Consider the following 546647-nt stretch of genomic DNA (forward strand, 5'->3'; position numbering starts at 1 on the left):
ATTATACTCCTGTAGTTTTGATAAAAGCCTGACTAATCTCGATGACGCCTTACCATTTCCTTACCACTGCCATTCGTCCTGTATATAAGTGGTTTGTGATCTGTTATAATGTTATAATTTCAAATTCTTTTCCCCATAGGTACATTTTGAACTTCTCTACAGCCCAGACACAGGCCAGAGTTTCACGTTCGATTGTACTATAAAACCCTTTGCCCCTTTTAGTCTCCTAGAAATGTATGCTATAGTGTATTCTCCATTACCTTTCTTTTGACTAAATACTGCACAGATGCCAACACAACTGGCATCTACTGTTATTACATTACGCCTATTATTATCAAAAGGATGTAAAGCAGGTGCTCTAACATTTGCTTTATTGATCATTTCAAAAGCTACATCTTGTTCAGATGTCCAATCAAATTTTGTCCCTTTCCTCAAAAGTTTTCGTGAAGGTTCAACCAAGTCTGCATGACCAGAAATAAATCGTGAGTAATACTCACTAAGACCCATGAACGATTTCAATGTGTCTTTATCATGTGGTCTTGATGAGTCTCTAATAGTTTTAATTAAGTCATTTTTAGGTTTGACACCATCCTCAGTTAACAGATGTCCAAGATAATCAATACTTTTTAGTAAAAATTTGCACTTATTCTTCGATACAGTTAAACCTTTTTCCTTTTAACATAGATAAAACAATATCAAGTCTTTCATTATGCTCTTCTTCGTATTTTGCATGAATTAATATGTAGTCCTGAAATTTCTCAACTCCTGGAACATCTTTAAATAATAAATCCATTAGCTTTTGAAAAACGCAAGCAGAAGACACTAGCCCAAACGGCAATCTAACATATCTGTAAACACCAAAAGGTGTCACGAAGGTAGTTAGAGCTTTAAATTCTTCAACTAATTGTATCTGATGATATTCTGATTTGAGGTTAATCAACGAAAAACATTCGGAACCAGATGTGGAAGCTAACATTTTTTGAATTTTAGGCAGGGGATCACTGTCCACAATAATGTTCCTGTTCAATGACCTCAAATCCACACATATCTTATTTCGCCATTTTTTTTTTTTAGAAACGACAATAGCCGAAATCCATTCAGATGAGTCATTAGACTCTATTACACCTTCTTTACAAAGTTTATTAAGTAAGTCTTTTAAATCTTTTCTGACTGAGCAAGGAACAGGTGTTACCTTGTGTGTTACAGGTATAGCACCTTCTTTCAGTTTTATCTTGTGTCCAAATCCTTTTACACATCCTATGTGTTCTCTAAAAAATTCAGATTTTTTTTTTAGTACAGATTGTAGATCCAAAGTTACATTTGAAACTTGAATATTACCTGAAACATTTTCATCAAGCACAATAGGCTCTTAGGAACCAGGTTTCAATATAACACCTAGGTTCGCCAAATCCTTCCATCCAACAATGTTACGTCCTTGTTTTGCAACATAAATGTTTGTATTTATAACTCTGTTTCAAATTTCAAACTGTCTTCAAAATATCCCTCTGTATCTATTTTAAAATCTCCTTAAGCTTTTGGATTTATGTCAGTTACTTCCAACTCAACATCATCCCATAATTTGTAGAAAACAGTATCTGAAATTATAGCAATGGGTGATCCTGAGTCAGCCAGTGCCTGAAATTCTACGCTTCCAATATGCACTTTACCAAGCGGTGCAACACTTTTTCCTTCATGTTCTTCAACTGTTAAAACAATGCTAGAACATAGCCCTTCATCAAATTCTTCTATGTTGTTAATTTTTACCTTTCTGTTCATATAACTTTTGTTATTTTTATATGAAGTAGCAAAATGCCCTACTTTCTTACATTTTATGCATTTTTTGCCAATGGTAGGACGACCCTGAAAATCTGCTAGATGATTTTTAGATCTACATCTATAACATGCACATGTTTACTTTCATATACTCTTTGTTTCTTTCTCCTCCTCTTTGTTCTACTCTTTTCTTTTACTGCAAAGCAAAAATGTTAGTACAATTTGCTGCTTCATTTGATAAAACTTTAGAAGATAGCATAGAACGCTCAATTCCTTTAGCTATATCAATAACCTACTGAAGACTGGGATTGCGACAAACCAAAAGTCTTTCTTGAATCTTTTTAGAATAACAATGAAAATCAAACTAATCCCTAATATATGTATCTACCATTTCATTGTATTCACAATTATATGCCAGTACTCTTAAAGCCGTAATGTATTCTTCAATGGTCTCATTTTCATTTTGTTTGCGCATTGCAAACTTATGTCTACTGACCATTATATTAGGTTCTTCAGAAAATTGTTTCTCCATCCGCTTAACAGCTTCTTGATATTCATCAAGTGGAATAAATTGCCCTGGCGCATTTTCATATTCTGGAAGACTGTTGAAAATGTCTTGCCCTGCTTTTCCTAATAATCCAAACATAATAGTTTTTTTTCTTTCAGCATTGTATGCTTTTCCATCAATAGCAACTAAATCATTTTCGAATGCTCTGTGCCAGTTCTTCCATCTCATAGGTGGTTTTCCTGCTTCACTTAAAAAATGTGCAGGTGTACTTATGGCATTGCTTTGTGCCATGTTTAGTTTGAATTGTTATTTATCATGAAAAGGATATACCAAAGTTAATGTACAATGCTGCTTATAATCCTCCCCTCAATAAATTATTTGTTACAATTTTGCTTCCTTGTTGTTATATGATTTAAACTGTTTGCGCTGTATTTTTTAGTAACATTTCTCACCAATAAACATGACTCATCAGATTCCTTCGTTTTTCGACGTGCTTTTACTCACAGTAGTTTTTGTTTTATTTTACAATGGTGGCACGCATGAACGTAATGACGTGCGTAAGGTATAGTAGCCTCAGAAGAACAAATGCGCTGTAAAAGTAATGCGCGAGCAGTACTACGTCACAATACATCGTTTGTTGCTCAAATGATGTGCGTGAACACCAGTAACTTCCATATTGTTTATTAGATGCACGAAGTACAAGAGCTTCCTTTCACGGCTGTGACTTCCTCGCCGCTTCTCAACTGTCAGCTTTTCCTTCTTCCCGAGCTCCCGGTTCTAGAACCTTATATCTGACAATCAGAGAGAGCGGGTATGGAAAATACCACACATTTCCTTCTTTTATGGAAACAATAAATAAACTATTTACACATAGAGCTGACAATAATGAAAATATAACAACAGAACTCGCAGAGATAACACAAGATTATCTTATGAAAGGATAGAAAAATAAACACAGCTTTATACAATATAAACTGTTTAAAAGCAGATAGTAAAAAGAAAAACGCATTATCATATCATATAGGCTTCAATCTTAAAGGTATGTAGCAAGGACAACTGTTTCTTCTCAACCCTTGGTAACTATGAGGAAATCTGAAATAATGTCCATTAGCATAAGCTGAAGCCATGTTGGTTGTGGCATCCATTTTGTTAGCTATGTAATTCTTCCGTCTTCACTGTTGCTTGCTCTTCTATTCTGCTTGTGTCATCAGCTTTAGTTAACACCTTCTGTACTGAGCCAGAGCAATGTATGTGCTGAGAAAAGGCCTGTAGCTGCTAAAATGCACCTGGTTAAAGATGTAAATGGCAATCACTTGTGCTGTTGTAAGCAGGTTTTGTTCTCCCTCCCAATTTGCTGATTAAGTGATTACCCATCTGCCCATGTCTAGCTGTAACTATTCCTGTGTAGGCTTGTACCTTCTATTTGTAACTACATGCTTACTCTGCAACAAACTCTGTATATAAGCACCATGGTCTGTGTATTCATTCTTTCAATAACTTTATTCGACAAAAAAAGTCATAAAAGCAACATATATATACAAATACATTATACATGTTAAAAAACAGTTATATAAATAGTTAAAACCTTTATCACCATGTTTAAAAATTAATTAAACTAGATACATTTTTTGCCGAAGTACTTTTGAGAATAAAATATAGGGGATAGATCACCTTGCATCACTAATTTCATTACAGACAACTCCGATACGACTTTTATCTTGCTGCTCAATTTCTTTTAATCGAATAAGCCATGCCCATTTTAAGAATTTTGCCATGGCTATTGCTATTAGGAGGCTAGGGTCTGTACACAGTATTCTCAATGCCTCCTCATGTTTTCGAAATCCAATTATTCGACAGGTAGGTTTTATCCATTTGTTTCTTGGGGCAACATGTAAGGGACAAAAGAACAAAAAATGGCTCAAACATTCTATCTTGTCTTTACATTTTGGGCATTTACCGTCGCCCAAACCTGCCCACCTTGAGGTAAATGCCCTTATTGGTAAACAACCTATCCTGAATTGGAAATAGAGCTTACGATCCAATGGTTTTTCGATTGCATCCCAATACGGTTCCAGTGCAGGAAGGGGCTTAAATTGAAGGAAACGCCCTGCGAGATGGGAAGAAGCATTAGCAGCGCATTTGTCTGAAGTAATCATCTCCCAATATATCTTCTTCATTTCTATTTTAGAGGGAAAGACAGCATTTGTGGGATCTTCCCATAAGTCCATCAGTCCCATTTTCCCTAGAAGGATCCTTATTGAGTTTAGCCAACTGATTTTGTGAAAGTGGTCCTTCTCTATAAGGTCCTTGAGTCCCTTAGCATAATGATGTAGTTCCTCGGTTATCCAAAGTCTGCGCCAATATAATATTGGACGCAGCATGGCTAGATTTTGGACTGATCTTTTACCAAGATCCCAAAACAGAGGAACTAAAGGAGTACTACGAAGTACGTACGTAGCTTTCCTCAGGAACTCAGTGCCGTCAACTGCTTGACGTTTGTGAACCCCCACAATTCTGCACCGTATAGGACGGAGCATAAGACTTTCATCCCATAGATCTCAAGTAATGGTCTAATCGGTTTTGTAAAAGATGACTTATATCTTTTAAGTAAAATGCCCGCCTGTTGTTTGTGCCTTAGTATCATCATTTCTAACTGGGCATTCCAACACATATCATTCTGTAAGTTAACCCCAAGATACATAAAAGCTTCAACCTGTTCTAGAGGGTTATTGTTCATATATAGCCTTCCCTTAAACCGTTTTACTGACTTGTGACGTTTGGGTTCAGAAAAGACCATAAATGTTGTTTTTGCGCAGTTTATTTCTAAACCACGCATATCACAAAAGTCAGTAAAACGCTGGAGCGCTCTTTGAAGACCACTTGGAGTCTTTGAAATTATTAGTGTATCGTCCGCGAACATAAGGATCGGGACGCGTTCTTCAGCGATCATGGGGGCATCAGTTGGGACAATGGAAAGATATTTTGCCACCCCATTTATGAAGAGTGAGAACAGGATTGGTGCCATAACGCACACCTGCCTCACTCCCCTTTTAACCGGGAATACATCTGTAACCTCACCCGGCTTGCCCCATCTTACTCTGGCATAAGTATCCTCGTGTAAGCGGGCAATCAAAGTCACCAACTCCAAGGACATGCCCATTTCCTCCAGTACTTTCCAAAGATTCCCTCGCGGGACAAGATCAAACGCTGCCCTGAGGTCAACGAAGACTGCGTACAATACCCCTTTGTACAAGAAACTGTACGCCGGTATAGGACAACCAATCTAAAGACCTGATCTATCGTACTGGTCCTAGGTCGGAAACCTGCCTGCAGTGGGCTCAGGATATCCCCCTCGTCCATCCAGGCCTGTATCTTTCCCAGAACCAGTCGCCCCACTATTTTCTGTAACGAATCGATCAAGCTATAGGTCTATAATTAGCCGCAAGGGCCTTATCCCCTTTTTTATAAACAGGGACAATTTCGGCACCTTTCCAAGTGTTAGGAATAGCCATCCCCTGAGCAATGGCGTTAGAGAGATAACATATATACTGTCTCCATCTCTCTCTGTCACTAAGATAAAGGTCCGCGGGTATAGCGTCTATCCCTGGAGCTCGCCCCTTGGTCACAGAGTTCAAGGCACTATCCACATCCCCTAAACTAAAAACGATTCCTTCATACAATGTGTATTCAATGTACTACATCAGGCAGCACTTGAGAGTGCTGTGTGGACGCAGTCCGACTCATGAGTGATTAATAAACTTGTTATTTGAATTCCAGCTTCAGTGCCAATCTCTATTTTGTTGGTTTACGGACCCGTGGACAGAGAAGGGTGACCCCTACACTGGTGTGCCCATTAAAAGGCACATTTCCACAACTATTGCTAAAAGTATCATTGGAGTCATCATCAAAAGCTGTATCTGAATTAATATTTGGATCAGTAGCCATATTTCTGGGAATGACCAAGAATACATTGCTATCATCTTCTCCGATGACATGATTAAAATCATTATCAATAACTCAAAATTTTACTGTAGGCAATTACTACACAAAGATACTTGTTGTATTGAGCTCATTGTTTCCTGCCCAGCGAGCTATTGGGAAATGTTCTTTACTATGCATTAGTGACAACTTTGCATTCTATTGTTTTTTAATTCAGCAGTTCAGTTGCTAGCAGTGCCTGGACCGGCTGCCTGTTGCAGTTTTTCTTTGATGGAATACACTTGTGACCATTAAATTGTTGTGAAGGATGCTACCTTTCATTACATTAATACTGTAGAGGAAGTCCACACTGTCCCATCCTGCACTCTCACTGCATCATTAAAACATTTCACAACTCTTACTGGGTCAGACCATTTTGACGTCCATTCATCTGAATCAACACCTCGTTTCAACCTCACTATATCACTTACACATACTATACGTTTGCTAAATGCTCCTCTCTTTTTAGCCATTATTTTCTTAATGCGCCACTTGTACTCTTTCACAGCTTTCTTAATTTTCCTTTAATCAGTCTCTGTATCATTGCCACACCTATTTTTTAACCACCCCAGTACCAACTTGGAACTAGCTTTGCGTCCTCTCAAAAACTCAAATGGAGACACTAACGTTATGGGATTGGGTATAGTTCTACATGTAAGCAATGTAACTTGCAAGGCTTTTCTCCAATTGAGTCCCCCTTTAATTGGCAATTGGATAGACTCCTTGATAACTCTGTTAAACCTTTTTACTTGTTTATTGGTTCCAGGATGAAACACTGAATGATTTCTTATGCTGTATACCACACATGGAAAAGAACTGCTCAATGTAATGGGGACCGTTCTTTGACACAGTGACCTTTGGAATATCCTCTCTGCAGAACAACTCATCCAAACAAAACTCCACAATAACCTCAGAAGTATGTTTACCACTCATTCTGACCTCCAGCCATTTAGAAAAATAATCAACAACTACAATACCATTACATTCTTGTTTAGCAACTACAGAAAAATAACCAATGATATCAATACCTAATTACTGCTGTTGCCTTTCAGGTAGCTTCACAGGCATGGACTTTGCCATTATAAGTTTGTCTGACTTGCCACTATGAGAATACAAAACACAAGTTCTTACCCATCTTTCAACAACTAAAACAAGACTCTGCCACCAATATTGTTCTAGCAAACGTCTTCTAGTGTTTGATACATAAAAATGTCTTTCATGAAAATATTTTATCAATTTATATCTCAAACTAAAAGGAAATATAATCATATCTTCTCTCAGAACCAAGCCATTTTCTCCACTTAGTTCCTCGCGAACCCTATAAAAACATTTAAGCTCCCATAACACATCTTTCTCCACAGGTCACCCTATACGTATGAATTGTTTTATTTGTAAAAGAACTTTGTCATTCTTATTTTCCATAAGCCATTATTTTTCTGAGGTTGCATCTAAACCCACATTTTCATTATCTAACTCACTGACATCAGCAAAAGTGTATGCCACTTCACACTCTTTTTGATAATCTTCAGATTCCCCTACAAAAGGTAAACTGGACATGCAATCATCATGTACATTGTTACTTCCTCGTACTTACTCCATTTTGTTTATTGCAAAACTTGTAATTTAGAAGGAAGTCTTGCTAATTTTGCAGTCATAGATTTAACTTGTCATAACATGTTGATCAACAATTTGTGCTCTGTACTTATTACAAATTTGGTTCCCCACAAAAACATTCTGTAATGCTTCACCACCACACTAAGAGTTCTTTCTCAATGCCTCTCTGAATCTCTCAATGTCCTAGAACCATAAGATACAATCCATTCTTTCTTCCCATCATGTTGCATTAGCACCTCACTCAAACCACAATGTTAGCATCCACATACAATACACCCTTTCCTAACTTCAAATGGTTTCAGACACAGAGCACTGATACTTTCTTTCTTCAAAGATTCAAAAGCTTCATCTTGCAAGACTTCCCAAACAAATTGTACATTTTCTTAAGAATTGACTTTAGGGCTCTACTTACTTTGGATATTGTTTTATGAATTTGGAATGAACCTTGGTTAACCCAAAGAAAATCTTCAATTGTTTTTTAGATGTAGTTTTAGGAGCTTTCATTGTGGATGAAACATGGCATTTTTAAAAATAGTATGCCCCAAATATTCAAACTTGTGCTTACAAAACTTACATTTAGTTAGTTTCAGGGTTAACCCCTTCCCCGCTCATGACGGAACCGTTCCGTCATGAGCCACGGTTGCCGTGTGCTCATGACGGAACGGTTCCGTCATGACAATCCTGTTGGCGGCCGCTCCGCCTGCGCGGCGCTGTTTCCCCGCCTGTGCGGGGGGACAACGCAAATGGGCGGAGTCATGACGGAACCGTTCCGTCATGAGCACAGCTCAACTGTGGCTCATGACGGAGCGGCTCCGTCATGAGCATAGGCCCACCGCGCTTCCCCCCTGACCCCCCCAGCGCTGAAGCGGAATGTCCGCAGCAGCGAAGGGGTTAAACTGTTCTCTTGAAAAGCTTGCAAATGCTTCTTTAGATTACTATCATGGTGCTCTAACACATCCTTTCCAAAGGTTAATATGTCAAATTGGAATGCAGTTGCTCTTGAAATACTTCTAATGTTTCCTTCATTAATCTTTGAAAGATCGAAGCTGCACTGGCAAAGCCAAAAGACGCCCTGCAATAACAAACATGCCCTCTTGAGTTACAAATGTTGAAAGATATTTGGAACGATCATCCAACACTTCTCGATGGTATGCATTAGTTTAATCTAGAGTTGAAAATGCTGATGCTGCAACTAATGTAGACACCATCTTGTAAAAGTTGGGTAACGGATGGGAGGCCACCCAAATTTCTTCATTTAAACTGCATAAATCAATATATAATCTCAAATCAACTGACACTTTAATGGGTATGACAACGTTTGATCCCCCAAGGAGAAGATTCAACTGGTTCTAATGTTTTCCCCTTGCATAAATCATTCAACAATTCCTTGAACTTCCCTCTAAACTTAAGAGGAACATTATTTATATGATGCTTAACTGAGGCAACATTTTCCTTAAGGAGGATGCAATGTTTGAATCCATTTTAGTCACCCAACTTGTTTCTAAGCACTGCACTAAAAGTACGTTTCAGTTCTCCTACAAGCTCATCAAAGAAAACATTGTCATTATTTATAACTGTTGTTGCATTTCCTGTTGGATTAACCACAAATACAGGAGGATTTGCTCTGGGATCCAACTTCATTCCCATCTCTTCCTGGGGTGGTCACCCCAACAACGACTGCCCTTGCTCTGCCACATAGACTCTGCCAGAGAACTCCAAATCAGCCCAAACATAACCTGCTAATTTTATCTTGTACCCAGTATAACCTTCAGGTGACACATCTGGAGATTGTAATATGTGTTCACCCCAAATCTTCCTTACAACACCTTCACTGATAATAGTGTACCACACACAAGAATCATTATAAACAACAGTAGGCTTTCCATCAATATGAACAGTGCATTACAGAAAGTTTCTATTCTTGTAGTTCATTTGGTCATCATCAACATTCAAAATTGCATTGGGATCCTAGTCAAATTCTGATAGAGATTCATTATTACCACAATCAATTACCAAGTTAATTTTAAACCCTTCTAAAATTATCCTTTTGTTGCATTTAGAACAAATTCTAATGAACGAAGGACAATTAACACAGCGTATACTCAATACAAGTCAACGGGAAAGTCGCAGTTGCAGTTTTGAAGGCTTGACCCTTTCCAGAGGACCCTGAAGAAACTCAGAGGAAGACAGAAGGTTGGTGAGTCACCCCACCCATGGATATCCCAGAAACCAGGATACCTACACCAGGGAAGCCAGGTGTATAGGTGCGGAGTGACGTCGGAAACCGTGGTAGACCACAATGAAGGACTTCAGTAAATATGCCGCTGGTGAAGACTGTGCAAGAATCCGGTGGAATCCATGGGTGGATTCTTGAAGAGAAGAACCTGCAAGCAGAGGGGACAGAGTCTAAGCCACTGGCAGGTGACCAGGAGGCACAGAAGAGCAATGCCCACTGATGATGGAAGATGCAGGAGTGATGACGATGACCTTGTGACTGCAGCAGTGAGGACTAGGCAACACTGAGGAAGACCAAGAGCCATTCAAGAGCTGTCCCACATTGGAATTTGTGAGCCAGGGGGTCGGTGTCCGGCGGGAGCACCAACAAGCCTTGCTAGCAGCAAAAGACGTGGTAAACGATGAAGGGGCAGTGTTGGTACCAGCAAAGTCCAAGGGATTCACCAAGTGCAGGGCAGTCAGAGCAGGCCCAGAGCAAGCAGGGGAGCCCACTGAAGCAAGAGAAGACCCTCGAGATGACCCCCATGCTGAAGGCACAGGAGTTGCAAGAGGACCTCGAGCAGCTCACCAAAGATGAAGGCATTTCCTGTTGGATTAACCACAAATACAGGAGGATTTGCTCTGGGATCCAACTTCATTCCCATCTCTTCCTGGGGTGGTCACCCCAACAACGACTGCCCTTGCTCTGCCACATAGACTCTGCCAGAGAACTCCAAATCAGCCCAAACATAACCTGCTAATTTTATCTTGTACCCAGTATAACCTTCAGGTGACACATCTGGAGATTGTAATATGTGTTCACCCCAAATCTTCCTTACAACACCTTCACTGATAATAGTGTACAACACACAAGAATCATTATAAACAACAGTAGGGTTTCCATCAATATGAACAGTGCATTACAGAAAGTTTCTATTCTTGTAGTTCATTTGGTCATCATCAACATTCAAAATTGCATTGGGATCCTATTCAAATTCTGATAGAGATTCATTATTACCACAATCAATTACCAAGTTAATTTTTTTTGTGATTAGAACACACAAACCCTTCTAAAATTATCCTTTTGTTGCATTTAGAACAAATTCTAATGAACGAAGGACAATTTTTAGAATTGCCCAAATGTGTCTAACCTCCACACCTGCAACATTCTAAAGAACTATTTTTCCGTCTTCCTTCTGATACACTAGTATTTCTCTTAAATATGTTGTCTGTATACTTAATTTTACTTATTATTTCTTGAATAAATCTGAGTGCTCTACCCCTTTAGCTATTTGTATTGCTGCACTCAATTACATACCTGCATTAACCCTTAACGTTTCTTGGAGTTTTGTTACTATTGGTTTTCATTAAGATCTGGTCATGCAAAACCTGCTCGTTGTTTATGTATTTAAAGACACATGGATGCTAAAGCTCTCAGTGCAGACACATACTCTTCAATGGACTCACTATCTTCTTGTTTTCTTGAGTAAATGTACAAATAAACAAACACAAACAATGTAGTCACTGTTGCCTAGGGACAGGAAAAAAAAAATAAAGTAGTCACCGTTGTCTCTGGAAGTAACTGTGGTATACACTTTTATACTGTAGGAGGCTGGCTTAGTTTATGGTGCGCACTTATTTAAGTGAAGCACCTTACACTAATCCAGACAACCCTTATGGCGATTTTAGTGATCTTAGACAACCATAGAAAGCTCTCTAAGTGGTAGCTGTGGAGAGGCCTCCAGGCTTAGTCCAGAAGAAGTGTTAAGCAGCTTGTTTTACCAGAACTAATCATACAGTGTAGGTTAAACGAAAAGGGAGTGTTAAGCAGCTTGTTTTACAAGAACTAATCATACAGTGTAGGTTAAACGAAAAAGAATCACACAGTATAATTATAGATATATGTATATTTATTATACAACACTCACTAACACACTGGTATGTCTCCTACCCGAAGATATCAACAAAAATACACAATAATACTTCAATTGCAAGAGGTAAGTAAGCACATTACGCAGTAGTCTCCATGGGGAGACCAAACCATATACTAAGAAAGTGGAATGCAAATTGTGATGGAAGTTGGGACTTTGACCAGGAGACTCAAAAAGAGCTGGGGACACAAGGAACCACCCACGGTAAATACCCAGGAACCCCACGGAGGCTGTGTGCAGAGTGGAAACACAGCGTATACTCAATACAAGTCAACGGGAAAGTCGCAGTTGCAGTTTTGAAGGCTTGACCCTTTCCAGAGGACCCTGAAGAAACTCAGAGGAAGACAGAAGGTTGGTGAGTCACCCCACCCATGGATATCCCAGAAACCAGGATACCTACACCAGAGAAGCCAGGTGTATAGGTGCGGAGTGACGTCGGAAACCGTGGTAGACCACAATGAAGGACTTCAGTAAATATGCCGCTGGTGAAGACTGTGCAAGAATCCGGTGGAATCCATGGGTGGATTCTTGAAGAGAAGAACCTGCAAGCAGAGGGGACAGAGTCTAAGCCACTGGCAGGTGACCAGGAGGCACAGAAGAGCAATGCCCACTGATGATGGAAGATGCAGGAGTGTTGACGATGACCTTGTGGCTGCAGCAGTGAGGACTAGGCAACACTGAGGAAGACCAAGAGCCATTCAAGAGCTGTCCCACATTGGAATTTGTGAGCCAGGGGGTCGGTGTCCGTCGGGAGCACCAACAAGCCTTGCTAGCAGCAAAAGACGTGGTAAACGATGAAGGGGCAGTGTTGGTACCAGCAAAGTCCAAGGGATTCACCAAGTGCAGGGCAGTCAGAGCAGGCCCAGAGCAAGCAGGGGAGCCCACTGAAGCAAGAGAAGACCCTCGAGATGACCCCCATGCTGAAGGCACAGGAGTTGCAAGAGGACCTCGAGCAGCTCACCAAAGATGAAGGCCCACGATGCAAAGGATGGGGTGAGGGAGGAAGATCTAGGCAGGAGGAGATACTGAAGCTTCTTGTAGCCTGAAGATCTCTGGAGTGCAGAGCCAACAAGCTTTGGCAACGGCAAGTTGATGCAGTGCACTGGAGTTCGGTCCCAGCGACAGGTCAGGCCTCGAGTTAGTTGCAGAACCACCACCTGTGTTGCTAACCTTGCACAAATAAGTCTTTATTTCCTAAGTGGCCATACAAGGAAGGGCCAACAGCACTGTTCTATGGTCCACTGAGACGTTCCTCCCTTGTAGAGACTTGGATCCTCTTAAAAGTTTGGGGTGTTTACCTTTCAACTGTTTAAGCCAAGAGAGAAGCTTGTGGGGTGTCTGAGTAGGGAAGTAAGGCCCTAACAGGGTTAGTCTCAACTTCCTCAGAGCACTGGCCACAATAGAGACCTTTTTTCCATGCCTGACTTGTGCTTTTCCCTAGGAATCAACCTTTTGCTGATGACAGCTTTTGATTGAACCTGTTGGTCTAGAACTATGTTGGGTCAGGGAAAGTTTGGGACAGCCTTGTCCCAGGTCTTGCTTTGCCCAACAGAGTCCATTTTGGGGATTTCACTCGCTAAGGGTAAGAGGGCTCCCTCAGATTATTGAGGGCAATCTATCTGCCTAACACTACAAGGGTGGGGGTCCCTAATCTGTGGATGAGGGGATGCCTCTTGGCAGTGGGCTCTGTGGGTCCGCTGACATCCCTATCCTCTGCAGCACCAGGCTGGCTGAGGTTTGTTAGAGAGTGGCAGGATACCTGCTCCAGACTTGGTACCTTATTGGAAGAGTCCCCTGCCATCGGTGGCTCTGCAAGGATGGACCTGAACTCCTCTGGGGCATTTTCTTCACAAGGGGTAGGATCAGCTCCCTGAGGAGGCTGACCCTCACCTACAGTCTGGGGGGGGAGGAGGACTTTTCTGCCTCCCTTGTGATCTCTGTTGGAGCTGGGTGGGCCATTCTTTCATGCTCCACTGCTCCAGGATTTCCTTGTAGATGGACTTGTGCCCTAGGGTTCACACAAACCCTAGGGAGGCCTATCATCTTTAGATGGTGTGAAAAGCTGGCTTTGTATATGGTGCACCCTTATGTATGTGGGCATCATGCACCAATCCAGACAACCCTTATGGTGATTTAAGTGGTCTTAGATTACCTTACAAAGCTTTCTAAGTGGTAGCTGTGGAGAGGAGCCTTCAGGCTTAGTACAGAAGAAGTGAAAAGCAACTTGTTTAACCCGAACATAATCTTATAGGTGTAGATTAAGTGAAAAAGAACCACACAGTGGATTTATAAAAATATGTATTTATTATAAGACACTCACTAACACATACAGATATCTCCTAGCCGGAGATATACACAATACTTTTCAATAGAAACAAGTAAGTAGCACGAATACACAGTGGTCACCAGGGGGAGACAAAACCATATACCAAAATAGTGGTATGCGAACCACGACTCAATTCACGACTATACCCAGAAGACGTAGAAGTGCTGGGGACCCAAGGAACTACCCGCAGCAAGTAACCAGGAACCCCACGGAGGCCGTGTGCAGAGTGGGAACACGAACGCGGGCGCAATACAAGTCATTGGGTAAGTCGCGGTTGCAATTTTAAAGAAGAAAGGATCCTTGCCAGTGGACCCTGAAGAAACTCTGTGGAAGACAGAAGATTGGAGAGCCACCCCACCCTTGGATACCCTAGGAACCAGGATACCTACACCAGGGAAGCTGGGTGCATAGGTGTGAAGTTGCGTCGGAAACCGCCATCGAACTCAATGGAGGACTTCAGGAAGATGCCGCTGCTGGAGAAGGTGAAAGTGTCTGGTGGAACCCAAAGGTGGATTCAGAATGAGAAGTACCTGCAAGCAGAGGGGACAGAGTCTATGCCACTCAGGAGTGACCAGGAGGTTGGAAGACGAAGCACACCAATGTTGAGTGTTGCAGGAGAGCTGACAGTGACCTTGAAACTGCAGCTGTGTGGACCAGGCGACACTGTGGAAGACCCAGAGCCGGGCACGAGCTGTCCCACGCCAGATGTTGAGAGTTGAGGGGTCGCTGCCCATCGGAAGCACCAACAAGCTTTTGCAACTTCAACCAACGTGGAAAGTGAAGAAGGTACAGTGTCGGGACCAGCAAGGTCCAGGTAACTCACCACAAGCAGGGGAGTCAGGGCAGGCCCGAGTAAATAGGGGAACCTGCTGAATTCAAAGATGACCCTCAAGAATACCCACAGGCCGTAGGCACTGGAATCGCAAGAGGACCTCGAGCAGCTCACCAAATTTGTAAGCCCAAGATGCAATTGATGTGGTAAGGACAAAGATCTTGGTCATAGGAGATGCTTGAGGATGAGGCAACTCGGATCCCGAAGATCTTGGTAGAAGGAAGTCAACAAGCCTTTGCAACAGCAAGTCGACGCGGCGCACAGGGTTCGGTTCCTGCAGCTCTGACGAGAGATACTGTCCTCAAACTTGGTGAGAGGACAGGGCAGGCCTCGAGGGATGTGAAGAACCATCACTTGTATTGCTGAGCCTTTCGGAGTCCATGGGAGCCCAGGATCAGCAGACCAGTCAGCTTAATTGCGGTGCCTGCAGATGCAGGGAAGTGACTCCTTCACTTCAAGGGAGATTCCTTCAGTTGTCTTGGATACCCACAGGCCTTGGAAGGTTCTGGTATAGAGCACAGGCACAGAAATTGCAGCAGACGAGCAGGGCGACGAGATCAGGAGCAGCAGGAGTCTTCCCAGTTGCAGCCTTGATCCCAAGAGCGAAGTCTAGCGAATTCCAGAGTGCCCAGATGGTCAAAGTAGAAGTGATGTCTTGAAATGAATCTTAGCCCACGACGAATCTAGGGGCCCATCCTCAGGTAAGCCCTCAAGTACCCTAAGGAAAGGGTTGGGACGATTCATGCTTCCCTCCCAGGGGAGGGGTCGGACAGAGGGGAGGTTAGCACCAGAGCAGGAGCCAATGGGTCCCTGAGCTGGTTTGAACTGGGCTATGCAAGGAGGGCACCAAATGTGCTCTTCAAGCAGTCTGAGTGGCGCTGGCAAGCGCTCCCCGCCGGCCCCAATACATTAAACCCTCTCTGGGTGGCCATACCTCCCTGTGACAGGATACCTATTGTTCTGCCTTCCCCTGCTCGAGCTTCGCTCAGCAGCAGGAGGGCAGAATCATGTCTCTGGTTGGCAGCAGCCATGTTGTGCTGTCCGGGTCTAGAAGACTGGTATCGGGAGCACTGGGGGTGTCCCAGAGGAGCTTTACAGTGAATGGAATCATACCTCCCACACCGTTTATGGTGTGGGGGTATGATTCCAACATGTTTGATACCAAACATGACAGGGTTCGTTACAACCAGTTTAGAGATGGTAATCGCATAATGACGCATGGCTACTCTATGTATCGTAATGGCTGATGCACTTACAAACCGGGAGAATGGACTCCGAGGGTTGTAGGGGTGTCCTGCTCCTGCAGGGGCACCTTCACGCTTAGAACCAAGAACCCTGCCTTCAGGCTTGAAGGACCTGTTTTAGTAAGTGTTGCTAGCACCAGCTTACACAGGCTGCAATGGCAGGCCTGTAGTTACAGTTTGAGTGGTCCCCCAGGGGTGGCATAATGCATGCTGTAGCCCATGGGGGAGCCCTGGTGTACCTATGCCCTTGGTACCTCAGTACCATATACTAGGGACTGATAAGGGTACACCAGTATGCAATCTGGGATGTACCTAAGTACTTACCATACCAATTCAGGGGAGAAAGCACAGAGACTGGGGTCCTGATAAGCAGGATCCCAGTCAGACTAGTCAGAAACAGCATAGCACCAGGCAAAAAGTGGGGGTAACCATAAAAGCAGATCCTACTTTCCTACACAATCCCCTCCCCTCCCCTCCAACTGTAAGGAGATGAGACTAACCTTGCCCAGTTGAGTCTTAATTTTCTAAGTGTAAATATCTGGAGAGTCCATCTGCATTGTCATGGTTACTCCCAGATCTATGTTCCACTGTATAGTCCATCCCCTGTAGGGAAATGGACCACCTCAAAAGTGTGGGGTTTTCACCCTTCATCTGTTTAAGCCATAAGGGGGCTTGTGGTCTGTCTGAACAATGAAGTGAGTGTCAAACAGGTATGGCCTCAGCTTCTTCAAGGCCCAGACCACAGTAAAGGTTTCCCTCTCAATGGCTGACTTACGTTTCTCCCTGGGGGTCAAACGTCTGCTGGTAAAAGCTACTGGTTGGTCCTGGCCCTCTGCATTAGGTTGTGATAACACAGCCCCTATCCCTATCTCAGATGCATCTGTCTGGACAATTAACGTTTTGGAGTAGTCAGGACTTTGCAGGATGGGAGCAGTGCACATAGACTGCTTCAGGTCATCAAATGCCTTTTGACAGCTTACTGTCCACAGAACTTTCTTGGGCATTTTCTTTAATGTAAGAATATTCAGGGGAGTCACTATAGACCCATATCCCTTGACAAATCTTCTGTAGTACTCAGTCAGGCCCAAGAAAGCTCTGACCTGTGTTTGGGTAGTGGGAGCAATCCAGTCCACAATGGTCTGGATTTTGCTCTCCAATTGATGAACCTGGCCTCCACCTACCAGGTGGCTCAAGTACACAACATTACTTTGCCCTATCTGGCACTTGGTGGCCTTGATAGTGAGGCCTCTAGAACATTTCCGAGGTGGACCAGGTGATCCTCCAAGGTGGAGCTAAAGACAGCAATATCATCCAGATATGCTGCACTATACAGACCCTCCAGGATTTCGCGATTTCGCGATTTGCAAAAAAATCGCGAAATCGGCAGTTTTGTAAAAATGCCGCGATTTTTACAAAACTGCCCGCGAAATTTCGGAAATGTGGTGAAACGTTTGCCCTGACAGAACTAATTAGGGTTAAAATGTTGTAAAAGAAAAATACTGTCACAGAATGTGCTGGATTATGCCACATAATTTGTCTTAAATTTTTTGCATAACTTGACTAAGTATGTGTGGAAAAAGCGCGCTCTGTGGCACTGTAATATCCAGTTAGTGGCGGCAGTCCACCTTCGACAAGATGTAATGCTTCAGGTGTGCAGAACAATCTTTGCAAAAGTGGCAGAGCTTGTGTTTGTTTAATCATGTGGCTGTCAATCACAGCGGACGCTTTCTGCAAGATGTTGTTAGTGAATCATTGCTGTGATTCAGACATTTCCTTTCATTCTTTGGTATGTATAAACATTTATGGGGGGCTAAATCTTCCATCAATTGGCAGAGTGGATATGCAGGGGCTCTAAGAAGGGGTGAAAAACAACAAAGCTTTGTTAACATTTAAATGGTCTTTTAAAGACCTGTGAAGCACTCGGGTGCGGCTGCAATAATACAGACACTTGCCTACAGCAGCTCTAAAACTGTCTGTGTGTTTGCTGGGGAAGCTGTCTTGGCCCAGGCTGCACACACGATGGTGGGGAAAGGGGGGTGGGAGGGACTTTGAGCCCCACATGCTTTTTGACCCTGGAAGGTGCGAATACACGTTGCGTAATATGCCTCCCCTTTTAAATGTGTAATTGCATTATGTTCCCAGGGCATGACAGGGCTCTCTGTGTCTCAATTTCCTACCTGAAACATTAGCACAGCCTATGTGTGTGCCAGGCTGCTTCTCGGTCCCCTTGCCGAGAGTATAAACATAGAGGCACTGCTGGCACCTGCTGTAGTATGTCCTCAAGTTTCCTGAAAACATGTAAAAGTGAACCCCTGGATAACATGAAGCCAATCAGGATTTACTTCATCCTGCTACATTCCTTGTAGTGAAGTTGAGAATAATAGCAGATGGTCTTGCCCTGGGCTCCACCCTTCGAGCTGGCAATGGGTTACATTCCTTAACAGCTGTGGCATCGTTATTATTGACTGAATCAACAGGTAATGGTTAAGGGCTATTCAGCTCACCAGCAAAAATAGCTACATAGCTACATCTTTCACAAGAAATGATTCACAGCCTGTCAACCCCATGGTATTGTGTCACTCAAGAGTGCCAGATAGCACCAGCAGAGCATACCTGCTGGCAGTAGGTATGCTGTAAGGGTAGGTACCTGCAGCTGTAGTAGCCGTGATTACTTGTTGCACCTGACAGAGCAAACAGTCAGATCGCTTGTAAAAATAGCCCAAAAGGTAGCACCTTTCTCTTACTGAGATAAAAAGGGGGAAATTAACCCTCCATGAGCGGTTATCAACAACAAATGCCCTTTTAAATTTAATCACTATGCAGTCCCCAAAATCTTGCTTTTGCTTGTTGCCCAGCCAAGGAACCTTTCTAGCAATAATGAATTCATTATGAAAAAAACTAAAATCCCACAATCTCCTGCTGAACCAATGAATGACTTTATTAATAAATTGTTAACATTCTTCACTCTGTGCAGGTCGAGGAGGAGCTTCTTTTAAAACAACAACAAAAGGAGTTACTTGAGGTGTCAGTTGAATAGGCATTTGCGGCTGCTCCAGAGTCAGAAAGACATTACAGGAAGACTAGCAGAATTAGCTTCAGGGACAAATGTTACAGTATTAGTTTCCTTGGAAGTACACCTATCTGAATCAAGGCACTGTATGGTCCCACAAGATTGGGGGGGGGGGCATCAGTGGCACCCTCAATTCTTCGAATTCACGTTGGTAGGTGATCAGAGGTGGGCAAGTTGAAATGGTACACTCTATTGCTTTTAGTCTACCATGAATGCGTCAAATAGTCTCTTGAGTGCTGGGTATGTACAGCGTTTGTGATGTTGAAACTGACCTAACCTCCAAATTCACTACAGCAGTAGTGACATACACTAGACTACCAACTGGATTGGGCAGCACTTTATCCATACGGTGCACAGTACACAAAGAGTCCTTTTTTACTTTTCCCTGGGTGTGAACTGAGAAAAATCAGTCAAAGTTTTCACAGCATTAACAGGATCGGAATAAATACTTACAAGTTTGTGTGAAATACAAGGAGTAAGTCTCCTTCCTCAGGAGGACCCAGATGTCTTTAATCAACTCAGGTTACTCAGACCCTCCAGGATTTCGTGATTTGCAAAAAAAACGCGAAATCGGCAGTTTTGTAAAAATGCCGCGATTTTTACAAAACTGCCCGCGAAATTTGGGCGGTTGGGCAGCTCTTGGAAGGAGGCCCCTTTTAGGTGTCTGTGCTGACAGGAGATACACGTTACAACAATGTCTGCCTAATGTTTCAAGGAGCTGGGGGGAGGTCTCTTTTTCGCAGATCTCGCCCGACCTGCTGGAATGTTGGCCCCACGTGTGTATTCCTGCACACCGCCCTCGTGGGGAACAGGGCGCGGCTTCACTCCTAAAAGTAACCCCCGCCCCCCTCCCACACATGGTGAATCTCTGGTAGATGCCGGTAAAGGATTTCGGACAGCCTGTGCATCCTGTGGGGGGAAGCAGGCGAAGGAGGTGTGGGGGGAGGGGGGGCTGATGTGACCAGCGGCAACTGCGGGCATTTGAATGAAGAACAAACTGCGAGGGACGGAAAGATGTGCAGCGTGGAGAGGCGGGAGCTGCCAATGAGACGTGAGGATGAGGATTGAAAGAGGAAGAGAGGGAAAGGGAGAAAGAGTGAGGGGGCGCGAACGGGGGAGGGCTGGATGATGTAGAGGCGAAGGGAAGAGAGATTGGAGGAGGGGGAAAGGTGAAGAGACAAGAAGGGGAGAGAAGTGTGAGATGTGAAGTTAGAGTTAAGGAGCTAGAAAGGGGAAGGTTGGAAAGAAATGGAAGGTGTGAGTTGGAGAGGGTGGGAAGGAAGATAGAGATGGCAAAAGAGAGATGGGATAGAAGAATTAGGTGTGCGAAAGGAGGCTAAAGAGGGGAGGAAAGGGAGAGGCCTTGAAGGGGGCAGAACGAGGTTGAGATGGGGAAAAGAGGAGCGGAAGAAATGGGAGAAGAAGGCAGAAAGAGTACAAGATGTAGAGAGCGGTGGGACAGGAGAACAGAGATGCGAGGAGAATGAAATAGAGGGGGGTGGTGAGAGCTTGAGAGCTGAAGTGGGGGAGGGGGGCAAAGAGAAGGAGAAGTGGGGAGATGGAATATAAACCAGAGACAAAGATAGAAGAGATGGGAAGACAAAGGAGAAGTGCGGGAAGTGAATGCGTCAGAGAGGCAGGAAGGACAAACTGAAAGCAGGAGGGAAAGGCATGAAAGGAAGAGCCGTGCACTGAAAAGAACCGAGGCAGAAAATTGGAGTGAAAAAGAGAGAAAAAACAACGAAGAAGAGAACAGAGCAAGTAAGGAGGAAAGAGCATTTGAAAGAGAATGATAAGAAGCACTGGAGTGGGAATTACAGGGATGAGAAGTGATGGAAGCAAGAACAAAACTGAAAACGAGAAAAGAGAAAGGGGAGGTAGGAAATAAAGAGAAGAGAAAGGGAAGGGGCAATGAAAACAGAGTCAAGGAAGAGGAGCGACAAGGATTGAGAAAAATAACAGAACAGCAAGAAAACGAAGAGAGAGAAGGAATGAGTCAACGATTGAAATGGAAATAACAGAATTATTTTAGGTCTGTTGACAGTACAGCTGTCTGCGATGTAGTACGTGTGCCTTATTGGATAGGCCTTTGCAAGCACCAGGGTGTCAATACTCATGCTCACAAAATTCCAAGGAAAGGGAAGAAGGGCGGTGGCCATTGAACCTTGTTGCTGCATGACGAAAGGTTTCCTGTCTGTGCAGAATGCACTGTTCAACGTAACCAACAAGAAAACTACAATTATCAGGCAACATGAACTATCAATTTCTTTGGAGATGGCAACCAGTGCTGAAAAGTAGGGGAAACCCACCTGATCTCACTTCCGGCAGCTAATTTCCCTGAGAAAAATGCTGAATTTGTCCTGTTGGCTGATAATACAGCAGCGCCTGCAAGCTGTTTGTATTCGGCTGGGTGCAGCAACGTGCAGGCAGTTGGAGGGCTTTCTTATTTCAACATTCAGCTGGGAGCAAAAGTTATCTTACCTCTATTAAAATCCCCTCAAAATTGCAGGGCACACAATGGTCTCTCCAACAGGTATCTTAACCCTGTAAGTTATTTTAAAATGCAACCTCTATGTAACCAATTGAGTAACCTAGAAGGGATTTACTGTCACATTTGTCATCTGTTACCAATATCTTTGCAGCAAATAAAAAAAAAAATATATTATGTTGCTACCAATGTTGCGGGCATCAGTGGCACCCAAAATTGGCAAACAAGGGTGCCTGAGGAAGAGGTGTCCTGCCTCTCGGATCCGTAGGCAGCGATGCCCGACAGGGGTGCATACATGGGCACTAGAACATCCCAGGGAGAAATACAGCACACTCCCACAAGGTTAGGACTTCCGTAGAGCTGCAGACACTTTAAACATGCCTATTTCAAAGTGGAATACTCTGCTAAAACAGCTTCCATTGATTTCAGGCTGAAAATGAATGATTATGAGTAAAATAAAGTGCCGCAAAAATGCCGCTAAATTTCCATATTTGTGCCGCTAAATTTCCATATTTGTGCCGCTAAATTTGCTAATCCATGCCGCTATATCCTGGGGGGGTCTGACTATAGGATTTCAGACCTGTGAGAACTTTGTTCACTAGCCTCTGAAATGTGGCAGGTGCATTTTTCAGACCAAAGGGCATTACAGTAAATTGATAATTCCCACTAGGGGTTGAAAATTCTGTTTTTGGCTTAGCAACCTCAGCTAGTCTGATTTGCCAGTAGCCAGCAGTCAGGTCAAATGTATTCAGAAACGTGGCTGAGGCCAAAGTATCTATAAGTTCAACTGCCCTTGGAATAGGATGGGCATCAGTCCCAGTGACTGCATTGAGGCCTCTGTAGTCCACACAAAACCTCATCTCTCTTTTTCCACCCTTGGTGTGATGTTTTGGCACAAGGACTACTGGACTAACCCAGGGGCTATCTGAAGGCTCAATGACCCCCAAGTCCAACATCTTTTGGACTTCTGTCCTGATGCACTCCCTGACATGGTCAGGCTGTCAGTAGATGTTACTCTTAACAGGCAGGCTGTCACCTGTGTCCACCTCATGGGTACACCAGTGGTTTGACTGGGTGTCAGGGAGAACATGGATCTGTACTTATGAGAAGTTGGTCTGGTATATGCTGTCCACTAGTTATAGTAGGCACCTTGCACCAGTCCAAACAACCCTTATCGATGATTAGGTTTAAGACAACCTTTATTGAAAGCTATCCTAGTGGTAGCTATGGAGAGCAGCCTTCAGGCTAAGTCTTGAAGGAGTATAAAGCAGCTTGGTTTACCAGATTATAACCACTTGAATAACTAAATGAAAGGAGAACCACACAAGGTATATATATAAAATATATGTATTTATTTCTAAACACTCTCTACTAACCTCTTTTTGAGAATAGAGAGCAAGGCACACAATAATACAGTTCTAAAACGACAGAAAATAGCCCAATATACAATGGGCCCCAGGGGGAGACCGAGCAATATATAAAGAAAGAGGTATAAGAACCATGATTTGACTAGACACAGTGCCTAGAGCACGTAGAATCGCTGGGACCCCAAGGAACCACCCAAGGTAGTGACATAGGGGACCCACGGGGGACACGTGCAGTGTGAGAACACAGCCGCGAGCTCCGTACAATCCTATGAGAAAGTCGCGGTTGGAATTTTAGAGTTTAAGGACACTTAGGAGAGGACTTGGAGCAAACCCTTTCAGACTTAGAAGGTTCTAAGGCCAGCACCCACGTGAGCACCGGAGTACTCGTGTTACCTAACCCAGGGAAGCCGGGTGCATAGGTGTCAAATGGTGTCAAATGGTGTCGGGAATCTTCGATGTCGTCAATGGAGAGTTGCTGCAAAGTGCTGCTGCCGTGGAAAGGAAAAGTGTCCGGTGTGATCCAAGCCTGGATCGAAGATGTGAAGAACCTGAAAGCAGAGGGGGCAGAGTCTGGGTCACTTGCTAGCGACCAGGGGCACGATAGACGAATTCCCACCGATGTCGGGTGTTTCAGTTGCGATGAGGTGAAGCTTGACTCCACTGCCACGGAGACCAGGAGGCATCGACGACAACCACAGTCTGCAGGTGAGCTGTCCCATGAAGGATGTCGAGTGCTGGGGGGGTCGGTGTCCGGATTGGAGACTAACAAGCCTTGGCAACGACAACCCACTCAGTGAGAGTAAAACGACTTTGGTGTGGACCAGCAAGGTCCTGTGGACTCCCTAAGCGATGGAGAGTCAGGGCAGATCTGAAGCAACCAGGTAAGCCCATTGAAAGTCAAAGTACCCTTCTCAGGGACCCACAAGTCGACGGACTAGGGATCGCGAAGGGACCTCGAGAGGAATCACTTAATACCAGCCCACGGGTCACTCGAGGAGTGTAGGCCAGTAATCTTCGGTGGAATCACAGCTCGGGGTCGGGACTACAAGTAGCCCAAAGCACAGCCTCAGGAATCGCCAAGAAACATATGCTGCTGCAAATGTGCACGGTGTCCAGGGGTTCGGATTGCACGGTCCACACAAGGGTTTTGGATCTCGGGGTTGCTGAGAGCACGGATCGGCCTTGGGGAAGCTTGGAAACCTCCTGTGTTGCAAAGTCTTCAGAGTCCTTCAGGAGCTGCGTAGATGCAAACCGGACAGATGCGTCTTTGGTGCCTGCCTAGCAAGGGAGTAGCTCCTTTACTCCAAGGGAGATTCTTCGGTCATCCAACGTCGTGTAGATAGTAGAAGTTCTGGGATTATGTAGCACCTATGGGTGGGTCAGGACAGAGGGGGGCTACACCCATATCCTTTGTCTAGTTTTGCGCCAGAGCAGGGGCTGGTAGCCCCTGCAACTGGTTTGAGCTGGAGTATGCACAGGGACACCAAATGTGCCCCCAGTGCAGACATCAAAACACTCTTGGAGTGCACCAACCCAGCCCCAATACACTAAAGCCTGTCTGGGAGGTGGTCACACCTCCCTGTGACAGGAGACCTATTGTCCAGGTCTCCCCTGCCGGAGTTTCGTCCAGCAGCAGGAGGGCAGACTCGTGTCTGTGGCTGGCAGCTTCCATTTTGTGATGCCAGGGTCTGTGAAGCTGGTACCGGGTGTACCGGTGCTGTCATGTTTCTCCCTCTAGTAGGGTGGAATCATACCTCCCACCAACTTGTGGGGGAACGATTCCAAGGTATTTGACACCAAACACGACATGTTTCCTGCAGCCATTCCAAAGTTAGCATTTACAGTGAGGTTATAATGCACTTAAGAGTATATGGTTTGGCTGCATTACAAACAACCCCGGAATAAAGGTTCCGAAGGCTGCAGAGGGGCTCAGCTCATGCATGGGCACCCTCTCACATAAAACCCAGCACCCTGCCTTCAGGATTGATGAGGCCTGCCATAGGGGTGACTGATAGGTTTATATGTGCAGTGATATGGATAGATATAGGGAACCGATAACTGAGTAAGGGGTGCATACACCACCTTACACAGGCTGCTGTAGCAGACCTGTTGTGTCATTTAAAATGGTCTCCCAGGGGTGGCATAATACAAGCTGCAGCCCCTGAGAGGCCTCTGGGCTACCTATGCTTATAAGTCCCTAGTATACCATATACTAGGGACTTATAAGGGTACCCCAGAATCCAATCTGTGGTGTACCTAAAGTACATGCAATCAATTTAGAGAGGAAGCAGCTAGGCTGGGGCCCTGAATAGCAGGGTTTTACCCAGACTAAAGTTGAAAAACAGTGAAACATCAGCAAAAAGTGAGGGTAACCATAAGAAGCAGATCCTACTCTCCTACAGTACTGATTGAGGACTTGCCTACAATCAGCTTGCTGTTGGTCAATGAGGGTGCCTCCAAGGCTACTCCATCTACTGATCCATCATCTGGATTCTGAGAGAGGAGATCAGGGAGAGGGTCACTCTCTTCCTCCTGTCCCTCATCAGCTGCCATGAGCAAGCCCATGTCAGCCCTGTCTACAAAAGGTTTCAGGCGGTTCACATAGAGTACCCTATGGGGACACCTGGGAGTACCTAGGTCCACCAAGTAGGTGACCTCATTTTTTTGCTCAAGTATTCTGTGAGGGCCACTCCACTTGTCTTGGAGAGCTGCTGGGGCCACAGGCTCCAACACCCACTCTTTCTGGCGTGGCTGGTAAACTGTCAACGCTGCCTTTTGGTCATGCCAACCCTTTTGAAGTTCTTGGCTGGCCTCCAGGTTTTTGTTGGCCTTCTTCATGAACGCAGGCCAAGGACATTTGAGAGGTTGCTCCCAACCTTCCTTCAATAGATACAATGGACCCCTAACTGGATGTCCAAACAGAAGTTCAAATAGGCTGTAGCCAACCCTCTCTGTAGGCAAAAAGAAGGCAGGGTAGTAAGACGTCCCATTTTTGCCTAGGCTTTACTGGGAGTCCTATGATCATTCCCTTGAGGGTCTTGTTGAACCTTTCAACAAGCCCATTGCACTGTGGGTGGTAGGGCATGGTAAACTTATAGTTTACTCCTCACTCTTTTCACATGGCAGTGATATAACTAGACATGAAGTTTGTACCTCTGTCTGTTAAGACCTCCTTAGGGAATCAGACTCTGGAAAAGGTTCCCAAGAGGGCCCTGGACACTACAGGAGCTGTAGTGGTCCTAAGGGGAATGGTCTCTGGGTATCTAGTGGCATGGTCCACCACCACTAGTATACAACTATGCCCAGATACAGTTAGGGGGTTCAAGGGACCAACCATGTCAATCCCTACCCTTTCAAAGGGGACCCTAACCACTGGAAGTGTAATTAAGGGTCCTTTGTGGTGCCACCTGACTTACCACTGGCTTAGCAAGTAGCACAGGAGCGACAAAATCCCTTGTGCCTTGAGACAGTGGGCCAGTGAAAGCGAGGGACAAGCCTGTCTCAAGTTTTGCTTTGTCCTAAGTGTCCTGCACCTGAAAGAGGAATATCATGTGTCAGGGAGAGGAGGAAACCTCTCAACCTCTGGGGTATTTCCAACCTCCTGGTGGCTCCAGGCTTGGGGTCTCTACCTTCAGAGTACAGAAGCCTATCTTCCCAATAGATCCTATGGGACACACTGATATTCCCTGCTTCCTCAGCAGCAGCTTGCTGTCTGAGGGGTTCAAGAGAGGGGCAGGCCTGCTGCTCTAAACTCAAGTCTGCACTGGAAGGGCACCTTGCCCCCAAGAACTCTGCCTGGTCAGACCGAGGTTCCTCTGGGACAGTACCTTCACAGCGGCTAAGATCCTCTCCCTCAGGAGACTGATCTTCATTGGGAGTTTGTGAGGAGGATAAAGCCTTACCTTTCCTGCGCCTTCTCTTGGAAGGCATCTGGTTCCAGGATTCAATGCCTTGTCAGTGCTGTGCTGTTTGGCCTGAGCTCTGGAGACAGCAAATACGCTGGCAGAGGTGCCCATCATCTCTGCATGAGTCCTGAACTCAACTTCTGCCCAAGCTGAAGTTTCTAGATCATTGCCCAACAAACAATCTACAAGTAGGTCTGGAGACACCACAAGGTTTTTAAGGCCAGTTACCCCTCCCCAGCTGAGGTTCACAACTGCCAAGGAATGGTCAGTCCTGACATTGCTAGCGTTGGTGACTTGGTACATTTGTCCAAGTATGATATGATCAGGGGACACAAGTTGCTCTGTCACCATAGTGACACTGGTCCCTGTGTCCCTGTAAGCCATTGCTTCCTTTCCATTTATCAAAGGCTGTTGTCTGTACTTGCCCAAATTAGTGGAACTAACTAGTAAAGTGGCAAGGTCTATGCCACCATTACAGACTAGAACAGCCTGAGCTGGAGTTCTGACTAAGTCAGAACCCATCTCAGAACCCAAGGTTAACCCCACGAATCCCTTGGTTGCTGTACTACCACTTATACTTGTGCTAGGGGAGCAGGTGCCTTAGGGGCAGTGGTAGTAGGCATTTCCTTGGCCTTTGGACAATCGGCATTCCTTCCTTGTTCAATCGGTCTTTACCATACATAAATAACACCAAGGTTTATTTTTGCCTTTCTTGGCATTTTGGGACTCACCCCCAGGTGCAGGGTTTTTGGGCCCTTGTGAAGACTTTTTTAATCTTTACCCGTGTCCCTACCCTTATCCTGGGATTTAGAAAAATCTTGCTTCTTCTGGTCACCTCCGTTACCATGGTTTTTTTGTTTAACCCTGTTGTGGACCCATTTGTCGGCCTTCTTTCCCAATTCTTGGGGAGAGGTCAAATCAGAGTCCACCAGGTACTGATGTAAAAGTTGGTTCTGACAGTTAAGGATGTGCTCCCTCATAATCAAATTGTGCAATCCTTCATAGTCCTGTACATTGCTTCCATGAAGCAAGCCTTCCAGAGCCTTAATAGCACTGTTTACAAAATCTGCCCAGTCCTGGGTGTGTGCCTTCTGGGTGTTTGTGAACTTAATCCTATATTGTTCAGTTGTGTAGCCAAACCCATCTATTAGAGCACTCTTCAGGACTGAGTAATTGTCAGCATCCTCTTCTCTAAGAGTGAGGAGCTTATCTCTACTTTTGTGAGCAAAGGAGAGCCACAGGGTAGCTGCCCACTGCTCTTGAGGGACCATCTGAACTTTGCAGGCCCTCTCCAAGCAGTGATCCGTTAAGGGATATCATCCCCCTCCTGGCAAGGAGAGACTATCCTGCTTAGTTTCCTACTGTCAAAAGAAGTTTCTCTGATTCTAGGGACACTGTTGCTGCCACCATGGGACTCTAGTCCCAATTTCTTCCTAGCCTTCTGGACTTCCAAGGACTCTTTGTCAAGGGCCAACTGATATCTCCTGAGCCTAAGTCTTGCTTTCTCAAGTTTGAGTATTTGGTACTCTGTGTCCAAAGAGCCGTTCCTCTTAGATGGAGGTCCCTCTGGAATTTCCTGAAGCATTGGATTCTCTAGAGAAGAATCTAGACCTCCTTGGTCTACTCTGGACCCTCCCAGGAGGAACAAAGGGTATGTTGTCTGTGCCATCTGCACCATTCCCTCAGGGGTCAGAGTTTGGCAGGTTGGAATCATTTGAGCCCTCCTGCCCATACTCAGAATTGAGATAATCAGGAAGAGCCCCTGATGCTCCCTCTTCAGGAGTATCCCCACCCACATTTTCCTGTTCTTCTGCCCTTACAGGACAGGTATCATCCTGATGCAGCAGCTCTAAGAGCAGCTTAATGGTGGGGCTGCCACCTGTCTTTATATTTTTAAAATTACACAGGGGCATTAGTTCCTGGAACTTTAGACCACTGTACTTAGCCAACTGGGGTACACTTGTATATCTAACTAAAGACATAGTTCTAGGTGTAGTGGGGTGTTGCACCTACCTACCATAGTGGAAACTCAACTCTCTGAGGTTGGAGAAAGGGTTGTGCTAGACTCTTAACTACCCAACCCTAAGTTCAGTAGAGCTTACTTATTCTAATCTCGATTATATGTGCCTAGTATTAGTGATGGTTTTTCAATTAATCCACATCAAGATCATCTGGTAAAACAATGCAGGCTTGAATGCCAACTGCTGCACACCAATGTGAGAAGCTGGCTTGGTATATGGTGCACACTTATGTAAGTAGGCAACCTGCACCAATCCAGACGAGCCCTTATGGTGATTTAAGAGGTCTTAGATAACCTTAGAAAGCTCTCTAAGTGGTAGCTGTGGAGAGCAGCCTTCAGGCTTAGTCCAGAAGGAGTGTAAAGCAGCTTGTTTTACCAGAATATAATCTTATAGGTGTAGATTAAGTGAAAAAGAAACACACAGTGTATTTATAAAAATATGTATTTATTATAAGACACTCACTAACACATCCTAGCCGGAGATATGCACAATACACACAATACTTTTCCATAGAAACAGGTAAGTAGCACGAATACACAGTGGTCGCCAGGGGGAGACATAACCATATACTAAAATAGTGATAAACGAGCCACGACTCAAGTCAAGACTACAACCAGAAGATGTAGAAACGCCAGGGACTCAAGGAACCACCCGAGGTAAGTAACCAGGAACCCCAAGGAGGCCGTGTGCAGAGTGGGAAACGACTCAATATAAGGCAATGGGTAAGTTGCGGTTGCAGTTTTGAAGAAGAAGGACCCTTCCCAGTGGACACTGAAGAAACCCCTTGGAGGACAGAAGGTTGGAGAGCCACCCTACCTGTGGATACCCTAGGAACCAGGATACCTACACCAGGGAAGTCAGGTGCATAGGTGTGAAATGGCATTGGAAACCGCAATCAAGCTCAATGGAGGACTTCAGGAATATGCCGCTGCTGGAGGAGGTGAAAGTGTCCGGTGGAACCCAAAGGTGGATTCAAGATCAGAGGTACCTACAAGCAGAGTAGACAGAGTCTCTGCCACTCAGGAATGACGAGGAGGCACAGAAAATGAACGCCCACCGATGTCGAGTGTTGCAGGAGAGCTGACGGTGATCTTGAAACTGCAGGTGTGCGGACCAGGCAAGCTGTGGAAGACCCTGAGCCATGCACGAGCAGTCCCACGTCGGATATCGAGAGTTGAGGCGTCGGTGTCCGTTGGAAGCACCAATAAGCCTTTGCAACTGCAACCAACGTGGAAAGTGATGAAGGTACAGGCTCGGGACCAGAAAGGTCCAGGTGACTCACCACAAACAGGGGAGTCAGGGCAGGCCCCGAGAAATCGGGGGAGCCTGTTGAATTCAAAGATGACCCTCAAGAGGACCCACAGGCCAGAGGCACTGGAGTCACAAGAGGACCTCGAGCAGCTCACCAAAGATGCAAGTGATGCGGTGAGAACGAAGATCTTGGTCACAGGAGATGCTTGAGGTTGGGGCTACTTGGAGCCCGAAGATCTTGGTGGAAGGAAGCCAACAAGCCTATGCAACAGCAAGTCGACGCAGTGCACAGGGGTTCAGTTCCTGCAGCTCCGACAAGGGATACTGGCCTCAAACTTGGTGAGAGGACAGGGCAGGCCTCGAGGGATGTGAAGAACCACCACCTGAGCCTTTTGGAGTCTTTGGGAGCCCAGAATCAGCAGACCAGTCAGCTTAGTTGCGGTTTCTGCAGATGCAGGGAAGTGACTCCTTCACTTAAACGGAGATTCCTTCAGGTTTCTTGGATGCCCACAGGCCTTTGAAGGTTCCTGTATGGAGCACAGGCACGGACGTTGCAGCAGACGAGCAGGGCGACGAGATCAGGAGCAGTGGGAGTCATCCCAGTTGCAGCCTTGATACCCAGAGTGAAGTCCAGTGAAGTCCAGAGTGCCCAGGCGATTGAAGTAGAAGTGGTGTCTTGAAATTAATCTTGTCCTACAATGAATCTAGGGACCCACCCTCAGGTAAACCCTTAAGTACCCTAAGGAAAGATTGGGATGATTCAGGGTTCCCTCCCAGGGGAGAGGTCGGACAGTGGTGAGGATACTCCCATGTTCTTTGTCCAGTTTCGTGCCAGAGCAGGAGCCAACGGCTCCCTGAGCTGGTTTGAACTGGACTATCCAATGGGGGCGCCAAATGTGCCCTTCAAGCAGACTGAGTGGCGCTGGCAAGCGCTCCCACCTGGCCCTAATACTCTAAACCCTGTCTGGGAGGTGGTCACACCTCCCTGTGACAGGATACCTATTGTTCTACCTTCCCCTGCTCAAGCTTGGCTCAGCAGGAGGAGGGCAGAATCGTGTCTCTGGTCGGCAACAGCCATGTTGTGCTGTCCGGGTCTAGAAGACTGGTCCCAGGAGCACTGAGGGCCTCAAGGAGGAGCTTTTATGGTGTGGGTGTAAGATTCCAGCATGTTTGATACCAAACATGACAGGGTTCGTTACAGCCAGTTTAGAGATGGTCATCGCACAATGACGCATGGCCACTTTATTTATCGTAATGGCTGATCCACGTACAACCAGGAAAAATGAACTCCGAAGGTTCTAGGGGTGCCCTTCTCATGCAGGGGCACCTTCACACTTAGAACCGAGCACCCTCCCTTCAGGATTGAAAGGCCTGCTTTAGGAGTGACTTATAGGTTTTAAGTGCAGTGACCTTAGAGATAGGGATACCTATATCTTTTGTTAGTGGTGCTAGCACCAGCTTACACAGGCCGCAATGGCAGGCCTGTAGTTACAGTTTCAGGGGTCCCCCATGGGTGGCATAATGCATGCTTCAGACCATGGGGGATCCCTGGTGCACCTATGCCCTGGGTACCTCAGTACCTAGGGACTGATAAGGGTACACCACTGTCCAATCTGGGATGTACTTAAGTACTTACCATACCAAGTTAGGGGAGAAAATACAGAGACTGGGTTCCTGATTAGCAGGATCCCAGTCAGACTAGTCAGAAACAGCATAGCATCAGGCAAAAAAATGGGGGTAACCATACAAGCAGATCCTTCTTTCCTACAGATGGGTCCTGAGTTCTATTTTAGCCCAGGCAGAAGTCTCTAGATCATTGCCCAGCAGATTATCTATAGGCAGCTTGGGGAATACTTCAACCCTTTTAGGGCCTGTTACCCCTCCCTAGCTGAGATTGACCATAGCCATGGGGTGATTTGTTCTAACACCATCAGCGTTGGTCACCAGGTACATGCATCCAGGTAGAAGCTGAAGGGGGACACAAGTTTTCCTGTCACCATGGTGACACTGGCCCCTGTGTCCCTACAGGCTACAGATTTCTGACAACTGATCAGAGGGTCCTGTATGTACTTGCCCAGGGTATTGGGACTTACAGTAAAAGTAGCAAAACCCATGCCACCATCGCATACTAAGGTGGCCTGTGTAAGGTATCTGGCTAGGCCAGAATCCACCTCAGTACCCTATGAGAACCCAACTAAATCTTTGAGTGCACTACTACTACTTGGAGTGCTACCACTAGGGCCACTTGGGGGTGTAGTAGTAGGAGAAGTAGTAGTGGTATCCTAGTTGCTAGCCTTGGCGCAATTGGAATCTTTTGCCTTGTGGCCTTTCTCTTTGCAGAGATAACAATAGGGTTTCCAACCATGGGAGGAAGAGGATTGGGACCCACGCTCAGAGGAAGACTTTTGGGTACCTTCAGAGGACTTCTCTTTAGATCCCCCCCCTTTTTCTTGGGCCTGGGAAGACTCTTTCTGCTGGTCATCATCACCTTGCGACTTAGTCTTAACCCTGGTACAAACCCATTTGTCTGCCTTTTTTCCCAATTCTTGGCGACAGGTCGCATCAGAGTCTACCGGGTACTGGTGCAGTTGCAGATTTGGACAAATTTTAAGGATGTGCTCCCTCACTAGTAAATTGCACAATCCTGTGTAATCATGCACATTACTTCCATGAAGCTAGCCTTCCAGAGCCTTAATAGCACTGTCTATAAAGTCAGCCACGGAGCCATGGAGGGGACGGTTGGGTGAGGTACTACCCTCGCATTTAGTGCTCATTAGCCCAGAGTCCCCTGCGTTTCCTCCCATGCTCATGAGGCCTTAAACGTCTGTGTAGCAAAAGGAGATAGAGATAATCACTTTGTCACCAACCATTTGAGCCTATCAGGCACACTATTCATAGAATTTAAACATAGAATTCCCTATGTTTTCGACGGTATTTACTGTCTTCTGTGAGTAGGGTAGGGATCTGTGTACCCGTCCTGAAGAAGAAGCGTTTTGCTTCGAAACATGTTGACACAGACACGCAGGAGGTGTTGTACATTAATACGTTAAACCTCAGTTTCACTGCTTTTAACAATACCAGCAAAGGGGTTTATTAAAATGTTTCTAGTCCTCATTTGCCAGGTATTTTTTAATATTCACTAACCAATCACTGTAGACCGTACCACTTGCACCCTCACACACTACACATAGTGGTTACATCAAGTGCTCCCACGTATCCATTGGTTAGTAGCACGCCGCACTCCGTAGAGGAGTGCGAAGACCCCTATGATGAAGCATGACACCAAGGGCCCTTTTGGTGTGTGAGGGGTATTTTAAGAAACACTGTGTGCCTCCTACCATTGTAGGATGCACATCACCCGCAAGACCATACATCTTTTCACACCTTTGAATTCTTGTGGGTGGATTCCATTTGTTTAGTAACTATAGCCAGGGGAGATTGAATCCACTCCCTGTGTCCTTCTGGACACTTCCTCTCTCCACTCCCTCCTTTGATATTTACGATATAAAGTCAGCCAGTCTTGTGTGTATGCCTTCTGTGTGTCCCTAAAAGTAACCCTGTATTGCTCAGTGGTTAAACCAAAGCCATCTATGAGAGCACTCCTCAGGACTATATGTTGTCAGCATCTTCCTCCTTGACAGTGAGGAGTTTGTCTCTGCCTTTGCTAGGGCCCACTGCCCTTGAGGGACCCTCTGTACTTTATAGGCCCTCTCCAAGGTAGTGATCCATTTATGAATATCATCCCCCTCCTGGTAAGGAGAGGCCATCCTGCTCAGGTTCCTAGCATCAAAAAGATTGCTCCCTGACCTTAAGGACACTAGAGCTGCCACCATGGGACTCTAGGCCCAATTTTTTCCTAGCCCTCTGAAGGAAAAAGAGGGCCAGCTGCTCTTGCTTGATTCTGAGCCTGGCTCTCTCAAGCCTAAGCAGGAAGTATTCACTCCCTAAGGAGTCCTCGCTCTGACTAGAGATGGAGGTCTCTATGAAATTGCTAGGGGCATTGGAATTGACAGAGGAGACTGCATTCTCTGTACCCTCCCAGCAGGAATAAAGGGGGAGCCTACTTTTAGGGGCACCATCTGACCTATCTGTACTATTCCCCGGCTGGATCAGAGTTTATCAGGGTGGAGTTATCAGACTCCTACTGTTCATGCTCAGAATTAGTGTCACTGGGGTGAACCACCCAGACCCATCTTCTAGAGCTACCCCACCCAAATTGTCCTGCCTTTCTGGCCTTCGAGCTTTCTGAAGGTCATCCTTCAGCAGCGGCTCTAAGAGTTGCTGATTGTTAGGGTTGCGACCTGTCCTCAACTACCTTGATGCAGCCAGGGTCCTCAGTTCCTGGAACTTAAGACCACTGTATCTAGAAGATTGGGACCCACTGGCGTCCCAAACTAAAGGCATGGTAAACTAGGTGTAGTGTGGTGTTGCACCTACCTTCCAAAGTAGAAACTAAACCTCAACTAACTATTCAAAACGTTCAGTAGAACTTACTACTTTACAAACAGTATTTTTATATGTGCCTAATGCCAGTGATCTAACCACACCTAGATTAGTTGGTAAAACAGTGCAGGCTGAAATCCCACACTCACTAACACATTGGTATATCTCCTACCCGGAGATATCAACATAAATACACAATAACACTTCAATTGCAAGAAGTATGGGGGAGATCAAACCATATTCTAAGAAAGTGGAAAGTGAACTGCGACCGTAGTCGGGACAAGGATCAGGAGACTCAGAAGTTCTGGGGACACAAGAAACCACCCAAGGTACGTACCCGGGAACCCCACAGAGGCTGTGTGCCGAGTGGAAACACAGCAGTGTACTCAATACAAGTCAACGGAAAAGTCGCAGTTGCAGTTTTGAAGAAGGACCCATCCCAGACGACCCTGAAAAAAAAACACATGGAAGAAAGAAGGTTGGAGAGTCACCCCACCCATGGATACACCAGGAACCAGGATACCTACACCAGGGAAAACAGGTGCATAGGTATGAAGTGACGTCGGAAACCACTGTAAACCACAATAGAGGTCTTTAGTAAAGATGCCGATGGCGAAGGCTGTGCAAGAGTCCGATGGAATCTAAGGGTGGGTTCTTGAAGAGAAGAACCTGCAAGCAGAGGGGACTGCGTTTATGGCACTCTGAGGTGCCCAGAAGGCACAGAAGAGCAATACCACTGATGATGGAAGATACCGGAGTGATTACGTGACCTTGTCGCTGCAGCTGTGAGGACCAGGCAACGCTGAGGAAGACCAAGAGCTGTGCATGAGCTGTCCCACGTCTTAAGTCATGAACCAGGGGGACAGTGTCTGGTGAGGACGCCAACAAACCTTAGTAGCAGCAGCGGAGGACATGGTAAAGGATGAAGGAGCAACGAAGGGACCAGCATCATCCAAGGGACTCACCAATAGCAGGAGAGTCAGAGCAGGCCCGAGCAAGCAGGGTAGCCCACCGAAGCAAGAGAAGATCCTTGAGAAGACCCACAGGCTGAAGGCACAGGACTCGCAAGAGGACCTTGAGCAGCTCAGCAGAGATGAAGGCCCATGATGCAGTGAGAATGAAGATCTTAGCAGGAGGAAATGCTGGAGGCTGGAGCTTCTTGTAGCCTGACGATATCTGGAGTGCAGAGCCAACAAGCCTTGGCAATGGCAAGTCGACGCGGTGCACATGAGTTCAGCCTCAGTGGATCCGACAAGGGATACTGGCCTCAAAATTGCAGAGAAGACAGGTCAAGCCTCGAGGAGTTGCAGAACTACCACCTGTGTTGCTGAGCCTTTCAAAGTCCGTGGGACGTCAGGAGCAGATGCCGGAAAGTGACTCCTTCACTCCAAGGGAGATTACTTTTGGTGTCCTTGATGCCCACAGGTCTGTTGAAGATACTGGAAAAAGCAGAGACACAGACAACGAAGAAGACTTGCAGAACAGTGAGACCAGGAGCAGCAGGAGTATTCGTTGATGCAGTCTCATTTCCAGGTGATGCCCAGTGAAGTCGAGGTGTCCAGATGGTCAAATAGCGATGTGATTTTAGGCTTGAGTCCTGTCCCACGACGAATCTGAGGACGCACCCACAGGTAAGCCATTTTATACCCTAAGAAAGGGGTTAGATAGACTCAGAGGTCCCTCCCAGAGGAGGGTCTGGACAGAGGGGAGGATACTCCCATGCCCTTTGTCCAGTTTCATGCCAGAGCGGAAGCCAACTAATCCCTGAACTGGTGTATGCAAGCAGGGCACCAAATGTGCCTTTGAAAGCAGTCTGCTTGCGCCGTCAAGCGCCTCCACCCCAGCCCAATAGACAAGGCATGTCTAGGAGATGTTCACACCTCCCTGTGATAGGAAACCTATTGTTCTACCTTCCCCTGCTCAAGCTTAGCTCAGCAGCAGGAGGGTAGAATCGTGTCTGTGGGCGGCAACAGCACTAGCTTGCTCGCAAACCCTGAAAGGCTGTTACCGGGAGTACTGGGGGCTTCCTGGAGGAGCCCCTCAGTGCATGGAATCACACCTCTAATTCCAGTAACTGTGTTGGGGTATGATTCCAACATCTTTGATACCAAACATGCCCAGGTTCGGGAGAGCCACTATATAGTTTGCTATTGCATATTGATGGATGACCACTATATGTATCGAAACAGCTGACTGCACATACAAAGCCTGGAGAATCAACTCCAGAGTTTATAGGGTGTCCTGCTCATGCTGGGGCACCCACACACTCATAATCCATCACCCTGCCTTCACGGTTGAAAGGCCTGCCTTAGGGGGACTTATAGGTTTTAAGTGTGATGAACTCAGATATAAGGAAACTAATATCTTTCGTAAAGGGGGTGCTAGCACCAGCTTACACAGGCTGCAATGGCAGGCCTGTGGTCACAGTTTGAAGGTCTCTCATGGGTGGCATAATACATGCTGCAGCCTGTGGGAGATCCCTGGTGTACCCATGCCCTGGGTACCTCAGTACCATATACTAGGGTCTTACAGGGTACACCAGTAGCCAATTGTGGAGGTACAAAAGTACTTGCCATGTTAAATTTAGGGAGGAAGCACAATCAATCAATCAACCAGGGGTTTATAAAGCGTGCTACTCACCCATGCGGGTCTCAAGGCGCTGGGGGGCAGAAGGGTGTTGGGATGAAGCTCCGGATCAGTCAAAGAGCAAGGTCTTGAGGTTCTTCCTGAAGGTGTGCAGAGTCGGGGAGCATCTGGTACTGACTGGGCGCTTGTTCCAAGTCTTTGCTCTGATGTAGGAGAATGCTCTTCCCTCTGCTCTGGTTCTCTGGATGCGTGGGGTCTCTGCCAGGGCGAGGCCGGCGGTGCAGAGGTTCCTTTTGGGTACATGGAAGGAGACTCTTTCGTTGAGGCATTTGGGTCAGATGTTGTGTAGGGATTTGTAGGCCTGGGTGAGCAGCTTGAAGGTTACTCTCTTCTAGATGGGGAGCCAGTGGAGGTCTCGTAGGTGCTGGGTCATGTGCTCTTGTCGTGGGGTTCCGAGAACGAGTCTGGCTGCGGTGTTCTGGATGGTTTGGAGCTTGTGTAGCAGGGCTTTGTTGATTCCGGCATAGAGGGCGTTACCGTGGTCATGTCTGCTGGTTATGGGTGTGTGGGTGACGGTCTTTCGGCATTCGGGGGGATCCACTTGAAGGTCTTAGGAGGATGCGGATGGAGTTGAAGCAGGTGGAGGTGACGGCGTTGATCTGGCAGGTCATGGTGAGGGAGGAGTCCAGGAAGATGCCACGGTTTCGGGCGTGGTCTGATGGAGTGGGTGGGTTTCCAAGGGCGGAAGGCCATGAGGTGTTGTCCCAAGCGGTGGAGGAGGGCCCAAGGGTGAGGACCTCTGTTTTCTCTGAGTTGAGCTTAAGGAAGCTGTTGTTCATCCAGGCTGCGACGTCTTCCATTCCGTCCTGAAAGCTGAGTCTGGTGTCTTTGGGGTTTTTCATGAGGGAGAGGATGAGCTGGGTGTTGTCGGCGTAGGATACTAAGCTGAGCCCATGCTGTCTAACGATGGCGGTGAGAGGGACCATGTAGATGTTGAAGAGCGTGGGGCTGAGCGAGGATCCTTGGGGTACTCAGCAGTTGATCTCCGTGGGTTCGGAGGGGAAGGGTGGGAATCTGATCCTTTGGGTTCTGCCGGTGAGAAAGGAGTGGATCCAGTCGAGGACGGTTCCTCGTATACCGGCGTCGTGGAGTCTGGCTGTGAGAGTGCCGTGGGAAACGGTGTTGAAGGCTGCGGAGAGGTCTAGTAGGATGAGGGCTGCAGTGTGGACCTGGTTGAGAAGCATGCAGAAGTTATCGGTGGCAGCAAGGAGGGTGGTCTCAGTGCTGTGGTTGCTGCAGAATCCGTACTGGGAGGAGTCGAGTATGGCGTTCTCTTCGATGAAGGTGGTCAGCTGGGCTTTGATGAATCTCCCTGTGGCTTTGGCTGCGAAGGGAAGAAGAGAGATGGGCCGGTAGTTTTTCAGGTCTGCCGGGTCAGCCGAAGGTTTCTTGAGGAGGGGCTTGACCTCTGCCCCCTGCCAGTTGTCAGGGAAGATGCCGGAATCGAAGGAGGCGTTAATGGTCTGCCTAGTTCGGGTCCTATGACGGCAGCGGCTCTGTAGTGGGTGTTCTTCATGGTCGTGGCGGTGTCTTCGGTGGTAGTCGGTTTCCAGATGGTGATGGTGGGCTGGTTGTCGGTGGTGGAGAGGGGGCTGGTGTCTGGAGTCTGTTTGCTGAAGTTGTCGTAGAGGGCCTTGATTTTCAGGTGGAAGTAGGAGCTGAGCTTGTTGCAGAGGTCCTGGGATGGTGTGACATCCGTGGCTTTGCTGGGGGGTTTGGTGAACTGCTGTATGATGTTGAAGAGTTATTTTACGTTACTGCAGTTGGTGTGGATTTTGTTCTTGATAAGGTCCGTTTGGTGGCTCTTATGCATTGGTGGTATTCAGCCAGGTGTTCTGGTCTTCGGTGGTTTTCCTATTACTCCAGAGTTTCTTGAGGCGTCTACAGGAGCGCCTGGCTTCTTGGAGGTCGGTGGTGACCAGGCGGCCTTCAGGGGGCATTGTCTGACGGGGTCGCGGAGGAGTGCGAGCTTGTCTACGCAGCTGGTGATCTAGCAGTGTATTTGTTTGGCTGCAGAGTTGGCGTCGTTGGCGGTGTTGAGGTGTTCCTCTGTGTTCTTACTTCAGTTCCTTCGTGGCGGGCGCGGGTTTGGGTGCAGTGGTGGTGTTGAAGGTGAAGTGTACACAGTGGCGGTCTGTCCAGACGGGCTGCGTGGTGTGGCTGAAGTGGATGTTTGTCCCTCCTGCAAAGATGGGATTGAGGATGTGTCTGGCTCTGTGGGTGGGGGTGGAGACGAGCTGCTTTAGTCCGAGGTTGGCGAGGTTGTCCAGGAGGGTGGTGGAGTCGGGGTCACTGTGGGTGTCGAGGTGGAAGTTCAGGTCTCCAATGAGAATGTAGTCCGTGGAGGCGATGGCGTGGGGTGCGACAAGGTCAGCAATGGTGGTGGCGGAAGAGACGCGAGACCCGGGGGGTCTGTAGGTGTGGGTCCCGCACAGCGTGGTTCCGGGGCTGGTCTCGATCTGGAAGTGGAGGTGGTCTGTGTTGGAGAGGGGGGTCTCTCTTGCTGGAGGTGGCGAGTCAGAGGGAGCTCTTGTGTGCGATGGCGAATCCTCCTCCTGGGCGGTGGGGGTGGTCCTTTCTTTGGATCTTGTATCCTTCTGGGATGGATGTGGCGATGTCGGGTCGGAGGTGGCATTGGTCCATGTTTCCGTGAAGAAGGCGAAGTCTGGCTAGATGGTGTCGAGCAGGTCCCAGATCTCCATGGCGTGTCTGTGTAAGGAGCGCACGTTGAGGAGGATGCACGTCAGGGCTTCGGTGGTACGGGCGTCTGGCGTGGGTTCAGTGGTCGTGGGGGGGGGCTGTTGATGGTGAAGGATTGTCAGCAGTGTCGGCAGGAGAACAGGCCGTGGGTGGTTGTAGGAGAGTAGGGTCTGCTATCCTATGGTCACCCCAAATTTTTGCTTTTTGCTTCACTGGTTTTTGACATATTGAGGCTGTGGGCCTGCCAATCAGACCCCCAGCCTGCTGTTCTCTCTACTAAATTAAAACTATGCACCCTAGGTGCATAACCAATTGGAAGTGGATCACCCTGTCAGCCCCTGTACCAGTGTACACTAGGTACCCAGGGCATTGGTGTACCCAAGGCCTGCCAGGGGCTGAAGCATGTATTATGCCACCCCAGGCTTGGCCTAAGACTTTGACACAACTGGCTGATCACTCAGCTGGGGTAAGTTGGTGTAATCACCTCTTACTTAGGTGTAGTATACCTATACCTAACCTTAAATGGGACACCTGGTAACCTATAAGTCACTCCTAAGGCAGGCCTTAACAATCCTGAAGGCAGAGTGCTTGGTTCCATGTGAGATGGTGCTCTGGCATGAGCTGAGCCTGTCTGCAGTGGTCGGAACAACTTCCTTCTACTGTTTCCAGATATCGTCATACCATATACTCTTAAGTGCATTATGAACCTCGCGGTTAAATGGTATCTTTGGTTTGGCTTTATCAAAACATGTCGAGTAAGGTGTCATACGAATTGGAATACTAACCCCTCACCAATTCTGGCGACGGGGTTAGCATTACACCCTTCTAGAGGGACACGACATGTACAGTACCTGAAACCCGGGTAAAATCAGACATAGCCTCAGCTCCACAAAATGGATGCTGCCACCACAGACACAAGTCTGCCCTCCTGCTGCTGGGAGTCCTTCCAGCTTGGGAGGTGTGGACAAAGGGTTTCCTACCAGGGGAGGTGCATGCACCACCCCAGACAGGATTTTGTGTATTGGTCAGGTAGGGCTTGAAAGAAACCAGACATGCCTGTGGCCCATAAGGAGCCTCGGTGCATATGCCAGTTCAAACCGGTCCTGGGGCACACCAGTCCCGGGCCTGGGGCGAGCTGGACAAAGGATTGGGGGTGTAACCACCCCCCTTCCTGGTCCCACCCATAGGGAGGGACCTAGCAGGTAGTCCGGCCCCTAGAATCCGCTTAAAGGTAGGAGCTGTGTCCTAAGACTTCAGACATCCTGGAATCAACTTGAAACTAAGAAGAAGACGGGAACTTCGACATTCTGCTGCACAGAAGACTGAAGGAAATCTCCCCTGTGGTCAGGGAGTGACCACCTTGCTAACGCAAGCACCATCCAGCGAATCAACGTCTGCTTTGCCGCCGCCTCCCACCGGAGCCCGAGCCCAGAGACTGACAAGACCTGCACCTCCAGACCTCTCACCGCCCGATCCACAGTCCCTGAAAAGAGGAGACCCGTGGAGGCACCGAGACACGTGGAGCCAGCCATCTTGAAACGACCACAACAAGCTGACAAGTGCAACAACCGAGGCTCCCTCCAAGTTGTGCTTTGGGATCTGAGAAGCCCAACCCTCGAGCAGCATCTGCACCAAAGGTGAGCCCTCCAGCATCTCCACGATCTGCGTGGGGCCCTTCTGCATTTTGCCACTCGACGCGCCTAACCGGTTGCTGGCCCGCTGGCTAGTAGCCATCTTGGCGACGAACTTTACGAAATACACCACTGATCTGGTTGCTCCAGACTGGCCCTTGCTCCCCTCCAAAGGAGCAGTCCTTCTGACCTTGCTGGTCAGAACCATCAGCTTATTTCATCTCCTACAACAATTGCTTTTGCCAAGGCTTGTTTGCTTCGATCAAGTCGCCGACACCGCCGACAGCGAGAGCCTGCGTGGAACAGCTCGTGAACCGACTCCTGGACGTCGTCGACCTCCAGGGACCACGTGGCTGCAGAGACAAGCTACACCTTTCTTCCTGTTTGCACCCGACATTGCCTGGTACCCACCTGGTGCCACGCTGGTCACTGGCTAGTGACTGTGAACACTGTCCCCTCTGCTTACAGGTCTTCAGCATCTCCGATCCACTCTTGGATCCACCGCATCTCTCCCGGACCGACCACCTGCTGCATCTTTGTCTTCAGGCTCCACGGAACAGATAGAAGAAACCCGACGCACTTCGAGGCCTATGCACCCGCTTCCTGTGGGTGAGGTAAAGCTGGCACACCTGTGCCCAAGTGTAGTATTACATCTCTAGTGCCTGTGTTCCAAATCTTGAGTTCCTAGTCCATCCGGAAGATCCTTTTTGCAGTAACTTTGTACTTTTTACGCACCCATTGAAACCTATGGGAGCACGCGTGTGACTATTTGCTCTGCACACACCACCCGTGGACCTCCTGGTCACTAACTGAAGTTAGCTCCTTGTAGGCCCAGCGATTCTAGAGGCCCTAGGCCTTTTCCCTTTTCTGTTCGTGGTACTTATACCACTATTTTAGTATATGGTTCGAGCGGCCACCAGGGCCTATCCATATAAAGTGCAACTTCTGTGTATTCTACTGTAATCTTGTTTGACGATTTGTGCTCCTGTGCTCATAAAGAGACTAGGGGTTACTTTGAGAAATAAATACATATATATTTTGAATATATATCTGTGTGGTGTCCTTTCATCGGTATAAAAGGGGGTTGCATTTGGTAAAACAGCTGGCTTAACACGCTTCACGAGTTTAGCCTCAAAGACTGCTTAGCCTACGCTACCACTAGGGCAGCTAGTCCGAAAGGTTGACTTACAACCACACCATAAGGGTTGCTTGGCATGGTACAAGGTGATCACTTTAACTAGTGAGCATCATATACCAGGCCAACTTCTCACAGTGGTGCTCGGCGTCGATCTCTGGCAGTTGTTGTTCCTTCCGGGGTTGAGTGCGAGGAGGGCGGCGGAGTTGTAGCAGTGGGGGTAGATCCAGTGTTCCTGGCGCTGGCTGCGGTCGGGTCGCAGATGGGCGCAAATGGGCTTGCCTATGGCGTGCCTTCGGCATGCCAGTGGCGTGGCTGCCATTAAGTAGGGGAGGGGGAGGGAAGCACAGCTGGGAGGCGAGAAGCGGGAACCGGCAGGAGGGGAGGGGCCGCGGGGGCAGCAGCGCCAGGAAGGGCACAGAGGGCAAATGGGCACAGAGATAGAAAAACAGCTAAAACAGAGAGAACACAGGTACAATTACAGGCACAATAAAAGTCAGAGAGAACACAGGTACAATTACTGGCACAATGAAAGACACAACAGAGATAGAGTGAGGAGGCTAGAAGGAAGACAGGAAATGGGCACAAAAACACAAAAACAGCACAAAGACAGACACAGACAACAGTGGTCAGCAGAAGAGCAAGGCTCTCCCACAGGACCACCAGGGATGAGGTGCAGGCAGGAGCCTGCGGGCGATGGAGGGGCTCAAACATCTACCTGAGCAACAGCACCCAGAGCACAGTGCCAGAGCGGTGGCACTTGACAGCGGAGCTGCGGGGGGAGAGCAGGTCTCTGACCAGGAGGTCAGAGGTCTTGCTCGCACTCCCTTGCAGCGGCGGCCAATAATTAGGGGAGGGGAGAGGGAAGTACAGCTGTGAGGTGGGAACCGGGAAACGGCAGGGAGGGAGGGGCCGGGGGGGCAGCAGCGGCAGGAAGGGCACAGAGGGCAAATTGGCACAGAGATAGAAAAACAGCTAAAACAGAGAGAACACAGGTACAATTACAGGCACAATAAAAGACAGAGAGAACACAGGTACAATTACTGGCACAATAAAAGACACAACAGAGATACCTTTCAATCACTGAACCCTGCAATCACTGAACCTCAAAGCACTGAACCTTTCGATCACTGAACCCTGCAATCACTGAACCTCAAATCACTGAACCCTTCCATCACAAGACCTCAAATCACTGAACCTTCAAACCACTGAACCTTCAAACCACTGAACCTTTAATCGCTGAACCCGCCAATCGCTTAACCTCAGATCACTGAACCCTGCAATCCCTGAACCCTCTTATCACTGAACCCCAAATTACTGACATTTCCAATCGCTGAACTCTTCCTTCACTGAACCCTGCAATCACTGAATCCTCCAACCACTGAACTGCCAATCACTGAACCTCAAATCACTGAACCCTGCAATCACTGAACCTTCCAATCACTGAAACTTCCAATAACTGAACCTTCCAATCACTGAGCCCTCCAATCACTGTGTCCTGCTATCCCTGAGCCCTCCCATCACTGACCCTCCAATCACTGAACCCTCCAATCACTGAACCCTCCAGTCACTGAGCCCTCCAGTCACTGAGCCCTCCATTCACTTGACAGCGGAGCTGCGGGGGGAGAGCAGGTCTCTGACCAGGAGGTCAGAGGTCTTGCTCGCACTCCCTTGCAGCGGCGGCCAATAATTAGGGGAGGGGAGAGGGAAGTACAGCTGTGAGGTGGGAACCGGGAAACGGCAGGGGGGGAGGGGCCGGGGGGGCAGCAGCGGCAGGAAGGGCACAGAGGGCAAATTGGCACAGAGATAGAAAAACAGCTAAAACAGAGAGAACACAGGTACAATTACAGGCACAATAAAAGACAGAGAGAACACAGGTACAATTACTGGCACAATAAAAGACACAACAGAGATACCTTTCAATCACTGAACCCTGCAATCACTGAACCTCAAAGCACTGAACCTTTCGATCACTGAACCCTGCAATCACTGAACCTCAAATCACTGAACCCTTCCATCACAAGACCTCAAATCACTGAACCTTCAAACCACTGAACCTTCAAACCACTGAACCTTTAATCGCTGAACCCGCCAATCGCTTAACCTCAGATCACTGAACCCTGCAATCCCTGAACCCTCTAATCACTGAACCCCAAATTACTGAAATTTCCAATCGCTGAACTCTTCCTTCACTGAACCCTGCAATCACTGAATCCTCCAACCACTGAACTGCCAATCACTGAACCTCAAATCACTGAACCCTGCAATCACTGAACCTTCCAATCACTGAAACTTCCAATAACTGAACCTTCCAATCACTGAGCCCTCCAATCACTGTGTCCTGCTATCCCTGAGCCCTCCCATCACTGACCCTCCAATCACTGAACCCTCCAATCACTGAACCCTCCAGTCACTGAGCCCTCCAGTCACTGAGCCCTCCATTCACTTGACAGCGGAGCTGCGGGGGGAGAGCAGGTCTCTGACCAGGAGGTCAGAGGTCTTGCTCGCACTCCCTTGCAGCGGCGGCCAATAATTAGGGGAGGGGAGAGGGAAGTACAGCTGTGAGGTGGGAACCGGGAAACGGCAGGGGGGGAGGGGCCGGGGGGGCAGCAGCGGCAGGAAGGGCACAGAGGGCAAATTGGCACAGAGATAGAAAAACAGCTAAAACAGAGAGAACACAGGTACAATTACAGGCACAATAAAAGACAGAGAGAACACAGGTACAATTACTGGCACAATAAAAGACACAACAGAGATACCTTTCAATCACTGAACCCTGCAATCACTGAACCTCAAAGCACTGAACCTTTCGATCACTGAACCCTGCAATCACTGAACCTCAAATCACTGAACCCTTCCATCACAAGACCTCAAATCACTGAACCTTCAAACCACTGAACCTTCAAACCACTGAACCTTTAATCGCTGAACCCGCCAATCGCTTAACCTCAGATCACTGAACCCTGCAATCCCTGAACCCTCTAATCACTGAACCCCAAATTACTGAAATTTCCAATCGCTGAACTCTTCCTTCACTGAACCCTGCAATCACTGAATCCTCCAACCACTGAACTGCCAATCACTGAACCTCAAATCACTGAACCCTGCAATCACTGAACCTTCCAATCACTGAAACTTCCAATAACTGAACCTTCCAATCACTGAGCCCTCCAATCACTGCGTCCTGCTATCCCTGAGCCCTCCCATCACTGACCCTCCAATCACTGAACCCTCCAATCACTGAACCCTCCAGTCACTGAGCCCTCCAGTCACTGAGCCCTCCATTCACTGCACCCTCAAAGGCCTACAGGATCCTTCTGCGGCCCCTCGCCCATCCCTCACATCCTCGGTGAAGCTCAAGCCCCTCAGCTGCCTCTGGACACAGACAGGTACAAAAGGGGGTGGTGATGGACGGAGCATCAGAACCAATCAAACACTCACACCCAGTCAACAGATCTGGGTTTGATCCATCACCGTTCTTTAGCCCACTCTGCCACCCCAGTTCAGACATGGCCATATGCAAATCAGTCTGACCCTGTGCCTCATGGGAACAGTCCAGCCCGAACTGCCATTCCATGCCTTCCCTGGACCGGAAACAAGCTTCCTAGGACCGGTTTCTGGCATTTCAGCCGTCTTCAGCCAGGCTTGCTTGAATCCAGTGGCAAAGTGAGCAAGGGACTCACGTCTGAGCATACCCTGCCAACTTATAGCAAACAAAGCGGTACAAAAGGGGGTGGTGATGGACGGAGCATCAGAACCAATCAAACACTCACACCCAGTCAACAGATCTGGGTTTGATCCATCACCGTTCTTTAGCCCACTCTGCCACCCTCAGTTCAGAAATGGCCATATGCAAATCAGTCTGACCCTGTGCCTCATGGGAACAGTCCAGCCCGAACTGCCAAGCCATGCCTTCCCTGGACCAGAAACAAGCTTCCTAGGACCGGTTTCTGGCATTTCAGCCGTCTTCAGCCAGGCTTGCTTGAATCCAGTGGCAAAGTGAGCAAGGGACTCACGTCTGAGCATACCCTGCCAACTTATGGCAAACAAAGCGGTACAAAACGGGGTGGTGATGGACGGAGCATCAGAACCAATCAAACACTCACACCCAGTCAACAGATCTGGGTTTGATCCATCACCGTTCTTTAGCCCACTCTGCCACCCCAGTTCAGACATGAGTCCCTTGCTCACTTTGCCACTGGATTCAAGCAAGCCTGGCTAAAGATGGCTGAAATGCCAGAAACCGGTCCTAGGAAGCTTGGTTACGGTCCAGGGAAGGCATGGCTTGGCAGTTCGGGCTGGACTGTTCCCATGAGGCACAGGGTCAGACTGATTTGCATATGGCCATGTCTGAACTGGGGTGGCAGAGTGGGCTAAAGAACGGTGATGGATCAAACCCAGATCTGTTGACTGGGTGTGAGTGTTTGATTGGTTCTGATGCTCCGTCCATCACCACCCCCTTTTGTACCGCTTTGTTCGCCATAAGTTGGCAGGGTATGCTCAGACGTGAGTCCCTTGCTCACTTTGCCACTGGATTCAAGCAAGCCTGGCTGAAGACGGCTGAAATGCCAGAAACCGGTCCTAGGAAGCTTGTTTCCAGTCCAGGGAAGGCATGGCTTGGCAGTTCGGGCTGGACTGTTCCCATGAGGCACAGGGTCAGACTGATTTGCATATGGCCATGTCTGAACTGGGGTGGCAGAGTGGGCTAAAGAACGGTGATGGATCAAACCCAGATCTGTTGACTGGGTGTGAGTGTTTGATTGGTTCTGATGCTCCGTCCATCACCACCCCCTTTTGTGCCGCTTTGTTCGCCATAAGTTGGCAGGGTATGCTCAGACGTGAGTCCCTTGCTCACTTTGCCACTGGATTCAAGCAAGCCTGGCTGAAGACGGCTGAAATGCCAGAAACCGGTCCTAGGAAGCTTGTTTCCAGTCCAGGGAAGGCATGGCTTGGCAGTTCGGGTTGGACTGTTCCCATGAGGCACAGGGTCAGACTGATTTGCATATGGCCATGTCTGAACTGGGGTGGCAGAGTGGGCTAAAGAACGGTGATGGATCAAACCCAGATCTGTTGACTGGGTGTGAGTGTTTGATTGGTTCTGATGCTCCGTCCATCACCACCCCCTTTTGTGCCGCTTTGTTCGCCATAAGTTGGCAGGGTATGCTCAGACGTGAGTCCCTTGCTCACTTTTCCACTGGATTCAAGCAAGCCTGGCTGAAGACGGCTGAAATGCCAGAAACCGGTCCTAGGAAGCTTGTTTCCGGTCCAGGGAAGGCATGGCTTGGCAGTTCGGGCTGGACTGTTCCCATGAGGCACAGGGTCAGACTGATTTGCATATGGCCATGTCTGAACTGGGGTGGCAGAGTGGGCTAAAGAACGGTGATGGATCAATCCCAGATCTGTTGACTGGGTGTGAGTGTTTGATTGGTTCTGATGCTCCGTCCATCACCACCCCCTTTTGTACCGCTCTGGACACAGGCAGGCGGAGCTCCAGCTCCTCTCCGAGCCCCCCCAGGTCCTGCCCCAGTTCCAGTCCCCCCCGGGGGTCCTCCATGGAGCCCCCTCTCCAGTCCCACTCCCTCTGTGGCTGGTAACGTTCACCACAGGGACTAGGGTCCTGATTAGCAGGATCCCAGTCAGACTAGTCAAAAAAACTTACTGACACCAGCAAAAAGTGGTGGTAACCATGCTAGAAGGATCCTACCTTTCTACATATTCTAATAAGTGTTAGATGGAAGCAGCACAACCATGCTTCTTTCCCAGAAAATATATAAATGATTGCCCAATCAAAAATGTCCGACATAGTTTTTGTAGCACTAAATTCTGAGGAGCTCTTAATATCTTACAATAGTATTGAGTTTGGATGAGTGTATGTAACTTTTTTAAAATGGCCGCCGGTATGAAGGAAAACAATTCAAATTAAGAAGGTTGCCAAATTTGAGGCCGCGCTGGTCCAAAATGGTCATTGGGTATAGTGAAACCAATCCAATCTAACATGGCTGACAAACTTTGTTTGAGGTTGCATGCATGTGCAAATATTTCAATGTCAGAAGAGCCATTGCAGTATGTGGAGTGAGTTAAAAAAACCTTACTTCTGTATTAGAGTCCTCACAGCTGACACACGCGTCCTCACTGCCAAGAGCTGTCCTACACAGGAGGTCCTGATACCTTCTTTCTCACTCCTTACCAGTATCGCATTAGGATGTGATAAAGTTACTCGGTGCTCATAGAAGCTGGACACCAGAAGGAAACTACCAAAATGTTTTATTAGACACAAGGAATACAACAGGAGCTTCCCTTCACATCTGTGGCTCCTCTGCCAGTCCTCCACCAACCATCAGCTGTACATTCCCTCCCGAGCTCTCGGTTCTTGAACATTCTAATGACACACTGAGAGAGCAAACATAGAAAATACCACAGTAGGCTCTTTGCTCCAGTGGGGAATATTATGTTTTATTTCACTTCAATAATCAGCCGGCCAAACAAGTTTCAACCATCTTGTAAAAAGAAAAAGCATTGGAAAGCAAATAGGTCTCGCCTATGCAAGTTCCATTGACTTTGTCCATGCTTTTTTGGCCTATTGTACAGCAGAGCGGCTGTTGTGCATCATAGCTGAACCACACCTATCCCAGGGACTCTAGACAGGATTGAGCCCCAGGACATGGAGACACCCCAACACTTGCTGGGCCCCTCCTAGGACAGCTTGTTGTGTAGTTCCTAGGACCCCCCCAGGACCTGCGTGTTTTGGATGACCTTAACTGAGGGTTTGGTGTGCAGGCAGACTCTGGACACCCCCACAGGATGAGTCAGCTGTTAGACCAGCTAGCTCTACGGTGCCACTACCATCCCCCTATATTATACAGTGGTGTGTGTAGTTTCTGGCAACCACTGAACATGACAACCCCTATTCCTCAGGTATCATGGAAACAATACGGTATCTTTCGCTCAGTCACTCGTGCTTGCTATTCTCAGAATACATAGAATGACGATTGGAACGGTTTCAATAATTATTTATTGGTCAAGTGTCAGTCTAGTATGAAACATGTTAGCTGCGACAATCAAAAGACAGGAGCAGACAAATGTGATCGCTAGTACCAGTATCATAATTAGCAGATACATTTCTACCATAGTGCTAATAAGATGAATAAAAGCATATTATATAAAACAATAGCACTGGCGTACTCCTACAATGCGTAGCCTACCTAACTGTGCCTATCATAGGTGTATAGGTGAAGCATGTGTGTGTAAGTGCTAGGATATGTCCTAATGGGACCTAAAGGAGCCAAGAATTCCCCAGGAAGTACTAATCCCTCACCTGATGGTTCTGAATGAAGGACCCCGTCGCTGCCTCAAGGATGACACTCCCCAAGGGATGCCTGTCGAAGGATCAGCCTGCAGAGTCTCGGTTCAGCCTGGAAGGAATTCTCCTCTGTCTTGTAAGGGGGAGTGAGGATCTTTTATTCTAAAGTGGTCACTCCAGGGTTTTTCCAGAATCAATATGTTTTGAAAACATTCGCTAATCCTCTGCTAATCCTTTTCTAAACAAACATGATCATGCACAGCTGGCTGTTGGCCGTGGATAAAAAAAAAGTGGTGACCCTTATACAGAATATACCTACTGTTCCTGGGGACATGTTTATGTACGTCAGGTACAGGGATAAGATATGGTTCCAAGAGCCGGATGTTGGAGAGACAGGAGTAAGCTGCTAGGTAAAGCGATCACCTGTGTAAGACCGTTATGTCGTGTGGATGGGACAAAATGTATGTAATCGGCATGTACATGATGGGACTAACCTAAAGGACATGACAAGCTGAAGTGTGAAGAAGCCCAGCCCCGATGACTGGGAGCGATTGAGTGGCCTTCGAGTTGGGAGAGCAGGCCGTGAGGCGGTAGAGGAGAACACCAGTGGGCTGCGTTCTGTGGTTTCAGGGTGCATCCTGTTTTGTCCCCCAGGCTGCCGTTTGCCAGTGAATCGGTGGGTCTGGGTGGGGGCCACATTTGGCCGCGCTGTCTCGCGTCACTCGCTGCAGCCATCATTGGGTGTGGTTCACTTTCTGCCTGCGGCCCACCTGGGGTGCTGCTGCAATGGACCGCCAAGAGCCAGAAGACACAAGAGAAGAGGTCAACCTGCGGTGAGAGCCCACCCAGTTGATTGGCATGTGAACTGTAGTTGTCTGGAGTCGCTGGTGGAATCCGTGCACAGAATAGAAAGGTGGGGGTGCTGCGCCCTGCGCTGAACTTTGAGGATTGCCCCTGCCCTCTGGACCTGGGACCAGGCTACAGGAATGGCCCATACCACTGCACTCCTGTGTGGCTGCCATAGCTGCTAACCGGAGTCACCAGGGCTGTGAGATGCACTGTACCATTTCCCCCACACCCTCCCTCACATCCTTAGACAGTTAATGCCAGAGGGACTTGATGCCCCATCAGCATGAAGTTGGATGAAGGGGGCCTCTTCTGCAGGCTGGTGCTACATGGTCACATTTGTGATGCACTCTTGCCGGCCACACTATTCTGTCGCTACTGTCCGTCCCCTCTACTTCACTGCAAATATAATGCGAGGCCCCTGGGATTGGCGACAACATGGAGCTGTGGGCCTGTGCCGGGAGCCTGGTACCCAGACTTTGAACTGCACCAGGGGTAAAGCCTCTAATTGTAGATGCCCCTGTGTAGAGCTGCACTGAAGAGGACCTGGGGCAAAGCTATAACTTGATGGAGCCCCTGCGTGCCCCTGGGTGTTGGAGCAACAGGCGAGTATTACCAGGTGTTGACAAGTGCACTGTGTGGTAGCTCCAACATGATGAGGGAGACAACCTCCAGCAAAGATCAGCGTTGCATGATAGGCTCTGGTAGGGGGTGTTAAATAGCCTGAACACTATTATGGCACACAACAGACACTTAGCCCCTGTGCCCCAACAAAAGGTTGATAAATATACTTAGCAGGCAGCGATGTTGGAGGAGGCTAGTCCTGCGGGGTGGAGATGTCCGACCAGAAGGTCTCAAAACGGCATCTATTCTACAGGCCATCCCACACCTCAAGGTAATGATGGAAGGCAAAATGGGGGAGTTGAAAGTTGACTTATCTCTGATTAGACAGAACATACCAAATACAGTTGACAGAGTCACGGAGGTAGAAGGCAGAGTTTCCAAAACCGAAGATACTGTCAAGTTGCAGAAATCCCAATTAGTCTCATTATAAAAACAGGTTAGTTAACTGGAGGCAAGGGTTGGAGGATGCTGAGGGAAGGTCCAGGTGCAATAACCTACATATTGTGGGCATCCCAGAAGGGGCAGAGGGGGCCACACTAACCACGTTCATCTCAAACTAGTTGAGGAGCTGGGTGCTGGATTCCAAGGTCTTATCCTGCTTCATAATTGAGAGGGCGCACAGGGCCCTTGTTGCAAAGCCCCTTGTAGGCTCCCAGCCCTGACCCCTCATAGCCGACTGAGATGCCGTTTTCTGGGCAGCACATATGCTTGGAACCCTTACCTATCAGTCCTCCCCAGAATGATCTTTCCGGATTACATAATGAAACTGAGGGCCTTGTACATTCATTATATGCATCTCTTCCCTGCCTGACTGACGGTCATTTACCAAGATAAAACTTTGTTCTTTGATACCCCAGATAATGCCTGGGATTGGGCAGAAGAGCGACCTAACTTGAGAAACTGTGATACGTTTCTTGCGGGAGGGGGTATAAGGAGCAAAAGCAACAGGGGCAGCAAAGACGGAGGACCTCCCAGGAACTAGAACAGTGCCCCACAGCAAAGAGCAAAGGAATAGACAACGGGAGTGCAGAGTCCCATCCAGGCTTGTTCCAAACAAAAAATGTTTTTCTTACCAAAAAAAGTCAACTACGCAAAACTGCAGAACAACCACTGCCGAAACCGCAAACAGGAATCAAAAGCTTTACATTAGAATAAAAAGGAGAAATAAAACATTACAATCACATATGCAAATAATGCACTAGTCCACAAACTAACCACCAGCCAAGCAAAGGGGGTAGGTGGGCCTAAAAGCATAAGGCCGATCTGCCCCCACAGGGAGCAGAAACAGCCCAAAAATGCACCCTCAAAGGGGGAGCGACACTTGCCCAAGGGGTCACTCCCCAACACCAACATTTAAAAAGCCCTGGTGTCTACTGGCTTCTGCCCCCCTAGGGGACAGATGTGCCTGAAAACATATGGCCGATTGGCCCCCAAAGGGGCAGAAACAACCACAATAAATACCCCATAAAGGGGAGCGACCCTTGCCCAAGGGGCCACTCCCAACAACAACAAAAACAATCCCTGGTGGCCTAGTGGGCATACAATAAAATTAATTGTTTAATCTGCCCTTCCAAGGGGTCAGAAAAGGCCCAAATAAATGTTCCCCAGTAGGGAGCGACCCTTGCCGAAGGGGCCACGCCCCAAAAACATATTGCTCCCCCAAGGGCAGCGACCCTTGCTCAAGGTACCGCTCCCCAACAACACTAAAACAATCTCTGGTGTCAATTGGCTTCTGCCCCCCTTGGGGGCAGATGGGCCTAGACTCACAAGGGTGATCTGCCCCCAAGGGGGACAGAAACGGGCAACATAAATGATCCCTAAAGGGGAGTGACCCTTGCCTAAGGGAACACTCCCCAAAAACACAATTTAATTAAAAGAAATTCCCTGGTGGCCTACTGGGCACACACCTACTTATTTATTTTTTAAATCAGGTCTCAAGGGGGGCAGACCCAATTAAAGTAATTGCTCCACCAATGGGAGCGACCCTTGCCCAAGGGGCCGCTCCCCGACACACAAAGGGCATTCACAAAAAAAACCACAACCCTGGTGGCCCAGTGAGCGTCACATATGTTTTTTTTTTTACATTATCCAATCTGCCCCCACAACTTTCCCACACAAAAATGTGTGAAAAAAGTGGGGGTTTTCAGCTACAATTGAGGTTTGCAGGGGATTCTGGGTAAGGAAACGTAGGGGGATTCACGCAAGCCATTCCCCCCTGGAAGCCCCCGGGTGTCTAGTTTTCAGAAATGTGTGGGTTTGGTAGATTTCCCTAGATGGCTGCCGAGCACGGGGCCAAAAACCCAGGTGACCCCCCTTGCAAAACCAGGTGGTTTTGAGATAGGCAATTTTGTTGTCGCCTCACTACGTTTTGGGCCCTTGCCTGTCGTGGGTACTTGGGCCTCCTACACAAGTGAGGCACCATTTTTATTGGGAGACCTGGGGAACGCTGGGTGGTGGGAAACTTGTGTGAGCCCGGTGATGCCACAACTTTCCCACACAAAAATGTGTGAAAAAAGTAATTTTTTCAGCTAGAATTGAGGTTTGCTGGGGATTCTGGGTAAGGAAACATAGGGGATCCATGCAAGCCATACCTCCCTGGAGGCCCCCGGGTGTCTAGTTTTCAGCAATGTGTGGGTTTGGTAGGTTTCCCTAGATGGCCGCCGAGCACGGGGCCAAAAACCCAGGTGACCCCCCTTGCAAAACCAGGTGGTTTTGAGATATGCAATTTTGTTGTTGCCTCACTACGCTTTGGGCCCTTGCCTGTCGTGGGTACTTGGGCGTCCCACACAAGTGAGCCACCAGTTTTATTGGGAGACCTGGGGGAACGCTGGGTGGTGGGAAATTTGTGTGAGCCCGGTGATGCCACAACTTTCCCCCACAAAAATGTGTGAAAAAAGTGATTTTTTCAGCTAGAATTGAGGTTTGCAGGGGATTCTGGGTAAGGAAACGTAGGGGGATCCATGCAAGCCATACCTCCCTGGTAGCCCCCGGGTGTCTAGTTTTCAGAAATGTGTGGGTTTGGTAGGTTTCCCTAGATGGCCACCGAGCACGGGGCCAAAAACCCAGGTGACCCCCCTTGCAAAACCAGGTGGTTTGGAGATAGGCAATTTTGTTGTCGCCTCACTACGTTTTGGGCCCTTGCCTGTCGCGGGTACTTGGGCCTCCCACACAAGTGAGGCACTATTTTAATCAGGAGCCCTGGGGAAACGCTGGGTGGTGGGAAATTTGTCTGAGCCTGGTGATGCCACAACTTTCCCTCACAAAAATGTGTGAAAAAAGTGATTATTTCAGCTACAATTAAGGTTTGCAGGGGATTGTGGGTAAGGAAACATTAGGGGATCCACGCAAGCCATACCTCCCTGGAAGCCCCCGGGTGTCTAGTTTTCAGAAATGTGTGGGTTTTGTAGGTTCCCCTAGGTGCCGGCAGAGCTAGGGTTCACAAACTACAGCTAGGCACTTTGCCAAAAAAGGGTAATTTTTCACTGTGACATTGAGGTGTGACCACGTTGCGTTTTGCGCAGTTTCCTGTCGCGGGCACTAGGCCAACCCACACAAGTGAGGTACCATTTTTCTCATAAGACTTTGGGGAACGCGGGGTGGGTGGACCTTTGTGGATCCACACAGAATCCAGAACTTTCCACCACAGAAATGTGGTGAAAATTTGTTTTTTTTGACAATTTTTAAGGTTTGCAAGGGATTCTGGGTAACAGAACCTGGTGGGAGGCAGTCAAGTCACCCATCCTGGATTCCCCTGGGTGTCTAGCTTTCAAAAATGTATAGGTTTGCTAGGTTTCCCTAGGTGCCGGCAGAGCTAGAGTTCACAAACTACAGCTAGGCACTTTGCCAAAAAAGAGTCATTTTTCACTGCGGAATTGAGGTGTGACCACGTTGCGTTTTGCGCCGTTTCCTGTCGCGGGCACTAGGCCGACCCACACAAGTGAGGTACCATTTTTCTTGGAAGACTTTGGGGAAAGCGGGGTGGGTGGAAAATTGTGGATACACGCAGATTCCAGAACTTTCCACCACAAAAATGTGGGGCAAATGTGGTTTTTTTACAATTTTTTAGGTTTGCAAGGGATTCTGGGTAACAGAAGCTGGTGGGAGGGAGCTAAGTCACCCCATCCTGAATTCCCCTGGGTGTCTAGTTTTCAAAAATGTATAGGTTTGCTAGGTTTTCCTAGGTGCCGGCAGACCTATGGTTCAAGAACGACAGCTAGGCACTTTGCCAAAAAAGGGTCATTTTTCACTGCAAAATTGAGGTGTGACCACGTTGCGTTTTGCGCCGTTTCCTGTCACGGGCACTAGGCCGACCCATACAAGTGAGGTACCATTTTTCTCGTAAGACTTTGGGGAACGCGGGGTGGGTGGAAATTTGTGGATCCACGCAGATTCCAGAACTTTCCACCACAGAAATGTGGGGAAAATTTGTTTTTTTGAAAATTGTTTAGGTTTGCAAGGGATTCTGGGTAACAGAACCTGTTGGGAGTCAGTCAAGTCACCCCATCCTGGATTCCGCTGGGTGTCTACATTTAAAAAATGTATAGGTTTTCTAGGTTTCCCTAGGTCCCGGCAGAGCTAGGGTTAAAAAACTACAGCTAGGCACTTTGCCAAAAAAGGGTCATTTTTCACTGCGAAATTGAGGTGTGACCACGTTGCGTTTTGCGCCGTTTCCTGTCGCGGCCACTAGGCCGACCCACACAAGTGAGGTACCATTTTTCCCAGAAGACTTTGGGGAACACGGGTAGGTGGAAATTTGTGGATCCACGCAGATTCCAGAACTTTCCACCACAGAAATGTGGGGAAAATGTTTTATTTTTTTATTTTTTATAAATCTTTATTTATTAAACAGTCTCGACATAAGGTACAAAATTCACAGGATCGACTTGAGTGTTACAGTGAAATCAAGTTACATAGAGTACAGCAATTCAGTTATATTGGAAGTCACGGGGATGGGGAATCATCATCATCGGCTACCTAGGGAGGGGTACATATCACGCCCCGGTATGTATTCCAGGGGGACCAAGTCTTAGACCACTTGCGGGGTAAACCACGGGCGACGTATACTGTTTTTTCTCTTAACATGCACCAGTCTAAATCTTTCTCCCAAACTGTAACCGTGGGCGGATGTGGGGCACCCCAGAGCTGAGCGATATTTCTCTTGGCAATCATGCATCCGAGCGTTACCCAGTTCATTGTAGAAGTGATGAGGTCGGTGGGTTCCCAGATGTTTAGGAGGCACCTGGGCGCTTCCGGCCTGATCTCCGCCCCCAGCACATCACTCATGACCCTGTGGATATTGCGCCAGTATTCCTGTATTTGCTCACAGTGCCACAGTATGTGTATGAATGTGCCTATTTGCGTGCACCCCCTCCTACAAGAGCCATCTGTTAGGCTCCCATCCGGACCAGCTGCGGACCCGTTACATAAATTCTATGGAGGATCTTCAGCTGTACCAATCGGAGTCGTGCTGAGATAGCGACCGTTCTAGGAGAGGAGATCGCTTCCTGCCAGGTTTCATCATCTAATTCTATCCCATCCTCAGTCCATGTGTCTCTCAGTTTCAACAGTGGGTCTTCGATATTATTAATGAGTTTACGATACGTCAGCGAGATGGCTCATTTGGGCAAATGGCCATCGAGCAATCTGTCTTCTAGGGGGGAGGTGTCTGGTGGGGTCATACCTTCTGGGATTGATGCCAGCAGCGAGTGTCTGATTTGAAGATATCGATAATATTCTGTGCCTGCCAGGGCATATTGTGTTCGGAGAGCTTCAAAGGTTTTAACACCTCCTTCACCCCAAAGGTCTTTGACATGAGAAATACCTATTAAGTCCCATTTATCAAACCCTTTTGTGTTTCCCATATAGCCAAGTTTTTGCGAATCCCACAATGGTGTGGCCAGGGTGAGCTTGTTTTGCCAGCCTAGTGACTTAGTAGCAGAATGCCAGATTTTGACTGTATGACCAGTAGGGCCCGTCAGTGGGTACTTGGTTGGCGTTGAGTATAATGTCCTCAAGAAGGTCCCTATGGGCAAAAGCCAGTGATCCATTAGGTACTCTGGGTTATCAAAGCGGCCATACATGCAGTGATTAATAGCTGTGAGGTGGGCGGCCCAGTCATATTTTTTAATTTCTGGCAAGCCCTTACCCCATCATACCAGCCAAGTGTCAGTTTTTTAGAGCAATACGTGGTCTCCCTCCCCATAAGACATCCCTGAGGAGCCCTTCGACATCTTTAAAATAGGAGTTCGGGACTAGGTCAGCCGAATTCTGTAGTGCATACAAAAACCGGGGCAATGACATCATTTTGAACAATGCCACCTTGCCCAAGAGTGAAAGCGGGAGTGACCTACAGTGTGTTATGTCGCTTCTGAGCCGTTGCACTGGGGGGAGCAAATTGCGTGAGTGCCGGGCCAATGGGTCGAGAGAAATAAATATGCCGAAGTATTTGAAGCCTTCGGAGACTACGGGAATCGGGCAGTTACTGGGTAGAGGGGGGTATTCCCCCATAGGACATACAAGAGAAGATTTCTGCCAGTTGATGCGAAACCCAGAATACCTACCAAATACATCCAGAATATCAAAGACTGCTATTAAGGATCTTTTCGGGGACGTGAGATAGAGGAGAATATCATCCGCGTATAAGGATATTCGGTCCTCCCATTCGGTCGAACAGCGAATGCCGCAAATCATACCATCTTTGCGGATCCATTCCGCAAGTGGTTCAAGGGCCAGGACGAACAGCAGGGGGGAAAGGGGGCACCCCTGACGGGTCCCCCGGCTGAGTGTAAATGGCTCCGACTTCCTGTTGTTTACTACTATCTGAGCCATCGGCGCGCTGTATAGCAGTCGCACCCAACGGCAAAAATTCGTCCCAAATCCTAGCTTGGCAAGGACCGCAAAGAGATAGGGCCACTCCAGAGTGTCAAAGGCCATAGTGGCATCTAGGGAAACTACAATGGCGTCTTCCCGAACTGTCTGTACTCTGCCCAAGACTCCGTGCAGTCTTCGCAGGTTGAGGGCAGTGTTTCTTTTGGGCATGAACCCCGATTGATCTGGGTGTACAAGATCGCTTATTACTTTGATCAGTCTAGTGGCTAGTACTTTGGCCAGAATCTTGGGTTCCGCATTCAGTAGCGAAATAGGTCGATAGGAAGTGCACTCAGTTTTGGGTTTTCCTGCCTTGTAGATAGTGACTATGGTGGCTATCCTCTGGTCATGTGGCAATACGCCCTGCTCGAGGCTATCTTCGTACATAGATTTGAGGTATGGAGCCAATTTATCTGGTTGAAGTTTGTAAAGCTCAATTGGAATGCCATTCGGGCCCAGGGCTTTCCCTGAGCATGGCGCCCGTATGGCTGTAGCTATTTCATCAGCCGTGAGCGCACTGTCAAGGAATGCCTGATCTGAGTCTGATCATTCCGGGAGGGAGACGTCTTTTATAAGGTCAATAAAGTCTGTCTCAGGATATGGTGCCACTGAGCTGTATAGAAAATGTGTTTTTTTGACAATTATTTAGGTTTGCAAGGGATTCTGGGTAACAGACCCTGGTGGGAGACAGTCAAGTCACCCCATCCTGGATTCCCCAGGGTGTCTAGTTTTAAAAAATGTATAGGTTTGCTAGGTTTCCCTAGGTGCCGGCAGAGCTAGGGTTGGAAAACGACAGCTAGGCACTTTGCCAAAAAAGGGTCATTTTTCACTGCGAAATTGAGGCGTGACTAAGTTGCGTTTTGTGCCGTTTCCTGTCACGGGCACTAGGCCGACCCACGCAAGAGAGGTACCATTTTTCTCATAAGACTTTGGGGAACGCGGGGTGGGTGGAAATTTGTGGATCCACACAGAATCCAGAACTTTCCAACACAAGGCATTGCAGAACCCTACCATTTGGATCGCTAGACCAGATCCCTTGACATAGTGTGTGTGCTTTATGTTCTATGTGCATATGTCTTTGTTTGTCTCTTTTTCCTCCTATTTCAGCGGGACACGCCACCATCGAACTGCACTATGATTAATACATGGTCAACCATCTCACTTCCTTTTTGCAGGTTTATTATACTATCACGATGGTAGGCAATATTATATGTCGCGAATTATGATACATGTACCTCCGTTCTTTATTTCAGATGTATTGATTCACGATACCTAATCTGGTATCCAACAAGTGCATTGGGAATCGACATGCACTAAATTTTCTGTGACTATTAGTGTAAATTTGCACTCCACATAATTTCGTGAGTGTAGATAGGGATCTCACTAGTCCTGAAGAAGAAGCTTGGGGAGCTTCGAAATATGTTGACTGACCTAGGAGGCACAGCTCATTGAGGCATATTTACCTCCGTCCCCCCCATTTTAAAAATACCAGCTCACAGGTATATTAAAAAAATGTTAAACCGACGAGCCAGGAATTTTTTAACCTCACTCACCCATCCTCTCCTGACCCTTGTACTCACTCTCCTACAAAACACATAGTCATTTTCACAACAAAAAGGTGCTCCCACGTAATCGTAGGTTGTAGCACGCCCCATCCCGTAGAGGGGCGGGAAGACCCCTATGATGAAGCATGACACCAAGGGTCCTTTTGGTGTGTGAGGGGTATTTTCAAAACAGTGTGTACCTTTCCCACCACTGTAGGAAACATACATTACCCGGGAGGACATGAAAATATTCTTTCTGAACCTGTTCTGAGGGTGGATCTTTATGGTTTATAAACTAAAGAAGGAAGAAGTATCCACCTCCACTACTTTTGACAAGTAGTACCTCTCCACTCCCCCCATTGTGTTTTTAGCATATGCAATACCCATTCATAAATCTCAAGGTTTAAGTGTAGATAATGCTTAAGTAAATGTTGGAAGAACTGTTTAAAGAGGGAATGGAATATGTTGCATTATCTCGAGTTAGAACATTGTCTGGTTTGTATTTAATTGATTGTGATGAAAACAAGGTTAGTGCTGATGTAAATTGTGTAAGAGAATATAATCGTTTAGGAAGACTTTATGCACCAACTTTAGGTGAATATCTTATTTATGACAAACATGTTGTGTGTTCAAAACAGAAACATGTTGATGAATCAAGTGTGGTTGAAAAGCAGAAAATAATTCAAGAGAAAAGGAAAGATGCAAAGAAACAGAAAATACAAACAAGTGATTATGTTGTGGGATACCAATTAGAAAATGCTTCTGGTGTGGACTGCTATAGTAATGTTATTTAAATGTTATATTTTATCTAGAAGATCTTTATGGTGAGATTATGGAATGTCAGGAAAAAAGATTATGTTTTGCACTTTATACTTTATTTGAACAATTGAAACTGACAGATGTAAGAGCCATACTGCTTCTGGTATTCGCCAACTCTTGGATACATGTACTGGATCTTTAACGTTCAGCCCTAATATTCAACAAGATGCACAAGAGTTTCTGATGGCTATGCTTGGAGTATTAGAAGATAAAGGAATCCAGATTGAGAGTTCATTTGGACTCAGTTACAAATGGGATCACAAATGTGAACAGTGTTCATTAACTTCCAGCACTATAGTTGACAGAGAACGATTACTATATTTAACAATACCTGACTACAAATCTGTACCTTTTCCGAAATTAGTAAAAGAAGCAAATCATGATATGAAATGTTCTCGTTGTCAATCAGAAATGTTATCTACATCATGCCTACAAAGATATGGGAAATATCTAATTTTAATGCTACAACACTGTAGACCAAATGGAAGAAAAGTGGAAACGAAAATTTAAAATGTTGTTGCTAGTCAAGTATCTATTTCTGGAAGAACTTTCGCAACACTGGCTATTGTTTTCCAAGCTGGAGCTACTACCACATGTGGACATTATACTGTATATTTAAAATGCAATAATGGTTGGAGTCACTGTAACGATACACACTTGGAAATAAAACCGAGATTGCCTTATGAATTACCCAACTCTTATTTAATATTTCTCAAACAAAAATGTTAGATACATTATTCGGCCTAGAGGAAAATGGGAAGATGATTTAAGGAATTCGTACTGGATAATTAAAAAAAAAAATTGACACATTTTGACACATTATTTGGCCTTGAGAAAAAGTGTGAACGGAAACTACAGAGTAAAGGTAAGATTTAAAAATTGGAAATAGTATTGGATGTGTTATTTGTGTTGATTTCGTATTGTGCTTGCAAGAATTAGTCATTTGGTTTTTTTTCACAATCTAGTTGATTGTTTTTTTTTCCCAGCTGCTTATGATGATACTACACTGACATCACTGTGAATGGTGAAGTTAAGTAGAAGCTGATAACAGCAGAAAACGGGAGAAAAATATGTTTTTAAAATTTTAAATTATGTTGTATTATTTGATAAGTAACACTGCAATTTCTGAAATATATTACATTACACATCAGTTTTACAGTTTATTGTCTTTTATGTTGTGGAAAAGTTAGAAAAAAGAGTACTAAAGACAAATAGCAGAATAGTAGTTTCATATTTAAAACAACTTTGAAATTCACTGAAAAAACCATAGGTTTCAGGGACGTTATAGTTAGAAATTAGCATTTAAAAAACCTTTGAAATTCACTGAAAAAACCATAGGTTTCAGGGACGTTATAGTTAGAAATTAGCATTTAAAAAACCTTTGAAATTCACTGAAAAAACCATCGGTTTCAAGGACGTTATAGTTAGCTGGACATTTCACTCATACAAAACTAGAGAAATTCCACCGTTATAGTTAGTTCAGCTAATTATAACTCGCGCCCCAGCAATGCACTTCTGATGACGTCACATATTACATCATTCATGACATCACTGATGACATCTCAAATGACATCACTGATGACATCACTGATGACATCATCCACGTGATAATCTAATGCACCTCCTCATACCCTAGTATAACCTTTGATACACCCACTCTATAATTCAGACTACCATTTTCGAAATCATCGACACACCAATACCAGTTACTACATACGCACTCACTGATTCCTAGGTCTACACACACATCCACTCATTCACCCATACAATCACTCATACATACAGTCACTCATCAACACAACACTATCATATGCACTCATACACCTCTACAGACAGTCACACACCGCCACTCATCCATGGAGTTACTGACACACCTAGTCGTCATGCAAAGAATCAATCACACTCTCATTTTCTCACCAATACAGTTATACACACACCACCTCACTTACTCAAACATATACTAACACATACTTACTCTCTTATACAATCACTAAAACAAGTACTCACTCATCCATACAGGCACTCTCACAACCACTGACTCTCACGTATAGTCAGTTATATACTCCAACTCTCATATACACTGCCTTTTACATATGTAGTTACTTGGACATGTACCACTGAGACATCCAATCTCTCACCAACACACCCATACACACACTCACCCGCCCATACAGCTGTTTCCACATGCACTCGTGAACCCATACACCCAGTGAATCAACCACTCACACGTCTATGCACAGTCACACACCTCCCACCCACCCACACACACACTCAGCCTCCCATACAAATACTCAAGCAACCAATCAATAACCCATATAGACACTCATTTAGCTACTGACCAACACATGTAGCAGCTTACACAACAACAGACATACTGATACACATATTCAGACAGTTTAGTCACTGACCCATGCATTCAGTAAGACACATTTAATCACTCACTTATACAGTCAGTCACGCACCTACTAAATCCTCCATCCAGACACTTATACACCCACTCATTCTTCAATACACCTTGGCATATATATAAAACATATTTAAACTTTACAGATACACACAGTCACTGGATGATGTCATCAGTGATGTCATTTGAGATGTCATCAGTGATGTCACTGACCATGTCATGAATGATGTAATATGTGACGTAATCAGCAGTGCATTGTGAGGGCGCGAGTTATAGTTAGCTGAACTAACTATAACTGTGGAATTTTTCTGGTTTTGTATGAGTGAAATGTCCGGCTAACTATAACGTCCCTGAAACCTATGTTTTTTTCAGTGAATATATATATATATATACATAACCTTACCATGCACTGCTAATTATCCCACATCAGTCATGACATCATCTATGACATAATTGATAAAATAACTGTAACATTTCAAATAAATGTATTGGTGAGAAAACTGTGCACGACAGGGCACATTTAGGGCACAAGTCATAGTTTGTTGAGATAAGTATAACTATAACTGCTGAATTTCGATGTTTTTTTGTGTGTAAAATCGGAACCTAACTATAACGTCCCTGTAACCTTTGGTGTTTTTCACTGAATTTCTAAGGAGTTTGTAATTCTATTTCCTAACTACATCATCCCTGGAACCTTTGTTATTTTTAGTGAATATAGATATATATATGTATATATATATATATATATATATATATATATTCACTGAAAAAACCATAGGTTTCACACATGTTATAGTTAGCGGAAATTTTACTGATAAAAAAACCAATGAAATTCCCCCGTTATAGTTAGTGCAGGCAACTATAACTCACGCGACCGCAATCCTCTGCTGATGCTAATACTGTATTTAGACACTTATTTGCCCATGTTTTCTTCCATACATTTTTAGCTATACATATATTACAAATATTTTTTTTTCATAAAGACACATATGTCATCAGCAGAAGATTGCGGTCGCGTGAGTTATAGTTGCCTGCACTAACTATAACGGGGGAATTTCATTGGTTTTTTATCAGTAAAATTTCCGCTAACTATAACATGTGTGAAACCTATGGTTTTTTCAGTGAATTTGCAAGGTTTTTTAAATGCTAATTCCTAACTATAACGTGTGTGAAACCTATGGTTTTTTCAGTGAATTTGTACGGTTTTTTAAATGCTAAGTTACTTTACGCCATTCGTGGCGTGCGCGCCCACTTAACGCAGTTCGTTCCGTGCGCGCATGGTGCGCTTCGCGCACCGTGCGCGCACAGTGAGCACGCGGTGCGCTTCGCGCACCGCGCGCCCACTTTACGCAGTTAGTGCCGTGCGCGCACGGTGGGCACGCGGTGCGATGACAAAGCAAGAAAGCACGTCAACAAATCTGTTTCTGCTTTCCTCCGTGACTATGGTATGGGTGCCATTTACCACAACAACTTGCGTTATGACATGCAAGACATTTATAGAGGAGATGGTGTGCACTTCAATGATGAAGGCTCTTTTTAGAGCCCCCTAATATCTAAACACTTAAATCTGATTTTCATTTTTTTTTTTTTTTTTTTCTACCGTACGCTTACCGTAAGCTTACCGTACACGTACCCCGTGATTTTTTTTAAAATCAATAAATGTTTTTTTTGTACTTTTCTGTCCTTCTTTGACCCCCTTACAAATGTTAGGAGGTCTGTAACTCTCCTCATTGCCCCCTTTCCTTGTTTTCACTCTTTTTTTTCAGAGTGAAATACACAAAATGGCGGCCGCCGCTTCCTGGTTTCGGCCGATTCGAATGTTTACTAAGATCTAAGAGCCAATCAGAATCGCGCTCGCGCACGCCACCGTACGCTTACCGTAAGCGTACGGTAAGCGTACCGTAAGCGGGCTCAGATATATATATTGATTTAAAGGCTATTTTCTCAGAATCTACTGAACAGATTTACACCAAACCTACAAAAGGCACTTCCTTGACCTAGGGACTACCTCTCTGCCAAATTTTGAGTAATTCTGTTCAGCCGTTCGGGCTGTAGCTCGTTCTAAAGGTCCTATGGAAAAATGCATGGGAAAAACGCGTTTTGGGACCCCCCTTTTATCTCAGCCCCCGCTTGACGGATCCCCCCGAGACTTTCAGGGTAGGAGCGGAGCGTAGCGCCCCACCTATTTTGAGAAATTCGCGAGGATTCGTCGACCGGCGCCAAAGTTATTCAAAATAGAATGTTGAGGTTTTCCTATGGAAACGTGGTCCTAACTATAACTACCTACTGGCGACCGCCAGTAGGTAATATATATATATATATATATATATACAGACTCAAAATTGCTCCTTCCGACTGCAGCGACCCAAAGGGGGAGGTGGCGCACACTCCGGCGGAGCGTGCCGGTAAATTCAATCCCAAAATTGTAAAGCGATCCACGTGCGCTCTCAGGTGGTTTTTCTCCTGAGAGCGCACGTGGATCGCTTTACAATTTTGGGATATATATATATATATATATATATCAGAAAGACTACTTCCAACAGCCTTGAGGATCCTTCAACTGCCAAAGGAAAGAGTACACGAGCCTGATTTGGTGCTGGTTTCTTTATTTGCCCAGAGCGACGGCCATAACGTTTCGGCTCCGTGGAGCCTTGATCACAGTAGATAGTTATAGTTAGGACCGTGTTTCCATAGGAAATCCGCAACATTCTATTTGGAATAACTTTGGCGCCGGTTGACGAATCCTCGCGAAATTTTCAAAATAGGTGGGGCGCTCCGCTCCGCTCCTACCCTGAAAGTCTCGGGGGGATTCGTCAAGCGGGGGCTGAGAAAAAAGGGGGGTCCCAACACACGTTTTCCCCATGCATTTTCCCATAGGACCTTTAGTCCGAGCTACAGACCGAACGGCTGAACAGAATTACTTGAAATTTGGCAGAGAGGTAGTCCTCAGGTCGGAGATGTGCCTTTTGCAGGTCTGGTGTAAGTCTGTTCAGTAGGTCCTGAGAAAATAGCATTTAAATAAATATACATATCTGTAAGCGCGCTCCGTGCGCTTACGGTAAGCTTACCATACGCGTACGGTGCCGTGCGCGAGCTCAATTCTGATTGGTGGTTACATGACTGTAAACATTCGAATCGGTCGAAATCAGAAAGTGTCGGCCGCCATTTTCTGTCTCTCGCACTGAAAAACAAAGGTGGATAACGTGAAAAGGGGGCAACGGAGAGAGTTGCAGACCCCCTAGCGTTTGTCAGGGGGTCCACGAAGGACCAAAAAGTACGAAAAATACAGGGTGTGCGCACGGTGAAAAACCAGAAAAAAATAAATAAATAAATACATAACTTAGCATTTAAAAAACCGTACAAATTCACTGAAAAAACCATAGGTTTCACACAAGTTATAGTTAGGAATTAGCATTTAAAAAACCTTGCAAATTCACTTAAAAAACCATAGGTTTCACACATGTTATAGTTAGCTGTACATTTCACTCGTAAAAAACCAATGAAATTCCACGTTATAGTTAGATCAGGTAACTATAACTTGCGCGACCGCAATCCACAATGTGTCATTTCAGATGTCATCATTGATGTGATGAGTGATGTCACTGACCATGTCCTGAGTGATGTAATATGTGACGTCATCAGCAGTTTATTGTGGGCGCGCAAGTTATAGTTACCTGATCTAACTATAACGTGGAATTTCATTGGTTTTTTACGAGTGAAATGTACAGCTAACTATAACATGTGTGAAACCTATGGTTTTTTAAGTGAATATATATATATATATATATATATATATATATATATATTACCTACTGGCGGTCGCCAGTAGGTAGTTATAGTTAGGACCCTGTTTCCATAGGAAATCCGCAACATTCTATTTTGAATAACTTTGGCGCCGGTTGACGAATCCTCGCGAATTTCTCAAAATAGGTGGGGCGCTACGCTCCGCTCCTACCCTGAAAGTCTCGGGGGGATTCGTCAAGCGGGGGCTGAGAAAAAAGGGGGGTCCCAACACACGTTTTCCCCATGCATTTTCCCATAGGACCTTTAGTCCGAGCTACAGACCGAACGGCTGAACAGAATTACTTGAAATTTGGCAGAGAGGTAGTCCTCAGGTCGGAGATGTGCCTTTTGCAGGTCTGGTGTAAGTCTGTTCAGTAGGTCCTGAGAAAATAGCATTTAAATAAATATACATATCTGTAAGCGCGCTCCGTGCGCTTACGGTAAGCTTACCATACGCGTACGGTGCCGTGCGCGAGCTCAATTCTGATTGGTGGTTACATGACTGTAAACATTCGAATCGGTCGAAATCAGAAAGTGTCGGCCGCCATTTTCTGTCTCTCGCACTGAAAAACAAAGGTGGATAACGTGAAAAGGGGGCAACGGAGAGAGTTGCAGACCCCCTAGCGTTTGTCAGGGGGTCCACGAAGGACCAAAAAGTACGAAAAATACAGGGTGTGCGCACGGTGAAAAACCAGAAAAAAAAAAATAAATAAATACATAACTTAGCATTTAAAAAACCGTACAAATTCACTGAAAAAACCATAGGTTTCACACAAGTTATAGTTAGGAATTAGCATTTAAAAAACCTTGCAAATTCACTTAAAAAACCATAGGTTTCACACATGTTATAGTTAGCTGTACATTTCACTCGTAAAAAACCAATGAAATTCCACGTTATAGTTAGATCAGGTAACTATAACTTGCGCGACCGCAATCCACAATGTGTCATTTCAGATGTCATCATTGATGTGATGAGTGATGTCACTGACCATGTCCTGAGTGATGTAATATGTGACGTCATCAGCAGTTTATTGTGGGCGCGCAAGTTATAGTTACCTGATCTAACTATAACGTGGAATTTCATTGGTTTTTTACGAGTGAAATGTACAGCTAACTATAACATGTGTGAAACCTATGGTTTTTTAAGTGAATATATATATATATATATATATATATATATATATATATATATTACCTACTGGCGGTCGCCAGTAGGTAGTTATAGTTAGGACCCTGTTTCCATAGGAAATCCGCAACATTCTATTTTGAATAACTTTGGCGCCGGTTGACGAATCCTCGCGAATTTCTCAAAATAGGTGGGGCGCTACGCTCCGCTCCTACCCTGAAAGTCTCGGGGGGATTCGTCAAGCGGGGGCTGAGATAAAAGGGGGGTCCCAAAACGCGTTTTTCCCATGCATTTTTCCATAGGACCTTTAGACAGGGCTACAGCCCGAACGGCTGAACAGAATTACTAGAAATTTGGCAGAGAGGTAGTCCTCAGGTCAAGGAAGTGCCTTTTGTAGGTTTGGTGTAAATCTGTTCAGTAGATTCTGAGAAAATAGCCTTTAAATCAATATATATATCTGAGCCAGCTTACGGTACGCTTACCGTAAGCTTACCGTACGCGTACGGTGGCGTGCGCGAGCGCGATTCTGATTGGCTGTTACATCTAAGTAAACATTCGAATCGGTCGAAACCAGGAAGCGGCGGCCGCCATTTTCTCTCTCGCACTCTGAGGGGGGGGCTGTAAACAAAGGCAAAAAACATATAAAGGGGCTGTTTAGACAGCGCCCATGCACATAGCCATGTTAGTTGAGTCCTCAAAGATCCCCCAAGGCCAAAAACGGTAAATTTTTATTTTTTGAAAATTTCGCCGATTACGCTTACCGTACGCGTACGGTGCGCTTACGCTAAAAATTTTAATAAAAAAAAAAAAACACTCTCTGTGCATGGCATATTATTGTCATCACTTACAAATTAAATTTAACAGATTACCTATCACAAGGAAGCGCATAATATGTCCTCCATGTGCGCACGGTGCGTAACGTGGGCACGTACGGCACTAACTGCGTAAAGTGGGCGCGCGGTGCGCGAAGCGCACCGCGTGCTCACTGTGCGCGCAGCGCACGGTGCGCGCACGGAACGAACTGCGTTAAGTGGGCGTACACGCCACGAATGGCGTAAAGTAACTTAGCATTTAAAAAACCGTACAAATTCACTGAAAAAACCATAGGTTTCACACACGTTATAGTTAGGAATTAGCATTTAAAAAACCTTGCAAATTCACTGAAAAAACCATAGGTTTCAGACATGTTATAGTTAGCGGAAATTTTACTGATAAAAAACCAATGAAATTCCTCCGTTATAGTTACTGCAGGCAACTATAACTCACGCGACCGCAATCTTCTGCTGATGACATACGTGTCTTTATGAAAAAAAAATATTTGTAATATATGTATAGCTAAAAATTTATGGAAGAAGACATGGGCAAATAAGTGTCTAAATACAGTATTAGCATCAGCAGAGGATTGCGGTCGCGTGAGTTATAGTTGCCTGCACTAACTATAACGGAGGAATTTCATTGGTTTTTTATCAGTAAAATTTCCGCTAACTATAACATGTCTGAAACCTATGGTTTTTTCAGTGAATATATATATATATATATACACTGAAAAAAACAGAGGTTACAGGCACGTTATAATAAGGTTGAGATGTCACTCGTACAAAACCAGTAAACTTCTGCAGTTACAGTTACCTGAGCTAACTATAACTCATGCCCCCGCAATGCACTGCTTAGGACCTCACATATTACATCACTCATGACATGGTCAGTGACATCACTAATGACATCTCAAATGACGTCACTGATGACATCATCAAGTGAGTGTAAATGTTTTCAAGAGTTTATGGATGTTAAACATATATACTAACCTACTACAAAAGTTACATTAGTAGCCTAGGTGCACTACTACTGAGTGATACTACTTCTAACATACATTATGTGGATGGCTGTGTGACTATATGTATCCTTGTATTTATGGATGTGTATTTGGCAGTATGAGTGTATAAGTGGGTGTGTGAGTAGCTGCGTGGGTGAGTGCCTTGCTATATGAGTGGCGGTATTGGTGTGAGGGGTGTGTCAGTGGCTGTATGAGAGTGAGTGGCAGTGTGAATGGCTCTATGGGTGGGTAAGTGGGTGTGTAGTGACTGTATGAGTAAGTGAGTGGGTGTCTGACTGGGCGAGTGACTCAGTGTGAAAATGGCTGTGTGGGTGAGTGAGTGGTTGCTTGAGTGTGTGTTAGGTTAAGTAAGTTGGTGTGAGAGTGGCTGTATTTGAGTGTAAGTGATTGGCTGTATGGGTTCATCCCCTAACCAGCAGTGAACCAGGAGGCAGATACTTTGTATATGTTATGAGCTAATAACCATGCTTAGGTGATAAATCTTTCTGAATGGATTCTTCATTATCCCAATTTCATTTGAAAAGAGCTTTAATAAACCCATGATAAATGGTCCATCTCCTGGGAAAGGGACGGCATTGGTTCAGATGCAGGAGTGATCATCCCCAGATGTTGAGCTGCGAGACCCCATTTTTGGAAATGAGCCACCCCAAATGTCAAACAAGCTCCACACTCCAAAACGAAGTTGGATGAGCCTATGGGAATAGAGAGCGCTTCTCCTTCATTCCTGGCTATTCACAGCGCTGGAAATCCTGGAGGGAAAAGCCCATGAAGTGCAGCCCCTGGAAGTGTGCCTGTGTGCTGGGAAGGTGTTTTTGACAGCATGTGTTCGATCGCTCCTCCCTGTGTTCCGACACTGGAGTAGCAGCTCCCACGGATTAACCTTCACCTCGGTCCTCCGCTCAAGGTTTATACCACCTTAATCCCCCCTGATCAGCATCTGAGCAGATTAGCCACTGGTTGGCTCCTGGGAACTTTTCTCTGTTTAAAGGCTCCTGCAGGTTTTATGCTGGTTTGGAAAGTTGAAGTTGAAGAGGGAGGTATAAGGGAGGTGACTGCCAGAGGACGTGGACCTTTTGGACAGCTCCTGGGCAATCACCGCCACCATGGGAAGCGCCAGCAGCTCCACAGTGGATGACTTACAGGCAGTGGAGATCCACCACTGGTACAAGAAGTTCATGACAGAGTGTCCTTCGGGGCAGCTGACCCTCCATGAATTCAAGCAATTCTTTGGCCTCCGAGGGCTCAGCGGGGAAGCCAACAGCTACATAGAACAAATGTTCCGGACCTTTGACATGAATAAGGTAGGGGTTGCTGCATTTTGGAAATCCCACCTGTGCTCTTCCCCTTATCATGAGTGTGAATTTTTGTCGACAGCGCTCACCATCTAGGGATTTATAGAACCTTGCATAGAATAGGAAAAGTAGAACTGCAAGTCCCAAAATGCTTAGTGCTGTCACCAGTCACCATGATAGCACGCAGGCAGTTACAGCTAGGCCTGGCTTGGAGCTTGGCTCCACTTTAGTGTCTAAACGTTGTGTGTACTTAGCCCACTCTAGGGATGGTTCGTTTCGAACACCGCTATGCATATAAAATAAAATAAAATGCGTCAAGTGTGCAGCAAAAGAAAGCAATCATTGTTTTCGAGCAGAAAAAGACGCTTGTCTGTAACAGTGGCCTAGTTAGATGGCACCAGCAAACTGATGTCTTTAGGGGGCACAACCAGGGCACGAGAAGGGGGTACACGCAGGTGGACAGCGTCTACCCACTATTTTCACAGGGTGGATGCCGTCCACCCTGCCAAGAAGTTGGGCCCCACTAAAAAATGTGTCCCGGTGTAATTTGCAAACACCAGGACACTTTCAGCAGGGCTTGCACAGGTTTCTGTCTGCTTTCGCTCTGCAACAATGTACAAGCGGGGAGGGTTTTTTTCTCAGTTCAGACTCCTGCTGGGCCCATAACAAAGGCCAAATCGGAGGGGTCATCAGGCCTCCTTTTGTTGAAGTCTGCTGGGGGGGAGCAGTCAGGAGCCTCACACCTAGATGCAAATGCAGCAGAGGAGAAATAAAGGCTCACACCTTGTTAGCACTTCGCACATCACACCTTGTCAGCACTTCTCACATGCTTAAAGAGAGGCAACTTTTCACTTTGTTCAGTCCCTGTTTACAAGATATCCATTCACAGTAAGAATGTCAGATGTGTTGGTCTTTCCCTGTATTTACACAAAATAAATGTAATTTATATAGTGCTTACTACCCCTGAGGAGGCGTTGAAATAATGTAAGTACCACTATTTTTTCTTTTAAAGCACTATGGGTAGAGGAAGTTTACGCAGACAAAAGGCAACATTGTTTTATGAGTAGCTTACAAAAGTGTGAATCTTCTGCCTAAACCAGAAGGGTATCCCTATATACTCGAAATATGCTCCAATGTACTCATGAAAGACATGTTAAACATATATGTGAGGGCTTAAGATCTGATGTCACTTCTTATGATGCCACTTCCTGTGACGTCACGCGCCCTATTGTCACGCGCCCCGGTCTCACACGCAGTGATGTTCTCCGCCTTGATGCCACTTGCATTCTGATTAACTAGGTTAGTCCCCCTGTGCCCAACACATCCCACGTATTTAATTTCAGTCGTTCTGCCAGGGTGTCGTGTCTGCAAGGTCCTGCCGCCTTGAACCAGAAGCCGTGGTGTGAAAAGTTAGCCTGTCTGTACTGGTGGTCGATTGCAAATTGATGGGCCCGCCTGCAGACATCTGCGAGGGGCCCTGAGACTGCTGTATCTGTATAGACCTGAGGCTGACTAGGGACTCTCTGGACTGTGCCCCCTCCCGCTCCGTAGGGGCTGTAGGCCCCGGTTACTCTCTCCAGGGGCTGCACATTTCATAAAGTGACGCGACGTTCTGCACTGTTGCCGGGGACGTGCTCCGCGTGTACAGCGTCCTGCTGCACCGGCTCTGCATGACATGTAGGCAGACTGCTTTAAAAAGAAAAGGGAAGCAATAGAGAGAAACAGCCCCGTGGGCCTGGAAGGCTTGCGGGATTAACGGACAGAGCTGATAATCATCTGGCGTTCTTTGTCCGGAGCTCCCTGTCCTGAGGTGTGTGCTAAACGAAGAGCGAGTAGACAGGCTTAACAACACGTGTATAACCAGTGCTGGCCACGCAGCAGGGAGAAAAACAGACTCATTCGTGTGGTTTTTTTTTGTTGTAGTTTCATATAGCGCGAAATCTACCCGAAGGTATCAGAGCGCTTTACATGAGCATCAGTTGCATTACAGACGTACACATTCTTTTTAAAGTCACGGCCCACGGGGAGATTCAGGGGCATATTATCAAGCCAGGCGATAAAATTATCTCTATGGAATTCCAATTGAAGCCCATGTTAGATGTGAAGGACGTCTAACTTGGGCTTCAATTGGAATTCCATAGAGCATATTATCAAGCCCATTATCGCCGTTAAAGCGGCGATAATTTTATCGCCTGGCTTGATAATATGCCCCTCAGTGATTTGCCCAGAATCACAGGATGCTCGAGCCTCTCGCCAAGATTCGAACCTGGCACCCAGACTCCAGCTTCAAAGTCGGCTGGGGAGGGTAACCCTCTGGGGGGAGGCTTCAAGGGAGGCCCTAATCAGCCCAAAGCCATTAAACATCTGTATGATATGAGAGTCTCGGAGCCCTGATCACATTGTGCAGAGGGTATTTCTTTTTCTTTATAGCACGAACTCGATCCGATATTTTGGAGCGCTTTTCATGAGCACCGGTTACCTTTCACAAAAACACGTTCATGTATTTTTAGTACTAGGCACGGGAGAATAAGGGGCATATTATCAAGCCAGGCAGAAAAACGGCGATAATGGGCTTGATAATATGCTCTATGGAATTCCAATTGAAGCCCATGTTAGACGTTCTTCACAATTAACATGGGCTTCAATTGGAATTCCATAGAGCATATTATCAAGCCCATTATCGCCGTTTTAGCGGCAGTTTTCTGCGATCATTTTATCGCCTGGCTTGATTATATGCCCCAGTATGTGGAGTCGACCCCGTGGCTCGAACATTGGTTTCCCAGCTCCCAGGTCGGCAGTCTAGCCGTGAAACCACATCTTTTCCTCTATCTTCATTTTGTGTTACTCATGGTGTAGCTTTCAGGTACACCACAGGCAGGGCTTTAATTGGACCGGTCTCACGGGTGCTGAGCATCGGCAGTTATTTAAAGGGGGTCTCGTAAGGGGTCTCTATCGGGCTCTGTTTTGGGCCCGTCTTTTTCTGGACTGCAGTAACCGCAGGCACATCGATGTGCGCATGCTCACACTGCTCACTTCTCACTAGTGAAGATACAGCATGACGTCATGCCAGGTGAGCACTGCAGGGGAAGGGAAATCCTTTAAAGAGAGTCATTTTCTCTCTGGATTTTCCTTCTCTTTTTGAAACTCAGGAGCAGCAACATTATTGTGGTGTCCCCAGGGCTTTAAGTGAAAGCTGTTTCACTATTATTACCAGCCATAGTTGCTGCTTCTTTATCTTATGCAACGAACAACCATTGGCAAAGCCAATAGCAATGACTTGTTGTAGGTATGATGTTACTTGTATCATATCTGGATGAAATGACAAAAAGACAGCAAAATACAAGTCGGGCGGCATACTATGCTAAGCACAGATTTTTTGCCTACATTTTTTAAGCCACACCCCTAATTACACTGGCCACGCCCCTTTGAGAGACCCACTAGTTTTTTCATCCCACTTAAAGCCCTGACCGCAGGCAGATCTCCGGACCTGCCAGGTCTCACGTGAAACTCCCCACTGCGTGTTCCATGCCAGGCTACATACATTTATTTCAGAGCTGTCTCTCTATTTGATGTTAGAAGGGAGACAGACTCCCGGGATTGTTGGTGCTGGGCCCGCACGCGGAGGACACTTCAGCGGTTAATATGTAAACTGGGTTCGCAGACACTCCCTCTAAAACCTGACAACCCTTGCTGCAGCTAGGGGCGCGGCTTGATTTGTAAGAGTGGTGAGACAATCTCCGAACACTCCCTCTGGCGACCCAACTCAGGCCCTGAATTAATATTGTTGAGCGTGGAAAGAAGTTAAACTCTGCCATCATTCATTAATATAAATTTAGCACGCGCACAGATACAAATTGCTTTTTGGCGCAGAGCAACAGCCCCCCATTATTTAGACAAAAGGGTCCATAAGGGAGTGGGAGCACCACAAGCACCCCTAGAATATCACTCAACGCCCGATCTGCTAAAATATTGTGATCTGTATGTGCATTAAATCCCAGTCCTGAATGAAAGTGGATGTAAAGAAGGGGCAAGTGGAATTCTGCATGACATTCCCATGCAGAACGTGTGTAATTTCCACAAAGTCATGCAATGTCTGAAATTTGCCCTTAAAAAGCGGCCACTCCATAGAAATCTGTGCTAGAGGTTGGTCCTCGAGAGCACATTTCACACAAGATACCACAGCTTAATGGTTAGCATCACAAAAACTCTTTTATGTGTGGGTGCTTCGGGAGTATGGCCTGCTCTGTTTCCCCCATGTGCACAGTAGTGCTGCCGATTTAACCTCAGAGGTGACTGCATAAAGTTTAGCAAATCTGGGGTCCAAGAGACGATGCAATGAGCAGGAGTCGGGGGCTTAAGGGGTCGGGAGAGTAGAAGGTTGTGTACCGTTAGCGGAAGAAAAGTGATATTTTGAAAAATGTAACAACACTATCGAAGCATTTCAAATCTATCCAAGCATTGATGTATATGCAGGGCACGAGTTGGGGGTACACGCGGGTGGACAGCGTCCACCCACTATTTTTACAGGGTGGACGCCGGCCACCCTGTCAAGAAGTTGGGCCCCACTGAAAAATAGGCTGAATTCGTCCTGTTGTAATTTGCAAACACCCGGACACATTCAGCAGCGCCTGCACGTTGTTGTCTGCTTTCGCAACAACGTGCAGGCGGGGACAGGGCTTTCTCAGTTCAGACTCCTGCTGGGCCCATACCAAAGGCCCAACCTGAGGGGTCACCAGGCCTCCTTTTGTTGAGTCTCTTCTCTGGGAGCAGTCAGGAGCCTCAAACCTGATGCAAATGAGGGTAAACAAAGACTCACACCTCGTTAGCACTTCACACATACTTAAGAGAGGCAGCTTTTCACTCTGTTCATAGTGCCAATATCGGCAACACTCCCTATCCCTCCCACAGCAATATCTTGAAGAAATAATCAGACAAGACACATTCTTAGTGGAGAAAATTGCTGCAGGTTTATTTGCATAACAAATATGCCAATATGGTGGGTTATCTTACGGGCGATCCCAGGGCAGGCAGCCCCTCGCGGCCTGCCCACCTGATGAGCCAAAATCCACCGTGGCCCTAGCCAACTGGTGTTTGTTAGATTTGGGGGAGGGGATAGCCCCTCCCACCGGTGGACTACCAGTCCACCCCCTTACTCACGCCCCCCCCTAAGAGGGGCGGAGCATTGAGGCAACCCCCGGTTGCTCAGGTCCACAACCGCCCGTAGGGCTAACAGGGCACCGTCGCTCCTCCAGGGTCTAACGCGAGGACCTCCCTGGGGATATTTGGTTTTAGCACCCTTACTGTGCTCCTGCAGAGGGTACCCTTCTGTACCTTACAGCCTCTGGATCACCATGTAACTCCGCCTGCAACACAAAATAATAAGTTAGTTAGACACACCCCCACCCCTGCCTGTATGCTGGGTAAGCGGTGGGGAGGGAAACAGCGTCCAGGCAGAATAAAAAAGAGGGCGACCAGTGGGCTGGAGAGGTATATGTACCTCTCCCCCCCACACCCTCCTGCCCGGAAGTGACGTAGGCATGAGGACCCATGAGGGTCCCAAACACTGGGAGGCTGACTCGTCGTGTGCCATCCTGTGGCACTAAGGGGGGCCGCCCTCTTAGGAGGGCCCCCTGCGTGGGCCCGGGGCAGTCCTGCAGTCCCTGTTTAGGAGAAATGCCTGCACTGTAAGAATGTCAGATGTGTTGGTCTTTCCCTGTATTTACACAAAGTAAATGTAATTTAGATAGTGCTTACTACCCCTGAGGAGGCTTTGAAATAATTTAAGTACCACTATTTTTTCTTTCAAAGCACTATAGGTAGAGGAAGTTTACACTGCCAAAAGTCAACACTGTTTTATGTATAGCTTTCAAAAGTGTGAATCTTTTGCCTAAATCAGGAGGGTTTCCTTATATACTCGAAATATGATCCAATGTAATCATGACAGACATGTTAAACATAAATGTGAGGGCTTATGATATGATGTCACTTCTTATGATACCACTTCCTGTGATGTCACGCGCTGTGATGCCACTTGTATTCTGATTAACTAGATTAGTCCACCCCACTTCTTTTGAGGTCTCGCCTGACCCAGCGCATGCGCTGGTCTGGCACGACTTATTGAGAGGGCTCCAAAAAGTGCTACCAGGCCAGCCTAGAGCTACAGTGCATGTGCGCGGGCGCGCGCGCCGCGCTTTACCGTGATTACTTTCACTTTCGCAGCCACACGGCCGCTTTGATCGCGATCACTTTCACTTTCGCGGCCGCTTGGCATAGCCAATAGGTCTCGCTTTTGGGACCTTTATAAGTATTTAGTTATGCCACTGTTGCATGGCTAAACACTTATAAGGTCCCAAAGGCGAGACCTATTGGCTATGCTAATGCTTGTTTAGGACTTGTGCCCTGTGTATATGTATGATGCACACAGAACTTCGCTCTTCATCACCAATTACAAAGGAGAGACGGGTATAGCACAAATCAGACGGCGCATCTTTGCACCCACCACTGCCATCGCATAATCCCACAAAACCCCATCAACTTAAAACCGTGGGACCTTATTCGCCTCGTGATTTTTGCATGGCCTGGCTGGGAGATGGTGTTGCAGCCTGTCCCCTCAGAGCTAGTGGTAGCTCCGCATCTCTCCCTTTCCAAGGTGCACGGATGCCAGACCTACGCACGTAAATAGCCTGGTTTCTGAAGGCCAATCAACGTTTTAAAATCAGGGCACATAGTTTTGCAGACATGCATGGTTTTACTTAAACAAACTTTTTTGTTTTAGTAAATCTACGACCAGGGGTGTGGAGGAACAGGAGTGTGTTACAGGGCCCATTTTGTAAACACAAACTTACATGTCTGACTGCGTTTACAAACTCATCTTTGACTCCATTTCTAACCGTCTTTTGAAATGTTGATTTACTTCTGTCAATGGTAGGAGTTTATCCTTTACCAGAGTGGGATAGGAAAAGGAACACTCACAGAATTGTCGGGGAGTTCTGGAAAGGGGTTTTTAATGGGGTAATAACAAAAGCTAGCAAGTGTATATGCAATTCCTCTGTGTCTTATTTCCACAAGTGAAAATGTGTGTGTGTATATTTGCATGTGCGAAATTAGAATTCACAAACACCCAGAGGGCGCCTTGGAACCTACGACTGGGGTAGGTTTCAGGCCCACCCTGACATCAGTGAATTCCGAAAATCAGTAAACGTAGATCTATGTGAGGTGTAAATCACAGGGTGCAGATTTACTCATGATTGTCTACCGGGCCTAATAAGAGGAGAAGATGGTAAATAGCTTTATGCTTGGCACACTAGGACTAGTAGGTCTTAACGTGCGTGTTTTCTTTGTGTACTTCTGTTCTGCCATGTGCGTTTGTGGTCACTGGCGTTACAAAACTTGAGAACCCCCCCCCCCTCCCCCCCCCCCCCCCCGCCAGAGTACTGTGCCAAGGGGTCCCCCTGGAGCTTGCCCGCACCGGGCGGTCGACAAGGGCCCGTATTACGCCACTGTATGTGGCAGGAAAATAAGAGTTTCATTTAAACAATTCCAACAAGTCGTTCAACTGTGTCTCTAATGCTGTTAATAACAAGGGCAATACAACACTTTCTGTCGGACTGGGAGTCCCCGCACCCGCCTACCAAGTAGATAATGTCCCTTACACAGCAGGCAGACTCGCAGGCCATCGATGTCTCTGTTTATAACGTGTGTGAGGCACACAACACACACCAAAACATCAATCGGATATGTGCAGGCTGTGTATATATATATAGAGGTACACAACACACAAACATCTATTGGATATTAGCAGGCTGTGTATATATAGAGGCACACAACACACAGACATCTATCGGATATGGGCAGGCTGTGTATATATAGAGGCACACAACAAACAGACAAACATCTATTGGATATGTGAAGGCTGTGTATATATAGAGGCACACAACACACAGACATCTATCGGATATGGGCAGGCTGTGTATATATAGAGGCACACAACAAACAGACATCTATAGGATATGGGCAGGCTGTGTATATATAGAGGCACACAACAAACAGACAAACATCTATCGGATATGTGAAGGCTGTGTCTATATAGAGGCACACAATACACAAACATCTATTGGATATTAGCAGGCTGTGTATATATAGAGGCACACAACACACAGACATCTATCGGATATGGGCAGGCTGTGTATATATAGAGGCACACAACAAACAGACAAACATCTATTGGATATGTGAAGGCTGTGTATATATAGAGGCACACAACACACAGACATCTATAGGATATGGGCAGGCTGTGTATATATAGAGGCACACAACAAACAGACAAACATCTATCGGATATGTGAAGGCTGTGTCTATATAGAGGCACACAAACATCTATCGGATATGTGAAGGCTGTGTATATATAGAGGCCCACAACACACAAACGTCTGTCGGATATGTGAAGGCTGTGTGTATATATAGAGGCACACAACACACAAACGTCTGTCGGATATGTGTAGGCTGTGTATATATACAGGCACTCAACAAACAGACAAACATCTATCGGATATGTGAAGGCTGTGTCTATATAGAGGCACACAACACACAAACATCTATTGGATATTAGCAGGCTGTGTATATATAGAGGCACACAACACACAGACATCTATCGGATATGGGCAGGCTGTGTATATATAGAGGCACACAACAAACAGACAAACATCTATTGGATATGTGAAGGCTGTGTATATATAGAGGCACACAACACACAGACATCTATCGGATATGGGCAGGCTGTGTATATATAGAGGCACACAACAAACAGACATCTATAGGATATGGGCAGGCTGTGTATATATAGAGGCACACAACAAACAGACAAACATCTATCGGATATGTGAAGGCTGTGTCTATATAGAGGCACACAAACATCTATCGGATATGTGAAGGCTGTGTATATATAGAGGCCCACAACACACAAACGTCTGTCGGATATGTGAAGGCTCTGTATATATAGCGGCACACAACACACAAACGTCTGTCGGATATGTGTAGGCTGTGTATTATAGAGGCACACAACACACAGACAAACATCTATCGGATATGTGAAGGCTGTGTATATATAGAGGCACACAACACACAGACATCTATCAGCTATGGGCAGCTGTGTATATATAGAGGCCACAACACACAAACATCTATTGGATATGTGAAGGCTGTGTATATATAGAGGCACATAACACACAAACGATTATCGGATATGTGCAGGCTGTGTATATATAGAGGCACACAACACACAAACGTCTATCGGAGATGTGCAGGCTGAGTATATATAGAGGCACACAACACACAAACGATTATCGGATATGTGCAGGCTGTGTATATATAGTTTGTGCACAGATTGGACATTTAAGCTCTCTTTAGTGAAAGGTTGTCACGCACACAGGGTGGGGGCTCTCGGACATCTGAGTATCTGCACTTACTTAATTAGAAGGAGAGAGTACCGACACTTCTCAGCAAGGATCCACTACATGTTTTGGGAGCGTCCTGGCACTTCCCAGTGGCAAACAGGCAGCTTGGCACAGTGGGTACTTGCCCTTGTATATTTCCATTTAAAGCACTGAATTTAGCTGAGGAGAGCAGGTGGCAGCATCCTCAGGGAGTTGGGGGCATATTGTCAAGGTCCGGCGTTAAAATTATCGCCGCTTTATCGGCAGAAAAGCGGCGATAATGGGCTTGATAATATGTCGATGTGAATTCCCATAGAAGCCCATGTTGACACCAGAACATGGGCTTCTATGGGAATTCACATCGGCATATTATCAAGCACATTATCGCCGCTTTAGCGGCAGTTTTCTGCCGATAAAGCGGCGATAATTTTAACGCCGGACCTTGATAATATGCCCCATAGTGTCGACAAGGGGTGAGATGGGGCAGTGCCTAATTTGTAAAAAAACAAACAAAAAAAAGGTCAAGGCCTCTCTTCAGGAGGCCACTGCAGCCTGTACCACCCCCTTTGTCCCTGCCAGCGCTGCTAATGACCGTAACAACCTAACGACTTACCACCACACTCCTACAGGTGTGACAATTCAGTCTATTCAGGCTCCCAAAGCAATAAGAATGAATTTGGCGGCAGGCATTAGTCAGTTTTAATGTACATTGAATTATTAAACAACAGTTGTTATACTGCTCACTAAATTAAACAAACAGTGGCACCATGTGTCAGACCATCTTAAGTGCCGGCGTTGACAATTAAGTGCCGGTACCGAGCACCGGAACCAACAGGCTCAAATTAAGCACTGGGTGGGGCATATGTCGCCTGGGGTGACTGAGTGGGTGTCCACAAAGGAGGCTGGGTGTGAAACTCCAGAGGGGACCGATGGATGTGTTGGGAGGGAGCTGTGTTAGTGTGCCACAGGATGCACGTGACAGTCCCAGATCAGGTTGCGCACAGAGGGACTTTCTTTCAGGGCCCAGGTGTATCTCAGTGATGTTGTATAGAGCTCTGGCTGAGGTGTATGCATAGAGAGCTGTGTAGGGTTCCCTAGAGAGAGCTGGGCGAAGTGCCCTGAGAAGGTTCGTTGGGTGAGCTGGAAGAAAGGTGGGTGTTTGCAGGTAATATGTTGTTAGTTGGGGTCCTTAGAGTGACTGTTTGAGATGCCTACAGGTAGGATGGTGAAGGGGCTGTGATTCCCGTAGCGGATTAAGTGGAGGTGCCTATGTGGAACTGGCGGAGCCTTTCCCGAGAGGCAATACAGAGGTGTTTAGATGCAGTAAAATACATTGAAATTGATACATTTGTTAGAAGTTCAGAGCACACACCTGGAAATATGTTGTCTAAAATGGGGGGAGCTGGAGAGATATGCTTCCACTGCTCACATTTAGAGGACTACTTTTTTCTTTTTCACTCCATACTCAATGAGTATGCATTCTATTTCTAGCACTCGCCCTCGTGTGCTGCTTAACCTTGTATACATCTCCCAGCCCCCCCCTCCATGTTGTGTTACTCCCCACCTCTCCCAGCTTGTCTATAGAAGCAGCAACAGAGAGGGACATTTTTGCTGGAGTATGGCTGAAAAGCAGACTTTAATGGTTGTTTTTGTTTCACCTCATGCATTCCACATATTGCCAGCAAGCTCAAACTTTGGCACTCTCAAGGCTTTTATGCACCCGTGGAAGGGCCATGTTGGGTGTGGTAGGTAGTCCTTGTAGTCTCTGAAGTAGGTGTAATGCCTCTGCATGAATGTTACTAGCGCCTGCCACTTTTCAAATGCTATCTGCATAAAGTTGTGTGTCTTCTCTTTGGGGGCCAATGAACATTCCTTCTAGACCAGGAGGGAGGGCGGTATGCCATGACCCAAGCGTGGACAGATCATGCAATGTCTATGCTCTTTCAGGATTGCATGGGTCCTCCAAATGTGAAAGGTGCAGACACTGTGATTGGTCAGGACTGGCCATAAGTACTTGGCCTCTTGACCAGTGCTTGCTTACCAATCTCTCAACATCCAAGGATGGAGATACACAGTGTAGCTGAGAAGGGCGGCATTACTGGGGTAGAGTCTTATTAAGTGTTGGATCCTCTTCACGCCTGACTGTGGAGGAACACGCTGCGTCTTTCATGAGATTCTGCCTGCCAATGAAGTTCAAAGCAGCTTTAAATAAATAAAGTAGAATAAAAACCAGAGCCCAACTGGCTGAGGGCCAATGGGAGCCGCTGTTATGCCACAGCTGTTTCTGGACACGAGGCGTCCCCACCAGCTGCTCTAAAGTCAGCCAACATAATCATCTTTGCTGCATATCACAATGGGAGGCCAGGAGAAGAGTCATCGACGTCAAAGCTGCGAGGATGAGCCTGCTTTAACCCGGACCACCACACTCTGGGGCCCAGCTAGCACACTATAAATTAGGGGTCTCCAACCTCCTCTATAACAAGAGCTATTTCTGACAGATGGAAACAGTTCTGAGCTGCTAATGACTTTGACACTTGTGGCAGTGGAGGCCACTTCAGTGGCAATCACAATAGTGACCACACTTTGCACTAGTAGATCACTAGTAGTGACTACCCAAATGTATGTCATAAAATGGAGTGATGCTAAAATATTATATCTAGAATACTGACTAATGCAATATGATGAAAATACATATTTATAGGTAAGTATGCATGTACTATTCTAAACTACATATCTACGGACCTTGAAGATATATATTTACATATATATCTTCAAGATAAATAGATGTGGGTTTAAGAATGTAACTGTACTTACCTGTATAGATTTACTTCCATAGAATTGGGGTAGTCTTTATTCTGGATACAATATTTTGGCAGGACGATATTTAAAATTCAGTAGTGTAGTAAAAGAAAACCAAAGGATACAGGGAAGTTATTTGTCCTCAAAGATTGAGAGCACTAAGACTTATTAAGAGTACTGCCATAGACAATATAGAAATGATCTAAAGGCCAGCAGCTGCCTGAACGATAAGGATGTACACACCTGGCTAAGGGTCATTTAACGTCAGTCATAAGACCGTCAGGCGGAATATGAAGCAGGCTGGAAGAGTTTAGGGTTGTTGTTTTTTTTTAATTATATTTTTATTTATCAAAAATGCAGTAGGTACAATTTATCTTAAATCAGAATTTTAATTCATGCACTCAAAGATTCCCAATACATTTCAGTGATAAAATGAATAGCATAGATATTAACACACATTATGAACAGAATGAATACATGAATGAAAAAATGTACTGTGCAGTTACTTAAAACTATTTGCAATTTGTCTTACATCTGTGAAGTGAAAACATGAGTAAAATTCAATACATGAATAAACATGAGTAAAATACAGTGATAAAATTGTAAGAAATATGCATTCATGTTAAAAAGAGTTATTTAGCAGCATTGAGTAAAAGATTAATAAATTCAGTGACAGAGGGCATCGTGTGACAGACTTGTAAGACAGAGATGACCTCTATATCGGCCACCATTGTGTCTAAGTGCCGCTGGGTTTAAAGTGACTAAGGGCCGTGTGTGTGGAGTAAAAATTTGATATTAAAATTAGGAAGCGAGTCTGTTTTCTCTGGTTGCTTGCTGCTGTGCAAACTTGTCTAGTGTCTTCCGAACCTTCTTTCTTCGTTCACATTATGAACAGCCATCATTATGTCTCACAGTTGCCTGAAAAATCTAGCTACCTGCTAGTTTTGCCAATGTCAGCTGTTTCCCATTTCCGCCAGATTTTTTAAAACCACTTATCAGCACCTACTCTTTTTGTATACAGAATCTCATGGTTTTTACCTGTTTCCATTTTATTGCACCACTGATCGACAGTGGGTATCTTTGGGAACTTCCAATTCGCTAAAATAAGTAGGTACCACTAGGGTAGCTACCAAAACAGAGCTGGTTTTGTTCGGTGGAAAAATTGTTCGGCCCCGATGGAGTACCAAAGAGGGTTCCCAGCGGATCGGGAACAATTCCTTGTGCCACCCGATTCCCCATTTCCTTGAATGTATTTGGTCCAAAATACGAACAATCTGGGACAGTTAAATATCAAATGAAGCCAATATCCTGGTTCCAACCCGCATCTAAGGCATCTACCTTCGGCCCTGTCATACATCTTCTTGATTTTATCTGGTGTATAATATATCATCCATTTACCATAAAAGCCATTCTCTTGAAGTTGGCCGCACAAATAGCTTTCCTGCTGAGCTGATTGCATAATGCCAAGATATCATGCAACCAGTGGTAGCGGCTATTTTACTAATGTGATCAAATAACAACTTCGGACCTCACAGCTGATGTAAAATTTGAAGCCAGTTTCCATCTAATGATTGACGGAGATGAAAAAGGTCCATCGAATTTTGTCCATTATTTCATTTAAGTCCATCAGGTAGCCGGAACAAAAATGCTTTATTTGGCTATAGCTAAAAAACCAGTGTGGGGTTAATTGATGGATTCTTCTGCCTTAATGCCGGCCATGTGATAAATTGATTGTTGCAAAAAATAATCCTTATGCCTCCGAAAGCCAAAAGTCGCCTAGTGGCTAAGTATGGACCGACCAAGGCTCAAGCCGAGCCGTGATCTGGAATCGAGTTTTATTTGGGGGTGGAAACGGGGAATTTTGTATTCTTACAGAATAAGATTAAAACGGTCAACCACAATTTGAGGAGTCTTATAATGCATTCTCTTTGGTAATCTGGGAATCTGTACAAAGGAGGCATGGTCAATTCTTATTACTTTTGACATATTATTCGAATAGCAATTCTCGTCACTAAATGCCCTCTTTGATGTTAATGCCAACCAATTTAGAAGAGCTGCTTGATAATACGTTTTAAAGCGTGCAAGCGCTAAGCTGCCTTCCCCCTGAGTTAATTAAAGAATTAACAGTTTAACCCACAGTCGTTTCCTTTGCCAAATAAATGCACGCATTTCTACGTCAATGGCCTCAAAGAATGATCTGCGTATTTTAATCAATTCATTAGAAAAAGCGAAGAAGGACAAAGGCAACAAGTTCATTTTTATGGGCGAGATCTGACCTATAGTCATAAGGGGGAGTATTTCCCATTGTTGATTAACCTTGGTTAATAAGGAAGCATAATTTAGAGCGTATAAATCATTAAAATTTGAGGTCACCCTAACACCCAAGTATCTAATGGGGCGACCGGCCTGAAATGTCGTACACATAGTAGATGGAAGAATCTCTGGTGAACAGTTAAACAATAAGGCTTCTGATTTTGTCTGGTTAATTTTATAACCACCTATTGCTGTAAATTTGGCAATTTTGTCAAATGCACGCTGAATATTCACCTTATCTGCAGCAAAATATAACACAATATTATCCACATATAATTTGAATTTTGCCACTCCCAAAATTGGTGGACTAACAGCTTGGTTTTGCCGGATGGTACAAGCAAAAGGCTCTATAAATAGAGCAAACAAAATAGGAGATATCGAGCATCCTTGACGCGTGCCGCGTCTGACAGATATCTCCCCTGCCGAAATGTTATTTATGATTATACTGGCCTTAGCCCCAGAGTATAATCCCTTCAACAGTCCCAGAAAACTCGGTGGAAAAGCAAATTTGTGGAGCATTGTGTATAAAACTTCCCGTTCTACTAAATCAAATGATTTGTTATTAAATATACACCTACTGGGTTGATGCAAAATCCACTGGATAAGAATGAACATTAGTGGAATGTATTTTGAAGGAAATTGATAGATTAAAGCATTTGCAAAGTATGCAGTTTGTGCAAAAAATCCGTTAACTACATTTAAAACACCCTAAAATCCCAACAAAGTGAACAGCCCAACATATTTCACCTTTGAATGATAGGAACAGACACCCTGACGCTTTGAAGTGTACATTTTATGAGACTGGGACTTGAGTTATTGTTTGTAGTAATTGTATCCTGGAAATGATCACATGCCACTTCTGAAAATCCAGAGCCTTGGTCCAGTTGAACGCCAATCTGCTGCTCGCCCCAGTGAAACTGTAAACATAAAGCAGAAGAAAATAAACACTATGATAACATTCGGAGTCATGTCTCTGGGTAAAAAGGAGAGAGATCTCTTTTACAGATAAAGCCCAGTAACACCTGACTGGTCTGTATATATATATATATATATATATATATATACACATATATACACAGTGCAAACCTAGCCAAACACAGTGGAATACTATACAGAGTTAAAGTGAAAGAAATAGTTAACAAATAACTGAAGAGGTAGTTGGGTTCTGGTAGCAAAAGTGGGCCATTACTGTATCTAACCTGCGCCTGCAGAGACAATTCTGCAGGAATTTAGAAAGAAACTGGCGCAAACATTACAACCCCACTGACCAAATCACATACAAAAAAGCGCTTACTAAATACAAACAGCAGCTAGCCACTGAGAAAAGCAGTTATTATGTTACCCAGATCACCTCAGCAGTAAATTCCACCAGAAAGCTCTTTCAGGTGGTCAACCATCTGGCCAACCCTCCCGCCCCACCTGAAAACACCTCACAAGAACTTTGCAATTCTCTGGCAGACTTTTTTACCGATAAAGTCACCTCCATATTCTCTGCATTCACCCCTCAAACCATACCCATGGTAAAGACCTCTGTCTCTACCCCTTCCTCCATCACCCGATCTTTTCCACTTTTCCAGCCTGTCACACTTGAACAAATCTCCCATCTTATTACAACTGTCAAGAATTCCTGTCATGCGAGGGGAAGAAAACGGTAACCAGCGAAAACGGACTACATCTCCCAGGATGCTTAGCGGTTGAGAGGTTATGTAAACAGGAGAGCTGTTACATAACTCAAGGAAAACACGCCCTTGTGTAAACAGGAGAGCTGTTACATAACTCAAGGAAAACACGCCCTTATGTAAACAGGAGAGCTGTTACATAACTCAAGGAAAACACGCCCTTATGTAAACAGGAGAGCTGTTACATAACTCAAGGAAAACACGCCCTTATGTAAACAGGAGAGCTGTTACATAACTCAAGGAAAACACGCCCTATAAAGGGAGGAACCGGGAGGTACAACGCTGTCGGATATTGTGTTTACACCGACGTACCTGCTTCGTGAAGAGCAGTGTTCCGGAGTGGTGCTCCAGTAAGGCAAGAACGGAGGTAGGTCGAGTCGTTACTCCCTGGGCCGTGTCTTGCCCCATCGTCACCTGTGAAGGACCCGGAAGCTCTACCGGTCAACCATTGAGCTTCGCTTTTGGACTCGGCTGAGTCAAAGCGCAGTGGCGCTTTTGCTGGTTGGAGTCGTAACTCCCAGCCAGACCAGAGATACAGGGACTGCCAGCTGTAATGCACACCAGGAGGTGTTTGCCGCGTTACAGACTCGGAAGTCCACAGGATCGATCGAGCGGCTGCTCTCGGTTCAGTCTTCTTGCTTTTTGATTGGGGTATCGGTGACGCATCACCAGGAGGTGACTCCGCGTCCCGGTGCAGTCTGAGGAAGAGGTTGAGCGGCTGCTCCCTTCAGGTAGAGACCCCGGCTGGGTGTTTCCCTGACTCCTCGATTCTCCCCAACACTCTTCGTGCCCCTCACAGCCTACCGATTGGCATTGTCGGCCATTTCATTTCTGCCCTCTGTTGGCATACGCCGGGATCGGCGTATATGCAGAGGACGGTTAGGACCATCCGTGCGGTGGGCTGGTAACGTACTTAGCCTGGAGGATTCCAGTGACTATAACTTTTGTTTATTCTTTGTATTATTTTTGCCTTCATTAAAATAACTAACCCTTCACAAGTGGTTGCGTCCTCATTATCGTGTCTGTTAAACGATCCTGAGACGTTCAGGGCGTTACAACAACCATCAAATCAGGCTCACCACTAGACCCATGCCCTCCCTCCATCCTTAACCTCATTCCGGAGGCAATCTCACCAGCCTTAGCCAACATATGCAACAACATGTTCCAAACAGGTATCTACCCAGCAGTGTGGAAAAAAGCAATTATCAGACCCCTGTTAAAAAAACCTTCCCTTGACCCCACTGACCCGGCTAGTTACAGACCTATTGCCTGTCTACCCTTCCCAGCTAAAATCTTCGAGAACCTCATGAACCAACAACTATCACACTACATTCACACCCACAACCTTCTGGACGATACACAATTTGGCTTTAGGAAAGGCCATGGAACAGAGACGGCACTCATCATGGCAGCGGATGAGATAAGACACACCATGGACAAGGGAGGAGCGGCAGTCCTGGTGTTGTTGGACTTATCCGCGGCCTTCGACACGGTCGACCATAACATCCTAATCGACCGTGTCGCAGCCATGGGTGTGGTACATAAAGCTAAGGATCTCATCGCCTCATTCCTACACAACCGTTCCCACAATGTCAAACTAGGTTCCTTTCTATCACTTCCCCTTTCCCTTCCCTGCGGTGTACCACAGGGTTCCTCGCTAAGTCCGACCCTCTTTAACATCTATGTGTCGGACTTGGCGAGGGTGATAAAGGAACATGGCATCAGCCTCACTACCTATGCTGATGACACTCAGTTAGTCCTTTCAATACACCAGGACGGAGACAGGGTGGCCGCCAATTTCCAAGAGGGAATGTTGGCCATCAGTTCCTGGATGGCGGCCAACTGTCTCAAACTGAATTCCAACAAGACTGAGATCATGACCTTTGGTAAACTGGAGCCCTGTTGGTCCCCTCAGTGGTGGCCAAACAATTTAGGCACTCCTCCCACACCTGTCACTAAAGTGAGAAACCTTGGAGTCATCTTTGATGATCGGCTTCTTTTTAACCATCATGCTAATAATGATGTCTCGGCCTCTTTCTTCACCCTGAGGAAAATTAAAAAGCTCCTACCCTTCATCCCAACCTCAGCTGCAAAGACCCTAATCACCTCCCTGGTATTTTCAAAAACCGACTACTGTAACTCCCTATTCCTCAACGCCCAGGAAAAGGTGTTTAAAAAACTTCAGTTGGTACAGAATGCCGCAGCCAGGCTTCTACTTAACATCCCTAAACACAATTCTATCTCCCACTCCATTCGCAAACTCCACTGGCTCCCTGTGAGGTGCCGCATTAAGTTCAAGGCCCTCTGCATAGCATACAAGGCCATTAACAACTCTGGTCCTCTGTTCCTGAAACACGCCTTTAGACCTTTAGAAGCATCTAGAACACTTCGTTCTTCATCAGCCCACCACTTCAACGTGCCACGCACAAAAAAGGTCACTTGGGGTGACAGAAGCTTCACAGTTGCCACTGCCAAACTGTGGAACTCACTCCCCCTCAGTATCAAGACATGCCCTACACTGCTTAGCTTCAGAAAACAACTCAAAACGTGGCTGTTTGCACAATAATTGCCTTACCTGTTCAGTTTGATCATCAAAGCGCCGAGACACCCCTGGGTATTTGCGTGCTGTAAAAATCGCAAAAATAAATAAATACATAAATATCTTGATGTAGTGTTCTTAAAAGAGACGTGTCTTCAGCTCTTTCCTAAATTGGAAAGGGAGGGGTGGTCCTTATGAATACGGAGATGTAGTTTTATACCCTGGGTGCAAAGATAAAGAAGGCCAGTTTTCTTTTTTCCTTTTCATACTTTTTTAAATCTCCAATCTGTTACTGTCCTGACTGCAGGACGGTGTGCAGAGTGCCTCTAGAGGTAGTGAGCTTGTCAGGCAGACAGGTGGGTGTGAAGGTTGTGAAGTCTTTGCAAATGATGCCCCTGGTTTTGAAGGTAGTGCAGGTCACATAAGGAAACTAGTTGAGTTCCATCAGGAAAGGAATGATGTGGTCATATTTCTTCAAGCCCTAGATAAAACATGCTGTGGTGTGTAGTATGGTCTTAAAATAGCTAATGTGGAGTCTGGGAGGCTCTCGAGCAGGGAGTTGCCCACATTCAGACGCAAGAGTATGAAGAATTATACTGAATTTCTAAAGTTTATTTCTGAGAGGAAATATTTCACTTTCTTTAGTAGAGAGATCCGGTATTAGGCTTTCTTTGTTTTCTTGGCAATGTGTTCCTTGGGGGTGAGGTTTGTGTTTTAGGTGAATCAAAGTGACTTGGCATTGAGTGTAAGTTTTGATTTGAAGAAATCAAGATTTATGTCATTGAGCTGGGTAGGCACTAGTTACCTGTTCTTAACAAATAACAGGAATTCTGGCTTGGTGGGATTGAACTTCAGGTAAATGCTGGGCAATCAGGTCTAGATGTGGTGCAGGCAGTGTTTGAGGTATTGGATGTCTGGAGCAGAGGAGACTTTTAAGTTGTGTTGTGTATTGTGGGCATATTGATGAAAATGAAAATTGATGCTAATATTGGTCTGTAGAGCTCCAAGGGGGAGGGGGGGCATGCAGAGGTTGACAATGATGAGAGGAAAGATAGAACCTTGGGGGACTTCACTGGTGATAGGAATCTTCTGTGACCTGGAGCTGCAACTAGCTGAACTGGTGTTGGTTGCACGGGTAGGAGGAAGAGCAGTAGAGGGCATTGTTATGAATCTCATTTGAGACCTCTGGGTGTAGAGGAAGGTGGGATGGCCAATAGTCAGCAGATTAAAGGAGGATGCATGAACAAATAAGGCAGTACCCTAACTGCTCAATATGTTGCATGTTCTGGATGTAGTACTTTGACAGATCTGGGTGTATGGCATTTCCATAGCCCAACATTGATTAATTGATTCTACTGGAAATAGCAATTATATAGGGTGTTGCTAAGGTGTGACCGTGAAACTGTGTGTGTTTCCTGTCTAGTTTGCAGAAGGCTAATATGTGCAGCACCAGTTAAGCTCTAAGTCACAAGGGCTCTATCCATCTTCTCCTCCCGTTTCTGTTGAATTATGACAACTAGATTAGTCACCCTGAATAGATTGACAGGAATCTGCCATACAGTTCCTCTTCTCTACAGCTTTTACCATATACCCACACAGTCCCAACCTTAAAGATCTGAGTTTATTCTTAGTTATTCAATTCTCTGTGGCAGACTTTTATGATTTTTGGTAATATATAGTATGAAATGGTAACCTTTGCAATGTAATGATCCTGTATTGTATAGCTCTGAAGATAACTGTACTAATTCAATGGCAGTGTTTGAAATTACGATTACCACTGTTACCTACTAATTTAATGCCAGCTGACAAAATAATATTGGATTGGATTTTCCCGCCATAAGATCTTTAATTTTTACCATGCTGTATATAACCCACACTACCTCCTATGTGGTCAGATCACTATTTGATTAAATTACAAATCCCAAGAGACATCAAATCTGCAAAGCCCAGCAACCGGACCAGTAGAGTAAGGCGAAAATCAATCATCAATCAATCAGGCTGTAAAATCACAGGTAATCACCCAATAGGGTATTTAGGCGCTTGCAGGCCCCGGAGGCTTATTCAAACAGCTCGGTCCTGCAGACCATTCGGAATTCCGAAAGTGAGGTGATTGTCCGGAGTTGTGTGAGGAGGCTGTTCCAGGTCTTTGCTGCGATGTGGAAGAAGGAGCGTCCTCCACTTCTGCTTTGGTAGATGCAGGGATTATGGGCAAGTGAAAGGGAGGTGGTGCATAGTTTTCTCAATGGTTGGTGGAAGTTCAGGGGATGGTTATTGTAGGCGGGTATTTGGTTGTGTAGAACCTTGTGTGCGTGGGTCAGCAACTTGAATTCTGTACTAGGAGCCAGTGGAGTTTCCTGAGGTGGGGTGTGATGTGGGTTCGTCGGGGAAGGCTGAGGAGGAATCTGGCTGCAGTGTTCTGTATGGTCTGAAGTCTCTGTAGATGGTGTGCGGCAGTTCCTACGTAGAGGTCATTGCCATAGTCCAGTCAGCTGGTGATGAGGGCTTGTGTCACTCTGCATCTCGTGTGTTGGGGTAGCCACTTGAAGATCTTATGTAGCATGCGCAGAGTGAGGAAGCAGGCGGAGGCGATGGCGTTGATCTGTGATTTTATTATGAGCTTGTTGTCAATGATGACTCAGAGGTTTCCGGCGTGGGTGGAGGGAGTGGGTGCGGGTCCTAGGTCTGATGGGCACCAGGAGTCGTTCCGTGTGTTGCTGCTGTTGCCAAAGGTCAGTACATTTGTCTTGACTGTGTTTAGCAGCAGGCAGCTTTTCTTCATCCAGTCAGTGACGATTGTCATGCATAGTGGTAATTGGTTTCTGGTGGTGGTGGGATTATCGGTGAGTGAGAGGATGAGTTGGGTGTCGTCTGCGAATGAAATTATGTTGCGACCTTGGGATCTGATGATGTTGGCCAGCGGGGTCATATATGCATTGAAGATCGTGAGGATGATGGATGAGCCCTAGGGGACACAGCAGGTGATCTCCTTGGTTTCAGAGGTGAACGGTGGGAGGTTAAGCCTGTGGGGAAGGAGGTGATCAATCTGAGCGCATCTCCTTGGATGCTGATGTGGTGGAGCCTTTTGATCAGTGTGTGGTGGGATACGGTATCAAAGGTTGCCGAGAGGTCAAGGAGGATCAAAACTGCTGTTTCTCCTCAGTCAAGGAGGGTTCAGCTGTCGTTGATGGCTGCAATCAGGGTGATTCTGGTGCTGTGATTGATTCTGAAGCAGGATAGGGAGGCGTTGATTAGCTGGTTCTGCTCCAGGTGTGTCATGAGTTGATTGTTGAGGATCTTTTCCAGTACCTTCGCTGGGAATGAGAGCAAGAAGATCGGTGGTAGTTTTTGAGTTCGCTGAGGTCAGCGGAGGGTTTTTTGAGTAGTGGTCTGACTTTGGAGTGTTTCCAGGTGTCAGGAAATGTTGCGGTAGTGATCGAGGTGTTAAGTAGGGTGGTGAGTTCTTGGACGATCCTTTGGTTTCCAAGGTTGGAGATGTGGTGCGGGCACGGATCTGTGGAAGCTCCCTAGTGGAAATGGAAGGTGGTCTCACCCAACTCCTTCTCTGAAATATTTGTGCCCACTATAACCACAACGTGCACCAACATAAATTTAGCCCCAGCAGCATACCACAGATTTCTTATGCAGGCCTTCTGTAAAATTGCTCCATTCAAATCAATGTCTTTCACTTCAACTAGAGGCTATGCCTCCTGGTCCTTAGATGAATTTGCATTTGGAAAAATCCAAGTGCAAACACTTGGGACACAGAAGGACCTGACCAAATCTCCTGCGGACAGAGAAACCTATAGGGTGATGCTCTGTAGTTATAATTAAAAACAATTACAGCATCCCGTAAACATTATATAATAGGAAAAGTAAAACAAGCAGGAAATTCTACTACATATTTTTTTAAGATGTGAATGAATTTGTTTACCCTCGAGCTTGCAACCATGCGATCCTGGCTTCACAAACTCTATGTGACTCTCTGGTAGACTTTTTTGAAAGAAAGATTAATGCCATCTTTCCTGCTGACCAGGTACAACTGGAGGTTGAAGTTGACTTCAATTTGCCTCCCTCTAATGCTATCTCTGCCTTACACAAGGCCTGATCACAGGAGCAGGTACAAGAGTTGTCACCTGGAGCCAACTTTGGCTCCCGCCTATCCCAAAATATTGTGCCATCAGTTACGGCTCTTAATAACCTCTCTCTAGATTTAGCTAAACTTCTGGCACAGTGGAAGTCTGCCCAAGTGTCTCCAAAAAAAAACACAGCCAATACTGAAATTCTTTCCAACTACTTACCTATTTCGCTGCTTCCTTTGTTAGTTAAATGCCCTCTGACCATATAAATAAACAAATTGTTGCTTATCTGGAAGAGCATAAGATCCCCTCACAATCAGGTTTTAGAGTGATGCACAGCACTGAGACCACACTAGTGGCAGTCACCAATACCATCAGACTGTCATGAAATGCAGGCACACTAGTCATGTTGGTACTGCTGGACTTATCAGCAGCTTTTGATGCGGTCTCTCATTTGATCCCAATCAGAGTGCATGACGCAGGGATACATGGCAGGGCACTGCACTACACTGGCTCAGGGACTTTCTTAACAACTGGACCCAAACTATCTCCTTAGACTCCTTTAGGTCTCGAACTAGGCTGGTCAATAAAGGAGTCCAGCAGGACGTTATTTAACATCTATGTTGCCCCACTTGCACATATTGTCAGATCATGCCGATTAGAGATCGTATTTTAGGCCAATGACAACCAATTAGCCATATCCTTTGGGCAGGATACGGATAAGGTAAAAAAGCTGCATGAGAAAAATTGTTGAATGAATGACCAACAACAGCCTCCAATTAAATGCCGGAAAAAAATGAGTTAGTGCTGTTTGGTAAGGCTCAGGAGCTTTGGTCGTCGGACTGGTGGCCTGCTGAATTAGGCCCAACCCATGCCTAAAACGGTTGGTAAAAAATCTTGGCATCAAAGTGGATCAGACTTTATCCATGAAAAACCAGGTTAGTGCAACCTTTGCCACTTATTTTGCGCCTACTAAGAAAAGTGGCTCCCTATGGCTCCCCTCCGCATCAAGAAAAACCCTAGTTCAAGCATTAATCACGAGTTGCTTGGACTATGGGAATGCATTGCTAGTGGCAGCAAATTATTCACTGCTGGCTAACCTTCACGTTGTGAAGAACACAGCGGCTTGACTGACTTGCAACCTTCCTTCACACTCTTCCTCCGCACCCATTCAGGAAGCCCTGCAACTGGCTGTCAGTCGGAAAACACACCATCTTTAAACTATGTTCCTTGACTCATAAGGCCCTAACCAAGTGGCAACCAACCTATCCGAACACCAGACTCTGCCACTACCAGCTTACGAGATCGCTCAGGTGTGTAAATAAAGCTTTACTCAGAATCCCGTGTATTCGCCCTTCCAGATTTGAAGTTAGATCTTTCTCATATCTTACCCCTCTTTCCTGGAACAAGCTTCTTTTGCAAGTTTAGATGTGTTCGGATTCTTCCAAGTTGAAAATACTTTTGAAGACGTGGATGTTCTAACTGCAGTATATTTACTCTGAGTAGCAAATCGCCGAGGTACACCTTTGGGTGTGAGTCACTGCGCGATAGCATGTGCCCATAACATACCATAACATAACATGCCTGATAATGTACAAAATTAAAATTCAATCAAATGATTTTAAATAAATCAGAGTCACAACGGCAGCAATAAATCACTGCACACATCTACTTCTCCGTTCCCCTTTCTGTTTTAATATGCAAGATAAATGCCAGTTTCCTGAGTGTAAATCAACCTGAGTTGTTCTTAAGCCTGGCAGGTTGTTCAACATGCTGCATGAAGGTACTCTTACATAACACTCTTGCATGAAAGCACAACTTGATGACACTCGTACAAAAATAGGTATTCTTGAATTTCATGCACTGCAAATAGGCAACCAGTCAAATTTTGTATTGTAAACATTCCCACATTAAGTAAAATTAGAATATCACTGTACTGTTCCAATACACATACGTTGAGATTGTAAACGTCATGAGGGGCATATGGTTGGAAGAGTGTATGTTTATAGAGTGATCTATATGGGCAGCATTGGGTGTCATGCACGAGGGACCAGGGAGCAGGGGATTCCCCAGTCTTGTGGCTGCAAACAGTGAGGTGCACATACATGTTCAGTGGTGTAGAAGTGTCAGAAGGACAGGATATAACTTATTCAGAGATACTTATCATATTGGGCATTTGGTCTACGACTGGTGTTGCAGATGCTGGTGTAAATAATGGGAACATTATTATCTTCAGTTGTTCACCTGAAGGGGGAGCAGTTCGGAATTCAAGGGAATAAGGGTCAGTTTTCTCATTTACTCTGAGAGGGATTTTGAGTTTAACAGTTTGCCCTGAAAATGCAGGCCCCCTCATGTGGAACTTTCTGAACAATGGGATGGTGCCATCTTGCATCTGAGGGTCCTTCTAGGTTGGTATGCAGGGAGCTTATGTTGCTGATAAATTGCCCTTTTACCATTGTTCAATTTACAATGCAGAAGGCCATGAAGGATATTTTGTCTGGCCCTAGAGAACTATGGCAGTACAGGTAAGGCTGGGGTAATGTGATGTTGAATTCTAAAGATGTAGTGGAGTTTGTGCATATAAGGTCTGCATTCTCTGTAGGAAGAAAGACAGAGCCATGAGATGCATTCCATTTGCATAATCTAGATGCGAGAGAGCTACGGCAATTGTAGCTTGCAACTGACGAGAGAGACCCAGGTATTGAAAGATGTGTCTCAGATTCCTTAGGGTGAAGAACAATAATGTATTCACCTAGTTTGCATGGTTTAAGAGAGGTTGGCATTCATTATGAATCTAAGGTTTCTTACCTTGTTGACAGTAGCCGATGGTACCCAACTTTCTGGTGCCACAGTGCTCACGGATGAAAAGTTGACAATTTTTAAGAGACAACAATCTCTGTTTTGAAGCTTTCATTTTCAGGAGGTTTTGGGCAATCTGTTGAACAGGCAACAGCAAAAATGTCTAGTTTTCAGAGTGTTGTTGAAGGTTCCGATTGCCCTGGTTGTCATCAGGTAGTTATAGTAGGGGAGTTTAATGATTTTGCCCCAGTAGGTGTGAAAGAGACGTTTTGTGGTAGTGGAGTGTTGACCCATGTCAGCATAGATGCAGATGGTAGACAAATGAAAAGCAGCTAAGGAGCTTATCTGATGTCTCTGAAACATTTGAGGTGATCCAGACGAGTGCAACCCTGTGTATTCAGGTTTCATCAAGTCGCATAAGATCCTTGAACGGTGAACTCTATAAATGCCACTGAGAGGTGCAGGAGCAGAGTGGCCACCCTATTCTTGCCTACTGCAGATTTGAAGTTGCCCCAAATGGCAGCGAGAGCTGCTTCAGTGCTGCATCCATACCTCAATTAGGTTTGATGATTCGATTATAGGAAGAATTCTTCAAAAGCAAAAGTTGCACAAAGGCTGAGGTTTTGATCATCCTCCCCAAGAAGTATTAATTGGCCATAGGTCTTAGGTTCTGGTCCTCAGAAACCATGGCTTGCTTTTTCAGTGGAGGTATGATGTAGGAGGTCTTGAGGTCATTCCGGAAAGAGAGAGCTAGAATGGAGAGATTGGTGATAGTCCTAATAGGATGTGTAGAAGTAAAGGTCTTTAAATATGGATGTTAGGCAGAAATCTGTGGGCGGTTCAGAGGTACTGGATTTTATGATGTCAGAAAATCTATTCAGAGTCACACAGCTGAAGAAGGACTGGAATGATTGGACTGTGCTGTGTTACGCAACCTTATTGAGAAGAGTAGGTGAATGATCAGAGTAGGTCATTGCAGAAAGGTAGGAGTCCTGGGCAAGACTCAATATGCCACAATAGCACATTTGCCCTTGTTTGTGAAGTGCTATGAAGGTAAGGATAGAGCAAGTGATGTGAGTACATGATAACCTCTCTTTGCTTTTCTGATGGGAGTTTTGTATATTCTACATTATTATTGGCGATGCAGCATGTCCATTTTATTATGCTGTTTCTTCCAGGAACTTTACAATGGTCTCTTCTTTGCTTTGGCTGACTTCCATTGATGAACCAGCCAGAGTGACACAATACATCTTCTAAACTGCTCCAAGGATTGCAGTGGTGTCAAGGAGATGAAGGCTTATGTCAGTCACCCTTTAGCTGAAGAAATGGTCACCATCAAATGCCATATTAATAATAAGGGGCCAGACGTAGTATTTACTAACCACAAAATACTGGTAGTAATTTGTACCCAGTAAAGAATTTTAGGAACCAAACTACGTACTAGTATATCGATTCTTAAAATTCCAAATTCTAGTGGGTTGGAATGCAACCTACATCATGAATATTAATGAGGTTGGTTGCAAATTGTGACTCACTAAAGTTGGAAGCCATCACAGGAATTGTGGCTTGCTGGTGCCAGCAGACCACCATGTCTGTAATATATTTTTAATAACAAAACTATTTTTTTTAAATGCAGCCCATTTTCCTTAAAGGAAAAGGTACTGTGTTTAAATAAGGTTTACTTTGTTTTGGGGGGTGGGGGGTTACTTGTTTAAGAGATGGTAGTGATCCCCTGAACCTTCTCTTCAACAAACTTTTTTTTTTCATTCACAAAAAGGAAGGGTTCAAGAGGACCCCTTTCCTTTTGCAAAAGCATTACCTCCTCCTCAAGATGCGAGCAAAGGTTCATATTATATTTGGATCTGTTTTCGCCCGAATCAAAGACATTAACTGTCCTTGCTTTGCATCATCTCAATCAACACCATGGAGAGTCTGGGCTGACTCTGCTTCCACTACATACGAGTTTTTAGTTTGGATTTTGAGACCGGATCCAATTTTGCAGCTTCAGTGAATTGAATGCTGCTCGAGCTCACGCCGGACACCATCACTTGTAATTTCAAACATTTCTCTATCTCAATCTATTTTCAAGGCTTTGAAAAGGAGCTACTACACACAAGTCTGGCATTGACAGTTAATAGGATTTTGACACTCTGTATACAATCAGTGATTAACTTGTGCCAGTGGTTGCAGGTGACTACTGGCGCTCATTTTTGGGGTGCTGTAGGTACGTTTCTTCATCAGCCATTGACCCAGAGCAAGACACAGAAAGGTAGAAAATGTAGAAAGAGGCAGGCAGTGAAAGATAGGTAAACAGTGGCAAAGAAAGAAAGTAGGAGTAAAAAGAGCCAGCCAGAGAAGGTAAAGAGATGGGCACTATATGGTAGGGGAAGAAAGAGTCATGAGATGGAATGAAGATAAGTTGCCCTGGAATTCAGTAACCCATTCATTCAGGTGGAGCGTTCCTGGGGAAAACGTTGAAACCCGCTTGACTACCCATTGGCATTGAAGATGACATAAACTTTAGGTAAAAATTGAAAGTATTTGTCTCCTAGTTCAAGTTCTAAAAACAGGAGAAATTCATGACCTTGTCAACTTTAGTAGTTTTTACATAGGAGCTGACAAAACCATCTGTTGTTAAAGAACCCAGAACTCTTGAGTGATGTAGCCTAGTTTGCGTTCGAGATAGCACTTATGCTTCTGGACCTGAAGATAGGAAAAACAATCTAAGATGACATTACAGTGTAGAACATTATTGGCTTGGAGCCAAAATGATAATGACTCTTCTCTAGTGTGCCCCTGGTCAGTGCCCCAAAATCTTTCATCATGCAAACAAGATGTCCCTTAAGCCAGGATGATGTAAAGCAAGTGAAATTAGGATAGTTTCACACTGCATGATTAATATTTTATATTACATTTTATCAAAGAAAATCCTCTTAATGAAGCAAGGGTGTGCAATTACAGAGAGCAGGGAAAGCCAAAAAAAGAATGATGGGCAATCGTCCCTCGTCCTACTGGACCTCTTGGCGGCCTTTGACACCATCTCCCACCGCACCCTAGCCACAAGACTCAATTACGCTGGTATCTGAGACAAGGCCCTCAACTGGATCCGCTCCTTCCTCACCAACAGAACACAACAGGTTAGATTCCCACCATACCTCTGGAAACTGACAGATATCAGCAGTGGAGTACCCCAGGGCTCCTCCCTCAGCCCCACCCTCGTCAACGTCTATATGGCCCCCCTTTCAGCCATTGTCAGGAACCACTGGCTCAACATCATTTCCTATGCCGGAGACAACCAGCTGATCCTCTCCCTCACCAAAGAACCCACTGTCACCAGGAACAACTTCCACAAAGGAACAAAAGCTGTCACCGCCTGGATGATGGACATCTGCCTAAATCTCAGCTCGTACAAGACAGAAGTCCTCATCCTGGGAGCCTCTCTCTCCGCTTGGAACAACCCCTCTGTGGCCCTCTGTACTCAGATGTCCTCCTACACCTACGAACCACATACGAAACCTTAGCATTGTACTTGACTCCTCACTCACAATGGACTGCCAGATAACACCGTTGTCCTCAGCCTGATTCAACATACTCCGCCTGCTTTGAAAGACTTTTAGATGGATCCCCACTGAATTCAGGAAGACAGTCACCCATGCCCTCTTCAGCAGCAGACCCAACTACGGCAATGCACTCTACTCCGGCGTCACACACAAACTCCTCCGAAGACTCCAGATTGTCCAGAATCCAGCAGCAAAACTAATCCTCAACATCCCCCATCACAGCCACAGCACCCAACACCTCTGCGACCTCCACTGGCTTCCAGTCGACAGAAGAATAACCTCCAAACTCCTCACCCATGCATACAAGGCCCTTCTCAACTCCGGACCTGCATACCTGAAGCACCATCTCACATTCCACGTACTCTACATACACCTCCGCTCTGCCCAGCTTTCCCTGGCTACCGTCCCATGAATCTGCAAGACCAGAACCGGAGGAATATCTTTCTACCACCTCACCTCCAAGACATGGAACACCCTCCCTATCCACCTTAGGAAATCACCCTCGCTTACTGAATTCAGGAAAAACTCACGGGTGAGTTGCCATGCTTTCCAAATCCAGATTGATTGATTGATTGATTGATTGAATCCCCACTTACGGCCAGGAGCGAGATGGGTACTGATGATAGGAAACTCTGTCACCAGACAATTTCAAGTGATCTTGGGAAATAATAGAGGCTCAGAAAAACTTTCTGGATGTGATTCTCACATTTTGTCATACGGTCTTGCCCTTAGTCTCAAAGCCATATTGAATTTAATGTAGCTTAACTATTCGGCCTGATTTACAAAGGTAAGTTATACTTTTGAGTACGTTTATACTTTAGTAAGTTTAGGAAGTTCAGTTGGCACACACTCAGAGTGTAAACTTACTACAAAAGTATAAGTTACATGTCTCCACCCCCAGAGTAAACCAATTGGCTTTTTCTTGTGTGGTTGGCTGACACCCCTTCCTAAAGACCTTCCTGCCCCACCCTAACCCCCTCTTACTCCTCCCTAATCCCATCCCCTCTAGTAGCAAGTCTGCCCCTTTACCCACCCACTCCCCTGTGTCCCGCCCACATCTACTACTAAAATCAATACTTACATGTGCGGAGACTCTGCACATCCAGGTATAGGCAAAATGTACAGTTTGTAGTATGTGTTGTAGTATACAAAAGTTATTGTAGTAATACAAAACATACTACTACAAAATGTAGTACAAAGTACAATTTGTGAATCAGGCCATAATCTTTTGAATAAAGTCTTAGCTTCTGGTCCAAAAGCCTTGGACTTTTGTGCATTTCAGGACCTTGAGATCTGAGAACTGTGTGGGGTTCCCATGAAAGGCTAGGAGATTCCCTGAAAAGGCTTGATATGAGTTTCTAGTATGGTAAGCTGTGTGTGCCCTGGGGAAGAGGGCGTTGGTGCCTAGGCTGGAGCTAGGTCGGAGTGCTGCAAGGAGACTGGTTGTGGGGGCTTACAGGGATCTGGATCGGTGTGGGTGCCTGAAAGCACAATTTACCCAGATCTAATTGACATTTTTTATTTGTCACTTAAGAATGGTACTGTATCGCCTGCCTAGAAACATGTGGTAGTAAGACCGCTGTTAAAAAAAACATTGTTACATCCTGCATTAGCGGAAAATTACAAGCTAATATCCCTACTTCCATGCACCAGTAAATTACCGGAAACATATCTTAATAGACAACCTTCATAATTTTTGGAAAATTATGATATATTACATCCCACCCAAACAGGATTCTGTCCTGGATGCATTACGTAAACTGCACTATTAGCTAATATGGAAGAGCTGGAAATAATCCTTGCTCAAGGGGGATTGGCCGCAGTTATATTACTGGATCTCAACGCAGTATTTGAAACCGTGTCCCACTCCATTCTACTACGAAGACTAGAAGAGGTGAGAATTATGGGCTCAGCCCATAAATGATTTGCCTATTTTTTAGATGACAGAAACTTCCATGGCAAGGAACCTTTCTATTCAAAATGTTACCCTTTAAAGTGTGGGGTGCCACAGGGATCTGCTAAGCCTGATGCTGTTCAATCGGTATGTTGGCGTGCTAGCAGATATTGTAAATGCGCATGGGTTTTCAATGATGTCATATGCAGATGACCCGCAGATTGGCATTTCGCTTACCCCAGACGCAGTAGGAGTCTCCAATCACCTAAATGCGTGCCAAAAGGAAGTAGCAAAATGGATGTCTGGTAGCTGCTTGAAACTAAATTGTGATAAAACTAATGTGCTACTAGGTGGCAACAACCCCACTAGCTAGCCTGACTCTTTAGGGGATCATCCAATCCCTAAATCAGCTGTCTAGCGTCTTCCACAGCCTGGGAGCATGCAAATTAATATGCCAAACACTGTGCTCTGTAACAGATGTCTTAATTTCTCCGCAAACAATCACACACTGCGCACTGATTGTGTCACAACCGTTAATAACCACACCTTAACACCTCTCAACAAGTTACGTAATACCTCTGTTGAGTTCGCCCAGAAACACAAGGTTCCTAGCGCAGACAGGATTACTATATCACATCTCCCCCATTTGTATATAAAATGTATAAACAACAGTCACATTATATTTCTTCAATAAGTTGTCGTGGCCCTTGCACTTGTCAGCCAGATCGCGTGGCATGAGGTGGCTGAGATGCACTCGGATAGTGCATCAATGGCACAGGTTCTAATGCTTGATCAGGACTGTTAGGCGGGATCCCCTCATTCAAGATTGCAGGAGCTAACGAACATTGAAGTAAGTGCCTAAAGAGTAACAAGTCCTGTGTGATGGACTTTCCAGGACGATGCACCATCACCATCTGTCCTTTGAACGTCACAACCCTAAGATGATCAACAGCAAAAGGAGTGTCTGTTTTCCGCTTTCATTTCTGCTTGACCAGGACCCAGTGACCTTCATCAAAGACTGTTTCCTAAGCTTGTCAATGCCGATCAGCATATGTTTTCATTTTGCACTTACGAGAAGTGTCTGTGACACGAACCTTATCAGTATTCAAGGATCGGCCTACTGTCCACTGTGGCAGTTTGGTTCCGATGGCTCTCTCAGATAGAAAGGTGGCAGGACTCTCACTAGTTGTGGAGTGAGGAGTTGAAAAATAAGCAAGGAGCGCTTGACACAGGGCCTGGTTTAACTCGATCCCCTCCATCAATGCTTGCTGTATACTGACCCTTTTGAGGGTACCCATAATTGGTTCTACAACACCATTAGCTTGGAGAGGTGTACTCTTTTGATGTTTGACATTTAGTCTGACAAGAAACACCTTGAATTCTTTGCTATTGAATGGAAGACCATTGTCAGATTTGAGAACGGCGGGGATACCCCACGCTGCAAAGATGTAATCCAGCCGCTGAATTACCTTGTCATGGGTTGTTAATGATAACTCCTCTACTAAAGGAAAGCATGAATACTCATCAATGACTACCATGACATAATGTCTGTTTCCTAAGGGCCCAAAACAAATCAACTGGAACTCTTTTCCCTGCCTGTGCAGGAAGGTCAGACATTGTCAGTGGATGCTGTGTCACTTTGAGGGAAAAGCAGTTTCAAAGATGGTACTCTTTTAGTTCCCTGTCAACTCGCTCGTCTAAGGGCAGGAACCACACTTGGTCTCTTAGGGTTATTTGGTGGCAACAATGCCACTCAGTCCTTCATGGGCTAGGTCAATGGCTTGCTGTATTAGGCTATACGGTATGATGATGCTCAAGCCTCTAAATACAACACCTTCCTTGGTAGCGGACAGTTCATCCTGCACATTTTTTTATTTTTTTAATTCAACATCGTCAGCAAAAGGTTAAGCACCCTTCTTGCACCATTGAGTTGAAATGATGTCTTTGATGATAAGCATGTTCTTATAAGCATTACTAGCAGCAATGATCTGTTTAATGGATAGGGCTGTTGGCATGCTTGACCTCACAATGAAGTTAATGTACCCCTAAGCCATTTTGGATGTCGAACTGTGACGATGTAGCAGTACTCGTGAAAACTAATTAGCAGGATTCTGATCTCGACGCGGCTTGTGTACAATGGCATAGTTGTACTCTTGCAGTCGCAACCCCCACCTCTCAATGCAAAGGGGCGTATTGGCTTTTAGGTTTCCTAAAATAGTGAGCAGCACTCGGTGGTCTATATTAATAGAGAAATGTTTTCCGTATACAAACACATGAAAATGTTCGCAGGACCACTCTACAGCCAGACTCTCCTCCGGCTGAGAATAAGATGGTCTGTGTCAGACAGGTTTTGACTAGCATAGGCCACAATGTGTCTCTGGGCATTCAGATGACCAATATGTGGAGCAAGGATTGCCCAAGTCCACCAGGGTCACATCTACTGTGATTTCAGTAAGTAACTTGGGGTCGAAATAGGCCATCTCAGTTGAATTTTCAATTGTATGTTTTATTCTTTTGAAGCTTTGATCACATTCAGCAGACAACTGGAAAGGGACATTTCATTTTGTCAAGTCTCTCAAAGGAGCACTCACAGTAGCAAAGTCATGAATGTACCTTGAGCAATAGCTGGCCATGACTAAGAAGGATGGCAGCATAGTGACATCTTGTGGGCGGCAAGTAGCTGACATTGCTTGTACTTTATCTGGGTCAGGAGTCATTCCCCCATCAGAGAATATGTACCCAAAGAAGTTAAGTATGGTCTTGTGAAACTCACACTTTGCAGCTTTCAGAGTGAGACCTGCATCAGCAAGTAACTGCCACACTTGTGTCATGCTCCTTTTGCGTTGCTCCAAATATCAGTATGTAATCACTGCAACAAAAAGTATGTGTGACAGGTTGAATTATTCGACGTAAAACATCATGAAATACTTCTGCAGCTGACGACACTCCAAAACTCAACCTTTTGTATCAGAACAAACCAAAATGAGTCAAGAAAGTAGTGATTTACCTACAGTTCTCTTTCAACTCGAGTTGATGGTATCCATTGTTCAGGTCAAGACGGGAGAAGATTTTGGCACAGTTCAGTTGCATGATCATGTCCAGGATCTCTTTTGCTCTTGATTGCTTTGGTGACCTGTCACATAGCAACACAGATGCACACTGCACCTCCACTGCCCCTTTGTGGCACCACCACTATAGGCGAAACCCATGGCATAGGACAGGTAGTGCAATCAATTACGTCATACTTCAATAGCGTTTCTAGTTCTTTCTCAATAGCTTCTTGTAGGTGAAAAGCAACTCTGCGGTGCTGGGGAATGTTCTCATTAATGGGAAGCCACACTGTCATTGACTTGAGCCTTCCTGGGTCATGAAAAAACTCCAGAAACTGACTCACAATTTCAGATTGAGTGTGGAGGTTGTAATTGAGAGATATCTGTCCCATTTCAGCAAAAGTGGCAAAACTGAGTAGGCATGCACTGGACAAAGTTCCTTGAAGAACGTGAATTAATGCTTGCACTGATACTGCTTTATGTCATATTGTTTCTGTGGCTGCCTCTGGACTCTGCAACAGTTTAGAAGCAGCCCACGTGTATACCTTTGTGTTTGATGGGTTGAGGCTTAGCATAGGAGACAGGCTTTTAAACTTCTCAAATGGTGTGATGTTAATCAATGCACCACTTTGTATGATAAAGGTTATGGGGTAACTCTTGACCTTTATTGTAATCTTTGGGCAGTGTCTAAACTAACTCAGTTGTTTCGTTCGGTGGTTCGCCTTTGTCTTTTGTTCTTTCTTGCAAGCAGCCAAACCTACATGTGCCTGTTGTTCCTTGGTCGATACCATCATCGCACATCCATCTTCTTCACTAGTGCTTGATAATGACGTTGAAGAGTCTTTGTAGGTGAACTTGATGACGATTGACTTTGTCTGGTTTCTACTTGTCATAACTGATGTCGCTTTTTGGCCTTGTGGGCGTGGCAAGAATGCATCTGGAACCTTCTTGCGCCCATTTTCTCTTCCTGCTGGGATGCATTTGGTTTCTCTTTCGCTTTGCAGGCCATTACAAAGTGGTTTTCGTTTCCGCAGCCTTTGCATGTCTGTCTCATGGCTGGATATTTACCTTCATGGGGAAATGAAAACCACATCAGAAACACAATTTTTTCTTCTCTGTAGACATGCACTTGTGCGCATCTACCTTGTGCCAGCTTTTCATGATCAAAGCTAATTCACATTGCACTATTACAGCTTCCATATCAGAGGCCTGTCGTTCTGCACTTTCTTCTGCCCTCGCAGCCATCAGCACTTTCTCTAAACTTAGCGTCTCTCTCAACATGTGTCTTCTGAACAAGTCTGAAACTAGCAACCATCGATGACTCTAAGGCGCATGGCTTCTTCATCATTGAATTCACCGAACTAGCAATGTTTGATATGCACGTCAAGTCTCTCAACAAATTCATCCATCCTTTTACCAGCTTGTTGTCATACTTGATTGAAAATGTACCAATCATGGTCGACATTTGGCATCGGATTGAACTTGGCTTCCAACGCTCCCTTGATTTGACAGTATGATATTGCATCAGTTTGTGAGAGTTTCTTTATCACTTCCTTCCCTCCATCCCCAGCAAGGTGCTTTAAGTACCTAATGATTTTCTTATCGTCTGCTCCTTCCAGCGCGTCTATAAAATCATCGAACGTCTCAATCCATGCAATCCACCTCGCGCCAATATTCTGCTTCTTGGTGGTGGTGGTTTCAGAAACACAGCTGCATTGTACTTCATGCTCCCTTCTGCAGCCATTGGAAATATTCACTATTCCGATGGCTTCCATTGCACTGGATGCCACTTGTCTTTGTGCAAGCATCAACCTCTCAACTAGGCCTGGGCTGTCACACCTGATTCGAGGTCGTGTTCCACTTCCATCACTCATGCTGGTAAGTACGTTTGTACTTTTGTACCTGGTTATCACTGCCTTTAGCGTTTGCTTTGCCTTGATAATGGCTCTGTGCTATGGTGTGACACAGTATTTCTTCTTTCAGCCTTACCAATGGATTCTGGTGGTGTTTTCAACTACTCTTCTTTGCAGGGCCTTCAACTTGTTTGAGGGTCATATATGGGTTGAAGCGGGGCTTTGACTCCACAAATGCCAAAGCACGACCTGCTTCTCATTGATTTGGGCCCTTGTGGCACGCACAAGCAGTTTCTGTATCATTGTACACTATGAGGGAAAGCAGTCTTGTTTTTTTCATGGCACGGATCCTATCTTCATTGCCAGATGTAGCGTCCTCCCCATCCCAGGATAGAAAAAACACAGGAGTGTAACCCATAAACCAAACTGAGATCTGGGTAAGTACAGTATAGATACAACAATATCTCAGCCGAATTTATTGAGACTGTTTAAATTTGTATGTCCAAGACATTACGATTAACGAACACAAGAAAAGAGGCTTCAAATTATTCACTCAATGCGCCCCTAGGCGTCATATATTTTTAAGAAGATCAGAAGATACACAAAACAGTTGTTACAGCACTGTTGGGTATAAATACCAAGGCAACCCTAAAGAAAAGTGTACAAAGTGCTCGTGGCAAGGAAGTGACGGCGCAAGTGACAACGTGAGAAAACACCACAGCATACAGCGCAAGAGAACATACAATATATATACACGATTAAAAAGGTTCACACATAGATTAATTCAGATATACAATTGGTCATTTTCGTTGTGTTAAAGAACCAAAAGTCAGGGTGCGCCTAAGGCGTTTGAGCTGGTGGGCAGGGGTCGACAGCGTTTGGATCCTATTCAATTAGGATCATCTTCAGGACCTGGGTGGCCTATTCGAGGAGTGTGAATAAAAGAAAGTATCAGAGCGGCTGAGAGCGGGGGAGAGTGTAAGTGCATTCAGGGAGGGAAAAGGGAAAGAGAAAGGACTAAGATTTGCCTACCTGATGCGCGTTGAATTAATCACTGGCGCAGAGGCGGAAGAAATGAGACATGAAGAAAGACCGCTGAGTGGTCGAATGTAGGCTGGGCGTCAGGGATAAATCAGCCAGCAGATATCTAAAGGGAAAACAGGGCGATATATCACCGCGGGAAAACGAGGGAAGGGTAAAAAAAGGGAGGGGGGTTGTTGTGAGGGTGGGGGGGAAAAAAGAAACAGAGGGTGGTAGGTTTACTGTAGTGGACAAGGAGGTAGTGAACCACGAAAAAGAGGAGGCAAGGCGGGAGCCTCCGGGGGAAGAAAACCAGAACCGGAGCAGGAGGAAAACTCACCGGTATTTCTTCACGTCTCATTTCTTCCGCCTCTGCGCCAGTGATTAATTCAACGCGCATCAGGTTGGCAAATCTTAGTCCTTTCTCTTTCCCTTTTCCCTCCCTGAATGCACTTACACTCTTCCCCGCTCTCAGTCGCTCTGATACTTTCTTTTATTCACACAGCACTCCTCGAATAGGCCACCCAGGTCCTGAAGATGATCCTAATCGAATAGGATCGAAACGCCGTCGACCTCTGCCCACCAGCTCAAACGCCTTAGGCGCACCCTGACTTTTGGTTCTTTAACACAACGAAAATGACCAATTGTATATCTGAATGAATCTATGTGTGAACCTTTTTAATTGTGTATATATATTGTATGTTCTCTTGCGCCGTATGCTGTGGTGTTTTCTCACGTTGTCACTTGCGCCGTCACTTCCTTGTCACGAGCACTTTGTACACTTTTCTTTAGGGTTGCCTTGGTATTTATACCCAACAGTGCTGTAACAACTGTTTTGTGTATCTTCTGATCTTCTTAAAAATATATGACGCCTATGGGCGCATTGAGTGAATAATTTGAAGCCTCTTTTCTTGTGTTCGTTAATCGTAATGTCTTGGACATACAAATTTAAACAGTCTCAATAAATCCGGCTGAGATATTGTTGTATCTATACACTACTCCCCAGCCCAGGAGCATACATATGAATACACTACCCATGAAGTTCTATAACAGACGTCTTTATTCCTCAGCATACGATCACACACTGCAGGCCGATTACGTCATAACCGTTAATAGCCAGACCTATACAACTCCCAGCAAGTTATGTAATTTCTCTGTTGAGTCCACCAGAACCACAAGGGTCCTAGTGCACATATTCTCACGACACAACAAGCAGCAAAAATGTTGAACTTTGGATTGATAGTAAGCTCTTGTTGGAGGTTCAGAACAAGAAATTAGCCATGAGCCAGTTTAATCTATTAAGGACTGTTAGAAAATTGCTGGATTTGCTACGTACCTCAACACGGAGAATGGTGGTGCACCGATTAGTGCTATCACGATTGGACTATGGTAACTCACTCTACCTTGGTAGTCCTCAATTTACTAACAAAAGATTACAAGTGATACAAAATGCCACTGCACGAAAACTGCTGAAACTACCAAAACACCACGTTGTTTCCTGTGCATTGGCTTCTTTACATTGGTTACCTGTTTCCAAAAGAATACAGTTCAAGGCTCTATGTATAGCTCATCAGGCTGTGCATAAGAAAGTCCCCCAGCTTCTACATCATCTGCTCTGTCCATATAGTCCAAGAAGATCATTACGATCAGTTGCTCTAGGGCTACTAAAAGTTTCTAAGATCAAAAAAACTAGGAGATGAGGATGATCTTTGGCCTATTTAACTCCTAAATCATGGAATGCTTACCTGTAGCACTAAGAAAGAACAAGGGTGCATCAAGCTTTAGGAAACAGTTGAAGATGGTGCTATTAGGGTTGAGGAGTCGGAGACTGGTATGGTCCATTCCGCGCTGGGAGGCCCGTTTGGGTAGCATGCGCTTTGGAAATGACAAGAAAAGAATAGGGCGCAAACCCAATAGAGGGTAACTGTGTGCATAAAGTCGCTTGGTTTGTTGTGCCAATGTGACGGTGGTTAGTGGTGACTTTCGGATCCAGGTCTTTTGACTGCTAAGGAGCTCTTTAGAAGAACCTGGCCGGTTGTTCCTGCTGGAGGCAGTGTAGGTGCACCCAGTGTGCACCTTTTGCAGGAGGCCAAAGACAGCTAACGGTTTGGAGGGTTCCTTTTGGGGGCTGTGGGTGTTTGCTGAGAAGATTGGGGTTGGGCATGGGTTTTATAGGACAACACCCTATCTACCACAAGAAGACCTAAAACAAGCAGTCCAAGCCCTAGTATTACCCAAATTGGATTATGGTAGTGCCACACTATGTGGCCTACCTCGATACAAATTGGCCCCTCTAAGAGCATACCTCAACGCGACAGCCAGACTTGTTCTTGGAACAAAAAGAAACACATGCATCTCACCAGATCTAAGATTATTAAACTGGCTACTGTACGAGGCAAGAATCCAGTTCAAAATTGCCTGCATGACACATAAGGTGTTATATCTAAATGCCCCCAGTTACCTGGCTCAAAAGCTAGAAAAATCAGGGGGCAGGGGATCCTCACGAAGTGCGCTCACTTTGCTTCTGAAACCCCAACGAACTCACAAAAAGAAAACTGGTGGCAGCGCATTCTCAGTTATTGCACCCAAGATATGGAACTCTCTACCACCGGATGATGGCATAATCTCCTCTCCCTCCTTAAAAAGAAAACAAATCTTTTCTACTGACGAGGTTTTTACCTAAAGACAATATATCAGCCACATTGAAAATGTATAGCCAGCAAACTTTTATGCGGATTGCCCCTCCTATTACTGTCCTTATTCAAGACCAATCAGTGTATTCCAATTCTACTTTATGATTTGTTTGGTTCTCATGCATGTGTTTCCTGTTTTTCAGCCCAAATGTTACACTACTTACCATCATGTAAAGAGCTCTGATACCCACTAGCGCTATACAAAACTTTATAAATAAATAAAATAAATAAATAAACACTGATAACTTGTTGCCAATGCCTGTTGAATGCTACACAGGATTCCAAAACTTTGCATTTGATCGGTGAAGGGCAGTTGGTATCAACCATATTGCAATTAAAGTGCACCCAGAATGTGCCAACAAGGATGACTCCCCTTCTATCGCGACCTTTGCACGCAGCCTTTTATCGTACGTTGAATTTCAATGCAAAGTGACTTGGCATACCTTTTTGATATAGGTTAGAATATAATCTACCAAAAATGAGGTCACGAATCAGCTTGACTTCACGACAGACAGCAGTGCGTGCACTCGCCTCCTTCCGCCTTATCACGACAATGAAAGGCTGGCGATCTCTGAGAGGGTCGCTCCCTTTGCGTTCGTTTTCAAAGAAGTTGAGAAACTAATTTAACAAGCATTGGCATAGTCAATAGGTCTCGCTTTTGGGACCTTATAAGTATGTAGTTATGCAGCACAATATCCTTGGTGCAATAACATCAACTGTTGCATGGCTAAAAACTTATAAGGTCCCAAAGGCGAGACCTATTGGCTATGCCAATGCTTGTTTCTGCTGTGATTTGTTGGCAATTTGCCCTCTAAAGCATAATTTTTGCAAACCAACATAATGTGCGTTGAGATAATTATATGGCTGCATGTATATGTACAGGTACACTTTGCAAAGTGCTGCAATGTCATTATCCTGCCGCCATTGTAGAAGTCTTATGATGGTCGCCCACCATAGATTGCACAAGTGTGCAAAGGGCAGTCGTTTCTTTTTCAATAACACACATTTATCGGCAAATATATTTAATATTGAGGGCTGTTTCTTTTTTTATACAAAAAAGTATTTTGGTGTGAAATATGTCCTTGTGTCTATTTTTGACACAAGGATGCATTTAAAATAATAGTGCAAGAAAAACAGAAGCACCGCGGACAACAGCAGCTCACGTTCTCGTTCTCCTGTGCATTCCCCATCATTTTTTACCACGGTTGGTGCATTCGCACTAAATTTATACTACAAATGGCAAATAATTACTCAAAGTGACATAATGGTAGAATTTTTCTTATTAAGTGTATGTAATCATGGAATTTCACATAGCAAACGTAATTTGAAATTTCTGAAATTACACAAATTAAGCCAGTGTGATTTCCATTTTGACCCGGGCCTACTTTTCTCCTCTAACTCCATGTTTGATCTGGGCCAGCTCTGTTATCAATATTCTCTTCACTTTGTCTTCCACTCCTTGTCAGAACCTCTGCTAGTCCCTTTAATGGACGTGGGCTACTTTTAGAAAATGAGTTTCACATATGGAAAAGCAAATGAAGAGACTGAGGTCTGCTGTCCCTTGAAGTCCATGATCCCTGAATTTGGACAATCACAGGGGTTGCAAATTTCACCACCCTAATTAATATTCAATACTTGGTCATTTTGCGACCCCTTGCAAAAGTTCAATGTGCGGAGTGAACACTTAGCACGGAGGTCTTATTATAAAGTGGGCACCCATTTGCAACCAGTCAATGTACACATTGCACATCACAGTTTGCAGATAGGTATTAGTTGAGCGGGTCCTTAGAGCAAAGGAATCGCCTCTGATCTTTGCAGATTAAATGTACTCTATGATTGGAACTAAAGCATTTCACCCGGGTGCGTGTCTATTGCAAAACCTTTGATAAAGAAGATGTGACCAATTGCATCTATCCCACTCTGAAAGAGGAGCTATAGATCTGGTCGTAAACCAACTCAAATAATGCGACAATACACAATGTATTCAGCAAGCTTCTGCAAGCTAGTGAGAAGTGGAAAAGTAAATCCTGATTAATTACGTAATTCTTAAGGTATACGGTTTAAGCAGCAATGCTAAAATGTAAACATTCCTCGGTGAGCACTACAGGTGCTGTCTGTTAGCATATGTGCCCCTTTTAGACGTGGACAAACAGGCACACTCATCTAAAACTTTAGAGCAAAAACAGAATAGAATACGAGTCCTATCTTGAAGAGCATATTTTACAAAACAAAGTGAAAGTGTGAGACGTGGAAAATATATTAGCTGAATAAAATTGTATACTGTATTGTTATTGGCCCAAGACTAAAAGTATGATAGATAGATAGATAGATAGATAGATAGATAGATAGATAGATAGATAGATAGATAGATAGATAGATAGATAGATAGATAGATAGATAGATAGATAGATAGATAGATAGATAGATAGATAGATAGATAGATAGATAGATAGATAGATAGATAGATAGATCGTACGTACATCTGGCCAGTTAAATGAAGAACCTTGTACAAAGAAGTAAAAGACAGCGTTCTAGGGTATACACACTCGTAAACTAGGTATGCTCTGAAGATTAGATATTTCATTTCCACCCGATTGAACCAACAGCAACCAACAATTAAAACTACATCGAACATTCCAATCATCCCAAATTCAACAATTTCCCACTATGTCAAGATGAACACAGTCAACAAGAATTCCCAGGATCTAGATTTCGGAGATCACTGTGAGGCAATACAAGTATAGAAATAGACGCAATTATGAAAACAGTGATCAGGCAATAACATATAATTCAATTGTTAACAGTAGCCTCTGATATTTACAGTGTTTAGAATAAAGCAGAAGGGCGGGTATGTTTAATTATGGGCGGGTAATCCGGGCTGACTGTTGCTCTGTGGGTCATCTCTGAAATATCCATTAGCACCGAATGGAGCTCATGTATTCCTTTAGACACTCCATCCTGAGACAATGCTGCAATGCTTCGTTGGGGCAACGAGGCGCTATAAAGACTCACCTATACTCACGCTCACACACAACATTTGGTGGAGACCTATTTAGATACTGGTAAGGGCTTAGAGTCTTCAAAACGATTACACATTACAAAATAATACATGGGTACTTGCTGAGAATATAAAACCCTTAGACTAAGACCAGGCACGATGAATGTATCACCATGCAGCGCGTGGGCCCTGGGATGTATATAAAGCACACACTGCCTGACGCTTCTATTTCTAAGACGTTAGCCATCCTTTAACAATACTCTCTACTATTTTTGACCCAGTTGCAGCCAGGGTGGAACCAGCAAAAGGGTCTGGAACACAAAGACGAAAGGCACGCTCTTCTTGTGACAAACATCTTTGTTTTTTGTGCAGTGGCTACCACATGCCAACCAGTTATCATACGGCTTTATAATATGAAAATATTGTATGCCACCCACCGGTGCCCTGCTGAAGGCTGTCCATGCAGAGTGGAGATAGGATTCACCCAGTGCACGAGAAGAAACAAATGTGTAAAACCAAATGATGAATGGCAATGAGCGAGTGGCAGTAACAACCCCCCCCCCCAAAAAAAAAAATTACATATGAGCGTTCTTCATTGCTCGGACACCTTTCTTACGTAAACCATGTATCTGGAAATACTCAGCTCAATAGTAATGAATATGAAATATGCACATTTTGTAAGTAACAAAAATATGCTTATAAAGTGGTTTCATTTATTCACCACCTTTGGGTAGCATATTCAAAGCAGCGAAGGCTCGCGCGCCCTGCTCTGTGCCCACACTCTCTGCTGCTTGCTGGAATAGGAAGAAATGGTGCCAATGTCTAGATAATTGGGTCAAAGTTTCACCCTCCCTCCTAATTGAAACCGTCAAAGACACCAGGCAAAGGCGCGAACCAGCAGGGACAGCTGTGCAAAAAAGTGCCTCTCCCATTATCAGAAACGGTGCCGACAAGGTCTGAAATAATTGAAAGCGACTCCAGATTTCCGCACCTCTCTTTGTTCATAACTCTTTCCTCATAACGACCACTGCTGTAAGTCACTTTTAGAGATGTGTTTCATTTACACGCTGCGCACCACATGGACTACAACCTGAGACGAATCACAAAGGGAAACAGCCCCCCGTATCCCACCTGGCTGCACTATCATTTCCCGTTGAATCCAGCCTCCTGCTGAGTTTAAACAGCACTCGATAGATGTGGGGTCTGGGTGTAAACATGTTTATGTTTCCGCATTTGCCTGGCACGTGGGCACGAAGAGAGATCACACCCACCAGCCGCTGCCACCCCTGGCTGCATCCCGGGGATGCTGGACTCGGAGCGGGTGGAGAGGGTGCTGAGGCAGCAGAAGGGCTCGGATGTGGGTGGAAACTGTAAAGCACATGCATGAATCAAAGCTGGGTCTTCTGAGCCCTCCAGAAATAAAAATTCACAGAACAGAGGAAAGGGGAAAGAAAGAAATATGTGTAACTCAAAGCACACAGGCAAGAGCACACACAGGCACGCGAGGATAAAAGAGATGAAAAGACACAACTCACCTTGACAGGGGGTGTTGGATGGGGTCAAAGAGGAGGAGGAAGAAGGTTTGATTTTAGAAGAGGTTGGTGGTGGTATTATTGAAAACAAACAAGGGTTGGGAGCGGGGAGGAGAGTAGAACAAGAAAAAGAATGTCATTGTTGATCGGGTATGTGGTAGATAAATCTATGACATTCTTATATGGGGTCAAGGCTGCTTGTCATCGTGGCAGGCACCAACCGAAAAAGTGATGATCAGGCACAGCGGGCGGAACAGATTATGCCAGTGTGTGTGTAAGGGGCTATTGAAATATAAGCGAGAAAAAGATATAATTAAGCACGTCGATATTGCTAAAGGAACAAGCAGAGATAAGAAAGGCAGATGCGGCCGTGAAAGTGAAAGGAATGGCCAGCGATGCGGAGAAAGAGATAAGAAAGGCAGATGGCGGCTGCGCCCGTGCACGCGAACGTGCACGCAAGCTTAAGGCCAGCAGAAGCTTGTGGGTAGCACTTTGAAAATCCCCTTACTAAAAGTCGAGCAAGCAGCGCATGCGCTGCTCTAGGCTCGACCTAAAAATGAAGCAAACATTTAACGAATGATGAAACACACACAGTCAGCATAAACATTTGCCCTACCTCCATCCATGTCTTTGCTAGAGGTATTTATTTCATTTATCATTTTGATCATTAACAAGCAGAGGTGCTGCTAAAAAAGGTGCACACTGCCTGCCTCCAAGCCTCTGGGCATCGTCTGACTGCCGCTTAATTTGTGCCAGGGACCACATTTTTTACTCCCGCGTCTGGAGCTGTCTAAAATCAAGGTGCGGCATACTAAGGCTGCGTAGTCTTTATTCTACCTCATAAATCCACCACCAGACACTCCCTGCGTTTCTGTCTCGCTCTTGAAGGTTCTTTTTCATCCCTGCTGTCTCCCTTTGTTGCTGTTTTGTCCGTCTTCTCTTTCTTCTCTCTTTCTTTCTTCCTTCCTACTTTTGTGTTTCTTCTATCTCTTGCTGTGAGTCATAGTGTGATGAATGAAATGCGTGACAGTTCACGAAAATGAGTGCCAGTGGGCCCTACCGGTAATCACCGGCTCAAATTAAGCACAGCCCATTGTGTGTAAAAGTATGGAATAACAATGGTTATGTAAGTCTGGTCCTGGCTAAAGGTTAGATAACAAATTTATTCGGGTTCGTGGGGTATTTTAGGTTTTATTTCGACCATAAAATAGGATTCTATTTGAAAAGGTATTCCTGTGGCACTGTTGGCAGACCTCACACTGCTCTCACTGCTCCCAGGAAGCGCAGGACCAGTCTCAGAAGGGAAGCCCATATGGCTCCTTGCACCATCAATCTTCGGGTCTTGTTAGCGACGAGTGTGCCAATCTCTGACTGTGATGCATGTTGTGTCAGTGAAAACAGAATCCCTTAGGAAAATAAATTTAGAACGGGGGTCGCCAACCTTTTCTATAGTAAGAGCTACTTATATTCAATAAAGATCATCTCGAACTACTAACATAAATTTGCAGTTTCAATCGTGACCACTTAAGCCAAGATTCCATTAGTGACCGTTGACTGTTGCAGAACTGCTAGCAATTATCGCCTTAGCACATTAAGCAAAGTCACCAGCAGTAATGTTAAAAAAAGGTTTATCAATTGTCATTTTTGTCTATACATGTCATAACAGTCATATATGCCATGCCCCTGGCCCCAAAGAAAGAAAATCAGTAATCAGACTTGCCAACCCTGCATGAATTACCATTGAAATATTAGTCTTAAATATATTTTTCTGCAAACATAAGGCAATCATTTCGGAAAGTAGACACATTGTATTTTTAAATATATGTTCACAAATTTGCAAACATATCTTATTAAATCGAACAATGGCTCTTCATTTACCATGTTGCGCTACACATAGGAGCTCTACTCACGGGTACCTGGAGAGCTACCAGCAGCTCCTGAGCTATTCGCTGAAGAACCCTGATTTAGAACATAAAACAAAGATCATGATGAACTGTGATTAACACCAGTCTGGGCAACAAACCTATTGTATTTTGGTGAAACATTCAATACCCATGTACCAAACCGTAGTGCCTCCCAATGATCTTGTTGCAGCAGCTCGTCCAAATGTTAATATCCCTGCTCTGGATCAATATCGTGGGACACGGCTTGGCCTCAGTGGTCAGACCAGTCCCTCCCCTTGCGTGCATCCTGGCAGAAGAGCTTTTCTCAACCTAGGAATGGTACGATCTTATTCCTCTTTTCAAGGCTCTTTAGCAAAAAGTTCCAGGCAAAACATTATTCTCTCCCTAGTTCTGCATCTAAATAACTTCTAAGAACCTGCACGTGTGCCATCTGAATTTAGAACTAACTCCTGAGATGGGACCTTACAGATTCTAATTGCCACCAAATCAGAGTCCACTGATGATCCTCATCAGCTGGTCATCTCTGGAAAAACTCATTACTCTCTACCTGATAAAAGACTTGCATTGTTTCTTTAACTAATCCTGAAATCCCTAGTACCGCACCACAGTCAATACCAGCCTGGGAAGCCCCCGTTTGAAATGATGTGTGGTAGACAGACAGGCAACAAGCTAGTCCCTTCATGGATGCGTGTGGACTGTCCTAAGAATTTGAGTGTGGGGAACCAGCAAAGACGTTTCATTGATATTGGGAAGTGGGTCAAGGTTAAACCTGGTTGCATTGGCAAAGGCTTGTCAAAATTCAGGGGGCCTTATAAAGTGAGGGCGATTGGAGGAAGTTGGGTTAAATTAGAGAATGGACTGACATGGAATCTGAGGAAGGTTGCCTTATATCAACGACAGGGTGGGGTTGAAGTAAAAACCGATGGTGAACAAAATTGCTAACCATGGCTCCTTATGGGAGACAAGGAGTTTCAAAACAATCAAGGAGTAGGTGTGATTTAGTTTCTGAGAGGGGTGATGGTATTGCTGATGGGGTTCAGGTACAAAGAGTGAGCAGGCAAGGAGACCTCCTGCCTATTTGGGAAATTATTTATCGGCATTGTGTGGGTGGGAAGTAATTTTAGCTCGGATTTTAGTTATTGTAGTAAGTTATCTTGGGATTTGTGTCTTGGGGGGGTTGTTAATGTATTTCGTGCAGTTATGTAGTCTGTTTGTTTGTTTATGTATTCGTTTGTTTTTTCGTTGTAAATTCATTCATGTAAGTGTCTTGTGTTTTGTTGGAATGTGAGGGGGATGTGTTGTGATGAGGATGGAGTTTATGTAGCCCATGACATGTAGGGGAATGTTCATGTGAAGAGCCATTATGACATGTACACATTCTATGGTTTTGAATAAGGCAGTTCAGTTGCTGGCTTTGTCTGGCGGTGGCTGTATCTTGACTTACCTCTTATGAAATAAGCGTCTCATCAGGAAATTTTGTGAGGCATCTTTATTTAATTTTACAACACTATCATCCCATCTCATTACTTCCCTTTTCTGCACCAAAGTAAAGGAGAAAGGCCTTGTGAGTCTTTTTTGCTGCAATTCAGATCTTCATCCAAGACCCTGCTATGCGAATTCCTCAAGGGTTCTTCTTAAATCATACTCTGATTGATCTTTTTTATCATTCAACTGAGGTAAAATTCTCTCTGCATATTTAATTCAACATCTCCGATTGATAAAGAACAGTGCAGCACAACTGCTTCCTAAATTACCACAACATGTCTCAATGTCAGATTACCTGTGGATTCTGCATTGGCTCCCTACTGACAAGTGCATTCTTTTCAAATGCCTTTGTATTTGTTTTAGAGCGTTGCACGGCTGTAGACTTGTTTTTTTTACTCAATGAATCTTTGAATGTTACTTTTCCCTTAGCATAGTATCATCCTCAGCTCTTCTTCTTCAGATCCCCAAAATAAAAAATCTCGCCAGGGTGGCAGATCATTCACTTACAAGGTAGGCAAAGCATGGATTTCATTACCACTCGAAGTGGGATTTCAAGCTAATTTGCCAAGTTCAAAAACAACTCAAGACTTGGCTATTTATACAGTAAGCAGTAATTATCGGATAGCCTGTTTGATATCGATGGGACGCCCATGTGGGCAATTGAGCATTCTATAAATTAATAAATCACTGCCAGAAGGCTGACTTTTCATTATCCTGGACTAGGCCTTCATAAGCTGTTTGTCTTTGCATCCTTGATTATCATGATTTGCCCGGGTTGAGTGCCAATTTAGCACAACGATTCCCATAAACTTGCAGTTTAACCACATGTAGTTGCTAAAGACTAAAACCGGAGATAGCAAACATATAGTACAGTCCATGCATTTAAATGGCTGTAAAATGTCTTTGGGTGTGGGATTGAGGTTGGCTTGAGTTAAGGTTCTCCCAGAGGGAGCTTCTGGATGCACCACAGTTTTCTTCTCATCATGGCATCTTCATTTACTGTGTGGGTTGTGATTGTACTCAATCTCTGGCATCTCTCACTTATATTCACACTAGTGTACACATTCCTACTGTCAAACTCTGTATGTTGTTTTGTATTTGTCAGGTGTCAAGGATAGCAATGTAACACACCCCAGTGTTTTAGTACTCAAGATATAGTAGCGCTTGCTGCTGTGCTGCTTTCATGTGGTGCATTATAATTAGATTAGCAGTGTCCTGCAGAGACAGGGTACTTGGACAATCAATAACTGCATATGTGACTATGAACACGGGACAACCATAGAGAAAATTCCAAGAAGGAAGAAATGCTCAAATTTAACTCCAAAGAAGGTTAAACAGGGCCAAGATAAAAATATACTTGGTAACCTGTGGAATAGATACTATGTTAAAACATGCGCTGCTCGGAGAGACTTTAGTAGGTGAGTTTTCAAAGTGCTGCTGGCTGGCAACAAGCTTGCGTGCACACGCGCGCGAAACGCCAGCCTTCATCAGCACTTTGAAAACCCACCTACTAAAGTCTCTCCGAGCAGCGGATGCGTGCTGACGCAGCGAGACCTAAAAATGGCATGTCTTGTTTTTAGAACGGACACTCGTTTTTTGTAATCTGGGTTTTGTTTATTATGGCTTGAAAAGGTAATGTTTCAGTTTATTTTTTTTTAAGGTGGCGTTTCAATAAATATGGGGCTGGATTTCGTTCTGAATGACATTTTATGCATACTTCAAAAGACATTCCCGCTCCGATGGAGCACGCACACTGCAGTCACCCCTCAGCGTTTCCTGATCAATGCGTACTTAATAGTTCCCCCGGGGCCCAAGCAGGCATTCACTTCTGTGTTGCCTTTGTGAGAAACTCTCTTTCAAGCTGCACACCACCTTCACAACCAAAGCAGAGAAACTCTCTATCTATCGTTGGGGTTACAGAGACCAACAACAGTTTACGCAGCTGAGTGATCTCTCGAGCTGCACAGCACCTTCACAACATTCCTAAAGTTCCACAGCTCAGCCACGTCAAATGCAGCAGAGTTATTCCTCAGGTCACATATATGTTTCTTTCAGAGTCAGCAATCCTACCCTTATCTTTTAGAATCCATCTGAGATGTATTATCTTTGTCAACCCGTATGCTAATCTGGGAAACAGATACTAAATGCGGCAGTAATGTTTCACTATCACAACATTATTGATTTGTCCTTTCTTTGCCCACAGGTGTTGCAGGATTAAAACGCCCACAATAATAAATACCTCATCAGAGTAGTATTTGTCAGACATCAGCATGTTGCACCAAAACCACTATTACCAAGACATCCATTTACCAGAAGCACATGGGGTGCTAGCTAAACTTTTAATCTAGGTGCACAAGAATTTAAAAGGCATCAAAATGACTACTTTTAAACAACATTGCAGTATAACCCAAGGCATACAAAATAAGTGGTCGGTTCAAAATCAGTGCTATTTTAATGTTGTCATTCACACCAACGACCTCTACAAATCTACATAGCCAAGAGAAAATATAAGCAAACAAAAAAAATGCTCCATACAAAAAAAAATCACAAACGGCCCCTATAGTAGCACTTCATACTGTCCCAAAGGACCAGACAGGACCATGTGTGTGTCACAAATATTGGACCCCAGAACTCCATGGCTATTATCTAGGCTAGCTCAGTGGGCGTATGGGCCTACTGCCAAAATACTGTGTGCTGCTTGTGGGTCAGAGGCCCGAACCCTTGTGAGGCAAATCAGCCTTTCATTATTCCAAAATTGATAACTTGAACGCACTGTTTAGTTTGGAAATGGCGACATGTGTTTCAAGTACTTAGAAGTCTTACTGCATTATCAGTATACAGCATATATAATTATAGGTGGGTAACAGTGAGGAACAGGGGTGTTTTTCACCGAAGATGTTATGTGTCACTCACAACCTTGCGGTAAAAAGCATTCACTCGTTTACAGTTCTCCATCTACAATTGTACGTTGTATATGGGTCCAAAGAGTACCACTCTTCAATTGTGGTATTTCAAACAACGAGATAAACGTTTAGTACAGGGAGCAGGCGCCATCTCTGGGGTTGAGAAGTGCTACTGCAGAGCAGTGGAAAGCAAGCGTTGTTTCTCATTCTTGTAACATAATTGCAGCAGTTTGCAAGCCTCTTCGAACAGCTAAGGGACCCAAACATGAGACATCAGTTGATTATAAGCAATTGTTATTTTAAGCTCTGGAATTGATATCAAAGAAAATTGATGTAAAGTGTAAGTGAACTTCACAGGAAATGTAAACAGACATATCTCCCTACAGTTAAATATTGCAGCCGTCCCCACCCTGTGGTGTTTCCTTTTTTCCTATAAAATGTTAGCATGTTTTTTTTTTTTTAAACGTGCCAGCACTAGAAACGTCCCGCCCTTATAACTGCGCTACTCTCTGAGCTTGGAAGGGTTCTATTGATGTCATTTCTTCAATACTCTCATGCTCTTTCTAGGCACAGGCATTGTTTCTAAAGTGACTCTATTTAGGGTAGTTTTCTAACCAGGATTTCTCGTGTAAAAAGTCTTCTTTTCTATTGGCTAATATGTCTTTCAGTCCCTCCCTTTTCTTATTTCATACCGTCCATAGAGCAGCGCCTAACTTCTGTTAACTTTCGCCCAGTGCGTTGAAGTGTTTGGTCTTAGAATCATTTTCTTCTGTATTGCTTCTATTTGTTGAACATAGTCGATTTGTGGCAGCGCCTTGGGACCTTATAAGTGTTTAGTTATCCAGCACAATATCCTTGGTGCAACAACATCAACTGTTGCATGGCTAAACACTTATAAGGTCCCAAAGGCGAGACCCTATTGGCTAAGCCAATGCTTGTTAAAACTTACTTTGTAAACAATCTGGATCCTTGTCAAAACATACTTTATAAACAAGTGATCCATGATCAAAAAAAATGTGTAAACACAAGGCATCCATGTTGAACCATAATTTGTAAACAAAGAAGACACATGTTATATCAACTTTGTAAAGATATTTTAAAATAACATGGCTAAGAACAAGGGCTCCATGGTACAAAATGTACTTTAGAAACTCAAGCATCTGCGTTAAAAGTATAGTTTTTAAACACATGATATTCATGTTAACATATAATTAGTAAACACATGGGATCCATGTAACTACATACTTGTAAATACCCAGAATCCATACCTATACACACTTGGCAAGCAAACGGGATCCATGGTAGTCCATAGTGTGTAAGCGCCTGAGTTCCATGTTAGAACACACTTTAAAAAGATATGGGATCAAAGTCAAACGACATAGTGTAAAGAAACAAGAGTAGTATTTATAGATACTGTGTAAACACGTGATGCATGCTGAAATGTGTTTTTTAAACACACGGTAACCATATTCAGTGGGCAGTGGAGATGACCCCGTCGAAGATTCTGAAACACTGTGCACTGCAAGTACCCAACATGCTTGTAAACCCTCAAGTAAAGACTGTATAACTATGTCATGTGCCAACAGCATGCATACACAAAACAACCATGAGCATTGGCCCTGCTCCAGAGGTACATGGTAAGCATATACATTCACAAGAACTGACTGTAGATGTAGAAACTGATATGAACACACTGGAAACATCTACAATCGCAGGTCCTGCTCTAAAATTACAAAGCACTTAATGTACAGATGACATTTGCAACCACAAAACTATCACAAAAACAGCACTAACCCACAGCTACGGAAATGTATTTAAACAAGTAAGTAACTCTTACGTGCACAGGTGACATCTGCAAACACAACCACAACACAGAATCATCCTGCACAACAGAGGACATACATATAAACACCTAACAACTGGCCATCCAAAAAAGTATGTCTGGGTGAAATTCACAAACAAAAACCATTACAATCGCTGGTGTCTGATCTATAGATAACTCATGTTTCCTCTTCGCCTCTTGTTTGTTCCGATCATTATGACAGGAGATGCCAATGCCTCCTGATAGACAAGCTTTGGCAAGCTACAATTGCAACAGAAACATAGTCACCAACACATTCCACCATTGCACTGTCGGACTATGAACATATGCACCCCATTATGCAAATCCTTAAGTACAAAACGTTATACATTTTTCCTCCCATCCCACTCTGGCAGGAAACCTCTCCTGGGAGGGAGGCAGGCATGTAAAGTTCGAAGCAGGGAAGAATGGGCTCAAGAGGAATGTAACTGCCAGTAAGTCATTATAATCATTTCTTCTTCCCATCATTCCTGTGGTCATTATGCCAATTAATCCTCCTGCCCTCTTATGCATCTCCCTTCTTGCTCTAAAGTCGTTTTTGGATGAGGTGAACTGTCTTATAACTCATACCCTTATTTGTGCGCCTGGGACTTATGGGTACAGTTGTTGCTGTGTAAGCGCTCTGACACCCTATGGGTACAGAGGCACTATATAAGAACCTAAATACAAATACAAATAAGAAACATACAGTAGAACATCAGTTGATGAAAGGCAGTCACAGGAATCTCAGTGTGGCAGGGAGGTCACAGATCAAACCTCTGGTGGATCCATAGCTATGCCCAGCCTTGCCATCCCTTACTGTGCCCAGAATGCCTTCTTGCTGCTTCCTGTGTCGGAGTAAAGTATGTTCAGCGCTCCTTCTGCTTCCAAGCGCTAAATACTCTGGATTGAGGGTCATATTTGAAAAACCACAGGGGTTGCGTTTATGATATATAGGTAAATGACGTCCATGGTGAAGGCACTTCTTTCACATATACTTTGTAACCTAACAAAGATTTCTGTGAGGCTGTTATTTCATCCGTGAACACCAAAAGTACATTTGTGTTTGTTAACCTGATATCTCGATAGGCTTTTGCCACGTATTCCTCCGTGCCAGATGCAGATGTCGCTCACCTTTAGGAGAACACTGAGTAGTTAAAGTGCGCCCATCATGCCGCTGTTGCAGAATATTTATGTTGCCTGATATGTGTAATTGAACTATTAATAGCTTAGCATTAGAGTCAAGCAGGTCAGGAGCCTGCAGCCTGTTCGTCCTAGTGGTAGGACTTACTGTGCGTGCACACTGCGTGCTTCTGCTCTGTCCAGCACTCTCCCTGCTGGCTTGGACTATTCCAGATTGTACTTTCTGTCACCCGTCTCCTGTTTCAGTTTCTTCCGCCTTTCACAGGCAGGGTCTCCACCTCCACTATTGCTTGCACCCCCAGTTCAAACGTTATAATATTATCAAGACCCCTCCTTTCTGAGCTTTCATGATGGGGAAATGATTTCATCTCACGCTCGTATTTTTTCCTCTAAACTTTTATTCCTCTTCCTTTCCTCGCCTCCCTGCCTAGTCTGCTGCTCCTCTTCAGTGAGTCTTTCATTGCGGCAGCCTTCCTATTTTCCTTTATGATGTGTTTCGTGGTTCACTTTCGGAGGAAGGCTTTGAACTGAACCCGCTGCCTTGCTCCTCCACGGCTTCTCTCTTCACCGTCTATCACTGTGTGTTGTCTGCCAAGTTCCTCTCGTCCTCACACCCTCCTTGAGCCCAAACTCCGGTTCCCTCTTTTTTTCCCAGCCTGCCAAACATTTGGTTTGACTGACTTTTTCATTCTATTTTGCATCCACATTACATTCCTTTGACCTCCTAAAACGACACCACCCGTTTTCTGCACCTCTCTCTTGTCTTCGATTTGTTCTACATTTAATTTTACTTCCTTGTTTGTACGTGCTTGTGTGATGTTTTGGAAAAAGAGATTTATACGTCTAAAAGGAGTATTAAAGTGAGTGTAATTTGTTACCCACAGGAGAGTCACTCACCACGTGTCTTGTGCCACCTGCCAAAAGCCCCTTCATTATGTGTCATCTGCCACCGATCCTAGTCCCACACGCTATAGGTCACATGGTAAAATGTGCTTGACCCTTTCATGACATTTCATGTGTCACCAGCATTAGGGTCAATCAAGGCATGTCATCGAAAACCTGCTCTCTTTTCATTTATGACATGTCATGCGGCAACTTCCCAAGGCTCCCTCAATATAGCTCATGCATCAACTGCTTTACATTACATCTGGTAATGTGCCAACTGCTGTAGTTCGTGATATGATGTGTCCCCTGCTTCAGGATAATGACTAGAACATGCCAAGTACCATGTGCTCTATGCTCACTCAAGATATCATGGGCCAGAGGCCCTAGAGTCCACTATACAGTCCATGTGCCAACTTCTGTAAATCAACACAGGAAACATGTGCCGGCTACTGTGATCTTGCACCAAGCATTTGTCTGTCAACTGTCTAAGGCCCTCTCAAGACATGTATTTTGTCAGCTGATACAATCCCTCTTAGGACGTGCCGTGTGACAAATTCCATAAGTCCATTCACAACACATCTTCTGCCATTTGCCCCAAGCAGCTTCAACTCCTGTCATGCATCAAATGACGCAGGACATGACTTTGATTACGCTAAATTGTACCCGTCTTCCTCCTTACAATTATCGCTCAGGATCTTTTATTTACCTACTAAAGTGGTGTAGGGGGAAAACATTACATAACATAATGACCATATCATACCTAAAAGCACCACAGACTCCGACTGTCAGGTTTGTCAATGTATTATAAGGCCAAGATGTATACACATCGTAAAATTAGCATATAGAAATATAGGAAAATCAATACAGAACCGATTCTACGAATATAAGTAATTCGGCACAACAGGAATACAATAGTGAATTCAAAGATAAGGATGCAAATCAAGATAGAAGCAGAGTCTAAATCCTTTTTCATTTAGAAATAAAACAAATCTGTCCCTACACTATACTAATAGGAGATGCTATTAGTATAGTAATATTCCATAGGTGTCAGCATGTGCTGACTTCCTGAGAAGTACTCACGTCAAATTGGTTAAGGTGCTTAAGGCTAGGAGCGAGTTCTAAGATGCTCCTTTATCTCCGAAAGCTAGTAGAAGTCTGGGGTCTCTGTCCCTGCGCATCATACAATATAGAATTAGATTCTTTGGTTCATCCTGGTAAAACTTTCCATTGCATCTTTTGCTATCTGGGGAGGTTCACGCTCTTTAATTAAGGCTTCTTTGTTCGGCGTGGTGACCTTGACCAGCCAGACACGCTTCCAACTGTCTTCAAAGCATTCCTTGTTTCTTCTCCAATCTGAAAATAACGAGTTGGATTCCGATACCTGCAGTAGGATGAGAACACTGCTATTTCTTGAAAACAACATGCATTTCATTATGTATTTCTCGAGAAGCCAAGGAGGTGCAAAAACAAGTACAGTCTTGGGCCTAGAAAGTCCGGCAACTTTAAACACTAAAACGATTACATTATATGGTTATAAACCGTCCTGCTCTCTGTATATGCAGGCATGACGATACATACATAATCATATTATAATATCGTACTACAATGGATGTTAAATGAGTCTGCTGAATACATGTTCATAATCATAAAACACTGCAAACGATATACTTGTGCATAGGTGCATGACAACCATGACTATAATGCACCCATACAAATAGAGTGCTGAAAGCGCTCTATCAGTTCCCCCCTCTTATGACTAGTGTCATAACACCAAATTATATTCTTTCAGAATTTCCTCCTTGTAGAAAAGACTGACCTAAACAAAAGATGTAGCTTGCTGTCCGTGTCTAAATCTTTCTAACCCCTTAAGGTGCTGGTAATGACTGTCCTGCAGTCTTTCCATTTGCTGTTCTCGTTTTTTCACTACATTCTCCTGATGTCTGGCCCTTTGCCATTTGCATGCTTTGATGACTCCCAATAATATAATAATACAAATGACAGTTATGATGATGGGTTTCAAGATGTAACCCATAATTCCCTGTCTCAAACTGCCAAACCAACTGCCAATTTGTCCGAAACCCTTGCCAATGTGATCCCAAAGTCCCTCAGCAGCTAAATTACTCAATTCTTGATGGATATCTGAAATATTGGCAATATAATTCCTTATATCTAGACTATTGTCAGGAATATAAGTACAGCACTGTTGGACTCTCAAAAGTTTACAGACTCCTCCAGCTTTTGCTAGTAGGACGTCTAAAGCAAGACAATTTTGAAGAACCATAGACCTTATCAAGACCATCTCACCATCCACTAGTAATAGGATTTGTGCTGTATTCACGAAGAGTTTATCTACTATTGTTGCCAGATTTCGAATCTTGACATCATTCAAAACCACCTCTAGACTAGGTAGCACTTACACCACGTTTTCCCCTGTGAGATCCTTTTCCTTCCAAAGGCCATAAATCATCCACATGAAATATCTTGGGAAATACTATGGCTAAGTCACATGTCCCATACCAATTCTTGGGCAGTTTTACATAAGCATTCTTTCCACATACAAAATAGACATTAGGCACTATGGTCAATTTATCCAATAATGCTTTTCTTATGGACTCTTCAATCAGAAAAACGTGTTCACATTCACTTTCACCTACGAATATCTTATCTTATCATAAGATGTGGATGGATGTCTAATGCACAACTTTCCTTTCTGCTGAAAGTCTAACGCTATGGGTCCTGAACTCCCCTTCGCTTTGTGATCTAATTCTTCTTTGGTCCATGGCAGTACCTTATGTTTCGGATCTTGTCGAATCAAGGTTTGTCTATGTCGATCTTCTATCTTATCCACAAATTTCTTTTCAATGTCAGTTAACATGCAGGTCAGATTATGTCTGTGTGCATAAGACATATCTAAGGTAATGGTAGGCACAAAGTACTTGGACATGTGCTCTACATTTTTATAATAATCATGTTTGTTCATGTATTTTAGGACTGGAACTTCAGAGAGTACCCCATCATAATTTGAAAAATAATATTCAAAATGGGCTTTACTATAAAACATACTTAATAATACACTGCATGTAATTTCATAAGTCACGGGCAAGTGATGGTATCATACAGCTTCCTCTACTGAAGCTGGTAATTGCATGCACACATAGCAGTCTTTTGCTTCCATTGTGTGTCCACATATTTGTACAACAAACGTGCATATGCAGTCAGCGTGAAATCACCCTTTGACAAATCTACATGCAATCTACGACTAGTTTCTTTAATCATTTCCTTATCTTTCATGGATGGACCTTCTTCTATATCGACATTTGTACCGGGTGGGGTACAGGTAGGTTGTTCCCCATTCTTTTCATCGTTGGGAGACCCACTCAAAGACGTAATAATCACCACAATTATGACAAGCAGCACCATTGCTATAAGAGTTCCAATAATATATTTTTGATTTCGATCAGATGTTTCGGAAGCCATGTTTCCACTATCGTGTTTGACACACCAAAGAAACGCTGAGAGTCTCTATTTTTCTTTTCTGTACTTTTAAACTCAAATTTCAATGTCCATTGATTACTTTCTCATTCAAATTTTTCCAGATTAATCCATCAATACTAAGCCTATTGTAGAGAAGTAGTCAGCCCTAATCCTGAATTCTTCTCTCTATTGAAAGGACCCTAATTTTAAATCTTCTTTCACTTGGGGCTAGGTTATCTTCTTTCTAATGCCTAATGAGTTCTTTGATCAGATCACAGTTCAAGCTTCATCTCTAATGAGGTTAGAGCCAAGTATTTGGAGAACCGTTTGAAGGATTTCAGCACGAATCTCTCCCAATTCCAAGGCAGTAAGCTGTCGACCAAAAGAAGGGAAAGCAACTTGATTAAGGATCAAAAATTGCAGCCCACTCAATCTGGGTGGATTCGGAACTTGCAGTGTCAGAGTTCCAAAGGCTTCAACTCCTGGGACTAACAGCTGAATATCAATCAAGAGGGTGTCCCCTCCGTAGCTCACTGTTCCAGTTCCCAGTCTCCTGGAATTCCTCTGTCCCTGCATCTGCAACCAGATATGTTCACTCAGGAGATGCGTACTTCTGAGGCGGGGTTTTTTTTCTTCTTGAGCGCCTTAGATCATCCGAATTATAGTCTTGTTCGCTTTGTTCGGATTCAGACATTTCAGGAATCGGACAAGATTTTTCTCAGATGCATGTCTTATATTTAGCCTTTCTTTTCTTGCTGGCCACTTTTCTGTTCTGGCATCTGCTCTCTGCTCTTCCTCTTTGTCTGTTCCTTCTACACCAGGCCGTTCACTCGGTTCTGGTTCAGAGGGTACTTCCACGATGTCGTCAATCTCAGGCTCTGTATTCTGCTCCTCCGCAGGCAGTTCTCTTTCTTCCTGCTCTGGTTCTCTCTGTAAGTCTTCAGAGTCAGTTGCTCTTCGGGCAAGTTGGGGAATGGGTGATTCCTTCACAGGCTCCGGAACTTTGCGGGTGTGCGAAGCGTGAATCCAATGTTGCAGTCCTCCACACTTCACTGCTGTACTTGTGACCAATATAACTTTTTTTTTACTTTTTTTAAAATTTATTTATGAATTTTCACATATGAAAAAAAAAACAGAAACAGCACCTGGTCATCATTGTTGTCACAGTGCAGAATACATAGCAGGAAGGTATTACAATATCAAACATGTCAAGTACATCGTGGCAGTGGACGGCAGAAGAATAAGACATAGATCAAGGTCAGTAGTCACACAATCAGTATTATTCATCAGCGGAATGAGCCAATAGGTAAGCAGTGAAAGGACGCAAAATGTCTTGTGGCCGCGAGGCTTGCGGCAGATCCTCCCAGTAACATAGAAGCTGGTCCCGACAATACGTTATATCTCTAAGCCAATGTGCCATCTGGGGCTCCGGCCTACCATCCCAATGAATCGAGACCCTACGTTTAGCCAACAGCAGCGACAGGGCTGCTAGTTTACGATTACCAGGTTTAAGCTTTGACACATTCCCCAGGAGGCAGAGGGTCATAGTACATGCCAGAGGTTCACCCACCATTTCCGCCACTGCCCCCGCAACTTTACCCCAGAAAGCAGAGACCTTCGGACAGGTCCATGACAGGTGGCAAAAATCAGCCATATCTGCGCCACATCGCCTACAAAAAGGCGAGTCCCTGAGCCCATATTTATGCAGTTGTACTGGTGTATAATACATTTGATGAATGTATTTATAGTGGATCAGCCGCAGGTTACCATTGGCTGTAAGCTGTCCTGTAAGCCTACAGCATGCTACCCATTCGTCTTCAGTAAGTGGCTGTGGTAGGATATCATTCCACCTATTCATGGGACCCATAAGGACAGCAGCCTCATCGGTCTGCGAAGCATTATACAGTCGGGCAACCAACCTAGTACTAAGCTGCGAGGTATACAGCAGCTGTAAAGCCGTTAGAGTAGGGGGCTCCTCAGGGAAGCAAGAATACAGTGCCACAAGTGCAGCCCTCAGTCTGCTGTATACAAACGTCACCATAGCAGGCCTGTCCTCATCCCCTACAAAGGCGTTAAGGTCAATAAATTTGCCATTGGGAAATATATCCCCCATAGTGCACGCTCCCACCTACTGCAAAACTTTCAATGAGCCCACTTCAGTCGTCACCGAGATTTTCCCGTGATGCCGAAGTGGCATCGCCGGAGCATACAGCGGCAGCCTCCGGGCACGCTTCCCAAGTTCCCTCCAAGCGTGTGCCGTACATTGTACTGTATCAATTTCATCTTTTTCAAACACTGTAGTGTCGTTGACAATCATCGCTTGCAGAGGTATTGGTTTCACCGCTCCCGCCTCAACAGCAACATGCGGTGTGTACGGAGGTGCATTTAGCCAATAAAAGGCGTATTGCGCTTGTGCGCACAGGTAGTAGAGGTGCATATCAGGCACTTTAAATCCTCCCGATTCATAGGGCAGTGTCAGAACTTCCCACTTAACACGCGGCTTTCTTCCCCCCCAAACCAGCGTAAGTAGCAATCCACGGAGTGTGTGAAAGAAATGCGATTTCAATATGATGGGTATGGTGCTAAACAGGTAGATAAATTTGGGGAGAACCACCATCTTGAGCAGAGCCACCCTGTCAGCAAACGACAACGGTAGACGTATCCATCTTTGAATTTGTTCCTCAAGTCGGGTGACCGCAGTGCCATAGTTGGCAGCAATAATCCTCTGCGGGTCCTTGTGCACCCACACACCTAAATATTTAACCGGCTCCTCCCTCCATTCCAATGGGAACCCCAGTTCAAATGGTGTTGTGCATGCTGTCAAAGAGACCACTACCGATTTGTTCCAGTTTATTCCTAAACCAGAGTACCATTCAAACCTTGTGTATTCCCTAATAAGCTGTTCCAAATATAGCATTGGCTCACGCACATATAAAACCATATCGTCCGCGTACAGGGACACAGCCAATGGCCTCTGATGAAAGCGCAACGCTGCCCGCGCATGACGCTGCCGCAATATACAGGCCAGCGGCTCCAACACCACCGCAAATAGTAGTGGCGATAAAGGGCAGCCCTGCCTCGTCCCACGTTTAATCGGGAGCATATCGGAGGTCCTACCATTCACCCGCACCCGTGCTACTGGTTCCGTGTACAACAGCTTGACCCAGTTGGTAAAAATAAAGGGCACCCCCATGCGATGCAGTACCGCCAGCATGTAGCGCCAAGCTATTGAATCGAAGGCCTTAGCGGCATCCAGGAGGACCGCCACCGCAGGCAGAGTAGGTTCCAGAAGGTGTAGGACTGCAAACAGCGTACGTAAGTTATGCGTCGTGGAGCGGGCAGGAATAAAGCCAGACTGATCTGGGAGCACCATAACAGGTAATAGTAGTTGCAACCTGTTCGCCAGGATTTTTGCTAAAATTTTCACATCCGTATTCATGAGAGACAACGGTCGATACGACTCACATTGGTCAGTCTCCTTCCCCGGCTTCAGTAACGTTACAATTAGGGCCTCTCGTAGCGTGGCCGGTAGTTTTTGCTGTTCATACACATCGTCAAACATCGCATGGAGCCGTGGCACTAACAACTCGATATATTCCTTAGAAAACTCTGCTGGGAGCCCATCTGTGCCCGTAGCTTTACCATTTGGGAGTGCAAGGATCGCATCCCGTATTTCGCCCGGCGTGAGTGGGTGCATTAAAAAATTCTGCTGTCGTTTTGACAGCCAGACCAATGCAATGTCCTCCAGGTACTGTGCTATGTCATCCTCATCCGCTGTTTGTCTATTATTGTACATATCCGTATAGTAGCGCACGAAGGCGCCAAGGATACCTGCGCTATCGTAATGCCTAGCATCCCCCTCCACCACAGATTGCACAACAGTAGTTTTAGCCCCTGCCGCTTTCAGCTTGTCTGCTAGGGCCCGACCGGGTCGCCCACCTTCCCCATAGTACCTGGCCGTCCAGCGCCGGGACATATGCTTAATTTCTGAGTCCACCAGGTCATTATACTCGGTTACCTTAGTTCGAAGTAACGCTAGAGTAGCAGCATCCAACGTGGATTCATACTGGCGTTCAAGATCTATCAGTTCACGTTCCAAGCGTTTCATAGACCCCCTAAGTGACTTCAGCACCCCTGCTTGTAACCCAATGCAGACACCACGTATCGTTATTTTAAATGCTTCCCACAACGTTCCCGTACTATCTACTGAGCCATCGTTCTCGTTAAAATAATGAATAATGGCGTCCCGTACCCCCTCCCGGAACACCGGGTCCTGCAAGGCCGAGGATTGCAGTCTCCATTGGAATTGTGGGGATGTATACATGGGTACGGTCATTTGAAACATCGATGGGGAGTGGTCAGACAGCGTACCCGGTAGGTGACACACCTTAGTGATGAGCGAGTTCACCTCCGCGGTAGTCAACCAATAATCTAGCCGAGACCAGGAGTGATGCGCATAAGAGTGACACGTGCCTTCCCGCACCCCAGGGTGTCTCAGTCTCCAAATATCTATGAGAGATAACTCTTGCATGCCATCTTTAACAGCTTGCGCTGCCTTCTTAACCGTGGGACCCACATTAGAGTGACGGTCCATGGACAGGTCCAGGACCACATTCAAATCACCCCCACAAATTATGGGAGCCGGGTGCAGCCGATAGACTTTGTGCCACAGTTCTTCATAGAAAGTAGGGTCGTCAATATTGGGACCGTATATGTTAATGAGAGTCATCATCATCCCACATAACTTCCCCTGCACAATTATATATCTACCATCATCATCAATATCCACGTGCACTAGCGCAAAGGGCAGACTCTTTTTAATCAAAATCATCACGCCCCTCGCATAGGATGAGTAGGACGCCGCCCACTTCACCTCGGCCCACCTAGTGGCCACTTTAGCCGCTGCCTGTTTAGTCAGATGAGTCTCCTGTAGGAACGCTACCTGCACATTGTGCCTATCCAAATAGGCCAGCACCTCCCTCGTTTTTTTTGGATTATTCAAGCCTCTGACATTCCACGTTATCCACGTGATTCTGCCACCCTCAGCCGCCATCTATACCGTTCACTATCAGGGTAATAACCATGTCCACCATAGTCATACTGTGCGTTACATTCAGTCTGCTATCATGCATTCCGCTATGCTTAATGCCAGGTGCGAACAGCCCCCCAACCAAACCCCCCTCCCACTGTAGCATCCCAATTATGCTAAGAATCCCCAATGCAGCAAACACAATGAACAAAACCACCCTCCCAACCCACTTGGAGCAGAGAGACTGCTCACACCCAACTCCCATACCCATAACTTCGTGGGGCGTACCCTTAGTGGAGGACACCAGCCGCCCAATTACCCCCTCGTTGTTATGAGGGGTGGACAGGGCCAGATCTATTACCTCCTCATCACATCAAATAACAATATATTTAAACAAAACAATGACCAATATAACTTGATATGGTACTCTCCAGCGGGCATCCAGACAGCTCTTACGCACGTGCTTGCGTACAAGAACCCAGTCTCTGCAGTTTAGCTCATGCAGCAGGTCTCTCGAGGTGGATGCAGTCGCAGCCTTGACCTGGTGGGACACAGAATTAATCACATCAGCCAGTCCCCTACAATAGTCCAACACCATATCATCAGTTATATTAATCAATGCTGTTGCTGGCACCATAGGCAATCTCATAGCTCTCCCTGTCAGTATTTCATGAGGGGATAGCCCTTTCCTCCTGTCAGGAGTGCTGCGCAAACTCATCAACACAAGAGGCAAAACATCGGGCCACTTCAGTCAATGAACAAACCTTAGCTACTCTCATTTTGATCGTGGCATTCACCTGTTCCACCAGACCAGATGCTTCTGGCCTGTAGCTGCAATGCAATCTCTGATCTAGGTTTAAAGCAGCACACAACAGTTTCATGAGTTCACTATGGAAGTGAGTTCCTCTATCTGTTTCCACTGAGGTCAGAAATCCGTATCTTGGGATAAGCTCTCGCAACAGCAGCTTTGCCACAGTGAGACTATCACATCGTCGAGTTGGATATGCCTCAACCCAACATGAAAAGATACACACCACCACCAAAACATATCTCAGCCTATTGCATCTTGGCATCTCAATAAAATCCAGTGGTATTCTGTTAAAAGGACCTCCTGATCTCCCAATGTGACTCATTGTAACCACAGTTCTTTTTCCTGCATTCTTTTGCTGACACGTAACACATCTATGACATACTTCTTCAGCAATCACAAGAAAACGCGGATTAAACCATGTCTGCCTGAACACTTGCACCATGGCATCTCGACCCAGATGAACTGCGCCGTGAATCTGCCTTGCCATTGGGCTCAACAAACAATTAGGAAGTATTGCTCTATTATCAGTTGACACCCAAATGCCATCGTCCCTCTTTTCACAGCCTGCTCTGACCCATGAAGCAGCTTCTTAGTACAGGCACGTATCAATGCAATGGTTTACGCTACCTGAGCAGAGAATACTCTATTCAACCAGGCAGTTTCTACTACTCCGGTGATGGTACATACAGCAAATGCTGCTCTTAGGTACCCGTCATTGTCTCTTAGACATGAACCGTCAACAAAAAGGATCAAATCAGATTCAGGTAAGGGTTCATCAACAATGTCAGGTCTGGGTTTAGTTGATAGTTTAGCGACATCTAGACAGTCATGCTCTTCACAATTTTCATCTCCGTCCTCCTGGGGAACAGGCAACAATGTAGCGAGGTTCAGGGTGGTACAACGTCTCAACGTAACATTTTCAGATGCTAGAATAACTTGCTCATACTTAGTCAGCCTATTATTCGTGAGGTACTGGGGTTTTTGTTCGGGTCATCAACAATTCCACAGAATGTGGTACATAAACAATTAAAGGATGACCCATCTTTCAATGCTGACACCAGTTGCAGCAACAGATTTCAGACATCCGGGCAACGCACAAGCTACTGGATCTAATGTAGCTGAAAAATAGGCCACTGGTCTACGGGCACCTCCATGTGTCTGTACAAGGACCGCTAATGCACATCCCTTCTTCTCACAGCAGAAGACCGAAAACGCTTTATTATAATCTGGCATTCCAAGAGCTGGGGCACGACACATGCTTTTTCGCAAGTCATGGAAGGCTTTCAAGCATTCGTCATCCCATAGTACTGGATCACTGATGTCTTTTCGTGTTAATCTTAACAGAGGCTTTGCTTCTAAGGAAAAGTTTGGGATCCACTGTCGACAATAGCCGACCATACCCAAAAACATGCGGACTTCTTTTTGTGTTTTCGGAGTTCCTATTTGCAAGATCGCCTCTATGCGATCTGGTGACACTCTTTGCTTTCCTTTCTCAATGCGATGTCCCAGATACTGAACTTCAGGTAGACAGTACTGTAATTTATTTGGTGACACCTTGTATCCATTCTCTGTCAAATGGTTTAACAAAGCCACTGTGTCGATCCTGCACGCATCCTCATTTTCTGAGGTGACCAAAAGGTAGTCAATATACTAAACCAGAACTGATTTCTGGGGCATCACCAGACCTTTGAGGTTCTTTTTCAGGCACTGGCTAAAAATGAAAGGGCTTTCTGTATACCCTTGTGGGATTCTACACCATGTTAAGACACGGTCGCCCATCCGAAATGCAAATAAATACTGACTCTATTCATGTAAAGGTATTGAAAAGAATGCCTGACACAAATCTATGACGGTAAACCATTCCGCTTCACAAGGTATTTGAAAGAGAATAACAGCTGGATTCGGTACCACAGGACAAAAGGGAATCACAATTTCATTAATCCTGCGCAACTCTTGTACTATCCTATACTTGCCACTAGGCTTCTGGAGTCCCATAATCGAAGAATTACAGGGACTTCCTCGTATCTCCTTTAGAATGCCTTGTGCAATCATCGACTCAATGACAGGAGTTATTCCAGCCACTGTTTCCACCAACAGTTTGTGTTGTGGGGTTCGTGGAAACTCAGCATTTGGTCTCACCTGTATCTTCACAGGTTCCATACCTCGGATTAACCCTATCTCCTCACCGGTGAAATCCCACACTTGCGGGTCAACGGAGTCTCTTAAATCATGTGGCAATTCTGCTTTTGTAAGAACTACAAACAGTTCTGCACACATGCTCATATTAGCCATTTTGAAATCAGCATCATCATCATAGGTCTGCAGCTCCACACCTCTTGGAGTGCATGAGATATTACAATTTAATTTGCACAAAAGATCACAGCCCAAAAGACAGACCGGACTTGTATTGCACACCACAAACTGATGCTTATCCTTAAACGGCCCTATTCTTACAGGTAATACATTAGTTAACGGGTTAGTCATTCTCTGATTACTGACACCCACTACTTGAATCGATTGTCCAGAAAGAGATAAATTGGGGACCACATCTGTTCTTACTGTGGAACGTGCAGCTCCAGTGTCTAATAAAAAGGTGACAGGATAACCATTTACATTTGCACCTACGAATGGACCACTCTATTCTACCTCCAATATGGTATCGGGAGGGCATTCTTCCTGCACCCCCATTTGGTACTCTAGAGGGCCCTGAGATAGATCGTGTCTGTCTCGTATTTCAAAATACGGCATCTGCTTATATATCTGATTGTACGTAGGTATTCTGGGAGGCTGTGGCACCTGTACTTGTGGCTCGCAACCTCCATACATGGACCTAGGTCTAGTCACTGTCTGCAGAGTATCACACGTGTGTCCCTCTTCTTCATATTGACTTTGATTAGCAGGATTCAAGCAACACTCGCGCTTCTAATGTCCCGTCTTGTGACAATAATGGCAGGCAGTCACCTTCTTTTGTTGTGCCACCCACTTACTTGTACTCATCTATGTCCCTGACCTGGTTGGGTTGCCATTTTCTGACCCATACCTCAGCAACTTCCTCTGCCTTAACCCATTCCTCCTCCAACCCCCTGCATTTAGTCTGCTTTTCTCAATTGAGCCAACATCACCTTGTCTTGCAATTTCTTTTGTGCTGATTCTACTTGATCACTACAATACTTAGCATACCGCAGTATTGCATCTACCGACTTATTCTGCCAACATATCAGGTGGTGTTGTATCATTAAACTAATATCAGATTTCAAACCTAACACAAATTTGGAGACAAACTGTCCCATATCCTTCTGATCAATAGTATCCAATCCACCATGCTGTTTGAAAGCCAATAACAATTGTTCATAGTAATCATGCACTGATTCCTTAGGCTCTTGAGTTGTACGATCGATTTTAAGCCAATCAACAATCTGCAGAGCTATCTTAGACTGCGACCAAGTAATTACTTTCTCATATTTCCTCATGGCATCAGGTGAAGGACCATGCGTTACAGAATCTCTAGGTGGCTCTGCTGTTGGCCACTCAATAGCAATTTTGCATGCAGCCCACAAATCTGCCGGGACCACTATATCAAACAAAGTGTTCAGGTCGATCCACAACACCTTCGAAATCTTGACAAACCGGTCTATCTGCTTATACCATTCTGCAGTTCTGCAGGTTCCTCCCTCAGCCAAGGAAAATCATTCATAAACACAGCCAAATCACTTCTGCTCCATGGCACATGTACATACCCTCCATTCTGCACTTTTCTCAAAGGAAAATTACCAGTGGCTTCCAGCCCTCCCCCTGATGTGAGAAGGTACCTATTCCAGTCTTAACACTTTTCTTTTTGGCCCACCTCTCTTCCCATCCGTCTAGTGCTTTCCAAGCTTGCATGCCTATTACCAGTTCTCTTATCTGGGCTTTCAACCCAACAGTTCGCTTTTCCTCCGGCTCCTTGTCTGTGTAATTTAGTCTGCAAGAACCCTGCATCATCTTATTCTTTGTCAAATCAACATCATTCTTTCCTGCTAACTGCCGTAGGGCATCTTAAGCCCGCTCTGCTTTTCTTGTAATGTCTTTGGCTATAAATAACAATTCATTTGGGTCATATGTCTCGATTCTTTCCAAAGGCAAATTCCCTTCAACCCCTTCATCTATTTCTACCTTTAATCGAACTACATCCAAAAGAGGCGCTTTTATTGCACTCTGCAACACTTTCTAAGTTCTTTCCCTTTCCACGTCTACTCTGTCACAACTCTGTGTTCTCCTCGGTAGTGCTCCTTCTTCCCACTTTGCTACTGAACGATCTTCTCTATCCTAGCTCTTACTCCTCCAGTGATTACCTGCACACACACCCTGCGGCCCACATGGTATTCTAGAAGGCTCTGCCCTTGGTATTTCCCCTCCTGGCAACATTGACTCTCTCACTGGTTGCACCCACATTCGGAGGTCTGACCTAGAATTCGCCAAGATTCCTGTTGGTCTCCTTTCTTACCCACTGTCCATTCGTGATGGATCTGCAGCAGCAGGCAGTGGGGTACTATAAGCCACGGGTACCTGTCCTAGACCTGCTCCCGTTTGTGTTAGGCTTGCCCCAGATATTGTCTCTTCCCTATCACCTGTGTACTGTTGACTGTCATTTGGTCTCTCTCCAGGATTATATATGGGGACCACTGGTCCAATGATAACTGGCACTGACAAAGCATCTGGTATCTGCATATTCCCTGCAGGTTGAGCTGGTTCATAATTGGGGTATCTCATCCCCAGGAATCCATACCATGGCTATTTGTCTCCTGACTCCTGTTGACTGTTCTTCCGATCCCACCTGCCCTGCTCCTACCGTCTCTTCTAGTGGTTGCGACCTCTCTGTCTCTGACTTAGAGTCACAAGGTGGAGGTCGTTCTGCTAAGAGCCTGTCTAGAAAACTATTGTCTGTATCACTATCCTCATCCTTCGTACTCTTTCCCTCTGACTCGCCTGCTAACAATCGAAAGGGATACAAGCGCACTCCTTCTATAGTGTCTACTCTCCATCGTTTCAGCTGTGCCTCCCATCTGGCAACTTGATATGCCTTCATTGCTCTCCTCATTCGTCCCTGTGATGTCTCTCGTTTCTTTGCTTGTGCGGCTCTCATCCAAGCGTCTAATGCCTCAAATTGCGTGGGTCGAGGTGGTGGTTTAAGGGCAGCCATCACCCCCCTCAGCTGGTATAAAACCTCCATACGAAATGACCAATATCGAGGGAAAGCCAATTCCCCTTCCATCTCTGTGATTTTATGCCAGTTCTGAAGCCAAACAATCGTATGCAAGCCCACATTCGTTGCCATATAATGTGCAGGGGTATCCTTCGGTGGCGCTTCCTCTCTGACCCGAGTCACCACCCCTCCGTCACCTCTGCACAAATCTCTCAACACCTGAAAGCAACGCATCATGAGAATCGATCAATTTGCAACCCACAATGCAATATGCGAATTCAAACGCAGAGCAACCAAACCCAGCGTGACGTTACACCAACCGACCAATCCCAGCGCGGCACGCACTGACGTCACTGCTCACTCCTTGCAGCGGCTCACCCGCCTTTACAATTTTGCTTGTATACTCGCTCATACATTCACTTCTACAAGTAACCACAGTCACAATAACTTACAGTTACAACAACAAGTAATTGTCTGTTCACTAAGAGATCGCTAGAACACTCACACAAGAACATGCATCTGCTATGACCTCTGACCTGCGTTGGTCACCTACTCACTGCGATCCACCCCCGGTACCTGGGGTGTGTCACAGCAAGATACTTCCGCACTCACATAAAGTTCCCTGAGACAAGTGAGCAGTCGATAGCGCTTCACGACTTCTCTTGAGCCCGTTTACCAAATCACCTGATCCGCACATGTTCGAAACAGTACCAAAAAGCACAATCACTCAACATGCATCCCAACTCCGCAAAACCTCACACGAATAAAACACACCGCAATCTAACACTCCTCACAAAACCTTTCATACTCACGCTGCCCTTTTAGTTCCGCCGTACCGTCAACGTCCACCAGTTTCCACCACTCTTCGCCGATGTTCCCTCTGCTGCATCCGGACCTCGATTCTTCCTACTCTGCCCTATATTTCTCCTGTCCTCTCACCATTTAAAGGTAAACCATACTCTGCTACCATTTGATTATGCTAAATTGTACCCCTGTCTTCCTCCTTACAATTATCACTCAGGATCTTTTATTTACCTACTAAAGTGGTGTAGGGGGAAAACATTACATAACATAATGACCATATCATACCTAAAAGCACCACAGACTCCGACTGTCAGGTTTGTCAATGTGTTATAAGGCCAAGATGTATACACATCGTAAAATTAGCATATATAAATATAGGAAAATCAATACAGAACCGATTCTACGAATATAAGTAATTCGGCACAACAGGAATAAAATAGTGAATTCAAGGATAAGGATGCAACTCAAGATAGAAGCAGAGTCTAAATCCTTTTTCATTTAGAAATAAAACAAATCTGTCCCTACACTATACTAATAGGAGATGCTATCTAATACCCTTACATCTATTCCATAGGTGTCAGCATGTGTTGACTTCCTGAGAAGCACTCACGTCAAATTGGTTAAGGTGCTTAAGGCTAGGAGCGAGTTCTAAGATGCTCCTCTATCTCCAAAGAAGTCTGGGGTCTCTGTCCCTGTGCATCATACAATGTAAAATTAGATTCTTTGGTTCATCCTGGTAAAACTTTCCATTGCAACTTTTTCTATCTGGGGAGGTTCACGCTCTTTAATTAAGGCTTCTTTGTTTGGCGTGGTGACCTTGATTCCCAGACCAGCCAAGTACGAAAGATATCCTCCCTTCTCACTTCCAACTCCCTTGAAAGCAGTCCATGTATCTTCTCCAATCTGAAAATAATGAGTTGGCAATCCGATACCTGCAGTATGATGAGAACACTGCTATTTCTTGAAAACAACATGCATTTCATTATGTATTTCTCGAGAAGCCAAGGAGGTGCAAAAACAAGTACAGTCTTGGGCCTAGAAAGTCGGGCAACTTTAAACACAAAAAACGATTACATTATATGGTTATAAACCATCCTGCTCTCTGTATATGCAGGCATGACGATACATACATAATCATATTATAATATCGTACTACAATGGATGTTAAATGAGTCTGCTGAATACAAGTTCATAATCATAAAACACTGAAAACTATATACTTGTGCATAGGTGCATGACAACCATGACTATACTGCACCCATACAAATAGAGTGCTGAAAGCGCTCTATCAGCTTTATGGAATTGCCCTAGTTTTAGTAAATCCATGTTGTCTGCCAGAACTCTATTCATAGTGTATACAGAGAGTGTTAGATGCCAACTGCCCTAACTCCCATAGAGCATGCCATGCGCAAATTACTCCTATAACACCCAGGATGCCATGTGCAATTAAAGAGGCAGATGTCCTAGACTGACCTCGGTAACTGTAATTGTGTCCTGTGTTTATGCTTAAGGTGTAGTTCTGTTGAAGTATTGTTTGATGGAATAACTCAGTCTTTATTTTGGTCTTGTATTGTAGGATGGCTACATCGATTTCATGGAGTATGTGGCTGCCCTAAGCCTTGTTCTGCGTGGGAAGATTGAACAGAAGCTGAAGTGGTATTTCAAGCTTTACGATGTCGATGGAAACGGCTGTATTGACCGACATGAGCTGCTCAATATCATTAAGGTAATGGGCACCAACAAGGTTCAAGAGTCCCAATGTGACCTACTTAAACGCCGCCACAAACACATTGCAACATCCCATCTCACTATCACTTCTACACAGCACCAGAAATAGGGTCATTCTTCCAATCCATTAGAGCCAACCTTCCACCATCACACCAATAACTAGGGGTGGGCATAAGTCACATAATTCTGTGTAGCATTATCACGTAGCAGCCGCTAGCGTTTGCTAAATGTGCTCTTGAGGCACTCCCAACATTTAGAGCTTGTATCTTAGGGCAAAAGGCAGCCTCACATCGAAAATGGACGCAAGAATACATTTTGCGCTTAGAAAATAGCACTAAATGTGCCCCATTGCAGAATCTTGGCTGCCAGGTGTTTCTCCTTAACCCAGCCAGACTGAAGGTTATCTTCAAGGGTAGGACACCCTCCTTTACCGCCGAAATAAAGGCACAAGAATTTTTGGACAAAATCTGTGCGGGCTGTGATCATCCCAAAGCCCCCAAAAGGGACTCTAAGGGGGGACACTGGTTAAAATCTAGCCGGAAAGGGAGTGCTGGTCTTACTATAGCATTCACTGTTTTCACTGACACTGCCCTCTGTTTTTTTTATTTTTTTCGACTTCGTTTAGGGGATACATTAGACAAAATGCCTTTTGGTCTCTTTCTTTTCATGTTCCGGGGTGTTTTAATCGCTTCTCTCCTCTCTCTTTCTCTTCATTTTCGTTTTCTTTGATCCGGTGCTTAATGGGGTGAGTGGTACAAAAGGGGGTGGTGATGGACGGAGCATCAGAACCAATCAAACACTCACACCCAGTCAACAGATCTGGGTTTGATCCATCACCGTTCTTTAGCCCACTCTGCCACCCCAGTTCAGACATGGCCATATGAAAATCAGTCTGACCCTGTGCCTCATGGGAACAGTCCAGCCCGAACTGCCAAGCCATGCCTTCCCTGGACCGGAAACAAGCTTCCTAGGACCGGTTTCTGGCATTTCAGCCGTCTTCAGCCAGGCTTGCTTGAATCCAGTGGCAAAGTGTGCAAGGGACTCACGTCTGAGCATACCCTGCCAACTTATGCTTTTTTGCAGGAGCCATCATCAGGGTCCTTGGTGACCCGTTGCTCCAGTTGGGGGTCCAGGGCTGGGGTGGGGGGCTGGGCTCTTGGCCGAGGGAGGATGGTCTGAGTGGGAAGGGGGGGAGTCAATGGGGACCCAAACAAACTTTGTCGTAATTGTAAGATTAACAAATAATTTAAATTTAACGCAGGATCTAAATCCCATGTTCTAGTAGTAGATTCTGACCAGATCTATAACCTGAGTTTGCTTTTTTCCTTTTTTTTTTGTTCTTAAATGAGTAAAATCCGTATGGCCTCCGTGGCGCAATGATTACCGGAAGCAGCAAAGGATTGCTATTGAGTTAAAGATTTTGAAATTTGATATTTTATGTATACAAGAGACCCATATAGAGAGCTCTCGTAAACATGTACTTGATGGGCTTGGGTATCAGCTGGTTGGTTCTACTACACAGGGAACACGTTCCAAGGGAGTAGCTATTCTGGCTAGAAGGGGTTCTGAGATTTTCCTCGGTTCCGCTCAGATAATCTTGGTCACTGGGCCATTGCTGAGTGTAGATCTGGCTCTAGCTGTTTTATGATCTGCTCTGCATATGGCTTGGTGCTGGACGACCCTGCTCTGTTTCACTGGCTAAATGGCGAACTGGTCTCTTGGCCCCTACCCTTGATAATATGCAGTGATTTTAAAATCAATATGCCTTGCACTGCCTCAAAACAAAAGTGTAGGAAATATTCTGGTAGGAAACCTAAAGTGTTCAGAGTTCTTGGTGACCTACAGTATACTCATGGATTGGTTGACGTCTGGAGAGAAACTATGAAGGCAGACTCTGGCTTCACTTTCTTTTCCGCTCCCCATATGGTCCATGTGCGATTAGATTACTTTCTAATTTTCAAGGGTCTGCTCACATACTCTAGTATCTCTAGATTTCCAAGGGTTATGTCTGACCACATTCCGCTTGTGTTGGAAATAAGGATGCCCCAACCCCCGAAAACGGATCACTCTTGGTCATTTGAAAGGCCTCTGCTTTTAGATCCACGGTGTGTGAGACAGATTCTGGCATGGATTCCTCAGTTCATGCTTGATAACCCCGGCAGTGCCCCAATCAGCAACGTTTGGGATACTTTTAAGGCCTGTCTATGGGGGGAAACAACAAGGTATAGTCTAGAACGCCAAAAAAATGTAAACGTATTAACCGAGCAACTATATGCAGGCCTTACCAATGCAGAATTAAAATTAGTCGAGATGATTTCCTCAGGGGATAGCTCTGATGTTGCTCTTTTGGAATTAGCGACGGCCAGGACAAGGATTGTTGCAATATCCTCAAGGAAGGCGGCGGACAAGTATCTGGTATGGAGAGAAAAGGCTTATGAATCTAATGAAAAGATAGGGTAACAGCTAGCCTTTAGAACAAGAAAGTCTCTTCTTAAGGGCCAGATAATAGAGATTAGGGATCCCGTCTCCGGTATTAAATCTGATCAGGCTGGGATCAGAGTGGCCTTTCAACATATCTATCAATATCTATACTCTAAGGAGATTAATGAGGATTCTGTAGTCATGGGGGAATATCTCTCTGAACTTGGTGAGATTACAATCTGGGAAGGCTATGGGCATGAACTTTATTCCAGCAGAATTTTTAAAGATATTTGCAGGGGCATTGAAAGGGTTTTTGACCGAACTATTCCAGGAAATCCAGGAAGGGCTGCCTCTGCCTGATAGCTGGTCATTGGCTAAAATAGTGGTGTTTTAAAAAAAATTCAACCTCCCATGGAGCTGGGTTCATATCTTCCCATCACACTTATTAAAAGTGACTCCAAGATTTATGCTAAAATCTTGGCTACCCGCTTATCGACAGTTATTAATCGGCTCACATCTCCGATGCAGCATGGTTTTATCCCCGGTACGGGTACCACCGACCACATCCGGCGGGTGATTACCCACTTCTATGCGGCTGGAGTTACTCAAGATCCCATAGCTCTTATCCTATTGGACGCCGAAAAGGCGTTCGATAGGGTTTCCTGGCCATTTCTTTGGACAGTAAAGTACTACAAGGGATTCGGCCAGGGGTTTATTAGTGCGGTAAAAGCCCTCTATCATCTGCCTGGAGCTAGGATTTTTCTTATGGCGGCAACTCCGAAGTGGTGGTCATCGAACGGGGTACCAGGCAAGGGTGTCCTTGCTCTCCCTTGATATTTTCACTCTATATTGACCCCTTGATCAGGCAATCCATCGTAATTGTGCAATTCAGCTGATCAAGTTAGCAGGAGGGGAGACGAGGAATTTGGCATATGCCGATGACCTGGCTATCGCTACCTCTGTACCAAGTGGTGCTCTTATAGAGATTAAAAAAGAGGCTAAGAGATTCGGCCTATTTTCTGGGTATTTATTAAACAGGGAGAAAACCCATGTCATTGTTAATAAAGAGGAACTCCTTCGGGATGAGCGGGTTATTAAAGAGGCAACCTATCTCGGCGTAGTTATTAGTTTTGATGTCGGAAAGATTGTGGAGGCCAACCTCACCCCTTTAATTCCAGAAGGCCAAACTGGATTTCGGAAGATAGAACAATTTGAGGCTGTCCCTAATTGGGAGGAGCAATCTAATCAAAATGATCGTTCTTCCCAAAATTCTCCATTTCCTTCGGGCTATCCCGCTCGAGATTGGTAATAATTGGTTCCAAATCCTTGTTGGGATGTTGACTAGATTTCTTTGGGCACATGCGAATCCCCAGCATGCGCTCAGATTTATGACATTATGTAAAGATCATGGAGGATTAGCATTTCCCAACCTCAAATTGTACTATTGGGCTGTTAGACAGCAGCAACTGGCAGCCCTCCTAGGGAAAGTGGGTGTTCCTCTTGGACAAGATGAAACAACCCCTTCCATATATGAGCTCCTGATAGGGGATAAAATGAGAGACTGTCTTTTCTGGCAAACCGATTTTTGTTATTATAAAAAAGGCTGTTTTAAAGTTCTCATCGCGGCCTTTTGTACATGGGGGAAAATTAGTAAAAAATTATTATCCCCCAAATACTGGATAATTCGCTGTTGCTGGTTATTTTTCATGATGCTTATATGAGTAAATGGGTCTCACACGGAATTTTCACACTCTGAGTTTTTTTTCCCCCTGAATTCTTTTAAGTCTTTTGAGATGTTGTGTCAAGAATTTAAGCTTCAGCATAGGGACTTTTTTAAATATCTGCAAATCGGATTTTTAAGGAAGAAAGGTGGTGGGTTGATGGGTTTCAATAAGGTAGAAATTGTTGAATTGATTTTGGCCGATGAAACTCAGATAGGGGTTCTTTATAGTTTTTTAAATAACACAATGCAGGATGATTATGCCAAACATTCTCAGAACTGGGTGGATAAGATCAATGCCCAACCGAGTGACCTGCCGAGGTCATTGGCGGGTGCCCAGATGTTTCTAATTTTTGCTGGTCTACAGGCCCAAAATTTTAAGAACTGCTTCAATCTTTATATCACACCCGGGAAGATAGTCAGATGGGGGACACTTCCGGGATGGGCTGCTCTAGATGCACGGAGTATGGTGCTGATCTTGTGCATTTGTTGGCAACTTGTCCGGCATTAGATGGTCTTAAATCAGGGATTAATGATTTCCTGTTAATAACTTGGGGACAGACATTACTCTGTCTCCTAGGTGGATCTTATTAGGGGTCCATGATGAACTAGCTTTTTCCAATGTTGAACCTTTCATGTTTATAGCTATGGCTGTCTATTGGATCTGTCTGACTACTGCCTGGCTCGACACTTGTGTTCCATTAATGGTTTGCATGTCTAATTTCAACTTATTACCTTGAAAAGGCTATTTATTCCTGAAAGAACAAGGTCCGGGAAAAAATGTCTAGAGCCTGGCTTCCCTTTAGCAACTGGGAATCACAAATCCCAACTAGGCCTGGTGAGCATATTCAGACGTGTTGATGTAGGTGGTGTCTGCTGTGAAAGATACCTGTCATCTTTCTTTTTGTCCTTTTCCTTTTTTTTTCTTTTTTTTTTATTCAAATATTGTATGAATTTTCTATTTCAAGGGAAAATGTCTGTTTGGAGGGGTGGGTTAATTTGTATATTATCCGGGTACAAAATCAAATAAAGATTTTTTTATTTATTTTTTTAAATTAAAAAAAGAAAATAGCGCTAAATGCAACAGAATATAAACAGTAGTGTGAGTAGCTGCTCGCTAAATGTGCTCTTGTGGTAGGATATGTTTCTCCCAAATTAGCCTTTATTACGCAGGCCAACATAATTACGTTATTATCGGTAATTCTGTGTCGAAGAGTAATGCACAATTACTGGAATTACTCCGAATATTTCAGCATAAATGAAATGTCACAGAGACCTACCAAAAACGTGCCTGACAACACAGGTCTGAGTTGCTTGTTATTTACACAGTCTATATGAAACCATCAATTCAGTCAACCACCCAATATCAATCTAACATCTACAGGAATAAATGGATGAGTGAATACTTGCCTGCTTACCTGGACTTGGGAGGTGAATTGGTCCGGTTCTCACAATTTTATCTGTCAGCTATAGCATCCCAGTACTAGAGATTTCACCTCACTGATTCACGTTAAGCATTTTTCATTGCCTAGTCTCTTTCCTTCTATGTAACAACTGGCTTACCCATATGACTTCTTACTCCTGCGATAGCATTTCCAAGCAGAGTACTTTACATGTGCTGTTTTTTATGTTGTTTTTATTCACTTCCGCTTTCACACTTTATTAAACCTCTCCTGAGGAAGGAGGGCATTAGAAATTGCATACCTGCACTGCACTTTTTGCAAAGGATAGAGACTGAGTTTGTGTCTCTCTCTGTCTAAACCTTACAAATTGAATGAGTGAATATAAAACGCACATCTATCAAAGGCTTTCTGGCACTGAAAACAGGCCAGAGTGCGGGAAGACTGTTTCTGAGATAAGCAGTGAAAAGAACGATTTTCATGTTTTTATTCTAAATGCTAGCTGATTGGATAGAAGATGAAAAAAACGAGGAAGACGATTCCAGGGAGTGGCACCATGGTAGAACAAGCATTTGCAATGCAATAGGTCTCGCATTTGCGAGAGTTTGAGCTATTGGAATTGTAAATGACAATGCTTTTTATTTATGCGTTTGAAAACCTGCAAGCTGTGCGTAAACATGCACTTTGTACTTATAGTCCTTGCTTACGAGAAGCAAGGCTGGCAGTCTCTTTTTTTGCCAGCCTTGCTTCTCGTAAGCAAGGGCTATACAGGTCTGTAAGAGAATCTGCCAACAGAGAATGATGCCAGGAGCCATGGGGTCCAAGTGGTAGCTTCCAGGAGATCTGTAAGAGACCCTCCCACCCCAGATAGGGCATGATGCCAAGACCCATGGGGTACAAGTGGTAGCTTTCAGAGGCTAGGTTGGCTTTGATGCTGCAGGCATGACAATGTTTGTTGGCGCACCCCAAAGACCTCTGTTGCTACGGATTCCCTCCCTACCACCCTTTAACAGCACCCCTCAAGTTTCCAAAACCACTCTCTCTCACATGCATTTCTTTTGTTTTATAGCACCACTCATGCCAGTGTAGGGTGTCAGAGCACTTTAGATCACAAATACACACACTACACAGAGACAATGAATCATACATGTGAAAATCAGTGTATAGGAAAGCTTACATAAGACAGACAACTACAAGGTGTAGGAGTCACATGTCATCCAGACTGGTGGGCATTATATTTTAACAGTGCTTGGTCTGAAGAAGCACAAACTCAGGATTTAAAACAAGAACACCATAGTTGGGGGTTCTCTTTATTAATAATAATAATAATAATAATAATAATAATAATAATAATATTAATAATACATTTTTACCCAAATTAACCCTTTTTGTGATAATAGGATAATGAAAGGCTGGGTAAGAAAACAATGTTCTAACCTATATCTTGCAGTGTGCATGGTGCCCTTTGATGACAGTTCATAGGTCACTGTGTTATATTAGGATTTTCACTTATAACCTCAAGTAACAAAAGGATCTCTGTGAAAAACACAGTAACGCACTGAACTATTTACATTATATGCAGTTCTGTGATCTGAATGGTACACGTTCTTTGCAGCAGGCATATTAACCTTCTGCGCGACCTTATGAGCAATCAAAACTTCCATTAGACAACACTCCGATCTCTCTCCACCATGAATATTAATCACAGCAATATATTAACATTTTTACTGTTGCCTGGAAATTGCTGGAGGCAAAGAATATGCAGAAGATTCTTTTACATCCACAATATTTTGTGGAAACATGGCTTCCCCCACCCCCACCCGAAGTCAGCGCCCGGCGCAGTGGCACCGTTCGAACCACCCTAGTGCCGACCCTGGATTTAGAGGTCTACCTGGATACACACAGCATAAGTGAAGCACACAATCTGAGGCCAATTGGGGGGGAGGGGCACCGTCAGAAGCAGTAAACCGCGGACACAAACGCGCAACCCCCCTACACTCCCTGTACAACGGATAGCGCTGCTAGCATCACCAAACACCCTCTCCAGGGGCTAGCTTATTGCCAGGGGCCCTCTGGAGCAGCCCTCGCCCCACTCGGGTCCTTGACCCCACACCCAACCCTGGCCGTCGCTCAAGACAGACTGGGGATTTGCCTGGCACCCTACTTCTAGCGCCCCCTCGAACACCTTACAAACATTCTTTAACAAACACGGTCTGTGGTTGGTCTGTAGAAAGACCAGGCCGTCGTAGGCTCTCAGCTCAATCAGCCAGTGGCCCCCTGAGCCGATGAGACTGAGAGGCCCGCTTGTGCCAGTGATGGCAAGCGACACCACCACCCCACTGCACGACACAGTGCCCAGCAATGGTGCCATCCGGGCACACACACTGCCGACAGCCCGGGTCCACCAGCCTCATCTTCTACCAGGAACCGGAGGCCACTTGTACAGCACCAAGTGCGAGGGGAGCCAGCTAGTACTGCTGGTGCTATTAACCAGCAAACTGGTACTTTTGTTACTGACCGACCTTGGAAGTATAAAAAGCTGAACTGGCCCCGCCGAGATCCTCCCTTCTAGATCAGTAAGAGAGACATGCACAGTTACTTAAGTATGTACATGCACCACTCACATTCGCAAGTATGCACACACACCAATACACTGAGTACCACCTGTGCACACACACATTCTGACGTGCACACACACACAGATCATTAACCGCCTGCAGTGCACATACACAGTACTGAGGCAGCATTCTCTGCACGCCCACACGTCAGAGGTCATGGTGAGTATACTCAGTGTCCTCGTTTGTGTGCACACGTTCTAAGGAAAAGCATAAAAAAGGTCAGAGAGCATCGTTGCGCAAGCGCATTCCGCAATGCATGCACATTCACAAGTGCGCGTGGATGGGGGGCTGCCTGACGGTGGGTGGATGGATGAATGCATGAACGTGCGAGGGTGGGTGTGTGGATGGATGAATGGATAGATGGATGGATAGACGGATGGACAGGTGATGGATGTATTCATAGATGAATGTGTGTGGCTGAGGGTGGGTGGGTGGTTGGAAGGGTGGATGAATGAATGGATGTGTGTGTGTGTGGATGGATTGTCGGGCGGACTGGTTCGGTTCAGGTTAACCCGCATCACTCTGCACGCACTCAGTGCCATTTAGGATATATGGTTCAAACGGGTATGAATGTTATTTCCCCAGCTACTCCCTCGCTGTGATTTTTCTACAGACGCCTATTCCTTCCGTTGTGTGTTCACTGTAAGTCTTGGAATTTCCGGTACGCGCGGGTCCTACATTTGTAGGGCGCTGGCCCCAGACATTCCTAAGGGGTGCTATCTCCTCACGGTCTTTCCTGGGGACATTGCAGCTCACGGGTTCCAATCTTGTGCTAATATGAGCACTTTCAAAGTATGCACACACGCCAATACACTGAGTACCACTTGTGCACACACACATTCTGGCGTGCACACACACAGATCATTAGCCGCCCGCAGTGCAAGTACACAGTACTGAGGCAGCATTCTCTGCACGCCCACTCTTCAGAGGTCATGGGGAGTATACTCAGTGTCCTCGTTTGTGTGCACACGTTCTAAGGAGAAGCATAAAAAGGGTCAGAGAGCATCGTTGCGCAAGCGCATTCCGCAATGCACGCACATTCACAAGTGCACGTGCGTATGCCTGGATGGCTAAATGTGTGGATGTGTCTGAGGGTGGGTGGTTGGATGGGTGGATGTCTGATGGTGGATGGATGAATGCATGAACGTGTGAGGGTGGGTGTGTGGATGGATGGATGAATCAATGGATGTGTGTGTGTGTGGTTGGATTGTCGGGCAGACTGGTTCAGTTCAGGTTCACCCGCATCACTCTGCACACACTCAGTGCCATTTAGGATATATTGCTCAAACGGGTATGAATGTTATTTCCCCAGCTACTCCTTCGCTGTGATTTTTCTACAGACGCCTATTCCTTCCGTCACGTGTTCACTGTAAGTCTTCTCCGAACCAACCCTGATTCTGGTGAGTCTTGTAATTTCCTGCACGCACGGGGTCCTACATTTGTAGGGCGCTGGCCCCAGACATTCCTAAGGGGTGCTATCTCCTCACGGCTCTTTGTCGGGGCCATTGCAGCTCACGGGTTCCAATCTTGTGCTAATATGACCACTTTCACACGACTCCTGAAAAGAATGATCCGATTTCAGCGCTTCACTTCCGCGTGGTTTCTCACGTGAGCAGGTGGCAGCACCCAGTACCGGCAGCCAAACGGGCTTTCTGCCTGAGGGAGAAAAACCGTAAGGAGAGAAGTTTTGTTGGGAGGAGGGGAGGTGAAACCAGAGGAAGTACAGAGGAGGAAGGGGGACTCGAGCGTGAGGCCAGGACACAAAGCTGTTTCCCGTCCAGGCATGTGCACATCTCCGGTCCGAGATGATCTGGAGCCGATGGAGCAATACACATGCACATCGCCTGTCCGGGCGCGCACATGTCGTGTCCCCCTTCGCCCACCAAACCGACGACAATAGGCTTGCAAAGGCGTGTAGCGTATGCGCTGCGTCGCTAGGCGAGACCTAAAAACAATCTGTCTCCTGCTGTGGGAATGTGATATTTGGGGACTTTCCGCCAGACCTGGGCAGTGGATCAGAGACGATATACAAAACAACATAAAGCAAGAACAAAGATAGCCGGGACCAATTCACGCTAGAGTCTGGTGAACAATATATCCTTGGACAGGAAGCCGTTTGGGAAAATTGAGTAAAATTCGGGTAAGAGCATTCTAAACAATCTGCAGCCGAGCAAGATAATACTTTCTTAAAGTGTTCTTGTCATAGAAAAGGCAGGATGAGAAGGCAGTCTAGAACACAAGACATTTGCTTGTGACAGAAGAAAAAAACAAGTCTTCTTATAATATTTATAGTGAGCAAAGCAGGTTGCACTGAATTTGTTCATATACGGCATAAAAGAAAAAGACTGGTCTGTGGTCTCCCTCGGATTTATCATTGCCCTAAATGTCCTAAGGCAAAGGGCAGCCCTAAAGATGACCATGTGGATAGCAGCTTCCCTAAAAGAAGGATCTTACTCTTGTCAAGTTAAGTTTCAAAGCATTTGTAGCAATCGAAATTGATATTGCTGTAAGGGAAGCACACAGAACAGAAGGGGAATAGGAGCTATGGCCATCCACTTATATAAATAAGTACCCGAGTGTCACCCAGACAGGTGAAAAAAAGAAAAAAAACAAAGGAAATTAGAACAGCTGCCATGGGAATAACATGAGGATTAAATATTTTAGGCTCAGGAAAGATCTTAGGGGGACAACACAATCAAGTGGAGAAAAAGAAGTGTGCAAGTAGGTAGATACACAGTTGTGTCAGTAAAAAAGATCTACGACAAACTAATTCCAAGGCCGTGATACCCATAGAATGTAGCCTAGTAAGTACAGTGGCCTACAGCATCAAAGGCTCCAGGGAAAACAAGTAGGATCATGGCACAGGGCCAGAATCTTTCAGAGATGAGCAGGAGGCAAGGGATCCATAAGCAGGCAGATGGAATGAGTTAGATGGAGTGAGTTACATATGCATTTCACCCATCCTGTTAGTGGAGAATAGAGACGGGTCAACGCAAGCTGAACAGAAAGTGGGGTGAAGAATGAAAGAGGACTGTCAAGTTCGTTAGCAATTGGTGTTCGACAGGAAGCAAATATGGGTTTGAAAAAAAATGGCTCTTTGAAGATGGCCAGAAGTGCTTTTTAGGGTGTACTGAAATCTCTGCACCATTCAAGCTCAACCTGCTAGCACAGATTACGTGATTTAGTGCTCGGGAGAGAACCAAGTCACGAGGGTCATCTTCCACTCATAAAGCTAGCATCAAGAGTAAGTACTAGATTGACAGCTGTCAGAGGCCAGACTTAAACCGAATCTGCACAGGCTACAAGATCGATTGATAGGATCGGAATGGATTGTGCAAGAGCGGAACTAAATTTAGTGGAATAAAGTTTCGCTCGGTCTTTGATAGGAAGGTTAGGCCTGTAGACCCTAGATGTTAGAGGGGGGCTGCATGCTGACAGATAAAAGGATTGCTGAATGGTGAGCCTAAGGGGCATATTCGCAAGGATCTATCGCCGAGTTATCGGCACTTTAGCGCAGACAAAGTCGCGATAAATATATAGCCCCATTCACAAGCTGGTGCTAACAGCCGATATCACTAGTTTTCCCGCGATGGCATCCTCAAAAAACATCACCACGGATGACCCCAGCAACTATCGCCAATGAGATGCAGAGTAGGCGTTCCCGAGCAAAAAGTCATGACAACACCACTCCGCAACATTCTTAACAACCAGCCAGATCGGCGATAAGATCTCAAAACAGGCGATAAGGCGCTTTAGCAGCAGAAAAATAACACCTGCTCTGACCTGGTGTAAAGTCGGACAACAACCGGCAGCAGCCAAGGGAGCACAGCCCATAGCCAAACATGAAGAACAACAGAAGCCCCCGAGCAACTGAACATGCAGCCCGGAGCCCCAATAGGGCAACAACACCCACCGCCACCAACCCCAGGACCCCACCACCCGCCCCCCTCCCTTTGGACAAAGAGAATGCACATCAACAACAAAAAACCATGAACCAAACAAATCACCTGAAGTCGCACAATCACAACACCTAATATACAGGTGCGGCCAGAAAAATGGAAATCATACATTCAAATCATATAATCCAAAGAATTTTTTTATTACAGATTAAACAACAAACAACAATCTTGAAGAGGCACGGCGGGTCTTCTCTGGGCATTCTGTAAGTCATAGCCTGCAAGACAGAAATACAAATAAGAAGGTGTGTCATGTGCCCATCAAAGTACAGAGAAAGAGAGTGAAAGAGAGAGAGAAAGAAAGAGGGGGAGAAAGAGAAAGAGAGGGAGAGAGAAAGAGAGGGAGAGAGAAAGAGAAAGAAAGAGAGGGAGAGAGAAAGAGTGGGAGAGAGAGAAAGAGAGGGAGAGAGAGAAAGAGAGGGAGAGGGAAAGAGAGGGAGAGAGAAAAAGAGGGAGAGAGGGAAAGAGAGGGAGAGAGAAAAAGAGGGAGAGAGAGAAAGAGAGGGAGAGAGAAAGAGAGGGAGAGAGAGAGGGAGAGAGAAAGAGAGGGAGAGAGAGAGAAAGAGAAAGAGAGGGAGAGAGAAAGAGAAAGAGAGGCAGAGAGAAAGAGAGGGAGAGAGAGAGAGGGAGAGAGAGTGCCGACACTGCAGATCCAGGCCTCACTGCTCACCTGCAGCCACCGATGTGTCTCCAACCGCGTGCCGGTACACACTGCAGTCCCCCAGGTCCCTCATCTGAAACAGTTGCCAGAGACATGAATGGCAGAGTCCATACAGTAACACACACCATCCGCGCTTGCCCGCCACTGCGCACACAGGCTTCTGCACCCCGGCCCCTCCAGCCGCCCAGCCTAGATTGCCCGCCCCTGCTCAACCAGGCCTCCCCGCTCACCTTCTGTCACCAGCGTGTCTCCAAGAGGGCCCACCACGTGCCGCTGGGAGCCCCAAACCCGGAGCCCGTGACCATGGCACCCTCCACATCATGCAGCCCCGCACCGCGGGCCACCAGGTCACACACTTGATTCTGGGTCTTGCTTTTGCTATGGCAGAGAACATATCAGTGCACCCGGCCTCATCGCAGGCTGCCCACCCGCTCAGCACTTGAGGTGCCACTAACTCTGTGAACTGCAAGGCGACGCCACGTGTCGGTAGGCCTGCACTGCCCGCTGGCTCAGGTGTATACTGCAGTCCAGCAGGGCTCACACTAATGCCACCATTCCGGACCGCCTGGACGGCGCATCATCGCAGGCTGCACACCCGCTCAGCACTTTAGGTGCCCCTACCTCAGTGCACCCAAAGACACCGTCCTGCGGCAGTGTGCCTGTGCCTGCCGCAGTGTATCCGGTGCCACCAAGTCTTTGAACCGCAAGCCATGGACCCTTTATGATTGAGTCCCGTGGTGCAGACGCCGTCATGTCACCCCCGGCACCGGGCAATGTGCTGTGCCCGGGCCCTAAGCCCTCAGGCAGAAATGATACCCACACGGAGAAACCCAGTTACAGAGTGGAAATGGCGTCCAGCATGTGCGCCAGGCCCTTTTTATTGGCAGGGTCACATGTCCTGTGACGTCGGTGCTGAATGGGTGTGGTGTGGGTGTGAACCAGCCGTGAGGGAGTGGCTGTGGCATGCTGACAACTAGACCTATGAGCAGCAGATCCCTACCTGGGACATGTAGCGTTGTCGTTCCCCCCTGTGAGCGTAAGCCAAGTGGGCTGGCCTGGCGTATGCCAGTCCAGTGTAAGGGTGTGAACAATGACCATGGGACTCTGGGCGTGCTTCCGTTCTGGGCTGGACAAGGAAGTGACTAATGCGTGTGTCTCTGTTCTAGTGTCAGCGCCACCCAGAATGCAATCGGCAATGTGTCACCCTGTGACCCAAGTCCCACAACATGAGCAACATAGACGTAAGAAGGAATCACTGACCCTACATTCATCCATACCTCCACACATGCAAGATCATAGACATGACACATCGGTGTGACAATGAATGTTTAATGCACATTCAATGGAGTGTCGTAGCTGAGGCAGTACAGGGCCATGCAAACCCCACTTTACATTGATAGACCATGGAGGGCCAGCCAGAGTCCTGCAGGGAAGGACAAGTACATCAGAAGAGGAGGAGTTCAGTCCGCAGTCTGATATCTGTGTCATTGGTGACCAAACAGAATATGGCAGTCTATGTCGAGGTCCAAGGTGAGTGTCGCAGAGTGCATCGGGGGACAGTGGAAGGTGATGATGCAGAGGGCAGAACCAAGCAGGAACAGGCCATATGGCGGAGATGAATGCTACAGCTTCCTTCTGACCACAAGGGCAGTTCATCTGTATCTTCATCTTCTGCTGTTTCAGGTGCCTCACCTGTGGGTGGTGGTGTTCTGTCTCCAGCACGGTGTAGCAGTGACACCTCAGGGGCCGGAGGTGGAATGTGTGCCGCACTGTATGGCACTGACACATCAGGGGCCGGAGATGTGGATGGAGTGGTAGCAGCAGCATGCATCAGCGCCAGGCCTTGTGGCAGCAATGCCATGAGGATGGTCTTTAGGGCATTGAGGGACCCAGCTACCTCTCACTGGTGTGCAGCCGTGGCAGCTGCCCTTTCCGCCCGCGTCCGCTCCCTGTCCTCCATGAGCTTCCGCATGAGTCCCAACTCCCGGGCGAGCTCGCTGGAGCCACTCTGACTGGACAGTCATTCTTGTCTCTGAGTCAGGACTCTGGCGATGTCAGCCATGGTTCGTTGGAAGGCATGGAGCAGACTGTCAGTGTCCGTTAGGGACTGTGAGTGGGCCCTGATGGGACTTAGACACCCACGTATGGCGTCGAGTTTGGTTGCCATGTGGTCGAACCCCACCTGCACCTGCTCAGCCAGCTTCTCCTGGCACCCCAACACACGGAGTTGGAAGGCCATGTGTGTGTCGTGGTGGTCCTGGGAGGCAGCCATGGTGGTGGGTGCTGCCTGCTGTGTGTTTTGTGCAGGGGGTGGGTTCTCCTCGTAGCAGCTGGGCTGCCCTGCTCCTGGAAGTAGGCTGCGGAGGCTCTCCACGAGCTGTTGGAGGGCGTCGGAGTCAAAGGTGTGGTGGTCCTCTTTGTCATCAGAGAAGAGAGGTGGGACTGCTCTGCAGGAGGTGTTTCTCCCTCTGCAATGTGAAGGGGAGATGCAGTTTAACATTGTGTTCACATGTATGTTGACGCCTTGTACATGTTTACATTCAGACTGCATGACAGTGTACATTGTGACTGTTTGTGGAGAGCGGCCTATTTGGTGCGGGACAGTTGACATTTCGACAACATCACGGATGTGTGTTTGTACTTATACATTGTCAACTCACATTTCCTTGTGATGCCACATGTGATTGGCCAGTTCCTGCCCACAAGCGGCACCAGTTGTGTCCTCTGTTCTGTTGTGGACGTGTTGAGGATTGAGCCACATCGTTGTCAATGTTGATGTGCTCTGCATGTGATGTGTGTGTGCCGCATTTTGGGGGAGTCACCCCTGCAGCTCTGATTTGGCTGCCCCTTATCCCTTACATGAGGTGTGCCTCTGACTTCTGTGCTTATACAGTGCTGTGATAATGCATACTTGGGTGCATTGGTCTCCTGGTGGGAGTTGGGGGTCTGTGGCATGGTTTGTCCGAAGATGTGCTATGCTTACATGTGCATGTGTGCCATTGTGCCCACCGTCCCCCAGTCCCTGGTCATTACTCACCCTGTTGCTGTTGTGTCCGGTCATGTTGAGCAGTGTCCGGTCCCCCAACCCCTGCCACCGTTTCCCTACTGATGACTGTGGACACCATTTCCTCCATCTCGTCCAGCTCCTCCTGTGGCGCTGGGCTCCCACCTCCAGTCTGCATTGCTGCTTTCTGTTTGCTTGCGAGTTTCTGCTTGGTTTTGCGCTTGACATCATTCCAGCACCTCTTGACCTCTTCCATTGTCCTCTTCAGCACTCCGACTGCATTCACCTTGTCCACGATGGTCTGCCATATTCCATTTTTGGTTCCCAGTGACACAGTGGAGGTGATGAACAGTAGTTCCGTTATCAGGATCCTGTTTTACTGCGGACTGAACCGCTTCTTCCTACTCTTCTTCTCCTTGCCCTTCCCTGACCCGAGTTCCCAGGCTGGTCCTCCGGGGGGCTTTTGGGGTTCTGGTTGTCCTCTGCACTTGCTCCAGCTGACTCCATTGTGCTTCGCTGTTGTTTGGCTTTTGTATGTGTTTTTTCCCCAACTTTTGTAGTGCATTTTCCCGCATGTCGCGTGGGGATTGCAGGCCTGTGGCTGGTTTTCGCGGATTTTTGTATCGCGATTTGCGCCATCGCCGCTTTTTTCGAGTTGGTGTTTCACATTTTTGCGGCGTCGCGTTGGTTTTAACGCGTTCAATTGACGCATTGTGGTGGGTCTATCGCATGGTGCTGCTGTGTTGAGAATGCCACATTAACACTGTGTTATTTACCCGTGATAGACTGCGATGTGAAGAGTTGCGTTAAGCTGCTTTTGCGGTAGTTATCACACGTTCTTGAGAATATCCCCCTAAATTTAAATTTAAACTTTGCTTCTTCAGCAAAAATAACATTACAATTTTGCTTCTTCATTTATTAATCTGTTAACATTATTTTATTTCCTAAGCAGTCTTGGACCCCGGTGTAGGCTTCGCAACCCCCCTCCAGGGGGCCTGGAACACAGGTTAAAAACTAGGGGTGGCTGGAACTCGGTGTGTTTTGCTACACGGAATTATATGGAGTTACATAAAAACTCTGCAAGATTAAACAGAGTTCTACGAGTGGGCAAAAAATATTCCTATTGGGCTGCCTGGGCTGCAAATTAAGCATTTGGCGTGAACCGCGCTGAAAAATCTGCGCAAATGGCACCATGATGTGTGAAAGAGTGCGCCACCATTCGAGTTGATTTTGCTACAGCTCGATAAGAAAATGTACTTGAGTGTCAGCAAATCTATATGAGAAGCACATCTGCGTTAGAAAATTGCACTAGGGGATGCCAAATCTCGCTTGTGTTTACCACCTCGCATTTCTGGAGCCTTGCAGGAAAAAATTCATCCACATGGCAATTAGCGGAATTTGGCTGGAACTCCGCGTTACGAAAGTAACACAGAGTTCACCAATTTCCCCCCCGCTAAACATTCAGCCCACCCCTTTTAAGCACCACTGAACTAGAGGAAACAAGTCATACTTTACTTAATACATAAGAGAGTAAAAGACAACACCTCCACCTACTAGTCCATGCGAATGAATTTTTATCAGCCAAAAAGGAATTCAAATGATCAATTGAAAGCTAATCTTTCCAATAAAAAGTTAAGGCAAGCTTGAGCATAGATTATGGCTGCCCAATGACTTCAAACTATTATATGTGCAGCCCAAAAAAACTATGAGCTATACCAACCATACTACACCACAGAAGAACACTAATGGTCAGATTCCACACAAAATGACCAACATCAGACATGTCACCGAAATTTGAGGGCACAGCAAAACTATCATCACCAAACACCACAAACCGCTCAATATTATTTGTGGTAGTCCTAGAAAACTAGCAAACTGTAAATGTACCTTGTTGGACTTGTACCTATTTGGCTAAAGTTCCCTAAACCTTTTGCTCTCCCCCTAGACCTTTTTTCTGACATTGTGTTGCCAACTTAGATGCTTTGGGCACTTTGCCACTGCTGATCAGTGTCAAAGTGCAAGTGCTCCCAGTGTAAAGTGTAATGGTAATTGGTTGTCCATGATTGGTATGTTTGCCTTACTAGTAAAGTCCCTAGTAAAGTGCACTATGTGTGCCAGGGCTAGTAATGCAAATGCAACTAGTGGGCTTGCAGCACTAATTGTGCCACCCACACAAGTAGCCTTAAAGAGAGAACTCAGGCCTGCCACTGCAGTGCCTGCGTGCAGTTTGCTAAACTGCCATGTTGTCCTGACAAGTGCACCCACTTGCCAGGCCTTACCGTTACCTTTCTATGCACATCAGACACCCCTATGGTAGGTCCAAGGTACCCCACTGGGCAGGGTGCAGTGTATGTGAAAGGTAGGACATGTACTGAGGTATGTACCATGTCCTAAAAAAGTGAAATACTCTCCATTTCATTTTTCAATGTTGAAAGGCCATCTTGTCCATAGGACAGAATGGGGGAGGCTGTGTAATATGTTTCCAGCCTATCTTCCCAAAGGCTTAAGATGGAGAGGTGAAGTGTAGTGTGTCTGAACTCACAATTTAATAACACATCGTTTTGTGAAGGTGGTTTTTGCATTGTGTATTTAGAAACCACTCTTTTAGAAGTGGCTGGGTTTTTGTGCTCTAACATTTCTATGTGTCTCTGCCTGGTTGTGGATTGACTGTCTGGATCTGAAAGTGATAGGATCTGGGGAATGTCTTGACCCAGGGGAGGAGGTGAGACAGCAACAGGCTGACCTACATCTGGAGCATAGGGGGCAGGAGTAGTTCTAGAGGTGAAGAGGCCTGGGTTGCTGCTATCAAACAATGGCTCCATATCCTGCTGAGTGATAAAGGATCCAGACCCCAACTATCAAAGGAAGAAGGTGTCACTGGCAGGGAGACACCCAGAGCTGGTTTGGACAGGGGTCAGTGCCCCCCTGAACACGAAGACTTCAAAGACATTTAGGAATATAACTATGAGAGCTGAAACCCCTGGACTTTGGAATGGAACTGTTCAAGACTGTAAAGTATTGAAACTACTTTGTGGTCAAGAGGAACCTCTGCCAAGGAAGAAACAGCTGAATAGACTGAAGGAAAGGACTGACCCTTGCTGTGTGTTCTGGGGATGGCCTGCAGTTTGCTGCTTTAACCAAGGAGAGGCTAAAGGGACTTTGCTGTGTGCTGTGTCCCCCTGCTTGAAAGGACTTTGCTGTGCTGTGTCCTGAAGTAACGTAACCCCTAGGGCCAGAGGAGAGCTGGCTCCCTGTTGTGGAAACTCAGGAACATTAAAGTTCCAGGAGAGTCTCAGCGACGCTGTGTGCGTGTGCTTTTTACAGCCTGAGACACTTGTAAGAAGTGCCCTGTGATCATGTGCACCTGGAGTCCAAGTGAGTCTCAACGACACTGTGTGAGTGTGCTTTGTGCAGCCTGAGACCTTCGTAAGAGTTGCCCTGTGATCGTGGGCACCAGGAGTCCTAGTGAGTCTCAGCGACGCTGTGTGCGTGTGCTTGGTGCAGCCTGAGACCTTCATGAGGATTGCCCTGTGATTGTGTGCACCCGGAAGTCAAGTGAGTTTCAGCAACGCTGTGTGTATGTGCTTCGTGCAGCCTGAGACCTTCGTGAGGATCGCCCTGTGACCGTGCACACCCAAGGCTTAAGTGAGTCTCAGCGAAGCGGTGTGCGTGTGCTTCGTGAAGCCCGAGACCTTCGTAAGGATTGCCCTGTGATTGTGCACACCCGGAGTTCAAGTGAGTCTCAGCGACTCTGTGTGCATGTGCTTGGAGCAGCCTGAGACCTTCGCGAGGATTGCCCTGTGATCGTGCGCACCCGGAACTCAAGTGAATCTCAGCGATGCTGTGTGTGTGTGCTTCATGCAGCATGAGACCTTCATGAGGATTGCCCTGTGACCGTGCACACCCGAGGCTCAAGTGAGTCTCAGCGATGCTGTGTGCGTGTGCCCTGTTGCAGCCTGAGATCTTCGTTATTGCCACTACCCGGAGTCCAGAAAGTCGCAAAGGAGGCCCAAGTCGTAAGAGGAGGAGAGGAGATCAAGTTTGCACCCCCCAGGTAACGTGTGTTGCTGCCTGGGGCTGGGTGAGGGCTCGGAGAGAGACGCTCTCGGCCTCTTCCATTTTTGCAGGCGCGAGCCTCTGCTTCAGCTCGTATCCTGGCCCGTACTTGCCAAGGAGCGCCAGTAACGGGGCCAGAGTGCGGCGCTGCACGTTAGTTTACTCCATACCCGTGTTGGGGCATATGTTGGCGGAAGCTGACCGCGAGTCAGTACGAGTGGCAGAGAGACCGTCTAAAGCACCGTGATCGGTGATGGAGTGTATTCGCATTGCATTATTTCTGCATTACGAACTACCTGATTGTTTCATTACGCATTGCATTATTTCTGCATTATGGACTGCCTGATTGTTGCATTACGCATTGCATTATTTCTGCATTACAGACTGCCAGATTATTGCATTATGCATTGCATTATTTCTGCATTACAGACTGCCTGATTGTTGCATTACGCATTGCATTATTTCTGCATTACGAACTACCTGATTATTGCATTACGCATTGCATTATTTCTGCATTACGAACTGCCTGATTGTTGCATTACGCATTGCATTATTTTTGCATAACGAACTGCCTGATTGTTGCATTACGCATTGCATTATTTTTGCATTACGAACTGCTTGATTGTTGCATAACAAACTGCATTATTTTTACATTGCTAAGTTCCTGATTCTTGCATTACGAACTGCATAGCATTGCATTAGGACTGCATTGGATCATCTAGAATTGCTCAGTAATATCGCCAGAACCTACAAGGGATGGCTGGCCTAATAACCGGCCAGGAGGAATATTACAAATACGCATATGTTGGATTTTTATCGTGTGGTCTCATCGCATATCTTTTTATATAAACATATACTTGGTTTTCTATGACAGTCGTGTGGTGTCCTTTTTTGGTGTCATCATTGGGTCACTGAGAGTGTGGTTGCAAATACTTTACACATTTGCCTTGAAGATAAGCCTGGCTGCTCATGCCAAGCAACCGAGGGGGTGAACAAAGGCTATCTGAGAAGGTGGCCTTCCTTCCCTAACGTGGCAGCGAGGGTCCCTACTTGGCCTAAGGTACCTACCTCAGCCAACTAGGGAATCCCGGTTCTAACATTGGAGGCAGCGGTTGGGACCTACCGTTGATGGTCAGCAGGTTTGGAATTTGAATGTGTATTTTCAAATTCACTCACAGTGGTTGGTGTACATCACTAGTAGCGCAGACCACGACATAACCACATATTGTGTTTTGATTTTTAGTTCTATTTTTGAGCGACCTTTAAGCCACACATCATGTCTCAAAGGAGTCAGGAAGCCAGTGAGGCTGCAGAATTAGAGTTCAACATTGAGGCATTGCTTACCTACAAAGTTGATCAATTGAAGCAATTCTGCAGAGTTTTGGGATGTCCCATGAAAAGTAGCGCCAAGAAGGAGGAGCTGCAAATGATCTTGAGGGCCTGGTTGGAAGCCAAAGGGGCTCAGGAGGCAGGTGATGTTGAGGTGGATGAGGATGGCCCAGGGAATGGATTTGGTCCACAGGATTTGCCAGTGGAGGGACCAGCCTCAGGGGCTGGTAGTAGTCATTCAGGGAGGAGTTTTCCCCAGAGGAGTTGGAAGAAAACCAAAGGGTCAGAGAGCATGAGTTGGAGGTTTTAAAACTTAAAACTCAAGCAGAAGAGAAGAAGCTGCTCATTGAAAGTGAAAAGAGAGCAGAGGAGAGCAGGAACACTCTCACCTTGGAAGAGAAAAAGATTCTCTTAGCTCATGAGTTAAGCATGAGGGAACTGGACATTAACGTTAAACAAGTGGAGTCCTGTTTGAATGGTGGCAGCGCACAGCCAATGCCAAGTGTGGATGAGTACAAGCGTGCACTGGATGACTGGGTGTTGGTTAGCATGGCAAATGATTTGAAGGGGTTGCTCAATTTGGCCACCAAGGAGCCTAGGCTTAGTAATTGTTTACCAGGATTGCGCCAACCCGTGTTAGGGTGTGAGTTCTTTGATTCCCTGGAGCTGGCACAAGAGCCCGACCCCTGGTCATGGGTCCAAGGGTCTGAGGAGGCCTTAGAGAGGGAAGAGAAGCGAAGTTGAGTAGTTAGGTCCCAGAGTAGTGGGGGGGCATGCGGGCTAGCGCCCTGACTCAAAGGAGTGGGAGGGAGTGTGAGCAGCGTCCCCGGTGGTTTTTGCTTTCCCCTCGACCTTTTTTTCTAACACGGTGTCGCCAACTTAGATGCTTTGGGCACTTTGCCACTGCTGAGTGTCAAAGTGCAAGTGCTCCCTGTGTAAAGTGTAATGGTAATTAGTTGTCCATGATTGGTATGTTTGCCTTACTAGTAAAGTCCCTATTAAAGTGCACTATGTGCGCCATGGCAAGTAACGCAAATGCTACTAGTGGGCCTGCAGCACTAATTGTGCCACCCACACAAGTAGCCTTAAAGAGAGAAGTCAGGCCTGCCACTGCCTGCGCACAGTTTGCTAAACTGCCATGTTGTCCCGACAAGTGCACCCACTTGCCAGGCCTTACCCATCCCTTTCTATGCACCTCAGACACCCCTATGGTAGGTTGAAGGTACCCCCCTAGGCAGGGTGCAGTTTATGTGAAAGGTAGGACATGTACTGAGGTGTGCACCATGTCCTAACAGTGAAATACTCTCCATTTCGTTTTTCAATGTTGAAAGGCCATCTTGCTGGGTAAGATCTCTAAATGTGGTACAGGAGCAGGAACTAAATGCAATAGATGTTAACATCCACCTTACATCTCACGTGGAGACTTCAGGTTTTCTTCATCCGTCCCAATCGGGTTTTCGTTCTCATTTCTCCACCGAAACTACTCTTCTGGGGGTCACCGAGAATCTACGCTCCCGCCTTGACCATGGCGAGACCACGGCGCTTATTCTTCTAGATCTAAGCGCCGCATTCGACATGGTCTCACATCCCATTCTTCTGAAAGCCCTAAGATCGGCGGGAGTGTCGGGCTCCGCTCTTGCCTGGTTGGCCTCCTTCTTAAATCAACGCACTTTCCAGGTGGTTTCCTCCGGCTCCTCCTCCTCCGTTTGTTCATCTGCGTATGGTGTCCCGCAGGGGTCCTCACTGAGCCCTATGCTCTTTAATATCTACGTGAGACCCCTAGCTACCATCGTGGAAGACTCTGGTCTTTCCCTTTACTCATACGCCGATGATACTCAGATCCTTTTCTCCCTCTCCTCGGCTGCTGAAAACTCTCCATCTGCTCTCAAATTAGGCCTCAGCCGAGTAGCAGAGTGGATGCAAGCTAACTTTCTGAAACTAAACGGAGATAAGACGGAGGTGCTCATTCTGGGCAAGCAAAAGCATCTCTGGAGCTCTGCTCATTGGCCATCAGAAATGGGCCCTCTACCCATCCCAGTCTCCCAGGCTCGCAATCTTGGTTTTATCCTGGATGACTCACTTTCCATGCGACAACAAGTGGTTAAAGTGGCGGCCACTTGTTTTTCCATCCTAGGGTGGCTTCGTAAAATTCTATGGATGCTTCCACTCCCGACCAGACGCTCAGTGGTCCAGGCTTTAGTCACCTCTCGCCTGGACTACGGTAACGTGCTGTACCTCGGAGCCACCCTAGAGCTTCAGAGGAAACTTCAGCTCGTTCAGAATTCTGCTGCCCGTCTCCTCTGTAAGGTCCCGTGGCGATCCTCCATCTCCCCTTATCTGAAAGACCTTCACTGGCTCCGTATAGATAGCCGTGTTAAATTCAAGGTCTTCTGCTTTTTGCACAAAATCAAACATGGCTCGGCTCCCGGCTACCTGAGGGCCCTGGTCCAACAATACTCCCCTTCCCGCCCCCTCAGGTCATCCACTCAAAGCAACTTCCGGATCCCACGTTTTAAACTGACGAGAATGGGCGGACGCTCCTTCTCCTGTGTTGCGCCTAAGTTGTGGAATTCTCTTCCGACCGTGCTTAAACATGAACCATCGTTGTTAAAATTCCGCAAAGACCTCAAAACCTGGCTCTTCTCCCACTAACAACTCTATGCGTAATCATTAATTCTATTGGCGCCGGGAGACCCCCTGCGGGTAGCTGTGCGCCTTACAAATTTAATTACAAATACAAATACAAATACTTTAGCTGCAGATGCTGTCCACATGTTCTACTTGTATCCAAAATTGGTGGATCTCCTATCCTCAATTCAATCCTTTTTTGCAGTAGTACTGGGATCACCAATATGTATTACTTGGGAGATGGTGTTGTTAGGAATTGAAATAGAAGCTGAAGCGCAAATAAGATCGAAGTCTATAATTTCTTTTCTGTTTATTTGTATGGCTATTCTGCACGCCTGCATTACGACAGACTGGATCTCCCCTGATCCCCCGTCATTTCTCGTTTGGAGGGCCAGACTTCTGGCGACCTTTAATTTGGAAGCAGCAATCTATAAGACAAAGGGATTTAGAAAGAAAGCAAAGGGGTTAAAAATGTGGTCCCCAATTGCAGAATGGATTGAAGAGTCTGTAAGATAGGGTATATTCTGTTACATAATCCTCTTTGATTAATACTTAGTACTGGGTCTGCTCGATTGTTAAGTTTATTTGGGCCGCCTGGTTTCCTTTCTTTTTTTTTTTCTGTTTTTGAAGAACGCTGCCCTGCAAATCTATTCTATTTTTATGTTGTATTTGATGGTTGTGATCCCCACCTAGACATTGTTTTGGATATGTTGAAATGTGATTGTTCCTTGCATTAAACCTAAAATAAAAAAATTAAAAAAAAGAAAGGCCATCTTGCTCGTAGGACAGAATGGGGGAGACTGTATAATATGTTTCCAGCCTATCTTCCCAAAGGCTTAAGATGGAGAGGTGATGTTTATGTGCCTGAACTCACAATTTAATAACACATCTTTGTGTGAAGGGGGTTTTTGCATTGTGTGTTTAGAAACCACTCTTTTAGAAGTGGCTCTGTTTTTGTGCTCTAACATTTCTGTGTGTCTCTGCCTGGTTGTGGATTGACTGTCTGGATCTGAAATTGATAGGATCTGGGGAATGTCTTGACCCAGGGAAGGAGGTGAGACAGCAATAGGCTGACCTGCATCTGGAGTGTAGGGGGAGGAGTAGCCCCTGGAGGTTAAGAGGCCTGGGTTGCTGCCATAAAACAATGGCTCCATCTCCTGCTGAATGATTAAGGATCCAGACCACCACCATCAAAGGTGTCACTGGCAGGGAGACACTCAGGACTGGTTTGGACAGGAGTCATTGCCCCCCTGAACACAAAGACTTCAAAGACATTTAGGGGTATAAGTATGAGAGCTGAAACCCCTGGACTTTGGAATGGAACTGTTCAAGACTGTAAAGGATTGAAACTACTTTGTGGTCAAGAAGAACCTCTGCCAAGGAAGAAACAGCTGAATAGACTGAAGGAAAGGACTGACCCTTGCTGTGTGTTCTGGGGATGGCCTGCAGTTTGCTGCTTTAACCAAGGAGAGGCTAAAGGGACTTTGTTGTGTGCTGTGTCCCCCTGCTTGAAAGGACTTTGCTGGGCTGTGTCCTAAAGTGATGTAACCCCAAGGGCCCAAGGAGAGCTGGCTCCCTGTTGTGGAAACTCAGGAACATAAAAGTTTCCAGGAGAGTCTCAGCGATGCTGTGTGCATGTGACTTTTGCAGCATGAGACCTTCGTGAGGATTGCCCTGTGACCGTGCACACCCGAGGCTCAAGTGAGTCTCAGCGACGCTGTGTGCGTATCCCTGTTGCAGCCTGAGATCTTCGTTATCGCCACTGCCCGGAGTCCACAAAGTCACAACGGAAGCCCAAGTCGAGAGAGGAGGAGAGGAGAGTAAGGTCGCACCCCCCAGGTAACGTGTGTTGCCGCCTGGGGCGGGGTGCGGGCTCGGAGAGATACGCTCTCGGCCTCACCCATTCTTGCAGGCACGAGCCTCTGCTTCAGCTCGTATTGCGGCCCGTACTTGCCAAGGAGTGGCAGTACCGGGATCGGAGTGAGGCGCAGCACATTGGTTTACACCATACCCATGTTGTGGGCATACGTTGGTGGAAGCTGACTGCGAGTCAGTACGAGTGGCGTAGAGACCGTCTAAAGCACCGTGATCGGTGCTGGAGTGTATTACACATTGAATTATTTCTGCACTACAACTACCTGATTGTTGCATTACGCATTGCATTATTTCTGCATTACGGACTGCCTGATTGTTGCATTACGCATTGCATTATTTCTGCATTGCGGACTGCCTGATTGTTGTATTATGCATTGCATTATTTGTGCATTACGAACTACCTGATTGTTGCATTAAGCATTGCATTATTTCTGCATTACGAACTACCTGATGGTTGTATTACGCATTGCATAATTTCTGCATTACGAACTGCCTGATTGTTGCATTATGCATTGCATTATTTTTGCATAACGAACTGCCTGATTGTTGCGTTACACATTGCATTATTTTGGCATTACGAACTGCTTAATTGTTGCATAACGAACTGCATTATTTTTACATTGCGAAGTGCCTGATTCTTGCATTACGAACTGCATAGCATTGCATTAGGACTGCATTGGATCATCTAGAATTGCTCAGTAATATTGCCAGAACCTACAAGGGCTGGCTGGCCTAATAACCGGCCAGGAGGAATATAATATGCATATGTTGGATCTTTATCGTCTGGTCTCATCGTATATCTTTTGATATAAACATATACTTGTTTTTCTATTAACCCCTTCAGTGCCACGCCCTTTCCCCCTCCTGTGCCGGGCGTTGCACTAGTGGGTGGGGTTCATGACGAGATAGTCTCGTCATGGGCACAGCGCAACCGTGCTCCATGACGAGACTGGCACTGAAGAGGTTAAACTTGTGTGCAGTCCTTTTGTGGTGTCATCAGTAGGTCACTGAGAGTGTGGTTGCAAATACTTTACACATTTGCCTTGAAGATAAGCCTGGCTGCTCGTGCCAAGCTACCGAGGGGGTGAGCAGGGGCTATCTGAGAAGGTGTCCATCCTTTCCCTGAGGTGGAAGCGAGGGCCCCTACTCAGCCAACTAGGGAATCCTGGTTCTAACATACCTAAATCAACCACAGACAAAATAACCTACAAACACTCAATGCCTTGAACCAAGTACAAAGTTAACTAAATGGAAAAAAACAGTTTAAAAATTCACTAACCATCAAAGTGAGCATACCCGGCGTGAATCACAGGATGGGGAACATCACACTAGAGTTGTTACTCACAGTCAGGAAACAGGACAAGTGAACACCCAAAGACCAATTTAGTGGTAGATTTTGGATATCAATTTGACAAGACCCGGTATGGGGAAGTTAAAGGGGTTGACAAGTTGTTAGTCAATATACTTAAGCTAAGAAATGAATCTCCGGAGGGGGAATCTATAATATAAATATCCCTACTTTTGTATTGACACAATGAATCTACAGTGTTATCTGTAGGACACGTTTGTATATGAATATTGACTATGTTTTTGAAATACCAATAAAGAATCTTAAAAAAAACAACGAAAGTTGAGGCAACAAGCTATTGGACGTCTATAAAAACAACCTGACCCTTGCTGTATAAGGATTTTCATCCTTTGCTGAAGATTTATATTCATGTAGCTGTTTGTTATTTATGGACAGCAGGTCTCATCTCTTGAGCTGGGATATACTATGAAAGTGAGTCATGTAGACAGTTATGTAGATGGGATTACCGGATAATCTTATATAATAGAATTTGGCATTTCTCCAATGCTCCCGCCTGCTAGTGAGCAGCGCAAGCAGCATAATCAACACGACCCAGAGATCCCGAGGATCTTTCCTAGAACTAATCAAGATGATGATGGTGGTGTTGCCAAAATCACTTACTATCTTTGCTAAAGGTGACCCTGAAATCCACCTTCTGCAAAACGGTTTGATGACAGCAGTGCATTTACTTTAGGTGTCACTATATGGGCAATCTGGCCACTCGGTGCCTACAAAACGCCCTGAGTATTCATGTGCTCGATGTACAAACATCTTCCTAAGTCAGGTGATAGCAGAATGATGCACATTTGCATCCTGGTTAGCATAACAGATAATGTGCCTTGGTTATCAATCCATCTACCCATCCAGTCTACTCACTGTCATTAAAGCCACGGGACCCGCGAGATTTCTGGGCGATGTGATCAGTTTAAGCATAATGTGTGTTTTTGTGCCATTCTGGCTCACTGAAACATATAATGAAGAAAGTCTGAAGCGTGTGCAGTCGGTAAAGTGTGTTCCGTGGGACATGGGACGTGCCAATAATGTGCCAATAATGTGCCAGTAATGTGCCAGTAATGTGCCTGAATTCCAGACCATTAACTGTTATTAATTTCTGCACCTCAACTGAAACAATACGTAGCCAAAAAGTGTTCCAATTTTTAATTACTTTAAAAAGTTGTCTGTTCAATCCTTTTGAGGGAACCTCTCATTGTAGGTTTGGTTGACAGCTATGCACAAACTATATGCATATCCTCTGTGACATGCCTATGAATTACTTGTGTTAAACGTGCATGTGTCAGTGCCCTACATATGTCCTCGTTTCAAAGTGCATCAGCAATCCTTGGAAAAAACTCATGGTATGGAATCACCCAGAGGGAAACCATAGCACGAAATCCAATAACAGTCTCACTCCCACCTGTACACAGACATATTGTTAATGGTGTTGAATATCCTTCCAGGATACACCTATGCCGGATGCCTGGTAGCAGTCAGCGTATTTCATGCATTGTTCTCTATCTCTAAGTGTGTGTCACAACAATCCTACAACGCCCTACTCTTCAATGATCGTTGTAAGCCCACAGATATTCCTTCTATGTTCACGTCAATATACATTTCATATATACATTTATTGTTTACTACACAGTGGAAGGTTTCTGAAATAATAATGCACCCCTGAGGTGCAACAATATCCCTGTTCACTACACTAGGTCAATGTTAATTCACCAACATGTACAGCTACTTGTGGATAATTGCCCTGAACAATGTCCTCTACAAATTGTTTCTTCTTTGTATTTGTTTTCTTTAAATACTTGTTGTTCCTTGTTGCTGCACATTTACTCAACACTGGAATGTTGGGAGCTCTATTGAAGACAACAAACGCGGCAGAAGGCGAATAATGACTGTGTAACACCTGTTGAGGGTTAGAATGATGTCATACATTATCCCAACACAGTTTGTTTCTGGGATGTGCTTGGGAGGCTGTGTTTGTGCAGGGATTGGAATTATAGATTGTGGAGACTTCATCACACCTAGTAACAAGCATTTGCAATGCAATAGGTCTCGCATTTATACGAGTTTGAGCTATTGGCATTGTAAATGACAATGCCTTTTATTTATGTTTTATAAACCCACACATAAATAAAAGGCATTGCCATTTACAGTGCCAATAGCTCAAACTCTTAACAACTGCGAGACCTATTGCATTGCAAATGCTTGTTATGGTGAGTTCATGTTTACTATGCGAGCAAAATAGTGAGTAAAGCATTCTGCACTTGCATTTTTACATGTAAATGTTTGTGTAAGCAAAATGTAAAACGAAAGCTAGCAAAGGCATTGAATTAACTTTAGACGTTGTTTTAGAAAAAAAGAAAGGATAAAAAAAAAAGGAATCTGCTGTGAAAGGAAACAGCATTCCTACAATAAACTGAAAGTTAGCCTCCTAATTAAGATAGTTATCAGTGTTGCCGTGGCACCCTTTCAGCTGAATGTGTTTGCATAGCGTGAAACAAATGGTGCACTTATGTATTTCATTGTGTCACGGATGGTTCACTACAGATGGTTCATTAACCCACTCTCTGACCTAGCAGCATCTTAAACCCAGATGCATCTTTGCAACACATGGGAGCCCCCTACACACTGAAATGTCGCCCCTCACTCAATTCAACTATTGCCTGGGCTCAATCTTGTGTTGGCGACAGCTTTTATGGTTGTAATAGCTTTCCATTGGTGTGAATGCTGTAGGTCTGGAGAGGGTAGAACCCCCTACAGGTATCCTCTGCCCTTCTCCTATGCCTGACACGGGTACAAAGCGTTTGACTAGCTGTGACATCTGACAAGTGCTTCAAGCGCAGTAGGGTGCCTATAGCTGGTCTGCTACACGTGGAAGGTGCTGAGTGAATCGTATTGTAGCAGCTTTCACTAGCTTGAATTTGACACAGAAATATGAGGTGCTTCTTGCATGAGCACAAGAGAGCAAACAGTGGTTACTTAGCTGGAAAAATGTTTTCTAGCCTGTTTCACCTCATAGACCACTAGGAAAAGTGCCAGATTAAACCCTGTGGAGCCCCCTAGACAGTCGAAATTTTGCCCCCACCCCTCAAGCTCAAGAAAGATTGATTGTAATTTTCTTTCAAGATCACATCAATATTATATTGATCTTTTGTTGCGGTCCCCTAAAAGGAGTGGGGCCCATAGGCCAGTGCCTACTTTGCCTATCTGGTAATCCAGAACTGAGTAGGAATGAATGCAGCTATGGTCAAAACCACTGCCGTCATGTAAAAACACCTATAAAGACATTTATGTAGAGAATTAACACACAAAAAAAGTCATGTCAACGATCTGTACGTTGAACTATAACACCAGGGAGAATTTTAGCCGAAAGGTTGTGGTCATAGGCAATTTCTACTTTACACTAGTGTTGTTCCCCATGTGGTGTGGTAATTGCCCACCTCATAATAATGGTATCCATGTAAGGCTATTACACTACTCGCCGCTCGTCTGAAGAAACAAATGGCTTCTTTCTATGGTGTGTCCTTGTTCCACGCTTTCAGCTGAAGGTTTAGAAATTAGAAAACTGGAAGTTAAGTGCCACCCCCAAAGCCTTCCGATTGGCCGATATAATCTCAGCATTCCAAGAAGGTGATAATTCTGCCTGTTCTAAGAAAGAACAGCTCGTTCTCTAACTAAACACCACCTCTCTGCAAATGTGCAAACATAAAAAATAGAGACTCGCAGTTTCCACTGATGTAACTGGACCCACAACAGTGCTGTGTGCGCACGAGACCGCGCGATACGACTCTAAGCCTCGCGACAGTATGTCATCCGCTCTGTCCAGGCCTTGGGAGCAGAAAGCTTTGCGTGAGACGAGCCCCGATCATAACAGCACCATCACCCGAAACTGAGCATCAGGCCAGCCGCATTCCTGTCGGATTACCCGCTTTTTGTGTATACTTTGCCTACTAAATTGGAACGTGCTTCAAGTTTCATTTCTTTTGTGTGCACAATGGCACCTACGTGAAACAATAGTGATGAAATGACAGCTGCAGAGCAGTGTGGGCGGTGGGGTGACATGCCACGTTTTAAAATGGAACAAGAATGCAAAGCAGGAGTACAGCGGGTTTGGAGTGAAGGAGGTAGATAATTAAAGGAGAAAATAAAGGCGAAGCAATGAGAAGCTAGAGGGTGGAGAGAGGTAGGGGAATACTGAGGGGAGAAGAAACGGACAGGATTAAAGTGTGGAGAGAAGGTTGGCAGGAGAGAGTGAGGATGAAAGATAAGGAGAGAACAAGCTTTGGCAACGCGGCCGCGAAAGTGAAAGTGATCGCAATCGCGATTACGATCGCATGCAACGGAGGGCGCGCGTGCACGTTCACGTGCACTGTAGCTTTAGGCCACGGCAGCACTTTGAAAAAGCCTGTTTACAAAATGTCTCGGCCAGATCAGCGCAAGCGCTGGATCAGGCGAGACCTAAAAACCGGTTGAGATAAATGCCACTCCTCCAGGTTAAATTTCGACATATCACACCCTCTGGAATGCAATGGTAGAGAAGGGCTGGTCATTACTGGGGCCTGCGGATGGTACTCCTTATTACTGTGGAAAAACTGGGAATAGATGCTGTTTATCACACCTGGTAAATTCGGAACACCATGGTGTCTAATTTGATAGGGTTAGAGAAATACCCAATTCGCCTCCGAGGTGCTCATTATCAAGTTCTTATAAGCACTAAAGTCTGACATGTACATGTCAGGAAATGAACAAAAGACATGCAGGCTATGCAGGCTAGACAGAGATTCCTGCAATACACACTGTGCGAATTCTATTAATAGTAAAGGTCCCCTTTATATACTATGTGCAACATTTTAGATAATTGTTAGATTTATATGGCCTAGACTATATGAAAAAAAGTCTTTAGAATTAGAGAAAAAAATATGTGTTTGTTATGAAGCATTCTTCTTCTCTAGGTAATTTAAAAGAAGAATAGTAGCTACATCTACATGCATCCAGTAGCCCCCAGGATTTGATAAAAAGTGTAGAACAACCACAGCCTTCTAGGAGTGACATTTTTTTAACCCGAAGTAATAGTTTTTATGAAAACGTTTTCTTTTAGTTGTTCTTATAAGTACATAGGGCATCAAAGAATGTTGTAGATGACGTTTCAAATGAGACATTGTTCTATGGTGGACTTGCCTCAGAGATATATTTGCTCAGCACCCTTTGAAATGTTTTAACTGACCCCCGATGTATTATGAAAATATCACACAGACTCTTCGACGGCATGTAATGCTAGCCCTTTTGACTGTGTGCCTACGGAATTTCTTCTATGACCTCGGGAACTATAATCGAAAATAGTAATCATCTTTTTCTAATTTCCAAATTATGTTTACAACATATTAGAGCCTTAATGATTTGATAAATCCAGTGTTGTGAATGATATATGTCCTAAAGTAAGTGTATTTTCTGCAATCAGAACATTCCTTCCTGCCTATCAATGACATGCCCCAGTATCTCAGGAGTCAATAACATTTCACTTATACACTGCTCAGTTCCTGTATGAGCTTCTGGAGGACATTTACCTCCAGATGACATATTGCATCACGTATGAATGTGACGGATCACCAGGTTTTCATTAGCTCTTTTATTTAACCCTATTTAGAAGCCCACCAGACATATTTATATACTAATGTTATGGATTATTTCAAGCCGTGTTGGCATATCCACGGTGTAGAGGAAGAAAGGGCGTACGTTGCTAAGTAGGGTAACCACGTTTGACAGACCTCTTAGCAAAGGGTATTACATTCTTCTTTTTGTTACTGTCTCATATTGTCTTGCTGAAGTCATTGGCGACAACATAGTTTATACTGCTGTTTTCACCACTAGTGGGTCCAAAGATATGTTTTCTAATTATCAGGTAATAAGCCTTGTTGACAAGTTATACTCTCCCATCACTATTTGATCTTGCCAATATGAAGAGACGGCAGTGTAAAAAGTTAATTAAGCAACTAGCAAGTAATTCATTCTTTTAAATATGAAGCTGATATTGAGAAATATTTGCGATTAAAAAAAATACCTGCTATGTCCTAGATTCCTACAAACATATAATGCAGGATTATTCAGATTTACAAATAGATACATTTGCGATAAAAATCTTTTAAGGTTGCGTCTCCAATTTATGCCACTCATCCAATTCTAGGGCTGATGGACTCAATCAACAACTCAGATGTTGTTATGTCATTTGTGCCATTCAAGTAATGAAACATTTTAACATGTTCTTTTTTTGTTAAACTTTTTTGTTGTTTTTTTATAAAATGTTTTTATTGTTTTTTAAGAAATGAAACATCCAGGTGAAAAAAGAAATCTATAATGCACGATATAAGTACAAAATGGGCAGCAAGGTATACTTATGAGCAGAAGGTGTTGCAGCAGCATCTCCAATGAGGAACACATGATTAAACCAGTGTCATGTATATACAGATATAAGGGTCTTTTTCCAATACGAGTACATTTGTCAAGAGTGGGCAATTCGTCACAGTTGTTAATGTCCAATCTCTGTCCTGCTCTGTGTTAGGCCCGTTCCTCCTTCTTCTGTGTCGAAATCTAGGCCATAGCACTCTATCCAGGGCGTCCACATTTTCCGGAATTTACGAGGGCACCCTCTCGCCTTGTAGACCACCTTTTCTGCGACCATATATAGATCCATTCTGGACCTCCACTCTATGAATGTAGGAGGTCATTGAGCCCCCCAACCTTTAGCTATATCTCTCTTGGCCACCACTAACCCTAGGTTAGCCAACAGGAGCATATGCCTTGGCAGATCAATATCTGTGGAGATACCTAGTAAGAGAAACTTTGCATCCAACCCAAGTTGCGCTCCAAGGATATTGTTCAGTTTGTTTTTATTATTATTGTTATTATCATTAGTATTATGTGCATGACAATTATTACATTGCAACAGTTCGCATTACATCTGAAACATCAGCAATCCAATACAAGTTACATATCAACTTTGTAGAATGCATGCAGATAGAGTTGTACACATTATAGTCAATTTCTGTTGGCATAGAGCCAGTATGTTGTTAGCTGAAGTAATCATTTATATGTTGAACATCTATCATAACCAAGTAAACTCACAAACCCCGAAACATAACATTTGTACCCTCCTCTTCAAGGCATTGAATAACATATCTGCACATGTCTCGAATCAGCCCAGTTTTTGCAACCACACCATGTTGAATGTGCCCAGCCCCCCACCATATTTTCACAAGATATAAATTGAGGACTATGTGCATGTCAGTGTTCGTAATTTATATTTCACTGGCCCATTCCTGGGATGTTGGGGATTACACGTGGACGTGAGTGTGAATATTGCGCCCACAGGTTACAATAAGATGTTGTTATTTATAGGCGAGACATCTTTCCTAGTCCCTACACCCAATGCACCCTCCATACCTACCCCTCTCCGCTCTCAGGTGCGTCTTCTGATGTCTCTGAGCGCTCCTGCCAGGCCGTGCAGAAATCTAACATAATCGCATCCCAAGTCGCTGCTATTGGTTGCTTGCACAAACCTATCGCATCCTCGCGGTCGAGCGCTACACATTCTGCCTGCGCCCAGCACAACAGGGACTGGTACCAGGCTTTCGCCGCAGGCGGGGCAGGGGACTTCCAGCGGCGAGTAAGTAGGCGCTTGGCCACTATGAGACCTAAGTCAATATATCTGGACGTTACTTTGTGTTTTTTGGGCCTGTGGGATAATCCCAATATGCATAGTTCCCACGACCAATCTAAGGTGCGCTCCGTGCACTGTGCCAAGCAGCTAGTGACCGGGCCCCAGTTTGTCCGCAGAGTCGTGCATGACGACAGCACATGAAGTAGGTCTGCACCTGCTTCGCCGCACCGTGCACACTTGGCATCCACCCGATCAAAATATTTATTTATGCGTTCCAGCATCAGGTAGGCCCTATGGGCTATGTCAGTATTTCCCAAACTGTGGTCTGCGGACCCCCAGGGGTCCATGACACATTCCCAGGGGGTTCGCAGGAGGCAGTTTTAAAAGCACTGCAAAGTTCCTTGTAGAATTAGCAGTTTTCGAGCAACAATAAAAGTGTCAAAATAAAGCCAGTGAATAATGCACCTGCTGGAGAGATGAGAGTTTTGTCCAGTGGCAGCTTTGAGTTATCTAATGTAGCGCAGAGGGTTAATATGCCTACTGCAAAGAAAGTGTACCATGCATTTAAAAAAACAGTATTTTATGTGCATTGGTGAGTGTGTTACTGCTTTTGTCACAGAGATTCTTTTGTTACTGTGCAGTTCATAAGTGACAACCGAAATCTAGCACAGTGACCTTTAAAATGTCATCAAAGGACTGCTTACACACTGCATGGTACAAGTTAGTAACTTATGTTTTTTCCCTGTCTTTCATTATCCTAATGCTGCTAAAAAGGTTTATTTGGGTGGAAATACATTTTTATTGTTAAAGTCAATGCTAACCACTGGGTGATGTTCTGAATCCCAAGTTTGTACTTCTCCAGACCAAGCACTCTTTACAAATGCCTACCAGTATGAAGGACATGTGAACCCTACACCTTGTAGCCCCCTTTGCCTTATGTAACATTTTCTCTACACTGATTTACAAGTATGATTCATTGTCTGTGTGATGTAAAGTGCTCTGACATCCTACACTGGTATGAGAGGCGCTATAAAACAAATGAAATACATGTGACAGATGTGCTATGGAGCGATGAGAGGCACTGTTGAAGGGTGATAATAAGAGAATCATTGAAGAACCCCAATAAAGACTGTGCATAGTAAGGTCATCATTTACTATTCTTTAAAAGCTGATACAATTCAATTTATAAAGATAAATGTGTTTTAGAATGTACCACTGTTTCCTGAATTTCTTGGGGGTAGAGCCTCCCAAAGCCCCCTTTGTAGTGGTCAGGCTCACTCACTGCACTTGTTGTGCACCTTATGGCGACTGATTTGGAAACATTTGCCAGGGCTGCTTAGGGTTTCCACTCTGGTCCTGGCAGGAGCAGGAGCCTCGTACTGCAAAATAAAACCAACCAATTAAAATTTAGTGACGGAGTTGCAGCACCAACCTTCCCATTAAATTGTTTTGTTTTTTGCAAATTCTTTGAATATAAAATCCTAAGGGGAATATTTACAACAGAAGTGCCTGAGCGTGTCGTTAACCCCCTTGGCTTAAAGATAGGCTCCGCCACTTCAGAAACGCAGGGCTGCACCATATATACAAGAATATGGTGCAGCCCTGCGTTTCCCCCAGTGCTGGTGCTACACTTAGCAGTGTAGCACCAACGCAGGCACCCTTGCACCATAGTGCAAGGGTGTGTGCATGCAGCGGAAGATTCTTTATGTACAGGAAGGTCCCCATTCCTGCACATAAACAATCTTGAAATGCCGTTTTGTCACTTCTATGTGTGCTGCTTAATGCAGCACACATGGAAGTTACAAAATGGCATTTAAAAAAAAGATTGTTTATGTGCAGGAAGGGTCACCTTCCTGAACATAAACAATCCAAGGTGTTTTGCTTTTTCCATGTGTGCTGTACAAGGCAAGCCACATGGAAAAAGGAAAAACGAGGAGAAATAAAGGATTTCTCCTCGTTTTGCCACTTAAGACCTGGTTTTCCCTGGTCTTAATTTTGGCGCTGCCTCCTTTATTTATGCTGCCCTTGTAAATAGGGGGCAGTGTCAAAAATCACTGGGTGTTGCGGTAAAACGCCCACTGCAACACCCACTGCCCACCCCTTTCACGCTAAGCATTGGGTGACAGGGGGGCTTATTTAAAAGGCAGTATTAAGCCATGTTATGTGGCTTAACGCTGCCTTGTAAATAAGGCGAAGCCTCTATCGCCACGGTAACGTCGCAAAAAGTGTGCACATGTGTATTTATTTTTTGGGAATTACTGTTTTAATGTTTGAAATTTTTAAATCATATACATTTTGGGGGGTCCCCGGATTCCAGTGGTGACTCAATGGGGGTCCTCAGGAGTCAAAAGTTTGGGAACCACTGGGCTATGTAATATTGAATGAGCCGAAAACGAACATTCCGGGGTATTCTCATGGGGCTCCCAAGTATATCTTCCCACTCACGCTCTGTAGTGGGTCTCTGCAAATCCGCATCCCAATGAGCGCGGAGTGAAAGCAGGTTTGGTGCCGTGTGGGTCCTTAGGGAGTCTGCAAACCACTTCGTAAGATGACGGCCTGAGCCCAATTCGTGCAAGTACTGAATATTTAGATGAGTGGCAGGTTCCTGTGCCATATTGCCCCACAGTGAGCTCAGGGTACGTATCACAGCAGCATGCACCAGGAACTGACCATGCGGCAGTCCCGTGCTGTCAGCCAGCTCCTCAAATGGCATGAGCTGCCCATTACTATACAAGTCACCAAGTGTGAGTACACCCACTTCCTCCCAGCTGGCGAGTTCTGCGCCCATTACTGTCCGATACCTCCTGGGCGTGCCTTGTATAGGGAGAAATTGCGCGTATGGCGCCACCGGGTGCGTAATGTGAAGACTCCGCTTGTCACAGCGAAATGCCACCTCCACCAATAATTGCGTGGGCACACTACCAGTCCTGTGGGGATGGAACAGCACCACAATCTGGGCTTGTGTGAGCCCGGGCAATTGTGTTGCCGTGTTGTCTAATTGGCACGCATTAATCCAAAAACAAGGGAGTTACCCCAGTGTGAAACTCACAAAGGGACGGGGTATCGAATAACAACAGAAACAAGAATGTCCCTATTAGGAAAGGCCTACGGATTTATCCTATCAATCAAGTGTCTGATGTTTACCGATTCTGTTGGTTGTCTCACAAACATAGAGTCTACATACAGTAGCTTGTATATGCACTAAAGAAATCTAAAATACTAATCAATAAAATTACAATTATTTATTTTGTAAATAAGCAACATAAAAATATCAACATAAAAATATCCTTCCCTCCCAGAATGGGTTACAATCTTTTAATCAAATTCAAATAATCATAATAAAAAACAATTTACGTGAATACATGTCACAAAAATCATCATCAAAGTCAACCCATTGAAGCTGCGCCACCAAATAGTAGTGCTCCATATTGGGGAGCGAGAGGCGTCCCCAGATGGTTGACGGATACATTTTGGTCCAAGACACTCTACTGCGCGTCTCATTCCATATAAACTGGCGCATATCGGACTCCAGGCTTTTGAAAAACGGCAGTCTAATGTGCAGGGGCAAGTTGGTAAAATAATAAAAATGACGTGGCAGCTATCCTGCTCATAACCGCAAACGGCAAGGTGTTCCAGAAGGTCAGTTGTGCTCGCACCGCTGTTACGGCACGCCCCAGGTTGCCCTCAAGAAGGTCAGGTGAGTCCCTGTAGATAAGAATCCCAAGGTAGTTAATTGCCATTGCACCGACGTACCATTGATGAATAAGTGTGGGTTCGGAGTAGTCTCTGCACAGGGGTACAGGCACGACTTGTCCCAATTCTCCCTTAGCCCAGATACCGACGCAAATCCAAGCAGTGTTTCCTCAATCGCCGTACAAGACTTCCCAACATCCCTGAGATAGATCAGCAAGTCGTCCGTGTACAATGAGACCGCATGTGTACCATCTCCCAGTGGGATTCCACAGTCATCTTGGGAAGCGCGGAGTGCCACAGCCAGAGGCTCGATGGCTAAAGCGGATAACAACGGGGAGGGCGGGCAGCCCTGTCTCGTACCACGTTCTGTAGGCATGCGCTTTGATAAATATAGGCATGTCCTGACCCTGGCCATGGGGCGAGTGTATAATAACTTAACAAGGCCCAAAAACACATCTCCCAACCCATACCTCCACAATACAGCAAATAGAAACCCCCGCTCCAGGGTGTCAAATACTTTCTTCAGGTCCAGGACAAGGCATCCAGCATGTTCCCAAGCGGTCCTGGAGTAGTGAGCCACCGGGAAAAACATCTCAGATTGAGGGACGTGCTGCGTGCAGGCACAAACCCATTTTGGTTTGCATGCACCAGGAGTAGCACTAACAGGGCCAATCAATTTGCTAGGAGTTTTGCCAAAACCTTATAGTCGGAATTAAGGAGCACTAGCGGCCGATAGGAGCCTATCTGTTCTGTATCCCTGTTGGGTTTCAGTAGGGACGCCAGAAGGGACTCACAGAGCGTGTATGGGAGCGCACCTGCTTCCTGCGCATGCTGATACATGCCAAGTAGCCGCTGTGCCATGGTCTGCTGGTAAGCCTTATAATATTCGGCTGGATACCCATCAGGGCCCGGCGCTTTGCCCGTAGCTAAAGAGCAAATAGCCTCCTGCACCTCCAGCAGCGTGAGCAGCTCACATAGTTCATCCCTTTGCTCCCTTGTGATTTGACTCAAGGTCAAGGAGTCAAGAAAGGAGTCTATATCCATCTGCGTTGCACCGTGCCGTGACTGATACACTCTGGTGTAGTATGCCGTGAATTTGCCATGCATGTCGCGCTGTGTAGTAAGCATTGGTCCTGCCACAGATCGGAGTCGCCGCACTGGGAGTTGCCCCATGTTCTTGGCGGATCGTGCATGCCAGCAACCTGCCTGCCCTATCAACTGCTGCATTCGTGCACGCGGCATGTGATGCGCAGTTCAAACAGCGCAGCCTCTCCAGCACCTCAGCATGTGGTGTACGCTACGTGTTAATGTCCTGCTGCACATCATTACCTTGCGCCAACTCTGCTTCTAATTTGGTCAGGGCACCCTAAATATGTGTCACCTATGAGTCCAGCTGCTTCTGATGCTCCAGCTCAGCCCCATGCAGCACCCCCTAACCACTGCCTTGCCCGCATCCCAGAGAATGCCTATGTCAGCAACGGACCCCTCATTACCCTCAAAGTAACTGTCGATCGCCGTACCAACCGCTTCCCGAAACGGCGGGTCTTCTAGAGCCAGTGGTTGTAGCCTCCAGAGACGGGCGGAGGACCCTCCATCCTCGCCTCTCAGTGACAGAATATGTGGGTTATGGTCAGAATGCATCTTACGAGGTAGTACGCACACAGTTTGCTAACATCGGTGCGCTCGCCACAAACCGATCAATGCGAACATGCAACCTGTGGGGATGTGAGTAATGTGAATATAACCGCATCTGGGGATTGAGGGACCTCCACACATCCGATAGACCTCAGTGACGAAGCCACGCCCCCAAGTTCCTAGCGTTGGATGTTGCTACTGTTTGTGGCAAAGGTGGAAATGACCTATCTAGGGATGTAACATTTTAACATGTTTTTGTATGGAATGAGAACAATTAAGGATGTCACAAAATGTTATTTTATGGGCTTGTCAGGAAAACAATTTGATGTGACGAAATGTATATCTATTAAGGAAGAATGCCTTTAAATATGTAAATTGAATTTTATTTACTAGTTTAGTGATTTCAAAATGATACCCTTTACTGTTTATGAATTGTATCTTCTATTTTTATTGTACATGATTTTAAGAAATGTAAACAATAAACTAATTAACTACTAATGCTAGTGCTTACGTGACTAGTCAATGTATCTATAATAGAATTTGTCAAAGACTTTGGGCCATATTCTCAGGAGCTATCTCTGATTTAACGGCACTTTAGCGCAGCCAAAGTCCTGATAAATTTACCTCCCCATTCACAAGCCGGTGCAAACAGCCTACAGCACCACTTTTCTGGCGTTAGCATCCGCAACAAACATCGCCACGGATGACCCCGGACACTATCGCTAATGAGATGCAGAGTAGGCGTTCCAGAGCAAAAAGCAGCGACAACATCACTCCGCAACATTCTCAACGACCAGCCAGATCTGCGATAAGAACACAAAACAGGCGATAAGGCGCTTTAGCAGCAGGAAATTAACACCTGCTCAGACCTGGTGCAAAGTCAGCCCACAACCTGCACCAGACAAGGGAGCACAGCTTATAGCCACACATGAAGAACAAGAGATGCCCCATAGCAACTGGACAAGCAGAACAGGCACCCAAGAGGCCAGAACACCCACCAATACCACACCCAGGCACGTAACACCCACCCCCCTGGGGCCCACCCCCAGCCCCAGACAAAGAAACTCCACACCAACACCACAAATCCCAAAACAAATATTTAGCCTGATGTCGCACAAGCAGGAAAATCAACATACATGCGTGGCCAGAAAATGGAGAATCAGTCATACAGCAATGCAATCACCAACACAAAACACCATTCTAACAAAAGCCAAAACAACCATTCGGATTAGTCCTAGCGGGTCCTCTCTGGACAATCTGTAGGAACAGCCTGGAAGACGAAATCCAAGAGAAGAAGGTGCGCCAAGCGCCCAACAAAGCCAACCGTACACCATGAGCCCAAGGCCTTGTCCCAATCTCAGCGCCAAAGCCACATCACATTCCGAAAACGCAAATAGTAGTCAGACAAACATCAGGGATGAAAGCTCCATTGTTCCAATGCAAAAGGCGGGAGGACACTTGCACCTCTGAACTTGGTCCAGAATGTGGCTGGAACACCCAGAGAGAGATGCCATGGCAGATGGAGATGACTCCCACACCATGCAAATGAACTATCCAACTTATCCAAACCCCACGCACAGAGGCCTCTGCCTGAGGTACCCCCGCATGGGATGCACTTGACACTCACGGAAACAGGAACCCATTCTCCCCAACGTGGCACACACATTTGAATCATTGCTCAGAGCTGTGGCGTATCCTCCACATAACTGCAGCAGTTCAGAAGAGTGCTGGTTCCACGAGACGCACCAACGCAATGGCAGGCCATCCCGGGCACATGCACAACCCCCATCACGTGGAACAGTACTGTGCACGTATGCTGCATTTACTGGGCGCACTGCCACTGGCAGTGCTGCGGATCAGTTACCGGCTGAGCTTCCGCCTTGCCTACGTCACCTGCGTCCAGCCCTGGTTTCACTGCCGAACATACACATTCGAGTGTCCCATGGATGTCTGCCTATCCAACACAACCGTAGATGAATTGGACTATGACTTGTGTCTGCGCCTCCTGTTGGATCACGAACAGGAGTGTAACCGAGACAGCCGTGCATGGGATGCCGTGACATACTGCGTATGTATTGGCAGTTGTGCATGGGAGATTGCATAATTGCTTGTGTGCAGTGACCACATCGAGGCGCTTCCCTATTGGGCTGTGTTGCAGATTGATGAAACGGCATGGGCTGAACACACCTGCCCAGACCAGTTAATGGATTGGCTGACCCTGGTGTTCCTTGAACACGACAACGACGTACTATTGAAACACATTGCACATGAAGCTGCATGGGCATTCATGGACGAGTAACTTGCAGCCACATCCGATTGTCACCCACAGCACAGGTCCCAACAATTTGTTAGAAAAGTGGGGAATGCTCACATATCCCACCACAACAGAGGGCATGTCTGCCTTTGTCAGGACTCTGGATGCATGTGCGTGGAACTAAGCGTGTATCCCCATACCTGTGCAAAGTGATGCAGGTCCATGGTCGGAGCAGCACAGCGTCGTTTGGCAACGTTTCCAATTCGGACACACTGCTGGGGGAGAGTACCCACATGGCAATGTAGCACGACATGTGAACTTGTCAGACCCTTTCACCTGATCACTGTCAGCAGAGCAGACAATCGGCGCACTCCGGTGGCAGAGCACTATGCAGATCCCATGGGCAGTGAGTCGTTTCCCCTCACACGGGGCCATGGGCAGACGCTAAACAACACATGACTCATCCAGCAAGGCAAGGTGGGCTGAGACCGTTGCCATCCGTGATGATTGTTGTCCATTTTTGCCTCACCATTTTCTGAACCTCGACATGTATCCATGCTGCGTGTAAGTGTCTTAAGCATGTCTCTGCTTGTTGTGGCCGTTGCCTCGTCCGTACTGACACGCACATGCCAATAAAGTCTATGCCAGTCCACTGGTGTCTAACTGTGATGTTTGATGATTAGATTGTCCACTCATGTGCCACAATGAGCATCGTCCCTACACAGGGAGGAACTTACTGATGCATGTGCAATGGGGGTGGGTCCCTGTTGCAAACTCCACCTCTGTGAGCCAGACATTGTTTTGGGATAGGTGCTGGCCGACCTGTGCATATACGTGACTTCAACAATGTGAGTATGGTGTCCAACCTCTGACCATGTGGAGCAAAGTCATATATCATAACAGAATGTGTCCACACAGATGTGTGTGAGTAGGTATGCGATGTGAAGTTCTGTTGTCACATGTGATGTAGGACACCACTCTTGGCCTGCTACCGATTTGGTAATTCCTACACACAGCCCTATTCAATACATGGACGTGTGCCTATGTTGGGGGGTTGGGGGATTGTTGTTGATGAGCAATGGGGACACAGCTAGTACTCACCTTCACAGTCATCCAATTGGCCATGTGTCTCAGGGATACACATGCGCATAGATGTCAGTTACCAGGGTGTACCTTCATGTGCAATCATTGTCCCTACATCCAGCCATACTTCCATACGTGAGTGAATATAGTCATGACACATCTGTGTGATTTAGAATGTTTTATTCACATTCAGGTGATTGACGGAGCTGGAGCTGTACATGGCCATCCAAGTCCACATTACATGGAAGCCCAGTGGTGGGCCAACCAGAGTCCTTTGGGGATTGAAAAGTGATTAGGAAGAGGGGGAGTGCAGTCCGCAGCAGGATTGCTGTGTAATTGTCCAACAGTGAGGACATGGCAGTCCGTGTCGGGGTCCGGGTGAATGTCGCAGAGTGTTCCGGGGGTCAGTGGGAGGTATTGTCTCAGGGCATGATGCATAGGGCAGAACCAGGCAGGGACAGGCCATTTGGTGGTGATGGATGCTACTGCCTCCTTCCTCACACACTAATTACCATCCCCATCTTACTCCCCTGATGCGGGTTCTGTGTCCGGTGTGTGTGGCGGGGTAATGGCTGCATCACTGTGTGCCACTGACAAATCAGACTGCAAAGGTGATGGGGCAGCATCACTGTGTGCCACTGACACATCAGGGGTCGGAGCTGTGTGTGTCGGTGTTCCCGCTTCAGTCATCTGGGACAGGTTTGGTGGCAGCACTGGCAAGAAGATGAACTGCAGGGCATTGACGTTCCCAGCTACTACTCACTGGTGTCCAGCCGAGGCAGCCATACCTCCAGCCTGCATCTGCTCCATGGTCCCCATTGACCTCCACATCTGTGCCAACTCTGTGCTGTCATCGCTGGTGCCTGTCTGACCAGACAGTTCTTGTATTTGATTAATGGACCCAGTGAAGTCAGCCCAGGTCTGTGGTGGAGCATGGTGCGTACACGGGGTGTCCGATAGGGACTGTACGTGGTCCCTGATGGGACTCAGACACCCACATATGGCATCAAGTTTGGCTGCCACAAGCTCAAAACCCACCTGCAGCTGTTCAAGCAACTCCACCTGGCAACCCCACACACGTTGGAACTCCATGTATTGGTCGGGAGGGTCCTGGGAGACAGCCGCGGTGGTGTGTGTTTTCTGCTGTGTGGTATGTGCAGGTGGTGGGGTCACCTCAGGGCAGCTGGCCTGCCCTGCTCCTGGGGATGGGGTGCGGAGGCTGTCCATTATACATTGGAGGGTGTCTTGACATATGTGCAGGTTGTCCTCTTCATCATCAATGATGGGAAGTGTTGTGTGCTCTGCAGGAGGTGTTGCTTGTCCCTCTGCAATGTAAAGGGGAAATGCAGGTTAACAGAGTTACACATGTATGTTGAAGATTTGCAGATGTTTACATTCAGACTGCATGCCAATGTACATTGAGACTGTTTTGGTGGAGCTGGCTATTTGATGGCAGTCAGTGTGTTTTTCGACTACATGACGGATGTGTGGTAGTACCCGTACATTATCATCACACTGTGTCAGGCAATGCCAGATGTGAGTGGACAGTTACTACGCACGTGCGGAACCTGTTGTGAGCCCTGTTCTGTGGTGTTGCACTTAGTACCACATTGCCGTCATTGCTGATGTTCTGTGATTACTATGTGTGCTGCATTGTGGGGGTGTTGCCCCTGCAGCTCTGATTTCGTGTAGCCTTCTCCCTTTGAGGCGGGGTGCCTTTGAATTGTGTGCTTTTCGGGGTCTGAATTGTTTTTGAATTGGGTCATATGTGCTCTCGGACAGATTTTGTGGCTTGGTGCATTGTTTGTCTGCTGCGTGTATTGTACGGCATGGGTTGTGCATGCACGTGGATATGTCAGAGTGTGACCTGCTCCTTTACGGATGTGATCCGCACTGGGCCACCTCCATGCCGATTCGTCGGCCATGTCATGTTTTTTGGCTTCTGCCATGCTATCGGGCATGCAGTGTTACTTGCATAGTCAGTGTGGGTCACAGAGCCGCTGCTTTGCTGGATGCAGCATATGTGCATGGGTCGGTTGTGATATTGGTGATAGGGAGGGGGGCCCCTTTGTGCACATTGTGGACCGGGGCCTACTTGGTGTTTCTATGTGTGCTGCAGTGTGCCAAGGCTATCAGGGACATGTTCCACGATCATTGTGGGTGTGCAGTGTGCTACACATAATTGTGCATGTGTGTCATTGTGCCCATCTTCACCCGTCCCCCCAGTCCCTGGTCGTTACTCACCCTGTTGCTGTCGGGCCAGGTCGTATCGAGCTGTGTCCAGGCCCCCAAATCCTGCCACAGTCTCCACACTGCTGACTGTGGCCACCATTCCCTCCAGCTCTTTCAGCTCCTCCTGTGTCGCAGGACTCCCACCTCCAGTCGCCGTTGCTGCCTTCCTGTTGGCGGCGAGTTTCTGTTTGGTTTGGCTGTGCACTTCATGCCAGCGCCTCTTGACCTCCTCCAGTGACCTCCTCGACACTCCGACTGCATTGACGTTGGTGACGGTGGCCTGCCATATTTCCGTTTGGGTTGCCAGTGCCGCAGTGTAGGTGCCGAACAGTTGTTGATGGTGTTCTATCACCTCCGTGACGATGATCCGGTCTTCCTGCGGACTGAACCCCGTCTTCCTCTTCCTCTTCTCCTTGCCCTTCCCCGAACACGGGTTCCTGGCTGGCCCACCGTGGGGCTTGTGGAGTTCGGCTTGTCTTCTGCACTCGGTCCGGGTGCATCCATGGTGCTACGCAGTTTGAATTGGTTTCGGTGTTTTTTTTCCTTTCTTTTAAAGTGCATTTTCCTGCCAGACGCGTGGGATTTGCAGGCCTGTGGCTGGTTTTTGCTGATTTTTGTAACGCGATTGGCCTCATCGCATGATTTTTTGCGTTCACGTTTCGCATTCTTGCGGTGTGGCGTTGATTTTCACGCTGACATTTGACGCGTTATCTGGTGACTATCGCATGCTTCTGCCGTGTTGTGAATACTTGGTTGGCACCGCGTAATTTTCCCGCGATAGACTGCGATGTTGAGAGTTGCGTTAAGCTACTCTTGCGGTAGTTATCACACGTTCTTGTGATTATACCCCTTTATCTTACTGAGAACTACTTGCAAGATATTTTGAAAGGTGAATTTAAAGGGATACCACAAGACTGAGGGCCTGATTTAGAGTTTGACAGACTGTGTTCAAGCGTGACGAATATTCTGTCCAGTGTATTACATGTGTATTATCCTATGTCACTTCCAATATGGCAGACAGGATAGCTATCACGTTTGCTATGGAATAACCAGTTTGCCAAACTTTAAAGCCCTGAGTAGGCTCTAACTGCACCTGAAAAGATAATGGTGTCGCTGGTCGTCCATGCCACTTTTGTTTGCTTCGCACATCCGACAGCCCAGGTTTTAAATACTAATAGACTTCTTTGCTTTCATAATCCTGAAATGTTCAATATTCTATAGTCTATACTTTAGTCCTCCTCGACCACATACCAGCCCTACATGGGATTATGTTTAATTCTCAGTTTATTCTGAAGATATGCATGTTTATGTAAGCTATTTAGGAATCTAATCATTTTTAGGACTTTTTGCAGTCCTATAAGCAGGGGGAAGTAGAAGAGAGTATACGCAAATAAGGAAGGAGATATGTGGGTGTCTACTGTTCTCATGTGTCCCTTCCAGTAGAGGTTTGAGAGGGATGAGAGCAATGGTAGAGGAAGGTCACTGTCATGCGGGCTGCAGGGCTTTCACAAGGGTAGCCGGTAGCCCCTATGAGCCTCTAAACCCTCTATTTGTCTTCAAGAGAGTCAATTCAAGGGCATGACTCTAGAAGAAGATGTATTAGTGCTTTCAAAATATCGTATTCTTGCAAAACTCTCTAGCAATGGTAATAGTCTCTTTAGAGATGTTTGAAGAGATTTCTTCTCCTCTCCTCAACATCAAATATCATTTCAATTGAACACTCCCCTCTGCTGGGCCCTATGGACATGTCACAAGCAATCGATGGGGTGTATCTTATATGATCTTTTAAAATTAATGGGATACAGACTCCAGGATCTGCTCTCTGAAAATCAACATCTGTCTCTGGTGGGCTGCAGCACATGTACACTGTATGCCCTAGCTTCTGGTTGGAGGGTGAGTCATTCACTTATCTTGCAATATCCCAAATCAAGTCTAATATACCTGCCTACTTCTGTGTCTCCACATCAGTAGGAAAGCACAGCATCTCTTTCATCCATTCCAATAGGGTTAGTACAAGCGTGCGCCAAGCCCACGTCCACTTTGTCACTTACTTTCTAACACATGGAGCACAGAGAACTACAGGAGTGAGAGCATCTGATCCCTGTGACTGGCTAGCCTCTGTGGAACACCTTCTGTAGAAACACTGAACAAACCTTAGGGGCATGTCACCCTCACAGCCCTGGGTATGTCTCAGGGGACTTTGACTATTCTATATGCAGAAGGTGTAGTCAAAATAAATGTCCTAGTTGTGTTCACTGTCTTTCAGTGCCACCAGATTCTTTCTCACACTGTCTGTATCCAAGTGTTTCAACCTGCTTGTGGTTGATATTCTATCAATCTGAAGTTTCATAAAGGTTGATCTTCATCTATCAGTAGCTGCCAACTACACTCTGCAGCATCGGATGTGCTGGGAAACAACTGCTAAAGCGTGGACAACTTTTGCTGCAACATCTGTACAGTATGAAAAGCCTCCTGCAGATGTTACAAGTCTTTGAGAGGCAAGAGAGCATTAAAAACATCCATAATGCCAGGACATTGCAACAGTATTCAGATGACTATGGGCTATCAAGTTGGCTCTCTGTGAAGCAAATGTTTGACACTGTTCACCTATTAGTCAATGTTAGGAGCTTTTTGTCACATTTTCCCCAACTTGGATGATGTAATAGGAGAGAATCTCACACAGCGAGTTTCTTCAAAGTCCCAACTCGTCTGTTTCATTGTCATAAAGATTCTAATACTACATTAGTACCTTGTAGGGAATGCATGCATTTCAGTGCATGCTTGTGGGACAGTTCCTTGTAATCATAGCTGGCAGGAGGCAGTGGCCATTTGAACATCAGATCTTTACAGACTCTTAGGCAGCAGGCATGAATACCAGCCAAAGTCTGCAGCTGTATATACCGACCACAAAGAACAGAGAACTTTTGTAACCGACCTCAGCCTTGCAACAAAACCTAACTTTATTGATGTTATAAGCCTTGAAAGAGCCCCAAGCAAACAGCCACCAATGGTGAAATGTCTTGGCTGGGTGCATTCGAAAGTCTTGGAACCTCTGACAACCTATCCTCTACCAGCAACAAATACAACTAAAATGTATATTTGTGAATTTTGCAAATGTACACCTTTAAATAGAAAAGTAACATTTCTACCATTTTCTCCTTGTTTTATACGAAAGGTGGTTCTCATCCTCTCTAATATACGGCTGTGAAAAACGTTTGGGAAAACACTCTTGTATCTTCTTACATGCATCCACCTTTTTAATGCATAAAATACCAATTTACATAATTATACCACTTGGCATAGCTTACTATTGGCATAGCTTACTATTGTATCAACACTCAAACCAGTGTCAAATACCGAAACCCACATTTTTATTTGATTAGAATTGATATGCTAGCTGAATGTATGCTTCCAGTGGTTCTCAGGTCCAAATCACATCTAAGATTCTTAGTGCAAAGAAAATGCTAAAAATTACTAACTTGTCCAAATATAGTCTATCTAGGAGGCGATACATCAAACAGAAATCCACCAGAGATCACTGGCAGTGTTTCAAGAAGACGCATTCAATCTCTATTCGCAGTGTATATTAGAATTTAGTTGACTGCAAGATAAACGACAGACAATCTATGGAGTTATCCCTACAACAAAAAAGCATGGCACTGCACATGTCACAGGGTACCTCCGGGATAATAAGGGAATAGGATCAACAGTACATGATATTCTTCTTGTCAACCCCTCCTCTATTGCAGTTTATATTGTTACATTTAATTGGCTCATATAGCACAACCAGTACAGTTAGTTTGGCTAAACAGTGCCTTTTCGAAGGAAGCTAGCCTCTCATTGGGCGTTCCATTTGACCTGTATGATGTCTTAAATTGTCACGTCTGCAACTGTGGTTACTATAAACCATGAAGCTTAATCAAATTGTTTCAGAGATATGCTTGCACTGTTGCTTAGACTAGGCTGCGGGTAGTTCTATATGGTTTGTCTTTCCCAACCACAGGTACCTGGACTTAGTTTAGTGCACCAATGTTTAAGTGTAAAAGTCCAGGATTTTGTAGCCTCACACAACCCCACATAACATATTTGTCGGTGTGGTGTCTGTGCTTTATGGGTTACTAACAGTCCTGTGAAGAAGTCAGGGACATAATGGTAATTCAAACTCATTTTTGTTCTTTAGGATAGCACATACACATATTGTACTAAAAAGACACTATATATTTAAAAGTGTTTATTTCTACAGTGTCATCCTGTTGCTACGTACATGAGTAATAACCACAGAATAAAATTAGAACAGCACTAATGCATGTCACTAAAAGCGAGAATAAATGAACTTTTCTAACATGATTGGAATGTTGTTGGCAGCCTAACACTCTACAGACTACTTATATGTGCTTCACTATGAGAGCATGGAGAAGCTAGAGATTTTTGGGATTCAGCACACTGCATGCCTGTTCAAACCAGAGAAGCTGTATTCATGAGACTATGGCTGGGAGTGAGTGTTCTGTCAGAAAGAAAACACACATCATCTGGGCTCAGCTCCTCTCCACTATGTATCGGCTCTCAGCATGGATATTAATGCTGCAGCTGTACAGCAGTCTGGCAGGACCTCTTGGGATAACCTGGATCAAACCTCTCTGCCTCAGTGGTCACTTCATGGGGTTTTTATAAGGTAGGCCACTGTCTTTTGCCCTACACTGGGGAACTTTCCATTTAGTCCAAGATATAACCAGTATAAACCAGCATGATCAAAAAATACATCAACTCAGGCTACATGTTTACTTTGCACATTCCCTGTCAAACCTTGAAATGTAGATATCAGGGAATTAGATGTTAACAACACCATTGTTTGAATGATTTGACACTTTCACAAGTTCTGGGAAGGATAAAGACAAGTGGTATATGGGCCAAAAGCAGACAGGCTAATTTAAGAAGCTCAAAATGGAGTCTGACTTTGGGGTCTTCATGACAGCCCCTCGATCGAGCTTCATTCTCTGTGTACTTTCCCTTGTACATATTATTAGTTTTAGGTATTGCATTGATTGGCATTGCTTTTACCCAAACATGGTCTTGCTGGTCTCACTGTCGGCCATCAGTCTGTCCTACATGACACCATGACAATAGCACTCAATATAGGTGACAATCGGCATCCTTATCTTGTGCCTTTGCCTCGGACCACTGTTCCAAAATTATGCATCCAGTTCAGACCCTGGCTAATGGGGTGGAATATAAAGGTTTTATCCATTTCAGGAATCCTGGTCCCATTCCTATTGTTTTGAGGACCTCAAAGACACAGGCCTAAAGGAGTGTATTGAATGTCTTTTCTATGTTTGCTGGCATTGATCCATCTCTAGGAGCTCCATCTAGGACATGGAGTAATTGCCTCAGATTGACGAAGAAGTTATACCCTGGTATGAGGTTGCTTTGTATCATAGGTAACAGCTTATTTGCTATTATTTTCTTTTCTTTTTAAAAGGGGGAAACGGTGGTATAACTTTACACATAAGGGGTGCCTTCCCTTTTTGGGTATTACCACTAGTACCACCTCTTGATCATCTGTGGCAAAGTTCTTTTACTCTTTGCCTCTTCATACATTGTCAGCAGCTGAAGAATTAGCCAACATTCTGTATGCTGCATATAATTCCTAAGGTAGCCTGTCTGATTCAGGTTTCTTTGCCCTGACCAACTGGCCAATCGCTTTTTATTTTCTTCAGTGACAGAGGTTCCTCTAAAGTGTCCCTCTGTTGCAAAGTTGTGTTTGTTGTAGACATGGTATTCCGATATATTGGGATTTTGAGTTTGTTGCCAGATTGAAGAGGGGGTCAGTGTACAACACACCTAATATTCAGCAAACACCACATTTGAGACCGCTCTTAAATTCACTACAAGTCCTGCCTCTGTGCGTATTGCATATGTGGGTGGTCTAGGTTTTCAGCAGCCACTAGCCTGGCCTCCTCTGACAACTCCAGCATGCTATTTAATTTTATATTCTGTATCGTCACATTTAAGATGCCCCAATAGCATGGTAAAGTTGGCCCTTGCTATCAGGCGATGCGCTGCCTGTGGATCAGTAGGGGCTGTAACGTAAAGGGAACTCATTACTTATTCAGCAGTTGTATCTTTCTTTGATGTGGGTTTAGAAGAATTTTATAATCTGACTTTTTGGGTTAGATAAAAACTCACTTAAAGTTCATCTGTGACTCGCCTGTTTGAATGAATATCTGTAGTCATTTAATTCAGTTAAATCTCTCTTTCTAAATGTCCAGTAATCTTCTGAATAAGTTAAATTATAGTAATCTCACTATTCAGACTTTGAACAGCATCAATGTTCAAAATAAATGTGAGATTATACAGATCCTTATGACATTTCTCAAACATTTTGGAGATTATACAAAAACATTTTTTAGATTTAAGTATCATCATTTCATACTGTTGCTATGCATTTATCTTTGCTCCTAATTCCACTTTAATCGTGCGGTCAGAATTTAGGCTACAGAATACTGCTGAATAATCTGCTATGGTTCTTGGAAAATGCTTAATAAATTGTAAATGATCATTAGTAATCCAAAGGATATTTATTCAAGTAAAACTTCTTAAAACAATTACATAAATAATGCCTAGGTAACCCATTTGAGTTATGCCTGAGTAGATGGATGAATGGCGCTGTGTTCTGTTGCATTCTGTGGGAGAACACACAGAGTAGAATATGTTTGGGGAGAGAAATTATATGATCTGTAAGAAAATAGATGGGTATTGATGTTAATAAGTGATATCTTCTGATGAAAGATGGAATCAGTCACAACTAAATAGCATCCTCCATATCCTTCTCCATAGTGTTTTTCTGAATTGCTAAATTAATTATTTTTTCAAAATGGCAGCGTCTATGCATGTACACACACAAAGTAGTGGAGTATGTATAATACCTGAAGTACAAAACTACTTCTCTATGTGAAAGAGAATACCTTACCTGTGGGCTCAAATAAAGATATGTGAAGATATTTAAGGGGTCGCGTCACCCACAACTTCTCCTGAAATGCTTCATCATTGGCGCCGCCCGCACTGGAGTAAGATAGTACTACACTAGTGTACTCAACCAAAAACTGGGAGTTCTTCATTATTATTTTCGGGACAATAGTAAAGGTCTAGATAATCAATGAAAAATACCTTAGGGTATTGTCAACAATACAAGGTCTATCGTGCAGCAGATGCTTCCGGGTTATTACTGTATCTCTTTTTCAGGAGAAATATGGCAAGGGCTACAGGACTACAAAAACATTACAAAATGTCAAAGCCTTGGCAGACACAAGCATATACCATCCTACCAATATGTTGTGTTCAACTGTGTCATAGTATAGACTCGCACTAACAAAGAAAGGGCTAAGTTGTTAACTTCACGGTCTCCCCAGAGCGCTGCGCATCACCCCCACAATCCCTCTGCTGATGCCATCTTGAAAACAATGGAAGATCATTGCATCTTTGGAGAAGGAAATCTTAGCTAAGGTCAGTTGTAGGGTTTAAAAGACTAATTGCTACCATTTCAAGGGTCCCATACTTTAATGTGGATATTTAGATGGTTATTGTTTAAGGATCCAAAACACAACCAAAGCAGATAAAGACCTTCCATGCAGCAATACTGTGTTTAGTGGCAGTTTTTTCGGATGTCTGAACTCAATCAATTTGTACCAAAATACAAACATCACACCTTGTATTAAATATTACTTTGGGTATTTCAAAGCATTCAATTGAAAACTATCCCACAAAGGCTATTATTGTTAAAAGGTATCACATTAAAAAAGTATTGTAATAATTTTCCTATTGACATCTCATACGATATGACTATTAAAAAACTCATTTGATGACTGACTAGGCCCCACTCGTTCACTTCCTTCGTAAAACATTCTTATAGTGTCTATTTGTTAAGATGTGTGAATGATTTGATTGGGTTACATAGCTGTACATTATTTATGTTAGAACGCACAGATAATAGGTTCCATTTATGCAGTGTTTTGGCTATCCTCATAACTTTAAGTTAGCCTTACTCAAAATGTAATAAATAAATACGTTTCTTCATGCATATTAATTAATTTAATGGTGCTGCATTATTCAAGCAACTCTCTGTACTAAGGTAAAAAGAGCAAACACCATGAGGCTTATATGGCAGTAAACACTTGCTGGTAAAGTCTAGGTGGCATTGACAGTTTGGTTGTTCAATTAATAAATAACTTCTCCTTATGGTTTTAGTCAGCAAACTTAAAATAGCTAGGCATTATTCTTAGTAATGTTGCGAATAACAATAAAGAAGTGTTTTATAATAAAATATTTGCAGTTACGTTGATAGAATAAAACAATTGTAGTTAAGAAGATTTGTAAGAAAATGGGTTACTGGCCAACTGGAGTGTGAGCCTTGGTCAAGCAGCAACCACAATCCTTGTCAGGGTAAGGCACAAGGAAACCACAAAATGAATCTGTGCTCAACCCCTGGTAGTTTGGCACAGAGCAGTCAGGCTTAACTTAGCAGCGGTGTGTAGAGCAACACTTCAAACACTAAAACAGTGACAACACCACACAAAGAAATATCCCACACCAGGTTAGACACATAGAGCTTAGTTTAATTAATAAAATTAATAAAACAAGACCAAAACTATCAAAATCTAATTAGCAAAACTAGATATTGAACTTTGAAGTTTTTAGAAAAAATAGCGCCAAAAGATGTACAGTGGCAACTCTGGATATTTGGTCGAAACTGGATACCTGGGACAAAGTCACATGTTCAGGCCGACCATGACAGAGCGCGGGCCGGCTACAGTGACCATGTTAGGCCCACTGAACAAAGTACCTTCAATCCTGGTTTGCAGCGTGTTACGTGGAGCTGCGTTGAAGATGCGTCACGCAGCTAAAGCAATGCATCAGTTCCAAGATGCGGCAAGACTGCAATGCGAAGGCCTGCATCATTGCCAAGGATCTCATCGACAGAGTTTGCAATGTTGTGTCCAGAATTAAGGATGCAGCACGCAGTCAGGGCAATGCATTGGTTCTGAGTAGTAGTGAGGCTGCGAGGCAGAGTCCGGCATTGTTGTCGAGTCTGCTGGAGACGAGGGATGTGAGGGCCTGGGCTGAGGATGCGTTGCTCAGTGGTGGTTCTGAAGGCATTGCCGGTTGCAAGAGCGATGCGGGTCTTTGTGACAGGTCCAATCCCCGCAGCAGCAAAGATGCATTGGTTCTACGGGTGGTTGCGCCAGCAGTGGAGGAGATGCATCGGTTCCACTGGACACTCAGAAGTTGGTAAAGCACTTTAAGCCCACTTCCAATGTCTGATGCAAGGCTGTTGGAAGCTTGTTATGTCCCTAAGGCTTCAGATCAGGAGGCCAGCCAGATAGCTTGGAGTCACTCTGGGTTCTGGGTTTAAGAGAGACAGGGCCAGTCCTTTTCACCCAGGCAAGAGGGTAGCAGGTAGCAGGTCAGCACAGCAAAGCAGGAATCCAGCAGAGTGTCAAGCCTTTAGCAGCACAGCAGTCCTTCTTCTTCTAGGAAGAGTATCCACAGGTCCGGAAGTGTACTGAAGAGATGGTGTTTGAGGTCCAGTATTTACACCCAGTTGTACCTTTGAAGTGGAGGACATGCTTCTAGAGCTTTCCCTTCGAAGTCCCCAGGCATCCTGCCTTCCCTATATTGGCTTTAGACTAACTACAGGGGGCATGCAGCCCTTTGTGTGGAGGCAGGACACAGCCTTCCAGGCACACCTAAGCTCATTATAGTCTGTGGCTGTCTAGGAGGAATACACAGAGTCCAACTGTCAGCTATACCCAGTCCTGTGACCAGAGACAAGCTACAGGCACCAAAAATCTAAGGCAATAAAAAGCCAACTTTCTAAAAGTGCCATTTCTAAAATTACAATTTAAAATCTGGCTTCATTAATTATTAGGATTTTAAATTGTAATTCAAAAGACACCAAAAATGAACTGGTTATCTACTCCCATTTGGAAATTACACTTATGAAATGTAATAAGGCAACTCCAAATGTTATCCTAATGGAGACATGGGCCTAGCAGTAGTGAAAATCAAATGTAAGAGTTTTTCACTACCAGGACATGTAAAACATAAACGTACGTCTTACTTTTTAAATACATTACACCATGTCCCCTGGGCTGTTCACAGCCTACCCTAGGGGTGACATATGTATTAAAAGGGAAGGTTTGGGCCTGGCAAAAGGGTTTATTTTGTCAGGTTGAAATGGCAGTTTAAAACTGCACAGACAGGCTCTGCAATGGCAGGCCTTTGACATGTTTGAAGGGCTACTTAATTTTGGTGGCACAATCAGTAATGCAGGCCCACCAGTAGCATTTAATCTAAAGGCCCTGGGCGCATGTAGTACCACTTTACTAGGGGCTTATAAGTAAATTAAATATGCCAATTGGGTATAAGCCAAAGTCACCATCTTAAGAGGTGCGAGCATAAGCACTTTAGCACTGGTTAGCTTTGGGAAGAGCACAGAGTCCTAAGGCCAGCAAAAACGAGGTCAGTAATAATGGAGGAGAAAGGCAAAATGTTTATGGAAACACCACCCTAAGCCTGACAGGTCTAATAAGATGCTTTCCTTTTTGAGAGTCATTGTGAATATATTTAGGGTATAGTTCCATACTGACCATAACAAGGTATTTTGATTTCCATTTTGCTTCATCTCACAAAGGATAGAAAATGTGTATACTTTGATTATATTTACTGAACAAAGAGCGGATTTATCAGCACATACTGATAAAATATATGAAATGTGATATTAGAAAATTTACAAAATAGTATGCCAGGTTAAAATGTTACACCACTTTTTGCAAATTTCAAGAAGAAAATACGATATCACAAGGAAAGCTAACAATGAAATAATAAAGACAGACAAACTGCTGCATTGCGGAAACTGATGCCTGCATTGATTCACATTGAGAACAATGTATAGATCTATGGCTACAATCAGCTGGTTCAAACATAATACAGCTGGGCAATATTCACATGTTGAGAAAGGAAAGCTATTGAGGGAGTGGCATGCTTGTCATCAATGGAGGATGTCAACTGAAAAATGCTTAAAATAAATTGAGTATATGATAACTTTGCCCAATGGAAGTCTTTGTGAGATAACGTTGATGCTTTGAAATTGGTAAAAAAATATCTATTACAAGGATTGAAGATGGTATTTTAGTACAGAATATTGTCCTTGTATCTTTTTAATATTTTTTATAGGCACTTTCTGATCTCTTTGAACCCTGACAGTTTGTAAGGTCTGTTAAATGACTAGGGACCGGATTTAGATTTCGGCGGACTGGGTTTCTCTGTCACAGCGGTGACGGCTATCCGGTCTGCCAAAATATAAATCAGCGTAGACGGGATATCCATCACCATTGTAACCGAGAAACCCATCCGCAAGATCTAAATCAGGCCCCCTAAGTTATCATTTACAAGTGATGGATTAGTTAAGCACTGTTACCCTGAAGTGACCTACTGCTACATCAGATTATCTAGAGCTCTACAAGCAGGTGGATCTTAACAGATCAAGGGAACAGCATCTAGAAATGGGTAAGATTGTTCAAACGCTTAACAAAGAAACGTTATGAGGAGGATCCAAGGGAAATTTGTATAGACCTGCAAAGGATTGTATCCCCAATTCAATACTAAATATAACACAAAAAGATCCTTGGGTCTAACATGGAAAAGAAAATAGTCAGAGACACTGAAACAAATCACCCAGAAATATCAGTGGGATTATCCCTTTAAAGACGTAATCCCTTACCCACCAAAGGTTGCATGCTTCATCATCTGGGATTCTCCTCTTGGTGGAAAGACCTAGTTCCACCAACGGCTACAACCCCCTCACTGTGAGGGAGGAGCTCAGGGATGTTTTAGTATCTACTCTACGATGGATATTCGAAATCCACCAGAAGAGAGGAATAGTTCGGAGAGGGCGCAGTGTAACAGAAAAGTGCAGTGTAGGAAGTGATGTTAAAACTAACTAGTGAAAACAATTCAGTGCTTTATTAGTGTGTTCTCACTGTCAGGATTAAAAACAGTGCACCTACACTACATAGTGCAAGTACAGCGAAAGGGGAAGAATAGAGAGCAACAGATGGGTCATAGTGCTGACATTTGTGGCATAAAACGAGAAAGTTAGAATGGTCACCTGGATAAATGACACCAATCGTTGCTCCTTTTAGTAAGTAGGATATCGATGTACAATATTCTGTTGCCTGTTATTAATCCGAAACATCACTTTTTGCTACATAAATATATGTATTCATGACTTGTAATTCCCTGTGTACCATTTAATGCTGCATGTGGCCTGGAGTATTTCATGTTGCTTTGCACATTAATATGGTGCATACCTGTCACCTGGGGATGCATTAGATGACACAATGAGCCCGATTCACAAAGGCAATCTGAGACAAAAGTCTCACTTTATGACTTTTGGTATTTACAGAGGTCATTTACGAGTCGTATCTTTACATTCACAGTTGGGCTGGAATCTCTGGCTTGGGTTGTAATCTCCGCACCCAGGCTGTACTTTCCGGCTTGGGCCGTACTCTCCGTACCCGGGCTGTACTCTCCGGATCGGGCGGTACTCTCCGGCTCTGGCCGGATGAAGTGTAATCAATAGGCCGGATTGCAGTTTTTACAAAAAGGAACATTGGGAAAGTGTGATAAATGGCAGAGGAGGTCATTAAAATCAGTTTGGGCAGGGAAAAGGTTGTAGCCGGACACTGTATCGCATCCCAGAAAAGTTTGCTCCTTTGCATCATGGTTTTCATGTTAGTATGAATCATTTAAACAGAGGCCTACATTAACTATGGCTGACGTAAGGTGAAAATCACACTTTATATATGTATAATATGCAGATTAGTGTAAATGTGTCACGGCCTCCCAGTCAAATCCCTCGGGGTCGGTTCGATGCTCAATAGGGTCCACCTCTCTGCAGCCTCAATTCTTATTGCTATTACAGCACAGAAGCTTGAGGTGATCAAATGAGGTAAGGAAGAGAAGGAAGCAGCAGGGAAGGAGACCTAGAAGGTAAAAACATAGCAATTACTCTGCAACCCTTTGTTAACATATAATAACCTTAGTCCTATTACCATTTGTTACCTGTAACTAAAAGTAATCTTTACTCTGACTCCGAGGAGAAGGATAGACAACAACTCAGTTCTGTTTTATGCTTCCATACGCCTCTTAAGTATTTTGCTGGAATAGTAAGTGAGCTTTATCCATGAACTTCAGGATACGATACAACCTATTCCTGACTATAATGGTTTATGGCAAATACCCACCAAAATGAGTACGATGCCTTGCCTCACTGGGGAAAAACCAACTTCAAGGACTGAAAGATGCTCCTGTTAAGAATGGCAAAATATAATCATAATGGATATCATACGACTAAATGAACGCAAATTCCTATCATAGTGCTTCCTTATTGTGATTCATCGTATTAGTATCAGCAGTGTTTATTGTACACCATAATCTGCTGTTGTAGCAATCCACCATTTATATCCACCATGCAAGTTTCATATGTTATGTTATAAAATGTATATACGCATAGCTGCCCCAGAAACAGGGCTTTCCAGCACTAGTCCAGAACTAAAAACTGACTGCAGCAACGGCCTGAGAAGAAGAAACCCAAAAGAAAACAATCTTTACAGGCGAAAAGTCCGGTTTTTAGAGTCTTCCTGAAGGACAGATGGTTCTGGATGCTGCTGGTAGAGGGGGAAAGTACCTTCCAGACAGCTGGGCTTTTGCACAGAGTGAGCAGCCTCCCGCTCTTACTATCTTGACATGAGGGACAGTGGCCGGATTAAGGTCAGCTGAGCATAGGGGACATGAAGGACAATACCAGGATAGCAGGTTAGACAAAATGGGGGGCCCCCTGGGAAAATTCGATCTTGTGAGCGGTACACAGGGTCTTGAAGTGCACACTCTTCTCCATAGGGAGCGAGTGCAATTTAGGAAGGAGACCAGAGGCAGGGCAAACTTTTGGAAGGTAAAATAGCAGTCTAGCCTCGGCATATTGAGCCCATGGGAGTCTACTGACCACTGAGCTATTGACTCCCAACTACAGAATATTACAATAGTCCAACCACGGTAGAATGGCTGCCTGAATGATGAGCTGATGAGTGGAAGGATCAAAAAATCCAATAGGTGTGAAAGTTTGCAAAATCCCATAACATGTGGCTGACACTGACCAAGCCTGCGCTTCAAAAGATAAGGTGTTATCCACCCGGATGCCTAGATTTTTTTACAGAAGTCTCGGGTGGAGGGGCTTGGGGGGCTAGTGAGGGGGGTCCACAGTGATCGCCCCAGAAGTGGGTATCTTTTCCTAATAAAAGAATTTCAGTTTTGTACATGTTCCGGCGTAAGCAGTTGGCATCCAATCACTCTGCGACAGCAAGCATAACCCTTTGAAAACTGGCCTGGTCTAACTTGGGGTTGTCAGAGAAGGAGAACACGAGCTGAGTATCATCCGCATAAGACACCAGCTCAACCCCAAGGATTTCACGACCTGAGTCAAATGTTGAATCTAAATGTTAAACAAAGTAGGGCTCAGAGACAAGCCCTGGGGAATGCTGTTAGCAGATCATGCACTTGGGAACTGGAGGGGGGAAAATAACCTGGAAAGACCGCTATGAAAGGAAGGAGGTGAACCAAGCCAGTGTGCAGATCTGCCAATATCGTTAAGGCGCTAGAGCAGGATTTTATGGGGCACCTTATCGAATGGGCCGCTTAAGTCAAGCAGAATCAGAGCTGCGGACTAGCCTTCATCTAAAGTACTGCGGAGTTGTTCTGTCACCGCAAGAAGTGCAGATTCCGTGCTATGCATCAACCTAAAGCCATTCTGGGAGGTGTCCAAAATCTGGTTCTCTTCTAGGAACTTAATTAGCCTTGACATGCATGTAATGGCCTTACTATTTCCCAGTAAGCCCAAGTCTCGGTTTGAAAGCTGTATCCATCAGCTAGTATGGCTTCCAAGCCTTAATAGCCCCAGAATAGATTTGAACACGCTGCACAAAAGCTGAAGCCAAAATGCAGGCGATTCCCACGTGGAACTTTGAAATATGGCCCTGAACTCAATTAGACACAGAAACACACACACACACTGCACTCTAGATAAGGCCGTTAGAACGTAATGCTGTCAAAAACCAGAATTGGTTCCTAAGCACATCACGTTTGGAAATGGGCAGACAAGAACAAATGAGTTGGTGCAAGTACCCTTGCCCCCTCGCACATGGGAAAACAACAGCTTTGAGGGATTCAGGACAGTTTCCAGGAAGGAATAAACTGCCTAGTTTCACAAGCGGAAGTGACCTTCATAGTGTTTCTGGATCGGAGCTTGCTACCAATTACTACGAGGCTTACTCCACCTACCAGCAAGTGTTCATGGGAGTTGTAGTTAGTTTTTCCCATTCTTTACATAATGCAGCAGGCTGATCTCACACCGTGGGTGTTTGATACAAGGTGACTAACTTTGGAGATTTGCCGGAATGCTTGTCTTGATTAGGATCTACTTACACCTGACAGTGTAAAAAGCGTTTAAACCCCTCATACTCCCCTTGCATGTAACCAAATGTTATGTAAATCATGAAATAGTCACAGTGTCACCAATTCCCCCTCTGATGACTCAGAGAGTCATCAAACATTACATTCATCATTCTTAGATGACTGAATTTCAAATACCAGTTGTTGAATTTTGCTATTTACGTCTGCACTCCTCTTGATTCCTTAATTCATCATACAGGTAACTCTCCATCTCCTCAAGCTGCACTTCTTCTTTCTTTCGTTTACTCCCATTTCCCTTTATCACTGATTCTCCTCCCTTACACTGTGATCCGTTCCTTTCAGTCATCAACCTGATTCCCCTCATATAAAGAAACAAGCATATAGCTAAGATAGCAATGATCAAAACTGGGTCAAAATAGTCTCTAATAATCCACTTCCAATGCTACTAAGCCGTCTACCAAATGCAGAAAATCCTTTTCCTATGGCCTCCCAGGCACCTGTTGCTTCCAGCTACTTCAAATCTTTAGAAACATCAGCAATATTAGTAATAAACTTGTTAATCTCACTACTCTTTATTACGCTCATAAGTACAACGTTGCTGAACGTGTAACATGCAACAGACTCAGCCCTCTTAAGGGAGTAAGGCATCTAAAGCAAGCCTGTTCTGTAGAACAATGGCTCTAATTGCCACAAATTCTCTATTATTAGTGGATAACGCACCAACTGTGTTGGCTGCAAGAAGATCAACAGGTGTAGACTGCTTTCTAATGTTCAGGTCATTCAAAACTACTCTTACAGAAGGACTCACTGCATCAAAGATGTCTGCAACTATTTGCAAAGCACTATGCTTACCTCTCCCATGAATTCTTACTCCCTAATCATCTATCTCATCTACATGATACACCTTAGGGAAAAGTAAAGCTAAATAGTAACTGCCTACCCAATTTGCAAGAAGCTAAAAATAAGCATCCTTCATGCACACATAATAAACTGCAGGAAAAACTGGATTATTTCTACCGAACACTTGATCTCCCAAATTTTCACATCTCTGCACGCATTCACTCCACCCTCATCTGAGGGTTTCTAATCTTCCCCATGTTTCCTCATAAAACAAAGCTTTTCTTGTTGTTGCCAATCCAAAATCAAGTTTGGGTGTAATCCTGCATTCTTTTTTTCCCACTCACCTCTACTTCATATCTTTGCCTTTAACAAAATTTCTTCATTTTTGTCTTCCAATTCTTCAAAAACATCCTTCTCAACTCTAGTCAATTTACATGTTATCCTTTCTTTCTGAAAACGGGGCACATCAATCTTTGTTTGAGACCTAAATAGATGAAATATCGTATCCATATAGCTAGCATTATAACGAGGATTCAAATGTTTGTACATAAGCAACTCATCAAAGACTAACTCAAAATCAAAATTTGAAAAATAGCCTGGATAATAAAGAAGACTAAGAAATACACTTATATAGTTGAGACGTAAGTGATGGTATTTCGCTCCCACTATAGTAGATGCAGGTAAATATGTGACTATATAGCAGTCCTGTGACTCGAGAATATTCATGCAACAGGTTAAAGACATCATTAGAAAAATTCCCTTCAAAACCATCTCTATGTAAAATCTTCATATTGAGTCTATGCTGTTCATCTAGGTGATAGAATTAGACTTAGTGATAGTGGAAGCATGCTCAACATGAGAATTTAAGCCCAATAGCAGACCAATCATAAAAATGGCTAAGACAATCGTCACTATGGTTAAATTCACTCTACAAGGCCACCCTCAGGCACTACCACAAACTCCAGAGAGTTACCAAGAGAAGAACCCTCATGGATCAGATCGAAGCCAGCTCCATCACCAGCAAAGAGATATTTTCCATTATCAAGGAACTCACCACTCCAGACACCCCAACCATCTCCATTTTTCTTTTTTCTTAAACAGACTTTTATTGGGTTGCAGAAGGTAACACATTCAATCCCCTTGCCCGCTACCCAGCCCTCCAGATAAGCCAGTTCGTAGGATAACAACCAGTCCACCAAACTGAGTACAGCAGCACACCTCTCATCACAAAAGGCATCTGCGCTGTAACGTAATCCATCCACAGGGGTGATCCATTACCATGGTGAGATGCAATCAAAATACCCCCCCCCTTTCCCCATCAACCCCCCCAACAGAACCCCCCACCCTAACCTCCCACCCAAGCATGCCGCCAGTAGCTATCATAATCAAGCGAGCAACAAAGCCTCCCGTGCCACCTGTCGGATTCCCCTCCCGCGGGGCACAGCAGAAAATGCATCAAGAGCACAGGGGGAAGCCAGTTATCCCGGGCCCAGGGTCCTCCCCTCCCCCTGCAAAAAGGGAGTCTCAAGGGACCCGAGCCATATCCCCTTCCTCAGGATCCCCCTCATCGTCCACAGCTGGCCGTTTGAACAGTTCCAGGAGTGCCACCCATGCCCGGGCCATTTCTTGCGACCTCTCATTTCCACTACGCCGAGCCAGACATAGTCTATAATTCCCCTCGCTTCCTGCCCATTTCTCCATCTCCCTATTCCAGCGCAAGAAATTAGGCCCCTGCCTCGTCTCCCAATGGGAAGTAAGCTCCCGCTTGGCCAGGACCAGCCCCAGGTCAATAAACCGGCTGGTGACCTTAGTCTTGGCAGTGTGCGGGAACCAATGCAGCAAGCAGACCCTCGGACCCACCTCTAACTCCCTCTCAGTCTCAGTCAGCAGTACAGTCGTCACTTCACGCCAAAAGTCTACCACCCGTGGACAGTCCCAAAACATGTGGAGAAAAGTCGCCCCAACATGGTCACACCGGGGGCAAGTATCCGACCCTCCAAAGAACTCAGCTATTTTGCTAGGCGTGAGGTATGCCCTGTGAAAAACATAAAACTGGATAAGCATGCTCTAGTCACAGCCATCCTAAAACAAAACATTGGCTGACCCCAATGAACTTAGCAACTTCCGACCACCCATCTCCCTACTACTTTACCCAGCAAAGGTGATAGAGAAAGCAATCACCCATCAACTTGCCAAACACCTGGAACTCCACAATCTTCTAAACCACTTCCAATCCAGCATTTGCAGCAATCACAGTACGGAGAAAGCACTTATCACCGACTCAAATGAGATTCACACCCTTCTAGACCAACGAGAAACCGCCGCCCTCACACCGCTGGACCATGCCACACTCAAGTCTCATAAAAAGATTACACGATACAGGCATCAAAGGCCCAGCTCTTAAATGCATATGCTCCTTCCAAGTAAGGAGAACTCAAAGGTCAGATTCCCTCCCATATACAAAGAAGCCCAAGGACCTGATCTGTAGTGTCCCCCACGGATCATGCTTCAGCCTCACCCTGTTCAACAATGACATGAGAAACACAAGGAGACGATAGGCGGAGCGCTGAAACTTTTCAGACAGTCACCCCCAGTCACAGATCTGGGTTGAATCTATCATCGTTCTTTAGCTCACTTTGCCACCCCAGTTCAGACACAGATATATGCAAATCAGTCTTGACCCTGTGCCTCATGGGAACAGTCCAGCTCAAACTGCCAAGCCATGTCTTCCCTGGACCGGAAACAAGCATCCTGGAACTGGGTTTTGGCTAACAGCCCTCATCAGCCAGGCTAGCTTGAATCCAGTGGCAATCCCAGGATGCTTGTTTACGGTTCAGGGAAGACCTGGCTTGGCAGTTCGGGCTGAACTGTTACCATGAGGCACAGGGTCAAGACTGATTTGCATATAGCGGGGTCTAAACTGAGGTGGCAAAGTGAGCTAAAGAATGATGATAGATTCAACCCAGATCTGTGACTGAGGGTGAGTGTCTGAAAAGGTTCCGCGCTCCGTCCATCATCTCCTTGTGTTTGCTTCAACAATGAAAGGAAACCACTCGCTGACGTCATCAGACCCCACGGTATCTCCATCATCTACTATGCCATTGACACCTAGCTCATCCTTTCTATGTCTGATAAGTCCCCTATGACCAGATCCAACTTCACCGAATGTATGACCCACCTAGCAGAAGGGATGAGAACCAACTACCTGAAACTCAATACAGTTAAGACAGAAGTGCTGATTTTCGGGAAAAAGAACTCCCCCTGGGACTCCACATGGTGTCCAGCAGAGTTCAGTCCAACTCCATCACCCACCAAACACATAACCTGGGGATCATATTAGATGACAAACTTAACATGGAGGCATAAGTGAATGCAATTAGCTCCTTCTGCTTCCATTTGCTACGGATTCTCAAAATAATTTTTGATGGATTCCAAAGAGAACCAGACGCACCATCACTCACGCCCTAATCACCAGCAGACTTGAGTATTGCAGCGCACTATATGCTGGAATCCCCAACCACCTCCTCCACAGTCTTCAGACCATCCAGAATGTTGATGCCAAACTCATCCCAGACCTCCCTCAGCGCACTCACATCATGACTCACATCAGAGATCTCCACTGGCTGCCAATACACAACTGCTGCCAATTCAAAATCCTAACACACGCGTACAAGGCACTGCACAATACTGGACCAACATGCCTTAACTGTTGCCTCCACTTCCATCAGCCTACCAGACACCTATGCTCTGCCTCTCTCCCTCTCTCTCGCACACACACCCCGAATCTGCAAAAGCAGAAGAGAAGGCTTAACTTTCTCATAATTATCACCCAAAACGTGGAATGAGATCCCTCTACACTTAAGGTCCTCCTCCTCGTCTCTGGTACTAAGCAAGAAGCTGGAGACCTGACTCTTCCACTGAAACCCTGCAGACAACTTACACCTACTCCAGCCCCTGGATATCCCTTGGGTGATAAGTCAGGCTTTACAAATCCAGATAACATAATATAACATTTATTTGGTCAGTAAGACTCCATGGTTTCTTCAGAGTCAGACTTCAGGGGACAAAAACATCAAAAAGCAGAAGCAACTTCTATTTGTTGTCTTCTACTTGTGGAAATCAGCAGAACGTTGATTAGTTCAGAGTTGAATATATATTTAGTTATCTTCAGACGTTATCCCCGACCTTACATTAGCTTCTTCTAAAATGACAACCCTATACTTCTACTGGGGCCTGGGCCCGAATTAGTTTCACAAGTTTCAATATAATTCTCAGTATTTTAGAATTGCCACTTGGGTTGAGTAAGTCAAAATCAAAAAACAATCTTCGTTAGCTTTAATTACTAATTATTTTATATTATATTATTTTATTGAAGTATATTATGGGCGAAGCATTACATATTAATCTCTTGATCCTTGACCGGAGATACAGGCCCTGGATAAAGAGTACAATGATCTATTTGCCCCATTAGTATTCCATAACTATAGCCGGTCACATAAAGAACTGTCACATTCGTAAATCCGCAGCATTAATTACCATCAACTCAGCCGTGACGCTGATGTCTTCTCTATGTAGTGGCAGTCCTAGTTTTTTGCCCTGACCTGTGCCCTCAGGGCAGCACTTTCTCCAATTCACAATTACTACTTTTCAGCCTTATCTATGAGGCCACAGCACGCGACACCATGAATATGTTTTCGATACTGTTTATATTTAGAGAGTTTTGCTTAGAGTATATATAATATATTCAGTAGCTAATACTGTGATATTATAAAGCTTAAACGCTGGTGAGAGATCCGCGGGAAATTACGGTATCGAACGCATGTATGTGACCCGGGGCTGGTTAGATGAAGCCCCTGGATGGTTCGGGTGAATTTGTCTAACAGGCCGTGCTTCCAGGTTCGGACGCCAGCTATGCCTGCGCATGGCTGGGAGGGGTCAGGGACCCACTCGCTGTATGTGGTCTTTACGCCTGCGGGGGAATCCCTGTGATGTAAACCCCAGGCTCAACGCAGTCTAGACTTGTAACCCTTGATACACGTATAGGCTCAAGAAAGAGACACCGTGCTTTAAATGGAATACTATTTTAAACTGTGCCGCCCGTAACTATACATGTCAACATTTTAAAAGAGGAAAGAGAGAGATTTTTTTTTTAAAGAGAAGAATGGGGAGCATGTACATTGACTTCTATAGAAACAGACGAAAGACAGCCAAAATTAGGTCATTTTTTGCTTGATAATCGGGAGTCTCCCGCCTGCATCGGTTCGATTTGCATGTATGGACTTTACCCATCCTGGGCTGACCTTAAGTGGCAGGCGCCATGCTTTCGAGATGTCTGTGTTCCTTCAGGCAGGGCCGTGAGCTCTTTTACATGGGACACCGCCTGCTTCATCGCGTGGCGGGCGAAGGCATTGAACCTGATCCTGTAAAGGGAGGTAATCTCCAAGCTGATGCTAATAATAATTAATCCCTTCTTGTAAAATCTCCCCGCCTTCTAATCCATGACCTAATTACAACCTCTCCAATTCTAAATCTAACCGAGCTCAGCAAATAGTGGAGAAAGTCCATTATGAGTGCTAAACACTCCAACGACATTAGACAACGGGTATATAACACTACCACACTACCACCCCCCCCCCCCCCCCCGCCAAACACACACTCACTGCAAGACAAAATCTATGGAACACTGCTCAAAATACACACATTATGATAAAATACATACCGAAAACAACATAAAACACGCAGAATGCAAGACTATAAGAACACTCAAATTAATGCTCAAAATACACCAGGAGACAAAATTATGAAATAATGCCGAACAAAAGGAAATATGGGGCAACAATGTACCTCATGAAGTGCTCCAAAAAGCAAGTATTATTAAGAATACACACATGACCTAACATAAATATTACACGCACATACAAATATTCACCTCCCCTACACAGAAACACAACACTAAACAAAAAATTACTCCCCAAAATATACACATCATCAGATAATAATGTTCAGAACATTGACAAAAATACAGACTATTGTCCACAGTATGCACAGTGCTGGAAACAATAACAATTCTAAAATACTGTTCAAAATACAGTACATTCTAAATCACACTCACAGCATGGGAGAAAACACACAGAACCCTGCTCGAATACACTAACACAGGCCATGAGGCCGAGTACTGCTCAAAATATACCAATATTGGTAAATCATAACACTCTTAACAATAGAAAAATACACATAGTACTGCCTAAACCAAGGGTCTCCAGTCTTTTCTATAACAAAAGTTAATTATGTTCAATAAAAACTATGCTGAGTTACTAATGTTATTAGTGTTGTAATAGTAACCACGATAGACAAGATTACATTGGTGGTCATCCTATGCAAGATTTCCGGCAGTGATCCCTTTTGTGCTGTGCATCAGGCAGGATTACCAGCAGTAATGTAAAAAAAAGCCTTTGCCAGTTTGGATGATTCTACATGGGTAAAACATGAAAGCACAGCTGCAATGCCTGTCGCAACAAGATTATCATATTAGTAGTAAGTCTGCCCAACACCACATGATTCATCACTCAAATATCAGCTTTAAATATAGTTTAAAAACAGAGCAATTTTATCGCAAACATTAGCGTAGGAATTCTGAAATTGCACACATTTTCATCTCAAATGTATAGCCTCAATTTTGGTATCCATTTAATAATTAAGCAAAACAAAAGCTCCTAATTTAATAGTCTGACCTGCACACACAAAAGCCACTTACAGGTAGCTAGAGAACTACCAGTAGCTCACAAGCTACTCATTGGCGAAGCCTGGTGTAACCATATTCTGAAAAAAACACAAGGTGATGGAAGGAGTGCTTGAATTTCTCTCAGCCACTGGCTATCACTCACGGACACATTGTAGGCCATCATTGTTTGCCCACTGTGCCATTCTTAAAAGAGACTTTGAAACAGAGGATTGATATTGTTGAAGGAATGGAGCACACCTCAAGATGAATGAGACGGATGAAAGAATCTTCCATGATGAGTGAAGAGAGCATCATTCAGATAGTGGTGCCTAAACCTGATGTTGAATATCCAAAGAATGCTGTGCAGATAGAAGGTGGGGGGAAATCAAAGAGTTTAACTTCAAGGAAGTATAGATTAAAATGTGGTGGGCCATTTGTCTAACAGTGATATGTGTTATACATAATAATACCACTTTGCAAAAAACGGTGTCAAACATGGTCATTTTGGGCGTGTGCCACGATGCAAGAGTGAAAAGTGTGGAAGAAGTTACAAGTAATGTTCAGAAACCAGTATTGCAGGTTACAATCCTGTCAATCAGGTTGATAGTACAGTTGATGATAGTTGTTTGATAGGCCTGACTGCAGTATTGAAGTAGGTGGTAAATTAGTCACAGTACCTACAGATTCTGGACAACCATACACTCCTATTGTTGACAAGAACTGGGAGAGCATTTTTGGATTGAGAAATATTACCCTTTCATCCCCAGACTTTAACAAGGTGGATCTCGGTGAGTTAAGATTGATCTTATTAGTTTTATTGTCCTGAAGATTGTTTTTAAAAATCACGAAACCTTCGGCAAGTTATATGTTGACAAACAGGATGGGGAGGCAATATTTTAGGTTGGAGGCACTAGAGAGATGTGGGGATTACCCTCAATCCAAATTTTCCTGATCAATATCTAATGTTATCTGACATGAGAAATTACTAATTTATTATTCAATAATTTGGTAAGGTGTTAAGAGATAAGTTAGGGATGCTTAAAAATTCTGAGCACAAGATTGTGTTGAAAGATAAAATAAAGCTGGTCGTGCACAAAGTGAGGAAAGTACTCAATCTTATGGTTGCGCCATTGAGAGCAGAACTGGACAGATTGTTGGAATTGGAGGTTTCAGAGGAGACTGAGGCCTCTAAATAGTTTGCATGTTTGGTTTTGGCACCCAAGGACGGTGACACCAAGATCAGAATGGGGGTCGATCTTTACAATCTTAATCAGAGTATATGAATGGATTTCCAGCCTCTGCTAACTATATTAGAAGCCATAACAATGTTAAGTGAAACAAAGTTGTTCAGCGTGATGGATCTTAGGACAGCAATTCACCAGGTATCACTTCACAAAGAAGCCAGAATGTTGACTTCTTTTGTGACACCTCTGGAAACATTTGGGCTTTAAAGGACGCCCTTGATGGCTGCAAATTTCCAGAGATTCATGAAATAACTTTAGAGAATATAGATCATGTTTTCCAGGATGACATTTTAGTGTACGGAGAATCTCATGACAAGAGCTTATGGTTGGCGTACGAAAGGTTGAATCACAGTGGCCTCACACTCAGGAGAGAAAAGTGTACATTCAAGGTCAGTGCAGGGTGTTATTTTGGTCACACTGTGTGGGCGAAGGAGCCAGCCAAATCTAGACCTGGTAGATTCGGTGATCAAGTAACCCATGCCAAGCGATAAAGATCAGATAAGATCTTTTCTTAGCCTGATGAAATACTATTCTAAAATTATCAGGAATTTTGTCAGTGCAGTCCACCCCTTGAGAATGCTGTTGAGGAAGGCTGTCAAGTTCTCTTTGGTCTAGTGAATGAGAACAAGCTTTTTCGACCGTAACATCTGAGTTTGGGAGGATGCCAACGGTCTTGCATTTTGATGACACTAGAAGAGCAGTGGTTACCACTGATGTCAGCCTTGAGTGTTTGGTACCAGTAAGATACCAATTTGTATTCAATGAAGAAAGAATAATTGCTCTCCCTTCAGACTCACTAAACGGTGCTGAGGAACATTACTCCGTGATTGAGCATGAGGCACTAGGTTGTTCGTGGGCATTTCATAATTTCAAGTTTTACACGTGGGGTTTGCCATTTGCTATACAAACTGACCACAGGTCTTAGTTCCAAATTTGTACCAGTAAGTGAGCCGAAACGCAACCCCTCGCATCAAGACATGAACTGAAGGGTTGGTGGAATTGAATTCCTGAGCTGAGTATCTCCCTGGTTTGAAGAATGGAGCAGCGAATGTCTGTCTTGTTTGCCTTTGAAGAAGTGTTGTGACATGTAGCCATCTGTATTATGGGTACACAAAGTGTTCATGTCCTTGCCAGAATGGTAAGGTAAGCAGAAGTTGAACACCCTTGGGCAGGAAATTATGAAGTATGCATTGGAAGGTTGTTCAAATTTAGCAAAACTGTCTGGGATGGTGGAAGGGTTCTGGAATGTATCTGGAGAATTCAGCATTTCCTATGAGGATTTACTTTTTGGTGACCAGGAGGTACCTCTGATTGACTCAGAAAGAAGAGAGTAAATTTGACCCGTCAAGAATATTTGGGAAGATATTTGACTAAAGTGAGTTCAGAGAGGAATAATACTGACCCAAGGTGGACAGGAAGGTAGATTGCAATTTGTGTGTGGCCAACAGCAATTCTAAAGTAGTTAAGCTGTTCCACTTTCACCTCTGGAGACTCCTGAAGGAACCTTGGTATAGACTTGGGTTAGACATAGTAGGCCCCTTACAGCTGTTGCTGCAATCTGAGAGGCATGTGCTTGTCTTGGTTGACTATACTTCCGAGTGGGTTACTGAAAAGTGTGTTGGTACCATTACTACCAGAACAGTGACAGAATTCTGAAAGAATAACTTTGCTTGTTAAATAATCCCCAATACTGTTGTCACAGATTACAGTGTTTAGTTTATCCCAAGAGATAAAGATGTTTTCTACAAGGTTCCTCTGTTGTTCACCACAGAACTGCACTGTTCACTCCACAGGCTAACGGGTTGGTGGAGTACACAAAAAGTGATGGAAATGCTTGAATTAATCTCAGCCACTAGTAATTACTGAGGGCTGCATCCCAATCCATTGTTATTTTGCACACCATACCACATACCACGTTAGTTTGGACCCAGTCATATATGCAAATCAGTCTTGACCATCCTCCAATGGGAACTGTCCAGCCCAAACTACCAGACTAGGTCTTCCCTTAACCAGAACACAAACAGCCTAGGGCTGGTTTCACACAGACTAGGGCTCATCAGACAAGTGTAGCTTGGTTTCAGGGACACAGTGAGCACCGGACCCACATCTGAGCATACATGTCCCACTTAGGGTGACACATAAAGTATACAAAAAGTGATGGTTGGATTAATCTAAGCCACTGGTAATTTCTCGCGCCGCATCACAGTCCATTGCTATTTTGCAAACCATGCCTTCTCCGTTTGGACCAAGCCATATGTGTTGTGTCCTAGCAACAGATCCTTTGAGACGTATTTAGAAGCCATAGGTGGAGAAGATTTTATAGCTTCCCGGAAGGTGGCATTGCTCAAGCATAATATAGGAATAGAAGGTAGAAAAGTACTGAAAACACTACCCATTAACACAGAAAGGAGGCATATTATTCTGGGAGAGAAAGCAAGTGATAGCGAAGGCAAGGAAGAGGGTGAGCAGGTAGAGGTACATTATGACGAGGAAGCACCCATTGATGAATATGTTGAAGTAGTCAGGGCATTAGAGGAAAACTATGGCAAGAAGGTTAGCATAGTGGTAGAGAGGCACAAATTCTTTTCATGATCACAGCTACCTGGGGAGTCCGTAGAACAATACATTTCTGTGTTGAGCACCCTTGCTTCTACTTGTAAATTCAGGGATCTGTATGAGGAGATTATAAGGGATCAATTCATAAATAGGACGAATAATGTCAAGATCCAAGAAAGATTATTAGATATGAAAGATCCGTCCCTACACAAAACACTAGAAGTAGCAAGACGCATTGAAATCCCATCCAGATATGTTAAAGAGCTAAGCACGGAGAAATCTGACATGACCAAGGTGTGTGTTGTAGAAAAAATGCATTAAAAAAAAGGAAAGTAATACAAAAAGCATTTTACCTAAAACAGCAGGGCGTGCTATAACTGTGGCAGTACAAGACACACTGCAGACTCCGAAAAATGTTTTGCCACTAAGGAAAAATGCTTTAAATGTAAAAAATGTGGTCACTTGGCACGTATGTGTAAGGCTGCGTCATTATCTACTGAAAACTGTGAGGATGACAATTCTGTTAATGAAGGGGAAGTTGAGGTCATGGTTACTTATGATAATGATATCAATAACATATCTGAAGGTTACAACCCACCTAAATGTGATCTAGGTATCAACTGCACCAAAATAACAGTTTGGGCAGACTCTTGCTCCCCTTACACTATCATAGATAAGAGTACATGGGAGAAAGTAGGTGGTTACCATTTTAATTCTCCAAATGTTGAACCTGTGGGTTACTGCGATGTTAAGCTTCCATTGTTAGGCTTCTTTAAGTTCACCTTATCTCACAAGGGTAAGGAAGCTACTAGCAAGGCATATGTGGTAGAAAAAGGAAGAGCATTGCTGGGGTGGTGCGAACAAAAAACATTAGGTATCACATTGGACCCTAACCATCCACAGCAGGTTCTGGTCACGTAAGAAGCAGAGAAAACCAGGTGGGTTACCAAATTTCCCAAATTATTCGGGGAAAAGTTAGGATGTTTAGAAAAATTTGAACACCATATTGTACTTAAATCCAACAATGTTCCATGTGTACATAAGGCGAGGAATGTACCATTTACCCTCAGAGCAAATTTTAAAAAAGAACTGCAAGGATTATGTGATGCACAGGTCATCGAACCTATTGAGTCATCGGAAAGGCTCAGTCCGGTCGTTTTAGCATGCAAACCTGACGGTAATCTACGCATGTGTATTGACTTGAGAGACCTTAATCGCAACATTCTAGTTGATCGTTACCCCTTACCTCACATTAATGAGATGGTGTCCTCCATGACTGATGCAACATATTTCTCGTTAATTGACCTCTCCAATGCATACCATCAGTTCAGATTACACCCCACATCAAGGCACCTTACTTCCTTCATTACACCAGAGGGAGCCTTCCAATTTATCAGAATGCCATTCGGTTTAGCATCCGCCTCCGCGGTTTTTCAAAGAGTAATGAGCAAAATATTGGTTGGGTTGCCCAAGGTATTAGTATTTCAAGATAACGTGCTGGTGTGGGGGGCAGATCGCTGTGAACATGACACGATCTTGGAGCAAACGTTAAACAAGTTACAAAATGCAGAGTTGACTGTGGGAGTCAGCAAGTGCAAGTTCGGTGTCAAACAAATTGATTATCTTGGGCACACCTTATCGAGAGATGGAGTAAAACCCCCCAAAAAAATGATTGGATGCCATTACTAATGCACCATCACCATGTGATAAAGAGCAATTGTGCTCATTCCTGGGTCTTGCGGAATTTTATTCCAAGTTTGGTCAGCATTTTGCCGACAAAGTCCATGTCCTGAGAGCACTAATGAAAAAGGGTACCAAGTTCGAAAGGACAGACGATTACCAAAAAGTTTTCCTGTCCATTAAAGAACAGATTATTAAAGCTGCAGCGTTAAAACCATTCAACCCATTGCATCACAGCATGATTGTGGTGGATGCCAGTGCGTATGGTCTGGGTGAAGTACTAATGCAGAAATATCTGGCACAGGAACGAGTAGTGGCCTTTGCATCCCGCCCCCTCAAGTGTGCGGAGGCTACTTATTCCGCCATCGAAAAAGAAGCCCTAGCATGCTGGTGGAGCATAAACTACTTTAAGACTTACATCTGGGGAACCCACTTTGAAATCAGATCTGATCACAAGCCACTTATAGAATTGTTCAGCACCAGGGGAGCTGGAAAAGCAATCCCCAGGATTGCTAAATGGCTTTACAGACTCCAAGGGTATGATTTTTCCTTACGGTATGTTCCGGGCATTCGCAACGTTAATGCCGACTGCTTATCCCAATTTCCTCTAGAGTGTGATGATGACGACGTGGACTCTAACGAAGATTGTGAGGTAGCAAGTGTGTCTGAATCTTGTGAGGGTGCTATCTCCATTGATGAGTGGAAATCTGCAGTAGCGTCAGATCCCACCTTCAAGGATCTAATGATTGAATTGTCCAACCCATCCAGTCCCAATTTCGTCCTTAAGAAAAAATTTGGTAAGTTGTGGACAGTCTGGACAGAACTATCAGTTGTGGATGGCGTACTGCGCAGAAGTGGTAGACTGGTGGTACCTTCAAGTTTGCATTCTAGACTATTAAAATTGTTTCATGAAGGACACAGTGGCATGTCTGGGATGAAGAGGAAGGCTAGGGAGACATTTTGGTGGCCAGGTATGAACAGGAGTGTAGAAGAGCATGTACGAGGATGTGTAGAGTGCATGTGTAGTGACAAAACTCATCGTGTAGAGGAGTCTCCCATTACTTCCACTAATTTCCCAAGCAAACCATGGGAAAGAGTAGCAATGGATACTTGTGGGCCCTTTTCGGTCAAGGGAATAACTAACAAATACGCTTTGGTACTAATTGACTATTATTCCAAATGGCCGGAAGTGGCATTCACTTGAGAAATCAAAGCGTCAAATGTCATTGAATTTTGTGATAAAATTTTCCACAGGGAGGGCTGTCCTGACATATTGGGCACTGACAATGGACCCCAATTTTTTGCGGAAGAATTCAAGTAATTTCTTACCAAAATGGGCATTTCTCACTATACTCATAATCCCAGGGAAAACGGCCTAGTTGAGAGATTCAATCAAGTCTTGAAGGAGTGTGTCCAATTGACTGAAAGTAGTAGTGGGGACTACAAGTAGGCTGTTAGAGAGATGTTATGGAGCTACCGTCCACACCCCATTCTCTCACCAAGGAGTCTCCATTTAGACTTCTCAAGGGCAGACAACCAGGGACAAGAATTTCTCCTGCGTGGATGCTTAAAGGTTTGCCACGACATGTATGCGAAAGAAGTCTAGAGTGTAAAGCACCAAGAGAGGTACGTGTGCAGGCACAACGATACATTGAAAAAGGACAAACGTGTATTTGCTGTTGGAGATTGGGTGAGGATATTGTAGTAATGCAGTATATCGTAATTCACCCTTATTGCAGTAATGTACCTTTAAGGCTCTGTGTCATATTTCAATTGTACTTGACATCACTATGTTCTGGAATGTAAACTGTAGTATTCAAATGCCTCTTGTATTTTACTGCAATCAGTCGTGGGTTTTGCTTGTGGATTAAACTTCATACTTCAACTACTCAGCGCTTCCTTGGATTGATTGGATGTATGCCGTGGAGATCCCACTACAGACATACAGAATGGGCGTACAGAAAAGGGGTTTGTCCAAATGGTCGATGCCCGAGTGCATAACAAAAGTTGTGGGTAACTGCGTTTGGTTGACTGATGGCAAGAAGTGGAACGTTCGAAGTGTTACTTTATGCAATGCTGTGGAACTGGATGCATGGTTGAAAAGGTGGATGGTGACCGTGTGGAAAAGTCGGGGAAGGCGGATGGCAGTAACCCTTGTAATGATGTGGAAGGCAACAAACGAGTCAAGAAGATTCCAAAGTGGCATAATGATTACTTGACTTATTGATATAATTTCACACTCATATTTTTCCTAATCTCACACTCATATTCTTTTTATATATTATGCAATGTTCATTCTGTTCTTGTATCATTGTAAAGTTATGTGCATCTTTATGTGATTATTCATTGTTTGTTATTAAGAGGGAAGATGTGTAGTGTCCTAGCAACAGGTCCTGCATTCTCGCTATGGTTACCACTCTCCCAGAGTTCTGGAAGCTGGACCTGAGAAGACGAGACTGTTGCTGGTGCAAGGACGTGTCTAGGGGTCGCTCCTTTATACTTGAAAAAAGTTCCTCTTACAAATATACTTGTCTGCTCCTCTTAAAAATATGCAAATAAATCGTGACCCTTTCCAATGGGAACAGTCCAACCCGAAACGCCAGACCAGGTCCTCCCTGAACTGGAGGTCTGACACTTCATACTGGACTGTTCCCACAGGAGCAGGGTTGAGACGGATTTGCATATGGCTGGGTCCATGCTGAGGTGGCATGGATGCAAAGAAACGATGGACTGGGATGCGGCCCGAGTAATTACCAGTTGCTAAGATTAATTCAAGCATGCATAGCTAGTCGTAACTGCTCGCTGCATTTAAAGGGGTCACTCCTTGTATGTGTATATCCAAGATGTTGCCCTGGGCAAAACGTCAAGTAAAGCCTCTTCCTATTACTTTGTCAAAAAATGTTATGATAAGTTAACTATAGTCTTTCATTTTTCTTGTCTGTTAATTAAATTTGATTATTCATGTTTCCTCCTCCTTCTTTTGTTTCTTCTGCAGTGTTCGCAGCATGTTGATCTCTTGCTTTGACTCGCAGTCCCGCTCAGTCCTGTTCTTCCTCTGTGCTGCCTTTGCTGTTCTTTTTCATCAATCTGAATTTGTCCAAAAAGTGCAGCAAATAACTTCTTGTTCTTCATTAGATATGTATTGGCATCTTATAGTTCTGAGTCCATGCTCGACACTACACTTGTGCTACTTCTTGCCTCTGAGAGGTGTATTCTTTGGCTGTTTCGTTTCACAGTGATTCAGATGTCCTAGCGAATTTGGACACTTGACTCAAATCGTAGTCTTGCTTGTCCCTTTCGAATTTTGTTTCTTCATGCCACACACTTTGGGGGATCTGTGAAGCACTCATGTACAGGCAAGAATGATTGTTCAAGGCACAGGAGTTCCAAAGTAAATAACTAAAAGACGCTCTGAAAATATGGCACAAACAAAGATACACAAGTCACAGACATGGACAACATAAGAGACAATGAGGCAAGGGGAGGGAGGCAAAGAAAGACAGATATGGGAAGACACAAGAGAACAAATTGTATTACAAAATAAAAACGATGCAAAGAAAATAAGTACTTAGGGGCAGATTTATGAGCCCCTTGCGCCTCATTTACGCCGCCGTTGCGTCACTTTTGTGACGCAGCGGCGGCGCAAATCCTGCGCCATGCTGCGGGGTATTTACAACGTGATGCATCTGGCAGATGCATCACGTTGTAAAGCCCTGTGCCACATGTAGGCGTTCTGGAGCAGGGGGGGCGTTCCGGCGCAGGAACGCCTCCTAAAAGTGGCTGAGTGAAATCTACAAGATTTCACTCAGTCACTTTTAAGGCCATGCTGCGTCAAAACCCTGCGCCTGCTTGAAGCAGGCGTAAGGATTGACGCAGCATGTAAGGGATAGGGCACCCCCGTGCCTTGCTGGAGCTGCGTCGCGCTTGCGACGCAACTCCAGCAATGCGCCGCCTTTCCGACAGGAGATGCGTCACGCATCTGCCCATCCGAGTGCCACGGTGCGCCGCATTGTAAATGCGGCGCATCAATGGTGGCGCACGGGTGGGCAGATGCGTTGCAACTCTTCTGGCGTATCTCTGCTGATTAGCAGAGATGCGCCAGACATCATAAATCTGCCCCTTAGTTACCACATATCTCTCCCTTAAAACACAAAAACATCAAGAGCGCCATAAGTAAATTGTTCATAGAGCATAACAGTGGAATTGGTTACAAAGCTAGCCTTTGAGGTGCTTAGGATGCACCCTCTTCCTAGAACTGCGACACACACTGTCTTCCTTCTGTAACTATGCAATAAATTGCCTATCAACCGTATGTTGACTATTGCCTTTTAATTTGCCTGAATGTTTACTCACGCATATACCTTGTAGGCAGATGAGTACTCAGACAAACTTTTGGCCACATGTTTGGGCTTCTTGATCTTGACCTAATCACCTTTGAGAATTTGAGAATTGTGTGGTGTTGGGGTTGTTGGTTAGAATCATGTAATAATTCACTCTTCAATTGTTTGGACAACACGTTCTTTTTAGCCTTCTCATAGATTTTTGGATCACAAATGTTGGATCCGAGGTGGTTAAGCCACTTGGAGCACAAATCCGATGAAGGTACCTGTGTCTTTACCATTTCAAAAAGTGAAAAACCTATCATTATGTTTGGGGTGCGATGATATGCCCACATTGTCACCTGTAAAAAAATACATAACACACATGTACGTGGCAATAGTCATTTGCTCTCTTTCTACTAATATTTTATTGACACTGGAATATGTTTATTATCTGTGCCATTGAGCCAAAAAAAAATCTAACATAATGTGTGAAGTGAACTATGGTCCGTTGTTTCTGGTAATGGACTAAGGGAAAACCTTCCCTGTAAAAGCATTCTTTCAAAAAAGACAAAACATCTTAATTGCTGGGAACTTTAACTCCTCGCATTTGTAAAAACCATGCACTAATGCTAAAATGTATTCACAGGAAGCAGATGTGTGGAAACGTCCTAAGATACTCATGCTAAGATTTTGCCGAAGAGCTTCAGGAAATTGAATTAAAAGTAAGGGCAAATCGAAACTTTTCACATTGTTTGTCAGAACTGGCACAATCTGTGCAATTTTGTACATCCTCCAACACTCTCCTCTTCCTCACAAGGATCACTAGTCTTAGCAAGCACACAAACACTGGTGCTCCAGGGGCAGAAAGTCTTAGATGTCCCTGGGTGAGGCCCCTGACCCAGCTTGGCAGGTCTCCAGCTCTCGTCACACGCAGAAGTTTTGCAGAGCTTCCCCTCCTCACCCAGCCTGACTGGCTGCTTGACAGTTCACAATTTTGGGGGCCTCGACCTCCCTTTCTTATAGTCCATTCCCAGGCACCAAATGTGATTTAGGGTCTGAGTCTTTGAAGGTTATGTTGGGGTCTGCTTCTATTTGAAATGCCTACTCCGTTGCCCTGCCCATCCTCCAGAAAGCAGTCTGTCACAGCAGGAGCCACTCCAAAGCACCACAACACAGACCATGGGAGTTACTAAGGTTCACACCTAGATGTCAGCCACAGTGATATGTGTATCAAAAGGTTACCCCAGGGCCTCAGCCCTACTCTTTATGCTTCTCTTATTAACCCCATCTCCTTCCTGCGATGTGTCCACGCCCCTTTCCAGTGACTTCTCTCTGAATCATAGAGCACCCTTTGAGGTGTGGTGGACAGCCTAGCTCTCCCTTCCTCCAGTGTGTGCCCCACACAGTTCATAGGAATGCAGCAATCCACAAATCTGTCTAGGGGAATTCTTTAACCTCTTCATGCTCCTTCAGTCAACTCTGGGTCTCCCAAAACGTAACGCAGAATCTTCCATGTATTGTACCATACATATGCACAGATATACCCAGCACATTCATACAACAAACACGCACTGCACATCGCTGGATACTAACTTGCACAGAGCAGCAGAACTTTACATGAGGTTGCCTGTACGCTTCACTCCAATGAAACAGGTAAAAAGGCCTATTTTGTCTTTTGCTTAAATCTGTTTATTACCATTTTGTAATTTTGGTGGCACAATAGTATGCAATACAATAACATGAATATCATTTTAGTTCCATTGAACAGTACTTTAGCAAACAAAGCAATCGAAAGCTGTAACGTGTGGAACATTGATTAATGTATCATGAAAAATGTGTCATTTGTTGCCTAAGGGATTTGAGGAGCAACAGTGGTACACAGGCCATCTCTCCATAAATCAGTCTTTCCATAGGTATTTTCTAGTTGTCATCAAATTACACAGTCCAATATGTGCAAATACAATATAATTGCCAATTGTAATAAACTTTTGAACATTAAACTAAACCTCGGCCAATTAATGTGTTCGTAAAGTAGTGGGCTATTACCAAATGCGCAATGTGGCAATCAAGGTGAACGTGCACAGGAACGCCATGATCTAAACAATGAAGAAGCAGCAGGATGTGCAATTCTGTGTAGGGAACCATTCATTTGCTATGCCACGTGAATCTCAGGCAGGGAGGTCACTGTGAATAGTCTAGTGGTGGAGTGTTCATTTGAAAATTCACCAGGATAGCATCCCAGCTGACGGCTAAAAGGTATTTATGTAACCCTAGTGTGTCTTCCCTACGCAGTGTGATGCTTTCCGCTTGAGCCCAAGCTATCACTGAGCACTCCCATGCCATGCGGGTGAGGGGAGTGGGGGATTTCCACTTTTGCGTAATTAGCCGCTTGGCTAATAAGTAACCTAAGTCAAGGAACCAGTCCGTGGCTCTATGTTTTTTGTCATATTGCCGTAAACCCAGTATACACATCTCCCAGGTACCCAGCACTGGGCACTCGATGCAGTGTGCCACATGAGTGGTAACCTCCTGCCAATAGTAAGTTAAAGAGGGGCAAGCCCACAGCATATGAATGATGTTAGCGTCAACAAGACTGCATCTTGGACAGGCTGCGTCAACATGCTGAAAATATTGATTAATCTTTTGAGGAGTTACATAAGCCCTGTGGAGGACATTGTGCTGAATGAGGCGGAAGGGAGCATTACATGGGATGCGACTGGGTGCCTCCAGCACCACGTCCCACTCTATGTCCATGCATGGGCAGCCTAAGTCTGTTTCCCACTGGCGGGGCAATGTGAGCAGTGTTGGAGCTGTGTGTGTGCTTTCATGGAATCGGCAAACCAGCGGATCAAGTGAGTGCCCACTCCCATGACATGTAAATATTGTATGGTGAGATGCATGGGGCATTTTTTTTGTCCGTCCCCCCAGTTGTTGCCCAGAACACCTATCAGTGAGTTGTAGAGAAGAACCTGGCCCGGGGCAGTTCCTCATCCTCAATCAGGGAATCTAGTGGTACAAGGGCGCCTTCTCAGTAGAGAACCCCAAGTGTGTGGAGTCCTGCAGTGGTGAGCTCAGCCAGCAATGTGGATGAAAGCTGAAGTGGTTTCCTAACAATGGAAGTGCTGTTGTGTATGGGTGGATATGTTTGGTGATGGAAAGGCAGCGCCTATAACACCGGAAAGCGACTTTTAGAAGAGTGGGATCAGGTAACGTGCAGGGTTGGAATAAATGCAACAGTGCAGACCAGTCCCAGGCAGGAGTGGTGGAGGTGGTGTCTGTCAGGTATGTACCAGCCATTCATCAGGCCACCCATTGCAGCTGAGAGGCCACATAATATTGCTCAAAGGTGGGTACAGCTTACCCCACCTTTGACCTTGCTCAAATACAGCTTCTGTAGTGATACACGACAGTGTGTATTATGCCAGATCAATGATCGCATCAATCCTTCCAGTGTGGTGAAAAAGGGCTTGAATACATAAAGGGGAAGGTTAGCAAAATAATAAAGAAATCGGGGTAACAGAATCATCTTAATGAGGGCATTGTGCGCTGCAACCAATAGTGGGATTGACTGCCAAAACCCCATCTGCTGGCGCACAGACATTTGTGCCTTGGTGAGGTTGTCATCATATAGATCTGTCGGTGAATAATAAATACGAAGGCCTAAATATTTAAACATATTGGGCTGCCAAGGCCATCACCATCATTTAGCATGGACACCGGGTCAATTATTGTGGATGTGAACGGATATAAACAGGATTTGGTCCAGTTTACCTTCAGTCACGACAAGAGAGCAAACATGTTGCATATGGAGGACATACCTTCCGGCATCAAATTGACATCCCTGAGATAAATTAAAAGATCATCAGCGTACAATGCCACTGAGTGTAAGGTGCCTCTTAGAGGGATACCCCAGGTACGGCTATCGGCACGAAGTGCCAATGGCTAATGAAACAAGCATTTGCAATGCAATAGTTCTCGCATTTTTTAGAGTTAGCGCTAGTGGCGTTGTAAATGACAATGTCTTTTACCTATGTGTTTCGGTGTTTCGGTTTGGAGCGGTGTGGATGTATGAACAGAGTCACAGCTGCAGCACTGCTTAGAGGACTTTGAATGAGGAATTGCCACTGGGACCAGAATAGCAGCTGCAGCACTGTCTAGAGGACTAGGAATGAGGAATTGCCACTGGGATTAGAGAAGCAGCTAGCAGCACTGGTTAGAGGACTAAGAATGAGGAATTACCACTGGGACCTGCGATGCAGCTGCAGCACTTTCTAGAAAACAAAAATTGAGGAATTACCACTGGGACCAGAGAAGCAGCTGCAGCACTGTCTAGAGGACTAAGAATGGGAGATTATCACTGGGACCAGAGAAGCAGCTGCAGCACTGCCTAGAGGACTAAGAATGAGGAATTACCACTGGGAACAGAGACACAGCTGCCACATTTGTGACAAGATAAAGAACAAAATGTATAGCCCTGTTTACAGAAATGGAGCAACGAAACTCCAAATGAGTGAAACATAATTAATGCTAAAAAATAAAAGATTGGGTGAAAGGGAGCTAGCGAGTACTGTAAAATTTCTAACATTCTAACTTTGTGACTGCTCAACTCGATTTTCTGTGACCCAGACACACATTAATCATTTATCCATTAACCGATCAAACCGACATGCCTCAAAACACTAAACTATTATCCCAATTCATATACTTTGCAAATGAACTAACCTTGAAAGGATTTGAACCTGTGACGTCAAAGGCAGCACACTGAACTCAGAGGCAGGCTAATTTCCTGCTGAGCTATGCAACAGCTTTCTTGGCTTCACTATGTTTAAAAGTCTTCACTCCCATCTTGTAAGAAAAGACAACGGTGTGCGATACACACAACATGAATTGTTTCTGGCTTTAAGTTCTATTCTTTAGTCTCGCAAGGCTTCAGTGTTGAAGCTGGAGCCTTCAATCTAAATGCACACAGAGCAAGCACAGAGTAAGAGCTTAAATAAGCGGAGGGAAATGAAGTGTCCATCTCACACTCATTGCATGGCTACATCCAACTCATGTTATCCATTCATTTTAAGTTTAATAACAGAAGTTGTCAACTGTGTCTTATTTCATGGTAATTTATATCAGCAACGCCTAAGTGATGTGAGCTTTTTTCTTGGGGAAGACATTAGCGCCATTTAGTAAACAAAATTAATTACCACCATTTTCCCCCTTGCCAGTGGGTGGAGTATACGTGTTTTGAAGGAAGCCTCAAGTGACCCAGTATAATACAGTGGATAAAGCCAAAGATATTTGCCGGAAACAATAAAATTATGGGATCCAGGAACATTCCATACACAGAAAAAGATTAAGCATTGACACATCCAATGGTTTGCGAGTGGTTATGGTGAAGGACGTGTTACCACAACCGAGAATATATGAGGGAGGGGAAGAGAGCAGAGAGGTATGCTGTTTTAGAATCAGAAGAGGATCAAGAAGAAGAGGGGCTAGAAACAGGAAGACTGGGCTTGAACTGATAGAGGAGAAGCAGGTGCTGGCACAGGACCCCGAGCAGAGAGATGGGTCGAAGGAAGAAAACGGCACTGTCTCAGTCCACACCGGTGACCTGCGCATCATGCAGGTGAAGGGTGCAGGTCCACCGGCCCGGGGTCGACTGTGACTCCGAGATTGACACAAAAGGAGGAACAAACAGGCAAACGGAATAAAATAGGTGCAGCAACAGTCAGCCACAGCCTTAAGGGTAATCCAGAGCGGACTGCCAATTGATGCTTTCATGCAAATTAGCAATTCATGCACTGAAAAAGAGCTGTCCTAAGGCAGGCCAGATAGCCCAATGCCTTTGACCTGTTACAGGCACTAGACACCAAGAATAAGGCATGAACACCCCCAGAGAGCATCATCATTGGTGACCGCTGGTGTTGTATGGTCTGCTACCTGGATCCCAACAATTACTCAAAAGATGACATGCGAAAGATAAAGAGTGGTGTCCATGAAGCTAGCACGGCACTAGGCCAGGGAAAAAAAGATTGCCTGTGATGTTTATTTAACAGTGGTTGTAGCGTAAGATTTGGAATTGGATCGGTGCAGCAAATGGATCCAGGACCTTACACCGAAGTAAGCGACGGGCGGAAAGCAAAGCGGCTGCATCCTAAGTCGTGGCACACTGGAAACATATAAAAGAGTTCTCCGAAACACAAAGTGAACAATAGAAGCAGACAATAGAAGCGGAAGGAAACTGTACTTGGGTGGTGTTCCTGTGAGAAAAACGGAAGTGACATATTGCTGCATTAACCATTTAGGATGCAGCAAAAAAGAGTGACACTGCACTGAACCAATGGGAAGGCAGTAGGTGGGAGCAAAGTCCTTTATCGAATACAGCAGGCCTTGCAGACAGCTGCCTAGGCTCGACCAAAAAGGAAAGGCGAGAGGGGGCATCCCTGGAGAGTCCCTCTGGGAAAAGGGATGGGTTCGGAGATGAGGGTGCCGGTTCTCACCCACGCCAAAGGAAGAGTGTAGAGAAGCCAAACTATACGGACAAAGCAGGCTCCAAGGTCATAACATTGTAAAACCTTAAAGAGAATGGGCCATTCTTTCGAATTAAACGCTTACACCAGATCCGAAACCGTGTAGCCAGACTGTGGCCAGGAAGTGGGGCATATTCCAGGACCCTAAAGATTCTGTGCAGGTTGAGTGAGGTACTGCAGACTGGGACAAAGCTGTTCTGGTCCAGGTGTACCAGTGTCGGCACCAGCGGCGCCAGTCAGTCAGCAAGTATCTTGGCCAATATCTTGTAATCAGTGTTCAAGAGAGTTATAGGAGCCTAGTGCTGTATAGTGCGGATCCAGCTTGGGGAGAGATATTAGTAGCACTTTGCGCATTGATGGTGGCAGTCAGGAGGCTTGAAGTGCTTCGTCGTAGAGTGTCAGTAGACGAGGGGCTAATAATGGAGCGTAATTCTTGTAGAATTCAGCGGGTAGACATCAAGACCTGGCAACTTGCCAGTCGACAAGGACCAAATGGCCTCCAGACTTTCAAAGAGAGTGAGGTGGCTGTCTAGCTCTGTCTTGTGCTCTAATGTGATTTGTGATATAGTGACGGTAGTGAGGAAGGCATCTATGTCAGAGGTGGTAGCATTGGAAACCGATTGGTATAATGCAGAATAGTGGTCAGTCAGCTCTGCATGTATGTCACATTGAGTGTGAAGTAAATCCCCCTGAGTTGTGAGCAGTGCCAGTATCGCATGCCAGAGCTGCTTGTTAAGAAGGAAGTAGGCCAATAGTGCTACAGACTTATCAGCACCGGCGTGAGTCCTTGCCAAATGAGTCGCATAATTGAGACAACAAAGTCTCTCCAAAAGGGCCATATGTTCCTGTCATGCCTATGTCAGTTGGTCCCGGTAGGTGGGGTCCTGCAAGGCTTGAGTTTCATATGTCAAGCTCAACGTTCATGATGTCTTTGTCAAATTGGCAGTGGACATTCCAAGTGGTGCCTAACACTGGCCCCATATCGCTACCTTAAAGGCATCCCACTCGATTAACCTGGAGGTTAAAGTAGCTGCATTTACCTTGAAATAATCTGTTATAGCAGTGTCTAGGAAGGGAGGATCCTCAAGTGCCGTCGGTTGCAAACGCCAAGTAGTTACAGGTGTGGGAATCTTATCCCAGTTGGAATGCAGGAGTTGAGGGTTATGGTCAGAGTGCTTGCACCCCACATAATCGGTATGTGTGACATGTGGGAGGAAGTCCAGAGAGCCGATAATGCGGTCAATGCGATCATGTAAACCATGTGAGTATAAGTAAAAGGAAGACAGTTGGGCCCTAGTGTTACGCGCTCGCCAAATTTCTGAGCCAGTCCATAAGATGTTAGGCATTCGTCATAGCGGTTGTGTTGGAGAGGAGGGGAAACGAGCAATCAAGATCAAGACTCAGGACACTATTGAAGTCTCCACCCAACAGCCAGGGCAGTTGGTTCCAGGCCGACAGCACAGCAGATAACTTGGTCAAGAATGCTGCCTGGTCGTGTTTGGAGCATTTATGCTGGAAATTACAATGTGTCAACCATCTAGTCTGCCCTTGATAAAAACGTATTGTCTATCTGGGACAATCCTGGTATTATAAGTCTGAAAAGGGACCCTAGCCTGGATCAACACCAGTACCCCCCTCGAATATGTTGAGAAAATAGTAGAGTATACCTTTCCTTGCCAGTGCCTTTGCAGCTTGATAGCCTCAGTGGTGATTAAATATGATTCATGCAAATAATCAATATGGGTGTTGTGGCATTGGAGATAGGAGTCCACAGCATACCTGCACGCTGGAGTGTGCATACCACAGACGTTCCATGTTATTACATTTGTGTCCAAAAAGACGGCAATCCTTGAGACAGGCCTATGTCATGGCACACACGCATGATTGTGTTCGCCTGTAACAACAAAAATCAGCACCATGTATCCAGACATTGTTGCAGCTGGGGCACTCAGGACAGGAGTACAAGTCCGTCAGTGGTGCACAAACTGTAGTGCTGCCACCACTCTGTCTTAATCTCCTTTCTTCCCTCCTTCTGTTCTTCCTCATAAAGAGGTCAACACTCAAGATAACATTTTTAAGTCTCGCGACCTGCGTTGCACTGCGCAGCAGTGCTCGCGCAGGCGAGAGTCCTTTTGTCCGGGGTTCAGAAATGGACCCTGGAATCACACACGCTCGTGCATGTGTTTTCTGTTTTGGGATCTGTAATTGGGCTTTGAGTGCGTGTTTTGTTTCAATAGAGCACGCAATAGGCCAAAGGCGAGAGCATTGCTCCGCCCACGGCCTATTGGTGTCTGTTACGCGCACCAAAGCCCATATGTTTTCAATTATCGTGCCCAGACACGGGCGCGATAATTGAAAAGATATGCCTCGCAGTGGCGTGCACGCACCACTCGCAGGCGTGTGTTTTTTTACAATAGCGATCGCGAAAGGATCGCTCAGTGCCGCTTGTTTAAATGCTCATGCTGTCACTCTTCATGGTCACGAATCTGGTAGTCATAGATTACATAATTCAGTGTCTCTGAAAAGAACAACTCCATTTCCTCTTTCTCCCGGGAAAGATTCAAACGTAGTTGTGTTTTTCCGCAGTTGTAAATTAAGAGTTAGGACCAGAGCAGGTGTGGGGGAGGTGACATTTTGAGCATTCTGAAATTAGTAAAAGCCCCTAAAATATTTGAATGTTGGTCTTCCTAGACGGTTTCGGTCGGTTTTCACACTCAGTTTCCACCCCAAGTGCAAAAAGCCTGGCGTGGGAGTGCCCAATGGTGAGAAAGACCGCCCCAGAGACCCCGTTTATTGAGGCTTTGGATGGAACAGTTCCCCATTTTGAAAAAATAGATTCCAGCTAGAGATTAGAATATGAGAAAGAAGTTCCATTCGGCATTCGCGGCTCGTGCACCCTGCTGACAATGTGAGAAGTGGATTCCGCCCATCACCCTTCTGCGAGCCCCTGAAAGTGGCAAATATGCACACATTACAGGAGGAAGCCCATTATTCTTAAAGTTTCTGACTTTTTCAAGAATATGTGCGAATCAGTTCCTACTGAAGGCCCTCGAGAGATTAAATAATTTTCCACACACTCAAAAATTATAGGGTCCAGTTTGCACAATTTTGCTATTTTCCGACTGCCTTTGGCAGCCCGTGTAGGCAGTAATTGGGAAAGACAGTGCGTGACCCCCCCGACCCTCGTGCATGCCCCAGCTTTACATTTGCGTCTAGATTCAGTTTGCAACATTTGCGGATTTTCAACAGTCGTAATGTGAACTGTTGTTGGAATAACCCAGAAATGAACCAGTATTCCTGCTTTCCGGTCGGTACTTCGGGTTTCATGCGATGAGTGACCTTAGGTGGGCAGAAAGTTTTGTGAAAGTGGCCCATATTTCTAAAGTGCGAACATCACCAGAAACTAGTGAACACACGAGTGTTTCCGCGATGCTCTCATTTCTCAGCGCTTGTTTTATCTAAACAAACTTTAATGCCCACCAAACGAGGGGAGCTTATTTGTAAAATCATCAACTATTAAAACATGTTTCTTCGGGAGGAGTGGCGGGGGCAGCCGAATATCATTAGGAAAAGAAAGGAAGAGGAGCTAAATCCGCTTTTATCCCACAGTATTATGTAATGAGGTGCTTTTACAGCGCTGCGCGGTGAGATCAGACTGCTTCAAGGCATGTGTTTCTTTATTTTAATTTCAGGGCAGGCGAGAGCCCTTTGTCCGGGGTTTGAAAACAGACCCTGGAATCGCACACGCTCGTGCGATTCCAGGCTCCGTTTCTAAACCCCGTTTAGATGTGGAATTTACCTGGCGCAGTATTTCTGCATAGTTCGAGTTTCATGCCTCGGTTTGTAGAATAACTCACTATCAAAGCCTGGTTTTCCCTAAACCAAGCTGCAGATTTGGAACTGGGAGCATGTGGGGTTTTCTTAACACATTTCTGCCTGGTTTTACTTACTGTAATTCATGTGGAGAAACGTGTGGTATTACTGTGCCAGTAGTAAACCAGATTAGGGCATAAACTCCGCTTTGCACCCAAATCGGGAATAATATAGAATTCAAAATGAGGCTTTTATATGTAATTTGGCAAATTACTAATGCTCACAGTTCTGGAAGACAAACTCTTGGGCAGAATTGCAAAATCCCCCAATTTTACCAACCTGCTACCCTTTGGCCCATGGCATGTGGTGCTCATCTGATACACACTGTTACTCCTTATGTTGTCATAGTACTGCTGTGCGACACTTTCCCAATGTAAATCCCTTACATTATTCCCTTGACACGCTGTCCTGGCCCCATCTCTGTAATTTTATATCGCTGTACCGTCCTCATTGTTATCCATTCCTATTTGCTATAACCAGCATGAATACTCACAAATGTATAGCAACTCTTGACACCTCAGGAAACTTCAAGTAAATCACATTTATTGGGCCAAGCATCCTGGAAATGATGACACTACAGAGGAGGAGGATTCGTGTTCCGGAGACACACCTTTGCAATCCTTGACAGGCAGCGTAGACACCTATCTCAGGCAAACATTGATCAGATATCAGTTGATTCCCTTTTGTACCTTGGAGAGAAAACAGATGTGGAAGGCCTGCTTTTTCCTCATTAGCTGTAAAGCTGATCAGCTTTACCCTCAACCAGGACATCTCCACAGCAGAAGCCGGGCCCCTGACACATCCCCACATGACCTCAGAAAATGTAAATAGCAACAGTGCCTAGGACACTGAACCGTTCTTCCTCAGAAAAAGAATTTCAATCAATGTATTATAATATTCATGGTGGAGGAGGACAAGAATGTTATTACAAATTGTATTTTGTGATATAATTGTGAATAACCAATTGGAACATGCCTAATACAGGCAGCTTTTCTCTTCCAGTCTGCAATCTTGTTTACATATTGAAAAGATGAATCATGTTTTATGCCTCCTCAATGTTGCACAGTTACTCATGGGAAGAAATTTGTGAACTGTTTTGATGAAAGATCCCTTCATCCAGAGACCAACAAATTGCTAAATGTTTGCCACTTCTTTCTGCACTATATATAACCGGTAGTCAGAAATGGGTCAAAAGAGATAGGAGATTATAAGTAAATATCATATGAATAAACTCCACCCACTTACAGTGAGTGCTAGGAGAAAGAGAGCTGCTGGTTGCTGTTAGAAATTGGGTCTCTAGTTGGCAGAGGTATGTACCCTGTCCAAGTAGGAACCACAATCCTAGTCAGGGTAAGCTAGATACACAGCAAAAGATTACCAGTGCTCACCCGCTGGTAGCTTGGCACAGACGTGAGTCCCTTGCTCACTTTGCCACTGGATTCAAGCAAGCCTGGCTGAAGACGGCTGAAATGCCAGAAACCGGTCCTAGGAAGCTTGTTTCCGGTCCAGGGAAGGCATGGCTTGGCAGTTCGGGCTGGACTGTTCCCATGAGGCACAGGGTCAGACTGATTTGCATATGGCCATGTCTGAACTGGGGTGGCAGAGTGGGCTAAAGAACGGTGATGGATTAAACCCAGATCTGTTGACTGGGTGTGAGTGTTTGATTGGTTCTGATGCTCCGTCCATCACCACCCCCTTTGGTAGCTTGGCACAGAGCAGTCAGGCATATCAAAATGAGGCAATGTATAAACTCCTTGTGCATCACACACACAGTAACACAATGAAAACACCACGTCAATAGTCTACACAGGTTTAGAACGTAGGATCTGGCCCATGGGGAGCAGGATCAAGACTGATTTGCATATGGCTGGGTCTAAACTGGAATGGCATGTCAAGCAAAACAAGCATTTGCAATGGAATAGGTCTCGCATTTGTGAAAGTTTGAGAAATTGGCATTTTAAATTGCAATGCATTTTATTTATGTGTTTTGAAAACCTGCAAGTGGTGCATAAACCCCCACTTTGTACTTATAGTCATTGTTTACGAGAAGCAAGGCTGGCAGTAAAAGAGGCACAGTTACTGCCAGCCTTGCTTCTCATAAGCAACAACTGTGAGTACAAAGTGCATGTTTACGTACCACTTGCAGGTTTTCAAAACACATAAATAAAATGCATTGCAATTTATAATGCCAATTGTTCAAACTCTAGCAAATGCGAGACCTATTGCATTGCAAATGCTTGTTAATATTGCAGTGCTGAGAAAATAAATGTCAACTTGTTTCGGCTTTTACAAGCATTGTTCATAACATCGTCCGCCCTCTTGATTCCCCCTTATCAGCCTCCCGTGACATAAACATATAAACAATGTGTGACTGCTTCCTCAGGTTCCTACACATCATAGGGGCCATCTTGGTCAATGCAATTCTATATACTTGCAAACTCAATCTGTACTTATTTGACAGTGCAGTCTTACTTATAGTCTATTGCTGCAAAACTTTTCAGAAATGAATATATAATTAACCGCTATTAATTCATATTTACAGTCTGTGATCTAAGTACTTTGTCTCATTAATACCCAATAGATGACAGATGAACTTATTACCGCACCTAACATAATGAGGTACTCATTCATCCCAGGTGGGTGTCTTTACTAAACTGAGCTAGTACAAATAAATTCATTCAATTCTCCATAATATAGATATATATAGTAGGTGGAATGATGCATCAAACAGCCAACAGCATCCGGTGAGAGGAAAATTATAATATATACATATATTATCTACTGGCAGTCGCCAGTAGATAGTTATAGTTAGGACCTATTTTCCATAGGAAATCCGCAACATTCTATTCCCAATAAGTCTGGCGCCGATTGACGAATCTTTGCAAAATTTTCCAAACTTTTGGCCAGCTCCATTCCGCTCCTACCCTGAAAGTTTTGTGGTGATTCATCAAGCGGGGGCCGAGAAAAAAGGGGGGTCCCAAAACATGTTTTCCCCATTCAATTTCCCATAGGATCTGTTGTCGCAGCTACAGCCCGAACTGCTGAACGGAATTACACCAAATTTGGCAAAGAGGTAGTCCTCAGTTCAGACTCGTGCCTTTTGCATAAATGGTGTGAATCTGTTCAGTAGTTCCTGAGAAAATTAGGGTAAAAAAGTTAGTGATATCTATGGCCGGGGAGGATCCGCGCACCCTACCCGCACCGTAAGCGCACCCTCCCTGAACCGAGCGCGCACCCTGACGATCACACGCTGAATGCTAATTGGCTGTCGAGTGTCTGTCTGCATTCGAAACCAGGAACTGTTGGAGGCCATTTTCTGCCTCGGTAGAAGCGAGGCTGAAGAAGCAAGGGGAATAAGTGTATAAAACATATAAAGGGGGCAGAGTGGAAATACTCTGACCCTCTAGATCTGCTTAGGGGATCCCAGAAGGACCCCCTGGGGCCCTCTTTTTAAAAAAAAAACTGCGAAATGCGCGCATCCTATCGCGTTGGGTTCGCGGATTCTCTCGCGTTGGGTGAGCGTTCCTATCGCGTTGGGTGCGCGGAACCAAGAATTTTTTTTTTTACATTTTTGGGAGATAAACATCAAGCTTAAGTGTTTTGTTCTTGAGTGGCTCTAAAAAGAGCTGTTGTGTTCATTGAGAGTTTTTGGTACTTATAAGTAAGTACCTATACAGAGTCTAAAGTTGTTGTTTCCGTCATCAGTAAAGTGAACTCCATCTCTCCTATACATCTCTTGCATATGAAAGCGCAGATTGTTATTGAAAATGGACCCCATTCTATAGTCTCGGAGAAAGGCAGAAACAGATTTATTCACGTTTCCTAACTTTCTCAATTTGTGGCCAAAAATGATCGGACCAGTTCAATTTCTGCCTTTGGCATATGTAAGAATACACAAAGGCAGTTTTGGGGAAAAGTGAAATCAGTTCTGCAAAGGTGTCCTTCATAAGCATTTCCAGACCTACCACAGTCAAAGTGCCTAGGTCATTGCCACCACAGTGCACTAATATGAGGTCAGGGTGTTGGATATGCATGAAGGATTTCACCAATGGCATCAATTGGTGCCACTTTAACCCTCTCTGTCCAATCCATTTAATATCTACATTTGGCAAACCTAGGTCTTTGTGAATGCCTTTGTTTTCTGCATACCTTTGGCTCCAGAAAATATAGCTGTGTCCCACAATCCACACTCTAAGCATCTTGAAAGGAGGTCTGGATGCACTCAGATGGTCTCTGTAAATGAAATGGCAGTTTGGAAAGTAAGATTTTTCTAAAATGGTGGCTAAGATGCAGTTTTGAAAAAAGACAAGAAATCATTGGTTGTTTGACAACCTTCTACACTGAAAGGTAGGGTGCATATTTCTGTTTTTTAAACGCATGATTCTTATTGGTTAACAAAAACTGATTGTAAGGAATATTATATATGATAAGCTGATATGTTGAAAAGTCAAGCACACTTGCTGTCTTGATTAGCAACATTGTGTGCTGAACTTGTGACCTGTGTGTTCAGTACAGTGTTCCATGACCTGTTTCTATGGTAACAGGCAGAAGGCAGATTGGGGGAAGGGTTCACATGTATGTCATTTGGAAAGGGTTGAAATGTTTAACCAATAGAAATGTGTGTTTGGTTTTGAATTTATGTGGGAAGGAATGTGATTTGATGTTTACATGTATATGTGGGGAAAATGAGAGGGAAACTTTGCCATTCTTTGGTTTTGCTGACAGGTGCACAGTGCAGAGATTCTGTATAAGAAAATCTGGTGTGTGACTGATATACTTCTTAACCCCTTCCATGCTGCGCAGATTCCGCCGCTGTGCTGACGGAATCTTGCGCGGGCGTGGTCAGGACGGAACGGTTCCGTCATGAGCACAGCTCAACCGTGGCTCATGACGGAACCGTTCCGTCATGAGCACCGAAGGGGTTAATCTACAAAACTACTTGAAAGGTGAGTTATTTAATTGAGAGGAGGTCTTTTGTGATAAGCATTTGTGTTTTTCATGTGTTTGCAGGGAGATAACTGTGCTGTTTTTATATTTCGGTACAATTAGAAATCAGTGATTGTTTATAAATTTGTGAAATGAGTTATGCTTCTACACTAAAATGTAGTACTCCTTCTAGATGATGAAATGTGTTTTGGTATAGTGCAAGGGATAGTGTTGTTTGTCTAGAATCACACAGTGAGTCTGTGTGCATTTGGGAGTCACTGTGAGAGAAGCATTTGGTAACATCATGTATTTGCTGACAGATAACTGTTTTAAAACCTGTCATGTTGTGAGGTTTTTGTAGCATTAGAAACCAGTCATTGCTTATGCATTGGTAAAATGAGTCATGTTTTGACACTAATGTGCTGTACTTTAATATGTAGATTGTGTGCAGTCCCCTTACCCCTTCCACAGTAGTGAATGAGTTTTGGTAAGCTGCTAGGGATAGTGTTGCTTGTCTAGAATCACATTGTGAGTCTGTGTGCATTTGGGAACCACTGTGAGAGAAGCATTTGGTAACATCGTGTATTTGCTGACAGATAACTGTTTTAAAACCTGTCTTGTTGTCAAGTTTCAGTAGCATTAGAAGGCAGTTTTTGCTTATACTTTGATTAAATGAGTCAGGCTTTGACACTAAAGTGCAGTTCTGAAATATGTAGTTTGCGTGCAGTCCCCTTACGTCTTCCACTGTAGTGAATGAGTTTTGGTAAACTCCTAGGGATAGTGGTGTTTGTCTAGAATCACACTGTGAGTGTGTGTGCTTTTGGGAACCACTGTGAGAGAAGCATTTGGTAACATCATGTATTTTCTGACAGATAAATCTTTTAAAACCTGTCATGTTGTCAAGTTTTAGTAGCATTAGAAGCCAGTCTTTGCTTATGCATTGATAAAATGAGTCATGCTTTGACACTAATGTGCTGTACTTTAATATGTAGATTGTGTGTAGTCCCCTTACCCCTTGCACAGTAGTGAATGAGTTTTGGTAAGCTGCTAGGGATAGTGTTGCTTGTCTAGAATCACACTGTGAGTCTGTGTGCATTTGGGTAAGGATTGTGAGAGAACCCTTTGGTAACATCGTGTATTTGCTGACAGATTACTGTTTTAAAATCTGTCTTGTTGTGAAGTTTTAGTAGCATTAGAAGGCAGTTTTTGCTTATGCTTTGATTAAATGAGTCAGGCTTTGATAATAAAGTGCAGTTCTGAAATATGTAGATTGTGTGCAGTCCCCTTACCCCTTCCACAGTAGTGAATGAGTTTTGGTAAACTCCTAGGGATAGTGGTGCTTGTCTTGAATCACACTGTGATTCTGTGTGCATTTGGGAACCACTGTGAGAGAAGCATTTGGTAACATCGTGTATTTGCTGACAGATAACTATTTTAAAACCTGTCATGTTGTCAATTTTTAGTAGCATTAGAAGCCAGTCTTTGCTTATGCATTGATAAAATGAGTCGTGCTTTGACAGTAATGTGCTGTACTTTAATATGTAGATTGTGTGCAGTCCCCTTACCCCTTGCACAGTAGTGAACGAGTTTTGGTAAACTGGTAGGGATAGTGTTGCTAGAATCACACTGTGAGACTGGGTGCATTTGGGGACCACTGTGAGAGAAGCATTTGGTAACATCATGTATTTGCTGACAGATAACTGTTTTAAAACCTGTCTTGTTGTCAAGTTTTAGTAGTATAAGAAGGCAGTTTTTGCTTATGCTTTGATTAAATGAGTCAGGCTTTGACACTAAAGTGCAGTTCTGAAATATGTAGCTTGTGTGCAGTCCCCTTACAGTAATGAATGAGTTTTGGTAAACTCCTAGGGATAGGGGTTGTTGTCTAGAATCACACTGTGAGTCTGTGTGCATTTGTGTAACCACTGTGAGAGAAGCATTTGAGTACTTCATTTCTTTGAATATGCATAACTGCTTAAAAAATGTACTGTTCTCAAGATTAGGTAGTATTAAAAGGTAATCATTCCTTATGTATTCACCGAGGAACTGTCCGTGCAATACTGTAAACATTCAGTTAATATTCAAGTAGTAATGGAGTGAGGCAGGCCTTTGCACATGCATTGATTCAAATGCTTATCTACTATGCATGCAGTTCTCTAACCATCTACATAGTTCTCTTTCATACCTTTAATTCCACAGTCAGTATCCATACACTTCAAGCCAACACCCTGTCACTCCCCATGTACTCCTCTAGTGACCCATTCAGCACCATGTACTAATCCATTCACTGCGCAAAAACCCAAACACTTATAAATTCTCCCAGGCACTCTCTTTGCAGTACTTTAATCATTCAGTCAGTGTCTAAGTACTCATGGTGTGAGCCAGGCCTTTCAACATGGACTGCTTTAAACCCTATACAGTATGCATACAGGCTTCTAGTCACCTACACACTTGTCTTTCACTTCATTAATTAACTAGTCAGTATCTATATATTTCAATAAACATCTTGTCAGTCATCTTGCACTCATCCAGTGACTGATTCAGTACCATGTACTATTCTCTTCACTGCGCCAGAACTGAAAATGTAAAAGTTTTACCCAGGCACTGTCCTAGCAGTAGTCTAATGATTTAGTCAGTTTCCAACTACTCATGTTGTGAACCATGCATTACCACATAGACTGCTTCAAATGTCTGTGCAGTATGCATGCAGTCTTCTAACATACTATACACTTGTCTTTAACAGCTTGAATTCCCCAGTCAGTATCCATGTACTTCCAGCAAACATTCTGTCACTCTCCTTGCACTGTTCCAGTGACCCATTCAGCACCATGTAGTAATGCATTCACTGCGCCAAACCTGAAACACTTATAAATTCACCCAGGCACTCTTCTTGCAATAGTATAATCATTCAGTCAGTACCCAAGTACTAATGGAGTGAGACAGGCCTTTACACATAGATTGATTCAAACGTGTTTCCAATATGTATGGAGGCCTCTAAGTACCAACACAATTGTCTTTCAGACCTTCAATTTCCCAGTCAGTATCTATAAACTCCAATAAACACTCTGTCACTTCAGTTGCACACATCCACTGACTCATATGGCACTAAGTACTAATCTATTCACTGCACCAAAACCCAAAAACTTAATAAGATTCACTCAGTCACTCTTTTTGTAGTACTGTAATGATTCAGTCAGTACTCAGGTAGTTTTGCAGTGATCCAAGTGTTACTCTATGGACTGTTTTAAATGTATATCTACTATGCATGTAGGTCTCTAGCCACCTACATACTTGTCTTTCACACCTTCAATATTACAGACAGTATTCATACAGTTCCCACAAACACTCTGTCACTCTCCTTATACTTCTCCAGTGACCCATTCAGCACCATGTACTAATCCATTCACTGTGCCAAATTCTAAACACTTTTAAATTCACCCAGGCACTCTCCTTGCAGTACTCTAATCATTCAGTCAGTACCCAAGTACTCATGCAGTGAGCCAGGCCTTAGCACATGGACTACTTCAAACGCCTATGCACTATGCATGCAGTTATCTAACCATCTACACACTTCTCTTTCACACCTTCAATTCCCCAGTCAGTATAGATACACTCCAGCAAACACCTTATCACACCCCTTGCACTCCTCCAGTGACCCATTCAGCACCATATACTAATGTATTTACTGCACCAAAAGCCAACCACTTATAAATTCACCCAGGCACTCTCCTTGCAGTACTCTAATCATTCTGTCAGTACCCAAGTATTCATGCATTGAGTCAGGCCTTAGCAAATAGACTGCTTCAAACGCCTATTCACTATGCATGCAGTCCTCTAACCACCTACACAGTTGTTTTTCAAACCTTCAATTCCCCAGTCAGTATTCATTCACTTCCAGCAAACACCCTGTCACTCCTTTTGTACTCCTCTAGTGACCCATTCAGCACCATGTACTAATCCATTCACTGTGCCAAAACCCAAACACTTATAAATTCACCAAGGCACACTCCTTGCAGTACTCTAATCATTCAGTCAGTGCCCAAGTAGTCATGCACTGAGCCAGGCCTTAGCACATGGACTGCTTCAAATGCCTATCCACTATGCATGCAGTCCTCTAACCATCTACATACTTGTCTTTCACACCTTCAATTCCCCAGTCAGTATATCTACACTCCAGCAAACACCCTGTCACTCCCCTTGCACTTCTCTAGTGACCCATTCAGTACCATGTACTAATCCATTCACTGCGCCAAAACCCAAACACTTATAAATTCACCCATGCACTCTCCTTGCAGTACTGTAATCATTCAGTCAGTACCCAAGTACTCATTCAGCAACCCAGGCCTTAGCACATGGACTGCTTCAGACCCCTATCCAATATGCATGCAGTCCTCTAACCACCTACACACTTGTCTTTCACACCTTCAAGTCCCTAATCAGTATCCATACAGTCCAGCAAACATCCTGTCACTCCCTTTGCACTCCTCTAGTGACCCATTCAGTACCAATTACTAATCCATTCACTGCGCCAAAAGCCAACCACTTATAAATTCACCCAGGCACTCTCCTTGCTGTACTCTAATCATTCAGTCAGTATCCAAGTAGTCATGCAGCGACACAGGCCTTAGCACATGGACTGCTTCAAACCCCTATCCACTATACATGCAGTCCTGTAACCACCTATACACTTCTCTTTCATAACTTCAATTCCCTAGTCACTATCCATACACTCCAGCAAACACCCTGTCACTCCCTTTGCACTCCTCTAGTGACCCATTCAGTACCAAGTACTAATCCATTCACTGCGCCAAAAGCCAACCACTTATAAATTCACCCAGGCACTCTCCTTGCAGTAGTCTAATCATTCAGTCAGTACCCAAGTACTCATGCAGTGAGCCAGGCCTTAGTACATGGACTACTTCAAATGCCTATCCACTATGCATGCAGTCCTCTAACCACCTACACATTTGTCTTTCACACCTTCAATTCCCCAGTCAGGATTCATACACTTCTAGCAAACACCCTGTCACTCACCCAGTGTGTTTCCTTATAGTACTGTAATCATTCAGTCAGTTAGCATGTAGTCTTTTAGTGAGGTAGGCTTTAGGGCATGAACTGCTTCAAAGTAGTATGCACTATGCATGTAGTGTTTTAACCATTGTCACACTTGTGCTTCAGGGCTATAGTTTCTTAGTCAGTTTTTATATAAAATGTGTTTCTACAGTAATAGAATAGTATAAATTTGAAAGTTATTAATATACATTTATTTGTGATTCTTTTTTACAGATACTGTTTTTGAACATTAAAATAGAGAAATCATGCCAGAAAAAAAAAGAAAAAGAAAAGAACAGAGACAGGAGGATTACTTGAAGAAACATCAACCACAAGTATTGAATGTACAAGATAATGTGGCTAAAAGGAAAAAATCTTCTGGTAAGATCACAAAGTAATTTATTAAAAATGTTTGTAGGACTAAACAGAATGTACATAATGCTGGAACTACTGAGAATGATTCAACTAAGAAAATAATTCAAAATAAGAGGAAAAGCAAAAAAGCAAATGGTCAGTCAAAGGAGATAAAGTATGGTAAAAGAAGGCAAAATCAGTATAAGGAATTACGCAAAAATATATTTTACAAGAGAGTAGTGCATAATTTGCTGAAAGATGTGAAGAAATATAAAAAGAGAGCTTTATTTTATAAAAAGAAGAAGCATATTGAAAACATTGTGGAAAAGGCTTTTGAAATAAAAAGGAAACTGTTTATTTTAGTATTAAACAGAATTCGATCACTAGATAAACCAATCCATGTAAGGAAGGCCAAAAGTAGGAGGAAAAGAGTTATTAATAAAAAAAAAAATTGTGATGTTTTTTTGGGAGAATGGAAACACAGTTCCAGTTCAGAGCCTTTTTTTAACGTTATTCACAGAGCGAAAAATTATTGTATGCAGTTGACACCAGTGGAAGAGGTTATGAGGTTAGAGACGGTTGTCCAATTGAGAAAGAGAAAATGGTTGAAAGAAATGCAGAAGAAGTGATAACTGATGAAGTTTTAGGGAGATGTGCTAAAAACCCTGTGTACACTTGGGATTGCAGTAGTATTTGCAGTGTACGACAGGAATCTATTGAAAAATTATGTCGTTTTTTACGAGCCTATACTAAAAAAAGTGTAAAACAAAAGATTAAGCTGTTGCAAGGACTAGACCCTTGCAGAGTGAGAAAACATACTGGTTTGCAAGGTCATTCTCTGGCTTGTCTTTCTAGGAAAGTTTGTCAAAGTGTTTTTCACCATTTCAGAATGATGGCAGTACATCATACTCAAATGCGGAAGTTAGTGAGAAGGTTGTATTATGCAAAAAGTCCAGCACTAAAGTTAAGTGAGTAGAACAGTGCTCTTTGGCGTGGGTCAGTATCAGATGTGAAGCAGGTCTGTGATGATATTGAGTTTTGTTACTTTGGTCCTCAGCAAGAGAGTGAAGAAACTGACACATTAGTAGAACAAAATGTTGAAGATAATGTACAACCCGTAATTACAGAAAAATTTGAGGATGAAATCACAAAGTTTAAGGTAATTTCAGGTGAAAGACCAAATGTTTCTTGTATTTGTTGTCGGCGAAGTCACTATAAAAATCAGACTAGGGGTGTCAATCTGTATTTAAAAAGTGAAATAGAAGATAATGATAAGTGGATGGAATTTGCAACTTATTTGTTGGTAGAGGATTGTTTTGATTTGGGATCTGAGCAGCGTATTTGCAAATATTTTTTTAACAAATTAGATGAGAATAAAATGCCTGCTAGAGCTGTTCATAATAATCTAGAGTTGGTTGCTATTCCACCAGAGCTGATAGATTTAAATACGTATGAGTCTATTCTCATACAATGTGTTCACCCGTTTCAGGCTATTGTTCGTATGGAGCCCAAAACAGGTAAATTACCTACATAAGAGTTGCAAAGAGGATTGAAAGGAAGAGTAGTGTATTTACCGTTAGATTTAAGGAAAAATATTAAAACTATTGGTGTAGACCATGCAGAATATGAGCGACTAGTCATTCTAGTTAATGGTGTTCCTACTAAGAATAAGAAAATTTGGCAAGAGTTAGTGGATGTTAGAAAAGTGCAAAAGGCATCATTGTATCTGTTAAAAAATAATGAGTACTATAGAAATGTGTTTGTTGGAGAAGAAGAAATAGATTTAGCAGAATATACTGAAACAATAAGTGGACAAATAGAAAAAGTGGACATGTCCAGATGTGAAGAGATCTATGAATATTACAGTGTACACCTACTTCATTCCAAAGAGGTGATGGGGAATACAATTGAGTTGTTTCAAATGAAAAAAGCAACAGGAAGTCCCATGAGTGTATGGGAAGAGAGCTTGGAAGCTTGTTGTTTCCCGCAGTTGTTTCCAACAGGAAAAGGTGGACGATATGATGAACGTCCTGTGCAGATTCCTGCATCTGAATATCGGACAACAAGATTATATGCAGAAGATCCAAGATTTCGACAATGTATCCCTTATATGTTTCATCTTCTGTTTGAAAGTGACTTGTCTGGACTTTCATATGCAGTGAATCACATTTTAAAAACTGGAATGCATCTTCAAAATGTAACTGCAAAGGATTTTATGGATAAAGTGCATCAGAGAGATGATCATTTAGAATCTCAGTTGATTAATCTGATGGCATGTCAGCGTGGACTAATGAATATTGGTACCGTCGACATGGAGAACTGAAATGTATGCTACGGAACTTGGGAACTCCTACATGGTTTGTTACACTAAGCTGTGCTGAGTATGCTTGGGATGATTTACTTGAATTTCTTCGAGAGGCAAATTCCAATATAAAAAATATTGAATACAAGACACCTGGAGAATTGTGCTCTTTGGATACTGTCAATGTATGCAGATATTTCAATCATAGATTTGAAGCTATGATGTCTTTCATCTGCAATAAAAAGAATCCTCCTCTTGGAGAAGTTGTGGATTTCTTTTGGAGAAAGGAGTCTCAAGCAAGAGGTGCTCCTCATATACATATGTTGTTATGGATCAAGGACGCCCCCAAATTTGGAACAGATTCAGATGAAACTGTTTTGTCTTTCATTGAAGATTATGCTACATGTGCTCTTCCCAATAGCAGAGAAGATAAAAACTTAAAACAACAAGTCTTACGATTTCAAAACCACAGGTGTGGAAAATACTGTCGACGAAAGTACAAGTCAAAGGATAAGTTCTATACCAAATGTCGTTTTGGATTTCCACGTCCTGTATTATCCAAAGGAAGAGTGAACAGTTTTATGTCAGCTATGCGACATACCATCACAAGAAAGTCTCCGAAAAACACCTACTACTTAAGAAGCGAAGAATCGAAATATATAAATGACTACAATCCAGTTATTTTATCCATGTGGAACGCTAACATGGATATTTAGTATGTTGGGGACAATTCCATTGCTGTTGCTCGATATGTAACGTCTTACATTACTAAATCAGAAAAGACTGAATTGAAAGAAATGTGGGAAGAGATTTCTCACGAGAAGACTCTAAGTAAGAAATTATACAGTTTCAGTTTGAAGATGTTCAGATTGGTTATCATCTGCAAGTCTATATTCCAAAAGTAAAAGAATCATTTGGGTGAGTCTAGGTCTTGCAGGAATGCGTAATCGGGTACTGAAATCTGTTCAAGGAATTGAATATTTAGCAGAAAATGAACCAGAAAGTACAGATATTTTGAAAACAAATATGTTGGACACATATTACCCAAATAGAAGTCATCATCTTGAGAACATGTGTCTCTATGAAGTGCTGCAAAACTACACTTTTAAACGGAATACTACAGAGAACATCAACGATGGAAAATATGCAGTGATTGGTTCCGAAGGATGTCTGGTGAAACAAAGGAAAGGAAATTTAATTAATCACAGGAAACTGAGTTGCGACACTGCTGACAAAAGGGAATTTTACTATTTAGCCCTTTTGCAAATGTTCAAACCATGGCGTTCAGAACTGGAATTACTTGGAGATTTTCCCAGCTATGAAGATTCATTTAATGCTTCTAAAGATAGCATACAATGCAGTGCTTTCACAAATTATGTCAAAATGTTGAATGATGAAATTGATCAAGAAGCTACAATTGCAGCTGAGAGTGCTAGAGACAGTTCTCAAGACAGTCAAAGTTCTGCTGCACTGAGTCAAGATCCACTAGGACAACCAATTGTTGAAAATGAAGCAGCGATTGCAATGAATGAGGTGGAAACAGCAATGTATCAAGCTCAAGAAGATGCAATACGGTTATGAAACTTGGAGGAACAACTAAATGTTGAACAGAAACAAATATATCAGCAAGTGAAAGAGCAGACTGACCATGGATTACTTCATGAAAAGAGAGGGTGCTCGTGTACATCATTTCAACCTATCGAATGGTCAAGCTGGAACAGGAAAACGTTTCTTAATTAAAGTAATTACAAGTTATCTGCAGAAAACAACTGATTCGCATTTGTCTTGTGTTGTCACTGATACAACTGGGTTGGCAGCACATAACATTAAAGGAATTACTTTACATCGTTTACTAATGCTGCCAGTAGAGCGTGAGAACAAATTGGAATACCACAAGCTATCTGGAGAAGCTTGTGGTGAAGTTTCAAGAGTCCTGAAGAAAATTAAACTTCACATTATTGATGAGGTGAGCATGGTCTCAAACTTGATGCTTGCCTTTGTGCATTTAAGAATGCAGCAAATTCTTAAAACAGAGTATGACGTGTTATTTGGAGGAAAACACGTCATAGTTTTTGGAGATCTACTGCAACTGACTCCGGTAAAAGGACAACCGGTATTTAAAACACTGGCCCATGAAGATACCAGAAAGTCTCTTGGCAGTGTTGGTAATGTGAACATTTGGACTCATTTTGAATACAAAGAACTGACAACAAATATGCGACAGGCAAATGATGCTGAATATGGAAGTATTCTTCAAGATATAAGAAGTGGAATTCTTTCAAAACAAGGCAAACAAGCTTTCGAGAGCCGATTATTTTGCAATGTCTTTCCAAATGAAAATGCAGTTCCTGCAAAAGTGTACGTGGAAATTGCTAAAAATAAATCAGTGATTTGCATAATGCCAACACTGCGTGAGTGTTCCATATTCAACGAAGAACTATTGAAACTGGAAAATGAAGAAATTGTAAAAATGAAAGCCATCGATAAAATACAGCATGAAGGAATCACTATTAATTTGATGGGAAAGTTGAGATCAAAATTGGATTGTTTAGAAAAAAAAATATCTAAAACTGCTGGTTTAGAAAAGACACTAAATGCGTGTGTAAACTGTTGGGTAATTTTAAGGCGTAAAAATATTTTTTAAGGCGTAAGAAAAAAGAAGGAATTGAATTTTTAAAAATTAATTTTGATCAGATTGATGAAGTTAAAGAAATTGGTCATTGTTCAGTTCGTTTTTTGCTTGTTAAAGATGTATATGTCCGTAGGAAACAATTTCCATTTTCTCTGGCATACGCAGTGACTATTCATAAATCTCAAGGATTAAGTGTAGACAGTGCATTGGTGAACATTGGATCTATCGTATTTAAAGAGGGTATGGCATATGTTGCTTTGTCGCGTGTCAGAACATTATCTGGTTTGTTTTTGATTGATTTTGATGAGACGAAGGTTACTGCAGATGCAAACTGTGTAAAAGAGTATAATAGGTTAAGAAGGGTTTATGCTCCAAATTTAGGTAAATATCCTGTATTTGAAAAGCGTGTGGTTGGTCGAAAAAGAAGGTTAGAGAATATCTGTGGAAAAGAACAAGATAATGTTGTGATTGCAGGTAAAAAGAAATTGGACACTGTTTTTTTTTTTTCTTTTTTGTCCTCATTTGCCTTACCCTCAGTATGGGAGATTTCAACCACCTTACATGGCCCAAAAGTGTAGAATGTTATAATGGTGGCGTACATGACCCATTACCGGAGGGACTTTCAACTGCTCCATCTAGGTATGTTACAACCTACAGGACCATTGATGGACCTAGGCAAAAACTCGGTCCAAGGAGTGTTCAAGGCATAATCATAGGATCCGGGGAAAAAAAAAAACCCCGGGCATTAACGCCAATTGATCAGAAAATTCCAAAAAGCTAAATTTTGTTTGCTACATGTTCTATTAAGATCTGCTTTAGATGTTTCATATAGAGACGAGAGCCACCCAGAGTGTGATGGGGCAATTTTCTCTGTCCAATGTATACAAATTTGCCTTCTGGCTAATAAGATTGCATAGAAAAGGAAGGATCTTGCTCTGCCAATGATGTTATCTTCCAACCCAAAGATGACAAGTGATAGGGTTATTGACAAGGATACATTTAAGATAGAATTTAAAGTGTTCTTCACTTCCTCCCAGAATCCAGCAATGACCGGGCAATCCAAGAACATATGAACGTCGCAGGCTTCCATAAAGTCACATTTATTGCACTTTTTATCTGGAAGAAATTTGGAAAGTCTCAACGGTGTTATATATGCCCGATGTGCTGAGAATAGATGGTTTCGTTTTAGCCATGATGGTTTCACAATTCTATGGAGGAGGCCGAAAGAGTTTAACCAAAGCTCTTCACAGTGAAGACCGGTCTCCGCCCCCCATAACTGGACTGGAAGGAGAAGCTCCCCATCAATTTCCTCCAACAGCTGCCAATACCATGTGGCTACTTCTTTCCCACCCTGTGGTCGTTCCACTAGCCGTTGCTCCAGTATACTAACCTTCCCCATGTGGGGGTCTTTACGCCTTTGGGATCTCGCCCAACTTTCCAATTGAATGTATTTGAAACTAGAAAGCCCAGGGCCAACCTGATCCTGTAACACATCCCAAGTTATTAGTAATCCTTCTTTAAATAGCTGACCACATCTTATAATACCAGCTTGTTGTATTATGGAAGACAGACTATCACTCAGACATGGTGGAAGACCAGGCGAGTCCCAGATTGGAGAAAAATTGGAGTAGTAGGACAGCCCCAATCGTTTCCTAATACTAAGCCAAGTTTTAGTCCATGACTGCAAAATTTTTAGTTTAATTTTTTTGAAGAATTTCTGACTCCCAAATTTGAACATGAATCCATCCGCAGTTAAATTCGCCCCCATTAGCATAGCTTTATACATTGATCCTGTAGGGAGATTAGATGGTATTTTTAAAAGCATCCTAGAGTGTGACAACAGGAATGCCCAGGCATAATATGATAAATCTGGCAGAGCAAGCCCACCCTTCTCTCTTCTTCTCCTTAACTTTTTCCATGCTATTCTAATAGGTTTGTAATTCCATATGAAGGAGTTGATTTCTTGTTGACATTTTTCAATTATTTTATAATCAAGTGCCAAGGGGATTGCGTTAAAAATAAACGTAAACTTAGGGAGAATGGACATTTTAACCAAATTTACCCTACCCGTTATGGAGAGTGGCAAATGCGACCAAGATTTTAAAAGTTTTTTAGTCTCCATATATACTCTGTTCAAATTGGATTGTCCGATGCTGCCCACATCTTGGGTAACTCTTATCCCCAGATAGCGCATGGATGTCGAAATATTTACTCCCAGCTGTATATCTGGAAGGTTCCAAACCATTATCTCGGTCTTACTCGAATTGATATCGTAGCCCGAGATATGGCCAAACTCTTCTGCCCGTTTAATAACCGCAGGAAATGCCTTTGATGGGTCAGATGTAAAGATCAAAATGTCATCCGCATGAAGTGCGACCCGCCTTTCCCATTCTAGAAAGCTAAAAGATGGAATATTAGCATCCTCTCGCAACAGCTGGGCAAATGGTTCGATGTATAAGTTGAAAAGGAGAGGGGAAAGCGGGCATCCCTGCCTTGTGCCTCTAGTTATATTGAAGGCATCTGTCAGAACGCCATTAATCAGCAATCTGGCCACAGGGGCAGCATAAAGCTGTTTTATAGTTCTACAGAAGCCATCCCCACAATTGAATTTTTTAAGTACATCACTCAGGTAGACCCAATTGACCCTATCGAAAGCCTTAACTGCATCTAAGGTAAGAGTAGCTAAGGGTATGGAGAAGGCTGTAGCGATGTCTATGGCTTCTATCAATTGATGTGTTAGATCTGAAAGTTGTCGTCCTTTAATGAAGCCTTTTTGGTCTGTATGGACTATGGTGCCAATGACACTAGCCAGTCTAGCTGAGAGGATTGCTGTAAAAATTTTGTAATCATTATTTAATAATGATATTGGTCTGTACGGCCCACATTCGAGTGGAGATTTCCCTGGCTTCGGAATAAGTACAATTGTGGCCTCCCCCCAGGATTTGGGCGGCAACTCTCCTTTTATTAGAATTCCGTTAAATAGGGTCGTCAGCACAGGGGTGATAACATTTTCCAAAGATCTATAAATCTCCCCCGGCAGACCGTCTGGACCAGCCGCCTTACCTTTTTTTGATTGTCGAATAGCTTTAATCACCTCAGCCTCTGTGATCTCAGACTCTAAAGCCTTACTTTGCGATGTCGAGAGGGTTGGAAGCTTGATAGCTGCCAGCCATCTGTCTCTTGCCTGCTGGTCATTGGGAAGATCCTCCCTGTATATTGCCTCAAAAAATTCAAAGAAGGCTCTACCTATATCTAGGTTAGTGGATCTTGTCACTGCCTCCCCCTCTATCCTGATTTCATTAATATATTTGAGGGCTTGGTCAGATTTTATCTTCCATGCTAGCACTTTCCCTGCGGCTTCGCCAAATTCAAATTGGGAAGTCTTATGCACTTCCCATCTCTTGTTTACTCTCTCTTGTAGGATATTATTCAGTTGTAACTTCCGCTCAGCCAATTTTTCTTGTTCCTCTGATGTTCCTGAGGATGAACCAATCCTTGACTCTAGAAGTTTCATATCAAGCTCAAGGCTGGCCACCCTGTCTCTATATATCTTCCGCCTAAAAGAGGCTCTGTTGGTTATCTGACCTCTTAAAAAGGCCTTAAATGTTTCCCAGACAACAGCCGAGCCTGCAGAGTCCCTATTTATATCAAAAAAAATTAGTGACTCAGCTACCAAGAATTTGACCTCATCCTCCTCGAGCAAGAGAGTCCGGTCAAAAGACCAAGATGGATAGTTAACGGTGTTTCCAAGTCTCAAAGAAAATGCTAGTGCAGAGTGGTCTGACAAGTGCAAAGGTAGATAATCTATCATAGTCAGGGTGTCCTTTAAACAATAGCTAAAAAGGGCGTAGTCGATTCTAGAATTATGTTTGAAGCGACTATTCCGAAGGGACACCCCTATCTTATTGCCAGCTCTTTCTCTCCATACATCGGCCAAGCCAAGTTGTGTCATGATTGTAATGAGAGTGTGTCTAGATTTGACGGAGCTACTAGATCTAGATTTTACAGATTTATCCAACCTGGGGTTAAGAACGATGTTAAAGTCCCCCATCCAAATCACTGGATCTTGAGCTAATACTAGTTGGTTTCTGACAGCATCCAAGTATAGTGGATCGTCAGAGTTAGGGCCGTAATAACCAACTAAAATATAAATCTGAGCATCCAACAAGACTCTCACTAACAGCCATCTCCCTGAGTGATCTTCTTTACAGTCCAGGATTTGAGCTTTTGCGGATTTTTTAAAGATGAATATGATCCCCCTAATATTAGCATTATGGTCTGTTAAACAGAATTTGTCGATCCACCTCTGTTTTTTAAGGAGGGTAGTGGCTTCTGTTTTAAGAAGATGTGTCTCCTGGAGAACGATGATCTGCGCCTGGGAATCTCTCAAATATTGTAAAATACAATCTCGTCTACCTCTCACGTGCAGACCATTAACGTTCCAGGACAAAAAATGTATGGATGTCATGCTATGTATATTATCCCAACTCCTTCATTGTTTCGCACCCCAATTGATAACATCTTGATTTTTAAAATATTGAATAGTCTAATTGTAAAAGAAATTACCTGAAAAGGTAGACAAATGAGGTTTTTTTGATATGCTGACTTACCCCCCCACCACCCCCCCACCCCAACCCCCCTTGGAAATCCCTCCCCTGTCTATTCTAGCCTGATGTCTGGCCAGATTTACGCCCTCCTAAAGCCCTACCCTTCGACCCCCCCCGCTGCTCTATTTTAAGAGTAAGGTAGGAAACTGCTGTTGCCAGCCGATATAGGCGCAAGAAACTAGCCCATTAATAGTACCTAATATCTCCTAACTTTCTTTTTTTTTTTTTATTTTGTCATTTTTCATTCCTCGCCCCCTTTTTTTTTTTTTTTTTATTAGAGATATAAGATAGATGGGGAGGGGAGAGGACTTTCCTAAATAGCTTACAGTTCCTAAATCTCTATAATGGACTAACGATATACAACAAGATCACCACTATGTAGACAAATCTTAGTCTAAACAACACAAAGGAAAATGCCCTAAATCAGAAGTGAAAAACAGCTACCCATAGTTATTTTGTAGGCTGGGCCTGGGCATGTTCTCGAATAGATTCCAGTAGGTCATCAGCATCCTGTATAGATCGGATATTGTGCATCTTATTGTTGTACATAATCCGTAAGAGTGCTGGAAACCTCATCTGCACTGTGGCACCCAAAGACTTAAATTTATCCATGCGTTGCCCCAGCTCCCATTGCCTATCCAATGTAGTTTTGGAAAAGTCTGAGCACTTCAATGATCTAGCTTTCAATGCAAGATTTAAAATCCTTTCTTTAAGAGCATATGTCAAGAAGTTGATTAACACCTTCCTGGGTTCATGCGAAATGGGTCTCTGTGTATTCGCTGGATGTCCTTATCTAATTCTTCTGCTGATTCGACAAGGTTAAGGGATTCTTTCAAGATCCGAATTACAAAGCCTTTAAGGTCGGCACCTTCTTTGCCTTCCGGAACTTTTAAAAGTCGGATGTTGTTTCGCCTTGAATAATTTTCCAAAACCTCAATCCTCTCTCTCATGTTATCCCCGTCTCTTTGAAGAGTGTGTATTTTGGACCTAGCAGCCTCTAAATTAGTAGTTAAGAGATCTACTGAGCTTTCCAGTACTCCAGTTCTTTCGCATAGGCCATCCACCTTTTGATCTAAAACCTCACAAGTTGCTCTTATTTCATTCTGGTTGGCTTTAGAAACTGCAAAATCATGCCGAATCTCTACCCTCATTGCAGCTATAGAGCTGACCAGAGCCTCAAGAGTGTTGCCCACCCCCAGATCTTCCTGTCCTTGGTCCACTCCCTCCTGTATCACCCCCTTTTCTGCTGCAGCCACATTTTGATTCCCATCAAGTGGGAGATTGACTTGTTGACTGGGTGATTTACTAACAGTGGCAGTCTCTGTAACTGTAACCATGACCGGGTCAGGTGAGATAGGTACTAAAGAGCCCTCAGGTATCGCCACTTTGGTAGGGAGACTAGAAGATAAGATAGCGCTGGGGGTGGCATTAGGTATATCCTGTTTTTTTGGCTTATCAAGTTGTAAGCATTCTCCCCTAGATGCAGCCATATCCTCCGTAATATCCAATATCCAACACCTGGGGTAGTGCTTTAAAGAAAGAGCGCAGTAATGGAGCTATACCCCCCAAGGTGCACTCTGGGAACTGTGGTTTACTGCCCTCTTCTAACCTAAGCTCTTTGCCTCGATGCCCAGTCTTACTTCTTGTAGCTCCTAGGTGAGATTTACTGCATTTATTGGTGCTTTTATTGGTGCCTGTCTTAAATCCCCCCTTAGCTGGGACAAACACCTTACTTTCAGCCAAAGAGTCACCGTGATCCACTGGCTCCTCCAAATCAGCCGCCACTCGAGCCGTTTCTGGATCTGCTGTTTGACCGAGGCGGAACCTAGTCAGTACTGTGTCCCTCGGCGTCAGTATTCCTCTTCCTCCTCCTCTGCTGAGTGAAGACGTGGTGAAAACGCCCCGAGCAGCGGCAGCCTAATCTCCACGGCTGCCTGCCCCCAACGCGGGAGACAGACGAGGGCAGGAGCCGAAAGGAGAAAATTCACCGGCAGACACATTCGCTGAAGGCTGCACCTCAGAAGATCGGTAACTCTAATGTTTTAATGTAAAAAGGTCGTAGAGCTCATCTAGAACTTAAGTTTATCGGCATGGCATAAAATGATAATGCAGCAGCGCGGGTCTCAGGAGGCTGAAGGGAGCGTGCAAACCGCTCTAGCTAGCGGTCGCCATGTTTTCCGTATGCAGAGGAAATTGGACACTGTTGAAGAGATTGTTGGTTATCAGTTTGAAAATAGTTCAGGTGTCAACTGCTATGCTAATGTAGTGGTCAATGTTGTTTTTTATCTGGAAGGTTTGCGAGAACAAATTATGCAGAATCGGCAAAAAAGATTTTGTTCTCTGTTGCATTCTGTTTATGAAAAGTTGACAACAGATTCAAGTAAAATACAATCTGTTTCAGATGTTAATAGTCTTTTGGATGTGTGTTCTGGTTTTACACAATTTTCACAAAATATCCAACAAGATGCTCAGGAATTTTTAATGTATATGCTTACCTTTTTTGAAAATGAAGGTGTAGAAATAGAAAATATTTTTGGCCTTTCTTACAAATGGGAACATCATTGTGAAAATTGCATGTATACATGTAGCACCAATGTAGACACTGAGAGATTTCTGTATTTAACATTACCAGACTGTAAATCAGTGTCTTTCAATAAATTAGTTAAATGTACAAATCAAAACATGGAGTGTAGCCAATGTAAATCAGAAATTTTATCCACATTATTCTTAACAAAATATGGAAAATACATAATTTTAATGATGCAACGTTGTACAGCTGACGGAAGAAAATTGGATACTTTAATAAAGCAATTTGTAGCAGCACAACTATCAATATCAGGAAAGACTTTTGTAGCAATTGCTATAATTTTCCATGATGGTCCTTCCACCACATCTGGACATTACACTGCCTATCTAAAATGTGACAAAGGCTGGACACTTTGTAATGATTCCCAGTTGGTTTTTAAACAACGTTTGCCTAGGGAATTACAAAATTCCTACCTAATATTTTTAAAGTCAAAGTTTTAGGAAGATGATTCATTCTCTGAGGAATTTATTATTATAATTTAATAGGACTACCATTGGACAATTTACATAAAGAAGGAGTGCAAAAATACCATTTGGCCTCAAGATAAGGTATATTTTGAATCATGGACTTTTTGGTGGTCATTGATTCGGTGAATATTTTAAAGCGGCAATATTTACAGTTTTTATAAGTTAAAGTTATAAAATGTTGTAAGCCGTAAGCATTTCATATATGTGTGATTTGTATTTTCTGGTATTTTACTGAGAATAGCATGTTGTTGTTTTTTTAACAAGTACGATTGAAATCACTATTTCTAGTGGAATTCAATATATTCTGAGAACAGCAAAAAAGGCAAACAAATTACTTTGTGGAAATTATGCTGTGGTGTAAAAAATGTATTATTACATGTTATAATTTTTTTTTTTCTTTCACAGATCCTAATTTTAAAATAAGCAATTTATATCAATTTAGATTGCAATGAAAATCTGAATAAAATGTATACCATTTTATATTCCTATTACTGTGAAGGTAAGTTTAACTAAGTCTCAATATGCAGACTGAGGAGGTCTGCAAGAAGCTACAAAGTTGAAACACGTTTCTAAAAACACTCTGTTTTTACCTATGTCGTTTTGAAATCTGACCATAATCAGATATCATGTGACCTGCAAAAAAAGAGACTTGAGGGGTTCATAATATTTCCCATTGTACCTATTGAAAGACCGCAATCATTTCAATCATTCTTCTTTGAACATCTTTGCAGACAAAACTCTGTGCTTACCTTCTATCATTCGCAAGGAATTTTAAAACCGGAAATATGTCACTTTTTGTAACATAGTTATTGCGCATGACATTCTTTCATATTTACAAAGAGAGGAAAAGGCACTCTGTGTACTTTTTCTACTCCATGTAAATACAACCTCATCATACACACCACTTTGCGTTGAAAGAGTGTTCTATAAGTGTTGTTGTGCATGATTGCACTGAATACTCATAGAACAAGACACATCTCTAGATTTATCATAAATCATAAATCTCGATATGTGTGTGAATGCTGCACCATTCTAAAATTGGTGTAGGAAAGCACAACAAGGACAATTGTTTTCATTTCTCCACATTTTTATATCTTCAATGCATGCTAAAATGTTCAGCATACATTGAAGGAGAAAAATGCATTTTCTCATTGTTTTTGTGCAGGAAGGTGTGTCTTCCTGCAGAAAAACAAACAGCACATGACACAGATATCCTTGCACTATGGGGCAAGGCTGCCTGTGTCACCACATGGCTGCAGTTTAAGCAGCCGTGCAGAGAGAAGCATAGATTTGCAACATATTTATGTACATATGTTGCATCCCTGTGAGGCCCGCAGGGTAGGATCATCCCTAGGCATGTGTTGTCATTTATTGTGCTTCAGCAAAAACTCCGGTTGGACCAGCTCACACTCGAGGAGCGCACGCTTCAGCTCTGCTGGATCCGCAGTCAGAAACGAACAGGCTTCGTGGTCCCATATGCCCCGGAAATTCCTTTGGGCATGTGTACGGCTCTCCCACATGGCGGAGACTGGTCGGCGTTGGCGGGCTGGGAGGAATGTGGGGCTCACATGCTTGGGGATCTATACAGAGACGGGGTTTTGTTGCCATTCCAGGAATTGCAGAGGGATTTTGACTTGCCGAGGGGGGATTATCTTCTTCACTCTGCCTTGGTGGCCGGGATTCGGAAACATTGGAAGATGGGGCTGTTGGAACCCCCAACGTCCTTGGGATGTCAGTACGTCGTTATGGCGGCGGGCACCTTTAAGGCCATTACCTGTCTCTATAGGCGGCTGTCCACGGAAGGGCTCGCGCCCCTGGCTGCCCTGCGGGAGAAATGGGAGGGGGACCTTGGTAGGCCTATTCCAGAGACGGCGTGGTCGCAGCTGTTGCGGCGCACCTGGAATGGCACACACATCGCTAGGTTTCAACTGGTCCAATTTTAGACTCTCCACAGAGCCTACTTAACTCCGGCGAAGATTTTGCGGTATTTCGGAGGCTCTCCATCAATGTGTCCTCGGTGCAATGCGGAGGGGGCTGACTTTGGACATATGTTCTGGTCCTGTCCAGGTCTGGGCTCTTACTGGGCAGATGTGGTGGCGTGTTTGAATCAAGTGACTGAGCGTGAGCTGGCAGTGGACATGGGAACTTGCCTTTTACTTTGGTTTCCGCACACCCTCGTACAAAAATTACGAGCAAATTTTATGATTTGGGGCTGATAATGGCAAAAAGGGAGCTTACCATGCATTGGAAGGCAAGGGCAGGACCGAGCTTTAGGAGGTGGAAGGCGAGTTTCCTGGTTTGGGCAAGGAATGAAGGGACGCTTCATCTACAACTGGCCAGGCGTGCTTCTAATGACAAGGCGCTAGACGCTGCTAGGGTGTGGGGAGCCTTGGTGGAGGAGCTTCGTTGCCCGGGGGAGCAGGATGAGGAATGTGGGGATCATGCACGCATGGCCCGGAATATGGGGAGTGAGGCAGGGCCCCCTGGGACCGCTGGGGAGTCTGCTCAGGATGCGGCCACTTGAATACTTTCCGCGAGAAATCGGCATTTGTACAATATCTTAAGACGTGCCGAGTGGTCGGGCCGCAGGAGTGGTTTGCATATGAGTGGCAGCGTGCAGCCTTTGGTCCTTTCGAGAGCAGCGCTGGGGCTCATCCCATAATTTTGAGTTCGGCTCTCTTGATCCTTGGGGCACTATATGTCTCACCGGGAGGGGGTCTGCTGCGGGCACACTGACAAGGGGGGGTGGGGGTAGAGAGGGGGCGGGGTGGGGGTGTTTGGGAAGAAAATGCTGCGGAATTAACTTCTCCTGCACTGTCCTAAGTTGCCTAGCTCTCTTGCACGAGGCTATTGTATGTAACGTTGATTCAATGCTGCGATGGTTGGGGAAAAATCAATAAAAATTATTTAAAAAAAAAAAATGTTGCATCCCTGTGCTTCGGAAGTACTACAGCACACTGCAGTTAAAGAGGTTACTGTGTGATGCTGCAGCACTTCCTCATAGTTCTGCACTTATACATTCACCATACGCTACTAATGCATTCATTCAGTCAATTACGTACTACACATACATTCATCTAAACTTTCACACACTAACAAGGAAATTTAGCTCTTTTTTTAAACCAGGAAAGTTAGTTCTTAGAAGAACTTTTTTTCTTCTTCTTCTTTTATTTTTTGGTTTTTCCAACGATTTTGTGATTTTTTTGGTTTTTCTGAAAAAAAAAAAACAGGAGAAACAAAACAATGAACTTCAGGGGAAAAAAAAAAAATAGCAATGGTGACTTTCTTGCCGGTGGCAGATCAGATCGATCGACTGCTCCCCGTAGCACAAAGTCGCATTGCACATAGTGCAGAGCACTTTTAAAAATTGAAATTGAGGACGGATGTCCAAGTTTTGGGCTGACGGATGCACTCTTGAAGTGCTCGGCTGCGATGAGGTGGAAGGCGCAGTAGCAGGAGTGTCTCTCATCCGTCGGCATTCTTCTTGTGCAAGATTGACAGGATGAAGGGTCCGTAGGTGCTTAATTATGCTGGCTGTCCCGCATGAGTATTTCTTTGTCGGATCCCCTCGAGCCAGCACTTTTTTACAAATCTTGCACGTGACCAAGGTGGCATTGGTCTTCGTTTGCCCCTCGGGAAAAGTAAAAAATGTCCACACCACTGAAGAAAAACGTGGTGTGCGGGGTGGCTCCTCCAAAAATTCATCCTCAGATGTATGAGGAGATGCAGGTGATGCCTGCTGCCCTGAAGCCATTGTTAGGAGAAAAAAGTTAGAGCTAAATGAAGAAGAATGATTGAAATGGGTGGGGTCTTTCAATAGTTAGAACAGGAAGTGTAATGAACCAATCAAATCTCTTTTTTTGCAGGTCACATGGGATCCGCGCACCCTGTGCTTACGCAGCACACACCCAGCGCGCATCCGCGATATTGAATTAAAAATAAATATAGGATTAGATGTAAAAATATATTACTTTTAAGACTAGTTTAGAGTTTGTCTTCAATTAATATTCACATGAAATACATATATATATGTTTTTTTAAATGTTAAATATTTTGCGGGATCCGCGCACCTACCGCGTCATACACGCATATGACGCAACGTGGAAGCGCGTAAACGTCGCGTTACGTACATCGAACGTGTCGCGTATAGGCTGGGAGTCGCGTACCGGTCGCATTGCGATCGCGCACTAAACACGTACCCAGAGAACGGTGCGCATAGGGTGCGCGGATCCAAAAAACATGGAAAAAATATATATAAAATAAAGATTTGAACATATAGTTAAAAAAATATTTTTACAAATATTTAAAAAATATGTTTGAAAAACCCAATAAAAACAAAGAATATTTTTTAATATTGAAAAGATTTAAATGAAAAAATAGGTTAAAAAAATAGTGTTAAAAAAGAATTTCAAAAAACACCTAATTAATGAAATTGACACACTGAAATTGAAAAATATAGAAATCCAATGAAAATCATTAAACATGATATCTTTAGAGATAAGTTATAGATAGGAATTAGAATTTAAAAAACCATTGAAATACACTGAAAAATCCATAGGTTTCATGCACGTTATAGTTAGGAATTGGCATTTAAAAAACCTTTGAAATTCACTGAAAAAACCAAAGGTTTCAGGGGTGTTATAGTTAGGAATTGGCATTTAAAAAACCTTAGAAATTCACTGAAAAAAACATAGGTTTCAGGGGCGTTATAGTTAGCTGGACATTTCCCTCATACAAAACCCTAGAAATTCCCCCATTATAGTTAGTTCAGCTAACTATAACTCGCGCCCCCGCAATGCACTGCTGATGACGTCACTTATTACATCACTCATGACATGGTCAGTGACATCACTGATGACATCACTGATGACATCTGAAATGACATCACTGATGACGTCATCCAGTGAGTGTGTGTTTCTGTAAATTTTAAATATGTTTAATATATATATAGGGAAAACCCTATGGAAGAATGAGTGGGTGTATAAGTGTGTGAATGGATGATTTAGTAGGTGTGTGACTGACTCTATAAGTGAGTCATTAAACGTATCTTACTGCAGACTAGTGACTAAACTGTGTGAATGTCTGTATCTGTCTGTCTGTTGGTGTATAAGCGGTTGCATGGTTTTGTGAATAGCTATATGAGTGTCTCTATGGGTTATTGATTGGTTGTCTGAGTATCTGTATGGGTGCCTGAGTGTTTGTGTGGGTGGGGTGTGTGTGACTCTGTGCATACATGTGTGAGTGGGTGATTCTATGGGTGCATGGTTTTAAGAGTGCATCTGTGATGGACTATATGGTTGGGTGAGTGTATGTATGGGTGTGTTAGTGATTGAATGTATATCTCAGTGGTACATGTGTGAGTAACTACATATGTGAAAGGCAGTATATATGTGTGTAAGAGTATATAAGTGGGTATATGTGAGAGTGTGTGATTGTGAGAGTGGCTGTATGGATGAGTGTGTGCTTGTATCAGTGATTGTATAAGAGCGTAAGAATGTGGTACTATTTTTATGAGTAAGTGAACTTGTGTGTGTATAACTGCATAGGTGAGTAAATGGGAGTGTGATTAATTATTTGCATGACTGACTAGGTGTGAGAGTACCTCTATGGATGATTGGTGGTGTGTGAGTGTCTATGTAGGTGTATAAATGCATATGATAGTCCTGTACTGAGTGACTGTAAGTATGAGTGACTGTACAGGTGAGTGAGTGGATGTGTGTGTAGATCTAAGAGTCAATGAGTGGACATGTAGTTATTGGTATTGGAGTATCTATGGTTTTGAGAATGGACGTCTGAAATTTTGATTGAGTATATCAAAGGGTGTGAGAAAATGCACTAATTTATCACATCAGTGATGTCATCAGTGATGTCATTTCAGATGTCATCAGTGATGTCATCAGTGATGTCACTGACCATGTCATGAGTGATGTAATATGTGACGTCATCAGCAGTGCATTGCGGGGGCGCGAGTTACAGTTAGCTGAACTAACTATAACGGGGGAATTTCTAGGGTTTTGTACGAGGGAAATGTCCAGCTAACTATAACGCCCCTGAAAACTATGGTTTTTTCAGTGAATTTCTAAGGTTTTTTAAATGCCAATTCCTAACTATAACGCCCCTGAAACCTTTGGTTTTTTCAGTGAATATATATATATTTATAACAAATAGCTGCCTCCAACAAACAAGGCCCACACAGGTAGGTATGCTGTCAAATTTATTTGGGAGCTTACGCGCTGTTTTAAAGTCATTTTTCAGACCAACGCGTTTCGGGCTCCCGCCCTTCATCCGAAGACTGCCGTGTTCGTGCTGTAAGCTTCCAAATAAATTTGACATCATACCGACCTGTGTGGGCCTCGTTCGTTGGAGGCAACTATTTGTTGGATATTTTACGGTCTGTCTCAGCCGTGGATGCGGCCCTGCTGCGTTGCAGACCCTGATGATGCCAACCGGCATGCATGGTGCGGGGACAGGCGCTGCTTTTGGAAGCTGTGAAAAGTCAGCAGAACATTGACTGCACTCTAAAGCCACCCACTGGGGATTTTATTTTTGGCATTGGTCGTTCTGATTTGTCACCTCACTGGAGGAGAAACGCTGAATGCACTTCAGGTACCAGGAGGCTTAGCGAGAGCAAGCGGCCACACCCACTGGGGGTGGTATCATTGTGGATGATAAGTGCATCCTCCTGCCAGCAGTACGACTTTGATTGGCCCTGGACGAAGGGCGGTAGCCCGAAACGTGTTGGCCTGAAAAATGACTTTAAAGACTGCCGTGTTCATGCTGTAAGCTCAAAAATAAAATTGACAGCATACCTACCTGTGTGGGTCTCGTTCGTTGGAGGCATCTATTTTTGTAAATGTATTTAAATAAGGAACTGTAGCTTTGTAGAACGTGATGAAGGCGTAAGCCGAAACGCGTCGTTTTGTCATTAAAAACGTATTTGCAGCATATTGGAGTGTCTGGCATTTCCTACTGACTGGGAGGAAGATTTTTGATACATTTGGGTTATCCGGTAACTCTAGCCAGACCGCCCGCTTGACAGCCTCTACAGAACCGGAACTGGTGTTTGGGATATATATATATATATATATATATTCACTTAAAAAACCATAGGTTTCACACATGTTATAGTTAGCTGTACATTTCACTCGTAAAAAACCAATGAAATTCCACGTTATAGTTAGATCAGGTAACTATAACTTGCGCGCCCACAATAAACTGCTGATGACGTCACATATTACATCACTCATGACATGGTCAGTGACATCACTCATGACATCAATGATGACATCTGAAATTACACATTGTGGATTGCGGTCGCGCAAGTTATAGTTACCTGATCTAACTATAACGTGGAATTTCATTGGTTTTTTACGAGTGAAATGTACAGCTAACTATAACATGTGTGAAACCTATGGTTTTTTAAGTGAATTTGCAAGGTTTTGTAAATGATAATTCCTAACTATAACGTGTGTGAAACCTATGGTTTTTTTCAGTGAATTTGTACGTTTTTTTAAATGCTAAGTTATGTATTTATTTTTTATTTTTTTTTCTGGTTTTTCACTGTGCGCACACCCTGCGCGCACGGTGCGCTTCGCGCACCGTGCGCGCTCTGTGGGCGCGCTTACAGATATATATATTGATTTAAATGCTATTTTCTCAGGACCTACTGAACAGATTTACACCAGACCTACAAAAGGTACATCCTTGACCTGAGGACTACCTCTCTGCCAAATTTCAAGTAATTCTGTTCAGCCGTTCGGGCTGTAGCTCGGACTAAAGGTCCTATGGGAAAATGCATGGGGAAAACGCGTTTTGGGACCCCCCTTTTTTCTCAGCCCCCGCTTGACGAATCCCCCCGAGACTTTCAGGGTAGGAGCGGAGCGTAGCGCCCCATTAGTTTTGAAAATTTCGCGAGGATTCGTCGACCGGCGCCAAAGTTATTCCAAATAGAATGTTGCGGATTTCCTATGGAAACACGGTCCTAACTATAACTATCTACTGGCGACCGCAGTAGATAATATATATATATATATATATATATATATATATATATATATATATATATATATATATATATAATGGGCTTTTGATCCACACTGTGGAGTACTTTTCACTCACCGGATGCTATTGGCCGAGTGGTGCATCATTCCATATACTTGCATTGTATTGCATGAAGGACGATTCAACATCTCAAAAGTACACTCAATCATCACAAATTAAATTATTTCTCTCATAGATAAATTGTATAGAGAAAGCAATCCTTGTTATTATTTATTTTTTACGCAGCAATCTTTAATGTTTTAGTCAGGGTTTAAAATGCAAGCCAGGACGATGGCCTGCCAATTCTTGTCCTTCCTTCCTTTAGGCATGTTTTTCTTTTACGAACTCTTTACTGAAGATGGTATCCACTCCAGTCACTCCTTTCTTCCGACAGGGACACAAGTAGACATCTTGTGATCCTTTCAGCTGGCTTTTATAATACCTCCTTGCTTTCCAGGTATACAAGACTATTTAAACAATAGATTTTAGGTGCTTTACCTACTTAAAACAGGCTAGCCCATGCCCTTCCTCTCATGTCAGAACTACAGTTTACAATAACATATTAAAGGGAAGGTTCTACATTGTTGTTTTAATGAACAAACCTTTTGCAACTCTATGGGGGCACTGATTTCACTTTCTGCCCTGCTTTATAGTTCAGCTAGTATACATTCCATACACCCAAATAGCAAAAGTTCTACATCTACCAAAGTAGCTTTAGAAAATCCACAATATTAAGGATGTACTGATAGGGTGTCACCCGTGTCTCCATCAAAGTGGCTGCATCAATCACAGGAGGATGCATTTGGGGGAGATATTCCATCAATGCCCGTCAAATTTAGAGGAGTCTTGGTTGTGGGTATCAGACATGTGTCCCTAAAGTAGGGATGCTTTGTCAGTGACCTCATGTGAGATCCCCCTCAAACGCTGAAATTGTTCCTTGCATGCCAATGACACTATACTCCCGTTTTAGTGAAAGCTAAACGGTTGCAGGGGTGGTTCCTCCGTTTGAGTGTCGCACCCACTTAAAAATTCCCCCAAAGCCTGAGATGAAAAATAAAATGGTAATTTATTATTAATTGCCATCCTCCCATCCTTAACTAAATGTCAGGACGGGGAGGCGGGGAGGGGGTGCTGCTGGATGACAGCAGCAGGGAGGAGGGTGAGCTGTTTCTGCACTTTTCAAAATGCATATGTTCCTTTGGCTGGCCGTCTTGAGACGGCCAGACAGACATGCGCTCTTTGGTACCCCTAACCCAACTATTGCTGTCTTAAGACAGCTGGGTTAGACTAAGTGCAGGGCTACAGTGTCCTTGGGAGCATCGAGTGAGGCCGCTCACTCCAATCAGGACGCTGCTCTCACAGTATGAGAGCAGCGCCAGGATTGGTGTAGGGAGTTTCATGGTGGCCAAGCTTTAGTCGCAAGAGGTCGGGAGCAGGTCCTTTCCTACGTAAGTTTACTTTTATAATTTTTTATTTTATTTGTGCTGACATGCCCATTTATTTTTACACTTTTTGATTTTTATTTGTGCGAGCGTGCCAGTTTATTTTCATATTTTTTAATTGTATTTGTGCGCATTCCACACCCCCTTACCTGTTTATGCCAGCCGCCACTGTCTGGTTGTAATTCACAGTGTTCATTTCTACAGGCATGGTGGAAGGCCAGTAAGTCTGAATGGATAGCTGACTCAAAGTCATATCTGGCAGAGTCAAATCTGGACCTGGGTAGAATCCATGAAGCCGAAGCACTCTCCATCAATGACTCTCTCCTGGGTGACATGCACTAGGCCATGTATAGTGCTGGTGGTGCGTTGAGAATGTGAAGGTTTTGTTTTGGCTCTCAACGAACATTTCTGTCATTCATGATGGTACATTTGGGACCACACAAATAACTGCCTTACTACTGTGATGGTTCAAGTAGGTCCACAAAGCAAAGCACGTTTGAGTATGGGTTTATTCCAGGTATCAAAGCCCCACGACACGACACATCCTGCCAGTACGGATCCCAACAGCTCACTGACAGAATCTTATGGTGCTAGTAGAGTTGTCATGAATGACTGCGATCATTAAACTAAATCTAAAATGATCCACCCCTTTCAAAAGGGAAAATATGCCCTTTCTAGATCACTAAATGGTGTATCGAAGAGATGTCTCTCTATATAATGTGTCTCCTGTCTCTCTCTCACTTTCTCACACATCCCTAGCTCACCGCTTGCCTTTTTAATACATCCCTCCCACCATTCTCTCACATCGTATTCCTAGCTTTCTTTTTCATGTTACCTTTGTATGCCACCATTTCTCTGCCTTTAGGAAGCTTTTCTTTCCCTTTCTGTCTCACTCTATATTTAATCTTCTCGCCCACTTCTTCTTCTCTTCCTTACCTCTTTCCCAATTTTTCTTAATCTTTCCCACATGATTATCTCATTCTGAATCGTAGTCTATCTCTCAACCCTCTTCATTTCTTTCTCAGTTAAATCCGTCAGTTGCTGCTCAATCTATTGCCATCCTCCCCACCTCACCCTCTTGCCTATCTCTCTCACTCTTGCTGTTCTACCTCACACTCTATTCTACCTAATTGTCTCACTATCCCCTCTCTCTCTCTTTAATTCTAGGCTGTTCGTGCTATCAGTGGCTGTGAGCATGAATGCTCTGCAGAGGAGTTTACCAACCGTGTTTTTGACAAGATCGACGTCAACGGCGATGGTGAGGCTCGTCTTATTTTCATTTCAAAACTTTTTATTGTTATATGTGGCCAATTCCCTCCACTTCTCCTCCAACCTGTTTGATTTTGAGGACTGTATTTCTGAATATCGACACCCATAATATCGTCATATAAAAATATCAAGGACAGAATATCGAGGGACAAAATATTGAAAGGTAAGGGCATATGGAGAAGTATGGATTTACTATTCCTAACTCCACATTGACCTGCTTTGAAAATGAATGTATGACGTTACATCGCAGCGTTTACACCGCGATGCGTCTGCAATGCAGTCATTACAACGCAAGTCGTGACAACGACTTGCGCTGGAGGGCGCTGGACTTAGGAATAGTACGATTTACTATTCCAACTCCAGCCCACGTAACAGTAGGGAGGGCGTTGGAATAGTAAATCATACTATTCCTTAGTGTATAGCACCATCCAGCGCAAGTCGTTGTTACGACTTGCGTTGTAATGGCTACGTTGTAAACGTATTGCAGTGTAAAGACCGTGTTGTAACGGATGTCTCCCTTTGAAAATATATGTACCGCGTAGGTACATATATATGAAGTTAGGTATAGAAAATGTAGACTTAGTTACCTTTCAATATTTTTGGGGTTATTTTGTCCTCTATAGTCTGTCCCATCGAACTTCAGGGGTCGATATTCAGGGTGAACACTGATTTTTAGTACGTCTGTTACTACCCACCCTACCTGCTTGTTATTCAGCCTTCCACACTCAGCGCTATTTTCCTTACTTTCGCGTTTCAGTCATCTTCTCATCTCCATCCTGCTAGTCTGCCTCTCTGTCTCTCTTACTAGCAGGCCTTCAACCCCTATCCGTTCCGCTTCTCCCTTGCTCCAGCCCCCTCCCCACCACAACCTGACCACCCTGCTTCACCTCCATCTTTGTTATACACCACACCTCCCACTTTTCATGCTTCCTGTCTTTCAATCTCACATTTCATTCTTCCTATGTTTCACTCTCACACACTACTACATCTCAGCCCACCATCTCTACATCCCCTGTTCCTAATCTACTTACCTTCCATCTCTGCTAGTCCTTCCCCTAACCTTAATTCCCTTCAAGGAAGAGCAGCGGGATAGCCTCGTTCTATGAAAGCATCAGAAAGTGGAAATCCAGATTTCACACTGTGTATTGTGGTTTCATAAAGGAGAAACTTTTGGGGATTTACTTTAGGAGAAAATGTGGGGAGGGAACTTGTGGTGGGACACAGACAAGGAGAGGCAAGTGCTAGCGTCTTCTAGAGGAGTAGTGCTGGGATCAGATGGAGGAGAGAACCATGGTGAGATCAGAGATAGAAGTCCGTGGAGGACTCCAGTGGAGGGGAGAGCCATGATGAAGTCAAGTAGAAGAGAGATTCATAGGGTGGTCAGGTGGAGGAGAGAGCATGTTTGGTGGGACCTGGACGAGAAGAGGGCAGTGCTAGGGTCTTGTAGAGGAGAAGGTGGTGCTGGGATCAGGTGGAGGAGCGAGCCATGATGGGGTTAAGTAGAGGATAAATTAATGAGGTGGTCAAGTATAGGAGAGTGCGGTGGTGAGATGAGGCAAAGAAAGGGAAAGGCTAGAGCGAGAAGACAAATCAGGAGGGGAGAGATGTCTACAATACATGAAATAACATAGGTGGCCCGAAAGAGAAGAGGCAGTCTGGGCTAGTTGTTAGGGAAAGAGGCACCATTAGGGAACAGAAGAAGTCTGGGGGAAAGACGCCGCTGGGATACATATGTTGTGAATGAATGCTACCAAGCAGTACACAGTTGTCTTGGATCTATCCAGACTACCTACAGGAATATAGGTAGCCTGAAGAGAGAAACAGGGTGGAAAGACCAGGGATAAGGAGGATGCAGGTCCTTAGAGTCAGTGGAAGATCTGAGGGATCAGTGCCAGGCAATCACCGTTCTTTGCAAACCTTTCTCTTGCATGCTCGTTTGCCCCATTCATACGCTGGTGCACACCACACGCTGACCCTTTGGCCTCTCTATCATCCACAGGTGAACTCTCTCTGGACGAGTTTGTGGAAGGCGCCAGGAAGGATGGGGAGTTCATGGAGGTGATGATGAACAGCCTGGACCTGACCCATATTGTGACAATGATTAACAACCGGCGACATAGTGTCTAGAGAAGGCACACGGAGGGCTGTAGAGGATAGTGTGCAAGAGAGGATGCTAGGGATAGTGCATGCATAAGACGAGTACACAGGCTTGACAAAGACAGTGTGTGTGTGTGTGTGTGTGGCAGAGAGAGAATGACAGGTGTATGCATGAGGGCTATTGTGGACAGAGAGAGTACACATGTACAAGAGGAAAATGTAGATAGGGTGAATATGAGGGAGCGGTAGATAGGAGTAGTGTGTGATATTGCCTGGGATAGGTTTAATGTGTGTGAGGTCAGTATGTGAGAGAGATAAGAACAGTGTGTGAGGGGATAGCGTGCTGCCACTCTGGACCACGCCAGGTCTGCGGTCCTTCAAATTCCTCACAGGATAGTAATCCATTGCAAGTAGAGGTGCATGATGGGTAAATGACGTGTGGTTTTTAGACATTCCAGCACTCAATCTTCCTCTGTCAATACTTCCACAGAGACCTGCGGTTTCTCACCGGATCCAACTGACATATGTATATAACCTCTATTCACCTGGTACTTCCTGAGTATTTCCTCTGATCTGTCAGGTACTGACTGTCCAGCCTTGTTAGAAATGCTTGTAACTCAGTCACAGAACCTTCCTGCTCTTAGTGACTTTAGCCAACGCTGCACGGTTTGGTCGGATTACTGCATCGAACACTTCTCAAAAAAGGCAGTGCCAAACGAGTCGTTACCACTGAGAGGCACTGAGATCCGATCTGGTCTGCGGCTGTACAAAAAGCATGGACATGGAACAAAGGCACTTGTGTGCCTTGGAGCATGTTGGTTTCATCAGACCTATCGTGTGTGTTTTTCCTCTGGAGTCTTTAAAGAGCTATCCTGCTGTGTATTGTAATTTAGCTGAGAAAGAATGCTTGAATGTATCGCCTAGTACTGTTGGCTCCAGGCTACCCTTGCAGGTTGGGTTTCCAGTACAGACCCATACGTCACTTCCTTGACATGGAAGATGCTTCCACGCCACTGCATCTGTCTTCCAACGCCTGGCTTGTTGCAAGAGTAACCAGGGGGTATGCGGTTTGGAGCACTCCGCTTACTGCAGAGAAAGCCATGCTGCAGCTGGGGCTTCAGCCAAGATACCTGTGAGAGCCGCTGGGCTTCCACTGAGCCAATGTCCGTGGAGGTCTGTGGGCAGCGTGGTATTGTGCCACTGGGGCCGAAGGGCAGAGCTTTCTATTCCAATGGGGAATCCTCCAAAACAGGATGGGGCAAACAGATCGAAATGACTTCAGCTACGAGTGGGGAAGAGACTCTGTAAGGCATCTTTCCCTCAAGGGAAAATGAGAGAAGTGCTGCAGGAAAGGGAGGGAGCTGATGCAGATGCGGGAAGGAACTTTGTGGAATGGGAAGGAGGGCGAGAGGCCTTGTAAGGAATATTGCAAAATTGAAGGGAACAACAGTGAGAGGCCTGAGATGAGGGAAAGAAATGTTCGATTAAGTAAAGATACAGAGCAAGTTTCTGTAAGCTGGTGCCATGTATATACACAGGCTTTCGATAGCACAGCGCCGTGCATAGAATAATGTGCAATATATATGTGTGTGCTTTATGTTCACCTCCCCAGGCCATATCACTTTCCTCTGAGTAGATTCCCTCATAAAGAGATGTTCACACTGTGTTGTTTTCACTCGATGAGGGCCAGGTGAATGTCCTGGTTGAGTAAGGACGAAGACGAATAGGCATGATGTAAGGGAAGTGACACCAGAGGCAGTTTCATGGGGCAAAGAGGATTTACAATCTTCAGGGGCCCAAGAGCACACCGGGCCTCGAAGGTGACTCGAGATCTGCACGACTGAATGTCAGTCTCAACCAATAGGGTCCCTCCGACTCCCCAGGAGTGGATGGTCATTGTGGGAGTTCAAGTGCCAGTGATCACTCTGGCTCCTGAGGAGCGCTTTAGGAATGGATGGTCAGCGTCAGTGCTCATGGTCCAGGGATAACTGTGAACACAGATGAAAACGTAGATCTTTATTGGAGAAGGGCCACAGGATTACCGTGCCCCTACCAGATGCTGCTGTTAGTTTCAGCATAATGCTGCTGCGCTCTTGAGTGTGCTGACAATGTGTATCGTTTGACTGCCAGTGCCATACGGTGAATGTTGGACAGCTGACAGGACTGGCAGGGTTTGTGCCTTCCCCGTGGCATTGTTCATGGGACCATATGTAAATAGGAAGTGGCTTTTTTGCAATTTGTGCTTGATTTGTACTGTTGTTTAAAATAAAACGGTCTCAATATCCATCCAATGGGTGTCAGTGAGGATCTGTTCGCAGAAAATCCAACATTCATTCAATGTTTCCATCATCCCTCCATCAATGAACGCATGTATCCAAGAATCTAGCCAAGCATTCTTCCATCAACCAATCAAGGCAACAATCCAGCTATCAATCAGTGCTTCCTCTCGTCAATCAATGGATGCATGCAACCCTCCGTGGATTAATACATTCATCCATCAGCCAATGAATGCACCCATCCATCAGTCAGTCAGTCAGTCTATGCATTCATCAGCCACTGAATTCACCCAGCCTTACATTTATGGTGTTGTCTCACCAGCAATCAACACATCAGAATGCGTGCATAATGGCGGAAGTCCAACAGCAATCCTTGTCTGGAGCAGCAGTTTCTTTTTGTAACTCTCTGTCTGCACACCTAAGAACCAAACCCTTGCTCATGGCATCCAGACAATATTTACAAGATCACTTTTCATCTTTACCTGATTGCATGACCTATGGGTATCATGCCTTGCCCTGATCCACCTGCTTCCACGCGTGTTTGTTAATGAGAAACACTGTTGTGCCTGCTGTTCAGTGTAAAGCATCCTTATACTACCACAAGAGTCTGTGCAGTACATAAATAGCCCTTATTTAGCAGCCCTGCCATTCATCCACTCACACCTGCCAGGCCATGGCTGTCTCCTGTCTCCACCTCTGCCTCCTACTGTCGTCACTGACCTGGCACTGCCTGGGCCTCATAACGCTCAGTCCTCCACTGACAGGTCCTTAACCTCTGTCTGCCAACGCTGTCCAAGCCTCACACTGGTAGCCCTGCCTTGGCACTCCCAGATCTAAGCCTTACAGTACTACCTGGCAGGGCCCACGCATCAGACTGTCAGCCTCATTCAGAGGTGCACAAGCACTCCCCATAAGGCCTAAACTGGCACTGCCCAGGCCCCTGTGTATGACATTGCATGCTGGCATTATTCCATTGCCAGTGCCCAAGAGGTGCCCTAGTGCCCACTGCAGGGGAAATGTCCAGGGATCACTCTATGAGTCTCTCCTGCCACTGCCCAAGCCTTCCTCTATTAAACCTGCACTGGCACACACCCCGTTTCACGGCATCACCCTTCACTTGCACAGCCAAATCCTCACACTAACAGTCTGCACTGGCACTGCCAAAGCACGACACTACCATCCTGGCACTAGCAGTGCCCGCAACTCATACTAGCAGTCTACAATGAGACTGCCAAGGTCTCACATTTTCAATCACACACTGGCACAGCAGGTAAATGTACTGGCTTTGGTTATGATTTGCACAGTCAGCCCTGCACAGGCATTGCTTAAGCCTCACACTCTCATCCCAGTAATGGCGCTGTCCAAACAGCCTGACAGTCCATCACTGGCACTACCAAAACCTCTGGTGCTGTCCAAGATTCACATGACCATACCTGCCTTGGCAATGCCAAGCCTTGGACGAACTGGTAGCCCCTAAAGATTCATGCTATCGGTGGTGCTTTGGCATCGTCAAAATTTCATACTAACAGCCCTGCACTGGCACTGTCAAGTGGCATGTTTGTTCCTGTGGTGGCTCTGTAAAGCTGCGCACTGCCAGTCCAGCACTGACACTGCTGTTACCACACATTATCAGCCTCCAGGGACTCCACCGGGACTGTCCAAGCCTCATCTCATGTTCATCCATGAACTTGCACTGCCTAAGTCCCAAATTGCCCAAGCTCACAACTCACATTCACATCCACAGTACTGTACTGGCACTACCCAACTTCACACTGTCAGCACCCACTGCCCCTGCCACGTCCTTCTGCTCCCATCAGCCCAATGCAGGCATTCCCAACTCCTCAGACTATGAGGGGCTTATTTATGAGAGCCCTGCGTCACTTTTGTACCACGTAAAGAATAAAGATTTATGAAGCCACGCAAAGCCCCCCTGCATGGCTTTGAGTGGTCTCATAAATCATGAGTAAGGTGAGGCAGCGCAAATCGCTGTGTCGCCTTACGCTGTGCCCTGGAGGCCTTCCATGGGCGTTGCAGTGGGTTTTCCCATGCAATCCTGCCTGCACCGGAGCCACCCTTGCACCATGGTGCAAGGGTCCCTAATTTGGCGCTAGGCTGCAAAAACGGCACCAGCGCAGGTAGAAAGGACAGGATTGTTCCATATTGCTTAAATACGGTGCATTTCTGCCCTTTCACTTTGGCGTAGGGCAGCGCAGCAAGGTGCCATAAATGAGGCCCCAAAATCTCCACTAACACAGCCACAGCCTTACAGTCTCAGAACTGCACTGTATACAATCACCCTCCGTGGCACTGCCAGGCATCACACAAGCTGCCTTCACTGCTCCTCTCAGTGCCTAGCCTGGCAACGTTCTCATTTGGAATCAGTCAGGAATGCACAGAGCTTTTGAGAGGATTTTATTAGTTAACTTCCAAACTTGAAAATAAGACCAGAACAAGAGTATTTGATCATGCGTCAGTATCACATAGGAGGCAGCTCTAGGAGTCTTTCCACAGCAATGTTCTTCGGGTGTGGGGGGCTGGGTGAGTAATAAGATTGAGATCTGCAGGCTGATGGGGTGAACTAGTTTCTGGAAGTGGTAGAAGGGACACCAGTTTGAGTTAACAAATGCAGGCAAAGGTGTCAGTCAAATATGTTCTCATAAATAAGGGTAGTTTAGCACAACCATGTGATTATTTTAAATCGTCCCTGTTCTGTGAGAGTGTGACATGGTCATTGTTGAGGCTAATCAAGGCCACAGTATATATAAAGAGTCAGAAGATATTGTCTAGGGGTTGGCTGTTGCACTGATTCCTACAGCGGGTGGTCGGCCATGTGATCTGGCCAAGTGAAAAGGTTTGCTGGAAGCAGTGGCAAAGTGTTTACCAAACCATACACGGCGAGGGCGTGGAATATCAGGTCACAGCTATTTAGGGATAGGTTACCAGATAGCAGTCCTGGCGTGGGATCTACTGTAGTTTTACATGGTGATGATATTGAAACCATGGGAAGAAAGGGGAATTTCACCAGTGTGGTAGACCGTATGTCCTCCCTAAACTAAATTGAAAAGAAATATGGTCTTATGTGCACCTAATTATAAAGTTGGAACCCTACTGTGTTATGGCAGGACAGCTGGTAACAACAGGATGACGAGCCCTCGCCCATCTAGTGTGGCATGCTTCATCACCTGGTTTCCTATCTAGCATAGGAGGCATCCTGGACTGGACTGGCCCTATGGGCAAATAGACTCTCTATGGTGTAAGCATTTAGTAGGGAATAAACTTCGTACGGTCTACAAGTGAAGGTAAAGAATGTTTCTTTAAAATTACGAGGAAGGGGTGGGGTACCACTCTGTAATCAGATGTATTGAGAGTGGAGAGAAACAGGGAGTAAAGGAAAGTGATGATTAAGGTGGAAATAGATATTGCTATTGCTTCTGCTTGCACTAAGACAGTGGCCCTGGGTCTTCCAGAGAGGTATGTGTCAACATGAAGGCGTATGTTAGGACACCGTCAGAGTGGGAGGTGTCTCGGAGCATGGCCCTAATAGCATGGCTCTGCATCAGGAATGGGCTGGCATCTCTTCACATGCACTGTCACCGCTCCAATTTGCACGTCGATGAAGGCCCCTCGAGCCATGGTAGAGCGTGTTTCTCCATTTCCATAAAAGCGTGTGAGAGTGGCTGTGAAAGGCATATCTGCTGTCATCTCCCTCCCCTCCATAATCACCTCACACACATGGTTCGGCTGGACTTCCATCTCCAGGGAGTGGATGTGCGTCACAGACTCTGTGCGAGTTGTACCTTCTCGCCAATCGAAGGACACCTCTGCTGAAATGGTTAACGATGTCTCCACAATCTTGGGGATGCCAGCACTGATGGTGGAGTTGACCCCGAACTTTGTTGAACGTCCAATGTCCCAGCGCTGCTCAACGGTGGTCCTTCTGCTCAGGGTGGCGGTCTTCTTCACTGTCTTACAGTCATTGTTGATGACCCGGGATGAAGCCAGCAGTTGAGGGGGCTGCTGGTAAAATTTGACCTCATCTTTTAAGTACTGCACATCTGAGATCTTCTGAGCCTTGTAATCAGCGAAGATGCTCAACACCTCATAGCTCTTGTACCAATACTCCTTGCCTTCATAAGGCAAGAAGAACGCCTCATGATGGGTGTCGACTTTTCCTAAGCCGTACTTGTTCTTCCCAACGTAGATGTTCACTCTGGAGCAACTCCCAACGGAGTTCTCAGGAATGGATCCGTAGGACCCCGACTTCCACTCCAGAGACTCGAAGTCCTGAAGATTGACCAGCACTCTGAAGGTGGCGGTGCGGTATTCTCGGTCTCCATAGGGGTAATAGCAGTAAGGCCCAGTGGCAGGGCTGTAGAAACCCACTGCGCACCCAGGCTCAGCGCAGACATAGTCCGTACGCGAGGTGTACGAGTTCCAGATGGCGACAGCGCCTTCGGGAAGAGAGCCCGTCCACTCCTCCCAGCGCAGGTTAATATTATCAGGGAAGTGGATCTGCCGGACAGGACCCTGGGCTTCCTCCCGTTCCACCAGCTCAGCCTCATCCCCCTTGTCACTCAAAGGGGGGATGACATCCTGGAGGTTGGGGTTTGGGTACTCCTCTTTGGACCCATCTTGGTTTTTCAGGAAAGGCAATGAAAAGAGAGAAAGAAGAGGCAACATGAATTATGATATCATTTCTAATTTTAAACAAATTCATTAATTGCATTAGTAAATAGTATCTCTTCAGCCAGCCCACGCACACACAGTGGCCAAAAGGGAGAATGTATTAATGTTTGGAATCAAGGCAGAATCCAAGATTATGAAAACAAGAGCTAGTAAAACTATTTTAAAATTCAAAAGACATTAATCATTTCTCAATCTTGAAAGAATTTGGACTTGAAAACCTGGGACCTTCCTCACTCGGAGTCAGTATTTCTCCCTGCCATGGTGCTATGTAACCTGTGTTTCTGCTTATTTTTAATGGTCTGTGTTTGTTCAGAAATTACGGATTTGACTTCTTTTTAATATAATCTGAATCGCGAGTGATATTTAGCACGGTTTGGTTTTATCCCCACTCGAACGTTGCTCCTGTTCTCAGCTCTTGAAAACGTGGCGCCACCCTGTGGCAGGACCAGGAATTACTTTGCAAGCAATTAAAGGCTGATCGCCTCCTGCCTGCAAGCTGCAACTTCTCCTGCGTGCAGATGGTTTAAACAATGTAGGGATTCTGAATATGTGTTTCGTGTCTTTCTTAGTTGCTGTTTCTTGTTATTCATCCTCATCTGTTTCCTTCTGTGTTTTTGAACCTGCTGATTTCACTGTATTTAGGGCTCAGGGCATGCCTTTTTGGCAGCTTGCCCTCACAAAGGAGAAGCAGCCTGTTTGGGTAACCACAATCTAGATACATATACCATCCCATTCCTGTGCTAAGACTGCAACACGATCCTTATTCTGCATTAAGTGTCAGAAAAGTTCACAGAAAGATACCGCACTTTATCAGGAGCATCAGAAAACAGAATGGGATAGCCACAGTGGTTAATTTGTCAAAACAAAATAAGTGCCGGGGCTCTCGTCAGAAGGCAGCTGGTGTAGTCCATTTCTCCTGTTAGTACTGCCTAAAACGGAACCATGAATGCGCAGAGAGGATGTGGCCTAATGGCCAGAGCTGAAAAAACAAATAGACGTTCCCGAGCAAAGACAAGGCAGTTGAGCCTGTAAGCAACAATCCTGAAAATAATTTAGAGTCCAGTAACACAAACAAACAGGTTTCTTCTTTTATTCCTTTAGTCTTCTTTGTTCTCATTAAAAACGCCAAAATAAGAACAGTAGCCAACACGTGTTTCGTCTCGGGTAAGTTGCCCGGCGACTTCCTCAGAGCTACAACAACAACAATAAAGATTATTCTATTCAGAATATTTGCCACTTATAGATGTATTTCTCACAAAATCTGAGTACAAATAAGGGCAAGCTATTAGTAAAAGTGTGACTCAGATAGAGAGAAATAGGAAACCATAAGTTGAAGAGAGCAAAAAGATATCCACCCAGTGAAAAATGACCAAAAAATCAAGGTGTTAACCCACACCAAAAATCAAGAAAAAACATTCACAACAGAGGATCACCTTTTGAAAAGGAAGCGACTTCTTACTACGCCTCTAGTTGGTTCCCATCATTGTGAAATTAGAAAAAGGAGGCCAAGACTTTCTTAATATGTCACAGAAAGTAACAGAAAACTTCCAATCACGACCAGAAAGAATTCTTTCTAAACGTTTTACTCACCATAAAAATATAATCTTATCTTGGCGTTTTTAATGAGAACAAAGAAGACTAAAGGAATAAAGGAAGAAACCTGTTTGTTTGAGTTACTGGACTCGAAATTATTTTCAGGATTGTTGCTTACAGGCTCAACTGCCTTGTCTTTGCTCGGGAACGTCTATTTGTTTTTTCAGTTTTTCCTTTTGTCACCTTTGTGACGGAGAAATATTGGGGCATAGGTGGCTGTTCCCCTTGATGTTCCCTAGAGCACTTTTCTAATGTTGAATTCTATGTCAGGACAGGAGGCTCCGATTATGCTTTCTCATTTCTTTACAAGAAATGCTCAGCAGCCAATAAAAACACAGTATATGTAACAAAAAACTACAATACCCATAAACACTAGGGTATGACGTATATAATCATAGAGTCCACAGTATAAAAGCTAATATGGCAAGAAAAAAAACATGTTCAACTTTTACAAATGTTGCACAAAAAAAGGTTGCAACCTCTCATCACGTACCAATTTATTGAAAATTTCATAAAAATGAAAACCCCAGAGTTTGTGCAGTAACCATAAGAATGCAGGCCCGAGGAGGTCAATGGTCTGCAATAGGTCCGGTTGGGCCGGAGGGCCTGAGGCACTGCGCGTCCCAGTCCCCTGCATAGAGTCTCCTCACAGGCCTGACAGGTAGTGCCGTAGTGTCCCTGTGCCAGGTTCCCTCCAGCGAGTCACTGATTGTCTCTTTGATGACTGCACAGTCCCACGAGCCGGCGAAGCTCACCAAGGGGCCTCTAGGAGCTGTACAAACACGCATCGCTCATACAGACCGAGATACTTTCCATATGTGGGCCATCGCCCATCAGGTGCTCACCCCACATTTGGGAGCAAATCGCCGGCATTGATGATTAAGTACCGGCGCTCAGCATCGGAAAACACCGGCTCAAATCAAGCACTGATTCCACGCCACTCTACCTTCACTCCAATCTAATCTATTGCACTCCATGCTACCCCACACAGCTCTACTCCAATCTACCCCACTCTGCTCCACTACAATCTATCCATCTATCCCACTTCACTACCATCTACACTAATATACCCCACTATACTCTACTCCAAACTACCTTGAACTGCCCACTCCTATCTACCTCACCTCAATCTATCCCACTCCACTCCAATCTACCACAGCCCACTTCAATGTATCCCAACCTACCCCACACAACCCAAATCTACCCCACTCCACAATCACTCCATTCTACTCTATTGTACTCCAATCTACCCCACTCAGCTTTTCTACAATCTACCCCACTCTGCTCCAGTACACTCTACCCCAATCTACCCTACTCCAGTCTACCTCCCTCTACCCCACTCAAGTCTACCCCAATATACTTCACGCCACTAACTTATAGTGATGCTGAGCAGCGGTCACACTGGTGTACAACATGGCTAAAACCCATTGCCAAAGCCAATAGCTCTCGCATAGGCGAGGCCTATTAGCTTTGCCAATGCTTGTTATTAAAAGCCCTGTGTTGTGGATGTACAACAGGGAATAGCTGCTAGGGATTTCTGACCCTTACAAGACAGTGTAGCACTTTAAAGCCTTGTGGAGCAGTGCAGTTTCATGATGCCCAATGTGCTGCTTTTTTTAGTAAGCCCAGACACCTCAGTTAGTGCTGTAATAGAAGAAAAAGTACTAGATAACTCTTTACTTATATACTTTGATATTTCAAAAGTATGATTAAAAGAGTGGAAGAAGGAGCCATTAAATAGATCCAAGTTATTTGGGGCATTTAAATTCTGCTCCTCCCTAAAACATATTGATTCTGTGTACTTACAGGAGTGGGATTCAGGGAGGTGGTAGTGCTCAGAGAAATAACTAAAGGTACACTGTTTCCCCACACTATTAAGAGTATTATCATAGTAGCAGGAAAAGAGTTAGCTTCCCAAGGAATTAGGATAGTGCCCCTTCTGAAGTCAGACACTAGCATTAGAGTCCCTTTCCAAATTTTCATGCGGGGTTGGGATCAAGATATGTAATCGTCCCCATGGGTGGGCGAGGTAGTATTCAGCAACATGGGGTAGTAGAGCAGGACGTAGACAATCTGCATATTGTTGTTATGGTGAGAGATAGCAATATAGATTAATGAATGAGGAGGATTTTTTTTTGTTGCTGATTTATATATTGCAAACTCGACGCAAAGGTTTTGGAGCGCTTTACATGAGCATCGGTTACGCTACACAAGGACACATTAATTTTTAGGTCTCACCTACGCAGCACGCATGCGCTTCATAGGAGGACCTTTAGCCGTCGTTCTGCTCTTTTTCGAAGCACATACTCGTGCTTGTGGCGGCATCCACCTTGCGGGAGCGAGCAGGGGGCGCGCCACAAGTACGAGTATGTGCTTTGAAAAAGAACAAACTGCGGGTGCACGCACACACGTATGCACCACTCCCGGGCCAGCAAACACACGATTGCAGTGCCAGCAGTGTGTTTTGCTTTTACTGTGACAAGCACGCGTGTGCTCTAAAATAGCAGCATTAGTTACAGACTCGTGCACGGCTATCATTTACTTTGTGTTTTGCTTTTACTGTGACAGTTTTCTCATCACTTCTTCCCTCGTGCTCTATCTTGCTTTTTTTTTTAATCATTCACTCTGTGTTTTGCTTTTACCTTTTCTCACTATTTGTCACCACGTCCACCACCACCACTACCACGTCCACCACCACTACCACATCCACCACCACATCCACCACTATCACCTCTTCCACCACCACCACCGCATCCACCACTATCACCACTTCCACCACCACCACGTCCACCACCACCACCACCACCACATCCACCACCATCACCACGTCCACCACCACCACGTCCACCACCACATCCACCACCACGTCCACCACCACCATGCCCACCACCACCACACTAACCACCACCATGCCCACCACCTCCACCACGTCCACCACCACGTCCACAACCACAACCACCACATCCACCACCACCATGTCCCCCACCACCACGTCCACCACCACGTCCACCACCACCACGTCCACCACCATGTCCACCACCACCACATCCACCACCACCACGTCCACCACCACCACCACTACGTCCACCACCAACACCACGTCCACCACGTCCACCACCACCACCACGTCCACCACCACCACGTCCACCACCATTTCCACCACCACCACGTCCACCACCATGTCCGCCACCACCCGTCCTTCACCACCACCGCGTCCTTCACCACCACCACGTCCACCACCACCACCACATCCACCACCACCACATCCACCACCACCACATCCACCATCACCACGTCCACCACCACCACCATGTTCACCCCACCATGTCCACCACCAAACCCACCATCACCACATCCACCACCACCACGTCCACCAACACCACCACGTCCACCACCACCACCACGTCCACCACCACCACACCACGTCCACCACCACCACGTCCACCACCACCACCATGTCCACCACCACCACCACATCCACCACCACCACTACCACCACATCAACGTCCACCACCACCACCTCCACCACCACCACGTCCACCACCACCACCACATCCACCACAAACACGTCCACCACCACCACATCCACCACCACCACGTCTATCACCACGTTCACCACCATGTCCGCCACCACCACCACCACGTCCACCACCACCACATCCACCAACACCACATCCACCACCACCACATCCACCACCACCAAGTCCACCACCACGTCCACCAAGTCCACCACCACGTCCACCACCACCACCATGTCCACCACCACGCCCACCACATCGACCACCACCATGTCCACCACCACCACCACATCCACCACCACCACGTCCATCACCACGTCCACTACCACCACCACATCCACCACCACGTTCACCACCACCACGTTCACCACCACCACCATGTCCACCACCACCATGTCCACCACCATGCCTACCACCACCATGTCCACAACCACCACCACGTCCACCACCATGCCCACCACATCGACCACCACCATGTCCACCACCACATCCACCACCATGTCCACCACCACGTTCACCACCACCACCATGTCCATCACCAAGCCCACCACCACCACGTCCACCACCACCACGTCCACCACCACCACCATGTCCACCACCACCATGTCCACCACCACCACCACCATGTCCACCAACACTACTACATCCACTACCACCACATCCGCCACCACCACGTCCACCACCACCACCACATCCACCACAACCACGTCCACCACCACCACATCCACCACCACCATGTCCACCACCAACACGTCTATCACCACATTCACCACCATGTCCGCCACCACCACGTCCACCACCACCACCACATCCACCAACACCACATCCACCACCACCACATCCACCACCACCAAGTCCACCACCACGTCCATCAAGTCCACCACCACGTCCACCACCACGTCCACTACCACCACCACATCCACCACCACGTTCACCACCACCATGTCCACCACCATGCCTACCACCACCACGTCCACAACCACCACCACGTCCACCACCATGCCCACCACATCGACCACCACCATGTCCACCACCACATCCACCACCACATCCACCACCATGTCCACCACCACGTTCACTACCACCACCATGTCCGCCACCACCATGTCCATCACCAAGCCCACCACCACCACGTCCACCACCACCACGTCCACCACCACGTCCACCACCACCATGTCCACCACCACCACCACTATGTCCACCAACACCACTACGTCCACTACCACCACGTCCACCACCACCACACCACGTCCACCATCACCACGTCCACCACATCCACCACCACCACCACGTCCACCACCACGCCCACCACCACTACCACCACATCCACGTCCACCACCTCCACCACCACCACCACCACATCCTCCACAACCACGTCCACCACCACGTCCACCACCACGCCCACCACCACCACCACTACCACCACATCCACATCCACCACCTCCACCACCACGTCCACCACCACCACATCCACCACAACCACGTCCACCACCATGTCCACCACCACCACCACCATGTCCACCACCACCACCATGTCCACCAACACCACATCCACCACCACCACATCCACCACCACGTCCACCACCACGTCCACAACCACCAGCACGTCTACAACCACCACCAAGTCCACCACCACGCCCACCACATCGACCACTACCATGTCCACCACCACATCCACCACCACCACGTCCACCACCACCACGTCCACCACCACATCCACCACCACCACCACGTCCACCACCTCTACCTCCAACACCACCACCCGTGACAGGTAAAGTGTCACTGGAGGGCAGGGGTAATAGAAGTGTTAACCCCGGCTCTACATGGGACATTTAAGGATGCATTGGGTGCGAGAAGATGGGAATAGGGGCTAGAAGTATTACACCAGACCCATGACACATTTTGAAGAGGCGCAATGTCACAGGGGCTCCTGTAAAAGCACTCGCAGCATCTCTACCTCACAGTGGCATACCTGCATGAGCCACTCACTCAAAACAAGCATTGGCATAGCCAATAGGTCTCGCCTTTGGGACCTTATAAGTGTTTAGCCATGCAACACTTGATGTTGTTGCACCAAGGATATTGTGCTGGATAGCTAAACACTTATAAGGTCCCAAAGGCGAGACCTATTGCCTATGCCAATGCTTGTTTTGGTAGGCACAGGGATATTAAGTGATTTGTCCAGAATCACAGGATGTGGACGTGACCCCGAGGCTCGAACCTTGGTTTCCCAGCTCCAAAGTTGGCAATCTAGCCGTCAGACCACATCCTCTCCCCACTGGATTCTGCAACTGGATTCTGCATGGTCAGAGCTCAGTGGTCTAAGTGATCTCAATTAGGATACGTCCAGCTCAGAGAATCTTTCCTTCGCAGTTTGGAATGTTATTGTGTTAAAACATTTGCTACAGTTGGAAGTATATGAAAAATTGTTGGAGGAAAATAATATTTTATGCTTTCAGGAACTTGGATTCATGGGATAAAATAATAGTACCTCGCTTTATCCCCCAATTGTTTTTGTTGCAAATGTGTTTATTGGTTTTTCACATGAGAGAGCAAAGAAATACAGTCACATATACAGAGAAACACCCTGAATGGATCTTGGAGTGAGGGATGATTCAAATCTGTAGGACATTGCATTCAGGAAGTGAGAATAACAATTGTGTATTATAGTGAGATGCAGGCGCCAACCATAGTGTAAATACCTCTTGTACATCGCACGTGTACGCATACAGTGCATGGTTATTATTTAACAGGCACTCAACAGGGGGAATGGGGTACAACAAAATGAGTACAAAGAAAGCAAAATATAGGGTTAACTCTTAGTGATATGCCGCCGGGGCGCCCCTCCAGCCAAAACCCCCCGCATGCGCATCGTCCACATTTAGCTGATAATTGTCATGTGTGCCAAATGTGTAATCGCTGACTGGTTGTGGGATAAGTCATTAATGAAGGTTCACCCTGACTCTATAGGGAAGGATCAGTGCCCCCGATTTATGTCGCCACAATGGTTGGCTCCTCCTCTATGGATGAATCCACATGTCTGCAGATTCGCTAATATTGCGTGCCTGCTGGCAGCAAGTGGGAGCTTGCAGAGGCCCAGCAAATTTTCTCTGGGCAGGGCAATTCTCTCCGCTTTAACCCATGTCAGTTAAGAACGACGCCATGCCATAGCGTGAGGGGGCACAGGAGATTTCCATCTCCAAGTGATCAGCCACTTAGCGGTAGCCTTGCCTGGATCCAGGAAGCAAGACGTAACCTTATGTCTTTTACCTCTTCTAAAGAGATGCAAAATGTAGGTTTCCAAATGAAAGGGAATGTCGCGTTCGGTGCAGTGGGCAAGGACGTCGGCTATTGTACTCCAGTAATTGTTGAGAGCGGGGCAATGGCACAGCATATGTAAGAAGTCGGCATCAACCAATTGACACCGGGGACAGGCAGTATCTATGCGACAGAAATACTCATTCATTTTAGTTGGGGTAAGGTACGCTCTGTGCAAGATAAAAATTTGAATCTGGTGAAAGCACTGATTGAGAGGTATTCGTGTGGGGCTCTCCAGGGCCGCCGCCCACTGAGAGTCTGTGAAAGGACGTTCCAAGTCTCCCTCCCACTGAAGCTTCAAGGGTTCCAGTGTCATTGCAGCGTGTTGCCTAAGGGAGGCAGTGAACCACCGCATCAGGTGCCCCCCGGTACCCATCAGGTGCAAGTACTGAATCGTGAGATGTGTGGGAGGTTCTATGGTCAAGTCGCCTCAGCGAGCTGTGAGGGCTGTTATAAGGGAACGGTGTAGTAGAAAGCAGCCCGGGTGAAGTTCCTCCTCTAAGACAAGCACGGTGTATGGGATGAGGGTCTCATCCCGGAAAAGATCTCCAGTTTAATGAATGTCAGCCATCTCCCAGTTGTAGAGCTCGGTCGCCGTTGTGACCTCCAGCCCCCAAGGTGTCCCCTGGAGAGGAATAGCGGGGGCATATGGTATTGTAGAGTGGGTGATAAAAAGGCTTCTGAAGAATCATTTGTGTGTTACTTTGAGCAATAGGGAGTCCATGGCTGTGGGCCTCGAGCAAGGGTGGAACAAATAAAGTAGGGATTGATGCAATAGGGGTGGGTGTAGAGTAGCCGTGTCAGTTAGCTGGCGAGAGGTCAGCCATCTGGCAATCCATGTAGCCGTGCAGCTAGGTAGTATTGCTCTAGGTTAGGGGTGGCAAGTCCTCCATCGTCTGTGGATAGATAACGTTTTTTAATGGGAACACGGTGATGAGAGGTACCTCAAATGAAATCTCTGATCTCTAATTCATTGAAAAAGGGGGGATATAGAGGGGCAGGTTCATGAAATAATAGAGGAGCCAGGGTAGGATCACCATTTTGGTGAAGGCAATCCTACCAGTGACATATAGCAGAAGGGTACCCCTAAAAGTGAGCTGCGCACGGATAGCAGTCATCGCTCTACCAATGTTGCCCTCGAAGAGGTCGGGATCTCAGCGATAAATGCGAATGCCTAGCTATCGAAAGGAATTGGCACACCACATTACTTGGTTCCCGTTAAGGGTGTACTTAGGGTCCTGAGTGGATCCCGAAATGGGGTATAGAGAGGACTTTGATACATTGATGTTCAATCCCAACACATCGACAAATGACAACACAGAGGGAATGGAGTGGACATCTCTCACGTACATCAGAATATCATCCGCATACAGTTAGATCATGTGTATCTCATCACCTAGGGGTATGCCCACATCGACTCGGTGTGGAAGCATTCAGCCAGTGGCTCCATTGCCAAGGAGAAAAGAAAAGGGGATAAGGGACAACCTTGGCTAGTCCCACGACCTACCGCAATGGAACCAGATATATAAGGATCTGCTTTCAAGCAAATAGTTGGGCGTTTATAAAGCAGATTGACCATACCGATGAAGATGGCTCCCAAACTAAATTTGGATAACACTGCAAAAAGATAGTCCCACTCAAGGGAATCAAAGGCCTTCTCGAGGTCCAAAACCAGGCACCCTGAGTGTGGCAAGCGAAGTGGCGCATACGCAGCAACCCTGAAAAAGCGATGAAGTGCACGAGCGGGGCTAAAACGGTTCTTGTCCGGATGGACCAAGGCATGGATGAGGGGCGCGAGTCGATTAGCAAGTACTTTTGCCAGAATTTTATAGTCAGTGTTTATAATAGCTAAAGGTCTGTAGGAGGCTAAGGCTGTGGGGTCTTTGGCCGGCCTCAATAAGGAAACTAAGCTGGCCGTGCGTAATGAGGTTGGCAGCAAGGAATTTTCTAGTGCAGAGGTGTGAAGGGCGTGCAAGTGCGGGTTCAGTGTATTGGCATATGTCTTAAAGAACTCTGTTGGGAGCCCATTAGTGCCCGGCGCCTTCCCAGACGCCAGTGTAGTTAAAGCTTCACGTACCTCATCAATAGTGATGGGGGAGTCTAGCACCATGTGTTGATCGAGGGATATCACGGGTAGTTCTATAGAACTCAGGAAGGTACTGAGCTGCAGATGATTCCCGTGGTTAGTGGATTTGTAAAGTGTTGATTAGTGTCTAGTCATGGCCATATAAATGTCAAGCTGCGTATAGTGCATGTGGCCCAAGTCATCGCATATTGCATGGATTGGTCGAGGAGGAGGGTGTTCCTGGCGCAAAAGGTAGGCAAGCAACTTACCTGCCCTTTCAGACGTAGCATGCATGCGTGCCGAGTAAGCCAGGTAATTGTGGCTACGCAGTCTGTCCAAAAGTCCAGTATGCTCACCATGTAGCTCATCTAAGTGGGTATTAGCCTCAGGTTGCGTAACCGAGGTAGTTTCGTACCGGAGGAGTTTGCGCTCAATGGCACTGAAAGAGGCATCCAGTTGTTTACAGATGTTCCATGTGAGGCCAAGGCAGTGCCCTCTAATCGTGACCTTGAAGGCCTCCCAATCCAGTGATGATGAACCTGTGTAGCCGATTTTACTAACGATTCGTAACGAAGCAGCCTCAGATTGGCATGCCCAGAGACCCGTAGAATGCCTGGTGCTCCAGTGCTGCCGATTGAAGACGCCAAGTAGGAATCGGTGAAGGTCCCTCATCCCAGCAAAGCCTCAAAAGTTGAGGATTATTGTCAGAATGTGTACAACCTAGGTATTTGGTGTCCTGAATCAAGGGGAGCAGGGAAGAAGAAGCTAGCATATGATCTAGTCGCACATGGAGTTTATGGACAGGTGAATAGAAGGAGTATATGCGGGTGTCAGGGTTGCGAGAGCGCCACACATCTATTAGGGACCAATGATTTAGCCAAGTACACAAAGCTGGTAGATTGGATGACGCAGAGGTACGCGTAAGGGGTGGGAAAGAGCTCTAGTGAGACGTCAAGGATGGAATCGAAGTCGCCCCTTTAAGCCAGGGCAAGCCGCTCCAGCGGGCTAATACCCAAGATATTCTACAAAGGAAGGAGTTCAAGGACGGAATTGAAGTTGCCCCCTATAAGCCAGGGAAAGCCGCTGCAGCGGGCTATACCCAAGAAATTCTACAAAGGAAGGAGGTCTAATCTACATTGGGAGCATAAACTGAACCAATAAGGAGGGTTTGGCCATTAAGTTTAATCTTAAAGAACACATATCTGCCCTCTGTATCGACATCAACCTCCTCCACCTTACAAGGAAACCCGCCTTTACCCATATCAAAGTGACCTCGCCTGGGAGAAAAAGATAGTGCTGTACACCTGACCCCGCCAGCATGGGCGTAGCCAATCCGCCTCAGGATTAGCTAGGTGGGTGTCCTGGAGCAAGGCAATGCAAGCGGATCTGCACTGTAAATAAGAGGGTGTGAGGGTGTCATGGTAGTGTGCACTGGAGGAAGGAAGGACACTTTTAAAACACATTCTTACAAATCTCTTCTGTATAATGGTGTGACTGGTGGAAGAATGCGTTGTGGCAGGGAAAACTACGTATCCCAGAAAGCCTGGGAACAGTATTCAAGAGTCCCAATTGCAATCACCTGCAAACCTACTATAAAAACCATACCCAGGAAGTGACCAGTGCTTGACAATCAAAGAACATTACCAGCGTTAGATCCTACATGGATTGCAAGCTGCTATTTCTTGCCCGTTTAGTTTTTCTTCCAGAGCGCTCGACAGCCGGCATACGTTTGAGTCTTCAACCAGCTGTCTTTTTGGCTCAGCGCTCTGCTTGTTGCACCCCCTGAAGCCGAGTCTGGTAACCCGAGCTGGTGCGAGTAGGCAAGCTTCCCCGCAGCGTGCATGGTGAGCGCTCTGTGGGGAGCCTTGTTGAATCTTTATGGAGCGTTCAGTCGGAACACTAAGGAGACACGCCCAGGCCGGGCGTCCTTATTTCTATTGTCTTTCTGCCTTATTGTCACGACCATGAAGGGTAACCACTAACCTTGGAAGCTGGATACAGCGGGAGCGATGGAAGATGCCAAATAACCTTTTACCCTTGTATGGAAGCACATGCGAGTATATGTAATCACTCCACAGGCCACACCACAGTAGGCGAAAGGGAAAAAAGGGATAAACTAAATAATAAAGGTGCAGCTGCGAAAACACTCTTTGGGGAAAGGTTCTGGAGTTGTAGACTTCACTCCTATGGTAGCCCCGTGTTCCCTGTAAGTGAGACACAACACAAAACATAAGAAGTCACCGCCCTGCAACAATATAACTATATGTGAGAAGGCACTTACGTTATATTTGCCACACTTATCCTTATTCACAAAAGGCACAAAACACAAGAATAAAGAAAAGAAATAAAAGTGCTGTTTCAATGACATGTTCTCAGAAGTATTGTCTAATGAGCAGCAAGACACTGAGCTTATGTCATCCTGCAAGACGACATAGTTCCTGTGCTTAGCTCACATGGGGCGCTCCTTCGGTGTCTGAGGAAATTCAGAGGGAAACAAATGAAAGGCTTGTTTTCACGCAACATGCTGTTCCAAAAGAAAATATGCTCCGAGCCTCTCAACGGCTCTCATAGGTAAGGTACTGTTGTCAACGTTCCAGCGCCACCAAACTGCAGGGCACCAAGGAACTTGAATTCCAGCGCTACCAAACCGAAGGGGCACCAAAGAAAGTTCCGAGCCGGTTACGGCTCGTAACCGCGCTACAACGTGAGTGTCCTGAAACAGGCTATGCAGGCATAAAAAGGCCGATTGCGCTTCAGCGCGACCTAAGGAAACCCGCCCACGGCAGTCTCTTCCGCCTGCGAGTACGTCCTGCAGCAGAGCGGAGATGAGGGCTCGGGTCTCCAAACAGCGGGATCAGCAGCAAGCGGGAATAGCGGCAGCCATCCGGGTGAATCCAAGTAATCACAGGTGACAAGCACCGGTTTCCATCCGTGTGTCTTGTTTTCGCCTGTCAGATTCAATCTGACAGTGGTGAGTTTTTGGATACCGAGGCGAAAGCCTCATTACTCCACATTAATTTTGAGTTTTTTAGTCGCTGTTTAGGTTGTCTTATTGATGTGTGACGCTTTGTCACAGTTGAGGGTGGATCACAAGGTCAGCGCTGTGATAGGCCGCGGGTTGCGGTAAATTTGGGTTGCGGAAGTGTCAGCAAGTTTTGTCGCAGAGTCTTGTATTCGTCTGCCAAATGTCTTCTGGCGGTGATGAACTTTTGATGGCTGCCGCAGCGGTTGCCTTCTGACAGTGATCAGTTTTGGGTACCTGCCGGGGCGATTTGCCCTCAGGTAGTGATGAGTTTTTGGATGCTGTGTTGCTGTTTCAGTTTCACAAGTTTAGCGCTTCGATGGGCCTCGGATAGCGGTCAAATGGATTTGTAGAAATGTCTGCAAGTTTCCTGATCAGTGGGTTATCTTTTTGATCCAGTCCTTTGTAGAATGTCCTGTTGAGTTTGCGGAGATGGTCGTCCAACATCTCAACGCCTAGGTCTCTGTGGAGGTCTGCTGTTCTTGTGAAGATTAGAGCACCTGCTGCAATCCGTAAGGCCCTGCTCTGTAGTCTCTGCAGGTCTTTCCGATGCTGCGGGCGGACAAGCACCGGTTTCTCAGTAGGCAGTGCTTAAGTAGGGAAAGAAACAGACTGAAGCACTCCCTGGGATTATGGGAAATGTAGTCTATATCTTGCACTCTCAATACGTCCTTACCCTATCCATGCCTAAACGTGACACTTATTGACGAACTGCTGGGATTTACCTAGGTGCTGCACTCTCCTTCTAAACCATTGTAGGACACAGCGGTTTCTACGTTAAATTTTCGTGCTCTTTGATGCACCTTCATCTGCCTGAAAGGTTGCAGTATAGTTTCCCTAAAGGTCACAGGGCCTGGAGAAGTCATCCAGTAGCCTGCAAACCAAGTGCTTAATTTCATCTCCGTGCATCAGGTGACCTTCTGCACAGGGGATAAGTCCTTTTTTTTTTTCCTTATTCATTTTGTTTGCATTTTGACAACACTTCAGAACTTGAATGGCACTACTTGATGTTGTACTTACGTTCATTCTTTCACCAAATGATTTCTGATATCGCAGAATTGCTTTTCATAGATATAGGTGAATGCCTTCATGGCTATTGTTTTTTCCTCACAAAAAGTGTGCCTATTATTGGAAGTTCTTTATTCCTTTTGTAAACATCAAGAGTCAAGACTATATGCCAGGCATGATGTGTTTATGATGGTGACGCTTCTTTCTTCTTCTTAAAGGTGTGGAAAGTGAGTACTAGGGATCTTGAATACCTTTCATGTATTCTGCTGAGTATCTGTTTGTTCTATCTGAATGCGTTGATCTATTATTTTCCTTTTACAGGGCACACTTTCCTACACTAGAGAGGACGCTCCCAATCCCCTTTTCCCCTGAACGGTGCCTTTTCAGGATAGCCGTAATACGTGCTCCTGAGAGGTGTCGCAAAGGGTAATTGGAGAACTAGGTTCATACATCATCCCCTCTGGGTACAGAATCCAGGTTAGTGGTATTCCACCTGATTATCTGACAGACCTGACAGAGGGGGAATGTATTCCCCTCACGTTCCAGGTAACAACATTAACGTGAGCCATGGGGGACAATAGTAGCATCTGAGCTCAGTCAGCTGTGCAGACATTCGAGAGAAGAGCGGGCGGCTAGGCAACAAAGAATATATGGGGTGAACTAAAGAACTTGTTTCTGTAGTGTGTAACCTCAGGAGAGCTACCTCGCAACAGGAGTTGACCCAAACAGGGGTGCCTAACCATGGCAAGTAATGCGCAAATGAGCTAGGGATCGAGGGGGATGGAAGCACATAGAACTACTACTTGTTGCCTATCTCCCAGTAGTTGAGTATTAGATAAAGGAAGAAATACCGTGCATAAATAATACATTGCGGCCCTGTTCACCGTGCAACCGGGCCCCAGGGCAAAGTCAAGCCTGGCCCAGCGCAGAAAACAGAGCAAACCTTCCCGCCCCCCAGTAACCAAATGTGTGAAAAAGGTGGGTGAGTATGAGCTGGAAAAACAAAGCATGATAGGACACAAGTCAGCCTGTCCAATAATATGCAGTATATTTACAACATTCAGATTTGGCATCTGAGGTTTGGGGAGTGATGACAGGGGGACAGGGTGAGCCAGAGTCACCAGACCACGCTGGTAAAGATTCATCCTTGCATGGTGACTTAGTTGATGACGTTACTGATGAAGTGGGAGGCTTCGTGCTGCGAAGCGTCGCAGCTGCATGGAGCACCACTTGGCACTTGGATAAGATCTGCTCTGGGTCCGGAGCGTTGATCGATGAGGTACAACAGCGTGACCCACCCCTTCTATCCCTGCGAGGACCACGTCTGATACGTTGGGGCGACGATCTAGACATAGTGGCCAAGCCCGTCTCCTCCAACCAGTCCCAAGCATCTGAGGGTGAAACGAAGAACCGGGCGGTTCCATCCTTAATCACCCACAGGGGGGCTGGAAACAGTAAGGAGTATCACATGTTGAGGTCACAGAGCTGGCGCTTCACAGCTCCGAAGAAGCCACACCGCTTTTATTTTGGGCGGTGTAGTCTGGAAAAAACATGACTGAAGTGTTCTGGACAGTGAGTTCCGGTAGTTTTCTGACCTCTATCAATATTGTGTCTCTATCCCTGAAATGTAATAGCCGGAACAGAATTGGGAGCAGGTTGGCTCCAAAAGGGGGCTTACGAGCAGGCACTCTGTGCGCATGCTCCACCACAAATTGGGGAGCCAGAACCCCCCTGCGGAAGTAGCTCCTTCTACCAGAGCTCAATATCGTCAACCGGATCCAGGCCCTCCGCGCTCTCTGGGAGGCCGACCACTTGCACGTTGTTACGGCATGAGCGTTCCTCAGCAAGGTCTAGATTGTCCTCAAGAGTGCACACCTGGTCCAGTAGATCGTGTAAGGTAGCGTCGTGGTTGCGAAATTTGGGTTGCAAGTCAGTGAGTGTAAGTTCAGTCTTGTGGACCCTACCAGCAAGTTTTTGGTGATCTGCTTTTCAGGAGCATAAAGTCTGATACCACTCTATCTATTTTTGTATCCAGCAAGGTGCATGTCTGGTTCAATTTTGTTCCAATTTTCTCCAAGGCTGCAAAGAAGGAGTCGAGTTTGGAAGAAAGAGCAGAATGTTGAGTCTCCGGAGGCATAGTAACCTGCCGATCAAGCGTGGAGGAGGGAGACAGCCTGGGCCTAACACGATCCCCGTGCTGTCCCCATTTCCAAGAGTGCGCCAACAACCGGCCATGGGCCGTGCAATCGAAAGTCACCCACAACGCCACTAGTATGAGTGCTCACCGCTGGCGTCCATTATCGTTACATAGGGGGGGTCTAGGCTGGAATGCCCCCCCCAGGCCCCTGCCCCAAACTCACAGGCCTGCAGCATCACAAAGCTGGACTCACCTCTGGAAACGAGGCAGGCGCCTGAGCCCAGGAGACCAAGGGGGGGCAGACGCCACTCTGCAGCAGGTCGATCCGTTGAAGGGGGGCCGGCAGCCCCCGGGCTAGCTTTCGGGCACAGGAGAGTGGGCCGCCACACAAGGCCAGAGCACCCAAATCGCGATGGTACGGGATATGCCTCGGGCCCTCACACAGCAGGCCTCAGGGGGATCTGGCCCGGCACTCGGTGGTGATCTCAGGGCTGGGAGCCCTCGCAATCCAGCCAATGTGGGGTGCATTCAGACAGCAGGATTCGGAGGCTCCAGGCTCGCGGTCGATCAGTCTGCCCCACTCCGCTCGCAGTAGATCTGTCACACCGGCAAGGGCGGGGAGGTAAGATGAAGGAAGGCCCCAGCGTCCACGTCAGGCAGGGCTGCACCTCTGACCGCAGCAATCTCGGCGGGACGGGGGCTCAGGCTGTCTGGCCATATGAAGTAGCAGGGGCAGGGCGATGTCCACAGCTGCAGGTGGGCTATCGGGTGATTCGATCACATCGATGATGCAGGATAAACAGGGGAAGGGTACGGAGCGGGCTCAGAGCACGTCCATTATCTTTGGCAGGTGGTCCATGCCCCCACTTTTTAAAAAGATTTTCATACACAGCTCTGAATACTTCTGGATGCAATCCGGTTGGGCTACTTACTTTGGTCTCAACCCAGATTGCAAGAGGTTATTCAGTTATTCACAAAAGGCGAATGGTTGCAAATGCAACCTTGTAAGATCACTTGTTTCTGAACAATGCGACTGAAGAGAGCAATATTAGTATAAATGTGTATGTAAACCTCAGAGAAGTTATCTATATTTTCCAGTAATTATCACTACCTGTGGACCAGATCGTCTCTGGCTGCACGAAAGTCATGATAATAATTGCTGGTAATGGGGTCTATAGTTGGTAGAGGTATGCATCCTGCATAGCTGGCCCGATTTGATTTGCCTACATTTTTTTGCTTCCACTTTTATTTAATTGTAAGCAACTGTTGATTGGTAATTTGTTTTTGTTTTGATCATATATTGCCGTTGCAAACCCGATTCTCCTGCCAATTCTGCCACTTCCACTCCCACCCTCCTGACTCCCAGCTGATTATGGAGGTTGCTGCTTGGTCGCGTGCAGCGGGCGTACCACCAGCATGCCAAAGGCAAGCTCGTCGGTCCCCGTTCAAGCCTAGACAGCTCCCAGCCCCAGGACTACCCGATCTTCCAACCCACAAAGCTACAACGCCCCAGACCTCCGAGCCCAGATGCACCAACACCCACTGCTGCCGCACATCCCTATGCACCACCAAAGGACCGTTCTCCTGCTGACACTGCCATCTCACCTCCAGCGCCAAAGCAATCAACAACACCAGAGGCACCGCAAACATCCGCCTGGTCGACCTAGACCACCATGACACAACTCCAATGCATCCTACTCAATGCTTGATAAATCAGTAAACAGGCCATGGAGAGCTGGGACACGATCTCATCTCTCACCCCAGACGCCATCTTCCTTACAGAAACCTGGCTAAACTCTTGCATCCGCCCCAGACATCGCCACAGCCATCCCTGCAGAGTACAAGATAACACACCAGGACCGAACCAACAAACATTAAGGTGGAATCGCCATCATCTATAAAGACACTATCTGCTGCACAACATTCCCAGACGACCCGGCACTGATAATGGAAAAGCTCAACTTCCACCTCCACACAGATGGAAAAAGCATCATCAGAGGCACCCTTACCTACAGACCACCTGGACCCCGCCCCACTTTCTGCAACGACATCCCGGATATCATCGCCCTACTCGCAATCGACTCAGAGCACTAGATCTTCCTTAGGGACCTCAATTTCCACCTCACCGACCCCAATGACCCCAACACCACCGGCCTCCTGGAAAGTATGAGCAACAGTGGCCTCATGCAGCTTGTCACTGACCCTACCCACAGCGCAGGACACATGCTCAACTCCATTTTCACCTCCAGCGCCAGATACAACCACGCCACTCAACTCACCTGGTCCGACCACGACAGCATCCACTTCACTGTCGCAGGACCTACCCACTCCAGAACAGTACCTCCCATATCCACGCCAAAGACTGGAAAAAGGTATCAGAAGACCAATGCTCTCCGCTCCTATTTCCCAGACTCCACACATAACCCAGAACTAGCAGCAAAAACACATCTCCTCTTGGTTCACAGAATGTGCCGACATCATTGCCTCCGCCAAGACAGCCAAAGTCAAAGGACCAATCAAAAGAGCTAGCTGGTTCACCGAGGAACTGCACTCCACCAAATGCAACTCCAGGCAGCTAGAAAGGAAGTGGTGCATCAGCAAAAAAAACGTAGATCGCACCACCTTCAGGATCGCTCTCAACCAATACCTCCGCTTTCTGAAAGAAACAAAAAAGAACACCTTGGCAGACCATATTGAAGCCAGCACAAGCCACAGCAAGGAAATCTTCACAATCATGAAGGAGTTCTCCAATACCAGAGCCACAGAGAACGACATTACACCGTCCCTGGAACTATGAGACAACCTTGCTGACTTCTTCTACAAAAAGATCTCAGCCATCTAAGAAAACTTCGAACACCAACTCTCTGCCACCGACAGCTTCAACGAGTTCACAACCTCGAAAACAAAATCTGAACACCTGCTCATCAACTTGGACTCCCTAACCCAGTCGTGGATCGCATGCCGGGGGGGAGCTGGGAGGCCGGGTCGCCCGGGTCTTCGCACGGAGGGTTAGGGGGGGCGTTTTAAATAAAATTTATAAACTTCACTTACCAGGTCCCACGCGGTCTCCGCTCCTGGTCGGGTCCTGCATCAGTAAGCAGGCATCCTCCCTCCCCTCCCCTAAGCCAATCACAATGTTGCAATGGCAGCGTTGTGATTGGTGCGGACGGCGCCCAGCCAGGTGCCTGTAGGGAGGCCATTTTCTCTATGTAGGCTGCATGCAGCTTACATAGACAAAATGGAGAGTGCGCATGAGAGGTTTGGTCGGCCCGAGAGGGCCGATCAAACAGTCAAGGCCCACAGCATTGGACAAGCCACTCTCACCTGACCCGCCCACCCACCGGCCCCCAACCAGACATACCGTTCTGCTTTCTCTCAGCGCGAAAAGTAGAAAGATAAGATGGTATTTAAAATACCATTTTATGTTTCTGCTTCTCGCACTGTGAGAAAGCAGTGGGGCGACGCTCCTCCTAGGCCTGTCCACCGCATTCAACACCATCGTCCATCCCATCCTGATCAAAAGATTTCACCACATACGGATACAGGGAGCCGCCTTCAGATGCATCACCTCATACCTCACCAGCAGAACCCAGAGGGCCGCCACCCACCATTCATCTCGGAGCAAAAAGAAGATCATTTGTGGAGTCCCCCAAGGATCATCCTTCAGCACCACCCTCTTCAACACCTACATGACCCCCCTGACTGCCACCGTGAGATCACACGGATTCAACATCATCTCCTAGGCCAACGACATCCAGTTCATCCTCTCACTGTCCAAAGATCCCTCCACCACCAAAACCAACTTCCACAGATGCATGAAGAACGTCGCAGAGTGGATGAAGGACAACTGCTACAAACTCAACATGGACAAGGAGGAAGCCCTAATCTTTGGGAATAACACCTAGCCAGGAAATGAAGCATGATGGCCTGCAGAACTCGGCCCTCCCTCCACCCCGACAGACCATGCCTGCAACGTAATGGTATGTTATATTATATTATACCGTTTTCTAAAGCGCACAGCTGCCCCAGCAAAGGAGCGTCCCAGCGCTGATAGCAGCCCCATGTTTGGAAGTATGGAACATGGAAGCAAATGGTCGAGCTGTTACCTGGAAGGTCCTCTCAGCATTAAAAGAGGCAAACCAATCCAGGGCAGAATCCACAATGCCCACTTCCACCAACCTCTGTAACAGGATCTTGTAAGAGACCGTGTCAAACGCGGCACTGAGATCTAATAAGACAAGTGCCGAAGTGCGGCCCTCGTCTAGAGCCCTCCTCAGGTGTTTGGTCACAGCTAGGAGAGCAGTCTCAGTGCTGTGGCCAGAACGAAAACCATTCTGGGTGGTGTCTAGTATGTTATTATCCTCCACAAATCTAGATAGAATGGAGTTAATATAGGTCTCAGAGATCTTGGAGACCCAAGGTAGAAGAGAAATGGGACGCAAATTTTCTGGCATCGCTATGTCAAGGTTGTGTTTTTTTAGCAATGGGATCACTCTAGCTTGCTTCCAAGTCCTGGGGACAACTGCCATGGATAAGGACAGATTAATCAGCTGGCCCACAGGCGAAAGGAGCACAGGCAGTGATTTTATGAATTGCTCAGGCTTAAGGGGGTCAGCCGGGGAGCCGGATTTGACCTTGCTACAGAGCACATACAACTCATCCTGAGAGATCGTCGGGAGAGCAGCCAAAATGCGCATCGGAGGAGATTTGGACCTGAAGTCAGGACACGTAGTAGCTTGCGGGAAGGTCATATAGATATTTTACACCTTCTTAACAAAGAAGGAGGCGAGAACCTCACGTTGCTCATTCGACGATATCAAAGGTGCTGTAGTGACCGCCGATGATTTAAAATCTTTGAGTATCGAAAAAATACTTTTGGAGGGATTACTACTGTTCCTAATCTTAACCGCAAAGTATGCTGCCTGTTTGGCCTGAATAGCCCTATGATACATCTTAATAGCTGCCTGATAATGCTCCTTTGAAGTTGAGTCATAGTCCCGTCTCCAGGCTCGCTCCAGCTTTTAACAGGGTTTACGTAGAGTGATCAGCTTATCATTGAACCAAGGGCTGGATTTGGTGGTACGGCTTTTAGACCACTTTTTCCCGGAATGAGATAATCCAGAGAGTGGAGAATTCAGTCAGACAGTGCCCTATTGGCCGCATCTGGGTCATCTGGCATAATAAATGTAGTAGTAGAAAGGAGGCAGTGAAATAAATTGATGTTAAATTTGTGCCAAGGGCGCCTAAATGAGAGCTTCTGGGACGTCCTCCGGGCGGGTACAACCCCTGAGAGGGTCACAGATATGAAATAATGATCGGACCAACACACCGGAGTAGGGGTGTGAACAGTGAGGAAGGAAAGGTTAGAAAAAATTGGGTCTAACAAATGTCCTGCCGAGTGGGTGGGACCATGGACCAGTTGAAACGATTGACATGCCGCCAGGTCAGCTAAGAAATTTCCCATTTCCGTGTCATCGGAGCTATCAAGATGTACATTCAAATCCCCGATAATGCTAAAATTGGCAGCTCTCATTGCCAAGGAGTTTATAGTGTCGACAAGTGCAACCTTAAATTCCTTAGAAGGTCCTGGTGGGCGGTATATCAGTAGCCCAGACATGGTATAGCTAGGGCTAGATGCAATCCCGAAGCGCAAGCACACTCACAGCCAGCAAGAGACTCTTTAACAAAAGGTGCAAGAGTAGCGGTTCTAAGGTGCATGGGGAGTTTGTTCCATGCCTTGGCTGCCAGATTCGAGAATGAGCGTCCTCTGCTGTTGGTTAGGGAGATCCGAGGGGTATCTGTTAGGGAGAGGGAGGTGGATCAAAGGTGTCAGGTCGGTTGGTGGAAGGTCAGGCATCTATTAATGTAGGCAAGACTTTTGTGGTGTAGGCATTGTAGGCGTGGGTCAGCATCCTGAGCTGGCAGCTCTTCTGAAGCTGGAGCCAGTGTAGTTTCTATAAATGGGGTGTGATGTAGGTCCTTCTGAGGACCTACATCACAACCTCAGCATCATCTATGCATGGCAGCTATACATGAAAAAACAAGTCAACACAGTCTCATCAGCCTGCTTCCACACCCTTTGCATGCTCCGTAAGATTTTCAAGTGGCTCCCAGCCAACACCGGAAGGACGTCACGCAAGCCCTAATCACCAGCAGACTGGGCAACTGAAAAATGCTTTACGTAGAAATCACCGCACGCCTCAGAAGAGAGACTCTAGACAATACAAAACTCAGTGGCAAGACTCATCCTGAACCTCCTCAGAATGACCTACATCACACCCGATCTATAGAAACGACACTGGCTCCAGATTCAGAAGAGATGCTGTGGTACTGAAAATTCTGGACCCGTGTTATAAACATCGTCATATCATGACGATTTTGGTATCAGCAGACCGAGGATGATTAAAATACTATGCACAAGCATTTTCGTCATATTCAGGTGACGAAATCACCCTGAAATGAGAGTTTCCGTCCTGAACCCTCGGGTTCCATTTGAACGGCAGCCATTTTGTGATTGCCCTCACATAGGCCAATGACTAAGGCCAAAAACGAGTCTGATGGACACGTACACCTTTGCTGACTCCTCTGTGACCTGGGTAAGCTGACTCCACTGCCTGAAGCCAAACCTGTTCTGCCAGTTCCTTTCCCAGTGGCCGAATGAGATTAGTATCAAGGCACAACATATCATAAAACCTTTCATCACACACAAACCATGCCTAATCTTACACACACCTGTCCCTGTTCCTTTTATGCTGACTTGCTTTACGAGGAGGAGGTGCCCGTTTTTATTGGGGGTCCGTCGATATCTGATGAAAGTACTGAGCCTCGCCGGGTAATTGATTGAGGGCTACACAAACTGAAATATTGGCTTGTCATCATGACTCTGCTTTTTCTTTGTAGTGAAAATATGTGAATGGTCAACTGTAAAATAAGGAATGTTTGCCTAAAGCATAATATTTTGTATAAAAAGAGAAGGCTGGCTTTGTAAGGTTGAGCAGTCTCCTGAGAATATACACCGTGTTGTACTTCTAGGATACCTGTTACTGGCTGCAGCCAATAAATACGATCTTTGACTTCACCAAGAAGACTCTGTGTTTCTGTAGTCTGAAACAGGAAGGACTCGAAGTCTTATGGTGTGTTCCCTGGCACCGCTGGGTTCTGAAAAACCCAGTACTTCAATGCCAGCTCAGGATGCTGACCCACACCTACAAGGCCTACACCACAAAGGTCTTGCCTACATTAATAGATGCCTGACCTTCCACCAACAGACCAGACACCTTTGATCCACCTCCCTCTCCCAAACAGATACCCCACGGATCTGCCTAACCAACAGCAGAGGACGCTCATTCTCGAATCTGGCAGCCAAGGCATGGAACAAACTCCCCCTGCACCTTAGGACCGCACCGTCGCTCCAGCAATTCGAATGATCTTACCACCACGCAGCAGCAATCTTCCCCAGCACCACCAGACCCTCATGGGTGATTTGCTGCTCTTTATAAATGTCTGATTGATTTTTTTGTGGAAGTGTTTTCATGCTGTGCATGCGGACCACTGACGTGCGGCTATCGTGTTATGGGATGAAGTGCTTGGCGGGGCAATTAGTGGTGGACTCGGACGACCCTCCAACCACGTAACATTTGGAAACAAATATCAGTTTTATGTAGACGAAATGCAAGAGAAACATATTTAATCGAGCCTGCAGAAGACTTTGAGGAGGACTCTGGCTAAACCATGTTTAAGTAACTCAGGCGTGCACTGAGTCGCTCTACAGGCAGCACGAAGGAGAAAAACCAAGCTAAACCAGGCTGATAGACGTCTGAGAATTGTGTGTTTTGAGTCACCAGGCAGGGAGCCACCTTCCCTGCATGGGTCTCAGTATCTGGGAAACGGTCTAGGAAAGATTTGGGCAGCCCAGGACTACGTAGAGGAGCAGGGGCAGGCCATGGCTGGAATGCGCACCTCTGAAATTAGTGAAAAGTGCTTTAAGTTAATATCCTTCTTTAAATTTCACATCTATTTTCCTAGTTACAAGAATTATTTTCTTTCTAGACACTGAAATGTTCCTTCTTCAATTAACGTTTTGCTACTGAGGCTAATCGGTTTTCCTTCCCTTGACGTCATGTAGCAGAGTGTGAATCCACTTCTTCAGATAATACAGACTCCCACGTTCTCTCGTCAGGTGACAAATGTTTATCCAGTTTTAGTTTTTAGGTCAGGCCTGGGCAGCGCATCTGCTGCTCTGCGAGGCATGCTGTATTTGAGTATGGACTTGAAGCTCCGCCCATATTTTTCATTGGCTTGTGTCATTGTTCCTTGTAAATGCTTTTTGTTCATTCGTTAATAGGCTTGTTAGTCCCTCCTTAGTACCGCCTTGTCTTCATTTGTAACCTTTCATGAGGACTGGCCCTTTTACTTCTGTTGTTACACGGTATGTCTTATTTAGTCTGTAAGCACTATTTTCTTTCACGAGTTTCTCCTACTGCAGGCACGACCTGCTTTCCTGCAAGATTCAGCGCGCCATCCATGCTTTCACTTTCCAAGCAGCTTGGGACAATGGCGGGCGCTTATTTGAAATGAAATAGGTCTTGCATTTACAAGAGTTTGAACTGTTGGCATTGTAAATGACAATGCCTTTTATATGTCTTAATTATCAAAACATATAAATAAAAGGCATGTCATTTACAATGCCAATAGCTTAAACTCTCGCAAATGCAAGACCTATTGCAAATGCTTGTTTCATCTCACGTCACTTTGCATTCTGCAGTTTGCTTGAGACTGCAGCCATGGCCCTGTGAATGCTCTGGCCATTCATCCGCCACCACGTGGGCAGTGGTCGCACTGAAACAAGGGGCGTGTTTTTCACCGCACCCACCTGGAGCCCACATATCTGAAGTGGGTGGTAGGGAAAAGTCGAGGAAGAGGGTCAACAACACCAGGCCTTAAAAGCGGCAGCGGCGCCTCCATATGTGCTCCTGCCATGTTCTCCATGCACCTGTCCCTGACGCAATACTTTTCAAACACAAACCTCCCCATTTCACGAAATTCTCAGAGGACTCTATAACGAGTGCAAAAAGATGGCCATGTACAGCAGTGAGGCTGAGGTCACCGTATGCAGAAATAATGTTGGCCATTTTAAGTCGCATTTTAGAGTTCTTATCGAGGACCTTGATATGTTGATTACTGCTTGATTCCATCTTTTAGGTGTAATTCAGTTTTTGATTCCCAACAAGGTACGGCCAATACCCAGTGCCCCAGGACAGTCAGTACCCCTGCTTAAAATGCTGGGGCAGGGTGAGCTGGTCCCAGGCTCTGGGCGGAGAGTCAAAGTTGTGGTAATTATGCTGAATAGAGTCAGAGGACAGTGTTTATCACACTAGGCTGGGAAACTGTCAAATTTAATTGTACCTCAGTCGTGGGCTCTCGGAGGCTGCAGTACAGGGGTCCTTGAAGGGCAATCTTCAAAGTTTAGTAAATATGACCTTACTTTTAAAAAAAACTGTCATTTTTTAAAGATTGGCAGACCGCGTTGTAATAGCATGCCCTACATGCTACTATTGTGAAACATGAGCTTTAATACAGGCACTAGAATGAACAGAGGTGTGAGCTAAAAATGATGATATGGGGCACCTGGAGGACACTGAATTCAAGATTACATTGAAATCGGTTTTAACATTTGATAGTTACCACGAACCCACTGTGCTGCACTCCCAAAGAGCATCGGTATTTTAAGTATTTTTTAACAGTCTTTGTGGATCTTGCCACATCTCAAGGTCCGCTAACACACACACCAACCAACACCCACCCTCAGAGTGCACACTCAGGAGCTCCCCACTCAAGAAGGAAGTGCCATTCATGCAAGCGAGCACCATCAGGGTTGTGGATGCACGTGGCCCACTGTCCCCAGCAATGAGCACAGCCACATTTCACATGTCCATCATCTCCATGTTACAGCTCCCTTCTTGCTTGTGTGCTAAGGCCCTCAACATCTGTCATCATCAGAGACACAGGGCCTTATTTATGGCATTTTGCGGTAGGGCAGCTGGTGCGCTGCCAACGCCAAAGTGAAGGGGCAGAAATGCACCATATTTAAGCAATAAGGTGAATTCCTGTCCTTTCTGCCTGCGCTGATGCCATTTTGACACCCTCGAGCCAACGTAGACACCCTGCAAGGGTGCCTCAGTTGCAGACAGAATTGTTTTTGTGCAGTAAGCGGCACATTCCTGCACAAAAACAATCCTATGATGTGTTTTCCTCTTTCTATGTGTGTGCTATAGCGAGAGCACACAAAGAAAAAGGGAAAAACTAGGAAAAATTAACATATTTCTCCTCGTTCCGCCTCACCCCGAAAGGCATATGGATTTGATTCTTCCCAAGGTTTACATCAATTTGTAAATCTGCAGCAGCGTTAAATTCCATGGGTATTGCATGGGAATGTCTGCCGCACTACCTAGGAACGCCTCTTGGGCCCAGAGTAAGGCGACACAGCGATTTACACAACGTCGCCATCCTCATGATTTATGAGGCCACTCAATGCCAAGCAGGGTGACTTTGCGTGGCTTCATAAATCTTTACGAGAGCCCAGCTCCACGCACGTACCACTTATCATGGTGCAAAAGTGACCCAGGGCTCTCATAAATAAGCCCCACAGAGCTCAAGGTCCAGGAGCCCACAGGAGTGTAATTTAAGTTTTAAGACCAAAATGTAACGGTTTACCAAGCAAAAGACAAACCTGCAGTGAAAACATTTGCTAAAGTCAATCGGACCACTGCAACTGGTCAAAAAAAATTGCATGCGAAGGCGGGAGGCGTAAATGCACCTGTTTGAACCTCTAAAGTCTGCTACGTAAACCATAACCCTAGATGGAGCTGAGAGTCATAAGCTTTCAAGTAAATGTCCCATATACTTAGCCTGTACACACAAGAACTCTCACGGACTCCTGAAAGTATTTTGTGTATTGAGGTACCACAAATTGACCTGACTTACCGGTAATTTGCAGCTCCACCATAAAATCATGGTGGTCTGGAAGGTGAAGAGCCTTTGTGCATCCCAAGAGCAGGACTGCCAAACATCCCCACAGCACAAGCTTCATCTGAAATGGATTTAATCGAGAAAGAGATCAGAGCAAGCGTATGGGTAGAGAGGGCACACAGAGCTGGTGAAGGTGGGACAGTGAAGAAGGACAAAAGTGAAGGGAGTGAGGTTGAAAAAAGAAGGTAGAAGAAAGGAGAAAAGGGCAGGAGTGGGGAAATGCATCCAACTTGAGGGTAACCGGGAGGAAGCAAAGAGAGGGTGCGTGTGAAGTGAGAAGAAAGGAGGGAGACAAAGAGAAGACAGTGAAAATTAACACAGGATGGAAGGAACGAGACTTACACTGCAACAACATAACTGATGAAACAGCTTTATGTATTCAACAACTGCCCAAGGAAGCCTTACAGGGTACTCTTGTTCCCACTGCATTCCTACACTTTTATGGCTATCTTCTCCTGTTTTCTACAGCCACTCCGGCCCACTGCATTCTTACACATCCACTGTCATACTTGTGGTTGCTTTGTTCGCCCTAAGTTGGCAGAGTATGCCCAGACGTGGGTCCCTTGCTCACTTTGCCACTGGATTCAAGCTAGCCTAGCTGATAAGGGGTGTTACCCCGAAACCGGTCCCAGGATGCTTGTTTGCGGTTCAGGGAAGACAAGGCTTGGTAGTTCAGGCTGGACTGTTCCCATGAGGCACGAGTCAAGACTGATTTGCATATAGCTGTGTCTGAACTGGGGTGGCAAAGTGAGCTAAAGAACGATGATGGATTCAACCCAGATCTGTGACTGGAGGTGAGTGTCTGAAAAGTTTCAGCACTCTGTCCATCATCTCTTTGCGTTTGCTTTGTCATCCCAGTGCAGGCATGCACAGCCACCACCGCTGCTATATACAGCACCCTGCCCAATGCATCTCTGGAGTCATCTCACTGCCATTTTAGCCTTAAACAGCTACATTCACCTGCTGCTGCTCTTTACAGCCACCCCAGCCCACTGCATCGTTACAACGACGTGACCCACTGCATCGGTAAATAGCCACCGCTATCCCCTGCTGCTTTATGCAGACCTAAGGGAGATGTCCTTCACACTGAAGTATTACATAGTCACTGCGGACCGCGGTTGCTTCATACAGACAGCCCCCTAACTACTGTGGCCTTACAGCCAACTCTCCTTCTACAGTCAAAAAGAGCCACTCTCTGCTCACTGCAGTCTTACGTCGTCACTGTCTACACACACTGTAATCTTACAATCATGTCCGACTGCTTCAGTCAAATATGACGGTTTACACGACCACTGCCGCCACACGGCAGCCTCCACAGGGACAGCTACTCGACTTCGAGCACACACCCAGGTCGAATAAAACCTTAGAAAGCCACATCATGTCCAGTGCGGCCACCCTCTGAAGTCTTACACAGCAATAGCACTGCACGGACAAGTAACGCGGACAGCGAACGCTGCAGTGCGCACTCCCCACAGGGTAGGTCATGCTCGCTCCACTGCAAGGGGCGGTAATTCCTCTGGGATTTACGCTGCACCTGATTAATAATGTTTCCAGTCATTGAAGTCCGTGTTCTTCTCTTACAGTTGATACGAAGCCAGGAACACGTATCCCCTCAAGGGGTCAGTCATTCCTGAAGCCCTCAGAGTGCACTAGATGAGTGATCTCCCAGTCGGTACCAACACCAGGTAAATTGCTCTTACAGTCAGTCACAGACCTCGCCCTGCACGAGGTCGGTATTGCCTTACCTTCCACGCGCGAGGAGGTTACAGGCTCTTGGGAGATCGGCAGTGGCTACAGTCTGCATTACTCATGGTGAATCATTCCTGCAGTCCATACGCTGCAAGAGACCAGTAACGTATACAGCTCGTGCGCACCACAAGGTTCATAAATGCCACCTTCCTTACAAGGCAGCTGCCTAGTGATCTCCAAAGCCTGTACACTGCAGCTCCTCCTGTGCAGCTCCTCCTGTGAGGACAAGAATACCCACATGCCTCGCTCTGTCCAGGTGTCAGTGACTACTGGAGTGTCTCCTGGGAGTCAGGCTTGCCCAATGGCTCTGCAAGGGACTTCATTCCCACATTGCTCACCTTGGTCTCCGCCTCTTTCTCAGTGCCCTCTTTCTTTGGTTCTGTCCAGTCTCTTTTTGCAGCTGGCAGGAAAGAGAGCTTGAGGTGGGAAGGCTGAATTCATACCTGAACCTGCCAATTATTAACAACCAGGTACAGGCAAGTAACCAATGGGAGGTCAGTTGTGCATATCACAGCTCAATAAATGCCCCGCCCCCTTTCAGTATCTTGAGCAGAAGGGGCTGTGTGGAGAATGTTGCAGCAGGCAATGAGGCTTTAATGAACACTGTGGCAAGACGGTGACTGTGTAGTGGGCATCATGAACAGGCTGTGACTGTATAGGGAACATATGGTCACACTGAGAATGTATAAGGAATGTCATGGCTAGAGTGACTGTATGGAATATCATAAACAGATGGTCACTCAATATGAGACTACTATAGACAGACCAAATCTGTGCGGAATATCATGGGCAGAGTGTGACTAAGTAATATCATGAACAGATGGTAACTCATCATGGGAATGCCATGGACAGCCTGCAACTCGATATGGAATATCATGGGCTGACAAACTGTGTATGGAATATCATGCATAGATGGTAACTCAGTATAGGAATATTATGGACAGACTGCAACAGTATATGGAATTTTAAGGGCAGAATGTGACTGACTATATATGGAGTATCAAGCCCAGACAGGAACTGTGTCTGTACTATAATGACTAGATGGTTAATCAGTATGGGAACATCACGATCAGACTGAGACTTATCACTACCAGACTGTGACAGTGCATGGAATATCATAGACAGTCTATGACTGTATATAGAATATCATGACAGCCAATGGGGCTTTATTGAATATTGTGGCAGGATCGTGGCCGTGTGTGGAATATCATGGACAGACTGTGACTGTATATGGAATGTAATAAACAGAATGTGGCTGCATATGTCATACTATAGACAGACTGTGATTATGTTTGGAATATCCTAGTCAGGCTGTAACTTTACAAGGAATATCAAATTGTGGATGTATTTGTAATATTATGGTCAAACCAAGACTTTATAAGAAAACAGTATGTACGTGTATCTAGAATATCACGGTCACACATTAACTCTGTACAGAATATCATGGGCAAATGGTAACTTTGTATGGAAATACCGTGGCCACACTGAGATCTTATATGGAATATATGGGTCGTCTGACAGTAAATGGACTATCAAGACCAGATCGTGACTATATGTAGAATATCTTGACAGTGAATGAAGCTTTAATGCACATTGTGGCAGGATGTTTGCTGCATATGTCATATCAAGATCAGAGAGGCAACCGTGTAAGGAAGTATCATGCGCAGGCTGAAAATGTGTCGGGGATATCATGGATAAAAGGACTATGTGCAGAATATCATGAACAGGCTACAGCTGTATAAAATATATCATGCATATGTAGTATGTGTCTAGGTATGTATGTGCAATTTGAATAGTGCCAAAACAGCAAAAAGGCAGCTGGGTGCTGTAAAGGGTCAAAGGCCTCCATTACAAACAGTGATTGGAGCTAAAGCTAGCTTCTGAGAGTGGATTTAGACTGCTACTTTATCATGAGATAGTGTTCTTTATAGATGTTTATCTTCAACTCTTTACGAAACTGGAGCAAATTTTGCCAGTCCTATGGATAGAAGGTTGTTACATTTTTTTTGCACTTCTTCATCTCCAGTCTGATCGTGTCCTGGAAGTAGATGTGCTGACAGCCAACAGAGCCATTTTTTTTTCATATAACAAGGCAAGGGAGTGAAGAGGTAGTGTCGTACGTGGACACTAGGACGGATACGTCCTCCTCTAGTATTAAGTCATTAAATCAATAAGATCCACCATATAGATCGGACAGTGTTCAAGGGAAATGTTTCTAGGAAATGTGTCGCTCATCGAGATGAGGAGGCACACAGTGTTTGCTTAAATACCCCTCCCACACCAAAAGGGCCCTTATTGTCCTGCTTCATCATAGGGGTCTTCCCGCCCCGCTTCGGGACGGGGCGTGCTACAACCAACAACTACGCGGGAGCACTGTTGAACAACACTATGTGTGGTGATTTGGTTTTGAGAGGAGAGGTCGGGAGTGAGTATGGGTTAAAGTGATTAAAAAGGACTTGGCCTCATTGACTAAAAAAACTTTAATAGATCGTCGAGGCTGGACCTGTTAAAAAAAGTGATGCGGAGGTGTCCTGCCGATAATGTGCAGATACTCCTATAAAGTCAACATGTTTCAAAGCAAAAGCTTCTTCATCAGGACTGAAAGATCCCCTCAATACTCATTGTGTTGAATATCCCCAATGGCTCCGTGATGCGGGTTGGCGTTATTCTTAGGCGAGGCTACATCGACCGAAACAACTACGTTTTGGCGATTACCTTCCCTTCCCGTTACGAGAGGCTCATGGGGTATTACCTCCCACACTACATAATTAACACATACATGATACTAATGGGTATCGTATTAAGTGCATACATTTCATTTTTCTTTATTTTTTCACTTTTGTATATGGCACACCCATTGGGAATATTCACCATAGTGAGTACTTAGGGGATCTTTCAGTCCTGATGAGGAAGCCTTTGCTTCGAAACATGTTGACTTTATAGGAGTATCCGCAAATTATCGGCTGGACACCTCCGCATCACTTTTTTTTACAGGTCCAGCCTCGACGATCTATTAAAGTTTTTTAAGTCAATGAGGCCAAGTCCTTTTTAATCACTTTAACCCGTACTCACTCCCGACCTCTCCTCTCACTACCAAATCTCCACACATAGTGTTGTTCAACAGTGCTCCCGCGTAGTTGTTGGTTGTAGCACGCCCCGTCCCATCGCGGGGTGGGAAGACCCCTATGATGATGCATGACACCAAGGGCCCTTTTGGTGTGTTAGGGGTATTTAAGCAAACACTGTGTGCCTCCTCATCTGGATGAGCGACACATTTCCTAGAAACATTTCCCTCGAACACTGTCCGATCTATATGGTGGATCCTTTTGATTTAATAGCCAACAGAGCCAAACAGGCATGGGTGCCAGTTGTGATGGGTTTGTAGAGAACAGAGCTGGTTTTGAAGATGGTGAAGGCTGCCAAGCAGAGCCATATTTCCTCAGGGCCTTGATAAATCATTTGTGTAGGATGCTCTTAAGGAGTGTGGAGTCTGCGAGGTCGTGGACCAGGGATGCCACCATTCAGATGCAAAGTATAAGGGCTTGAATGGAAATTGTGAATTGGCTTTCTGGGAAGAATTCTTTTAGTATCTTCTGTAGAGACAACAGGTACCAGGCACTCTTATTTTTTCTTCACAGAGCGTTCCTCTGGGTTGAGTCTGATGTCCAGGTTAAATCTGCGAGACTTGGCACTGGGTGAAAGTTGTCATTGAGCCAAGTTTGAACTAGTTATTGCTTGTTCTCCTCAACGAATAGTAGAAATTGTGTTTTGGTGGGGATTAAGCTTTAGATACATGATGGACATTCAGGCCTGGATGAGATACTGGCAGAGGATAAGGCTTTGGATGCCTGAAGCCCCGGATATTTTCAAATTGAATCAAGTGTTGTCAGAGTATTGGTGAATTTTGATGCTGTTATCAGTACAGTCCATGGGACTCCATGTAGAGGTTGAAGATTATAGGCGACAAAATAGGACCTGGGTGGACTCCGCAGGAGATACGGATCTTCTGAGACCTGGAGGTGTCCATGTGAATTAACTGGTGTTGGTTGGAAAGGTATGTGGAGAACCTGTGAAAGACTTTCCAGTGAATCTAATTCAAGAATTCAGAGTGTAAAGGCAGCTTAGAGGTAAACAGGAGGCAGCAGTTTGTCTTTAGTCAGAGGGACATAGACTATGATTTCTAATGTAGCTGTCTCCATGCTGTAGCATAATCTATAGCCAGTTAGGCAGGACATGGTTGGCATTGATGTGATATTGGAGTAGGCCATGGAGCACTTTTTCAATGATCTTTTGGGAAAGGTTAGTGATGGGCCAGTAGTTGGTAAGGTCGTCAGGGTCTAGTGCGAGGTACTTCAGAAGTGGGAGGATCTAGCCTGTTTTTACAGTTTCTGGGAAGATGCCTTGAGGCAGGGAGGTGATGATGAGGGTGAGTAGAGGTGAATGAGCTTCTCCGGACAAGTCTTTGATGCAGGAAAAGGGTAAGCCATCATGTTGAAAAAAATAGTGGATTTCAGGGATTTGAGGATTTCGGTGAGGTCTGTTAGAGATGAAGGTTTAAATGATGACCATTGTGGGATGCAACATGGATATTTAGGTGTCAAAGGAGAAGCAGCTTTGTTGATGTGCTGTCTGATATGTATTTTTTTCACTGAACAAGAGGTTGATGACAGTACAATCTTCTGTGAAATGTGGGATTGAAGGGTCAGATAGGGGTTGATGTAACGCTTGAATGTCTCTTAGAATGTTCTGTTTCAGCTGGCAGATTCAATCATCATGCCGCTCAATGGTTTTGGCTGATGTGATGAGTTGTTTTACTGTTTCACAGAGGGATTTCAGTAGTACGAAGCCATGAGAGATTCTGTTTTTCTTCAGTTTTTTCATGTGGAAAGTTTATTGTTTGCAAGTTCTTTGGTGTATCAGAGTGCTAAAGGGTTCACATATATTTGGGTTTTTCAGTTGGAGCATGGGTGTTCATGTGTTTTATTCAGAAATGCGTTGCAGTTATGAATGTGGGTGTTGATATCTGCTAAGCAGGTGGCAGGGCAAAATAAGTCAATGAAAGAAGTCCTTTAAGCAGACAGGATTAGTTGTTCTCATTTGTGCAGACTGTGGTGTGCTGGCTGGATGCTGTGCAAGGTGACATGGATGACAAGGTGATTGGTCCATTTGTGAAATAGGTTTCCATTGGATGGTGGTGATGTCAAGAAGACAAGGTGGAGGATTTGGTCTTCTGTGACATGATATACTATGTTGAGTGTGTCGATGAGGATGATGAGAGGGTTCTTTGATTCGTTTCATGCTTCAATTGTCTTGCCGGTTGCAGTCAACGAGGAGGGTGATGTGGGCATGCAGGATGGATGAGGTGGTCTGCAAATTCAGCTATGAAGTCCTAATTTTGTCTGGAAGACCTATAGATCAGGCTGAAGGAGAGGACTAAACTGCAGAGAATGGGAAGTAACAAGCCAGGGGCTCCAAGCAGTTAAGTTCCACTTGCTTGCTTAAGGTGCAGGACCACGAGGTGCCCATGCGGTGTCGGCCTGGGAAACCTCATGCAGACTGGTAGTGTGAAGGAAAGAACATGAGCATTTGGGATTCTATAGGGAATATGACCTCAGATGGCTGCTATGTATGATGTATCATTGAGAGGTACACGGTTCGGGAAATGTCACAAATAAGCTATCTGTGCGGGTAAAATCATGAGCCACAAAGGGTGTACCACTGCCTGATGTTGACGCTTTGGGAAAAATCATGCACAGGCTGGGGCTACATAGGGGATGTAATGGCCAGGAGGCGACCATCTAGGGAGTTCCATGGCCTTATATTGACTGGGTGAGGTAAATATCATGGATCAGCTGTGACAGTTTAGACCGGAAATATAATTAGTAGGTTGTTACAGTGAAGAGAAAATCATGGACAGGTAGTAATTAAGTAGGAAATATCGTGAAGAGCGTGTTATTATTTATCATGGATAGAGGACCCTCTGTAGACTGTGATGTGAATGATAAGTCCCCATGCGGAATAACATAGTGTCACGAGGCTGCAGAATCAGGTGAAAACCAAAATGCAACTGTAAAGAAAATAGAGGTTGGGGCCGGAGAGAAGCAGATGTCGTTTTGCACCCATCTGTGACCTGGGAGAATCTTCCAGAAGTGCATGTAGCAAGTCCACATATGAGTAATCTAGGGATGGACTGACACCGACGAAAAGAGTACTGTATGGAGCCCAGCAGATGCACGTGGTAGTGAGCACGTAGCACAAGGAGGTGTTTCTCTGCACCAGTCGTCTCAGTAGCGTAGACATGCATGCACCCCGTGGCACCAAGGCCCACTGCATCCAGCAGAGGTCCAGGGGGGCTTCATTAATGCCAGATTTCAACATAAAATACATTTACACACAATCAATGTAAAGGAAACTCAATTATATAATCTGTGGTTAACCTTAAAAATGTGTCACTGATTCGGCCATCCGAGACCTATTAAAGTAGACGGCTCTGATTTAGCCCTTAGTGACTGTAAGGGCAATTACGTTGTTTACAACAGGAGTACAAAATAAAAACTATTCATGATATAATACACATTTCAATGTACAATATTTGGTATGTTGTATAGTTAATGTTACATAGTAAATCAGATAAGTTATATTGATGTTCTATTGATGGCCCCTAAGTTTAAGAAAATAAGTTTAGAACAAAATAATATTTGCCATTACAATATCACACAAAATGAATTGCATATTAACGCTTTAAGGATAAGCTGTATTATCACAGGATTTAATGGCACTCCTTTCATCATCCTTTCATCGACTTTGGAGAACTGAACTGCCTTATTGATGTACCTTGTTTACGGGATAATAAAACACCTGCCCAAAACATTGATCCTATTTTAGGAAATTTAAGGAAAGGAATAATTTTCTATACAAGTTATTTTAACTGCTGAGAATGTTGATAGAAAATAAAACAGAGGTTACCTCTGGAACTGAAAGCGATCCCACAATGCCCTGTAATAACGTAGAGTACCAGAATTCTGATGAAGCCTCTTCACATAGAAGGCCAGATGTAATAAAAGCATTCATAAGTCAAAAGCCATACAATTTTCAAACTCATAGGCTTTGCAAATACAAAATGCTGCTACTAAATTCACTAAACCGCGGTTTGGGAAAGCCTTTCTGAATCGCAATAGGGATTTTTGCAACTCACTTGGAACCACAAATCGGAGGAGCACATGAAAGCGGAGTCGCCTCCTACCTGCAATTAGCAATGAGATGTATCAGCAGTTAGTGACTGCAGTTTCAAGTCAAGTCAAAGTATGCTTTATTCGAATATCATTCATAAAAGCAGAAGAACAAAATACAATATAAAACAAATACATACAACAATTTTAAGACAAGATTACATTTCAATCATTAGCAACAAAGTGCAAAGCACACTTCAAGAGAATTTTTTTTTGACTCAAGTTATTGATCCTATATATATGTACTGTACTATTTGTAGTGGCAAGAAAATGATAAAATGCATAATTTAAAATAGTTTAAAAAAATGGCATACAAATAAAAATACAGGGATAAAACGTAACAGAGAATAGTCAAATGGCTAGCAGTCTCTGTCATGAATAAGAGAGTAGTTAGGTAACTAGCAATCTCCTTCTAATTGACCATGCCCAACCTAGATACTTTGCGGTGGCTACTGAGACCCATGTCAAAGTGCTGGTGCATATAATGCGCAGAGCCACGGTGCTACTATCTGTCCCGAAAGTTTTACACATTGGGGACAACCAGATACGCCTTGGTTCCGCATAGGGTTGACAAGAAAATAAAAAGTGACCGATGGTTTCTTTGGTAATACCACAGACAGGGCAGGTGTCACAAGATCCGCCTTCCCACTTGGCTGTCAAAAATTTGAGGGGAAGTGCACCTGCTCGGAGTTGGAAGAGGAGCTTCCTTTCACCTGGCCTGGTTATAGTGTCCCAGTAAGGTTCTAAACAGGGATACATTTTAGCCTCCAAAAATTCACCAGACATTGAACCAGCACTGGAGCTTCTCCAGTGTTGGGAGGCAACCATCTCCCAGTAGGTGCTCTTTAAAATACTTTTAGATGGGAAGATTGCTCTCGTAGTTTCAGTTTCTTATAGGACCAAGGGACTCTTTAACAAAAATTTTACAGTTTCGAAAGAAAAAGGCAGGGATGGTGGTCTGGTGTTCCTTGCAGGCCACTACCCTGTGTTCGTAGCTAATCATAGGGGGTCGCCTAAATAATGTTAATCAGTTAGGTTATTCTGAATACCCTGTGACTATACATTTTGAGATACATTACAAAATTATAGCCAGGTCGCAAAAAGTCACTGCGAAATTTACATCCACTTTGTGCAAATACAGCAAGCAAGCCCAGAAAGCAAGTGGCATTATATAACACACACAGCTATTCTCCTTGCGAAGGCATTACACACTATGGGGCAGATGTATGACCGTTCTTTGCAGTCGCAAATGGGAATTCGGCCTGTTTGCGACAGCAAAAAAGGTCAACCCCATGTACAAACCATATTTTGCAAGTCGCTAACCTATTACCGACTTGCAAAATATGGTTTGCGACCCACTATTACAAAGGGGTGTGCCAAGGGCGTCCCTTCCTAATAACGAGTGCAAATGGCATGTACCATTATTTTGCACCTGCATTTGCGGTCGCAAAACACTTGCAGTTTACCACCCTTTTTAAAAGGGTGGTAAACCATTCGCAAACTGGAAGGGGTCCCAAGAGGACCCCTTCCCCTCTGTGAATGGGAGCGTAAATATTTTTTAAGAGCAGGCAGTGGTCCCAGGGAGCACTGCCTGCGCTTAAAAAATGAAACTGAAAAGTTTCATTTTTCTTTTTTAAATGCATTCCGTTTTCCTTTATTGAAAAAGAAGTCACAGACATGGTGGTCTGCTGACCACAGCAGGCCACCATCCTTGTGAGTGCTCGCCATTCCCAATGGGGTCGCAAATTGCGCTTGCCTCATTGATGAGGCATGCAATTTGTGACCCATTGGGAATCACAATCAGTGTCAGAGACCATGTTGTACATTGCATTTTGCAGGGTCGGATTGGTAATATGTGCACTCGGGAAATGGCCGAAGGGCCGGTAGCCGAGTTCTAGCTTTGGGCTGCTTTTTTGGGCAGCCTGGGAGCTGTGTTTGCTGTTAGGATGCCGCCAGCGGCCCAGTAGGTGCCTGAGTGGCCTTTCTAGAGGCAGATGGGCGGAGGTATCACTCCCTTTCTCTCCCGGGGCCAGCCCATTAATGTATGCTGATTGAGCGGGGGCAGGGGGCCTGAGCAGAAGTGGTCTCACTAGCATTCATGTGTGGCTCAACAGTGTGAACTCATCTGTGCATTATTTTTTCTCTAAGTGAAGTTAATAAAACATGTCCCCCACCCCCTTTCTTTCCATACAACTTCGCTGAAGCAGTGTTTTGCAGAAAGGCAATACGCAAATGAGGGCCACTTTTTTTGTTGTGCCCGGGTCGATTTTTATCCCAATCAAACCCTGGATCGGGGGCCTGGGTTGCAGATATTTTAGCGTATCTGGCAAACACTGGATCACGGATCGGCAGGTCACCAAGAATGTTTCAGGGAAAATGAGAAACTTATTTAAAGTCATGTTTTGGATGAGGGCGGATGGCAGGAAGTCACAGTTTTTTTCCTATGGCGAAGACAGGAAACCAACGATGTAAGAAAACTGCAGGGAATCTTTGGAAGAGTGGCGGGGTACAAGGAATACTGCGCTTGAGGTAGAGTAGAGAGATACTTTTCTTTTCTATGTATGGTGGTATGGTTCCAGGGATTGTTTGGACTTTGAGCGTGGCAGAACACCAAGTATATCTTTCATGGCCATGATACGACACCCATATTTTGGAGCAGGGCAGAAAAAAAGATATGTTTAAGATGGGTGGTGAGAGTAGGCCAACAGCTCTATTTTGAAAGAGAGAAGAGGAATCGAAGCTTGTTTTAGATCTAAAGGAAGCTAACAGGCATTGTTTGGATGTAAACAGGGTGCTTAGTAGATTTTGGAGGGAAAAAGGGCATGAGGAGCAATTTGGGGAAGGGCAGGAGTCCCGGTGTATTCAGGAAGAGGCAGGATTCCTGGAGGATTTTAGAATAGCACAAGATAGGGTTCGTTTTCGATGTGGCAGCAGACGAACAACTATATTTAGGATACCTGGATGGATTGGGCGAAGTAGAACTACGTATATTTGTTATTGGTAGGAAACCCGGCATATTTTTAGCCTAGGTCACAAAACCAGGTACATGTTGCACGTGCAGGGCTACAGGCAAGTGTGAAACCGGTATATGAAACTGCAAATGTTTCAGATAGGTACAGAGCACCAGCTATATTTTGAACTGAGGCAAAAACGCATATATCTCTTAAAAAGCAGGTCACAGGCATGTTTCGAATAGGAGCATTAAACTGGATAAACATCATATACGGGCAGTGGTTCAGGCATGGTCTGACCTGGGGCTTAAAAATAATTATACATCTGAAAGAGGCGGTGGCACCAGGCATGTTTTGAAGACGGGCAGCACACCATGTAGATTTCTAATAGCACGGAACGTGGCACGTTTTAGATAGGACATAAAAACAGTGCTTAGCATGGGATTGGGCAACAGGCATATCTACAACTACTATATGAAACTGGGTATATTTGTGATAGTAGTGTGGGGCAGAAGTGCTTTGAACTAGGACATAAAACTGGATATACCTCTTATAAGGGCATGGCCACAGCAATAGTTTGAACTGGGGCATAAACCTAGCTAGAAATCTTATAGGGACAAGGCGTAAGGCATGTTTTGAACTAGGTTTAGAAATGGGGTAAACATTTTAAAGGCGCTGGGCAGTGGGCACCAGTCATATTTTGGACCCAGGCGTAACACAGGTATATAGGTTTTGACGGAGCGCACATGCTTTGGACTGTGGGTTAAATCAGGTATGCATATTAAAGAGACAGGTAACCAGGCATGTTTTGTACTGGTCTTATAGAAACAACGAACCAGGCTTGCTTTGGCTTGGTGGAAGCATAGCGTTAGTTATTTACAAAATCTATACCCTCCACATTGCACATTCTCAGGACTCTGCCTTTCACCTAAAGGTCCATGAATGTATAAAAGCACTTTGACTGCAGTCTCGTGTCAGAAGAGCCAGTGGCTTCCAAACTGAAGAATCACACTAGGGTAACCATGAGTACCAGGAACGCTTTCCACCACGGAGTGTTGCGTCACACCTGAGAGATGGAACCCCGGGGTGAAAACTTTCCTTTGATTCACAGCTTCCTTCTAAAACATTGTGTTATATACCGGGACCCACACCCGTACCCTATAAAGAACGGGCTTTAAGAATTTTGGAATTGCATGGGTGCGTCTGCCGTGTAACATTTTTAAACAATTAAATACAATAAGGCACAGCATGTGTTTAAAGAAAGGAGTTTATTTGCACCTATATGATGCAGGTTTTCTGAGAAGTGTGTTACTTTTTAAACTTATTTGTACACTTTAAATTTGGAAATTCCTTTGGTTTTGATTTATTTGCGTTTCCAGTAAACGTTATGTCATGTCACACACAGCAATGGAAAAAAGCTTTGTCTTAACTTTTGTGACATAATTGCATTGAATAAGCCTTTTCACAACCGTGGCTGGCTATGAGACCCGTATATGCAATTTAGAATTATGGGGATATTTTTCACTGAAGGCTTCTAAGTGACATCAACTAGACAATAACAGTGATGCTCGAGTTGTCTATGATATCACTCAGAACCCACTGCACGCTGTTAAGCCATCTATAATTGTATGTTATGTTTGGCTTCGAAAATCACCGGCCAGCAATTCGAATGCTAAGCAGGGGAAGAAAAATAATGGTGACCAGTACAGAACACGACCTCTCCTTCCTGTGCCAAATGAAACAAGCATTGGCATAGCCAATAGGTCTCGCCTTTGGGACCTTATAAGTATTTAGCCATGCAACAGTTGCATAACTAAATACTTATAAGGTCCCAAAAGCGAGACCTATTGGTATGTCAATGCTTGTTTCTGTTTATTACTGCTCTATAGTAATGGCGGCACCCGTGCTTTAGCTTAAACATCTTAAGCTAAAGTCGGGTGCCGAGATGGCTTCAAAAGTAAAGAATTGTCTATTTCTTTACTTTTGAAGCAATCTCAGCACCTGACTTTAGCCTAAGATGTTTAAGCTAAAGCACGGGTGCCACCATTACTACATAGAAGTAATAAACTGAAAAAAAAAGCAAGCGCCCGCTTCGAGAAATGACTGCCGTGGCGGGGGAAAAATGCTACCGCCGGCCACAGCTTGCAGTGCATGTGCGCGAGTGGTGCGCACGCAGCAGTAATCACGCCATATGGCGCCTCTGCTCAAGCGCGTGCCCGCGCACATGCACTGCAAGCTGTGGCCGGCGGTAGCATTTTTTGAAGCCCTTACTTTAAGTCTCGCCAGACCAGCGCAAGTGCTGGGTCAGGCGAGACCTAAACAACCTGACCTCCAGCCATCCAGCCCTACCACCCTCTGAGCTTTCCCACCCTCACCTCTTCCAAAGCTCGTCCTATGCCCTCCATCAGAGCAGAGCCAGCGCTGAGCTGAAAGACTCTTATAGAGGTTTGTCAGAAAATCTGCAGTTTCTTTATGGCACAACAACAGTGGGTAACAACTTTTGTTACCCACTGTTGCTACGTCATATAGACAAATAACCTAATTTAGAATACGTTGTTTACGCTAGTGGTTGTCAGTGAGAGCCATGCATAATGTACAATTATATCTTGGTCACTATGAGATGAGGGCCTGTTTTCACTCGCAATTACCAATCGACAATTTTTTGTAATGTATGACCCCCAAGTCCTCTGCCCCTGCATATGAACACTACGCTGAGGCAAATGGGTAAGGGGGAGCCATGCATAATATAGCCTCGCCTCCCTGTCCCAAATGTGACAAATATTTCACCTGCCATCTTTAAACAAGCACCAGTGCATTAGCTGCCTTCATTGCCACTAGTGAAGTGGCGCTTTCAGTCAAAGCAAACAAGCAGCACTGCACTGACGGGCCCTCAAGGAGCCCTGTCAGCCTCGCCTGGAAAGCCTTTATGATGGAGGAACAGTGGCTCATGAATTCTGTTATGAACTGTTCCCAAGTCATAGCAGAGAATTACCAGATTTGAAACCTGATGTAAACGATAGGGGCTTCCTAGGGAAGCCTCACATAACGTATAGAATTATAGATTGGTAATAGTGAATATTAGGGATGTTTTTCACCGAAGGATTCAAAGTGACATCAAATAGACAACGACAGCAAAGCCGCCATTGTCTGTGATGTCACTCAGAACCCTGAGGTGAAAAACATAAGCATAATTCACTGTCCACCCATCTATAATTTTATGTTATGGATGACCCCCAACTACATCTGACCCTGCTTTTACTGCAACACAGGGACAGAGGAGTAATGGGGGAGCCTACATAACACACGTAACATCCATCCCCATTACTCTGCGTGACATCCCTTGCCTCCGGGGACTGTGCTCCCTGCTTTCCACCACTACTCTAACTGGCTCTCAGAGATCCCAGTCGGAGCAGCCTGGAATTCCATAATGACGTAACAATAGTGGTGAATAAATTCTGTTACCCACCATTGTGACGTCATAGCAGCGAATTACTAGATTCAGTATCTAGTTGTTCCCGCTAATAGCGCTCTATGAGAGCCTTGCATAACAGAATTACAGATGGGTAACTGAATTACGGGGATGTTTTTCACTGAGGGTTTCTGAGTGACATCAAATAGACAACGAGAGTGAAGCTCGATTTGTCTATGATGTCTCTCAGAACACTGAGGTGAAAAACTTCCCTTTAAGTCGCTTTTTACTCACCTATAATTTTGTGTTATGTTTGGCCCCCCCTGTAAAGCAGGTATTCAGGCATTAAAGTATTTAAATAAATCCAATGGAGATCGAAGAAAGAAGATCTTGAAGCTTTATTCAAGTTAACACCAACACATCACTGGAGTGCGTCCTCCCCATCTGAAGTACGAACGGCAACTGTCCACTGACACCGTTCATACTTCAGAAAGGAGGTTGGACGCACGGGGATGCATCTTCGAGAGATGCCTATTTAAATAACATCAAATAGCATGCGTGCGCGTGTAAACTCATCACGCGCATTCGAGTATAAACCACGAGCTCTACAGGTAACACGAGCTCGTTACACATGTAAACACCCATTAAGTACATTACATCACCCTTCTCCTTTCACAAATAAAACAAAATTGAATTTAATGAAAATAAAAATCTTTGTATCTTGAAGAAAACGTACAATTGCGAACAGGTCTTGATGAACCAATTACAGGAGAATTATTATTACCAACAACTTGAGCTACAGCAGACAATGATGATCTCGGAGAGTAATCTCCTGCATCACCATTGTTAATTGACCTTGAAGAGTCTGGTGAAGTAGAGCCAAAGTATGAAAAATGTAAATCATCATTAAAAACATTTTTTTTTTTTACAATTTCATTTGCTTGATGTGAGGTCAATTTAATTAACATTCTCTTACTCCACCAACCTTTCTGGCCAAGAAAAACAGAACCTTTAGATACTTTTAACACTTGTACAGGAAGAGACAGTTTCGAAAGACCCTTCTTAACTTTCTTGGGAGACTTGATCATCACCCAGTCTCCAATTGTAAACTCATTTGCATAATTGCAACTCCTACTATCAAAGTTTTTCTTTTGTATAGCTTGTTGAACTGCAACTTTCTTAATCATGTCCTTCTTGTCTTTGCAAGCCAAGCATGAATCCTCATTCTTCAACAATGTTCTAATCCATGATGGACAAAGGGTACCATTAGGATCTCTTTTCTTGAGTAATCTAAATGGTGAGACCCCAGTTGACGAATGAGGAGTTGTAAGATATGACCAAATCTTTTTTTTTAAGAACATATCCACAGGTACACTAGTGGATAAAGCTGACTGTATTCCCTCCTTTATAAATCTATTCATTCTTTCAACTAAACCATTAGCTGACGGGGAATACAATGCCACCTTTAAATGTTTAATAGCATGAGATTTCAAATAATTTTCCATCACATTTGAGGTAAAGTGAGAACCATTGTCTGTAACTAACTCTCTCGGATATCCTTCAGAAAGAAAAATTCTAGAAAGGAAGTTAATCACAGACAATGTGGAAGGTACAGAACAAAATTCAAACTCCACCCATTTTGAATAGTAATCTATTAATACTAAGATGTATCTTTTTTCATGAGAAAGCAAATCAAATGGGCCTGCAAAATCCAATGCTAATTTGGACCATGCTTCTTCCGGAACTGGAACATTATGCAAAGGTGTCTTTACCGTTTTCCAATGCTTGTCAGATACTAGACAAGTTGCACATGAATTTACCCACTTGGCAACATCTGCATCTAAACCAGGCCACCAAAAATTTTCTTTCAACCTCCTTGAGGTTGCACCTATGCCCAGATGCCCTTCATGCGCTATATCAAAAATTTTCTTACGCAGTGAAGTTGGGGGAACTGCAAGATCACCGCGCAAGATCAAACCTTCAACTAGGGTAAGTTCCTGATTGATTTGTGCAAATGATTTTAAGGGAGAGGGAAGTGAGCGTTCTTTGGGCCATCCCGAAACAATCATGTTTTTTACTGCAACAAGAGTGGAATCTTCTTCAGACGCTCTCACCCAATCATCCTGTGTGACATGAGGCAAGTCATTGACAAGATCATCAATAGACGCCACCACACATTCCACGTCATCAAATCTTGAACATGAGGAGTTATCTTTTAATGATAACCTAGAGAGGCAATCTGCTCTTGAATTTCGGCCCCCAGGTATGTGTTTTATAACAAAATTGTATTCATGTAATCGTGACAATAAACGAACCAGCCTGGAGGAAGCTTTTCCTGTACCATTCCCATTTAACAAATGTATTAATGGCTTATGATCAGAAAAGATTTCAAATTGAGTACCCCAAATGAAAGTCTTAAATTTTTCCACAGCCCATGTACAAGCAAGAGCTTCCCTCTCAATGGTACTGTAATTTGACTCTGCATTAGAGAGAGATCTTGAGGAAAAAGCTATTGTATTTTCCTTTCCATTGACCCATTGGCAGAGGACGGCCCCTAATCCATTTTGACTTGCATCAACCGACAAAATGCACTTTTCACCAGGTGAAAATGGAGAAAGAGCGGGGGCTTGAATGATGAGTTTTTTTATTAAGTCAAAAGCTTGTTGTGCTTCAATTCCCCATGTGAAGCATGCATTTTTCTTTAATAAAACACGTAGAGGTTGAACCACTTGAGCATAATTGGATATAAACTTTGAGTAATATTCTGTCATCCCCAAAAATGATCTTAACAGATCTTTATTTTTGGGCATACTGACTTCATCAATCGCTCTTGTGAGTGAAAACTTAGGCCTGATTCCTGAGGCAGAGATGGTGTGCCCTAGGTAGTCAATGGAATCCGCCATAAATTTACATTTTTCTGTACCCAAGGTTACCCCAAATTCTTTAAATTTGTCCAGTACCCTCCTGAGAGTAGACAAGTGCTCAATTTTGTTTTTTGAAAATATTAAGACATCATCCTGATAAGCTTGAACAGAATTAATGCCTTTTAACATGTGATCCATAAACCTTTGAAATACGCTTGCCGCAGATGCTAGACCAAACGGAAGTCTTAAATATTTATATGCACCAAAAGGTGTTACAAACGTAGTTAGGTCAGTGGAAGATTTGGATAATGGTATCTGATGATACGCGGACCTTAGGTCCAACATGGTGAAACATGTCGCACCTGCAATGTTACATAACAAATCTTGAATTTTTGGTAGGGGGTGACAATCCACTATAATACTTTTGTTAAGTGTGCGTAAGTCAGCACACAAACGAATAGAATTGTCCTTTTTTCTTACTATTACAATGGGACTAACCCATTCTGAAGACTCTGTGGACTGAATAATACCCTCTTTGACCAACTTATCAAGCAGAATTTTAAGGTCATTTCTGACGCTCAACGGAACTGGTCTCGCTTTATGAGAAACTGGGATAGCATTTTCTTTTAGTTTGATGACATGTTCTACTTTTTTTACATTACCAATGTTTGTTGTAAAAACTTCAGGATATTCTGTAAACATGGTATGACCAATATCTGTACAATCATAGGAATTATTATGACTGTCATCATTGATGGAAGTGATTGTATACTCCTCATTAATTTGAATAGGATTTTCAGAACCAGGAACCAGTTTCAACCCCATTCTGGCTAAATCCTGCCATCCAATAATGTTCTTTCCTTTAAGAGCTACATAAATCTTTGTTAAAATTTTACGATTTAAACAAGTAATAGACTCCATGAAATAACCATGCATATCAATTATGTGACCACCATATGCTTTTGGAATGATATCCAAGGGTAGTAAGGGCTTCTTAAAAGACCAACACTCTTCAAATAATGTGTCTGACACAATAGTAACTGGTGCTCCAGAGTCAGCCATCATGTCCACCTTAACATTCCCAACAATAACAACACATAATGGTTCCTTAAATTTCTGAACGACCGAGGACATATCTAAAGAGTCAATAGAAAGCATGAGTCTTTCAAGGCTATCATCAAGTGACTGAACAACTTCAACATTAGTATTTCCATGAGCATTATCAGTGTCTAAATTGCTAACTCTGACCATTTTCTTGCTTCTGCACACAGTATAAAAATGACCCATTTTCCCACATTTTGTACATTTCTTACCTAGTGCCATACAGATAGGGCTATCACCTAAATGTGATTTTGAACCACACCTAAAACAAAAAGAGTTAGTTTTTGCCTGTTTTTGAAAGAAAGGTTTTACAAATTTTGGCCTGAAAGAAACATGGTTAATGTGAGGATCATTTTGAATCATGTTCACAGGTGAAGGGTTGACCTCAGTTAAACATTTTGATGTTATAATAGATCTCTCAATCCCTTTTGCGATATCTATAACCTCAGCGAGGGAAGGATCTCTGCAGCTGAGAAGACGTTCTTGAATTTTTTTGTGAAAACAGCTGTACACGAACTGATCCCTTATGTACGAGTCAAGGTAAGCTCCAAAGTTACAATTCACCGCCAGGTTCCTTAAAACTGAAATATAGTCTTCAATGGATTCATCAGAACCTTGTTTCCTCTTCATAAAGTTAAATCTTTCAAGCAAAACGCTTGGCTGCTCTAAAAACTTTTTATTTAACCTGTTAACGGCATCAGTGTAAACGTTCCATCCATCTCCTTCATCTGGTGGTGGAATGGTGACAGGTAAGTTGTCAAAAGTTTCTCGCCCTGCACTGCCCAAAAAACTGTAAAGAATTGCGAGTCTGCGTTTGGGTGAATACTCCTCTGCATCTATTGCCACCAGGTAATTCTCAAAGGATTTAAACCATAATTTCCAGGGCTCCTTCGGCTTTCCTGGTCTTGGAAGAAACTGCTCTAGCTGACATATTTGCTGAGAGGACATTACACCCCCAAATCATCTGCTCCTGCCTCCAACTACTGCGCAGGGACAGAGGATAACGGGAGAGCCATACATAACATGCCCTCTGCTCCCTGACACAAATGTGAAAAATAAATGTCTTTCCTACTAATCATAAACAAACCCCACTACCTTCCCTGCCTTCCTTCCCCCTCCTGCAGCGGTGCTTTCTGCTTCCATTCAAAGCAGACAAGCAGAGCTGCGCTGACTCGGAGATCCCCGTCACCTGGCCTCTAAGGCCTTTATGACGTCCCAACAGTTGATCACCAGTTTTGCGATCAACTGTTGTGATGTCACAGCAAGGAGTTATGACTTTCAGAAACTGAAGCAAACTATAGAGGCTCTCTATGAGAGCCATACATATCATAACAATTAAATCCAGCTAGAAATGCACTGTGCCACCTTTCTTCCTGTGTAGAGCGCTCCCCTTTACACAGGCAGCCATGTGGACAGATTCGACCTGTGGTACAACCTTGAGTTCACTTGTACTGAGATAACGCTAGACACATACCATGAGAATAAGCATCTGGTGCAGAAAAGTAGAGCAGCCGCTCTGGACACAGTATTTGCTGCAGCAGTGGGGTGATTTAGCCCAGGATCAGTGAGATAAGGCTGGGAAATGTTTCGATGAGAACAGACGTGTGGGACAGTCTGCGATTAGGAAAGTAAATGTTTAGTAACTTCCACGTAACTATCAGAGGCAGCAGTGGATTTATTTCTTAATTGCATATGATTTGAAATGTTGGTGAGCCACAGGCGCAAGCTATGGGAGGCCTCTGTGAAGATCTTCCCTGCAGTCACTTGTGAGCCCTCTATCTTCCATTGCTCATTGGGGTCTTTGGATTAAGCAAAATGGTTCCTTCAATTCTGCTTTAGATTTTAGGACAACAACACATTCCTCAAAGGCCCAGAGGGTCATTGACATAGACCCAATGGTGCTGGGCAATGCTGCTGCCGTCATACAGCTCTGCTGGGAGAGGTTCACACTGCTAGGTCCATATGATGCTGATAGGGCTCTATAGGGGAAGGGCAATAATGACACTCTGTCTCTCTCTGATTACATAGGGGGGCACTACTGGTAGGAAGTCCCACTCCTGGACTCCTCTAGCACTAGCAGGGTGCTGCAGGGAGACAGGCAGTCTACTGGAGGCTTGTAGCGCCCCCTGATGGCCCACTGCTCAGAGAGGGTGCACACTGCAGCAATCTTGTAGCACTGACAACACACTGCTGTCAGAAGGGCTACACTGTGTAAGTCTTAGTGCACTGATCGACAGCAGAATGCTGTGGGAATATGCATGTTGCTGGACTACTGGGAGTAGGAGTCACTGCAGAGAGAAGGCACACACTTCTGGAGTCACTGTTGGGAGAAAAAGCACACGGATGGCGTCTAACTGCACTGACATCTCCCTGCATTGCTCAGAGCCGGTGCTCAGTCTCGGAGTCTTTGCCGAGCGAATGTGCACAGTTTACCAGTCGCTACTTGGAGAAGGTGTCCACTGCTACAGGACGATAGCCCTGACCGAGCACCGCTGGAAGGAACTTCAGAACTGAAATCCTATACTATAGCACTTAGAAAGTCCTCCGGGGCGGAAACTCAAGCGGTTGGAGTTTCAGAGGACTGACAGTTCACAGCCCGCAATGCCTGACTGGCTGGGTTGTGGCAGGATATGGGTGAGCGGCAGAGAGAAGCAGGGACTTGGCACGATAGGACTGAAGGCTAACTTTAAGAGAGCCTGTTTCGGGATCTTCCTTGAGGACTCTGTCGGGAAATGTAGTGGTGAATTCAGGATGTTGGTCATAAACATAACTTTAAATAACTAAGCTCTTACATGTAGGAATGCTTAATCATACTAGATACAGGGCGAATATGGGCTTCCGTTGAGGACCCCGGTAGCCGAAATAGAGACTTGTGTGTAGAACACCAGTCAAGGTCCTTCCATTTGTTAACGGTGTCTAGAAAAGCCTCAATGAGGCCATCAATTTGGCTTTACAACCATAGATATGTAGGCAAGCAAGAAAGAAAGGATGTAAATATGAAATCGCTTGGAACCATAAGTTAGTGTGGACTTGAGTGACGACAGATGACACTTGGCATTCCCTAGTTCCTCCAGTAATATGAACAGGTAGTTAGTTGCAGGGGGCTCAGCATTCTACCACCATGTTGTTATGCACCCACCTTGCTGTCTCTGTGACCTATATAGCAATTTGTATTTCTTAGTTTTCACCACTAACTTAATTGTCTACTGTAAATATCCAGGGCATTTAAAACCCTTTGCAGCTCAACTACTGTTGACGATGAGTGTGTCACCAACGTTTCGGAGCACTGGTTTACGTGTATGAGTACTGTCCTTATATTCGAGGGTTATAGCCTGAAAGGCAGGGTTGCCCGAATGCACCCCTCAATCCGACTGGTGAAAACAGCAGCTTCTGTTCAGGCTTCACTTTAACCCATGAAACAAGCATTTACAATGCAATGGTCTCAGCATTGTTAAAGTTAGAGCTATTGGCATTGCTCATGACATTATTTCCGTTTATGTTTTTTTTTGTAAAACATTTAAAGAAACGGCATTGTTATTTACAACGTCAATAGCTTAATCACTCTCAAATGCGAGACGTATTGCATTTGCACCCACACTGAGCCACACACAAAGCCACCCACACACACAGAGCCACACACAAAGCCACCCACACACAGAGCCACCCACAGAGCCACTCACAGAGCAACCCCCCCCCACACACACACACGCAGTAGCCCACTGACCTATTTACATTATGTGGTTTTCCGCGACTGTATAACATCGGCACAGCAGGCTTTGTAATCTGAATATTTCTTGATTAAAGAATACTCAAAACAAATGAGCCTCAATAAAGATCTCACTATAAAGTGCAAGTGACTATTTACAGAAACATAATTGTCATAAAACAATATCCAGCAAAAGATTTTTAACCAATCCCACAGTTCTGGCCTGAGGTTTCTAAGGCTAAAAAGAAGCATTTAATTACATTTAGCAGCATCTAGAGGATAACAAAGACCCACAGAGGGTTTCTCGTTAGCACGCTGAGCTCACCACTGGTTCAGCATAAGGGTGGCAGGAAAGCAAAGTGGTCTTCAGGCAACACTGCCGGCAACATGAGGATTCTTGGGGTTGAAGCGACTGTTGAAGATCCTGTTGCCGAAGTAACTGATGACATGTTCCTACCCCTTGTCAATAATCCACCGATCTTTGAAAGGCAGATTTAAAGAGCCACCCAATGAGTGATGTCACAGTAGGTCTCTACAGCCAAGCAGACAAAATCTGGAATCCATGCTGCTGGTGATTAACAGTGCTACAGGGCATGATAAAGATAACCCCCCCCCCCCCCACCCCTTATGTTGTATGACCCTTTTAACTAGTGCACTATTAGAACTTGACTTCACAATCTCCATTATGTTTTGGGCGTCCTCTCTTGTTGCCTTGATCATGCATGAGGTAGTAAGTGCGTAATACCTTGCACTGCTCTCGTCTGACATTCGGGCTCTCGGATGCAGCTAGCGAACTCTGCCTTAAAATGGAAACATTTATGGTCTGCATTCCTGCTTTCAGGCTGCTGCACTGCCTCCTCTTACTTTTTATTCACCGTTTTGCCTTCAGGGTCCCACGAGGCTCCCTTATTATTTCCATCAATGAACTCACCAGACCAAATCACCTACTTGGCTCGGCTTCTACACTTCTGCAGGAGAGCGACTCTGCAGCACACACATTTACACAGAATCGCAAGTGCAACTGGCATATGTGATCACTGCTCTGTGCGCTCTACAGAGAGGCCAAGGACTGGATGCCCATGTGTTATGAACACCTTTTGGCCGACTGACAGACACTGAGAAACTCGCGCTGGCTTCACCCTTAACTCAAATATGGGACCTATCTTCACCTAGATGCGACTCAATTCAAAGCAGGCACTATACAAGAGTAATACGCTGCCTGAAAAAACTACCTTAACACATCCTGGAAGTAAAGCTCTTGGGTAAAAGAAGATATGTAAGGCATGCGAAATATAAACAGCGATGTCTTGCATTACCCTAACTTATTTACACTAGTTGTTCAGAAATCGATCTGATTTTTTTGCCTGTAAAGTTAAGGATATGAATACAGTCCCCGAAATTGACCCATTTCAATGTCAGTTTATAAATACTTCCAGGTCCGAGACCAGGCCCACTTAAAGCCCTGCGTTGGCATGTTTTTACCCCTCTTTGTAGAAACGCCGAACGCCATTAATACATACATTTCCAAAAGATTTTTTTGTGTGTTTAGGACGAGGCACAGAGGGGCCGTGAGAGGAAGTTAGACCGAGGAACCGCGCAAAAAAAGGTTTCTTACATCACCCGGGAAACATTGAGGTAGACATTTCCAGAAAAGGCGCGTGACAGAGGAGAAATGCAAAACATAAAAATGCAAAAAAGCAATAATCACGATGACCCTTTTAGTGCACTGAGTCCAGTTTATTCGTGCAGCTGTTTCGCTGACCTCTGCATCACCCCAGCAAGATCATTTTCAAAGCGGCCCACAGCGAACACAAGCCAAGAAGCTGTTCCCGGCTCTCTGGAGGGATCCGCGCCCTGCTCCGGACATGAGGCAGAGATTAACAGGGAAGGCGGCACCGTAAATCAGGACGCAGGGGGGTGTTATTAACCCCACACCAGGAATGACACAACCGGTGTGAAGGGCACACCCCAGTCATATTACAGATCCTTCCCCCGCCTCTAGGCACATCCCTGGCCCCACTGCTCCTCTGTCCTCCCAGGCCCCGCTGGCTGAAGTTTACCGTCTTCATCTTGAATACCCAAACGTATACAAGCCGCCGCCTCCGTGATTATTTTTTTACAGACTTACAGCTATAGCATCGACTCATCAACATGTTCAGTCACGAGCAGCCTTTCTGAAAATGAAAAACACTACACCACGACGCAGTAAAAGTCACTTCCACTTCCAGGCCGCACCCAGCCCTTTAACTGCTCGTTTACTGCTGCTTCCTGCCTTTGGCCTATGTACGCGCTGTACAAATATCACATCCACACATAGCTGGGAGTCATTATTTACAACAACAAAATCCTACGAGGCACCCCCCTCCGCCCACGCACAGCCCCACACTAGCTCGCCACACGTACTTGCCTCAGAGGAACCGCCTGTGCCCATGAAGGGGCGGGAGCTAGCATGATAGGCAGATCCAGGCCTGCAGGAAGTGGTAATGTTCGCGACTCATCAACATGTTCAGTCACGAGCAGCCTTTCTGAAAATGAAAAACACTACACCACGACGCAGTAAAAGTCACTTCCGCTTCCAGGCCGCACCCAGCCCTTTAACTGCTCGTTTACTGCTGCGTCCTGCCTTTGGCCTATGTACGCGCTGTACAAATATCACATCCACACATAGCTGGGAGTCATTATTTACAACAACAAAATCCTACGAGGCACCCCCCTCTGCCCACGCACAGCCCCACACGAGCTCGCCACACGTACTTGCCTCAGAGGAACCGCCTGTGCCCATGAAGGGGCGGGAGCTAGCATGATAGGCAGACCCAGCCCTGCAGGAAGTGGTAATGTTCGCGACTCATCAACATGTTCAGTCACGAGCAGCCTTTCTGAAAATGAAAAACACTACACCACGACGCAGTAAAAGTCACTTCCGCTTCCAGGCCGCACCCAGCCCTTTAACTGCTCGTTTACTGCTGGGTCCTGCCTTTGGCCTATGTACGCGCTGTACAAATATCACATCCACACATAGCTGGGAGTCATTATTTACAACAAAATCCTACGAGGCACCCCCCTCCGCCCACGCACAGCCCCACACGAGCTCGCCACACGTACTTGCCTCAGAGGAACCGCCTGTGCCCATGAAGGGGCGGGAGCTAGCCATGATAGGCAGAGCCAGCCCTGCAGGAAGTGGTAATGTTCGCGACATCTGTTGCAGATCCAGGCTCTGGATGAGATCATGTGTTTACTTCTCTTCCCGTTTTCACAAGTGTGGATGACACAAGGCGAGCTTTAGAGCAGGAGGAAGCAAACACCACAACTCCGTGATGATGCTAGGGTAGAAAACATCCGACTAGGCCGATTACGACCATCTCTCCAATCCCAGCCGATCCCCAGGGGCATAATATAATTAAACAGAAAATACGCAGATATTTAGGCAGTGACATTCTGGGTTTCTACCGGGATGTAGGTTTCGCAACAGAAGAGTAACCCGAAAACTGCCATGGGCCTAAACAACACACCACTGCCTTTCTCCGAGGCAGAGCAGAAATGCCTCGGAGAAACGCAGTGTCCTTTTCGGATTCGGGGGCGTGTTTTGCTTTTATCTCCTCTTGCCATTGGCTGGAGGAGATAATTAGACTTTCTGAAAAAAACACGCCCCCCGATCCGAAAAGGACGGGGCATAATCGGAGTGACTGGACCTCTTCTCCAGTGGCTGGCCAGCATTTAAGAGGCCAGCCAATGGAGAACAGGAGAGAAGAGGGGCGGGTGCAAGCCCCTCTTCTTAAAGTCATTAAATCTCGCGAGCGAGACTGCGCAAGCGCAGCCATCGCTAGCCGAGACCTAAAAAGGAATCACTCAAACAAGAGTCTCTGAGATCCGCCTGGCAATTATCTTACATCACAAAAACGCAGACTCGTAATCCAGGAAGCAAGGAACAAGATTACTGTTTCCTACAGATGTCGTGAAGCAGCAAGAAAGACAAGGCTAAAATGCTGTCAATTAATTGGCTCAAAGCCCTATGTCGTAAACCGGAATGAGCTTTGAGCACTGACCCGATCTTGAAGCTCTTAGCAGGATCTGGGCAAAATGTTTTGCCTCCACATCTAATGGAGCATTTAAGTAATCATTGCTTGAGTCGACTGAATCCTCTTTCTCTTGTAGCGGATGCAATATTGAGCCCCTCCGCGTGTCTGGTGCCACAGCAGGGTGAATACAGCATTTGTACAGCAAGAAAGCCAGGCTGCCAAAAAGGCGCATCTTTGAATAAAGCTGCTCCTACTCCATTAGGGCATCAGCAGGCCTGGCACTAATTGTAGTGGCAAACCTAGCCAAGATATGTCAGCTGTTTGGCTGTGAAGCATTTAGACTAGCGTCAACAGACTCTTATTGGGTGGTATGGTGGTATATAAATTTGAAAGAAAAGGAGGACGCAAGCTCCCAAATGCCACAAGTACCTACCAAAATCACATGTATTACAGTAGTATCTGGAGGAAGTAGGTCACACCTTTTAAACAGGACGAGCCCCACTCCCTGCCATAATAGGATCAGTGGTTGTAAGAAAATTATGAAAATACTAAGTCCTATTATAAGGCTACATGCATAACGTGCTATACATGGAGCAGCACTTGGTGGTCTAAAAAACATGTATGTACTTGCTAAATAATTTCAACTTCCTTTATGAATCCTTAATGAATTCTTGGCATTTTTGTTCCAAGGGAAAATACACTCAGCAAAGTATTTCGCCCCTTGATGACTTATTGGCCTAGGCCTTTTCAAGGCTGAACATGGCCTTTTATTACATACGTTAATTCACATATAAATTGTAAGTGTTTATATGTTAGTGTGATGTTCATCATAATGCAGAGTATAATTCTCCAAAACAATGGCACTGATCTTGTGAAGTGTAACACTCATGTTACACTGCATACCGTGAGACACTCCAAAGTAAATGGGTAAAATATGGAAAGTGTACACACACAATAATGTTGATGTGTGGTCTGAAATAACCTAAAACGTTTGGCCTTCCTCTGCCTACTTTTAGCAGGATTCAGTTTGTTGACTTTAGGACTCTGTGCACTTTACCATGGCTACCCAGCGCTAAAGTGCTTGTGCTCCTTCCTTAAAACAAAGTAATATTGGCTTATGCCCAATTGGCATTTTTAATTTACTTGTAAGTCCCTAGTAAAGTGGCACTACCATTACTAGGGCCTGTAAATTGAACACTACTAGTGGGCCTGCAGCACTGTTTGCACCACCCACTTCAGTAGCACACTTAATATGTCACAGGCCTGCAATTGCAGAGCCTGTGTGTGCAGTTTCAAACTGCCATTTCGACCCAGCAAAATAAACAATTGGAATTTGAATATTCCTCCTAGACAGCCACACGCAATGGGGAACTTAGGTGTGACTAGGCAATCACTGGCAGCATGGGAGAGAGGAGAAGGGCCCAACCACACTTTCACTTGAATGGACAGTACACTGTCTCTACATAAAGGACTGCATATCCCCTGTTGTCGTTAGTTTGGAGTCAGGAACGCAGGGCACCTGGGCACTTCAAAGCCAAGCCTCTAAAAGCTTCACCCCACTTTAAAGGTGCAACTGTGTATAAATACTGGACCTTAGACACCACTACTTCAGTACACTTCTGGACTTGTGGATTCTCTGCAAGGAAGAAAGACTGCTGTGCTGCTGATAGGACTGCGATTCCTCTGGACTGCTGCTCTGAAGGATCTACTGCCCTGCTGTGCTGACCTGCTACCCTCTTGCCTGGGTGAGTAGGATTGGACCTGCATTTCTTTAACCCAGCATCCGAGTGACTGCAAGGGCTAATTGGCTGGCCTCCTGATCTGAAGCCTCAGGAACATAACAGGCTTCTAACAACCTTGTATATGCACCTGGAATCTATCACCTGTGAGTCTACCCTGCCAAGTGGTGCCACCTAAACACCGGACCCAAGGGAGTGGGCTTAAGGTGCTTTGCCAGCCTCTGTGATACCAGTGAAACCTACACATCTCCACTGCTGCATCGAATGGACCCATCATAAAGACCCGCACTGCCTTTGCATCCCACAACGCCTTCGGAACCACCACTGCGCATCGCATCCTTAGCGCTGGCCCTCACATTCCTCAGCAATGGCAGCATTGACAACTCCGGATTCCGCATCACAGCTCCTCGGAACAGACGCATCGCCCCAGATACATACCGCAATGTTAACACCGGACTTCGCATCAAAAGCCCCGTCAATGGGATCCTCAACAACAACGCAGGCCCTCACATCGCAGCCTTGCTGCATCTCAGAACTGATACATTGCTTCTACTGCGCCACGCAACTTCGACACAGATCCTTGCAACGCTTAGCAGACCAGGATTTAAAGTACCTTGCTGAGCAGTCCTAACTGGGCCCCTATAGCCGGGCCACACTCCATCGCTGTCGGCCAGAACTTGTGACTACTTTGTCCCGGTCCGGTGTGACCAGATATCCACAGATAGCGCTTTGTAGTTTTTGGTGCTATTTTCACTGAAATCTTTAAGCTTGAATATCTCCAGGTCTACCAATTTCTTTTTTGTCAGTTTTGGTCTTGTTTCATTCATTAAATAAAATGCTATTTTTGCTAACTTGGTGTGGGATCCATTTTATTACTGTTTAAGCATTGCACAAATACTTTAAATATTGCCTCCAAGTTAAGCCTGACTGCTCTGTGCTAAGCTACTAGAGGGTTGCGTACAGGTTAATTTAAAGTTGGCTTGTGCCTCCTCCTGCTACCACACCCTCCGCCTACTCCGGAAGACCTTCAACTGGATTCCCCTCTAACTCAGAAAAACCGCTACCCACGCCCTCATCAGCAGCAGACTAGACTACTGCAACGCACTCTACGCCGGGCTCAACAAGAACCTCACCTGCAAACTCCAGTGCCTCCAGAACACTGCCGCCGGACTAGTCCTCAACCTACCGCGCCATTGCCACATCAGCCAACACCTGCGGTCACTGCACCGGCTCCCCGTAGAGAAGAGAATCACCTTCAAGCTCCTCGCCCACACCCACAAGGCCCTCCGCAACACCGGCCCCACCTACATGAACCACCACCTTTCGTTCCACGCACCCCGCAGATCCCTCCACTCAGCCCAGCTTTCTCTTGTGACGGTACCACGCAACAAGAAGTTCACAACAGGATGACGTTCCTTCTCCCTCCTCGCGGCCAAGGCATAAACGTCCTCCCTCTCCGCCTCCGCCAGATACCTACACTCTCCAAGTTCTTGAAGGACCTCAGGACTTGGCTCTTCGGAGAATCAACATGTTCACCCAGGAGCTGCGTGCCCCCGTGCCTTGAGACACTTTTGGGGGAGTAGTTGCGTTTTACAAACCCCCTGATTGATTGATTGCATCACCCTGACAAGGATTGTGGTTGCTGCTTGACCAGAACTAACACCAAAGTCAACCAACAACCCAATTTCTCACACATGTATATAGATATATTCTCTTACTTTCTATATATGAAATAATGTATGTAACGCAATCCCATTTTCAATCTTGAATAGGCACCAAGTCAACCAGTCAGCAAGGTGCAAAAGAAGTGTAGACTGGCTGTGTTTTCACATGGATTAAAGGTGCCAAGAATCTACTAAGAATTAATAAATGAAGTTAAAAAATCTGTGCAGGAGACCTATTAAGTATTCTAACTCTTTGACAGAGCTTACCATCACACTCTTGGAATTTGATACTTTCTATGTTTAGAAGTCTCAATTATAGAGGCAGTAAACAAGTGATGTTGCCTCTGTTCAGGACGCAATGAGTACCACTAGAATTAACTTTCATCTTCTGGCCATGCGTGCCGGGAAGAACTACATTAACATATGTGCTATTTAGCTGGAAACAATCTGGACAGGGCCATCACTAGGTTCACCTATCTTAAGAACCACCCTTATTTGATAGCTTCTCACACCAAGCTGTTGCCCTAATGTGTGTCGGCAAAATCCTGGATAGATGTGGGCGCTGTGTTCTCATCCAAGACATCTGCCTTAATCAGGCTGAATGTCCCTATTCGGTATATGAAGTGTAATGCAAATGACCTGCAGTATTTGCCACTCATCACATTTAGTGGGAGTAGATAGATAGAAATCTTTATTCGGTTTTTCAGACAGAAAGAACCATAAAAGCACAATGACAGATAAAAAATAATGCACAAAAGAAAAACTTGATGTACAGAGATAAAATACCCAAGTGTTAAAATATGTATTAAAAACAACAGACACAATTAAGCATATATCATAATAGCAGCAATTCTAGACAGTTAACTCGCCCTGATGTTTCAAAGTTTTAAGGCAGTTTTTAGAAAACCAGTCAAAAATAATGTACTTTTGGGGTTTAACATTTGTAAATAACAAAGGGCTGGTCTAACCTGGGTAAAATTCTGTTTTTTTAAAAGGGGCTTTAGATAGAACCTCCGGGGTAAATCGTAAAAGGGACAAATAAATAAAAAGTGCACCAAATCCTGCAGAGACTCATTGTCGCAGCCGCAGTTTGGTAACACTTGACCATGATGACAACCCCTTGGAACAGTTAAAAGAAGATGAAAATAGTCCAGCCGGAACCTAATTAACAGGTATCGCTCAAAGCCCGACAAGGGCCATAATAAGGCTCCATTAAAAGTGTAGTTTTCAACATGGCATGTTTTCGAACACTCGGTTTGTTTAATTCCACCTCTTCACGATTCATTTGTCGTGATAAGAAAAAGGTTTTCCTCACAAACTCTACATCAGCAAGTTTAATCGACTCAGGATTAAAAAAAAGTTCTGAGCACCCCATAACAGAAAAGCAGTCTTTAAGATATTTTAGCCAAGGGATTTTAAGCATATTATCCATAGATATTGCTTCCCTTAGGAGTAGGTGATTTAAGATCAGATCTTTATTTAGCCAACATTTTAACCAAAAAGTTAGTGGCCGCAGTGCTAGAATGTCACTAATAAAAGGTGTACCAGTTTCTTCATGCACTATATGGTTGGGAGTCCCCTTTGGAACCCCCAACAATTGTTTCAGGAAGATATTTTCTGCCACCAGGATAACATTAACTGCCGCATACCCCCAAAGTTCACTGCCGTAACTCCCTATTGCCACTCTGACTGGTAGATCTTTAATAGTGCAGCAATAGATCGATTACCCATTTTCCTGGCAAAATTAAATATTGCAGCGTTAACCCTAGTTATCTCCCCCCTTTTCCTTTGGAGTAGTGGACCCCATTTCAACTGGTCATCGAACAACACTCCCAAATAAGAGAATGTTCTCGTTGTGGGGACCTTCTCCTCATTAACCCTAAATAAATACGGTTTCTTAGGGCGCTGCCCTACCTGCATTATAAAAGATTTAGTGTTATTAATCGATAGGTCACGAGCTGCCATGAAACCATGAAAAGCGTTTAATAGGGTTTGGAGACCTCTTGCGGTCCTAGCCAAGAGGACGGCGTCGTCCGCATATAATAATACAGGCAAACCCTTGCGGCCGACATAGGGGTAATCGGTACCAGTATTTAATATAAACTCCTCCAAATTATTAATATATAAATTAAAGAGAAAGGGGGCCAAAATGCAGCCCTGCCAAACACCCCCATGAACACTAAAATCCCTTGACACCCTTAGATCCTGTGAATACCTCACATTGGCCTTGGTATCCTGATGCAGGTCCCTCAGAAGGTTAACCAAATTAGGCTCCACCCCCATGGTGCCCATGGCCTCCCAGAGCTTCCCCCGGTTGACACAGTCAAACGCGGAGGAAAGGTCCATGAACGCCATGTGGATGGTGCCTTGCCGAGCCATGGTATATTTCCCCAGGACCATGTACAGGTTAAGGCATTGCGCTATTGTTGAGTGGCCAGGCCGAAACCCATATTGGATTCTGGAGATGATCCCGTGCTCTTTGGCCCAGGCTGTTAACCTGTTCAGGATTACTCCACCCACTACCTTGACCACAGAGTCGATAAGCGAGATCGGCCTGTAACAGGTAGTTCTATTACGGTCACCTTTCTTAAATACTGGCACTATCGTAGATGTCCCCCAAGACCTGGGGCAGCCATGTTCTGCAGCTGCGTTAAACACAGCAGTAAGAACTGGCGCCCAAAGAGATACTTTGGATTTAAATAAATCCGGGGGCATACCGTCTGGGCCAGGTGCTTTGTTACTTGTTAACCCCATGATACTCTTCGCAAGCTCGCTAATTGTAAAAATTGGTAGAGTTACACTTTGATCACCTCTGTCTACCTCTATCTGAGGAATATTGCTGTTGAAGATGAAACTAAAGTGGGATACCCACTCATCTTCAGTGATATTGGTGCCAACTGAATTGTCCCCTACCATATCAAACACAGGCTTGTTGATAATACCCCAGAATCTTTCGCTGTTACAAAGGGTATTGGGGTCTAACAGATCTTGCCAAATTTTATTCTTTATTTCTGCCTTGCGCTTTGCCAAGGCCTTTTTATAGGACAGGCGTAACGACCTGATCAATGTTGGATCCTTAGGGCTAATCTTCAAAGCCGCCTTTAGCTCTCGACCAACTTTTGAACAGGAATGGTCAAACCATTTGGGGTCCCTGCAAGGAGGGCCCGACGTTGGTACAGTTAACATTTCACCTACTTTTAAAACAATCCCGTCAAATGCTAAGAGAATATCTGGGGGAAGGGATACAGAAGACACACATAATGATAACTCGGGGGCACAGGTTTTATGGATCTTATCATATAGTTGATCTGAATTCACCTTGGACCATTTTAGGCGACGCCTTCCATCCGTGCATTTCAGGACACCACAGGTTGGCGTCTTTTCCCGTAAATTTAAGAGGTTGCCAACCATTGAGATACATACAGGGTTATGATCACTATATGCGTTTTCCTGGATTTTAAAGCCTGAAATAATTGATTGTAGGCCGTTGGAGAGAAGGATATGATCAATAAAAAAAAAACCGAATGTCCTTTAAATGTGGGAACAGGCTGATAACTACAAACATCAACCAAAGACATAGCTGAAATTAAATCAAATTCATTTAATAATTGGTTCAGCATGTCTCCCCGGCCAGAGTGGTCAAAGTGAAGACCCCCCATCCTATGGCAACCTAAAGTTCCCATTGCAGTATTCATAGGGTTCCCACAAGGGTGCACATTAAAGTCCCCCATAATGAGGATCTGGTGGAACAGACTTTCACAGTGATTCTGAATGAAATCACCCAGTTCAACAATCCTGCATTCCCCTCTTGGACTTACAGCATTGTAAAAGTTAATCGGGGTCACCGTTTTATTCCCTCTTTTTATTGTCACTGCTTGAATGTCAGTGTTGTTAGTAGTTATTATTTTAACAACACAGAACAAGGCTAGGTCAATGTACAAGGCCAAACCCCCTTTTGCTCTGCCGCTACGTGACGGTTCAGCCGGCACAAAAAAACATTTATAGCCTTCTAAGAATATATCACTCTCTACCAGCCATGTCTCTTGCAAGCAGATCACCGGGAATGATCTTATAAATCCTACCCATTCTGGATCTTTAACCTTACCCGCCAGCCCAGAAATATTCCAGGAAATAACGTTATAGGCTAATTCCTTACTTGCAGCTGAGTTAAGCACTCGGGCTGTGGTCATATTCCCTAATGAATCAGCATTGTTGCCTGCGATGGCGACCCTCGTCAACGATAAGGGGGCACAAGGTGTTTGGCTGCTACGTGACTCAGTGGCTACCTTGTGGTCTATAGTGCTTCCACTTTCTAATGCCCCGTAAATTTCATCCCTGGATTGGTGGAGTCAAACAACCATTTCTAGACTACTATACCTATGGGAGTATCTTTTAACCCCGCAGGGGAGTTGACCGAAATCCTGCACTAAGTGGTTAGGCCATTCTTAATTGTTAGGGGGACAGCTTGTGATGTAAGTTGAGCAGTCTCACACACCTGAGATGGCAAAGTTGCACCAGTATAACTGCTAAAAAGGGAAGTGATTTGTGTAACACCTATGGGACTGTCTTACATTCCCGATATGTTTTGATCAACCGACCATTGCCCTGATGCAAATGGGTATTCACATCCCCGACAATGGCAGTCTCAGGGGAAACCTCACCAGTGCTGCCTTCTTGTTTATCAGCTCACTTTTGTTTCTGGAAAATAGGATAACGTTACAAATATTAGAACTTGCCAGATATGTTCAATTTATTTAGACTTTTTTGATGTTTTAGTTAGCCTACTTACTAACTTATTGTTAGTGCGTAGGTCATCAACCAGGGCTCTCCATTCATCTATGTCCTGGACTCCTGATTGGTGTTAAAAAGCTTAATCTTGGTTTGAGGGTCCTTGAAGCTCCACATCTCTTTTAGCTGAATGAAGGCAGCCCTTGCTTTGCTGATTCTTGCCTTGACGACAGCGTCTGTCCACCCTGCTTGTCTATGACACTGCCCATGTAGCTAAACACCTCCAACTCTTTCAGTGCATTGCCTGCAAGAGTGACTGCAGTTATACTGGCCATGTTAGCCTTTGGGATCTTGGTTTTTCCCATATGGATGTTGAGGCCATGTTGTACTGATGTGGCTGCCACAGTGTCAGTCTTCTCTTGCATCTGCAGATGGGTATGGGAAAGTAGTGCTAGGTCATCTGCAAAGTCCAGGTCGCTGAGCTTCGTCCAAGGTGCCCACTGGATCCCATTTCTTCTCCTTCCGATGGATATCTTCATGATCTAGTCTATGGCCAGAAGTAAGAGGAAAGGCGAGAGCAAACAACCCTGGCGGGTCCTGCCATGAAAGGCGTCAATGGGTTGTCCTCCATGGACTATCTTGTTGGTCATTCCTTCATTACAGTTTCTGATGATTCTTACAAGTTTAACTAGCAAATCCTAGTGGGGGGAGGAGTTTCCAAAGGGTCTCTCCATCCATGCTGTTGAATGCCTTCTCATAGTCGATGAAGTTAACATAGATTGGGGGGGTTCCATTTCATTGACTGCTCTATTATGATGCACAGTGCCGTAATCTGGTCTATGCAGGATCTATCTTTGTGGAATCCAGCTTGCTGGTCTCACAACTGAGTGTTGCCTTTTTCCTTCATTCTGTTTAGGAAGATTCTGTTGAACACTTTGACTAGGGTTTACAGAAGAGTTACCACTCGGTAGTTAGTGCAGTTACTCAGGTCAGCTTTTTGGGGGGATCTTAATGAGATATCCTTCCTTCCAGTCTGATGACAAGTTTTCCTCTTAATAGAGCCGTCCAAACATGCGTTAGAGCATGTCTACTGCCTGCCTTCAGTACCTCTTCAGGAATGTTGTCAGAACCTGCTACCCTCTCATGTATAAGATATTTGATGGCTTGCCATATTTCTGCCTTGATTGTTCTGCTAATGTCGATTGTCAAGTCCTTGTCAGCTGTCTGGTGAAGACAGCAGCAAGGGTGGTTCAGCAGGTCTTCTAAATGCTCCTTCCATCTTCGTTGTTGGCCTTCAAAACCCATGATTATCTTCCCAGCCAGGGGTGGCTGGCACAGATTGGGGTTGGGGGGGATGAGGGGAGAGGGCAGGGGTGGTAGTAAAAAAAAGAAAATCAACTTACCTACTTGCCAATGCATCTCTTCTCGTCATCCCTCCTTGTCATTGCTTTGCTCCGGCCGGAAGCAGGAAGCACCCAGGCTCCCCAGAGCCAATCACAATGCTGCAGTGCAGCGTTACGATTGGTCTGAACCCCATAGTTCAGCACTCAGCCAGAGACTGGGAGCCTAGGCACGTCCTCCACCCAGGCTGTAATGCAGCCTGTGAGGAGTACAAACTTTCACACCGTGGAGTGCAAACCATCATCCAAAGTGTGCACATGATGGTTTGGCTGACCTGAGACAGCCGGCCAAACTGTCATGCGCATTGATAACGTTGCATACCACTCCCGTGGGTGCCTATTATCCCCCTGAGCCCCGCCCCCAAGACACATAAAAAACCGATAATAAACCACGGTTTATCGTTTTATTTTGCTTTTCTTTAGGCTGCTGGAAGGTGGGTGTAACGCTCCTCCGCCATAGCAGAGGAGCCGCTGCTGTTCCCAGCTTTGTCTTTAACTGGTCTTTCTGACATTCTGTATCTGCAGAGAGTTTCCTTGTTATGGCGTAGCGTTCTTTCAAGTTTCCATGGCTAGCTGCTTCCTGGACTTCTGTGGCAAGGCCACTGATGAGTCTTCGCTCATCAGGTGTTAAGCTACTCTTGCTTCCTTGTTAGTTTTGGTGTATTTGCCTTGAGCTTTCGCTTTTTCTGCTCTTGTTTGGCTGGTGTTGACTGCAGCTTTCCTTTCCTTTCTCTCTTGAATTTTGGGTAGAGTCTTGGTTGAGATACAATTTTTATGCTGATGTTTCTGGGGAACATAGTCCCTTCTAGCAGGTTGATATCACTGTTTCTTTGACCTTCTACCACTTACTTTCTACTGGGTCTCTGTTGTCCTCTAGTTCTTGCAGGGCTAGAAACCTGTTACTGAGGGTGACTGAGTATTCACTCAGTTTCTGTGCATCTTTGAGGAGGGTGGTGTTATATCGCTGGCGTTGGTTTGCCAGTTCAATCCATGCTTTCACTTTAACCTGGCACTGTCAAGGTGATGGTCTGATGCCATATCCACTCTTCTCTTCACTCTCACATTCTGCGGGGAACTCCGAAACTTCTTGGAAATGAAGGCATGGTAGATCTGATTATCTGTTGAACGGTCTGCGACACCCACATTGCCTTGTGTATTCCTTTGTATGTTGAATTCACTACCACTTATCACCAGACTATTCAGGGCAGAGATCTGGGAGGCTTTCAGCATTCTAATTCATGTCCCCACAGCCATGGTTGCCCATAACATCTTCTTACCTTGTAGTGTCGCTTCCAATCTTGACATTGACGTCACCTTCAATAAGGGATTTCTCCAGGATGTACTGGAGTCTGTTGTAAAACTGTTATTTTAACTCTTTGTTGTCATGTGTAGGTTCATAGTGCTGGATAACATTCATGTTGATCCTCTTTTCCTTTGTGCATAAGGTCACTGTGATGATTCTGGAACCATGGGCATCCCATCCTATCAGAGGCGTTAGAATCAGTGCTACTCCCGGAGTGTGTGTTATCACAGCCTCTTCCTCCTGTCCAGAATACAACAGCATAATTCCTGGAGCCAGTCTTTTCTGTCCGGACTGTGTCCATCTGGTCTCGCTGATGCCAATCAGGGCAAGGTGTATTTTTTCACCTCTGGGCTGTCTTGCCTGTTCCATACATGGTTCTCACATTTCATACCCCAATGGTCTTGGTTGAAATCAGGTGAATTGGCTTTCAAGGACCTGTGGCTTTCACCACATGGCATCATAGCTCTCCGTGAAGGAGATCCTCTATACCCAAGGCAGGGATGTCTTTAGGTTGATATTTCTATAGCTAGGATTTCTTTTACATGTTGGGGTAGCTAGCCCCACGCATAACCCTCCTCCTTTCGTAGCTGGGCTTGGGACCGGCCATGGTGGAGTTTTAGTTACCACTGGTTGACCAGGGACTGCCTGATGATCCTGACCATCATTCGCAGTAGACAGTTCCCACCAGTGAGTTATCGGTTCTTAAAGCTAAAACTGCTTCTGATGCAGGCAGACTCAATGATACAAATTCTTCACATGCTGTGGAGCAGCTGGCTGCTAACTGAATAGCCACCTGACTACTAAATGAACAGCCTGACTCTACTAAGCTGTGCTCCATTTGTGCATGGCCCTTCACTCTTAAAATCATGACCTGGTTACATGTCTGAAAAGAAGCGCCTTTCATCCACTATTGGCGTGCAATTGCACATTAGCATTGTAAACAAGGATGACAGTTTTGTGACAGACGGACTGCTGGGTGAAGGGTTTTGGACACAGAGTAGACTGAGGCTCCACTGGCAGAAATGAAGCAGTTCCCTACATCTCAATGGGGCAGGAAAGCACAAAGGTGGCGAATAAGGCATCCACAGTTCTATGGCAAATGCCCCATATCCACCCATGTCCAAATGACCTCCTTAGTGTCCATCACAATTATTTACCAGGCTAGGTCCTGCTATAAATCCACATGCGATATCAGCTTGTCTGAATGCCACTTCAGAGCGTTAACCATAGTGTCTAACACACTGCACATACCTTGCATTGATTACATTTTTTAGCCACAAACTAGGGTGTGTCCTCCCTCTAACTACTATCATAAATAAATGCACAAACTTGGATAACTTAGGACTGGCCGGAGAAGCTATCAGACAGTAAGACCTCTGAGCTTTCTAAAAGAGAGCAGCTTGAAATTTTTTGGACCGAGTGCAAAAGTCTGTTGCAGGCAATCTGATCTTTGGAAGGGAGGAAAAATATAACAAGTGCGACTTAAGGTCCTTCTCCTGAGACTGCACTTGCGCAAACGTGCAAATGATATAATCTGCAAAAGGTGCTTGCTCATGTGCCACCAAAGGAACACAGACGTTGTTTTTTCTTGTAAAATAATGAAGTGGGGGAGTCTCAAAAACTATTATTTTTAAAATAGGCCCCACACATATTTTTACTGTCAGTTAAGTATTGTGCCATTTTGTCAGTGTCCTGGATTTCTTTATATTTTTAAAGTATTAATAAATAGGCTTTGAAGTGTAAGATCTGGCATCATCTCCTTGCCCCTGTCCTCAATCCTTCCTGACAGATGATGGGTGACACACTTACCATGTTAGAGATATCAGCCAGAACCTGCTTTCATCAGCTTTTGAAGTGCAATTACGTCTGACCGTTTTCGAGAAGGTGCCAAGGCATAGTTAGATATGTCTTTATCCTGGGATTTGTAACATAGTCTATTAGTTTAACTTTTAAAAATAATCTCCTTCACCACCATAGCGGAGGAGGCTGGGTGCATGCACATCTGAAATGTGTCCATGCACCAGTGCATCTTGCTACGTTGATCACTGGATTGGTCGGAGGTCGGAGGTGAAGCTTACAGATACATCTGGACAGGGATACTGTAGGAGGCTGGCTTAGTATATGGTGCACACTTATTGAAGTGATGCACCTTGCACTAATACAGACAACCCTTATGGTGATTTTAGTGGTCTTTGATAATCTTTGAAAGCGCTCAAAGTGGTGGCTGTGGAGAGCAGCCTTCAGGCTTGAAGGAGTGTAAAGCAGCCAACTTTTATCTGTAGTGTAGGTTTGAAGAAAAGAAACCACACAGTGTTTATAAAAATAATTCTTATTTATTACACACACTATCACTAACACATTTGTATATCTTCTACCAGGAGATATCAACACAATACAGAAAAATACTTCGCAATAATCAGGTAAGTAGCACAAATATAAACTGTTCTCCAGGGGGAGACCAAACCATGTACCAAGAGAGTGGAATTCGAACAGTAAAAGAAAACAGGACTTGGACCAGAAGACCCAGAGGCGTCGGGAACACAAGGACTCCCCCCCCCCCCAAGGTAAGTACACAGGTGCCCTACGGAGTGGAAACACAACTGCATGCCCAATGAAAGTCAACAGAGAAGTTGCAGTTTTAAAGAAGAAGGACCCTTCCCGGAGGACCCGAAGAAACCCTTTGGAAGACAGAAGGTTGGAGAGCCACCTCACCCGTGGATGTCCTAGGAACCAGGTCACCTGCACAAGGGAATCCAGGTGCATAGGGGTGAAGTGACGACAGAACCTGCCATAGACAGCAATGGAAGACTTTGAAGAAGATGCCTCTGGAGAAGATTGCGAAGGAGTCAAGTGGTATCCAAGGGTGGATTCTGGAAGGGAAGAACCTGCAAGCAGAGGGGACAGAGCCTATGCCACTTGAGAGGTGATCAGGAGACACAGAAACACAATGCCCACCGATGTCGCAAGGTTCTGAAGAGACAACAGTGACCTTGTCATTGCAGCTGTGAAGACCAGGCAACGCTGAGGAAGACCAGGAGCCGTTCACGAGCTGTCCCACGTCGTTGTCTAGGTGGTCAGTGTCCGGGAGGAGCACCAACAAGCCTTGGTAGCCGCAACTGGCGTGGAAAACGAAAAGGAGCAAACTTTGGGACCAGCAAGGTCCAAGGGACTCACCAAATGCAGGAGAATCAGAGCAGGCCCCAAGCAAGCAGAGGAGCCCACTGAAGCAAGGGAAGACCCTCAGGAGGACCCACAGGCCAAAGGGACAGGAGTGGCAAGAGGACATCAAGTAGCCCCCAAAGTTGGAGGCCCACGATGCAGGAGATGCAGGGAGGACTCTGTTCTTCAGGAAGTGAGGTGCTGGAGCTTCTATTAGCACAAAGATCTCTGGAGTGCAGAACCAACAAGCCTTGGCAAAGGCAAGTCGACACGGTGCACAGGGATTTGGTCCCAGCAGCCACGATGAGGGATACTGTCCTCAAATTTGCTTCAAAAATAGGTCAGGCCTCTAGGGAGCTGCAGAACCACCACCTGTGTTGCTGGGCCTCGGGAAGTCCGAATGACGACAGAAGCAGTAGACAAGTCAGCTTTGTTGCGGTGCTTGCAGATGCAGGGGAATGACTCCTTCAATCCAAGGGAGATTTCTTAGGGTGTCTTTGATGCCCCCAGGTCTGTCGAAGAACCTGGCTGAAGCACAGACACCAATGAAGAAGACTTGAAGAACAGCAAGACCAGGAGCAGTAGGAGTATTCCTTGGTGCAGCCTCGGTTACAGTTGAACTCCAAGTGTACAGACAATAGAAGAGCTACGCAGTTTCAGGCTCAAGTCTTGTTCTACAACGAATCTGAAGACCCACCCACAGGGGAGCCCTTAATTACCCTAGGGAAGAGGCTGGAATGACTCGGGGGTCCCTACCAGAGGAAGGGCTGGACAGAGGGGAGGATACTCCCATGTCGTTAGTCAAGTTTCGCACCAGAGCAGGAAACAGAGGTTTCAGAACTGGTTCAAATTGAAGTATGCAAGGAGGGCACCAAATGTGCCCTTCAAAGCAGTCTGGTGGCGCTGGCAAGCACCCCCCGCCCCAGCCCAATACACTAAGTCCTGTCTGGGAGGTGGTCATGCCTCCCTGTGACAGGAAACCCATTGTTCTACATTCCCCTGCTCGAGCTTTGCTCTGCAGCATGAGGGCAGAATACTGTCTGTGGTCGGCAGCAGCACAAGTTTGCTTTCGGACCCTGAAAGACTGTTACCTTGAGTACAGGGGGGTCCCCTAAGGGCCCACCCCAGTTCATGGGATCATACTTCCAACACCAGAATTGGTGTTGGGGTATGATTCCAAAATTTTTGATACCAAACATGATCAGGTATGGTGCAGCCACTATATAGTTAGACATCACGTAATAACTGATGTCCACTATATGTCTAAAGATGGCTGACTGAACCTACAAAGCCTGGAGAATCGACTCCGTGTTTTGTAGGGGTGTACTGGTCATGCAGGGGCACCCTCACACTTATAAACAAGCACTCTGCCCTCAGGACTGAAGAGCCTGCCATAGGGGTGACTTATAGGTTCAAAGTGCAGTGACCGTAGATAGAAGGAAACCTATATCTGTCATGAGAGGTGCAAGTATCAACTCACACAAACTGCAATGTCAGGCCTGTAATCACAGTTTAAGCGGACTCCCATGGGTGGCTTAATACATGCTGCAGCCCATGGGAGACCCGTGGTGTACCTATGCCCTGGGTACCTTAGTACCATATACTAGGGACATACAAGTGTAAACCAGTAGCCAATTGTGGAGGCACCAAAGTACTTACCATGTCCATTTAAGAGATAAAGCACAGTTGCTGGGGTCCTGATTAGCAGGATCCCAGCAGACTAGGTCAAAAACACACTGACACCAAGCAAAAAGTGGGGTAACCATGAAAGCAGATCCTACTTTCCTACACATACATACCAAAGGAGTGTGAAATACATGGTTGTACACATAAAAGTAGTAAGAAAAAAAGTGTCAAAAGTATCCGTTTTTATTGATAAATATAAATCAGTGTTCCCTAAGTGCATTATACAAATATAATACTGTAAAGTGCAGTGTACTATGAATTGCAACAAAAAAGCCACAAAGAACGTCTCCATTCAAATAGTCCAAGATTAAACGACTTTCATTGTAGAGTCGCAAGATGTAGATCCAATGGTTGATGTGTTGAAAAGGTCCAGAACAGTGGAAGCTCAACCACCACGTAATTTGTTGGTAATGAAACATTTTTAAGGCTGAAAAATATTTTTAATACTTCTGTACCTGTACTGCAGCATTCAATATTGAGGGAAAACTATGCAGAAAGAATATAGAAATAGTAAAAAATATATATATATACACATGAGTCATGAAGAAAAACTGAAAAATAGATGGTAAGTATGTCAAATGGAGAACCACAGGGCGGAAGCAGAAAAACAGGAGTGGTCATTGTGGAAATAAAAACACAAGCCAATAAAATACTTTGAGGTTAACATCTATGGCTCACCGGTTTCACGTCACCCCTCAGTACATTTTTACTGGAATATGTCTGTCTATTTCTACAGTTCACATTTCCGCAGCTCGCCGACATCCCTTTTTTGAATCGACAGGGGCCTGTTTTAATTTTTCAAAATTGCATTTTGATTTGCACAGTAGCTACTTAGAGCTTTCGCCGTTCTCACCTGTGGTGACTGATAGATACGGTGATCAAGTTCCACCCTGTGCTTTTGTTAATTTTTGTCTGTCTTCCAGCCACAAACTGGTCAGTTACCACCATCTACTACTTTCAGAAATTGGTGTGGCAGCCCCCAAAATACCCATGTGTTCCCAGAACTGAGCAATAGTCTGTGTGTTAAGGCAAATGTTGGTTCAGAAGTTCAATGGCCTAGTGAAAGGAAGCCCTGCCTTCCTTACTCCTTTTAGGTCTTGCAAAATGCAGTGTATGAATGGACTGAAGATTCCTGGTCCGGCATAGAATCCACCAACTACTTTCGCCCCCAAGAAAATAAACCTAGATGACGGTCATACAGAAGACAAAGAGAGATTTACAAGATGCTCTCCAAAAGAGCAGAGAAAGCAGGAAACCACAAATGAAGGGCACCAGTCAAGCCCTGTCACTGTTCTAGTCTGGCTTTGTGAAAGAGTCGAGGGGGCAAGCCCGACAGTCTGCGCCTCGATCAAAACTTCGAGCATGACTCGGGGTGGGGTGGAGAAGTGGGGGGGGGGGGGGGGGGGTGGGGGAGGGGAGCACGAATTGTGAGGAACTTGTTCCAGTTGTGGAGAGGAGATATGAGAAAAAATGATTGACATTCCATTGGAATCCCAAACAACACAGTGCTGATCTTTGAAAAAAGTGGTCAAAGTATCCAGTCCCTTTAGGATAAAAGTTGGGGAAAGATAGAAGAACAAAGGATTTTGGAGGGAGGAGCAAAATCGTTCCTTAGCACAGCTAAACTTCTGCTCTGCCACATCCTATTTTATCGAGCATGAGGGTTAGATAAAGTTCTCCGCCTTGCCAGTCTGAGACTGCACAGCTTCGCTTAATATTTGGAGCTACTAAAGACAGTGGTGAAAGCCATGTGAAAAGAGCTACCAACCCTAAAACACTTTAGGAAACCCAACCCCCATCTGTGGTTCCTACTAATATGTAGACATCACAACACTTGGCAAAGCTCTCGCTAAACAAAGATTCTCCAAGAGGAAAAAAGATTAAGAAGTGGAGATGCTAACACAAGCCATACTGTCTCAGACTTTTTTGTCTCAATTGGTCAGGATAGAAAAAGGATGATCCTCAAGACATTATTACCAGTATGGTGTCTGCACCCATGCATCCAGCATAGGATTACCCTAGAAGTCATCAGGTGAGCTCAACCCAAAAAGCCCAACACCAGAGACTGAAGCAGGCTCCTCAAACTGGGCCTTGAATATAATAGCATCTGCCTTTTACCCAAACACTGCTTTGTACCAGGCCAATGCCACAGCTTTAACTAAAAAGTGGCACATCCCTTCACGTCAATTTCTTATTAACTGATAAAATGAATAACTAATGCCTTAAAAATAAAGCCATGGAAAACTCTTTGTAATGAAACATTGGCTTGAATGAGACCAGAGAACTCAGTGACTTGACTTACACTTAGGAAGCCATCTCAGGATAGCAGCTACTAACAGTTAAACCAGGAGGTTCTACTAGCGAGTGCAAGCAGACTTTCATCTCACAAGGAAGTCTACCACCTTTTCTAAGGTGTCAGCAACAACAGACGTTTCCCCACTCAGTCCTACTCTATGGTCTCTATTTCTTCTCTAGGGAACAGCCAAACGGCGTAACCTTGTTTGAGTCACGTGCTCTCTATGACTGCACAGTGCTTCCTGCACCAGGAAGTTAAGCTCACAGGCCCATCTCCTCTTTCAAAACAGTGACAGTTGGGCACAAGCTCACTCAAATAAAAAATGTTTTTCGAACATCTGAAGGGAACCAATCACTGCAAACTCCATCTTCCTGTAGGCATTGTGCAGAGCCATGAAAACCTTTGCAGATCTGGATACCAAATATAGGTATAGCCAGGCACTTCCCCTTTATGAAGGTGTGTTTTGCCAGCCAGGCTCACGTGTTTAGGTGCTCAGGTGGCCAAGTCCTTAGCTTCAAGTGTCTCATCTCTCAGGTCATAGTTGAATCTGCTGAACTGGTTCAATCCAGGGATGGTTGACAGAAAGGAACAGCCTGCTTTAATGGAAGTGGATGTGATTACAAACCAAACACATAAACACAACCTTCAATCACTAAAGGGGGAAGGCAGAATATTACAGGGCAGGAGGACAATCAGGGAACAGAAGGCAGCATACATCTGATTACTACTCAACTTAAGGCTCACCCTACACGTTTAGGGCTGCATACAGAGAGGGGAACCCTATACTGACTATCATATGTCCCAGCATACCGCTTAAACCCAGGAGGTCGTGGAGGCCCAATTATGACAGGAAATAGATTTTCACAGGTATAGCCAGTAGTAAGACTTCCCACTTTGGAGTGTAAGTAAGAAGGCCTGTACACCACAGTTATAGATTAGCTGCCATGACCTGCTAGTCATATTATGGCCTGGTCATTAGGACTGTAGTCACGCATGGCCCATTTTGAGTGGAAATAAGTGGCCTAAATAAGTCGAGCACTCTGTTACGGAACAATCTAAATGTTATGCAGCATTACACAGAATACCTGGTTGCTTGAGCAGAAAAATGCACCAGAGACGATGATCCTAATCAGACCAAGTCAAAAGGACCTGTTCTTTCAGTGTCACACTTAGCCAAATTATTGAATCCATATTTATTCAAGTAATTAATTTGGAACATTGTTGTAAACAGGCCTCCACACCTTGATTGCAATATGCCCACTTAAATGGTCAGACGAAATATTATGAAGGTCTAGTTATTTCCTCAAAGGCCATTTTGATGAGAGGTCATATTTGACGTACATTCTGTACATATTTGGTAATGGGAAGTTTGGGTCATGTGATTTGCAACATCCAGAGGTTATCTGTAGAAATTCTTTGATGGAAAGGATTTTGAACCTCAGCATCCAACATCATCCGGAGTGCCACAAAGCACACACATATCCAGTTGTCAATGCATTTTGACACAGAGTAGAATAGCAATTCTGGAATCATTGTACTGTACCTAATGTAATTTGGTACAGAGCAAATAAGGCAACCCAAAAAATGCATGTTATATACAACGTGTTTCTACAATAACAACGGAGGATACTCGGTGCAATGAATGGCACTTTTATCCACGTAATATCCACTGTTGTTTAATAAACCTGGCTTATTACGGATATTGGTAAAATTATCCAATTTCCACACCGCTCTTTAAAATGGTGTAGTCCCTTTGATACTGGCCATGCCAGCACTGCTGGTCAAACCGATATAATAATAAATCAGCCATCCATCCGTGTCCAGTGCAGCAAGCTTTACTGATTTTAACACATTTGTGTGTTGAATGATGTTCGTTTTCAAGATGATATAAGCTTTATACAGACACTCATTAAACCTTACAGTCACAGGTCAGTTTTCTACTAGATGTTTCTGTTTATGAGATGGGTATTTAATCTCTGAAATAAGTACGCCTCAAATGGCACAGGTTGCATGCCTACATTTGTGCCCTCTGCTTGGTGTAAAATCACCCCCATCCTTTCCAGACTGGCGTCAGTATTTAGGATATATTCTAAATGGAGGACTGCAAAAAGAAGTACTGCTGCTCCTGTAATTGTTTTAAGATGATCATTTGCAGTGTCAAATAAAAAGGTCGTCACATTAAAGATTGAGTGGCACTGATCACTAATGCAACAAAAGCAGCAAAAAGTATAGCAGTGCACCTTAGATAACAAATGCAGCCTAGGCTGAGAACAGCAAGGTCTTTAACTACTTCAGAAAGCTCAAATGGTTCTGGATCTTTCTTAACTGAAAAGGAAGAGAGTTCCAGAAGGCCGGAGTCAGGATTCGAAAGGAGCGTCCTCCCATTCTAGTTCTTCTGATGCGGGGTATATGGACCAAATTCAAGTCTGCGGACAAGCCTTTAGTGGGCAGATATGGTTGCATTTAGAAAGCCAAATTGGAGGCCCCTTGCTTGCAAAGGATCTTTTGAGAAATACAGAGCTCTGAACTGCGCACGCTTCTCAATGGGAAGCCAATTAAGTTTGCCAAGGAGTCGAGAAACGGGGCAGAATTTGGGGAGGGCAAAGAGTATTCTGGCAGCTGCATTCTGGACAGCATACAGCCGAATCAAGACAGATCTTGGAGCACCCAGGTACAGAATGTTACAATAATCAAGGAGTAACATGATAAGAGACTGTATAATCAATTGGGGGACTTGTCAAGTAAAAAATCCTATAATGGATTTAAGACTTCTCAAGGTGCCAAAGCACGAGCCAGCTAGGATTCTGACTTCAGTCCCGAAAGATGGGGGGATGCTAACACGTCTGACCACCAATAATCTTCCCAAAGGTGAGTGTCCCTGCCCAACAGAAGGATCTCGGTTTTATTAGCATTTAGCTTTAAGCAGTTATCATGCATCCAGCTGGCGACAGCCGTTAGACAATTTTGAAAATTAGATCTAGAATCCGTCGACTCCGCAGATAGAGAGATAATTGAGTGTTGACAGCATAGGACACCAATCAGACAGATATTAAAATGAGTAGGACTTAGCACAGAACCCTGGGGAACACAGTCTACCAACACTCTTTGAGATGAAGCAAAAGTGGGCAATATCACTTGAAAAGACCGGTCTCTTACAAATGAGGTAAACAAAGTCAGGGCTTTGCCACACACCTCTAATTCATGGAGCTGATGTAGCAGCACCGAATGGGAAACTCTGTTAAAGGAAGCACTTAGGTCAAGGAGAATCAATACCTGACAGCTGCCAGCGTCAGCAGCAGAGCATAAGGTCTCAGTTACTGTCAAAAGAGCAGATTCAGTACTATAGGAAGGTCTGAAACCATTCTGTGAAGGATCTAAAATTCAGGTCTGCTCTAGGAAACTAGTCAGAAGGTTTTTCACATGTTTATTCACTACCTTAGATAAAAACGGCAGCATAGAGATATGCAATAGTTTTCTGGCTGAGCAACATTGAGCGAAGGCTTTTTCAAAATAGGAATGACCTTGGCATGTCTCCATGTCGTTTCCACCACAGCTGTGCTTAGAGAAAGACTGGCCAGTTCTACAAAGATGGGTTTAATATATACTTTGGTTTTAACAGGTCGTCGGGAAATCCTGATTTAACCTGGCGCATCAAGGTAGAGATAGACTCATCATCAAGCAGGGTGAACTCTTTCAATTCTGCTCTTTGTGAGTGAAAAATCATAATATCGTAAGAGGTCGACTCTTCTCTTTCATCACTTATCTTAAAATGAGAGTAAATGTCATTAACTTTGTTAACAAAATGATCTGCAAGTTTGCTGCAGTAGCTATTTGATGCTTCCATCAGCCTAGGAGTGGCCGACAGCTTAATCAAGTTGTTGTTTAATGGAGTGGATTTCCTTGGAAGGATTTCTGCTGTTTTGAATTTTCATCTGCAAAGCAGCCAGTTTGCACTACAAGTTTTAAGTTTATTCTTTTCATTTTTGCTAACAGAGGGGCATATCATAAAGGAGGCGATATAAAATTATCGCCGCTTTTGCGTCCGTTTTCGGACGAAAAGCAGCAATAATTTTATCGCCTTATCGGCAAGGTCACGCTATTGCGTGAATCCTTGCATTAGCTCTCTTTCCCGTAACGTCCACCTTTGCATCTCTAATGAGATACAAAGTGGGCGTTCCGTCCCAAAAAAACTGGAGGAATGGCGCTAACTGACATTTCTCCAATTATCAATGGGCACGCTAACAGGCATAGCGATAAGAAAAGTAGCACTAATCTTGGTTAGCGCTACTTTCCTTACGCCTGCTTTTAGTTTGACTTAGCCATTATATCCAATGTATCATGGCTAAGTCTGCTCTGCCCTCTCAACAAGCTATCGCCAAACTTTGTGAGATTATCGCTGGATTTCCAGCGATAATCTCACATTTGGCAGTGAGGGCTTGGAATTTTATCGCTTTTGAGATAAGCGTTGCTGATAGCACACTATCTCAGCGATAAAATTCCACGTTACCCGGCGATAATTAGCCTAGCGCTAAGTGCGCTTAGCGATAATTATCGCCAGTCCTTGATGATATGCCCCAGAGTTTCTCATTTAACAAATAAATCAAATTGTTATGTTATGTAGGTTTTTAGTGTGCACTATCACCTGGGAGGGTAGTCTGGTGCTAAGCAGGTGTGAATCTAGCCGATCAAGGGTCAAGCGAGACTACTCGAAAAGCCAGGTCTTCAGCTCCCTGCGAAATTCAAGAAGGCGGGAGGAGGCTAAGATATGTAGTGGCAGGTCATCCATGCATTAGGAGCAATGTGGGAGAAGGTTCGACCGCCAGATCTGGGTCTTTGTATGCGTAGGATGTGTACAAGCAGGAGACTGGTCGAGCAGAGGGGTTGGGAATGTTTGTGGACGCAGATGCAATTGCTGTCTAGTGCCTTGATTTGTGGCTGAGGAAGCTGAATTGTGTTTATGTGTACGAATAACCAGTGTAGTTCTTTGAGGTGAGATGTATTCATTGCGTGGTAGGTTGAGAGTAATTCTGGATGCCAAGTTCTGAGGGGTCTACGGCCTCCTGATGAGCTGTTTGTGGATCCCAATGTAGAGGGTGTTCCACAGTATTCCAGGTGTTGATTGGTAAACATTTGAAGATTTTCTCACTATCTTCAGAGTGTGGAAGCATGAGGCAGTGACGGTGTTGACTCAGGCGGTGATGTCGAGTTTACAGTCAAAGACAATCCAGAGGTTCTAGACATGGGTGTTGAGGGTTGGTGTTGTATCTAGCTCTGATGGCCACCAGGTAGAGTCCCACGGAGAAGGGCTCTTGGGGAAGATTTGGAACTTTGTTCTTGTCATTGTAACGCTTCATCAAACTGCTGGACTTCACCCTGTCAGTGATTTCTGTCATACATGCGGAGAAATTGTTCCTGGTGCTGGGCATCTAGTCCGTGAAGGAGAGAATAAGTTGCTTTTCATTGGCATAGAAGTGGACAATGTTGTGCGAGCTGATACTGCTGGTCAGGGGGATCATGTATGTGTTTGAGAGTGTCAGGCCTTAGGAGAATCTTTGCGGGACTTCGCAGATGAGGTTTCGTGGGTCCAAGGTGAAGGATGGCAGTCAGGAAGGAACATGGGAGTGCAGTTCCTAGGATTCTGATGCCGTACAGGCATTGGATGAGGATGCAGTGGGAGACCTTGTCAAACGCTGCAGGAAGGTCCAGGAGGATGAAGACTACCCTGTCTTTACTGACTAGGATCATGTGAATGTCATTCGTGGAGGTGATAAGGGTAGTTCTCCATGCTGTGATTGGGCTTGAATCCAGACTGAGTGGTACTGTGGAGTTGATGTTTGTTAAGGTATTCGATGAGGAGTCTGTTGATTTTCTTCAGTACCCTAGCTAGGTACCGAACAGGGTCTGTAGCAGACAAGCTTCGAGGGGTCCTCAGAGGGTTTCTTCAGCAGGAGGAGGACTGCTGCGTGCTTCCAAGCACCTAGGAAGGTTGCGGACACGATGGAGGGGTTCAGGATGGGTGTGAGCATGGCGCTAATGGGTAGAACTCCTCTGGAGTAGGCGTGGTGGGGAGAAAGGTCCAGATGGAACTGTGAGTAAATGGACTTCATGATAGCGGCAGTCTTCTTTAGGTAAATTGCATGCCATGTGGTTAGTCTAGGTTCTTCGGATTAGATCGGGAGTCGATTTGCAAGGCCTGTCATGTCCGGTAGCCGGGTGAAGTTGCTGTATATGGTGGTGATTTTGTTGCTGAACAAGAGGGAAAGATTGAAGAATAGATCCTGTGGGAGGCGGTGGTGAAGATTTCCTTGCTTCTGTTGGTGCTGGTGTCAAGGCAGTCCGCCAAGGCAATGCGTTTTGTCATCTGGATCAATTGGTGGTAGTGATTCAGGGCAGACTTGAAAGTGCATTATCCTTTCTCATTCCCCATCGGCCCTCAAGCTTTTTGAAGTAGCACTTCATCAGGCTGAGCCCTTCCATGTATCAGTTGACTTGGGGCCTGATCTCGTTGTGCTGTTGTGTTTGAGAGATGCCAGGTTGTCAGCCCAGGAGGTGATCCAGGTGATGAAGTGTTTGATGTCTTAGTGGAGTCTGTTGCTTTTTTCTGGTCGGAGGATGTTAAGGGCAGTGGACCAGCCCTTGTCCCAGACATTGTTCCAGTTATGGTGGGCACATCTGGCAGTTGTTCATGTGTGTTGGAAAGAGGTGGGTATGCTGCACTTGACTAGGGCGTGTTCTGTCTAGGTGACCAGAGTGGGTTCTTTGGGGTTGTGGGTGCGATTGGTGTGAGAGTAGAGAGAGAGAGATCGGTAAGGTTGACTGCAAGAGAACTTGCAGCAGGAGAAAGGGGCCTGTGTGTTGTGGTGCAGTGCAGCAGCAGCTTGGGGAGCAGTGGTCGGGCGGAGGGCATGGAGGAGCGCGGTGGAATACTTCTAGTGAGAGAAAGGACCAGGGTTCCTGGCATTGGTTGCAGTCCAGCCGCAGATGGGTGCAGAAAGGTTTGCCTTTGGTGCCTGGTAAGTCTTCTCTGCGGTCCCCAATAAGAAGGTCCTGGGGGAGGAGAGGGAAGCGGGAGAACACTAAAAAGATAAGGAGTTTAGGAAAAGTGCGGGAAAACGAAGGGCAGTGCCAAAAGGAAATGACACATAGGGTTATGGGGCAGAGAAAAGGCACAAAACAAGAGGCGCAAACAGAGCAAAGAAGATCAAAACAGAGGCCACAAATTGGAAAAAAGAGGCACAAAACAGAGAAATGGCACAAAGCAGAGCAAAATATCAATGACTGGGTGAAGAGAAAGAAGAGACAGAGAGAGAGAGAGAGAGAGAAAAAGAGAAACTAACAGGGAAAGTATGTGGCAGAAGCATCAAGGCGCTGGAGCCAGGGGCGAAACGACTTTGCCTGGACATGGGTACGGGCGCAGGTATGTCCTATGAGGCTAGTAGTGGCTTGATGGCAGGTCCGCGCGGCGGTCACCACTAAGTAGGTCCTGGGAGGAAGAAGGAGCGCAGGGGACAGTGGGCAGGGCTGTGAGGGGCAAAGGAAGCAGGAAAGCAGGAAAACAAGAGGGCTGGGGAAAGGAGAAAGTGGAAAAACAAAGGGGAGTCCAAAAGAAAAATGGCACAAACAAAGGGCATAGGCAAAGGGCTATGGGATAAAGAAAAGGCACAAAAAGAGGCACAAGGCAGTGAGGAGGATCAAAACAAAGAGCAGAAATGATAGCAAAGAGGTAAAAAAAAACAAGAGTAACAGAGCAGAGCAAAGAGGAACACAGAGCAAACAGGTTCAGAAAAGAGAGAAACGAAAGACAAAACGGGTAAAGAGGCATAAACAGAGAGATGGCAGAAAGGAGAGCAAGATGTCATTTAATGGTAAGATAGTTCAATTATAATTATATGGGGTGATGAATTGTATCTGGATCAAATTAAAAGTCCTCCTTGTCAACAGAAGTGGCATTTGTAGTATTGAGAAAACAAAGAGAAACATTCACTATTCTGAACAGTGACAACAACATTCATTTTCAGTTAAAAGAATGGAGTAGACTCATAAATGTTAATTTGTTGAAAGGAGCCTGTGCAGAAGTTTCACTATTGGAGCTCTTGTATAAACGTGTGTGTATAAACGTGTTAAGGAGAGTGAGAGACGATGGTGGCATAACTCAACACTCTAAACTGAGTGGTCTTCAAGCTCTTCCGGCTGAAGAATGGCTCTCTTTTTATGTACTTCCATAGCTCATCCTACGAAAGTTCAACTTGGTTTTAGTTAATCCTGTTGTTGGCAGCTATCGGAAATATAAGGCAGGCATGAGAAAGAGAATCTATTGAGTCATTACTTAACAAATTTACAAATTAAGTCTATTACATCAGTTTTACTTATATTTTTTAAAAGTTTCTGCGTAATGAAGTGACCGGTACTCAGGATGCCATAAATTTCATTTGTACACCACCTATATAACTGGTTGTTACAGTTTTTAAAACAATTTTTGAATGTATATTCATTTTTCATGGACAATTTAAACATGTACTATTATTATGGTATTTTAAATGGTTTGTATGGAATTGAAATGTAATATTGTTGGCCTTCTTATCAATAAAATACATTAATAGTACAAAACAGTAATTGAATTTGAAACTGAAAGTTATAGTCCTCTAAACCCACCACACACAAATATAAGTTCAAATTACTCCAAACGTTTTCATACTGTAAACCAGTTACAAAACACTTAGAAAACACAAAGAATCATTACCTGCTGCATACAATTAGAGAGACAAAACATGGTGTATGAGAAGCATTCTTAAACGGATGAGTTCCCATCCAGAACAGAAAGAGCTCCCCTATTTTAACTATTTTGTCCGTTATAGTCCAATTTCTTGGCTACAGTTTTCACAGAAAAGCGTATAAAGTGTAATACTTGCCTTAGGGCATTCGGATGGAAATAAGAAGCTAGAGTGATTTAGGCCTGCTAGTTTGTATAAATGAGTCTAATATCTGAACTGGAGGATTTAGGCAGCAGTCAGCGGAACAAGAAACAAACATCTTTACTACCTTTTAGTCAGGATTGAAACCTGTGCGCTCACAAAGCTGAGCTTACACGTGGGCTACAATTTACTTCACACTTTCGGATAAAAGAGTGCCGCAATGTCACCCTTAGGGTGACTTTTGACTTAAGAATGATAAAAAAAAGACGTGCACTTCATTATATTCCGTTAAAAATTAATGTGGAACAGAGCAAGGAAGGTAACAAAGAAATGTGAACTAAGCTGGCTGATTGAGACAAATTAGCACAAGATGCATAACAAATAGAATCGGTTGATCACGTTAGGGGTATCCAGTTCCTTGCTTGATATGAATTTTGTTTTGCTACTGTCTGGTAGATTAAGTTAACAGAATCTGTAGAAGGTTACTCAAACAAAAATCACCATAACTGCTAAAATGTATCGACTGCTGAGAAAACTGGAATTAAGTGAGCGCTACCAGATAAACTAGGTGAACCAGTTGAGCTCTGAGTGTTTACTTCTCATGCAATTTATCTGTAGATGAATGTTCATAACGCACAAACCATGATGTCAGTCCTTTAGGTCTAAACGCATCACTTCAGCAATATTCAGGCCGGATCAATGGCCATTTCCAATATGTATTTCATTCTTGTGTTTACTGTTTCAATGGAAAGTATAATCTCCTAATCATTTGTCACTTGATAGGTAGGTTAACACACTTTCTATAAAGTGCATCGACGTATAGAAATTGTGCAGACCTTAAAAACCATGTTAGTATTTTATACAAGTTGTGGAAGAATTTTAACAGTTACAGCATCTGTCGAGGTGAATAGGACTACATTGTCATTCTGGGCAGCATATTTTCAGTGCAAGCCTATCGTATGGTCCTACTTTTGGTTGAGGAGTCATTGTTAGCACACACTTCCATGGTTCCTAATGGATGCCGACTTTCCAGTGGGAAGTAGCGCGAACAGCATTTAACTTTCAATTTTGTAACACGTATTTCTTCATTTTTAAGCTGGGTTTAGATTTGGCATACAAACTACAGAAGGAATATAAATTATATTGTGGCATATAAGATAGTGTCTTGTACTAAACCTAATCGAATGCGCTGTCACAGGTGTACACAGTAAGCATCCGATATAAATGCACCGCTTCAAAAGTGGAGCTTAAGATCTTGTCGATAAGTATGAGGCTTTTTTCTGTGTTCTGTTGGTCTCCTTTGAGTACACCAAAGGAAGGCAGAAACTATTTGATCTTCTCCAGTTACAAGTGGTAGCATTCTATGGCTTTTTTTCCCTCAGATTTGCAGTGAGCAATTTTGTAGAGCTGCTATAATGGCTTGCCATTTCAACCTATCTGCAGATTTTAGTTCCAATTTCTAAGCTACTCTTGCTCATGCCCCTTTATATTCCATCATACTTTCTAGGGTCCTTATATTTATTTAGATTTTGAAACCTGTTTGTTTCTCTTTTGGCAGGAACAGTAGTTTCCTGGTGATTCGACAATATTTAGCAATGTTAACTATTCAGTCGTGTGCAAGCTTGTTCAATTATGAAATTGCATCCATATGTTTGAATCTTTCCATATTTAAATTGAATATCTGCAGCCAGGTCAACAATGGCAGACATGAGGGCACAGTTAAATTACGTAAAGCACAACTAACACACTGCTCGTGGGGTGCAATATGGCTTTGTATTACAAAACTGTAGCATAAAACTGAAACGTGATGAATATCAGGTACTATATATATTCAAATCTATTTTCTGTTTTGTCACAGCTTTCTCCACCTCCAAAATGTATTTGTATGTCCCCTCTCCTGCCCAAAATCTATATTCTTACACTGCATTATTATCAATGTTTTTCCTCCAATTTCATCTAGTATCAAGCATGGGTTTGATGACTTTTTCTTGATATTAGATTCTTTGCTCCTCCTGGGTCCTGATCCCCAGTAGTCATGAAATAACCTGCTTGGTCATCTGGAGCAGTCACATCTTCATTTGATTTGCAAACAGAATGTCATTTCATCTTATGGAACCAAATGACTTCATTGTATGCTCTACCTGGAATTCTCAGAAACAGCAACTTTTTTCTGATAGACTTTGTTTGAACAGGTTGTGGCCTCTCTAGAGTGCGTTTCCAGATGTCGGATTAAGGATGATAATCGACTAAAACTCTTTCCACATTCACTGCATAGACTGGATTTCTCTCCTGTGTGAATCCGCTGATGTTTACCTAGAGTTGAGGATTGAGTGAAACTCTTCCCACAGTCAAAGCATGTGTAAGGCTTCTCACCTGTGTGTGTTCGGCGGTGCATGGTCAGGTGTGATGCACTTTTGAAAGCCATATCACATTCACTGCACTTGTGTGGCTTTTCTCCTGAGTGTATACGTTGGTGTGCAACTAGCGAGGACGACCAATGAAATTCTTTACCACATTCTTGGCATACGTATTGTTTCTCTCTAGTGTGACATGCTTTATGTTTGTTTAACATTGATAAGCGTGCAAAGCTTTTCATGCATTCAGAACATGTGTATGTTCTTTCTACTGTATCAGTTTGTGGGTCTTTTTTGAAGGTTGCAGAGTTATTTATGCTTCCCTCATTATTATTGTCCATGCATAATTTCTTGTTCTTGTGGGTTCTCTCATGCATGCGCAGTGATGAGCTGTACTTAAAGACCTTATTACATTCCTTACATTTGTATGAATAACCGGCTGTGTGGGTTTTCTGGTGAATCTGAAGATTTGAGATCTGATTAAAACGTGCATCACATTCATTGCATGCATAAGGTTTCTCCTTATGTGTCTGCTGGTGTGTGACCAAGGCTGATGACTGACTAAAACTTGCATCACATTGATTGCACTTAAACACTTTTTCTCTTGCATGTATGCGCTGATGAACATACAGGGATGATGATCGGCTAAACCTCTTCCCACACTCACTGCAAGTGTACGGTTTTTCCCCTGTATGTATTTGAAGATGTCTGGCAAGGGTTTGCGATTGGCCAAACGTCCTCTCACATTCATTGCATGCATACGGTTTCTCACCTGTGTGTTTTCTTGTGTGCATGTTTAAATGTGATAGTCGTCCAAAAGCCATGTCACATACATTGCATTTGTAGGGCTTCTCTCCTGTGTGTATTCGTTGATGAGCAGCCAAGTTTGATGACCAAATGAAACGTTTTCCACATTCCGTACACGCAAATGGTTTATCATCACTGCAAGTTTGCTTGTTAACCACTAAGGCAGATACCTTGTGAACACTGACATCATTGTCACTGTTAATGCAAAGATCTGTCGCTGTGTGAGTCCTTTGGTGAATTTTCAAAGTTGACATGTATTTGAATATCCTCCTACATTCATTACATCTGTAAATACTTCCATCTGCATGAGTTTTCTGATGTCTTAAAAATGTTGAGTTCTGGCTAAAGCGCTCCCCACATTCAGTGCATTTATATGTTTTTTCTCCTGTATGAACACGCTGGTGTGAAATCAAGGTAGGTAGTCTGCAAAAACTCTTCTCACATTCCCCGCATTTGTAAGGTTTTTCACCAGTGTGTATTCGCTGATGTCGAATTAATGATGATGACTGGGTGAAGCACTTTGAACACTCGTCACATGTATAAGATTTTGCTCCTTTGTGTGTTCGCTGATGAGAGTTTAGTTGTGATAACTGACTAAAAGTCAAATCACACTCATCACATTTGTAAGGTTTTTCCCTCCTATGTATTTGCCGATGTGCTGTTAAATTTGACAACAAATGAAAACGTTTTGTGCATTCATTGCAAGGATATAACATCTGCCCTGTGGGATTTTCCTGAGGGTCAGCGCTGGCAGATATCTGGATAACACTCTTACCACTGGCACTGTTAGCACCAGTCATTTTTTCTTCTGTGTGACTTTTTTTGTGCACCTCAAAGGATAGGCTGTTTTCAAATGTCTTGTCACATTTCGTACATTCGTATGTATGTTTTTCAGAGTGGATTTCTTCATGGTCTAAGAGATCAGACACCTCACTGAAACATTTCCCGCATTCACAACACTGATAAATTTTCTCCCCACTGTGAGTTTGCTGATGAGTAGTTAGTGAAACTGCTTGGCTAAAACTCTTTCCGCACTCATTGCATGTGTGTGGCTTCTTATCAGTGTGTATATGTCTGTGCTTGTTGAGGCTGGATGACTGGCTAAAACACTTACCACATATATCACATATATATGGTTTCTCTCCTGTGTGTACTCGCTGGTGCATGATCATGTGTGATCTGCGGTTGAAACCCATGCCACAATCCTTACAGGTGTACCTTTTGCCTCCAGTCTCGCTTTGTTGGTAGCTTGGAAGAGATTTTTTTCTAGAATGTATGCGCTGATGTTTCTCAAGTTGTGAAGAGCGCTTGAAATTCTTTCCACAATCGTTACAAGTAAAAGATTTCTCTTTTTTGTGTCTGCGCTGATGGGACCAAAGGGCAGATGAGGAAGTGAATGTCTTTCCACATTCACTGCACAAGTATGGTTTCTCTCCAGTGTGAGTTCGCCGGTGTTTGCTTAAGCTTGAAGACTGGGTGAAACACATGCTGCAGTCATTACATTTGTATGGTTTCTCACCTGTGTGTGTGCGGCGGTGCAGAGTCAGGTGTGTAGAACTAATGAAAGCCCTTCCACATTCTTCACACTGATATGGTTTCTCACCGGTGTGTATTCTCATATGCGCTGTAAGGTTTGTTTGCCAGCTAAGAGACTTTCCACAGACAGTGCATATGTGTAGCTTTTTCGTCTCAGGGTCAATGCCTGCCAGGAGCCCATTGTTATTGTTTTTCACTTTATATCTCCTATGCGATTGGAAGTTTTTGACCAAATCCGACCTATATACAATTTTACTTTTAGAGTGTTTCAATGTATTCTTTTTCTGCAACATTTTATGTGACATGTGGAATCCCTCATGTTTTCTTAAACTTGTTTCATGAATGAAATGTTTCCCACAATGTTTGCAAGTATAACTTCTTTCTTTGTTGTGTTTATGTTTATGGTGTACTATACTTGATGACTGCTTAAAATTCTTCCCACATTCATCACAAGAATAGGGTTTCTCTCCAGTGTGAACCCGCTTATGTCTCAAATGGCCGGATAAATCTGTGAATCTCTTTCCACATTCACTGCATGCATAAGGTTTCTCTCCAGTATGTATTCGTTGGTGTGTTACCAAAGATGTTGATCGGGTAAAACTCTTTCCGCATTCGATGCATGGGTAGCGTGTTTTTCTCAAGTGCATTTGTTTGTGACTTACCAGATGTACTGAATGCTTGAAATTCTTTCCACATTGTTTACAAAAAAAGGTTGGTTTTCGAGAAGAAAAATCTTTATGCTGGGTTTCCTTCTCTAAATCAGCTTTTTTGTGTTTTAGGTTGCCTGTGGTCAAAGTGGATAACATTAGTGATTTTTCACATTCATTGCATAAGTGTTCCTCATGGTGAGTTTGCATGGGTTTGGTTGGGGGAGACAGTCTAAAGGTTTTCCCACATTGTTTGCATTTATATGATGTCTCCCCAGTGTGTGCTTGTCGGTATACATTTCGATGGGTTGAACTGATGACCGTCATACAACACTCATTACATTTGTATGGCTTCCTTCCTCTATGTGTTTGTAAGTGTACTTGAACGTTGGACTGCCAACTTAACATTTTTCCACACTGAAGACATTTGGAAAGTTTTCCTGTTTTGTGTATTTTCCTATGTTGTACCAAAACAGATCTACATCGAAAGGTCCTCCTACAATCTTTACATTTGTACCTAATTACTGATGGTTTCTCAGGCCTGGAAGAATGTTTAAATACCTTAATATTAGAATAGTGATTAAGACGGTGTCTGCCATCATTACTGGTAATTGGTTGTTTCTCTATACGTCTTTGCAGACTTCTGCTGGTGCTCACAGCCCGATTAGCATTTTTCCCACCTTCATCACGAGCATTCGGTTTCTCCTTTACCTCTGCCTGCAGGTGCTGTGTTTGGGCTGGACATCCCATTAATCTTTTTTGAAAGTAGGCACATGTGTCAAGTTTTGATCTCAAGTACACAAATTTTTGTTTCATGAAGGAAGAGAATAATCGATAATTCTTCCTACATTCACTGCATGGATTACTCTGCTTTTCATGTACTCGGTGGTGCATCTTTCCACACTCATCATAAGTGATGGATTTAACTTGGTCTCCTGATTTAGTTTCTCTACGCTGGGCTAGACTTATGTGTGTAGCATGTTGGGATAAAGAAGGCAAGAAAGCAGTTCTATTGATGTTTTCTTTCACACATTTGGTTAACTCTCCATAATTAAGTCCTTTGTGACTTTCTCTGTGCCTTCTTAAGGATATCAATCCCCTGAAACCCTTTCCACATTTTTTGCATGTTATCTGCAATCTCTGATGTATTTTCCGATGCATGATTAGATAGGATGACCTGACAAAAGCCTTACCGCATTCAGCACATTTGTAAGGTTTGAATCCTAAATGGATTTGCTTGTGCACTGCTAAAGAGGAGTAGCATAAGAATATCTTCCTGCATAGAGAACAAAGGAACTGTTTTGTTCTTGTATGAACTACCTGGTGTTTTATCAAAGCAAATCTACTTTCACACGTTTTTCTACATTTTGTACAGTGATGCGCACCGGCCATTTTAGTATCAAATTCATGGTATCCTGGAGGCTTTGTAAAATCTAAATGAAAATTAAAAGAATTCCCTCCTTTGCTGCGTGTAAACAAGTTATCTTTTAAGATGATTTGCTGGTGCTTTTTTGGAGATCCTGAAATGATCAAACTACGGCCGCATTTACTACATGCAAATAATTTCTTCCTTGCATGTATCAACTGGTGCTGGGCTAAGGCTAACAAATCACTGAAGTGATCTCGACATACTATACAGGTATACAGTTTCACTTGGAGGTGTGTCCGTTGGTGTGCCCAAAGAGATGATGACATGCTAAAGGACCTCCCGCAATCACAACATAAATATGGTTTCTCTCCTATGTGAATTTGCTGATGCCTGTTAAAATTTGATAAATGTCTGAAACTCCTTCCACAATAGTTGCAGGTATAATGTTTGTCTAATGAGGGCATTTGATGGTGCAAGTTCAGATGTGGAAAGCGTTTAAAAGCTAAGTCACATTCCTTATACTGAAAGGGGTTTACACTCAAATGCGTTTGTTGGTATGCAGCCAACTTTGTTAACCAACCAAACCAATTACCCCATTCAATACAACCATATGTTTTTCTCTGTATAGAAATAGCCTGGTCTTTAGCAGCAGCTAGTTTCTCTGACATCATCTCAGTAACCTCGCTGCATGACAGTTCCTCTCTTGTGTTGGATATTTGCTTTATTTGTATGGATGATTTCCACTGCGGTGTCTTCTTAAGTAAAGGGCCGAAGTCTAGTTGTTGCTTAGGGGATGGTCGCCGTTTGTGAGCGGAAAACTGAATGGGGCTTCCTCTGCAGACGCCAAATTGAACATCATCAGTGTGTGTAGGGGTTTCCTGCTTGTTCAAACTGTTATTCAATATTTTCAAGCATTCAACTTGCAAATTATTTTTCAGGACTTCTCCTGAGGGCATCTCGTTTGGTGCAGGTTTTCCAGCAGTTGATGTTTCTGTTGGTTTGAAAGAAATTAGAATTCATTACAATGCTTATCAACACCTGTGATACTTCTAAACCACTTAGGGCACTTAAATGTTTTGATATAGAATCAGGAAGACACAAACATAAGTGAAAACCAACATATTCATAAAAAATGCTATATTTTCCATAACCTAATGCGCCCTGATGGGCTCATTTGATTATCCACATTTGTGAACTGTTCTGTAATAAAATTGAACTGCATCACGGTAAAGGTTGACACACAAAGTACCAAGACACTTTATTCTGGTGAAAGCCAATTTTTTGATACTGTCACATGCCTGTATTCAAATAGCAATAATCGGAAATTTAAAGCATACCCAAACAAACATAACCTAACATATTTATTTGCAATAAGATGAAGTCCTGTTGTGTTGTAGGTCATTTAGAACGTGCAAAAACTCGCATCACTGAGGCTGCCTCAAAGTATGTGCACTAAAATCAAACTATTTTATCCTGACACTTGTGAGGCCTTTTCCTTGGTTTTAGGCCAAATCGGTCTAGTAGTTTGGGATGAAGGAGAGAGCAGAACTGAACATGGGTATTTTGTATGCACATCCAAAGACTTTGTTTCTGAATAATGTTTGACCACCTAACCAAACTGTGCAAAAAGTGGAATGCCAATCCATAGTTGGACTGACTGAGCTTGAGCCAAATTTGGTACAAATTCCATAAACGGTTCAAAATGTATTAAAGAAATTAGAAAGCGCATTTCCATTCCTTAACTCAGGAACAGCACCAGAGTAGCATTTGCTCCTCTGTGATACCCACACACACCTACACCTCCACACAACGGGAAAGCCATATGAGAGTGTATGTACTGGTACTTATTTACTCACTGGAAATTATATGTTTATAGTGGCTTCTCCATAAAAAGAAATAAAATTCCTAAGTAAAGAGAGGCAACCTTCATTTTGGGTCCAAATCCCACTGTACTAAGTCAAAACTCTACTCCCTCTTATCGGTTGATAAGGATTCAGTTTATAAGCATATGAAAGGTTCTATAATGGGGTGATAACGTTTTCGAAGTGAAAGTCTTGAGCACTGCAAAATGTTCATATAGGTGCACAATGCTTGATATATTTATGTATAATAGTGGTGGTGTATGGGGGTAAGTGTGTGTGTGAACAGCAGTGTGTGTTTTGACGTATGATGCTAGCTATATTAATAGTGAAATGCATATGGTACATGATTGTGACGTAAATAAGAACGTGATAGGGTAATACATTAAATATTCTAAGCTACTGGTAATTACTTGGTGCCACATTCCACTCCTTCGTTTTTTTGCCCATATGCCACCTCAGATTAGACCCAACGATGTGTAAATCAGCCTTAGTTCTCTTCTGTAGGAAGGTAGGATCCTTCTGCATGGTTACCCCCACTTTTATGCCTGGTGCTATGCTGGTTTTTGACTACTATGGCCGGAATCCAGCAAATCAGGCCCCCAGTCTATCTGCTTTCTCCCTCAATTGTTATTTTCAGTACTTAGGTACACCCAGATTGGATACTGGGCTACACTTATAAGGCCCTATTATATGGTACCCATATACCCATGGCATAGGTACCTCAGAGGTCTCCTATGGGCTGAAGCATGTATTAAGCCACCCATGAGATACCATTCAAAATGGAACTACAGTCCTGCCATTGAAGCCTGTATAAGTTGGTGCTTGCACCACTTAGTTTCCTATATCTAGGGTCACTTCACTTAAAACCTATAAGTCACCCCTCTAGCAGATCTTTGTAATCCTGAAGGCAGGGTGCTTGGTTCTAAGTGAGAGGGTGCCCCTGCACCAGCAGGACACTCCTACAGACTACAACGTCCATTCTCCCGGGTTGTCATTGAAGCAGCCATATACTATATAGAGGGGCACCGCATAATTACGTGATGATTATCTCGAAACTTGGCTGCAACGAATCCTATCATATGTTGTATCAAACATGTTGGAATCATACCCCTGCACCAAAAACGGTGAAAGAGGTATGACTCCAGGCACTGGAAGAGCCCTCTTTTAGGTTCTCAGTGTTTCCGGTACCAGCCTTCTTGACCCGGACAGCACAAAATGGTTGCTGCTGGCCAGAGAAACGATTCTGTCCTCCTGCTGCTGGGCCAAGCTCGAGCAGGGGGAAGGCAGAACAATAGGCATCCTGTCTCAGGAAGGTGTGCCCACCTCCCAGACAGAATTTAGTGTATTGGGGTAGGGTGGGTGTGCTTGTCAGTGACACAGTCTGCATGAGGGACACATTTGGTGTCCCCATGCATAGTCCAGTTCAAACTAGTCCTAGGAGCCGCTGGCTCCTGCTCTGGCACGAAACTGGCCTAAGGACAGGTGAGTAACCTCCCCCCTGTCCAGGCCCTCCCCTGGGAGGGTCCCCATAATCGTCCCAACCCTTTCCCTAGCGTACTTAAGGGCTTACCTGGGTGTAGGTCCCAGGATTCATCATGGGATAAAATTCAGATCGGACACCACTTCTTCTACAGTCTGGGCATTCTGGACGTCGCTGGACTTCCATTTGGGCCTGACTTCGTCTCCCTTCCAGTCTGCTGCTTCGTCTGTGCCTGTGCATCATACAGGAACTTTTCAAGGCCTGTGAAGCTTTAAAGACACTTGAAGGAATCTCCTTGGAGGGAAGGAGTCACTCCCCTGCATTAGCAGGCATCGCAACTAAGTCGACCGGTCTGCTGATCCTGAGCTCCTCCAGACTCCGTAGGGTCTGCAACACAGGTGGTGGTTTTCCACAGCTTCAGAGGCCTGCCCTGCCCTCTTATCTAGTTTGAGGCCAGTATCTCTGGTGGGGGTTGCAATAACCGAACCCCTGTGCACCGTGTAAACTTGCAGTTGCAAAGGCTTGTTGGCTTCCATCCAAGAAGATCTTCGGGCTCCAAGTAGCTCCAACCTCGAGCACCTCCAGTGACCAGAATCTTCAGCCACACCACATCGTGTGCATCGTGGCCTGCATCTTTTGGTAAGCTGCTTGAGGTCCTCTCGCGACTCCAGTGCCTCCGGCCTGTGGGGCCAATTGAGGATAACTTGTTTCTTTTGGGCTCCCGCGAATGCTCAGGCCTACCCTGACTCCCCTGCTTGTGGTGAGTCCCCTGGACCTTGCTGGTCCGGACGTTGCATCTTCTTCACTTCCTGCGCTGGTTATATTTTCCAAGACTTGTTGGTGCTCCCGCCAGACACCGACCCCTCAGCACTAGTCATCCTTCGTGGGACAGCTCGTGCACAGCTCCTGGTTCTCCTCAGCATCGCCTGGTCCTCACAGCTGCAGAGTCAAGGTCATTGTCACCCATCGTCCAACACTCGACCAGTGGCGGTTTCTCCCGAAGGGCGTCGGGGCTCCGCCCCCATTACCAAAAGTGGCGTGCTCAATTTTAAAATTATTTTTGTAAATAATAATAATGTCACAGACTAGTACTGGTAAGTCACTGGAGTCTATATTGCGACCGCCCTGGACCGTGAGTGGCCGTTCGTTGTGGCGACTGCTGGCTGGCTGGAGGTATGTCACTCAGTCACGTCACGTGACTCTCCCCTTGCGGTCCCAAAGAAGCGTAAGTGTTTGGCGGGCCGACAACCTCACAACCCTGAAGGGTGTGATGTCATCAGCTCGGCAAAGACCTAGCTTCAGGGCCCAGTCTCCACCCCCTGATGGCGTGGAGCCTAAGTTAGCCCCGGGCGTTTTATGTCCATGCCCGGTATCGCTAACCCTCCACGTCAATCAGAGAGTGGAGAGCTTTCCCAACTCATTACAGGGCGTGGGACCCACCCTGTGACGAGTTGGGAAAGGGGTGTGGCAGGCGGGAAGCCGAGGATTCGAGTCTGCGCAGACTCGACCCTTCCCACGCGTAACCCGTGGTGGAACTGGAATTTTCTAGAACACGGTCGGAATGGACACGACACGGACTGCAGCTCCCCACTTGATTGAGAGTGAGACTGTGACTTACTCGTCTCAGTAGAGTAGTCGGCACGGCAGTTCACTAGAAGGCAGAAGCCCCTGCCCAGGTAAGGCCCAGGCGGGCATTTTTTGAAATGACTACCTTTCTGAACTGGGTGCTGTTTTTGTAAAGCGCCGCCGTGACGTGAGCGCAACACTGCCTCTTAACGCTTTGTCAGGAATCAGGATTCAGAAAGAGAATCTCCACCACAGTGACAGGTACCCCAGGAGAGCCCCCACCGGCCAGGCAGCCACCTTCCTCCTTAGGTGTCCACATCCGGCCCCTGCGTCCAGGTCCTGTCCTTTCTCACAGTGCTATGTAATGCCAGAGCTCTGGACCTCGAGGCCTCCAAAGCTGCCCCCCGGGAATGTGGGGGGGCTCGACAGCACCGGATAAGGGGATTTGTTCCTTGCAAAGCTCACTTTGCGTCACTTCGTTCTGTGCAGTGCAGTCAATGCTCACGCGACAGGCGGCGCATGAGTCTAACAGTGAGGACTGGGGGATCCACCTCTTCTCAACCAAAGAACCAACACAATGCTCAGGCAAATCAAGATAATTATCCCGGGGCCGGTACTTTATCAATGAAGATGCACTGACAGAAACCTGTTGCATGCAGCAAAAATAAGAGAGGCAGCGGCAGCCAGAGAAGTTCTTTACTGCATGTTAACAAGAAGTCAGGGAACACAAGGAAACGTTAAGTAAAGCAGCAGGCAGCAGCCCCAGATCACATAGATGCACTAAATTTCTGGCCGCTTGTCAAACTCCCAGGTTATTGGAGTGATCAGATGGCACTTGTCAGAGAGATAGGTTTTAAGACATCCTTAGACAGCCCCCAACTTACTACCACGCAGTGGTACAATGTAGTTGAATCTGGAGCAGTGAGTGTTAAGGCACATGAAAGGCATGCCTTTCTGAGCAGAGGTAGGCTGCCACGGGGAGGCATTTATAAATGTTCACCTCTCATCTGCTCTCTATTAGTCAGGGCCACAGCTGAGACGGCTACATGCAGAGATAGTCAAAGCTTAGCCCACACTTGTTTTTAAACAGGTCTTGTGTATACAGAAGACATATGGTCAAGGCAGGGGTGGCACCCAGATCACTGCACCCACCACTACTCACATAGGCAGGCAGTATGTTTGCGGCAACACAAAAAGTTGATGGATGAAAGGCTGAACATTGACAAACATTCAACCCAGTCAGATCTGGGTTAAATCCATCAGATTTGTTTTCCTCGTCACAATGCCACTCCAGTTTGGACCCAGCCATATACAAATCAGTGTTGACCCTGTTCCCCATGGGAACAGTCCAGCCCGAACTGCTGGACCAGAAAATAAGCATCCTGGGACCAGTTTCGGAGTATCACTCTGCCTTAAAGCCAGTCTAGTTTGAATCCAGTGGCATTGCGAGCACGGACCTACGTCTGGGATGCTTGTTTCAAGTCCAGGGAAAGAAAAGAAAAGGGAGTAACCTGGAGTCATATGACCTCCAGTATAGGGACTGACGAATGGATCCTAACGAAGGCCGAGCAAGTCACTGTCTGAAGGGAAAACTCTCCTATCACTTACACAGACGAGAGGGAGCCTTTGATACTTTGTAGCATGAGAGAGACAATCAGCTGATTCACTTAATGAGGCGTTCTCCCACCTTCAACCAAATAGAGTAGTTCTGGTTGACGGTGCGGAAAAAGATTTATGTGCTTAAGGCCACCCTCCCGCACCTTGGAGACTCAATATATAAGGGATAGGTGAGTTTTCCCTTCAGACGATGAGCTGCTCAGTCTTCATTAGGATCCATTCATCAGCCCCCATATTGGAGGTCTTATGACTTCAGGTTGTTCCCTTTTCTTTGTTTACCCTGTCCTGAAGAAGAACCGCGTTTAAGGTCCTAAGTAGCCTCCTCCTTTATTTTTCGGGTCGAAATGTCGACAATTCCCTGCTTCTACAGCATAGACTGGATTAAATACACTGTCCACAGGGAGGCAAAATTGACTCAATCAATTACCCCTTAATAGTGGAACAGAATCGAATTGTTTGGTTGGATACACAGACAGGCTCTTTTTCAAATGATATTGGTTAGGTTATGTTTTTTCCTCTTTTTTCTTCTTTAATTGCCACACATGCTTACTTGTGGATTGCTGTAATTGTATTGTGGTAGGATGTGTTAATTTAACTTGTCTGGATTTTCTGTTAGGATCAATTTTGTTTTATGTATTCCTTAAGGAGGGCAGTCACCCACCCCAAATAATAACCCAATTTCTTACAAACCAGATCTCTTACAATCATGACTCTCAGAGGCATACCAACAGCTAAATAACTCACTTTAAACATGCAGAAGAAATGTAGGGTATACCAACAATAAAATTTGCTCAACACTGTAGCATAGCGTATCATAGAGGAGTCATTCTGAAAATCAAAGTAGGAGCAGTATCTCCATCAGTTGAATGGAACCCAAAGGGCAATAACCAGATGCAGGTTATCATTCAGTTTATATATCAATAGTTCATTTGATGCTAATGCCGAAAAGGCTGTAGTCCAATGATTACGTGTTTTAGCAAGACATCTGTTATTTGGGGAGTAATGTTCTGCTTTTATTTTGGTTTATCTTATACCCAGAGAAGAGCGAGAACATGGAAATGGTCACCATTAGTGCAGGAAAGGACATACCAATGCAGATACAGTCAGTTTATATCATCTGCATAGGGCATTACTCTAAGTTCTCCAACTACAGTATTAATACCCCTAATCATGGAAGAACTGTTAGTAGCTCACACCAAAGCCTCCAAAGCCAAAACTAAAAGTTGGAATATTATTGATCATGCCTAGTCCCTCTTCTGATTAAGATCTTATCTGATCAGAGGCTGTGCAGTCTCGAAACAGCAAGTTGACCATGTTTGTAAAGCTGAGTAAATTACCAGCTCTTTCCAATGAAAGAAATAGATAAACCCACAGCACTCAATCAAATGTCTTTTTGGCATCAATGTTGAAGGCCACTTTCTCTTCCTCATAATGTTTTGTTTGCCACAGAAGAAATATAAAGGTCTGCAATGGGAACTTGGATGACTGTTCAGGTACCTGTGTAGTAGACTCAGGTCAAAAAGTCTGAGTGAGTGAAATGTTTTTTATTCTGATCTGGCTTTCAACTTCATGAACTATGCACAGATGCCCATGCTGCAGCCTGGCAGATATCAAACAAAAGCATTCTGTGTTCCATTGCAGTGGTAATTGCCACCATGTGAAGCAGATCTAAATAAAGAGTACTATCCACCTTGAAAGGTCCTCTTCTGCACAGCCTTCCCTTTCTTCATTCAATAGAACTGCACAAAAAGGTGATCATCCACTCAATGATACTTAGTACAATCAATGTAGAAAGTTAACACTCGTTTGGGCTCTAACCGATGAAGCCTCTCCTCCTCTTTTGGGAGGTGAAGGGAAACAAAGAAACGGCGGTACAGTGAAGGACTGACAGACGTAGAAGAAGGTAACAATTTTAGGTAAGAAGGCAGACAAAGCTCTCAGCAATAATTTCCCTGGGACAAAGGGGGTGTAAGATATTTGCACTGAAAGTGCTTGTAGTTCACACGTGTGACGAACACATGTAATTGCATTCAGAAAGACTACTTTTAAGGTCAGGAGGCTCAAAGAACAGCTACGCATCAGTTTGAATGGCATACACATGAGAAATGCAAACAAGAGCTATGCAAAACCTCTATCAGACCTATATTTCTTTAGTAAGTCACCTATAATTTACTTGGCCCTACTGTAGTACAGCTTAATTTTTCTACACATAACTCCATTGAGGACAACAATGTTTATTAAGAAACATTTGTTTATTTTCTAATTTCCAAATTTCATTTTCAAGACATGTAAATTCATAAATAGACATAATAAAGTTCACAAATCACAAAATGATATAATGGGACTAATTCACCATAGTTTACCTAATAAGAATACAAATTAAATAAAAAATGTGCATTAGTCTTTAGAAAAATCATAACCCAGCATACTCAGCCATTAAAAACAGCATACTCTCCAAATCATACCAATCATTCATCCTATCATACACAGAAATAAGATTAAAAATGCAACTTGTATAGCACATGAAAGGGAACCGTCAGTAAGTAATATCAAAGACAGTTTGCATTGTAGATATATAGAGAATATTTCTAGCTTTAGCAGTGTCTAACAATCACTGTATCATTTCTTTGTTATGTGAGAAAAAACATCTGCATCTTTCTCTACAAAGCTCTTTCAGTAGACGGATTCCCTAAGAGCAATGGTCGACATACGTTTTGGTGGAAAAAACATACTTTTCACCACCTTCTTCAGGACCAAAATTTGTACAGTGCTAACCAAGAGTGGGACGCAGGGGTATCTGATTGTAGGTTTAGTTCAAAACTAGCTAATGCGTGGCTCGGTTCAACTAGTAGGCCACTGGTAGAGATCAGAGAGTCTTCTTATCGTTCAGGATTATAGATAAAGGTAAGGTGCAGGACCCCTTATTTCGTGGGCAGACTGTCTTCGATCATACATTCAAAGGGCGTAAGACATCCAATAATTATTCAGGTATTGAAAAACCGGCCTCCATGTATTTAGAGGTACCACTGTTTTCCGGTGTCTCTAGCAAAGTTGCGTCTATACACTGCGCGGTGTAGGATCTGCCGCTTCCTTGAAATACATGGTGTAAAGAAATATAGGTCTGATAGAGGTTTTGCATAGCTCTTGTTTGCCTTACTCTCCCCCTCCTCTAGGACCTGAAATCGAATAAGGGGGCACCTTTCCTCTGTTTTTGATACACATGAGAAATGTCAATGCTAAGTTACGGTTCCATTGTGTCATCGCAAATGGTTTAGGAGGGAATATGGGTATCAAACCTTTGATAGATTTCATCCTAACAGAATATATAAACAAGAATGATTGGTCCACCCATTGGTTGGGAGGATAAAAGGGGGGGGGGGGGGAGGGGGGGGAAGGTTAGTATAGATACTTAGTATGGAGAATTGTTTCTCTAATAATGTTTTGTCATTCAGAAGCATACTGCTAGATTCCTAAACACCGCTTTGCATGTTACCTCAATTAATAAAACAAACTTGAAATGTGTACATGTGTACTTTACAACTGAATATTTTACCATCTCATTTAGTATTTAGAATGTATTGGATGCTTTATATGCGTCTTAATCTTTAGAAAAAAGATAAAAACGTTTTTTTTTTAAACCGAATGATTGGTGCAGCAAATGTAGAAATTCTAGAAGGGAGGACAAATAACCTTTAATAGAGCCCACTGCAAGGCCTTGCTGGGTCAAAGACAAAACAAACAAAAAATATATTGCAAGCTTTGCCTATAAGGGGTCAATCTTGTGAAAGCCACACCATACACAAATTGATTTATGGAAAGGTGACTGGTGGCAAGGATGACACTCACTACTTCAGGCAGCCAATCAAATAAGAGTTAATTGTCGCTGCTCATTCTCCAAGCATTTAGGTGTAGATTGCGTAGTTTTGAGTTGAAAACCCTGTCCTTGAGAGAAGAGGTCCCCACTAAGTAGAAGCTCTATCGGAGGACAGATGCTCATGCAAACAAGGTTTAGGTACCTCACTCTCTAAGCCCAATCTGGAGCCACTAGACCAGCTTGGGCTGGGTTATTTCTGATCTTTCCCAGAACGTGAAGGAGAGGCAGGAAGACGTACAGGAGTCCAGTGTTCCACTCCAGCTGGAGTGCATCCCCTAACAAGTGCTCTTGAGGAAACTCTAATGCACAAAACACACAACGGTGGGTATTTGACTGCGTCGAAAAGTTCACTATTGAAAGAGAACCTCTGCCACCACGAGATGTAGACACTCCTCATCATCTGCTAGATGCTGCCTGCTCAGTTTTTCCGCTCTGGCATTAAGAGACCCTCCTAGAAAGTTTGCGATCGGGAAAATGCCCAAGAGCTTCCACCTCCAGAGACAAGGAGCCTCCTGACACAGGAACAAAGACCCCACTCCATCCTGCTTGTTCAAATATCACCTGGCAGAGGTGCTGTCTATAGGAACCTGAACTAACTGCCTCTTGGTGGATGGCAGGGAGGTCTTGAGACCAGATGAATGGCTCACAACGCCATCAGAGTGAGGTAGGGTTTGCCCTCTTCTGAAGACCAGAGTCCCTTGATCTCAGCCTCCTCTAGTTAATCTCCATAATCCATAAGGGATGCCTCCTTCCCCACTGTCAGATCTTGGTAAAAAGGGAGAGCGGTCTGTTACTGGACCAATCACATTTGAACAGCCACAACTGCAAATCTTGAGCCTTCTCCCTAGAGACCTGCATGGCATTGGTGAGATTGCCTTGGTACTGGGCCTATTGGAATGTCAAATTGCACATCACAAAATAGTAAAAATGAATTCAAATGAAACACCATTCCTCTTTTCTTGCATACTGGCATTCATACTGTTTGCACAACCACATCTTAATTTTAAAACCTATCGGTACATATTAGGATTTATTTCCAAAATGGTGTTGTGTATTTTCATATTTTTTGTTAACTCTTTTCATATTCACCCACTATTTAGTAAATCAATTACGGTTTCTACCACAATTTATCATTTACTGATTATAACACAGTTTATCATTATGTGCTTCTCATTCGTTATCCTTATACTTCTCACAATCCATTTTTTTTCTGTATAAGCATCTGTATGCGTGAATTAAAATTGAAAGACTAAGGTTGCCGGGGTTTCTTTTTGCAATATTAGCCTCTTTTCCCTGTCCTAGGAACCGCATTTAAGCAGGGAGTCCCTTTCTTTGGAGGCTCTGCAAAGGAGGCATGATGGATTTTGGCTCGTTAATACTAAACCCCAATGATGGCAGGCGGTCCACCCATTGTCCGGGAGTGGTCCACAACCTAGTGGCGAGCCACCCCTTCATCAAGGGATGGGAATACTGGTATCCCTTGCTTTTGAGGATGGGCAGCGACCACTGGCATCACATTTGGGACTATCCGAGGGGTGCTGGTGAGGCCACGTCTGTGGGACAGCAAGATGGGTAGATAAAAATATATGTCCTGCTGGCACAGATTAGGGCACATTGCTCACATCAGCGAACGGGGGCTTAGGAGGGTAGCCGACCACAGGAAGGTCTCCCCCTGGGCGGTTTGGGAGGGGCAGGGGAAGGGGCCTCCATTTTGTGTTTGGGCTGCTTATTTTTGTAGCCCAAACGGAGCCCAATTATAAAGTCTTTGGGCTCCTGCTCCCAGCCACCATTTTAGGTTTGGTGACCTGGTGGCTGGGAGCGTTAGCGTTTAGTGTTTTTTTGTGTGGAGATAGTGTTGTGTTGTCAGGGCAGTTCAGAGTTAGGTATTTAGCATAATTACCCTTTTGAAGTCACGGAAGATCATCGAGTGCTAGAAGCACTTCGGCTACTCAGCTAAGCCAGGCAAATGGATTTGGTGATATCTGAGGCTGTGCCACAGGGGATGAAGATGCCCTTTGTGTTCGGCCACATGCACTCAAGGGGAGCTTCTGGTGGACACGGGGGCGGATTGGGGTGCATTGGGAGGCAGAGTGACGGGGGATTAGCGCCCAGTTAGGCAGCGATTTGGGTTGGTGGAGGCCTGTTCTGTAGGTGGTAGTTCTAGAGGGACGGCGAGTGGGCACAACTGGGAGGGAGGACTCTCCGGGGGTGCAATTTATAACGGGGGCGGCAGCAAGGGCTCCCATCTCTGTACAGCTTAGCACCTGGGTGGGGGGCTCCGGTGGGGGTGATTTGGACATTTTGGACTGGGACGAAGGTGAGGAGGCGGGGGGCAGCAGCCTGGGGTCAGATGATGAAATCCGATGGAACTGGAGCTGGCGGGAGGAGAGGGGGGCTCGCCTGGGAGGGTCTCGTCATTTTTGAGGCATGGAGCGAGGAGGCGTGGGGCTGGACAGGGTGGGTCAATTGGATGCGTACCTGGCGCGGGGTGGGTCTCTGGCGGCGGGCAGGCTGACTTGGGAGCAGGCTGGAGGGGTCCGCAGGGGTGGAGCGGGGGGAGGGTTCGGGAGTAGTGGGGCGGGCAGGGGTGTGGGTCAGGGGTTCAGTCCCGCCTCTGCCATGGTGTCTGCCATGCTGGAGTGGAGCGGGGGGGATCCCCCCCACTAGGCAGGTAGAGAGGTCAGGAGGGTCAGGACAGAGCGGCTTCGCGGGGGAGGCAGGGTAAGAGCGCAGAGTTTAGAGGCGAGGAACCCAGCACATCAGTCCAAACGTTTTTGTTACAGGGCAAGGAGCGTCGCAGTGCAGCTGACTCGGAAGGGCTTGGCACGGCTCACGGACACCGAAGGCAGGGTGGAGCCCCGCACGGCGCACACAGGACCGGCGGGGGAACCCGACGCGGCCAGCACACGAAGGCCCAGTACGACCTCGCTGGCCCCAACGAAAGGCAGGTCACTGTGGACCGCAGCGCCGTCAAGGGACGTCTTAGAGAGAGCTGAAGGCTCGGGGGAGTACCGGCGTCTACAGTCTGCTCCCCCGCAGGGAGGGCAGGTTGGATCCAGTAGGACCCGCAGGGAAGAGTAGTCTCGAGACTGGCTCCAGGTGGAGGAGCCGATAATTTTGGATTATGATGAAGATAGTCTTGAGGAAGGAGAACAGCAGGACGATGAGGTCCAGGGAGAGGGGGGGCACTCTCATGTGTTACCTAGTGGTTTACAGGCACCAGCGGTGAAACCGCGAGGAGAGCACCGTCACCCGGTGAAGGCTCAGCGGGTTGCGGAAGGGAGAGAGACACTGGCAAGGCGGACTGTAGTAGTACGGGCACCCTCCTTAGAGCCAGGTAAGGCCGCTAGAGTGCGAGACAGGCTTTTGATGGTGTCCGTGGTGACAGGGGGGAGGTGGAAGTGGGGGGGTGCTTGCAGAAAGGAAAATATGTGATGTACACTGGGGTTGGAAAACATGGACATAAGGGACGTAAAAGGTACCAAGGTTGAGAGCGGGACTAACACAGACGCAGTCACAGGGGACGGGGCTCAAGGGGGGAACAAACAGGAGGGCTTGGAGAGTAAGGAGTTGAAGATTAAAATACTCCCTTATATTGGAGTGACGAAACCCCTGGGTGCTCATTTAATGTTGTCAACCAAGGAACGTATCTGGAAAGGGAAATATGTCAAAATGTTAAAGCTTTTGCAACGAGAAGTAAGATCAAACGAGGGTTCAAAGGAGGAGGAATACGAACTGGCCAAAGGTGCCGTTGACAATAGAAAATTGGACGGCGGCGTTTTTGATTTACGCCAGTGTCTACTGTGAAAAGTTCCCGGAGTGCTGTGTAGCATTGTTTAAGTATATGGATGTGATCAGAAACGCCCAGATCACAGGGGGTGGGTCCGGGGGCACAGTATGATGAGTTTAGGGTACGAATGGCCTGGGATCCAGAGGCAAAATGGGGGGAACTGGACACGGGTCTGTGGCAGCATACTATGGGGGCTGCGAAATGGGGAAAAACCATCTTTACAGCCAGTGGCTTGCCGATAGTGTACCGGCCCTTTCAGGGGAAACCCACCCGGAGAGGGGTGGGGGGCACGGCCTAGACACAGTCAGGAACAGGAGGAGCGTGCTGGGATTTTAACAAGGGGGTGTGCACGCGGGAGTATTGTAGGTTTCGGCAGGAATGTTCCAAATGTGGCGGCAGACACGCCTTGGTTAACTGCTGGGGCGGACAGCATTGGCAACAGCAGGGCCCTGGCACAGCAGGGCAATCACAGCAATTTGCTAACGCTAGAGGGGGTAAGGGATGGCAGGGTCCTGGGCCCAAAGGCTCGTACATAAGTTAAACTAGAGAAGGTGGAGAAAGGGCTGCGGGGGTATGAGGATTTGAGGGCAGCACAGATTCTTCAGGAAGGGTTCAGATGGGGGTTTCGTTTTGGGTTACCAGGGACCAAGACAGAGACGGTGGGTAGACAATCTCAAGTCGGCTTCAGAGCATAAGCAAGTGGTGCGGGACAAACTGAGCAAGGAGGTGCTGGAGGGGAGAATGGCAGGCCCCTTTGGTGATTGGCCAACAGAGAACCTAATTGTCACGCCAATCGGGTCGTGCGCAAAAAAAGAGGAAGGGCAGTACAGATTGATTCAACATCTGTTTTGGCCAGAGGGGTCTTCAGTCAACAAACGATTTTATTGATGAGGAGGCGACCTCAGATTCTAACTCTTCAGTTGACGTGGCCATGTCACTGGTAGTGACCGCGGGCGCAACTGTAACAATGGCAAAGTGTGACATAAAGTAGGCATTTTGGTGGCTTCCAGTCCATCAGTATGATTGGGATCTTCTGGGTATCCATTTCGAGGGGAAATGGTACATGGACAAGGCATTACCGATGGATTGCTCTATGTCGTGCGCGCTTTTTGAATGTTTTGGCACCTTTTTACAGTGGTACGGGTCACAGTTTGGTGACGCATTATCTGGACGATTTTTTCTTTGTTGGATCCCCAGGCTCCACGGAATGCCAGGCAGCACGGGACGCTTTCCATGAGCTCATGGTGGAACTTGGGGTGCCGTTGGCACCGGAAAAGACAATGGGGCCCAGTACGGCTCTGTCTTTCCTCGGTATAGAAATTGACTCAGTGGCAATGCGGACTCGCTTGCCAGCGGACAAAAAAGAGAAAATGTTGGACCTATTGAAGCGGACGCTGTCCAAAGAGAAGGTGAGAGTTAAGGACATTCAAGCGTTCTTTGGGCTGGGAGGACTTTTTGTAGGAGACTGGGGCGGCCACTGGCAGGACATCACCTACCTCACCACCATGTACGTCTCTCGGCAGGCGTAAAAGAGGATTTGCGGATGTGGACTGTTTTTCTGCAGTCTTTTAACGGAGTGCCATTGGCAAGGGAGGATGACGTCACTTGGGATGTACACACTTTTTCTGATGCAGCAGGCAGTGATGGCTTTGGCCTTTTTTGGCAGGGTAGATGGTGTGCTGAGCAGTGGCCGCAACAGTGGAGGCATGGGGGCAGGAGCATAGCCTTTTTGAAATTTTTACCTTTAGTGGTGGCAATCACACTGTGGGGGGAGGAGTTAGCACACAAGAAGGTTCTGTTCCGAGCTGACAATATGGTGGTGGTGGAAATTGTGAACAGACAGTCAGCAAGGGATGCACAGGTTCTGAAGTTGCTAAGAGTTTTTGTTTTGGGGGTGCCTGAGACACGACATTGCCTTCTGGGCGTTACACGTACCTGGTGTGGACAATGACATAGCCGATGCTATGTCTCGTTCGCAGTGGGGGAGATACTGTGGGCTGGTCAAGGAGGCAGACAGGACGCCGACGCCAATGCCCGATCATCTGTGGTACGTAGGCAACGTAGAATGCTACAATTGGTGTTAGGTTCGTTGTCAGCAGCCACATGGTCATCATACAGACTGGCTTGGAGGGATTTCCTTGCATCTGGGACGATGTTATTCAGTTTGTCCTCGACCTCATTGAAAGAGGCATATCCAGGGTCACAATCGCCGGGAAATTGTCGGGAATTGCCTTTACGGGAAAGTTACTATGGGGTTACCCTCCGTCGGCGGGTGAACTGGGAAGGAGGATTCTCGATGGGTTGGCCAGGGAACGAGCCGGGGAGCGTATGACTCGGAAGCCACTGTCCTGGCAGATGTTAGACCGAGTAATCAAGGCATTACCAGAGGTCTGCAGAGATGAGTTCGAGACATGCTTGTTTTCTACACTGATGGTGTGGATGTTTTTCGGGGCTTTCGGGTGTCTGAGCTACTGGGCAGGAAGATGGGTGGGGGAGTCCTGTGGCAAGATTTGAAGCCGCAGGAGTTAGGCATTCACATTTGGCTGGTAAAATCCAAGACAGATCAGAAGGGGTTCGGCAAAGGGGTTAAGTTGAAGGCTTCAGTTCCGCGTGCAACGTGCCCGCTTCAGTGGGCGCGACGCTGGCATTCCTTGTCAGGTGGATTCGGGGTTGGAGGAAGTGTTTAAACACGACTTGGGCGTATGGTGACAGATTTTCAGCTATGCATGGTTTTGAGGAAAGCTTTGAAAAGCATTGGTTTGGACGGGGAATGTTACAGGACACATTCATTCCGAATTGGGGCAGCAACTGAAGCAGGCAACAGGGGCTGGTCACAGAACGACATCATCCCCTCTTTTGTGAGTCTCATTCTATTTTTTCTCATTTCAGGTTCTGTATCCGGCCCCCAGGCGGAAGGATTTACCATCTGGTTAGTGGGCCACTCGTTTGTCAAATGGGCGCATGTTCAGGCGTGCTGGAGTTATTTTGGTGCACATTTGGGTTTTAATGACTGTTTGTTTAAGATTGCATTGAAAGGAAAAGGAGTCCTGCTTCGGAAGGAATTGATCCCTAGTCTGAACAGGTGGCTGGATGGGGGCCGGTGTCCAGATGTCCTGTTAATTCACCTAGGTGAAAATGACTTGTGTGGGGAGAAAAGGGGTGGTTTTGATGAGGGCAATGAAGAACAACTTATTTTTATTGACGGAACAATGGTCAGGTTGCCATGTTTTGTGGACTGAATTTGAGCCTCGCAGGGTTTGGAGGGGGGCTTTGAAGCCCAGTGCTAGCGACAAGACTCGGCGGAAGGTGAACACGGAAATGTCCCGTTTTTGTAGATATTTAGATTTCGGGAGAGTCAGCCGCAAGAACATTCATTTTGACTCAGTTGAATTTTTTAGGGATGACGGGGTGCATTTATCCAGGATCGGCATGGATCTTTACTTATTGGAGATGAGAGAAGCGTTATCCAGGTGTCTGAACGTGCAGAAGCATTCTTCGTGAGGCATAATTAGTTACCAGCCTGGGGGGCAGAAAGGTGGGGTAGATTCTCTCCTCCCACTTTCTGGGTGGCGGGGGTTATTCAAAGTTTCGCCTGGGTTGAAGTTGTTGGTCATTGTTGACGTTGGGTTTATCGACAGGTAAAGGGTAGGCAGGTTATTTTAAGTTCAGTTAGGTATGTTGGTGGATTCACTGTTGTAAAGAGGCAAGCAGGGGAGTTTGATTTAGTGAAGTGTAGATTTAAAGGGGGTTACATCTTATTGTAATGCTGTGTATTATCGTGTAATATTGTAATGCTGGGGGCGGGGACGGGTTCAAGGAAATCTTAGGGGCGGGGTCAGGTATGTGGATGTATTTGTGAGGTTTTTAGTTTTGTAGGGCGTTAGGCCAGGGATGGTTTATGTTATGTGCACCTGTTTCAATAAAGCGGCCATTTACACATAATTCCTTTGGGTTTGTGGTCTGCTCCCCCCCCCTCCCTCCCAAGGGGTCTTGGGGGGGGTAGCCGACCACAGGGAGGTCTCCCACCCCCCCACACCCCGGCGGTTTGATTTGGGAGGGGCAGGCGTCATGTCCTCCATTTTGTGTTTGGGCTGCTTATTTTGTAGCCCAAACGGAGCCCAATTATAAAGTCTTTGGGCTCCTGCTCCCAGCCACCATTTCAGGTTTGGTGACCTGGTGGCTGGGAGAGTTAGCGTTTAGTGATTTTTTTCCCTCCCTCCCTTTCTTTTGACCCTTTTTGGGGATATAATTTTTTGTTTAGCCTTTTTGTTTTTTGTTGGCTTGCTTATGTTGGGACAGGTGAGAAGGGGGAGAGCTATGTATTGTCGCTTGGAACAGGTGCAGTGCGGGGGTTATTCAAGTTTTTGCCAGGGTTGGCATAAGTTTTTGGCCATTGTTGATGTTGGGTTTATCGACAGGGAAAGGGTAGGCAGGTTATTTTAAGTTCAGTTAGGCATGTTGGTGGATTTACTGTTGTAAAGAGGCAGGCAGGGGAGTTTGGTTAAGTGAAGTGTAGATTAAAAGGGGGTTATATTTTATTGTAATGCTGTGTATTATCGTGTAATCTTGGGGTGGGGGCGGGTTCAAGGAAATCTTAGGGGCGGGGTCAGGTATGTGGATGTATTAGTGAGGTTTTTAGTTTTGTAAGGCGTTTGGCCAGGGGTGGTTTATGTTCTGTGCACCTGTTTCAATAAAGCGGCCTTTTACACACAATTCCTTTGGGTTTGTGGTCTGCTCCCCCCCATTCCCTCCCTCCCAAAGGTAGACTACTGTTTTTTACGATGCCGTGAACGTCTGCAGGGACGTCACACGCAGCTTTCCAGCGAGGCTCCATCAGGACCAGCTCTGCAGTGGCTCCTCAGCTCATATTGGTCCCCTGGCCCTCCCAGGCTTCTGCCTGACTGGCATTCTACCCCCGGCCTTGGGCACTTGGCCCCTTAGGCGGCGGTCATAAGCTTGGACCTATTTTCAACCTCTAGACACCCCAGGGCATGGCCTTTAGAGACCCTGGGTAGCGGTACGGAGTGGGACTGGAGCAGAGCTGAGCCTGACGTGTCGTACGGCCTGCCGCAAACCTGTGGACCAGCGCTACAGACGTAACTGGCATGAGCAGCCTTTGGTGGAAGAGGGCAGCAATGGAAGCATTGGCTGCAGGTAGAGCTGTAGGGCCGCGGTCTTCTCTGTAAGGTGCAGAAGCGCCAGCGGTATGCCAGTGAGGCTTGCTCCTTCGGAGGGGCTGTAAACTGCACACCTTGCTACGTGCCTCTGCGGGGGTATGGGGGGGCACTCACCTACTGCGCCAGAGCTAGAACTGAGACCTATTGAGTTCTAAGTGAGCTTTACCTACATTGGATGCCAAGAAGCTCTGGGATCTGATACATCAGAGCCTATGCCGCTTATGACAAGCATCCTCCAACAGTCCAATATATCCCACAATGCACAATCTACCAAAGGGCCTTTAATGGTACAGATTGATCAAGTCTACTCCATTTTCAGGCCACCTATTAAGTGCCGATGACTTGAGAGAAGATGTGGTCTCACTCAGAAGAACAAACACCGCTAACGAAGCTAATGCTAACCTAGACGCCTCCAAACCGTCATCTTAAGCTCTAACAGGCCTTACATATGTTGGCAGTCACCAACCGTTGGGCACCTCAGCTTGCGATCTGAGCATTAGAGAGGGAATCTGCCCAACAATTAGCCCAGCAATTAATAAAGCCAACTTGGCAGATACTCAATTCATCCAATTAGATTAAATTCAACTTTCGGTGGTGTTACGGGGATTACTAACCATTCCCGAACAATCCATAGAGAAGTCCAGGTGCCTAACCAGCAGCTTACCTATCCATCAACGGGCCCTTTCTCAACTACAAGCAACGACGCAAGACCAACTCCTCAGGTAACCATAAAACTGCATACTCTCATAGATCTTAGTTCCCCACCTTTTATGCAATCAACGTCAAAGGCCGTCTGCCCCCCCAAAAACTGTAACCTAATCTTCACACCAAAATATAAATGAAGGGGGCACTTTGATAAGAATTCCCAGAGGCACTATGCTTCGCAAGAAATACCTTCTGTATAGCACATCAAAACATCTGACATTCACTCAGTCAACTTTTTAGGCTCCTTGAACCCAGCCAGGGAAGAGTGATCATTATAATTTGGGTAACTGGCCTGCTCGTAGAGCAGGTGTGGGCAAAGAAGCAAGCCTTTGCAAAATGGAGCCTCAAAGTCTCCTGTGAGGTGGTTGAAGTTTAGCCCAAATTTCTTTTGCCTTATAGTGCCAGGAAAGGACATTCCTCCTAGTACATTCAGGAAATTTGGGCCAGCAAGAACAAACTAGGGGGCTTGAAGTCAACAAACAAACCCAGCCAACATCGGTCCTCAGAGTCTCTCTGTCTAATAGATAAGCAGTCAAGGCTTCAATACAAATAGATATGATAAAGTCAAACGGCCTCAAAGTCAACCTCAACATGCCACAACCGATTGGGCTTGGCTCCCGGGTGCCCTCTTACCAGATCCATACAGGCGTTGGAAGCACTGACAGAGTAACCTCTTCGCCGATCACTATGCAAAAAAATGTTTTTCAATTAGTGGCTGAAATATAGAGGGACTATCACGTAAGATTGAGGATGAGCATGTTTTAGCTTATTTTAAAATCTTCCATTTGGTGATCTTCCAAGAAACATGGGCCCTAGAGGCTTTAGACCATCCGGCATTCCTGAGCTTCAGGAAACTGGCTGTCAAAACTCATATGCTACAATCTATGTAGCGGCTGAACTCAATGTTAAAATTGAAGAGATTAACATCGACCATCCTAGCTTGCAAGCAGTAAAACTCTTGGAATATTCCCCAAATAGCGCTCTGCCTCTGCTGATTATAAATGCTTATATTCACCCCTTGCTTGCTAAGACAATTGACATTTTACTGCAGCTCAAACTAACACAAAACCATGCTCTGCTCATTTTAATGACCGGCGATTTTAATATCAACTTACTGCCGGCAACAACACATGGATCACATAGTAAAAACACTTGATCAGATCTGGCATATACCTTCATTCCAACCTTGCACACGAAGAAAGGACGCCAGGGGGCAACAATTTGTAAACTAGGTGAAGCACCTGTGTCTGAGAGCCTTGAATGGTCGCATTAATCCTGATATTCCAGTTCAGCCAACTTTCCACTCTGCAACTTCCAACTCAATTATCGATAACACCTTTGTTTCCCTTGCTCAATTTCACATGGTTGCTCACTACGAACTGGGAAGCCGGCTGGAAAGCGACCATCAACCCCAGAGGATCATGCTACACTTAAATTGTTCAATGCATGAACAAGCCCAGTCGGACATAGGCGCAGTCTCTAACACCAACTATAGAAAGCTTTACTTATCAACAGGATCCATTGAGAGGGTTGAACGTAAAGCCAGGCTCAAATTGGAGCTGGTATGTGAATCAATCACTGACCCACTGGACCAGTGGGCACAGCTCTCGGTGTGACTTCTGGAGGATCAAGATCATCCAGCGGGGCCTTTAATGCTTCGGTCCCTGTATTAGTCCGGCCCAGAAGGACATTAGCCCAACTCATAACTTACGGAATGTGACCCTCTCAAACTTGAGATCATTTGCAAAAAAAGCTACAACGGAGTCAGTAAAGTCAGAGATAGAATTGTACTGGTGCAAAATTCTCTCAGCCTCCAGGAAAAATTAAGCCAGAGAGTTCTGGCGACAGGTTAATCATGCCATAGGCCCAAGGTTGTCCCCCCTCAACCTCAAACATTTTGGAAGCTACCTGGTTCGTTTATCTTCAGGAAATGTATGGGGGTCCAAGGTCACCACAGGGGTACTATGAAGAAGGGCCCTAAAGCCTGGAGGTGGTATGCTCAGTAAGTCCTATTTCTTCAGGCGAGATAGAGAAAATAATAACCACCTGACGCCGTGATGGCATACCGAACCCTAAAGGCTTACCGCAAGCAATTTTCAAACAAAACCTCCATTATTGGGATAAACATTTGACCACCTTATACAATCATAATCCTAATAATTAGGTAACCCCAAATAGCTGGCGGGGATCAATCTTGGTGTGAAGGGACTAGGATACTCTCCAACTACCAGCTGATTGCCCTAATGGATGGGGAGGCAAAATGTGTTGCCAAATGTTTGAACTGACTGCCTGGGCTGAAGCAGGTTCATTGGTACCAGTGAACCAGACCGGGTTCATCAAGAAAATAGGCACAACTACAAATATCTTAATGCTTGCCCTGTTAAGCCACCAAACCAGGCGTAGTTCCTTAAATCTGCATCTGTTTTATGTGGACTGTCGCTTGGCGTTTGATACGGTACAGCGTAACATCTTGTGGTCAAAGCTGAAAAGTAGGGAAATTCTCCACTTCTCCTAAGAGCCATCCAGTTGTTGTACACCAATATGTGGAGCAGGGTAAGGCTGGGCAAAGGTGCATTGGTCTCAAAGAAAATCCCCACAAGTAACAGCCTTAAAGAAGGAAACTTATTGGCTCCGTTTCTCGCAGAACTAACAACGGTGCTCAATAGCATCAACTCTCATTCTCCCCAGATGGCCGGATTTAGCATGTTTTACATGCTGTACGCTGACTATCTCATCCTGATTAGTTACACCAAGGTCAGTCTACAGCTAGTCAATGCAACAGCCGGATATGCTGCAAATCAGAGGCTACGAGTTAATCTCTTCAAACCAATAAGAATGCTAGCAACTAAGAGAAGATGATTCAGCCAAATTACCATCTAGATGGTCCAGACCTGGAACCTGTGTTGAAATACAAATATATGGGCGTAATTTTGGACTCAATAGGTGCTTTTATCAAGCAGTGCAATACACAGGAGAAACAAAACTCTAACCTCTGCTTTTTGCTCCTTAAGGAACTCCTTAAAAGGAACGTCTCTTCAGCCACTCCAAATTATGGCAGCCAAACATGCGCCCTCTCTACAGTATGGAGCAAAGGTGTTGATAGGAAGAGCTGATAAAATAATTGATAAAGCCATAACCGGGACATATTGTTGTGTGTTTAATCTACCTCGCCATGCTTTTCCAGCTCAAATTCAGCTGGAGTTTGGCCTCTGGAAACAGAGTGTAAGCAGCCTATGTGCCTATTTGAAATTTTGTTATGAATTAAAACATGATCCCATATCCACCCTAAGCAGTATTGTGTGGAAGGCCATAAGTGATCCAAGAAACGCTAAGGCTCATGACTACATAAACCTGGCTTTAACAACTTTCAAGGCAGAGGAGCTTTGAGCCTTAACCCTTTCAAAAAATGTTTTTAACAGAGTCATAAATTCAACTGGGAAAAAGATTTCCTCCCTCAATGATAAAGCTGTGCTGACCCAGAGATCCGATGTTTGGATGAGAACAGGCTCATACGGCATCCTAAAACCTCAATCATACTTAGGGGAACTGTTTGGGTTAAAAACCAAGCGAAAACTGCTGAATCTGCGGTTGGGTGATCTTCAAACTCGCTACAATTCCCCGATCTGGAGGCGATCCTTCACTGAGATCTCATGTCGGCTCTGCAACTAAACAAAGGAAGATTTTTGCCACATCGTCAGTACCTGCCCAGCTCTAATGACGTAATGAAAAGGTTTGCTGAGAAAGTACTTTATTAGGAACAGCATAAGCACTTCTCTCTTGGGGAGAGGATGTAGCCTTACGGCTAGAGCGGTCAACCTCACACCTGGGGAAACGGGTTCCAGTCTCGGCGACGACGCTCAACATCCTGTGATTCTGGACAAATCACTTAATCTCCCCGTGCCTCTTCTGTAACGAAACTGGTGCTCATGTAAAGAACACGGATACCCGATTTCTTGGGTCTAGTTCGAGGTTTATAAAACACTTTTTTTTAAAAATGAAATAAATAAATAAGCACGTGTCAGCAGGCGATTATAGCCTGCCTTCAAGGAGAAGACGCTATTTTCTGCGGGAAATTGTTTTCTTTTATAAGTAAAGCAGACCCAAAACTAGCGAAGACAGAAATATTAAGGAGTGCTCTCTTACAATGATTTGGCGAACGTCTCCAAACTGACTGACAGTCTAGTAGTCAGTAGACATTGTGCTAGGACTGGAATGCCCGAGTCGTCAAGCACCCATTTGCAGGACAGAGAGCATGCACTTTCTGTCATGGACTTTTTTTGTATTAACATTAGAGACCCTTTATGATCCATCGTCTTACTCTATTTGGTCCAGTATTTTCTATATGTGGAAATGAAATTAAGCTAAAGCACAAAACACTTTTTTTTCCAGAGTATTTGCACTTCCTGGTTGTCCTCCTCTCTTTGGCCTAGTACACCCTGTATGATGAAATGAAATGAAAACAAAGCACCAAGCACTTTTCTCCTGCACTTTAAAGGCTATTATATTATATGACCCGTCATCGGCCCCTTTTAGCTCAGTATCGCCTGTGTGATGATCTCGGCACCAATTCAAAGTAGCCAGCCGTGTTTTCCAGAGAAATTGCACTAGTAATGCAATCTTGTTTCATGATTTTTAGAGCATTTTTTAAAAATCTGATATTGGTGCTTACGTATGTCTAACGCTTTAATAACTAATGAAGGACGATTGCATAGAGTTAAAACACAGGTTTTTTTATTTAATGATACTTTTAAATTGTGATCTTATAACAATTGTAGGTTTTAATTAACTGAACAATAAAGATTGTTATCGATTCTTAAGTCCTGCTGGTCTAAGGACACCATCCACTCTCCTAGGTCCAGAGCAGACAGAATTTGGGCCAGTTTTAGCATTTTTAATCTCTTTCCGCAGCAAGACATTCAGAGGCTGAAGGTGCAGATTAGGCATATGGGCCCCATCCTTCTTCGGAACGAGGGAATAGCAATAGTAACAATCCCCTCCACTTTCCAAGTCTAACTAATCTGTGCTGGAACCTTTAGAGAGCAACACCCACACCTGCTGTAGGGGAATAGACAGGTGCTCATCTGATATTCGCTCTGGTGTGGAAGGAATAGTGGGGAGGGAGGAGAGAAAAAGCAACACAGCCATTTTGAACAAAGACCCATCTGTCAGATGTGATGGATTGCCAACACGGAAGTAGATATTGAATCTTGACCTCCCTGACCCCCCCCACACAAACACACACATTGCTCATGCACCACCAAGGGCAAACTTTAAGCAGTTTGGTGACTGTTTTAGCATGGGATGACGAACTGAAGGACTGATACCCCTGCTGGGTCTCACGCTGCTTGCCAGACTCATGTTGACGGCCTCAAAAAGACTTGGGTGTCTTTTGCATCACTGGTTAGGACAGCTGTCTCTGGTTAGCAAGGCTGTCTCTGTCTATAAACCAGCCCTCTGGAATATCTCTACACTTTCGGAATTGACACTGAAACCGTTTGGTAGGGATCAACAGCCCCACTGAGCACACTGTAGCTCTGCTGTCTATAAAGCATTCCAATGTTCTGCCGTCTCACTGAAGACAGGAGATCCATGAAAATCATATCCATGAAGAACACTTGTAGACTGACAGAGAATCCTGTGGATCTCATCCACATGTAACAGCGAAAGACAACACTGGTACAGACTGCCTTCCACTGACCTGTACAGATAACATTTTGCTGTGTCCTGTCCACTGTGAATTGTCTGGGCTTAACAGGCTCCATGGTCTTCCGGAACTGCCAGAAAGACCTTGCTGCCCAGATCTCAAAGGGCATGCATTCAACAGTTCAGCAGACATGCAGCATTTACAGATCACCGTGCTAAACTGGCCGGAGAAAACGTACTTGTCAAAAGCATCAATACTGTTGGACTACTATCCAGAGGGGGGTTCAGAAATGATTTCAGATTCACCTTACTGATTGAGGACTATACAATAACACTATCTCTGAAGTGGGCGTTTGGTGAGAAGCTCCAGATCATAAGGCGCTGGTCTTTGACTTTTGGCCAACTCTCTTTTCACAGGCTGTCAAGAACAAGGTTTCGACTAGTAGCCAGTATCATGAGGGTATTATTAAAAGGGAGTAGGGGCTCAAAAGTCGCTAGCTGGCGTGGTCAGGCAAGATGGCCATGTAGACGTGTCTTACCTCGGCTCCCGGTCCACGCCAAAATCCCAGAGCTAGCAGTGCCATCAATTCCGCTCCAACTGGCTTGTCAAGATCCTCAGCAAACGGGGGACACGGCGGCAGACCAGCGGAGGTGATAGGGCGAAACCCCGCTGCTCGGAAAAGCAGAGTTTGGAATCGGGAGCGGAGGGTCTGAGTCCCACAAAATGGCGGCCGTAGCGGGGAAATGACAGGGCAGCCCCAGAAAGTATACGCCCCGCGGCGACCCATTAGGGCACACTCCGGTGTCAGACTATAGCAAACCCCCTTGGAGGGATACGGCTCACCAAGCAGGATCGGACTGAGGCGCACTCTCGCGGTAGCGGAGCCCTCATAATGGCGGCCACCACCTCCGAAGGAGCGGAGATCACCCGCTGACGATGTCGCTCACTAAGCAACCCACCGCCACATAGGAGAGCCTACATCAGGGCACCCTTTACGGGAGCGGCGAGAACTGCACCACGGCTGGAGACCTCTGACAACGGCCCACGAGAGAGCAGAAACGAGGGGCCTGGTGGCGCAGGGCAGCCGGAACTACTTCCTACATTACAAGTAAGTGAGAGGGAAAGAAGGAGAGGCCTTGGGGAGCTCATATTGCTGACGGAGACATCACAGACCTGGAGAGACCTACCAGCCTGCATGACTTCTTACCCAGAAAAGGATCAATCGGAGGTGCCTAACCTCAACATGGCCGCCAGTGCGGCAGCATTCTCATAAGACCACAAAGGTATTTTGAGGTGTCCCCTCCTCCCCCCTGGGATCCCTGCTCATCCACACCGCGGCGAGAACAGAGGGAGAGGCTCCGGACCCTGTGCCCCAATTACAGACGGACTTGCATGCAAGTTCCACCTGGGGGCCCCAAGAGACAAGGAGATACGACTCTGGTACCGGCACCTGTTCCATCCAGACGGACCGAAAAGGGTTGCAGGTGTGCATAACACGGAGCCGGGACTTAAGCCACTACCCTGACACAGATAGAGAGATTTGAGGGACACTAACTGTGTGACCACCGTCACACCTTCAAATACAGGCGAGCTTTGGAAGACACATCTATGCCACCAAAGAAGACACCTGCTAAGGTCTCTAATTTTTTCCCACCTGCTGCGAAACGACAATCTGCGGCGCAGGGAGACCCCTCTGACAACATGGCGCTCACGAGAGAGGGATTTGTTGACATCGCTACGTGACTTTAAAACAGAACTGCGCGCAGAGCTGAACCAAGACATCAAGGACTCCATAGAACAGCTCAAATCGGACCTGACTACACGAGTGGCAACACTCCTGCAAGACGTGCACTCAGTCGGCACGAGGGTGCTGGACCTGGAGACCCACACTCAGGACCTGGATAGGTGTTCCACGGATACCTAGGAGCAACTAAAGGATCTGCAGAAGTAATTACACCTTGCACTGCTGAAGTCAGAATACTTGGAGAACAGGGCCCGGCGGGAGAACATAAGGATTCGAGACCTGGAGGAAGGGGCAGAAGGGCAAAATCTACGGGCATTCCTGGCGGGTCATTCACGGAAATTCTCAGCCCACGGCAGCTTAAAATCAAGCTGGAGAGGGCGCACCGAGTGGGGGCTCTATACACAGGAGACCGCTGCAGACCACACGATGTCCTTGCAAAGTTCCACTCCTTTAAAGTGAAAGAAGCCGTACTCCAAGAGGCCCGGACGGAGAACGACATCGCCCTCCAGGGTATTCGCTGTATTGCTTACCACGACTTAGCCCCGGCCACGTTAGCGAGGAGACAACAATTCTGACCCATTACCACAAAACTGAGCGAGAAGCGCATCAGGTACCGGTGGACATACCTCTTCGGACTGAGCTTCGGCTACAAGAAAAAGATGGGTCACATCACAGAGATTGAGGAGGGAATGAGGATACTGGGGATTGATCCTGGAGAAATGGGGACAGTGTTCGATAAACCGGGGGGCAATGAATGAGACACCCAGAGAAACCGCCAGTGGAGTGCAAGTCTGAAGGGAGGGCACAAATGATCGGACCCATGGGGGAAGCTGGAGTCCAGACTACCGATGACCAGAGGCCGTGGACACTTATACGGACAGAGACCACCTCTGAGACTGTACTACCTGTGGTTCCGTGGAGAAGGGCCAGACCTGCTAAGTAACAATGCACACCAAACCACACTTCACGGTCTCTATTCAGGTAACAAGGAGCGCCCCATCCTGGCATCAGGAGCCCCGGGATGGGCGCTTATTAAGATTAGCCCTAGTTGAGGACGGCATTTACCGATACACTCATGCACACCGAATGATGGCGCATATTGACGATATCACCAGAAGCCGGGATGGGCGCAGACTGGAACTCCGGCCGAGTCTCCCACCGACATGCCCAGCAGTGGAGTACTCCACACCGGCGACGATTCAGTCTTCATCTACCAGAACTGGTTGTTGGTATTGTTAGGGGATGTTATTTTATGCTCGTTTAACGGGGGAGGGGTGGTGGGGCACGGTGGTGGCTCAAGGGATACAACATGTGGGCTGGAGCAGCTATATTTCTTGTGCAGAGGGCTGTCATGTTCTTAAACGCGCATACGGGGACACAGGTGGGCAGACACGGGGGGTAAATTCCTATTGACAAGATGGTCATTACGATTGCATCATGGAACATTAGGGGCCTTAACTCACTGCAAAAAAGGCAGAAAGTATTGAAATACCTCACAGATCACCATTTTGATATAGTGGCACTCCAAGAGACTCACCTGCAGAGGGCCAATGAGCTGAGGCTTAAACATAAACAATTCCCCCTCATCTATAGATCGTCGACTCTCACCAAATACCGGGGGGGTGGTGCTCCTCTTTCACTCCTCAACGAAATTTCAACCTCTGGGCATCCAATCAGACAAGGAAGGCAGGATGATCTTGGTAAAGGGCCCTCTAAGGGGCACACTCTGCACCTTTGTTGCCACATATGCACCTAACACGGGCCAAGCAAGCTTTCTCACACATCTACTGGACACAATAGACCACTTTGCGGAAGGTCATATAATTCTGATGGGAGATTTTAACCTCACATGGTAACCGGAAATCGATAGCACTCCCCCACACAGGGCAGGCACGGGCTTCTTCACTGTGGATTTACAGCAAAGAATAACTGCCGTAGGACTTCAAGATGCATGGCGGACCCAGCACCCACAGACCAGGGATTACACGTTCTACTCCCATGTACATCACACCTATTCCCGCTTGGATTATATTTGTATTAGTCAGAGACTACTGGGAACACTTCAGGACACTAAGATCTTTCCCCTCGCCCTCTCAGACCACTGCCCGTTGGCAATCTGCTTACAATGGGGTACACCTTCCACCACGTCACCTAAGTGGTACTTCCCAGTTTCCCTCACTCGTGACAGAGTACTCAGAACTGAGCTTAGAGAAGCGATCACAGAATTCTTCAACAACAATAAACCTGAAGACACTTCCCCGACCATTAATTGGGATGCTTTTAAAGCGGTCCTGCGTGGGAAATGTATCGAGCTTAACTCCACCCTCAAACAATGGGCACGGGAAAGGACGGCCCTGGAGAAGGAACTGGAACAGGCGGAATTAGCACACAAAAACCACCCCTCCAGGGTTACACCACGTCCCCTCACGGCTTTACGCGGTAAGCTAAAGGCCATCTACAACAATAGGACAGAATACACCCTTCTAAAACTCTGGCATACCTTTTTTGCACAGGGGAACAAAATAGGTCGACACCTGGCACGGCAACTACGGGAGAAACGTGAGAGGGAATACATTGGAAGCTTCCGGGGTGGGAATGGTGAGCCGATTCACAGGGATGGGGATAAAGCGGATTTCTTCGCGCCTTCTATGAGTCACTGTACACCGCGGAACCCAAAGACTCCTCTCTGCAAGACAAATATCTACGGGCCCTGCGGTTTCCACGTATCTCACAAGCCGTGAATGACCAACTCACGGCCCCGAGAACCATAGATGGCCTCACAGCCCACTTCTATAAAACCTTTGCCCCCAACCTCATTCCCCATCTCACGAGCCTCTTCTACCAGATGGCGGAGCTAGGAGAGGTGACCCCTTCGATGGCCGATGCAGTCATTATGATAATCCCTAAACCTAGAAAGAATGCACAACTATGTGCCTCTTACCCCCCTATAGCGCTCCTCAACCTGGATGCCAAACTATACTCCACTATCTTGGCAAATCGGATTCAAAACCTAATGCCTGAGTTAGTCTACCCCAATCAATCTGGTTTTATCCAATGCCAGCAACCCCATGACAACATCCGGCGCACAATACATCTCATCGAAAAAGTTACTAAAAGGGTTATACCGGTGGTCTTGGTAGGACTCAACCCCGAGAAGGCCTTTGATCGGGTGGATTGGGCGGTTCTCTTTCGAGTGCTTCAATCTTTTGGTTTCGCTGATAAATTAATTCGCATGATCCAGGCCAATTATGCACACCCCCGCTTTCGAGTACAGGTTAACGGAGTGCTGTCGACTCCTTTCTCCCTTTCAAGAGGCACACAGCAGCGGTGCCCTCTGTCACCCCTGCTCTTCGCATTAAGTATTGAGCCCTTTTGCAATGTACATTAGAAACAATGTGGCAATACAGGGGATTCCCTTTGAGGGAGAGGACCACAAAATCTCGCTTTTTGCAGACTATGTACTTCTCACACTCCCAGATCCGCCCCGGTCCCTTCCTGCACTAGAAATTGAACTAGCCAAGTTCGAGGTAGTAGCCGGCTTTAAGACTAATCTGGACAAGTGCTATGTTCTTAACATCACTTTGCCAGCCGATAAAGCACAGACCCTCCAGGCTCAGACCCCCCTACAGTGGACTAGCCACTCTTTCCAGTACTTAGGAATTCAATTAACCCCACGGGTGGAGGGGCTTTACAAGGCCAACTTTCCGATGGCCCTCCGTCAAATTGAAAAAGATCTCCAATGATGGAAGCCCCTGTTCATATCTTGGCTTGGCCGCATTCATGCGATTAAGATGACACTACTGCCCAAATTTTTATATCTATTTTAAGCCCTACCTATTGACTTGGACACCACCTTTCTCCCTAAAATTAAATTGTTACTTACACACTTCATATGGCAACGGGAAGGGCTCGTCCATCCTTTAACATTCTGCGGCGCCCTAGAGCGAAAGGGGCTGCCAGACATTGGGCTATATTACAAAGCGACTCAACTACTAATTGTGACAGAATGGTTTAAAAGGGAATCGGGGAAGCAATGGCTCCATATGGATACGGAAGTGGCAGGGAGGACAATTTGGGACTTAATTTGGAAGGCCAAGAAAGACTGCCCGGCGAACTAGTACATTAGCACCCCCACCCCACTGTTCTGAGGGTTTGGGATTCTGTGTCGGCGAGGAGTGGACCACGTGCCCCTCCCCGTACACTCCGATCCATTTTAACCCAGCCTTTCCGCCAGCTCTCCATGAAGGCCCATTCGATGCCTGGAGAGAAGGAGGCTGCCTCATGCTCGACCACCTGTTCCACAACCACAACATCCTCACTTTTTATAGCTGCAAAAGGGCCACCTGGGCCCAGAGGAACACTTTCACTACCTTCAACTCCGGCACTGGGCACTCACCCCTCAAATACAAGAACAAGCTACAAGGGAAAAAACTGGTTTGAGAAATATGTTAGAACAGTGGGCTCCATGAGAGGTGTGATATCTTTCCTCTACAACTATTTGCTCTCCAACACCCACTCCGCCCAACCACGTTACATGTCTATGTGGGAGGGGATAGTGCAGCGTGATATTCAGGATAGAGAATGAACGGCCCTATGGTCTGACGTATCGAAGTTCAATCACTCCCTAGAACTCAGAGAAGCACGCTTTAAAACAATGATGGACTGGTACTTAGTTCCCTCCAAACTCAAACGGATTTTTCCGAGCACGACTGACCGGTGTTGCAGGGGATGTGGGCTAATGGGGGACTTCCAAAATATCTTGTGGGACTGTCTCTAACCACCCGTCCTTTCTGGGAAGAAATCCAGGCCCACATTAAAACTATACTAGGGTACCCCATACCGACCACTATGGAAGGTGTACTTCTGGGTCTACGAGATCCCTCCCTCGAACACCAGACCAGGGCTGATAAAGACATTATGTGGTCTTGCATAGGCGCGGCGAAGATAACTATTGCAGCGACCTGGAGGAAGACAGCTCCATCCCTCTCTATCTGGCACTCACGGCTATGGAGAATTCTCAGCCTGGAGCGGATGGCGGATATATTCCGCAACGACTACAAGGGGTTCGAATTTACATGGGGTCCCTTGTCACCTTCCACACAAAGCGCCTGCCCCTAGCGGTGAGCCCCCCATCGATCCGAGACATGCACCTATTCCAATTTTAATAGCCTACATTGCAGCCTTGCCGACCACGAAAGGTTCTTAGAAAAGGTCACCACCAACCACCTAGTTAAGGGAGGGTGGAGGGTTAGGATCTGAGGGTTCTTCGGTTTAGTAGAGTAGATCCTATTCTTCCCAACGAGTGCCTTCCCGGTTGGAAGGTCCAACTGAAAAAGGGTCATGACATATTTGGTTTTGATCATTTGCCCATGGGCCTTTACCATGCTGTATCTGGGATAGTATAAGAAACTGTACAACTCAATAGAGACTTTCTTTTAGCAGGCGGATACGGCAATGTTTACACCATCGCCCTTTATCTGGCTATCTTATGACAATGTGCATTGTATTCTATGATACGGATACTTTCAGGGATGTGACCCTAATGCTGTCTGTTCTTTACAAAATGTCAATAAACACATGTTTTACAAAAAACGTCGCTGGCCCAAGCTGCAATAATCTCTGTTAGAACATTTCTTTTGATTTTAAGGGAGAGTAGCCGCAATTCTAGTTCCTCGTCTGCCCTCCAGACATCTACTACAAATGAGGCAGTCTCTGTCTTTGGTGGGGAAAGTGAAGATAAAAGCTATGTCTTAGACGAGGATTCAAGCCCACTGGCATTCTGCAAATCAGTGTTTAAGCATCATCAGTATGATGATAGGTGAGCAAGTCATCACCCTTATCAACATCCTGGGGAGCCCCTGGTCTTTGACAGGATCAGAGTCCGAACCAAAATGATAACTGAGCTTCTGCTGGTAGGTGTGACACAGAAGAGGCACTATGGTGCAGGACGACTAGTTTTGAGTTTGCAATTTCTTAATGTAACATCAGTCAGACTCAAGCAAGGATTGGTTCAGGGTCTGACACTAATGACCGCACTGGAGCATTTTTCCAGTGCCCGTGGCGCTGCTACTGATGTCAGAGCAGTTGGGACCTGTGTGGACCATGAGCCTAGAGTAGGAGCCTGTGCTGGTATTGGTACAGGCCCAGTAAAGTGTCCCAAAGGGAACAGACGACACTAGGGGTGGACCTGATGGAAGTAACCCAACTGCAGACCTTGAGGTTCCATGGGGCCCGAAGTAGCACAAGATTGAGCCAAAAGTGCGTTGAAACTTTACAACTTGACCTCCTTGAAAGTTGTATTGTGCTTCCGGGTTGTTGTAGGCTCTTGAAATATGCGGAGGGTCGGAATGAATTGAGGAACCCACTGAGTGACTGGCAACCTCAGTGGAGTACGACTTGCATCTTGATGCCCTGGTGCCTTCTCTTTGGAGACAGAGTGGCAGCATGAGGTTGAGTCTCGCTTTGCTTTCACTTATAGACTCCACTCAACTTCTGGTTTGGTTTTACCTGCAAATGTGGTACCAGAGAATTTAATGCTCATCAGCTCTGCCACAAGGGATTTCGGTGTAACTGCAGCTATTTAAACTGCAGCACCTCTGGGTTTTTTTTTGCGAGACAGCATTTGCATGGAAACCTGGAAGTTTATGCTCTACTGCACACTCAGGGACATAAAGCACAGGACCAAATACCAATCTATTTGATACGGAAACAGATATCGGACCACTCTATAGCTCTCATAGAAAGAGGTAAGGATATGCACAGCTGGTATGGCAGTATGTGAAACTATCCCATTCAAATATGAAGACGATAGAATAATCTAAGAGAGCAGGTCCAATAGCTTGGCAGCCATCCAGTCCTCATAGGATGTGTATTTAGGGCAGTAAATCTTCAAATGCCTTGTCAAAGTTTCAATACCCTTCAATGCTGCAATAATACAAGTTCAAGACAGGAGGGTGCAGTTGAACAGCTTTTACAAAAGTGGCAACAGCCGCTGCAAGAGTGCAGAAATGCGTGAAACTGGTACGGGTAATTACAAAATATGACAGCCTCTATAATCTCGGCAAACGTCATAAAGCTGCGTCGTCCCAACCCAAAATACCCGTTTAAATAAAGGATGGAAGAGTGCCACGAAGCCCACGGTCACAGGCTGCGGTCTTCAGGAGCCAAAAGAAGGCCACAAATCACTTCTGCTCCCTCTCCGCTTCACAGCACCCCCCACTATCAGCGCCTCAACCCTGCTGCAGTGCACAGTATGTAGGCAGGGGCCTTCCTCATGGGGCGCCGTATCGGAGTCTCCAGAGTCAAGCTGCCTACACCGCTATCAGCCTGAGGGACCCCATTCTTAATATGGCCTAAAAACACCATCAGTGCACATGGATGTAAGTGTAGGTACACACGTACCCACACACACACACGTACACAAACACACACGTACACCCCCGCCCCCTCCCAACCCCAGTACAAGATTTTATTTCACCTTCATCATAGCAGTCATTGAATAAACTAACTTTAATAATGTAAGATTATAAGAATAATTAATTTGTTTAATATGCATAGTATCTTTTAAACAAATCGCAACTTGAATGGCTGCATTATGTACTGTTCATCTAAAAAAACGTGGAAATGTTGTTTAATGCTCTCGGGACTGGTTTGCCCTAAGGAAACTTTTCAAACGGGTGAGATAAAAATAATTAAAATAAAAGCCGCTGAGCTCTGCTTTGCTCCAGGGGAAAACAGAGAAGACCAGTTCAAATCTGAAGCAGTCAGACATGTCAAATGGGCTGTGGGAAATCAGAATAAAAAGTGATTCTTGCTTGCCAGAACATCTGATATGTTGTCAATAATAATTAGAAACAACTGCCTTAAAGTAAATTCAAATTGTACATACCTGGTCCTGCTGATTCGTGGCTCCCTACTTCAATTACCGACGAGCACCTTTTTCTCTCCACTAAGTGCAGTAAGTTCCTGGCAACAGTCTTATTGTTACCCTCATTGCAGTCTGGTCGATGCCAGTGAGAAGCGTCCCCCCCTTGTATAATCTGTGTTCCATTGTGGGAACCATGGGAACAAACAATAGATGTGATTTCTTCTGTAACCTTCTTCTCCTGTAGCTTGTTTCTGCATTTCTGTGTGCTCTCCTCCCCTGAAGTCCTGTCTTTTTCATTCATTCCCGTTTGTAACCTGCCACCCATTTGAACTATGCCTGATGTTCTCTCCTTTGTTCCAGTGCTGTTTCTCTTTGCCAAATCATTTATGTTCTCTCCTTTAATCCTAGTTTCTTCAGAAACCAAAAGAGACGGCTTCTCTTCAAGAGCTTCTGTGAGGTTTGCCTGGCCTTGGCCAGACTGTTCTTTCCCTCGAATAACCTCTTCCTCACTGGAGCTGAATGAATGAATAAATGAAATGAATGAATGAATAAAGGATGGGATTTGCCTCATGTCAGATTTTGGCTTCTCCAGGAGACATGGTTCCGTTCCTTTAAGAGATACTACCTCCTGCTCTAGTGAACAAGGCTTATTTCCACCAGGACTCTTTCCTTCCATAATCTCATGTAGCTCTATCACAAATGACTCATCTCCCAAAAGACTTTGCACCTTCGTAGCTTCTTGTGGCTTTAGGTCAGACGGATTCTTACTTTCAAGCGTCTCTCTATCCGCAACACTCTGTTGCTCTTGGACAGATGTTTCAACCCTATCTTTAGGCTCTATGTCCATTGTGTCTTGTTCTTGTAGGATAGAGGATTCTCGCGCTTGAAAATGTTCTCCATCTCTTAAATCCGGATGCTGTAGGATAGAGGTTTTTTTACCTTCAAAATGTGCATAATTACCGGAGTCATGCTCTTGGAAAGATGGCTCGTTCACTGTAAGAGTCTCTCCACCCCTGGAGTCCAGCTGCTCTTGGACAGAGGATTCTTGCCCATCAAGTGCCTCTCTTTCCATGGACTGCTCATTGACAGATGGCTGATCATTTTCAGGATGCTCTTTATCTGTGATCTCATGTGGCTTTAGTACAACTGATCCCTCTGCTTTTGTCATCTCTCCATCTTCAGAGTCCTTGTGATTCTTGACAACAGGCTCTTCATGTTTCACAAGCCTTGACATGTTCGTAGTCAGAGGTTTTCTCTATAAGGAAGGAAGACAGATATTTTGCAGAGTTCATTATTAGGGTTTGCTGGAATACTTAAAACGTATGCAGAACAAACGAAAGTACAATAGCACAAAATGATGGAAGTAGACAGGGGACAGGTAAAAGAAAGCTTCTTAGTGACTAAATGTGCATCTGAAAACACAAGATACAAAAATCCAACTCTGTGCCTCAAACTTTTCTTAAACTTTAAATAATCTTAAGGACCCGTCTAGCAGTTGCTTCAAGGTATATTTATATCAAGATATGTGCAATAGGACTAGATAAATGCCAAATAATCTAACGAGGACGTTATGTACTTCGATTTTAGAATGGTTTTTAATACTTTAAGGGTGACTACAATAACATTCTCTCTTTAGACATAGGTTACCTTTGTTCTTCTCGCAGAGATCAGGGATGACTATTTATTCTCACACTGACCCTCTCCAAAGTGGGAGTGACAATTTAAAAGGAATTACTTCTCTTCATTTTCATGCTGCAGAAAAGCATTTATACTACAACCAAATCCGAATAATACCAGAGATCTAAAGTATGCGAAAGGTAGGACTACAGAGACAGGTTACACTAGTTGTACTAGGAAACACTAAAAAAAATCTATTTTGAAAATTATTATATTACATCCCAAGGGGCACTTCGTAGTTGCCATCCAAAGCTGCACAAATTTTAATTCGGAGAGATTAAAGCATGTGAAGTAATGATACCAAATAACATTAATTTTGATACAACGCAAATACTATTCATCTTACACGTGCTAGTGACAGGAAATTAAACTATTAGGAATAAAAAGACATCGATGAAGTCAGTTTACCACGGGCTGTATTGTGCTATTGAAAGATTATGCATTTTTACGTCTATAAAATTTTTAAGAAAAGCCTCCCTCCTTTCACTATCCTGCCATTAGATTAATGGTTCTTCTTCCTGCCAGCTATATTTTGCACTGTTATGATGTAATCTGCAGACATCGGTTTCCGTTTTATGGAATTCGTTGGTGAATTCATATTCAATTCTTTCACATCAGTTGCTGATCTGCTAACCTAACATTGGAGCAAACATTAAACACAAACTGCGTGTGACGACACAGATGCCATATTTGCAGGTAACTTTAATTATATCTCTTTTTGAACTCTTTGGTAAACTTCTTTCATAGCCCTGCCGAGCTACCTTGATCCGTGACTGGCTCCTTCAGTCCAGCTTTCTTATTTACATGCTACAACGTGTAGTAGGGTTTATCTAATTTTGCAACCAGGACTGCAAATCCCAGAATGCAACCCTAAAAGGGGCTGGAGCAGCTCATCGCGCATGTAATTGCGAAACCCACCAGCTAAACTTTCTGTCATGCGTACATTTTTCAAGTGGCATGAAAATTTGAAGGTCAAGGGTAGATTTTATTTACTCTCTTTTCACTTAACAATACCTCAATTTTAATTTAGTGCGAATATTCATGGAGAAAAATACAACTCACTCTGCATTTGATTGCTAGCCTGCATAAATAAGGCCCTGGGTAGAAACAAAGATATTGAGGATTATATAATTATTTGATTATGTCAAAAGTGTTCAGGCATGTGGTCAAAATTGGTATCCAGAGTGTTTCACTTTAATTTTATAGAGAATAACTGTTTAACTTAAAAAAAAAAAATGCACTACTGTTGTCCTTGTTACTAATTCAGCTTACTTTGAAATTATGGAGGCGGGTGAATCGGTGGTGGTTGGGTCCTTCGTCGTATCTTTAAAGGTCATGAGCTGCGAGTCACTGGTTCAGTCTAACTAACTTAAAATTTCCCTTTTAACAGATTATTTCTACGTTTTAATTTTCATGAAATCTTTTGTTTGCAGAAAGCGCACAAAGACCTTGAAAATAAAAACATGTGAAATTACATAAAACTTTTTTGCATACAAGAAGGCCAAGAATGAAATGATAGGGAGGAGCCAAGATGGCGACCGAGACGGCAGCGTAGATTCCCGGCTCCGTGAACCTCCGCATCCCGCACGGATATCCTGTACTAGATCCTCAGCTTGCGCCATGGGATCGTGTTTGTGAAGGAGAGTGGCAACAGATCGTGTGACTCCGGGGTTTCTGGATACTGTACCGCCTGAGAAATTTGCGGAAGAACTTTGCGGCCCGTGCAGCCCCGGAGCCGGGACCTCGAGTGGACGCCTTGGCCGGGTGGCAGTTTAACAACAACGGCCTGTGGTGACTGGGTGGAGTCGGTCCACCGGAGCGGTGCTGTCCCCGGCCTGCATCTCGCCGCGGCCGCTCCCGTTGCTAAAGCGTAGTGGATCGAGGGCATGCCCGGGGGTGCAGTTCTCAGACTCTTCGGTGTTTGCCCCTGCCTTTGACAGTGAGCTGCCCGGACACCGCCCCTAGCTCGCCCTGATCCTTGCAGACTGCACCCGGATTTTCGCGGCTGCTGGTCCTTGGTGGAGACGACTGTTGCCCGAGTCCACGCAACGGCTGAATTTGTGCCTGCCCCCGGACCCCTGTCTCCAGCGACGTGAACCCCGAGGTGCTTGTCCCTGGGTCCCGGCCCCCCATACGAGTCGGGCCTCCCCCGGCGGCCATCTGGTTGCGATGCAGCCTACTATCCTGTCCACCGGGTCGCAGCGGGATTGGGAGTGTGTGACTTTTGGGAGTGTGGCAGAGCGACCGCGGGGAGCAGTGCGGGGGTACGGCGACCTCCTTGAGGCCCTTGGTGCCCTTCATTTCTCCTTGGCTCGTGGCATCGAGGTCTTGGGGAGTAAGATCGACGGTGTGGCATCAGCGTTGGGACAATGGCGGCATGCTGGTCCACAGTTCCACAGGGACTTCCTACACTGCACACAGGAGGATAATGTCGCGGCCATCCCTGCGATTAGTGCACAGCCGGACACTCCGGACAGTATGCTACCGTATGATCGGCTGACTGAGGGTTTGATCTGTTCCGGAGGTAGTGGTTCCGAGTGGAAGGTGGTGGCCTCGTCCCGTGCACGACCTCCGGTGACCCGGGGACTTTACCAGCAATGTCTGTCTACTTTGGATGATTCAGCCTTCCCGGACCTTGTGTGCAGTGCAGATCCTGGGGCAGCACTGGGAAAGATGTCCCTCCTAGAGGCGGACGGTGTTGGCGTTCTGGGACCTCCACCCCACCTGTTTGCGTCGCTTCCCGGTTGCTTTGGGACATCCCTTCACCTTGGAGCATCGGACATGGCGCTGGGTCGAGGGGTAGGCATGGGCAGCATCGCCAGGAGTGGTCAGGGATGAGGCTGATCCCTCGGGGTGGTCATCTGGTAGACGGGCGGACTCACGGTTGTGTACTCCCAGGACATACTTACTAACATATTCGGTGCGCAATGCTCCCCATTCCCCCTTTTGTTATGGTCGATTTGGTGCTACTTATTGTTTGCTGTTGGGATACCTTACTGTGCAGGAGGGAGAAGCCGGGGGTATGTTCTGAAGGCCCTCCTCCAGTTTATTATATTTTCTCCACCCCCCCGCCTGGTGGGGTTCTTTCTTATTCCTTTTTCCCTGTTTCTTCTATATTTCGGGTCTAGTTCCAGGGCGACAGGCACACTGCTGGGGGGAGGGGCCATACTCATTTGCAGAGGTGCAGGGTGGGGGGTTGGGGGGGGGACTCTTTTCTTTCTCAGTCTTCCTCTCTTTTTCCATGGCCTCTTTTTCTTCTGTTTCTTCTTGTTTCTTCTTTTCTGGGATCAGCGTGGTACGCCTCTTTTGCTGTGAACCGTTGTCTCTCCGTGTGTGCCATAGTTTCCTGGGGTTCTCTGGGCGTTAGGTATGGGGGCCTGCAGGCGCAACTGTTTTTGATATTCTTCCCCATCCTTTCCTGTGTTTGCGCCATGGATTCGATAGATTGCTGTTTATTGCTAACGTCTATCATGCGGCCTGCCCTTTATCGCTGTTGGGAAATTGTTTGGCACCTGATCCTACTGTTTTGTTTCATTATAAAATGAAAAACCCCTTTTCTCCTGGTGTCCTACCTGCGCGGCTCCCGGGCCGAACTATCTTAGTATGAAGATTTTGCTACCGAGGTGCCGCATGTGCTTATATTTGACCTTATTGCTCTGATTGCTTAGCGGCCGGCCCTGGGGGGTTGTAGGCCCATACTTGTCAATGATCGAAATGTCAATAAAGGTTTTTCAAAAAAAAAAAAAAAAAAAAAAAAAAAAAAGAATGAAATGATATGGTAATGTTTCTAGAAAATCTTCTTCCCAAGCTGTTAACACGCAACCATATAAAGTGTTCACTGAGTTGGCCCATTAAGCAATCAGAATGAAAACAGCAAGAAAGAGCAATAATTATGTATTTCCTTGAATACAAGCATGCAAATTTGACATCAGGAGCTGCCAAGAATAACAAAAAAAATTACTTGAAAAACAATCTACATCTCTATAGACAGCGTGAAAGCTACAGCAATAAGAGAAAAGTCCCTAGGCATTCAAGGACACAATATTACGTATACAACCATCTACTAAGCCAGACGTAGAGTTCGCCTATCGAGAGGTATATTTTTCTGGCATTTGACAGATTATTTAAATAACACAGCAATCTGGTGGCAATACACAAATTACAAACAGGCCCTAGGTGTCATAAGGTTTCCTGATTCTAAGTGCCTTGCAAATGTAGCTAGTTACAGCAGAAAAAATAATCTGCGTGGCTAAGCGCCGTAAGCAATGCAAACCTGCATTGCACAATGTTGGGTTAGATTAGCACATAATAAAGGACGCAAAAATTGGGATCTTGTTGTGACATAAAAGCTACAAAAAAAAGGTAAAACAAACAACGGATTGCCATAAAGAATTAAAACAGGGGCAACATGACAAGGAGGAAAACCAAGTCCCACGCTTTGGAAAAGCCACAAGAAAGTGTGCTGTGCTAAGTCTAAAATGGGTTAGATCAAATCTGTGCTTAGGGTCGGTTTTCCAGAGTAAATAAGGTTCTATCCCATATATAGTCGCGATTACTAATTGGCAGAGGACCGATTCCATTGATAGCATTCTAGAACATCTAGGTTCGTTTCTATGTACATAGAATACAGCTTTTACAGGTGTCTTGGAATTATTATCGTTTTCACAAGGACAATAAAAAAGGTTTGAAATCCCAAGTTCTAAAAAGTATTTCTTGATAAAGGCCAACCATGGAATAGAATCCATATGGTCTTGTTTTATGCAGTCCTCATGCACTAAGCGGGAGAATTTGGTTAACAGAGAGTGCCAGATCTTTAACCAGAGGAGCAAATGTGAACTTTTTACCAAGGCCTCCATGTAAGAGAGGCCTACTTCTGAATGGGTAATAAAGCTTGTGGTGCTCCTGGGAGTTGCTAAAAGCCTACATAAACATTTATTTCCAAAGGTTTTCAGATTCCCTGGGTTGAAATAGGCCCACACGCCTTCTCTGTGTATCCCCAAAGAAAAGCATTTACTGTTATACAGAATGATAAAATCTTTGATAGGTTTATCACCAAGTTTCTTCACAAAATTCAAAATTGATTTGACTGCCCCAGTAAATTTTATAAGCCCTCCGAACAAAGAGCTTATCCCATCTTAAATTAGCATCCAGCATGATTCCCAGATAATTAAAATTCTGTAATTTAGCAATAACAGTCTCATCTAGGGTGTTGTTTCCTGTGCATGTTTTTCTCAAGCCACAAGTCATGATAAAGGATTTCGGTTGATTAACCTTCAATTTGAATTGTTGAAATCGCCCAAAAATTCATTGAAAGAGTCAAGTAGAACCTGCAGACCATTAGTGGTGCAGGCAATAAGAACTGAACACTGAGTCAAGAGAATTAATATAAAAAATGAAATACAAAAGGGGCTAAGATACAACCCTGTCTCACTCCACGGTTTGATCTATAACAAGGAGTGCATTCTCTATTCTGACCGTATCTCACTTGGGCAATCGCACCCCAGTGAAGACGCTTAAGGAGGTCTATCAAGAAATTTAAATGCCTGTTTCTTCCATCAAAATCCAAAGCCCCTCCTGCCAACCAAATTGAAAGCACTAAAGAGGGGTCCATAAATGTCATATTCAATTAACCTCTCCTAGCCTTTACATATTTCCCCATTGTTAGACCTGGCACCATTGGCGTGTGTCTCCCTTCCATTTTTTGCCTCTACTTCCTGTGTTTTACTGTATTTTGGACTCCATTTTTGCTGACCTAGATGCTTTGTTCACTTTGCCACTGCTGTTCAGTAAGTGCAAGTGCTCCCTTTGTAAAGTATTGTTATGGATTAGTGATTCCATGATTGGCTCATTTGATTTACTTGTCAGACCCTAGCACAGTACACTATGTGTGCCCAGGGCCTGTAAATCAAAGGCTCCTGGTGGGCTTGCAGCACTGATTGTGCCACCCACAGAAGCAGCTTGTAAAATGTGACTCAGGCCCACCATACCGCTTCAGCGTCATTCGGTAAAATACTTGGGGATTTGGGTCACCCTTCTTCCCGAACTAGGTTGGTCTCTCAATGTAGCCCCATTTGTAAAGAAGGCCAATGAGGACCTTCAAAAATGGAAGACATTACCTCTGAATCCCCTGGGGAGGGTCGCCCTGTTCAAAATGATGATCCTCCACAGATTCCTCTATGTCCTTCAGAACACCACTTTCTGCTTCCCCAGAACCTAGTTCAGGGAACTGGATAGTCTCGCTGCTAACTTTCTTTGGAGTGGGGGGGGGAGAACGCGCTTGGCCTTGACCACCTGCCGGATCCCCTCCTTTGATGGGGGTACGGGGATGACGCATCTGTACCTTTACTTTTTGGCTGCGCGTCTCCTAGTAGTCCACGATAGGTTCAACGGGGGCTGGTCCGACCCAGCCTATCGTCTCGAGCTGAGCGAACTGGGCCTACCCAAAATCCAATCCATGATGTATGGGGGAACCATTCCGTTTCAGTTGCTTGATGCGACACGTTCCGTGCTGCTAGCCTGTCGGGCTTCTCTACGCCACACTCGCTGGAAGCGTAGGCTGACCCAATGCACAGGGAACTTGGCAGGGAACTTGGCTCCATGAGGTTAGTGGGCTGCAGGGGTTTAAATCGTGGGACCTTGTCGGAATCTCGCAACTCGGGGTCGTCTGGGCCAACGGCCACCTGCATTCATTTCAAGAACTCCAGGCCCGTTACTCCCTTCACCCATCCCAATTCTATAAATATCTGCATCTGCGGCACGCCCTCCGCACACATCTCCCAGAAGAGACCAGGCTCCCGGAGTACAGCCCTCCTGAGGCACAAACTATGTTGGTTGACTTGGGCAAAGGGGGTATCTCCCGCATTTACTGCACTCTTATCAATAACACTCCCACTTCGCTGGACAAGTTGCGGGACCAATGGGTGGACAGGATGGGTCCTCTTGATGAGGCAGATTGGCGTGACGCCCTTATGGCACCAAAGACGATTACAGCATCCGCCAAGCTTAGGTTGATCCAGCTATACTACCTGCACGCCGCTTACCTCACGCCCTCATCATGCGGGCCAGTGCTCAAACGCGTCCTGTGCTAGGTGTGGCCACGCCCCAGCTGACTTTTTCCACGTGGTCTGGTCATGCCCTTACCTGGCGCGATTTTGGGGATCTATTGAAGAAGAGCTTACGGAGGTGTTGGGATGGACGGTTCCCCATGACCCACGTCACTCCTTACTGGGGATCACAGACGGGCTGGATGGGACCAAAAATGAAAAGATATTCCTTCAACACGGCATTGATTGTAGCCAAGCGCGACATAGAGGCGGCATGGAAATGCCCTGACCCACCCGATCCTGGGAGATGGCGTAGGGGGGTGGACTGGTGCGCGACCCAAGAAAAAATCTTGTATGTGGCAAGAGGATGTCCCAAGAAGTACCGTAGGGTGTGGGGGAAATGGCTGGGTACTGTGGAATGACCACTATACTTTGTTTAACTTCTGCGCTTGTGTACGCCTGATGGGGCAGGGAATCGTGGGATGTCATGCTCCTGTAAATGTTCATGATTTACTGTGCTCCGTGCTTTTGCTGATCTTTTTCTTTTACGTTTTGTTGTGTGTAATTTTTTCTCATAACAATATAAATTTGTTTATCAAAAAAACTGTGACTCAGGCCTGCCATTGCAGAGCCTGTGTGCAGTCTGGGACTGCCATGTCGACTTGGCAAGTGCATACACTTACCCGTCCCTAAACCTCTACCACTGTGTCTTACCTGGAACAATCAGAAGGGCTCTGTGAGAAACTTAAGCAGAGGGACTACCCTCGTAAAATAATCAATCAGGCCAAGAAAAGAGCTCTTAATACCCCTGTAGTGTACTATTGGAGAAAAATGAAAGAACTAGGAATGAGTGCGTCACGGTTGTGATGACCTTTGACTCACTAGCAACTCGTGTTCGTCAGTCTATACGGAAGCATTGGGCTTTACTCTACTCCCGATTTTAAAATGCCACCCCCTAGATTTGCACTTAAAAGGTCAGGTAACCTAAAGGACAAATTGGTACATACCCGGGCCAGATCTCAACAAAAAGAAACAACTATCCCCCCTGGCATTATCCCTGTGGAACATGCTCTATTTGTAACCTTACGAACAAGACTCTTAGTGTAATTTTGAACACCGGTAGAGCTTGACATTTGACGCAATTCGGTAATTGCAACACTACAAATGTGTGTACAGGTTGACGTGCCAATGTGGGCTACACTACATAGGGCTAACAACCAGGAAGATAAAAATTAGAGTGCATCTTAGTACCATCAGAGCAGGGAAACTAACCACTAAACTAGTACAGCACTGTGATGAGCAGAAACATTCTTTCACTTGGGTTGTGCTGGAGAAGGTGGTGAGAGACCCACAGAATATAGAAAGAGTCCTTGCCACAAAAGAAGCACTTTGTATTTTTAAGAAGAGTGACCAGATTGGACTGAATGATTTTATAGATTGGAACAAAGTCAGATGTTAAAACTTAGTTACATTGGTGAGGTCTGGTCATTTTTTTGGTGTCCGAGAGTGGAGCACCTGATTTGTTAAAACTACTATTTTGGGGGGGAAAAAAAACTACACTGTTATCCGGAATATTCCTTGACCTAATGAATAAGGGGTGTTAGCAATTGAATTTTTACTCGTCAGATTAAGGCCTCCCTATTTTACTGGTAGGTCACGTGATATGGTGACCTTTTTCAGGATTGTGCAAATTCAGTAAATAAGCCATGTGAAGCGATGGATTAGTGGACCTTTTTTGAGATAGTAGTAGTGATAAAAAGGGCGTAATGAAATTTTGCTGACATGGGCCCGCTGCTACCAACAATTGAAGAGTTAAATTACAATGTCTGTGTTAACTTCTAACAGGAATTACACTTTGTCATATTATCATCTAAATGGCTAATGGGTAAATTAAGAGGCTTGATAGGAGATATGGGTAATTTGACAACACTCCAAGGTGGCCCCCAAGAACGTTGACTGATCACGTGACATATGGAGCGTCACGGTGGTTGAAACGGGAGCAGCTACCCATTGAGAGCGAGTGTCATTTTCTAAAGCCGATACAGATAATGGACAACCCAATATACCCTTGAGGGCTTGGGTAAATTCAAATGTACTGGTAAAAGGATGCCTTCAAGGGATTTGTTTAAGTACTCAGTTGTATAATTTTCTATTATTAGATATAGGATAGTTCTATACCCATCAGACTAATTTCTTTCAACATTTATGTACTTGCAGGTTATACCTAATGCATTAGTCATATAGATGTGCATCACTCAACATAAATGAAAGAAGAGGGTACACAAAGAATCAAAAGAAGCAACGGGTGTGTAAAAAAAGAAACAAATTTATATCAATCAATGGTGTTCAGTGTACTTAAAATATAGACAGTTATACATATAATGGAAGGAAATAATACACTCAATCGTTCCTTCACGCAAAAAAAAAATCAAACACTTTTTCATAATAATAATCAATTGTTATGTAGAAAACAGTGTGAAAGTCGACGTTTCGGTCTTTAAGTTTCCATTCATAAGACCATCTTCAGGACAAGTAGATTAAAAGTTGACCCCTTATTTATAAGAAACTTTGGCGAATAGAGAAGTCACATATCATTTAATTCCGGAGACGGAGTGGTATAAGAAACACACCTCTAGACGCATATATCTTCATTCAGACATTACGAATCGATAAGTCTGGTAGCTTTTAGTTCCACAGAAGGAGTAATGTTTAAATCTCACTTCACGACGTGCGTGTCCTCAATCAGATAAGCAGCATGCTGCCCGATTAACTGCTGAAGAACCGTCAGTATTATCTGATTGAGGACACGCACGTCTTCCATATCCTTCTGTTTGCAAGATATATTCCCCTGGTCATCGAATATTAGCCTATCTATATTGTTCCGCACCCTTTCTGTTCTGATCTTCCTTGCCAAAACTGCACCGGCTCTCTCACCATATTCATAATTATCCATAGCATGAACGTCCCACTGAGCTTTAATTTTTTGATCTAGTAACCCTCTATATTCTGTTCTGAGAAGTTCCAGCTCATCTAATACCTGTGTTGAGTCTAATTGTTGAGTGCCCCATCGAGCATTCTCTAGCAAGGTTATTTTGTTCTCTAAAGTTTTAAACTTCCTCTCCTCCTCTTTGTTTTTGTTTTTTCATTTGACAGTCCCTGTTTAACCCCTTCAGTGCCACGCCCTTTCCCCGCCCTGTGCCGGGCGTTACATTAGCGGGCGGGGTTCATGACGAGATAGTCTCGTCATGGGCACAGCGCAACCGTGCTCCATGACGAGACCATCTCGTCATGGGCACTGAAGAGGTTAAGAAAATATCAGTGTCCTGTACTGGTGTCTGATGACCTCACTGCCCTGACGAGATGGCTGCAAAGTTATAGTGGCAATGAAACATGTCGGCTCAGTATGAAGCAGTATGCATAAATTGCAACCGATTTTAATTTGAATAAGTGCACAAGTGAATAATAAAGTTGGTATCGGTTAATGTGCTACTTATCTCAATTTTACCTTCACATGGTTGCATTCGTGGTAGTTTGTGATATATTCACTTCACGTTTTCTCAGCACCATTTTTGTTTGTTCTGGACACTTTTCTTATTCTTTAAGGCAAGATGACTACCAATGATGAAACAAGTGGGCATAGCTGGTGAGTACCAATCAGCAAGCTCTACTGGTGGTGCGCATGTGAGGTGCCATCTTGCCTTTTCACCATTTTTCTAAGCTTACACATACATGGATGTGTGTTGATATTTCACTAACAGCTATACTCCTATATGGTTTATAGGGGTATTTTTACTGAAGTGACTGTCATCTGTAAAATACAATTTTTTAGAAATTCATTCTGAGGCAAAAAAGTGGGAGGTCACTACCTCTTATTATAAGCGAGGGGTGTATTTGGAGAAAGAATTAAGAAACCATAACCTCCACTTTCATAATTACTCTCAAAAGAGATGCCTCTGATGAACAGGTCTTGATATATTTATATCATTTGATTTACTTGTCAGACCCTAGCACAGTACACTATGTGTGCCCAGGGCCTGTAAATCAAAGGCTCCTGGTGGGCTTGCAGCACCGATTGTGCCACCCACAAAAGCAGCTTGTAAAATGTGACTCAGGCCTGCCGTTGCAGAGCCTGTGTGCAGTCTGGGACTGCCATGTCGACTTGGCAAGTGCATACACTTACCAGTCCCTAAACCTTCCCTTTTCTACATGTTAGTCACCCCTAAGGTAGGCCCAAGATACCCCTGTGGGCAGGGTGCATTGTATGTGAAAGGTAGGACATGTGTCTGGCATGTCCTGATAGTGAAATACTGGCAATTTTGTTTTTCACTATTGCAAGGCTGTCTGTTCCCACGGGCCAGAATGGGGAGTTCTTTATAACATCTTATAAACATAACTGACCCTGGGAACAAGATAGGAAAATAAAGTTTAGTATGCCTGGACTCAGAATGTTAAATCGGATCTTTTAGTGAGGGTGTTTTTTACATTCTGTGTTTGAAAATACTACTTTTAGAAAGTAGGTATTTTCTTGCCTAACCATCCAGTGTGCCTCTGCTAGGTTTGTGGATTGCATGTCTGGCTTTTGGATGACAGGGGCTGGAGCAGGGCAGAGGCTCCAGACGTCTGATGAGTCAGGGCTGTGCTGAATAGGGTTGGTCTGCATTTGGAGTGGTGGGAGGAGTAGCTCTTCACCTGAATAAGGCTGTGCCTGCCTTCCATAATGGCGGCTCGGCCCCCCTGTGGTGTGTCTGACGCCAGGGCTCACACTGACAAAGGAGTTTGTCGTGCACTTGCAAAGTGCCCCACAGAACTGGTTTTGGCTGGGTACAGACACTGGTTACACAACAAATGCTGAAGAACAGGAGTGCTTCGGTATTCAAAAAGGGATGATAGGAACTCTGAAAGAGGAGTACACCCTCCCTTGTTTTTCAACACTAGTCCACGTAAAAGTACTCCCCTCTTGATCTAACCATCAGGGATGGTTATATCTATGGTTAGGTGTTTAATAAGGCAATGGTGGAATGTCCCTATATGAAGCAGTGGGTATAGTACCACTCAGCAAAGGTGAAGGAGGAAGCTCCTTTTCTTTTTTATTCCCTCACACACCCTAGTGGTGTCATGCTTCATCATCGGGACACCACGACCCCTATAAGTCGTGGTGGGCTCAACCGATATTCCAGGGAGCACTTAAACCATATATATGGCCGGGGGATAAAGATTGAAAATCCACTGACAGATCCCAGTTTCCCTTTATTCTTGGATCTGGCAGGGATATTAAAAATAAAGAACAATAGGGTCTTTTGGAGTATTATGGTCAAAGGACCCTAAGGCCAACATGTTTCAGTCCAACTGGTGCCCAAAAAATGGTGCAGACTTTCTTCAGGGCTATGTCTCCCCTGGGAAAAGAGTAGAGGGAATTGCCCTACACTATTTGTAAAAAAAGGGCAGATAGCTGCTCCTTTATTTGTATGTAAATCACTCCATCTGTGGAAAGAGAACACACAAATAACAAACATCAGCACACCATGTTGTTGTATCAACTGCACAGTGCCAGGAAAACACATAAAGTGAGAAAGTAACATTACCCTTAGTATCTAATCTCTTCAAAGGGTGAAATAGCATTATAATTATCATGCTGCAGAAATACATGTGACACAACTACAAGTGTAAGTCACACATAGGGCCTCATGTAGGTCGCCAAATACCGGTCGGTAACGGCCGATTTTCGGTAATCATACCGTTACCGACCGGTATTTTGGCTATTGGTATGTAGGGGGACAATTTTTGGATTCGGAATTCACCGAATCGGTAAAATTACCGAATCGGGAAAATTACCGAATCGGTAATGTTACCGAATCGGTAATTTTTCCGATTCGGTAATTATACCGATTCGGTAAATTCCGAATCCAAAAATGAGATGTAGGGGGAGTGTGTGGGTGTGTTTAGGAGTCGGTATTTACCACCAACTAATAGTTGGTGGTAAATAATTAATGTATGTGTATCAGCATTTTACAGCGCTTAGCAGTGTGCAATGTGGCAGACATACATGCCCTTAGGGCATGTATGTGTGCCACATGTGCACACATGGCCGAATCAGGGGTGCAACAGGGTGTCAATGTGACACCCTGCCACCCTTGCATGTTCTCCACAATTACCGAATCGGTATTTACCGATTCGGTAATGAGGCATACCTTCCCCTCAATGGGAAAGTATGCCTCATTACCGAATCGGTAAATACCGATTCGGTAATTACCGAATTGTAACGAATCAGTAAAAATTACCGACTCATTACCTACATACGAGTTACCACTTCTTAAATACCGATTCGGTACGGCTCGGTATTTAAGAAGTGGTAACTGGTATGCTACCTACATGAGGCCCATAGTGTCATATGGCGGCAATTTGTCGCTTGTTAATAAACCCAGAACCAAGTGTCTTGATTAAAAATGCAGAAATTGTGAACTTTGCGGGTCACATGCTCACACCCACTCACATCACCTCGTAGTACATCAGGAGTCTGATAAAAATACTCTTTCTTACCCCGTATTGGGAGAGGAAAGAAATCACATGGGACCGCACTTAGATATGGGTGGCCCTGTAATTTATTTGTGTTGTCGGACATAGTCATAGATCGCCGTAAATTCGGTGCATTATTCGATGGAGATGACCGGCAATGGAAACAAACAAACATAACAACAATTCGTAAGGGCCAAAGATTCGGTATCACTCCACGCGGAAGTTATAACTGCTCATACCTGTTGTCAGCAAGCAAAGATTGTGTGTAACTCACATCCTTACTGGTCCTGCCCTTTTCAAAGGACTATTAGTCGCGGGTTCCATCGGCTGTTGAGCGATGGGTAACACACGCTTCCAGTTTAAAAAGGCAGGGACGGGGACATGAGCACTTCCGAGGTCACGTGGGGGGATGTCAAACTACCGCTTGCATCATGGGGATTGAAGTTCAAAAATGCAAAATTAGGGTGCACGGGACTTAGTATGCAAAGAGGGTTCATGAATATATTGTGGAACTCCAAATTACGTGCGAGAATAAAGAGATTTTTATAATTGCAATTATCCCCAGTAAAAAATGTGTGGGATACCAAGCGTGTACCTCAAGGAAACATGGGAAATGTAGTTTGTATCCCAAGTACGATATTGTATCCGAAAAAAATGTATGGATCTAAGTTTGTAAAACATGGCAGTGGCATACATCGCCATCATATCGATGTTAAGCCCAGCCAATGAAGGCGGCATAGGGTGTGTTGGATAGTGTAAAACACACCAAATAAATGAGGTAGACATTGAGCCCTGCAATATGGCTCTAAGACCATGAGCCAGGGTATACTGAAAAATGCACAAGTATATGGTTATTTGTGTAGTTCCCTCCAATGGTAACGCTGTTGATCAAATGTGTGTGACATATAGCCAAATGTGATCCTAAAAGACTCTCTATGTGGATTGGTAGATGTAGCCGCACTAGAGAGGTGTTGTGCAACAGATATAGAGATAGGATGTACACAAACCACAGTATTTCAGGGCGGTTTTAATTTTGTTATTATGGAAGACCGATTCAAAGGTCATCCGGATATAGCAATGGTAAGAAGATATATATACATTCACCCATCAATCATACTGAAAGGTGTGTAGAGGTAAAACCCACAGGGTGGATACCCACTATGTGTGAGAATAATCTGTGTGTGATAATTTAGCTCTTTTTATTCAATTGATTCCAAGGTATGGAATCATTGAGTCCATGGATGCGAGTTCTCAAACGATACACCCATCATTGTTCTCTCTCTAGGAGTTTGCTGGTCAGATCTCCATCTCCTGTGACTTTTTCAATTACCGTCCACTGTAAATCCATATCTGTGTGTGTCATTTCAACATAATGTGCTGTTAGTCTTGTAGCTATTATGGCCCTTCTATGTTTGCTAATGCACACCTTAACTTTTCTTCCAGTCATGCCGATGTACATTAATTGGCACGGGCACTTAATCATGTAGATGACTTTGTCACTATTACAATTTGTATGGGTCCGTTGTTCCCATGCATAATACATTCCTAAATCGATCTCTTTGGTATGTTGTGTCAAAGGACATACGACACATGACCCACATGGATAATGGCCAATGACTGGGGGTTGTTGCCATAATGTCAATTGTTGAGTTGTTTTTTTTGGTTTTAAATCTGTATGTATCAAAGTATCTCGTAGACTTTTGTTTCTACGGAAAGAAAACATTGGCTTGTCGAACTTCAGATTGTTTGATGTTAGGATTTGCCATTTCCTGTTAAGGGTTCTTTTAATGCCATTGGACGATGCATTGTACGTTGTGACGGATATAATCGTATCTTTTGCCTCCTTTGGATGTGTATCCAGTAGCGCCTCTCTTGGAGTGTTTCAAGATCTTTTCTTGGCTTTTTCAATAATTCTCTTTGGATAGGCTCTTTCTTCCAATTTTTTTGCCAGTACTTCTGGTTCGCATTTGTAATCGTCCAAATCCTGGCAATTCCTACGAATCCGTAAAAACTGTCCTATAGGAAGATTTTCCCTAAGGGAACGAGGATGCACACTTACAAAATGTAGCAAACTATTTTTATCAGTATGTTTGGTATACAGGGAACTCACCAGGCCATAGTTGCTAGCCTTAATTTTCACATCAAGAAAAGAAACTTCGTCATGATTATAGGTCATAGTGAACTTAAAGTGTGGATTCAGTTGGTTAAGCCACACATGAAAACTGGCCAGAGTAATAGAGTCTCCCTTCCATACCATGCGAACATCATCGATGTAACACCACCACTTGCAGATGTTATTAGAGTAAGGGTTGGCTGACCAGACGTGTTGTTCTTCTATCTGGTCCATGTACAGACACGCTATGCTAGGCGCAAAGGTGCTGCCCATCGAAGTGCCATGGACTTGGAGATAGAGCTGTTCCTAAAATCTAAAGAAATTTTCCGTTAGTGCCAGACGCATCAGAGTGGAAACCCACATCACTGGGGCATACCAGGTCCAGTCTTTTTGTTCTAGACGATTCTTGATGACCTGAATGCTCTCCTCTTGTGGGATGCTCATATAGAGCGCTTCAACGTCCAAACATACCATTATGTTGTTTGTGGGGTCATATGTAACTCCTGATATCAAATTTAGCAGGTGTTTAGTGTCCTGTACATATGACTTGATGCGTGTGACTAATGGGCGAAGGAACCAATCAGTGTACTGAGAGAGGGGTTCAAGAAGAGACCCCACTCCAGACACGATAGGTCTGCCAGGAGGCGGTACTTTGCCTTTATGTATTTTAGGTATTGTGTAAAATATAGGGTTTCTATTATCGTCAGGGTTGAGGAACTCATGCTCTTTTTTGTTTATCCAACCTCGGTTCAAGGCATCAGTGGTCATAGTACTTATTGTTTTTTTCAGGCGTGCTGTAGGATCTCTGTTGATCTTTTTATAGAATTTTTCATCTGCCAGGAGGCTCATACATGCCGTTCTGTATGCCGTAGTACTTTGAATCACGGTTGCTCCACCTTTGCCCACGGGTTTTATAGTAATGTCACTTTTGGCACTCAGAGTCTTTAATGCATTTCTCTCTTTTTTACTTAGGTTGTCATAAACCTTATTCTTAGTTGGTAGTTCTTCAATCTCTTTCAACACACTTTCCTCGAAGGCCACTACTTCTGGGGGCACTAGTGATGTTGGAGGAAAGAAATTGGATTTTCGGCATAGCGCTGTGTGGGTATCGTCAACCGTTGGTGCTTCCTTTTCCATAAAAAATGTCTTAATGCGGATATTCAAAAATCATTCGCTGAGTTCGCATCGCAACTGGAACTTGTCCAGATATGCCGTGGGAACTAATCCAAGTCCCTTGTTCAAGACAGCGACTTCTTCTGGACTTAGGATGTGGTCTGTCAGATCAACCACTAATCCCTGTTGTTGTTCGTCCCAGCTTGTGGACCTTTGGTCATACTCCGCGTGCTCACCGGAGTGTTGCTGTCTTTCCACTGGACCTGTTTGTTTGTGTTGTTTCTCCAGCCACGTCTCCCTCTTCTTCCACCCTGCCCTAAAAAACGGTTGTGGTTATAGTTGGGTTGGAAGAACGGAGCTGGATGGTATTGTGGAGGTCCATGGAATGGAACAGGCCCATATGGATTGGGCCACGGGTACATTTGGGGCTGTTAGTAACCTTGGTTAAAATTGTCTCTTCTTGGTTTTCTTTGTCTGCCTCTCCAACTTTTGTTAGAACCATCACTATGGTTTAAGTGCTGGAATATCGGTTGAGCCCACCACGACTTATAGGGGTCGTGGTGTCCAGATGATGAAGCATGACACCACTAGGGTGTGTGAGGGAATAAAAAAAGAAAAGGAGTTTCCTCCTTCACCTTTGCTGAGTGGTACTATACCCACTACTTCATATAGGGACATTCCACCATTGCCTTATTAAACACCTAACCGTAGATATAACCATCCCTGACGTTTAGATCAAGAGGGGAGTACTTTTACGTGGACTTGGGAACAGACACTCTCTGCCTTCAGAGAACAAAGTATTTGGGTGTATAAAAAGAGGGGTCCAGACCCCAGACTTTTAGATCACTTCTGGGTATCAAGAGAAACCTTTGCCAAGGAGAAGAGCCGGATAAGCTGAGGAGGAATACTGCCCCTGTGCTGTTTGATGTCAGGGGTTGGCTTGCAGTGGGTACTTGATGCCAAGGAAAGGAGAAAAGGACTTTGCTGTTTGCTTTGTCATCTTGAGGAAGATCTCCAAGGGCTTGAAACTGAGCTTGCCTCATGTTCTGAAGTCTCAGGGACACAAAGCCTTCACCACCAACTCCCCTGAATTTCCTTGCTGGGAATTCTAACATGCAAAGAGGTGCCTGCTGCTGTTTGGGACCTCTGGAGACTGTCGCTGGGAAATTGACAACACCGAAGAAGCGTGTTGCATCTGCAATGGTTTTCTGACGCATCGCCTTAGAAACCGTCGCAGCGCCTGCTGCGGCTCAAGAAATCGCCGACGCAAGCCTGCTGTGCAGCTGCACGAAGACACACATCGTACCGGAACGACGCATCGCATCGAGGCGCCAAGACTGACGCTTCGTTGGGGTCCGCAGTAAGAAAAAGACGCATCAACTACCCACGCAGTAAGGAATCGACGCATCACCTCCCCTGCGCTGCAGTAAGGAACAGACAAATCCCCTCCCCTGCGTGTAAGGAACCAATGCATCACCTTCCCTGTGGTCATTTTGTTTGCTTTGCATGATGCATCTAAGGTACTTTTGAGAAAAGTGTTGCATTTACAACCTGCATTGAACTGAACTAGTTCTACCATTTGAAAGCCTTATTGTTAATACTGTATTGTGGATTTTTGTCGTTTAGTCTTGTTTTGGTTTAGATAAAGATTACTTATTTTTCTAAACTGGTCTGGCGTATATTTGTAGCGTTTTCACTGTGTTACTGTATGTGTTCACAAATGCTTTACACACTGCCTCGGAGATAAGCCTGTCTGCTCGTGCCAAGCTACCAAGGGCGTGAGAGGGGTTATTTTAGGAATGTATCCCCCTTACCCTTACTAGAAGCAATGGTCCCTATTTGGACAAAGGTACCTACCTCTGCCAACTAGAGACGCCCATTTCTAACACCCATCAACATGGTTAGGTTCAATGATTGTTATAGGATGGCCCTTCCAAGGCGGAAGCCATATTGCACATCTGAAAGGAAGTATTTTGCCTCCACCTAGTCTTCGAGTTTTTGGAAGTTTATCTTCCCTACTATCTTTACAGAGGAAACCAAGAGGGAGATGGTTTGATAACAAGAAAACTGATTTTGATGCCCTTTTTAGGTCGAGCCTAAAACAGCGCATGCGCTGTTGCTCGAATTTTTGTAAGGGGATTTTCAAAGTGCTGCAGCCGCTGGCCTAAAGCCTGCGTGCATGTGCGCGTGAACGCGCGCAGCCGCCATATGTCTCCGTCACGGGTACTGTACTTCATGAAGGCGCTTTTGCAATAATCTTGCACCGGCGCTTTACTTTTAGTGTTAAAAATAAAGCGCCGGTGCCGCGATTATAGCGAAAGTAAAGAAATAGATGCTTGTTTCTATTTCTTTACCTTTGGTATAATCGCGGCTCCGGCGCTTTACTTTTAATGTTAAAAATAAAGCGCCGGTGCCGCGATTATAGCAAAAGTAAAGAAATAGATGCTTGTTTCTATTTCTTTACCTTTGGTATAATCGCGGCACCGGCGCTTTACTTTTAATGTTAAAAATAAAGCGCCGGTGCCGCGATTATAGCAAAAGTAAAGAAATAGATGCTTGTTTCTATTTCTTTACCTTTGGTATAATCGCGGCACCGGCGCTTTACTTTTAATGTTAAAAATAAAGCGCTGGTGCCGCGATTATAGCAAAAGTAAAGAAATAGAAACAAGCATCTATTTCTTTACAAAGAACAAGCATTGGCATAGCCAATAGGTCTCGCTTTTGGGACCTTATAAGTATTTATTTATGCAGCACAATTTCTTTGGTGCAACAACAACTGTTGCATGGCTAAACACTTACAAGGTCCCAAAGGCGAGACCTATTGGCTATGCCAATGCTTGTTTAAATAATGGCTCTATGATGGACATCCTGCATGAGGTAGGGGGACCGTCTCCAACTGCTGCTCTGAACATGTTTGTTAATAATGGAGCCCAAACATGGCATTCTGTTTATAGAGATCAATCAGAGCCGGAAGCCTTTCTGACCAGGCACCGAAGACACTTTACTAACAGCAATAGAATCACTTAAAAGGGATGGTTGACTCCTAATTATATTAGGTGCATCCAATGATGGTGTCTGAAGTGATGAACCAGCCTCTTGATAAACGTTTTGAAAAAATCAGACACTCACTCTTCAGCTGGGATATGTCAATCTCTTCTGGGGTTGTTATTCTCAGAAAAATAAGCCCGATTTATGACTTCCAAAAATGCCCATTATCCCCCTAGTTCTGTCACAGGGCAGCTACCACATCTTCCCAAGCCCTCCTTCTCAACTCCAGCTTTCTCCTCTCTAGGGTCATTTTTTAAGTAATTCTTGCCAATCTGACCTTCTCCATATTGCAAGGTAAAGTATACGTTGGCAATTTCGGATGTTTTCGAGCAGCAGTACATGCAGGATTGAACCATTTATAAATAGGGTGGATCTCTTTACTGTTAACATACTAGACACCTTATTACAAAGTTCTTTGTAACTAACCAACACGTCCTGGAGCTTGGCTTCTTTTGCTAAACAGGACATCTGATGAATTCCAGCATTAAAAGGTAAGACTGCACTTTGTGCAAAACACCTTTATTAATTGGTGCGAAACAAAGTGTGTAAACAATATGCCTCTTCACACACTGCTGGATATGTACCAAAGAAAGCATTGGCGTGTGCACACTAACATTATTAGGAGACTGCATACTGCCTCCATAACAGCAACAGTTTCATCCTCCAGTTAGTAATTCCTTCAAAAAAATTGGACATAGTGTATTTTTTCCCATTTCATGTGGACTCCCTGGTTGGGACAGTACTGAAGATCAGAAGAGCATCCTGGCGTTTGGACATTTGTGAGGGGATAGTTTAAACAAACTGAAACTGGGTTGTGGTCTATTACAATTCACACGTATCTAATTTTACCAGGTATAGCACTGAACGTCACGTCATTCCGCTGCACGTCACTCCCCTGCTACGAAACGCACAATCTGAAACAAAACAAAAATATAAAATGAGCACAATGAGAATTACAGTTAGTAACAACACATTACAGTACAGTCTAACAATGAGTAATGTAGTTTCTTTAAACACTCGCATCAGATAAGTTGCCCAGAACCACAACGGAAAATGTTTTTCAGTACGTCAGAAATAGAACAGTCATGAAACCACGGCAGAAAGGCATAACAGTCTCCTACGCTGACGAAACCCAGCTGATCCTCTCCCTCACTAACGAACCCACAGCCAGCAGAATCAACTTCCACAGCGGGATGAAGGCCGTTGCCACCTGGATTAAAGACAGTTGCCTCAAACTCAACTCAGACAACACCGAAGTACTCATCCTGGGATTCACTCCCTCAGCTTGGGATGGCTCCTGGTTGCCCGCCACATTGGGACCCCCACCCCCCTCCCGGACCTTGCACGTAACCTCTGCATCATACTGGGCTCCTCACTCACAATGAAGAGCTAGATCAACGACGTATCCTCATCACGATTCCACACGCTCCGCCTGCTTCGAAAGACTTTCAGATGGATCCCCATAGAATCCAGAAAGACAGTCACCCACGCACTCATAACCAGCAGTCTCGATGGCGGCAACGCACTCTACACCGGCATCACCCAGAAACTCCTCAGGAAACTACAGAACATTCAAAACACTGCAGCAAGAATGGTACTCCGCAGCCACATCACCGAACACCTTTGAGAACTCCACTGGCTCCCAGTCAACAAAAGAATCACCTTCAAGCTCCTCACACATGCCTACAAAGCTGTCCACGATGCAGGATCAGCAACTGCCTCTCATTCCTGGCCACTGTCCCAGGGATCCACAAAACCAGAGTAGGAGGCAGAAGCGGCTGGCACCGATCAGGGTTGGGGGGGGGTTCATGGCTCAGCAAGAAGGGAGGCGCAATGAGGGAAATAAAAAAGTAAATATCATTTACCTCTTTGCTGAGGCTCTCTTCCTCGTCCCTCCCTCTGCTGGAACTACCCAGGCTTCCAGGCTCCCCCGAGCCAATAACATTACTGCAATATAGTATTGTGATTGGTCCGAGTGCCGTGGTTCAGCGCTCAGACAGGGACTGGTGGCCTGGGCATGTTCTCCACCCAGGCTGTAATGCAGTTTGGGTGGAGAACATGCAGAGTGCACATGAATATTTGGATGGCCCGAGACAGATGGACAAACATTCATGCATGCTTTACAGAGTGCCCATAATCCCACCCCCTGCTCTGAGAGCAGAGCAGCCCTGCCCCTCCAAGCTGCCACACAAGAATTTTTTTTAAATGATAATAACATTGAGTTATCATTTTATTTATCCTTTTTTTACACTGCTTGGGGCGAGGATCCTCTGCCTTAACGGAGGAGCCGCCACTGGCCAGAAGAAGATCCTTCTCCTACCTCGCCGCCAAGACCTGGAACACCCTGCCTTTCCACCTCAGGCAATCCCTGTCGCTAACCCAATTCTGAACTCCTGTGCATAAACGGATCAGCAGAGCCCCCTTCCCTCCTCAGCGCCTTGAGACCCTTACAGGGGAGTAGCCACGGTATATAAACTCCTGACTGATTGACCCTCATTTTCCAACACTGGAAGCAAAGTGAGTCCAGAAATAAATGATACACTGACTTCAAGCGTGAAAGGTGACAGGCTAGTAAGAAACATCAGATAGTAAACCAGAAGCCAAAGAGACCTTCTCACATTAATCTCCTGAAAAGAACACCCATACAGCAAGGGAAATTTTCTTTCTGAGAGGAGCAAGGTGCCACCCCCATGCAACCGGTTGTTTGAGCCCCAGCACATTCATGAATATTCCAGTGTTGTCTCTGGGAGCTCCCACACTTTACATATCCCACCTGTACAGCTCAGACGCACAATCAAGCTCATTCTCCAGGGTGAACTGGAAATGCATGCAGTGAAAAAGTGTTCATCTGGTGATTATAACAATCTTATTACGCATCTGAAGAATTCCAGCATTAAAAGTTAAGACTGCATTTCGTGCAAAACAGCTTTATTAATTGGTGCGCAATAACGCGTGTGTAAACAGTATGCCTCTTCACACACTGCTGGATATGTACCTAAGATACCATTGGCGTGTGCACACTGATGTTATTATGAACGAGACTGCATACTGCCTCCATAACCGCAGCAGTTTCATCCTCAACCTCTCCAAACAGACCCACATCACACCCCACTGTAAGAAGCTACACTGGCTCCCGATCCAAAAGAGATGTCAGTTCAAGATGTTGACCAATGTATACAAAGCCCTGCAAAACGTAAGACCAGCATATATCAACAAACGCATAACTTTTCACCAACTGACCAGACACCTATGATCCGCTTCCCTCTTGCTCTCAGACGTCAGCCGGATCCGCCGAGCCAACCGTGGAGGACACTCTTTCTCACATCTGTTGGCCAAAGTTTGGAATAGTATTCCCCTGTATCCTCAGGACCAACTCATGCTCCAGCAATTCAGGAAAGGATTCAAGACCTGGTTGTTGGATTGAACAGATCGGCATGCAGCAGCTAGCAACTCTAGCGCCTTGACACCCTCAAGGGTAATTTGCCACGCTTTATAAATGTTTGCTACACTGATTACACAGTGTCATAGAAAAGGAAATTAGGAAAGCGTCCTAAACCAGTATCCGTTCAGCCTCAGGGCAATAAAATAGACTAATTGACCTTCCAACGTGCCACTGAAAACATACATCATTCAAGGCCTGGATTATTAGGGCGATGTACACACCTCAAAAGTAATAAGTTCGATCTTTTTTATATAGTGCTCTTATATATATAAAACGCTTCGCCCGGTAAGGACGGCTGGCCGCTTTCTTTTTGTGCGCCTACGGTTTACTGCATAAACCTCGCCTCCTTCCTACCTCTGCAGAACCGCTATTTTATGTTTTCTTTGTCCTGGAGAAGAACAGACAGGTCACGAAAAAACACACATAATCGCTGCTTTCTCACATCTGCTAGCGACGAAGTCGCATAATAATTGACGTTACGCTTACCCGTAACCCATACAGCGTTTAACTCTAATCAAATCCTGTAAAGTAGGCGCGAACGGTCATGAAATAAACCCAAAACAAGCCCAGCCTACTATTTTGAGAGTGAAAGTGAAGTTTGAAACACACCATTCCCGTAATATTAGCCGGAAGAACTTGATAACATTTAAATAACTATTTGCAGCGAGGGTTCATAGTTCATGACAAATAAACTTTAACAGGGATTACAAAACCCTTATATGGGCTGCGTCGACATCTGAGTTTTGAACAATTATTCCCCATTCTGCGGCCAGAGCAACCCGGAAGTAAAAGTGTTCCCCTGAAAGTATTCCCCATTTTCAGCCTCAGGTCGCATATCGAAACTCTTGCTGTATGGTTAATCCTCAATCGCCTAACCTGCGATCGAATGTTACCGCTAATTCTTTCACCTCGACGTCCGATTTCCAGCTGTGGGCTGCTTTTCAGAGCAGTTTGGGGGGCCCGACTTTTGTGGTGTCTCTGTTGTTCAGATACGCTAGCGGCCCAGTGGGTGTCTGAATGGCCTTCCTGGAGGCAGATGGGCGCTCATTACCTTCCGTTTAGCATCAGGCTGAGGTGTCACTCCCTTTCTCTTGTTGGGCGGCCCATTAATGTGTGCATACTGAGCGGGGCAGGGGGCCTGAACGCTGCCTCACTTGTTTTCAGGTGTGAATCCCTGTGTTTTTTTGTTTTTTTAACTCCCTCCGCACCCCCCTTTTTAAAAAAATAAAATTTCGTGGAAGCAGTGTTTTGAGGAAAGGCAATATGCAAATGTGGGCCACTTTTTTTATAGAGTGCCATGGCCGATTTCTAATCCCAATCCAACCCTGCAGTTTTATCTGTCTAATTTGGCAGTGGCTATTGTAGTGAAGGTTACTCATTAATACAGTTATCATGCTGTATTGCATGGAATGTATTCTGCATTTGTAGGTCTAGCTAACGAGAACTGCTTTTAGAGTTTTGTTTTTAAGACCTATTGTGAACGACACCAATTCTTATCGTGCTATCAATCTCGATTGATGTACCTTGATCAAAGGCTTTCCTTCCTCTTCTTGCCTTTGTCAATTACCTAGAGCATAGATTCGTTATAATCCTTATGATTAGATTACTTCCACAGCTTTATATTGGGGACCTACTTGTTGCTTTTAAGGTCGCAGTCGTCCGGTTTGCTAAAGACATTTTGGGGCCATTCAGAAAGTTGACCTAGGAATGTATTCTGTCCGTTGCTTACCACTGGCTCTGTGGTTTGTAACTCACATGTTTTGGATTTCTATTAGTTGGCTTTATTTGCTTTAGGCTCCAGTTATCCCTCCCATTGCACAAAGCGTGTTTGTTATATTCTTCCATGAACTCACTTTCTGTCAACAAACGTTTATTTCTTCGTCTCATCTAGTCACATTTGCTGTGCATTCAAAGACAGAAGTCAAATGTCAGGCTGTCTTCCAGGGAGCTTGGTGTTTATTTTTCTTTCTCTGACTTCAAAGTGAAAGGGTTTATGTAAAAATCATTCTAACTACTCGAGGTCTGCTTGAGTGACGCTGTACAATGTTATTTGTTTTTTCTAACACACAACAAAATTTAGATTTCTGTACATTGGGTAATGACATTTCCACACATTTTAGTTTGTGCGCTGTATACTTTCATCAGTAAAACTGTATGTGAGTGCAAATGAAATGGTCATTTCAATTGAGGATGTGTTGTCTAATGACAGTACGCTACCATACCATGCATACTCCACATTACCCCACTCCACTCCACTCTACTCGGCACCACTCGACGCCACTGCACTCTACTCTTCACCACTCCACAATGTGTCACTGCTCCATTCTACACCTCTCTACTCTAAACCATTCCAATGTATGCCAATGCACTCTGCCCCCAAACTACTCTTCTATGCACCACTGCACTCTACGCTACCCTACTCTGCAACACTGCACTCTATTCTGTACCCTTCCACTGTACGCCACTGCACTTTATGCCAGTCCCCTCTTCGCCACATTAATCTGCACTGCACTCTACTCTGAAACAATCTACTCTACGTCGCTGCACTCTACACCTTTGTACTCGGTCACTGCACTGTATGCCACAATATTCTACTCTGCATCACTGCTCTCTATGCAACTCTACTCTGCGCCACTGCACTCTATGTGAATGCACTCCACATCACTCTACTATATACCACTGCACTCTATCACAGTATACTCTGATACATTGTACTCTTTATCACTCTACTCTGTGCCACTGCACTCTTCGCCACTGAACTCTACGCCACTGTGCTCTGCATCGCTCAACTCTACGCCATTCAACTCGAAACCTTTGTAATCTTCTCTGCTCTGCACCACTGCACTGTATCCCACTATATTCTACTCTACGCCACTCTACACTATTGCACTCTACTTCACTTTACTCTGTGCCACTCTACTCTACACTACTGCACTCTATGGCACTCGACTGTGCAGCACTGCACTCTGCCGCTGAATCTGTCACTCTAATCTATAACACTACCCTCCTCTACGTCACTCTACTGCCCTCTATGTCATTACACTCTACACCACTTTATTCTGCTGTGCACCACTGCAGTCTACACCAATCCAGTCTAAGCTACTTCACTCTGCACCACTCCACTCTGCAACATTGCACTTTACGTCAATGTACTCTATGCCACTGCACTCTACGCCACTCCAATATACGCCACTGGATTCTACGCTACGCCACTCTACTCTAAACCATTGCACTGTATGCCAATTTACTCAACACCACTTTACTCAAAACATATGCATCCTACGCCACTGCATCTACTCCAACTACTTTGCACCACCGCACTTTATGCCACTATACTCTACAAAATTCTACTCTGACACTGCACTCTACGGCACTGCATGGTACGTCACAACACCATTGCATTCTATGCACTGCACTATATTCCACTCTTTTCTACTCTGCACCACTATACTCTATGTTACTGCTCTATGCATCACTATACAGCAGCTGTGTTCTATGTCACTGCACTCTACAACAGTGACATTTATGAACTGCACTCTGACACTCTACTCTTCTCGACTGCACTCTACTCTGCACTACTCAACTCTGTGCCACTCTACGCCCCTGCGCTCTGCTGTGCACCACTCCACTCTTATGCCTCTGCATTCTACCCAGCACCTATCCACTCTACTCTGCACAACTCTACTCTATGCCACTTCACTCTGTTACTCTACAACACTGCTCTCTCTGTCACTGAACTCTACACCACTACTCTACACCAATCCACTCTGCACCACAGTGTGCATTACTCCATTCTACGACACTCCACAATACTCCACTCTGATTCTCTACTCCATTAAACTCTGCTCCACTAACACTGTACTCAACCCTATGCCACTCCACAGTACAGCACTCGCCTCCACTCTATTTATTTGATCACTTGGTATCACACACAATCACTCCCAAACGAGCATCTCGGTGCTGGGCAATGACATTCTATGCCATTCTATGAGACTACTACACCCTTACAATGCTCTATGCCTTGCTGGTTTCAACTCCACACGTCAGATGGAAAAAGTGGGGCTGTAGTTCCTTCTGTTTTCTGGCCGCCAGGGAGTGGAATGCCCTTCCAGTTCAGCTTCGCGCTTTTGGAGACATTGTGACATTTAAGAGATTTCTTAAGACCTGGCTCTTCAGCTCTGCTTTTTAGTACCACAGGTATTAGGGATCAGACTTGCTACTTAGTGCCGGGATACTTTTTGAGTATCTGACACACATTTATAAATCCTGATCCGCGTATCTGACACACATCTATAAATCATGATCCTATGCAACTCCCTTTCTGCTACTCCATGCAACTTTACTCCAACCTTCTATGACACACTACGTCACTCCACCCCTGACACTTTATGCCCCTCCACTTTATAACACTCAATGCCACTCCACTGGACACCACTTAACTCTACAACACTCTATGACAACCTACTCCTCTCTACTCTACCATGACACTATACTCAACTCTGACACTGTACTCCATTCAACTCTACACCCTTTCACTCTACAACACTCTACTCTCTCTACAACACTGTGGGTTACTCCAAGGCACTTCACTCGTCCCCGTGCCACTCAACTCTACTGTAGGCCACTCTCCTTTACCCCACTAACTATTATCCAAGCTGAACAGCAGGCACTCCACTGTACAACACTGCTAAAACATATTGGCAAAGCCAATAGCTCTTGCATGGGTGAGACATATTGGCTTTGCCAATGTTGGTTTTCTTTCAGCACTCCCCAGGTTCTCTTGTGTTTTCTTGCCCTTTCTTCTGTGTGCTGCTTCCCCTCATGTCTCCTTCCCCTCTGTGTAGCAGCCCCAACTACTCCATTGCTTCCTCCACCCTCACCCCTTTGCTTTTTTTGTCCTTTTTTATTATTACATCTCCCACATCAGCCCCCTCGTCCAACTGGTAAACTTTATTATACATAGTCCGTCACTTACCTCTCACAGTCGTTACACAAGTTGATTCCTACCTCCGACATGAGGAGAAAAAAAGGAAGTTCAAAAGACAGCTTCACCTACTCTCAGCCACATAAGGCTATGCTGCACTATTGCACTTCCTATAAAAACCAAGCCTCTGAAGCACAGCAACACAGGGAGATTGGGCGGGTTTACGTGATGAATTAAGGAAAATAAAATCTACCAGTAAGCAACCAGGTTTTATCCTTATGTCCTACATCCTCATCTCAGACATTACACAGGAGGCTTACCAAAGCTCATTGGCCATCAGAGTGAACATATATATATATATATAAAAGCTTTCCTCTCACAGGTCATTAACAGCATAAATTACCCACGTTTACTCACAAGTTATTTATCCAACACCGTAGCCAATACTTCTGGACCAAACAAGTTCAGGTCTAGACCTACACCCTCAAGTCTGTACTGCCTGACGTGTGTGTGTGTGTGTGTGTGTGGATGTCAAAGTGACTGCCCTATGTAATTCATTCAGTGAAACACCCTGCACCTCCACTCATGATGTAGATATACTTCTAATAGACCTTCCCTTTACTTCCCCATGGATAGGTTCATGTCACAAAGAATATAGTAACATAATAGTCTCTCATATTCACCCGCTGATGGAGACATTTGAAGCCCTACGACCTTGGTCTTTTACCTGCAAAGCCACAAATAAGTGATCGGACTTCCTAAAACTACTGGTTCTCTTCAGATACACAGAAATAGCATTTTTAACATCTAAAAGATGCCACAACTACCCCCTCTTTGGAGGAAGGACTGATGAAAAAGGGATGGCAACAGGACTCACTCCTGAACATGAAATGTGGATAGCACTTTAGGAATGAATGCAGGACCCTGTCCTCCACAATACAAAGAAAAGGAGGTTTGCACAACAATGCTGTCAGTTCTACGATCCTCTTTGTGGATGTAATTGCCACCAAAAACCCCACCTTCACAATGAGATACTTTAAATCCACTGAAGTTAACGGGTTAAAAGGGATCCCATATAATTGTTAGACCGGACATCCTTGGCATGGTATTCCCCCAAATGTTTTGGTGAATTTGGTTTTGTTGGCATTAGGAATCTGTGCAAGTTACTCTGCTAACCAGTGTCTAAGTGCTTGTGCTCTCTCTTTCAAACATGGTAAGATCGGCTTACACCAAATTGGCACCTTTAACTTGTAAGCCCCTAGTAACTGGTACCTAGGGTCTCTAAATTAAATGCTACTAGTAGGTCTGCAGCACCCATTGTGCCTCCCACCAAAGTAGCCTTTAAAAACATGTCTCATGAAACATTCTCCTCTACCTCTCGGTACGCTTGCATCCTTCAACGCCGCCGTACCTCCGGGTTGACGGCACAGGGCTGTGTGCTCCGACATAATTGCAAATGTGTACTCCGCGGCCGGCCCGCAGGGTTGTAGGCTCTCTGCTGTGTACCGTAAAGTTTAAATAAAGGTCTTTTAAAAAAAAAAAAAACCATGTCTCAACCCACTGCAGCCCGCTCTGTAGTTTAAAGCTGACATTTCTACCTGGAAAAATAAAACTTTTGCCAGGCCTAAATCTTCCTTTTAATATTTATAAGTCACCCCTAGGGTATGTCCTAACTGGTCAAGGGTGCATTGGATTTAAAAGGTAGGACATATGTACTTATGTTTTACATGTCCTGGCAGTGAATGCTAACGATGCCCATCTCTCCCATTGACTAACACTGGATTACCTTATTACATTTAATACGTGATAACTTTAGATTGGGAGCAGGTAGAAATATACTGCTTGCACTCATATGAACTGTGAATTAAAGTCCTCTTTAATGGTAAAGTTGGATTTTAAGTCATGAAAATGCCACTTTTAGAAAGCTGACATTTTCTTGACCTAACCGTTTGTTCCTTCTGCCGGTGGCTTTGGTCACATGACTGTGAATGGCACTGCTGTTGGGATTTGTGTATTGTTTCCAGACAGTAACACAGAGGGGACGTAGGTATGTGCATCATGGGCCACCCTGGCAAGATGACTGGGAGGAGCTATACCCAGCCCTACTTACGCTTCAGAACGCTTTGCCTCCTGCACAAAAAAAATGAATCTGACACCAGGCCTGCCCTGTCTTTCGTCACCCCAGAGAATGGGGGTAGGACAAGGAGTCCCCTCCATTTATAGGCTGGCACCACGCATAAACATTGGACCTCCAGAGCCACTCTTCAGAATACTCCTGGATATGTGGAATTTACAGTAGGACTGCGCTGCTGCTTGAAGGACAACCTTGCCATCTGTTAAGCAAGAATGGACCTATTTACCTTAATTCCAGGCTAACCCTGAGTGACTCCAAGGGTCAGTTGGCTGACCTCCTGTGTGAGCTACAGGGACACAATAAGATCTAGAGGCTTCCCTGCAACTGGCCAGCTACAACTGGAACTGCCTCAACCATTCTGAAGTGAGTCCCTGATCCCCAAGAGGTGCCTCTCCAGGCCCTTTGTTGGCATCAGAGCGTACTCCTCTGCAAGAAAAGGTGAACATTCTGAAGTATGGGCTCTTTGCAACAGCGAACTGACCCATACATGCCAAGATTCTGTCACCTACAATGACCGCCAACTCAAAGCTCTAGTGAGATCTGCTCTTCACGCTACAGTGACGACAGGCATTGCGAGAGAGGCACTTAGCACTACAGCAACAACAGTCCTCGTTGACTGCCAACACGTAGATACAGCAACGACCGTCTGAGATGCCTGACCGGCTCTTCGCACTACAGCGACAACCTTCCACAACACTCTACCTGCTCCTCTCAGCCTCCTCCACCATGAATGGCATTCTGCGCTGGACCCAGAAGGTAACTCTTCAGACATGACTTACTGGTACCTGTATACGACCCATGCTCCACCGTAGTCGGATTGAACTTGGCAATTTCCCCGATCTAGTGCGACCAGGTGACTGAGAGTGGCGTTTTGTGCTTTTTAGTGTACTTTTCAATAGAAACTAAAATTGAATATCAACGGTTCTACTGATTTTGGCGTTCTGGTATTATTTAGTAAATTTACTCTATTTTTCTAAATTGTTTTGGATTTTTCTTGTATTGTGTTTCCACTTTATTACCGTTTGTGTGCTTCATAAATACTTTACAGTTTACCTCAAAGTTAAGCCTGAATTTGTTTGTGCCTAGCCAGAGAGTTAAGCAGAAGTTTATTTAGTAACTCTTGTGGTTCACCCTGGCAAGGATTGTGGTTGTTGACTGAGTGGGTATTCCAAAACACTCTCAACCAATAACCCAATTTCTTAGTGTGAGAAGTTGGCCTGATATATGATGTCACTAATTCTAGTGTACACCTTGTATCAGTCCAAACAACCCTTATGGTGATTGGTTGTAAAGTCAACCTTATAGACCAGCTATCCTAGTGGTAGCATGGACAAGAGCAGTCTTAGGCTAAACTCTGAATGGCATGTGAAGCCAGCTGTTATACCATATGTAATCCCTTGAATACCAAATGAAAGGACACCACAACAGATATATATAAAAATAGAATGTATTTATTCTAGTCAAACCCTCAGCACTCTTTATGAGATTCGAAGTAAGTACAACACAGTCTTATTTAAGCATACATTAAGCCACATAGGTAAGTAATACAGTTAGGCCCTAGGGGCCACGCAAACCATATACTAAGTAAGTGGTATAAGAACCACTGTCACAAACACAGTATAGGCCTAGGCCTAGGGAATCGCTGGGGCTACACTATACTACCAAAAGTTAGGAAGTGGGAGGCCCACGGGATGCAGGTGCAGAGTGGAAACACTCACGCGTAATGCGTAAAAATCGATAGAAATAGTAAGTATTAGAATTAAACAGTTTTTTTTTTTTTTTTAAAAACCTTTATTTCTGCAAGAGTCTGGACACAGCTATTCAGCCGACAACCCGGAGGTTCGGCAGCTTCGATAGAGAAGGACAAAGAAGCGTCCACATTGCATTAAAGGAGCAGTGAAAAGATTCCATTTTTAAGTAAACACAAACACACAACAAACCCCAGCAAGGCAAGAACACTGAATGCCCATGGTGATAGCCCCCCAGGGGAGGCCGGACCCCAATCATCTAACAGTCACAGTACTGTGATAAGAGGAAGAAGGGGGACAGCAGAGGCCCAAGAAGTCCATTAATCATCACATCTCATATACTGAGCTGGAAAGAATGTCAAGAAGAAAGCTGTTCCTCGGGGGGATCCAAATCAGGGGCAAGACATATTCCCCCCTGTATTGATTCCATCGCCCCCAGATGGCGTGCCACTTCCGAGGGCGGCCTCTAGCGCAGTATACTGTCTTTTCCCTGAGCATACTCCAATCCATATTTTCTTTCCACGCGGTCAATGTGGGGGGCCCCACGGAGCCCCACAATCGCGCGATATCTCTCTTAGCGACCATGTTACCCAGAGTCACCCATTGGGTCTGTGCCGCATCGTGATCAGTGGGCCCCCAGACATTCAGGAGACAACACCGCGCTTCCGGCTGCATAGCAATGCCCGTCACCTCCCCCATCACTGCATGGACTCTCCTCCAGAATTCCGTGATGACACCACATTCCCAGATGATATGCAAGAAAGTACCCACCATACCACATCCCCTCCTACATAGGCCTTCCTCAGAGAATCCCATATGAACCAGCCTTGGCCCCGTCACATACACTCGATGCAGTATTTTGAGCTGCACCAGCCTCAGACGCGACGGGATCGCAACCTCCTTGGGAGAGGAAACAGCAGACTGCCAATCCTCGTCATCCAACTCGAATCCATCCCTAGTCCACTGGTCCCGCAGCCCCAGAAGCGTATCCGCCCGGACGTTTATCAATTTCTTGTAGATGAGCGAGATCGTGCTCTCAGGCATATGGCCATCAAGGATCCGGTCCTCCAAAGGAGAGGACTCAGGCACCTTCTCACCCTCCACGAGGACTGACCGGAGGGCATGACGCACCTGAACATAGCGGAAAAACTCGGAAGTCCCCAGCTCATACTCCTTCTGCAACTCTTCAAAGGACTTCACCCTCCCCTTCATCAGCACATCTCCGACCCTGGAGATGCCGATCAGGTCCCATTTATCAAAACCTTTTGTATGCCAAAGCCTACCCAATCTTTCAGATTCAAACAGCGGGGTAGCGAGGGTGAGCCTATCCTTCCAGCCCAGCGAGTCAGTTGCCATCTTCCACACACGCACCGCCACCCCAGTGGGCCCCGTGAGGGACGAGTCCAGGGACCGCGAGTACAACGCCCTGTGATAGTTACCACCACGCAGCAACCACCTATCCATGGCATAACCAGGGCTGAGGGCAGGGCCATAGAGACCATGATTAATCGCGCTCAGCTGGGTGGCCCAATAGTAGCGTCGGATGTCTGGAAGCGCAATACCCCCATCATACCATGGAAGCATCAACTTAGCAATTGCTATTCGCGGCCGCCCGTCCCACAACAACGTTCGTTGGAGGCTTTCGATCTCCCGAAAGTATTTGTCCGGTACCCAATCTAGAGTATTCTGCAATGCGTAGAGGAACCGGGGAAGAGACATCATTTTGAACAAGGCAGCGCGTCCAACGAGGGAGAGCGGCAGCCTCCGCCAGCCCTCTACATCCCGCCGCAGGCGCGCTAGGGGGGGGAGCAGGTTCCTCTCATACCGCAAAGCGGAGTCCGTGGAGATAAAGATCCCCAGATACACGAAGCCCTGCTGAGCGATCTGGATCGAACAAGTTCACGGGATCGGTGGAACCTCGCCACTCAGAACATATAAATACGATTTACTCCAGTTGATGACGAGACCCGAATTCCTACCGAAAGATGTAAGAACGTCACAGACCACTATCAGTGATTTCTTGGGCGAGGCAAGATACAACAGGATGTCATCAGCATATAGCGAAATGCGGTCCTCGTGTTCGGGCGACCATCTAAGTCCCCGTATATCCGGGTTCCAGCGTATCCACGCCGCCAGTGGCTCAAGGGCGAGGGCGAACAACAATGGCGACAGGGGGCAACCTTGCCGAGTGCCCTTCCCAAGCTAAAACGGAGTCGACGCCCGGCCATTTACCACCACACTCGCAAGGGGTCCCTCATACAGCAACCTCACCCAGCTCACAAAACCATGGCCAAAGCCGAACTTGGCCAGCACAGCCCACAAATATGCCCATTCCACCGTATCAAAGGCCATCGTGGAAATTAAACAGTTTTAGGACGCTTCTGGAATAGCTAGAAAGTCGAGACTCGGAAACTGGACCCTAGGATAGTCAATACCCTTGTGAGCACCGGAGTACTCAAGTTACCTAGCCCACGGGCTGCGGGTGCACAGGTGTGAACTTGCGTCGGGTTTCGTCGTTGACTTCTATGGATGCCTGAAGGAAAGTTGCTGACAGGCAGTCAGTGAATAGTGTCCGGTGGATCCCAAGGATGGGATCAAGAAGGAAGGATACCTGCAAGAAGAAGGGACAGAGTTTAGGTCACCAGCCAGGAGCCGGGAATGAACCAGGAAGGAACCAGGCGATGTCGTGAAGATGCAGGTGAAGAGGTGAAGCTTGTCGCAGCAGCCACGGGTACCAGGAGGCGTCGAGGACGACCAGGACCAGGAGGCGAGCTGTCCCACGAAGGCTCTTGCTGTCGGCGGCGTCGATGTCGAGTCAGGACCCAACAAGCCTTGGCAAGCGGAACCCACGCAGAATGGAGGACTTGCTTCTGGTGCAGACCAGGAAGGTCTGGGGTGCTTCTCTTTCACAGAGGAGTGGGTGCCAGTCTGGAGGAGCCGGACCAGCAAGATGAAACAAAAGGTTAGTCGTCGCAGAGGCTACTAGCCAACGGGCCAGCAACCGGACAACACGTCGAGCAACTCAGGTGCAGAAGGGCCCCACGCAGAACACGTGAAGTGTGGGGAGCTGATCTTCTTTGCAGATGGTGCTCGGGATTGGGGCTTCTCAATTCCCCAAGCACAGCTTCGAGGAAGCCTCAGAAGTCGCGCTAGTCAGTTTCTAGCCACTTTTCCCAAGTCGCCGATCCCACGTCCCTCGTCACCTCTACGGGTCTCAGCTTCGCTGGAGATGTGGATCTGGGTCAGAGGTGTCTAGAAGTCTCGGCGCTGGTCAGTCTCTGCAGTCGTCCCTCGTAGGATCAGTCGCAAAGCAAGCAGCGGTCGCTGGATGGTGCCTGGTTGCCCAGGGTGGTCACTCCTTGGCCACAAGGGAGATTTCTTCAGTCTTCTTCCTGAGGTCGAATGTCGAAGGTCCAGAGTTTCTGTTCAAGTTGCATATTCAGGTTAATCTAATTTAGCAGGGCTCAGCTACCTACTGATATACTGGGCTAGTGGGCTGGGCTACCTGCAAGGTCCCTCCTATGGGTGGGACCAGGAAGGGGAGTGGCTACACCCCCTTTCCTTTGTCCAGTTTCGCGCCAGAGCTGGGGCTGGAGTGCCCCAGCGCCGGTTTGAACTGGACTATGCATGGGACACCTTGTGTGCCCCAGGCAGTGTCTAGTTTCTTTCATCCCTCCCTGCCCCAATACACTAAAGCCTGTCTGGGGTGGTGCTCGCACCTCCCAAGGCAGGAAACCTATTGTCCAAGCCTCCCTCGCTGGAAGGACTCCCAGCAGCAGGAGGTCAGACTTGTGTCTGTGGCAGCAGCATCCATTTTGTGATGCAGGGGCTCTGGTTAACTTTAACCGGGTAAGTAGGTTTCAACATGTCTTCTCCCTCTAGAAGGGAGGAATAATATCCTCATGGCCAGAAATGGTATGGGGGTATTATTCCAAAGTGTTAGACACCTTACACGACATGTTTCGATAAAGCCAAACCAGAGTTACCATAACCGTTTAAGATTATAAGGTACTTTAAGAGTATATGGTAGGCTATATCATAGAACAGCTATAAGGACATGGTTCCCGAAAGCTTCAGACAGGCTCAGCTCATGCTAGAGCACCATCACACATGTTACCAAGGACTCTGCCTCCAGGATTGTTAAAGCCTGCCATAGGAGTGGCTGATAGGTACACATGTGTCTATACATAAGGTAGGTATAGGAATACTACACCTAAGCAAGGAGTGATTACACGACCTTGCCCCAGCTGAGTGATCAGCCAGTTGTGTCATAATTGAATGCCAGGCCAGGGGTGGCACAATACATGCTGCAGCCCCTGGTAGGCCTAGGGTACACCTATGCCCTGGGTACCTAAGGTACACTATACAGGGGCCAATAAGGTGACCCTAACCAATTGGGTTATGTACCTAAAGTACATAGTATGAATTTAGAGAGAGAACAGCTGGGCTGTGGGTCTGATTAGCAGGCCCACAGCCACATCTAAGTCGAAAACCAGTGAAGCAAAAGCAAAAAGTGGGGGTGAACATAGAAAGCAGGCCCTACTCTCCTACACAACCCCCCCCCCCCCAAACTTAGGGACATTAAACTAACCTTGACCAGTTGAGTCTTCATGTTCTAAGTGGAAATATCTGGAGAGTCCATCTGCATTGGCATGGTCAGTCCCAGGTCTATGTTCCACTGTGAAGTCCATCCCCTGTAGGGAAATGGACCACCTAAGAAGTTTGGGATTTTCACCCTTCATCTGATTTAGCCACAAGAGGGGCTTATGGTCTGTCTGAATCTTGAAGTGAGTGCCAAACAAGTATGGCCTCAGCTTCTTCAGGGCCCAAACCACAGCAAAGGCCTCCCTCTCAATAGCTGACCAACGTTTCTCTCTAGGGGTCAGCCTTCTACTAATAAAAGCAATGGGCTGGTCTTGACCATCTACATTCAGTTGTGAAAGAACAGCTCCCACACCCAACTCAGAAGCATCTGTCTGGACTATGAACTCTTTGGAGTAGTCTGGACTTTTCAGAATAGGTGCACTGCACATGGCCTGCTTCAGCTCACTGTCCACTGAACTTTCTTTGGCATCTTCTTAGAGGTCAAGTCATTAAGTGGTGTCACAATGGACCCATAATTCTTAACAAACTTTCTGTAGTACCCAGTCAGGCCCAAGAAAGCTCTGACCTGAGTCTGGGTAGTTGGAGGAGTCCAGTCCTTTATGGTCTGGATCTTGCTCTCCAGTGGTTGAAACTGACCCCCACCAACTAGGTGGCCCAGGTATACAACCTTGCTCTGCCCTATCTGGCACTTAGTGGCCTTGATAGTGAGGCCTGCCTTTTGCAGGGCCTCTAAAACATTCCTCAGGTGGACCAGGTGATCCTCCCAGGTGGAGCTAAAGACAGCAATATCATCAAGATAAGCTGCACAGGAGTCATCCAGGCCCGTAAGGACTTGATTCACCAACCTTTGGAAAGTGGCAGGTGCATTCTTCAAACCAAAGGGCATTACCACAAATTGATAATGTCCTCCTGGTGTCGAGAAAGCAGTTTTGGCCTTTGCATTCTCAGCTAGTCTGATTTGCCAGTAGCCTGCTGTCAGGTCAAATGTGCTCAAAAACTTAGCAGCTGCCTGTCTGTCAATGAGCTCATCTGCCCTAGGTATTGGGTGGGCATCTGTCCTAGTGACAGCATTGAGACCTCTGTAATCCACGCAAAACCTCATCTCTCTCTTACCATCTTGGGTGTGAGGTTTTGGCACAAGAACTACAGGACTAGCCCAAGGGCTCTCTGAAGGTTCAATGACTCCCAGCTCCAACATCTTTTGTACCTCAACTTTTATGCAGTCTCTGACATGGTCAGGTTGCCTGTAGATTTTACTCTTCACAGGCAGACTGTCACCAGTGTCCACCTCATGGGCGCACCAGTTTGTCTGACTTGGGGTCAGAGAGAACATATGTCTGTAGGATTGCAGAACTTGTCTGCAGTCCTGTTGCTGATGATCAGTGAGGCTGTCAGAAAAGACCACACCATCAACTGAGCCATCATCAGGGTTCTGAGTCAACAGGTCTGGGAGAGGGTCACTCTCTTCCTCCTGCCCCTCATCTGTAGCCATGAGTAAGCCCATGTCTGCCCTGTCAACATATGCCTTCAATCTGTTGACATGAAGCACCCTGTGGGGGCTTCTGGGAGTCCCAAGGTCCACCAAGTAGGTGACTTCTCCCTTTTTCTCAACAATAGTGTGGGGTCCAGACCATTTGTCTTGGAGTGCTGCTGGGGCCACTGGCTCCAACACCCACACTTTCTGCCCTGGCTAGTACACAGTCAGCACAGCCTTTTGGTCATGCCAAGCTTTTTGGAGTTCTTGGCTTGCCTCAAGGTTTTTAGAAGCCTTCTTCATATACTCTGCCATCCTGGAGCGGAGACCAAGTACATAATCCAATATATCAAGTTTGGGTTGTCTGAGAGGTCTCTCCCATCCTTCCCTTACTAAACATAGGGGTCCTCTTACAGGATGCCCAAACAAAAGCTCAAAAGGGCTGTAGCCAACCCCCTTTTGTGGGACCTCTTTGTAAGCAAACAGAAGGCAGGGTAAAAGGATGTCCCATCTTCGCCTAAGCTTGTCTGGTAAACCTTTTATCATCCCTTTTAGGGTCTTGTTGAATCTCTCCACAAGCCCATTGCACTGTGGGTGATAGGGTGTAGTGAATTTGTAGTTCACACCACACTCCTTCCACATTGCAGTCAAATATCCTGACATGAAGTTGGCACCTCTGTTAGACATAACCTCCTTTGGAAAACCCACTCTGGAGAAGACTCCAAGTAGGGCTCTTGCCACAACAGGGGCTGCTGTGGTCCTCAGGGGTATAGATTCTGAATACCTGGTGGCATGGTCCACTATCACCAGTATAAATCTGTGCCCAGATGCTGTAGGGGGGTCCAGTGGTCCTACAATGTCTATCCCCACTCTCTCAAAGGGAACCCCCACCACAGGTAGTGGTATGAGGGGGGCCTTTGTGGTGCCACCTGATTTGCCACTGGCTTGGCAGGTGACACAGGAGCGACAAAACTCCTTAGTATCTTCTGACATATGAGGCCAGTGAAAGTGAGGGACAAGCCTGTCCCAAGTCTTATTCTGGCCTAAGTGTCCTGCAAGGGGAATATCATGGGCCAAGGTAAGAAGGAAGCCTCTGAAACTCAAGGGTATGACCAACCTCCTGGACGCACCAGGCTTGGGGTCTCTAGCCTCTGAGTACAGCAGCCCTTCATCCCAATACACTCTATGGGTACCTTGAGCATTCCCTGCAGCCTCAGCAGCAGCCTGCTGTCTGAGGGGTTCAAGAGAGGGGCAGTCTAATTGAGCCTGCCTCAGATCTGCCCTTGAAGGTCCCCCTGTCCCAAGAAACTCAACCTGATCAGGTTCCAGTTCTTCTAGGACAGTTCCTTCAGGGCTCTGAGAATCATCCTCCTGTGAGGGCTGATCCACCACATGAGGCAGGGGGGAAGGCACAGCCTTTACCCTACTGCTCTTTCTCTTGGGTTGTGTCTGGTCCATTGTCCCAGGATCCATCACTTGTTCAGTGTTACACTTTTTGGCCTGTGACCTGGTCACAGGAAGGACATGTGCATCTATCCCAAGCATTTCTGCATGGGTCCTATACTCCACTTCAGACCAAAATGAAGTTTCAAGGTCATTTCCCAACAAACACTCTACAGGAAGGTCTGAACTTACCACAACTTTCTTCAGGCCAGTTACCCCTCCCCAGGAGAAGTTAACAATTGCCACACTATGGGAGGTAGTGGCATTGCTAGCGTTGGTCACTAGGTAATTCTCACCTAGCATGATCTGTCCAGGGTCCACAAAGGCAGGTGTCACCATTGTGACACTAGCCCCAGTGTCCCTGTAGGCCTGAGCCATTCTATTATTGATAAAAGGAGTCTGTCTGTACTTGCCCAAGTTACTGGGACCTATAGTAGAGGACAAAGCTATGTCCCCATCACAGATCAGAACAGCCTGCGTAGGTATCCTGACTAAGCCAGCATCCTCCTCAGTTCCCAGGGTTAACCCTACTACACCCTTTTGCTGGGAACCACCACTTACAGCTGGACTAGGGGGTACAGTTGCCTTAGGGGCAATGATGGCTGGGGGCTTATCCTTTTTGGTGCACTCACTAAACCAATGTGAGTTTGACTTACAATAGTTGCACCATGGTTTCTCTTGGCCATCTTTCTTTTTATCCTTTTTGGGACCACCCTCCCCCTGAGCCTTTTGGGGGCCTGGTGAAGACTTCTGGTCTTTTTGTTTCTGATCATTACCCTTCTGGTCTGCCTTTTTCTGATCACCGCCCTGGTTCTGGTTTTTCTGCTTAACGCTAGTCCTGACCCACCTATCTTCCTTCTTTCCCAATTCCTGGGGAGAAGTTAGGTCAGAGTCAATCAAGTGTTGATGCAACAGCTGGTTTTGACAGTTATTAAGGATTTGTTCTCTCATGATCAAATTATACAATCCTGTATAGTCCTTAACCTTACTACCCAATAACCAGCCTTCCAGAGCCTTAGTGGCACAATCTACAAAGTCAGTCCAGTCCTGAGTCTGTGTCTTCTGGGTATCCCTGAACAACAACCTGTATTGTTCAGTGGTTAGGCCAAACCCATCAATCAGAGCACTCTTCAGGACAGTGTAATTGTCAGCATCCTCATCACTAACTGTGAGGAGCTTGTCTCTACCTTTCTCAAAGAAGGAGAGCCACAAGATAGCTGCCCACTGACTTTGGGGTACCTGTTGTACTTTGCAAGCTCTCTCCAAAGCAGTTATCCATTTGTGGATGTCATCCCCACACTTGTAGGGAGGTACAATCTTGCTCAGGTTTCTATTATCATAGGTTCTGTCTCTATCCTTAGGGATATTGCTGCCACCAGTGGGATCTAACCCACTTAACTTCTGCTCTCTGGCCAGAGCAAGCTTCTCCTTGGCAAGGGCAAGTTCTTCCCTCTCAATCCTCAGATTGGCTTCCCTCATTCTGGCCTGATGCTCTTTTCTCTGGGGGGGGGGGGGGAGTCATTCCCCTGTGAGAAGAGGCATGGGAGCTACTAGAGACATGGGAGTGGACTGATTCCCTTGAAGGGGATCTGTCTCTCCTGCTTCTCTGGTTAAGCCCACTTGAGGGTCTGAAAGGGGGGACCCCAGTCAGACTCCCATGTAGGCTTAAGTTAGCCTGGCTAAGTCTCCCAACTTGGACCTGGCTGTCTACCTCATTTTCTGAAGTCCCATCTGACTCATCTGTAGTGGGTAGACCCTCACCTGTACCTAGGGTACTAGCCTGGGAGGCCCTACGAGCATCATACTCCTCTAGGATCTCCACTAGCTGAATGAGGGTAGGGTTTGAACCCTGTTTTAACTTTCTGGAGGTACACAATTGTCTCATCTCCTGAAAAGTTAGGGTATCATATCTAGAGGGGATCTTTCTAGGATCTACCCCTCCTGAGAGTGAATCAACTTGATCTCCTCTCAGAGACATGATCTAGTGAGGGTGTGGTGTGTGCACCTACCTACACTAGTTGTATCTACTAAACCTCTCTAGTAGTTGTAGTCAGGGTGTGCTAGGCCCTTCAACCTACAATAACTAAGTCCAGTAGGACTTAAGTATTTATAATCTATGTTATATGTACCTAAACAATATCTGTGTGATCTTTCAATTTAGTATCACAAGATTACAATGGTATTACAACAGCAAGCTCAGATCCCAACCGCTGCTCACCAATGTGAGAAGTTGGCCTGATATATGATGTCACTAATTCTAGTGTACACCTTGTATCAGTCCAAACAACCCTTATGGTGATTGGTTGTAAAGTCAACCTTATAGACCAGCTATCCTAGTGGTAGCATGGACAAGAGCAGTCTTAGGCAAAACTCTGAATGGAATGTGAAGCCAGCTGTTATACCATATGTAATCCCTTGAATACCAAATGAAAGGACACCACAACAGATATATATAAAAATAGAATGTATTTATTCTAGTCAAACCCTCAGCACTCTTTATGAGATTCGAGGTAAGTACAACACAGTCTTATTTAAGCACACCTTAAGTCACACAGGTAAGTAATACAGTTAGGCCCTAGGGTGAACGCAAACCATATACTAAGTAAGTGGTATAAGAACCACTGTCAAGAACACAGGATAGGCCTAGGCCTAGGGAATCGTTGGGGCTACACTATACTACCAAAGGTTAGGAAGTGGGAGGCCCACGGGATTCAGGTGCAGAGTGGAAACACTCACGCGTAATGCGTAAAAGTCGATAGAAATAGTAAGTATTAGAATTAAACAGTTGTAGGACGCTTCTGGAATAGCTAGAAAGTCGAGACTCGGAAACTAGACCCTAGGATAGTCAATACCCTTGTGAGCACCGGAGTACTCAAGTTACCTAGCCCACGGGCTGCGGTTGCATAGGTGTGAACTTGCGTCGGGTTTCGTCGTTGACTTCTATGGATGCCTGAAGGAAAGTTGCTGACAGGCAGTCAGTGAAGAGTGTCCGGTGGATCCCAAGGATGGGATCAAGAAGGAAGGATACCTGCAAGCCGAAGGGACAGAGTCTAGGTCACCAGCCAGGAGCCGGGAAGGAACCAGGAAGGAACCAGGCGATGTCGTGAAGATGGAGGTGAAGCTTGTCGCAGCAGCCACGGGTACCAGGAGGCGTCGAGGACGACCAGGACCAGGAGGCGAGCTGTCCCACGAAGGCTCTTGCTGTCGGCGGCGTCGATGTCGAGTCAGGACCCAACAAGCCTTGGCAAGCGGAACCCACGCAGAATGGAGGACTTGCTTCTGGTGCAGACCAGGAAGGTCTGGGGTGCTTCTCTTTCACAGAGGAGCGGGTGCCAGTCTGGAGGAGCCGGACCAGCAAGATGAAACAAAAGATTCGTCGTCGCAGAGGCTACTAGCCAACGGGCCAGCAACCGGACAACACGTCGAGCAACTCAGGTGCAGAAGGGCCCCACGCAGAACACGTGAAGTGTGGGGAGCTGATCTTCTTTGCAGATGGTGCTCGGAATTGGGGCTTCTCAATTCCCCAAGCACAGCCTCGAGGAAGCCTCAGAAGTCGCGCTAGTCAGTTACTAGCCACTTTTCCCAAGTCGCCGGTCTGACGTCCCTCGTCGCCTCCACGGGTCTCAGCTTCGCTGGAGATGTGGATCTGGGTCAGAGGTGTCTGGAAGTCTCGGCGCTGGTCAGTCTCTGCAGTCGTCCCTCGTAGGATCAGTCGCAAAGCAAGCAGCGGTCGCTGGATGGTGCCTGGTTGCCCAGGGTGGTCACTCCTTGGCCACAAGGGAGATTTCTTCAGTCTTCTTCCTGAGGTCGAATGTCGAAGGTCCAGAGTTTCTGTTCAAGTTGCAGATTCAGGTTAATCTAATTTAGCAGGGCTCAGCTACCTACTGATATACTGGGCTAGTGAGCTGGGCTACCTGCAAGGTCCCTCCTATGGGTGGGACCAGGAAGGGGAGTGGCTACACCCCCTTTCCTTTGTCCAGTTTCGCGCCAGAGCTGGGGCTGGAGTGCCCCAGCGCCGGTTTGAACTGGACTATGCATGGGACACCTTGTGTGCCCCAGGCAGTGTCTAGTTTCTTTCATCCCTCCCTGCCCCAATACACTAAAGCCTGTCTGGGGTGGTGCTCGCACCTCCCAAGGCAGGAAACCTATTGTCCAAGCCTCCCTCGCTGGAAGGACTCCCAGCAGCAGGAGGTCAGACTTGTGTCTGTGGCAGCAGCATCCATTTTGTGATGCTGGGGCTCTGGTTAACTTTAACCGGGTAAGTAGGTTTCAACATGTCTTCTCCCTCTAGAAGGGAGGAATAATATCCTCATGGCCAGAAATGGTATGGGGGTATTATTCCAAAGTGTTAGACACCTTACACGACATGTTTCGATAAAGCCAAACCATAGTTACCATAACCGTTTAAGATTATAAGGTACTTTAAGAGTATATGGTAGGCTATATCATAGAACAGCTATAAGGACATGGTTCCGAAAGCTACAGACAGGCTCAGCTCATGCTAGAGCACCATCTCACATGTTACCAAGCACTCTGCCTCCAGGATTGTTAAGGTCTGCCATAGGAGTGGCTGATAGGTACACATGTGTCTATATATAAGGTAGGTATAGGAATACTACACCTAAGCAAGGAGTGATTACACGACCTTGCCCCAGCTGAGTGATCAGCCAGTTGTGTCATAATTGAAGGTCAGGCCAGGGGTGGCACAATACATGCTGCAGCCCCTGGTAGGCCTAGGGTACACCTATGCCCTGGGTACCTAAGGCACACTATACAGGGGCCAATAAGGTGACCCTAACCAATTGGGTTATGTACCTAAAGTACATAGTATGAATTTAGAGAGAGAACATCTGGGCTGTGGGTCTGATTAGCAGGCCCACAGCCACATCTAAGTCGAAAACCAGTGAAGCAAAAGCAAAAAGTGGGGGTGAACATAGAAAGCAGACCCTACTCTCCTACACTTAGAACAATGTTTTTTACCACCAGAGTCAGTTCCAATAGGGTATTAAAGGCTTAACCCATGTTCTAGTGATGGAAAAACTCCTCATAAGTCTGACTACCTGATCCCCATTCTGGAGAATTACTCCATCTGCTGTCCTGTAAGCTCTATTGGCTGAACATTTTGCTCTTAAAGTAGAGTTTGCCAATTTCTCGTTGAAGCCTCCCTGAAGAAACTGCTGAATATATCAAATATTATAATCTACAGAATAAACAGAGCAAACTAAACACCAGTGCACAAAATGTCTCCAGTATTTTGAATACGATAATGTTGCAAGGCGACTAGAGCACTAAATTACCTCAGCCACATGTTGTGGAATCCCTCTACTGTGCAGTCCTTCCCTCTCAACTTCCAGAGCAAGAGAGAGAGTCAGCCCAGAGGAAGACACCCCGGCCCCTGAAGAGGTGAGGGAGACAAGGGGGTCCTTCAACAAGGTTGCATCACCATCTTCAACCAAGGGAACCAAGCTCTGCGGAGCCAGAATGGTACCACAAATATCACTTGTGCCTCCTTTCTCCTGATTTTTAGTAGCATTCGAGAAATTAATTAAACTGGTGGAAACATATAAAGGAGTTGACAAGTCCAAGAAATTGAGAGTGTATACACCTCCAAAAACCCTGGAATGGAAAAACGAGAAAATAATTTAGCTACTTGGTTGTTGGAAAGAGATGCAAACAAGTCTAGATGGAGAGGCCCCAAACAGTCTGCAAATCGTGGGAAATGTCAACGGTGTTAAGGACAGGTCTTGGTATGCCTGTAAACACCTTCTCAAATGATCTGGCTCATAAATGTCCTTCTGTTTTATGGAGATTGCTTTCAAGGGCAAAATACGTTTTTCTGCCCACCACCCCATCCTCATTGTAATCAGATTGAGAGATGAAGACTTTGACCCTCCCCGTCTGTTCCCATAAGATGTAGGAGTTCTGTCTGTATCAACACATTCTATTTCATTATCAGTCTCTGAAACCCCAACAGCATGTTGAAAATGACACTCAAATTTCTCTCATTTGAAGATCAGGTCCTCTCAGTGGCAGACAAATTCTTTTAAAATGAATTCGAATTGCACGTTGCTCCCCAGCCCTCCAGAGTGGCATCCGTTGCAGTGTGAGCCCTCGTTTCAGAGATCTTGGTAGTAACCACCATGGCAAAGCTGATCTACAACGTAACTGAAATCCTCATTACCCAGACGAATAAATGCTGGTTTCCAGTATTTGATCAGGTGTATTAGTACTGATCTAAGATGTAACCAAGCCCACTGGAAGAGAAAGACACATGACACCATGTGGCATTGTACCCATAGCCAGGCACTAGCTGATGCATACTTTGTTTCCAGAAGTACCATTTCCTTTAGCCTTGGTGCTCTTCCCTTTGGCAAGTACACCATGGCTAGGTTGGTCCTGAATTGTGTTGTTATAAAGTTTCTGTCCTGGGCAGGAGTACTCTTGCATTTCTGATTTATCAGTAATGCATTATCTTGAAGACCTTATATAGCTCTGTAGCCTCCCAAAGCTGCTTCTCTTGCAGCTGCTTGAAGGAGCCAGTCATCAAGGTAGGGGTAGATCTTCTATTACTAATTGGAAAAAAGGGGACCCCTACATAACTAGAAAACTTGCTATACGTAGGGAAAAAGACCATGTAGGTAAAGTGCTATAGCAAGTGAATAAACATACATCACAACGGATTCCAGGTATAAACCATAAATGTAACCACTAAATAGAATCTTCATACACGATTTAGAAAAATATATAGTTTTTATTTCTTCATTTGATATTTTTAATTTTCTATCTTAGTTTAATGTCATGTATGACAACTTGATATATGGTAGCATTTACACATCAGTGAGCAAAGAATATACAATAGAATATTTCATTGAAAAAGACACAATAACTGTTATATCATCAAGACAAATAACAAAATAATTTATAAATATGTGGTTGATGGAAGCAATGCGGTAGATGTGAGCTACGCGCGTTTTGGCATTACTGCCTTCATCAGGAGACCGTCTATTGCACTGAAACTGTATAAGATATAAACAACATATAATATTGTGGTTACATTTTATGATTTAAATACATACGCACCTAGATTTTAAATACTTATTTAGGCTCTATACATTATACAATCCTATCGGCTAATAATAGGTCAATTACTAGAAAAAGAGAAAAAAGAATTCATAGTGGTATATCATGCGTCAAATATAGGGCTCAATGTCGACATTTCTCCTTTATAGCTGATGAATTATTGCAAAACCAAATAATATATACATATTTACACTCATTTCACCATATATTGATCATTATTAACACTACTATAATACAATATTACAGTATTCACAGCAACATTTTGTACAAAGTTTTAAAAGTAAAGGGTAGAAAAAGGAAACAGGAAATAGAGGGAACCAATAAAGAATAAGAAACGTATAAAGTAATGAAATATAAAGAAAAAAGTTATTAAAAGAATGACAGAACAGATATAGATCGAATCGAATCAGATAGCCTCATATTACTGAATCTCTAAATAATAAGTCTAATGTTCCTACAGTTCAAATATGGATTGGTTGGCAGCTACACTTACTTAATCACGAAATTCTAAGGCTGAGATGTCCTTAGATGGGCTGAGGACTGGTTATAGGACTGAAGAAAGATGTTGGGCAGTCAAAAAATGCAGAATTCTATCTGTGCAAACAAAATATGAAATATAAATGGGTAAACAAATATGTACAGATGTTATCATATATATGTCAGCCCAAATACATACGGGAATTAGATGGATATCCTGCTATACTTACTTTATTAGGGTTTAGACATGATGACTAATGTTGATCACCCAACGAGTATATATATAAATATCTGTGCCCGAGCCGACCTTCACAGTTGAATGCAAATATCATTAAAAGCAGGCACTATGTCAGAAAGGTGAAAATAGATGACCGTATTTATATCGTATCGCAAATATATATTTGCCAAGAATAGAAGACCGCCATTCTGTCAATGACTACTTACTTAAGAGTTAGCCATTATCGTTCCCCAACCGAATTGAAAAGATAGAAGGATGGCCAATGTAGTGATCTAGGATACAAGCAATCACCAAAATGTTCCCAAATGCGACTAAAATAAAAATAATAGAACAAAGTAAGTGTCTAAATAAGACATTAAGTTAGATTTGTTGTAACGATAAAGTTATTCTTATAACTATGGCACTAATATCATACCTTGTTCTGTCTTTGATGAATCGTATAGGTGGCTCCGATAAATGAACAGAGGTCCGAGCTGAACTGCAGACGACGCTGTAATCTAGTGTCTGTCGCTAGACCATATATATACCAACCGTTTCGCGCGCCAAACTCTAGTTAATTAAACTAATAGGGAACATATGGCACTAACAAGGTCTAACAATGAAAATAAAAAGCGGACCATAGCCTCGATTGTCTATTCTGTAAACTCAAGATGGCGCATATCACGTAGCGACCCGTATGACGATTAGAAGATGGACAAAACCTCTGATCTTAAATAACGAAGACGGATAGAGAGAAACTCATCCTACAGCACGTATCATGGTGTGTAATACCATAAATCTAAGTATATGCTAATATTATAAATGATAGTTTGAAAAATTGAAATTGCAAATACTAAATAAAAAATATAACAGTAGACGAATAGATCATACAGCTATCAGCGCCATCTTGGAACGGGGAATGATATGAGACAAAGCATAAGAGTCAATGGAAAGATGGATGTTTCTAAGGAAATTTGGGTCTTGTTGTGTGTACCGAAATACAGAGCCAAAAGAGTGATACAAAGCGCACGATCTAATGAAACAGCGCATTGATAACAAACAGTTAAAAAGTCAAAATCAAAAAAATCCAGAAAATAAAAAGATGAAAAACACACACAAACTGTGCACACCATCTAGAAACTAACTTATAAATACACATATATAATATATACAGAGTGCCTCATATAATTTATACTGAAGCCTGTATTAAATGAAATAACTTGTCTAATGAATGAGTCATAATAGAATATTGAAATATACATTGGTCTATAGAGCTAGCCAGCTATATGATGGTAATACTAGGTCTGAAAACATAGAAATTTAGAATTAAATCAACCAACAGGTAACAGACTGTGTAATTGAGGTTAGTACTTGGACCCAACTTAGATAATCGCCTGATCCCAGGGTACTTCCAAGTTCAGGCCCTTTTTGACTGTATCCAGACAGAAAATCCAAAAAACTTCACGTTTCTTTCTTATTTTGTCAGGGCATAGGCCTTCTTTGTTAAGAATTTTTTCCAGAATATACCATCGTATATTATCCTCAGTATGGTTCTTATCCAGAAAATGTGAGACCATAGGAGAAGTCACTTTTCTTTTCACTTGTTTATATGTCCTTATAATAAAGGATATGTGGGTTAGACGTCAAGGTCTCTCAACATCAGACTTACTGAACATAGATCCGCAATCAGGACAAAAAAAATGACTTCTCCTATGGTCTCACATTTTCTGGATAAGAACCATACTGAGGATAATATACGATGGTATATTCTGGAAAAAATTCTTAACAAAGAAGGCCTATGCCCTGACAAGATAAGAAAGAAACATGAAGTTTTTTGGATTTTCTGTCTGGATACAGTCAAAAAGGGCCTGAACTTGAAAGTACCCCTGGGATCAGGCGATTATCTAAGTCGGGTCCAAGTACTAACCTCAATTACACAGTCTGTTACCTGTTGGTTGATTTAATTCTAAATTTCTATGTTTTCAGATCTAGTATTACCATCATATAGCTGGCTAGCTATATAGACCAATGTATATTTCAATATTCTATTATGACTCATTCATTAGACAAGTTATTTAATTTCATACGGGCTTCAGTATCAATTATATGAGGCACTCTGTATATATTATATATGTGTATTTATAAGTTAGTTTCTAGATGGTGTGCACAGTTTGCGTGTGTTTTTCATCTTTTTATTTTCTGGATTGTTTTGATTTTGACTTTTTAACTATTTGTTATCAATGCGCTGTTCCATTAGATCATGCGCTTTGTATCACTCTTTTGGCTCTGTATTTCGGTACACACATCGAGACCCAAATTTCCTAAGAAACATCCATCTTTCCATTGACTCTTATGCTTTGTCTCATATCATTCTCCGTTACAAGATGGCGCTGATCGGTGTATGATCTATTCGTCTACTGTTATATTTTTTATTTAGTATTTGCAATTTCAATTTTTCAAACTATATCATTTATAATATTAGCATATACTTAGATTTATGGTATTACACACCATGATACGTGCTGTAGGATGAGTTTCTCTCTATCCGTCTTCGTTATTTAAGATCGGAGGTTTTGTCCATCTTCTAATCGTCATACGGGTCGCTACGTGATATGCGCCATCTTGAGTTTACAGAATAGACAATCGAGGCTATGGTCCGCTTTTTATTTTCATTGTTAGACCTTGTTAGTGCCATATGTTCCCTATTAGTTTAATTAACTAGAGTTTGGCACGCGAAACGGTTGGTATATATATGGTCTAGCGACAGACACTAGTTTACAGCGTCGTCTTCAGTTCAGCTCGGACCTCTGTTCATTTATCGGAGCCACCTATACGATTCATCAAAGACAGAACAAGGTATGATATAAGTGCCATAATTATAAGAATAACTTTATCGTTACAACAAATCTAACTTATTGTCTTATTTAGACACTTACTTCTTTCTATTATTTTTATTTTAGGCGCATTTGGGAACATTTTAGTGATTCCTTGTATCCTAGATCACTACATTGGCCATCCTTCTATCTTTTCAATTCGGTTGCGGAACGATAACGGCTAACTCTTTAGTAAGTAGTCATTGACAGAATGGCGGTCTTCTATTCTTGGCAAATATATATTTGCAATACGATATAAATACGGTAATCTATTTTCACCTTTCTTATATAGTGCCTGCTTTTAATGATATTGGCATTCAACTGTGAAGGTCGGCTCGGGCACAGATATTTATATATATACTCGTTGGGTGATCAACATTAGTCATCATGTCTAAACCCTAATAAAGTAAGTATAGTAGGATATCCATCCTATTCCCGTATGTATTTGGGCTTACATATATATGATAACATCTGTACATATTTGTTTACCCATTTATATTTCATATTTTGTTTGCCCAGATAGAATTCTGCATTTTTTGACTGCCCAACATCTTTCTTCAGTCCTATAACCGGTCCTCAGCCCATCTAAGGACATCTCAGCCTTAGAATTTCGTGATTAAGTAAGTGTAGCTGCCAACCAATCCATATTTGAACTGTAGGTACATTAGACTTATTATTTAGAGATTCAGTAATATGAGGCTATCTGATTCGATTCTATCTATATCTGTTCTGTCATTCTTTTAATAACTTTTTTCTTTATATTTCATTACTTTATAAGTTTCTTATTCTTTATTGGTTCCCTCTGTTTCTTGTTTCCTTTTTCTACCCTTTAGTTTTAAAACTTTGTACAAAATGTTGCTGTGAATACTGTATTATTGTATTATAGTAGTGTTAATAATGATCAATATATGGTGAAATGAGTGTAAATATGTATATATTATTTGGTTTTGCAATAATTCATCAGCTATAAAGGAGAAATGTCGACATTGAGCCCTATATTTGACGCATGATATACCACTATGAATTCTTTTTTCTCTTTTTCTAGTAATTGACATATTATTAGCCAATAGGATTGTATAATGTATAGAGCCTAAATAAGTATTTAAAATATAGGTGCATATGTATTTAAATCATAAAATGTAACCACAATATTATATGTTGTTTATATCTTATACAGTTTCAGTGCAATAGACGGTCTCCTGATGAAGGCAGTAATGCCGAAACGCGCGTAGCTCACATCTACCGCATTGCTTCCATCAACCACATATTTATAAATTATTTTGTTATTTGTCTTGATGATATAACAGTTAGTGTGTCTTTTTCAATGAAATATTATATTGTAGATTCTTTGCTCACTGATGTGTAAATGCTACCATATATCAAGTTGTCATACATGACATTAAACTAAGATAGAAAATTAAAATAAAAACGATATATTTTTCTAAATCGTGTATGAAGATTCTATTTAGTGGTTACATTTATGGTTTATACCTGGAATACGTTGTGATGTATGTTTATTCACTTGCTATAGCACTTTACCTACATAGATCTTCTATTACGCCAGATGAAGTGAAGCCGGCAATGGTGCTATCATTTTGATGAACACTCTTGGGGCTGCAATTATCTCGAAGAGAAGCTCTCAAAAGTGCAACTTATTACCCCACAGACAAAAATGTTGGAACTTCTGATGGTGTAGGTGCACATGGCCATAGATGTAGGTATCTTACAAGCCTACTATAATTAAGAAGTCTCCCTTCAGAATGTGTGGGATAATGTTTTGGAGAATCTCCATCTTGAAAGAAATTTTTCTGATGACACCTTTGAGATCAAATATCATTCAGAATTTTCCAGAAGGCTTTGAGACCAAGAAATCAATAGAATAGCACTCTTCATCCTCCTCCTCTTTGGGGACAGGAACTACCGTCTCCTTTGCCATAAAAGTTTGAATGGCATCCCATGTAGTCATTTTTCTTATCTTGTCTGTAGGACAAGGCGTAATTATGGTCCCCTTTGCCCGAAATGGTGTCAAAAATTCTATCTTGTACCCCCTCTTTATCACTTTCAGTGCTGAGCATCTGAAGTGAATCTTTCTCGGGCTGGTCCAAAATGCTGTAATCAACCTCTCACTGCCAAAGACCTTTCCTGGACATGAATCTAGGAATCACAATTTTGTCTGGTTCTTTCCATTTCCGCATGAGGATATCAAACAAATGCTGATGGATTGGAAACCCAGGCGCAGGAGTGTAAGAAAGTGGCTCTGTATATACTGCACCAAGGTAAGGTACAGTGTGTACAGAGTCCAACAGTCCCCAGAGGTTTGGCAGAGGCTAAAGTTAGATATAACCTTATTCTCTAAAGTGGTAGCTTGGTCGAGCAGTAAGGCAGTATCAGAGTACAGTGTAAAGCATTTGTTGTACACACTCAGTCAGCAAATGTTCTCACACACTCAAGAACTGAACTCTAGGCCAATTTTTTTGTATATAAAAATATATAGTTGTTATATTTTAGAACCACAAGTAGGTATCAAAATATTTTCTCAGAATGAAATGCTCTAGTTGAGTACTTTCAATAAGCAATAGACTTTTAAATGCAATAGTTACAGTTCTTGCAATAGGCAACACAAGTTAAACACAATTATAACATTGAGCTCAATGACATTTTTAAGTAAAGGCAATATCAATTAATTTGCATAGGTTTTTCTTACTCAGGGCTGGATCCTGGATCCAGCCCTGGTGCATCTCTTGTAAACAGTTGAAAGAAATCGTTTTTGTTACACAGGCGATTTTTAAGGAATATTTGTATGTTTCAAGAATCGACACTTTGAAGAATTTCTGGCAAAAACCAGGCATGTTATCCTATGGAGTAAAGTTTGGTTATCGGAAAATCGCAGTTAGAATTACTTTGCAGGGTCAGTGCTGAGCACCAAGATCCAGCACTGGGATCTCTCCTGGTAACAGGTGAGTAATTCCGTTTTCGTTGATCGGGTGATTTTTAGTGAATATTTTAAAGTTTCAAAACTCGACACTTAGAAGAATTTCCAAGTGAAACCAGTCAATGTTACCCTATGGAGAAAATGTAGGTTATCGGCTTTCAAGTAAGTACTCGACTTGCAGAGTTAAGGTTCTGGGCATAGACTCCGGGGTCTCCCAGGGTCAGGTAGGTACAGTTGTTACACCCTCAGCGGCACAGGGGCAGCCGGGTGCAGAGAGAGTTATGCCCAATGTTAGCCTATGGTGGGCAGGGGGCCTTTGTTTGGTGGCTGCTAGCAGGCAGGCCACGTGGCTGTGGGAGCTGGGCTCCTGGTCACTTACACAGGGCAAGTGGGGAAGTAGGATAGGATAGATGCTGCACTTCCAGGGGCACTCGGGCGGCTGGGTGCAGGGTGCTTTTGAGCCGTCCGACGCTCAATGGATTTCAATGGGAAAGCTGCAAGACGAACAAAGGCTGCAAACTCGGGGACGGAGATTCTTCAGGTGTGACCACCACTTCGAGAGGTAAGTTGGGAATCTGTAGGTTAGGTAGGCACCCAGGAGTTGGGCACAGGGGGCTGCAGGGCGCCGGGTGCAGGGGTGTCTTTTGGCGTTGGGAAATCTTACCCTCTGCTGGTTGCGGTTGGGGGTGGTCCCTGGAGTTGAGGCTGCAGGCGTCGTCAGGAGCGGCGAGGAGGGTCCTTGGGTGCTGGATTCTTGGTCACAGTCACCGGGGGAACGTCCTCGGGGTCTTTGTTCACTCAGGCACAGGCCGGGCTCAGCGGGTGAAGAGTGTGCTGGATTTGCGGATCCTGGCTGGCACCAGGGGTTGTTGCTGTTTGAGCAGAACCATTGCTCGTGGGAGTCCCAGTCTTTGGATGAGCAAGGCAGTCAGGTCCTCCGGGGTTTTCTTGGTTGCTGACCACAGGAGACGCCGGGGTTTAGCAGGAGCAGGTTCAAGGGTCGGCAGGCCTGTAGGGCTGGGGCCAAGTCAGTTGGTGTCGTCCTCTTGTTAGCAGCTGCACGGCAGGTCTTCTTTCTTCTTGTTCTTCTTGTTTCGGAATCGGGATCTGAGGAAGGAAGGTTCAGGGTGCCCCAAAATACTAAATTTAGGGGCGTTACAGGTAGGTAGAGGTCAGGGACCAATGGGTCCCTTCCCTGGGGTGGGTACACCCCCTAGCCTGCCACTCTCCAGTGGGAGGGGGGCAGGAGCCTAGTCCTGATTGGGTAGGGCTCCCCATCCTCAAGATGGCGAGAACCCGGAGTTGTACTTCACCTCGCCTTCCCCACCTGAGGGGTGGGGTTGGCAGAGGCTGGCACACTCCCTTTCCTCACTTGGGATTTCCCGCCGATCTTCCCACCAGAGTGGGGGTCAGAACCGGTGGGGACCAGTTGCTGAGTACAGCAAGTGGCCTGGAGAAGCTCACAAAGGCGGCATGCCTTTGAAGCTTCCCCTGCCAATCCTGGGGGAGGAAACCTATCACCTCGCCCAGGATGTGCATTGTTGCAGGCCCACGAGAGTGGATGGCTCTCTACCCAGGGGTCCAGCAACATGTCTTCTGGGTGGCAGCCTAGGCAGCCTCTCAGTCAGGATGCTGGTAGTTGGTTAGTTTCAGGGAGAATCTCTAAGATGCCCTCTGTCGTGCATTTTACATTAAATCCCACACTGACATTAGTCTTCAGTGTAGCCATCATGGTGCTGTGGAGTTCGTGATGACGACCTCCCAGCACACTCTTAATGGCAGTACTGCACTTACAGTGCCCAGGAATGGACCTGGGTACTGTAGGAGTACAGGGCTCATGCACCTGTACCCACACCACTGGCATATTGCACCCAGCTAGAGGGGTGACGGAGGTATGCCAGGTAGTGTGTTTGTGGGCATGGCACACAGGGATGTGTGCCATGTCAACTCTCTGTTTTGCTCTGCAGGCCTCCGGTGGAGTTTAGCTCAACATATGTGGGAAGAGGGTTTAGTACGCTGATTGATTATATTACCATCACCAACTCTCACTCATGCTGGTTAACTGATTTTGTTACACACACAATTGGGGTGAGTGACCATCTCCCACTTAGTTTCTGCATTCAGCTCCCTTATAAAACAGATTGCACTCTGGTTGAGAAGTTGGCCTGGACAATTAACTGTACCTTAAGTAGTTTGAACGGGTATGCTCTTAGATGGTCACAGAGCAACCCAGAGGTTACTAATAGAAACATTATTAAACAGGCGTTAACTTTTATCAATGTATGCCTTGAGGATGAAGTATCACAAATAGACGTCCTGGACTCTTTTGCAAACATTACAAAGATTATTAAAGAGGACCTACAACGTCCAAATAAAGATGGGAAACTAAGCAGTAAAGGGTGGTTCGACTCAGCTTGCACTAAGGCTCATACACACTTAAAGAACGCTTTAAGAAAAAATCCGAGAAACCAAATTGAAATCGGGCTTTTTAGGCATGAGTATAATCAGGCTAGAATGTCACGCAAACGCGAAATTAAGAATGACGCGTGGATAAGTCTATATAATGCGTCTTTAGATAGGGATTGCTCTGCCTTTTGGTTAGCTGTCAAGGCTCCATTCTTTAACTCAGGGGATGTGGCTAGAATGGAAATGGCTATCACAGAGGATTCGTGGATAGATTTCTTTGCCGAGGTCTATAACCCAGGAGGGAAAGACAAATTGGTAGAGTTGGGGAGTGCTACTCAGGGACAAAAGGAGGGTAATTTCGTCCCGATTAAGCTAGCTGTTACAGTAAATGAAATCTCTGACGCAATCACCCAGAGTAGGGGTAATAAAGCGCCAGGTGCAGACGGCGTCCCTATAGATCTATTCAAATATCAGCCTGAGCTCTGGTCGCCCCTACTCACTCGCGTATTGGATGCTAGCTGCGTGCTGGGCTTTATTGACACTTGGGCTGACTCTATAATTATACCTATATTTAAAAAAGGGGACCGGGCAAAACCCTCTTGTTATCGTCCGATATCCCTACTGGATTCTTTTATGAAAGTCTCCGGGCGAGTCATTCTGAACCGCCTTAAACAATGGGCTGTAGAGGCTAACATCTTATCCCCGGTACAATATGGCTTTCGTGAGGGCTGCGGCACCTTGGATCAGGTCCTTAATTTTACATTACTTTCAGGTAAATACACCCAGGCCAAAGAAGGCAAACTTTTTGTAGTGTTTGTCGATCTAAGCGCTGCTTTCGACTGTGTTATTCATAACCGTTTGTGGCAGATCCTGAGTGATATGAAGGTGGACGAAGCGCTTATCTCCTTTTTAAGGCAATTGTATGTCGGGGCCAGGGCGAAAGTTAGATACGGTACCAAAGGTGAATGCACCCAGCCTTTTTATGTAAAGCGGGGAGTGAGGCAAGGGTGTGTACTCGCCCCATTTTTGTTTAACTTGTATATCAACGATCTAGAAAAAGAGTTAGTTGCTGTGGTACGCGATTCTCCTCAGGTTAACCAGCATCAAATTGCGTACCTGTTATATGCAGACGACGCGGTGATCATGTCCCGGACTCAAAGAGGTCTTCAAACTGCTCTGGATACCTATTTAAATTTTATGGACAATAGGGGGTTAAAACGTAATGTATCCAAAACATTTGTAATGACCTGTGGTAGAGCTAAGAATAAAGAGTGTCGTTTGTATGTCGGGAAGGAGAAACTTGCTTCAACTAAAATTCTCTCATACCTGGGTATAGTCCTTGAAGAAACAGGGTCCTGGGGGCCTGCCATTAGAAATAGGACCTTGATATTTAAGAAAGCTACAGCTGCACTCATGTCTTTTTCGAAAAAGCTGGGAAAGAGACCACCTGCGATTCTGTTAAAAATCTATCAGGCGAAGTGTATTAGCACAGCCATATACGGGGCAGGTATTTGGGGGATTTATAATTCTTTCTCAATACAAAAGGTAGAGAACGCATTTCTTAGATTTCTCTTGGCAACCCCTGTCAGCTCCCCTGTTTTTAATTGTCATGCAGAGTTGGGAGTGCGTTACGTGAGTGACTTGATTAGTATACAACCAGTTTTGCTCTGGTATAGAGTATGGACCTCGCCGGCCCTATTGTTAAATAGAAATATTATTAAGGAATGTATGGGGCTGGATAGAGCCTCCAGGATACCCTGGTTGAAGTATATATGCAATTTCACTAGGGACCTTGGAAGACCTGAGTTTTACCACCAACCAGGATTACTGGCAAGGCCTTGAAGGTGTTGTGCTGGTATCATGTAGAATCTCTTAGACTTGGTGTAGAACTAAATAAGAAACTTGTATTGCAACATCAACTTACACTAGTCTCTTATACCATCCAGCCTTATTTAATTTGGTGTCTGGAGGGTTTTGACCGTTATTTACTAACCAGACTTAGGTTTGACGTTTTCTTTCGTTTAGTCACTTTTCCCACAGTAAATGACTGGGCCAGAAATCTTTGTAACTGCCCGTGTGATAATTTGTCTACCCAATCAACTCTGCATGTAATTTGTTTTTGTACATTTTATACGTCGGAAAGATCAAGATGGATTAAGCCACTCTTAAAAAAACATGGTTCATGGAGACAATGTCGCCCAGCTTTGTTGTTTTTAGTCTCTTTAAATGATGAATATTGTGTGTCAACAATGCTGGGTTTTTTAAAAAGTATTTTAAGGAAAAGGAAAAGTTTAATCAATTTTTAGAAAAACTTCGTATGTATCTTAAATTTTTTTTATTGTGGATTACACTTGTCTTTGTAATGAATCTGTTGCTTTTATGACTTCATGAATTTTGAATTCGAATAAAGTATATTTACTTACTTACTTGTTCTGCACCAAGACACTCAGCCTGTAAAGGCAGTGTGTGTGTGTGTGTCAGGGTACAGGGCCTCTAAGGGTGGCATAATAAGTGCTGCAGCCCTTAGTCACAGTGCCCTGGGTACCTATGGTACCATTTACCAGGGACTGACATGTGTCCAGAGATGCCAATTGGGTTTAGGCTTCAATGCAGTTTTTAGGGAAGGAACACAGGCCCTGGGGGCCTAATTGGCAGGAGCCCAGGGCACACTCAGTCAAAGTACATCAGCAATTTAGCAAAAAGTGGGGGCATACCATGCAAGAAAGATGGCACTTTCTCACAAGGAGCCTTCAAGATTTGCCTGAGCACCTTATCTGAGGACGTAAACGGAGTGTCCTCCAATGTGAAGCCCATACTGTGAATTCTAGTCAAACTTTCAGACAGTGTGCCTTTACCCACATAATTACCCCTGTGTTACTGGGGAACCTTACCAGACCCCCCCCCCCCAAATCTGTGTCTGAAGAGGTAACAGGCACCAGTTTGCTTGAACCTGTAGGAGAATTAATTTGAGAGTGTCTCCAGGCAATCCTTCTAAATTTATCCTCAAAATCTTCATTCCCTTACCCACGCTGCTACTTAGGAGAAGAACAGGGGTCAGAGGAATAAATTGCCAAAGAACACTTTTTGAAGGAACATTTCCCCAGCTTGCAGCCAAAATGACCAGAAAAACACAGTATACTACACCACGAGCACTGTAGCACCGGGTATTTACCAAGCAACAACTCTGTTAAATGACCTATCTGTGTTTAAATAATTGCGGGCACCTTAAGCATCCTATGCACATGCTCGAAACTAAAGTGCATGCGCAGAGTAGCATAACAAATGTGCATGCACGGCTACACATACCTTTTGCATCAATGCAAATGGCAGAGGCCGTGCACAGCAACTCTGACTGGCCACACTAGCGGCCCGCTGTGCATATAAAACACAACAGGGGCCGACAAACACCAAACAATCCCCTGCCCCCAGGTCACATAGACACCAGTAAGCTTACCTTCGAAGACAGATACCTACGGCCTCTCCAATCCACATGCTAGCAGCAAGTCCCCAGCAGACAAACATCCACCAGAAACAAATCAGTTGGCCAAGCTCCTCATAAGTACCGCTGCAATCCTGCACTTTTAACCGCCTGCGCTCTGCACAGTAGTAACCCGGGGCAAATTTTGCAGGTCTAAGCACTGCCAAGACCCCACTACCTATCCTTGTCCCAGTTAAAAGACATGAGAAAAAAAAATAGAAGTGCTATAGTGCAGCATATTCTTATAAGGGTGATGGTGGAAGGAGCTGTCTTTTGAACTTCCTATTTTCTCTCATGTCGGAGGAGGGAATCACCTCATGTGTAATAACTGAGATGAGGACTTAAGGATAGTTACTTCAACCCCAAGACCTTCTTAAGGGACAGTCACCATCTCGGTCAAACCATCAAAGCAAAATGGCCACCACATCTCGACATGTATGCATACATGGTGAAGCATGCATGCAAGTAGGTCATCGTACCAGGGCTACTGTAGCGTTATTAAACATTTAAGCACCTAACGCATGCACACAAATACACCATCGCGCCTATTTTGTTTGACAATACTGTGCAGCCTCTGCAATATCAATGTTTAGGTCCTGCCTATGAAAGCAAATGAGCTGTCTGTTGCGAGACATATTGCTATCTTACAGTGGGCTTACAGCCTGCCCATTGGTTACCTTTGGTTGACTGACTTCAATGTCACTCTCATCTGCTGGTTTCTTATTCGTTAGTATGTGTGGGTTTTCCTTCATCTTCTTGTGTGCTCAAAAAGCTAATTTTCATTTTTCTGGTGTTGAACAGCTTCGGCAAAAAGTATTGGCTAAGGCAATAGGTCTGTACTGGCAAAGTCAGAAGACGGGACCTGTTGGCTTGGCCAATGCATTCTTGTCCCGTTCATGGAAGCGACCGTCAGGTAACTGGGCTAATAGAATGGGTGCACTCTGGGTCTGTATCATCTTTCCACACCAATGCAGACTTACTGTCCACAACATTTCACAGGCAACGAGGCAGAATGGACCCTGGTTGCTCCATCAGTATAGGCGCTGATGATTAAGGCCCATTTCTGGCAGTGGTACCACCGATCTTGCCTCGTGATATTCACCAAATGGATCTGCTGCTGTTACTTTTCTAATTAATTGGCCAGTGTGGCGACACAAGGTTTGTTCCTGGAATTGGTCTATCGGACTGCCCCTTATAGCCACATTGCCACTCTGGCTTCCACAACGGAAGAGAGTGCTTGCATGGTGTCACACCCCTCCCCCCCCCCTGGCTGTTGAAAGAGAAAGGACAAGTGAGGTGCCCGAAGAAAGCCACCTGCCAGAGTGTGACCTTAAACTGACATGGAGCTCTCAGACCTGAAGGCGCCTGTTCCATACCATTAAAAATGGTTGCAGTCACCACAGTGAATGCTTCCTCACCCATCACGCACAGAAAGAAGCCACATGACCAGAATATCTATTCCCATAACAGTCCCCCGATTCCGGACATGCTCATTATTGAAGCCTGCATCAGCTTCTAATCCCCAGTGGCACTGAAACTAGCCAACACTAAAATCTGCAATGCCTCCTGTGCAACTGCAAAAGCCAGGACAGATTCCACCATCCACACTTCTGGTATACCTGGAGGGGAGAGCGTGCTACTTGTAAATGGAATTTTGAGGTTTATGTCTGAGGTGAGGTATGGCAGGTTGAACTGTAGGTGAAGTTAGCTGTGGGTGATTAGTAAAACCCTAAGTTGACAACCGACGGTAGACACCAGTCCTATGTGAGGATATGGTGTGCCCGCTCCCACGGAGATCAAAGTTTCCTGTCGCAATGACAGGCCATATCCCGAATGACCTTAAAGAAGCATCAGCAGTGCAATAACAATCCAACTGTAAAGGCGCATTGACTTTGATATATGCTTTTCACAATACATAAATCAAGTATACTGCTTTGCAAACACATTTCATACAAAACAGGTCAGACCCATAGCATCTGATAAATAGCATCATTAGTTTCTGATCTATCAGAAAAAAAGGGGAGAATGAACCACAACGGTCGCAATACCCGAGTTTCAGAGATTTTTGTCTCGGAGACCCTCAACCACACGTTCACATTCTGCGATTTATATAATCTCCACTTAGTGTGGTTTGGTGGATAGCGTCATCATAGTGTCACTTGTCTCACGTTCTCCAAGAGAAATCAACACCTCCACCAGGAGGGAGACTGTCTGGATGTCAACAATGGTGAGTACGTTAAAATTATTTCCAATCCTGTAGATGAATCTTTATTGAGGGAAGAGAAAATAGGATAGGGATCAAACTAAAAACAAAGCACTGTTGAGTGGATGAGTCACTGATCCACGACACCTAGTGATCAGGTCGACATGTTTTGGCCTGGTACAGCCCTTATGGGTTTATGGCCTTCATGAGGACCAAACCAAAAATATAGAGGTCTTACACATTAGGGCTTTCCAGATTTTATTAATGGGTGGAAGACCTCAACCGTCTTCATCAGTGAGCACACTTTGCTCAAGACGGAATGTGGTTATAGGCGCCCTCTTTTTGCCTATAACTGAGTAAGAACAAAATGGGGGCAATTAGATACTAATATGTCTGGTTCCCAATTCACTCAGTGTGCCACTAAGAAAACTGTAAGCACGGATGTCACTGGTGACGGCATAGTGTTTTATTACAAATATACATAAGTGAAAAGAAAAAATGCCTACTTGAGGTAAATGAACCTTTTTGTTTTTTATTGTGTGTCATACAAGAATACCCTCTTCTATGTAGTGTTGCTCTGTTAACATATACTAACATAGTCCAGTATCATAACATCATTACCTCATTCTGATAATTGCTGGAGAGAGTGCTTGGCCTTGCCCCTTATGCATGACTGCCAAGAATGAACTCATGGCAGTGTCCTTGACCCTCTGGCTACCAGTCTTTTTTTTCCACCTATGTACATCTGTCGTGAATACCTTATTTGTTATATTTTTAGAGAGAGCACTATGCTCTGCCTCACAGTTCTCCATGCTAGTTTGCCAAGAGTGTGCGCAGGGCAGTGTCCTTGACCCCCTGGCTCCCAGCCTTTTTGCTTTTTCACGTATGTATATTTGTAATAAATCACTACGCCATAAACAGCGACATCACTGCTTATGGCTTTCTTAGGGTCATGCTGGGTGAATTGGGAACCAGAATATTAGTATCTAATTCCCTTTCTTTTTTCTATCTCAGTAATAGGCCAAAACACGGTGCCTGTAACCACATTCCGTCTTGAGCGAAGTGTGCTCACTGACAAAGACGAGCGAGTGCTCCCACCCATTAATAAAATCTGGAAAGCTCTAAAGTGTAAGGCTCTATATTTGTGGTCCTGACAAAGATCACTGACCCATAGGGGCTGTTCCAGGCCAAAGCATGTGGACCAGACCACTAGGTGTTGTGGATCAGTGATTTATCCACCCAATACCGCTTTGTTTTTAGTCTTATCCCTATCCTATTTTATCGTCCCTCAATAAAGATTCACCCACAGGATAGGAAATAATTTTAACTCACTTACCACTGTCTACATCCATACAGTCTCCCTCATGGTGGAGGTCCTGATGTCACTTGGAGATGTCACTGGTGGAGGTCCTGATGTCACTTGGAGATGTCACTGAAGTGACAGACACCACGATGATGTTATCCACCAAACCACACTAAGTGGAGATTATATACACAGCAGAATGTGAACGTGTGGTTGAGGGTCTCCGTTAGAACTGGGGGTCTCTAGTTGGCAGAGGTAGGTACCTTTGACCAAATAGGGACCCTTGCTTCTAAGTCAGGGAAAGAGGATTACACTACTGGATAACCCCTGCTCACCCCCTCGATAGCTTGGCACGAGCAGACAGGCTTATCTCAGAGGCAGTGTGTTAAGCATTTGTGAACACATACAGTAATACAGTGAAAACACTACAGATGGACACCACACAGGTTTTTATAAAAATAAGCATTTTTTATATAGATTTAACACAAGACCACAAACGACAAAAATCCACAATACTGTACTCAAAATTGACTTAAAGATGGTAGATTGAGCTTAGTTCAAGTTGTTGGTAAATGCAACACAGTTCTCACAAAAGTACCTGGATGCGTAACGCAAAATAACCAAAGGCTCGTAGCGTTGGAGATGCGTCGGTTCCTTGCTTCGGGGAAGACGATGCGTCGCGCCTCAATGCTTGCGCAGAGTAGGGGATGCGTCTTAATCCTTACCGGAGAGAAGGTGATGCGTAGGTTCTCGTGCTGCAGCCCGGCGATGCAGCAAGATGGCGCTTCAATGCGACAATCCGGTGCGATGCGATAAGATGGCGCCCTTGATGCGACGACGTTGAGCCGATGCGACACGCCCTGGCAGCCTTGCGGCGACTCTGTACTTTGGAGGCGCGACAAGCCCTGTGACAAGCTTCTCCAATGATGCAACGGCGACCGTGACGGTTGCGATGCACTTCTCCGGTGATGCAACAGCAGACAGCTGCGACGAAGGCACGCTTCTGGGAGATGCGGCGGCAGCACGCTTCTCCAGCGATGCGATAACTACAGCTTTTTTTTTTTTTTTTTTTAGAGCGCGTAGTCACCCATAGGGTATCCCAGCGCTGAACCTCTTACTCACAGGGGGGGATGGTCAGGAGTGAAACTGGCTCAGGGGAAGAGTAAGGTTTTAAGCGATTTCCTGAACCGCAGGAGGTTTGGTTCTGCTCTGAGGCTCAGGGGGAGTGCGTTCCATTTTTTTCCCGTGTTGACCGAGAAGCGACGGCCACCTATACGGGCCTTCTTAACCTTGGGGATGGTGATGAGGTTTCCGTGTTCGGAACGAAGCGCTCTCGTGGGTCTGTATGGTGTGATCCAGTTGTTTAGGATAGGGGGGCCGATGTTATGAAGTACCTTGTGGGCCAGACAGAGGGCTTTGAAAGTTACCCTTTTCCTGATGGGGAGCCAATGCAGCTTCCTCAGTGCGGGCTTAGCAGATGTTCTGGCCGGGGTGTTTGTTAGGAGACGGGCTGCGGCATTTTGGGCTTTTTGCAGGGTTTGGAGAGTGGATTCTGGAGCTCCCAGGTAAATGGCGTTGCTGTAATCCAGCCTGGATAAAATTAGGCCTTGGATCAGCAGGAGACGCGACTGGAAAGGCAGTAGAGGGATTACCTTCCTGCAAGATCTGAGTAGACCGTAGCATGTGCCGGCCGTCTTTCTTGCCTGGGTCCTGAAGGTGAGGTCGGTCTCCAGCCACACCCCGAGACTCTTGACCTCCGTCTTGGGGGTGGGGGGTTCACCCATACAGGCGGGCCAGATGTTCGGGGGAAGGTTCGTGGTTTTTTGCCCTAGGAGCAGGATCTCCGTTTTGAAGCCGTTTAATTTCAGGGCAGAGTCACTCATCCACTGATGTACGTTGGAGAGGCAATCGTGGAGGTTGGAGGGCTTAAGCTTGGGGTGGGAAAGCGTCACCACCAGTTGAGTATCGTCGGCGTAGCTGACGATGGTGACACCGAAGGGAGAGACCAGCTCCTCCAGTGGGGCCATATACACGTTGAACAGCGTGGGGCTCAGAGATGAGCCCTGTGGCACACCGCACTGGAGGGGGATGGAGGGGGATCTGCTTTCACCTTCCCATACTTGGAAGGAGCGTTGAGACAGGAAAGACGCGAGCCATTTCAGCGCCCTGTCTTTTACCCCGATGTTGTCGAGACGTTGGGTTAAGACCTGGTGGCTGACCGTATCGAAGGCCGCGCTCAGGTCTAGGAGGACCACTGCCACTGATCCTCCTGTATCGATGATTTCCCTGGTCTTTTCTACTGCTGCAAGGAGAGCAGTGTCCGTTCCCTGACCTGGTCTGAAGCCTGTCTGTGATTTATTGAGGAGTTGATTAGACTCCAGGAAGTGTGACAGTTTTTTGTTCACAAGTCTTTCGGCAACCTTACCTATCCAAGGGAGGAGTGAGATAGGTCTATAGTTGGAGAGATCTGCCTGGTCTAGGGATGGTTTTTTGAGAAGCCCTTTTACAACAGCCTCCTTCCAGTTTGCAGGGACCTCTCCCTGTGTCAACGAGATGTTAATGAGAGCTGTCAATTGGGAGGCTATAGTCTGCGAGATGTTTTTAACGAACCGTATGGGAACTCGGTCGCTAGGGGCTCCGCTCTTGGTTGCTCTGAGTGTAGCCATTACTTCCTCTTCTGTGACTGGGCCAAATGACGCTAAATATGGCTTGTCGGGAGAGGGCGGCAGCTCCTTCGCTCTTTCTATGGGGTTCGGGTTAGCAGCAGGGAGTGAGGCGAGGATTTTTTTGATTTTTTCGTCAAAGAAGGTGGCCAACTTGACGCATTTTTCCTCCGCTGCTTTGGGGTCCATGGGTTCTTGCGGGGGGCAGGGACATGGAGGAGCTCTTTGAGGATGGAAAAAGTTTCCTTGGCTGAGCAGGAGGAGCTTTTTATTTTTTCCTCATAGAAGGTGCTTTTAGCATCGTGTAAGGCTCGCTTGTACGCTTTCATGGAGGATTGATAAGCACTTTTCTCAGCTATTGACTTGTTTTTCCTCCAAGTGCGTTCTAACTTTTTACATTCCTTCTACAGGGCGTTGAGGGAGGGAGTGTACCAGGGAGCGGGGTTGATTCTTTTGACATGTTTTAGCGAACTAGTAAGTGGGATCAGATTGTCTAGGGGATGGGCTAGCCAATCATTGAATTCTCTATCCGCGGTGTTCGTGTCCGTGGATAGAGGGCAAGCAGTTTCACGTAGTTTCGCTTCCCATTCCTCAGGAACTAACTTATGCCATCGTCTAGTTCGTATCCTAGTTTTCTGTCTGGGTGCTGGCGTTGTTTTGAGTGACCAGTGTATTGGGATCAACATATGGTCTGTCCAAGGTAAAGGGGTGGGGTCCTGGGCGTTTAGATTCTTGATGTTGGTGAAGATAGGGTCCAGGAGTTGTCCTTTGACATGGGTGGCTTTAGAGTTTCGCAGATGGAGATCGGCTGTGGTGAGATCAGCTAGTAAGTTGGCTGCTGCGTTGTCCGCAGAGTCCAGGAAGTGCATATTAAGGTCCCCTAAGAGGAGAAAGTTCGAGACTGATATGGTCTTAAGTGAGATGTAGTCCATTAGAGTGCTAGTGAATTCTCCTAGTGCGCCTGGCGGACGGTACACTAACAGTCCCGAGATGGAGGTTGATGGGGAGATGTGGATAGTGAAATTGCAGTTTTCACAGTCTTTGACGGTACCACATTCGATTCTGCATTTAAGATGGTCTTTGTAGAGTATGGCTAGTCCGCCACCTCTACCTACTGGTCTGTTCAGGCAGCAGATTTGGTAGCCGGGGGGTGTTGCATTGACCGTGTCGAAGTCACTGTGCGGGGTCAACCATGTTTCAGTCAGAAACAATATGTCTAGCATCAAGTCTTGGACAAGGATGTAGGTTTCGTGGGCGTGTTTTACTAGGGATCTGCAATTCAGAAGGCCAAGCCGAAGTCCTTGGTGGCGTTCCGTTTCCTCTGGTTTGTTACAGAGGATACACCCTGTGAAGGGGGCGTCTTCCTTGAGGATGTATTGGCACTGGGGGTGTTTTTTTGGATTCCAGGCACGCAGAGTCTCTTGGGTGTAAGAGATACGTTCCTGCAAATTGGGCATAGTGTCTAGGCCTGAGGCCGTCTGGGCCCGGACGGGCCCAGACGGGCTTGCCTTTGGCGCGCCTTCGGCGCGCTGACGGCGCGCCCGCTGCGCCCGTCCGCTGCGCGTCCGGTAATTGCACATCTTAATATGGGTGGAAAAAGGGGCGGGTGGGCGTGGCCTATGTTAGGCGTGGCCTCGATTCCTCGCCTTCAATGGCGTCAGATTTGTTTGTTTTTCTCGTGTTAGTTGCAGCGAAGAAGTCGCTGTTTAGGCGTTTCAATCGCCCGTTCCGGTTGTGCCAGGGGGTGAGTACAATTTTAAAAACAAGATATTTGAAGGATAGGTGACACACGAAATACAATTTTAAAATAAGTGGACTCCCAGCTTCCGCCTCAGGAGTATAGCAGGTTGACGCGCTTCTTCTCGTTGCGTCGCGCTTCCAGCACCCAGCGACACGCAGGCTTCTGCAGATAAAATTCCCAGCAAGGAAATTCAGAGGGGAGCTGTTGGTGAAGTCTGTTGTCCCTGAGACGTCAGCAGGAGGCAAGCACAAGTACAAGCCCTTGGAGAAATATTCTGCAAGATGATGAAAGTTCTGTAAAAGTTCCTTCTCCTCTCCTTGGCAATGAAGACACCACTGCAGGCCAACCCAAGAACACAGCACACTGGCAGGGGGGCAGTCCAACTCCTACAGCTTCCGTTGGTTCTTCTCCTTGGCAGAGGTTTCTTATTGTTGTTCCAGAAGTGATCTAAAGTCTTTGGGTTTGGGTCCCCATATTTATACTAATTTTCTCTTTGTTCTCTGAAGGCAGAGAGGCCTTTGCCTAGTCCAAACCAGTTCTGGTCAGTCCTGGAGCACTTTGCTTACCTGACTCCTTCTTTCCTTTCAGAGTGCAGGGCAGAGACATCAGACACACCACAGGAGGTGGAACCAGCATTGTGGAGGGAAGGCACAGCCCTATTCAGGTCCCAGGTGCAACTCCTCCCGCCCATCTGCATGCAGATCTTCCTATTCAGCCCTGTGCTGACTCGCCCTCTCCCCTGGAATACCCCAGTCCCTGTCACTCACAGAACCAGACACACAATACACAACTTAGCAGAGGCAGGACAGTCAGGCAAGAAAATACCTACTTTCTAAAAGTGGTATTTTCAAACACAGAATGTTAAAACCAACTTTACTAAAAGTTGTATTTTATCATTCTAAGTTCAGGCATACTAAATTCGAATTTCTACCATGTTCCCTGAGTCAGTTAGGATTATAAGAGGTCAAAATCAAACTGCCCATTCTGGCCTATGGGGAACAGGTAGCCTTGCAATAGTGAAAAACGAAAATGGCTGTAATTCACTATTAGGACATGTCACACACACCAGGGCATGTCCTACCTTATACTTACAATGCACCCTACCCTTGGGTCTACCATAGGGGTGTCTGATATGAAGATAAGGGAAGGTTTAGGGACTGGCAAGTGGGTGCACTTGGTCAGTCAACATGGCAGTACCAGACTGCACATAGGCTCTGCAATGGCAGACCTGAGACACACTTTACAAGCTGCTTCTGTGGGTGGCACAATCTGTGCTGCAAGCGCACCAGCAGCATTTGATTCACAAGCCCTGGGCACACATGGTGCACTACACTAGGGTCTGACAAGTAAATCAAATAACCAAATCATGGAGTCACTAATAATTACATCAATTTACCATAGGGAGCACTTGCACTGTGGCACTGAATAGCAGTGGCACAGTGCCCAAAGCATCTAAACCAGCAAAACATATCAAAAACAGAGTAGGCAATCAGAAAAATTGGAAGGGAGACTCATGCCAATGGTACCAGGTCTAACAGTCTCCAAGACAAACATTTCTGAGACTCTGATATTGAGACAGTTGTGGTTTATTCTGCCCCTCTTTCTGATAGATAACTATTGCTTGGAAGCTGAATGTACTAGCTTCTTCCACCCTCAATTTTGTTGATTCGTACCATCACTAGTTTGCCAACATAACGAACTCTGGCCTACTGTATTTAGCATAAGCCTTCCAACTAAGCATAAAGTGTAATACAAGCCCCCTTTTTCAGCAAAAGCGCACACAGTTCGCCCAATCAAATGCTATAGTTAGTGGAATCAACATATAGATGAAGATTAAGCCCCTCTCTCAGAAGTATTTCTTAAACCTCTTTCTGCTGCTCACATAATGCTTTTTGTTGGGCCTTCAAAAATAATTCAGTTTTGCGTGTGTTTGTATAGTTATTCACTTGCTGATCTTAGTCCAGGTAGGGATAGATGCTGTGCGTCATTGGCATTAGTATATTAATTCAGCACCTACCCAGACCAGCTGTAAGGAGAAGAACTCTGTCTGACTCAAGTTATTTCCCCTCTGTCCTTCCACGAGTAAGTGATGTGTTTTAATGAGTCACTCGAGATTGCTGGCATGTACAAGGAAAGTGGTGCAAAGAGATCTCTAATCACTTTTTCCTTATTGCAATGTGGAGTGTGAATAGCTTGTTTAGCCTTTTTCATTGTAGACAGAACATTTATTTAGCTTACCCGCTAGAAACTGCAGACACCAGTGAAAAAATCATCTGTGCATACAAAACACGGAATAACCCGAGTTCTCCTTGTGCCTATTTCTGGATATGTTCTTTAATCCTGTATGCATGAAACCCCTACAATAACTGAAATATCAAGACCATCTGTCTAGTGACATTATTTTCAACTGATCCATTAATACTCTAGTTTGATCAGTAATCCTTTAAAACTAATTGTCTTTCTTTTATTGATCTTGATTAATAAGAACTTGAATATCCAAAGCATTGATATTTTTAAGGAAAATACACAGTAGTGCTTGGTAGAAATTAAGTATTCCGCATCCTTTTTTTAAATCTATAATGTTAACAAACAAGAGTTTTCATTGGCACTCGTGTCATGAACCTCCTACTTGGGAGGGGAGGGGGAGGTACACCCAGTTAGATCTGCTCTTCCCCAAGGTTGATGATGCACGAGACATTTCCTACAGGAAAATAGAGAGAAGTCTTTCACACTTCTCTATGACAAGTTAGGCTCATTCAGATTCGGAGTGTTATGAGTCAGAAAAGTATATCCATTATTCACTGGGTAGCTACAGTGTTTCTATAGGAAAGGCATTTTTGGTTTTGCTTATAACTTTGGCACTGTTTGAAGACTTTTCGCAAAATGTCCCCCCCCCCCCCAAAAAAAAAACTAACGTTCATCCACCTCAGCTACTTCCTTGAAAGTTTTGGGGTGACACGTCAAGCACGTCAAGCAGAAGCTGAGAAAATGGGGGCCCCAAACATGTTTTTCCATGCACTTTTCCAAAGGAAAATTAGACACAGAATTAGACACAGCTACAGCCAAAACAGCTGAATGGAATGACACCAAATTTAGCAGAAAGATAGAGTTCGGTACAAAAGCGTGCTTTTTGTAATTTGTTGTAAACCCAGTCAGTAATCTTGAGAAAGTAAGGTTCAAAATGTATATACATATCACGCCGCAGAGAATCCCTGAATCAAACAGATCAAAAGATATGATCTGATTGGCTGACATCAAAGAAACAAAGATGTGGCAGGAGCCCCATCCTGAAAAAAGATTAAATATAGGGGAGCAGGGTGGTGGATACACTGCCCCATAGGCCTGGAATGGAAGTAAGTCCCAGAGGGGTTCTTTTTTAGTGGTAAAACTAGAAAATAGTTGAGCTCCCACCCTTTTCATAAATAAGCCAGGGCTCAGGGGGGTTGTTGGCTTGATATTTTACGGGGAGGAGCCCATGCTGGGTTCTTTTACTTTTAATGGAGAGCGGGGCGCGCATTCCCTCATGTCCCCGGGCCATATTTATGCACTGGTGCCCAACCTACCGGGCCCCCTTTATTCTTAAGGGGAAGGGGGTGTGCAGCTCCCCTCTCTGGTCCATTTTTAGGCCCCAGATAACCTATACTTTGGGCTGCTTTACTTTTAATGGGGAGAAGGGCGCACACACCCAGGCCATTTTTTAAGACCTAGGGTCAAAAATCTCCCAGGGCCAATTCCCTTTTCTGGGGAAGGGTCATGCAGCCCTCCTCAGCAAGTTGTTTTTAGACACTATCCCTTGGGGTTGAAGCATTTTATTAAATGGGATGGGGCATGATGACCCACTTCCTGGAATTTTGTAAGGCCCCGGTTACCCTGTCCCCCAGGGCCAAAGGCCTTTTTAACTGGGATCTCACTCCACGAGCCATCCTATGGCTCGTGGAACCCATTCCCTGGAGCCTGAAGGCAGCAGTGTCCCTGGGACCCCCTGCCCCGGAGACACTACTGTGTTCTCTGCCTAGGACAATGTAGGCAGGAAATACAACCTTAATTCCCTACTCGCACTCTCCTGGGTAGGGAACACTACTTTGCTCCCTCCTGGGCAGGAGCAGAGAAAAATGTGCTCCTGCCAGGAAGGGAGCAAAGTAACGGTTCTCTCTTTGGTCATCCTAGTACGCATGTATCAAATTTTCTCACAAAAATCTCAGCAAACATGTTGGGAGTAGTTTTGTAAACCACACATTCACAAATTATTTAATAACAAAAAAACACAACAGCTGATGCACAACTACTGGGTTACAGTCACTGAACTCTATAAAAGTGTGTTCTTGTTGTTGCAGACAGTGTGGAAAATAGGGGGATCGCAATGGATCGCTGTTCTGGCAGCTATTTCTGGGACAGATCTGGCCGACTCAGGGAAATATGCTGCATTTGTTCTGATGTAATTTTTCCAACCAGGATACAATTCAGCACTGTCCACCTGTCTTCATTCCGTTTGGTGGAGCAACCTGCATGCAGCAAGGGGGCTTCCTTATTTTCAGTTCTAGCCGGGTACAAACAGAGGACTGATTTCAAGGGCCCTTTTTTTAGGTCTCGGCTGGCGTTGGAGCGCATGCGCTCCTCGCCTCGAGACTTATAGTAAATCAGCTTAGTTTGGGAGAAGGGGACTCGAGGCACGCCCCTCATTTTTATTGGGTAGCGTCAGCGTTTATGTTAAACGCTGGCTTCCCATTGAAAAGGAGGGTTTTAGGTGCCTCCCTTTGGCTTTTTTGGACGGCCCACTTGGACGGGCTCTCCTGCTTTCCTTCTGGCGTAAAAGGTTTCTTATCTTTATGGGGCCATGTGTTTAAACACATGGCCCAATAAAGACAAGAGGTCATCACCAGGAGCTTCATCGGCTGTGGGCTCTTACGTCCCCGCGAGCCGCGCTGGGATTGGCCCAGCGTCACAGGTTGCCTAGCAGCGGAGGGGGGCTCGTTTCCCTCTTTTGCTCTCTGCAAATGTCTGATCCGTAAAAATTCAAAATTAAAAGGGCAACCTCTGGTGCAGGTCTGTATTTGCGATCACCTGAGAATGGCAGATTGGACCCTTCCCAAGCCAACAGAATAACTATCAGAGATGGGTAATAAATAAAAGGTTGTCCAACGTGCCTAAACGCGATTCCGTATGCGCTATAAAACAGATGTAACTACAAGGGGCAACACAAAGCCAACAAAAAATTGCTTGGGGGGTGTATGTTTATGCTCCCTTACAAAGAGGTCTCTAAAGGGGGAGCTGTGCGTAAAGTGCAAGTACCCACATGTGTACTCGAGGCAGCTGGTCTCTGCTTGGAGCTGGAGGCGAGTGTCCGGGCGCTCAGTGCCTGGCACTAAATAGGGACAGGGCAGGGGTGGGTCCGTCTCCCACAGGCCACCGACCGCCAGCCCCGAGTTATCTTCTGCAGTCAGTGGTCAGACCACCACCAGCCGAAGCTGGGATGTGTAAACGTCTGCGGCTAATGTAAAAACAGGTGGCCAAGTGTTGCATTGCGCAAAGACAGCGACCAGCAGCGAGGAACCGGAGGATAAAACAAAAAAAACAAAAAAACACTTCTCCACGAGGACTGCGATGAATGGGAAAACTTGGTGCTCCCTAATGAAGTTTCCTGTGAAAGGGAGGGTAGCGCTGAGGCAGCCAGGCATGAATCATTCCTGGGAAATATAAAAGATGAAAGCTGCTCGACAATGAGCCGGGCCGTGTATTGAGTGTATAAAACAAGCCCCCTCACCTTAGTTTTCTATTCTGAGCCTTACACCCCCCCAGTGTCCCCTCCTGGCCTATAGAGGTAAAATTGACCTGTGCGCGCCTTACCCCACTTCAAAGTAATTTGGCCCAGAACGGAAGGCCTGGCACTCGGACGGCCTTCATGGCGCGTTAGGATTTCTTTGGCAATCCTGAATGCGCCGCAAAGATACCCACTTATTGTCACTTGGCTGGCTCCTTCAAAGAGGCGCTGTGCACAGCCACCATCTTCCCGAGAAGGAGAGGACAAAACAAACATGACGCATCTTTTTAAGCGTTGACTCATCTCGAGGGCCAAACAACCAACTGTCCGTGCTGGTAAATACAGGGAATTAATCAGGGGGTGTGAGTCCAGTGTTTGTGTTTAAATCAGCCTGAGTCTACAGCGTGTGTGTGTGTTAATGGAACGTGGAAATATAGCCAGGAGGCGCAGTTCTAATACGTGCATTAACACAACACGGAAACACACCCCAGATTGTGCGTTTCCAGCCTGGATACACAAACGCAGACAGCAGGGGGGCGTTTCCAAAGTGTATATTAATGGAACGTGCAAACACACCCGGGAGGCGTAGTTCTAATACGTGTATTAACACAACACGCAAACACACCCTAGATTGTGAGTTTCCAGCATAGATACACAAACACAGAAAGGAGGGGGGCGTTTCCAAAGTGTGTATTAGTGGAACGTGCAAATACACCCAGGAGGCGCAGTTCTAATATGTGCATTAACAAAACACGCAAACACACCCTAGATTGTGAGTCTCCAGAATGGATACACCAACACAGACGCGGGGGGAGGGGGGAGGGGGCGTTTCCAGTGTGTGTATTAATGGACTGTAAAAACACACCGGGAGGTGCAGTTCTATCACATGCATTTATACAACATGCAAATACACCCTAGATTGTGAGTTTCCAGCATGGCTACACAAACACAGACTGGAGGGGGCGTTTTCAAAGTGTGTATTAATGGAACGAGCAGACACACCTGGGAGGCGCTATTCTATCGCGTGCACTAACCTACCACATCCGGCAGGACTGTGAATTTCCGGAGTCTGGATTATCATACAACACACACTGGATAGTGTGGGTTTAACATAGAACCACCTACCCGCAGTGTGCATTTCCAGGGTGTGCATTAATAGAGCATGCAGACAGACACCCAGGCCTATCCGTTTCCGGTGAGCGTCTTAACACAGCATTCAAGCTCACCCAGAAAGGTGCGTTTCCAGTATGTGTACTAATAATACTGTGTTTTAGTGCCAACATACATACACACTTGGGGTGTGTAATTCTAATGTGTGCTTTCATACTCACACTGAGGAGTGTTATTCCAGTTTGCGCATTGCTTTATTCATGCATACATACACCCAGGTGTGCATTAATACATTCATGCACACTGCTGGGTAATCCCAGTGCATTCACATGTTCGGGGTGTACTATCCAAGGAGTGCATGTACACATGCACACAACTGGAGTGTATTATGCAAGTCTGTACATTCATTCATACGGCCCCTGCACTCTCAGAAGGGTACTTCGAATCCCTACATACACACGTGCAATTTATTCCATACATACGGGTTTATATACAGGCTCATGCGATGCAATTGCACTGTATATGTTTGTTAACCTATGCATAGCAACATATGGTATACAGGTATATGTAATTTTAATGCAATATGAACAAGCACTGGCAAAAACCAGAGGTTCAAGATGATGTATGAGGTATGATTTCTTTCAAGCATGTGCAAGACACATTCAATTAATACAATTAATAACAAGCATTTGCAATGCAATAGGTCTCATATTTAGTTTGAGCTATTGACATTGCAAATAACAATGCCTTTTTTGTTTTTAAAACAAACAAGCATTGAAAATGCAACAGGTTTCGCCTTTAAGTTAAAGCCATTTGCTTTGCTAATGGTATTGTATAGCAAAGCAAATGGTTTTAACTTAATGAAAGGTGAGACCTATTGCATTTTTAATGTTTGTTGTTCAAGTATCAGCCTGGCTTGGATCCATAGAGAGCCTTACACCTAGATGCCAATGCAATGGAAGGAAACAAAGGCACATAGCGCATCACTTCACAAATACTTTTGAGAAACTATGACTTGGAGGTCGTTTTTTGTCTTTGTTTAACCCCCCTCCCGAGGAAAGAGATGTGCATGCACTGTAGAATGCAAGATTTATTTGTATGTATGTGAGTAATTACACTAATAATGATTTAAATGGCACTTAATTTCTTTTTTTTCTCCTATAGCGGGACTCATCCCAGTGTACAGTGTCATTTTACATCACACACAGATACTGAATAAATCACACATTGGAATACATCAAGGTACAGGAAATGTGACAAGGTGTAGGAAAGACATATTTTCCATACTTGTAGATATTATATGTTAAGAGTGAACTGTCTGGAGAAACACAAAGTCAGGATACAAAAAGTAATGGGGGTGGGTGGGGGTTGGGGGTGCCAGAGGCGGGTCACAAAGATGGTCACCTAATTTTAGAGCTCTGGCAGCCCGCTCAGAAAAAAGCTGCTGCTTGCCGCAGTGGGACTATCCGACTCTCCGGTTGTATATCATCCCGGAGAAGTGCCTGGGAGGCATCGGAGTGATCATCCAAATCTAACAGAAGCTGTTGTGTGCTGCGGCTTACCAAGGAGAACGCAAGGCCGCCCAGTGCAGTGGAAGGGCTTTGCTTCTTGCTGGTTTCACCCTGGCCGCCCTCCTTTGATAACATCTCACTAGGATGCTGGGCACCAGTGGTGCTCACCTGGAGCATGCTGATCAGCGGCATTTGCCGCTACCGGGCAGTCGATTGACGGCCGGACAGACCGCCTAGTTCTGTCCTGTGCCACCTGGTATCACATCACTCATGCTGCTCTCCACCCGGGGCTCTTACCTTGACACTCACTAACAGCACTCTCTCCCCTGAGGCCCAAGGTGTGTGCTGGTCGGGGCCCATTGTGGCAAGTGACCAGCACTCCCATGATAATTAAGTGATCGCCCCCATCTTGCTGCTCAGAGTGCCCAAGTGTGCCCTTGCTATCTGGTCTTTTCATTCACCTGCTTAACTTAATTGTATATCCTCCCATTGGGCGAGATTACAAATAAACCAGGCCCAGTAGGGGTAAAAGGCCACTTTATTAGGACAGGTATGCAGTTCTGAAACTTCATTTAAACATTTTACATCACCTCACTAATACAATAACATATCCAAACACCCCTCCACCCTTAGGCCTCCCCAACAATAAAATCCCCAAACCATTCTTACAACATTCATTCATCACCATCCCCTTTCTTTCATCCATTGACCTTCACACGTGCCTCAGCCATCGCTCTCCTGTGTTCCCTCTGCTCGAACCTACTCTGCAATGCCTACTACTCTTTTGGCCTGTCTCGAGCTCCTCAATTTCTGCCACTTGTCCAAGCTACAACTAGAGTACCAGAACTGCAGACCCCCAAAGAGAAATATAAATAAATAATAATCCAGGGAGGGCAGGAGGGGCAAGCTAAAAAAATGACTACCCCTACCATCAGAACCACAGCGTGGGAATGACAAACAAAACCTCAAACCCCTAATGATCACTTAAACTCCACCCCCTGCGCAACTCCAACTCATAGCTGCACTCTGACGGCCTGGAATTTCACGGATATATGATTAAACAACTACTGCCTAAACAACGACTTCCTTAACCACGAAGGCTAAACCACGAGCAATCCCAAACCACTACATTGTCAACGAGTTCCTAAACCACGAACATACTCTACCAAAAACGAAAAGCATTCTCTAACAATTTCTGCAAGAACCTCAAAATATCTGTTTGTTACGGAGAAAGAAGTACCAGTGCCCTCCAGTACATTTATTAGACCAGTGCTGAGATATGCAGGCACTTTCTATTCAACACAGTACCTGCCTAAACTAGTATATTTCAATGACAAGTACAGACTGTGGTATCATTTCCTTATCAAGAGGGTGGAACCTTCACATTGCCAAAATATAATTAAATATGCGTAACTCGAGCCGGCAAGTTGGTAAATGTTTTTCGCGGTTCTCTGCACCTACTGGTCGGCACTGCCTCCGCTCTGTGTGCTCGCCGGTAACCGCCCACCAACCTTTCCTTCACTGTGCCGGGGCTAGGCTTTGTTCGTCAGACTCCGGTGCTTGTTTGCTGCAGAACCACCCCTGCCTTTCACCTTAAGCTATGGGGACGGCGACTGTTAACAACTCCCTCTTTTCTAAATGAATACCTTGTCAAGTTCAAACACGGAAAAACTGGATAAAATGGAAAATTCTTACTGGGTCCCAAATATTTTTGTTGTTGGTCACAAAAGGAATCATTCAAAGGTGATTCTGTTAAACATGTGTTTTCACCCAAGAACATTTATGTGAAAAAAAAAATGTACGGCGCAATTCTCAGATAAAGTGGAATGTTTTAGTACATGTCATACTCCAAGAGTTTAGATCAAAGTGTGCATTTTTCAGCACAATCGCTCGCAATCTTGGTGCTATAAATACTTTGCTGTCATGGGCTAATGCTTGACCCCTACCAAATATGTGCACGCATTGGGTGTTCATCTTCAGCAAGAAAAATCTGGAAAGGCTTATCATTGTAAATACAATAGTGCCATCTATTGGCCAGTCACAAAGTCTTTTTTTCATGGTTTGGAAAAGTCGTTGCTCGAGTAAGTCGTAGTTAAGGATGTCGTGGTTAAGGATGTCGTTGTTGTTTAGGATTCATTGCTCAGGTCAGTCGTTTTTAAAACTTCGTTATTAAGCTGTTTCCGCGTCCTTCCCACATGCCTCAGCCATCGGTCCCCTGCCGAACCTACTCTGCAATGCACCTAACCCTTCCAGCCTGTCTCGAGGCTCTCAATTTCTGCCACCTGTTAAGGTGCTTTTCCGCCCCCCCCCCCCCTCAATGTTCTAACCGAATAAGTTCATAACAAACACCTCAACTAGTGAAAAGGGGTGGGGGGGATTGGATCTGTCGCCAAAACAGCTAGCCCAGAGACAACCAGAACAGTCCAAAAGCATTCTAACACCACCTTTGAATAGCCAAGGTCAAGCCTAACGTTTCCCTTACATTGAGTAAATACAGCACTTTCCTACAAATGAAAGGTGAACTCTATCCTGTCTAAAAAAATGAAAATCCTCTTTCTTTATGGCAGTGTGTTCTAACCAACCTCTATTCTTACTGCTACAAAAACAATTCATTTCCCTATTGACCTTGCATCTACCTCTTTCTACTGCAGTACATTTTTCAGCACCCACGCCAAACTCTTTTGGGAACCAAAGCCTTCAATATTCTCTTCGTCCCAGCTCAAGATTTTCAAACAATATCTACGTCTTTCCTCATGTCTTTGATCAAACTGAAACCGGATAACTGTACTAAGTTAAGCACATTCTGATCGAAACCAAGTTAAATAACCATGGTAACAGCTGTCCCCATTTCATACCTCCCTCCCCCACCAATCTATCTAGATTTTGCCGCTGCAGAATCCCAAATTCCTTCCAAAAGGACACTTCTCGGCTTGCTTCGGTGCTCACTTAATGTAGGAGTGTCCAACTATCCTAATCAAAAAGAAAGCTACTGCAGGACTAGCCACACAAACTGAAAAGAGAAACGGGTGTCAACAAGCACATAAAAGCTAAGCATCCTCAACGTCCCTAATATATCACAGGCAACGATCAGCGGACCACCGTCCCAATCTTTTAACTTCACTGAGAGGAAAACCCAGTCTTGCTGCTTCAGAGGCAGCACCGATTCTAAAAGAATAAGTTCCAAAACGGAGATCTTCTCCAATGTGACAAAGAACGTTCCACATTACCCCAAGTACCTGTGACGCTAGCAGCCTTGCACCATTTTGGTGTCTGAAGACAAAACCTGAACTAGCTCCCCCTGCTGCCCGGAAATCCCTCCAAGAAATCACTGGACAGAGTATGCCGTTGATTTTATTAAATATTACTTTCGTACCCTTACCTGTCTAATCCGTTTTAGACCATTCCAAAAAGATCTGTATTGTTGCGCCTGATGCTAAGGCATCCTTTACTTTCAGACCACCTAAGTGACCCCAAAATAGCAATTCGGATATCCTAAAGGCACCAAAAATAACCAACACATGCACAACCTAAATAGTAACTGCGCAAAAACAGAAACACATACGAAAGGGAGGCTCCTAACCATGCGTAGCAAAATTCTCATTGAAACCGGATCCCTAGTAAACTGACCTCTTTTCTTTTGCCCAACCAGCCTACCCATCTCGCCAGCTGTGGGCTCTTGCAGCAGAAAAGCTTTCTGTAGAAACTCATACCAGCTAACTTACCAGCAATTGTGGTAGCGGAAACATTCTTCTCAATACTGGATATAATATAATGGAGCACGTCATCTCATCGCAGTCATAAACCTTGTTCATCCCGAGTCCTACAGGATGCACCCATCCTCAAAAATTCTTCCAAACCTCTTCTATCAGCTGTTCTAATACCCACTGACAGATTTTTCAATCAACTCAAGCATTCTCAATCTGCTAGCTCCCATAGCTCTTGTGGCACCTGCGTTTCCTGCACATCTTCTCCAGGCGCCAAACCACAGAATCTCTGCCACTGCGAATGGGACAGTGCATCTGCAATGTTATTGTTCGCACCTAGGACATGTTTGGCTCTAAAAACAATATTGTACATCAAGCAACCCAGCATAAATCTCTGCAGCAGCTTTAAAAGATGTTTATCTTTGGCTTTTTGTGCATTTACCAAATCCACAACGGTCTTATTGTCGATGTTACAGGTAACAGTTTTGTTAGCCAATATTGAACCCCATACAAACAAGGCCACCAACAGCGGGAAAAATTCGAAAAAGGCAATGCACTTTCGTTCATTGACCCATTTTGCAGGCCATTACTCGGCGCACAATCAGCCTTCCCAGAATAAACCAAAACTGCTAGAGCCAGCTACATCAAAGTAAATCTGCACCATCCCCCAAAAATCCAATTCCAAAGACCACATGGAAACATCATTGAAACCTTTTAAAAACATCAACCAAACCTCAAAATCTGCCCTCATTGCTGCTGAAATTCTGATCCTGTGATTTGGTAATGTGGCTCCAGACGTAGCAAAATCTAGCCGTCTACAAAAAGTCCTGCCTGCCCTAACCAAACGACAACCGAAATTCAAATGACCCAACAGGCACTGAATCTGCTTCAATCGACTCGGGTGCCAACTTTGCTTATTCCAGCAAAGCAACAATTTCTTGAACTTTCACAGCAGGTCATCTTGCTTTCATTTTGACTGTATCCAATTCAATGCCCAGAAAAACCAGACATGTGCTAGGACCTTCTGTCTTTTCATGACCCAAAGGCACACCCAACTCATGTGCAATATTTTCAAACTGATGGAGGGCTCTCTCACAGTCTAGTGTACCTTCTGCGCCTACAAACAAAGAATCATCCAAATAATGTGTGATCAATTTATGCCCTGTTCTATAAACAAAGCACTACTGCAAAAATGTGCTAAATGCTTCAAACAGATTGCAGGAAATGGCGCAACCCAACGACAGAACTTTATCCACATACAAGACTCGGTTATCAGGGTATTTAGTTGGATAATCAATTATCAAACTAAATACCCTGATAACTGAGTCTAAAACCTTCCCTAAAACCCCATTCCAACGTTGTTAACTCATCCCTGTTACGGTACAATTTCAGCCAGTAACTTAAAGATTCCAACCTAATTGTAGTAAAAGTGTTTGTAACCGGGTTGAAAGGATCCACCCCTACTTCTGCCCTGTTCACTACTTCCGAAGTTTGCCTGGTCCTGGAAACATTGGAGGATTGCATGTTTGCCCCCATATTTTAAACACTCATACTTGTATTTACAGGGGTTCCGTAGACAATACCCCCTGTTAAAACTCCAGCAGGCACCTGAATTGGAATTTGGGCTTCTATTCGATGTCCAACCTCTCCCCAGAGTAGGTCTTGCAGTGTGCTTGGTAGGGGGAGGTCTTTCTGGATACATCCATAATTCCTTGTCCACTTCCCCTGAAGGTTTATCAGGAATGAGAACCATTTGAGCCCGAAACTCTTCATCATAGCGTAACCATGCAACATCTCTAAACTCTGTGTAGGCCATATGAATGGTATCTATATACTTAAATACAGACACTGCTCTCTCAGGGAACCTCTCACAGTAGACACTGGCAAATATAAAAAAATGCAGATGTCCATGTGTCAATTGTTGTGGGTACTCTCGGTCTTTTTGCCAGTTCCCAGGCTTCTCTCTAGACCCCTCCTTAGATTGTATCTTTCTTTGTAGCAGCTTGTATACATCCACAAATTCACCCATCAATATTTTCTCCAGTGCTCAGATGAGCCCCAAATGGCACAGATAACCCCATGTAAGGCAAACGTTTCAAGCCTTCAGTTTTACTCTTTTCCCAATCCTCTCTAGATTTTTCATCTTTTTCCAAACCTGACATATATTTCATCAATGGTCCCCTTGTCTGTGGCATCTTGTTTTGAGCTATTCCCCTCAAATTTCTTACCTGTTTTCTCTGACTCCTCATCGATCAATTCGGTACCTACACTTTTATCCACCACCCTTGGCCCTGATACAGTGTGTGCTTTTTAGGTCTTGCCTAGGCAGCGCGCATGCACTACTCTAGGACAGGACCTTTAGGAATCGGTCTTCACTTTTCAAGCACTTGTGCCCGTGGCGGCATCCACCTTATGGGAGTGAGCAGTGGTGCGGCCACGTTAATTACAAACAGATGGCCCCTGCGCGCCGCCACAAGGTGGATGCCGCCACAAGCACGAGTGCTTGAAAAGTGCAGACCGCTTGTTTTGTAGGCCTCAGGCTCTCAGGCTGTCACAGAACATCCGAACAAAAGAAACTCTGCCCTTCCCCCTCTTCGAGTAACTGTTAACTGGACCAGTCCGCAGGGAGAAACGGCTGTTGTTTTTAGCTAAACTGAACAAGAATTAATCAAGTACTAAACCATTTGGAAAGTTACCTTTCGAATGTGCAGTAAGCTTGATAAGATTAGAGTAAGTAGTGGTGTTTTTGTTCATTAAACGTTTTAAGTTGTGGCATGAGAAAGCTTTAGTCATTCTCTTCATCCTTCCTTTCAGCACATGATCCACTTCATGCTGCCACTCATATCTAGTCAGGAGACTCGCTATTTCTTGTACCCCAAAAGTTACTTTGCCTCCACGAAACATGAAACGTATTCTACTTCAGTGCAAGTTACCAGGTACCAAACCCACTTGCCAGCCTACAAAGCTTTCTTGTGTCCCCCTAAAAGTACTGGAAAACTCCAACCTGACTCCCTACGCCATTGAAAAACAATTTCATACTGGTTATGAAAACTTTTCTCTTCATTATTGCCTCTTTCAAAGGCTACATCTCCCCCTCCCTTAGAGACCCATAACATGGGTGATTGGACCGTAATAACAAAAATATCACCCTTCACGGGGCATGTAATTGCCGGTAGGCTCCTTTCAACATAGGACTCTACCTCTTCCTGGGTCACCCCTCATAGACCACTTTTAAAGCTGGGCACTTTTAAATGAAAGCTCCTGCTAAAGGGCACTTGCAAACCTTCTACTAGAGATAATTACTAGCCGCCACGCTGCTTAAGGGCATTAACGACACACTGCTCACTCCCTTTCACACAAGAAACCCCCGGGGCGGCCTTTCACTTGCTGGGCATTTCTAACGTGATGCGCATGTGCGTGCGTCCCCTGCCACACCTACCAGACGAGACCGGCTCCTGATGCTGTGAGGCAAGCACAACCTCCACTCCGGCCATGCGTTCGCGCTCCTTCTCATCTCCTTGACAACGAGCACTCTTCATTTTCACATTTTGTTGTGGCGGTAGGCATGCCAAGACAGCCACAGCGACCCCGCTAGCAGCGGCACTTTTGGGATGCTCTATACTAACCCAGGCTTGGTTGAATTAAATCTTCCCTGCCTGCTTCACATAAGACTCTTAAAGCCACCCTGCCTGCCTCTTCTTCGTCTGCCACAGCCGACCCGTCTAACAAAAAAGGCCTAACTAGTAAACAAGCTAAACAAGCATTGGCATAGCCAATAGGTCTCGCCTTTGGGATCTTATAAGTATTTAGTTATGCAGCAGAAAATCCTTACTGCAACAACATTAACTGTTGCATGGCTAAACACTTATAAGGTCCCAAAGGCGAGACCTATTGGCTATGCCAATGCTTGTTTCACATCCATCTGAACCAAAAACAAAGGCCTGATTTAAAGGTCCATCAGCGCTTCTTTTGTTTTAGTTTAATCCTGGGCGGGAGCTATCTGTAGCCTAAAACCTATACGCCAATGCAATGGAGGGAAACAAAGGCACTCAGGTTGTTATAGTTTCAGAAATATTTAACAGAAACTATGAACTGGAGCCAGGGCTTTGACTTTGTTCAACCCGTGCAAGTAAGAGATGCATGCACTGTAAGAATGTCAGGAGCATCTGTATTAGTAATTACACAAATAGTTATTTAAATAGAACTTACTAATTAATTAATTTATTTACTTTGTATATACCTACTCATTCCATTGTAGGTTGTCAGAGGGCTTTGCATCGCACACATACACATATTATACACAGAAAATAAATCATACAAGTGTTTAAATCAAAGTGCAGGAAATGTTATATAAGGCAATGAGGGTTACAATGTATTGCCCATACTGCTAGGCTTTATATTAAATAGTGAATGGTCGGGAGAAATACAAAGTCAGAATATAAAAGGTAACACAGTGGTTGAGGTTATCTGCACCAATAAGGCAGTATCACTCCGAAAAGGAACCCTTTGTAGTAACCTAAGAAAAATGATAGCTTGAGAAAAAAACAATAAGGTTCTAACCCCACCATAGCTAGCAGCTTGCATGCAGCGCCTTAATGGCACTTAATAGCTCACTGTTCTATAGTATAAGGATTGCAACGTATGAACTGCAAACAACATATGGATCTCTGTGTCAAAGGCAATGATCAACTTACTTATCCACCTAAAATACAAATCTGTGATCTTCATCTTATGCAATGTGCTTTTCAGCAGATGCAGTAACACTTTATGCTACTTTATAAGTCAAAACTTTGATTAGAAAAAACACAGATCAATCCTGGAACTACCAGAATTACCTTACTATTATTATCCAATGAAAGTACTAGGCACACAAAGATCGCAGCGGCCAGTGCCTTCACTCCATAATATATTTTAAGATTCAGCCACTGTGTGAGCAATTGGGTAAACCAGAACAGACTTGCTGTCTCGTTTGTCCTTAGTGCCAGTTTCTAGGCAGCATAGTTTAAAAAAATACATTTAAAGTTGACTGTTAAACACAGCATTTCATGACTCCGCCCTTTTGTGCCTCCACCCCATTCCTCTGCCACACCTGGACCAATTTATGGGTGCCAGGAGCAAATATTTTCTATTTCCAGCATCTGCACCCAGTAAAATTAAAAGCAGATTGGGTTGGAGTTGCGGTCACAGGAGCAGCCTGGCCCCACCCGACCACCTTCTGTGGCACCCCAGCAGCCCCTAAGCCTGCCCTGCATCTTCAACTCAGCCTTCCCCACCACCATCCTGGGCCTCGCGTTGCCCCTCCTCCAACTCCCCCTACATCCTATTACCATTAGCTCAAAGCATGTGGTAAATGGTAGCAGAGATGTCCCTGAAATCAGGTATAAGCCAGCGGAAAGGGAACCGGTAATTACAGGTGGACATGGTTATTACCGACCTGGAGACTGAAACCCCTCATTGCACGGTGCAGCGATGCAATTACAATCCACAACGTTGTCATATTTGCCCTGTCAACTCACACGTAGACCTTTAGCTGTTCATATGTGTGATGGAGAGCACTCATTCGTTACAATAACACACAAGCCAGTTAATCACGAAGGGTTTGTGACTGGTGCTCAGGTAAAGCGCTGCTATACCTTCGGGTCGTGGTTGCGCTACACAAAACTGCAAACGCACCCCAAAAAAGACTTCGGTAGTAAAGTGAAACATTGTAGAGCCTGGAGTCGCCCGTGTGGGAGCAGCTCACCGAGGTACTCCGTAAAAGGAACTGGAAGCACATTGCGTTGATGGGCAGTTAACATCTTTGGAGTTACTCACATGACGTAGGCGGAACATCCTCATGTGTCAAATATGTTCCCCACATCAACATCAGTTTACCATCTTAGAGCGTCTTGGCACTTCTACGCTCTGTGCCCAGTCACCATCACTTCATAATTCAGAGATTTTCAGGTCAGAGAATGCCCTTTTCATATATGCACAGATATTTGCACCATTCTAACGAAACCCAGGACCTTGTTAGACTACTGGATTAATGGCTTCAGCTTTGTGGTCGCCGGCCAGAAGGAGCGTGGTATGCAAGGCAAATGGGCACCGCTCTGCCTGCTAAGCATGGGAGGTGTGAATGATGATAGCAGCCCCTTTGAAGCTTGTTTACGGAGAGGTAATAAATGAAGATGCGCAGGAGCCAGGAGGAGCAGAGAGGCGAGCCAGATGGTCGCTGCAGGGAAGGATGCCTGCTTTGATAAGCGGGTGCTGGATGATGTCAATGTTTGTCCAGAATCTTATTAACTCAAAGGTTTGCTTATATTGGTTCCATGAAAAAAAAAAACAAGCATTGCCCGCGCGGCAGTAAAAGTAACGCCGCGCGGCCGTAAAAGCGAAAGTAATCGCGATCGCTCTGAAAACGAAAGTGATCGCAATGACGAGCTAAAGCACAGTTTTCAAAGTGCTGATGAAGGCTGGCGGTTCGCGCGTGAACGCAAGCGCTAGGCCAGTCAGCAGCACTTTGAAAACTCACCTACAAAATGTCTCTCTGAGCCAGCACATGCGAGACCTAAAAATGACTACCCCTTCTTGTGGTTTTCCCCCCTCGTGGGCAATGGCTGTCATTATCCCCAATTTTAAAAAAGGTGCACGAGACGATTCTGCATGCTATGGACCGATCTCTCTTTTAGATTCTGCTGCTTAAATAATGGGCAAAGTGATACTGGATCATCTAACAGTGTGGCTCGATCATTTTAATGTTATTTCTGACTTACAGTACGGTTTTAGGCAGGGCAAAGGGACGCTGGATCAATGCCTTAACTTGCATTTAGTGATTAGGAAGTACATTGCTAAGAATGGAATTTTACATTTGTCTTTTGTGGACTTAACTTCAGCCTTTGATTGTGTAAATAGGTCTAAATTATTGATGATTTTATGTAACCTGGGCTTAGACAGAGTTGGTGGCTTTTTTACTTACTGCCCACGAAAACACTATGGCCGCGGTTAGATACAATGGGGATGGTGGTCTGACAGACACCTGGGCAGTTAAGAGAAGGGTTTGACAGGGGTGCATCCTGGCCCCCTTGCCGTTTACGCTCTACATTAACGAGCTGGGGATTTTTTAATATCGAGCTGTAAAGACATCCCCAGGTCTGGTACCAAGATGCTTCCTGCACTCCTGTATGCAGATGACGCGGTCCTACTTGCCAGAACCGCTTTTATGGATTCACTATACCCGACTAAAAACTTCTCTAAATTAGGTACTATGTCCATAGGCTCCCGAAAGGCCTTTAAGGCAAAATTTTACTGCAAGGGTGCTGAGCTAACTAAAGTGCCTACTTTTCCCTATTTAGGGGTACTATTTGATGAGCGAGGGTTCTGGTGTGTGCAAATAACGCTAAAAGAGACTATTTTAAACAGAGCAGCGGGGACCACTCTGAACTTCGCAAAAAGATTAGGGTCAAAACCTTTTCCTGCCCTGCTGAAGATCTACAAAGAAAAATGTATCCCCATGGCAGCATATGGATGTGATGCCTGGGATTACAAGGATGTAAAGGATATTCAGGGGGCTGAGAACAAATTCATGTGCAAGGTCCTTGCAATTCCACATGCTACCCCGGGATATATTTTACACGAAGAACTGGGGGTGGGGCACATCTCGAATCTGATAGCGGTAGCCCTCTGCTGCATTGGCTGAGAATCTGGGCCTGTCCCACCACTAACTTAAATAAACTTATAATTACAGACTGTACAGCGCTGGAGGGAGCTCTACAAATTCCCTGGCTAAAATGTGTAATGGAACAGACAAAATGGCTCGGCTGCCCCGACCTGTACCTAAGCCGTTGGGTAAAGTAGCTGTCCTAACAGGTTCATCCGTAGCTGCGCTTCGTTACGGCTTTCATAACCATTCTCCTTGTATTCTACCCATCCTAGACCACACTGGGGCTCCCGTTCCCTCTTGATCTCTGCAGTGGTTCCCGTGATTCCACCTCTGCTGAATTTGCTGCACTGATGCGTGCCCCATCTCTATTGACAATGGGCAAAAGGTACAATAGGCAGGCTAGACTCCAATTTAAGAAGAAGCAGTCTTTGATGCAGGGCGAGAATTATGCTGCAACGCAACCTGATTTGCCTAACAAATGTTGCAGCTATGTTCAAAGAGGTGAAAGACAATCTAAGATCCATCAATGGGAAAATGGATAGCCTCACAACCAGACTGGACTGATTCTAGGAAAGAGTTGATAGACATGACACCAGACTCTCACAGGTGGAGGCTGGAATTTCTGATTTAGAAGACAATGAACGAACCTCACTCTGGCCTCGGCTATGTGGAAGCTGAAAGCAATTCATCATCATCAAAAGTCTTTATTCGATTATTACATCATGAAAGACACACTACAACAATTTAAGAAAAAAAAAAATGTACAAGTTAAAATAGAAAAGACAAAAAGTCTAATGTCCTTGTAATTTTTAAATATCTCTGTCTGGGTCCAGCCCATAAAAACACTTCTTAAAACAGAATTAAGCCAACATGTCGGTCTTTCCATCTTCATAATAAAAATGATGAAAAGTAAGAACAGAGCCGCTACAATTAAATGACATGAGCAGGAAGTTCTACAGGAATAATCCTCTTCTTGATGGATCTACGTATAGCCCATGACCAGCTAAGAAATTTAGCCATTGCGATGACAATATCCTCTCGGGTGTTGGTTCCAGGATACGCAAAGCTATTTTATGCGATCTAGTACCTAGATTAGAACATATCGGCTTAAGCCATTTGTGCCTAGGATGAGCTAAAGCGGGGCACACAAACAGAACGTGAGTAATTGACTCTTCCATTGTTACACAAGTTGGACAGAACCTGTCAAAACCACCCTTCCATTTATATCTATAAGAAAGCAATTAAAACTAAGACGAAGACTTGGAGCGTAGATCCCTTTGCTACAATGTATGGATAATAGACACCCTGAATCTGCTACTGGCAGCAACATGGATATTTTTGTTGTGGATCTAGTTGACACATTGTTTTTTGCAGAAGGAGAAGGTTTTCAAGGAAGTTTCGTATTATGTGGCAGAGATGCACAGCGCAAGTATTAGGGCAGATCAGAATCCATGGCTAGACTTTAAGAATCATCAATGGCTATCCAAATGAGTCTCAATGAGATTACATTATTATTTGTTTATTGTATTTGATAATCCTGAAAATCTATAGTATGGGTCTGGCCCACGTTGGACACCCCTGGTCTCTTTAGCTATTGAAGGTTCTCTGTTCTTTTACATGTGATATTCTAAAATTCATATGCCCACCAAGCACAGAATAGATGGCACTAATCAACATATTTGAAGTTTCTGAGATTGATTGCTTTAAATTGTAAAAAGAAAGCATTTTTAACTTTCATAACTTAATTCTTGTAATTTGGAAGATATTCAGCGAACCCTGCTCTTGTCAGGGAGCAGAGCATGGCTCAAGCAGACAGGGTCTCAGTTTCTAGTAAGGTAGTCCACGCTGGTATGATGTAATCCAAGTAGGTTTATTCAGGTAAGTACACAAGTAGTATAAATCTTCAGCAGCAGGTATATAGGTGCTGTAGGGCAGCCTGTAAGTCCTCATCAACAGCCCCACCAGGAGCAGCCTCCTAGCTACTCAGCCCCATCCACTAACTGTCATCACTCGTCCAGACACTCAAGCATTCCACTCATAGCTCAAACACCAAACATTCCACTCCGAACACTCACACAGCAAAGCAGCTAGGGACAGGATAACATAGGAGAAAAACCATAACAACATCAGAATACTACATTACCTCTTCCCCATTGAACAGAAGAACAACAAAACCAATGCATTAAACTATAAACATAAAAGTACAGCAATAGTAAATAGTCCACAATCCAGGGATGAGGGAAACACCGCATCACAGAAGGGATAGGAACTAGAACAAGATGAGTCAAAAGCCCAGACCCAGGGATGACGGGACACCGCATCACGAGAGGGAAAGGAACTAAAGACAAGAAGGAAAGATGGATAAGAAATACCCATCCCCCTCCTCTGATGGGGAAAGAATAAATGTACGTCAAAATGTATTCTCTCCATGTAAGGAGACAAGGCATGTTGATTAAAGGGACTGACACCCAATATCTTGACCCCCACCTTAAACAAGGGACAGCGTGTACGTTAGAATGTGCTCTCCATGTAAGGAGACAAGTCGTGTGGACTAAAGGGACTGAAACCCAATGTCCTGCCCCCACCATTAACAAGGGACAATCTGTAAAAAACATATATGCTCTCCGTGTGAGGAGGCACACAAGGACGAAACCCTGCAACAACAAAAATATACAGCAGAAGGTGTCTTACGCACACAGGGGACACACCCCTGCAACAAACAAATAATGTGCGGCACAAGGTGTCTTATGCACACAGTGGACACACCCCTGCAACAAACAAATAACGTGCTGCACAAGGTGTCTTATGAACGCAGGGGACACGCCCCTGCATCAAAATTCATCGTGCGGCACAAGGTGTCTTACGCACGCAAGGAAAGTGTCTCCTTGCAACAGGTAAAAAAAAAAAACTCAGACCCCGCCCTCACGTAAGAGTAGAGTGTCAAGTAGTGTAAATGTGGGACTAAGAACCCATTAATGCGCAAAAGGGTAAACAAAACCCTTACGTCAACCCCCAAGTGGTCACTAAAGCTAGCAATGTAGATATGGGAACTGGACCCATAAACCTAGCCCTGTGTAGGGATCAGTGAAAATGAAGTAAATGTGAAAAGAAGCCAAGGGACTGTAACCCCAAGCCAACCCTCATGTAAGGGAGTGTGTGAATACAATCCACAAATAGTGTGGCTATGCGACCAATACACAAATCACTCCAGAAAAAACTGTTAACAATGCAAACCCGTTACAAATTGTAACAATCATACTGTTAAAACTCTGCAATAATTTGTAAAACAAGTTTAACCATGTTAAAGTCAACTACGCAACCCCCCATGTAAGGCTTGTGACAACATTCCTAGCATGTAACATGAGTCTGCTACAGTCATTTATCTGGGGGTAGGCAACAGCTGTGAGCAATGACTCACAGGAATAGGTTACTGTCATTCTTCCAGAGGAAGTGTTGTCCAGTGTCCACAAGCCGCTTCTCTTCGCGAACTTATGGCCAAACATAGTCTTACCAGACACCCTCCTCCAGTTTCTTTTCGTAGCAAGAGTGTTTTAGGACCCCCGACTATGCACCAGAGTACCGACGAAGAAATGCCCAAAGGATGAAAAGTACCTGCGTGATTCTTGCTCTCTGGAAAACAGACTGCAGGCAAACAAGGAGAGAAGATGTGTAGCCAATTCCTTCACCGCAGCATTCCTGTGAGGCATAAACTTCGTAATAACTTTATTGAAACGCCGCACTTCCCGCATTTACAACAGTGACGAAGGCATGGTTGGCAAACACACAATCGAGTATGTTGAAGCAAGAAAACCCAAGATGGAGGCACGCTGTATCACGCCGCGCCGGGTGGCTCCCGGCATCAGCGTGCCCCAAAACGTCAGACAGGATCGCCGAAGCTGAAGAGAACATGTCCATCACAGTAGCTGACGTAGGGCACTGCACAGAAAGGACTGCACGAGACGAAGAAACTTCACTAAGGTAAGCGCGTGCAGTACTAGTCACGAGCTTCGTTTGATTTTAAACATGAAGATGTCGGTTGGGTAACGCTGCAGACAATGAGGTCTCAGCGTTGCCCTATATCAAAGACAAAACAATGTCTCACCTGACAATGACCGCAGCTTGAAATGTCGTAAAATAAAAAGTCCATCAGGAACTGTTTAGGAACCTGCGCTCCCATGGTAATATCAATTGGGTTTGGCAAAAAGGCTCACCAGGTGCAGCACGCAAATACACTGTGCAGTTGGGCACACATGAAGAGTTTGTCATGCTTGCACTTGAAGAGTTTGTCAGACCATCTCCTATGTAGCGCACAGATGTAGAGTTCACCAGGCTTGTTGGAGATAACTTAAGAATGTGAATCACACCCTGCGCAGCGTCCATGAAATAAGAGTGGTGGCATACTTAACATGAAAGCTTAGTTCTTGTTGTGTTGTGTCTTCATGAGATGGGGTACAGCACGCTTGTGTGGGGGCTGTCTGATGTAATGGACACCAGTGGGGCTGCTCAGCGCACTGTCGTTGTACCGGTTTCATTTGTCCCCTTTGTAGCACAAAGTCTTTAAAGAGATACTCGTGTGGCCTCTTGTAACTCATTTTTGTAGTGTCTTGTTCCTGTTGCACGTGCCTTTCGTCTCTTCCATGTAGTAGCTTCTTCCCAACATGTTGTAGAAGGCATCTTGAAGTCTCTTCAGGCTGCTTGTACCAACTGTAGAGCATGGGGACGTCTCCAACTCGTTGCCAAAATTCATGTGGTAAGGTAGTCCACGCTGGTATGATGTAATCCAAGTAGGTTTAATCAGGTAAGTACAATCTTCATCAGCAGGTGTAGGGCAGCCTGTAAGTCCTCATCAACAGCCCCACCAGGAGCAGCCTGCTAGCTGCTCAGCCCCATCCTCCAACTGTCATCACTCATACAGACACTCAAGCATTCCACTCATAGCCCACACACCAACATTCCACTCAGAACACTCACACAGGCTGAGCAGCTAGGGACAGTATAACATATGGGAAAAACCATAACATCAGAATACTACACAGTTCCCTTTGTGCCTCCTTCAGTGCTTGTTGGAAATTCCAATATCCGTAAATAAAGACAGGAAGACGGAGGTGGGAGCGACGTGGTTTTAACAACACGTCTGTTCATAACAAGTTCAAGATCCGAATGCCCAACCTCCCCACCAGAACAAATCCCCAACCTTCCAAACACTTTAAAACATCACATTCTTAAAATGACACTAGTCAGTCACAAGCTAGGGCAAAGAGTCACGCTCGTGTCTGCTCGTGTCAGCATACCATGTTCCCAACACACCTTCCCCCCTTGAAAGAAAACAGAATAGAAAACAATATGAGAAAAATAAAAAATAAAATAATAACTAAGAATGAATACAAAATTAATTCATGACAAAATCTTTGTACTTTGCAGCAAGGCGATGGGTGCGCACAATCCTAGAATTACCAGAACTGCAACTGGGAGGAGAATGATTCTCATTGTCGTTATCCTGCCCAAGATCTAAAAATACATTACTATTAGGATCTCCTTGACAACTAGTAACACCTTTAAACAAGGAGATTCTGTTTCGATTCCAAACAGAACCACCTTGAATTCTAACAGCGTTCTTGAACATTTCAATTACTTTTCTTGGACTTGACCATAGAGGAAAACCCTTATTAACACCTTCTTTCTTTTTAATACGAATTAAATCGCCCACCTTTATCACGTGTTTAGTTGCAGGACCCATTTTTTTTTCATAGTATGTTTCATTTTGTTTTTGTATAATTCAACTCTGCGTTGGACTGCCTCATAATCCACTTTGAAGAAAGTATTGGACTCATTTATGTTTTTCTTCAACCACCAAGGAGCCAGTTTGGTGCTAGGCTTGCGCCCTCTTAAGAGTTCAAAAGGACTGACCAAGGTGACGGAATCGGGAGAGGTCCTGTATGCCAATAACATGGATTGTAAAGCATTACGCCAATTTAAACCACCCTTAATAGACAATTGAATAGCCTCTTTCATAACACGGTTGAATCTCTCGACCTGGCCATTGCTTCTGGATGGAAAACTGCAATTCTCTTGTGAGTAATTCCACATTTCACTAGAAAATCCTCCATTTCTGTGCTAACAAATTGGGGCCCGTTATCAGTTACAATTTCTTGGGGAATCCCTTCCCTGCAAAAAATCTCATCTAAAAACTCAATAACATTATGTGAGGTGACTTCTTTGACCATCCTGACCTCAGGCCATTTGGAGTAGTAATCAATAAGCACTATACCAAATGCTTCATGTTTCGGTAAAATGCTGAACGGACCAATGATATCTAAACCAAGTTTACGCCAAGGACCAAAAGGAAACTCTACAGGATGAGGTCCCGGACGTAGAGCAAAAGCTGATTTGTCACTATTCGAACAATGAACGCATGAACGTACAAAGTGATCGACACAAGTATCAATGCTTGGCCACCAAAAGGATTCTTTGACACGTCTCCTGGTGAAGGAGATCCGTAAGTGCCCTTCATGAACGATTTTGAGAATTGTGTTTCTAAGAGAAAAGGTAGGGATAATCTTATCACCCCTCAAAACTAAACCATTTTCAACAGCAAGTTCTTCTTGAACTTTAAAAAAAACCATCATGTCACCTGATAATTTTCTCTGTTCAGGCCAACCTTGCACCAAACACTTCTTGACATTGAATAAATCTAAATCCTTTTCCATTTCCAGAAACCAAACATCTTCTTGTAAATTAGATTGTTGACCAAACACTAAATTAACATCACCCATGGTGAAAGCCACTTCACAGTCATCATCTTTGATCTTATCTGGGAATTCAGTAGGAGAAATCAATCTAGACATGCAGTCAGCATGTACATTAGCTTTGCCTTGAACATATTCTATCTGAAATTGGAAAGACTGTAATCTAGAAGCAAGTCTTGCAAGACGTGCGGACATGATTCGCCCTTCACCTGGAGCCATTAAAAAAACAAGAGGCTTATGGTCGGTTTTTATGATAAATTTGGTACCCCACAAAAAGGTCCTAAAGTGTTCAGCTCCCCAAACACAAGCTAATAACTCTCTCTCTATAACAGAGTAGTGTTTTTCTGCATCTCTCAGAGCTCTTGAAGCATACGCTACAATCCACTCTTTTCCATTGTCTCTCTGTAAAAGAACACCACCCAACCCGGTGCTACTAGCATCAACCATAATAATGCACTTTTTCCCACAGATAAAGGGCTTAAGACACGGAGCGTTCACAATAAACTCCTTCAGATTCCCAAATGCCTTAGACATCTCATTAGTCCAAACAAATTTAACATTTTTCTTTAACAGACATCTGAAAGGATCTACCTTAGAAGAAAAATTTGGTATACATTTTGAGTACAATTCAATAAGACCCAGGAAGGCTACAAGTTGTTCTTTGGAAGCAGGTGTGGGGGCAATTACAATACTTTCAATGTGGTTGCGTTTAGGTTTGATCCCTATTCCACTAATAGTATGCCCAAGATATTCTACCTCCTTCTCCTTGATCTTGCACTTATCAAGACGAAGAGAAAGACCCTTCTTTGATAAAGAAGCGATTACGCACTCTAAATTCAAATCATGTTCTTCATCATTTTTGCAATAGACAAGAATATTGTCCTGAAATGCAATTGCACCATTTAGTCCTTCCAAAGTGTCTCTCATGAGTCTTTGAAACACTGAGACAGCACTAGCAAGGCCAAAAGGCATACGACAATACCTGTAAAGTCCTTCAAGAGTTATGAAGGCAGTGATGTTTTTAGATTCCTCAGAAAGAACAACTTGGTGGTACGCACTAGCCAAATCAATACAAGAAAATAATTGAGCACCAGCTAGTGTAGAGACCATCTCATGAAGATTGGGTAAGGGGTGAGCATCTACCCAAATTGCATTATTCACACTGCGAAGGTCCACACATAACCTAAGTTCACCTGAAGATTTAATGGAAATCACAATGGGAGAAACCCAAGGCGATGACTCAATATGTTCAATTATGTTTTTTTGACACAATTCTTTGAGCATGTCCTTCAATTTGTTCCTGTAAGTGAGGGGAACGTTCCTTACTTTATGGCGAACAGGAACAGCATTGTCATGTAATTTGATGACATGTCCAAAACTTTGGTACCTTCCTAATTTCCCACTAAAAACATCAGGAAATGATCCCTTCAATTGATTGATAAAATGAGAACCCTCATTGTGGGTAATATAGTAGGACTCAACAACATAAACAGGAGGATCAGCTCTAGGGTCAATTTTAAATCCTAATTGCTGTTGGTGCGGCCACCCTAATAGTGACAATCCTGATCTTGCCACATATATTTACCCAAAAGTATGACGACCAAAGAATACTAAATTGGCGCAAAAGAAACCAACAAGGTCAATTTTGTGTCCTGTGTATCCTCCAGGAGATACATCAGGCGGAGAAAGTGTTTTCATAGGCCATTTGTCATGAAAAATGCTTAAAGAAATAATGGTGTACCAAGCACATGAATCTACAAGAAATTCTAAGTCAATATCATCAACAGTGATAAAACAGGACGGAAATTTTGTACACTCTCCACCGTCACAGATATTAATGACAGTGTTGACTTCGTATTCATTGTCATCACATGGGTTATCATTATCACAAACGTTATGAATATAATTCACTTTTTTAGTAATTAATCCGCTAAATGTCTGTCGCTTCCACATCTGTAGCAGAGTAATTGAGAATTATTTTTCTCATATTTTGAACTTCTGGGTTTACCATCAATTTTTGATGAGTTGTCTCTCTGTGGAATTTTTTTTCTTTGTTTGTCAGACTCCTTAGAGACGTTAAAAACATCATTTTTATCATTTCCTCTAATTTCTTTCACAAATTTTTCGGAGTGTTCAATGGATTTGGCTATGTCAATGGCATTGTTCAATGACATGTCTGATGTGGTCCAAAGGCGCTCTTGAACTTTTTTGTTATTTGTCCTCATCAATATTTGATCTCTAAAAACTTGCTCATAGGATATGTGCTCGAAGTTACATGTAACGGCTAGTGATCTGAGAGCCGATACAAAGTCTTCAATAGGTTCATCAGCTCGTTGTTTTCGTGAATAAAATATAAATCTTTCCATTACAATGTTTTTCTTTTTGCCATACCGTAGATTGAGTTGTGAGGATGCATAGTCATATACATTAATATTAACAGGATTAAGAAGTGCAGGTAAGGTTTTGAATTATTTCAATGCAATTCCACCTAAACAGTGTTTTAAAAGAGAAAGTTCTCTCTCAGGTTCACATCCCTCACCCTCCAAAACTTCAACATATGCCAAAAAGACAGGTTCCCATATTTCCCAAGGCATGGGGGGGGGGGGGGGATCACCTGGAGAGGATAGAAATGATGGGGGAGGTAAAATACATGACATGGTGAAATAAGCAGGTAGAAAAAACAATTAGAATTATTCAATAACTAAAGGTTGAAAACATGTAATGTAAAAATGCCATATAAATAATATGTGTATAAATGCATATATGACACACGGTGTGCGGGTCACCGATGGATGAAATATTACCACAATAAAACCTTAACGCGAGAATATTCCGATGCTGCAACTTCTTATTAAGCTCCGGTGAGCAGGAACTGTTGCCAGGATACAATAAAAACAAAGATGGTGCCTACGTTGCTTTACGTCGTGTGATGCGGCGCGCTCACGTCAGCGTGCGTCTGAAGTAATTGCTGGCGTATGAGGAGAGCTCCTCCGGAGTTCCAAACCGTGACGGAGATTTCTAAATCTGGTTGGAATTCCTGAGCTGGTTAAAAAAAAATGCGGCGATGATAAAGACGCCAAAGTAAGTTCACCTTCCTCAGAAACAATCCTTCAGAAAAGCAGCCAGTGGTAACTGAAATCTTCGTCCGTTTTTCAATTAAGGTGCGCTACTTCTAAAAAAAAAAGAAAACTCACCATTGAGTTTTATCAGGAAATAAAAGAAAATCCCGCTTGTCGCCAGTGTTGGAAATTCCAATATCCATAAATAAAGACAGGAAGACGGAGGTGGGAACGACGTGGTTTTAATAACACATCTGTTCATAACAAGTTCAAGATCCGAATGCCCAACCTCCCCACCAGAACAAATCCCCAACCTTCCAAACACTTTAAAACATCACATTCTTAAAATGACACGAGTCAGTCACGAGCTGGGGCAAAGAGTCCCACTCGAGTCTGCTCGTGTCAGCATACCATGTTCCCAACAGTGCTGTTGTGCAGATATTCTACAGTGATGAAGCCTTCGAGGTGCTATAGAGCACTGACAATCTTGGAACATACACAGATCATTGTGTAGGACAAAAGAGAGAACTTGAAACTGTGTAGGTACAACATATTGTGGGATACATGGCAGACTAAATGGAGCATGGAGAGCCTTATCTGTTAGCAATGATGGGCTAATAGGGGCATGCCTAATTGTCTAAGCACAACTGGTGTCACCGTAAGCAGGTGCTTACCATTGTCAGAACAGCACCAGCTCTGCACCAATACATTGTGGGCAAATACAGAACTGAAGACAAACACAACTGTCAGTATGTATATACTTATACACATGCCCTCCTAGAAAGTCTCAGCTAGCTGAGGTAGCTAAAGGCAGAAGTAATCACATTCACAACTACCTTTTGACACTGGGTGGGGGGGTTCACATCACTCCCCAGAGGGTTGAGCTTGGGCATGTTTGATCACTGAGTTGCAAACATGTCAGGATATTTCCCAGAACCATCGTTCTGAAGAGCCTGTTTTTCACAGAAAGAGTGACAAATGTAGTGCACCCCTGGCAGCTTACACCAGGTTAAACAATTGCAGGATCATTGAAGAGCAGCAGAAATCACATTTTTAAAGTGACAGATCAAAAAGCTCTTTTGTCCAACTTTGTTGTCCCGACTGAGCATTGAAGACTTTAGTCAGTCTCCAGTAGGTTTATGACCCTCCACTCCGTAGGTACACATTATCAGCGCTCTAAACAAAATGTGTTTCCAAAGGAGATATCTTCGGACTGCAGCGTCTCCTCGGATTTATCTGGTAAACAAACTTGGGCCCCTGTCCGACACTCAAGCACTGTAATACATTGTAAATAAATGATCTTGGCCTATTAAGGCCCAGAGCGTTCAAATCACACAGTGGGTGAAAATAAAATTTGGGTAAGCGGCTGAGGGGATGGATGTAATGATCTCTGACTTGCACGTTTCCCATGCCAAGCCTTCTTGATTGGCTGTGACAACGACACGGATGCATCTTTGTCCCGGTTTACCCTGATTTAATGTCTAGTTGTCTGCTGGACAAAATAGACATTAAATCTTCTTGCGCCTGACAGACATCAGCAGGTCTCGGTCATTGGGCAATAAGATCACCCCTGATGATACAGGAGGTACATTGGTCCCCTATAGGTCGACCTAGGTTTGCTTCTTTATGGGGCACACAGACATTGATATTTTTCTTCAGATTCCACCTATTCTTGGGGTGGTGGCTCTCATTAGGAAGGATATAAACTTTACTCCGGTTAAACACATTACAGACACCACAAGCAGGATGGTTGCAACAGCTGGTGTATTGGAGAGGCGGCAGCTTCTACTTGTCAATTTATAGGGTTGGAATATTGATGAACCTGACTTTAATGATACTTTAGACCAAGAGCCGTAGCGGCACTTACACATGTACTGCAGCTTTGTGACCTGGTAGATGCCTGGAGGGATCACCACCCATCACTCCCTAAACACACGTATGATTCCCCGGTACATGAAATGCCACCCCAACTTGATATGTGGTTGTTTCTAGGTCGATTCGGACTACGCTTAACGCCACAGAGATCCTTCCCACTACCCTATATGATCACTCCCTGGTGACGGCGTTCTTGTACAATCCAACCCCACCACCACAATTTCACAGTTGGCGTCTACATGGCACTGAACTATGTGATGAGGTATTTCGGAGAAGACATGCTAGACTTCTTTCGCCTAAATGAGAACTTGATTGACAAAGTGGCAACGCTCTAGGAAGCTCCTAAAGCATACACCCATATCTAAGTGCAGGAGTTCTTATGTCAGCTTACCCGTCTGTGTCCGAGCTCAGGCTCTTAGAAACCACTAATGCTGCTACCAACCACAGAGCAATGCTGGCACAGCTTCAAGAGACAATGAAGGGATATAGGAATGAAGCAGACCAGGAAATTATCTATCTAGGGTGAGGGGCCTGTGCAAGACGTTTTGGCGAGGGCCACAGACCAGGCAAAACACTAGCCTGGATAACCAGAATGGAGCGTTCGTCTGAGGGGTCACCAGCCTCCACCAATAATGGGTCCTATTTCTATATTGCATGAGTTCAAACAATCCTATGAACGTCTCTTTATGGCGGTCGTGCATAAAGGTAAGGCAGAATTACCGTAATTCTTAGATCAGTTTGTTCTTGCCTGGCTGGATGCAGTGGACGGTGAGTCCAGGAAAATCTTAAACTCCCCGATCACGCTTGAAGATACCAAGCAAGCCACAAGGAGTCTCCCAAGTAGGAAAGTTAGAGGGGGTGACTGATTGACTTGTTGACTTTGACAAGGTATACATAGATCTCCTTGCTCCGCGCATCCTCGACATGTATCATGACGTGCTTACCGAGGGTAGTCTTACAGCCATGCGCACCCGAGGACTAAGGATTGGCTGCAGTTCACTGGTCATATCTTTGTATGCTGATGACGTGATACAATAGGGCCAACAACCAAGGAGAATCTTTATCACATTCTTCGTGATATAGTGCGAAGGAGCCCCCTCCCCCCCAAAGAGTTGTGTTGGGATATAGACAGGTATGCACTAGATTAGGAGTGTATCTACAAGGCTCGTGGCTGCCCCGCTAAATATTTGAAAAGGTGGTTGAGATGTGGGGTGGAGGCGATGGCTTTCTATGAGGAGACTCACCTGTGTGATAGGGGAGATCTCATGGAAGCTCCGAACTACTTTGGGTTCTTGTGCTGGTTGGTAACATGAGAGAGGAAAGGTTGTGTGCTCTTTTATTCGACTAACTAATACCTACATGCTCAGGGTCAAGGCCCAATGTTGTTGCTGAGAAGAATCGGAAACTTCACTTCCAAGGAGATGTCATGTGGAGCTCCTCAGGGACGTACACTCACACCTACCCTTTGCCACCTTTACCTGGAGACACTCAGCGAGATTCTCTACCCCGGGGTATATACTTTTACCAATACATATACAATACAAAGCTATACTTAAAAACCTCCACTGTAACAAAAATCAACCTTTCTTAGAACATGCCTTATCTCGCTATAAAGCGAGATGTTTACAAACTTTTTTTAACTAAATCCTACCAAATAATAATAATAAAAGGCATTTGTAGAGCGCACAGCTACCCCGAATTGGGTGTCCCGGCGCTATAGCAGACAGTGAACAAGGTAGAGGACAACGCAAGACAAGTCATTCCAACTAAAAAGCCAGGTTTTTAAGGCCTTTCTGAATTCCTGTTCAGACTGCATCATGCGTAAAGTGGGGAGGGAGGTTATTTCAACATTTGGTGGTACCCACCTCAAACGTTCTGCCACCCATTCTTGCTTTTGCAAAGCGCAGTGTGGAGAGAATGCGTTTGAGGTTGGACCTTAAAGGTCTATTTTGTTGATAAGGGCGGAGTCTCCTCCTCAGATAGATAGGCCCTCTCCCTTTATCTGCTCGAAAGGCAAACATCAGGGCCTTAAATTCAATCCGCTTGGCTATAGGCAGCCAGTGCAGTCACCGGAGATAAAGAGTGACGTGGTGTCGAAGCGGGACACCGCAGACCAGTCGGGCTGCCGCATTTTGAATGATCTGGAATCTATGGATCAGACCAAGTGGCAAACCCATGTAGAGGCCGTTCGCATAATCAAGGTGGGAGGTGATTAGCGCGTAGACCTCGGTTTTGCGGGTTGAGTCAGGCAGAAAATGTATCCATTTCCTGATGGTTTTGATATTGCCAAAACAAGCCGCCGAAACAGATTGTACATGGGTCGTGAGGGACAGATCTTTGTCCCATCTCACACCCAGATTTCTGACCGAGTCCTTCGGAGTGGGTGCATCACCCAATTCCGATGGCCACCATACATTGGACGGTGGGGGGCATCAGTTGATTAATAAATAAGACCTCTGGCTTGTCCGCATTAAGTTTTAAGAAACTGCGGTTCATCCAGTCAGCGATGTTTTTGAGGCATTCATGGGCGGGTCAAAGGTGGAGTCTGACATACCACTAAACGTAAACAGCAGCTGAGTATCATCAGAGTAGGATGTCACCTTAATCCCCATTTTGGTGATAAGCTCCGCCAAAGGTGTTAAATAGACATTAAAGAGTAGCGGACTCAGGGCAGAACCTTGGGGTACCCCCCATTTCAGAGGTTTGGCGGGCGAGGTGAAGGGGTGAGTCAGGACCTGTTGGTTACAGCCACGCTAAAAGGATGTCAACCAGTTCAGTGCTGTTCCCTTGATGCCTATGTCCTTCAGGCCCACCCGCAGACATCACGCAGGGGTCTTTAAATCCTGTTTTAAATCTATCAAATAATGGAATTCCCCTTTGCCCTGACGTTGCCCCCAGGTCAGGCCAGCAACAGAAAAATTATTCAGGAATCCACAATTGCCCTGCATTAAATGTCTTCGCAACTGATTACAACCCAGTTGTCGAGCAATCTAATAGTTTTGGACCTTCCTCCCGCTGTGTCCCCATATACTGTTATCCTGGCTAACGTCCCGCGATTACCTGCCGGGGCTGTAGAACATTGGAATACATTAAGAAACAAATCACTGTTTTAGTTAGGCTCCAAAACTGGCCCCACAGACAACCTCTTCCTTAACTTCAAAATGGCCAGAAGTCTATGCCAGAGGACTGTGTGATATTGACTTTTAAGTCAATTAAGCTGGTTCACCCCATCTTGTCTAGGGCGGGCTCGTCTTCGATCTCCTTGCATGACATCAACGTGGTCCCTCTGGGCTTCTTTTATCAATCTTTTAACTCTACATATTCATACCCACATGATAGGGAATACCCTATAAGGCACACACTATATAATGTCCCAGTGCAGAATCGTTATGATCTCTTCTCCCACTTGGAGCAGGTGGATTGACGCCCTAAGAACAGAAAGAGACTGAACTTGTTGAGTAGAGTCCATAGACCATTAGCACAGGGACTAAATGATTTGGGCCCCATAAATGTTATGGTAAATACATCTATAACCCCAGAGATGGCCACAAATGAGGATCTTAGGAAATATATTCACCTGGCCCTAACCAGCACAGCCATTGAACTAGTAGGTAAAAATTCAAGCCCAGTTGCCACTTCTGCCCTTAGCTTAGATAACGGTATAATAGCGTCCCCCAAAGTGGGCATTGCCATAGCAGTAGAACCAAGCGCAAGTGTTGCAAAGGAAAAGTTCAAAGATTGTACTTGTAACACCCTGTTTTGGAATATTGCAGGTTTAAAGTCTAAGATTGTGAACCCACAGTGGACAGAGTTTGTACTCGGGTTCGATATTTTTTGTCTGCAGGAAACATGGTCCGAAGATGTGATCCACATTAATGGGTTTAAGACCTTTCACTCGCCTGCAGTAGCATCAACGCATGGGAGAGCAATGGGGGGGGTTTGCACCTATGTAGCATATCATACAAACCTGTTGAACATAGTAACATTGGTCACTGACTGCCACTTTCAAATAATAGGGGCTGATCTGGACAGAACTACTGGTCTATTGATAGTGAATTTTTACAACAATGCTCCGCGTAAAGATCAGGCAGAAATGTTGGGGCCATATTCCTACATGTTATTAAGATCCAGGAGGCCTCCCCTAAAGATCTTTTTATAATTTGTGGCGGAGATTTTAACATCATTCTCTGTCAGCATTGGGACACTGGAGTGTGTGGCTTTGGATATAACAGTGAGACTAGTCTCCCTCACTTTAACCACTCTGGTCCAGGGGAGATTTTAAATGATATTATGCTCACTGGTGACATGGGCTTTGCAAACACCTTATGTAGTTCATCGGTTCCATTCAGCCCAACTTTTAATGGACGCGGACTTTACTCCACTATCGATTTTATTTTAATTTCATCAAGACACACCTCCAGACTTACACGTTTTTCAAACTTATGACATCTCCCTTAGCGACTACTTCCCGCAGAGTATTGAAGTTAAGTTGAATCGCAGACCAGTCAAAGGGAAGGACTCCTCTACTTATTGTGTAAATGGCGTCACTTTGACAAGACAAAATGGCTACACGCTGAGCTGGAAAAAAATAGACCCTGATTCATTCATGAATAAGGTTATATCTAATTGTAGCGAAGCAATCGATAAATGCACAGGGGAAGGTCCTACCGCGTCAGAAATAGTGGAGGGGTTTTCTGTCCTATCTGAATCTATAGGTAATTCTCTGCACGTAAACTCAAATAAGAAATCTACTCAAAAGAAAGGGTGGTTTGATCATAGTTGTACTATAGCTCACTCCAATCTTAAATCTGCTCTTCATAGTAAGCCTACAAATAATGATGAAATAAAAGAAGCAAGAAGGGCCTATCGATATGCCTTGAAAGCGAGGAAAAATAGGCTAAGGGAGGAGGCATGGAACAATCTCCGAACTGCATCTGAATTGAAAGACTCCTCAGCTTTTTGGAAAGCAGTAAATGCCCTGGTTTTAGTTGACGCAGGGAGGGCAAGCATAGAGATAGCGGTATCTGGAGAGGAATGGGTAGACCACTATTCCAAACTATGTTCTACCCCTTCCCCTGAACCAAGTATTAGTGACTTGGAGGGGGATAGGATAGAACCCCAGATTGTTAATCACCACTCGCAACTTCAACTGGATCTTAATGAGATCGAGGAGGCGATTAGATCGAGTAAGAGTGGTAAAGCTCCAGGGCCAGATGGCATCCCTGTGGACCTTTTTAAATATAACATAGCCTTCTGGGGACCTATTTTAACCCACGTCATCAATGCATGCATATCGACCAGCCTTATTCCTACCTGGAGCAAATCAATTTTGGTCCCGATTTTTAAAAAGGGAGATATACGCATAATCCTGCATGCTATCGCCCCATTTCGCTCCTAGACTCCACAGTTAAAATAATTGGAAGAGTAATTTTATCTAGAATACAGGCTTGGGCAGATGAACACTCCATCATCAGTAATATCCAATATGGCTTCCGAAAGGGTCTGGGAACGATAGACCAGTGCCTAAACTTAGAATTAATTACCATCAAATATACTAAGGCTAAAAGGGGTCCCAAAAAGATTTTTCCCCCATACATTGTCTATGGGGATTTTGAAGTTTTTTGACCTGGCTACAGCGGGAACCGCTGAACGTTGTTACACTAAATGTGGCCAAAAAATAATGGATCCAGGCGAAAAGGAAGGCCCTGATTGGCCACAACCGGACAGGAAGGTGGCAGCCACCGTTTTCTTTGTCGCTTGGCCCGGGGGAGGGAAAAATGAAGTGTCAAAATATATAAGGGGTCAGGATACAGGTAGCCGGACCCCACAGGTACCCCTCATGGGCAAGAAATTGCCCCCAAATGTTTTTAAACCGATTTGCGGAGCCGTGAATCCACTGCGGCACTTAGCGCGGTCTCCAGTGTAACTTCACAATGGATCCAAAGCAATATGAAAACAAAATACACCGACTCGCACACCAAACCCCCCTCCCCCCCCCACCCCTGTGCCTTGCAAACGCCTGTGGGCAGCGTAGATGCAGGCAGGTAAATTGGTCGCAGGGTAATGGTCAAAGCCCATGCCCTGGGTCAACCCCCACAGCACACATGCCTTGAAGTGACTGTATTTTTCTATGGTGAATATATATATTACTTTCCGTTGAAATAAAATTCGAATTCACTGAAAAACCAAAGGTTACATGGACGTTCTAGGTAGGTTCCCTTTTTACCCACACAAAACCACTAAAATTCAGCAGTTATACTTATAGTTACTCTTATCTGATGAAACTATAACTCATGCCGTTAAGTAACTTTAGGCCAGGAGTTATCGTTTTTTTTAATATAAGTAGAACTATAATTATAACTGCTGAATTTGTGGTTCTGTGTGGGTAAAACATTAACCTAACTATAACGTCCCTCTAACCTTTGTTTTTTTGTGTGAACACACATTATATATATATATATATATATATATATATATATATATATATATATATATATATATATATATATATATATATTCCCCCGTGGGAAAAAGAACAAGGGGACAACAGAAATCAAAATGAACAACAACAAAAAAACAGTGGTCAATCTCTCAGGTCGGAATCTAACTGAAGCTGAAATTGAGGTTCTTTCTCTTGGTCTTTCTTTCTGCCCTAGTGCTAACTTCAACTACACGCAATGTCGTATTGATCTCTTTCATTTTACAAGGAAGTTGAAGCTAAAGAAATGGTTTGCGACCAAAGTAACCAGCCATGTTGACAAACCATTGCATCACCCAAGCAATTTGAATATCACTGACATTGAGACATTACATGACATGCACGTATTACAAAACGACCCTAATGTAATTGATGACCCTTACTGTAACCTAATCAATGACAATATTGAGTTGGATATGGGTGGCGCCAGTGGGTTTAAACCCAAGTCCATTTTTCTCCCTCAAATAACTAACGAGGCAATTGAGGTCTTTGAGAAAGGTGTATTACATGAATTCGAAAAAGTTCGAAAAAAAGAGCGGTACAAAAATATTCCCAAAAACTATAATCTAAGTTAAGAACAATTTAATGCAATTACAACACTAAAAAATGATGACAAAATTGTAATCAAAAATTCTGACAAAGGTGGGAATGTGGTGGTCTTGTCCAAAGAGATGTATCTCCAGGAGGGACTACGCCAATTGTGTGATACCAACAACTATGAGGTCACCACTAAAGCCAAATATGTACAAGCTAATAACGAATATAGAGAACTTTTGGGTGAATGGAAAGAAAGAGGTCTGCTCGAACAGGAGGAATATGATTTCCTCTTTTGCAGATATCCTAAACTTCCGGCATTTTACCTACTCCCCAAACTACATAAAAACGAATTCAATCCCCCTGGAAGACCGATTGTATCCTCCAGGGGTAGTTCCTTGGAAAATACATCACGGTATGTAGATTTTTTTCTACAGCCCTTGGTCCAAAAACTCCCATCTTTTATCAAGGACTCGAGTGATTTCTTGAGACTCATTGAACAGATAGTATGGGAAGACAATTTTCTGTTACTGACTTTAGACGTAACAAGTCTGTATACGTGCATCCCCCATGAGGCAGGTATCAGGGCTTGCCGTCATTTCCTTAAATATAGATCAGTCTCTCATCTTTTCCATACGGAGATGATTTTAGATATGATCTTCAGATGTCTCACACAAAACTTTTTTGTTTTTGACAAGACCATCTATCGTCAAGTGCTTGGGACCGTGATGGGGACCTGCTTCGCTCCCAGCTTTGCAGGACTGTACCTCGGCTGGTGGGAGGAGCAGGTCGTCACCTCGCTACCACTGTACAATGAATGTGTGGCCATTTGGGCAAGATACATAGATGACATCTTTGTGGTATGGAAGGGGAGCATGGATCAGGTCAACCAATTTGTTGATATCATTAATGAAAATGATTTCAACCTTCAATTCACTAAACGAATTGAAAAAGAACCTATTGACTTCTTGGATCTTAAGATATCAGTCTCTGGACAGCGACTAGAAAGTCAACTGTTCCGAAAAGAAACAGCTGGTAACAGCCTTCTACATGCGGAGAGTTGTCACCCCAGTAATCTGATACGGAGTATTCCGCTGGGAGAGCTATTGCGAGCCAAAAGAAATTGCAGCAATGAGGCAGGCTACGCAATAGAAAAAGAGATTATGTTCCAACGCTTCCGGGAAAGGGGCTACAATACAAAATATATAGTCAAAGCCAGCAATGAAGTCGACAATAGAACAAGACAGACACTGCTCCAAATTAAGTCAGCTGACCCCGAGACAGAGAGTGGGGAGAGCAAAATCAGATTTCTCACCACCTATTCAAACCAAGCACGGGAGGTTAGAGAATGTCTTTATAAGTTCTGGGATGTTCTCAAAACTGATAAAGACCTTAAACCCACAATTGAAACTTTTCCACAGATGACTTTTCGGAAAGCCAAGTCACTGAAAGACACGTTGTGTCAAAGTACAGTAAAACAACCAACCATTAATAATCCGATCCAAGGGTTTTTTACTTGCCACAAATGCAAAGTGTGTAAATACAGCAACAACTGTAAGGTGGTGACATTATCTGAAAATACCAAACCCTTCCGGATTACCAAACATGTCTCTTGTAATACCGATCATGCAGTTTATGCACTCAGATGTCCATGCAATAAATACTACATTGGCAGCACAATCCACCCCGCCAAAAAGAGGGTACTTGAACATCTGCGAGCCATAACCAAAAAGGACAAACAATACCCGATGGCTAGACATTTTAAGGCTGAACATCGCCAAAACACTAGTCTGCTCTCCTTCTGTGTTTTAGACACAGTCCCCTTGAGGGAAAGGGGGGGGGGAATAGAGTCCTCGAGCTGAGACGACTAGAATCGAGAATGATCATTCAGTTTCAGACAATTAAACCGTGGGGCCATAATATTGATGAGGAATTATCAGTTCATTTGGGCTAAGCGCAATCAGTTACACCTTATGGTTCATGGATACATCCTGTCTAGCGCTCACTCTCTTATTCACCTTTCCCTCTCCCTTTCTTGCTCTTGCCTGTTCTCAATTATCAGGTATGCCGAGTCTGTGATGTTTAGTACGTTATTTTTAATCTAAGTGTGTAAACTTTGATTGTGACCTTTTGTATTATATGTATTTTTGCAGACTTTCATCTATCTGTGAAAACAAAGATCTGGAGTTCAAAGGAACCAAGGAAGAGGAAGAATCAGTATTGATTTTATCTGTTTAAGGCCACAATTGAAACACATGATTTAATGCACTTAATGTATTCAATACAGTTAATGCATGGCAATTGAACCCTTGAAGATATTTTGCCCACTGGGGCTATACTATTTGGTTAATAATTGGCATTTTGCTTTTCTGCAATGGGAGTATTGAAAGCTAGAAGGCGATGGACATTAGGTGATAGTCAGCCCACATGGGCTTAAACATTTTGTGCACGCTATTGCAATCTGCGGGACAATCTAGTATCAAGTGTGATTAAATATGCAGCGCGACGTACACGCGCCCTTTAGTACCCGTACGCCGCATTTGTAGCGTGTTAAGCAGGGCGATCAATAAAGTTTTTGCCTTGCCACTGTTTAAAAGTAAGATCTGAAAAGCAGTCCCGATTACATTTCAATGCCCTTTTTTAAAGCCGGTGCGGCTTTAAAAAAGGTGAGTGAGTGGGTGTTTGAATGGCTGTATGAGTGAGTGAATGGGTATGTAAGTGGCTGTATAGGTGTGTGGATGTTTGAGTAGATGTTTCGTTAAGTGACTGTATGTGAGTGACTATTGGACAGCGAGTCTCTGTGTGAATGGCTCTATGGGTGAGTTCAGGAATGTGTGAGTGCTTGTATGGATGTGTGAATGGGTATTTAAGTGGCTGTGTGAGTGAGTGTATGAGGGTTTGTTTGGGCTAGTGAGTGGCTGTATTGAGAGGCTGATTGAGTGGGTAGGTGTGTGACTGTAGGTAAATAAGTGGGTGTGTGAGTAGCTGTGTGAGTGTGTGGTTATGTGACTGGCTGTATGGTTGAGTAACTGGTTGTATGAGTAATTGTAAGGGTGAGTGACTGGTTGTGTTAGTGGCTGTACGAGTGAGTGGGTGTATGAGTGGCTTGATGGAGTGAGTGGGTGTGAGGACTGGTATAGGTCTGTGAATGGGTATGCCAGTAGTTATACGAGTGTGTCAGTGGGAGTATTAGAGGATGTATGGGGCTGTGAGTAGGTGTGTGAGTGGTTCTGTGGATGATGTCATCAGTGATGTCATTTGAGATTTCATCAGTGAGGTCACTGACCACGTCATGAGTGGTGTAATATGGGAGGTCATAAACAGTTCATTGCAGGGGTGTAAGTTATAGTTAGCTCAGGTAATTATAACTGCTGTGTTTCACTGTTGAGTGAAATCTGACCCCAACTGTAATCTCCCTGTAACCTTTGTATTTTTCATACATACACACACACATATTCATACATGCACACAAATTCAATGAAGAACACAAAGGTTAAAGATAAGTTACAGTTAGGAAAACTTAGATTAGAATAAGTGGGGTAGAATAGAGTGGAGTACAGTACAGTGGCACAGATTAAAGTGGTGTAGAGTGCAGTTGCTTAAAGAATAGTGGTTCAGAGTAAAGTGCAGTGGAGTAGACTAGAGTGGTGCAGAGTAGTGTGGCATAGAGTGATATTCAGTACAACGGCATAGAGGGCAGTGGTGTTGAGTGCAGTGGTGTACAGTGGAGTAAAGAGCTGTAGAACTGAGCGGAGTTTAGAGGCTTGAAGTGGCAATTGGTACGTGACAGAGCAGAGTGGCATAGACTGAAGTGGGGTAGAGTGAATTGTGTGGGGTAGTCGAGTGGGGTGCAATAGAGTAGCGTAGAGAAGAGGGGGTAGAATGAAGTGGGGTAGAGTGGTGTGGAGTAGAGTAGAGTGCAATAAAGTATAGTGCCATAGGTTAGTGGGGTAAAGTGTAGTGGCTTAACGTAGAGTGGCATAGGGTGAAGTTGGTAGAGTGGTGTAGAGTAGAGGGGCGTAGAGTGAAGTGGGGTAGAGAGGCGTTCAGTAGAGTGTCATGCAGTGCAGTGGTGTTCAGTGGATTAAAGTGCCAGAGAATGGAGTGGAGTACAGTGGATGGAGTGGCGTACAATACAGTCAAATAGTAGAGTGAAGTGGGCCAGAGTGAAGTGGGGTAGAATCGAGTGGGGTACAATGAAGCGTGGTAGAGTGGGGAAGAGTCATGTACAATGAAGTGGGGTGAAGTGTTGTACAGTAGAGTTGCGTACAGTTAGGTGGGGTAGAGTGCAGTGCCGTACAGTAGAGTACATTTACAGTGGCATAGAGTACAGTTGAGTGGAGTGCTGAAGATTAGAGTGGGGTAGAGTGATGTGGGGTATAGTACAGTGGTGGATAATGGAAAACCACAGAGTGCACTAGCGTAGAGTGCAATGGATTAGACTGTTAAAATGTAAAATCTGATTCTCTCATTTTTTGATTAAGCTACGATTCATCCATTTTTCACCCCCTGCCCTACTTCCAGCCCGGCTCTATCCTGGACACCGCATCTGTATAAACATGAGTAAAGAATCTAGATTGGTGCATTGTAGGCGGTGTATACATGCAGAGTCAGCGCAAAAGAACAGCTGGAGTCTGCTTGGTGTTTTTCAGACAATGGTAAAGCCTCACGGAAAGTTTACCCAGATAGCATATCTTGTTGTGCAGCTTCAGGACGCGACAATTGCACAAGGCATCAAGGCTGTCGATTCTTACCGGTGCCTCATTTGTGTGTTTTTCCCAAAGCTTTATTTACCTCTGGGCGTCCCTGGTTTGTGATCTTTTGCTATAAAAACCCATGTAACCTTCGTTCAGTGTGCTTCCTCCTTGAGTATCTCTATGGTGCTTGTCGGACGAGGCCCCATTCATGAATGCTAATAAATGACCTATGGTTTGTACTTCGCTCGATTGTCGATTCCTCCTTACTTGTTAAGAACCTGTGGCCTAATGGTGACCCTGCACCAGTGGGTTTTTAATAATCCGCTTCCACAAACTGGCGCCCAAAGGTGGGGCCCGATCAAGGGCTTGCAGTCGGACCGGGGAAGGAGCTCAGGTCGGTAAGACGAACTTCGCTGAGGGCCCCCACCTGAAGAGACTAATGTTTCTTGTGGACCAAGGTGATTTTTCAGCTCTCCAACTTTGATCTTCCTGGAAGCTGCTGGCCTTGACTGGGGCCCTCGTACGGTCATTCTTTTAGATCAGGGAGGATCGACAGGTGGGAGTGGAAGACTACACATAAGGTAGATCTGTATTGAATGGGTTCATTTGGTTAGAATTTGTTTGGCATTCGATTGGTATCCGTTAGGAATCTGCTTGGAATCTGTTTTGGAATTTGCTATTTGTTTTGACTAACATTTTTTTTTCCTTACAGGTAATGTGAGATTACTTTTAATTATTTCTCTCTGTTTGTACGTTTTTTACATCTTATATAACATGCCTGTATTTAGTACGCTTTGGAAGTTTTGTTGCTGCTGCTGCAGAGCATTTTGCAAGCAAGTCAGCCGGCACCACCAGAAGGTACGCCGAATTTTGAGATGTACATCAAATATGCTATTTGTCCCATCATGTATAATGCATTGTGGATCAAATATACAAAAGGGGATCCCCAGTTGCAATGGCCATTTGAGGGAAGAATGGACCCTCACAAACTCAAGTATTTAGAGAAATTATTGTTTTTAAAGAAAGTTAGGACAGCTATGTTTGACAGTTTGCGTATGTGGAGGAAGGAAGTAAGGGAGCTGCAGCTCAAGGCAGAGAAGGTACAAAGGAAACAGGAAAGGAAGACAGTATCAGAAGTATTAGGAATTGAAGGATAAGGAAGTTCAGGATAAAAAGGAATGTTTAGCTCGAGAGCATAGATTGCTAATATCTAAGGAATATATAGTCAGACCGACAGTAGAAGCACAAATCCTTTAACACCTCTTCCTCCTGGACCACCAAATATCGTTCCCCCTGTACCTCCGGCTCCACCTCTTTTGCCCACGGTTGTCCAGCTCCCTATTTTTCAACCAGTACCGGTACATCCCTTATACCCCCCCCCCCATCCCAGGCCACTGCGCCTCCATCCCAGGCCACTGCACCCGAAATGACTGATGATCCCGTACTTTCTGTATCTGTCTTGACCCCTCGAATTCTTTGTTCTACTGTATCCCAATCACGTCAGGATGCGATAAGGTTGAGGGTATTAAAATGGTTGAGTGATCTAGAAATGGAGGTAGGAGAAATGATAGATCAGATACAGGATTTTTCTGAGGGCGAGCTGCTTTGTCTCATAAGGAATATGCTACTTACCAGTATGCATCTGTTCTTGGCATGTAGAGCTGCAGATCTACACACTTTGGCATAGATCGCCATCTGGTGTTGGGCCCGGATGTTTGCAGTTTGTTTTTCCTCTTGAAAAGTCTTTGGAAGTCACGAGGTTGGTGACTCCTCCTTTGGATCGTATTGCGCATGGGCTTCGGCTCCATCCTCAGATTGTGAAGAAACCCATGTGTGTTGTATCTAAATAAGATAAGCTGGAACAGATACAGGTAGCAAGGGAGGCGGGTGTAGATCTGCAGCTCTACATGCCAAGAACAGATGCATACTGGTAAGTAGCATATTCCGTTCGAGGCATATGAGCTGCAGATTACACACTTTTGCATAGGCTGTATAGCAGTTCCCAACCTTAGCGGCGACCACCGGTATCTGTTGCAGTGGTTTGAAATAGTGTTTTAAGTGCAGCCTGGCCCACACTAGCTTGTTGCTTAGTTTGCATATCTACACAATAGTGTTTGGTGAAAGTGTGCGGTGTTGACCATGTAGCTGCTTTGCAGATATCATCTAGTGGGATGTTCCCTAGAAATGCCATGGAAGCCCCTATCTTTCGTGTAGAATGGGCTTTAGGGGGAACGGAAAGCGTTTGTTTTGCTTTGTGGTAGCAAATCTGGATGCATTTTACAATCCACCTAGCTATCCCTGATTTTGAGATGGGGTTGCCCTTGTGTAGTGGAGAGAAAGAGACAAACAGTTGTTTGGTCTTTCGGAAAGGTTGTGTTCTCTGGATATAGTGAAGTAAGGCTCATTTGACATCTAGCGTGTGCAGAGCCCTTTCTGCAACGGTCTGAGGATGCGAGAAAAATACTGGTAATTCTACAGATTGGTTTAGGTGAAAAGGGGAAATGACTTTAGGTAGGAATTTTGGGTTGGTACGTAGAACAACCTTGTTCTGGTGCATTTGAAGAAAAGGTTCTAGTATGGTAAGTGCTTGTATCTCACTGAGGAGTAAGTAGCATATGATGTGTTGTATAGACACGTCCAGAGGATTGATGGTGTTGTTATGGCAATAAACAACAAATCTTTTCCACTTGGCAGCGTAGTAGGCTCTAGTGGTAGGGCGTCTAGCTTCTCTGATGACGTTCATACAGTCAGGGGGAAGATTTAGGTACCCGAATTCTAGGATTTCAGGAGCCAGATCTCAAGGTTGAGCTGAGCTGGGTCCGGCTGCCTGATCTCTCCATGGTTCTGAATTAAGAGGCATGGTGAGAGGTGTAGCTTTTGGTGTGGTACTACGAGAGTTCCAGCAGCGTGGTGTATCACAGTTGTCTGGCCCACATTGGAGCTACTAGGATTAGTGTGAGGGAGTGCGGTTGTAGCTTTCGCACCACTAATGGAATGAGTGGGAGAGGCGGAAAAGCGTACGCAAATTTGCCTGACCAGTTCATCCATATCGCATTTCCTTTGGACAATGGGTGTGGGTATCTGGCTGCGAAGCTTGGGCATTTTGTGTTTTCGTGGGTGGCGAAGAGGTCTATCTGCGGATGCCCCCACATTTGAAAGAATGGATGAAGAACCTGTGGGTGAAGTTCCCACTCGTGGATCTGTTGTGTCTGTCTGCTGAGCAGATCTGCCACGGTGTTTTGGACTCCTGGGACATGTTGAGCTAGGAGACATATTTTGTGGGGTATTGCCCATCTCCATATGCTCTGTGCTAATTGAGAGAGCTGTGGAGAGTGTGTGCTGCCTTGGTTTTGAATATAATACATGGCCGTCATGTTGTCTGCGCGAATGAGGGCTGCCTTGTCTGAAATCTGTGTTTGAAAAGATTTCAGGGCTAGAAAGATTGCTAGTAACTCCAGATGGTTGATATGGAGTAACTTTTGTTGCGGTGTCCATGTGCCCTGCACTGTGAGGTGTAATAGATGAGCTACCCAGCCAGAGCGATGCGTCCGTTGTTAGTATTATCTGGGGAACCAGGTCCAGGAACGGTCGACCTTTGGAAAGGTTTGTGGTGTTCCACCACTGCAGAGAGCGATGGGTGCGACCGTCTACCAACACTAGATCGGTCAGTTGACCCTGGGCCTGGTTCCATTGGTGTGCTAAGCACTCTTGGAGTGGACGCATCTGGAGTCTTGCGTGGGGCACTATAAAAATGCAAGAGGCCATCATCCCTATCAGTTGCATAAACACTCGTGCTGGAAGGGAGTGTTGAGGTATGAATTTGTGTGGCAAAGCCTGAATGCTTGCAATCCTGGCCGGATTGGGGTAGGCTATTGCTTTTGAGGTGTCTATGGTGGCACCGAGGTATTGTTTTATGTGGCATGGCGTTAGCTGGGACTTTTGGTGGTTCACCGTGAAGCCCAGTTGGTGACGTAATTGGATTGTGGTGGCGGTGTGGTGTACACATTGGTTGTATGAAGTGGCTTTTATCAGCCAATCGTCCAAGTATGGAAAGACGTGAATGTGCTGTCTTCTGAGGTGTGCCGCCACCACCGCTAGGCACTTGGTAAATACCCGTGGTGCTGTTGTGACTCCGAACGGGAGCACTTTGAATTGGTAGTGTTGCCCGTCCACTACAAATCTGAGGTACTTTCTGTGAGCATGGTGTACTGGAATGTGGAAGTATGCGTCTTTCAAGCCCAGTGTGGTGAGAAAGTCGTTCTGGGAGAGGACTGGAGGTACCTGCTGAAGCGTTACCATGTGAAAATGGTCTGAGTGTATGTATGTGTTTAGGGGCCGGAGATCTAGAATAGGTCGTAGAGTCTCGTCCCTTTTTGGTATTAGAAAATATAGGGAGTAGACCCCCAAATTTTGTTGATTGACAGGAACGTGTTCTATTGCCTGTTTTTGTAGGAGGGAGATTACCTCCTGCTTTAGCAATGTCGAATGTTCTAGTGACATTGGGCGTTGCCTGGGTGGAATGTTTGGGGGGGGTAGATGTTAATTCCAGGCAGTAACCTGACCGAATTATTTGGGTCACCCATTTGTCTGAGGTGATGGTCTCCCAGACATGAAGGAAATTTTTGAGTCTGCCCCCGACCGGAGTGGAATGGTCTGGGGGGAGCGGGGGAAGTCATTGGGTAGTAGGTGTGGCAGAACGGGCGTTGTTTGTTTTGCCTCTGCCCTTGTTGTTGTTACCCCTGTAGCCGCCTCTTTGGTAACCTTTTGTAAAGGTGGTCTGAGTAGGGGACTTGTACGATGTGGACGCTGTCTCTGAGGAGTAGCCTCTGGATGCACTCGAAAGGATGAGCGGCGAAAGGAGCGTCTGGGTGGGTGAGACTGTAAGGCCCCCATGGATTTTGCGGTATCCGTGTCCTTTTTCATCTTTTCTAAGGCCTCATCCACCTTTGGCCCGAATAGACCTTCCTGGTCAAAGGGATGGTTAGGGATGGAGGCTTGTACTTCTCGTTTAAACCCAGATACCCTTAACCAAGCATGACGACGGAGAAGGACGCTGGTGTTAATGGCCCTGGAAGCTGTGTCTGCTGCATCTAGGGCACAACGTATAGAGGTGTTTGTGATTGTTTTACCCTCTTGAATTAACTCGTTGGCTTTACTTTTATATTTTTCAGGGAGATGGTGCATTATGTTTTCTAATTCGTCATAATAAGCCCTGTCATATCTGGCCAGCAGTGCCTGAGTGTTTGCTATATGCCATATGTTGGCGGCCTGGGATGCTGTGCGTTTGCCTGAAGCATTTAGCAATTTTGACTCCTTGTCAGGTGGTGGTGCATCACCCGACGCTTGTGAGTTTGCCCTTTTACGTGCCGTAGATACCACTAAGGAATCTAGTGGCGCTGGTCCTCTGATGTAAGAGGGATCTGAGGGAGCAGGTTTGTATTTATTTTCGATACGTGGGTTAAGGACCCTGGCTCTAACTTCTGCTGCATGCTTTACCACCCCTTTGAGCATGGGCAGTATGGAGGTGGACCTATGTGTAGTATCGAATGTGTCTAGGGGGAAATCTTCCTCCACAGGGTCATTATGCATGTCCACCCCGTGATAATGTGCTGCTCTTTGCAGAAGATGGTTAAAACCTAATGAATCTTCTGGTGGAGATGGTCTCGAAGGGTAAATATCGTCTTGTGGGACGTTAGGGATATCTGGTATATTGTAATCGTCCCATGGATCTGGAGATCCTGTAGGGGTGGGGTCTTGTGGCACATCCCCTGTATCATCATATGGGTCTCCCTGATCATCATCGTCTGGAGGCGGAGTAGGAGAACGATGAGGTGGGGGTGTTGAGGGCGGAGGGGGTGGAGGTGGGGAAGGAGGAGGAGGGGGAGGGGAAGGTATTCTGAACGGAGAGGTAGCAGAGTCCTTCCTCTTTGGAGGTGGAGGAGGCTTCTCCAAATGTCTCTTCTTAGTAGAGAGTGTCAAATGTCCAGTTTTTGGATCCTTGGTGAGAGTTTTTTTTAAAGAAATCCGGTGTAAATAGCTCTGGTGAGGTAATTTGGTCCGTCGGCACCGAAGGCGTCGGGCCGATTTTTTAGATTGTTCCGTGCCGGTTTGATGCTTAGAACCCAGCTTGGGACCCTCCGGTCTCCTGGTCGGTGCCGAAATGGGCTTCGGTTTGGAAGTGTCGGTGCCGGTGGCCTTGTGTGGTTTGGTCGGCACCGAAGGGCTGGGTTTCGACCCCGAGGGCTTCGGTGCGGAGCTCGGTGTCGAGGTGGAGGCAGTCTTCTTTTTTGGTGCCAAAGTGTGTTTCTCTGCACCGCTGGCAGGCTGGCTCGAGCCCGAGCCGCCGGAAGGCTTACTTGGCTTCTTCACCGGGCCCGAAGGTGGGGTGTGTGAAGCAGTGACTCTGGTCTTGCCTAGGCCAGGAGGCGAAGGCGTGACCAAAGCCTTTTTGGGTGTCGGCGCGGGTGTGGGAGGGGGTAGGTTGGTACTCACGACCCTCTGCGCCGGAGTGATGTCCACAACATCTGACTCGTCGGCCTCGGAAGCGCGGACGAGGTCCTCTTCGGTACGATGATGTTCCGGATCGTCGATGTCTTCTCCGAAGAGGTCGACTGGAATGGACGTCGTGTGGTACTGAAAAATTTGGGACCGCGTAGGAGGCAGGGCCCTACTCCTGTCTATACCGGTATTAGCAAACCGCGAATGGCCAATTCGGTATGTACAAGTGCTTTGCATAAACATTTCTTTGATAAACGCACTTTGTATACGATATTTCACATTGACTTCGTGGGTTCCATCTTGGAGCGGTGGCTATCTTATGGTTGCCCTCACATAGGCTACACATTACTAACAAGTACAGTCCTTCAGATTATGTGTGCCTTCTGTTTGACTTCTCCGTGACCTGTGCAGCCTGGCTCCGCTGCACCAGGTCAGTCCGGTCCCACGAGCTCCCCCGTCCTACGGCCACCTGTGATTAGCATCAGAGTTTGACACACCATAAAGCCTTTTCATCCCACACAAGCCCCCGGCTAATCTCTTTCACACCTGACTCTTCCTGCTTTATGGCTTGTTTTACAAACAGGAGGTGCCCGTGTTTATTGGGGTCTGTGGATATCTGATGTGGGATCCGAGCCTCGCTGGGTAAATAATTGTGGGCTGGCCGAACTGGAATGTGGGATGGTCATCACGACTCTGCCTTTTCGTTTGTAATGAATACATGTGAATGACCAGATCGTAAAACGAGGAATGTGTGCCTGAAGCATGATATTTTGTATATAAGGAGAAGGCCGTTTCTGTAAGTTTAAGCAGTCTCCTGAGAACATACATTGTGCTGTACTTCTTGGACACCTGTAATTGGTCTGCAGCCAATAAACTGATCTTTGACTTCACCTAGAAGACTGTGTTTCTGTGGGTCTGAAACAGGAAGAACTCGAAGTCTTAAGGTGTATTCCCCTGCACCGCTGGGCTTTTAAAAACCCAGTACTTCAGTTGGCGCCCAACTCGGGGCGATTTCAGCAGTACCGGTCCAAGCCAGAGGTTCGTGAGGAGCTTTGTGTGGAAATTCCGGAGGAAGGCCGCCACTTCATCGACCCCTGCATGTCGACGTGGTCCGAAAGTCTTTTCTGCGAGGTTCTCCGCGTCCCGACGGCTACGAAGGACTGCTGCCCTGATTAATCGCCCTGTTTTGGACCCTTGACGATTTTGGTAGAGCGAAACAATCGAGAGAGTCTTCTGGTGTCGCCATCGATCATCAATATTCAGTTAAGTATAAGTGGAGCGTCTCCCAGTTTGTTTGGTATCCTTCGGGAATTTGGTATCCTTCGGGATCGTTTCGATTTGGAACTTGCAAGTGCCAAAGCCAGAGGACTCGTGTATTCACGAGACTATCGTATTCGATAATCCTTTGAAGTTTGAAACTAGACTAGTGAGCGGAGATGCCTAGTTCTAGTGTATTTGGAAGATTGTTTTGTTTTGGTTGTAGAAGGGATTCCCAATTGGAGGATTCATGTCCGGTTCCTCCAATTGGAACTCCAACTTATGAGCTTTATGTAAAACATGGCGTGGGCCCCATTGCATATAATGAAGTATGGATCCGATACACCAGAAAGGACGGTGTTTTAAAATGGCCCCAAAATGGTAGTTTCGATACAGATATCTTAGATAATTTGGAAGTTAAATTGTTTAAAAAGAAAGCCCGGCCGGCGATGTTGGATTCTTTCCGCCTATGGCGAAAGGAAGCCAAACAAAAGGAAATTAAGCTAGCAAAAAGGAATAAGAGAGAAAAAGGTATGTCAGTGATGCAAGCAGCTGTGCAATTTAAAGATAATGAGGAGGAACAAATGAATGAGCAACTACATAGACAGCGCAAACTAGGGATCGATAAATGTTATCCAGTTTTGTCACCCCTTGTACCAGATGAGACGAAAGAGAAAGATTCCCTAATGTCCCATTTTCTAAGTTCACCACCCCCGTATGCGCAAAATGCCACAGCGCCCCCACAACTCGTAAATGTGCAGCCTCCAGTTAATGTGCCGCAAGCCTTCCCACAGCCGCCAGCTCCTCCTCAGCTGGCTCCTATCCCTGCAGTGCAGCCCTCTCAAGGGCCGCCAGTTTTGTTACCTGTTGCCCCTGCGCTTCCTGCGACTTTGCCTAGTACATCAGCTGCCTCCCCTGGCGCTCTTCCTTACACTACCCAGGTACCTGTATCTGCACCCACTTTTCTTCCCTCTGTCTTGCCCCCCGTTTTCGCCTCAACTTCTCCTACAGCGCGACAACGGCTAGCTAATGTAGTTACCAGTTTAATGTCGCCTCTCTGTGGGTCATCTAGTATGACCCCTGGTTTACAACGTAAGCAGCTGCGTAGTCAGCTGCCTAATCCTGAAGAGAAAGAGGTACTAGATCATATGGCGCGTAGGTGGATTGTCTTCCCGTCACTCTATGATGTAGAATCAGTTGTTAACGTTTTTCACCAATGGGATGCCCCAAAACAGAGGTATGTGTTTGACAAAATGTGTGAATTCCTCTCTGAGGAATTGGAGGATCATGGTTCAAACTCAAACCCGCAAGAGTTGTGTCGAGTGCGGTTTGATTTTGGAACAGGTACAATTGTGGGTCCTGATGTAGATAAAGCAGTTGCGATTTTACTGTCCTTGAGGAATGATGATTGTCAACAATCATTGTTCGAACAGGACCTCCCTGTGGGGAAAAAGGTAAAAGCGCGCCAATATCCGATGCGTGAAGTTCCTCCAGTTTGGAGACCGGCTGATGCAAATGCTAATCCGCCTGTTCAAGCTCATTTTCAGCGTGTTTGGGTACATATCCCATGGAAGCGTTCTGAGGTGTTAGCGCTTAAGCAGACATTGCCTGACCCCCGTAAAAACCCTGCAGGATATTATAAGGAGTTATCACAGACTGCAGACTCATGTGTCATGAATCTGGCTGACATAGATATGTTGTTCGGGAATGTGGGTCCACAGCCTTTATGGGGGTCCATTCGTAATACGGATCACGCTGCAGAACTAGGGGGCACATGGGCTAATATTATCGCTGCAGACACTAGACAAGTTGGTGGCGCGAAGCCTGACCCTTTGGTAGCAGAACTCCCTGGTAGAATTATTACATATATGAAGACTTTAATGCCCGCGATGCGCGTGAATTGGGATAAACTATCCGCATGTAAGCAAAAGAAAGATGAAACAGTGTCTGATTTCTTTACAAGGTTTGAAGAAACGTTTATCGACCACAGTGGTCAAGACATGAGTACTGAAGGTGGCCAACGGTTATTTGTTGATAAATTTGTGCAGAATCTACTTCCCGAGTTGTGTAAGAAATTAAAAGATTCAGAGAGTTCTTGGGCCGTTTCCTCTTCAGCGCAAATACTGGCTACTGCACAGTATTATGAAAATAGAGATAAAGACGAGAAAGATAGAACAGACAAGAAAACGAAAGAATTGAAAACGAAGGTCCTTTTACAGCAGGCTTATCCGCCACGTGGAGGACAGAATCATTATAGGCAAACCCAAGGTATCTATCAGCAACACCAACAGTTTCAGAATAACCAGCAAATGAATGGGTATTATCAACCACGTACCCCCCTAGGTCCCAATCAATGTTCATATTGCAGGGAGGAAGGTCATTTTATTTATTTTTTATTTTTTTTTAAAGACCTTTATTGTTATGTTTACCAATACACAGCTTTGGCCTACAACCCCTCGGGCCGGCCGCATAGTTGCATACATGCACTTTGTCTTATCTAACACAGCCCAGTGCCGTCAACCCGGGGGTACGGCGGCGATAGAAGGTGCAACCGTATCACCAGTTAGAGAAGGATAATGCAGGCCTCATTTTCTCTGTGTACAGCCATAAACAAACGGAGAACACCACAATGGCGCCGGGCGCCTAACGGGTAACTAATCCCCCCCCCCCCCAAACTCCCCTAAAACCAGTCACCACTCGAACCGCATAAACACTCCGTACACATGGGCGACCGCTAGGAAGGTCATTTTAAGTATAGTTGTCCTAAATTAATGCAGCATACGAGTAATGTGTATGGCGCAAGAGGTAGAGGTGGTCAGCAAGCTCCTAGAGGTAGAGGGCGTGGAAATGTTCCCCAGAACGCGCGTCCTCTTCCGCCTCAAAATACGATAAATAGCTTTGATCAGCAAGCTAATGCTACTGGTAATACAGCTCAGTACTATAATAATGATTATTATGCAGAAGACGACAATGTGGAAGGTAATGATTACTAGGACAGCCATAGACAGAGAGAGGGAGTTGTTTCAGTACCAGTGGATCAAAGTGGACCGTATGTAAAGGTGACCACAGCGGGTGTAACAGAGCCCTTTCTGCTGGACACTGGTGCTGCAAAGAGTTCAATTATGCATTCAAAACTCCCTGGCGCGCCTTTGTCTGGCGAAATGAATGTTTCAGTAGGTTTTTCTGGCGCCCCAGTTAGGAACCCGATTTCTAGTCCTATGCCACTTTCTGTTGGACCTTGTGAGCTAAAAGCACCCCTCATCCGAACGACAGGTTGTGGTGAAAATCTGTTAGGATTAGATTTGTTAAAAAGATTGCATGCAACGTTATATTGTTCTCCCTCGGGAGTGCAACTTACATTAGGTAAGGAAGTGATTTCCCCGATGTATTTATCAAAGAATACATTGCCGCCTGAATTGTCATCCCTTCCGGATGTCCTTTGGGCTACTGGTCCCAATGATGTGGGTCTCTTGGAAATACCGCCATATGTGGTCACTTTGAAAGCCAATGTCAGATTGCCACGCATTCCCCAGTACAAGATCTCCAATGAAGGTCAGAAAGCGTTGTTAGCAATTGTCAGCGATTTGATTAAAAAGGGTGTAATTGAAGAGACAAGAGGCAACGTTTGCAATAGTCCTGTTTTACCTGTCCTGAAACGAACGGACCCTTCACAGCCACCTGTTTACAGATTTGTGATTGATCTTAGAGAAGTAAACAAGATTATTGTGCCACAGTTTCCAGTTGTCCCTGATATAACTGCCTTGTTAACTAGGATTCCAGCTTCCGCTGCTTGGTTCTCAGTGATCGATTTAAAGAATGCTTTCTTTAGCATCCCAATTGCAGAAGACAGCAGGGACATTTTTGGCTTCAGTTTAGGAGGTCGAAGTTTCCGCTTTAAATGCGCTCCACAGGGCTACTGTGAAAGTCCATCAATATACAGTCAAGCTTTAAAAGCGCAGCTTGATGCACTCGTATTACCTAGTGGCGCTATCCTTATTCAGTACGTTGATGATTTACTAATCGCCGCGGAAACTGAAAAGATTTGTAAAGAAGCTACATTGTCATTATTGCGCCATTTGGCTGCCTCTCATCATAAAGTGTCTCTCTCCAAATTGCAATATTGTCGACAAGAGGTGACCTACTTAGGTCATCTCTTATCGAAGGAGGGAAGGAAACTGACCCCAGAAAGAATTCAAGCCATTGCGCAATTAAGTGTGCCAAGAACACAGAGAGAAGTGCGTGCTTTCTTGGGCATTACTTCATACTGTAGGCACTGGATACCAAATTTTTCCTTGCTGGCAAAACCTTTGTTAGCATTAATGTGTAAAAACACACCAAATCCTGTCCCATGGTCTGAAGAGTGTCAGAAAAGTTTTTGGGAATTGCGTACTGCATTATGTTCAGCTCCTGTGTTGGGTACCCCTGACTACAGAAAGCCTTTTACATTGTATGTTTATGAAAAGGACGGTTGCGCATTATCAGTGCTAACACAACCCTTTGGCGACAGACCGCGTCCATGCGCATATTTTTCGTCAACCTTGGACCCGGTAGCGAGGGCATTGCCTAGTTGTTTGAGAGCCACAGCCGCAGCAGCTATATCTATTCGACAGTCTGCTGGACTAGTGATGGATAACACATTGATTGTTATGGTTCCACATGCTGTGGACACATTGTTAAACAGGACCAAAACACAGCACTTAACTAGTGCTCGATTGTCAGGGTATGAATTGACACTGTTGGCAAACCATATACACATAAAAAGATGCAACACGTTGAATCCAGCTACATTATTGCCGATTCCAGCAGACATGGATGAGATTGAACAGCATGATTGTCTGTTTAGAACAGAAGAAGAGACAAAAGGGAGAGTGGATCTTAAAGATACTCCCCTGACTGAGTGTGATGGTACCTTATGGGTGGATGGTTCGTGCTTCAAGCTTCCGAATGGTGATACGACTGCTGCATATGCTATCACGACTTTGCAAACGATCGTTGAAACTGCATGTGTGCCACATAATTCGGCTCAAGCAGCAGAATTAATTGCCCTTACAAGAGCATGCGTGTTGTCTGAAGGAATGAAAGTGAACATATATACTGACAGCCAGTACGCCTTTGGCGTGGCCCATAGTTTTGGGCGATTGTGGAAAGAACGTGGGTTCCTGACTTCGCATGGAGCTAAAATTCAGAATGGCAAGTTGGTGAACGATCTCCTTTAGTCACTGACCTTACCGTTACAAGTTGCGATTATGAAATGCAGTGCGCACAAGAAAGTCACTGATGATGTTGTTCGTGGTAATGCATTTGCTGATGAAATCGCGAAGGAAACAGCAAAAGATGTGAAGACTCGAATGTATGTTGCAGGCCCTGCAAGATGGGTTGGTGATGTTGGAACGTGTGAAGACACGATAGAGAGTGTGAAGTCCCTTCAAGCTGAAGCCACAGAGAAAGAGTTGAGCAAGTGGAGAGAAACTACGGGTAAATTGGATGAGAATGGTTGTTGGGTTGATTTATCAGAACATCGGCGATGGTTGTTACCTGATGCATATGTGCTTCCAGTGGTTACTATGGCACATGGAATGGCACACATCAGTGTGAAAGGAATCTGTAAGTTGTTGGCCCCAGTATGGCAGAACACTGGAATTCCCAAGTGTGCAGAGAATGTGGTCAAGAATTGTATGGTATGTTCAAAATACAACCCTGGTAGGGGAACCCCAACTCCAGCTGGTCATTTTGCGCCTCCATCATATCCATTTGAGGTTTTGCAGCTAGATTTTATCCATATGGAAAGGTGCAACAACTTGAAATACGTACTGGTTGTTGTTTGTGCTTTCTCAAAATGGATAGAAGCATATCCCCTAAAGGACAACACTGCTCTATCCACAGCCAAAGCCCTTGTGAAATAATTTTTCCCTAGGTTTGGAATGCCAAGAATGGTGTGGAGTGATAATGGGAGTGAATTTGTGGGTCGAGTGATGAAGAATGTGTGTGAGGGACTGGGCATAAAGCAGAAATTTCACGCTGCAAATCACCCCCAATCAGCTGGATTAGTAGAGTGCTACAATGGCACTCTGAAGCTAAAACTGGCCAAAATCCAGGCGAGCTCCGGTCTTAAATGGCCTGACGCTCTGCCCTTAGCACTCCTATCCACGAGAATGACTGTGCATTCACGAGTGGGACTTAGTCCATATGTGGTGGTTTTTGGCCGCCCGGCAAATGTATGGTGTGTGCCAAGACCAACAAAGTTCAGCGAAATCGAACATCCAATACTGCTTGACTATCTGTACGAATTGACGGCTAAATTGCGTGTTTTACACCAACAGGTGCACGATACTCTCCCCCAGGCCTCTAAAGCTCCCGGACACCCTATCGACCCTGGCACGTGGGTTCTCGTGAAAAACTTTCAGCGAAAGAGCAACGATGAGCCCCGTTGGATCGGCCCTCACCTCGTACTTCTTTCAACAAGATCAGCGGTTCGAGTGAAAGGGAAGAAGAATTGGATCCACGGCACCCACTGCAAACGGATCCCTTTGCCCCTACCGTATGACCGGTGGGTCCAGGAGGGTATCGCCGACTCTGAAACTGACACTGTACCTCGTTTTGTACCATTTAGTGATGCACGCGTAAGAGGCACAACTTCAGACCAGGAGAGTGACGATATTTTGCAAGAAGCTGTGCCACCGTCAATTCGACTGGACACCACCGAGCCTGAACTCTTGTTTCAAGACCAGACAGTACCTGGCAGACACCGCTATAATTTGAGGCCGAGACCAAGGCCTATGGACAAATAAAAATTCCTTTCCCTTACTATTTTTTTTTCATATTATAGTTCTCCCATCTGAAGAACTTTCTTGATTTTTGTTTTTCGAACCACCATCCGGGTTCAGCCGCAGGGTCGCGGTGCCAAGGCTTTGGGGTACAGGCCGAAGACGTTAGGTCAACGGTTCTGGTTGGTCTAGGGCGTTCCCTGGACTGACAGGCGTACTCCTTAGCAGAAGATACTCACCCGCCGCGAGCGGCACGATTAGAGGATGGAGTTTTTCAAGATGGAGAGACCCGCTGTACAAATGAACTTTAAAACGAAAATCTGCAGAATAATGAAGAGCAAACGTTTTGTATTATTATGTCTGTTTATATTATTTAGTATGATGGCGTTTACTGTAGGTTATGTATTCTTCTCCTCTCAAGTACCATTTGCACCTACTGTACAGCCTATACCTCCTCCTACTGCCTCCTTACACTCTTTCCACCCTCTGCCTGAACATGAACAAGCTAGACGTTCTGAGTTTGTAAGCAACTCGTTTATTCAGCTCCTGCACCAGCACCAACTAGTCATGAATACAACCAATTGCTGGGTGTGTGGTTTAATGCCACATACCATTAACAAGGGTATTCCTTATCTAGTGCTGCCGTTTAGCTATAAAGGATCGTCATGGGCATTCCAGACGATGTTTCTTTTTGCATTAGATGCCTACTCCCCGCGACAACCGCGTTCCATCAGACCTAGCACAAATAATAAGGCCTTAATGAAAGGAGTCGCCGATATGAGCAGAGATATCGACGCGTACTCATCTATTCCCAAGGATGAATTGCGAGCTTATGTAGGTTGGAACGCGACAGGGTACATTATTAGTTTGGGTGAAAGGCAGCGAAAAATCTCATCTCCAATTAGGGTCGTACCCCACATAGGTTGGTTCTGTTTACAAGGTAATGGTCAGAATCCAAGAGCTCAGCTGGGGAAAAGTGACTGTACTGAAACGTACTTTGCCATCACAGTTTTCCCCTGCGTTTTTGGCTGCCAAGGGTACATATTTTATCTGCAATGACCGAGCATATACATGGTTGCCCCCTGATTTCTCGGGCACATGTTATATTGCAAATTTGCTACCGCCAACATTTACTGCTGCCTCTGACTATCACAAGACCAGAGTTGTAAGAGGTGTGATTAGTAAGGAGGATACCGCCGGTCAGGAGGCGGGAGACTTCTTTCTGGGTTTCCTGCCGTTTTGGGGACCTATGGTCAATAGTAGGAACCTGAGACAACTGACTCGTGTGGTTGAATCCACTGTTAATATAACGGCTGGTGCCCTTGGTAATTTGACAGCTGAGCTCCAAGCGAATCGCCTCATGACTTTGCAGAACCGTATGGTTCTAGACGTCATACTTGCAGACCGCGGTGGGGTATGTAAGGTCATCCAATCTAGCTGTTGCATTTTCATACCAGATAACGCTCCAACAGTCTATCAAGCCATCTCCAAACTGCATAAAATATCTGAATCTATTCATGTGGATAAAGGAGATTTGTCACTGATGGGGTGGTTCTGGGAACTGATATCTGCCTGGGGTTGGAAGATTCTGATGGTCATTGGAATTGTCTTAGCCATCCTTTTCCTGTTCTGTCTGTGTGTACAGTGTGCCCCGGCGATATGTGGCCTCTGTGCTACATTATGTGTGAGGAAACCTGTATCGAGGGACGAGCTAAGTAATAGGATGATGCTACAGCAACATCTCCATGACTTCATGAATATAGACCTGGACTCGGATTGAAATGAGCCTAGTTATTGCCTATGTAAGGGCAAAAGGAGGGTCTGTGGTACTGAAAAATTTGGGACCGTGTAGGAGGCAGGGCCCTACCCCTGTCTATACCGGTATTAGCAAACCGCGAATGGCCAATGCGGTATGTACAAGTGCTTTGCATAAACATTTCATTGATAAACGCACTTTGTATACGATATTTCACATTGACTTCGTGGGTTCCATCTTGGAGCGGTGGCCATCTTATGGTTGCCCTCACATAGGCTACACATTACTAATAAGTACAGGCCTTCAGATTATGTGTGCCTTCTGTTTGACTTCTCCGTGACCTGTGCAGCCTGGCTCCGCTGCACCAGGTCAGTCCGGTCCCACGAGCTCCCCCGTCCTACGGCCACCTGTGATTAGCATCAGAGTTTGACACACCATAAAGCCTTTTCATCCCACACAAGCCTCCGGCTAATCTCTTACACACCTGACTCTTCCTGCTTTATGGCTTGTTTTACAAACAGGAGGTGCCCGTGTTTATTGGGGTCTGTGGATATCTGATGTGGGATCCGAGCCTCGCTGGGTAAATAATTGTGGGCTGGCCGAACTGGAATGTGGGATGGTCATCACGACTCTGCCTTTTCGTTTGTAATGAATACATGTGAATGACCATATCGTAAAACGAGGAATGTGTGCCTGAAGCATGATATTTTGTATATAAGGAGAAGGCCGATTCTGTAAGTTTAAGCAGTCTCCTGAGAACATACATTGTGCTGTACTTCTCGGACACCTGTAATTGGTCTGCAGCCAATAAACTGATCTTTGACTTCACCTAGAAGACTGTGTTTCTGTGGGTCTGAAACAGGAAGAACTCGAAGTCTTAGGGTGTGTTCCCCTGCACCGCTGGGCTTTTAAAAACCCAGTACTTCAGTCGAGGAGTGTGTCATGTTCCTTCTGGCTCTTCGGTCCCGAATAGTCTTTTTGGATCGGAAAGACTTACAGGCCGGACAGTCTCGTGTTCTGGGGAGAGGCAAAGGTTGCATACCTCATGAAGATCGGTGTGGGGAAATTTGGACCCACATCGAGGGCACTTTTTAAATGGAGTTCTTTCCATGAGCCGAGACCGGAGCCTGGGTAGGCCCGAAGGCCGCCGTCTATGACTGGAACCGAAGGTTTGTGTCGATGAGAAGGCGCGCTGATTGTAGAGATAGTGATCGAAACAATACAGCGATTGGGGTGAGGATTGCACGTCGATCGTCGAACTGGAAGCTGTTCGGAACGGGAGCACGAAGATCATATCCGAGCCCGATGGCGGAAAAAAACAATCTGAGGATGGAGCCGAAGCCCATGCACAATACGATACAAAGGAGAAGTCACCGACCTCGTGACTTCCAAAGACTTTCCAAGAGGAAAAACAAACTACAAACATCCGGGCCCAACACCAGATGGCGATCTATGCAAAAGTGTGTAATCAGCAGCTCATATGCCTCGAACATAAGCTTTCTCATCAACTTATGGTCCAATGGGAGATGACTACAGGACAGAATGGCCCTGATGATGTTAGAGCTATTAACCAACAGTGCCAGATAGGAGCCTTCCTTGTAAGTAGAATTAACACTGCCATAGCAACGATAATTGGATATCGTAATGAACTTTCTTCCTCTCCTCGAATAAGACCTATGAGGGAAGCCGCACCTCAGTTCATTCCCGGAAGAGAGAATGCAGATAATAATGACCCTAATAGTCCCGATGCTAGAGCCTATTTTTTGTACAATTGGATATATACGCCCTTGAAAAGGACCTATGTACTCACTTTGAAAGCCGCCTTACCAGACATACGGAAAAATCCTAGAGGATTTTATGATGTACAGGCAGCCATTGATTCCTGTGTCATGACCTTAGCTGATATTGATATGTTTTTTGGTATGATCCTGCCACCGGATATGTGGCGACTTACTCGGAAGCAGGATCATGCTATTGACTTAGGAGGAGACTGGGCTGCCATCATAGCAGCCGACAGGGATAGGAAACCTGGTCAGACACCTAGTCAGCTTGTACTGGACCTTCCTGTTAACATACTTATTTACATAAAAACGATGGTTGCAGCCAGGAAAATAAATTGGGCACTTCTCACTGCTTGTAAACGAAAAAAGGGAGAGGCCGTCCTCAATTTCTTTACTCGCTTTGAGGAAGTGTTCCACGATTTTAGTGGGCAAGATACATCTACACCTACGGGTGCACATTTAATTGTAGATCAATTTGTGGGAAATTTACTTCCTGAGATATCTGTTTGCTTAAAGAATTCGGAGAGTACATGGGCTTCAGTAACCCCGAAAGCTATATTAGATATGGCTCAGTATTATCAGAATCAGGTGACCACTGAGCAAGAACAGAAAGAAGGAAAACTAAAAGAATTGAAAACTAAGGTAATGATGGTCCAGGCCTGTGTACCCCAAGGTCGAGGTCAAACCTATGGTCAGAATTTCATTCATACACCTCCAGTAGGGCCACCGCATAGACAAACTCCACTAGGACTGGATCAATGTGCTTATTGTAAGGAGAAAGGACATTGGCGTTCCAAATGTCCTGTTTTAGCTGCTGGTGGGAGAGGAAGGGGACAAGTGAATGGTAGCCGGGGGACTTCAGCTCCCCGACAGCAGCCACAGCAGGTTCAAGCTCCAGAGAGAAATAGGTCAGGAAATTATTTTGATCAACAAAATAATCAATATTCTATGGAGGATTGGGAATCAGAGGAAACTGTGGGAACACATTTTGCCTAGGACAGCGTAGGACAAGGAGGACCAGTTGAGATACCTGTAGACCAGTCAAGACCCTATATAACAGCCACAATACTTTGGCAGGATCAGACATTTTTAGTGGATACAGGGGCGGCACGTAGTGCGATAGATCAGAAACTGGTCCCTGGGGCCAAGTGATTACATCAATAGGATTTGATGGAACACCAACTCCTAGCCCTGTGTCCCAAAAATTGCCTTTGCAGGTTGAGAATTTTGCTGCTTCAAGCCTCCTTTTTACTTCCCCCCACAAACTCCAGATAATTTGAAGGGACTTGATCTTTTGAAATATTTCCATGCTACTATACATTGTTCCCCATCTGGAGTACGTCATTTTTGGGAAAAAGACACGGCCTAAACAATATAATTTTTCTTTATGTTTCGATCTTGATTCTGTCCCTTCATGTGTTTGGGCTACTGCTGAGACAGATGTGGGAAGAATGGACATTTCCCCAGTACACATACAGGTTCGGGAGGATGCTTCCTTACCAAGGGTCCCGCAATGTATATTAAAAAAAAAAAAAAAGAAGGTGAGGATGCGCTGATCTCTATAGTTGATGACATGATACGTACAGGAGTTGAGGAAGCTTCCTCTAATGTATGCAATAGCCCCATTCTCCCCATCCTAAAACGGGGTGATGGAACAGGGGACAAGATTTACCGATTCGTGATTGATTTAAGAGAAGTCAACAAAATAGTGATTCCTCAATATCATGTTGTCTCCGATATTACGACCTTGTTGACATTAATCCCACCTACAGCCACTGTATTTTCTGTTATTGACCTCAAAAATGCCTTTTTCTCTATTCCTATACAAGAGAATAGTAGATATTTATTCAGATTCTCCTTACGGGGGTCGCTCATTTAGATTTTGTAGAGCTCCACAAGGTTATACAGAAAGTCCTAGCATTTACAGTCAGGCACTTAAACGAAAGTTGGATGAACTTTTGCCACCAGGAGTTACACTTGTGCAATAGGTCGATGACATTTTGCTAGCTGCAGACACAGTTGAGCATTGTAAAGAGGCCACTCTCTCCCTATTGCATCATCTTGCTGTCAAAGGACATAAAGTCTCTAAGAATAAGCTGCAATATTGTCAGTCTGAGGTCACTTATTTGGGTCACCTCTTGTCTAAGGAAGGCCGCACTCTGACTAAAGAGGGGATTCAAACTATCCTAAAAATTCCTATTCCAAGTACTCAAAAAGAAGTCAGGGCTCTTATTGGTATTACTTCCTACTGTAGACAGTGGATCCCCAACTTCTCACTTGTCATCAAACCTTACTCCCTCTCCTCTACCATGGACATCTGAATGTCAGGAAGCATATCAGCAGCTTTGTTCTGCTCCAGTATTAGGCACTTCAGACTATGCTAGGCCTTTCATATTATATGTACACGAGAGAGAAGAATGTGCATTGTCAGTTTTGACACAACAGTATGGCAGTAAACATCGTCCATGTGCTTATTTTTCGGCTGTATTAGACCCAGTGGCTAGAGGACTTCCAGGCTGTCCTACAGCGGTTGCTGCCACCGCCATCTCTATACGACAATCTGAGGGGATAGTGTGGAGTAACAAGCTTATGGTTATGGTTCCCCATTTCGTAGATGAACTTCTGAACCAGACTAAAACACAACACTTGACTAGCGCTAGACTCACAGGATACGAACGTACGCTTTTGGCACCTCATATTACACTCGAGATGTTTGACATTGAACTCAGCTACATTGTTACCTTTGCCAGCTGAACAAACTCATGATTTGCACGACTGTATTTTCCTAACAGAAGAACAAATTAAGGGAAGAATAGATCTTAAAAGATACACCTTTGTTAGATCCTGAGGGGGAATTATGGGTGGATGGTTCTTGCTTGAAATTACCTGATGGCACCACCTCTGCATCCTATGCCATAACCACATTACAAACTGTGGTAGAAACAGCCCATATTCTGCAAAAATCTGCCCAAGCAGCTGAACTCATTGCGCTTTTTAGGGCCTGTGAACTTAGTGAAGGGTTATCAGTGAACATTTACTTAAGACAGTCAGTATGCATTTGGTGTGACACACAATTTTGGCAAGCTTTGGAAGGAACAGAGATGCCTAACCTCCCATGGTTCTAAAACACAGCATGGTGAATTGGTAAATAGTCTTCTTACTGCCTTGACATTGCCAAAGAGTGTAGCCATTATCAAATGTAGTGCCCACAAGAAAATTACAGATAAAGTGGGACAAGGAAATGCCTTTGCAGACGAAGTTGCAAGAAATACTGCAAGTATGCACACAAGTAGGATGTAGGTATTACGATCCCAAGCTTAAAGATGGGAAAATATGTATACAGAGATCAAAGAAATACAGCAGTTAGCTACGCAGCAAGAAAAGGCAGAATGGCAAAAGGAAGGAGAGCAAGATGATGAGGGATGTTGGAGCTCAAAAGATATGTCGAAATGGTAGTTGCCCTATGCCTACTTATTACCTTTTGTGACTATGGCTCAGGGACCTGCTCACGTCAGTGCCAAAATCACCATCTCCCAACTAGAACAGGTTTGGGATAATCAGCACATTCAAAAAACAGCTGAGCCTTTGGTCAAACATTGCATGATACGTCTCCAGCACAATCCTGGGAAGGGAGTATCAGCCCCTACTGGTGGATTTTCTCCACCCCAGGTTCCCGTCGAAGCACTTCAAATGGATTATATTCAAATAGAGTGCTGTAATAATTTGAAGTATGTATTAGTAGTGGTTTATTCCTTTAGTAAGTGGGTAGAAGCTTATCCCACCAAAGACAACAACAGCATTGACAACAGATAAAATTCTGTTGCAGGAGTTCTTCTCCCGTTTTGTGGTTTGTAGAGTCCTATGGAGTGACAACAGCCCCCACTTTACTGGCCAGATAATAGAGTACCTAATGAAGGGTTTGGGGGTAAAATAGAAGTTTCATGCTGCTAATTACCCCCAGGCAGCGGGTTTAGTAGAAAGGTACAATGCCACATTGAAGTTGAAACTAGCGAAGATACAGGCAACAACGGGCCTTAATTGGCCAGATGCTTTACCCCTGGTGTTAACTGTTCGTTCCATCCCACACAGTAAAATTGGACTTTCTCTCTACGAAATAGTTTTTGGCAAGCCTATGAATGTGGGGGCAGGGGCCCAAGGCCAAACATGATAAAAGAAATACAGTACCCTATTTTGAGTGATTACCTGAAAGATTTGACTGAGAAGTTGTCTCTGATTTACCAGCAGGTGCATGAAGCTATACCAGACAAATCAGAGGGTAGGCTCATGGTCTCCAACCAGGTGAGTTTGTTTTGGTGAAGAACTTTCAACGCTCTAAGAATCTGGAGCCTCGTTGGAAGAACGTCGAGCAAGTCTTGCTGGCAACCCGAACTGCTGACCGTGTCACCAACAGACGCAATTGGATAAATGCTGCACACTGCATGCGAATCCCAGCAAATGTTCTCCAGCCAGAAGACTGAAATGATCTGAAAGACATCCCACAGACTCAGAAAAGTGTTGCTCCTCTGAAGACACTTTGTTTCCTGATCAAACTCTGCCTTCAGCAACAAGGTACAATTTACGACCAAGAAAGGGAAGGAGCAGATAGAGATACCGGAGGATTAGTGTCAATTAGTGGAACGGTTCGGCTGTGACACAGTAGGATCACAGAATCGGCGGAACTAGGTTCGGAGTTGGTTGTGATACTTGTTCAATGGTGCCTGGATCTCTCTCCGACCTGTGGTTGTATTGATACCAAGAAGGAGAAATGCAGAAATTGGGATCGAAGTTGCGAAGCAGTGACAAGAGTCTGTGTATGGTGACTCTGATTCTATTATTGATAATATTGGCAGCAGTTTTTTGGACAATGGACAAAGTGATTCCGGCTCGAAACGTACTGCCTACTACTTCTACTGTCCCCACGGAACATTATTACTTCACTCTTCCCTATCATGAAAACAAACATCGTATGTCGTACCTCAATAACCCTTTCATCCAAATGTTACATCATACTCGGAATGCTACAAACACTACCAACTGCTGGGTATGTGGAATGATGCCAGCCCATCAGAAGACAGGAAGAACACCTTTCATTCCCTTGCCATTTTCACATAATAGCTCCTGTAGAGCCTAGTTCGCACTTTTGTGGGCCTCTGCAATTAGTAATATTACTCAAGCTGATGTAGGAAGATTCAATGCCCAGCTCAATAAGGTCTGTTACCCCGATGGTGAAGGCATCCCGCAGGCCAAGAGAACTGTATGGGAAATGGAGGAGTATCGCAGAGGAAATTCCTCCGCAAGATACGTTTTTCCTAACACTCGAACAGCCAAAGGTAATGGGCCTCCTGTTATCGCTGTAGCCAGAGCCCGAGCAGATCTTTGTGTGAGAAGTATTGGCAGCATTCGAGTGGGAAACAGGGACTGTACTACAGTATTGAATATCACTGGAACGAACAATAGCACTTTTCTATCTTCCCATAACACTTACTTCATTTGTGGAAACAAAGGTTATTATCATCTACCAGTCAGTTGGTCCGGCATATGTTAGGTGTCCTTTTTGCTTCCTCCTGTGTTTTTAGCACCTGCGTCTTATCACAAAGACCAAAAACTATTTAATGATATTTCTTTGAATCGATTTAAAAGAACTATGAATAATGATGAAGTAGATCAAACTGACACTGCATTACAACATTATGTTGATTTTAATTTGGGACTCTTTTTCTTTGATGGTGCAGCTTTAAAAAGAAGCTTGTATCGTGTAGTAGAGGCTGTGACAAATCAAACAATGATGGCTCTTGGTAATATCACAGAAGAACTCCAAATTACAAGGATTGTAACCCTGCAAAACAGAATGGTGCTTGATGTAGTACTCGCCGATCGTGGTGGAGCAGGTCGCATCATCGGTAGTAGTTGTTGTGTGTTCATTCCGGAACAAGCCCCTTCTGACTATGACACCATTTCCAAATTACATAAAATGGTTACAGAAATACATCTAGACCAAGGAACATGGTCCTTTGTCCGAAAAGTTACAGGGACTTATTTCTACTTGGGGTTGGAACTTATTAATGGGAAAAGTAATTATAGGAGCCATCTTTCTCACTTGCTGTTGCTGCATTCAATGTGCCCCTACGATATGTACAGCTTGTATAACCACCTGTAATAACATGAAACCTCCCCCAATTAATGTTCATGAATTGAATCGAGAAATGATGATGCACACTGAAATTTACGAACTTATGAATATTAACATACAAGATTAAATATATATACTTTTAAAAATGGATTCAGCATAGGCTGAAAAGGAAGAACTGTTAAAATGTAAAATCGGATTCTCTCATTTTTTGATTAAGCTATACCTCATCCATTTTTCACCCCGGCCCTACTTCCAGCCCGGCTCTATCCTGGACACAGCATCTGTATAAACATGAGTAAAGAATCTAGAGTGGGGCATTGTAGGCTGTGTATACATGCAGAGTCAGCGCAAAAGAACAGCTGGCGTCTGCTTGGGGTTTTTCAGACAATGGTAAATCCTCAAGTAAAGTTTACCCAGATAGCATATCTTGTTGTGTAGCTTCAGGACGCAACAATTGCACAAGGCACCAAGGCTGCCAATTCTTACCGGTACCTCATGTATGTGTTTTTCTCAAAGCTCTATTGACCTCTGGGCGTCCCTTGTTTGTGATCTTTTGCTATAAAAACCCATGTAACCATCGTTCAGTGTGCTGGTAAACAGTCATAATATCGAGAACAAAAATATTGACTGGACAGAATATCAAGTTTTTAATATAGAATGGACAGAATATCGAATTGCCAAAATATAGTGGTGAAGAATATCGAAAATCGGGTAAGAAATATCGATTTACATAATATAGAAAGTAATATCGACAGTCATAATATAGTTGTTAAAAAATATCGATTTTTTTATAGTGTTTGTGTTAAAAGTATGTATTAATTTTGTAATGTATGTTTGAATATTTTTAAAGTAATGAATTTTATGTTATTTAATTTTTGTGTAATTTAATTCCGTAGCAGGTTGTGGGTTTATAGGGGGAATAGGGTGGGAAGTAATGTAATTGTTATTAAGTAATTATTAATTGGTATTGATAATAATTAATTACAATAAATTAATTAATTGGTCATTAATTTTTAATAATTGGTAATTCTTTCTTATTAATTGGTAATTAATTTGTATTCATTAATTAATTGACAATTATATTAATTGTATTAATTTATTATTCGGAGCGGGTTGTGGGTTTATAGGGTAATAGGGTGGGAAGTAATGTAATTATTGAAAATATTTGTGTATTGATAATTAATTTACTGTTAATTATTAACTGGTATTTTTTATTATTTATCAATTTTTGGTATTGAAAATTTATTGGTTGTTGATTAATTATTAATTGGTAATTTGTATTAATTGGTAATTAATTTGTATTAATTGATAATTATGTTAATTGTATTAATTTATTTGTAGCGTGTTGCGGGTTTATAGGGGAATATGGTGGGAAGTAATTTAATTGTAAATAATTATTGAAATTATTTTTGTATATTGATAATTAATTGGTATTTGTATTTATCAATTTTTGGTATTGAAAATTAATTGGTGTTTAATTATTAATAGGTAATTAATAAAAAAAAAAATTTATTGGTATTTATAATTAATTATAAAGTATTTTGTGATTGGTAATTAATTACCATACTTTTTTATTGGTATTAATAATTAATTAATTTTTATAACATATTAAATTATTATTTTCCCTACTATTGCACTCACTGGAGTGGGAATAGTGATTTTTACCCCTACGCTATCCAACGCTTTCCCTACTATTGCACTCATTGGAGTGGGAATAGTAGTTTTTACCCCTACGCTAGCCAACGCTTTCCCTACTGTTGCGCTCACTGGAGTGGGAATAGTAAATTTTACCCTCCAGCAATCCAACGCTTTCCCTACTGTTGCACTCTCTGGAGTTGGAATAGTAATTTTTACCCCTACGCCATCTGACGTTTTCCCTACTGTTGCACTCACTGGAGTGGGAATAGTAAATTTTGCCCTCCCGCTATCCAACGCATTCCCTACTGTTGCACTCTCTGGGGTGGGAATAGTAATTTTTACCCCTACTCTATCCAACGCTTTCCCTACTGTTGCACTCACTGGAGTGGGAATAGTAAATTTTACCCTCCCGCTATCCAACGCTTTCCCTACTGTTGCACTCTGGAGTGGGAATAGTATTTTTTACCCCAACGCTATCCAACGCTTTCCCTACTGTTGCACCCTTTGGAGTGGGAATAGTAATTTTTACCCTCCCGCTATCCAACGCTTTCCCTACTGTTGCACTCTCTGGAGTGGGAATAGTAATTTTTACCCCTACACAATCCAACACTTTCCCTACTGTTGCACTCACTGGAGTGGTAATAGTAAATTTTACCCTCCCGCTATCCTGCGCTAAAATGTTTGATTATTTTGTATTAATATTCGTTAATATATATATGTTAATTTTTTTTAACACAATTATTTATTATATTTAAGGTTATTTAAGTATTTTTAAGTATGTTTTAGTTAATTATATTTATTATTTTCACATTACTTTTAAGACATTTGAAAAATTCGATATTTTGACTTACTATATTTTTTAAAACGATATTTTTGATTCGATATTTTTGTACTGTTTGTAGATAGGAATTCTATATTTTTGCATTCTATATTTTGTCAACGATATTTTGGCAGGTCGATATTGTGGCATTCCATATTATGTCAGTGATCCCAGTGTGCTTCCTCCTTGAGTATCTCGATGGTGCTTGTCGGACGAATGAATTAGCATTCATGAATGCTAATAAATGATCTATGGTTTGTACTTTGCTCCAGTGTCGATTCCTCCATACTTGTAAAGAACCAGTGGAATAAGGGTGACCCTGCTTTTGGGATCACAGGACACTTCTTTTAGATATAGTGGGTTTATTAAGTCACACAGAGAGACCAACCTCCTCAGCTCCTCAGCTAAGCTTCACTGCTGGACTCTACAATCCAGATTCCAGCAGTAGAACCTCGTTGCTAGGAGATGAAGTGCAAAGCATAACATGGAAACATTAAAGGAACATTACATCTAAAGAAAACACAACACATCTCCCTTTTTTAAACAATATTATGGAAGAAGATTTGCTATACACACATACACATATAATTTACTACAATATGTAAACAAATTAAGTTTCCCTTGAACCTTCATGAGATTTGAACGTAACGATGCTCAATCACAAATATAATTCTCCAATTTTTTTGGTCTAGACTTAATGCGCTCACTAGGAGCCCTTCTAGGCAAATCACTAGTTCTGCTAAACAAGTTAGGATTTTTATCCAACCACAACTTTATCTCAACTTCACCACACCTTACCACCCTACGCACATTCCACCATTTTCCGTCTGAAACTTTGATCATGTTGCCCTGAACTTCACAAACCTTCTTAGGCTCCGATAAGTTGGAAATACCTTTTTTTCCAAAACATCCAGCACACACTCTTACCCAATCTCCTTCCTTTATACTGATGACAGTTTTCTTTAACTTATCATTGTGTCTCTTTTGATAAGAATTTTGGTAATTCTCCACTTTACTGCGTATGTCCCCATCATTTATAACTTTACCACATCTGCCCATCCATGCTGGTACCGACACTGTACAAGGCACCCTACCCTTGAGTAAACTAAAAGGTGTCTGCCCAGTTACGGAGTGTGGAGTAGTTCTGTAATTCCATATCAATTTTTTGACTTCAGTTCTCCAACACCCATTCATAGATAGAGCCAATTGAATATTTTCACCCAGAACTCGGTTAAATCGTTCCACCAAACCATTTCCCCTGGGATGATAAACAGGAGTCTTCAAATGTTTGATGCCCAATCTGTTCAGAAAAACATCAAACTCCTCAGAAGTAAACTGCGGACCATTATCTGTCAATATCTCTGCAGGACAACCTTCTCTTCTAAAAACCTCATCACAAAAGGCAATGACACTGCTAGATTTGACATCACTGACGAATGCGACTTCAGGCCATTTCGAATAATAGTCCATCATAACTATAGCATACTTTTCGGATGATGCTAAACAATCAAATGGACCACAAATGTCCATCCCCAATCTCACCCATGGTTTCTCTGGAAGCTGCATGGGATTAATGGGTGATTCCCTTAAAACATGAGACTTGTCACTACATGTACAAGCTATACATTCTCTCACAAACCTTTCGACATCCCTATCCATGCCGGGCCACCAGAAATCCATTCTGGCTTTTCTCTTGACAGCAGACATGCCTCCATGACCTTCATGTAACAACCGCATTAATCTGTTCCTTAAAGATCCAGGCACAACTAGTTTATCCCCTCTCCTTACAATGCCATTAACCACAGATAACTCCTCCCACACATCCTTGTAACTTCTAAAATCATCATTTATTTTCCAACCATATGTAGTGGGTAACATTTTGATAATTCTAACCAAAATCGCATCCTCTGCAATTGCCACTTTCCACTCAGACTCGCTTATAGCTTGACACACATCCACGATGTTAGCTACCATCCATTCTTCCTCGTCTAGATTGTCATGTATATCATAATTCACCGGTAAACGTGACAAACAATCTGCATTCACGTTCCTCACTCCAGGAACATACTTTAACTTAAACGAAAATTCTTGTAAGCGATACAACCATTTTGCAATTCGTGGAGTGGCTCTTCCAGCACCTGCAGTAGTAAAAATGTCTAATAACAGTCTGTGATCAGTATATAGTTCAAACTTGGTTACCCAAACATAAACACGAAAGTGCTGTACACCCCACCAACACGCAAGCGCTTCCTTTTCAATTGATGAATACGAAGACTCTGCACCCTTCATTGTGCGTGATGCGAAAGCTACTACTCTCTTTTCCTTTACTTCTTTGCATTAATACTGCCCAAAGACCATATCCACTAGCATTTGTAACAATTATAGTTTCATCCTGTGGATTAAACTGACTCAAAGCAGTTGCACTAGCCACGGCTTTTTTGATGGCTACAAATTATGATTGACATTCCACAGACCATACAAATGCCACTCCTTTTTTCATGAGATCACGTAAGGGCTGTACTAAATCGGAAAAATGATAAACAAATTTGGCATAGTACTCGGCTAAACCGAGAAAAGATCTTAATTGGTCCTTGTCTTGAGGAGCAGGAGCCTTTTCAAGATCCTCTACTAAATTCAATTTGGGTTTTATGCCTTCAAATGACAGGGTGTGTCCTAAATAGTCAACTGTTTGTTTCCCAAATTTGCATTTTGGGAGACCAATCGTCAGTCCCGCAGATTGTAACTTTGTAAGTACTTCATGTAAAATTGTGTCATGTTGTTTTTCATCTCCACCCCAAACCAGTACATCATCTTGGAATACTAATACATTTCTTATATCCTTCAAAATCGATTGCATCACTCTCTGAAAAACTGCTGATGCAGAGGCTAACCCGAATGGCATCCTAACAAATTGAAACGCACCTTCAGGTGTTATGAAGGACGTCAAATACTTCGATTCTGGTTGTAAACGCACCTGATGGTAGGCACTGGATAAATCAAGAGTTGTAAAATGTTTACCACCCGCCACACTTGCCAACATTTCATTTATGCGCGGCAAAGGATGTCTGTCTACCCATATGCATTCGTTTAAGTCTCTTAAATCCACACACATGCGGATATTTCAGTTGGGTTTGTGTGCGATCACAATCGGACTTAACCATTTCGATGCCTCAATGGGTTCTATCACGCCCTCTTTACATAGTCTTTGTAATTCCATCTTGAGTTTACCCCTTAAAGCTAAAGGAACATTCCGTACCTTGTGCACCTTGGGCACAGCGTCCTTTTTTAAAACAATCCGGTGTTCAAACTTTTTAAGACATCCCAGTTCTTCCTTGAACAGATTTGGAAATTTTTCTGCCCACTTGTTATCTTCAAGGTCCGTTAACAGGACTTGCAAAGGATGATTGGGATCGAGAATGATTCCCAAACTCTTTTGTTCCTTCCATCCCAATAAGCATTTCCCTACCTCAACTACATCAATTTTGGCTTCTGTTCTCCTCCCCCTTAACAATAATAATCCATTAAAGTAACCTAACACTGGTAATTTAGTACCACAATATCCTAGTGGTTCGACGTCCGTTGGAATCAATTTTTCTGTATTTAACCCTTCCCAGTTCTGTCTGTCGATTATCGTGAAGGGTGAGCATGAATCTGCCCACATGGATATACCCACATCATTTATGCTAATAATGCATTTGGGAGGAACGTATACATCAGAAGAAACCGCATCAATATTGTTTCTAACCACCATTACTTCAACATCAGAATAACTTTCTCTTTCTGTTTCAATCATGAATTGTTGCGCCCCCACATCATTAATGATGTTTACAGATTTTTTGGCATTATGAACATTTTCTTCTTTACACACTCTTGAGAAATGGCCAATTCTTTTACATTTAAAACAACGACATTTAGCAGCTGGACAATGACTAGCCTCAGCAGTGTGTTTATTACTCCCACACCTGTAGCATACCTTTTTTCTTACCCCCATTTCTTGTTTCATAGCAGGATTCGTCTTGTCCTCACTATCTGTTTTTGCGGTTTTCTTAAGGGGATTTAACAAGCATATCTTGTTTCCTTCAGGATCATTCTTTTGTTTATTGTCAGCTAAATCTTTAACATACTGAGAGGTGTTCTCAATACGTTTCGCTATCTCTAATGACTTGTCTAATGTAGGATCCTTTAAATCTAACAATTTCTCTTGAATCTTGGAATTGTTGGTTCTATTGATTAATTGATCTCTGATGATCTCATCCCTTAAATCTTTAAACCTACAAGTTACAGCTAATCTCCTTAAGGCTGCTACATACTGTTCTATTTTTTCACCTTGTTTTTGGGCACGAGAGAAAAACTTATGTCTCTCAACTACTAAACTCAATTTTTTCCCAAAATTCTCTGACAATGCGGACAAGGCACTTTCATACACATCATATTGGTCATCTTCAGAATCAGAATTCCCATTGTCGTTATCTACGTGGAAATTTGGCAAGGTACTTAATACCTTTCTCCCTTCAACTCCCAAACTCAACTTTAGAATCGCAAATTTTCTTTTTGGTAAGAATACATCACCCCCAATGGCTTCTAAATACGTAATAAAAGCTTCTTTCCAATCCTCCCATTCCATGCACGTGGGACCTGGTTCTTGTAAAAAGGTGGGCGGGGGAGGAATGCTCCGAGTGGTCATAATTGGCGATGTTGTTTCACACTAATGCAACACTATATTGCTTTCAAAATCACCCCTATGACACTGGGTTTCTTTTTTTAAATAATTTGGCCACTCTACTGTGAGCTATTCAAAAATAAACACTGGCAATGGTATTCATGAGCAAGTTAACCACTAAATTCACACGTTTAAAATTCACCCCTGTGACACTAGGTTTTTAAAAAAAATAATTTGACCATTCTACTGTGAGCTTATTCAAAAAAAATAAACACTGGCAATGGTATTCATAAGTGAATTAAACATTAAATTCACACGTTTAAAATTTAGATCGTCATTATCCTAATTACTTTCATCCCCAAACAAGGCATCCACGTTGTGTCCTCCTATTCAACAGTTCCGACGAGATGGAACGAATCTCCGCGTCGTGGACGGTAACTAAGCAACACAAGACAACATTAGTTGGCTTCCAGAGTGTCTCGTTGCACCAATCCGGCGAGTCTATGGAAATAAACAAACATCCAATCAGGCGCGGGCTTGCTATTTGTGTACTGATGTCATCAAAATCTGGGCGTGGACTTGAACGTAACGCTTGGCACGTAATGATCACGACGTCACTCCAGCAGTCTCAGCAGTCCCAGCGTCACTCACGAAGCATTGCCGCGCGATCGCCGCTCCACCTCACGCCTCACAACCGATGTCCACGACTCTGATCAGGATGCGTCCAGTCCGCCACAGCCTCTACACCTCACAACGTGATGCGTTGTCTACAGCTCTCCCACGTACTTCGAAGGTGAGAGTATTCTTGGGTTATGATGCCGCAAGTAATTGCAACACGTAGAAATCTCCAATTGTCATGAGCAGAAACAGATCCCGCGCGCTCCGCGGGCGTGCATAATCATGTCGCTATTGATTTACAAACAGCAACCGGCTTCCTCCTTCTAGTTGATTACCGCTGGCACTAAACTTGCACAAAATCCGCTCTCGATCACAATCTCTTCTCAGAACAGCCGGGGAAGACAATCAGACTCGCGATAATCCAACGGTGCAGTCTGGGGGTCTTCAAAATGGAAAAATAAAATTCTTCCAAATTAATGAATGTCCAAAAATATCCTCAAGTATCCTTGTCTTCAAAGGCATCCCATCCTCGTCGCCATTTTTGGGATCACAGGACACTTCTTTTAGATATAGTGGGTTTATTAAGTCACACAGAGAGACCCCCAGAACAACCTCCTCAGCTCCTCAGCTAAGCTTCACTGCTGGACTCTACAATCCAGATTCCAGCAGTAGAACCTCGTTGCTAGGAGATGAAGTGCAAAGCATAACATGGAAACATTAAAGGAACATTACATCTAAAGAAAACACAACACCTGCACCAGTGGGTTTTTAATAATCCGCTTCCACAAGACTGCTGTGGTGCATAGTTGAGTAGAGTGACGTATAGTACAATGGCATAGACTGAAGTGGGTTACAGTGGCTAGGAGTGGCGTAAAGTAGAGTGGCACAGAATAAAGTGGAGTAGAGTGAAGTAGAGTGAAGCGGAGTAGAGTGAAGCGGAGTAGAGTGAAGCGGAGTAGAGTGAAGCGGAGTAGAGTGAAGCGGAGTAGAGTGAAGCGGAGTAGAGTGAAGCGGAGTAGAGTGAAGCGGAGTAGAGTGAAGCGGAGTAGAGTGAAGCGGAGTAGAGTGAAGCGGAGTAGAGTGAAGCGGAGTAGAGTGAAGCGGAGTAGAGTGAAGCGGAGTAGAGTGAAGCGGAGTAGAGTGAAGCGGAGTAGAGTGAAGCGGAGTAGAGTGAAGCGGAGTAGAGTGAAGCGGAGTAGAGTGAAGCGGAGTAGAGTGAAGCGGAGTAGAGTGAAGCGGAGTAGAGTGAAGCGGAGTAGAGTGAAGCGGAGTAGAGTGAAGCGGAGTAGAGTGAAGCGGAGTAGAGTGAAGCGGAGTAGAGTGAAGCGGAGTAGAGTGAAGCGGAGTAGAGTGAAGCGGAGTAGAGTGAAGCGGAGTAGAGTGAAGCGGAGTAGAGTGAAGCGGAGTAGAGTGAAGCGGAGTAGAGTGAAGCGGAGTAGAGTGAAGCGGAGTAGAGTGAAGCGGAGTAGAGTGAAGCGGAGTAGAGTGAAGCGGAGTAGAGTGAAGCGGAGTAGAGTGAAGCGGAGTAGAGTGAAGCGGAGTAGAGTGAAGCGGAGTAGAGTGAAGCGGAGTAGAGTGAAGCGGAGTAGAGTGAAGCGGAGTAGAGTGAAGCGGAGTAGAGTGAAGCGGAGTAGAGTGAAGCGGAGTAGAGTGAAGCGGAGTAGAGTGAAGCGGAGTAGAGTGAAGCGGAGTAGAGTGAAGCGGAGTAGAGTGAAGCGGAGTAGAGTGAAGCGGAGTAGAGTGAAGCGGAGTAGAGTGAAGCGGAGTAGAGTGAAGCGGAGTAGAGTGAAGCGGAGTAGAGTGAAGCGGAGTAGAGTGAAGCGGAGTAGAGTGAAGCGGAGTAGGATGGGGTGGAGTAGAGTACGATGAGGTGGAGTAGAGTAGGATGAGGTGGAGTAAAGTAGGATGAGGTGGAGTAAAGTAGGATGAGGTGGAGTAGAGTAGGATGGGAGGAGTAGAGTTTCTGGAGCGTAGAGTAGACTGGGGTAGAATACAATGGAGTAGAGTAGGGGAGAGTGAAGTGGGGTGAAGTAAAGTGGCATAGACTACAGTAGAGTGGTGTAGAGTGACATACAGTAGAGCCCCCTAGAGTGTAGTGGGGTAGAGTACAGTTGAGTAGAGTGGCCTAAAGTAGAGGGGAAGAGTGAAGTGGGGTACAGTAGAGCGGTGTACATTGGAGTGACAGAGTAATGAGGGGTAGGATATTGAGGGTTAGAGTGGCGTGCAGTGAAGTGGGATACAGTAGAGTAGTGTACAGTAGAGTGGCATAGATTACAGTGTCTTAGAGTGCAGCTGCCTAGACTAGAGTGGTTCAAACTAGAGTAGAGTGGCATAGAATATAGTCGTGTAGAGTTGAGTGGCGTAAAGTGAAGTGGGTAGAGAGGAGTTCAATAGAGTGGCATATAGTGCAGTGGTGCAGAGAAGAGTGCAGTGGTGTTCAGTGGAGTAGAGTGCCGTGGAGTGCAGTGGCTTGGAGTTGCGTACATTACAGTAACAGATTAAAGTAGGGTACTGTCAAGTGGGGTAGCGGGAAGTGGGCTACAGTAGAGTGGCGTAGTGAAGTAGGGTGCAGTAGAATGGCACAGTGAAGTGGGGTAGACATTAGTGGTGTAGAGTGCATTGGCACAGAGTGGTGCAGAGCACAGTGGCGCAGAATGAAAAAGGGTAAAGCACAGTGGTGCAGAGTATAATTGCAGGGTGCAGAACATTGTGTGCAGTGGCGTAGAGTGGAGTGGCGCAGACTGCAGTAGCGTAGAGAGTTGTGGCATACACTGCAGTGGTGCATACTAGAGCAGAGTGGTGTAGAGTTCAGTGGTGCAGAGCACAGTGAAGTGGCACAGAGTGCAATGGTGTACAGTGCAGTGGTAGACAGTTCAGTGGCAGCATCCACTGCAGTGGGGTAGAGTCTAGTGGCAGCATACAAAGCAGTGTTGTAGAGCACAGTGGTATAGAGTGCAGAGTAATGAGATTATATATATATATATATATATATATATATATATATATATTTTATTATTATTTTTTTTATATTCCATAAGTACCATGATACTACCTAAATAGTTTTACAGTAGTACCGCAGTCCCCATAAATGTTTTAAAAAATATATAAAACACAAGAAACACTTTCCGTAAGTCTACTGACTTTGATAAACTGCCTCATGTGTTTTAAAAATACTAGTAACCTAGATCTCCCCTTGAAACCCAAAACAAATAATAAGTACGATGAAAACAACATGACGATCTTTTCATTTTTTAAGAGCTGTCATCAGCCAGTAATATTGTGTTTTTTTTTTTTTTGCATATTTATATAGTGTGAACTCGCTATTTACATTACACATTCAGGCACGGGGAGATTAAGTGATTTGCCCAGAATCACAGGATGTGGACGTGACCTCGAGGCTCGATCTCTGGTTTCCAGCACCAAAGTCGGCAGTTTAGCCGACGGACCACATCCTCTCCCCATGTACCATGGTATACCGCGGCCCAATAGATCAATAAGATTTGGTCCCTTATTATGATAAAACTGCTGAAAGAATTCTCATTAAATAACAAAAGGGACCCTTTCCACATCATAGTCTATATTCTTGTCAAATTGTAAAGCCATTCAAACGTTTTGCCGCTATGTTTGACGCAAAAATCTATAGAAATACGTTTTTGCTTTGAAACCCCTAAAAGGATCACCATGAAACTGCGTCGCTAGCCAATGTAGAAAATGCAATATGCCTGCAAATGTTTCGTGGAGATTCGTCAAAAGGTGGTAAAGTTATTACCAAGCAATATCTGAGGCAGTCATATCTCTGGGAATCCAAACATTAATTACAAAGTGCCTACTGCCACTCTGTAATGTATTTATTTATATATTTATTTAGTATAATCACAAGATTAATCACAAGTGGGCTAATGCCAGACCTAAATGGGGAAAATGTATTTCCCAAGCTAAGAGGCAGAGAAGTTTCTCTTCACCAAAACAGCATTAGCCAGTTTGAAGATGTAAGGTGCCAAATTGCCAACTTTCTCCTAAATAAATCGCAGGGAAGGGGTAAAGCTCAAGCGGAATAAACAGCTTCCTTTAATACCCGTAAAGTAAACAAGAAATAATGTATCCCCAAAACAAATTCCCAAAACTAAATTCTGCCCAAGATGTCGTCCTAAGTTACAAAGATGAAAAGTAAGGTTATGGTTCTTTAACTGATGTTATTCTTACTAAATTCCTTCATGACCACCTTCCAAATATGACTCTGGATTTTTGCCTCTACAGCGTTTTTTAAAGCCTTCCGAGTTCTCTTCCCGGATATCATGTCTTCCCTAAAAAGCAATCTGCGTTCCGCTCTAATACTGGGGACTTCACTGTAGCCTTCCCCTTGACAATTTTCAAAGCTTTCAAACAAGCTATTTTTGACGAATCTGTATTTACTATTCTACCAATGTAGCAAGTTTCTTTGGTGCAAGCAATGCATATGGATTGGATTAGTTCTTAAGATTGTCATAAGACCCTTGAGTGTTTTCATTATCCGATCAGAGACTTCTAATTCCTTATTCAATAAAAACATCCTACATATTTACCAGTATTTGACTGAAGTCACTCTGTACTCACTTCACTGGATATCACCTGCTCTCTTCCGAGGACTATTGTTACTAGGGAGTTATCAACACTTCACACACTTTCAATATGAGGAGGGTGTTGGGGACATCTATTCTAGACATAACCTCAAAATAATGCACACATTTCTATAACTCCACAGAGGCTACGGTACAAGTAATATAGCTTCATCTTTCAATGTTCCAATACATAGGGT

At 44.9% G+C, this 546647-nt stretch overlaps 3 protein-coding genes across 3 annotated transcripts; 1 reads left to right on the plus strand and 2 right to left on the minus strand.

Annotated features, from left to right (window-relative positions):
- Positions 1–71255: 71255 nt before the first annotated feature.
- LOC146855852 (guanylyl cyclase-activating protein 1-like) lies at positions 71256–269845 on the plus strand. The gene is made up of 4 exons (XM_085650669.1): positions 71256–71525; positions 142789–142938; positions 265366–265456; positions 267467–269845. Exons 1-4 carry the CDS (start codon positions 71328–71330, stop codon positions 267592–267594), a joined length of 567 nt encoding a protein of 188 aa, XP_085506795.1. The 5' UTR covers positions 71256–71327; the 3' UTR covers positions 267595–269845.
- A 2392-nt stretch (positions 269846–272237) lies between these two features.
- On the minus strand, positions 272238–304380 carry LOC146855853 (natterin-3-like). Its single transcript, XM_085653795.1, has 3 exons — positions 304303–304380; positions 302171–302276; positions 272238–274471 (listed from the first exon to the last, which is right to left on the minus strand). Exons 2-3 carry the CDS (start codon positions 302274–302276, stop codon positions 273378–273380), a joined length of 1200 nt encoding a protein of 399 aa, XP_085509921.1. The 5' UTR covers positions 304303–304380; the 3' UTR covers positions 272238–273377.
- A 51178-nt stretch (positions 304381–355558) lies between these two features.
- Positions 355559–423584, minus strand: LOC146855854 (uncharacterized). The gene is made up of 4 exons (XM_085653796.1): positions 423470–423584; positions 420523–420587; positions 398188–399421; positions 355559–363831 (listed from the first exon to the last, which is right to left on the minus strand). The coding sequence occupies exons 3-4, from the start codon at positions 399398–399400 to the stop codon at positions 358265–358267; spliced, it is 6780 nt and encodes a 2259-aa protein (XP_085509922.1). The 5' UTR covers positions 399401–399421; positions 420523–420587; positions 423470–423584; the 3' UTR covers positions 355559–358264.
- Between the last annotated feature and the right edge of the window lie 123063 nt (positions 423585–546647).

The sequence above is a fragment of the Triturus cristatus genome, chromosome 4_1 (assembly GCF_964204655.1).
Source record: "Triturus cristatus chromosome 4_1, aTriCri1.1, whole genome shotgun sequence".
Taxonomy (NCBI): Eukaryota; Metazoa; Chordata; class Amphibia; order Caudata; family Salamandridae; genus Triturus; species Triturus cristatus.

Excerpts from the sequence above, each read along its gene's own strand:
- LOC146855853 (XM_085653795.1), bottom strand. The coding sequence starts at position 302,276 with ATGAAGCTTGTGCTGTGGGGATGTTTGGCAGTCCTGCTCTTGGGATGC. Across the intron at positions 274,472-302,170 it reads GGTGGAGCTGCAAATTACCG|ATGGGTCCAAAGAGGAGTAC; the intron begins GTAAGTCAGGTC and ends TGAAAAACCAAG.
- LOC146855854 (XM_085653796.1), bottom strand. The coding sequence starts at position 399,400 with ATGTCAAGGCTTGTGAAACATGAAGAGCCTGTTGTCAAGAATCACAAG. Across the intron at positions 363,832-398,187 it reads CCACGAATCAGCAGGACCAG|AAACATCAACTGCTGGAAAA; the intron begins GTATGTACAATT and ends TCAAACCAACAG.
- LOC146855852 (XM_085650669.1), top strand. The coding sequence starts at position 71,328 with ATGGGAAGCGCCAGCAGCTCCACAGTGGATGACTTACAGGCAGTGGAG. Across the intron at positions 71,526-142,788 it reads GGACCTTTGACATGAATAAG|GATGGCTACATCGATTTCAT; the intron begins GTAGGGGTTGCT and ends CTTGTATTGTAG. Across the intron at positions 142,939-265,365 it reads AGCTGCTCAATATCATTAAG|GCTGTTCGTGCTATCAGTGG; the intron begins GTAATGGGCACC and ends CTTTAATTCTAG.